Genomic DNA, 575,294 nt, shown 5'->3' with positions numbered 1-575,294 from the left:
ATAATATATAAATATATATTTACAAATTTAAAAAATTATTAAATTAAAAATTAGTTTAATTCAAAGAAAATAAAATTACATAAGAAAATTTTAAAAACTTATGTTTATTATATAATAATTATATAAAAATTATTTTAATTGTCTGTTTACACAACATAAATATTAAACTCTGTTTTACATTGTTATATCTTCAGAATGGAAAATACTAATTACAAGGGAAAAAAAGATGTGAAGGAAAAGTAAATTTTATTTACATAAGTACTTCTGAAATGCGGGATCATCATTTCAGGAGAGTTTGCTAATTAAATATGGAATGATTAATGAATAATATTATTGAAAAATAAACCACACAAAAGGTCCGAAACAAATCACCTTGTTGGAGCTCGCGTTGGTTTTTCTGCCAAGCGGTTGGAGATCGCCGCTGGATATTTTCATTCAATTTTGTGTGGACGAAATTAAAATTAAATTTATTTGCTCACGCGCGCGCGACGTTGCGTGTTGCGAGCGAACAAAGGCGCGCTTTCAAAGCCGAGTGGACACGTATTTTGACTGATGGCCGGAGCGATGCATGAATAATTTTGTCGCTAATGTCACTGCCATGCCTAATTAGGGCCCAAATTTACAATTCCACAGCACATAGTGAGAGATATTGAGCCGCTTGTCTGCTTCGATCTGTGTTGCTTGTTTTCCATTATCTCCATAATTTCAGAGTCATTTTAATGCAGGCTTTCACCATTCACTGGAAATTACATTTTTTTTTAAATTTTTCAAACAAATGTTCATTCCTGTTTATAAATAATAAATTAAATTACCTATAATTAAAATAATAAAACACCGACATTTATTTTGTAAAGCCAACAATGAATGGAAAATTAATGAGCAATAAAATTTGAAATTTTATTTAATTAAATGATCATGATGATGTTTTTTTTCCATTAATTTAGTATGAAGCTAAAATTAAATAGCATGTTGACTTTATATCAACATTATCATCCTTTCCAGTGGGATTTCAGAATGTTTTTTTTCTATTGCATTTGGTAAAAGCAATATTTTGGCCGGCACGGTGTTGCGAATGAGTGGTCAAGATTTGAGGTTAATTCAACGAGGTACAATGGGCGAGAGAACTGCGGTCGCAAAACATATTTATTAGGGCGGGCGGGCGAAGAGTAGCAAAACACGAGGAGAGCTCTCGCTCTCAAACTTACATTTTATCAAGTGGGCGAATTGCGTGTTTATTGTGGCTCTTGTATCGCCCTCGGTCACGGGATAGCGCCAGAGACTCTCGGCTCGCTCGCTCGCCCGCACACTCGTGCGCTGCCAACATAAACAATAATCACAAGAAAACAAGACACAATCTCCGCAGAAATTGCGTTTCGAAAAGGCAAAACACCCACAGCCCGGCGCGTCCAGAGCTTTCACTTGATTAAAGTCTCTTCCAACATTCCCTGCATAAAAAAAAAACGCGAAAAGCAAAAGTGACAATATGGATTTTTTGAGCTAGTCTGGTATAAATGCATGAGTAATCTTAAGCACTTAAAATGATTGACATTTGACCTGGACAATCTGTAAAGAAGCTTACATAAATCACGGATCAAAACAAGAAGCGACTTAACGGATTTCTAAATTGGGGGAGCGAATTTCTTAACATGTATTGATTGTCTGTAAAATCAACGAAATTAACAGTACATATAATGCATATTTTTTAGGATTCATAAAGAGAAATAAAAAGAGAATAATAATATTTTTACACTGCACGACCTGTGCACGACGAAAATATCTTGTCGTCTCGGAACGTAATTCCACACGTCAAGGCGATTAGTCACAGTACTAATTTAATTATTTCCCGTTTCGAGTGGTTTCTTTGGGTTTTAAATTCTCAATAAATAAATAATTAAGCATAACTTGAATCACTCGATTTAAAAATAATGGCTATTCAATTATACTATATAAAAAGCCGTTCTTTCTTTTTGTGTAAAAATAGAACCAAATTTTATGGCCGAGGTAAAAAATTTGATCAAATAACTTTATCTCCTTAGTATCAAGCCATTCATTCATAAGAGGCTCATTTCTTCCTTGTTTTGTAGTTCTGCTTTGTAACTTGAAACCCAAAACAAATAATATATGAGTTATCTACACATTGTTAAGAATTTCATATAATGCTTTGAATTAACTTAATGGAATCCATAGAATTTCTTAATTTATTTTTATTAATTCTCATTCTTATCAATATAATTTAACAAATTGTGTAGTTTACAATAAAAGGTCAAGATACCAAGATGGCTGGATGTATTTTTTAAATAAAAGGTAAATTATTAAGCATTGGCTGTTATATAAAATTTTTATTTTTTTATTTTTTATTATACATTAAATCAAAAACAATCAGAAAACAATTATAAATGTAAATGATGAAGTTTTTAATTATTTTATTATTAAATTATCAAAATACTACAAATATATCTAGAATATAAATGCTAAAACAATTATTATAATGTTATTTTTATTTTAAAAATTTACTAAAACATAATTAGATTAATTAAAGTAATTTTATTAATCTCAAATTTATAAACTTCATCTTCAATCAGGACTGAATGAGTTTCATAGTTTTTAAAAGCATAATATTGCTCCCCCCCCCCCCCCCGCCCAACAAGGATTATTTGGCTGTAGCATGATGCATGATTAATTTAAAAAATTTTAAGCATTACTTGGATCACTTGATTTTGTAATAATGGCTATGCAATTTATCAAAAGTATGTTCCTTTTCCTTTACTTTTTTTACCTTTTGAGAGAGAATTGAACTAAATTTCATGCCTGAGGTAAAACTTGAGGCATAATAAATTTAACTTCTTAGTTAGTATCAAGCCATTCATTCCTCAGAAACTCATCTTTTCCCTAAAATTAGGTTGAAGCTGAAAACAGCAAGTTACAAAATTGTTGAGCATTTCTCGTCTGCGGTGAGTTAAAATGAGGAGAAAGTCCATACAATTTCTCTTTAGAATCAAATTTTCCGAGTTTGAAATGAAAATATATTAATTTTATGTTCCTGGTCATGAAGCATATTATATTGTTTTTGTTAGCTTTTGGCGATCCATTTTTGTTGTACAAATTTATGTAATAAAAACATAAAGTATCAAAGAGAAACTAGTGGATTCCGGGAATTGCAAAATCTCCTTTAATAAACCACGTGATGCCCGCAGCAGAAAAGCAATTGCGAAGCAGAGAGCGCGAGAAAACGTGGTCACGATAATTCACAATCGTACGTGACCCGTAAACGGCCCGAAAATGAACACACTCGGCTGCGTGATTGCGACAGGAATTCAATTAAAAATATAGCAGCATCCGCCGAGAGCAAACAAACTATGGCGCGGACAAACAAAGCGGGTGTGCTTTATTTTTTAATAAAAATCCAACGCGCTGCCGGCGAGCGAGCCATGAAATTTTCACCATCTAGAGAGCATTGTTTGCGCACCGCAGTTAGGCGAAATCAACGCCCGTTTGCGCGCGTTAACTGGCCGGCCTGTGCGTTATGCCCGCTCTCGCATTTATTTATCAATTTCCGACGGCCAACTCTTCCCACCGATTGTTTACTACCCTCAAAAGGTAGCGCGTGAAAATTTGATAGCTCTCGCACCGTCAGCTTTTTACTGGACCTTGGTCTGTTATTAAATTAACAAAATCATTCATTTTGCATCTGAATCATTGTTAGTAGGAAAATTTTCAACAATATCCAGTATTTTTTTTTTTATAGTAATACAGTTTGATGTTTCTAACAAAAGAGCTGGGAACATCAATGCCCTTTTGGTTGAATAGATGAGAAATAATATCTCAAATTGTTCATTACTTTTAAAAATAATTAACTCATACAGGAGTATTGTTAACAAGGACAATTGAGACTTTTTAATCGTACCTCTCTAAAAAAACAGCCTTATCTCAATAAAGAGCTCAAAATTATTTCGATTTTGAGTCAATTTTTTTAAAAGCAATAAACTTTTTAGTGGATTTCTCAATCAAAATTATAATTCCATCAATTTACGAATTTCAAGAGCCATGTGGCATGTTTAACAACCTCCAATATTTATTCTTTTTAAAGTACTACAGCTACAGCTTAATAAGGATGCTAACGTTTGTGCAAATTATACTTTTTTTATAGCTCAATAAAATTATTTTTTATAATTAAATTGTGATGTAAAGTATTAAAGTTTATAAAAAATATATTGCAAAATTAAAATAATAATAATAATAGTTATTAATTTATATAAATTATTAAAATGAAGCACATTATAAATTTAAATATAGAATTTTTTTATTAAAAATATAATATATAGGTATAAATTGCGTTGTTTGTTTTATTTGCATCACATTAAATTAACAAAGCACAATAATTATGTGTCAAGCTTATAACTTATCATGTGATTATTTGGAAGTATGAAGACAAAATTGAAAAAATTCTTTATTAAACTGTACGGGCTAATTATACTCATCTATAGATAATTGATAATACTTTAAACCTTCAGTGAATTCTTAATATTTACGTTCTTTTTTTATTATGAAGTTTCTGCGTTTATATATTATATTTTCAAATAGATTCGTTGGTTTTGTACTTGCTATGAAAGAAAAGGTTATTATTTACATCATAATTGTTTATGTTTAATAAACATCAACTTCGTGTAAGCTATAAAAAATTGACGTGAAATTGAATTTCAAGTAACTATTTAATAATATTACCAAGAAGAAGCCGCACGTGGTTTGGAACAAATTCTTCTGCGAAACGCAATTTGCAGCAAACAAACAAAATGTCTCGAGAGAATTCCTTTTTGCTTTTGCGCACCGACAAAAGCAGATTCCGCTCAATTGGTTAAATTTCGCAAGCTTATTATCATGTTGAAGAGAGCGCGGGCGAGGTGGTGAGTTGGTTGGCGGCGACGGAAAGGGCTTCCCTCGGCGCCGCGTGCAAGACAAATAATCCGCCGCGCCTCATTTCTTCGAAACCCACACTTGAGGGACTTCTTGCAAATAATCTCAACCGTCGACATGACAGCACTCCATAAATACAAACGTACTTATGTAAATGCACGCCACGCTCACAAACTGCACTTTGCATTTCATTAATCTTGCACCTCCACTTTCCACGCGTCAACCTCGTTAATTTAAGATGAAGTGTTGTTTTTCTAGTGTGTGTGTGTGGGGGGGGGGGGGGGTTTACGCATACGTCAAGTGAAGCAAAAACATGATGCAGTTTTTCGCTGGGGTAAAATCTTTAGTGTTTCTGCAAAATTTTTGTTTGGCCAGCACTTGAACTTCCTTTTTTTCTTGAATTATTTTACTTCTTTTAAATTATTTGTTTAATTTCAACCCACTTAAATACTTTTAACAAATAATTTTAATTGAAATTTAATGCTGGAAACAATGAGTTTTGGTTAAATAATATTAATGCAGAAATTTTTCATATACCCCGAGTTATATTTCTAGTTTTTATCTCTCTTTATCTTTGTCTGATGCGATGCTTCATTATAGCAATTCGCGCCTCTAGTTTTTCCAACTGCAGTTGGATTTTTAATCAAGGTACTCGGCGGAATAAAAACTCTCTGCTTCACAAAAGGACAGAAATTTTTACGCCAACACTAAACAGAGCGCGGATACGATGGTATTTAGATGATCGATTGCCATCCCGGTTAGCACTGCTGGAAGTGGAGATGAGATTATGAAAAAGCCGTCCGCCCATTACGATGCGATCTGCCTGTTTCATCTCCGTCTCCTTTTTATTCCAACGTTGTCGCTTTGATGCCGCCAGTCCCATTCACATCGCAAAAATGCCGTCATTACTTTCATGCTAATTTGTTTCTCCCTTTCACAATCCAAGGACTTTTAAAGTGCTACTCTTGCTCTGGAATTTCCGATTAAAAAATACTTTACAAAAAATTCTCGTGCCTTTATTCGGGACTATATATTGATTTGGCCCGAGGCTTTTATTTATTATTTTTGTTATCTAAAATTGGATGTAGTGACATGAATATTTCTCTCACTCTGCCCATAGTGAATAAATAAATAAATGTATTTTCCCCTTCAAGGTTTTTTTTTCGTTTTTCTTGAGGGAGAAATTTGAATACTCACCGGCACGAGAGCCAATATAACAAAGGCTTTTTTTCCCGGGACCCGAAGATGACAGTCGGAATGATGACGGATGGCTTTATCCGCGTTTGATTTTGCGGTTGCCCAGAGATAGCATCGTTCGGCGCTGCTCTTATTTCAGCCCCCTCTGGCCATCTACATGCGGTCAAGGAAATGGAAATGCGTTTTTCAGTCCCTCTCTGCTCTTTTCTCCTCGCCCAGCTCTACTATTAGTGAGAGGGTGCGCGTAATTATTATTTTAAAGGCACGTGATCGCTCTCTCGCTCAAACCCCCTCTAGATTTGTAATTATCGAGCCTATTACGCTCATAATTTATGATGCAATGGCGGAGCCAGCCAAGTATTCCCCTTTTGCTTTTAAAACCACCCTTGCCGAGCTTGTTAAATGCATTAGTCGGGGAGTTTTAAGACTCGTTGGCTGAAATATTGCTTAAGTTTCACTTTTTAAGCCTTATTCTTTTTTTTGACAATTTGTTTGCAGGTATAATAAAGCTTCTGGAAGATTTTTACAATTTTTAATTTTCTTTAAGTTTATTTAGTTCAAAAACTTATTTTTAATTATTTTTCATGACTACAGGATTATTTAGCGGCAAATTTTTATTTTCCAAGCGTGCATGTATTCGCAACATGTGGCACGGATTGCAGTAAACCTAATAAGCTGTAACTTCTGGATGATTGTATAGTTTTCAAATTTGCTAATTAGTGGCAAGTGTGTATTTTTTGTATATGCTAAGTGAGATATGAAAAATTATCCGCATCCGTGGCCAGGATGAATGGGGTCGCTTTTCAAATAAGCTTGAAAAGGGGACTTTGTGCTGTGGTCTGCGAGGGCATTCCACTTTTTGAAGCACACGGAGCCGCGCGCGCTAATGTGCGATCTTGAGGCAGGTCGGGCGGTTGCATGCAAAACAAACAAGCGTACGGTAATTTATTCCGACGGCGCACTTTAAAAACCAGCGCTTTTTTCTGCTGCTTTTCTCCCGTAATTATTTGCAGTCGTCGGGGAAAAACCAAGACGAAGTAGAAAACACAAGGGCGGAAATTTTAAATCAAATCCTGCTGAATTTATCGCTCGAGAGGTGTGTCTCACCTACAAAGGCGTAAAAAATAAAATGTATTTGTCGTCCGCATGCATGATGTGTGACCTGCTTTAGTTCACAGAAATCATTAGCCGCGGCGTGCTGCTGTTGGGTTTAATTCCGTTCAGCCATATAAATAATAGCAGACTGCTTGTAATAACACGGTACGTTATCAAGGCAGCTAATTTCTTGTCTTGGACTTTAATTGAAGTGCCGAGGAATAAACAAAACGCAAAACCATAGCGATAGCAACGGAATACATTTTCTGCTTGATTTTCTTCTAATAAATTTTTAATCTTCAACTTGGAGCAGAAAATATGTGCTTAAATTATCTTTCAAATATAATCCAATGTTATGTACATATTTTCTTTTTAATTTAATTGGTAGTAAAAAATCCTATATAGTCAATTGCAAAAATGTTTTGCTTGCCAAAAATATTTAATTATTTTTTTCAAAGAAGTCTTCAATAATTTTCACTATATATATTTTTATAAAAGCAACAAAAAACAATAGACATTTTCCAAAACTGTTGTAATTTTAAATTACATCCAAAAGATATTTTAAAATAATACAAAGTTTGAAAATCACTTTATTGCATTCGCAGCTGCGCATGAAAAGTAGAATGAGTTGTGTTTTGTGTATATTTATGGAAATTTCTGAAGAAGCACCGCGGAAATAATAAAATAAGCTCGTTAGTGCGGAAATCCAAGAAAATAATTTTCGCGTCTGGCGCTGCCGAGATAAATTGTGCGTTCTTAATATTCCCCCTTTGAGGCCGCGCAGAGAAAGTGCGCGGCATTATAGAGAGAGAAAGAAAGGGAGGAGATATTTAAGTAAGAGCATATTATTTTAGTTAATATTCAAGACTGCGTGCCTATTTAGCAATTAAACGCGGCCCTCGTCTCGTCTCCTCTTTAATAACCGCTTTAAAAGCAATGCCGCGTTGCGCGCGGCGCAAGAGACATTTTAATTGCTCCGCCTTTTCACATTAACAAAGCTTTTTATGATGACATTTTTCTCCTTCCGCCATGATTAATCGTTATGAATATTAAATATCGCGCCGGAGAAAAATGTCGTCCCGGCTCAAACTGGATTCTGTTGACTCTTCGTCGCGGGCAATGAGAGAGCATCTCTCACACTTAATTACGCCCAAGCATTTCTCATCCTTCAACACAAACTGCCTGCTTTTCACTTCTCCTTAACTTAATAATCTAAAAAAAGAATGCCTCAAACTCTACCATATAATAATTTGGAAGAATATATGGCAAAATCAAGGAATTTCTACTGTATTAAATTATTTATTATTATATTTTGCTATTTTTAATCATAGATATCAAGTAATAAAAAAAAACTGTGTAGAAGAAATAATGTTTTCATAATTCAACTGATATTATTCATAAGAATTACTTCTCAGATTGATTATTTATTTTGACTTAATTCAAAAACCACGAGCAAAATTATTTTGAAAGAGTGCGAATTGTAACAATATTTAAATAATTATAAAAATGCTTTAAAATGTATTCATAAAAACTATTATTAATAAAATTAAATAAAAGTTTGCAATTAAACATATTATATAATTGAACAAAATGTTCAAGTATTGTTTTTTTTTTCAAACTTAAATTTTTTTTAAAGTGTGTATGATTATTTATTTATTTTTTACAGTCATTATGCTCCTTATTATTCAGAAATATGCAACCTGCCGCACAATGTTGCTCTCCGCGTTGCCTACGTTTTCGCCAAGTACTCAATCTTAATCTTTTTTGTATTATATCGTTATTTTTGCTGTCTGTAGTCCGGACGATTGATTTATAAATTGGATCGTGAAAGCGATCTCGAAATATAAAGTACGCGCCGCACATCCGTCATCCATCATGACGTGGATGGCCAGAAAATTAATTGTCCCGCCGCAAGTCAGAGTTGAAAAAGGCCGTCAAACTGCCCGACCAACAAATGTGCCGACAGAGCAAAAGCCAAGCAATACGGTCAGTGTGTTGTTTCGCCTGTTCGCAACAGTCCGTCCTGGAATGAAATGTGGCCGGCTTTCTTCGTCGGACTGATAAAATAAATGGAGCTAGCTGCAGTGTCACAGGGGGACCTCCTTAATGCACTTTGCTCGCCCCAGCCTGCTAATATTGATCAATCAATCATCCCTTATGTACCTTGAATGACACATGCACACCAAGGCAGTCACACATCAACCCTTCTCAAACTCACGCATTGTGTCTGAAGATTTTTTCTTCGCATTTAATTCAAAAGTGAATCACTACTTTTCTCAAAGTGAATGCAAATCCGGCATGCAGGTGTTCAGCTAAAGTGTACAATTTTAAAAGTGGCCTCGTAACTCAACGGCTGACTCTAATTCCTTAGAGTAATGGCCATGCAAGGAGGACGTAAATTCTTGGAATGCATGCATACCCCGCCGGCGTATAATAACAAGCCCTTCGCAGAGAGAGCCTCTTTTATGTGCATTTTTCAGCAGCCAATTTGCGCACACGCTGCAATTACTTTTTACTCCCTTATAATGGGGCAGAGAAACGGCCAATCGGAATCAGGCCTTCCGCTGTCGATCGCCTTTCAAACACGCTTTTTCCAAAGAAGTTTGGAAAGGCAATATTTAATCTCCGGACTTTTCAGTCTTCAAAAAGTTTTGCACGTAAAATGTAGCGTAAAAATCAATATTACTGGATTCTGCTTGCTATTTGGAACTTATTAATTTTTTAAATTAAATATTGAAACTTCAAATTTTTGTCTGCAATATATAAAAATAATATTAATAATAAGGAAACATAATATTTCAACTTAATTAAGCTTCCAATAATAGTAAATGACAAGGAAAAATACGCTTAAAACAAAAAATTTAAATATTGTATTTAAAATCATATTCAATTAACAAAATTACAAGAAAGAATTGAAAAACAGCGTTTATTTATCATTATTATTATTGCTTGTTATTTGTTTGATAAAATTTTATAACTTATTTTTATTTTTTCATCGTGCCAGCCAGAACGCTCTCTTTCGAAGGAGAGGGTGCTGAGCTTTAGCAAGTTGTTTGATAGCGAAAAGCCATTTCTCCATTCGTTCCCACATTTTTTTCTTGATGTGTTTGTTTAATCATAATTTTCTAATGTCTTTCCAGCATTGTACATAAATTTTCAATTCCTGTATTTCCGGCATTTTTGTTATTTTTTTTTTTTTTTTTTAAGTGTTTGTACTTTTTCATGCATGATTCCGCTTTTATGTACAGTGTACTTTTTTTTTGCGTTGTATGTTGAAGACCAAAATGCCATTAATTAGCCGCAATTGAGCAAGTGAGATTTTTTTTAATTTAGCAAGAAATCCGATAAAGGACAAGGTTTTGGAAGAAATTTCACCTAATAACTCTTAGTTTAATTTGCAAAGTGAAATGAAGTTGTATTGGTTCTATTCAGCATGTTCTGCAGTATTGCGCAGTTGCTCATTTGTTGCAAAAAAAAAATAAGAAAAAAAGGCGTAAGATATCCGTAAATCGCAGTACGAGATATAAAAAATATTTCGAGAATGCATCTAGATTTGCAGCCATGGAAATCGATTAATGAATCTATTTCATGCATCCGTGCGCTTAAATTTTTATTTAAATTGAAAACTAGAAAGAGCTTAGAGCAGTTAGAAAATTTTAGCCTCTGAGCCATTTTCCCATTTCCAAGAATATCAAGCTTTGGAAATCCAGCAGTGGAGAACATGTTTGACGTACTTGCCGATTTTTTGCAGCCAGACTTTGCTTTGCCTGCAGGTGGTGTTGCAAATTCATCACAGAATGGAGTGTGTGGAGGCCGCGTGTGTGTGCGGTTTGCATTAAAATTAATTATTTTCCCTGTGTGCCGGTGAAAGCCGAGAGCTAGCACTGGAGCCCCTTTGCAATATGCAAACGATTCGCTCTCGCATTGAAATACGTCTTGCAGCGAAAGAGAGTGCCATTATATTGTGCCAATTCAGGCCGCTGGATTTTTATCCCCTAGCGAAGAGGCAATCCAAACATTCTACCGGTGAATAGAGAGCAGTTTCAATGATTTTCTCTTGAATGCGCGACGAGAAAATTTTGGTTTCAAATCACTCAGGTGGTTTCGTTTGCACCGAGAGCTGAATGAAAAAGCTGCGGTCGGCGCAAAGTTAATGCTTGAAATATTTTCGCATTTCAACCGCACCGTGCTCCACTTTTAAAACTACTTGCTCAATTTCAAGCGTTGCACGTCCGTTTGTCTCTGCACTGCAAATCAGAGCGTTGAATAGTTTTGCAAAAGCGAGCGAGCAATCCAAAGTTTTACTTTTTGCTGCTCTTGCATCTTGTGAACGCGGTTTTCAAATGTGAAATGTGTTTACGTTACGGAGGTTGTTGACTCCTAGTGGAATTTTGCTTAAAGCCAGCAGTGCATTTCCATTTTAAGATAATTCATCAAAAGTAGAGCACGAATTTAATTAATTGAAAACTTGTCTATAAATTGATTTAAATTTTGATTAATTTAAAATAATGATAGATTCATCAGAACATAAACGAGAACAGACGTAAAAAAAATTAAAATTTAAAATAAATATGGAACCAACCAGGCATAATGATAATTGATCCTGAAAACAAGTCTATAAAAACTGAAAATGACAAAAAAAATATACAATACCTGAAAGTTCATTTAATACTTTTAAGTTCTTTACATTTAAAAAATTATAATTTTTTCAAAATTAACCACACAGATTGAAGATTTTAAATAGCTGTGGTTATCCTAACAAGAAATTACGGCCAGTACCTGCCTACATTGTATGAATTTTTACAGCCTCTTACACGCGTTCCAGAAGCGTTAAGTTTGAGAGAGGCGTGTGAATAAATTTACTGCCGATTTCACGAAACCGCGCGTCGAGAATATCAATGCGCCGCGTGTGGCTCCATTTGTGTTCGGGACGCGCGCAAAACAATCACCTTTTCTTTCTCTTTCTTCGATGGCCAAACTCGGTCGGCCATGTGTATTTTTACTTCCTCTTCCCCATACTTTGGAAAGCTCTTTCTTCTTTTTTTTTTGCTCCTCGAGCAGTTTTCCGTGTCGGAAAACGCGGCGGGTAAATGGTTTATAAGAGTGCTCGTAATGCGCGGGGTGAGATTGTCTGGAATGGATTTGGTATGTAAAACACACACTTTCGCGTGTATGCTCCTCTCACGGCCAACACAAATTGCATTAAAAGTACATACGTGGCGGCGAGTGCTGAGTGAAGCCGGCCGGAAAAATAGTAATGGCCAATTTCGGCGTGGAAAAAACGATTTATCATCGAAATTGTTTGCGCCGTGGAAAAAACGCGGCACACGAACAGTAATTTGCATTTCGGATCGCGCCTTTTTGCCAGTTCCTTTAAGAATAGGCTTGATTTAAATATTACTAATGATTTTCCAAAAGAGCAACTCCAAGATGAGTGTGAGAATCCTTAAACTTAAAGACGTCAATACTGCAATTAAAAATAAATGAAGGTTTTTTTTAGTAAAGCTGCTAATTAAGATATAAAAAAAAGATGCAAAATTACCAGATATTTCAGAACAAATAATACAAAAAATTAATAAATAATGGGATCAACAAAAAAGCATTTGTAAAAAAGTGGTCAAAACCTTCTGCAATGTCATTGGAAGATAATTACTGATAAAAAAAAAAAATGTTTTTGTCACTAACCACAACAAGAAAGAAATCTCAAATTTTAGTTTTTAAGAGGAAATTACAATTAAGAGAGACAAAATAAAATTTTAAAACCTTATGATCAAAATTTTAGGTTTGTTGAGATTTCTGATTAATCCAAGCCTGCAAGAATAAAGAGAATCTAGCAGGATTAAAGTTTTGTGTTTATGCTAGGAAGTACATCAACTTCACATGCAATTACGAGAATAGAAAAGCTAATTTGCTAAAAGCGTGCAGGTTTACAGAGAAACAGCTAGTCAATGAAAGGCATACATACACACACGTAAAGTAAAGGTAATCCAGCGGTGATTCTGCAGCAATGGGCAACGGGTAATAACAAAACACGACCAACGCGAGTGGAAATCGAGCGGTTGCTCTAATAATATTATTCCATCAACAATAATAGAGAGCGCGTAATAACACACGCCGAAAGCGAGATAAGAAAAATCGTAACCAGCGGCCAATAATGAGAAGTGGACTCGCACGAATACGCTCGGTTTTTATCAATCTGCTTTGTTCTTGGCCAGACCCATCATTATGTACACACAGCGGCAGTCCGAATGTGCTGCCACATTTAAACTCGCGCAGGGCCACGGCTAATAATTCCATCTGATAATAATGCGTCTTGGTCTTGCTAATGATTATGACCCAGTTATGCTCCAAAGGGGTAATTTTGCAATGCTCTGCAGATTTATCAAGCGCGCCCAAACCAGCCAAGAAGTAACAGTGACTTTTTTTAAGAAAGCGTGTAACAAAAAAATATAACTGGGTGTGGGGGGGAGGGGGGTTAATGAGACATTGCAACTGTTATTTTGCACGCCAACATTTTCATTTTAATAATTGTATTCAAGCTAAAATTTCCCTTTTTTATTTTATTTTTGCCCCAATATTGAGCAAACTGAACATTTTCAATTGTAGAAGAAGAAAAATTGTAATTTTAATATAAGATATAGTTGAATTTGAGTTGATTGATTTTTTTCAATCAAATTTTTATTTTTGGCAAGCCTTATTATACTATAAATTAATTTATTTGGTTCATTGTTATGAGTTTTGATTTTGAAGATATTTTTTCAATGTTTTCTTTTCTTGTATTAGAATTCCTCTTTGTCTCTAAACAGCAGGATTAAGCTTCGGACTTAAAAGTTTAAAAAATAAACGCCCTTCCCCACATTGACTCACATTCTCAATCACCGCCCTTCGTACATTAAACTTTGACTTGATTCTCCCCGCGGAACACAATCGTCATTATTGCTGTACAATACTTTTACTATTCCAGACCCTCGTTTCGGCGATGAAAAATAAATTACGGCGCGTGACGTGCTGTGTGTGTGATTTGATTGTAAAGCCACCCACCATTTTTCTCTCTATGTGAATTGACAATTCATACTCTTGCTCTCTGCCCTCACTGAATACACACAGACTGTGATACAATAATTAATGGACTAACAGATTCGCGAGATGAATGGCAATATAGCGAAACACGCCGGCGGCGAACAAGCGAAAAGTGCTGCACAAACGTAGAGCAATCGATGCATGATTATTCGCCCGCAAATAGTTCGGTCAGAGACTTTGTTGACCACAGCACAAAGTTGAGTTACGTTTGCCATAAATGTCGAGTGATTGCAATAATTGCAACGTCATCATCAAATTATATCAGCCTTAGTAAGTATAATAAACATGTAAGTTGAACACAATAAGATTTTGGAACAAAACATGTAAACACAAAACTATTCAAATAATACTTGTTTACGCATCTTCTATATTATTATGTTTGGTAACATATATATATTTTTAAAGTATAAAAAAATTTATCTTACATTTTTTAAATTTAGCAACATAAAATATAAGTTTAAAGCAAATATATTTTTGTATTATTTCGTTTATTAAACGCGTTCGCCGACGCTCTCAGAGTGATAACTCGCTAGTGTAGTAAACAAACAAGACGGGACCAGCACAAGAGGATTTCCTCGTTCGATCAGTAATTTTTACATAAAATCGGAACGCTAGAAGTAATTTTTAAATCGCTGCCAAACTTGAAAACTCGGCCCCAAGTTTAACGAATCACAACAATCGGAGCAAGTTTTGATTGTTGCTCAAACAATCAACAATCAAAGAATGTTTCATTGTTGTGGTTTGGCCTGTTACACTGCTTTTAACCCGTTTTTTTAAGGCCATTGTCAGGCGAGTGTGCCAGCCCGGTTGGGTTGAACCCGCGGTAGTGGAGGGGATAAAACCCTGACCAGCCCGGCGCAACCGCGCGCGGGTCGGGTTCGATACCGCTGGCCCGCCCTTTTTCGCAACTTTTTGCAGTTCTGCATCTATTCTAAATCACTTTTTCTATTAAAAATCTTGCTTAATATATGATTTAAACAACTGAAACAAATTTAAAAATGCAAATTAAATGAATTAAATTTCATGGTTAATTTAAATTTAATACTTTTTTCGTTCACGCTTTTTGCGGACACGATCTTCTGATGTTCAACTTATGAATTACTTTTTTAAATTTTATTACTTTTTACAATGTAAATTATGATTTTTTTTTTTGTGCTTTAAAAGGAAAATAATTGTTCAGAGGGAAACATTGAAGTTTAGGTCAATTAATAACGCGTTCCCCGGCATCTGCATTTAAGGCGTTAAAATTCGCAACAAAACGTTTTGCTGATTCGCGTTTTCCGACGCTCTCGGACTCATAAAATTTCAATTTCAATTCATTTTATTTTTCTCCAAACAAGTCAGACAATCAATTGTGAAAAAAAATTGGTTGGGAGAAAATAGGCACACAGTGCTAGTGAACAACTCACTGAAACTCATAGACAGGTATTTACCAAGAGGCGATAAATACCCGACTACTCGCCGCTCTGCAGCCTAAACTTCGTAGACAAGGAAGACGGGAACGGCTCCATTCGATCGAAAGAGTATTTCCTCGGTCGATCAGAAATTTTTATATAAATCGGATCGCTGGAAGTAATTTTTAAATTGCTGCCGAGAACTTGAAATTTTCAAATTCGGCCCCAAGGTTAACGAATCACAACAATCGGAGCAAGTTTTGATTGTTGCTCAAACAATCAAAGAATGTTTCATTGTTGTGGTTTGGCCTGTCACACTTCTTATAACCGTTTTTTTTTAAGGCCATTGTTTGGTGAGTGTGCCAGCCCGGTTGGGTTGAACCCGCGGTAGTGGAGGGGATAAAACCCTGACCAGCCCGGCGCATCCGCGCACGGGTCGGGTTCGATGCCGCTGGCCCGCCCTTTTTCGCAACTTTTTGCAGTTCTGAATCAATTCTAAATCACTTTTTCTATTAAAAAACTTGCTTAATAATATGATTTTAACTACTGTAAATTTTTAAAAATAAAAAAAATTAATTTAATTTGACCATTAATTTAAATTTAATGTTATTTCAAGACACTATCTTCAGATGTTTATCTTATGAATTACTTCTCTTTGAATTTTTTTCCTTTTTTTACTATGTTCATTTCATATGATTTTTTTTTAGCTTAGTAAGGAAAATAATTGTATGGCGGTGAACAACTTTTGGTCAGAACCCGCGCAGTTGAGGGGGTACGACCCTGACCAGCCCGTCGCAGGTTCAAATCTGTTGGCCCGCTCTTTTTCGCAACTTTTTCAGGTCCGTTGCACTTCTAAATAACTTTTCCTATAAAAAATCTGAATTTATAAAATTTTTTCTTGACTGGAAGGAAAAAGTAAAATCATTTCAAATTAAATTTTGCAAAAAAATTGCACAGAGATATATTAAGCTCTTCGATAATTTCAAAGTAACTCGGACTTCTTAAAAATGATTAATACAAGGAATAATTGTTTGATAATTCATAAATTAAAACTGATCCATCACCCCCGTGCAGTAGGCGCGATAACAATTTGAATCCCTCGCGATTTCATTGATACATGCCATGCACTCCATCGCAAAACCATTAGGTAAGAGTTCTCATGAGAAGTCTCTCGTCGGTCTATAATTTTTTCCCCAAACCAGTCGCTAATGGTTTTGGCTACTTTGGAGTCATTAGCGCGCGCAACCACCCCTTGGATCCCTTCTTATGCAAATGCAGAGTGCAACAACAATTGAGAGGCCCCTTGCCTATTATTTGCGGCTCATAAATAATATACACTAACTGATCTCATTTCTCCGCCTGCACATTAATTGATTCGCGCTTTGTTCGGTGCAATAATTGAATTCAGAATTAATTTATGGCCAAGAGCTTAAAGCTTGCCGAGAGTGAGAATTCGTGTCTGGATTTTCGGCAGATAACACGAAAGGACAAATCGTGTTGTTGTGTGTGTTGTAATTGCCGGCTTGCTGGCTTTTATTAGAGCCCTGGATGCTGCGAAACTTTGCGAATTGCAAACACTTGCCGTCGCGCCCACACTACCAGGGGTGGAAAATGCCGCCTCCAGCAAATAATAAAAGAGAAATATGAAGAGGTGTGAATTAAACGTCAGCGCGACTACAAAAGACGACGTTTTTGACGCTGTGAATTAAGGTCTGGAGTGTGTCTTTCTCTTTTGTTTGGTTCCAACAAAGCGCGATTCAAATGAGCGAACAATTAAGCGGAAAATGCTTCTTTTTATTTACGCAGCAGGCAGAAGGATGGAGTGAAGCGACCGATTTATTATTTTGCGAAATTTTGCAAAGCCAGCAAATGAAAACAATGGGTGCAAAAGCTGACGGAAATTATGGGGTGATTCTTCATCTGCGTCGTTTTCTTAATAGACCGTTTCTATCTCATTCTCTTTAATTGATAGTATTTATTATTATTCAAGAACAATGGACGATATAATATTTTGAAGTTAAAAAAATAATTAAATTTTTAAAGACTTATTTTAATTGAAGCGACGGAATTTTATAAAATAATGCGATTTTCTTCTACAGCCTATAATCGTTGAAAATTTCAAATTTTAGTAGGAAAATTTTTTTTTCTTTAATTAAGAACTATTATTTATTCATCATGCTTCTTTCAATTTTATAATTGAACTTTTGTCAAAACGACATTAAATGTGAATTTGAATAGTGATGGATGGGGCATGGTCTCCAAGGACACCCAGGACACGCAGTTGAATTTCCCAATGGCGTGTGAAAGTGGCGATATTCTCGAACCACACATACAGTTGAATCCACTCTCACAGAGAGAGTAAAAGCAGTCGTGTGTATGTGTTAAATTCCAGTGAGAGTGAATCCGTGTTTATTTAATCCGCGTGCATTAGAGGCCGACATGAATTCTGGCGGCGGAGCTTGTTTTGCGCTGCAAACAGAAAACTGATACACTCGGAGATGAGAAATCGTGGCTGCCGAGTTCCAAGATACACATTGACTGCGCCGTCAGCCGCTGATTGACAGCACGGATCAATTTATTAACGCAGCCCCCTTTTATCAAAACCGCGCTAAAGAAATAATATTTCAAGCCCGTATGATTTTATGAGGCAGAAAAAGCGATTTTTCACTGTTATTTTTTCTCTGCAATGCTGACCGCAATAAACCCCCTCGGCGATCTGACGTGAAAAAATGCGGGGAGGAATCAATGGGAAGAGATGGACTGTGTGGGCGGATTGACAGCGTAATTTTGACCCTTGTCACATTTATAATTAGTTAATTGACTTTTGCGTCTGTTTATCCGCAGGCCGGGCTAAATTTTTCATGTTGACATTCCAAATCCAAATATTGGTGACAGCTAGAGAGAGAGATTGTAGAGAGAGGAAATCGCAGGGGGACTGTTATGGGTGCTGACAATTTTCAATTCTGTTTATGATTTGAAAATACGATTGGTTGATGGTCCCGTGACTACCACATACGTCCCATGTAAATGTTTAAATACCACAAAAATATTAGAGATCTATTTTCTGTTTGGGAAAATTTGATTTAATTTATGGAAAATTTTAAAAGTTACAATGAAATCAAAGAATTTTGGTGCATTTCTAAAAAAAATATGTATTAAAATTTGAGTTTTTGTTTGTTTGTTTAAAATGAAAGTTTTTCTCATATTTATAAAAAAAAATTAAATTATCTTAATTAAAAAAAAAAAAATATGCAATTCAGTTTTCACGGTTTTTTTATGCTGCAAATTTGCGTTAAAGTGAAGTTTCTTATATTGTTATTTTGATTTTTTTCTCTTAATATTTCAGTTTTTTAGTTTTCACTTTGCTTTAAGTCACAAAAATTTAATTTTACTAAAAATTCAGAAGTAAATTATTTGTAAGAGCTTGAGATCAGTTGATAAATAATTTTTAGGAATTCAGGTTCATTTACCCTTTATTTGCATTCCTACTTTCTATTCCAAGAATTTAATGAGGATGCAACCCTGACAAAATGTGTAAAATCTAATATATTTTTTAATTCACAATTTGCAACTAATTCAATCTGTTGTGGTGAGCGGGTTGCGTGTAAAATAAATAAATTTTAACATTAATAAATCTCAATTCAAATAAATTGATTCTTTATTTTTACAGAAATTAATTTGTTTGCTCTGACGACCATAGTTTTTCATTTATTTAATTAAATAGTCTAGTTGTTTTTATAAGCCAAGCTGGCTGGAGGAGGATTGCTGGGTTTGTTTGCGATTTGAGCCACGCTTTAGCGTAAGCTGCCCCGCAGCCTAGCGAGAGAGAGAGAGCTCTTAATACTTTATTAGCCCCCATAATATTCGGAATGCGTTGGCGTTAAATACCGACCGCGCCGCAGCTACTTGGGCGCGAAAAGGGTCGTTAAAAACGGGCGTGAGAGAGTCTGCGTCGTTAGATATTTTACGACGAGTTCCGACACATTATTCTTATTATTATGCAGCTACTTAGGAATTGACGACACTTATTATTTGCGATACGTGCGCCGCGTCAACTGCCTGGTAATTTTACTCTTCTATGTGTACAAAGTTCCAGGAGTTAATTTATTCGGTTAAAAATCAGTGGTGAAAATAAATACGTTTTTAAGTCTTGTTTTTCACATTATTAATTTTCTATCCACTGCATGCAATTAAATTAAATGAGGCAAATTCCGGGTTATTTATTTTCGGTAAAATTATATTTTCATTATTTGTTAAAAAAAAGTTATAAAAAATGAGTGTGCAAGAATTTTCACTTATTTATTATGGAGCAAATTGAATTTGTGAAGATTGAGAGAAAATTTTATAATAAAAATTGAAAAACGTCATTTAAAGTGGTCAGGATAAATATGTCATCTTAAAAAGATAATTTGGTAACCCAAGACGTTTTCCACCTAAAATTGTAAATTTTGGACGTGAATGATGAAGAAATTTTTATCATCTTTTTAACATTCTCAATACAAGCTAGTTTTGAGTCACGCGATAGAAATAAAGAGGTTGCTCGTCTATGCACGAACAAGACTCGGATTATTTTTACTTGAGCTGTCGTTCAAATAGAATTCAAGTCGCCTCAAAACCACACTTTAGCCGTGTGTTTGAATAAAAAGTAGTGGCCCTGTTATCACCGTCCACGATTTTGGAAACCGCTTCTCTCTCTCTCTTTCTCATTGTCAGGCATAGCGTGCTGGAGAAATATAAACACACATCAGCACGGCGTGGCTCGCTCCATTCCGCGCACCAGACACAACAGTTTCCGATTCTTGTCCGACTAAAACGTTTCCGCTCCTTATTTCTGGATAATCACACGCGCTTATTAATCTATGGAAAGCTCAAATCACATAGAAAGCAAAGCACGCTGCTCCCCGTCAAATTACGGCCATTATTTCGCTGCGTCATTTCGATTTTTCCTATATTTGACGCACTTTGCTTGACCTTCGTGGAAAAAAAACTTGCATGTTGTTATTAAAGCAGAGATTCTTGTATGAGCTTTTTTTTAGTCTTGTGAAATGTGGTTAAAATAAAAAATTTCTACTAAATATGAAGCTGGCAATCTAAAATATTCAAATTTTACTAGTTTTTGAATTTATTTTGTGTAATAGACAAACTGCACAACGGAAATTGCATATTTATTCATTTTTTTTTCTTTTCATAAAATTATCCCATTTTAATTTAATAAAAACCAGTTTATTAATTAATTTAACATTTTATTTGGTCTTGATCCCAATGATGATGTTGAGTTTAAACTTGTAGCTGGTCACTTAAAATCAATTTAGAAAACTTGAAAGAAGAGATTTCTGACCATGAGCTCTTATAAGAAAGTCACAATTTAATTTTTTTTTAATAATTTCATTTAATGTGCTACATATTTTAAAGTTTTTTTTTTTAAGTTTTAATTTATTATTCAGGGACATAAATTACAAGTTTGAGGCCCTTTAAAAAATTATTAATATCCAGACCAGAAACGAGAAGTTCCAAAACCCCTACGGACTAATTTTTGCCTGGCGTTTGGCCTGCAGACATCGCCTTTAACACTGGACAAGAGCATCGCCGCAGTTATGAGCACTTTGCATCGCAAATCAGGTGACACCCATTTCCTATGCTGCTCCCTAATGGCAATCGGCAGGTACATAACATACACATGAGCCGGAAATCATGGAATCATTCGGCTGCTGCCGCTCCATCTGAATACAATCAGACCAAGTGAGAGAGAGAACAGGTAATAACGGGCCCGTTAAATATTCATCAGAGATTACTTCCAGCCGAATTCCGTTATTATTTGGCCATCAAAGCGCCGGCAGCAGACACAGAGAGCTCTACTTCCTTTGCTCTACTGAGCATGTTTACAAAGGGGGTTGGTTTGCGGGAAGCAAATGTTTTGCTTATCATCACAAACACCTTTCGGCTCGGCTCCTCTCCCTGCCAATGATCAACCGGTCTACACTTTTCAACTCTAACCACTAATTGTAATTAATTTGGAATTCCTCTGTAATTGAAATCGAAATTAATGGCGCATTTAATTAATTGGGTAGTGCAGAAATCATCAATGAAACAAATCGGTATTGAGTGAGCCCTTATAAGAGAGAAGTAGTCCAACTGTGCATGAAAAGCATTGCTGGAATATTACATTAGTTCCAGAGTGGTAGACAGAAGCTGAACAAACAACCCAAGTTGCTTCTGCAATAACCGTATTTGGGGAAAAATGTTTACAAATTCGCGCAGCCTTTGATATTATTTGTGTGTATTGATTTGCTGTGAGTGATGTGTGTACTGCAGCGGCCACCGCAGAACATATGTGCTTTGATTTTCCTCATGCTTTCCGATTGATTTGAACAAGACTTTCAAATATTTTCCCTACAAAAATAAAAATATCATCACGAAAAAATTTATTATATAAATTTCATGTTCTCCAAAAATTAATACTATATAACTAGATTTTTTAATATCTAATTCATTTCAAAAAAATATTATTGAAATTAATTAAATGTCGGTTTTCAGCAACAAATGATTTTATTCTCCTTCTGTATTTTTTTTAACCTCTATATAATTTATTATTGACCCTATTTCGGAATGAATTAATTGTTTGATTGACTGCTGATTGGAACAAATCCGAGAGCAAACAGCCGAATGATTCCTCCAGGTCACGCAAGCTCTTGCCGAGTTTTTAATTGTGACCGGGGGTAATTAATTTGATTTGGCCCGTACCATGCATGTTCACAGCCCATCATCGCACACACTGCGTAGAAACAATTAAATGCTTTGATTATTATAAACAGAGTCGATTGTTTTTCCTCGGCCTGATTGTTTTTCTGTATAAATTCGCGTTCAAATCGGCTTGATCCTCTTAAATGAGAACGGAAGCACGGATGAGCTTTTATTCCTTTTTTTTTTAATCCGCACCCAGGCAGCTCCTTTCGTCTGGCGTGGCGCAACTTTTTAATAAGCAAGGCGATTATATTAAATATAGCCAACGAGCATGGCGCCTGCAGGATGAACACCTCTTTAATTTGTATTTCCAACTCCGCACCGTGCCTTTTTTAATTTAAATTTATACAACCCCTTTAAAACCTCCTCCTGACACGCCATATCACTTTTCTCCCTGCATTCTTTGTTTGATTGAATTCCTCCTTTTACCCTGCAGTTCCACTTTTCACACCATTATGGAGATTGACTTTGTAATTTTTGTATTTTATGGAGAAGGTATTAACTTTTTAAAAAATATATTTGTATCATTGCTTCTGAAATAAGTAATAATTATTTTAAATTAAAAAATTAAATTCAAAGCAGGACATTGTTTAAAAGCCAATTAATTAAAATATGTATGAAATTATATACTCTTGGTATATTTATTATTTACTTAACAGGATTAATTTGATTCATTAAAAACTAATCGCAGATTTTCTATCTAAAATTTCCTAGTTTTAAAAAAAAAATGCTGAAAAAGTTTGTATCAAAAATAATTAGCAAAGTTTAATATTTTAGGTTAAAATTTCGTTACTTTTTAACATATATGTATGGGTATGATATGATTAATTAAGAAAGAAATTATTGACACTAAAGAAAGAAATCACCATTATTTTATTTTTGATTATCAAACATGGGACTGTGCGGAAAAATATTGCAAATTTACCTAGCAAGAAAAGAAGGGAATATTGAGTGACCAATTGCGTGGGGTGAAATTTGCGTAGCCAGCAAAAGGGGCGACATTAAAGAAAATTGGCTCTCCCCAAGTGGTATATCTCTCTCAATCGGAGCTGACTTGTACACTTTTTGGCAGTGGGAAAGGGAACTGCAAAAATTATTATTATGCGTGCCGTTTTCCACGCAAAAACCCTTTCAATTAAATTACCACCCGTCTGGCTCTCGTCACATCTGCAGCTAATTTGCAGGCGAATGGATATTTTTCTAAAGGCCCAGTTTCATCAGAGGGCAGCGCACATAATAATTTTCCACTCCGGCGGCACCAAAAGCTGATCAACATTCCGACAAAAATGGAGAGAGCCGCTATTTATCCAGTGTGCGAATGCAAACAGGTATGTCACACAGACTCATTCATTTGCCTGTGCGCAGCCGGTTTGTTATCAAAACCTTTGAAATTTCCCAATTAATCAGCGGCCGCCGTTTAATCCTCTTAAAAACAGATCGCCGCTTGGAATTTAAAAGCATTTTCCCAGGGTCCCGTTGTTGAAAATCATTTTTTTTTCATTTCATTAAAATTTTGGGTCAAAATATTTTCATACACTAGCAGTGCAAAAAAAGTCGTGTCAGTGGACGAAATTGAAAGAAGATTAAAATGTTATTATGGTGAATTTTCCAGCGCTCAGAATCTGTCAGCTAAATTAATCCACGTGGTTTAGACTTGACCGTCACAAAATTATTCACCCAGTGAATGCAATTAATGAAAATAATCATTAAAATGATCATTTGTTTGGCCTCTTTGCATTTTTGGTAGTGCTTTTTTAAGTAAAGCAATTAAAACTATAATATTTTGTCCATAACACAACTCAAAAAAGATTAGAAACTCATAATTTTATGTATTGTTAAAGCTAGCGTACTAATGCAAATGTTGTGAAATTCGACTTGAAAATTATAGGTGTCTCCCTCTCCGTAATTTTCACCAATTTCTTGACTTTACTTAATTATTCCATTTTTAGCTTAAATTATAAGTTATTTGAGTGGAAATTTTGAAATAATAAATTTTGCTTTATTTTCGTGGAGTGTTTTTTAAACTTGTAAATTTTGGGGGTTGGAAAGAAATCGTTCAAAAATAGCAATGGCAAGAGTGCATCATGTAAGAGCAGTCATTACAATATGTACGTATTTTTCCATTGTGTGGGAGCGTCAGAGTCTAGTCTGTGTCAGCCTGAGTTGATCTCGATTCTGCTCTGCTCGCCTTTGTTATCTCCCCTCGGGCGCTAATGTGCAGAATGCACCGCAAGCCTTTGACAATGCAATCTCGATTGTATTTGCCGAATAAAGATGTGCGCCTGTTCCTGCATGATACACACACGCTCAGACCACACCAAGTATCTCTTAATTGAATCTGTATTGATGACGAGTGCCCCTAGTTGGTGTTATCTCGCCGCAGAGAGGATGTCGCTCGATCGCCGCGCCTCAGAAAAGACATACATGAGCGCTTAACTGCAAATATGCATGTGATCGTCTATGCTGAGGGGCGTTGGAACTGTGATTTATATTCTAAATTCTAACACGCGCATTTGAGCAAAGTAAATTATATAGGCTGAAAATAATTTTTATTTTTGTAAGATTAGCACTGAAGTACTTAATGCAAACTGGTTGGTCTGGCTTATTATTTAAAAAAAACACACACACAAATGGAATTGAAGAGAAATTAAAATCCACTATTGTTGAAAAATATTGTATATTTTTTTTACAAAATACAAAGTGAGACATACAATTTAGTTTTTATTTTCAACTATCATTTTCTTTTTAACTAATAATTTTCTTTTCAAAATTTTAATCACGCAACTCTTTAATTAAGTAAAGAGCTTGGGTGTTCTGCAATTCAAACACAAACCTGCGAGATTTTATGAAACAAAATCAGAGTGTGCCGAACAAAAAGCGCCCATCCGACGGCAACGATAATTTTTTCCATCCACTCTGATTGCTTACTTTGGAAGTGTTTGATCGTTCCATAAATACACTTACACACACCACCATCACACCTGAAGTCATCTTCCTCCAGAGCTTTTATCAATCACGCGAAAACAACATTCTGCAGCACGCAATACGCCGCCGGCGACGCTTCCCTCTTTCCTCCTCCGCCCCCGAAACTGTACGTGCGTGATTTTAGCGTTTCCACAGGCCAGGAGAGAGGAAAAACAAAAAGTTGCTTCGCATGGGCGTTTTGCTCAAATTGCGCCTATGGTGCAGTCAAATTTCGTTGTGTGCTGACTGAGTGAGAGGGAATCGCCCCCTTAAAGTTTACAGGTAAAATAAAACAAACAAAAAAGATTCTTTTGCAGACACGATATATTTTATTAAAAACTATTAAATAATTTGTTACAATAATTTATTTTCAAACATACCTCACTATTTGCTGAGAAAAATAAACATGGTTTTTTTTTAAAGTAGTTTAATGTGGATTTCTACAATTTACATTTTTTTTGATAAACCAACAAGGCAGTTTTACTTCTAGTTTTTAGAAATTATTGAAAAAAATTATCAAAATTAAATGTTTCATTTTTTAAATAAGAACTGCTTTAAACCATTTTGATCATGCGTGTACATAGTGACGCAATCAAAAAGCTAAATTACCGCCTCTCTTTTTTCATCATCCGTGATGAAAGAATTGAAAGCTGAAAGGTGGACTCATCAAATGGAATCGTGGAGCGGGCAGCTTTTCCTGTTTGATTTGGCGGAAAAGTTAACCTGCACCGATCCTTCTTTTTCAGGGGACCCTCGGCCGCTCCTCCAGTTTAATGAGGCCCTTCATGTTTTGTGCCGGCAGAAAAAAACTGACCGGCCTCTTCCTTTTTGCCAGCGAGTGCTTCTCTCCCTTTCATCGAAATAATAGCGGCAGTAATTTGTGGCACTTATGCCCCAGCACATCATCATCTGGTAATAACCGGGCCGTTTTCTTTCTTATCTTTCGTCTCTCTCTGCTGCCACTTATATAAAGTGTACGAGAGAAGAAGAAAGAAAGATTTGCATGCAAACAAGCGTAATTATGCCATCATCGCCGCGCGTCTGAAATATTAATTTCGTCTGCATTGGCAGCTTTGACTGGCAATCTGCTGGTCATTCTCGTCGGCACCAACTTCCTCTACTTTTGCCTTGTGATTGCGTATATTTTATACTTGCCAACTGACACAATCTTCCCCGCAGCTAAAAATAATTCACCATTAGGGAGTTATTTTTGATACGAATTTTTTTATATTAATCAATACAATTCAAATAACATTGTTATTATGAGGTGCGACTTTTTTGCGTGAAAATTTCCAGTTAAATATAAACGATAAAAATTTAAATAATATTAAATCCTTGAAAATTCAATGAGAATTGACAGTTTTGGTAAAAAATTATACAATATATATGCTTGTGGTTTTAACTGACCATGTTGAGGGGCGTTGAAACTGCTGTGATTTTTAGATAGATAGAGTATTTATTGAACACAACTAGGTGTACAACGGGTGTCTAAAGCTAATTTGTCTTCCTAAAATTAATTTTACAATTAAGCTTGTTTCGATAATTATTACAAAGTACAAAATTAGTTAATTTTGATTTTTGCAGCCTCTCTTAGGCTTAGTTTTCGTTCATTACATTCAAGAATATGATATTGTGAACATTTCTTACCGCAGTGCTTGCATTCACAATCTATTGTCGCTTGAGAATGAAAATTTTTATTCTTACAAAATAAATAGTGGTACCCGTGACAGGCAAATCTCGTAAACACTTGGCGATCACTGAACATTGCACATTGCCAATTTTTATTCTTCATAGTTTCTGTCTCGTAGAACTCATCACATATCTCAAGTTTGTTTAAATATTTAGACACACAAAATTTCTGGAATGCTTCAGTTTCAGTTAGAGAATATTTTACCTGTAAGTCCGATACAAAGAGATCAGTGTCAACTAATTCATACACAAATCTAGATCTAATATACTTGGACAGTCCTAAAACTCTTTTTAAATATCTTGTTTTGACTTTTTCAAGATTTTCAAAATCAGTCTTTGTTAGGAAAGGCCATATTTCTTCAATGCCGTAGGACGCAATTGGGGAAATTTTTAGATCAAATAGCTTGTGTGCTGTTTCAATGGATAATTGTTTTAGTTCTCGTATATTATAAGTGGCCAGCAATGCAGCTCTTGTTCTTTTTTCAATGTGCTTTCCAAAAGAGATTCCTGATGGTTGAAAAGTAACTCCTAAATATGTAAACTCAGCAACTCTCTCTATTTCAATTCCACCTAAATCTAGGCGGTCACTTAATGCATATTTTCCTAGACCCTTATTTCTAAATTTCATGAATTTGCACTTTTCCAAGTTAAGTTTCAAACTGCGTTTTAACAAAAATTCTTTCATTCTGGCTAAAGCAATTTTCAAGTCACTTAATTTTTCTGAGGTTAAAACAATATCATCTGCATAATAAATGGCTTTCACGTTTGGCAAGTCTCGTAGAATATTATTTATATCAGCTAAAGAGTAATTGAACAGAAATGGGGACGTGCATCCCCCCTGTCTTACCCCATTTGATTGTGTAATAAGTTTTGATACTGTTACTCCATCTACTATTCTCAAGAAATTTAAGTCTAAGTTGTGAGCTAAATAATTTAACTCCGTGAACGTTAGCTTCTTGCTTTCTATTAACTTCTTAAAAATAAACGCCCTATCTATTGAGTCAAAAGCTTTACTTACATCCAAAAATAAGGCATATAAGGGTGATTTCTTCTTATAAACTGTCTCTTGAATGTTATTAACTAAGGACTTAATTGCCTGTAAAGTGGATTTTCCTTTCACAAAACCATATTGATTGCCTGGAATCTCGTGAATCAAAGATGAGTAGATACGTGCATGCAGTACACGATCTAACAGATTGTAAAAAGCCGAACTAATACATATTCCTCTATATGAATTTGTATTTTCCGCGTCCCCTTTTCCCTTATACAAGAGTTTTAGATTTGACTGCCTCCATTCCTCTGGACATGTTCCTAGCTCCAAGCATTTGGTGAAAAATTGCGTTATTTCGGGGAGTAAGGATTCAACAAGTAGTTTAATATTTTCATTCTTCACTTTGTCAGGTCCAGGGGATTTCCCGTTTTTCATTTTCTTTAATGCTAACAAAACTTCTTCTTCCATAATAGGTGAAAAATTTATATCATTTCTGTAATCTACTATCATCTCTTTCAGATTTAAAGATTCATTTTCACTCAATTTTTTCTCGTTGAAAATTTTTTCAAAATTGCACTCCCATTCATCCATCATTATATTGTTTGTATTGTAAAAACTTTTGCTCAACTTGAGAATTTTATAGCACTTATTCTGCTCCGCCTCTTTTAAAATGTCCAACTCCTTCATTTGCACAAAAGCGTTCTTCTTCATTTCACACACATTTTTGTAATTTCTTTTTATTGCGGTATAGTGCGGTAATAGAATCTTGATTATACTAGTTACATTTAAACTTTCAGCCACTTCCAAGCACTCTCTCCATTCGTTCAATTTCTGTTTTAATTCGTAGCATTCAGAATCAAACCACGGTTGACTAATCCGTTCAGTTTGCCTACGAGGAATGTCGGCCTCTTTCATAATATTTATCATATTTTTATAAAACTCTTCAACGTCCCCCTTTTCCAGATTTGTTCTTAGAATATTTTTATATTTAGTCTCAATAAGCTCTTTAAGTATGTTTTCATCTAATTTAAAATTTTTCTTATTCAAAGACATGTCCCCATTTCTGTTCTTTTGTTTTGTGAAATTAAATTCTATTGAAATAAAATTATGTTTTCTTATGGTTGGGCAAATTTTAAAATTTTCGGTGTAAATTTTTGGCCCTTTGAAGATTAAATCAACCACACTATGACCATTACTACAGTCGTAGGTACTTTTATATGGATATTCATTTACTATTGTCAGACTGTTTTCCTCAGCAAAATCAAGCAGCGAGTCAATTTTTCTGTTTTTAGTATCCAGTCGGCAATTAAAGTCTCCAGCCAAAATGAAATTTTCAAAATTTTCAACATATTTAAGGATTGAGAGAAGTTCATTAGTCACTGTTGTAGAACGTATCTTCGGATTTAAATAGCATGTTACTACTGTAATGTCATCAAAATTTAGAATTATGAAGTTTTCCAAATATTTCACATTTAGTAAATTTCCTAACCTAGAATTAAAATACACGGAAATTCCCCTCATCGGTCGCCCTGCCTCCTTTTGTGAAGCTAAAACTTGCCTTGAATAAAAACCAGGAATGTGAAGTGGTTTCTTTAAAAATGTTTCCGTGAAAAGAAGAATATCATAATTTTGCAGTTCTGTTGCAATCGGAGATTCATATGCTTTCGTAAGCCCTTCACAATTCCAAAGCCCTAATTTTAAGTTACTCACGTCGCTGTTTCGACAAGGGAAATCTATAAAGAAAGTTTCTCACGAGCACCACAGTTGCGCTTGCTTCTCTCCCTGGGTGCAACAGTCTGCGAATTAGGGGCATCATTTAGCTGCTCTCCGTCATCCGGCTTCCCTCCAGTCTCTTCTTCTTCCTCTCCGGCCTCCTTTAGGTTGAACAAATTCCCACAGTTTCCCCAGCGTTTGGAGACATACTTGTTGTACAGATGAACAGTGACAGGGACATCTCGAAGTTCTTCGTACAGAGTGTCCAAGACCCAGAGGCGATGCAGCCTGTCCATGCCACTGCACATGTAGGTCATTGCAATCTCGTCAATCTCTTCCTCTCGAATGACTTGGGCCAGCTTAGCAAATGCAGTCTTCACTCCCTTTAGGAAAGGCTCAGGTGCTTTGTGCAACTTGTGGGGGGACCTCATTTTAGTTACCACGTGAAACACAGTACCGTACTTTTCAGTCTTCTCTCTGATGATTCCGCCTATTTCAGTCTTTCCCGGCTCCGCTTTTGGTTTGCCCACCGCCGCCGTAACCTCTTGTGCAGCCCCCATGCTGGTCCAGAGATCAGAGGCTATGGCGTGTGCCTTTATCTCTTGCTTGGCATCCAGTAGACTGACCCCTTGATGTTCAACAAACTTGACCTTGGCTCCCTCCACTGCGAGCGACTCATCATTCTTCAGGGCCTCATCGAGTTGGGCAGAGCGATCGATGTATTGGTTCACGCAGGGTGTGTCATCAGCCTTTGTCAGAGGAGCAATTGGTGGATAATAACCTCTCTGATACCTGCCGTGAAATTGCCTCCGTCTGTTATCTGTACCGCTCGACTCATTTTCTGCATTCTTCTCGTAGAAAAGGACCTTCCGCTCAAGCTCCCTCAGCTTAGCCTCGTGCTTCTCATCTCTCTCCTTCCAGGACAAACGTTCCTTTTCGAATTCCTCCTGCATCAAAGATACTGTTTTACTGAACATTTCGCCAAGTTGGTCATTCTGAATTTTGAGCTGATTTGAGAATTGCAGCGTGACATGCTGGAAAACACGCTGAATGATTTCCTCCAACGTTACTACAGCTCCCGGAGGAGCCGGACCTCCTGCATAAGTCTGTCCAAAACCTCCTGAGTTGAGAACTGGTCCATTGTTTCCATTTTGCAGAGGGTTTGGCGCCATCTCCTGTCCGGGGGTGGGTGGAGTTCCTTCGGGCCATGCTGGATGATGGAATTTTGCTCTATTTTCTGTATGTCCGTAAGAAGGGCCACAATTTATGGGTGGCTGGGCAGCGTACCCTTGTGGTGACCTCCACGGCACATGTGCAGATGCCATGGCCTTCAACTCAGGGAAAAAAGGCGAAATTAGACACACGACCCTCCTAAACCAGTGTTTTCCTTACCGAAGCAGTGCTTATTCCAACATTAGCTTTTAAAAGCAAAGACTTGCTAAGAGGTTAGCTAGAGAAGTCAAAATAGGCTAAAACTATAACAAAATTTAAAATGTACAAAACTCTATTTAATTAAATATTTGAATGTTAAGATCTACAATATTTAATTTATTTATAAATGACTAGATTTAAGCATGTTGTGTAATACAAAAATAATATTAATAGTTTCATTGTCAAGTTTATATAAATAATATTTTTTTAATGTTTTTGTTTATCTGAAGAAATTCTTGTCCACAACAGAGTACGCAGTTTTATTCTTTGGCCCTGCGCTTAGTTTACGGTTAGTTTGGGTCGAATTAGTGGTTTCCGCGGCTCGCCTTAAAGAGCATCTCTTTCCACAATAGGAGCTGCAGGCCGCTCCCGTGTGCAAACACGAGCCAGTACTCTTAAGCCTCCCCCAGGATTTGCGCCAAAGTCACTTTTACGGCGACCTCTGTCCTCTGTGCAACTCGGAAGCGATTAAAATGCGCTGCTGCTGGCAAGCGAGCGAGAATAGTAGTTTTTGAAAGAAGATTTAATGCTTTTCGCCACGCAAATGCTGCTGCTGGCGATTTGCACGGGCGCAACTTTGTTTTATTTTCCACCTGCCCTTCAATCGCGCCTCTCTGTTTGCTCAATTAAAAGCTATGGTAATTTTTATTTATCCACCGCCCATCGCACGCAATCCGCTGTAATGAGTTTGCACACCAAGGCGCCGGCCTTTTTATTTATTAATCACACAAAAGTTTCCCTCTCACATGTCTGCAGACGCGATCATTCATAATGAACCGTAAAAATGGGGATTTTCCTGTACAATGGAAATATTATAGATCAATTTTTTAGTTTTCGCATGACACACTTATCTTTAATTCTATTTAAACCTATTTTTCCATAAAATTATGCTTTTCTAAAAATTAACAAATCATCGATAGCTACAAAAGATTTGTAATGATTTTTGTCTGATTTAGAATTGTAAATGAAGTATAATAATATGATTTTTGGAAACATTTTTGTAAAATACACAGTAACGATTTTTTTTTTATTGGGTATGTTTTATTTCATGTCACGCATAATGTGAACATAAAGCAAATTTTATGAGACATAAGTTGCTCATTCACATACGCGGAGGAAGGTAAACGGTGGAAAAACATGCACACCTCCATCGAACAAGCCGATCTTAAAATATGCTTGCTTGTTATTCACATGCCAAAATTCTGTCCCCTGCTTTATTTATTTCCAGGAGGCAGCAGATCGCATTTCAGTGAGTATATAAAAATATAAGCTTAATTATGTTCATATTTTCATAGCGAGACTGCACGGATCATGCACAAAATTGAAAGGGGGTGCGCGCCCCCCACCGAAAGAAAGAGCACAGATGAATCATGGCGCAGTGCATAATTGAGCCGGCGTTATATGATGGGTTTGCTTACTGCCCCGTGGGATTAAATGATGGCCGGGAAAAAAGAAAAGGTCTCGGCGGAATTGAACGCTCTGATTTTTCCCTTTTTAGAAAAGTGGCGAGCGAGAAAAGTAGAAAGAGCAGTTTGCGCGGACGATAATGAAGGCGTTTAGATGCGAGAAGGGGTTAGTAATTAGGGTGTGGAGAAGGGCGTGTTTCATAAACGGCCATATAAACCCTATCACTTTAGACGCCGAGCGCGAGAGACGGCCGAGGACATAAAAGTTGATATTAAAAATATGCGCGGCGCGCCCAGAGAAAGGGCCGGGAAATTTGTAAAAAATTAGCCTCACGTTTGCTGAATATGGAACATCCTTTTTGACACTAAAACCAGTATTTTTTCCTCTGGCAAACTTTCTCATTACAAGAAGAATTTTAATAAAGTCGGACAGGACCATCATTTACGGGGGTGCCGAGAAAAAATCCGCAGTGACGCTCGTCTCGCGAAAGTGTGCGAGTGGGAGAGAACTTTAATTAAAATTAGCAAAAAATGTGACGCTGCTTTTAGGAAATTCTTTGACGGCAAAATCAGCATTAAGTCGGCAAGAGGTACGCGTAATAAAAAGGGAGAGACTAATATTATAATGTGAGCACCTTAACAAATCCCACAGAAATTCTGAAACACGCTGACGAAAAAGTTGAAAATTTTAACAAGCATGGTCGTGTAACAACTTTTCCGGCTCAACATTGACAAAGTGTATGTGATGAGGCTTTAAGTTGAATTAACAACGTCTATGTCAATGAAAAGAAAAACATAATAATTGTTGACTCTCCTGCTTCAAAATTTCTGCAACCGGGCGTACACAAGTGCAGAGCCGGCTGCATAATTAAAATATTTTATGGTTTTAAAATACTATTTAAAAAGATTTAGAGAATTTTGTTTTAAATAACACAACTTTTACAGCTAAATTAATTATGTTAAAATAAGGAGAAGCATGAAAGCATAGCTGCATACATACTATTATATGTAATAAAAATACATATATAATTGAATACAAAATTAATAGCTTCTGAACCAGGAGAAGAGCACTCGTTTAAAGTGAAAAATATTACATTCAGTATTAAAAAATACATAATAATTCAACAACTTTAATCTGCCATTTCTTTAATAACATCATTCCTATTATTCATTTGATTCCTCGAGAACATGACTTTTCTGCCACTAGTAAAAAATAAATATTTTTTATTTCGAATAAATTCTTTTTCCAATCCCAATTTTTATGAAAGCAGCATTGAAATCAGCAGAGTGTGCATTCAAGTGACTTTTTGCTGGTCCGGACACTCCAGAGTTGGTCAGACAAATACACACACTCGCTAGGTATAATACAGAACGACATCGAGAGAACTGAGTGCAGATCGAGGTTGAACACAAGAGTGCTCGAGTGATATGCGAGCAAGCCACTCTCCGCTCTTTCTCTCTCTCTCTGCGAACAAAATGTGCAGCACCGGCCGGATTAACATGTGACCCCCTCACTCGAGGGGCCCATCAGCCTTGACGACTAAAACACGGATCGGCCACCACATCAATAGAGCTGGCCGCCGGTGGTCCCCAGAGGAGGGCTGACTTTACGGCTGCTTTCCCCCGGTCAATTGGAAAAACGGCGCGGCCCGAATAAATTCAAACGCGTGACATTTCAATTTTTTGAGCCATAATAATAGTAATTGCCAGATGTTTCGTCAACAAATTGGAAAATTACACTTTGAATCAGGAGGCCTATTATTTTTTTTAAGCATTAAAAATCATACTTCTTACACAAATTACTGAAGAAAAGTTTTGTCTAAAAAACGTCAACACTCTTCCTGGCTAATTTTATAAAAAGTGAATAGTGGATAATTGGACTTCAAGTATAAGAGACAATGAAAATTAATAGTTCAATAATAAAATGACAATTTTTGTGTACCAGTTTAGCTACCTTGAAAAGAAATATTAGGCAAATATAATACCTCTAAAATATAATAATTTTAATAATATAATTTAATAAAACATAGTAAAGCTTTTTTATTGAAAAGCACAGCCCCCATTTAATTTTATGTAGGTCTTGAAGCTTAGCTTTCATTATACTGTGCTATTTATTTGGTTTTTCTTGATTTATGGTTTTTTTTCTGATGAACGCGCTGCGCAGAAAAGGTAATTATTTATAACTTTTGATGGTGCAGGTCCAGCAAGAGGCGCAGGGCAGCTCTCATTTCGCAGGGAAAATGACTAATGACACTCTGGAGAGTTTTACGTGCCTCCTCATCTTCTCTCTTTTGTTTCTCTCGCGCCCTCTTTTTTCATATCAACCATCAAGTTTCGCAGGTGGGAAGGTGGTCGGCCCTTTTCATCCATCACGCCAATTTTCGACTGTGACGTCAGCGTGTTCGCGTTTTGTTTGTTCACTGCTGTGTGCGGCATAATTAACCGTTTTGCGCAAATGCGACCAACAATATAATCGGAATATTTTATGGGAAATTTTGGAAATATGAAGTAAAACCATGTTATTTTGAAACGATCTTCAAAAAAAGAGATATTTTCCACACATTATGCAAATTGACTATTAGCCAGGAGAGTGTGAAAGATGTGGTGCTGATTATAGAGGGCGAGTGAGGCACCAGTTTGTATTGTCGCGCAGTGGGCATTGTCCGTGTCCGCACCTCTCGTGTGTGAAGATAACGCGCCCGACTCCCGAAGGGCTCTCTGCAAAGCGCTGATATGCTGCACACCAAGTTTAATTAAAATGAGCTAATTAATGATTGCGTGCCCGCTTTGTTGACCTTTTGTCACGCTATAGCGATAGCCGAAGCATCATCAATCATACTAGCTCTCACTGATTTACGCAAAACCTTTTTGTAAAATCTTACCAAATAAGGACAAAATAAAAATGTAAAAAAAAATTGAAACGGTATTATCAGGTATTATTATAAATTGTGTATGAATTTTGGCCATATATTAATTGTTTAGGGTATCAATTATGGAAAAAAATGAATGGATGAAAAGCAATGCTGGGTATTCTTTGCCAAAAGTTATTTTTAAATATCATCGCACTTGCAGTTTAAAATTATATCTATGAGCAATATATTTGGCACTATAAAAAAAACATGAAAGATAATTGTGATTTTGTTTTATATACTTTTTGTATTGCTATTCAGTTCAACTCTGGAGCTATTAAAATAAATTTTAGAGTTGATATAATTTTCCAATGTATTCAATTTTACAAGACTGTTAATTTGTATTCAAAATTTGAAATTTTATTCAAAGCTTCAATATTTTTTTCAGTTATATAAAAGATGATTCTCACTTCAGTTGAAATAAAATTTTCTTTGCTTTTACCACTGTGTATAACTGGACGCCATCTGTTTTGCACAAGAAAAGTTACTATGCAAATAAGCATTGATTTTATTTTAAATAACACATTTTCCAGCCTGCTGCTATGCTGACTGAAGAAAATAACTATAGTTTTTTTTTTTGCTTGAAATAAAAGAATATTTTTTTTATATTTCCTGTATTTATAAATATAATTGGGAAATAATAAAAATCAAACACATCAGTTTACACCTTTTAGTGTATATTATTGCTTCTCATTATATAACTTTCCTTTATTGCGCATAACACAGCATTTGCCGCTTTTTCATACAACCAAGTGGCTTCATATTGTCTCGTTCACTAGCGTCACAATTAATTACTCAGAAAGCGTATTTAAAAAATGCTGGCACATACAAAAACTTTTATCTCCATCTCTCTGCACTCAGCAATTTATTATTTCATGAAAAAAATTTGGTACAGAAAATTTTACGACACAAGATTTCTAAATTTGTTGTATTTCTTTTTCTGAATTGGATATGTACTTGCAGAGAGTTATCAAAATTTGCTTACATTGCTATACACAGAATGGGATTGATGATCTGCGAGTTAAATTATTTTCTTACTTTGCCTATAACGGGAGGTAGAAAAAAATGACGGTATACTAATGGAATTAGTTGTGCTCTTAAATAACAAGACCGAGTATCACAGTGGCTCAATTGATTCTCGTCGCTCTTTAACGTGCCAATTTAATTTTATCCTCACAGAAGGATTTTTAATTGCTCACTCGATCCTTAACAATAGCATTAATTGAGGAACTTTCAGCAGAGGACCGTAATGGTTTGAGAGTTGAACTTGTAGTTTTAAAGTAAATACAGTAAATACTAATATCATTGACAAGATTTAATTGGACAAGAAACTTTGGTAGTTTTAAGACTTGAGTATTTAGAAACAGTGAAATTGCAGTTCAAACTCTCAATCACAATTTTCTTAATAAATTAAGTTCCACAGAGTACAGATCAGTCTCAGCCGATCCTCTGCTCTAAACCAAGGGGTCTGATGAAGTGCACTCCTATATTTAACCCCTCAATTCAATCGGTGGGAACGGGTCCTAATAATATTTCACTCCTCTAATGCGAAATTTGCAAGTTTTAAGCCAAAAAGGACCCAGGTTAGAAAACAACAGAGGGTGGTTCAAAAGATCAGCACCTTGATCCACGTGTAGTTCAATTTCGACCTGCTACCTATTCCTTCTGCAGGTCTAGTCTAGTTTATAATATATATATATGATTTTTTTTTATAATTTTCTAAAGTTTTATTCATTTTTTCTTGTTTTTTCAACTTTTCTAAAATTTTTTTGATTTTTTCTTTTGAATAGTTTAAATGCAAAAGAACCTTATCCTAAAACTCTTCTTAAAACAATAATCAAGGTGCTAAAAGGATCAGACAGAGGGTGGAAGGAAGAACGATAAAAGAGCAGTGCCCTGCAGACCCCTTGGTTTGTCAACCTACCAACGATCACAGATCATATTACATCTTACTTTCAAGTTGGGGTGTGGTCCCTGAGTCTGCAAGGAGTCTTTGTCGCACAAAACACTGACTCTTTTTTTTATTTTACTCGATGCCGAGGAACAGGCTATTCAGGTCATGTTTGGACTGGAGGTGAAGCCACGAATTCACAAACACAGACTTGACTCTTTCGAAGGCCAGCGGGTCGTAGACGGACCGCGCCGTGTTCGTCAGCTCAAAGGGTTCTAAATTTCAACAGCTTATTAATTCATCGTCTCTCAAAAATTTCCTTTACCTTCTACACAGATGAACTTCCACTGGTGAGGGTCATTCTTGAAGGTTCTGGCCCTCCGGCACTCCTCTATTGGCCTCACACTTGCTGTCCTCACAGAAACAGCAGTGTTGGCATAGCTACAGCAAAAAGTGAGTATATTTTTTTATATTTAAAAACCTATTACTCAAAGTGTGATGAGTAGTACTCCAAAAAGCCCAGAAAAAGTTCACCGAGGGGCTGCTTGTTGGCTGATTTGTAAGGAGGCAGTTCTTCGTGGATGTCAATGTTGTGGATGAATGAGTGGGGATTGAATTTTTCAGGGTAGAGTACCTGCAGGGAGGGCAGCACTGGTGGGCTCACACCACCTGCAATTCATTTTTTTTTTTTACTGATCTTTAGTTTATTCCAAGCTTACATTGGAGGTAGTTGATGACCATCAAGGACAAGGAGTAGCTTGAGAGTGTCATGTTCTTGGCGTCATTGATGCCGTATTTCTGGGCCCACAACTTCACAACCAGAACCAAGGGCCGCAATCTCCAATCAACTGCATCAAATTTTATTAGAAATAAAGAAAACAGTTTGTTCCAAAAAGCTAACGTCTTGTGTAGCAGTACAGCAGGTGGGTGTTTCTAATGCCAACAACATTGTTGCAATTGAGATCAATTTCAATTCCCTCCTGCATATCACAGAATTTCAGGATGGGCACTTTGGCTTGAATCAGCTGGGGGTTCTCGATGTATTCTGAAAGTACAAACTGCTATTAATTCTTTCTTAACATTACTCCAATTGAGCTAACCCCATAAATTGGCAAGCACTTGCTGGAGGTAAAAAACAGCTTCGTGCCTCTGATCTATCTCCATGTGTTTCACCAGTAAACACATGTCGACGTCGCTCAGATCGGAAGCCAGGCCTGTCATTGTTGAGCCAACCAGATAGAGGCCCCAGCGAGGAAAGCACTTCTATGAGTGAAAATAAATAATTAAATAATCAGTTGATTCCTTACAATAATATAAGTAATCTCTTTATAATTTTGCTTTTACGCTTTTACCTGAAACCTTATAGGTTTTAAATCCATTTTAGATAAAATTTAATAAACTGCCACGCAATTTAAATGATTAAAAATAAAAATTTCCAATTGCATCATCAAATTATAAACTTGCCTTAATGGCGTGAAACAGGGTCTTCCAAACAGACATTTTCTTGCAGAACAAAACCTCCGACTGCTGGTTCGTCACAAACTTGTCCCACACTGCCTTCGAGAGCTGCCAAATTTTGTTGTTTACTCACTTTTGAACATTGAACATGTTGAATATATTTACTTTGTCCCACTGGCTGCCATTGACCAATTCATCTGGAGTTTCGGTGACATGCAGCAAGTGGGCGTGCGCCAAGAAGCGGTCGGCAGGGTTGTAGTATCGAATGTCATCCCAAACTTGAAGAGGCTTGTTCTGCTGCTTCCGTTTTATTTGCATTGGTTGTGGCGCCTGATGGTAGAGCAGCTGGAAGGGCTGATATGTGACGAGATCAGAGGTGAAGTTCTGGTGGCAGAAGCTGGCGGCAGCGGCTGGGTATGGGGCATTGTAGAATTCAGTGTGTGACCTTCTGAAAATAATTTAAACAATTAACGCCCGGAAAGTGAAATTTTGAGTAAAGTCGACTCTGAATTTTAATATAATTCAATTTAGGTAAAAGCCCAGACATTAATTTTAAACTAATCAAGTCAACAATAAAAATTGTTAAGAAAAAAAATAAGAATAAATTTGATTAAAAAAATTAAACACCAAAATTTTGAATTTCCAATAAATAATTCCTATGTCTGTTGTCAGCCATGCAGGAAACTACTGACATAGGCTGGATATGCATACTTAGAGATTTTGACCTCCTCTGCCGCAGGTTCCACAGCAACTTGTTTCCTGGGAGAGGAAGGGTTGCACTCGTCATCGTTTTTGCGTGGCTGCCGAGGACTCCTAAAATAAATTAGAGCATTACAAAATGGTGCAATCAAATCACATTATGGGAAATTGATACAAAACCCTGGGAATGCATACCTGTTGGAATTATTTTTGGCTTTGTTCCAATTTTTCTTGCTACCAAAGGTGGCTTTGTCCCTGCGGTGTTGGTTGTTGTAAAAGTTGGTCCAGTGCATGGTTATGACCTCGGAAGGGTCGGAGGCTGGAGGCGAGACCTGCTGCATTGTCGGCGCCACGTTAATTATCTGCAGCATAGGGTAGTTCTTGGGCTCGAATTGTTGCATTCCATGCTGATCCTCCTCGTTCCTCGGCTGCCCCATTTGGCTCGTCTGAAACATCCAAAGCGCACATTATTGGCACCGGTGACATTTTTCAAGGTGGATTTTTCCCGAAAATACTTGAGGCAAGAATTCTTCCTCAAAGCCTGTTAGGGAAAAGAGGCCACCGCGCACGCAAGGAATTTTACAGGAATTTCTGTGCCACTAAAAATAGCCTGCACACGGAGCACACCGTCGACAGGATGGACGGAAAAAGTCATTTCCCACAATTGAACCGAGACGAATTTGCATCCCCTGAAGGTAAATGAGTTTGGAAAATACTTGCTCTTCCGTTCGCGGCGAAAATCCTCGCAGGGACGGAGAAATTTCGTTCGAAAAGTTTTAATTCCAATTTGGTGGTGAATTCTGCAGAGCCGCTGCCCACCTTTTGCCGGTACCGCTGGCGCCACCTGCACCTGACAGCTCAACTAAATCGGTGCTCGGCTCTCGTCTCTGATTGGTCGAGCCTAACCAAAATTTTGCAGTCATATGGTAGATGTAAACATTGTAAACATTGAAACGCGTTTTATCACACAGTAATTTGAGATCAATTAGTTTAGTTTCCCGTGCTTTTAGTAAAAACAGTTTTTTTATACGTGCATTTTTTTAAAAATGAACGATTTATACAACTTTGATTTTGCTGTTTCCACAATTAAAAACTACGAGTGGATCTTTAATTTTGCTGTCACTGACTTGTTGACCGAAAATGTTATCCAAAAAATCAACAATAGTGAATGGAGTAACATTTTGGGAACTTTAAGCGACGAAGAAATAAACAAAGTCGCATCCAAAGGTGAAGTGAGGGTGAGGATATATTTTTTTTTAATTTTATTTATAAAATAATTATTTTTATCAATTCTAGGAAAATTGGCCTGTAAAATTAAAAGAATTTGTTGAGCACTGCAGATTGCTGAGCTTTGGTGGCGCATCAAATTTTAGAGGTAAATTTACATTGTTTCAAAATAAATAAATAAATATTCTTATATTATTTTAGATTCAAAAAATGGTTCTAATAAAATCATGAAGGGAATCGGCCTAAAGAAGAGTATGGAGATCAATATTTTATCAGATCTGATAAATGAGGAATGCAAGAAAATCGGAGTTACGCATGTTGTTGATTTTGGTTGTGGATTGGTACGTTTTTTTATAAAATTATAAAAACATTCCTATCAATTTAATTACTTTCAGGGTCACTTGGCACAAGTTTTGAGCAAAAAATATGGCTTCACAGTTTTAGGGCTGGAGTCGTTTGGTTCTTTTGTAAAATCAGCAGAGGAGAAGACTGTCCGACAACAAGGGGTACTTCAGTTATATTAAAATTTAAATTAATTTAATTACTCGCATAATTATCTCTTCTGAGCCAGTGGAGTTGCACAAATTTTACGGTCTTTTTTATGAATAAAATATTTTATTGATTTGGCAGTTTTCTGAAGATAAATCAAATTTGTGCCTGAAAATAAATATCATTTTTAAGCAGGAAAGTACTAATCGTTTTAGGTAACTTTTAAACAACTTGATGTAAAATGTGACGGAGAAAAAGAGACTGAGGTTGAAGAGGTTGTGGGTCAGTGGCTTAATGAAACCGGGGGGCAAAAGGCCTGTCTGATTGGTCTGCATACCTGTGGCGAATTGGCCTCCTCAACTCTGCGCCTCTTTGTGTCGAGCACCCTTTTCTTGTCCTTCATCGTGCTGCCCTGCTGCTTCCACAAGTTGAACGTCGAGGTGGTGGCTTTTTGTGTCCTCCTGTTAACAAAAAGCAGTCTAAAATTAAAATTCCAGTTTTCAGGTCTGTCAGAGCAATTCAGCTCCTTTCCGATAAGTGAAAAAATGATGACTGTGATGGAAAAGTACAACGGATCTGCATTCCTTAGAAGGCCATTTTTGCGCTTGGCTTCTCAAATGTCGGCTCAAAAGTGGGGTCAAATGTCACACCAAGAGCACACGCAACATGCCCACCACGTTCTTGCTCGAGCGGCTCTTCAGCTCGTTGCAAAGGAGCGAGGGTTGAAAATTTGCAAAGCAAAGAGAAAAGCTTTGAACAAGAGACTTTTAGGACTGGACAGCGATGAACTTGTGGACAGCATGATGAAAAGATATAGTTTACTTAATGAGGTAAAATTATATTTTAAATTTATTGTCAAATAAATTAGAAAACTTTCAATCTAGGATGGAAGTGTTTTCAACTCGGATGAAATGTCTGCTCGTGTGAAAGATATTTTTGCCAAAAATTCTCACAACCTACAAATCATTGAGGTAATTTATCTTTAACACTAAAATTTCATAAACGTTTTCACATCTTGCTTTTACAGGGTCTAACCGCACTGCAGTGCTGCCTGCAAGAGCCGGCCGACTGTTTGATGTTCTCCGACATGCAGCAATTCCTGACAGAGCACGATTTGCACCTGCACAGAGTGGAGCGGCTGTGGGACGAAACGCTATCACCACGCTCACATGCCATCATCGCCTCACGCAATCACACCTTGCAGTAATAAGCGATACCATCACGTCAAAATTTCAACAGCCCCAAAACTTTTGTGCAACGTCTTTTATAGGATATTTTTCCAAGCGACCATAATGTCTATTTTTGTAATAAATTAAATTTCAAACGAACTTCAAACGATGTTTATTTTTGCCAGCATGAGGCCGCAGACAGATTAATTTCCCGTTTATGCTGCAAAACGATTCAGCGGCAAAATGTAGTTCAGGGGGGCAGAAATCAATAGAATGTGAGAGAATCACGCTGGCTCATTTCCTTGTCAGTGACAGGTGATATTGCATGCGGCCCACAGCAAAGGGCAATACAAGAAATAATAAAACGGCAGGGGCCAATCAATTTTTTTGTTGCCATCACTACCGACCAGATTTGTTTACATATTTAATAGAGGATGGCATTGTGGACGCGGCGTGTTTGCCTGCAGTAATATACAAGACCGCCATGCAGAGCCGCGCAGGGATGATTCTGGGCCGCTGCGTGACACAGTGCGAATTTTGAATGCCCAGCAGGAGCAGCAAAGTGAGCAGCCGTCCCCCGACATGCGTTGCTATAGTGAGTTAATCCGATTTTATATTTACTTTTAAGTATTATCTGTTGCTTTATATCAAATGCATTATTTTCCAATTTATAAAAGTTCGCAGAAACATTATTTTGCCAAATGAATTCACTTATTATATTGTAGAAGCGGATAGAATAATTTATTTATAAAAAGGTTACAAAATGATGATATAGATTAAGATTCATTTTGAAAATTATATCAGTTAATTAACATTTCCCCAGCATGATATATTGAAGATAATTAATTATAACTACATATTTCCATAATAGTGAATTTTATTTACAAATTGAGTAAATTCTTGACAAATTAATGAGCGATACATATTAAGTAAAAAATTTAGAAATTTTAGAACTAATTTAATTTTTTTAAATGGAATTATTGAAATCAAAATTACCAATTAATGTATGATATAACAAAATTAAATTATTTCCTCCTTTCATTTTGAAAAAAAAATAACCACTTTTGTTCTCAAAAGATCCCTAAAAAACGTGTTTTCATAAAGGACAAAAGAACAAATTTGGGTGTCCTTGGGCGACCTGCGCTAGGCCCTGACAACAATGACTGGAAAAAAGCTTCGGGACAACCATTACCGGCGCTTGCCAATCGACCCCGTCTCCTCAAAAGAGCCTACAGCACACTGAGGTGAAAATAAAACTGTTGCTCGCGACAATCGAAATTATTTTTAACTTATTCACTGCAGCTTTGGTGATTTACAAGGGCTTTCGACGACAAAGGCAGACCCGCAAGTACAAAGAAACGAAAAAGACAGGGAAAGAAACCCAGACAGGCTCAGCCTTGACAGGTTGGAAAAGTAAAATTTAATGTGATTGCGAATAAAATCTAATTTAGGATGGGATTGACTACTGTTCCCGCGTTGGCTGGAGAAGAGGGAGTGCGCCTTCTATCCCTTCAGCATAATTTGATTACTCGCCTTGAAGGTCTTTCTGCTTTGCCAAGACTGGTTTTCTTAGATTTATACGACAACCAAGTGGAAAAATTGGTGGGAGTCAAAGAGCTGCCTTCGATCAAAGTATTGCTCCTCGGCAAAAATCGGTAAATACTAAATTATATTATTATATAATTATATTTCATGAAAAAAAAATGTGTTTAATAAAGGAAGCTTTTCGTGTGAAATTTGTTTTTAAATAAATAAATGAAGATAAATTATTTTTAATTTAAAAAAATTAATTATGTAACTTAAGCGCAAAATTCATTTTTCTTGAACAGAGTTAGGCGACTCGAGGGTTTAGAGCTGTTGCCTCGCTTGGAGGTGCTGGACCTGCATGGAAATCAACTAACTTCTTTGACCGGGCTGAATCCACTATCCGAACTGAAAGTGCTCAACGTCGCCGGAAACCAGTTGAGGGTGGTGTCTGAGAGCGACCTGAAAGGTCTGGGCGCCCTGGAGGAACTCAACCTGCGGCGCAACAGGATCCGCCGCGTGGAGGGCGTCGCGCACGCACCCAAACTAGCCAAGCTATTTCTGTCAAACAACAACATTCACTCGTATGTGTGGATTTATAACCTTGCCTGGGAAATTATATGTATGAAATAATGGCAGAGTGGAAGAGCTGAATGGCGTGAGGCAGGCGAGCCAGTTGAAAGAACTGAGTATCGACGGCAATCCTGTGAGCGAGAACGCCGAGTGCGCGGCATTGCTGGTGACGTCCTTATCCACCCTCAAACTGCTCAATGGCTCCGAGGTCACCAATGAATTGAGAAATGTGGCTGCAACGTGGCACCACGCACCGATTTCGGACAAAAAACAGGTAGAAATCAAAATGTGATAAAAATGAAGTAATTTAAATTAAATATATCTTTTTTTAATTAAGGCGATTTCTAACGCTCGGATGCACTGGGAGCTGCTACGGTCGCAGGCAAAGACGCTGATCCACATTTGTGCCAACGAGCACCAAACTAACCTAAAGACTCAACACCCGAAGGTACCAAAAGCAACCCGAAACGATCTCATTTTATTAGAAAGTTTTGCCTAAGTCTCGTTTTACACACAAAACCCTTTTTACGACTCGTCTGATTTATTTCCATTTAACACGCGTGACATTATTACTGCGATTGAGTAACCATGGCAATTGCACTGCTGTTTAGGAGGCGAATAGCGGCGAACTCGCACCCCTACGACTGCCGCCTATTTGCTTAGCGCCAGGCAGCAACTCCAGTTCCAGCGGCAGCGAAGCCTCGTCCTCTTCGGACAGCTCGACGAGATGCGAATCGGTCCTGAGCAATTCGGCCTCCTCCAGCGTCGAGCCAAACATAGACTCGTGCGCGACTTCGCCGAGATCTGAAATCTGCGCGGCCGAGGCTGTGGAGGAAGAACAAGAAGACGAGGAGAGGCCTGCAGAGGATGGCGAAACTCTGCACGAAAAAATAATGTAATTGTTTTAATTTAATTGAATGTTAAATATATTGATTTAAAATTAAATTTTAGAGCTTTGACGCAACCTGTGCAAAATCAGAGACCGGTCACGGCCCAGCCAAGTCGAGCATGGCAGCAAGTGCGCGGGGCGCTGAGAAGTGGACAAGTTTCTAGGTTAAGGGTCCGAACTGCAAAGCCCCAAATTGCCTCTCCGCAAAAGCAGCAGCCAGTAAGAAACAAGACTGCCACCAGCAATACTAAAGAGCAGGGTATATAAATATTCGCAAGTTTTATTAAAAGCCCTTTGGAAAAATATAATATTTAAAAATTCAGGTGGCGACTATTTGGTGGAAATCGAAGGAAAGTGTCTCAATGTTTACGGTCAGACGGCTATTAAGTTTCTGGACCGACCTTGGAATCCTCAGAAAGCTGTTGAAGTACAAACTATAAAGTGCGTGACTTGTAAATTGACATTTTTCACATAAAATTTCGAGATTTAGAATATAAAAATACAATTTTATAAAAAGAATTAATTAATTATGAAACTTAACTAAAAATTATGCAGGTTCACTTACATCAGTTTCAACAGCGTGGTAACTCAATTTTCAAAATTGAAACAACGATTTCCGTCCGCCGAAAAATTTTCATTTAAAGAATCAAATATTTACTGCTTGGGACAGCTGAACGCCTTGGCGGAGTTGCAAGGGATACATTCTTTGCTCATTGAGCAAGAAGGTAAATTAAAATAAATTTAAAAATGAAATACAAATTAAACGTACCCACATAAACCAGGAAATCCGATAGTTTTCAAAGAGTGGCAAAGTTACGCAATCTTCCGGCTCGCGCACTGGGGCCTTGTAAATATAAATGGGCAAGAAATCAGCAAACAGCAGGTGGAGGACGCAGAGAGAGAATATGCCGGGCTGTGCCAAACTGTTCTTGACTGCATGCCTGGGAGTTTGCTGCTTCCGTTGCTAGGACGGCTTTCCCTCGAGGCAGGACAACCCTTGCCGCCACCCTCCCCAAACGCGGCCAAGGAATGGCTCTTGTCTACCGATTGTACGTTCAGAAACGTGGTTGCGAAGGAAGCTTTGCAATGGCGCAGAGGGATTCCATCTCAGGTAAATTAATTGAGGTTACCACCGCATATTAAATAATTAATAATGATAAAAAACAATGATAAAAAAAATTCTCAAGAAGCCAAATTTTTTTTACAAACTTTGGATGAATTTTAAAGCTGATAATTTTTAATAAGGTTTCACTAAGTAATTTTTATAAATTTCTTTTCAACGTAGGAAGAGCTTGTGTGGAGACAAAAAGGTCGCGTTCATTTATCAACATTGATTGAGTCTGGCTACGGAGCAGTCGAAAAACTTAAAATCTTGGAACAAACTTGGAACGAAATATTGCTTTCGCAAGTTCAGGACACACTTTTGGATTTTTCCCAAATGGAAATGTACATGAAGCAATGCATTTCCAAACTGTTTAAGCAATAAAACTTGATTTTCTTTTTTTTTTCAAATATTTTTGTCTCTGTTTTATTTGCGACTGTAAAATTTTTGAACAAAGTTAAATTTTGATAGGTAAATGGGGAAAACAGGAGTAATAAAAATTTTGAAACAACACTAAGTAACCATGCCTGAAAATAAGAGAAATTTAATAAGATAGCATTTCAGCCTGACTGCCTAGTTTTTAACAAGTTAACTTCAAACAATAATTAAATTTCATAGGTACAAGCATACAACCAAATTTTAAACATTTTTGAGAACAATTAAACCTCATTAATTTATTAAAATCCTCTGCGAAACTAAAAAAAAAAACTATGTTCAAATCCTCATTCTACAGTAGCAACAATATTATCTAACAGCGACTAGACACCGCTTCTTTATAATAGAGGTGAAATTCAGAATTAATATATATCACGTCTGAATTGTTTGTTATTAGGCAGACAGAAAATTGGCATACACCATACCACCATTTGAACATCCCAAAAATATGCACTTTTAGAGGCACAACAACGTTTTGCGTTTACAATTATTCCAAGAAAAACAAGAAGGGTTAAAGTTCTGTACATATTCTGGACCATTAACTTATTTTATATATTTCTTATAATTATTTTAAAAGTGTTTAAAAGGTTTTGGCTTTGTGATTCATCATGGAAATATTTGATTTTGACTATATTTAGCACATAATTTAAATATTCATAAATAATAACTGAGGTAAAATGAAACATTATCAATCTCGAAATTTAGGTATGACTATGAAAGCTTGAATTGATCAAATCAGAGTTCTAAATTTAAAAAAGTGCTGGATAGTCGGAAATTACCCAAGAGATTACTGCTCACAATGAACACCTGTAGAAGCAATGCTCCGTCTATAAGTAATACTATAGCATTACTAAACCATTTGGCAATGTGTTCTTTCTATACAGCTATTAGTGTCTACTTTTACAATAGCAGATCAAAGTTAAGGCAGGATCGGACACGCAGGACGACTGGTTTCCATATTTATTTAGTCTGCTCACGTGTCCAACTAGTTGGATGCCAAGGCGAGCTCTTTGCTCTAAAGTTCCCTCGATAATAGCATTAGATGGCTCTACTAATTGTAAGATAGTGACTCTGGTCAAAACTGCCAAATTGCTAGGCACAGCAACTTTGTGAGGGGGGAGGAGTTTTTGTGCTCCATAAACTTTAACTAATTTTAACAGAGAACAAACTTTTTTCTTATCCTTAGATTTGATTATATCATTAATATGGTTCACCAAAATATCACCCTTTTCAATAGTTTTTGCATCTTTAGGATGCAACTCCTCTTCGTTCCAGCATATGCAATATTCTTTGGGTATGCCAATTTGTAAGCATGTTCTGTTATTTGGTATGGGTCTAAAAAGTGACATCCCTTTGTACCCATAGCGTATCACTTTAGAGGTAAGATTTAAGTTATTCATGGCCAAGTCCATCAACATTTCGTAAACATCATGCCAGCTCGTTAGTATTTTTGCATTACTTTGAAGATTATTTCTTAAGTGCTCCAGCTGAGGTGGGATGGAAATGGATAAGAACGGCATTCGTTCTTCAACTCGGCCAATAACCGTATTTCTGATAGGATCCATTCTATTTCCATGGTCTCCCATAATCATCGTGACTGTATTGTTGAAAATTCCCATTGCGCGGAGGTTTTCCAGATATATTACAAGCAGGGTTGCGGTGCGGTCCAAACGAAAACGCACCGGCGCACCGCACCGCGGTGCACTCCTTGGTGCGATCGCACCAGTGCACCGCGGTGCGGTGCGCTACAAGGTTCCGTCGCACCAGTGCACCATGGTGCGGTGCGCACCGTGGTGCAAACGCACCGCACCGCACCGAACGCACCGCCTTGTTTAGTGCAATCGCACCAGCGTAATAAATGTCCATCAATTGAAGTCCAATAGGCCAATAGGCTCTTGCCAATATTTTACATGCGTAAATTTGTTTAAATAAAAAAAATTTGTAATTTTCAATTAAATAATTATTCAACTAATTAATTTCTCTTTTTTTCTGTTTTAAATTATATATTATAATTACATTTTTAATTTAATTTTTTAATCCATGTTTTCAAAATGAATGATCCAAATCACTTGATTTAAAAATTAAAAATATTTTTATAAAAAGAAAACTAAAAATTATATTAAGATTGTATAAAAAAATTTGCAGGACTGTAATTAAAGTCTGAATTTTTAACTTGACCAAAATATAAAATTGAGGGCATATGATAACCTCAAGCTACAACGCATGGAATTTTCAAGGCAATGACCTTTTATTTATTTTGCCCCTTTTTAATCCTATTAGTTTGGCATGTTGTCAACCCTTCTCAATGAAAACACGAGAATTGTCAAAAAATATCTCAAACTTCTATTGAATTCTTTCTGCACTCAAGTTCGACATGGGTTTACTGATTTATAAACAAGCGAAGCAGGTATAGAATAGGAGCTTTGTAAATTGTAGAAAGTTGTTGAGTTTTTCGTGTGGAAAATTGGAATTCAAAAGAAATAGGAGTTTACAAAAAATATGCGAGCCACCTGCAGGTCGTTTTATCGTGAGAGGGTAGCAAGAAAATATTATTTTCGACCACAGGAATTATGTACGAGACAAACATGTTGGCCAGGGCGCCGACATTTTCAAAAAATAAGAATAGAGTATTCTTTCCTGGAAAGAGAGACACAAATTTATGGTCCGAACGCAGCAGTGCACCAAGGTGCGGTGCGGTGCAAACGCACCGGTGCGTTCGCACCGCACCAAACCTCAGAACCAAACGCACCAGAGCACCGTGGTGCGGTGCGCTTGAAGGTGAAACCGCACCGACGCACCAAGGTGCATGGTGCGGTGCGATCGGACCGCACCAGGCCTAAAAATCGCACCGGGTGCGAAACGCACCGCACCAAAACGCACCTGAGCCGCAACCCTGATTACAAGTTCATCATCAATTATCTGCAAAACAGAAATATAATCATATTAAAAATAATAATAATTCAGTCTACTTGTCGATTAATACCTTAATGGAATTAATGTGGTCGTGGCTCAAATAAGTCAGGAACGTAAAAGCAAAGAAGGCATGTTTTCCGGTGAGCATTTTGTAAAGAAATTGCTCAATGTAATTAAAGAGGAACTTGTGCTTCGGGAGGTGTCCAAAACATCTTTTGTCCTTTGACACAAGGTGCGTCATAATTTGCTCCATGGCGAGCCAAAAGGGTCTCATGTAGTAGTCTGTTGGTGGAGTTTTGAATCCATGGGCATTGTAATTGAAGGCAGTGAATTTGGGATAATCTTCGGCGAACATTGTGACATAGTCATTTTGAGAGAAATTTTTCCACAACGCCGGCAAATCATCAAAGTATCCTCTTGGTGTGGAACCGTTTCCCCAGAACGGAGCCAACTCCTTGTTGACAAGGTACCTCTTTGCAGCTAGGCCGCTCAGCATTGAAAGCATGTTGGGATATGTGTTGTCTCCCACCTTAAATAAATAGAGAGATTGAGAGAGATGCAAACAAAAATTACAAAATATCGTTTTTGTACCTTGGTAAGACCCTGCATGACTACACTACCGAGAGATTCGACTAGGAATTTGTAAGTTTTTGGCAACTGGCGAATGAAATTCAATCTTGACATAGAGTCCAGCACAATAATCAAAACATTGACTCTGCAATTTTTCCACGCTCTTTGGCTACTATTTGCTAAAGTCTGCGTTACATCTTTAACTTGTGCGTATCCAGTCTCGTAGATTACTTTGCTCCTCGGAAACAGTGAGCACTTTACAACACAGAATTCGTGGGGTAGTATTTCAGGCTGGACGAAAATCTAGATGAAAATATTTTTATTATTTAAAGCCAAGTTTTAAATTTCACGACAAAAAGCTCACCTTGTGCGGCCCCAAAGTGAATTTGCTGTCTTCATTTTCCTGGCGAATAATTTTCTGATACGAGCAAGTCAGTCGCGCCCACGGAATTCTTCTCTCCGACACAGCAGTCTGGTTGATGTGCAAAAAGCCCCTTTCATCAAGATATGTGAGAGGCGGCTGTGGCTTGCCGCAGTTTATTTTCGGCCAACTCTTTATGTATTTGGCAATTGATGGATCAAACGGAGAGAAGTTTGGCAAGCGGCACGAGCTTTTGTTTTCTGATGGCATTCCAGCCATTTGTTTGGCAAAAAAGGAGTTTTCCACATAGCGAACGTAAGTGTCGTAAAGTTGCAGTGCCACCGTCACCACGAAGGAGACGGACAGTATTATGAAAAACGCTTGAGAGTGGCATTTCTTGAAATGGTGGAGCATTTTTTTCACCTGCAAAATAAGAAAATTCAGTCAAATAATACAGAAAAAAATAATTAATGGCAAATATGAAATATTTTTTGCTTCAAGCAATTTATGTATAAAAAAAATGAAATTAAAATTTTATGACAAACAAAAAACTAACCTTTGTGTCGACTAGACTCGGGATCATCAGCATGGCTGGGTTCATGCAGCAACACAGAACATAATATGCTGCTATTGGGATTTATTCCCTTATAATTGGAAGCGTTTCTTTCACTACAAAAATATAAATCGAGGTGGGAGCAATAAAATGCTTAAGACAACAGTTTTGGTAAATCTGCAGACCACATGCGGAAAATAAATACAAGTGGACTTATTCAGCGATAATCAGCAAACTGCATCCTGTATCGTTATCATGTTGATGCTGATTTTTTTAACAGGGTCACATATTGGGGAGTGAACAAGAAACTATAAAAAAAATGCAGAAAATGACTTGTATACAGAAAAAAAACTAACAATGTAGCATTAGTTCATATTCATGCATGATAACTGAATAATTATGGAGTTTACTTGTCCTAGATGGGTTATTTTAGATTTGTTTGTTTATTGTTTGAAAGAAAAAAAAATCATAATAAAGACTCATAAAAAATTGTGGCATTATTCACTAATCCTTATTTGATAATTTTGTGCTTTTCCAATAATATATAATTATTCATCTGCTGAATGAAAATGAGCTAAATTACATCATGATACAAATTTTAATGGAACAGTATAGTGGATTATTTTTTTTCACATTTTTTCTGTTTGGAAATTATATTTTCTATTTTTATCTTTGTTTAAAATTCAAATAGTGTTGAGCTGAAGGTCATGCCTAATTTAAGCAGATATTTAATTTAACAATTCAGAAAAATATTAAATTCAGTCAATAAAAACATTTATGTAAGAATTCTTGAAGCAAAATGAAAATGAAAAGCAGGCAATATGTATTAACTAAATGGAGCCTGAAACATTAGTGGCTCAGAAAGGCAGCTAAATAAAGAAGATTCTTAGCATAGCGACACCAATTAAATTCCCCATAAATATCTGATTTTGAGAAAAAAAATTTCAAGAAGCTATTTTACCAAATGGAATTAAAATAACTTTTAAATGAAGAAGAAAAATGAAATTTAAATGAAGGCCATAATTGTGATTTTTTTTTACAAAAAATAAAAAATGAATTAATGGACTTTTATAAAAAAAAAAAAACATTTGACTGTGAGACCTCTATGTATTTAGCTCTTTTTGGCTTTTATTTTGGATATTTTGTTTACTTTGGTTGCATAACTGATTACACGTGATTACAGTTAGTATACATTGTGAAGAATACCGAAAAATACCATCACTATATATGCGAATATGTATCAAATAAATTCATACACATGCAACACATTATTAACACATGATCTCCTTACAATGCATAAATAAATTTAATGCGCTAAGTCAATGCAACTTTACGATTTACACAAAACTGTTTATTACTTTGTGCAGTCCTATACTTGCTTTTAACGTGATCTACTATCCTTGCATATCTGTAATTCTGTGGTACAAAATAAAATAAAGTGCGAAAGCACAAACACCCTCTATATTGTGCAAGATATTATTCAGGCTTGAAGATCATAAATAAAGAAGTAATTTTAAAAACAGGTATTTGTAAATTTTTGCTCACGGTTTGCTGCTCATTTTCACTTCTGTTGTCTCTGGCGATGACAATTATGATGAACAAGGAATAAGCGGCCAAATCTTTAACAGAAAATTCCGAAATAACGGACTTAGTAACACTAATAATGAAATTTGCAAAATGTTTAATCAAATCGAGGTCCCTGTTTTTAAACATAAGTCACAATTTTTAAGTATTTGAAAGTAAGCTACCAATTGGTTCTTTAATCATTACCACTTTTTAATATCGTCGTTGCGTTCCGATGGGTTTCGAATTTTCATTTTTCAATTCTGGGATCAAAGTATGTAAGATAATTGGACACAAATAATAAACACACAAACATAACACGATCGGGATTGTCAGAACGGCACGACAACCTTTACACAAAAAGTGAAATAAAAAAACATTAAAAAAATCTTCTTTGCCACAATTTTATAATAAAAAATAGATAAAAGTTTTATATAAAATAATTAAATTCTGAATGAATCAAAATTGTGGAAAATAGCGAGTGAAATCAGGAAAAGGCGCGAGCAATAAATTTTGTTACGTTGGCAATCTCATCCAGATTGTTTTGACGATCGTGAAGTTGGCCACTTATTTCAGCCACTCGCCTGAACTTGGCCACTTTTCCGAGCCACTCGTATTCCTTCGAAAGAACAATGTTGCCAACATAACACCGGCATAAACGTAGAATCAAAACTAAAAACACGGGCTTAAGATTTGAAAACGATTTCATCCGTCAGAAAGGTAATAAAAGAATCAAATAATATACATTGAACGCATTGAAGTTTGGTTTTAATAATCTATAAAGTGAAACTCCTCAATGTTATATACATAAATATTTTATTTAATCCTTGTTGGTGCGACTACGCATTTTTTTAAAATTAATTTCTATGGTTGAATTTTGCTGATTTTTTGCACAAAGGTGGCCCAAGTACTTGCCTACAAAGTGACAATAGCCTCATTGATGATCGCAGCTCAGGAGCCGCTCTTGAGGGCAGCCACATTTTGAAAACGACGATTTTCACTTAAAAAAATAGTTTTTTTAATTTAAATTCATTTCTATGGTTAAAATTTTATTAATAATAAATGGGCAGCAATTGCCTTTGTGATAGTACAATAAACACAATTAGCTTCTGCTTCTAACATTACATATTGTGAGACGAAGCAAATTAGAGTTTTAAAGACCGCAACCCGCCTCACAGAGGTGTTCGGCGGCGCTGCATAGCCTTTTGTAAGATCTAACATGGATTTATTGAAAACGACGAATTTTCCAAGGAAAATTTATTTATTTTCATCGCCATTTTACGGTCAAATTCTTTTAATATTTTGCACAAGGAAGCCTTTACTTTGAAAAAAAAAAAAATTAGAGGTGCGCTTTTCTTCAAAATTTACCACTCAGTTTGCAACAGTTGTTGAGAATAAAAAGTTATGGTTGATGGAGAGGAAGCAAAGACATTGGAATTATAATTATTATCTTTTTTTATAGAAAAACCATTTTCGTTGCTCATGCGCGCAATTTTCCCGTTTCCATTTTCGTCATGTAAAAAATTGCCCAATTGTTTTACAGGAAAAAGTAAAAAAACTGAATTACCTCATAAAATGGTATGAAAGATTAATGATAAACTTGTTTTTGTTATTATTTAGTATTTACAAACATAATATATAAGTGAGTGCCAGCAATACAGTCACACAATTTGCGCTGGAAATGCACTTTTCACGTGCAAAAAAATTCCAAAACCTTTGTTTGAGATTACAAATCGAATTTATAAATTTAATTTTGTGGTAGAATTTCACAATCGAGGGTTGATTCAAGGTGATTTGAATTTAAAATCGGCTTTTCCTCGATGGGTTTTTGTGAGTTTTTATTGTTTAAGAAAAACAATATCCTGCTCTATATGTTTCGGCTGCGGGCTGCAGCCATAATTCATGAGCTGCGAAAACATTTTGACAAAAATTAGTACAAAAATGAATCTTTTTTCAAAAATTATTTTTCTTTCAAATTGACAATTTTCATGAAAAATTATTTAAATTAACATTTCTTCACAAACAATAATTTTTAACAAAAATTTGACATTTAATTCAAAATATTTTTTAAAAAACATAAATTTTCTTATAGTAATTTTGGTCAGAATATTTAAACGTGTGTTTTGAGCGTACCTTTCTCGGCGGTGGTCGAGAGAAGACTAAATTATTTTTCGGTTGGTTTTTCGGGTAAAAGATATGTTTTGGGATTGCATTGTATTCACTCGTCGCCACTGCTGTCTGCATATTTCTTTATTTTGTGCGCGGCCTAAGCAGATACCTGTGGGTGCGGATGGGTTTATTGCTCTTTTGTGCACTTGCAATAGGCGCGGCGGCACTCTTTTTCTTTCTCCTGTTTTCTCCTGGCGAGCGGAGGGCTGTTGCCGCGACTGATTTTCTTCTCCCTCTTGGCGGCGCCGGCCACGAACACTTGCTTTTTTCTTTGAAATAACATTTGGCCGCCTTGATGGGCTTATGCCACATTTTTTCAACCGTCAAACTCGGCTGGCTGATTCTATTGCCGATCGCCACCATGGCCATTGATTCTGCCGCCACTCTCTTTTTGTAATTTTTCTCGCGGTGAATAATGCTGGCGCCCTCAAAGTCGATATAATGATTTGTTTTTTGCGCATGCATCGCCAATTTGTTGTGATTCGTTGCATTTTCGTCTTGCGGTTTTGTTAACACTCGCATATGTTCGCGAACTCGTGTTTTCAAAGTTCGTTATCTCTGCCCGATATATGCTCTATCACACGTTTTACAATTACTTTTATACACTACTTCTTTTTCCGATGGGGGAATTTTCGGTTTTACACACATTAATAATTTTCTTTTAGGGTGTTTCTGTTTGTGAAGGCGATTCTCACTTTTGGGGTGTGTTTATTAATCATCCTTTTTATTGCCTCTGCATTTCCTTTCACGTATGGCATCACTATTGTTTGCATGAAGTTACTGCTGTTATCTGCGTTGTTGTAGCTCTCCTCTGTGGCCGAGCTGGGAGGCTGCTGTGCTGCTGCGCGCTTTCTTTCTCTCTCCTGCACGATGCGCCTTTGTACTTTTTGGACAAATTTTCCCGGATAGCAGTTTTGTTTTAGGATTTTATAAACGTGTGTAATTTCTTTCTTCAATTCGGCCTCTTCATCTCAGTAGTCAAAAGCACCTTGAATCCAACTTTCAATGTTGCCTCGGTTTGGCCAGCGCGTTTGATTGAAGTCAAATAATGCGCCCGAACAATAAAATTTAATAAAGATACAGTGGAATAATGTAAAAAATAAAATTCATGATTTTCACCATGAATCCAACTTTCAAAGTTGCCTCGGTTTGGCCAGCGCGTTTGATTGAAGTCAAATAATGCGCCCGAACAATAAAATTTAATAAAGATACAGTGGAATAATGTAAAAAATAAAATTCATGATTTTCACCATGAATCCAACTTTCAAAGTTGCCTCGGTTTGGCCAGCGCGTTTGATTGAAGTCAAATAATGCGCCCGAACAATAAAATTTAATAAAGATACAGTGGAATAATGTAAAAAATAAAATTCATGATTTTCACCATGAATCCAACTTTCAAAGTTGCCTCGGTTTGGCCAGCGCGTTTGATTGAAGTCAAATAATGCGCCCGAACAATAAAGTTTAATAAAGATACAGTGAAATAATGTAAAAAATAAAATTCACGATTTTCACCATGAATCCAACTTTCAATGTTGTCTCGGTTTGGCCAGCGCGTTTGATTTAAGTCATTTGATGCGCCGGAACAATAAAATTTAATAAAGATATGGTGGAATAGTGAAAAAAATAAAATTCATGATTTTCACCATGAATCCATCTTTCAATAATGCCTCGGTTTGGCCAGCGCGTGTGATTGAAGTCAAATTATGCGCCGGAACAATAAAATTTAATAAAGATATGGTGGAATAGTGAAAAAAATAAAATTCATGATTTTCACCATGAATCCATCTTTCAATTATGCCTCGGTTTGGCCAGCGCGTTTGATTGAAGTCAAATTATGCGCCGGAACAATAAAATTTAATAAAGATATGGTGGAATAGTGAAAAAAATAAAATTCATGATTTTCACCATGAATCCATCTTTCAATTATGCCTCGGTTTGGCCAGCGCGTTTGATTGAAGTCAAATAATGCGCAGGAACAATAAAATTTAATAAAGATATGGTGGAATAGTGAAAAAAATAAAATTCATGATTTTCACCATGAATCCATCTTTCAATAATGCCTCGGTTTGGCCAGCGCGTGTGATTGAAGTCAAATTATGCGCCGAAACATTAAAATTTAATAAAGATTCAGTGGAATAGTCAAAAAAATAAAATTCATGATTTTCACCATGAATCCATCTTTCAATAATGCCTCGGTTTTGCCAGCGCCTTTGATTGAAGTCAAATTATGCGCCGGAACAATAAAATTTAATAAAGATATGGTGGAATAGTGAAAAAAATAAAATTCATGATTTTCACCATGAATCCAACTTTCAAAGTTGCCTCGGTTTGGCCAGCGCGTTTGATTGAAGTCAAATAATGCGCCCGAACAATAAAATTTAATAAAGATACAGTGGAATAATGTAAAAAATAAAATTCATGATTTTCACCATGAATCCAACTTTCAATAATGCCTCGGTTTGGCCAGCGCGTTTGATTGAAGTCAAATAATGCGCCCGAACAATAAAATTTAATAAAGATACAGTGGAATAATGTAAAAAATAAAATTCATGATTTTCACCATGAATCCAACTTTCAAAGTTGCCTCGGTTTGGCCAGCGCGTTTGATTGAAGTCAAATAATGCGCCCGAACAATAAAATTTAATAAAGATACAGTGGAATAATGTAAAAAATAAAATTCATGATTTTCACCATGAATCCAACTTTCAAAGTTGCCTCGGTTTGGCCAGCGCGTTTGATTGAAGTCAAATAATGCGCCCGAACAATAAAGTTTAATAAAGATACAGTGAAATAATGTAAAAAATAAAATTCACGATTTTCACCATGAATCCAACTTTCAATGTTGTCTCGGTTTGGCCAGCGCGTTTGATTTAAGTCATTTGATGCGCCGGAACAATAAAATTTAATAAAGATATGGTGGAATAGTGAAAAAAATAAAATTCATGATTTTCACCATGAATCCATCTTTCAATAATGCCTCGGTTTGGCCAGCGCGTGTGATTGAAGTCAAATTATGCGCCGGAACAATAAAATTTAATAAAGATATGGTGGAATAGTGAAAAAAATAAAATTCATGATTTTCACCATGAATCCATCTTTCAATTATGCCTCGGTTTGGCCAGCGCGTTTGATTGAAGTCAAATAATGCGCAGGAACAATAAAATTTAATAAAGATATGGTGGAATAGTGAAAAAAATAAAATTCATGATTTTCACCATGAATCCATCTTTCAATAATGCCTCGGTTTTGCCAGCGCCTTTGATTGAAGTCAAATTATGCGCCGGAACAATAAAATTTAATAAAGATATGGTGGAATAGTGAAAAAAATAAAATTCATGATTTTCACCATGAATCCATCTTTCAATTATGCCTCGGTTTGGCCAGCGCGTTTGATTGAAGTCAAATAATGCGCAGGAACAATAAAATTTAATAAAGATACAGTGGAATAATGTAAAAAATAAAATTCACGATTTTCACCATGAATCCAACTTTCAATGTTGTCTCGGTTTGGCCAGCGCGTTTGATTTAAGTCATTTGATGCGCCGGAACAATAAAATTTAATAAAGATATGGTGGAATAGTGAAAAAAATAAAATTCATAATTTTCAACATGAATCCATCTTTCAATAATGCCTCGGTTTGGCCAGCGCGTGTGATTGAAGTCAAATTATGCGCCGGAACAATAAAATTTAATAAAGATATGGTGGAATAGTGAAAAAAATAAAATTCATGATTTTCACCATGAATCCATCTTTCAATAATGCCTCGGTTTGGCCAGCGCGTGTGATTGAAGTCAAATTATGCGCCGAAACATTAAAATTTAATAAAGATATGGTGGAATAGTCAAAAAAATAAAATTCATGATTTTCACCATGAATCCATCTTTCAATAATGCCTCGGTTTTGCCAGCGCCTTTGATTGAAGTCAGATTATGCGCCGGAACAATAAAATTTAATAAAGATATGGTGGAATAGTGAAAAAAATAAAATTCATGATTTTCACCATGAATCCAACTTTCAAAGTTTCCTCGGTTTGGCCAGCGCGTTTGATTGAAGTCAAATAATGCGCCCGAACAATAAAATTTAATAAAGATACAGTGGAATAATGTAAAAAATAAAATTCACGATTTTCACCATGAATCCAACTTTCAATGTTGTCTCGGTTTGGCCAGCGCGTTTGATTTAAGTCATTTGATGCGCCGGAACAATAAAATTTAATAAAGATATGGTGGAATAGTGAAAAAAATAAAATTCATGATTTTCAACATGAATCCATCTTTCAATAATGCCTCGGTTTGGCCAGCGCGTGTGATTGAAGTCAAATTATGCGCCGGAACAATAAAATTTAATAAAGATATGGTGGAATAGTGAAAAAAATAAAATTCATGATTTTCACCATGAATCCATCTTTCAATTATGCCTCGGTTTGGCCAGCGCGTTTGATTGAAGTCAAATTATGCGCCGGAACAATAAAATTTAATAAAGATATGGTGGAATAGTGAAAAAAATAAAATTCATGATTTTCACCATGAATCCATCTTTCAATTATGCCTCGGTTTGGCCAGCGCGTTTGATTGAAGTCAAATAATGCGCAGGAACAATAAAATTTAATAAAGATATGGTGGAATAGTGAAAAAAATAAAATTCATGATTTTCACCATGAATCCATCTTTCAATTATGCCTCGGTTTGGCCAGCGCGTTTGATTGAAGTCAAATAATGCGCAGGAACAATAAAATTTAATAAAGATATGGTGGAATAGTGAAAAAAATAAAATTCATGATTTTCACCATGAATCCATCTTTCAATAATGCCTCGGTTTGGCCAGCGCGTGTGATTGAAGTCAAATTATGCGCCGAAACATTAAAATTTAATAAAGATTCAGTGGAATAGTCAAAAAAATAAAATTCATGATTTTCACCATGAATCCATCTTTCAATAATGCCTCGGTTTTGCCAGCGCCTTTGATTGAAGTCAAATTATGCGCCGGAACAATAAAATTTAATAAAGATATGGTGGAATAGTGAAAAAAATAAAATTCATGATTTTCACCATGAATCCAACTTTCAAAGTTGCCTCGGTTTGGCCAGCGCGTTTGATTGAAGTCAAATAATGCGCCCGAACAATAAAATTTAATAAAGATACAGTGGAATAATGTAAAAAATAAAATTCATGATTTTCACCATGAATCCAACTTTCAATAATGCCTCGGTTTGGCCAGCGCGTTTGATTGAAGTCAAATAATGCGCCCGAACAATAAAATTTAATAAAGATACAGTGGAATAATGTAAAAAATAAAATTCATGATTTTCACCATGAATCCAACTTTCAAAGTTGCCTCGGTTTGGCCAGCGCGTTTGATTGAAGTCAAATAATGCGCCCGAACAATAAAATTTAATAAAGATACAGTGGAATAATGTAAAAAATAAAATTCATGATTTTCACCATGAATCCAACTTTCAAAGTTGCCTCGGTTTGGCCAGCGCGTTTGATTGAAGTCAAATAATGCGCCCGAACAATAAAGTTTAATAAAGATACAGTGAAATAATGTAAAAAATAAAATTCACGATTTTCACCATGAATCCAACTTTCAATGTTGTCTCGGTTTGGCCAGCGCGTTTGATTTAAGTCATTTGATGCGCCGGAACAATAAAATTTAATAAAGATATGGTGGAATAGTGAAAAAAATAAAATTCATGATTTTCACCATGAATCCATCTTTCAATAATGCCTCGGTTTGGCCAGCGCGTGTGATTGAAGTCAAATTATGCGCCGGAACAATAAAATTTAATAAAGATATGGTGGAATAGTGAAAAAAATAAAATTCATGATTTTCACCATGAATCCATCTTTCAATTATGCCTCGGTTTGGCCAGCGCGTTTGATTGAAGTCAAATAATGCGCCGGAACAATAAAATTTAATAAAGATATAGTGGAATAGTGAAAAAAAATATAATTCATGATTTTCACCATGAATCCATCTTTCAATTATGTCTCGGTTTGGCCAGCGCGTTTGATTGAAGTCAAATAATGCGCAGGAACAATAAAATTTAATAAAGATATGGTGGAATAGTGAAAAAAATAAAATTCATGATTTTCACCATGAATCCATCTTTCAATAATGCCTCGGTTTTGCCAGCGCCTTTGATTGAAGTCAAATTATGCGCCGGAACAATAAAATTTAATAAAGATATGGTGGAATAGTGAAAAAAATAAAATTCATGATTTTCACCATGAATCCATCTTTCAATTATGCCTCGGTTTGGCCAGCGCGTTTGATTGAAGTCAAATAATGCGCAGGAACAATAAAATTTAATAAAGATATGGTGGAATAGTGAAAAAAATAAAATTCATGATTTTCACCATGAATCCATCTTTCAATAATGCCTCGGTTTGGCCAGCGCCTTTGATTGAAGTCAGATTATGCGCCGGAACAATAAAATTTAATAAAGATATGGTGGAATAGTGAAAAAAATAAAATTCATGATTTTCACCATGAATCCAACTTTCAAAGTTGCCTCGGTTTGGCCAGCGCGTTTGATTGAAGTCAAATAATGCGCCCGAACAATAAAATTTAATAAAGATACAGTGGAATAATGTAAAAAATAAAATTCACGATTTTCACCATGAATCCAACTTTCAATGTTGTCTCGGTTTGGCCAGCGCGTTTGATTTAAGTCATTTGATGCGCCGGAACAATAAAATTTAATAAAGATATGGTGGAATAGTGAAAAAAATAAAATTCATAATTTTCAACATGAATCCATCTTTCAATAATGCCTCGGTTTGGCCAGCGCGTGTGATTGAAGTCAAATTATGCGCCGGAACAATAAAATTTAATAAAGATATGGTGGAATAGTGAAAAAAATAAAATTCATGATTTTCACCATGAATCCATCTTTCAATAATGCCTCGGTTTGGCCAGCGCGTGTGATTGAAGTCAAATTATGCGCCGGAACAATAAAATTTAATAAAGATATGGTGGAATAGTGAAAAAAATATAATTCATGATTTTCACCATGAATCCATCTTTCAATTATGTCTCGGTTTGGCCAGCGCGTTTGATTGAAGTCAAATAATGCGCAGGAACAATAAAATTTAATAAAGATATGGTGGAATAGTGAAAAAAATAAAATTCATGATTTTCACCATGAATCCATCTTTCAATAATGCCTCGGTTTTGCCAGCGCCTTTGATTGAAGTCAAATTATGCGCCGGAACAATAAAATTTAATAAAGATATGGTGGAATAGTGAAAAAAATAAAATTCATGATTTTCACCATGAATCCATCTTTCAATTATGCCTCGGTTTGGCCAGCGCGTTTGATTGAAGTCAAATTATGCGCCGGAACAATAAAATTTAATAAAGATATAGTGGAATAGTGAAAAAAACAAAATTCATGATTTTCACCATGAATCCATCTTTCAATAATGCCTCGGTTTGGCCAGCGCGTGTGATTGAAGTCAAATTATGCGCCGGAACAATAAAATTTAATAAAGATATGGTGGAATAGTGAAAAAAATAAAATTCATGATTTTCACCATGAATCCATCTTTCAATTATGCCTCGGTTTGGCCAGCGCGTTTGATTGAAGTCAAATTATGCGCCGGAACAATAAAATTTAATAAAGATATGGTGGAATAGTGAAAAAAATAAAATTCATGATTTTCACCATGAATCCATCTTTCAATTATTCCTCGGTTTGGCCAGCGCGTTTGATTGAAGTCAAATAATGCGCAGGAACAATAAAATTTAATAAAGATATGGTGGAATAGTGAAAAAAATAAAATTCATGATTTTCACCATGAATCCATCTTTCAATAATGCCTCGGTTTGGCCAGCGCGTGTGATTGAAGTCAAATTATGCGCCGAAACATTAAAATTTAATAAAGATTCAGTGGAATAGTCAAAAAAATAAAATTCATGATTTTCACCATGAATCCATCTTTCAATAATGCCTCGGTTTTGCCAGCGCCTTTGATTGAAGTCAAATTATGCGCCGGAACAATAAAATTTAATAAAGATATGGTGGAATAGTGAAAAAAATAAAATTCATGATTTTCACCATGAATCCAACTTTCAAAGTTGCCTCGGTTTGGCCAGCGCGTTTGATTGAAGTCAAATAATGCGCCCGAACAATAAAATTTAATAAAGATACAGTGGAATAATGTAAAAAATAAAATTCATGATTTTCACCATGAATCCAACTTTCAATAATGCCTCGGTTTGGCCAGCGCGTTTGATTGAAGTCAAATAATGCGCCCGAACAATAAAATTTAATAAAGATACAGTGGAATAATGTAAAAAATAAAATTCATGATTTTCACCATGAATCCAACTTTCAAAGTTGCCTCGGTTTGGCCAGCGCGTTTGATTGAAGTCAAATAATGCGCCCGAACAATAAAATTTAATAAAGATACAGTGGAATAATGTAAAAAATAAAATTCATGATTTTCACCATGAATCCAACTTTCAAAGTTGCCTCGGTTTGGCCAGCGCGTTTGATTGAAGTCAAATAATGCGCCCGAACAATAAAGTTTAATAAAGATACAGTGAAATAATGTAAAAAATAAAATTCACGATTTTCACCATGAATCCAACTTTCAATGTTGTCTCGGTTTGGCCAGCGCGTTTGATTTAAGTCATTTGATGCGCCGGAACAATAAAATTTAATAAAGATATGGTGGAATAGTGAAAAAAATAAAATTCATGATTTTCACCATGAATCCATCTTTCAATAATGCCTCGGTTTGGCCAGCGCGTGTGATTGAAGTCAAATTATGCGCCGGAACAATAAAATTTAATAAAGATATGGTGGAATAGTGAAAAAAATAAAATTCATGATTTTCACCATGAATCCATCTTTCAATTATGCCTCGGTTTGGCCAGCGCGTTTGATTGAAGTCAAATAATGCGCCGGAACAATAAAATTTAATAAAGATATAGTGGAATAGTGAAAAAAAATATAATTCATGATTTTCACCATGAATCCATCTTTCAATTATGTCTCGGTTTGGCCAGCGCGTTTGATTGAAGTCAAATAATGCGCAGGAACAATAAAATTTAATAAAGATATGGTGGAATAGTGAAAAAAATAAAATTCATGATTTTCACCATGAATCCATCTTTCAATAATGCCTCGGTTTTGCCAGCGCCTTTGATTGAAGTCAAATTATGCGCCGGAACAATAAAATTTAATAAAGATATGGTGGAATAGTGAAAAAAATAAAATTCATGATTTTCACCATGAATCCATCTTTCAATTATGCCTCGGTTTGGCCAGCGCGTTTGATTGAAGTCAAATAATGCGCAGGAACAATAAAATTTAATAAAGATATGGTGGAATAGTGAAAAAAATAAAATTCATGATTTTCACCATGAATCCATCTTTCAATAATGCCTCGGTTTGGCCAGCGCCTTTGATTGAAGTCAGATTATGCGCCGGAACAATAAAATTTAATAAAGATATGGTGGAATAGTGAAAAAAATAAAATTCATGATTTTCACCATGAATCCAACTTTCAAAGTTGCCTCGGTTTGGCCAGCGCGTTTGATTGAAGTCAAATAATGCGCCCGAACAATAAAATTTAATAAAGATACAGTGGAATAATGTAAAAAATAAAATTCACGATTTTCACCATGAATCCAACTTTCAATGTTGTCTCGGTTTGGCCAGCGCGTTTGATTTAAGTCATTTGATGCGCCGGAACAATAAAATTTAATAAAGATATGGTGGAATAGTGAAAAAAATAAAATTCATAATTTTCAACATGAATCCATCTTTCAATAATGCCTCGGTTTGGCCAGCGCGTGTGATTGAAGTCAAATTATGCGCCGGAACAATAAAATTTAATAAAGATATGGTGGAATAGTGAAAAAAATAAAATTCATGATTTTCACCATGAATCCATCTTTCAATAATGCCTCGGTTTGGCCAGCGCGTGTGATTGAAGTCAAATTATGCGCCGAAACATTAAAATTTAATAAAGATATGGTGGAATAGTCAAAAAAATAAAATTCATGATTTTCACCATGAATCCATCTTTCAATAATGCCTCGGTTTTGCCAGCGCCTTTGATTGAAGTCAGATTATGCGCCGGAACAATAAAATTTAATAAAGATATGGTGGAATAGTGAAAAAAATAAAATTCATGATTTTCACCATGAATCCAACTTTCAAAGTTTCCTCGGTTTGGCCAGCGCGTTTGATTGAAGTCAAATAATGCGCCCGAACAATAAAATTTAATAAAGATACAGTGGAATAATGTAAAAAATAAAATTCACGATTTTCACCATGAATCCAACTTTCAATGTTGTCTCGGTTTGGCCAGCGCGTTTGATTTAAGTCATTTGATGCGCCGGAACAATAAAATTTAATAAAGATATGGTGGAATAGTGAAAAAAATAAAATTCATGATTTTCAACATGAATCCATCTTTCAATAATGCCTCGGTTTGGCCAGCGCGTGTGATTGAAGTCAAATTATGCGCCGGAACAATAAAATTTAATAAAGATATGGTGGAATAGTGAAAAAAATAAAATTCATGATTTTCACCATGAATCCATCTTTCAATTATGCCTCGGTTTGGCCAGCGCGTTTGATTGAAGTCAAATTATGCGCCGGAACAATAAAATTTAATAAAGATATAGTGGAATAGTGAAAAAAACAAAATTCATGATTTTCACCATGAATCCATCTTTCAATTATGCCTCGGTTTGGCCAGCGCGTTTGATTGAAGTCAAATAATGCGCAGGAACAATAAAATTTAATAAAGATATGGTGGAATAGTGAAAAAAATAAAATTCATGATTTTCACCATGAATCCATCTTTCAATAATGCCTCGGTTTTGCCAGCGCCTTTGATTGAAGTCAAATTATGCGCCGGAACAATAAAATTTAATAAAGATATGGTGGAATAGTGAAAAAAATAAAATTCATGATTTTCACCATGAATCCATCTTTCAATTATGCCTCGGTTTGGCCAGCGCGTTTGATTGAAGTCAAATAATGCGCAGGAACAATAAAATTTAATAAAGATATGGTGGAATAGTGAAAAAAATAAAATTCATGATTTTCACCATGAATCCATCTTTCAATAATGCCTCGGTTTGGCCAGCGCGTGTGATTGAAGTCAAATTATGCGCCGAAACATTAAAATTTAATAAAGATATGGTGGAATAGTCAAAAAAATAAAATTCATGATTTTCACCATGAATCCATCTTTCAATAATGCCTCGGTTTTGCCAGCGCCTTTGATTGAAGTCAAATTATGCGCCGGAACAAAAAAATTTAATAAAGATATGGTGGAATAGTGAAAAAAATAAAATTCATGATTTTCACCATGAATCCAACTTTCAAAGTTGCCTCGGTTTGGCCAGCGCGTTTGATTGAAGTCAAATAATGCGCCCGAACAATAAAATTTAATAAAGATACAGTGGAATAATGTAAAAAATAAAATTCACGATTTTCACCATGAATCCAACTTTCAATGTTGTCTCGGTTTGGCCAGCGCGTTTGATTTAAGTCATTTGATGCGCCGGAACAATAAAATTTAATAAAGATATGGTGGAATAGTGAAAAAAATAAAATTCATGATTTTCAACATGAATCCATCTTTCAATAATGCCTCGGTTTGGCCAGCGCGTGTGATTGAAGTCAAATTATGCGCCGGAACAATAAAATTTAATAAAGATATGGTGGAATAGTGAAAAAAATAAAATTCATGATTTTCACCATGAATCCATCTTTCAATTATGCCTCGGTTTGGCCAGCGCGTTTGATTGAAGTCAAATTATGCGCCGGAACAATAAAATTTAATAAAGATATAGTGGAATAGTGAAAAAAACAAAATTCATGATTTTCACCATGAATCCATCTTTCAATTATGCCTCGGTTTGGCCAGCGCGTTTGATGGAAGTCAAATTATGCGCCGGAACAATAAAATTTAATAAAGATATGGTGGAATAGTGAAAAAAATAAAATTCATGATTTTCACCATGAATCCATCTTTCAATAATGCCTCGGTTTGGCCAGCGCGTTTGATTGAAGTCAAATTATGCGCCGAAACATTAAAATTTAATAAAGATATGGTGGAATAGTGAAAAAAATAAAATTCATGATTTTCACCATGAATCCATCTTTCAATTATGCCTCGGTTTGGCCAGCGCGTTTGATTGAAGTCAAATAATGCGCAGGAACAATAAAATTTAATAAAGATATAGAGGAATAGTGAAAAATACAAAATTCATGATTTTCACCATGAATCCATCTTTCAATTATGCCTCGGTTTGGCCAGCGCGTTTGATGGAAGTCAAATTATGCGCCGGAACAATAAAATTTAATAAAGATATAGTGGAATAGTGAAAAAAACAAAATTCATGATTTTCACCATGAATCCATCTTTCAATTATGCCTCGGTTTGGCCAGCGCGTTTGATTGAAGTCAAATAATGCGCAGGAACAATAAAATTTAATAAAGATATGGTGGAATAGTGAAAAAAATAAAATTCATGATTTTCACCATGAATCCATCTTTCAATAATGCCTCGGTTTTGCCAGCGCCTTTGATTGAAGTCAAATTATGCGCCGGAACAATAAAATTTAATAAAGATATGGTGGAATAGTGAAAAAAATAAAATTCATGATTTTCACCATGAATCCATCTTTCAATTATGCCTCGGTTTGGCCAGCGCGTTTGATTGAAGTCAAATAATGCGCAGGAACAATAAAATTTAATAAAGATATGGTGGAATAGTGAAAAAAATAAAATTCATGATTTTCACCATGAATCCATCTTTCAATAATGCCTCGGTTTGGCCAGCGCGTGTGATTGAAGTCAAATTATGCGCCGAAACATTAAAATTTAATAAAGATATGGTGGAATAGTCAAAAAAATAAAATTCATGATTTTCACCATGAATCCATCTTTCAATAATGCCTCGGTTTTGCCAGCGCCTTTGATTGAAGTCAAATTATGCGCCGGAACAATAAAATTTAATAAAGATATGGTGGAATAGTGAAAAAAATAAAATTCATGATTTTCACCATGAATCCAACTTTCAAAGTTGCCTCGGTTTGGCCAGCGCGTTTGATTGAAGTCAAATAATGCGCCCGAACAATAAAATTTAATAAAGATACAGTGGAATAATGTAAAAAATAAAATTCACGATTTTCACCATGAATCCAACTTTCAATGTTGTCTCGGTTTGGCCAGCGCGTTTGATTGAAGTCATTTGATGCGCCGGAACAATAAAATTTAATAAAGATATGGTGGAATAGTGAAAAAAATAAAATTCATGATTTTCAACATGAATCCATCTTTCAATAATGCCTCGGTTTGGCCAGCGCGTGTGATTGAAGTCAAATTATGCGCCGGAACAATAAAATTTAATAAAGATATGGTGGAATAGTGAAAAAAATAAAATTCATGATTTTCACCATGAATCCATCTTTCAATTATGCCTCGGTTTGGCCAGCGCGTTTGATTGAAGTCAAATTATGCGCCGGAACAATAAAATTTAATAAAGATATAGTGGAATAGTGAAAAAAACAAAATTCATGATTTTCACCATGAATCCATCTTTCAATTATGCCTCGGTTTGGCCAGCGCGTTTGATGGAAGTCAAATTATGCGCCGGAACAATAAAATTTAATAAAGATATGGTGGAATAGTGAAAAAAATAAAATTCATGATTTTCACCATGAATCCATCTTTCAATAATGCCTCGGTTTTGCCAGCGCCTTTGATTGAAGTCAAATTATGCGCCGGAACAATAAAATTTAATAAAGATATAGTGGAATAGTGAAAAAAACAAAATTCATGATTTTCACCATGAATCCATCTTTCAATTATGCCTCGGTTTGGCCAGCGCGTTTGATGGAAGTCAAATTATGCGCCGGAACAATAAAATTTAATAAAGATATGGTGGAATAGTGAAAAAAATAAAATTCATGATTTTCACCATGAATCCATCTTTCAATAATGCCTCGGTTTGGCCAGCGCGTTTGATTGAAGTCAAATTATGCGCCGAAACATTAAAATTTAATAAAGATTCAGTGGAATAATGTAAAAAATAAAATTCACGATTTTCGCCATGAATCCAACTTTCAATGTTGTCTCGGTTTGGCCAGCGCGTTTGATTTAAGTCATTTGATGCGCCGGAACAATAAAATTTAATAAAGATATGGTGGATTCATGATTTTCACCATGAATCCATCTTTCAATTATGCCTCGGTTTGGCCAGCGCGTTTGATTGAAGTCAAATATGCGCAGGAACAATAAAATTTAATAAAGATATGGTGGAATAGTGAAATAAATAAAATTCATGATTTTCACCATGAATCCATCTTTCAATAATGCCTCGGTTTTGCCAGCTCGTTTGATTGAAGTCAAATTATGCGCCGGAACAATAAAATTTAATAAAGATACAGTGAAATAATGTAAAAAATAAAATTCACGATTTTCGCCATGAATCCAACTTTCAATGTTGTCTCGGTTTGGCCAGCGCGTTTGATTTAAGTCATTTGATGCGCCGGAACAATAAAATTTAATAAAGATATGGTGGAATAGTGAAAAAAATAAAATTCATGATTTTCACCATGAATCCATCTTTCAATTATGCCTCGGTTTGGCCAGCGCGTTTGATTGAAGTCAAATAATGCGCAGGAACAATAAAATTTAATAAAGATATGGTGGAATAGTGAAAAAAATAAAATTCATGATTTTCACCATGAATCCATCTTTCAATTATGCCTCGGTTTGGCCAGCGCGTTTGATTGAAGTCAAATAATGCGCAGGAACAATAAAATTTAATAAAGATATGGTGGAATAGTGAAATAAATAAAATTCATGATTTTCACCATGAATCCATCTTTCAATAATGCCTCGGTTTTGCCAGCTCGTTTGATTGAAGTCAAATTATGCGCCGGAACAATAAAATTTAATAAAGATACAGTGAAATAATGTAAAAAATAAAATTCACGATTTTCACCATGAATCCAACTTTCAATGTTGTCTCGGTTTGGCCAGCGCGTTTGATTTAAGTCATTTGATGCGCCGGAACAATAAAATTTAATAAAGATATGGTGGAATAGTGAAAAAAATAAAATTCATGATTTTCACCATGAATCCATCTTTCAATTATGCCTCGGTTTGGCCAGCGCGTTTGATTGAAGTCAAATAATGCGCAGGAACAATAAAATTTAATAAAGATATGGTGGAATAGTGAAAAAAATAAAATTCATGATTTTCACCATGAATCCATCTTTCAATAATGCCTCGGTTTGGCCAGCGCGTTTGATTGAAGTCAAATTCTGCGCCGATACAATAAAATTTAATAAAGATATAGAGGAATAGTGAAAAAAACAAAATTCATGATTTTCACCATGAATCCATCTTTCAATTATGCCTCGGTTTGGCCAGCGCGTTTGATGGAAGTCAAATTATGCGCCGGAACAATAAAATTTAATAAAGATATGGTGGAATAGTGAAAAAAATAAAATTCATGATTTTCACCATGTATCCATCTTTCAATAATGCCTCGGTTTTGCCAGCGCCTTTGATTGAAGTCAAATTATGCGCCGAAACATTAAAATTCAATAAAGATTCAGTGGAATAATGTAAAAAATAAAATTCATGATTTTCACCATGAATCCATCTTTCAATAATGCCTCGGTTTGGCCAGCGCGTTTGATTGAAGTCAAATTATGCGTCAAAACATTAAAATTTAATAAAGATTCAGTGGAATAATGTAAAAAATAAAATTCATGATTTTCACCATGAATCCAACTTTCAAAGTTGCCTCGGTTTGGCCAGCGCGTTTCATTGAAGTCAAATTATGCGCCGGAACAATAAAATTTAATAGAGATATGGTGGAATAGTGAAAAAAATAAAATTCATGATTTTCACCATGAATCCATCTTTCAATAATGCCTCGGTTTGGCCAGCGCGTGTGATTGAATTCAAATTATGCGCCGAAACATTAAAATTTAATAAAGATATAGAGGAATAGTGAAAAAAACAAAATTCATGATTTTCACCATGAATCCATCTTTCAATTATGCCTCGGTTTGGCCAGCGCGTTTGATGGAAGTCAAATTATGCGCCGGAACAATAAAATTTAATAAAGTAATGGTGGAATAGTGAAAAAAATAAAATTCATGATTTTCACCATGAATCAATCTTTCAATAATGCCTCGGTTTTGCCAGCGCGTTTGATTGAAGTCAAATTATGCGCCGAAACATTAAAATTTAATAAAGATTCAGTGGAATAATGTAAAAAATAAAATTCATGATTTTCACCATGAATCCAACTTTCAAAGTTGCCTCGGTTTGGCCAGCGCGTTTGATTGAAGTCAAATTATGCGCCGGAACAATAAAATTTAATAAAGATATGGTGGAATAGTGAAAAAAATAAAATTCATGATTTTCACCATGAATCCATCTTTCAATAATGCCTCGGTTTGGCCAGCGCGTGTGATTGAAGTCAAATTATGCGCCGAAACATTAAAATTTAATAAAGATATGGTGGAATAGTCAAAAAAATAAAATTCATGATTTTCACCATGAATCCATCTTTCAATAATGCCTCGGTTTTGCCAGCGCCTTTGATTGAAGTCAGATTATGCGCCGGAACAATAAAATTTAATAAAGATATGGTGGAATAGTGAAAAAAATAAAATTCATGATTTTCACCATGAATCCAACTTTCAAAGTTGCCTCGGTTTGGCCAGCGCGTTTGATTGAAGTCAAATAATGCGCCCGAACAATAAAATTTAATAAAGATACAGTGGAATAATGTAAAAAATAAAATTCACGATTTTCACCATGAATCCAACTTTCAATGTTGTCTCGGTTTGGCCAGCGCGTTTGATTTAAGTCATTTGATGCGCCGGAACAATAAAATTAAATAAAGATATGGTGGAATAGTGAAAAAAATAAAATTCATGATTTTCACCATGAATCCATCTTTCAATTATGCCTCGGTTTGGCCAGCGCGTTTGATTGAAGTCAAATATGCGCAGGAACAATAAAATTTAATAAAGATATGGTGGAATAGTGAAATAAATAAAATTCATGATTTTCACCATGAATCCATCTTTCAATAATGCCTCGGTTTTGCCAGCTCGTTTGATTGAAGTCAAATTATGCGCCGGAACAATAAAATTTAATAAAGATACAGTGAAATAATGTAAAAAATAAAATTCACGATTTTCGCCATGAATCCAACTTTCAATGTTGTCTCGGTTTGGCCAGCGCGTTTGATTTAAGTCATTTGATGCGCCGGAACAATAAAATTTAATAAAGATATGGTGGAATAGTGAAAAAAATAAAATTCATGATTTTCACCATGAATCCATCTTTCAATTATGCCTCGGTTTGGCCAGCGCGTTTGATTGAAGTCAAATAATGCGCAGGAACAATAAAATTTAATAAAGATATGGTGGAATAGTGAAAAAAATAAAATTCATGATTTTCACCATGAATCCATCTTTCAATTATGCCTCGGTTTGGCCAGCGCGTTTGATTGAAGTCAAATAATGCGCAGGAACAATAAAATTTAATAAAGATATGGTGGAATAGTGAAATAAATAAAATTCATGATTTTCACCATGAATCCATCTTTCAATAATGCCTCGGTTTTGCCAGCTCGTTTGATTGAAGTCAAATTATGCGCCGGAACAATAAAATTTAATAAAGATACAGTGAAATAATGTAAAAAATAAAATTCACGATTTTCACCATGAATCCAACTTTCAATGTTGTCTCGGTTTGGCCAGCGCGTTTGATTTAAGTCATTTGATGCGCCGGAACAATAAAATTTAATAAAGATATGGTGGAATAGTGAAAAAAATAAAATTCATGATTTTCACCATGAATCCATCTTTCAATTATGCCTCGGTTTGGCCAGCGCGTTTGATTGAAGTCAAATAATGCGCAGGAACAATAAAATTTAATAAAGATATGGTGGAATAGTGAAAAAAATAAAATTCATGATTTTCACCATGAATCCATCTTTCAATTATGCCTCGGTTTGGCCAGCGCGTTTGATTGAAGTCAAATAATGCGCAGGAACAATAAAATTTAATAAAGATATGGTGGAATAGTGAAATAAATAAAATTCATGATTTTCACCATGAATCCATCTTTCAATAATGCCTCGGTTTTGCCAGCTCGTTTGATTGAAGTCAAATTATGCGCCGGAACAATAAAATTTAATAAAGATACAGTGAAATAATGTAAAAAATAAAATTCACGATTTTCACCATGAATCCAACTTTCAATGTTGTCTCGGTTTGGCCAGCGCGTTTGATTTAAGTCATTTGATGCGCCGGAACAATAAAATTTAATAAAGATATGGTGGAATAGTGAAAAAAATAAAATTCATGATTTTCACCATGAATCCATCTTTCAATTATGCCTCGGTTTGGCCAGCGCGTTTGATTGAAGTCAAATAATGCGCAGGAACAATAAAATTTAATAAAGATATGGTGGAATAGTGAAAAAAATAAAATTCATGATTTTCACCATGAATCCATCTTTCAATAATGCCTCGGTTTGGCCAGCGCGTTTGATTGAAGTCAAATTCTGCGCCGATACAATAAAATTTAATAAAGATATAGAGGAATAGTGAAAAAAACAAAATTCATGATTTTCACCATGAATCCATCTTTCAATTATGCCTCGGTTTGGCCAGCGCGTTTGATGGAAGTCAAATTATGCGCCGGAACAATAAAATTTAATAAAGATATGGTGGAATAGTGAAAAAAATAAAATTCATGATTTTCACCATGTATCCATCTTTCAATAATGCCTCGGTTTTGCCAGCGCCTTTGATTGAAGTCAAATTATGCGCCGAAACATTAAAATTTAATAAAGATTCAGTGGAATAATGTAAAAAATAAAATTCATGATTTTCACCATGAATCCATCTTTCAATAATGCCTCGGTTTGGCCAGCGCGTTTGATTGAAGTCAAATTATGCGTCAAAACATTAAAATTTAATAAAGATTCAGTGGAATAATGTAAAAAATAAAATTCATGATTTTCACCATGAATCCAACTTTCAAAGTTGCCTCGGTTTGGCCAGCGCGTTTCATTGAAGTCAAATTATGCGCCGGAACAATAAAATTTAATAGAGATATGGTGGAATAGTGAAAAAAATAAAATTCATGATTTTCACCATGAATCCATCTTTCAATAATGCCTCGGTTTGGCCAGCGCGTGTGATTGAATTCAAATTATGCGCCGAAACATTAAAATTTAATAAAGATATAGAGGAATAGTGAAAAAAACAAAATTCATGATTTTCACCATGAATCCATCTTTCAATTATGCCTCGGTTTGGCCAGCGCGTTTGATGGAAGTCAAATTATGCGCCGGAACAATAAAATTTAATAAAGTAATGGTGGAATAGTGAAAAAAATAAAATTCATGATTTTCACCATGAATCAATCTTTCAATAATGCCTCGGTTTTGCCAGCGCGTTTGATTGAAGTCAAATTATGCGCCGAAACATTAAAATTTAATAAAGATTCAGTGGAATAATGTAAAAAATAAAATTCATGATTTTCACCATGAATCCAACTTTCAAAGTTGCCTCGGTTTGGCCAGCGCGTTTGATTGAAGTCAAATTATGCGCCGGAACAATAAAATTTAATAAAGATATGGTGGAATAGTGAAAAAAATAAAATTCATGATTTTCACCATGAATCCATCTTTCAATAATGCCTCGGTTTGGCCAGCGCGTGTGATTGAAGTCAAATTATGCGCCGAAACATTAAAATTTAATAAAGATATGGTGGAATAGTCAAAAAAATAAAATTCATGATTTTCACCATGAATCCATCTTTCAATAATGCCTCGGTTTTGCCAGCGCCTTTGATTGAAGTCAGATTATGCGCCGGAACAATAAAATTTAATAAAGATATGGTGGAATAGTGAAAAAAATAAAATTCATGATTTTCACCATGAATCCAACTTTCAAAGTTGCCTCGGTTTGGCCAGCGCGTTTGATTGAAGTCAAATAATGCGCCCGAACAATAAAATTTAATAAAGATACAGTGGAATAATGTAAAAAATAAAATTCACGATTTTCACCATGAATCCAACTTTCAATGTTGTCTCGGTTTGGCCAGCGCGTTTGATTTAAGTCATTTGATGCGCCGGAACAATAAAATTTAATAAAGATATGGTGGAATAGTGAAAAAAATAAAATTCATGATTTTCAACATGAATCCATCTTTCAATAATGCCTCGGTTTGGCCAGCGCGTGTGATTGAAGTCAAATTATGCGCCGGAACAATAAAATTTAATAAAGATATGGTGGAATAGTGAAAAAAATAAAATTCATGATTTTCACCATGAATCCATCTTTCAATTATGCCTCGGTTTGGCCAGCGCGTTTGATTGAAGTCAAATTATGCGCCGGAACAATAAAATTTAATAAAGATATAGTGGAATAGTGAAAAAAACAAAATTCATGATTTTCACCATGAATCCATCTTTCAATTATGCCTCGGTTTGGCCAGCGCGTTTGATTGAAGTCAAATAATGCGCAGGAACAATAAAATTTAATAAAGATATGGTGGAATAGTGAAAAAAATAAAATTCATGATTTTCACCATGAATCCATCTTTCAATAATGCCTCGGTTTTGCCAGCGCCTTTGATTGAAGTCAAATTATGCGCCGGAACAATAAAATTTAATAAAGATATGGTGGAATAGTGAAAAAAATAAAATTCATGATTTTCACCATGAATCCAACTTTCAAAGTTGCCTCGGTTTGGCCAGCGCGTTTGATTGAAGTCAAATAATGCGCCCGAACAATAAAATTTAATAAAGATACAGTGGAATAATGTAAAAAATAAAATTCACGATTTTCACCATGAATCCAACTTTCAATGTTGTCTCGGTTTGGCCAGCGCGTTTGATTTAAGTCATTTGATGCGCCGGAACAATAAAATTTAATAAAGATATGGTGGAATAGTGAAAAAAATAAAATTCATGATTTTCAACATGAATCCATCTTTCAATAATGCCTCGGTTTGGCCAGCGCGTGTGATTGAAGTCAAATTATGCGCCGGAACAATAAAATTTAATAAAGATATGGTGGAATAGTGAAAAAAATAAAATTCATGATTTTCACCATGAATCCATCTTTCAATTATGCCTCGGTTTGGCCAGCGCGTTTGATTGAAGTCAAATTATGCGCCGGAACAATAAAATTTAATAAAGATATAGTGGAATAGTGAAAAAAACAAAATTCATGATTTTCACCATGAATCCATCTTTCAATTATGCCTCGGTTTGGCCAGCGCGTTTGATGGAAGTCAAATTATGCGCCGGAACAATAAAATTTAATAAAGATATGGTGGAATAGTGAAAAAAATAAAATTCATGATTTTCACCATGAATCCATCTTTCAATAATGCCTCGGTTTTGCCAGCGCCTTTGATTGAAGTCAAATTATGCGCCGGAACAATAAAATTTAATAAAGATATAGTGGAATAGTGAAAAAAACAAAATTCATGATTTTCACCATGAATCCATCTTTCAATTATGCCTCGGTTTGGCCAGCGCGTTTGATGGAAGTCAAATTATGCGCCGGAACAATAAAATTTAATAAAGATATGGTGGAATAGTGAAAAAAATAAAATTCATGATTTTCACCATGAATCCATCTTTCAATAATGCCTCGGTTTGGCCAGCGCGTTTGATTGAAGTCAAATTATGCGCCGAAACATTAAAATTTAATAAAGATTCAGTGGAATAATGTAAAAAATAAAATTCACGATTTTCGCCATGAATCCAACTTTCAATGTTGTCTCGGTTTGGCCAGCGCGTTTGATTTAAGTCATTTGATGCGCCGGAACAATAAAATTTAATAAAGATATGGTGGATTCATGATTTTCACCATGAATCCATCTTTCAATTATGCCTCGGTTTGGCCAGCGCGTTTGATTGAAGTCAAATTATGCGCCGGAACAATAAAATTTAATAAAGATATGGTGGAATAGTGAAAAAAATAAAATTCATGATTTTCAACATGAATCCATCTTTCAATAATGCCTCGGTTTGGCCAGCGCGTGTGATTGAAGTCAAATTATGCGCCGGAACAATAAAATTTAATAAAGATATGGTGGAATAGTGAAAAAAATAAAATTCATGATTTTCACCATGAATCCATCTTTCAATTATGCCTCGGTTTGGCCAGCGCGTTTGATTGAAGTCAAATTATGCGCCGGAACAATAAAATTTAATAAAGATATAGTGGAATAGTGAAAAAAACAAAATTCATGATTTTCACCATGAATCCATCTTTCAATTATGCCTCGGTTTGGCCAGCGCGTTTGATGGAAGTCAAATTATGCGCCGGAACAATAAAATTTAATAAAGATATGGTGGAATAGTGAAAAAAATAAAATTCATGATTTTCACCATGAATCCATCTTTCAATAATGCCTCGGTTTTGCCAGCGCCTTTGATTGAAGTCAAATTATGCGCCGGAACAATAAAATTTAATAAAGATATAGTGGAATAGTGAAAAAAACAAAATTCATGATTTTCACCATGAATCCATCTTTCAATTATGCCTCGGTTTGGCCAGCGCGTTTGATGGAAGTCAAATTATGCGCCGGAACAATAAAATTTAATAAAGATATGGTGGAATAGTGAAAAAAATAAAATTCATGATTTTCACCATGAATCCATCTTTCAATAATGCCTCGGTTTGGCCAGCGCGTTTGATTGAAGTCAAATTATGCGCCGAAACATTAAAATTTAATAAAGATTCAGTGGAATAATGTAAAAAATAAAATTCACGATTTTCGCCATGAATCCAACTTTCAATGTTGTCTCGGTTTGGCCAGCGCGTTTGATTTAAGTCATTTGATGCGCCGGAACAATAAAATTTAATAAAGATATGGTGGATTCATGATTTTCACCATGAATCCATCTTTCAATTATGCCTCGGTTTGGCCAGCGCGTTTGATTGAAGTCAAATATGCGCAGGAACAATAAAATTTAATAAAGATATGGTGGAATAGTGAAATAAATAAAATTCATGATTTTCACCATGAATCCATCTTTCAATAATGCCTCAGTTTTGCCAGCTCGTTTGATTGAAGTCAAATTATGCGCCGGAACAATAAAATTTAATAAAGATACAGTGAAATAATGTAAAAAATAAAATTCACGATTTTCGCCATGAATCCAACTTTCAATGTTGTCTCGGTTTGGCCAGCGCGTTTGATTTAAGTCATTTGATGCGCCGGAACAATAAAATTTAATAAAGATATGGTGGAATAGTGAAAAAAATAAAATTCATGATTTTCACCATGAATCCATCTTTCAATTATGCCTCGGTTTGGCCAGCGCGTTTGATTGAAGTCAAATAATGCGCAGGAACAATAAAATTTAATAAAGATATGGTGGAATAGTGAAAAAAATAAAATTCATGATTTTCACCATGAATCCATCTTTCAATTATGCCTCGGTTTGGCCAGCGCGTTTGATTGAAGTCAAATAATGCGCAGGAACAATAAAATTTAATAAAGATATGGTGGAATAGTGAAATAAATAAAATTCATGATTTTCACCATGAATCCATCTTTCAATAATGCCTCGGTTTTGCCAGCTCGTTTGATTGAAGTCAAATTATGCGCCGGAACAATAAAATTTAATAAAGATACAGTGAAATAATGTAAAAAATAAAATTCACGATTTTCACCATGAATCCAACTTTCAATGTTGTCTCGGTTTGGCCAGCGCGTTTGATTTAAGTCATTTGATGCGCCGGAACAATAAAATTTAATAAAGATATGGTGGAATAGTGAAAAAAATAAAATTCATGATTTTCACCATGAATCCATCTTTCAATTATGCCTCGGTTTGGCCAGCGCGTTTGATTGAAGTCAAATAATGCGCAGGAACAATAAAATTTAATAAAGATATGGTGGAATAGTGAAAAAAATAAAATTCATGATTTTCACCATGAATCCATCTTTCAATAATGCCTCGGTTTGGCCAGCGCGTTTGATTGAAGTCAAATTCTGCGCCGATACAATAAAATTTAATAAAGATATAGAGGAATAGTGAAAAAAACAAAATTCATGATTTTCACCATGAATCCATCTTTCAATTATGCCTCGGTTTGGCCAGCGCGTTTGATGGAAGTCAAATTATGCGCCGGAACAATAAAATTTAATAAAGATATGGTGGAATAGTGAAAAAAATAAAATTCATGATTTTCACCATGTATCCATCTTTCAATAATGCCTCGGTTTTGCCAGCGCCTTTGATTGAAGTCAAATTATGCGCCGAAACATTAAAATTTAATAAAGATTCAGTGGAATAATGTAAAAAATAAAATTCATGATTTTCACCATGAATCCATCTTTCAATAATGCCTCGGTTTGGCCAGCGCGTTTGATTAAAGTCAAATTATGCGTCAAAACATTAAAATTTAATAAAGATTCAGTGGAATAATGTAAAAAATAAAATTCATGATTTTCACCATGAATCCAACTTTCAAAGTTGCCTCGGTTTGGCCAGCGCGTTTCATTGAAGTCAAATTATGCGCCGGAACAATAAAATTTAATAGAGATATGGTGGAATAGTGAAAAAAATAAAATTCATGATTTTCACCATGAATCCATCTTTCAATAATGCCTCGGTTTGGCCAGCGCGTGTGATTGAATTCAAATTATGCGCCGAAACATTAAAATTTAATAAAGATATAGAGGAATAGTGAAAAAAACAAAATTCATGATTTTCACCATGAATCCATCTTTCAATTATGCCTCGGTTTGGCCAGCGCGTTTGATGGAAGTCAAATTATGCGCCGGAACAATAAAATTTAATAAAGTAATGGTGGAATAGTGAAAAAAATAAAATTCATGATTTTCACCATGAATCAATCTTTCAATAATGCCTCGGTTTTGCCAGCGCGTTTGATTGAAGTCAAATTATGCGCCGAAACATTAAAATTTAATAAAGATTCAGTGGAATAATGTAAAAAATAAAATTCATGATTTTCACCATGAATCCAACTTTCAAAGTTGCCTCGGTTTGGCCAGCGCGTTTGATTGAAGTCAAATTATGCGCCGGAACAATAAAATTTAATAAAGATATGGTGGAATAGTGAAAAAAATAAAATTCATGATTTTCACCATGAATCCATCTTTCAATAATGCCTCGGTTTGGCCAGCGCGTGTGATTGAAGTCAAATTATGCGCCGAAACATTAAAATTTAATAAAGATATGGTGGAATAGTCAAAAAAATAAAATTCATGATTTTCACCATGAATCCATCTTTCAATAATGCCTCGGTTTTGCCAGCGCCTTTGATTGAAGTCAGATTATGCGCCGGAACAATAAAATTTAATAAAGATATGGTGGAATAGTGAAAAAAATAAAATTCATGATTTTCACCATGAATCCAACTTTCAAAGTTGCCTCGGTTTGGCCAGCGCGTTTGATTGAAGTCAAATAATGCGCCCGAACAATAAAATTTAATAAAGATACAGTGGAATAATGTAAAAAATAAAATTCACGATTTTCACCATGAATCCAACTTTCAATGTTGTCTCGGTTTGGCCAGCGCGTTTGATTTAAGTCATTTGATGCGCCGGAACAATAAAATTTAATAAAGATATGGTGGAATAGTGAAAAAAATAAAATTCATGATTTTCAACATGAATCCATCTTTCAATAATGCCTCGGTTTGGCCAGCGCGTGTGATTGAAGTCAAATTATGCGCCGGAACAATAAAATTTAATAAAGATATGGTGGAATAGTGAAAAAAATAAAATTCATGATTTTCACCATGAATCCATCTTTCAATTATGCCTCGGTTTGGCCAGCGCGTTTGATTGAAGTCAAATTATGCGCCGGAACAATAAAATTTAATAAAGATATAGTGGAATAGTGAAAAAAACAAAATTCATGATTTTCACCATGAATCCATCTTTCAATTATGCCTCGGTTTGGCCAGCGCGTTTGATTGAAGTCAAATAATGCGCAGGAACAATAAAATTTAATAAAGATATGGTGGAATAGTGAAAAAAATAAAATTCATGATTTTCACCATGAATCCATCTTTCAATAATGCCTCGGTTTTGCCAGCGCCTTTGATTGAAGTCAAATTATGCGCCGGAACAATAAAATTTAATAAAGATATGGTTGAATAGTGAAAAAAATAAAATTCATGATTTTCACCATGAATCCATCTTTCAATTATGCCTCGGTTTGGCCAGCGCGTTTGATTGAAGTCAAATAATGCGCAGGAACAATAAAATTTAATAAAGATATGGTGGAATAGTGAAAAAAATAAAATTCATGATTTTCACCATGAATCCATCTTTCAATAATGCCTCGGTTTGGCCAGCGCGTGTGATTGAAGTCAAATTATGCGCCGAAACATTAAAATTTAATAAAGATATGGTGGAATAGTCAAAAAAATAAAATTCATGATTTTCACCATGAATCCATCTTTCAATAATGCCTCGGTTTTGCCAGCGCCTTTGATTGAAGTCAAATTATGCGCCGGAACAATAAAATTTAATAAAGATATGGTGGAATAGTGAAAAAAATAAAATTCATGATTTTCACCATGAATCCAACTTTCAAAGTTGCCTCGGTTTGGCCAGCGCGTTTGATTGAAGTCAAATAATGCGCCCGAACAATAAAATTTAATAAAGATACAGTGGAATAATGTAAAAAATAAAATTCACGATTTTCAATATGAATCCAACTTTCAATGTTGTCTCGGTTTGGCCAGCGCGTTTGATTTAAGTCATTTGATGCGCCGGAACAATAAAATTTAATAAAGATATGGTGGAATAGTGAAAAAAATAAAATTCATGATTTTCAACATGAATCCATCTTTCAATAATGCCTCGGTTTGGCCAGCGCGTGTGATTGAAGTCAAATTATGCGCCGGAACAATAAAATTTAATAAAGATATGGTGGAATAGTGAAAAATATAAAATTCATGATTTTCACCATGAATCCATCTTTCAATTATGCCTCGGTTTGGCCAGCGCGTTTGATTGAAGTCAAATTATGCGCCGGAACAATAAAATTTAATAAAGATATAGTGGAATAGTGAAAAAAACAAAATTCATGATTTTCACCATGAATCCATCTTTCAATTATGCCTCGGTTTGGCCAGCGCGTTTGATGGAAGTCAAATTATGCGCCGGAACAATAAAATTTAATAAAGATATGGTGGAATAGTGAAAAAAATAAAATTCATGATTTTCACCATGAATCCATCTTTCAATAATGCCTCGGTTTTGCCAGCGCCTTTGATTGAAGTCAAATTATGCGCCGGAACAATAAAATTTAATAAAGATATAGTGGAATAGTGAAAAAAACAAAATTCATGATTTTCACCATGAATCCATCTTTCAATTATGCCTCGGTTTGGCCAGCGCGTTTGATTGAAGTCAAATAATGCGCCGGAACAATAAAATTTAATAAAGATATGGTGGAATAGTGAAAAAAATAAAATTCATGATTTTCACCATGAATCCATCTTTCAATAATGCCTCGGTTTGGCCAGCGCGTTTGATTGAAGTCAAATTATGCGCCGAAACATTAAAATTTAATAAAGATTCAGTGGAATAATGTAAAAAATAAAATTCACGATTTTCGCCATGAATCCAACTTTCAATGTTGTCTCGGTTTGGCCAGCGCGTTTGATTTAAGTCATTTGATGCGCCGGAACAATAAAATTTAATAAAGATATGGTGGATTCATGATTTTCACCATGAATCCATCTTTCAATTATGCCTCGGTTTGGCCAGCGCGTTTGATTGAAGTCAAATATGCGCAGGAACAATAAAATTTAATAAAGATATGGTGGAATAGTGAAATAAATAAAATTCATGATTTTCACCATGAATCCATCTTTCAATAATGCCTCGGTTTTGCCAGCTCGTTTGATTGAAGTCAAATTATGCGCCGGAACAATAAAATTTAATAAAGATACAGTGAAATAATGTAAAAAATAAAATTCACGATTTTCGCCATGAATCCAACTTTCAATGTTGTCTCGGTTTGGCCAGCGCGTTTGATTTAAGTCATTAGATGCGCCGGAACAATAAAATTTAATAAAGATATGGTGGAATAGTGAAAAAAATAAAATTCATGATTTTCACCATGAATCCATCTTTCAATTATGCCTCGGTTTGGCCAGCGCGTTTGATTGAAGTCAAATAATGCGCAGGAACAATAAAATTTAATAAAGATATGGTGGAATAGTGAAAAAAATAAAATTCATGATTTTCACCATGAATCCATCTTTCAATTATGCCTCGGTTTGGCCAGCGCGTTTGATTGAAGTCAAATAATGCGCAGGAACAATAAAATTTAATAAAGATATGGTGGAATAGTGAAATAAATAAAATTCATGATTTTCACCATGAATCCATCTTTCAATAATGCCTCGGTTTTGCCAGCTCGTTTGATTGAAGTCAAATTATGCGCCGGAACAATAAAATTTAATAAAGATACAGTGAAATAATGTAAAAAATAAAATTCACGATTTTCACCATGAATCCAACTTTCAATGTTGTCTCGGTTTGGCCAGCGCGTTTGATTTAAGTCATTTGATGCGCCGGAACAATAAAATTTAATAAAGATATGGTGGAATAGTGAAAAAAATAAAATTCATGATTTTCACCATGAATCCATCTTTCAATTATGCCTCGGTTTGGCCAGCGCGTTTGATTGAAGTCAAATAATGCGCAGGAACAATAAAATTTAATAAAGATATGGTGGAATAGTGAAAAAAATAAAATTCATGATTTTCACCATGAATCCATCTTTCAATAATGCCTCGGTTTGGCCAGCGCGTTTGATTGAAGTCAAATTCTGCGCCGAAACAATAAAATTTAATAAAGATATAGAGGAATAGTGAAAAAAACAAAATTCATGATTTTCACCATGAATCCATCTTTCAATTATGCCTCGGTTTGGCCAGCGCGTTTGATGGAAGTCAAATTATGCGCCGGAACAATAAAATTTAATAAAGATATGGTGGAATAGTGAAAAAAATAAAATTCATGATTTTCACCATGTATCCATCTTTCAATAATGCCTCGGTTTTGCCAGCGCCTTTGATTGAAGTCAAATTATGCGCCGAAACATTAAAATTTAATAAAGATTCAGTGGAATAATGTAAAAAATAAAATTCATGATTTTCACCATGAATCCATCTTTCAATAATGCCTCGGTTTGGCCAGCGCGTTTGATTGAAGTCAAATTATGCGTCAAAACATTAAAATTTAATAAAGATTCAGTGGAATAATGTAAAAAATAAAATTCATGATTTTCACCATGAATCCAACTTTCAAAGTTGCCTCGGTTTGGCCAGCGCGTTTCATTGAAGTCAAATTATGCGCCGGAACAATAAAATTTAATAGAGATATGGTGGAATAGTGAAAAAAATAAAATTCATGATTTTCACCATGAATCCATCTTTCAATAATGCCTCGGTTTGGCCAGCGCGTGTGATTGAATTCAAATTATGCGCCGAAACATTAAAATTTAATAAAGATATAGAGGAATAGTGAAAAAAACAAAATTCATGATTTTCACCATGAATCCATCTTTCAATTATGCCTCGGTTTGGCCAGCGCGTTTGATGGAAGTCAAATTATGCGCCGGAACAATAAAATTTAATAAAGTAATGGTGGAATAGTGAAAAAAATAAAATTCATGATTTTCACCATGAATCAATCTTTCAATAATGCCTCGGTTTTGCCAGCGCGTTTGATTGAAGTCAAATTATGCGCCGAAACAATAAAATTTAATAAAGATATGGTGGAATAGTGAAAAAAATAAAATTCATGATTTTCACCATGAATCCATCTTTCAATAATGCCTCGGTTTGGCCAGCGCGTGTGATTGAAGTCAAATTATGCGCCGAAACATTAAAATTTAATAAAGATATGGTGGAATAGTCAAAAAAATAAAATTCATGATTTTCACCATGAATCCATCTTTCAATAATGCCTCGGTTTTGCCAGCGCCTTTGATTGAAGTCAGATTATGCGCCGGAACAATAAAATTTAATAAAGATATGGTGGAATAGTGAAAAAAATAAAATTCATGATTTTCACCATGAATCCAACTTACAAAGTTGCCTCGGTTTGGCCAGCGCGTTTGATTGAAGTCAAATTATGCGCCGGAACAATAAAATTTAATAAAGATATGGTGGAATAGTGAAAAAAATAAAATTCATGATTTTCACCATGAATCCATCTTTCAATAATGCCTCGGTTTGGCCAGCGCGTGTGATTGATTTCAAATTATGCGCCGAAACATTAAAATTTAATAAAGATATAGTGGAATAGTGAAAAAAATAAAATTCATGATTTTCACCATGAATCCATCTTTCAAAGTTGCCTCGGTTTGGCCAGCGCGTTTGATTGAAGTCAAATAATGCGCCCGAACAATAAAATTTAATAAAGATACAGTGGAATAGTGAAAAAAATAAAATTCATGATTTTCACCATGAATCCATCTTTCAATAATGCCTCGGTTTGGCCAGCGCCTATGATTGAAGTCAAATAATGCGCCCGAACAATAAAGTTTAATAAAGATACAGTGAAATAATGTAAAAAATAAAATTCACGATTTTCACCATGAATCCATCTTTCAATAATGCCTCAGTTTGGCCAGCGCGTTTGATTGAAGTCTAATTATGCGCCGGAACAATAAAATTTAATAAAGATATGGTGGAATAGTGAAAAAAATAAAATTCATGATTTTCACCATGAATCCAACTTTCAATGTTGTCTCGGTTTGGCCAGCGCGTTTGATTTGAGTCATTTTATGTGCCTGAACAATAAAATTTAATAAAGATACAGTGGGAAAATCATGAATTTTATTTTTTTACATTATTCCACTGTATCTTTATTAAATTTTATTGTTCTGGCGCATTAAATTACTAAAATCAAACGCACTGGCCAAACCGAGGCATCATTGAAAGTTGGATTTTAAGTGAAAATCGTTTTCAAAAAGTGGCTGCCCCCGGGGGCGGCTCCTGAGCTGCGATCATCAATGAGGCTATTGTCACTTTGTAGACAAGTACTTGGGCCACCTTTGTGCAAAAATCAGCAAAATTCAACCATAGAAATTAATTTTAAAAAAATGCGTAGTCGCACCAACAAAGATTAAATAAAATATTTATGTATATAACATTGAGGAGTTTCACTTTATAGATTATTAAAACCAAACTTCAATGCGTTCAATGTATATTATTTGATTCTTTTATTACCTTTCTGACGGATGAAATCGTTTTCAAATCTTAAGCCCGTGTTTTTAGTTTTGATTCTACGTTTATGCCAGTGTTATGTTGGCAACATTGTTCTTTTGAAGGAATATGAGTGGCTTGGAAAAGTGGATAAGTTCAGGCGAGTGGCTGAAAAAAGTGGCCAACTTCACGGCCGTATTGTTTTGTTTGTTTTCATCCTTCCTCTTTCCTGCCGTTGTGCGTGCTGTTCTGTTCAAGCATGCTTCTTGGTTTCTAAATTTTGTATTTTAATTATAAAAGATTTAGAGTTTTGACGAGCTGAAAACTAAAACGAAAGAAACTTCTGCAAATTGATATTCTCATCTGATTTGGTCGCTGCGGATCGTCTCAAAGCCCTGCTCTTCGGTGCAAAGTTGATCATTTTCTCAAGGTATGTTATAGTTTTTTAATAAAAAAACCTGCCAAATTTTTTATTATATATTCGTTACTCATGTGAATAAAAAAAGGGGATTTTTTTATCGGTTTCTTTTTTACAGATTTTCGAGTGAAGGTCTCTAACAATAAGTAAGGAAAATGGAGAGGGCAATCAATGTTGCTAATCTGGAAACCATCAAATTTGATGTGATGGGTAGAAGCGCTGAAGACACAGATTTTCATGGAATCAGAACTCTGCTGAGCTCACAATTGCTGCCACATACTGATGTTGACGTGGGAAATTTCACAGACTTGATCATTGAGCAAAACTATGTGGGCAGCGTTATCGTCGAGGACTGCGATTCAATGCCAGGTGACGACGATGATGATGATGACATGGAGGAGATCATCTTGCTCGGAGTGACAACCGCTGTGTGTCTTCAAGAGCGGGAAAGGTTCTCCTGCGTCAAGCAGCTGCGAGAGCTGCTCCGATCTCTGTCTGAAAAGCACGGAGGGAACAGCAAGGTCATTGAGGACCTTCTTGCCGAGGATCCCTGCAAGTTAGGCCTTTTGGTGAATGAGAGATTTGTCAACATTCCACAAACGATAGCGCCGCCTATCTTCAACAGTCTAAGAAAAGAGCTTCGTTCTGCTGTCAACAAGAAAATGGCTTTCTCATTCTCCCACTATGTGCTAATTGCAAAGATCAACAAGGTCAAAATTGACAACGAGATTGTAGACGAGTGGGTCAACCAAGAAGAGGAGTTCCTTGATGACAAAGCTGTTTGTAAATTTGAATTTCCACTTGAGCAAGGTGACGACTCGTCTATAGAGGAACAGTTGCGGAACACCGAAGTTGTTCCATTCAGGCGAGTCCTTGTATTTACTTCGGAAGCATTTGAGCATTTGGTTGACTCAATGAGAACTGGTGAATAAAAAGCCAATTTCAAAATATTTTTTGAGACTGAATATTCTTTATTAACGCTTTACAAAAATAGCTCTACCGTGGCCCCGAAACGCAATAATAGAGTTTCAAATGTTAATATCAATTAATAATTATTAGTTTCAATAAGGCTGCTCCATTTCATATAACTAATTCTTCAATCTTTTCCTCTGGTTCAGCATTTCTCTGATTACTCCTTTTATGCCCTTGGCAAGTTCATTTGCTGTGTATGGCTTGTTGAGTTCAGGAACATGTATAAAAATTGCCTTTGACTTATCTTGACTCAAGGAAGAGAAATAGGAAAATTCACAGAGGTACCTTGGATCAATTAAAAAAAATATGATTTCATGAAAATTTAAGACTGCATTTGAATTACCTGCCGGCATCCTTTGAGATGCAAACTGGCACACCATCCTTTTCGGTAACAGTTGTGCTAATAGATGGAACGTCGAGGGTAGATTGAAGGCACTCGGTTTCGCAGAGACAGTTGCATCCTGATACAGGGAGCCTTCCGCAATTATCAGTCTGCTTGTAGCCCGACTTGTAAGCCTGGGTCTCTAGAGTGATGCTGGAAGCAACACTCGAGACACCAACATGAATCACAAGCTGAAATATGTATTTTAAATTTGTAAATCCAAGAGGCCGCAAAATAAACCTCAGGGTTATGCTCCTTCCATAACTTGGGTACTTCCGTCTCAACATAATCATACTCAACGGGAAGGTTGTGGGTGACTAACTTGATCTTCAGATCATTTTCCGTATCTACGTCTCTCAGTGCTTTGACAGCTTCCCAGCTAGCGTTGACCTTGTGGTGACCAAAGGGGCCAAAACCAGTGACAACCACGACAGGCAATGACTTATTTTTAGCTGCATCCCCCATTGCGCTAATCAGCTAAAATAGTAAGTTCTATAATGCTGTAATAATAAAAAATTGGCAAGCCAAATCAACACTACAACCTGCAACTACAACGTCCCACTAGAAAATAGCAGAGTTTTACATGTCAAGTCTTATCAGCGAGTAAATATAATGAGTCGTCCCCATTTGACTTCCATCAGAAAGTCATCTTAAGAGGTCACGCAGTGTGTGAAAAGCAATTATTTTGGAATTAAACGCGCAGTGTAACACGACTGATAAAAACAAGAAATTGAGGAAACTAGAAAGATATATTCATGTTGTTTGCGTTCACCTTCAGTGGACTGGACACAATAACACGCAGGATAGCCAACTTAAATAATTGCTATCGCTAAAAATTAAACAGCACAGTTTTTAGCAAAACGTATAAAAAGAATACTGTCTCAGAGAAGTCTAAAATGATTTAGTACACATAGAAAATTAAATATAATAAAATTAGCTACTCGACATTGACTTGTCATCTTCATTTTCACTGCTTGCATCACTCCATGGAGCACTTTCAAAAGGACTTGCTGCTCTTGGAGTAGCACTATTTTCTTCCTCACCTGTGAAATATTTGCCACGGTTTGTGTGTGTGAGGGGCAAAAGGGCTTACAGACTAGAGGAGGCATGCAAGGGGCTTAGATGGATAATTCCTCCATCACGCGGAAGATCCGATTGCCATTTTTATTACCCTTCTGCTTCTTGCTGGCCTGTCTGTCGGAGCCCCTTTCAGAGTCTCCTCGTCTACGTTTGTTTTCACTTTTGGTCTCTTGCTTGTAGCTTGCAAGGGTTTGAAGGGTAAAGTTCTTGGAAGTAGATGACTTGCCAATCACACTTTTGACTTTCTTGGCTTCGCCCTTCTTAAAAAGTTCCACCAAACACTCCTTGTTGTTGATCCATGAGATTTTTACACCACCTTTTAATTTGGATTTAAAAAAATAAATAAAATTTATACACCAAGCTCCTTACCGAATGGGCTGTAGAGTTTAGATATGTCACCAGTATTCCAATGGGTAGGAACTTGCATGTGGAAGACGTGATCTCGAAATTTAATAAAGATATGGTGGAATAGTGAAAAAAATAAAATTCATGATTTTCACCATGAATCCAACTTTCAAAGTTGCCTCGGTTTGGCCAGCGCGTTTGATTGAAGTCAAATAATGCGCCCGAACAATAAAATTTAATAAAGATACAGTGGAATAATGTAAAAAATAAAATTCACGATTTTCAATATGAATCCAACTTTCAATGTTGTCTCGGTTTGGCCAGCGCGTTTGATTTAAGTCATTTGATGCGCCGGAACAATAAAATTTAATAAAGATATGGTGGAATAGTGAAAAAAATAAAATTCATGATTTTCAACATGAATCCATCTTTCAATAATGCCTCGGTTTGGCCAGCGCGTGTGATTGAAGTCAAATTATGCGCCGGAACAATAAAATTTAATAAAGATATGGTGGAATAGTGAAAAATATAAAATTCATGATTTTCACCATGAATCCATCTTTCAATTATGCCTCGGTTTGGCCAGCGCGTTTGATTGAAGTCAAATTATGCGCCGGAACAATAAAATTTAATAAAGATATAGTGGAATAGTGAAAAAAACAAAATTCATGATTTTCACCATGAATCCATCTTTCAATTATGCCTCGGTTTGGCCAGCGCGTTTGATGGAAGTCAAATTATGCGCCGGAACAATAAAATTTAATAAAGATATGGTGGAATAGTGAAAAAAATAAAATTCATGATTTTCACCATGAATCCATCTTTCAATAATGCCTCGGTTTTGCCAGCGCCTTTGATTGAAGTCAAATTATGCGCCGGAACAATAAAATTTAATAAAGATATAGTGGAATAGTGAAAAAAACAAAATTCATGATTTTCACCATGAATCCATCTTTCAATTATGCCTCGGTTTGGCCAGCGCGTTTGATTGAAGTCAAATAATGCGCCGGAACAATAAAATTTAATAAAGATATGGTGGAATAGTGAAAAAAATAAAATTCATGATTTTCACCATGAATCCATCTTTCAATAATGCCTCGGTTTGGCCAGCGCGTTTGATTGAAGTCAAATTATGCGCCGAAACATTAAAATTTAATAAAGATTCAGTGGAATAATGTAAAAAATAAAATTCACGATTTTCGCCATGAATCCAACTTTCAATGTTGTCTCGGTTTGGCCAGCGCGTTTGATTTAAGTCATTTGATGCGCCGGAACAATAAAATTTAATAAAGATATGGTGGATTCATGATTTTCACCATGAATCCATCTTTCAATTATGCCTCGGTTTGGCCAGCGCGTTTGATTGAAGTCAAATATGCGCAGGAACAATAAAATTTAATAAAGATATGGTGGAATAGTGAAATAAATAAAATTCATGATTTTCACCATGAATCCATCTTTCAATAATGCCTCGGTTTTGCCAGCTCGTTTGATTGAAGTCAAATTATGCGCCGGAACAATAAAATTTAATAAAGATACAGTGAAATAATGTAAAAAATAAAATTCACGATTTTCGCCATGAATCCAACTTTCAATGTTGTCTCGGTTTGGCCAGCGCGTTTGATTTAAGTCATTTGATGCGCCGGAACAATAAAATTTAATAAAGATATGGTGGAATAGTGAAAAAAATAAAATTCATGATTTTCACCATGAATCCATCTTTCAATTATGCCTCGGTTTGGCCAGCGCGTTTGATTGAAGTCAAATAATGCGCAGGAACAATAAAATTTAATAAAGATATGGTGGAATAGTGAAAAAAATAAAATTCATGATTTTCACCATGAATCCATCTTTCAATTATGCCTCGGTTTGGCCAGCGCGTTTGATTGAAGTCAAATAATGCGCAGGAACAATAAAATTTAATAAAGATATGGTGGAATAGTGAAATAAATAAAATTCATGATTTTCACCATGAATCCATCTTTCAATAATGCCTCGGTTTTGCCAGCTCGTTTGATTGAAGTCAAATTATGCGCCGGAACAATAAAATTTAATAAAGATACAGTGAAATAATGTAAAAAATAAAATTCACGATTTTCACCATGAATCCAACTTTCAATGTTGTCTCGGTTTGGCCAGCGCGTTTGATTTAAGTCATTTGATGCGCCGGAACAATAAAATTTAATAAAGATATGGTGGAATAGTGAAAAAAATAAAATTCATGATTTTCACCATGAATCCATCTTTCAATTATGCCTCGGTTTGGCCAGCGCGTTTGATTGAAGTCAAATAATGCGCAGGAACAATAAAATTTAATAAAGATATGGTGGAATAGTGAAAAAAATAAAATTCATGATTTTCACCATGAATCCATCTTTCAATAATGCCTCGGTTTGGCCAGCGCGTTTGATTGAAGTCAAATTCTGCGCCGAAACAATAAAATTTAATAAAGATATAGAGGAATAGTGAAAAAAACAAAATTCATGATTTTCACCATGAATCCATCTTTCAATTATGCCTCGGTTTGGCCAGCGCGTTTGATGGAAGTCAAATTATGCGCCGGAACAATAAAATTTAATAAAGATATGGTGGAATAGTGAAAAAAATAAAATTCATGATTTTCACCATGTATCCATCTTTCAATAATGCCTCGGTTTTGCCAGCGCCTTTGATTGAAGTCAAATTATGCGCCGAAACATTAAAATTTAATAAAGATTCAGTGGAATAATGTAAAAAATAAAATTCATGATTTTCACCATGAATCCATCTTTCAATAATGCCTCGGTTTGGCCAGCGCGTTTGATTGAAGTCAAATTATGCGTCAAAACATTAAAATTTAATAAAGATTCAGTGGAATAATGTAAAAAATAAAATTCATGATTTTCACCATGAATCCAACTTTCAAAGTTGCCTCGGTTTGGCCAGCGCGTTTCATTGAAGTCAAATTATGCGCCGGAACAATAAAATTTAATAGAGATATGGTGGAATAGTGAAAAAAATAAAATTCACGATTTTCACCATGAATCCATCTTTCAATAATGCCTCGGTTTGGCCAGCGCGTGTGATTGAATTCAAATTATGCGCCGAAACATTAAAATTTAATAAAGATATAGAGGAATAGTGAAAAAAACAAAATTCATGATTTTCACCATGAATCCATCTTTCAATTATGCCTCGGTTTGGCCAGCGCGTTTGATGGAAGTCAAATTATGCGCCGGAACAATAAAATTTAATAAAGTAATGGTGGAATAGTGAAAAAAATAAAATTCATGATTTTCACCATGAATCAATCTTTCAATAATGCCTCGGTTTTGCCAGCGCGTTTGATTGAAGTCAAATTATGCGCCGAAACAATAAAATTTAATAAAGATATGGTGGAATAGTGAAAAAAATAAAATTCATGATTTTCACCATGAATCCATCTTTCAATAATGCCTCGGTTTGGCCAGCGCGTGTGATTGAAGTCAAATTATGCGCCGAAACATTAAAATTTAATAAAGATATGGTGGAATAGTCAAAAAAATAAAATTCATGATTTTCACCATGAATCCATCTTTCAATAATGCCTCGGTTTTGCCAGCGCCTTTGATTGAAGTCAGATTATGCGCCGGAACAATAAAATTTAATAAAGATATGGTGGAATAGTGAAAAAAATAAAATTCATGATTTTCACCATGAATCCAACTTACAAAGTTGCCTCGGTTTGGCCAGCGCGTTTGATTGAAGTCAAATTATGCGCCGGAACAATAAAATTTAATAAAGATATGGTGGAATAGTGAAAAAAATAAAATTCATGATTTTCACCATGAATCCATCTTTCAATAATGCCTCGGTTTGGCCAGCGCGTGTGATTGATTTCAAATTATGCGCCGAAACATTAAAATTTAATAAAGATATAGTGGAATAGTGAAAAAAATAAAATTCATTATTTTCACCATGAATCCATCTTTCAAAGTTGCCTCGGTTTGGCCAGCGCGTTTGATTGAAGTCAAATAATGCGCCCGAACAATAAAATTTAATAAAGATACAGTGGAATAGTGAAAAAAATAAAATTCATGATTTTCACCATGAATCCATCTTTCAATAATGCCTCGGTTTGGCCAGCGCCTTTGATTGAAGTCAAATAATGCGCCCGAACAATAAAGTTTAATAAAGATACAGTGAAATAATGTAAAAAATAAAATTCACGATTTTCACCATGAATCCATCTTTCAATAATGCCTCAGTTTGGCCAGCGCGTTTGATTGAAGTCTAATTATGCGCCGGAACAATAAAATTTAATAAAGATATGGTGGAATAGTGAAAAAAATAAAATTCATGATTTTCACCATGAATCCAACTTTCAATGTTGTCTCGGTTTGGCCAGCGCGTTTGATTTGAGTCATTTTATGTGCCTGAACAATAAAATTTAATAAAGATACAGTGGGAAAATCATGAATTTTATTTTTTTACATTATTCCACTGTATCTTTATTAAATTTTATTGTTCTGGCGCATTAAATTACTAAAATCAAACGCACTGGCCAAACCGAGGCATCATTGAAAGTTGGATTTTAAGTGAAAATCGTTTTCAAAAAGTGGCTGCCCCCGGGGGCGGCTCCTGAGCTGCGATCATCAATGAGGCTATTGTCACTTTGTAGACAAGTACTTGGGCCACCTTTGTGCAAAAATCAGCAAAATTCAACCATAGAAATTAATTTTAAAAAAATGCGTAGTCGCACCAACAAAGATTAAATAAAATATTTATGTATATAACATTGAGGAGTTTCACTTTATAGATTATTAAAACCAAACTTCAATGCGTTCAATGTATATTATTTGATTCTTTTATTACCTTTCTGACGGATGAAATCGTTTTCAAATCTTAAGCCCGTGTTTTTAGTTTTGATTCTACGTTTATGCCAGTGTTATGTTGGCAACATTGTTCTTTTGAAGGAATATGAGTGGCTTGGAAAAGTGGATAAGTTCAGGCGAGTGGCTGAAAAAAGTGGCCAACTTCACGGCCGTATTGTTTTGTTTGTTTTCATCCTTCCTCTTTCCTGCCGTTGTGCGTGCTGTTCTGTTCAAGCATGCTTCTTGGTTTCTAAATTTTGTATTTTAATTATAAAAGATTTAGAGTTTTGACGAGCTGAAAACTAAAACGAAAGAAACTTCTGCAAATTGATATTCTCATCTGATTTGGTCGCTGCGGATCGTCTCAAAGCCCTGCTCTTCGGTGCAAAGTTGATCATTTTCTCAAGGTATGTTATAGTTTTTTAATAAAAAAACCTGCCAAATTTTTTATTATATATTCGTTACTCATGTGAATAAAAAAAGGGGATTTTTTTATCGGTTTCTTTTTTACAGATTTTCGAGTGAAGGTCTCTAACAATAAGTAAGGAAAATGGAGAGGGCAATCAATGTTGCTAATCTGGAAACCATCAAATTTGATGTGATGGGTAGAAGCGCTGAAGACACAGATTTTCATGGAATCAGAACTCTGCTGAGCTCACAATTGCTGCCACATACTGATGTTGACGTGGGAAATTTCACAGACTTGATCATTGAGCAAAACTATGTGGGCAGCGTTATCGTCGAGGACTGCGATTCAATGCCAGGTGACGACGATGATGATGATGACATGGAGGAGATCATCTTGCTCGGAGTGACAACCGCTGTGTGTCTTCAAGAGCGGGAAAGGTTCTCCTGCGTCAAGCAGCTGCGAGAGCTGCTCCGATCTCTGTCTGAAAAGCACGGAGGGAACAGCAAGGTCATTGAGGACCTTCTTGCCGAGGATCCCTGCAAGTTAGGCCTTTTGGTGAATGAGAGATTTGTCAACATTCCACAAACGATAGCGCCGCCTATCTTCAACAGTCTAAGAAAAGAGCTTCGTTCTGCTGTCAACAAGAAAATGGCTTTCTCATTCTCCCACTATGTGCTAATTGCAAAGATCAACAAGGTCAAAATTGACAACGAGATTGTAGACGAGTGGGTCAACCAAGAAGAGGAGTTCCTTGATGACAAAGCTGTTTGTAAATTTGAATTTCCACTTGAGCAAGGTGACGACTCGTCTATAGAGGAACAGTTGCGGAACACCGAAGTTGTTCCATTCAGGCGAGTCCTTGTATTTACTTCGGAAGCATTTGAGCATTTGGTTGACTCAATGAGAACTGGTGAATAAAAAGCCAATTTCAAAATATTTTTTGAGACTGAATATTCTTTATTAACGCTTTACAAAAATAGCTCTACCGTGGCCCCGAAACGCAATAATAGAGTTTCAAATGTTAATATCAATTAATAATTATTAGTTTCAATAAGGCTGCTCCATTTCATATAACTAATTCTTCAATCTTTTCCTCTGGTTCAGCATTTCTCTGATTACTCCTTTTATGCCCTTGGCAAGTTCATTTGCTGTGTATGGCTTGTTGAGTTCAGGAACATGTATAAAAATTGCCTTTGACTTATCTTGACTCAAGGAAGAGAAATAGGAAAATTCACAGAGGTACCTTGGATCAATTAAAAAAAATATGATTTCATGAAAATTTAAGACTGCATTTGAATTACCTGCCGGCATCCTTTGAGATGCAAACTGGCACACCATCCTTTTCGGTAACAGTTGTGCTAATAGATGGAACGTCGAGGGTAGATTGAAGGCACTCGGTTTCGCAGAGACAGTTGCATCCTGATACAGGGAGCCTTCCGCAATTATCAGTCTGCTTGTAGCCCGACTTGTAAGCCTGGGTCTCTAGAGTGATGCTGGAAGCAACATTCGAGACACCAACATGAATCACAAGCTGAAATATGTATTTTAAATTTGTAAATCCAAGAGGCCGCAAAATAAACCTCAGGGTTATGCTCCTTCCATAACTTGGGTACTTCCGTCTCAACATAATCATACTCAACGGGAAGGTTGTGGGTGACTAACTTGATCTTCAGATCATTTTCCGTATCTACGTCTCTCAGTGCTTTGACAGCTTCCCAGCTAGCGTTGACCTTGTGGTGACCAAAGGGGCCAAAACCAGTGACAACCACGACAGGCAATGACTTATTTTTAGCTGCATCCCCCATTGCGCTAATCAGCTAAAATAGTAAGTTCTATAATGCTGTAATAATAAAAAATTGGCAAGCCAAATCAACACTACAACCTGCAACTACAACGTCCCACTAGAAAATAGCAGAGTTTTACATGTCAAGTCTTATCAGCGAGTAAATATAATGAGTCGTCCCCATTTGACTTCCATCAGAAAGTCATCTTAAGAGGTCACGCAGTGTGTGAAAAGCAATTATTTTGGAATTAAACGCGCAGTGTAACACGACTGATAAAAACAAGAAATTGAGGAAACTAGAAAGATATATTCATGTTGTTTGCGTTCACCTTCAGTGGACTGGACACAATAACACGCAGGATAGCCAACTTAAATAATTGCTATCGCTAAAAATTAAACAGCACAGTTTTTAGCAAAACGTATAAAAAGAATACTGTCTCAGAGAAGTCTAAAATGATTTAGTACACATAGAAAATTAAATATAATAAAATTAGCTACTCGACATTGACTTGTCATCTTCATTTTCACTGCTTGCATCACTCCATGGAGCACTTTCAAAAGGACTTGCTGCTCTTGGAGTAGCACTATTTTCTTCCTCACCTGTGAAATATTTGCCACGGTTTGTGTGTGTGAGGGGCAAAAGGGCTTACAGACTAGAGGAGGCATGCAAGGGGCTTAGATGGATAATTCCTCCATCACGCGGAAGATCCGATTGCCATTTTTATTACCCTTCTGCTTCTTGCTGGCCTGTCTGTCGGAGCCCCTTTCAGAGTCTCCTCGTCTACGTTTGTTTTCACTTTTGGTCTCTTGCTTGTAGCTTGCAAGGGTTTGAAGGGTAAAGTTCTTGGAAGTAGATGACTTGCCAATCACACTTTTGACTTTCTTGGCTTCGCCCTTCTTAAAAAGTTCCACCAAACACTCCTTGTTGTTGATCCATGAGATTTTTACACCACCTTTTAATTTGGATTTAAAAAAATAAATAAAATTTATACACCAAGCTCCTTACCGAATGGGCTGTAGAGTTTAGATATGTCACCAGTATTCCAATGGGTAGGAACTTGCATGTGGAAGACGTGATCTCGATTCACGATAGCTATAAACTTTCATTATTATAAATTTTGAAAGGAGAATTTTAATATTACGTTCATCTTTGTTGAGATCAAAGAAACCAGGGAGATCACCGTAGAACACATAGGGAAGTCTGCAAAATACTTCACTTAGAAATCAACATACTTGCACTCAACACTTGGCTTACTTGTTAATGTGGGCTTCAAGAACTTTTGGCGAAACAGTCTTGATTCTAAAGTTTTCATTGTCCTTGTCTAAACATCAGAATATTAGTCAAAAAATTTTTATGTCACATCAAAAAAATTACCCAAGTATTTGACCATTGTTGCAAAGCAGAGACCTGTGAGATAAGCATCGAAGCCAGCCTCATGAGCAAGACCCCCGTCCAGAGAATAGCCTTGTGATCCAGTAACAGGAGCTTCACATTCAAAATTAATCCCTTTATCTTTCTCACGTAAAATTATATCTTACGAGCATCAATAAGCTGGAATGGTGGTTCTTGGAGACATTTGACCATAGGCTCTAAAGTGGAGGTTTCCAACTTGTCAACCAGCACAGTTTGCGTGGCCAAAGTTTTTGTGTCAATGATCCTACAACAACGTAAAATATAATTATTAATCTTACTTTTAAAATATGACTTTACCTGGGAAAGGTATAAGAAACTAAGCGTTTGAAGCTTTTCATGTCTTCGGGAAGGTTGTCTACAAACTGGTGAACAGTGTGAATCACATCAAGCAGAACGTTGTGACCAACCACCAATTTTCCCTAAAAATGAATAAAACTAGATCCGATAAAGTATGCTAATGAAAAATTTAGTTTACCGAAGTTTTGATTGCACTGAGAACAGCGCTCATTCCACAATCTCCTTGCAACTCTATTATTTCTTCTTGAATTTGAGATTCTTCTCTTTTGATTTTGTCTGCAACTCCACCTTTGTACGCGTGGAGAGAGACATTTCTGCCTTCGCCTCTCTTGGTTAGGAGGAACACTTTATTGTCAAAATCATTTTGAATTAACTGGTGAAGCAAAAGTCGTTGGAATGAGTTAAAGTTGCCAAGAACAAGCTCTTCGTCATCACTTTCCAGGAATGCTTCGATTTTGGTCCTAGGTTGAGTAATTAAATAATTATGAACAATGAAAATATTAAGAGAGAGAAAACAGCTTACTTTATAGAGGCAACTACTTCTTTCTGGCCATCACTTGCCTGTAAATTTTGGCTAATACCCTGAGGCTTCGAGGCTCTTTCCTTGACTGCTTTCAATTTTTCTTCCAAAAAGGCAACTTTGACGTCACGATCCTCCTTTCGCAGCGTAATAATGCCTGGAACAAAAAAGTGTCAATGCCAACTCTTCAGTTATTGATAAAAATATTTAAAATAAATTTACCATCTTTAAAAACTTTGTTCAAGTCCATGCCATGATTGACCAAAAATTTCAGGCTATCAGTTTGGCATAAGAAATTATCATGAGTTGGAATGGTGTAAAAGTTGTAGGCCTTGTGAGTGAGTCTGAAAGAAAATATTATTTCATTCAAAAACATTGAAAGCTCTTTTTTGGCATTTTGTATGTACCTGCCATCGTCCGGATCTTCGTGAAATGTGCAGAGACCAAACTGTATGACCGAGAAATTTGCAGACTGCCTCAACTTTTCGTAGGCTTCTGGTGCAGTGTCATAAGGCCCAACTGAAGGTGCATCTTTGATGTTCAATCCAGTGAATTCAGTGTCGAAACTAATGAAGACGGAATCCTCAATGGCGGATCTGATTTGCGGCAGCACCGACTTAAAATCTGCAATGCAAAGGTTCTACGTTAGGGAATCTTCGCTCTAATCATAGTATGACGTGTTAAAACTTTTGTAAGTTTTGCAGACCGCTCAAGAATGCGCAAAATTTGTTCAAAATGCCGAATTTTGGCATCCACAAAATGCGGCACATGAAACTTAACCACGTTGATTTTCTAATTTCAATGTTAAACGAGTATGAAAATTGAAATTTAAATAAACTTACTAGCACTTGTAATTTCCATGATGGCTAGATGATCTCAAACTTCCAAATTTTGAAGGAAATCAATCGAATTATGAAAATTTTAGGCCAAATTCATGAGGGGGCGAAATTTTGCCACTCACCGCCCGCCATGCATCAAAAACTAACAAACATAACACCAACAAAACAGGGTAAATTTGCAAGACGATTATTATTGTTTTTAGTTTATTTGGATCTTTGATGCAAATTTAATTTTTAAGTTTCATTTAAATTTCAAAAATAAATTTCAGATGCAACTAAATTTTTATTATTATTCCGAAATAAGGAATTTTTCTAATTGATTCTGTTTTGTTATGTTGGTGTTTTGAACTCGTTCTCATGTCGACAGACTGACGTCACTTCGCTAAACATCGTCATTCGTCCATGTATTGTGAAAGTTTCTCAAAATTTGGATGAATTTGACTGGCTTCTAACTTTCCCATCGCGCGTGAGTACTTTTCTGAACGGCAATGGATTCGGACGAGGAAAATCTCTACGATGATGTCGATTCGGGAAACGAATCAAGCGGGGACGATGTGGACTTTGCGATGGAAGATGAGCAGGGCAATTCGCACAAAGAGAGACCCACCGAGGTCGAGGAATACCCTTTTGAAGTTTTGTCCACTGAAGAGATCGTGCAGCACATGGTTGACTGCATTAAAGACGTCAACACGGTTGTTGAGGTAATTTTTTTTGTATAAATATTATTCGATATTTTTGCGACAATTATTCGCACTTCATACATCCATCACGTATTATTATTTATACAACTATAGAAAGGTCTAACCTATTTACATTATCCGAGACCTTGGGTTGCGCATAAAAATTCACTCATACGCATCGATGCCTGCAGATCCCTGCAACGATCACCAGAATCCTTCTCAACCACTTCCGGTGGGACAAAGAAAAGCTGATGGAAAAGTATTATGACAGCCAAGACCAGGATCAGCTCTTCTCAGAGGCCAGAGTTGTGAGCCCCTTTAGAAAATTAGGAACAACTGCTAAAGTGAAGGTATAAAAATTTTAAAACATCAAACGCAAAATTAAATTCAAATTTATTCTACAACACTTTGTTTTCTAATGATTCATGATTATTTAATCAAGAGTTGAGACGCAATTATCTTGCACTTGGCGGCTTCTCTCTTCACGAGCGTCTATTTTTGTATTATCGGATTATAAGGAATTAGAGCTAATTTATTTTTAAATTTCAGCCGGCAACACGGAGAGCTTCAACGTCAGCTGCCGAAGAGTGCGAAATTTGTTTCAAAACTTTGCAAAATGAGCTGATGACGGGCTTAGAATGCGGACATAGATTCTGCGTGCAGTGCTGGGGCGAGTATTTGACAACCAAAATCATGGAGGAGGGAGTGGGGCAGACAATTGCCTGTGCTGCCCATGGCTGTGACATTCTTGTGGACGACGCCACAGTGATGCGCCTCGTCCGAGACTCCAAAGTACGGCTCAAGTACCAGCATCTCATCACCAACAGCTTTGTTGAGGTAAACAATAATTCCCATTAGATAAATTCCATAAATTCGAATGCAGAATTATATAATTTATTATTTTAATTAAAGTGCAATCGACTGCTGAGGTGGTGTCCTTCCCCGGATTGCAACAATGCCATCAAAGTGACACACGTTGAGTGCCGGCCAGTAACTTGCAAGTGCAACCACACTTTCTGCTTTGCTTGTGGGGAGAACTGGCATGACCCCGTCAAGTGCAGTCTGTTGAGGAAGTGGATCAAAAAGTGTGATGATGACTCCGAAACTTCAAACTGGATTGCCGCCAACACCAAGGTTTACATTCAAACAGTCATGAACGCTGGAAACCTATTTTTTTAAACCAAAATTTAAAATTCGTCGGCCATTTTATATTAATTTTGGTCTTTATGAAAAAAGTTGATTGTTCTTAATCCATACTATTACGTTTAAGATCCTGATTTAAGGTTTTTTAACAATCCAAAATAAGTTTCAAAATGATAAAAAGTACCTTAATTTTTATTGTTTAATGTTTGGAAATGTAAAATTTGTCATATTATAGCCATAGTTCGACAAGTTTATTGCTGAACCTGATTTAATTTAAAACCTATTACAGGAATGCCCTAAATGCCAAGTGACCATCGAGAAGGACGGTGGCTGCAATCACATGGTGTGCAAGAACCAGTCGTGCAAGGCTGACTTTTGTTGGGTTTGCCTCGGCCCTTGGGACCCTCATGGCTCCTCATGGTATTATTTGAATAATCGTCGATTAACATTTGATTTGTTGTAATCCCACATTCAGGTATAACTGCAACCGTTACGATGAGGAAGAAGCCAAAGCAGCCCGCGATGCTCAGGAGAAGTCTAGGTCTGCACTGCAACGCTACTTGTTCTACTGCAATCGGTACATGAACCATATGCAGTCTCTCAAGTTCGAGAGCAAGTTGTATGCCTCGATCAAAGAGAAAATGGAGGAGATGCAGCAGCACAACATGTCCTGGATTGAAGTACAGTTCCTGAAAAAGGCCGTTGATATCTTGTGCCAGTGCAGGCAGACGCTCATGTACACATACGTCTTTGCCTACTACCTGAAGAAAAACAATCAATCTGTGATTTTTGAGGTTCGTCTTTGTGCGTGTGTCACATTAGCAATTTTCATTGTGTTCTATTTTACCTTTTAGGATAACCAGCGCGACTTGGAAAGCGCCACTGAAACGTTATCCGAGTATTTGGAGAGAGACATAACTCAAGAAAATATGGCTGACATTAAACAGAAGGTCCAGGACAAGTACAGGTAGGACATCATTTCATAATTTTCTGCTTAATGAGAAAGGAGATTTCGTTTCGGAGATCATTGACTAGTTAAAAATTTGGCTTGTGAAGAAGCATGAAGTGATTTTTAACTTATGTGGCTACTCGAGAGAAATCAAATCTCCATTTCAATTTGCATGGTAGATTGATCTATTTTTTGGGCCCTTATTCCATATTAAGAGGCTCAAAAATATGTGCATGGTGGGTTGAAATCATATAATAATGAATTTCATGTTCGGTAGATATTGCGACAGTCGTCGCAAGGTGCTTTTGGAGCATGTCCACGAAGGATATGAGAAGGATTGGTGGTTGTACAATGAATGATGAGGTCCAGACAGTGAAGCAAACGAACACTCATTAAGTTAAGACCAGCATTAAAAAAGAGAAACGCGCAGGGTTAAGTGGGTATCACTGTTATTGTTTGCTACCGTTTGGCTTCCCTGTTTTTATCGACTTAATTCTTCCTGGTTGGATGCATTAGACAAACATGTCCATATATTATGTATGATGTTTTTTACAAAAAGAGATTCTTCCCTGATGATTTTCCCAACAGCAGAAGAAATTAAAATCACCGTGTAATAATCATTTTAGAAAAACTAATTTTAGTGGAAAAATCAGCAGTGGTAGTAAATTCGGAGCAACGCCTCTTTTTTTTCATTAATTCTTTCAATGTATTTTGGCTAAAATGTTAGAATTATAGGATCCTTAAAGTAGTCCTCTAAATCTGGATAAATTTGTTATTTTGTTAATTGAAGAGTCTGTATTGTTTAGTTAATTCCAGATAATTCTTGCAAAATCATAATCAGTGATTATGTACTCTCTAAATTTAACGCAGTAAAATATTTTATTGATATTTCAATCAATCTGTCTTTTTCTTTGACATGCACCTTTCTCTTAAAAATACTTATTTTCTAATTTTTCCCCCTCCCCTGCAGTAAGTGATTAGGCTTCGCACGGCAGAGGGCAAAGGCTTAGCGTTGTTTTTATCGTTTTTATATAATTTGAATTGAACTCCTTTGTGAGGAGGCTAATAAGGTGGCGCAAGTCTCAGAGCATTTGTAACTGACAAAAATCCGTGTTATTGGTATCGGCATCGCAACTTTAGATAGTGTTTAAAACTGTAAAATGAATTTTTTTTTACAATATTTTGAATATTTTAATGCGGAAATTTTTTTCCATTTGCGCAGCCCCATTTTAGATTTTTTGAAAATATTACGCAGATAAAGATAGAATAAAATTGGTCATATCGTCATTGAAATTATAAAAAAAAAATTGTATTCAATTAAATATTTTCATTTATTATTTTTTTTTATTGTTTATCCCTTATTATTATTTATAATTTTGACGCATTATTCAATAATAATTTAGGTTGTAAATTAATGCACCGTAATGCACCTGAATTTATAAAAAAAAAATTATTTTTTTAAATTTGAAAGTTTTTGGCTGTAAAAGCGGTTGAAAGTTTGACAGTTAAATGTAAAATGCAACAATAAAATTTTTAATTGCTACCTCATATATTGCATAATATATTATGCAGTATTTTTGTACTGTTGGTCATTTGATTGTTTGACAGTTGAGATTTCGAATCATTCCAACTTTGGAAGCTCACCTGAGCAGACGTTCTTGTTGATGGAATTTGAAGCAAGAATTCTTGTTTTTAAATTCGCCTCGTAGATTGCCTAGCCATTTCAGCTGCGCTGCTTGCACTATGAAGCGACGAAGAGCAAACCGGGGCAATCCCGAAAACTTACTTTTGAAAGAATCCTTCACCTGCTGCGAGGCCCTTCCTGAAAATTCGCCCACTATGCTTGCAATCCACAAGTTGCTGGAAAACAAGCAGGTCGAGGAATGGGCCGAGGAATACGATAAGGACCATCATCAGTTGGTTAAAGAAACAACAAGTCACCAGAAGCGCTTTGAGGACCAAATCGTATCCACACAAGGCTTAGATATCGAGGTAAATTCTTAACTGAAAATTTGAAATTCAAATTCTCACCAAGAATATTTTAGGATGTTTGCAAAGTCACTGAAAAATATCTTCAACTGCGAGACAAATACATCTCCATTCCACCCAAAATCCCACTGGGGATGTTTCAAGTGGAGCTGCCGATGATTGACCAGAAGCATCCAACTTTAAAATTCATCGAGAATTTCATTAGGGAGACGGTTAACCAAATCACGAAAATGCTACGTGATTCTTGCAAGAAGTAAATTATTTAAATCTTTTTTTTAAATTAGGCACAGATTAAATTAAAATTTTCAAAAAGGCTGCTGGAGGAATATTCAGCAAAATACAAGTCTGCGCGCAGAGTGCCAACCACCATCAAAGATATTGTGCAATTCTCTTTGGACATTGTTGCCTCGCAAGAAAAGGTCTTGCCCTCTCTATCCAACAAAGTGGACCAAGTGGAAACTCTGCTTGAATATTTGACCAAATACGGCTACTTCAGCGATGCTTTGATGGGTAAAGTTAAATTTCAGAATTTAATTTATTTTGGCTAAATTTGTGTAAAATAATTAAACTAATAGATAACGACTTTGCCCTCGGAACGCTGGTCATCAAATTCAGGGCCAGTGCACAAGGGGAGATGGAGGCAAACTTGGATAAGCTGATTGTTCGGAAAGCAGACGAAGAGAAAGTTTTGCAAGACAAGGTTGACAAATTTGGGGAGAGGCTGAAGGAACATATTGCTACCTGTGAACATTTCACGAAAGAACCTGTTCCTGAAGTCAACATTGAGAACCTGCTAGAGAGATACGGCAAAGCTGCTGAAATCTGGAACCAAATTCAAGATCTGTCATCTGAGCTTGAAGTATTAATTGAAAATAATGTTTTTTTTTTTAAATATTATGAAATTTTTATGAAATAGGCTTTGAACAAAGATGAAGTGCTGTTGGAATTAGACTCTACAAAATTCCCACTCCTCCGTTCTGGCACCGAAATGTTTGAGCCTCACTATTTGCTGTGGTTAAACAGTAAGAACTTTTACGAACGACGAGAAGTCTGGTTCAATGGTATAATTCTTTGCTTGAAAGGGTCCCTAATTGGTCCCTAAATTTATGTAATTGCAGGTCCACTTGCAGAACTTGATTCTTCAAGAGTGCAAGACGAAGTTGGCAATTTCAAGAACAATTTGTCAAAAGTTCGCAATGGCTTGGTTGATTATCCAGAATTACAACAAATTGCCAAAGACATTCTCCAAAATATCAGCTCTTTGAAGGACCCCATGAGGCTCTTGGACGTCATGTGCAACAAGGCGATGCGATCTCGACATTGGACCAAAGTATGCTGCATTATAAGTGTCAAATTAAAATATAAATTGAATTGTAAATAGATGGCAAAAGAAATTGGAACTGAAAGTGATTTGGAGCAGCTGGCTACGTTGCAAGCAAGCATCGATTTTGGTCTTGTTCATCATCTCAAAACAATGGAAGATATTTCTATTGTGGCTACAAATGAGTTTGAGGACAAACAGAAACTTGATGCCATGAAAGAGGAGTGGAAGGATGTTCAATTTGAACTCAATTACTACAAGTAATATGCTATTTTCTTTCTTGATTTTAGTTGAATTCAATACATTGAAATTTTTCAAGTTTCTTACTTCTTATAATGATTAGAGCACACTAAATTTTGTTAACAATTTTATTTTTGCAGAGACACTGGAGTGAAGATTTTGTCATCAGTGGACAAGATCCAAGAAGCTCTTGAAGAGCACTGCTCTAAGTCACAGAGACTTCTCAATTCAATCTTTGTTGAACCCTTTTATGATGAGATGGAAGAGTGGACAAACAGACTCGTGAAAATTACAAAAATCTTCGACGTCTGGATTCCAGTTCAGCAGGGCTGGATGTACTTGCAACCAATCTTTGGCTCCCCAGACATCCAACAGCAAATGCCCCAAGAAGGTCAGCAGTTTTCGCGAGTCAATCGGATCTTCGTCAAGGTCATGCAGTACACCATGGCGCACGACCTTGTGCTGGATGCTACGGAGAAGGCGAACCTGTTGGACGATTTGAAGGAGTGCATGGCCTTGCTTTCAGTCATCAAGCAGAAGGTCAATGACTATTTGGAGAAAAAAAGAGCTGCTTTCCCAAGGTAGTTTATAGTGTTTTTTTTAAAGCTGTGGTAGTGAATTTGTTGTTTTAATATTCAGGTTTTTCTTCCTCTCGAACGACGAGCTGCTGGAGATTTTGGCTGAAACCAAAGAGCCACTCAGGGTGCAGCCCCATCTTAAGAAATTCTTTGAAGGCATCAACAGACTCCAGTTTGACGAGAATAAAGATATTGTCGGAATGGAGTCGGCAGAGAAGGAGAAGGTCAGCTTTGACAACATCATCAAGCCTGCCGACGCCAAAGGCCTTGTAGAGAAGTGGCTTTGTGAGACGGAAAGCGAAATGTTTGCCTCCATCAAGAGAGAGGTGATTCTGTCCATCGACGACTACTGGAACACACCAAGACGAGAATGGGTGCAGAAGTGGATTGGCCAAGCAGTCATTTGTGGTGCCACAGTTGCGTGGACCAAGGAGGTTGAAGCGGCCATCTCTGCAGACCAATCTGGAAACTGTACCCAGCTGAAGGCCTACCACAAGCAGTGTGAAGATCAAATCACGGAGCTCGTTGAGCTTGTCCGCACTGATCTTCCGGCTGGCTTGCGAATCACCCTGGAAGCTTTGATTGTAATTGACGTGCACGCCAAAGACGTTGTCAATCTGCTCATTGAAGAAGGTGTCTCCAGTGTCGACAGCTTTGTGTGGCTCAGTCAACTGCGCTACTACAAAGTGAATGATGATATCCGAGTGAGGATGGTGCAGACTGATGTGCCTTACGGCTGCGAGTACCTGGGCAACACTCCTCGCCTGGTCATCACTCCTCTCACTGACAGATGCTATCGCACTCTCATGTGCGCCATGGACCTGTACCTTGGGGGTGCACCTGAAGGTCCTGCTGGAACCGGTAAAACGGAGACTTCGAAGGATTTGGCAAAGGCTTTGGCCAAGCATTGCGTGGTCTTCAACTGCTCCGACCAGCTAGATCACGTTGCCATGGGAAAATTTTTCAAGGTTTGTTTGAAATTTTTTAATTTTTATTGTAGAAAATTTGTTTCACTTTAATCAGGGAATTTCACAATGTGGATCGTGGGCTTGCTTTGACGAGTTCAATCGCATTGAGTTGGAAGTGCTTTCCGTGGTTGCAGCCCAAATTCAAATGATCCAAGAGGCCAAGATGAAGCAGCTAACTATGTTTGATTTTGAGGGCAGCAAAATTAAACTGAATCCCTCTTGCCAGGCTATCATCACCATGAACCCTGGGTAATTTTATGGAATATGAAAAATTATTCATTGAACTAAATCTTGTTCTTCAATATAGCTATGCTGGTCGCCAAGAACTCCCTGACAACTTGAAGCGTCTTTTTCGACCTGTTGCAATGATGGTTCCTGATTACGCTTTGATTGGTGAACTTTCACTTTACTCAAGAGGATTCAAGAATGCCAGACCGTAATTTTTTCTGATTTTTCTTTAAACTCTTTATTTACCAAAAATTGACTTGCAGGCTTGCTGTAAAAATTGTCCAGACTTACAAACTTTGCTCCGAGCAGCTTTCCTCACAGCCCCACTACGATTATGGTATGAGAGCTGTCAAGTCAGTCCTAACTGCTGCTGGCAACTTGAAGCTCGCCGACACATCCGGTTCGCAGAGCTTGGAAGACGAATCCAAACTTGTCCTCCGAGCCATCATTGATGTGAACAGGCCAAAGTTTTTGGCCGAGGATGTGCCACTTTTTGAGGGTATCACTGCTGATCTGTTCCCGGGTGTCGATCTGCCTCCACCAGACAGGGGAGAGCTAATCGAGGCACTTTTGGTGGAGCTGAAGGAGCGGAACCTCCAAGCTACCGACTGGTATATGGAAAAGCTGATTCAGCTATTTGAGATGATCCTTGTTAGGCATGGCCTTATGCTGGTCGGACCACCATTTGGAGGAAAGAGCAGTGCCATTAAAGTAATTAAGTTCTAGGTTTAATTCAATTTTTGCTACTGAGTATTTTTTCAGAGCCTCTGCGCTGCCCTGATTAGGATTTCTAAAAATCCTGACAAAAAGATGGACGAGAGTGGTGTCATTTACCGCACTATCAGCACCAAGTCAATCACCAGTGACCAATTGTATGGATTTGTTGACCCAGTCTCTCAAGAGTGGCATGATGGTAATTTTACTTTTTTATATTTGATATGATTGAATAAAAATGGCATTTTTATTAGGTGTTTTGGCAAACACTTTCCGTGACTACGCAAGATCAGAGGAGCCTGAGAGGAAGTGGATCATCCTTGATGGACCCGTGGATGCTGTTTGGGTTGAGAATTTGAACACAGTCCTGGACGACAATAAGAAACTTTGCCTCTCGTCTGGTGAAGTTGTTCAGGTATTTTTCCCAATAAGCTTGGGGTTTTATCCCACTCTACTTAATTTTCAATTGCAGATGTCCAACACAATGAACCTTATTTTTGAAACCGGTGATCTTGATCAAGCTTCTCCTGCTACTGTGTCTCGCTGTGGCATGGTCTTTATGGACCCAATGCAACTTGGAGTGAAATCTCTGATCAAATCATTCATTGAAAAGCCACTCAAGGAGTTGCTGCCCAAGCAGGAACAGCAGTTGCAGTTAATGCATGAAGTTCTGCTGTGGATTGTCCCTCCAACATTGGCAGCAACAAAGGGGCTGCCGAAGTTTGTAGAGATGTCTGAAATGTACCAGTTCAATGTAAGGCTCAATAGTGAATTGAAATTAAAAAGTCGATACAAATTTACCTTTGGTTTTTTAGGCATTTGAGAGGCTTTTCCTTGGGATGCTGAAGCAAAAACCCGACTTTTCCATATCTTGGATGCATGGCCTGATGATTTTCTGTCTTATTTGGGGTGCTGGGTCAACCTTAACTGGTATTTTAACTATAATTTAATTTATTTTTCGCTTTTAATGACATTTAACCAAATTTACAGCTGAAGGAAGGGAGCTCTTTGACGCCTCTTTCAGGGCAATTCTCAAGGACAGCAGTAAGAAGCCAGAAGGATTTGAGCTATCAGACCACCAGATGATTCCCAGCAAAGGCACTCTTCACGATTGGGCTTACACTGATAGTGGCGGCTGGGTTCAGTGGGAAGAAACACTGGAAGGAGGAGACAGCGGTGGCAACAAGGCTTTGGTCATGACGCCAGAAACCACTTGCATGCTTTTTTTCCTCAAAACTTGCCTGGACTGTCAATTCCCCATTCTCTTTGTGGGACCAACCGGAACTGGAAAATCAGCCGTCACTCTGGACCACTTGCTGTCATTGCCATCGGAGGAGTGCACCAGCAATGTTGTCAACTTTTCTGCACGCACCTCGGCTGCTCTTACTCTTGACCTCATCATGGACAAACTGACAAAGTAAATTTTGTTTTAATTTTATTAACGTAAAACTTATTTGAATCTTGCAGGCATCCAAAGAGAGTATTTGGCCCAGAACACGGCAAAAGATGTGTTGTATTTGTGGACGACCTGAACATGCCCCAGAAAGAGTACTACGGTGCGCAGCCACCCATTGAGCTTCTCCGTCAGTGGCTTGATCACGGTTACTGGTTCGACTTTGACACCACCAACATGTACATCAAAGATGTGGTAAGAATTTTTCCATCCCCATCAGAACACAAATTAAAGTCACGACTTAATTAAATTATAAGCGGCTTGTGTCGGCCATGGCTGTGCCCGGAAACAATGATATTACGGATCGTTTGCTGCGGCAGTTCATCATCATCGGAGTTGGCAAGTATGCAGATGCTACAGTGGAAAAGATCTTTGCCAACATGATTGTGGGCCATTTTCCTTCGGAAGTTGTCTCTTTGGGTGGAGTATGTTAAATTCAAATGTGCTGTAGACCCTATTTTAATTATCATAATATTTCAACAGGCACTTGTGGTCGCAAGCATGGAGGTTTTTGCGCAAGCATCGGCTAACTTCAGACCACTGCCTTCAACTTCTCACTACCTGTTCAACCTGAGAGACATTTCCCGGCTGATCCAAGGCTGCATGATGGTGCCGGCAAAAAAGCTGACTGATCAGGAGAAACTGATCAGATTGTGGGCGCACGAGGCCTACCGCATTTTCTACGACCGACTCGTCTCAGTTGAAGAAAGGTAATAATTTAATAGCAATTCCTTCCCACTATTCATTTTAATAAAAATATCTTTAACAGAGAAACATTTTTCAACATCATCAAAGAAACTGTGAGCAAGTGCTTTGGCAAACAACTGAAAGCCGTTCTTGGAGAACTTGGAGACTCCACAGAAGAGCTGAGCGATCAAAACATGTCAAAGCTCTATTTTGGCAATTTCATGATTCCTGATGCCTACCCAAAAGAGTATGATGAGGTAAAAATAGTATTATTTCCGTTTAATAAATCATAAATTATTTCAAAAATTTAAAGATCCCCGACGAATCAAAACTGAAGGCTCGTTTGGAGTCTTTCCTGAGAGAGTACAATGAATCCGCTCGATCGCCAATGTCCTTCGTGATGTCTCCCTATGCTATCGGCCACATCTGCAGAGTTTCCAGAGTGTTGCAGCAAGCTAATGGACACGTCCTACTAATGGGAATGGGTGGAAGTGGACGCAGAAGTGTTGCCAGATTTGCTGCAAATTTGGCTGGTTACGACATTTATGAGATCGAAATGACAAAAAGCTTTGGAGTGACTGAGTGGAGAGACCACCTCAGAATTTTGCTCAAAAGAGCTGGAGCAGAATGCCGTCAAATCGTCTTCCTTTTCTCGGACACACAAGTTGCCGACGAATCTTTCTTAGAAGACATCAACTTGCTACTCAACACTGGCGACATTCCCAACCTGTACAACTCTGAAGATAAGGGTGTGATCCTTGACGAGGTTCGGAAAATTGCCGAGAAGCAAGGCAGAAAGCTCGGCCAAGGAGTTCTTGCTCAATATTCCTTTTTTATCGAGCTCGTAAAGCAAAACTTGCATGTTGTGTTGGCCATGTCCCCCATCAGCAAGGAGTTCAGGGAGAGACTTCGCATGTTCCCCTCCCTCATCAATTGCTGCACTTTGGACTGGCTCACTAACTGGCCTGAGGACATGCTGCAGGACGTGGCCAACGATCGATTGCAGGAAATTGACTTGTCCGGAGGTCTAGGCGATAAAGAGCTGTCCGACCAAATCAAGAACCGCTGCATCGAGATGTGCATGTCCTTCCACACAGACGTGCTGGAACTTAGCCAGGTGTACTTCAACAACACCAAAAGGAGGGTGTACATCACATCACCCTCTTTCCTGGAGCTTTTGAACAGCTTCAAGGCCCTTTATGCAACATGCCGAGACAAAATCGAGGCTCAAGTAGGTGGATATCACGGTGGTTTGGAAAAACTCGCTTCTGCCTCACAACAGGTTTTTTGAGAAAAATACCAAAATTATTAATTGTACATAAACAACTTTATAATTCAGGTCGCTGAGCTCCAAGAGGTGCAAAAAGTGCTGGAGGTTCAGCTGAAGACCAAAGTTGCGGAAGTCTCAGCCCTCATTGAAACCTTGGAGGTTGAGAAAACCAATACAAACACCATTAAGCAAACCGTCCAAGGGGAAGAAGAGCTTGCTAAAATCTCTGCTGCCGAAGTGGCCAAACTTGAGGCAGAGTGCCACACTGAGTTGGAAAAGGCTCAGCCAGCCCTTGAGGAAGCAGCCGCAGCCCTGGACACTATCAAACCTGCTGATATCACAGTAGTCAAAGCAATGAAGAATCCACCTCATGCTGTAAAAACAGTCATGGAGGCTGTTTGCATTATGTTGAAGATCAAAGCAGAGAGGAAGCCTGGACCGGACGGGAAAATGATGCAAGAATTCTGGGGACCATCTCAGAAACTGCTTGGTGACATGAAATTCATTGACTCACTGAAAAACTACGATAAAGACAACATCCCTGATGACGTAATGAAGACAATCAGGACAAAGTAATATTAATTTGATTTAAAAAAATGCACTTAATTTTTTTTTTTTTATTCTAGATATCTCACCAACCCCAACTTTCAAGTCGAAGTGGTTCGAAAGTCTTCTGCTGCGTGTGAGGGTCTTTGCCTTTGGGTGAATGCCCTTTCCAAGTACAATGAGGTGTACAAAGTGGTGGGCCCTCTCAAAAAGAAATTCGAAGAAGTTCAAGCTGACGCAAATGAGAAGAGAAGATTGCTTGAGGAGAAGCAGGAGACAGTTCGCAAGCTGGAGGAAAAGTTGCAAGTCCTTGAAAACCAGTACCAAGAGCAAGCAGATATTCAAGCCAAGCTGGAGGCCGACAAAGAACTCTGTGCTATCAAACTGAAGAGGGCGGAAGAACTTATTTGTAACAAATTTATTTGAAATTTTTTTTACTGCGCTAACCTATTTTCTTTTGCAGCTGGTGTCGGAGGGGAAAGAGTCCGATGGGCTGAATTGGAAACTTTCCACCGAGGACGCTTAGCCACTGTTGTTGGAGACATGCTCCTGTCAGTGGGAATCATTGCTTACTTGGGCCCATTTTCTGTTGACTACAGAAAGGTAAATAGAGCAGTTGCCAAATTATTGTATGAAAAAAAGTATTTTCATTTTTTGTTCTGATTAAGAAAGAACAAAGATTGATTAATTTTTAATTGGTTCCAGGATATTCAAAAGAAATGGATCAAGAAGTGCAAAGAGATCAACATTCCCTGCTCAGACAGTTACTCCATGCTCAGTTCACTGGGCGATCCTGTGCAAATTCAAGACTGGGCCATTGCTGGCCTGCCCGTGGATGACTTCTCCCAAGATAATGCCATCATTTCCCACAATGCTGGCAGATGGCCTCTCTTCATCGATCCCCAGGGTCAGGCCAATAACTGGATCAAAAATGCATACAAAGATTACAACCTGGTAGTCCTGAAAATGTCAAGTCCAAAATATACTGATGAGCTGCAAAGAGCAATCACCAGTGGATATCCAGCTCTTATTGAAGATGTCGGTGAAGAACTTGACCCAGCTTTGAGTGAGCTCAATATTTATAAATTGAAATGAATAATTTTACATTACCATTCAATTCTAGATCCTCTGTTCCTCAAGCAAACTTATGTTCTTGGTGGAATGCTGAACATCAAAGTGGGAAACGACGTTGTTCGCTACAATGAAAACTTCAAGCTTTTCCTGACCACTCGCCTGTCAAACCCTCACTACCTGCCCGAAACTGCCATCATGGTGACGCTCCTTAACTTTGCCATCACGCCGCAGGGTCTTGAGGATCAGTTGCTTGGCCTTGTGGTGGCTACAGAAAGGCCGGATCTGGAAGAGTGTCGGCAGCTTCTGATTGTGGAAGGCGCTCAAAATAGGAAGGAACTCGTCGAGACCGAGAGGAGGATCTTGGACGTTCTTTCCAAGGCGGAAGGTGACATTCTTGAGGATGAGACGGCAATCAACACTCTTACCAATGCGAAGGTATTTAAATTTTTCATTAACGTGGTGCAAAAATAATTTATTTGCTGTGCACAGAAATTGTCAGAAACAATTAAAGCAAAACAAGAGAAAGCCAAAGAGACGGAGAAACTGCTCGAAGACACAAGGGCCATTTACTTGACTGTAGCTCGTCACGCTTCTGAACTCTTCTTCTGTATTTCTGCTCTTGGAAGCTTGGAACCAATGTATCAGTACTCTCTGAATTGGTACATGAGCCTTTATGTTCATGTAAGACATATCAACCTTATAATGGTATTTTTACTAATTAATTATAATTTTAGTCAATCAAAACAGCAGAAAAGCCAGAGGACCCATCAATGTGGCTTGATGTCATTAAAGAGACTTTCACCTACAACCTCTACAGAAACGTCTGCCAATCTCTATTTGAGAAGCACAAACTCATTTTCTCCTTCAACTTGTGTGTGGCCATGATGCGACTCAGTGTATGAAATTTAAATACCTTTTTAAACGAATATTCCTGATTTCTTTTGATTAGGGTGTTATTGAGGAAGAAGCACTAAAATTCCTTCTCACCACTGGAGCAACTGGCGACATTAGTGAAAATCCGGACCCTTCGTGGCTCACTGAGAAGATGTGGGGAGACATTTGCAGGGCTACAAAAATGATTGCTCAGTAAATATTAATTATTACGCTTGAAATTTAATGTTTTTATCAATGTTTCACACACTTTATAGACTCTCGGAATTCGAAAGCAGCGTAAGACTAAGTGTGAAGCAGTGGGAGGATTGGTTCAATGACCCGAGTCCCCATGAAAAGACGCTTCCTGCACCGATGGACAAAGTTTGCAGGCTGGGATGGCTGGCAGTCATCAAGTGCCTTAAGCCTAACAAGCTTGTCCCTGCTGTCCAGAAGCTGATTGCCAACGAGATTGGTTCAAAATATGTCGACCCACCAACCTTCAACCTGAGCAAAGTCTTCGAAGACTCCACTTGCTCAACTCCTCTCATCTTCATCCTTTCTGCGGGCTCCGATCCCACGTCCTCACTTTACCAACTGGCCTTTGAAATGGACGCCAAGAAGCTGATTTTCTTCTCTATGGGCAAGGGTCAGGGCGAGAAGGCTGAGATTGCTATCAAGCAGGCCGTCAAGTCTCGCTCTTGGGTCATCCTGAACAACTGCCACCTGGCCACAAGTTGGATGGCTCAACTGGAGCACCTGTGCAACGAGCTTTTGAAACCGGACGTAGCTGACAAAGATTTCAGACTGTGGCTGACCAGCTACCCATCGTCTTCATTCCCTGTGTCCATCCTTCAAAGCGGCATCAAAATGACCAACGAGGCGCCTAAGGGACTGCGCTCGAACATGATGCGCATGTACCTTAATGAGCCGCTCAGCTCTGAAGACTACCTGTCCAAGCGGTCTGTAGCACACCAGAAGCTGCTCTTTGGCGTTTGCCTTTTCCACGCCATGGTCCAGGAAAGACGAAGCTTCGGGCCCTTGGGCTGGAACATCCCGTACGAGTTCAACGACTCTGACTTTGATATTTCAATCAAGCAGATGGATGTAAGCAAAATCGATTGTGAATTTTGTCAATTTTCTCTGGTAAAACAAATATTTAATTCTAGAAATTCCTCAAAAACGCAACAAAGATCCCATTCGACGCCTTGCACTATTTGATTTCTGAGTGTTTCTATGGAGGAAGAGTCACTGATGGCAACGACAGACGCCTGATTGCTTCTCTCCTGACCAATTTCCTGTCATCTGCTGTTGTCGAAGAGGCTGGGTAAAATTTAACCATTAAAAACAACACAGCAATGATTTATTATTTATTGCAGCTACAAATTTTCCCATAGTGGCGTTTACTCAATGCCAGAGAACACCCTGCAAGAAGGCTGCATTGCCAACATTCAAGCCATGCCTCTCACTGCTAGACCCGAGTTGTTTGGCCTCCACGAGAATGCCGAGATCACAAAGGAAATGCAAGAGACCAATGAGGTAAAATAAAATCACAATTATTAATTATACGGAAGCAACTTATTCCAATTGTTAGTTCTTGAATGGAGCTTTGGAGACTCAACCTAGCATTGGTGGAATGGGCGCTGGAGGCGCTTCTCTGCAGGTTCTGCACGAGATTGCTGAAGACATTTTGGAGAGAATGCCGGACGGATTCAACTTGAAGGTAGTGGGCGAAAAGTTCCCCTTCGATTACAACAACTCCATGAACACTGTCCTGCGCCAAGTAATAAGAAATAATTAAATTATATTCCGTAATGCAATTCTCTTTTTTGGTGCAGGAGCTCATCAGGTTCAACAGACTGACCAGCAGGATTCGTTCCTCGCTTTCAATGATGCAAAAGGCCATCAAAGGTCAAGTGGTGATGACCCCTGAGCTTGAGGAAATTCAGGGCAGCCTCCTTCTTGGTCGAGTGCCTCAGTTCTGGCTGGCCAAGTCGTACCCATCACTGAAGCCTCTGGCCAGTTATGTCAACGACCTTCTCAAGAGGCTTCAGTTCTTTGACGACTGGATCAAATTTGGAGCGCCCAACGTCTACTGGATCTCCGGATTTTACTTCACCCAGTCTTTCCTGACAGGCGTCATGCAGAACTACGCTCGATTCTTCAAAGTGCCCATCGATGCTGTGGGCTTCGAGTTTGACATCCTAGACACAGACACTGCCAGCGACGCACCAAAAATCGGGGCCTACTGCAATGTAAGTCAAGATAATCTGGAATCGCTTTGATAATTATTTTGGGCACACACAGGGCCTTTTCTTGGAGGGGGCGCGTTTCAACCGAGAAACAGGGCTGCTGGACGAAAGTCTGCCCAAAGTCCTCTTCGATCAACTGCCAATTATTTGGCTGAAGCCTGGAATTAGGGTAAAACAAATTTAACATTTGCGTTGATGTTTTTATTGATCGAATTTTATATTCATAGGCTGAGTTCCAGCCAAGGCCGATTTACGGATGCCCGGTGTACAAAACCAGTGCTCGGCGTGGCATCTTGAGCACCACTGGCCACTCGACCAACTTTGTGATGGAAGTGCAGCTGCCCAGTGATAAACCTGAGAATCACTGGATCAACAGAGGAGTGGCAGCCTTGTGCCAGCTTGACGATTAAGTTAAACAGTGTGTTCTTTTGTTGACTAAAATATAAATTTTGATTTTTGTTAATATATTTTTAATTTTAATATAATATAAACAACTTGAATAATGCTAGATTAAATAAAAAGATGCAGTAATTCTTATTTTTATATAATAATAATTTTTAGAGACTTTGAATGGTATTTCAAAATTTAAATAAACACGGTCAATTTCAGAAAAATATAATATTGATATAAATTTATTTTGAAGTTAAACATAATAATTATTAATCATCATTTATATCCACGAGTGGCTTATCAGAAATTTTCTCCAAAACTCCTAGCGACCCGTTTAGTCTTACTATGTCTCCTGTAAACATAATGTTAAAAAGGTCATCAGTTCAGTTTTAAATTTTCAGTCACCTTTGGGTAGACAAAATTATAAACTTGATGCTACTAACCTGTGCGGAAGATTTGGGTTGCGTTTGTCGCTCCAACGATGCATGGCAGTCCGTACTCCCTGGCAATTACGGCTCCTACACACATACGACATGACAATTTTATTAGGTTAGAGAAAAGGCCGGAGCCGTGTGGGTTTATCGGTGGCCGATCAAAGTCCCCGGAGAGAAAGAAAATTTGGTGTGTCACTCACCGTGAGATATGAGCCCTCCGAGCTCGGTGACTATGCCGGCCAGCAAAGGGAAATAGGGACTCCAGCCGATGTCTGTGCAGTGGGTGATGAGAATGTCGCCGCGCACAATGTCAGCCGTCTGGCTCAGCTCGGAGACAACGCAAGCCCGGCCCAAAACCACCCCTGAGCACACTGGCGTCGCCTTCATCGTTTGAATTCCCACCATAGAATTTTCTTGTTCCTGAATAAGAAAAAATAAAAAAGTCACTTTCATTAATTTAAAATAGATTCTTGAAAAAAATCGTGTTGTTTTGCAGGCATTAATTAATGCGATATTTCTCTCTGACCACATGCAAAGAAGGATTTAACCCACCTGGACTGGTCGCGGCACCCCGAAGAAAATTTCCTCGTACTTCAAGCTCTCCCAGTGGTGCCAAAGCCGTCTCCTTCTTGCCGCCCTGCAGATTTAATTAAGTATAACAGAAAAGGGATTCTACTGCAAGTGTGATGATATAATTCTGCAAAAGACCTACTTGGCAAGCAGCACGGGGTCTCGATGGCTCACCAAACGGCTGATCTCGTGGTTGGTCATGTAGAAGAGCAGGTCCGCCTCAGGTAGACGACCCTCACGCACCAATAATCGAGCTAAACGCCGATACGCCGTTCGTAAGACGTGCACCGCACAAATTAATCCAGATTTCGACTTTTCTCGGCGCGCTACCGCCGTCCGACAGTGCGGCAGTAAAAAGCGCAGGGCTCGTCTGAAATACAACACTAACATTATTACAAAATATAGGCAAGTTTTTAATTTCGTTTGAGGTGAAATTGCAATTTGTTGACAGAATAATGTGAAATATACCAGCAAAAATTTTTCGCTTTTATCTGAGATCACCACAACTGGTTTTTATAACTTTTAATTGTTTTGTTAAAATTAGACTTTATTTTAATTAAAATTATTTGAAAAACAAATGTGTAAATTAGTTAATTTGATAAAAATTCTTTGATACGACAATATTTTTAAATTATTCATTTAAGAAGATTCTTTAGTTTATCGATTTTAACAATTTTTCTTTCCCAGAGCCTTTAAATTTTTTTCCTTAAAAATTTCAAAAATTTAAATAGCTAATTTTTTTTCGCTTAATGAGTGGTGCACACTTCTCCCATTTGACTTTAAAATTCATAGTATTTATTCTTATTTGATTCAATTACATTCCATAAAAAATTTGCAATCTTGCCTTGTTCCGCCTTTGGTTGGCGATTTGAGAATTTGGCAGGTCTCATTGACCGACAGGGATATGGCATTTTCAGGCGCGGGGTGCGGACTCTTGACCAGCGCCTGCAGCGTTTTGATGAGGCTCTCCGGATTCATTCCCCATGTGGCCGTGTGAAACTCGAACTGCGAAAGCGAGACAAATTCAATTTTCGTCTGCAGCTTTATAGCGGCGACAAGACAGACCTCTCTGATGGACCGGTGGCCGTGCGCTTCGAGGAATGAAGTGAATTTGGAGGCCGCTTCCGACTCCTTCAGAATCCAATTAAAAGCGATCGCCGGCTCGGCGGACGTGAAAAAATCAGAATCCTCCTCGGCGATCATGGCAGCTATTTCGCGCAGCTGGCTCGGAATTTCGGCCGACTCAACGTTCGAACATGACGAGAGCAGCAAAGATATGTCGGTGTAATGATCTGTGCACCAATCTAAGTAAAAATTGAAATAAAATAAAAATCTAGGAGAAAACAAAACATGAGATTGTAAATTTTAAAATGAAAAAGAATTTATATTAACTAAGCATATTCTTTTGTAGTGAAGAAAATGATAATTTGAATAAATATCAATTATAAAACAGTAGCTGAAAGTTATAATATAATTTTGAAATTTAACAAATAACTAATTATATCTTTGTGTTGGTCATACGATAAATTATATCAAATGATGGATCAGATAAAACAAAATGAACTGTTGGATGGGAAAAAAACTAATAAATATTTTTAAAACAGTTGACTTTTAAAATAATCTTAGCCTCAAAACACCTCAAAATTAGAAAAAAAAAAATTCTTTACCATCGTTGTTTTCTGTGAGAACCGACATGGCAGCGACCTGTGTGAAAATGCTAACCCTGGACATGTGGCCGTGCATTCTAATAATCTAAAGAGTTGTTTTGAGCAAAAAGAGCCTGGAGTAAAAAAATTATAATCAAACCTTCACAAAGTGAGGCAGACTTTGTTGAATAGCGCTCATCAGCTCTTCCGCGCTGGCATTTTTTGAGTGGCTCACTTTGTAATTCTGCACCTCCCTTTTGCCAGATTTTTCTACTTTGCCGGCAGACATCGTGTCCTATGTGAGAATTTTTAATTTGGCAACAATCGAATAAAAAGCGGAGTGTACCATAAGCATGTCGTAAATGGTGAGGAATTTCGTGAAAGAACTCATGTAGCCGAACCTTTGCACGCCGGTCGAGTGGAGGCGCTCGTCGGTGACCAAATGGCCAAACACAGCCAGGTCCATCACTTTGTTGGTGGTCCCAATTTTTTCATCAAGGTTGCTCAGCACCGTCTGCAATTAATTAAACTTTCGAGTGGTATGTCGTCGTAAAAAAAGTGAAGCGTGTTTTAATAAAAATTTCGATTAAGTGCTGCTGAAGCAGTTAGGCAACTAGCTCGTCTGCAGAGTTATGCAGGCTGCATAATAATCAATCTCACAGGCGCTCTTGATGTAAATTAGAAGCAAATTGAAATGGAAGCATAGTGCGTTTCCTTCCGTGGGCTGACAAAATTACAGAAAAAAACGACACTCAAATATAATTGAGAGTTTAAAAAAAATAATTCCAGTCTACAAATTACTTTTCCCATGGGCGAATTAATAAACTAGATAAATGGAGATTAGCGCTAGTTTCAATTTGAGCGCCCATTGTCAAGCACGCAGTTGGTTTGAAAGGCTGCGAGAGTGCCATGCGAACAAAAAAAAAGGATGGAGAGAGAAAGAGAGCTCACGTTGATGACGCTGATAACAACGTGGTTTGAAGTGGTGCCAACAAACGACTGGTATAGATTGCAGAAGGACCTATTTTTGTTCCTCTTGATGCATTGTTCTTGGATCTCCAGGTCCAGCAGCCTGGTCAACACCGACTGGGTCAGCGGCTTCGTTGCACCGGGGAACACCTCACTGCAGCATGTCAAATCGATTTTTGCACCAATTATTATTAGCATTCAAGCGCGGGTCTGTGCACGTACCCAGTGTTGGCGATTGATAGAATGTCGTTGTCCATGACGATGGGCATGTCTAGCTCGTGCTCCAGTTCAAAGTCAGTCCAAGAGTCTAGGGCTGTGATGGGACGTGCTTGCAGCAGATGAATCTTGTCCTGAACAATTTTTTTAATTGTTACACGAATATTAATATATTGAAATTAAAAAAATAGGAAAAATAAGGATGGAGGTGTCAATATGAGATTTTATTTCAAATTAAATTCTAAAGATTTGCTCAAATGTTGTGGTTTTACAAATTGTTTGATGTGCTAAAATTGAAATTGTGATTTTAAAAACTGACGTCAACTAAAAGGGGTCACCGGTAATTGATCTAAATAATTTTACTGATTTTTTTTACCTCAAGAACAGCCCACTCAATGTCCCTTGGCGAACCGAATTGCCTCTCGAGGGCCTCTCCAATTTGGGCCAGTTTGAGCAGCAGATCGTCACTCAAGCACAATTTTTCCCTCTGCTCGTCGGCAATATTAATACTTTCGGTGCCCTCGCCACCTGAGAGAGCAGACGGTCAAATTTTCCCTTTTTTCTAATATTTTCCTTACTCGTTGACAGAAAGATGCTGTCCTTTTTCGAGCCAATCTGCACTTGCTCGATCTTCAGGCTATTGTTATTCCGGCTGCGTGAGATCAGAACTGTGTCCGGTTCAGCGCTCGCCGACACGACGCTCTGCGTCGAAAAAAAGAAAATTGTGTCAAATTCACTCTTTGGCTGACATCAACAGGAAACTTTTTTGCAGTAATTTAGCATTTTTTTTGCATTAAAAAATATAATTATTACAAAAACTACTTCATCATTTAAAATTCACTTTAATAATTTTATTTTATCATGATCCGAGTTTGCTCCAATCGATCAGCATAGATATGAAAATTAAATTTGACTTAATTCTTATACTTTTTAGGGTTCCTTGTAAATGCATTATGTAGACGGTTAATTTAATAATTATCAGCAATAAATTTTTTTATTACCTCTCCCAGACCATAATTGGCAGTGATGACAATTTGTCGCGGGTTTCCGGTAAAGGGGTGCCGCGTGAAAAGAACTCCCGCGGCATTCGCGGGAACCATGACCTGCACCACGACGGCCATCCCAGGGTCCAATTCTTGTCCATGCTGCCTGAACAAAATGATTAAAACGGAGAATATTAAGATGTCATTTATGACTACCATCGGTACATGACCGAATGTTCGGAAAAGAGGGAGGCCCAACACTTCATCACAGCCTGAGCGACGTTTTGACGTTTGACGCCCAAAATTGTTGAATTTTGACCTGCACTTGAGAGGTCAGCCGAGTCCTCTCCAATTGCAGATGAACGCACGGCAAAAATAGTTTCGTCACTGCAAAATTAAAAATTTTTTCATTACAATTGCAAGAAAAATCTTAATCAATAAATACCTGTATTTATCTAAATAGTTTTCCATCACATTTGTCACATCTTGGCAAAGTTTTGTAACTTCAAATGCTTCAGCCACTCTGAAAGTTTTGATAATTAAATAAGGTGGTGGAAATCTTCTTCATTACTCTAAGATCTGATTTTTATTACTAAAAAACATTACAAGTAAGACAATAATATTTAAAAAAATTAATTCTTTAATTAAAGTTTTGAACGGATCGTTAGCGCGGAATTTTTATTTAGCGAGTTTTAACCCGATTATTGGAATTGGAGTTTATGTATAATTGCTTTTTAGGTTAACGAAACGAAAAGTCCAATTTCGTCTTTGTGTACGGTTTGTAATCAGAAATTACTTGCGGCAGACGCATTTGAGTTCGAGCTCCTTTTGGCCGGTGGCCGCATCTTTGAGCAAATCGACGGCCGATTGAAGCAGAGGAAAGGTTTGAGTCTGCCTGGCGTACGCCTCGCTGGTCACGCAGAAGCCGCTGGGGACGTCGAACTGAGGAATCAAAATAAACCGTGGATGGAAGGCCAAGAGGCAAAAAGAAGGCAATTTCATACTCGGCAATCGTCAAGTGATTTGAGCAGCGCCAGCGAAAGCGCTTTTCCGCCCACCAGAGTCTCGATCTGCGCCGCCTTTTCCCGCAGGTCGCACACCAGAGGCACGTGGCCGTCTCTCAAGCAGTCCCACTTCTTGGGCCGCAGAAAAGTGACGGGCACAGGCCTTTCTGCGTTGCAAGGCCCTCTATACCTTTAAATTATTACATTTTCAAAGAAAAATAATTAAATTGCTTCTTTAGGTATTAATTATTAATTTATTTTTAAAATTAGATATTTTAATGAAAAATTAATGGTTACTGATTATTTTAGTTTCAGAATTGAAGTTCTTTTTAAGAATATTGTTGTAAAAGAATGAATAATTAAAGCCCGTTGACATGTCAACAAACTTGAATTTGTAACTAAAACAAATCGTCTCACCAATACGCAAACTCTGTGAATCCAACGCCTTGCAAGCCATTGATCCCAAACTGCAGCTTCCTGAGGAACGTCTGTTGTCTCCAAGGTTGACCGCTGTAAACGACGGCACCAGAACGTTCCTCAAGCTGCACGCTGACGATGTAGTTTTTAGAATTTGCTAAAACATGAAATTAATTTTTAGAACTTGGAGCTTTCTACAAATTATTATTAATTAACTGACTTGAGAAATTCAACTTGAGTTGGCCTGGCAAATTTTTGTGATGGCCTGTATTTGCAAGGTCGAAATTGCTTTTGTCCACCCTGTTAACCCTGCCCGTTGGGGTGCGCACCAGACCCCATTTTGCCCTGTGGAAAAACGGTTTTTGCCTTAAATTGCACAATTAAATTGTTTTGCAACAGTGAGCGAAGCTATCAAAACACAATTGTAAATAAAGAATTTATCAAATTTGTATTTACATTGTGAGTCCGTCGCGCCTGCAACTAGTGTTTAACGTGAAAAAGCATCCGTCAGGCGCCACACCGTGCACGCGAACGCTCCGTAACAAATTCGCTTCGTTGACTTCGCCCCATCGCCTTTGACGCACGCCACGGAGGTAAAGGCGCGACCCTTCGTCATCTGCGCCGATTTTCACAATGCCATCCATGACACCAAATTGATCATATCCCTCTGGCTCCATGAAACTAATTAAAATTTCCACAATTTCAAATTAAAAAAGTGATTTTTTTCGATTGAATTAAAATATTGATGATTTTAAATTTTAACTTTTCCACTTATTTTTAAATCAATATTTTATTTAAAAAAAACTCACACCATGTCAAGCCAGTCGCCGTCTCTCCACGTTTCCCTGGCTAACGCTTCGCTCAGCAGCGTGCTGTCCCACGAATCTCTCGTTTCCACGTAATCGCTGCACGCCGTCCATCTGCACGCAACATTGTAAAAAACGATTTATGCAAAAAGTTGGCGTAGACATTACATGAAATTGAATCTGACGTGCAGCAGCGCGGCCTCGTCGTGTTCTAATCGCCATTCATTAGCAACACCTTTGCGTAATGTGCCATTAAAAGTTATTCGCCATCTTCGCATCGGCTCGATCGCGGTGAATTTCAAGTCGGCCGCTTCGAACTGCCGCCATTGGCCGCTTAGGTACGTCGTGTCCGGGTGTTCTGCACAGGAATAAAAGAAAATGGTTGAAAATTCAATTTTGAAGAAGTAAAAACATGCGTACCTGGAAGTTGATAGACAGCACCATTGGGAAGAGACAGATAAACCCAAACTTCTGAATGTTGAAACTTTCGGACTATGTTCAATTTCAGCGTGGTACCTTTTGAATCACAGCCAAATATCGTCATACTGTCCATGTCCTTAAAAATAACAATTTTTTATCCAGATAAATTAATTCCATTTTTATCCTTTGTACCATGTCCTTTTTAATTTTTCGCGGAGTTTCCAGTTTGGTCTCGTAAGGAGTGGCGGTCACCGAGTAAATTTCCTTTTTCTTCTCCAAAGGCTCTTCGCCGGGCCAGCGTTTTCCCAAACAATAGCGAGCCCAAAACTTTTTGATGTAGTAATTCCATCCTTTTTTTAAATGCAAAAGTTACAATAAAAAATTTGATTCCTGCAGGGATTGTGCGCACCTGCCTGGGTGTAAATGACCCTGCGAGGGTCATCGGTGTCCTCGACCAAAATGTGCCTGATGACGATGTAGATGGCGATGGGCGCGATCAGCATCGCTGCATCCAGCATCACCTCATCAATCAGCCAGTCCATTATGAGCTCTTGAAATAAATCATTGAGTAGTTTATTTAGTTTTAAATGGTAATTTTAAACAAAAATTTAGGTAATATCAATTTTTATCAATAAATTTTGGGGGACATTTACTTGAGATTTTCCCCCCGGGATGACTTTTGTCCCGGGAGGATAGTGGTGGGACAAATTTTAGCTGGGCAATATAACTTTAGCGCACTTTGAGCGGGAGGAAATTTTAGATTAACTTAACCGGCGGGAAAAATGTTTCCCATTGCGTTTTTCTCATCTATAAAATCAGCTGCTTCAAATAAAAATCATATTCTTAGTACGAGCTCCCGGAATACGAGAAAATTTTGATTAAAAAGCAAAAAAAACTTTTTTAGACCTAGACAATTTTTAAATTAATATTTACAAATAATTATAATTAAGTTTTAATTTAATTGGTCACAATATAACGTCATAAACGTAGTTCTCAAAAAATTTTAGCATGTGAATGTTTTCCTTATACAGAAAATCAAAACATAGAAAGTTCAGGACAAAAAAAATTATGTTTTGAAGCAGCTGAATTGATAGATGAGAAAAACGCAATGGAAAAATTTTTTTCCCGCCGGCTGAGATAAACTAAAATTTCCTTTACAAAGTTTCTGCGAAAAAAAAATTTTATATTTGCGAAAGAAGGAGAAAAATTTGTACTAGAAATCAATAAATGTACATAAGCAATTGCACCTTTTCTATTTTATCTAAGCTTCACATTTCATTTTTTTTTTTTAATGTGTAACCCGCTTGAGAACGGTACGAGCGATATCAGACAAACATTTCAAGGGCGATAACCCGGGGACCTCTCAATTAAAAGTCAATAGCACGATGGTTCCGTTTGACCCACTAGGTTGTAAGTGCAATGAAAGTTAAATTTTTGATAAAAGAGCATTTAATTAATTGTTTTCTTCTTAATGAATAACAGATTAAGTGTAACCAAATCATGAATAAACGACTTTTAACATATTTTTGAGAAAATTAGTTTTAAATCCCCTATCTTCATCGAATTTTTTCTTAGAACATGCAGATTGTAATTAATTACACATTTTCTAAAAGCAATAAGCAAACGAGGCTTGCGGTGCTGGAAACGCCTCTCAAATAACAGAGGCAGCAATCGAGAGTCAATTAATGGAGGGCCGTTCACATAAACGCAAAGCACGCAACCGATTTCAATTAATTGCAAAAGCGGGCAAATTGAAAAGCTCGCGTGGCCGCGAGAACTGCATTTACCGGCGTACTGGACGAGCGTGTTGACTCCATAGTAATCAGCGATAGTGGTCATCACATGCAGCACTGAATGAGATGCAAATAAATGATTTAGCGGCAGACAGGCTGCCAAATGCCCACGCAGCACAGCCCGCCCGCTCGCTCTGATAACGAATCGGCCAATCGACTGTCAAACAAGATGTTATCGCCTGAAATTAATCACGCGTGCACCGCCGAATGGAACAAAAATCCATTCGACAAAGCGTCTAATTAATACCGCACTCCGCTGGGAAATCAAACGCGGTTCGCTCGCACGGTCCATGCCTCACTCACAAGTCAAAATACAAAAAGGTCAACTTGCTTCCGCAGTTGCAAAAAGTGGCTCTGATCGAAGGCGTGTTTCGGATATGATAACATTGATTTTTTTGTCCCCGGGGATGGCAAAATCAAGCAGGATGTTACCAATCAACAATCAGTATTAACTTTTTTTGATTAAATATATGGTAATAAGCTTTAAAATCTACATTATTAATAATTTCCATTTAAGGCGTTTTATTCCTGATCAGCCAATTATTTTTATTTTGATATTTTATTTTATTCATTTTAAATATAATGACAATATCGAAGTATGCACGTCTTATGAAGAGTAAAATTTTCTATGAACAATAACAAAATGATTTTAACGAGAAAAATAAAATATAAAATTTGAAAAACCTGTTTAATTATTCAAATTATTAAATAAATAAAATATTACTTAAAAATTTAGTTTAAAATTTAAAAACACAAAATTTAAAACAAAACCAATTTATGCACAAATATTTTCTCAGGATGTTTAATATGTAATTTACTTTAATTTTTAAACGTATAACTTTAAAATCTTACAATTGCTAATGCTATTTTTTGAAGCAATAAATTGTAAAAAGGGAATTAAAATAAAATATATTATGTAATTTTATATATTGTGGGATTTTCTTACTATTTCTACCATTCTTTTACTTCACTCTGTTGTAATATAAGAAAAAAGCGAATTATAAAAATCACAAATTACAGGTTGGGACGAAGACAAGATAGGCTGGCCAAGATTAGAAAATTTCATGTATAATAAACCAGTTCTATTCAAACTGTTATCTCCTGTCTTTCACTCATACAAAGAGTGTAAACAAAAAATGCAGGTCATAACGTGCGTCTCTGATTCTGACGCACACAAAAACGACGAGACGCGAGATCGAATCATGATGTTTTGCGCCCCCAAACGAGAAAGGGGTTGCTCGATGCACCCATTGAACTTGTACTCACGCTACTTACTCAGTGACTCACACGGCTGACCTCCGAGCAAAAGTCCTAAACGTACCCAGCAGCCCCTTATCTATTTGTGACGCGCTCGCTAAGAGGAATAAAACGCGGCCGGTGCTTATCGCGCGCTCAACTCTTTAAACCCGCACTCAATAAACTGATAAGCGCGGCCGCATAGTCTCGTTCTCGCACAAAGAGAGGAGCTTCTTTTATCGCCCACCACGTCTATTTTCGCTGAATTTCAGTGTCTGCTCTTTTTATGAGAAACGAAATCTGTGTGTATATCGCAAAGACAAAAGGCTGAATTGATTAGCATTTTATCTCAGTGGGCTGGTTTTGTTGCCCACTCTGAATTTGCAAATCCTAAAACATGAGTTTAATATTTTTTACGCTGGTTGCGAACAAAGAAATCGCCCAGATGAGGAAATTAAGCCTGCAAATTCACTTTTTTCAGCACCTTCCGATTACCATTTTTTTTCTCTGCCATTCCAGCTGATGGTGAGGGAAGTCAATGGAGCTTTTATTTTGCTAGTTAATGATGCGAAAAATGACGCGAGAAATCTCTTCGCGGTTTAACGTGCTGTTTACTTGACAATCTGCACGTCGTAAATCGAATGAGTGGCGGTCGCTCAAGGGTCTCGGCACCTCATCGAGAAAATGCGCTTATGGGGACCACTTATCTTTTGCGCTTCTTTATCTGTGCAGGCCCTAATAAAAAACAGAAGCGTCTCGCTGAACAACTGAAATAATCAACCGGTCAATTTGAGAGTTAAGATTTACGATTCCTCATTTTTGTTAATGATCTGAAAATTTGTCATTTTAAATTTATCAAAAAAGTACTGAACAGAAATCTTGATTTTCAAATATCAATTATCACCAAATCTTGAATAAAAATTCAAAGACCAGATAAGTTCTTATTTATTTTGATTATTTTAAGAAAATACAGAATCATAATGTAGAAAAATTTGCTTAACATCATTCAGACAGAATCTTGAAGAGCCACACTTTCATATTTTTATTTTAAAACTCATTTAAAGAGGCTTCTATATAAACAGACGTCATAAATATTCATTTAAAAGGATTTTCATGGTTAAATTGGTGCTGCTTAAAACAAAACTTTCAGCGCATTAAATGATATTATTTCCATCCGGCTTGGCAATTGCCCACTTTCCTCCTCCCGTTTTAGATACAGAGGGCCCTTTTTTCCTATCTCATAAGTTTTCCGTCGCTCGCGGCACATGAGGAAAATCACTCTATCTTGAATTACAGGTGCTCGAAGCAAGCTATTTAAAGCAAAACGCACTCGCCACTTTCCTCCCACTACCGTTTGCGCCAAAATAAAAGTACCTGCGCCCAAAAGTTGGGCGTAAAAGCCGAAATTGTACCGGGGAAAAATGGCGCGCACCGAAAAGTTTAACCTTTTATGCGCCGCGCCAAGTCGTTCTTGTTTATAGACAAAGTTGACAACAATATCAAGATAGGCACCGTGAATAAAGGGCCCATCGCAAACTTTGCCAATGCATTTTTATATCCGCCAACTTCTTTTCAATCCTCTGACTTTCTTCTGAAGCGTTCTTTGCATAATACAATTGAATCTGCTTTTAAACGAGACGCCGACAGCTGGTGAAATATTTTATTATCTCTCCAGCGCTTTGGGGGATTGCATTTGAATATCGCATGCATTTATAACGAGCAAAGCTGCAGCACCGCTCGCAAAATTACACTGTCGAGCTGACAATGAAAGGCAAGAGCAAGAAGAAGCGGGTCAGTGCGCCACAAGGATCCAGGCTTTGCGAATTCGTGAGATCAAAAGAAGATTAAAACTTATCCAAAAGCTTCTTTTCAATTTTTTTTTTTACATCTTCACATTTCACAATAATCTTATAATGCGCTCAGGTGAGAATTTCTCTCTGGAATAGAAATTAAATGTCATTATATTGTGAGATCTACTTTATTTTGTGGCAGATAGCAAACTTTTTGAGGAACTCAATTTGTGGGAGAGGTTAAAACAGCGAGCAATTAAAATTCAATAAAAAACAATTATTCATGTACATACATATATGTATAATGTTTTAATACATTATGCATATTTATTTTAGTGTTAAGCTTTAAATTGTTTTTAAATGTAATTATTATTCATTATATTAAATAAATTTAATTTATATAAAATAATTATTTTAGCAAAAATTTTCTTTCTGATAGGTCTCTTTTAAGACGAAAAACAATTATACAAAGATGAAAAAATTTTTGATCTATTTATATAGCTATGGTGATTAAAATATGTGTACATAGAAACATTTCTGGGATTGACTCTGCTAATTTTTGTGTCTATTCCAGTTAATTCATGCAAAATTATAAAATTTATAAATTAAACAGTAATTTGGGCGTGAAATATCTATAGAGACCACTGTTTCAGGAAGAATTTTAGCAGAAGTGGCAAGCATAAAGCAGTCTAACGATTAAAAAATGTATTCCTCTGATGACTTTTAAGCTCTCCCAAGCCTCTTCTTTTTATTTTGTTCATATTTATTCTGGTATACGTGTCGAATCGCAATCATTTTTAACGCGTGGCCTGGGAGAGTTTTGATTAAAACCGCAACGGGCGCGGCCAGGCGATTTTTGCAACAAGGGCGGAGGAGAGAAGATGAAATTGTACAGAATGTATAATGCGGCGGGGTGTTGCGATGGTGCTTTTATAGCCCGTGGGCAGCAGATGTGGCTAATGAGAGGGTGAGTCGTGTTCGCGCGCAGTTATGCCGAGAGTGAATTTCCAGCCGACCAACAAACTTTCTTTCTTTCTTCGGCAAAAACAAGCCGCGCCGAAAAGTCGCGTAAATCATTCGTCTGAGGCTCTTTCTCTCTCTCTCGCTCTCGCAGGGTTAGTTGCAAATCAGCGGCCCGGGGCGCGGCTCCCTCTTCCACCAGCACCCAAGAAGTATAAAGTTGAGACAGAGAGAGCCCTTCTCTCTTTCGCTCGGCCAACTCCGGCGGGCGAATTCTGGACTTGATTGGTGAGCAAATGAGCAGTAGAGAAGAGTCTCTTCTCTCTTGGATAGAAATGCGAAATGCACTCTTATATATTTTCCCTCCAGCTCTGCTTTATTGCAATCTGGAGTCGCTGACGTCGGGCAGAACAAGATGTAAAAATATTATAGGGGCGCTGGCTGCTCTTCTTCTCCTCTCGGAATGAAATTTTATGCGTCTGCTCGCTCGTCCCGAATGAAAAATGTATGCGTTTGTTCTGCGCTAATGCCTCTTGCTTTTCCATGCGGCGGCGCGAGAGATAGAAAAAGCAAAACGAAAGAAACGAGTCGGCACTTTTCCTCCGTTTTGCTTCTGCCGACGAGGGCAGAGCAAAGTGCCAAAGTTGAGCCCTCGCATGCCAGATTCGCTATTAATGGAATTAAAAGTGCTTGGTACGCAGCACCAGGCCGTCGCTTCCAACAAAGGAGCACATTTTTTCATAACTTATTTGCAACTTTTTTTAATTTAGAATCTCTGGAAATTGAATAAACAACATTTTTTTAAATTTAGATTAAATTAATATTAAGAATTTACATTTCAACGAGTGAAAATATCTCAGGTGGTATAAGTGAAAGATTTTGTTTTAATCAATGTATCTGTTTAGATAAAAAAAATAAATAATAAAAATAGTTACAATCTTCAAAAGCACATCAGCCAAGATTTGAAACCTCTTTGTACATCTTGGTTTGATTAAAAAGCTTTCCCTTTCCTTTGATATTTGGCCCATCCGCAAAAGCTTCTTCAAGCATGAAGGATCAGTGGAAAGATGAGAAGGCGTGGAAATTTAAATGAGTCTGGATGATGGAAAATTAGACGAATATGTGAAACTTGGATTTGCAAACGCGACACCTGCAGAGGCAAAAACAAAAGGGGTGCGAGAGATAATGAGAGAGAAAGAGAAAGATGAAAAGCGACGGGGTTGCATTTCTGCTCCTTATTTATGCCTGTGCTTTTTTTAAAAAGTGCGTGAAAATGTAAAAGAAGAAAGAGCAAGAGAGCGTTTTCCCCCTTGCCTCTGCTCGCGGGTCGCATTAAAACTTTTGCACGGTGTAAAAAGAGAGGAGAGAAAAACGGCGGAATTATACCGTTTGTAAGAGGACTTTTCTTTTCTACTCATCCCTTGTTCTCGGCGGCGCGGCCGTTAATCAAAGGCGATAAAAGCTGCTGCTATTATTACAAATTTATTGTCGCGCCAACTTTTTTGACCAGCGCCGCTAGGAAAACGCTGTCAAGGGGTTTTCCAGAGTGGCCGCCGCTTTTTGGAAATTAGTTGGAAATGATCTACGAGCCCCTTGCACATAAACACCGACCCGACAGAAAAGCAAAGGGATACAAACAAAATCCTTTTTGCCGCCACCGCGCGCCCAAAAAACGACAAGGGGAACGCTCTGCGTGTTGCCTAAATTATGGCGGCCGTTTTTGCACGCAATTCGATTGCAAACTCGCTCGCTCGCTCTCCCAGTGAGTGACTTACGGCCGACAATGGAAAAAGGATGCACAGCGTTCCACAAAACATTATTCCACAAATATACATACGAACGAACGGAACGAAGACTATATTTTTGTGGAAGAAGCGCTGCTTTTGCGGAAGAAAAGATTTTATCACATCATTCTGCAAAACCAACAAATATATTGCTGATATTTTGTAAAATATTTTAACAAAGTCTTAATATTTTCTTTGAGGCATAATATTTAATGAAAATTGCTTTCACATTCAAATTTCGTGTCGACTGAGAAGAATAAATAATAATGCACCATAACAAATTTTTATAATGAAAAATAATAAAATTTCATTCCCTAAACAACGTTGATGTGTTTTTTTCCATTTCCTTTGAAAGTAATGCAGAGTAGGTAAAAAATGTTTCAGCAAATTATCAGAATAATTGTTTTGCCAATCTAACTCAAATATTTTCTTCGGCACTAGAAGTTTTACAAAATATTAAGATTTTTCTTCGATGCCAGGCCATAATTGAATAATTACATTATTACTTCTTATTCATTAAAATTGGCTTGATTAATATTTACAACGTTTGATCTGAATATTCTTCAATTAGCAGCAGTTCATTGCTAGAGTTTGAAATAATTTGAGTAAATATTGCTTTAGAGGAGAAGCTGGCACTGATGCTGCTTAGATGTCATTAAGTTTGATTTGACCTCATCTGCCCTGCGGCGCTGCTTTCATTTATATGGAATTGACCCCATTCGCTGCGAGAACCTTTTTAGCATACGTGCGAGTGTGTGTACGTCTGTCGCGGCTCTAAGCCGGCAATGCTGATATTTACGACGTATCTGATGGGGCCCACAAGCCGTCTGGAGCGAACAGTGGTGCGCCGCGTTACTACTTCTGTTCAAACGAAATCCCAATGCAATACCATCAATAGTAATGACGCTCGTATAAGCAGCAATACAGAATAATGATGATGGCGCAGTTGCATTAGAAGAACAACATTTCAATATTTGCCCGCCGTGCTCATATTTGCTGGTTAGTGTGTTAGCGGGCCTCCTGCCAAAGTTCCATAAAACCCTAGACCGTCCACCATAATCCCAATAAAAGATATTATGAAATACTTTTTTTTAAATCCACACTATAATAATTTTAAGTTCAAAATTATTATGAATTGAATGTCCTTAGAATAAAGAAATTTTTAAAAATTTCAATCAAATCAGTGGCATAATATTAAATTATTATTTTTTGATTATACCGTTTTTTTTTTTAAATTTAATTATTATTTTAATGACTTTTAAATTATAAAAATAATCTTGTAAAATAGCATCAATAAAAATCCACTGTAGAAATAGTTTTGTTTTTGCAAACCATAATATTATTTTTAATTTAATTAATGTAAAAAAATTTTAAAAAAAATTTCAAAAATTAATAATATTTGCAAACGAAACTTTGATTACTTGAATTTCATATTGTTTAATTTATTTGAAAGCCTGGACTGCCTTGAAAATGCTCCACTTTAAAATTCGTATTGTGGTGTCCCAATTTGGTAAAACGCCTCTTCGCACGATTGGATCTCAACGTTTGGGGCTCGGGGCTCTAAGCACGTGATTTGGGCCGCGTACGCCGCGGGCCATCTGCATTCTGCTCACGCACCGGTTTAAACGAAGGGGCGCAAGGGGCGGCAAACAAGCGGCGGACGGCGAATTTTTCCTCGGGCTCATCTCGTCATTTCGCTTGTAGTTGGCCCGTGAATTGGCGCTCCTCTCTCTCTCTCTCTCTCTCTTTTTTCTGTATGCATTATTGTGGGTGACCGAGTCGAGTCGGTCGATCGCGGCCTTTCTTTTATACACGCTCGCAAAATATGTCGAGCGCGAGATGGAAGAAGCAGCAAAGTGCCGCTGCGGAGAAAGGACGCTGCCGGACGCTGCTGGCCTTTTTATTCACTTTTTCCGCTCGAATGCAATCGATTTCCCATTGTTATTATTATTTCCCTTCTGGCCGGAGAACTACTCCGATTTATCCTTGCAGAGAAATTTGACCCTTTTCTGACTCCGGTCAATTGAACGCAGAAAACTCGAAAGATTGTTTTAATGGTTGGTTTTCAGAAGTGCAGTATCTTATCTTTGGTAGGTTCAAGAGCAATACAAGAGACGAAATGCGTGGTCTTTAGCTACTTTGAAACTGATAACAATTATTTTTGGAACAGATTATGGTGGCCAAAAAAAAGCAGTTAGAAGCAAACAAATTGTAAAAAATAGACACAATAGGACTCATTTTTATGTTTTTCTATTGTGAAATAAATAAAAATGTGCAATTTTTTCACAAAATAGACAGAAATAAACAATGAAATATGCAGTATACAAACTTTGTATAATTTATCTACTTGTTAGGGGAAAATAATAGGGAATATGATTTTAAAAAGATGATTAAAAAACCAATTTTTATATCAAATAGGTAAATTTGAGCTTTTTACATTGATTAATTATTAGATATTTAGACAACTTTTTAACATATACAAATACAAAATTATTGTAAACTATTAATTATGCGATTGCCTGTTTCCTGCAGTTTTTTCTTCGCCCGATTTCAAAGTTTTCAACTTTATGCATCGTCAACAGCGAAGAAAAAAATTGAATTTCTGTAAGAAGTGCACCAGTTTTTTATATTTTCTGCAGCACAAAGAATGGAAATTCTTTAGAATTTGAAGAGAAACACTTTTGATCAACAATGAGTGCTTGGAAACTTTACACTTTACAGCGTGATCAAAGTTTTTTCTTCTTCTTCTTCAACGTCATGCATTATCAACTTTGGGCTCTCAATGTTTGTAGCAAATTGCAAGATAACATAGGACATCACCTGTTTGTGCCAAGGTTCGTTTATTTGATAAGAAACGAACGTGATGATGAAGATGATGATGGGGTTACAATTTAAATTAGAAATCGATAAATCTGTAAGGCTGATGGAAAAATAATATTATATCTCAAGGACGTACCTTATCTGTTTAGAATTTTGCACTTATTTTTTTTTATAAATAAATATGTTACATAATGTTTAATACAAAAAAGAAGATGGAAACAAAATATGCATTAGATGATTGAACTCGTATATTCAAATTGGATAATGAATTTTTTGCAAATGATTTGTATTAAAAATTTCTTTTAAACATAATTTATTGAATTATTTGTGTGTATTTCGGTCTAGTATTTTTAATGCTTAAACTGAGGTAAATTAAATATAAATTCAAAAAACATCAGATGTAAATAAACAATAGATCCGGAAAATTTGAAGTTATTGAAAATTTTAATTTTTAAAATTGGGGAGTTAATAAATTTAAGGATTCTCTGACCGAACCATTATAATAATTTCCTCTGGATTACTTCTCATTAAAGTTGCAAATCACGTAATTCATCCACGCTTTGAAACTGGATGCTGCAAAATATTTATATATCCTAAAAGTTTACATTCCTATTTGTTTTATGACCTTACTGTCATAAAAAGCAGACTCTGCTCGCAAACAATTCGTCAAGCGAGCATGCAGAGTCAAAACCACTTATGCAACCTGCGTGACTCGAATAACGAGCGTATTGCATATCCACTTATACTTCACATAGACACAATGCTGCTGCGTTAATTTCCTTCGGAACGCACCAAAGTTCAGCGAGCGCTTCTTCTGAATTCGCAAATCGAGATTTATGTGCTATAAATAGTATTCAAAGGAGAAAGGAGCGACGGGCGAGAGAGATAAATGGAGCCAGTTTGGCGGCAAAAATGGAAATGGGGCGATACATTTTGTGCGAGGCGCGCGACAATGAGAGAGCCTATTTTATCACTAGGTTAGACGTCACACCTCGGCTCTTCTTTTTATCAGCCGGATAACAAACAGCGGCTCAATATTATTACCGGGCTAGATGAAAAAGCTCGGAAGAGCCCTTTATTTCTCGAGTGTCAAAAATAACGCCGCACCTTGAACTTTTTTAAGACGTCGCAGAGAGCAAAGGAGAACACGGGGGCTCTTCGCATCAAAACAAAAAACTTCTGAGAGAGAGAGAGAAGAGATTGGCCTTTTACTTTTATTGAGCATCATGTTCGCGTGTGCCCTTCCTCCGCGATGTCACTAGACGCGTCGCAAATATGTCACAAATAATATTTAACGGCCCTTTTCCGCCTCGCTTTCCGCCCGAGCGCCCGTCCAATCGCAAGTCACATTTCCCATCACTTTGTTTCCATTTTTCCCTTTTCCTGACCCTCGCGGCGGCTGAAAAAAATACTCTGAATTTCTCGGCGGTGGGAAAAAGTTGTAAAAATTTACTCGGAATTTCACGTTTCACCTTTCATGGTGTTTTGTTTTGGCTCCGCCGGCGTGTGCTGCAATTTCCAAGGATAAATTCAAAGCACTCTTCTTATTCGCTTGCGGTAATTTGGAACAGCAGGCGCGCCACGCACGTGAAAGCGCAAAACGAGAGAGAAGAAATGGCTGGCGGCATTTTTGTTATTACTTTTCATTATACTGGCAGACGCAACACTCGCTGCTTTCAACTCTTTAATAGGCTCGGCTGACATGCAAATACGCGTTTGCGTTTTTGTGAGCATGACCTGCGGAAAGAAGAGAGATAGACGGCAGTAATTGGAAATTCGAGAGCAGCAAAACAAATAAAACATAGCAGCATGATGTGACGTGGGCGCGAGTAACGTTCCAAAACACAAAGTTTCGATGCGAACAGGTATTTCGACTCCACTTTTTATAATTTTTTATTTTAAAGTACAATATGATTGTTTTCATTGTTTTCTGAAAAAATGCACTTTGATTGAAAAGTGACGATTTAAATAATATTATCAATGAAAGAATTATGGATTATTTTCAATTTCAATTACCATGTAATTTTCCCATACAAAATTTTTACACAAAATGTTTCTCAGACTTCTTAGTTTTTATTGATCGTAATTATTTTGAAGTAAGAAAATATTTGATCACACTTCATGTTGTTGTGACACAATTTAACTATATTTACAATAAAATGCTTTAAAATGATTTTAATACATATACAAAATTTTACATGAATTAAATTTTATATTATCATTTAAAATTTGCTGAAGTTTTTTTTAATTAATTAATTATTATATTTCTCTTTATCTTCTAGTTTTTATTTATTATGTAAAAATTAAAAACATAATTGTTTCAAATATTGACAAACTTTCTTTGTAAAATAAATCATTTACTAGATACCACTAAATTATCGCAAAGTACATATCCGTCTTCTATTATGTATGTTGCATTACAAATTTAATTCATTATTTGTTTCCAGAAACCAGAATTATGAAATTATGTATGAATAAAATTAAAGAATTTCATATTTATGAACATTGAAATTTATCATTTGATTTCTCAGATTTAATTAATAATTTTAAAATGGATCTCCTCCACTTCTCACAGTTCTCATCTAAAATAGTTTGGCTAGAAAATAACATTTTTTGTTAATTTATTTTAATTACTTGTCAACTGTTCAAAACTGCAAAAGCCCAAGAGCAAAACGCTCTTTGAACTTTGTGGATCGCTTAGCACGTTTTGCCCGTGAGCTCTTTATTGACAGCGAGAGATTCTTTCCTTTTCTTCCTGCCCAACATTCCCATACGTATCCTTTTTTTTCTTTCGCTCGAAACAATATCTTTCTTTCTGCTCTCGCTCACCTGCCTGCAGGCACAAAGTGTCTTCTTTCGTTATGAAAAACGCGTCGCGCATAAATATCGTTCGCTGCACGACACGTCCCTTTCGCCAGATAAAAAACTGCGACGACGAATCCTTTCTCGCCGCGAGAAAGTACATAAAAAAGCACATTCGCGCATAGCAGAGGTTAATATTCGCGAGCGCGCCGGAAAGGAGGAAGCGACGAATTTTTAATGCGATGAAAATTTTATACGCCCGCCCATAAATTTGGTCCGAATATACGGAGGGCGTCATTAAAAAGTGTTTTATTACCGCTGATCTGGTGCAGCTTAAAGAAGCCAGATAATGCGCCGCCGCCTCGCGTATGAAAGATTTCCAGCGGCGAGAGCTAAAAGAGGGAAGGAAATTTATGCTCCAAAAAAGTTCTCGCAGATAACTCCAGAGATTCCAGCCGTGGCGAGATTTCAACTTTTTTTTGTTTGAAAAATTCTAATTTGCCAAAACAAAAGGAATTTTCCAGAGAAAGTCAATCATTACTTAAATTGATTGATTTTTGCAACAAAATTATGCAAATATAGAATAATTGACAAAAGTAAATATTTCGACTTCACTGACAATGTTAATCATCTCAATCGTATTATGATGCTCATTATTTGCAGCTGGAATGACTAATGAAACCAAAAACAAGGAAGATGATAAAGTAAATTTATCCTGCAATTATTTATTCATATTTAACTCAGTACATAACATACATTTTTATTTTAAATTAAAACATTTTAACATTGCAAAAAATGTTTGAAAGCATAAAAACTTGAAAATGTGCCACTAATAAAATTTTTTTGCTATAAATATTAATAATATACATTTATTTGAAAAATAAACATAATCTCTGAACCAGATTAAAATTAATATAAAATATTTAAAAAAAAAAACTATTTTTATTAAATTATTTGCTAAGTTTTTAAAACCAAAAGATTACACCATCATGTTTGCATCATTGACAAATGTTAATAAATTGATATTCCTGGTTTTAGAAAATTGATTTTTTTTAACGTTTTTTCAGGTGTACCGATCGCGCAGCAACAGTTAGAGTTGTGTTTAGGGCAAAAGCGAGGGTCCGACTGCAGGGAGATAAGCCGCGTTGAGTAAGTGCCCTAGATAAGTCTGTTATGAGCATTTTTATGGTGGCCAAAGGTTATGGATATTGCATGAGATGGCGCGGCGAAAGAAAAAGCCAGAGAGCAGAGCCATTCCATTCCGGAAGCAAATCCGATCCTTTTTCTGACCACTTGGTGATGCTCTGCTCTCTCTCTCTCTCTCTCTCTCTCTCTCTCTCTCTCTCTCTCTCTCGGTATCTCCAGCGGGCCCGGGGCCTTTAAAGCACTTTCCGCCCGAGACGGGTGCAGAGGACGATGGTGCGGATAATAATGGGGCGGCCTATGTTGTTATTTTATCGGCGCACGGACGCGCAAATGGCGCACTTGGCTTTATCCTGCAAAGACAGATGGATGCGTGCCCGCAAAAAGGGCCCCAAAAAACCATTTCCATTCACTTTTCGCACCGTCGCCACATTTTGCGCAGGTAAGCGTTTCCCATAGGAAAAATAGTGTACAAAATTCATATTCTAAAAAGGATATGAATGGTTAATCATCACTAATATTTGAAAATTACTACTATACTGAAAATTACTTCCAACCTAGCATTCATTAAAGTTGCTGACAAATAAAGCTGACTTAATTGAAATATTTGCTCTATAATTTAATTGCTTAAAGATATGTATGCAAATTTTAGTCACTTTATTCATGAAAGAAATAAAAAAAATATTTAAAAAAAATTTTATTCTTGTTAATGTTTTTTTCCTGTTTTATGCTGTTTTTATTAACGATCCCATTTTTTCTTTTTACTTTTTTCTTCAAAGATCAGTAGGTGTTTGAAATTAAACATTGACATTAAATCCCTCATTTCTAATTCATTTTTAAAAATGGGTTGATTTCCATGACTTGTTGCAAGAGAATAAATTAATTGAATGCAAAATTTTATATAAAATATTCAATTAGCAATAAACGTAAAATATTTTGAACCTCAAAAACATAACATGATTTTTGACAACTGAGAAAGACTTTAAGATTCTAAATTAATTTCTCTAATTTAGTTAAAATATTTCTTCAACCACAAAGCTAAATTCAGATGTATAGTGAAATAATATGTAGTTTCAAATTATTATTTAAAACAAAAAAATAATAGAAAATACAAAATTATTTACGATTCAACTTATTTTTTTCTGACATAATAAATAAGATTTTGTCCCTTGTTCCACTTTTTGGTTCTTTCCTTTTTACGTTTTCCTTTTTTACAAAAAATGTTGCAAAGCCTTTAAAAAAAAGTGACGTTTCCATTTTGATTGAATCTTACACCATGAATTCATGAATTTGTCTCTTTCAATCATAATTTTTTTTATTTCAATTCTTGATCAAAGGCAATCGCAAAAGCGTTCTAGAGGGTGATTCGCCTCACCTCGCTTTTACCAGTGAATTCAGCGCAGAACATTGGAGCTCTGGAACTCTCTCATTGAAACTTTGCCCACACCACACCATAAAGGTTGGCCTAAAATTTTTATTCCGGCGCTCACTCTGCTCGCGAGCGGCCATTATTATATCGCCGCCTGCACTGCACGGACCGAGAGGTGAATTCGTTGCGAGCAAAACTTTTGTGTGCGCACTCATTTGAATATCGCCCCTCGCTTCCCGGCGCACACATTCCGCTATTTAACATTATTTAAATTAACTCGCGCGCCGAGTGAAAGGTGCAATTTATCAAGCGCGCCAAATCCGCACCTTGAATGCTGCCGCGAATAAAAATAATGGCGGCGGTGGCGGAATGAGAAATCCGTCTCTCTCTCTCTCTCTCTCTCTCTCTCTCTCTCTCTCTCTCTCTCTCTCTCTCTCTCTCTCTCTCTCTCTCTCTCTCTCTCTCTCTCTCTCTCTCTCTCTCTCTTTCGCCCAACTACACCGAACCACTTATTTGTACCAAGAGAGAGAAAAGCAAATTTATCGCTCTTATTTTTCTCCGCCCGTCTGTTCTAGTTAGCAAAAACAAATCAGGCACTTTGCAGTGTTAGTACATTCAATTACGCTGCCCATTTGCGTAAATCGTATTACTTTTACCTTTCTGAAAGTATCAATCACGAGTCACGGAATAAAATCCACGTTTCCATTTCATATAATGAGCGAATTTTTTCTTGGAGAGAGTCACGGATACGTGGTAGAAATTTATGATGTCGAAGTTCACTTTTTTATTGAATTTAATTCTCTGCTTATATCCCATTATTTCATTTAAAATAACATTCGTAAAAGCATTAGTTGTGCAGAAAATTTTAATGAGATATTTATAAATATTGATACTTCTTGTTATTTTTGCTGCAATTTATTCTTTATTGAATCCATCGAGGTACAAGTTTTGAGATAAATAATTTTTTAACAAATTTCAAGATCAGATTTTTACTTCATTGAGACGTAAAAAACAGTTTTGCTAGTGAAGTCTCTTCTTATTTCAGTATTTGAGGTGGTGTTAGAAGTATTTTTCTTCACATAGTTTGCACTCGCAGTCCGCGCCAGGGAAAACACTTTTTCTGGTTGCCAATCAAATAATGAAACCCAGTCATTGCGCATCGAGTAAAGGAGTTTTTGAAAAGGAGTCGTTTCTGGCAGTCATTCAAAGAGGTTCGAAAAAATTTGAATTTCCTTCTCATCTCTATTTTCAATGTTAATAAATAAAATAACTTCAAAAGTGGACTGTAAGTTTTAATCAATAATTATTAGGCAGCAATCAACAGGTACATAAGAGCTATGAGTATCTTTGAAGGGTAAAATTTTTATTTTTAAAATGCCTCAGGTTTAGTTTCGTTTTTTCTATATATTTATATGTAAAAAAATACCGCAGTCATATTATAAAACTTTTATAATTAGGGTTGTTTAAAAGTTAAATTTAAACTTAAACTAAAATGTAGTAAAAATTTTGTGTTAATTAAAATAAAGGAATAATATGTATTTGTAAATTTAAAACTAAAATTAAACAAATTAGTAGGTTAAAAAAACTGTTATTTAAATAAATTTATATTCATTATTTTGCGTTTGGAATTTGAATTTTGACTTTTGACACATCAATTTATTAAAATTTGTTAAAGAGAAGTAAGGTCATTATCAGGAAGTACCAAAAAAGTTTTTAATTAAATTATTGGAATTTTACTTGGATTTTAATTATCAGCTCACAATAACAACTGTTCTTTCTCACATTGTCAAATCACATTATGAATTTTTGAGAGTAATCATTTACATGAATTTTCTCAAACGAGACCTGAATTATTCCAATTTAGCATCGCCAAACTGCCGAGGACAAATCAAAACTTTGTAAGGAGCGTTCGACGGCGATTGAGCAGCGCCGCTCAAAGGGTGTAATTGGGGCTGCAAGCAGGTTCCATCCTTTTGTCGGTTTGCAAACGCACGTATTCATTAATATTGCCCGTTCGTCTGTGAATTACACGCGCAGTATTTGAAGTAATGATCCATCAAAGCGATCGAAACCGGCGCACAATGAAGCTCACTCTCTCTCCACTGAATTTCACAGCAATAATTCGCAATAATGGTGCCCGTCTCTGGTTCTGGAAAGCGTAGCAAACAGTCGAGGAAGGGTTGTAAATATATCTCTCCTCTCTCCAGACGTCTTTTCTTACCGAAGAAGCACTGCGGGCGGAATATTTCACCTGCAATTCAATTTGATCGGATGGAATAATAAACACGTCCCGTTCTCCCTTTCCTCAGGAGCTGCGAAGTCGCAAACTTCAAATCGTATATTGAACCCGATATGATCATACATTGAGCCTTTGTTTAAATTATTTCCAAAGGATCAAAAGTTCTGCTGCTTCTTCAGGGCAGCGTAAAAGAAACCATGCCAATTAAAAGTTTGCGAATAAAGACAGACTCTTCGCCGTGCGCGACAGAATTATTATTATCAATGATAGCGTCGCAAGATCAATTAAAACTTATACATTATTCTTTTTAAGATTGCGCCATTAAAAGTTTTTAACGGCATCGAGAGTCGGCGATTGTCCCCCTTGAAAAATGAGAGGAGAAAAGCGAGAGCAAAAATTATGTATTTATCCTTCTCTCCGTAGATTGGATTCGCAGCAGGCCTCCCATTAAAACTTTTTCCGGCCGTGAAATTGTATTGACTCGCCGGCTCCATTAAGTTAAGTCGAAGGTTAAGCGGATTGAAAGTTCGCCAAATATTTATTGACACACACATCGAGCAGCCGTGGCGACGACGGCCGCGCTCGCACAAGATGAAGAAACTTTTTCCAATTTGTTTTGCCGTCGAAATGAGGTGAGTCTTTAGAAAGCTTCCAAGAAAGCCAGCAAAATCCCAAAAGTAAGCAACGATTCCATTTTAATGTCGGGCCTAAAACAAGAAAAGTCAATTATGAACCAAGGACACGACATTTTAAGCCTTTGCATGAAAAGGGGAATGTGCAGCATTTTCGTCAAATTTTGAGTTCGTGGACTTGGCAGTTCAATAATAATAAATGTTCATATCCAATTAAGAAATAAAATTAATTTTATGAAAATATAATTTGATTTTTTAAGTGATTGTTATAGTTTTTCTGTTGCATTAATGCACTGTTTTTAGGTTTTAATTGTTTTTTTTTCTGTCATATTGCTTATATTGTATATTTCATTTTTCATTCCCCACCTAATAAAATACAGTTTGAATGTATCAACAGATTATAATTTTTATTTTAAGTACCGAAAATTAATAATAGGGTAAGAGTATTTTTTTTTAATTAATTTGCCTTCGCTCTGTATGCAGGTGCTGTAGGGCTCAGGAGGCTGGGGGATGGGGGGGGGGCTAGAGAGGCACGCGCTAAATTTCGGCATCAAAGGGATCATTTGCCCGCTTCGGGGCTCTCTCGACAATGCGGATGGCACGGCGGAAGAGAGGGGCTTTCCCGCCAATTTGCGTTCATATATACCCGGGACTGCAGTAATTGAGTGACGTAAAAATAAAATGATTGCTGGCGCGTGACAGGAATATGCAAATTAGCTGGCAAAAGTGGCCTAGGGAAGATGGAGGCAAGTCGGACGGCCGAGGATGGATGGCGTGTTTAGCGCGGGAAAAGCGAACGACCGAATTGCGCAAATGGAGCAGGAATAAATTGTTAACCCTGAGTGAAATATGAAGACTTTTCGCCCGCATGTGCGTTGCGAATTCACTTGATCATATTTCTTCTGCGAAAGCCGCCCATTTGTATGACAATGAGCTTCTCTTTGCAAGGAAAATATATAAAGAGTAAAATGAAAGCTTCCGTCTTGTGAGATTCATGTAATGAGAGTACTTTTTAAACAGGAAATGGAATCAAATTTTATTTAATATTCTCACAAACATTAAATATCTTTTAAGTTGTGATGAAAAATATGGAAATTTTGAACTTGAATCAATTAATAATTAAGTATCTGATTGTGAGATGATTTATCAAATAATATTTTTCTATTGCTCAATTTTACAAGAAGTTATAATTAAAATGATTATTTTTGTCTTCAATTGAATATGGACTGATTTTATTTCTAATCCCTTGGTATTTGCATTCATGTGAGCAGAATTAAGCTCTTTGGATTTGTTTTTCAGAGAATATTCACTTGATGAGATTTCACAAGCAATTTAATGATGACCACGATTTCCAAGAAGTCAAAGTCCACCCACACGCTTTCCAACCAGGTGTCAACGTAAACCTTCCTTTGCCAATAATTCGCTTCTTCGAACAATCGAAATCTTAAGCTTGCAGAAATATATTGGCACCAGAGTCAGGGCACGTGGGCGTCATCAATATATGCGAACTGGTTTTTTTTCCCAGCAATAAAGGCGTTTGCTTTTTCATCGTGGGTGGCAAGAGAGCAGACTGTGGGTTGTCCGTAATTGAGAAACGAAAGGTGGCTTCAAAACTTGTGCAACTTCTTAAGCAATCCAATTTCCATATCTTGATTATTCAACTAAAATATATTTATTTGTTCCTCTTTGATTTGTTTCTGGTGCGTGGGAGGAATTTGATGAGCAGTGCTTTTGCGGGGAAAATAGCAAAACAATGACTAATGAGACAGGGAGATGGGGCGAGGGAGAAATTAATCGATTTACGAGCCGGAAATGGCCGAGGGAAAAGCTCAACACTTCCATATTATTTTTTCTCCCTTTCACTTATTGTTGGGATGGAAAAAAACTGCGTATTGTGCACAGCCATTACGAACGAGTGCAAAGTTTTTCTGGCCTGCGTGCTTTGCTTGGGAATATCCGGAATAGTCAAGGCAAAGAGCTGCCGCTAATGGGTCTTTATTGCAGGAAGTTGGATTAGCGCGCGGAAAAATGGAAACAAGTTTAACTTCCGCCGCCTCCACACTACAATCGACAGCGTGGCATTTTTGCTAATCCAACTTTTCTCACCGGACATTGTATCTACTTTGAGTTTTTATGTAATTATTGCATGATAAAATTGTGTATTATTTTTATTTTTAATCCTAATTAGTGTTATAATATTTCTAAATAGATTGATTTTGAGTTAAATGATGCAAGTTGAACTGAATTCCCACGTTGATATCCTCGTTCGTTATTTAATCAACGTGCACGGACCCTCTATGCAGTTAGAACATAATGTTGCCGATAAGAAAATAATTACACGCCAACAAATCAAATTGCAGCCGCGATAAATCGCTCGCGAGTATTTTCCAAACCGCAGAATGTCGCATCGTGAACACGCAAATTGCACGCTGTCCATCAAATAGTTTTATCGCCGCCTGTTAATGTTAATCGGAGCCAGCTGCCGGTGATAATTCGTGCGTCGGACGCGTAAATTTGCACTCGCAAGCGGTACTCAAATTGGCGTAATTAAAACGGCGAGCAACCAACTCTGTCCACACACGCTAATCAACTCTTTCTCAACTCAAACTATATGCTTCGTCAATGCTAATTTTGAATGCGTTGGCATCATTAATTATATTTTCGTTTATTCGGAATGGCGAATAACTAATTACTATTTTGTTTAGCTAATTGGCCGAATTCAAATACAAATTTCAGCCATTTGTCGTTGTGTGTGTGCATCTCTCACATCAAAGGATGTTTTGCTAAAATTGGGAAATGATCAAATAATAAATATTATTTGTTAGTTCAAATTCAAATAATATAAATTAAAATTTTTTGTAAAATAGAAACTGAAATATCAATAAATTGAGGATAGAAGATAGAATTGCTTAATATTGAAACATAATTTATAAGACTTAAAGGTCTTAAAGTTATCTTTCTGCATTGTTAAAGTCTGTGAATTTTGCATTTTTATTAATATATCTTTCTATCTTTGGTGTTATCATTAAAAAAACTTAATTAATCAATAATAATAATAATTATTTTATTATTATTTAATATTATTTTTATTAATTTTAATTATTAAATTAAAATTATAATCATTTTTGTTGTTTGCTTGACCACATTGTTACAGTAAATTGTCCACATTTAATTTTTGAAAAAAAAAATTATTTAAAAAAATTAATTGTTTATTAACAAAACGTCACCATACCGCTATCAAGCTCACTTGCGGTCAGTATTTTCATTATTCTAGCAGTACTTTTATGTAGCCCATCCTCACCTGTGTCGAAAATTCATCATGGATGTTTAACATTTGCAACATCAAAGGTCAAAAGCACGAATTTGGTATGGCTGATTTGCAAGAGCACCTTGCATCTTAATCTCATCTCACGCACTATCTGCGCCTACGTTGCTGCGAGGTAAGGCAGCTCCGTCTCAGGGCCATACATTTCCATTTAGTCGGTGGGTCGGCTTAGATTGGATTGAGCTTTTCTGCTAAAACGTACGCACCAGGGCTGCGAGGCGGCCAGCAGCAGCAGCAGCAGCAGCAGCACGAGTTATGGCCCAAATTACCCACGCGCTCTATGCAACCCCTCTTTTATTTCAGCCCCGCAAGGTTCGCCCGCCCGCTCAGCCGGGGATCGCACACACACCTAGTAACTTTTGCGCTCTCGCAGACCTAATCCGCAGCAAGTTTCGCAACTCATTTTTCTCCTCGTGTCTCTCTCCGCATTTGTCATTATATTTCCAGCCTCAGGTGCCGAGTTGGATGAGCCCAGGGAGAGGAACTCCCCGGCCGAGTAAAGCAAAAACAAACGCTTTGCAACCACTCATTATTCTCATTAATATAAAATACAAATTCAGAGCAGCGTGGTTTGCACAAAGGGGTTTGGTATTGGATCCATTACTAAATTATGCCATCCCAAAATATCAAACAAAACACTCCCTCTTAAAAATTTCTATAGAGCTTTTAGGCTATAGCATAGGTCACAAAAATTAAATAGCTTCAGCCAAAAATTGAGATTAACTGTGCTTTTAGATGAAAATTATCTATTGTTATTTATTCTTCTTGGTTGATATTGGGAAATAAATTTTTTTCAAGAGGTGCAAATTTAATTATTTTAAATATAGTAAAAAGCAATTTTTCGAATGGATTTTATTTGCAGAGAATTCCAATTTAAAAATCAGATTAAATCAACAACTTTCACAAGTAAAGCTTATCTCTTTAGATTAAAAATAATCAACTTTTATTATAATTAAGAACCAGTAAAAACTAGTTTTAATGCAAAAAATGCTTATTTCAATATTCCAGAATTTTTATATATTGAAACATTTAAATCTACATTTATTTAGAGCAATTTTTTAATAAATAAATCAATTTGGATATTTTTATGAAACATTTTTCCATAGTATTGACGTTGAATAACTAAAAAAAATTCATTTTGCTTTTTACATTTAATACACTTCACATGGTTTATCTTAGCTTGACTTAGCACTATGAATGGAACTGTTTAGCTCATATTGAAACAATACTTGAAAAATCTTATATTTAACAAAATCTTTAGTCCGATTCCCTGCGCAATCAGACAAAATCAAATTAGTGCAGCCTAGTTGCGAGCTGTCTGCTCTTCACTTCTCGGCTCATTTGAGAAGGGCTGCAACGCACGTCGCCTTGTCCATCTGGCAACTAAACCAACTCGCTCTGCTCTCGCGCGCGCGTTTTATAAGAGCTCCACTTTGGCGCGAACAAATTGACCAAGTTTTAACATCGCCCGGATTGCGTTTGCAGAAGAAATCGCGGCAAGGAGAGCGACCCGATTTCAGGCGACTCACTCACGGGCAGGGGTGAGATATGTATTTTCCACCCACCCCGCTGCATACTCATCCCCGGGGTGTATAATAAGGGCTCGCTCTCAGGTATAGAGACGGTGCAATTTCCAGCGGCGCGTTATTACGTTTATTAGCGCGCTGCTCTTCCAGCAAGTGGGCTCGTTGTTAACGAAGTGTTTGTTTGTTTGGAGGATATGTCTGCTGGGAATAGGGACTCGCCTCAAGATCCTCATCTCTCATCCGAAAAGCAGCTCAAGCTCAAAATATAAAAACAATGAGCCAAACGTAATTATATACCAAGGAAAAGTCCCAAGTCGAAATTCGCGCAAGGTTTAATTGATCTGCTGGAAAGAAAGCTCTTGGAGAGAGACAAAAGCGAAATTGCTCTTTTCTGCTCTAATTGCTGGCGACGACGACTCTCGTTTCTCGCACTTGACTGATTGTCACTTTTAATAATTCGCCCGGGCAGCAGCGAGGCTTGAAGTGCGTAAATTGATTTTGCACTAAATAGCAGACAAGATGACGAGCGCTCGCGCCAGAGAAAGAAAGAAAGAAGGAATCTATAATTAATCGTGAGCTGCGATCGAGTGATCAATCAATCATTCGGCCAAATGTTGTTTGTCGATCACTCCTCCGACTTCTTCGCTCATTCTTTTTCCGCACCAAGATTGATGCTCGAGCCGGTTTTGCTGACAGCGAGCAAGAAAATCAACGATGCCTCATTTCACTAATATGCATGCAAGGTGCACTGCGGAAAGCAGATTTAACCCTCAAAACAACCTCGAATGTTCACTTGTAAAATGATGAGGCAGATGCTCTCATAATTCATATATTGCACAGTTTTTATATAAAATTGAGACGATTAAATATTTTTTTTTTTTGAATGATAATTATTAAATTGAATTTTTATAAATAAAATTAATATTAATAAATTAAAAATTTTAAAATTTTAAAAAAATAATTGTCACCAGCTAATGAATTCAGCTGGTTAAGTCAGCTGGTGTATTTAGCTGGTGAATTCACCAGCCCAATTCACCAGCTGTATTCACCAGCTGGTGATGTGTTTTTTTTATTTTTTAATATTATTAAAAATTGAGATTTCATTTATCAATAAAATTAATTTGTATTAATTAAATTTTAATTTTTAAAAATTTGAAAGTAAAGGAATTAATTTTATAAATATTTTATAAATAAAATTAATATTAATAACGATTAATAAATTAAATTTAAATTTTTTTAAATTTGTATATTTTAAAAAAAAAATAATTGTCAACACCAGCTAAATTCACCAGCTCAATTCACCAGCTGGTGAATTCACCAGCTCAATTCACCAGCCACAACCCCGAAGTCGATCGCGGCCGCCCGAGGTCGATCGCGGCCGCCCGAGGTCGATCGCGGCCGCCCGAGGTCGATCGCGGCCGCCCGAGGTCGATCGCGGCCGCCCGAGGTCGATCGCGACCGCCCGAATTCAACAGCTGAAATTTCAATCAATAAAATTAATTTACATTAATTAAATTTTAATTTTTTAAAATTTGAAAAAAAAGGAATTAATTTGATAAATAAAATTAATATTAATAAATTAAATTTAAATTTTTATAAATTTGAAAATTTTAAAAAAATAATTGTCATCAGCTGGTGAATTCACCAGCTAAATTCACCAGCTGAATTCAACAGCTGGTGAATTCACCAGCTGGTGATGTTTTTTTTTATTTTTTAATATTTTTAAAAATTGAAATTTCATTTATCAATAAAATTAACTTATATTAATTAAATTTTAATTTTTAAAAATTTGTAAAAAAAGACCAGCTGGTTAATACAGCTGGTGAATTGAGCTGGTGAACTTAGCTGGTGAAATAACCAGCTCAATTCACCAGCTCAATTCACCAGCTGTACTCACCAGCTGGTGATTTTTTTTTTAATTTTAAAGATTTAAAAAAATTGAAATATCTTTTATCAATAAAATTAATTTATATTAATTAAATTTTAATTTTTAAAAATTTGAGAAAAGGAATTAATTTTATAAATAAAATTAATATTAATAAATTAAATTTAAATTTAAATTTGAAAATTTAAAAAAAAAAATTGTCACCAGCTGGTTAATTCACCAGCTCAATTCACCAGCTGAATACACCAGCTGAATTAAGCAGCTCAATTCACCAGCTGAATTCAACAGCTGGTGATGTTTTTTTTTTTAATTTTAAAGATTTTTAAAAATTGAAATTTCATTAATCAATAAAATTAATTAACATTAATTAAATTTTAATTTTTAAAAATCTGAAAATAAAGGAATTATTTTTATAAATAAAATTATTATTAATATATTAAATTTAAATTTTTTAAATTTTAAAATTTAAAAAAAAAAAATGTCACCAGCTGTTTTTTTGCTTTTTCAGACAATCTAAGATTATTTGTGCAGCATTCAAATAAACAATATAATCCTATTTTACATCCACACTTTTTACATTTACAGTAATTATTTACATCAGTATGGAAAGTTTTATTATTATTGATAGTAAAATTAAAGAGTAGTATAATCTATATTAAAAAGTTTTAATAATAATTTTTATATGATTTATATTTTTATATTTTTTAATATTAAATTTCAGTTTTTTATTTTATTTATGAATAATATCTGATATTATTTTAAAATTTAATTTTTTATAATTTTAATATAATATGCTAGACTCAGTTGGCATGAATGCAAACCTGCCAAACGTCGCAAATTTGAAAGAAAGTTGGAAAAAAGTGAAGGAAGTAATCAAAATGCTGTATTGAAGTTGCGTCAGTTATTAATCCAGACTGAAGCTTAAATTAACACTAGTTTATGAAATTGTTGAGCAAAACAAACACTCCTCTGAACTCGACCGGAAGAAGAGAAGCGCCCAACTTGTTGATTGTGGGCGCGCAAATCAAATTAGCGGAAAAGTTGTTGCTCGCCGGCCGTGTTTTGCTTCCACGATTGGCCCGCGAGCGATTTCGACCTCGTTTTCGTTGCGCATCGCCGCCGGCGCCTGCAAAAAGATAAACTAATTATTTGGGACCTCTTCCATGGGAAATTCGCAACTTTCGATTAAAGTTGAAAACAAGCGCCTCGCGCGCGTTGATCGACTTGCGGAATTCATCAAGTCTTTCGCCTCTCTCGCTCGCTTATTTACTCAATCTCAAACACGTCACTAGCAGAAAAGTCGGCGGCGTCTGCAATTTGCTTTTTCCAGCACGCGGCGGCATCGGCAATGAAAGATTGATGGCGGAATTTATTCAAAACCAATCTCACTCACTATATTTTAATAGCTTTCCATTCAAAATTTCTTGTTAAAAGCCTGGCGATAGGTTTTGCAAAACGTCTGAGACGCTGGAAATTATATAGAAATCTTTCATATATATTCTATTTTTGCTTTGAAATTGAGCAAAATTATAAAAAAGGTATTAAAAACTAATTAAAATCCGATAGATTAATAATTTAATATCAAAATATTTGCTAAGAGATATTCAATTTAAGTTTTATCCAACAATTCAATTTTCCTCAGCCTCCCTTTAATATTTTCTTTTGATGTGCTATTTTTTTTTTATAATTCAACATAGCTAACAGCAGTCAAATTCAGGTAGAAATTATATTTATGTAATTCGGCTGACATATATTGTAAAAGCTGAATAACATTATTCAAATTTTAAACTTACATGTTCTTGGATATTTTTTCTAATTTTAATTCTCTAAATTTTTCCGAGTAAACCATCGTTTATTTTCCGATAAATTCTAATGCTGCTAAATTAATGAACTGGTACACTATTGTTTTTCAAGCGAGTTTGCGTTTCTTGTTACACAGAGAATTCCGTCTTGCTGCTTCCTTGCGTTACTAATGTCACTGGAAAGAGCCGGCAGCGAAGTTTGCAAATAAAGCCGGCAAGATTTATTTCGCCAGATGGTGGACGCGGCGGCGGCGAAATGCCGCCTCGCCCGCTTCTTTGATGAGACTTGGCGAGCCAGAAAATGCAGATCGCACTGCAAACTTGGCCATTATTAAATTTGCATGCCAAAACCGCGCGCACGCAGCCGGCCCGCGTGCTACGGAATTTCCCTTTTATGCAAATCGCACTTGCTCTGCATACATTTCGAACGTGTTGGCATTTTTGTTTTCATTTCTTGCTGCACTGCCAAATAAACAGAGTCACATGCTCATCTTCATATATTTATTTAGTTTGAGCTGCGAACTGCATTGGAAGGAATTTTAAAAGATTTTTAAAATTTTATATAGTGAAATCTGTTCCATAAAATACTGTAAAAATTACATTGAAGAATTGAACAATTAAAATAATCATAATAATTTTTCACTACATATAGGCTATAGTTTGTAGTGTCAATTCCAAGGAGACATCATAAGATTATTAGGGATGTGGTGGACTGGAATTTTTGAAAATTAACTTTGTTTCTCATGAGAATGTCGTAAATTAATTTTCCTTTCAAGATCTCAAGAGATTAAAATTGGTAAAAAAATTCACCCCAAAAACAAATTATAAAATTGAATCAATAGATACCTTAAAAAGCCAACTTAAAATTTTGAAAATTTGTATTGGGAAATTGGTTCAGTTAATTTGCCTCACTTTCAGTGTGGATACTCTATTCTTGAAAGAATAGAAAAAAAAATGAATTTGAACTAATTTCTAAAAAAAAAAAAATATAGCCCTCGCCACAAAAGCCATAATAATGGTGAAAAATTAATTTATACCTTATACTTATACGAACCCAAAATTGTTTTGAAAAAAAAAATGCAATCAGGCAAAATGACTTTTTTTCTCTCTCCTGCGATCACAAAGTTTCACAGAGTTACACACGCGTGAAGAACTGCTTAAAATTGAATTACCGCAGGGGTCGAAAGTTAATAGTCGTTCCACGCAATGTGCAGCCACTCGAATATAAAAAAGCTGCAGCAGGGAGCAGAGCCAAGAGGTGTGTGTGTGTGTGTCGCGCTGGAGATGCAGTCGGCGAGATTATTTGCATAGAGCAGTCAAGTTTAATGGGGGGCTCAAAAAATGGGCCTCTCTCGGCACGGCGGAATTTCAAGTTGCGAGAGCGACGACAATTTATAACTGCCACGCAAAATGGAAGTGTCAATCTTCTTGTTAGCACGTGCTGCACCTTTTCCTCTTACATACATCAACTCTAGAAAGGGTAAAAACAAGTTGGCCAACTCCGCCGGGGACAAAAACGCCGTCTCGGAATTTCGCTAGTAAAAGTTGCGGAGACGTCGGAAGTCGCTTTTCGAAAGTATAGGAAACTCATAAATAAGTGAAGCGACTGCTCGTTCCGTCGCCACCTCCCTATAAGGTGAGACCTGATGAATTACGACCTTAATGTGGCACGCGCTTGAATTTATCGCGAGAGGGGCTGTTATTTCAGTTTTATTGCCATTAGCCATACCGGCCAGACTCCGCGCGTTTTATTTCGAATGACCGGACAGAAGCCGCCAATGGGTCCCAAGACACCTTAAATGGCTCCTGCCGGAGGAGCTGTTCATTTGTGTTTGCCTCTCCGCGTAAAACATTTTTTTTTTGTTACAAAAACTTTTCTTCAAATAGGGATGCTTTTTAATTATTGAGAATGACAATAAGAACTGCATGAAATACACGAAAAACTTCATTCTTAATTGAGAGTTACGTCACTAGTTTTTATTTAATTAAACAATAGCTATCTCATAAAGTTTAATTTTCTTCAACATTGTTCTACAAACAGCACATGGGTGTCAATTTTTGTTTGCAAACTTTTATTTTAAATTACATAGTTATATTTATTTTTTATTAATTTTTGCTATAATCCAGATATTATTATTTCAATCTAAAAAGACCAATAAAACAGTGAAAATTTTATATTTATGTATTAGATTATTAAATGAAAAGTTTTTAAAGAATTATTTATGGTTTATATTTTTATTTGGATTATTAAATTTTAAATAATTTTAAAAAAATATATAAATATATTGTTGTCTGATTAATTAAAATTTCAGACTGCTATTCTTCCAAAGATAAATCTTTTGAGCTATATTGTCTTTTCTTGTGAAAATTATCAATTACATTTAATGAACGCTGAAACTTGATGAGAATATTATAAAAACTATAACTGTAATCCACATTGCAAAAGGAAAAAAAATGCTCGCAATTAGCAACTTTGGCAAAATCCCTTTTCCTGTAAAATAAATTTAATTAAAGGTGATAATTTTGTTTTAAGTAAAACTGAATTTATCAAAGGAGATGATTAACTGCTTGCATTATTCAGTTTTAGAGTATTTAAAGTCGCTGTGGGTCGCTTCAGGAAATTAGTATACACAAACTTTTTTTACTTCTCAAGGAACTGATTTAATGTTTTTCCGTGTTGTGCTTTTCTCACTCCCCCGGGGTAGTTGTGACCCCATTTCAAAAGTAGTTAAATCCAGCAGGCGCCGGTTCCAGTTTCACCTTTGCTGGCTCGCGAGATGGGTGGTCGGTCTAAATTAAAAAAGAAGGCGCGCGAAGCAAACTTTTTTTTTAACTTTTTGTATTTTTTTTTTCGGGGAGAATTAAAGCTAAACAGCAAAGTTTCTGCTCACCGGCGGCTGGCAGCGACTTTTGCAATTTAAAAAAGATGCCGACACACCAACGGAAGAACCTCCCGCAGAGGAGAAGGCGAGCTTAATGATTTAAAACGCCAAGTCATTTTCTTATGCAAATTTGTCCTTTCTTACCTGATTGTTTGGGCGCGCTCCAGACTTAATTCATTTTTTTCGTGCGTCTATTTACCCTACTTTTTACCCTTTTTACAGCACCAAAGAGCAAACTCGCCCGTTTTGAGGCACAGCAGTAAGAAAAGGAAACTCCATTACAATCCATGAACTAAAATCTTGAAAATAGAAAAAGAAAATTGCTGTCTTTTTAATTTTAAATAAATTAAATTTTTGCTTCATATCAATTGTTAATTGCAGTTTCAAATGCGAAAAAAATTAATGATTTGTTTATGTAATATACAAAAGAAACGACAGGTGTTTTTTTTTATATTGATAATTTGCGCCTATTGCTAAAATAATTTTTTTAAATTCTGTAATTATTATTATTATTATTCCAAATTTTAGGACAAAGTAATTATAATTTTACAATCACTCTACATTTTTTTTAAACGTACGTTTACTATTTACCTCATCCATCCCCTAAACGTATTTGTTGAGCTTTCGCACATGGGTTTTACCAAGAGCCACTTTTCCTCACGTTTGTTTGTCAGGGGCTACAAGTCGCATTCCTAACAGACCGCGGCCCATTGCAAAATTGCGGCTCCTCAGTTATCTGTATTTGCATATTCCGTATTCTTGGAGGAGGGTTTGGGCTGAGCAAATTTATTTGCTGCGGCTCCGAGCATGTAATTCGATTTGCTGTAGAATTGTGGGTGTGCGTTCGCCAGAAGAAATGCGATTGAGGGTTTTTCCAGGAACGAACACTCGTCCCTCACGCCGCCAGTTCTGCTTTCTTTCTCGCAAGCTTGCCCACGCAATTGAACATCACTCACGTTTTTTGCACTCGAAACCCAATAGCATTCGAAGGTAGAGGAATTTATTGTGAAATTCTTATTTGCAAAGTGGAACCAAAAATAGAAAATGGAAAATAGGATAGGTTTGGATGGGATAGGATGGATTTTTTTCATTGTCAATTAATGGAGTTTGAAAATGTTAAAAATATAATCATATTTGAGAATAAGTACTATATTTTAGCATCAAACATTTTGAAGAGTGATTTCTATTGGAAGAAATAATGTGATTTTAGGTACAATTTTTGTCAAAGATTAAAGTTTAGGGAATAAACATAAACATGCTATCAAACAAAAAATTTAATTGAAATTTTCAAAATTGTTTCCTTTTATAAAAATCTTGATTTTTGTAAATTCAAATAGTTTATTCCCATTGGAATGGTAAAGATCAACTGGTTTTGTATTTATTTTCTCTTAGATGTTCATTAGGCATTATGTACCACAAAACCTTCATTCAGAAGTAAAAATTGATCATTATAAGAGCAAGGAAAACAGAACAAAAAATACATCCCCCAACTAATGGATTTTTGGTATTTTTAATCCCAAATAAACGTCATTAGAAAGGGTTCAGCACTTATTTGAGTGACCTGTCGTCACAATATATAATGAAAGCAAGGGACGCGTTTCAAGAGATGTAATGAGGTGGTGATGGGAAAGGGTTTCCATTACTCCAGAAGATTAACAAAGAGAAAGTGTCCGCTCGGAGGGTCAAAAAAGGGGGCTGCGAGACAAGTAGGGCGGAACAACCCCTGAGCTAGCGCCGAGTGAAAATTGGAAAATAATATAAAGGGACGACGCGAGCGTGGCAGCAACGGTGCACTTTGTTTTTATAGTTACTGCTCGGCTGCTGGCGCTGCACCGCACTCTAATTCCGAGGCCACGAGTGCAAGCACGAAATTTTCTAGCTAAAAAACCCTAGATGCAGTTTACGAGTAGCTCTATTATGGTTTCACGCTCATGCTCGGGGAAAAGCCTACCTTGTATGCAAATCGCTTGACTAGAGAGTGCCTAGGGAGAGGAAAAAACAAGCGGTGTACATGAATTGAGATCACACATAGGATTATCCCTCTCCTCCTTGAAAACTGTCTGCAATTTTTTAGGCGATCCTCAAGTAAACTTTTCTCGGCTCAAAAAGTGTAATAAAAATTGCGGTTCAAAGCACTTTTCAATACTTTTCTCAGCAACATCAATTTTTTCAATTTTCAGTATGGAGCCTCATAATGATGCAACATTAATTATGTATTATACATGAAATGAAGAGAGAATTTTATAAAAATAATTATGAAATTCCTAGAAAAAAAACATATATTCATTGAATCTTTTGATGAATATGTTAAATTATAGAGAGGGGGAATAATTCCAATTTATTAAACTTAATTTCGAAAAAAAAATAAAGAAATAATTAAATTTCGTCAATATTAATAGTAATTTTTCCCTGTTGTCTTTTCATATTCACATCCAAAAGTTGCCTGCAAATTTGAATGTTTGCTGAAATGCAATTACGTGTATTTGGAAGTAATTAAAGCCACACAGCGACGTCGCCTGAAATGATACACGCTATAACTGTTGAAATAATTTGTTTGCTTTAGCGAGCAGTGTGTATGAGTGTGTGTGCAAATTCAAATGATGCGTCAATCCGAACCGCAGAAAATACACACAGTGTCCTCGCTCGCACAAAAGTCGTCTGAGCAAACACGAGACGGCGTTTAATTTGCCACTGCAAACACCGACGCACACTCGCCCAGTGTAATTCGCAAAAGCACAGATCGTGGGCAAGCGAGTTATTTGCAATCACGGCAGAGGGTCGCACTTAATTGGCGGTTCACTCTCCTCGCTCCAGTAACTTGATCGCCCTAATATACCTGGTATGTTTGTTACATGCAACTTTGCATTTACACATCAGAAGGTTTCAAATTCATTCTCTTGCGACTAATTGGTTTCACTAACGTGGTGGATAATTTGCAATTATTTCTTGTACAGAATTTGTTTCCAAATTTATATACAAAATTTACATTCAAACGGTTCCCTGATAAAATCCCTGCGGGTTTACTCTTACAATCAGTAAGAGATGAAATCAATAAGCACTTACACAAGTATTAAAATTATGAACATACATTATTAGAGCTTTGCTTTTAATTAATTATTACTTAATTCAAGTTTTGTAATAACACATAAAGTTACAAATAATCGGAAATAATGAAGCATACAAATAAAAAAATTAATTATTAATTCAATTTTCAAGTTTCCCTATCACAAAAAATCACAATAGTTTGTAAAATTGCAACTATAATAATTATAATGGAATACACATTATTTTCTTCAGAACACATACCTAACCTTTACACCTTTTAATAGTGACTGGTGTCAAATTTTTAAACTTTTTAGTTTAGGCTGAAATAAAACTGTAATAAAATTTAAGTCTATTTTTTAAAGATAAAACTACACGGATTTTTTCAAGCTTAATCTACAGTAGGAAGTTTAAAAAAATAAATTAATTTTTAATTTTTAACAATCAATTACATTTCGCAATTAAGGAGTTTTGTGATGGTATTATAATAATCGACATTAATTAAAAAGCTTTTATTTATAGGCATTGAAAACAACTTTTCAATTTACGCGGTGAAATTATTGAATTACATTCACTTAAAATCCAGCGTTTCACAATCCTAATCATAATAAATAGCACAGGTGAAAAGGTGAAAAGTGTGTGGCACTTTGAGCGCAATTCCCTGGCGGTTTGGAAGCCTCGATAACTCTGACAACCTTTCTCCCCGAAAGTTGGTGCTCTATGCAAACCCGCTGCATTCTGCGCACCATCGGATTTCCTGGTGGAAAAAGTGGCATAAATCACGGCAGATTAGGGGGCGCTGGATCGAAATTGTTTCTCATTAGTTCATTAGACTTGGGATCCGAAAGTGCGTGTGAAACTAGGGTTGGCCCTTTAAGAGGGTCTCGATCTGGGCGAGATTAGACTGCGGTGGCAGGCCATATTTATCTCGATGCTCCTCTCTCCTGGATTTATTTGACACTCAATAATTCACTGGGCGCGCGGTGTTGCACCTGCTCGACTTTCGCTCACTCGCCAAGTCAATCGCGATCACTCAGGCGTCCTATTGACACTTCGCCGTCGAGTTTCGCCGCACATTTAACATTGCAACAAGACGTTTAAAAAGCCGCGTGCAAACAACAAACTGTACAATCTACAAATTTGGTGATAAGAATTTTTAACTTCCTCAACATTATTAATTTAAAGTATTGCAAATAAAAACAAAATTTCAAGATTTAAATTTAAAAAATAAGTAATTTTTTTCATATTATTTTTAAAATTTTTATAAATGTTTGTGGTATTTAATTTTAATTACAGATACTTACTTAATTATGATTTTGTACATAATTATTTGTTAAAAAAATTTGCTCTGATTTAAGCTTTTTTTTAACTTTTTCTTTACTGTTACATTATGAGAACGTTTTTAACGAAATATTCATTCATTGGGTAAAGGTACAATCCGATTAATTCAATTACTTTTGTTAACTTGCACGTTCCCGGATATATACAAAATCTGCGGAGCAAACAAAGGGGTCCGTTCGTACAACACTTGCCATTTTGGCAGGGTATGCTTGTCTCATTTTCGGACGGGGCCGAACGTATCCGTCGGTTGTTCCGCTTTTTGCAGAAGCCGCTTTCGGCGACAACGGCGACAAATAGGATTCCCTTTTTGCCTCTCATCCTCCGCAGCTCTCTTTTATTCTCCTCTCAATGCCCTTATTGAGGTGCGTGTAACAATTGAGCTCATTTCGGCAAGCGCCAGAGTGGCCGCGATTGTTCACTCGTCCCGCGGCGTGCGTCCGCGCGTAATCCTCTGACGCGCGTCTGCCACCTTCCCTCCACGTCCCTAATCCAATCAGCTTCCGTTTCGAGTGCCAAAATTCGGTCCCTTGCAACGGATGCACAATTGTTTAACAGAGTTTTGATATAGTAAATTTTATGCGAGCAGAAAAAAGAAACTACAAGAATTTTAAATGATTAAATTAAATAAAAATACATGCTAGTGTATGGGAAAAAATATTTAATCATTGGAAATGTAATTCTTTCATCTACATTAATATCAATTTCATCATTTGTATGAAACTGAGAAGTAAATTTACATTTAATGCTCTTGAGTTGAAAAGCCGCTAGAAAAGTCAACAATGAATCACCGGCCAACTCTCTGATTGTGAGTGAGCTTGCGATAGAATTTCCCATCAACCGCAATTGTCACCGAGTGCCAAAGCTGTCAAAAGCACACTGCCGCGCCGCTGATATTTTTCTGATACACACCCAGCATACATAGGCAGCACGCGAGCAGACCCCTTCAGAGTGCTTTCCTTTCTCTCGGCGCAGTCAAATGCGAGTAATTTTATTACGGTGACTGTAAATAAACAGTACAAATGTAACAGTGGCGGATCTAGAATTTACCTTTCAATTATTTTATTTGTTTAAATGTACCTTGAATAACTGATTTCTAAAATCTAAAATTGCAACTCTATTTATGAATTTAAATTCTATAGATATATAAGGATTGTTTTCTCCAAACAATAATTATTTAAATATTTTATAGCCCTCTTTAGACAAAATAAAGTTATAATTTTAAATGTCAATATTTTCTTTTTAGAAATATTGTGTGAAATCCAATTTAAAACTCAAATCAAGTATAATATGTGATCAATGACGCCCCTTTCCAAACGTGTCGATTCTGATCAAGGGTGCATGCCCATTAACTCGCCGGTAATGGCCAATTATTGACAAGGCCCCCACTTTCCGCGCCCCAACGAGCAGAGTCAATGAAAGTGAAAGCGCATATCTGGGAGAGCAAGAGAAATGACTCTTTGACACTCGTCGTCCGCAAAAACTTATTTGACAAATAAACAGCGCGGCAGATGCGGCTCAAGCGAGGGGGATGGTCGACCTCACCCCCGGCCGAGCAGCCAGATGTCCCTCGTTTCTCGCCTGCCGGTGACAAAAAAAATTGACTTTTCGCCGTCTCGCGCACGCAACAACTCATTGTCCGGCTTTACAGAACTCTATTTCTGCACAAATAATGTGACATCGATTCACCGTGACCAATTTTGAAAGGGGAAAATGCCATCATACATATAAATGATACTGTTTAAAATGGTTTCACACTTGTTAGTTAGTTTTTTTTAGGTGAAATAACATTAATGCTGCAATTCAAAATAAAAATGAAGCTAATATGGATCATAAAATAAAAACAGCAAATTATTATTAATTATAAAATAATCATTTTCATCGGGGTGGAAATATAGTTTAAAAACAAATTAATTTTATTAATTATTGTGATGTACAAAATATTTGATTGCAGCGTGAACGCTGTAAATTTGTAAAGACAAAAATGGATTTGGTTGATTAATAAATGGATTTTTGAAGAGTTTGCTGAACTTTCGTAGTTGGAAAGGAATTTATTGCTTCTCGCTCGGTAAAACTCCTGGGAGCTTCCTCGTCTCAGCGTTGATCTTATTTGCCGGCAATGATATATTCCTTTGATCAATCAAGCGAAATGGAAATATGCAAATTTCATATATACATGTCTAACTGCTGGCGCTGCGGTGGCGCTTTTTCTTTCTCTAGATCTTTTGTTCGCGCAGGCAATACTTACGAAGAGGGAAAAAAAGCAATTGCGTCACGTCGAAAGGTTATACGACCATTGTCTAGGCCTGCTTTCATCCGCCGCCACTTCCTTTTCCTCAGTGCAGAGAATATACATTCTCCTCAAGGAAAGATGCGGAGAATACGAGGCAGCCAAACTGGCAATGGTCTCTCTCGTTGGTGGAACTGCAAAGGTGATGCTGAATTTTCTTTGGGGACTCGTGCAAAAGCCTTTCTTTTCATCCATTCTGATTGCGATAGCATTTTTTACCTTTCTCATTGTTATCACTCAAAGATCACTTTCGCTTCGTCTTTCTTAGAATGCTTCCAATTTTTGTGCATTGAAAAAATTAATTAAAAATATCAAATTATACTCTTTTCGAAGCGACGCTCATTCCGATCCGCCTCACCTCCCGATGTTATCGGAGAAACTCTGATGCTCATCCTGCTTTTACTCTTCTATTAACACACACCGGCAGCGGCATTAAGAGGAATAAACAGATCCGCCGCACGAACTAGCTTTCTGCAGAGTTTGTGTACGGCACTGCTGGCTTAGGACTGAAATCCTTCCTCGCCGAGTTTCAAACTCAATTAAACCTTTAACGCTATTATCTGCGGCCTTCAGGAAGAACACCATGCATTCCCACCAACCACGGGGGAGATGAAGAAAGGGACTTTCTCCGAAAAGTCTCGCAAAGTTCGCCCATTGAGTACCAAATGAGCTATAAACAAAAACTGCCAAGTGAGAGAGAATTTCTTTTTAAACGGATTTATCGCCGTTTTCGCTAACGGTTCCTACTATATGATATTCAGTAATCAGTAATTTTGTAATTTTTCTAATTTAAAATTTAATATGTAGATGATATGGAAAGAAGTCTGCGGTATGAAAGAGAGCGATTATTGTTTCCAATGATAATTTCTTTATCACATCAATCTGAAATTAATAATAATGAAAAAATGACCATGATATAAATTCATAATTCAAAATTTCCGCGTATTAAAATTATGCTTGTATTTATAATAAATTATTTACCTTATATATTATGCAATAAGAAATTTAAAATAAAAAGTATATGTCGGTTAAATGTTGAGTTTACTGCTTTTAAATTTAAAACAAATTTAAAATTATTATATTAAATTTAATGCTAACAATTATAAGAATAATAAAAAATCTTTATTTACTATGTATTCCTTTAGTCAAGATCAAACACAGCTCGTTTTAAAAATCGTTATGCTAAAATATAAAACGCATATCAAAATATGCAGCTGAAAGGTCATTTGAAATCACAGGGTGCTTTAGCAGCCTCTGTTATTAGCAGGCGAGTTGCTGTGCACTCGTAGTACGGCCGGCCTTGCGTGTTGCATAGCACTTAAAGTGGAGAGCAAGTGAGAGCAGGCCCGTTATTAGGGTGTATCTGCTGCGTGCTTGCGCAAAGAAGAACGTAGGAAAAAGCAAGTCGAAAGAGTGACTGTGTGCACAAAGGGGTGCAATGCAAATATAGTTCAAAATTACTCGGTGTTTTCCTTATTCGGATTGTCTCGGGCTTAATTCAACACGACCATTTTCTTCTTTTCTTCTTCTGTCGTGCGTTTTTTTACCCAGTCGGTTTGCATGGCTCGAATTTTCCTCCTGGATGGATATTTATTACGAATGTTCGTTTGTCGTGATAAAAGCCACCAGCGGTGTTATATTTTTAGACCTGATTGCTTTATATAGTTTATGTGATTCCTGATTCATGATGACTTCATCACACCTAAAACAAATCAATCTGCGCAATTTAATTTTACACCTTAGAATTATAAATGAAAATGCATAAATCCAATCTATTTTATTTTTGTTTGCAAGCGGTTAACTTTTTTGGTAGAGGCAGGAGTAAATTCCCTCGGGGCGGCAACAGTGTGAGAGATGCTCACTGGCTGATATTATCAGCGTTGAATTTATCGGACACAAGCGACCCGATCTACATTTGCACCCCCAAAAATAATGCTTTTGCAGCCTCGTGAAAATCAGCATTTCTCTCCCACTTTTTATATCTTTCAATGTAATTTTCTCTTTCCAAAAAATACTTCTCTATATCCACAATACCATTATCTTTTGGAATATTTTTGTTTTAATACTTCCTACCTGCTTCCTTATCAAAGAATTTCATTGGCAATCATCGAGATAGATTTTAAAAACTGTTGAGAATTCCTAAGTGAGTAATAAATTGTAATTAAAATACTTTTTTTCAAAATAAAAACAGACACACATATTTAACTGTGTTGATTTTAACTTAAGGAGCAAACCTCAATTTTTTTACTAACATAAAATCAACATTGCGACAACGTTGTTGTTGAACAAGGAAAACTTTATCTTCTATAATATTTCTTGAAAATTGGATTGAAAAATCCAAATTTTTGCAAGGAAAATAAAAACCATTTACGCCTTGGCATGAAAATGATTCAAGTATTAAAAACTGAAACAATGAATATTAATTGATAATTGATGGGATTTTGCCAAGCTTAAATAAAAAAAAATAATTAATTATACAGAAAAGTTTACTGAATTTGCTGCTATTATGAAAAATTTATGACAGAAAGCAAATAGAAAAAAATGGCGAGGGGCATTTTGATTCCATTAGGCAAATTGTCAACGCGGCGAGGCACTGCTACTAAAATAACAATGCGATCATGGTTGTATAATTTATTTTTTCAGGAAGCTGCTGTGTAAAACACCGACACTGCACGCAGCTATAGGCATCAAGATGGAAATAAAAAGTGTCGCCTAACGCATTTGAGCCGCCGTGCGCGATTTATCATGCTTTCATCGGTGCTTTCCAAAAGAGAGATACATCCAAATTCAATTAGTGCGACCGCATGCGAGGCTGTGTATAACTGTTTCAATCGTTTCCCTCCTATTCCAACCTAATTAGCATTTGAACGCGCTGATTTGAGAGCATGTCAGCAATCGGGCCTTTTCATCTATCCGAGGGGCTAATTTAAGTACATAATACAAACACACGTCACCAAAAACAGTTCAGCTCGACGACCATACCTCAACTAAAGCGTCCTCATTATAAACATTATATAATACAGAAGCTCCAAATTAATAACATATATTTTAGATCAGATATTTTAAATTAAGTCACTTATAAAATCAAATTATTTAGATATTAGTTTAAGATTGAATAGATTCTTTGGATATTTGAAATAATGCAAATGACTTTAAATTATACGCAAATTTTTTTAAACTAAAATTTGTTTCGTTGCCATACAAGCACTTTTGGTTTTAAATGACTTCAAAATATTATTCTGCACCTATTATATAAAAATTGGAAAAATATTTGTCAGAATATAGACTTTTACTGAGAAAATGAATCCTATATAGCACTTTCTAGCTTTTCATTTTGGTTCTCAAAAAAATTCGCGCACTTATACGTTCAATTGATTTTTTTTACCGTTAATTTTTTATTATTTATTAATTATTTCAGTTGTGTAAACCTGACTTTTCCATGCCATATTATAATCCTTTTTTACAATTTAATGAAAACAACGTGGATGAATAAGCAACAAAAATTATAAAAATAAGAATGAATTCAATTTTGTTGGTCCGATTAATGTTTTGAAGCTTTGTGCTGATTATTTAGAAAACATCCTCCTGGGTGTGACAATGAGATGTGCAATGCACGCCGAGGTGGAAGGGGGGGCAGGGCACGGGGCAGGCGCGGGCAGAGTCGGCGGCGGCGGCCACCAGGGGTGCTGGGGTTGGCGGCGGGCGATCAGTCCGTAGTCCGGGTCGCTCGCACGCCGTCCGCCGTCGCTCCGAGCCGAGGCAGCCCCTCACATTCCTCACCGCCTCCAACACACATTCAATCTCAGTCAGTTGACACAGCAGTTGTGACTAACAATTCGCAAGGAACGTACAAACCTCGAACCGGAAGAACGACCAGTGTCTTCGGGGACATTTTTGCGTGCGTGTCCGATGAGTGCTGCGATTCGACGGCCGTGACGATGAAGGCCAAGTCGAGCAACGACCGGCCCCGGGCCGCCCTCTTCCTGTGCACCCTCGCGGTCGCCGCCCTCACACCTTCTCTCGCAGGTCAGTCGCAATTTGCAAAATCACCCAAATGTACATAATCTTAAAAATTTAAATTTCAAACGTAATTTAAATTTTTGTTACAATAATTTATAAATTGATCAAATTTTCATTTTGTAAAATAAAATGCGTAAAGCTGAAAGGCGAATAAGTAAATCTATCAGCAATTAAATGAACAGTTTAATACTCAATCTTTGTAAATCAATGCTCCGTCATTTCTTCTCTTTAATCATTTCAAATTCATTCAAATTTACAAGGATTATATTTATCTTACATGTTTTTTTTTTAAATTTAACAATAACAAAATGAAATATTTTGCATTCTTCATCGCGATACTTTTTAATTTTTATAGCAAAAATCTCATTTGTAGCTTATATAACCAATAAATTGTACGGAAATAGAAATTAATTGTAATATTTATTTTATGTAAAAGCATAGAAAATGCTCATACTTTGACTTAAAACACCCACTTGCATAATTCTGTGGAAATCGCTGGTAAAAATGACATTTTAAACAGTTTTGTTCTCGTATTTTCCGCACCATGACAGAACATTTACGCTCGGATGTCTCGCAGAATGTTGTCTTATTGTCTCGGTTTCTAAATCCAACAAGACTTTTGTGCGAATTGTCAGAACCTGCGAGGTAAACTTCCACAGCAGCCATTCAGTGCGACACGATTCTTTGCAAGCTCCAAGGGTTTGCTCTGCTTGGTTAATCCAGCGCGAGGCTGTTGTTGACGCCAGAGAGCTTTGCTTGCGCGTTTCAACCTGCAATTCTTGCCTTCGCGTTTTGCACCTGACTGAAGTTAGCGATAGCGATAGCGTTACCAGCGACGGAAAAAGGCAGGGTGCCAACCTAAGAAATTTGGAGGTTGATAGAAACGTAATATTAATAGTTTAAGTGAGAACCCACCCTCGCGGTGACAAGTTATATGGCTTACATAGTTCCTCTTTGACCCTGTTATCAGTTTCCAATGTAAAAAACCTTTGCATCCCCATGCCGGAATTAAATTAAAAAATAAAAGATTTTCACCCAAAATTACGAGAAACAAGATTTCGAGCTAAAAAACTTTTGCATGTCACCCCTTCATCCCCTATTTTCGAATTTTAAAATTTGAGGGGTGGTTTCGGTCAAAACCCACCCTCTCAGTAACAAGTTATAGTGCTTAAAATGTTCCTCTTTGACCCTGTTATCAGTTTCCAATGTAAAAAACCTTTGCATCCCCATACCGGAATTAAATTAAAAAATAAAAGATTTTCACCCTGCACTTTATCCGTGAAAAATCAAAGTTTTCTAAATTCAACTAAAACCCACCCTCTCACGGGGTTCATAATCACCATACTGACGTAAAAAATTACGAGAAACAAGAATTCGAGCTAAAAAACTTTTGCATGTCACCCCTTCATCCCCTATTTTCGAATTTTAAAATTTGAGGGGTGGTTTCGGTCAAAACCCACCCTCTCAGTAACAAGTTATGTGGCTTAAAATGTTCCTTTTTGGCCCTGTTATCAGTTTCAAATGTAAAAAACATTTACATCCCCATACCGGAATTAAATTAAAAAATAAAAGATTTTCACCCTCCACTTTATCCGTGAAAAATCAAAGTTTTCTGAATTTAAATAAAACCCACCCTCTCACGGGGTTCATATTCACTATACTGACGTAAAAAATGACGAGAAACAAGATTTTGAGCTAAAAAACTTTTGCATGTCACCCCTTCATCCCCTATTTTCGAATTTTAAAATTTGAAGGGTGGTTTCGGTCAAAACCCACCCTCTCAGTAACAAGTTATGTGGCTTAAAATGTTCCTTTTTGGCCCTGTTATCAGTTTCAAATGTAAAAAACATTTGCATCCCCATACCGGAATTAAATTAAAAAATAAAAGATTTTCACCCTCCACTTTATCCGTGAAAAATCAAAGTTTTCTGAATTTAAATAAAACCCACCCTCTCACGGGGTTCATATTCACTAAACTGACGTAAAAAATGACGAGAAACAAGATTTTGAGCAGAAAAACTTTTGCATGTCACCCCTTCATCCCCTAATTTCAATTTTAAAATTTTGAGAGGTGGTTTCGGTCAAAACCCACCCTCTCAGTAACAAGTTATGTGGCTTAAAGTGTTTCTCTTTGACCCTGTTATCAGTTTTCAATGTAAAAATCATTTGCATCCCCATACCGGAATTAAATTAAAAAATAAAAGATTTTCACCCTGCACTTTGTGCGCGAAAAATTAAAATATTCTAAATTAAACTAAAACCCACCCTCTTACGAGGTTCATATTCACCATACTGACGTAAAAAATGACGAGAAACAAGATTTCGAGCCGAAAAACTTTTGCATGTCACCCCTTCATCCCCTAATTTCGTTTTTTAAAATTTGAAGGGTGGTTTCGGTCAAAACCCACCCTCTCAGTAACAAGTTATGTGGCTTAAAATGTTCCTTTTTGGCCCTGTTATCAATTTCGGTTGTAAAAAACATTTGCATCCCCATACCGGAATAAAATTAAAAAATAAAAGATTTTCACCCTGCACTTTGTGCGCGAAAAATTAAAATATTCTAAATTAAACTAAAACCCACCCTCTTACGAGGTTCATATTCACCATACTGACGTAAAAAATTACGAGATACAAGATTTCGAACCGAAAAACTTTTGCATGTCACCCCTTCATCCCCTAATATCAATTTTAAAATTTTGAGGGGTGGTTTCGGTCAAAACCCACCCTCTCAGTAACAAGTTATGTGGCTTAAAGTGTTTCTCTTTAACCCTGTTATCAGTTTTTAATGTAAAAAACATTTGCATCCCCATACCGGAATTAAATTAAAAAATAAAAGATTTTCACCCTCCACTTTATCCGTGAAAAATCAAAGTTTTCTGAATTTAAATAAAACCCACCCTCTCACGGGGTTCATATTCACTATACTGACGTAAAAAATGACGAGAAACAAGATTTTGAGCAGAAAAACTTTTGCATGTCACCCCTTCATCCCCTAATTTCGTTTTTTAAAATTTGAAGGGTGGTTTCGGTCAAAACCCACCCTCTCAGTAACAAGTTATGTGGCTTAAAATGTTCCTTTTTGGCCCTGTTATCAGTTTCAAATGTAAAAAACATTTGCATCCCCATACCGGAATTAAATTAAAAAATAAAAGATTTTCACCCTCCACTTTATCCGTGAAAAATCAAAGTTTTCTGAATTTAAATAAAACCCACCCTCTCACGGGGTTCATATTCACTACACTGACGTAAAAAATGACGAGAAACAAGATTTTGAGCAGAAAAACTTTTGCATGTCACCCCTTCATCCCCTAATTTCGTTTTTTAAAATTTGAAGGGTGGTTTCGGTCAAAACCCACCCTCTCAGTAACAAGTTATGTGGCTTAAAATGTTCCTTTTTGGCCCTGTTATCAGTTTCAAATGTAAAAAACATTTGCATCCCCATACCGGAATTAAATTAAAAAATAAAAGATTTTCAGCCTCCACTTTGTCCGTGAAAAATCAATGTTATCTAAATTTAAATAAAACCCACCCTCTCACGGGGTTCATTTTCACCATACTGACGTAAAAAAATGACGAGAAACAAGATTTCGAGCAAAAAAAAATTTTTGCATGACACCCCTTCATCCCCTATTTTCGAAATTTAAAATTTTAAGGGGAGGTTTACGTCAAAACCCACCCTCTCAGTAACAAGTAATGTGGCTTAAAATGTTCTTCTTTGACCCTGTTATCAGTTTCCGCTTTAAAAAACATTTGCATTCCCATACCGGAATAAAATTAAAAAATAAAATATTTTCACACTGCACTTTGTGCATGAAAAATTAAAATTTAAGTTATGTGGCTTAAAATTTTCCTCTTTTACCCTTCTATCAGTTTGTCTGTCTTATCAAACATTTGCATCCCCATACGGGAATTTTGAAATAAATTTTAAATACATTTTAACTAATTATCGTATTGAGGTAGAACTTCTTTACGGAGGGTGGGTTCGTTGTGATTTTAAAGACTTTTTCCATGATAGTTTTGGTGATCTTCAAGCTATTAATTGTTTTGAGAAAAAAAAATATTCTTCTGTACGTGTTTCGGCTGCTGGCTGCTGCCATAATTCATGAGCTGTGAAATTTTTTTGAATACAATTACTACACAAAATAATTTTTTCATCAATACAGTAATTTGTTGTAAACGCTTTTTATATCCATTTTTTACAAAAATTTGAATAATAAAATAATTTTGAAGCTCATGAATTATGTTTGCAGGCGCATCATAAACATATTGTTGTATTGTCATATTATTTTTGGCTAACATTAAGCAACTCGAAAAACACAATCCGACTTAAATTCAAATTATTTTTCCGCACCTTCTCAATTTTTTTCGCAAGGAAACAACAATCAAACCCTTTTCACCTCAAATATTTTGTTTTATATTAGGCCTCATCCCCAAATGATATTATTACAATATTAATAAATTTTTTCCTCGTGATTTTTTTTTCAAATTTTTGGGTTAGAATAATGAAAAAAAGAAATTATGATATTCTTATATGTTTCACGGAAAAATCAATCAACCAATTTCAAACCACAACGGTCCATTATTCATATAATTTTCAACCAAAATGAGAATTGCAGCCCAATTTCTTCTTTTTTTTCATTATTGAAATCAACGCACATATCTGTTCAGCCATATTTCTAGATTTTTCTACGAAAAATCTGTTGTGTGGGCCCCATTTATTATTCCTTTTTTTTTTATTAATATTAAGCAATCTCTACAAGTCTACAGGTTGAAAAATTTTCACTTTTTTTACTTTTAAATATTTAAATAACTGTAGAATGCACTCTAGGGTGAGATGGTATTCAATGGAATTTATGAATGATATAAATTTCTTTCAGGTTAAGAACGAATAATTTTGTATGTACATATTTTACTCTTGTCAAGATAAGTTTTTCTTGAACAGTTTCAGTAAAACCTTTTGCAGAAAAAATATTTAATAATTATTTATTTTGGTTGTTTAACAGTCCATTTTTGAAAGTAGATAAGTAAAAAATTAATACACGAACGAGGCCGTTTAAAAAAAAAGAATGCTATTTTAAGCAATAACAATAATTTACAGATTGATACAATAATTTCAGGTGTGGAGATGCAATAGATATTCTCTACAGAAACTGAAACAGGGGTCAAACTGTAACATTTTGAGTCAGTTTTTGGTTGCCGCATAGGGTGGGTTCATGACGAAACCAATATAAAAAATTTTTGGAATAAGCAGCGGAAGAGGTGAGATGAAATCATTTTTTTATCTCAGAATCTTCTTTCTCGTCATTTTTTATTATGACAAACTTGTGAATATGAAATCTATAAGAGGATGGGCTTCAATAAAATTTAAAAAAAAAATTCAAAAGTGAAAATCTATAAATTTTTCTTATATTCAGTAAGAGGGATGCATTTGATATTCCCCACGAAAACTGATAAAAGGGTCAAAGAGTAACATTGAAGGTCGTAGTTTTGGTGCCTAAAAGGGTGGGTTATTGCCGAAACCACCCCTCAAAATTTTAAAATTGAAATTAGGGGATGAAGGGGTGACATGCAAAAGTTTTTCTGCTCAAAATCTTGTGTCTCGTCATTTTTTACGTCAGTATGGTGAATATGAGCCTCATGAGAGGGTGGGTTTTATTTAAATTTAGAAAATTTTAATTTTTCACGTACAAAGTGCAGGGTGAAAATCTTTTATTTTTTAATTTAATTCCGGTATGGGGATGCAAATGTTTTTTACAACGGAAATTGATAACAGGGCCAAAAAGGAACATTTTAAGCCACATAACTTGTTACTGAGAGGGTGGGTTTTGACCGAAACCACCCCTCAAAATTTTAAAATTGATATTAGGGGATGAACGGGTGACATGCAAAAGTTTTTTAGCTCAAAATCTTGTATCTCGTCATTTTTTACGTCAGTATGGTGAATATGAGCCTCATGAGAGGGTGGGTTTTATTTAAATTTAGAAAATTTTAATTTTTCATGTACAAAGTGCAGGGTGAAAATCTTTTATTTTTTAATTTAATTCCGGTATGGGGATGCAAATGTTTTTTACAACGGAAATTGATAACAGGGCCAAAAAGGAACATTTTAAGCCACATAACTTGATACTGAGAGGGTGGGTTTTGACCGAAACTACCCTTCAAATTTTAAAATTCTAAATTAGGGGATGAAGGGGTGACATGCAAAAGTTTTTCTGCTCAAAATCTTGTTTCTCGTCATTTTTTACGTCAGTATGGTAAATATGAACCCCGTGAAAGGGTGAGTTTTAATCAAATTTTGAAAACTTTGATTTTTCACGGATAAAGTGCAGGGTGAAAATCTTTTATTTTTTAATTTAATTCCGGTATGTGGATGCAAATGTTTTTTACATTGAAAACTGATAACAGGGTTAAAGAGAAACACTTTAAGCCACATAACTTGTTACTGAGAGGGTGGGTTTTGACCGAAACCACCCCTCAAAATTTTAAAATTGATATTAGGGGATGAAGGGGTGACATGCAAAAGTTTTTCGGCTCGAAATCTTGTTTCTCGTCATTTTTTACGTCAGTATGGTGAATATGAACCTCGTAAGAGGGTGGGTTTTAGTTTAATTTAGAATATTTTAATTTTTCGCGCACAAAGTGCAGGGTGAAAATCTTTTATTTTTTAATTTAATTCCGGTATGGGGATGCAAATGATTTTTACATTGAAAACTGATAACAGGGTCAAAGAGAAACACTTTAAGCCACATAACTTGTTACTGTGAGGGTGGGTTTTGACCGAAACCACCCTTCAAATTTTAAAATTCGAAAATAGGGGATGAAGGGGTGACATGCAAAAGTTTTTTAGCTCGAAATCTTATTTCTCGTCAATTTTTACGTCAGTATGGTGAATATGAACCCCGTGTAAGGGTGGGTTTTAATTAAATTTAGAAAACTTTGATTTTTCACGGATAAAGTGGAGGGTGAAAATCTTTTATTTTTTAATTTAATTCCGGTATGGGGATGCAAATGTTTTTTACATTTGAAACTGATAACAGGGCCAAAAAGGAACATTTTAAGCCACATAACTTGTTACTGAGAGGGTGGGTTTTGACCGAAACCACCCCTCAAAATTTTAAAATTGATATTGGGGGATGAACGGGTGACATGCAAAAGTTTTTTAGCTCAAAATCTTGTTTCTCGTCATTTTTTACGTCAGTATGGTGAATATGAGCCTCATGAGAGGGTGGGTTTTATTTAAATTTAGAAAATTTTAATTTTTCACGTACAAAGTGCAGGGTGAAAATCTTTTATTTTTTAATTTAATTCCGGTATGGGGATGCAAATGTTTTTTACAACGGAAATTGATAACAGGGCCAAAAAGGAACATTTTAAGCCACATAACTTGATACTGAGAGGGTGGGTTTTGACCGAAACCACCCTTCAAATTTTAAAATTCGAAAATAGGGGATGAAGGGGTGACATGCAAAAGTTTTTTAGCTCGAAATCTTATTTCTCGTCAATTTTTACGTCAGTATGGTGAATATGAACCCCGTGTAAGGGTCGGTTTTAATTAAATTTAGAAAACTTTGATTTTTCACGGATAAAGTGGAGGGTGAAAATCTTTTATTTTTTAATTTAATTCCGGTATGGGGATGCAAATGTTTTTTACAACGGAAATTGATAACAGGGCCAAAAAGGAACATTTTAAGCCACATAACTTGTTACTGAGAGGGTGGGTTTTGACCGAAACCACCCTTAAAATTTTAAAAAACGAAATTAGGGGATGAAGGGGTGACATGCAAAAGTTTTTTAGCTCGAAATCTTATTTCTCGTCATTTTTTACGTCAGTATGGTGAATATGAACCCCGTGTAAGGGTGTGTTTTAATAAAATTTAGAAAATTTTAATTTTACACGGATAAAGTGCAGGGTGAAAATCTTTTATTTTTTAATTTAATTCCGGTATGGGGATGCAAATGTTTTTTACATTGAAAACTGATAACAGGGTCAAAGAGAAACACTTTAAGCCACATAACTTGTTACTGAGAGGGTGGGTTTTGACTGAAACCACCCCTCAAAATTTTAAAATTGATATTAGGGGATGAACGGGTGACATGCAAAAGTTTTATAGCTCAAAATCTTGTTTCTCGTCATTTTTTACGTCAGTATGGTGAATATGAGCCTCATGAGAGGGTGGGTTTTATTTAAATTTATAAAATTTTGATTTTTCACGGATAAAGTGCAGGGTGAAAATATTTTATTTTTTAATTTAATTCCGGTATGGGGATGCAAATGTTTTTTACAACGGAAACTGATAACAGGGTCAAAGAGAAACACTTTAAGCCACATAACTTGTTACTGAGAGGGTGGGTTTTGACCGAAACCACCCTTCAAATTTTAAAATTCGAAAATAGGGGATGAAGGGGTGACATGAAAAAGTTTTTTAGCTCGAAATCTTATTTCTCGTCAATTTTTACGTCAGTATGGTGAATATGAACCCCGTGTAAGGGTGGGTTTTAATTAAATTTAGAAAACTTTGATTTTTCACGGATAAAGTGGAGGGTGAAAATCTTTTATTTTTTTAATTTAATTCCGGTATGGGGATGCAAATGTTTTTTACAACGGAAATTGATAACAGGGCCAAAAAGGAATATTTTAAGCCACATAACTTGTTACTGAGAGGGTGGGTTTTGACTGAAACCACCCTTAAAATTTTAAAAAACGAAATTAGGGGATGAAGGGGTGACATGCAAAAGTTTTTTAGCTCGAAATCTTATTTCTCGTCATTTTTTACGTCAGTATGGTGAATATGAACCCCGTGTAAGGGTGGGTTTTAATAAAATTTAGAAAATTTTAATTTTACACGGATAAAGTGCAGGGTGAAAATCTTTTATTTTTTAATTTAATTCCGGTATGGGGATGCAAATGTTTTTTACATTGAAAACTGATAACAGGGTCAAACAGAAACACTTTAAGCCACATAACTTGTTACTGAGAGGGTGGGTTTTGACCGAAACCACCCCTCAAAATTTTAAAATTGATATTAGGGGATGAAGGGGTGACATGCAAAAGTTTTTCGGCTCAAAATCTTGTTTCTCGTCATTTTTTACGTCAGTATGGTGAATATGAACCTCGTAAGAGGGTGGGTTTTAGTTTAATTTAGAATATTTTAATTTTTCGCGCACAAAGTGCAGGGTGAAAATCTTTTATTTTTTAATTTAATTCCGGTATGGGGATGCAAATGATTTTTACATTGAAAACTGATAACAGGGTCAAAGAGAAACACTTTAAGCCACATAACTTGTTACTGAGAGGGTGGGTTTTGACCGAAACCACCCTTCAAATTTTAAAATTCGAAAATAGGGGATGAAGGGGTGACATGCAAAAGTTTTTTAGCTTTAAATCTTATTTCTCGTCAATTTTTACGTCAGTATGGTGAATATGAACCCCGTGTAAGGGTGGGTTTTAATTAAATTTAGAAAACTTTGATTTTTCACGGATAAAGTGGAGGGTGAAAATCTTTTATTTTTTAATTTAATTCCGGTATGGGGATGCAAATGTTTTTTACAACGGAAATTGATAACAGGGCCAAAAAGGAACATTTTAAGCCACATAACTTGATACTGAGAGGGTGGGTTTTGACCGAAACCACCCTTCAAATTTTAAAATTCGAAAATAGGGGATGAAGGGGTAACATGCAAAAGTTTTTTAGCTCGAAATCTTATTTCTCGTCAATTTTTACGTCAGTATGGTGAATATGAACCCCGTGTAAGGGTGGGTTTTAATCAAATTTAGAAAACTTTGAATTTTCACGGATAAAGTGGAGGGTGAAAATCTTTTATTTTTTAATTTAAGTCCGGTATGGGGATGCAAATGTTTTTTACATTTGAAACTGATAACAGGGCCAAAAAGGAACATTTTAAGCCACATAACTTGTTACTGAGAGGGTGGGTTTTGACCGAAACCACCCCTCAAAATTTTAAAATTGATATTGGGGGATGAACGGGTGACATGCAAAAGTTTTTTAGCTCAAAATCTTGTTTCTCGTCATTTTTTACGTCAGTATGGTGAATATGAGCCTCATGAGAGGGTGGGTTTTATTTAAATTTAGAAAATTTTAATTTTTCACGTACAAAGTGCAGGGTGAAAATCTTTTATTTTTTAATTTAATTCCGGTATGGGGATGCAAATGTTTTTTTCAACGGAAATTGATAACAGGGCCAAAAAGGAACATTTTAAGCCACATAACTTGATACTGAGAGGGTGGGTTTTGACCGAAACCACCCTTCAAATTTTAAAATTCGAAAATAGGGGATGAAGGGGTGACATGCAAAAGTTTTTTAGCTCGAAATCTTATTTCTCGTCAATTTTTACGTCAGTATGGTGAATATGAACCCCGTGTAAGGGTCGGTTTTAATTAAATTTAGAAAACTTTGATTTTTCACGGATAAAGTGGAGGGTGAAAATCTTTTATTTTTTAATTTAATTCCGGTATGGGGATGCAAATGTTTTTTACAACGGAAATTGATAACAGGGCCAAAAAGGAACATTTTAAGCCACATAACTTGTTACTGAGAGGGTGGGTTTTGACCGAAACCACCCTTCAAATTTTAAAAAACGAAATTAGGGGATGAAGGGGTGACATGCAAAAGTTTTTTAGCTCGAAATCTTATTTCTCGTCAATTTTTACGTCAGTATGGTGACTATGAACCCCGTGTAAGGGTGGGTTTTAAAAAAATTTAGAAAATTTTAATTTTACACGGATAAAGTGCAGGGTGGAAATATTTTATTTTTTAATTTAATTCCGGTATGGGGATGCAAATGTTTTTTACAACGGAAATTGATAACAGGGCCAAAAAGGAATATTTTAAGCCACATAACTTGTTACTGAGAGGGTGGGTTTTGACCGAAACCACCCTTAAAATTTTAAAAAACGAAATTAGGGGATGAAGGGGTGACATGCAAAAGTTTTTTAGCTCGAAATCTTATTTCTCGTCATTTTTTACGTCAGTATGGTGAATATGAACCCCGTGTAAGGGTGTGTTTTAATAAAATTTAGAAAATTTTAATTTTACACGGATAAAGTGCAGGGTGAAAATCTTTTATTTTTTAATTTAATTCCGGTATGGGGATGCAAATGTTTTTTACATTGAAAACTGATAACAGGGTCAAAGAGAAACACTTTAAGCCACATAACTTGTTACTGAGAGGGTGGGTTTTGACTGAAACCACCCCTCAAAATTTTAAAATTGATATTAGGGGATGAACGGGTGACATGCAAAAGTTTTATAGCTCAAAATCTTGTTTCTCGTCATTTTTTACGTCAGTATGGTGAATATGAGCCTCATGAGAGGGTGGGTTTTATTTAAATTTATAAAATTTTGATTTTTCACGGATAAAGTGCAGGGTGAAAATATTTTATTTTTTAATTTAATTCCGGTATGGGGATGCAAATGTTTTTTACAACGGAAATTGATAACAGGGCCAAAAAGGAATATTTTAAGCCACATAACTTGTTACTGAGAGGGTGGGTTTTGACCGAAACCACCCTTAAAATTTTAAAAAACGAAATTAGGGGATGAAGGGGTGACATGCAAAAGTTTTTTAGCTCGAAATCTTATTTCTCGTCATTTTTTACGTCAGTATGGTGAATATGAACCCCTCGAGAGGGTGGGTTTTAATTAAATTTAAAAACCTTTATTTTTCACGGATAAAGTGCAGGGTGAAAATCTTTTATTTTTTAATTTAATTCCGGTATGGGGATGCAAATGTTTTTTACATTGAAAACTGATAACAGGGTCAAAGAGAAACACTTTAAGCCACATAACTTGTTACTGAGAGGGTGGGTTTTGACTGAAACCACCCCTCAAAATTTTAAAATTGATATTAGGGGATGAACGGGTGACATGCAAAAGTTTTATAGCTCAAAATCTTGTTTCTCGTCATTTTTTACGTCAGTATGGTGAATATGAGCCTCATGAGAGGGTGGGTTTTATTTAAATTTATAAAATTTTGATTTTTCACGGATAAAGTGCAGGGTGAAAATATTTTATTTTTTAATTTAATTCCGGTATGGGGATGCAAATGTTTTTTACAACGGAAATTGATAACAGGGCCAAAAAGGAATATTTTAAGCCACATAACTTGTTACTGAGAGGGTGGGTTTTGACCGAAACCACCCTTAAAATTTTAAAAAACGAAATTAGGGGATGAAGGGGTGACATGCAAAAGTTTTTTAGCTCGAAATCTTATTTCTCGTCATTTTTTACGTCAGTATGGTGAATATGAACCCCTCGAGAGGGTGGGTTTTAATTAAATTTAAAAACCTTTATTTTTCACGGATAAAGTGCAGGGTGAAAATCTTTTATTTTTTAATTTAATTCCGGTATGGGGATGCAAATGTTTTTTACAACGGGAACTGATATATGGGTCATTAAGAAACATTTTAAGCCGCCTGCTGCGTTTCTGAGAGGGTGGTTTCACTCTATTTCTATTATTATTGTGTTTATATCAACTACCACATTTCTAAGGTTGGCACCCTGCTTTTTTCTGTAGCTAGCATCGCTATCGCTATCGCTAACTTCAGTCACGTCGTTTTGCTAACCTGCGACTCTCGAGACGTGTGTGAGAATCCCTTAATTAATTATGTACTCGCGTTGGGATCTGCTTTTAGCAAAAGTGGCTCTTCAATTTTTTTAATTTTTGCGCAGCTCCTAATGGCGCAGGCGATAAATCGCGGCAAAATTCTGCCAGAGCCGGTGCGGGCGAACTTTTTGCTGAATAATTGAAAGAAAATGGCAGGAGGGGCGAACTTCAATATTGACCTTGCCTTTTTGCTGCCGTTTTTCAACGCGAGCTAATTGAATTTGGTCCAGATTGGATGTTTTGCCGAAAAGGACAAGGAAAACTTGGATGGTATTTTAGGCAGCTTATGTAATTTTCTCCAGCTAGAAAGAACTAGAAATAAATAAATAAAAATTATTCAATTTAGTTCAATCATCAAATATGAGAGTAAGAATTTAAAAATGGGAATAGACAATTAAATTTTACATTTTTTTATTTCTCCCTTTTTTAATTTATATTTTTTATATCAAAAATACCAAAAATTAATTTTTTTATTTTACCTACTTAAAAAAACTTTTTCTAGAGGTAGTTTATTTCTCTTTTTTGTATTTATTTTTTACATTTTTAGGGAAACAAACCACGTTTCGCAAAGCCCACGAGCAAGAGCGCTTATCCTTTTCGCAAAAAGTAATAACTAAAGCCTCTTTTCTCTTCCCCTGGATTAATTTCATCAACTGGAACCAATTTTTTTCCCTCTTCTAGCAAACACATTTTCTATATAAAATTGTGCGATTCTGTATTTACTGAGCCATAAACTCCTTTCTCGCTTTATTCTAATTCAGGCGTTATGTTATTTACGTTATTAACATGTGACAATTTTAATTAGAGCTGCGCAAAGAACTCAAGAGTCGCTGTTATTATTGTTATTTTCAGGCTGCAGTGGCGAGCATAATTTCATCAGCAGCGACTCGTGTAATTGCATTGTTCTTTTATTGCCTCTCTAAAAGTGGAAGCACAGAGAAAGCTCGCGGCGGATTAAATGATGAAAAATTTATTCCCCAGAGTGAGAAGGCGAATCTGCTATTAAAGCTGACGAGCAATCAAAGCCAGAACTCAATAGCACAGTGTCTTGGAAATATACATATCTCGTAATTCGCTCTCTATTTCTCAGCTGGAAGCTCATTACGCAAAACTCCAATCAAACTCCTCGACTCCTTTAATCGTTACTTGTTAACAAGTTTAGGTTTAAATTCTTCAATTTCATGAGCCTCAATTATGAGGATTTTACTAAGTAATTCACTAAATGACTGAAGTTTAAATTGAGCTAATTTTGTATTATCTAGTGGAATGGAAGTTCGATAATTTTTAATTTTTGACTATTTTTATGAAAACTATTAAAGAAACACAATGAGAAATGTCATGTATATATTTTATGAGAAACGATCTGGTTAGAAATTCTGACGTAATGAATGATTTATTTTGAAATTAATATTATAGTAATTGGGTCAAATAATATAAAGCTGCTTGTTGAGATTGTTTTTATTATATTATTCGTATTAAATAAAACAGAAAAAAAGTGTGTTAAGAAAAAAACAAAATAATTTGGTCAAAATAAGAAATAAAAAAATATCTTTCATACTAACAATTTTTTAAATATTTATCATTTTTATATTTCAATTTTTATTATTAACATCGATTAATATATTGAGCAGGAGTTATGATTCTGATTTTAGTTTTAGACCATTCGCAGGCGCAAAACAACCGAAAATTCTGTAAATGCAAATAATACTTTTAATTTTAAAATTAAATAAATTGTGACTTTTTATTGACAATTTTAACATTAATTAAAAAAAAGGGATGAGAGTTGATTTTATTTACATTTGGGCAGCTTTGGCAAAGGAGAAAAATTTATTTGACCGCCTATTTGTTATCAATATGCGGTGCCTTTCGCCGTCGGTCACGGAGCAAAGAGAGATCAGAGCCCAGTTTTGACAAATCCGTCGCGATTTCCATACATTTATTTCTCCCTGGTGCCTTAGACACACCCAACAGATTCAAAGTGTGAAAGGCGCAGTTAATATCTCGCGTGTTTTTCTCTCGCCGGGACGTGATTTACGAGCGAAATAATTTCGCCCAAAGTTGACTGGCGCCGGCATCGATTTTCGTCGTCGCGTCGAACGCAACAGCGAATTTTCTTCTCTCCTTTTCACGTCTTATAACAAAATAGCGAAATGCGTGTGTGCACCTCGGCTGTCACAACGCGGCAAGGAATGATAATTTATTTGGCAGAAAAATTACGCCAGTCGCATAAATCAACGTTACACACAAGTTTGAGATAGAGAAACGCAATATTGCCCCAGCATGATAATCACGTTTTCGGCTGATTTTGATTCGAGGCACTCGCGAAATGGATCAATCGCAAAGGCAAAGAAAAAGTGGCCAAACACATACGTCCATGAATTTTTCAGCCGGTCTGAATCCGAAATCGAGACAAAGCGCCAACAGACGAGACTGCTTTTTTGCAGCTCGTACAGTGGACGTCGTGCATGATTCAAAGTTACACAGGCCAATTGGCAGATGCCCGGCACGTTTTCATATAAAATGGGTGGAGAGGATAGAAGACCCTGCCCAGTTGGATCCAGACTTTTTTCTTCCGCTTGCAGGAACAAACTAGGAAAAATGTAATCTTCCACAAAAAACTTTGATTTATAACTTTTTTATCCAATGAAAAGAAACCAATCTGATGAATTTTCAATTATTTTATTGTAAACGGATTTGGGCCTTCAATTTAAAAAAAAAATGGTTTCAATAATACTTATTTTGAAATAGCAAAGTCGTTTCATTTATTCAGTCTCATTGTCATTTTTTTAAATTATTTGCATATTTTTTAATTTTTATTCATTCTTATAATTAGAGAAATAATAAATTTTTATGCAAGAAATGTTTGTGGATATCATCCTTGGATCAATGGATTCAATTTCAGAATTTTCATGTTAAGTAACAAAGGTTTGCAATTTTAATTTGGTTAATTTATTTATGTTCCATAAATTGAAACCATATTATGGAGCTTACGATTCTTAATTTCCTTGCATTGATATTCAAAGCTGGAAATAAACCTAACTTTAGATAGAATTAATTTATTCAAAGTGGAAAAAAGCAAAAGTCAATGGTTATAATTTGCGTCAATGGAATCCTTTCAACAAATGAATTCAGAGAAATCTGTCAAAGAGAAGTTACGGTGGAAATAATTAATCTCTATATATTTAGTCTCGGCTGAAATCCTAAGCGACTTTTTGTTGAGGGAGTCGCCTGTGATTTTATGCTGGGGGCGCATTTGACAAACCTCAGCAAGCAGATAAACATCCATGGCTCTGACTGAAAACCAAAGTACGATTGTCTCTTATTTCGATGGCGATCGCTCATTATATTCGTGGAAATGCGGGCCGCAAACGAACGCACACTGTCGTCGGAATAAAACATCAAACGTACGGCATTAAATAAATCCTGTGAAGTCGGCGCAAAATCAATAAACACGACAGAGAGAGAAGTTTATACGTTCGCAGCGCAGCCAGCAGCCGTGTTATATGCGGGAAAGCTCAGTGAGTGAGGACATAAGAAGTTGATGCGCTAAAAATAATAAAGAAAGTCGCTCGGCAACGGTAAATATTTCATCCCGATTTAATATTCGCCGTCGACATCGACTCACTGAATTTCCAAACAGACTTGTATGTTAAAATTACAAGACGGCCAGAGAAGATGTTATTCAAAACGGAGAGAAACGCAATTCAAATTTCTTTTCCTGGAGGCACTGCAAATATTGGACGCAATTTATTTTCTCTTGCAGGTTCCGAGAAAAATGAATGTGAAAGAAATTTACTGGGCAAAAAGAGGAAATTTACAATTTGAATCTCGGACTCAATTTCTTACGCTCGAAAGACGAAAAATTTAAATTTAAATTGTTATGTTTCTTGTTGTTTTGTATAAACTTTGTTGACATTAAAAAAACAATTTGTTAGAACAAGTTTGAAGGAAAAGGAATTGTTTGATAAAACGGCATCACCTAATTTTGTATCAATAATTTTTCTAAAACATCTGAGATCAAAATGACGCTATCCGCTGCAGTGAGATTTATAGTTTTCGTTCTTGTCACTAATCACTGTTTTGGTAGATGGTGGGGCTATTTTAAAATATGTGTTTATGTAAATTTTAATCATGTATTAATTCCTAAAATTAAGCTTATTTTATAACAATATCAGTCTTTGGCGTTGCGGTTAATTGGCGACATTCTTCGGAAAATTCCGGAAAGCCGCAAGCCAAATTGATTCGCGGTTGCAAATTTACGCAAAGCGGCGGTCCTTGCGTCCAATAAACGATAATAGGCTGACAATTAGCGTCCCCATCGGCGTTCAAAACGAAAAATCGATCCGAACACGTGCATGCATCGGAAAAAATAACACACTACATCGGAGGCTGACCAACTGACACACGCGAGATTCATCAACATTTAACGCCCCATTGTTCCAAAACACGTCCGACAGATGAAAAATTTCACATTCCATCCAAAGGATTCGCTCAAATCAAGGGTTTTATTCGCCCGCTTACACCATTTTCCAGCCTCGTGCAGCTGAAAAATCTGCAAAAATAACATTGTTAATGATTTTTGTTGCTATTGCTCCTGATAATAATTTTTTGAATATTTGAAATCATAAAATGTTTCAAAATATTTTTAATCGCATGAATTTTAATTTTAAATTGATGGGGGTTAGAAAGAAAAAAATTAAGACATTGAAACACTTAAAAATTAGGTTTGCATCATTGGAATGCTAAATTAATTTGATAGATTTTTAAAATTTATCTTTGCTTACTTTTGAGAAAAAAAAATACAATTTGAACCCTTCTCTGAAAGCAATTTAAATGACGTTTTCTAGTGCTTTGGAACTTTCTTCTCAAGTTGATAGAGACCATTCCAGCTGAAAAACATTTAAAGTCAATTTTGAAAGCAATTTAAATGTTAAGGCGGTGTTTTCGTCGCGCTCGTTTAGCTCTGCCATTTCCCGCATTAGAGCCAATAATCGATTTAACCGGGGTCTTTTCGCCAACTTTTGTGCGAAGAAACTTTTCACTCTGCACGACCTTTGATGATTGTGCAACAAAACGAGGTCTTGAGGCCTTGTTTTTCAAAAGCTGCACACAACAGATGCGCAATTAGATAAAAAGTTGAGGAAAAGAGCAGCAGAGACAAAGGAAAGGGTCTGCGAATTATGTCAAAGGGTGTTTATCAGGATGAACTCGCAAATAGCTCCCTCTCGGAGCGATTGCGCATTTTCGCCGGCGGTGGTCGGATTAGCCGCGCTCGAACGGAGCTGCGACGGCGATGAACCCGACTGGCCGGGAGGTGCAACAACACTTTGATCTTGACACCCGGCGCGCGTCCGATAAACACACCCCACGCTCCAGAATTCAAATCCGAGAGGACCGAGAGACACGCGACAGAATTGTTTTGCTCGGATTAGGTCCAGCAGTCACATTGTTTGGATCTGTCCGGGGATTCAATTGGAAACAAACAAAATTAACTTTTTAGCAACAGAAAGCACTACAAATTAAAAAAAGTATTACACATTTCCGGAAGGAATTTTTTTTAAATTGTCTTATTGCTGGAGATTTTATTTTTACCTATTCTAAGCTTTTTAAATTATAAATATCTTGATGAAACTTTAATTTTTATTGCTATCGCTATTATTTTTATTATTCTGGAAAAAACGGTCCAAATTTCTAGTTTAAGCTTGTCAATGAGGCCAAAACGGTGAAAGAAACTGTTCAATTGCAAATCTGGCGTTGGCAATGAGTCAAATCGTGGCCGAAACCGACCAGCTGGTCATGGTGTCGCCTCAAAACTTTCAGCCACGGTTTTCGGCCAAGCCAAAATCGAGACAAAAAAAAATAACACCAATCACCATGCATGATGAAACTACAGCTGATGCTGAATAAATAACACCACGAGCTTCCCCATGCCTTAAAAATTTTCTTCTTAAGTTCACTTCATTGCTCAGTAAAATCTAAAACATAAGAAATCCAAGTTCAATTCATTATTTTCAATATTTTAACCATAGTTACTTTGTCGAGTTGGATCTCCTGTTGCCGCCTTTCTATTGAAAAACATATGATCACTGCGCCATATATTCAGAACATGTGATCAAGTATCAGCTGGAGTCTCATCACGCGTGGTGGCTGTCTCGAGTGCACCGTTTGCTGTGCGTTTTGCATGCTGATTTTTGGCCGAAAATCGTGGCTGAAAGTGACGCGGCGACGACTGCTGCGATTGAGGACACGATTCAACTCGTTGCCGACGCCAGGTGTGTATAATTGAACAGTTTCCTTCGCCGTTCGGGCCTAATTTACCAGCTCCACGCATTCCACACATGCTGCCATATTGAACTAAAATTATCTAATATGAGACATAATATTTGTTAATTTATTATTTTTGTTCAGCTCCTGAATCTTTTTAACACAATTTTGTTGTTCCCGGTAAATTTTTCTGCGGAAAAAATGTCCGCAATTCAGTATTGCTGGCACCGCATTCCGTGCAAGAGCGAGTCATTAAAATTGGATCATTCGGGAATGCGGCAAGAAATTTATCGATTCGCCGCCGGTACAAATTCCGATATTTATACGCACAACGTGACGGGCCACGATTTTTTTCTGTCCCAGACACAGCGAATTTTACCTCCCAGAGTGGCACAAAAAATCGCAATCACAGAGCAAAAATTCACCTTCCTTTTATTCACAGCGAATGACGAAATCGGAAAATAAATTGGCGCAGCCCTAAAAGCACAAAAACGGTGTAGATTCCATCTCGGCTAATTTTATTGTGCTTCCCAATTTTAATTGGATATGAAAGAAAAATCAAACACGATTGAATACTTCTAGAAAGGTTATTCAAATTCGTAGTTATTAAGCAAAAAATTTGAAGCATTTCCAGTAAGAAAGAAAATTTTATGTTAGTTTGTGGCAATCATTACTTGTATAACAAAATTATTGAAATTTCAGAAAATAAGATATTAATTTTATTTAAATTATATAATAATGTCTAAGGTGAAATTACAATTAATTATCAGTTAACTATTTAATATGCAGCGTTACACCTACAATTAGAGCTTCCATAACATATTATTATTTTTTTTTAAACTTGATAGCTTAAAATTCAAGTTGGCGTTCACCACTCACCACTGTCATAAGAAGATCAAAAATCGCATTCTCTAGTCCGGCAAAATTTCAAAAACTCGTGAGCAGTTTTAAATCAATGTTTGCCATGGGTGAAAAAGAATTAAAAAATTTATATAAAAAATAAAATGATTATGTGGGGTGGAATCCTGATTAGATTATTTTGTATAAAGGGAATAAAAAGCCAGCGTTTGACCTGTGAAAGCTTTGACTGAAATGTTTACTTTTTACCAATTTATTATGAAACTTGTTGCCCTGGGCTGTTGGTTTGATCAAAGCGGCCAAAACTCGACTCTGGTGGGCGAGGAACGAAACCGCAAAAATGCAGCCGCCATTGTTTCGTGTTGCGCTGGCAGAATTCCATTCGGAGTGAAAATCTGCCGCGCAGATGATCTCGAGTTAATGGATGAGTTTGGTGCGGCGTGTCATCGGCACCTGAGCGTCAAACCCTTTCCTTTGTCGCGAGGAATTTGACGGGGCCTAACGACGGCTGCAAAAGTTGCGTTTTGCGCTCGGGCTGTCACAGAGAGAGCGAGAGAGAATTCGCCACAAATTGGTGTGCGTTTGACACACGACTGGGTGCTCCTGTTTAATTCGCGGCGTAATCAAAAGCAGCGGCAGAAAGATGGATGCGTCTTTCGAGCTGGAAATTCATTTTCTCCGCCGCGGCTCTCGCGCGCGCGGATAAGAAGGCATTATAATTATTCTCACTGCAGCTGCCACTTGCACGGAATTATCTCGTGAATGCACGACGAGCCTCGCATAATGAATAATGAACCCCGGCTAACTGGGGCTTTATCTGCCTTTAACGACAATCCTAGCTCCTGCTTTTGTATTCAATTTCTCTTCGTCAACATTCGCGACGCCAAGTTAAATAGAATCTCCCAGACGATTTGCTGTGTGGTTTTTATAATTGCAGTTTTTACACGTTTCAATTGTAAGAATATAAAGCAGTATTTTACGTTTTCTTTTCAACTTCTGAATTCTAATTCTTTAATTTAAATGAAATGTGAAATCCTTTTTTAAAATCAAGTCTTTACAACAGTATGAAAGGTTTTTGAAATTTTTTGAAAACGATCCGAACCTTTTTTTGTAAATAATTGAATTGACCATGCCATAAAAGGAGTTCTTATTATGGCAGGTGCATTGTTCTATTCTTGAAGCTTTTATTAAAATTAATAAAAAGTGCAAATTTCAGTATCAAGTTTTGTAAAAGTTTAAGATAAAGTCAGATGAATTAATTTTAAACCAAACAAAGATAAAAATTATAATATTTTTAGAATTTAATTTTGTTTATATTCATTTAAGGTAAAATTAAAAAGATTTTCACCAATTTAGTTGTCAATTTATACCAGGATGGCAAAAATTTGACAAAATTACAGGGGAAAAAACTGCTTGTTTCAAGTTAAACTTTTTACTAATAAAATTAAGATTCAATAAATGTATATATCTGTTCAATTTGTTCCTGTGCTAGATAGCATAAAAAGAACATTATCAAATCGTTCCGGCTTGGCAATAGTAGGTTCAAAGGACGAAAAATCTAAAACCTTGAAATTTTAATAATAAAAAAAAAAAAAAATACAACCAATTTTCTGTTGGTAAATTTATGACGTCACTAATTTTCAATGAAAATGATAAATTTAGACGATTGCAAAAATCTGCTTTTGCTATATATATTTTTTTCGTTTGAGTAAAGAGCAAAACGCTCCAATAATTAGAGAGAATAGCACTTCAAAGTCGGCCTGTCCGAAAAAAAATGCCCGCTCAAATAATGGGCACAAATCCCTGCCACGGCTTTTCTCTCTCTCTGGCTCTCTTTTTGTTTTGGTTCGTGACGTGGATTAAGAATCGCGCCAGCATTCGACCCATTTGTCATGCGTGTGCTCGACAGTGAATTATTAGCGGCCACTTTTGTTGCTGCCGCTGTTGGTTAACACGACACGTTCGCAATTTTAAATTGAGACGCAGCACCAAACAAACGCCCCGCCAATTAAAGTTTGCGCGTGTGTAATTTTGCACGCTGTCTTCAGGGGGTACGCCTCGTTCGAAAATAGAGAGAGGGAAATTTTACATAATTGTCTGGGCCGGAGTGTTGTTTTTATTGCCCTTTTTATGTGATAGCGATCGCTGCTTTTTTCTCTGGTAATTACAACAGCTCATTAGGAGGAGCTCTTATTATTATTTTACGTGAAGTAGAAAAACGTGTTTTCCGCCGAACTGATCCAATCAGGCTCATTTTGTCCACCAGCTAAATTTATAATTAGTACTGAGAGGTGGTCCGTGTCCTGTTATCGAGTTAATTGACTTGGAAAATGGACGTTTTGAAGTTTCAGCTCAATCTAAAATTTATCATAATAAATGATCTTAATTTCTTTTACTAGAACTAAAACCTATTAACTCTTTTTTTTTTGCGCCATCCATCCAGCTTATGAGCTTCTAAAATTGCGATTGAGCTGATGATTCAGAAAAGTTATGAGCTAAATTTTGCGAGCGGCCTTGCAGAAAAAAAATGGAGCAACATCTGTTACCCGGCAGCAGTTTTTGCATCTCTGCTTGCTTTTCAAGTTCGGTCCACTCGAAGCGCCGAGACTTACTTGAGCAACAAACTTTTCAACTTTATGTGTACAGGAGGAACATTCGGTGCTCACGTTTTTCGTTTGTCTTGCTGTCAGAAGCGTTCTCGCGATTACAAATTGCCCTTTTCGCGTTCTCTGACGTCTCTTTTAAAATCTCGTTTGGCCGACTTGTTTATTAGGAGAGGAAGGGAAGATAGTCCGGCGGCCGCTCCTCTACATTATTACATCATTCCGCAGCGGTGGCAATACGGACGGTCCCTTTTTTGCAGTGGACACGAATTTCATCCTCTCTCTTTCCCGTAATTCAGCCGAGTGCGGAGCAAGATTATTGCAGCCCACCGGACTTTTTGCAGTAATGAGAATTTTTAAAAAAGGATGAAAAAATGCTTTATGATCAGCAGCACCGGGCCGAGTAAATAGGGCGAGAGATAACGTGGCGAAATGCGGGCCAAATTAAATCCCTGGCCGGCCAGAGAAAAAGTGCGCGCTTAATTAAGCCGAGAATCAAATTTCGCTCGAGCGAAAAAAAAATGTGAATCTGGCCCCGACCTTTGCCGTCGTTCATAAAAGGGCTTAGCGGCGATTTTCCCAGTGGTACTCTGGCGAAAATCCTCCCTTCTCGGAAGTAGCATCACATCAAGGATTACGGCCGCTGATAAATTGAAAATAAAAAGGGAATATTTATTTTGTTCTGTAATCTGTTCCTAACTAATTATGTGAAAATCACTGGAAAATTTAAATTAAAATCAACGCTGTGCATTAATAAATACGTTTATTTGTTATGATTTCAAGGAAAAAAATTTGGAGAAAAATTAAAAACTTTTAACTGCTAAGATATTTTTTTATCGAGATACTTTCTTCTAATAATCTCTGTAAAGTAAATTAATTTAACTACATTTTTATGTAAAAGTCCAAATAAATGATTTCAGTAGAAATAATAGTAACTCTGTGGCTTGCAGTCTTTTCCGCTGCAGCTAATCAATTATGAACAGGGCCTGAAGAAAAACGTCATTCAACCCTCTTATCTTTTTACTGCGTTTAGGCCTCGGCGGCATTTCTCATTTTACGTCTGTTTCGTTGACGCAAGAAGATGTTATCCCCGCTCTGGTGGATTTAGGAACCAACTTGCCTCGTTGGAACAAAGACTCTGATGACCCACTCGCCGAATTTTATTTTTCTTTTACGCCCACCATGCGGCCCTGTGTGTTATTTAATAATTTCGGTGGCGCCCCTTTGCTGCCGGCCGAAACTCAATTTGCCACCTCAATTTGCGGCCCTCAAAATTATGGAGATGCGATTTCGACCCGGCCGCCTTTATTAGACGGCAGCGGCAAAGTTGTTTAAAAAACAGATTCTTTCGCTTTGATGTTTTCATATATTTGCGGGGCAAAAAGTGGCACAGCACTTACGTTGAAATTAAAACTTTGGTCCACTTCCATGTTTGTGTTTTGGAAACACCACAAAGTAATAGAAAATTCTATGACAAGTTTTTAATATTTGAATGTCTGTATTGTAAAATTAAAAAGTTGATAATATTGAGTTTTTGGAGAAAAAAATAATAAGCATTTTTTTCTTTACTTGAAATTAGATGTTTCAAAAAGTGTATGAATTGCGTTCCGAGAAAAGCGCAAAGGTTTAATTTGTAGCAATAAAAAAAAGTATGTTAGCAAATAACTTTTAAGTGAATTACATAAGGAAAAAGCTCAATTTTTTATCTATTTCAAAAACACTATGAATTTAACTAATGATTAGTGCAATGAAAAAAATAATTTGAAATTGATGAAAATGGGGTTTGGGAAAAAATGAGAAAAAACATTACTAAATTTTAAGTTGACTTGCAAATTTGATAAATAAGATCTTATATTTGATATATTTTGATTTCATTCTTTGATTAAAGTTGCATTTTGAAAATTTTCATCAAATTTTGTGAGTGATTAGGGTAAAAATGAATTATTTGGCAATTCATTGAAAATCGATATAAAAATTTCACCTGTAGTTTTCAAATCGGAACATTGAAATTTCGAGTTTGTTGTCTCTTCTGGGAGTTTAATTGTTCACCGGTGCATGCGGAATGAAGCAGCGCGCCAAATTAAGTGTTGAATCCATTCTCACCCCCGGGCACGTTTAACCCAGTGAACTTTGGGGGCGGCATTTGATCAGCAGCGCCACACACGCCCCATTCTTTTTCCTCGCCTAGCCTCGAAAGGAGATGAAAGGGCTGGCTGGCTTTATCAAATAAAGACCCCGCGTCGAATAAAACGCCGCTTTGATGAAAAGAGTCTCTCTTTGGCGGCGCGTAGGAAAAAATGAATACATATCAGCACGCTTCATTGGCCGAGTAATAAGACCGGCGGCGGTGGCGGCGCAACTCACCGGGGAAATCATACTCTCGGAAGCAGTTGCCTCTTCTCTCTCTCTCAATCGCACCTTTCTCTCTTCATTTCTTCTGCTCCTCCGCCCACGCCGAATTTCTTTCTCTACATCATCCGTTCCTTTGTTGCATTAAGCAAACGAGAAAATGAAACAAAGCTGCGCAATTCTTTTTGCGATATCGCTCGGGAGTGGTGCTGGCGAGAAATTACGCTCTCTCGGCCTAAATTATATGAAAATTGCCTGCTTGAGATAATTTATAATACGCAGCACACAAAAGAATATATAGTGCCATTTTTGTAACTTTCGCAGAATTCATATTTGTTTCTATTTCTTATTTTCTCACACAATCATTCATCAATCCATCTATTATTCAAATTTATTCTGAAAATTTGGTCAATATTCAATATTTCAGACGGTTTATCTCCCAATGACGCCGAATAAAATTATATTCGTTGGTTTTCTTTGCAATATTTGTAATGAAGCAAGCAATTTGCCTCATAAGTCTACATCTTATTTTTGTTTGTGATTCATCATTGCGTAATGTTTAATGTTAGGTAATTTAATTAATGTATTTTTCCTAACACATTTTAAATTTCTTTAAAATATTTGTCTTCATTTAGCATCAAAAAAGTAATAATTAGTAGAAAAATGTAAACTTGAAATTAAATATGTTTTTGTTATTAATTAGAGCTTCAAGCTTCATCTTTTTAGGGAATAATGCTGTTCATGATGTTTGTTATCTGATCTTTTTCAGCGTTCCATGTTACAAAATATAGAATATTGAGTTTCGCAAGCTCAACATCATCAGGAATCGTTTACCTTCATGCCACACTGTTGGATTGATGCAATATTTGCGATGCACTCTCATTTCACATTCCGCCGTTTCGTTTGAGAAGCACTCGAGCACAAGTGGCCGCGTCGAGCAAAACAACAGCCTGTTTGTTTGTCAGCACACAAATAAAATATCGACAAAGGCGGTTGATTGAAATTCCAGTCCAATTCCTCCCATAATTAATTTACACTAATTTCTGCATTTCATCAGATGAACCGACTCGTAATTTTGCTGCAAAAGTTGGCTGCGTAAAATAAATCACGTCCGCATGGCGCGCAAATAAAATCAAGCGTTGAAACGAACGCAGCAGTTTGGACACCGCCCAGAGATCCGAGTGCTTTTAAAAATTCACACTACGCCGCGTGTGTGTAAATTGATTTTTTATTCGCGCGCGGCCCTTCCGAAGGGCGCACTTTGCGGAAACACGCGCCGTTTTAGCAGAAAATATGACGTGAAAAGAGAGCTCGAGATTCGCACGCAGCGGCAGAAATAATTTCTGCGGTGAAAAAGGTTGGGTTCTTTATGGGGCGGCGCGCAACTTGAGCTTCCTTTCTTCGCGCGAAATGCCGCAGGATTAGCAGCAGCACCAGGGGCCACTTTGCAGAGAGAGAGAGAGAGAGAGCTCGAGCGCGCACGCAGAAAGAGCCCAATTGGATTGTCCCTTAACGAAATAACTCGATCTCATCCTACTTTATCTGCCCTGCCTAATCCCCGCGTAAAATTGCTTTATTTATTGGATTTAAGCTGCCTGCGATAAGGGGCAGATGACGCTAAAGCGACCATTTCAGACCAGGCACTGATTTTCAAGTGGACACTCGTACCAATTGCGTGTTTTCTTCGCAGCTGAAATCAAACGCTCGTCAGAAAATTCCGAGAAATTACTTTTTCCTCGATGTTTATTTCTCCAGAGCCAAAACGAACTCGTGTTCTTGCAATTAGTGCCGCTAATAAGCTAAAAACCTACCACTGTGCAGATCACTTTCTAAAGAGATCAAAATCTCTTCTATGAAAATAAAATAATGTTAAATTTATTTATTTTTTGTCAACATTTTAAATAATTTCATATTTTTAAATTATAAAATGTTAATATTCTATTTCATAGAAATATTAATAACTTCAATTGAGAAAATATTTAAACCATTTTAATAATTTAAATATAGAATCTTGATAAAGTAATTAAGAATGTGTTTGGATATTTTTATTATTATTGTTGTTTGCTTGTTCACATAGATTCAAATACATTGTTTACATTCAATCGCTTGAAAACAATTTAAAAAAAAAATGAATTGTTGGTCAAAACGGAAGAGAAAATTTATTGCAAAATGTCTCGCCGGCTAGACAACGGGTGCGTCAGGCGTTTACAAACTGCTAAGCATATTTGCCTCCGTGCGCCGTTTCGCCGCTCAAAACATCTGCTGATTGATTCAACGAGCGGAACTGAACAAATTTGCGCTCGAGGTACTGTTCCACTTTCGCGCTGCGGAAAACGGCAGAGCTGCAAGTCAATGGCAACTCAAGACACGTGCCAAGTAAAGGTCTTAATTTTAAAATCTGGTGATGTTGCGTTTCTTCGACAAATCCAAAAACTCCTCTTCAATTTTTTTGTTCTCATAATTTGGAGATAACTACAAAAGTTTATAATTTTCATGAGAGAATAAAAAAGGTTGGAACGATTTTTGAAAATTATAAAAAAATTAAATTACTATAATTAAAGATTATTAAATTATTGACCTTTTTTAAATTTAAAGGATTAAATTTCTGCTGTTCTTGAATTTTTTGTTTTTCCTCTTCATTTAATTGAAGGAATATAATACTATTAATATATTACGAAATGCACTCCTGTATAATGAAAATGGAAACGCAGAGCTCTATTAATAGGGTACTTATTGTTGAAAGGATTATTATTTGCAAATAATAATGGATGAAAAATTTGCATTTCGTGCAAGAAGACTTTTTATTCCACACAATGCAAATATCGCCGGGGGCATAGTATTTTCTCCCACAAGACCAACTGACGATAAAAAGACGAGGAAAATTGCGCATTTGTATTCGCCAGGGAGTCGTGCGGTCGAAGCAAGGCCGCGGGTTGCATTTTTTCCCCTGGCGTGCACCCCATTCGTCTTCGCTCGTCTTTTTTCCATTCTGTCTCCAGCAGCAGCAGCCGTCGTCGCATTCATTTTTCTGCTCAAACTGTTGCACTCGCTCTCGTTACGGCTGCATTATTGCAATAATATTTTGCGGTCTCAGTATGAAAGGCACGTACTTCTTATTAAAACGACGCAGAGCAGCGTGTGTCCTTTACTGCCGCCACTGCTGCTGCAACAGCCTCCAATTAAACCTCTGTGTACATGAACGACATTGTAAAAAAAAACGCCACATACACACATTTAGCTTCAGTACGTGGAAGACTAATTGTCTCTTTGTGCTTACAAAACTTGCTTTAAATAGATCGAGAATCAACAGAAGGAAAACAAAGAGAAGTATAATTAATACTGAAAAAGAAAAGGTTGCAAATTATAATTTAGGGATATAATTTTTGTTATTATTTTCCATCATGCAATATTACATTACATAGTTTGCTCAACTGATTACATTGAACCCGACTAAAAAATAAAATATTAAAACTCACTAAAACTGGCCAAACCATAAAATTACAAGAGGCAGAAATTCCAAAATTTAAGAAGAAATAAAATTTGCCATTTTTTTTTAACTGCATGAACTCAGAACTCAAGAATAAAATAATAAAGCTTAAAAACCATTTGTATAGCTTTTTTGTTTGTACCTGAAATTTAGGGTTATTTAAAACTTGGAAAAAATTCATGAATAACTTTTATTATTGTAATTTTTGTAATATAATAATAACCGTTTCCAAGGTACGCCGCAGCTTTGGATGAATTTTTTTAAGCATTTTCGTCCTCTAAATATGTTTATGTAATTAACGCTTCTTTGGCATTCATAAAGCACTCTCTCTGTGTATAAAGGGAAGCTCGATGATGAATTTTAATGTTCCATAAAAGCTAGCCGAGAGCGCAACTAGTCGGCGGCCAATCGCGAGACTCGCTCCAATTTGCCAACGAAAACAGGCTGACCTGAAAAGGGTTTCGTGCACTGCATTTCGCCGCCGCTACTCTCGTCGGCTCGGGTGTTTTCTTAATGGAAAGCCCGCCGCAAGAGTGCGTATGACTTGTCCCTTGAGTGATGGCTTTTGCATGTTTTCTTGTAATTATAATACACACGTACACGCCATCTCCCTCCAAGGGCGAATTCGCCTCTGCAGATAATGTTCCGCACCAGCCTCTTGATTTAAATTACAAATTGGCGCAATAACTCACTGTGCGAGGCTCACCTCGCCCCCGCTTCATTCGATTCCAATTGGCGACATTATGTGCTTCTGAAGGGGCATTTGTGGTGCGCGCTTTGCTGCAACTCGGTCACGCTCTCTGCGGTGTAATTCCGCGCGCGTGCTCATTAATTCAAACGCTGCAAAATGTGAATTTCAGCTTTTAACCGCCATGAAAATGTTGGACATAAAAAAAATTGTCCATTGATTGAAAAATGTCAAATTAACAAACAAGTATTAAAATTCTTCAGTTACAAAATGATTTAACTAGACAGAAATTCATTTGCCGAGAACATGAAAAGCGTAATTTTGCTTAAACACCACATCAATGGTAATTTTTATTTATCCATTTTTTTCCCTAAAGAAATAATAAACCTTGCTAGTTCAGAGTATTGTACACTTTTATGTTATAAATATAAAATAATCATTCAGAAACAATTTATTTTGAGGCAAAAGCAGGTCAGTTTTGGTTCATGAGAGCAAAATTTATGATTGGAATTTAGATCATGATGAACTTTTTTCAACTTCTAAGTCTTTTAGAATTATAAATGGAAACATTTTGGCGTCGTCCTCTATATCAGATTTTTTTATAAAGCAATCATATCAACATTCCACTATAATCGTGTGTTTAAATTTTCCGCCAAACTTTGTATGATTTTTTTTAACATCGGAAGAGGTCTATTAAATTCCGCGAGGCGTGTTTGCTGATAACAAGGAAGGCATTAGCGCCGCTGCGTGAGTGCACTTTACAAGTCGTCAGCGGCAGGCAGGCCAAAATTTGTGTGTGTGGAGAGCCCCGCGACCCTCTGCTACTCCTCTCGCTGGCTCATTTACCCGAAAAAAGCAAAGCGTCGGCAGAATGTCAACGTGATTTACGACTTCAATAACAATTAAGATGCCGGGCTGATAAAAAAAGCGGGCATGCTTTTCAGAAAATTGCAAATTCGTCCGAATTTATGGCAGGCCGTTTCCTTATTTCAAGCATTTTTGCTGAGATTAATTCGGACGAGACGTTTATTGTCATTTATGCACTGTGTGCGGAGAAAAAAGTGGCGCTGCCTATGGCGCCGGAAAAAATAAATAGCCGGGCGGAGAGGATCGATACATTTCGGTGCTTACGGAATGATAAATGGGCCGGGCGGTGGGGTGATATTATTCAAAGGCCCAATAAGTTACTTAATATGCGGCCCGGGTTCGACTCCGGCGGCCGAAACTGATTTCCCAGGCTCTGCGCCACGTCACACAACTTGGTGTAATCCGCCAGCCAAATTGATCCCCACAAAGTTTGTTTTTTCTCTCAAGGCACGCGAAATAAAGTTTCGCTCTCCTTCTTATACTTTGCCTGCGAAATCACACAATGGCTGCGAGCAACTCTGATTTGGGTCACCGACGCCCGTCTGTTTATGCGACAAGGTCGGGGAAACATGCTTTCCTTCTCTCGAGGGCCTGAAAACGCACATTCTTATAATCCTTTTTTCAGCACCAACACGCAATATCGTGAGCGAATCTGAGAAAACGTGCAGCGGGGAACTTTTGATGTTTGATATCAAGGTTGTTTAACACGCTCTTAATCAGAAACAAATAAGGCTTTAGAGACAATTTGGTCAATTAACAACGAATACAATTACTTCTGTCCTCCCCAATTAGAAAAGTTACCAATTTAATCATACTAACTGATGTTTATGTTGACCTTTGTTAATATTTATATGTATTTATACGTATTAAAAATCTAATCTAAAATATTTTACAATGTAATATAAAGTAAAATTAAATTATGCATTTAAAAATTAATTTTCCCTTTATTTATTGTATTATTTTTGATTCTTTACAAATTTTTACAGCACATAATGCAATTTTAATGTTCAATGCCTATGATAATTTTTTTGAAACCTCCATTACGCGTTATGATATTTGAGGATTCCTCTTTTAAATTTAAGAAACACAAGAAATATGATTAATGAACATTTTTTAATTATATAATTATGGGCTCGATTTTGTACATCAAATCTCTTCTTCAAAGACTCTTCTCTGCTGATATCAGCTGCGGTGTGGCCAGATTAAAACCCTTTCACTCGCAAATTCCTTTGTCCTCGCGTGGAGAAATTTTCCAGTAAATTTGGCACCTCTCTTTTTGCGGGCGTGTGCGTGACAAAACTGCGGTCCGGCAGAATTACGGCAGTTTCCATAATCAGGACGAGCTCAGAATATTTAAATTGCAGCCTTTCGAGCGGAAATTTTTCCCCCGTGGGCGGCCGAATTTATGGACGGCCAAGAATGCGGACTCTAACTGCTCTCTCCGGGTCTTGCCGTTGTTTAGCTTTTGTGTCGCTCGTCCTTTCTGGCCTGGCTTTTTGCCCCTTTCTTTTTGCTTTCTCTTCTGGGCGCGTTTTAATGAAAGGCTCGTGCAAATTAAGAGGGTTGCCGACGACGAGCGTTTGGTCCTTTTAACTGTGCGGCCTTTAATGAACGAGACCTGCTGCTTGCTTTTAGCAAAAGACGGCGCCGCGACTGCGGAGATGAAATACGCCTCATTTTTTGCAACCGCTTACCGCTTGATTCCTTTTTTGGCCCTCGGGGGCTACAACTAATTCACAAAGATGTTTTAGTTTCTTTGACACCAAAGTTGTTAAGAAGAAACACAAATATTTGTGCGCAAATGTTACAAAAAAATATTTGAATCTCAACGAAAACAACTCTCAAAATCTTAAAAAATTTAGTTTCATTTTCATCATCAAGTGAAACCAAAAATATAAAGTCTATAAATACTAAATGTACAAACAGCTTTAGAGGTAGTGAAGTGAGTCTGTTAAAAAATTTATTTTAATTTATGCTTTCATTAATTGTTTTTAAATTATTTCCCACTCTTAATTATTTAAGTTGATAATTTCTGAATGTATACATGTTTTATTCGGGCAGTCATTGCTTAAAGATAAATCAATAAAGACACTTCGCAACTAAAGAACAGAGATCTTTAAATACTTTTCATTGCCTAGATTAATTTGTATTTTTTGAAAATTTTTTATCAATATAAAATAGGCCGAATAAGGGAGGAATGGAAAATGTACCCTTCCAATTTTTATTTATTTTTTATTTTGTACTAACAAAAGTCGCCTGTTATTACCAAGCCTGTACTTATCTTAGTAAAAAAATATAATCCCAACCGTGTATGCCGTAATTAAGCGTGGTGCAAGAGCTCTGAATACAAATGGAGATGAATAGAAAACTAGAGCTCTTCTTCCTTCAAACTTTCCGCTGGATCATCTGCGGCGCTCGTTCGCTTGCTCGTCTCTCTATCAAAACACTTCAATCATGCAGAAGTCTCATAATGTCGGGCGTTCATATTTAATTCATGATTCCAGTAAGCAAAAAGGGAATATAAAAACGCCGCCGCTGCTTGCAAAATGAAATCCAGAGGCAGCTCTTCGTGTAGAGGGGCCTTATTTTCCTCCTTAACGACTTAATTTTCAGCCAGCCATTAAGACGCTTTATTTTCTGCGGTGCACCAAAATATACGAGGTTTCCACCATGAATTAAATATGAGTGAAAGATAGAATTACACACAAGAGTGTAAAAAAATTCAAACTCCCACGCAGGGGACCACGAACTTCTGGGAAAATTATTTCTTATGCTAACATTTAATTATGGAAGAATGAGGAAGTTTTGGTTAAATTTCGAAAGAATTAATTTTCCCTCGAGGAAATCCAATTTACTCGTTTTCCTTGTACAATTCTCTTGTGCAAAACCAAAAGGTAATTGCCGTCGAAAGTGGCGCGGAATTACAAGAAATGGAACATGTGCTCGAAAGAATCCAATTTGAGCAAATTGCGCTTGACGACGTAAAATGGGCCGTAAATGCGGATGTGCTAGAAAAATGGAGCGTTTTCCGAAAGTACGTTCTCTGGCAGCGCGATCGGCCGCACGGAATTTGCACCAGTGCACCCTGCTGGCTGTAATAAAGTTGCGCTGGAAAACGCTGACGGTGCAATATGGAAATATTACACGCGAGTAAATGTGGCACTTTTAACGCTTGAGTGGTGCGTTGCTCACATCAAGTGGAATATTCACGGTCGATTGGTAAATTAAATCACAACCCCACGCGTCAATTGTTGCCACCTGAGAAGATTTCAAATTTCCTATGCACTTTGCATGAGAGTTTAATTAATAATTAATTAAATTTCCTTCTTCTAAATATGACACAATTTTTATTTAATAAAATAATTCCTGCATTGAAAAGAATTATAATAAAAAATTCAGGCTTATTTAAAGAAAAATTTTTAACCCAGTCCAAAATTTATGAAAGAAAAATCATGAAATTTACGATCAAAATTAAAAATATCGAAACAACAAGACGTGTTAATGGCATTTTTAATAAATAATTATTGATAATCATTTTTTTTTATTATATTGTTGTTGTTTATTCTTGTTGGGAAAATCGACATCACCACTAGCAAGAATTTTTCTAAAACTTCTGAAATAAAAAAGAACCCATAAGAATAACGAAAAAATCCAGCTGATAAAAATATTAATATATGGTAAGGGAGATCAAAAAAAATTTATGAATTTTTAATATTTATGATAAAAATTTATTGACGTAGAACGTGTTGCTTTCGAGAGATGAAAAATGTAACACTTTTGCCCATAAATTTGCCCGTCACGGAGCTTAGAGTAAAGCCCAGGAGTTTCTATACACTCCGCCTACTTGTTCATTCCGCTACACGCTCGGGACGTAATTCAAAGCAGGGATGCTAATTTTTCAGCTGCATTTAATGACCGCGAGAGTGCATGATGCAGTTGGCCGGATGGTCTCGGTCGATAATGATGTCGTTGGCTGGCTGCCGTTCGTCCAGGGACTCTCTTTGAAGTGCGGTGATAAATGTTGTACATCGAATTACGCTGCTCATAAAGGCATCTGCCGACCTTTAATTATGATTAAATTGTAAGCCGGTCTGCTTAATGCATACAAATTTTGTGATAAATTGGTGCCTTAAAAAAACAATAGAATAAAAAAACAATTATTCTTTCAATTTCATTCTCTTGATTCAACAGTTCTAATTGATCAAAGGACTCGTTGAATTTAAAATGCTTGAATTGTCGAACTCTTTCTTTCTCTCTCTTTGACTGATTTTTTTCAGCAGTAAAAAAGCATTTAGTGTTGCCGCCAACCGAAATTCGACATCAAAGCCGCAGCAGAAAAAGTAGAATCTCGGCAGCCAGATTTCGTTTTGCCCTCAATAAAAAGAGAGGGTCGCTCTCGCGGGCATGAATCTATTGAAGCTTTTTATTCCAGTCAATCATCATTTCAAAGGAAAGACGCGTCTGAATTTGAATTTTTCCGTAGCAGATTTGAATTTTCTTTCTTTATATTCGCTCCATGCAAACACTGCGAAAACAATAAACCCGGGTGCAGGGAGGCAAAGTGGCGTGTGAATTTGCATTTCTTCATATAAAACATGCAGCCGAGTCTCTTTGATCTTCGCACGGAATTTAATATTTCACCCGCCGCTTTGTTTTTCGCCGGAAACGCTGACCCGGATAGCTACTGGAGAGAGAGAGAGAGCTCCAAACTTGTTTATTTATTACGAGTTGCTCCTTTTGTTTGCCAACGAGGTTAAACAAGGAGGGCCAAGGGTTTTAACATCGACTTTCTCGCGAAAGACCTTTTATTTACATGATAATAGCACGTGGGAAGAGCAGGGTTGGAGATTTGCTAATAGGCAGGATGAGACCTTATTTGTTTAGAAAAACAAAAATATTATGCTGTCCAGCATTTGCAATATAAGGAGGGTCCATTATGTTGATTAAATTATGAAATGAGAACTCCAGAATAAAACTCCAGGGGAGGAAAGCGACTTCAAACTTAACCCTAGCCCCCTTTTTTATTGCAAATTATTCGGGAGAACCAAATTAGTATAATTAAGTTTTGTCTGAAGATCAAACTAATCTTAATTTTTACAGGTAATTTTTATAAATTCCTCTAAATACAGTTACTTAAGGTTGCTTTAAGTTATAATGGATTACACACGTAAGGACTCCTTATTGACATAGTCAAATCAAGTCTTTACAACAATGGTTTTTTAAGTTTCTAACTGTTTTCCAATAATTGCAAAAAAATGGCTTCTATTGTTGTAAAGACTTTGATTTGACTATGTCAATAAGGAGTCCTTTATGAATGTAATGCGAATCAAACCCTAGTTTATATAAACTGGATTATCATCACGTTGATTGATTTTGCAGATCAATGAATTGCAATTAGCAGACAAACTTGATAATGATCGCGGTTTTGAGGACTTTTTGGTTTGGCGTGAGAGGATGTTGCCACCAACGTGATCCCTGCTTTTGTCCGTAGCTCAATTGGCATATCGATTCGCACGTATAATCCTAGCACAAAGCGTTCCCAAATTGCCGAATAGCCAAATAGAGCAAACTCGTCCACGTGTCAATTAGCACGGTGCTCATATTGTGCAGCACAATTATCGAGCGGCGTCCGAATTTAATTACCCGAATCGGAGCTAGCGCCGGTTGGATTAGTGCATGTGTGCGGTAGGGGTGTGCTTTTGTGTGCAATTGCAGCCGTGCAAACGCCGGGCTCACTTTCGCGTATACACCGGCAGAGAGAAATGGGTCATGACACCGCAAGAGTTGACATGTGACAAAATGCAAATCGCGTTGTTTGCCACCAAATTGCACATTGCGCTCGTGAATAATTGCTCCGTGCACAATGAATAAACATGTACCTTGCATATGCGATCGTGCGCGATCATTTGTTTGTAGTTTCTACAACCGCTGCATTTTCGCAACTTCATCTGGTGTTGCATGCAAACTTCCATTCAATGGTGAAATTAAACACAGATTTGTTTCGCAATCGAGGCGAATTATTTGCTCAGTGCATCGCTAGTGGTTTATCACAGCGTGCACCAAGCCAAAGAAAACACTGTTGCTAATTTGTCCATTAATTTTCAGTGTCAATTTTACACCCGCGGGAAACATTTTTTCCCATTCAACAGTTTCACCAATTCTATGAAAACCTTACTTTGTCATAAAATCAAACTTATTTGAATGTCTTAATTAAAAACTGTTTTGAACGTCGATGAAAGAATAATTAATAATTTATATTTTCACAAAATATATTTTGTTATTTTACTATTAATTTCAATGATTTTTGCGCTGGAAAGTACCAATCAAGATTTTATTCTTGAAAGTCCTGAAAATGATTAAGGATGAAGTTTCTTGACTTATTCTTTCAAGAGAAGTAAAATAGCCCCGTTTTTAATGAATTCTCCGCTCCATTGCCTCCATTCGCAGGCATGAAGCATTCTTCAACTCATCTTCGAGGCTGCAGTAAAGTTTCCTTTTGTGTTCTCGCACAAGATTTTTCCTTCTTTGATGAGATCCGTACTCTTCTCTCTCCTTAAGACAATGGGCAATAATTGAGATTAGAATGCCTTTGTGTTAATGGCGCTGTCCCGCCTTATTGAATCAATCGCTCTGGTTCTAATAAAGCTCGAAGGCGGTAAAACGATTGTAAAACTCCTTGAGCACGGATTTGAAGGAAATGAGGCTAAGCAAACGTTGGAGATTTCAATGTGATTGAGAACGAGTCAAGCACGAAATACGACCTAAGTAGGTATTCATCAATTTCAGGAGTCTTAACTGGGTCGTTATTAATTTTTGAAATGACACGACTCTTCGTTAATTAAAAATGGACATTTGACTGATTTTGATGAATTGATTTAATTAAGAAAATTTTGAGAAGGTTCTGAAGGCGAATGAGACAATTATAATTTAAAAGGATTAATTTTATTCAGCAGAAGAAAAATAAAAATTTTCTTTACACACTCAATTTTCATAATTTTCTAAACAACTTCTCAAACTCTGCTCTTTTACTAACCATAACATGCATTTCTGTTCACAGGTAAGCAAAACTGAACTCTCTAGTCTTCAAATGGCGGCAGTGTGGATCGATTCCTCTTCTCAACTTGAGCCATCCAGGAGCACACCACTCTAACCGTGCAGTATAATAATTAATTCATAAGCGCAGGGTCGTAAAATAATCAACAAGCAGGTGGTGCAACATTTCTCCAGCTCATTAGACGTGTGTGTAAATGCCGTATCAAACGGCCCATCTCGCGAGCTGGTTGATATTCTTCATAAAGTGAAATGAGAGAAAGAGGAATGTATAAAAAACACTTGTTTGCTGGCTGAGCGTGTGCAGAACTCTCGTCTTCTCTTTGCAAACGTTATTGCAACTTGCTCAAGTATGCACTTTGCATTTGCCTATCCCTGACAGGTACATAATCTCACGTTGCTCTCAGGCGGTTTGTTTTCTGATGAAGTTTGATCCGAGCTGAGAAAAAATATCTGTATGCAAATTGCGTGTGCGATGGATTGCCTTCTACGGAAAGTATAATATTGAAAATTTATTCCTCCTCCTTCTTCTCTCTGATTGCAACTTTCCGAGCAAATCTGGAAGCATCTTTCAGCGATGAAATCGATACGAAAAAATATCATCCTGGCGTGTAGTGACAAAAGCGCGTCATCTCCCCAAGGATGCGCAAAGAGCGCGTGTGGCAACAATAGCGAGCGAAAAGCATTGTTATCGCAAAGTGATCCCCGCCGAGCAAGTGACCCTGCCGACGAGAAGGGGTGAGTGCCGGGGTGACTAAACAACTGTCGCGCGCACATAAACACACACCCGCCGCCGCCGTTGAACGAAACTCGCGACGACCCCGAGGAAATAAATAAAACTTTTGTCTGGCTGCCCCACTTTCGGCGACAGCAGCGATTTTTAATCTAAAATTTCACGCTGCGCAACCCACGAGCAAAAAGAAAAGCCGACAATTGCCGCCGTGATTAATGTTAGTGCGGTGTTTGCTTATTAACCCTTTCTCATTGCGCGATCCAATCCGACACGCCCCAAATACTGCAATTTTTGGCATGACGAGAGCTTCTTTTGCATGAAAAATGTATTTAAAAACGGCTGAAATGAAGAGAATTTTTAATTTTAAACTTTGAATAGCGATGAGACAAAATGGATACTTAGTTTAAATCTGACAAGAAATTAAGCTCCAAAATAAAATGCATCAAAATTATTTAATTGAAATATTATAATATTTTTATGTCTATGCAAGTTTGGCTTATTATTAAACACCGTTCAAATTGAAATTGAGAGGGTGAATGTGAAAATGGCACCTAAACGTTTTTCTGGAATTTTAAACTAATTGTAAGTACAATATTTTTAGAAATCAGCTGTAAATATTGCAAGAGTTTGGGAATCTGGAAATTTGATTAACGTCTAATATAATTTGACTTTTAATTACTTTTTGATTTATTTTAGCAGTTAGACTTTTTACTTTAGTACTTAAATTTAAAACATTTGTTAAATTTTACTTAAATTAACTAAATATTATTTAAAAAAAAAAACACATCAACTGTATGATAATATAGTTAAATTTATGAACGATAAAATTGTTCAATGTATATTTGCTACTAAAAATACATATAATCAGTGTTCAATCTGTTCATGTTCTGATCATTTTAAATATAATCTATTATTTGATGGATCTGGATCATTTATGTCTATTCAGAACGATTATGTTATTATTATGTTAGATTTCACTTTAAAATATTAGCCGAGACCACTTGAAATGTGTGGTATTTTCCTCTCGTGCCAATTCAGCGCACCAACAAAGAGGTCAATTGGATGAAAAATGTTTTCAATTGAGCTTTTTTCACTCTTCTAAGTGGATTAAATGATGCTCTTTGAGGTCGCCTGCGCTACACTGCGACTCTTATTTATCCGGCGTCCCCATTTGCATCTCCCCATGTTGGTCTCTGTGCGCTTAAAACGCAACTCGGGCTTAGTCCGTACGGCATTAACCCCATCAAAGAAGGGGTGACTCTATTAGCGTAAGTGCAGCGCGACAATGCACACATGGGTGTGAAAGAGGAGGGAGGTGTTCGGCCGGGCTGTGTTTCATAATTATTCAAAGTGAGTGCGGATTTTGGCGGATCAGCGCGCTAATAATTATGCTGATGACACTTTGGTCGGCTGCATTATTCATAAATATATCATCGCGCGCGCCTCTGGATTAAGCGCGAGCTTTTGCAAAAAGCTCTTGCTCTTGCCGCGGATAATCCTATCAGCAGTCTTGCTAATAAATGGATATTGATTAATGGAACTCAAGGCAGCCGAAATAGCAATAAAAGGGTTCCTTTTTCGTCGCTGGGACGGAAAATTCACTCCACGGGTGACGGGGCCAGATTAAAACTGGATTAGAGAGGGAGTTTTAATAAATTTATAATATGTGAAAAGGCCAGTGCTGACCGGTTGAGTCAGGGCCAAATTGTAAACTGCTCTCTCTTTTTTTAAATACAATTTAAATCTTTAACATAAAAAACAAAGTTAATAATTTCTTAAAATTTTTTAGATGAATTTTTAGATGAATGTAATTTAATATTTGAAGGCATGACAACCCTATCCACTGAAAAACGGGATTTTTGTTTGGCAAAATATTTATAATAGATTTAACATTTATGTGACCTCTCACAAAATATATTGTTTTCATTTTTGAATATTTCATTTTGAAAAAATTAAAATAATACAAATTTAGATTTTTATTGAGAAATCAAGTTAAATAAATAACTTCAAGCTATTTTTACTATTAAATAACTTAAAATTAGAAAAAAAACTTCTAAAAACTCTCAATTCTCTAGCTTTAATTGTTGGAAAGAAATTTAATTCACTTTTTCACGAAATGAATAAAAAACAATAATGCATATTTATTTTGCGATAAGGAAAAATATTTTTATTTTGATGGACCTGTCACTTGCTACCATTGCAGATTGCACGACAATATCGTTGATGGGCCTGCGGGAGTCGTAATGGAGAAACGTGCTTTCGCCGCAAGAGTTGCTTACGCGCGAGACGACAAACACATGCAAATAACAGGCGCACAAACAAAATGACTCTCACTGCTGCTCTCTCAGCCAGCGGGACGTCCGAGCGATGATAAATATTCAGACTGGGCCATATATTCCGTCACACGACAACAGTACAGCAGCAGCATTATGAATAAGTATGTACGAGTTGCGAAAGAGCATCTCTGCTGAAGCCACACAGCAACCCCTGTCTAAATGAGGGTTGCATATTTTAGTCTAAAAAGCAAAAGCTGCTTTCCATCGTTGGTTTTTACACTTTTAAATTAAGCTTGGTTTATTTTCAACAGATGTCAGTCAATATTTTAATTATTTTTTGCACCATTGAAATAAATTATGAGAAAACAAGTTCCAAATTAGATTAAAATCCTTAATTTATGTAAATATTTTTGTGCAGTGTAATAAACAACTGCAGACGAATATTATATAAATTTGATAGCCATCTCTCTGGTCGCGACAATGAGGGGAGTTTTCGGGACCGTGACCAAACGATGACACGGCGTCGGGGCCTCGCCGCGGGGGACAATTTATCAAAGCTCTGATTTTTAATTAAGCAGCGCCCTCTGCACGAAAAAAGCAAGCGGAACTCGCAAAAAGCCAATGAGAGCGTCTTTTGAAGTCGCTCTTCCTTTGTTCCGAAGCTACTCATTTCCTCCACTTTTTGTAGAAATTCATCTCATCACGAGATAATAATTCCGACTCGAGACACTGTTCCGGCGCAATTGCAAAAAGACAGACGCCCGTTCAATTAGCGAGAGCGAGTATCTGGTGTGCTGTGCATATCAAAGGAAGTTGGTGCTGTTGTTTGCAGCCGTCCTTAATACCTACTCCACGAGGACGTCGTTCCGAGTAGGATTATTTTCCGATTATGGAGCTCGTTTGAAATAGAGCAGAAAATTTCAAACTTTTGCTTATGGAATTTACAGAAGTTAGATTTATTGTGCATTGTGTTGGCAGAAGACTTCATGCAAACTTTTCCATAAGAATTATATGAATTTTAAGCAAAAACTTGAATAAGAAAAATCATCTTCTCTCTAATACTGAATCCTAAAAAATTTCTATTGAGCAATAGCACTATTTTTATAAATTCCATCTCCTTCATTGAAAAAAATCAGCAATAATGATTTTGAGTTAAAAAAAAAACGATACAATAGTGATAAAAGGATTTTCCTTTGGTAAATTTTATGGGAAAATTCGTATTATAAATTTTTAGTAGGTCGTGTCCTTTAAAATGATAAATATTTTAATGCTTTTAATTTAAAGAAAAACTTATCTCCTTTCTCAAATAATTTAAAATGTTTCACAATGTGTGAAGAATTTTTGGTATTTAAATTTTTTACTAAATATTTATTTTTCCATTTTTTTTTCCACAACTTATTGAGCGTCTTTAAATCTATGATTTATTTCACATCCAGTGAATTGCTGGGGGAATGGCTTGTAAATAATATTAGACAAATAAATAATATGTGAAATTGCGTGCGTTTTGAAGGCCCCCTGCCTGTGCATCTTTCTTTCAATCGGCGGCGATGCTAATGGCGCCATAAAAACCGACTTTGCTGGAAATTGTTTGCCGCTCGGGAGATTTATATTTATTCACACGCGTGCGGTGCATGCATTTTTTGCTTTTTTATTATTGGGAGCCGCCGTTCGGGAAGTTGAATCAATTTTAATGAAGCCGCGCGGCCGACGCTTAAATCGAGGGGAGGCGAAGGGGTGAGAGAGCGAGCGGTATTTGCATTCGCCCGCGCCAACTTCTCCATTGTTTGCTTTTTATTGCCATCCATTGTTGCCGCTCAATTACGTGCCAAATATATTTTCGCCGCTGCTTTTTTCCGTTTGTGAAATGAAATGCACAATCCAATTTTGGCGCTCTCATTTTCCTTGTTTTGCCCGTCGTAAATATCTTTGTCCGAAACAAAAAAAGAACTTGCGCTCTCAAAAGCTCATTTCAATTAAACACCGAACAAAAGGGTTGAAAATTTCCTGATCCTGAATAACTTTTTTTTATTTATTCAGAGTAAACCAAAAGTTAAAAACAAACATTTAATCTGAGATTCTCAATTTATTAAAGAATACAAACGGTACCAATTTTTAAATTACAAAATTTAAATTAAAAACAATTAAAAAATTGGTAATTACTGTTATCCAAAATTTTAATCTGTGGAAATTTTTTTAATTTCAGTTTTAAAAGTCTCAGTTTAAACTTCAGCAAAACTGTGAGTTTTTGATGAAGGAAATTAAATTATATTGGACTTGATGTTTTATTATTTGAAAGTTTTTCAGTTGAATTCGATCCGTTGCAAACAGACCATCTTATCAGCCCTGAACATATTGAGCGCAAATCCCGCTTGAAATTTGCGTCGCCAACACGAGAATAACAAGGGTGTGTATCTTTCTTTTTTTCTGGAAAGGGACCCTCGCTCGTGTGTATCGCACGCCAGCCGTGGTGTGTTCAGGAGAGTGCGAGAAGGCGAACACACACTCGCTCGGGTGCGTTGTAACACCCCTGGTATCTCTAGTAAACACGACACAAGCCGAAAGAAGTATTTTCGATTTTGCCAAATCCGTCCCGGAGGAGTGCGCAAGGGAAATAAATAAAATTCGCCCTTTCGACTCGCTCGCACCCCCGACCAGAAAGCCATTTTAAAACGCGTCTAATAGAATTGACACACGCGTTCGGTGTTTGCAGGAAAACGCATGGCCGTTCCGAAAGTTTTTACGGCCCCGAATGGCACCGGCGTAAACGCTTTTCGCGAATTATTGCCTTGTTGGCCTTTATTTATTGTTAACATACATAAAACACGCTCGTCGCCTCTGCACGTTTGAAACGACTTAATTTATCCGCCGACAGAGGATAAAGCGGCTTTTTGTCAGCACACGATGGAAAAAAAGTATTACAAGGAAACCTTTAAGCGTTTTATTTTTCACTAAAATAACCTTTGTCATGTTGCAGAAGCTAGAGAATTTATTTTAAATTTTAAATTCAAGTTTTAATATTTTATTTTTTAAACATTAATTATGTTTTCAGTTTCAATAATCCACAAAAAAATCATATTCTTAAATATTTTCAGTACATAATTGCCATAATCGTATTTGAAAAAATGTAATTTATCTAAATGGTTTTGATAATGAGACAAGTATTATTTTCTTAGGAAATTACCTCAATTTTGAAATTTTAACTTTAAAAATAGCTGTCCCCAAAAACAAATGAAGATAATTCACAATTTTCATTTAACAAGTCGCTTACATTTCAAAAAATGACATCACTGGGAAAATTATTTCCTAATAAAATTTCCTGAGCATTCAGACAAGGCCTCATTTATTTATGAGAAAAAAGGAATCTCATCAGTATATTCTGAATGAAAATTTGGAGTGGAGTTAATATAATTGTCTTAATTTATATAAATATGTTTTTTTTAAACATAATTTTGCCTGAAGCTTAAAGATGGAATTTTTAAATCTAATGCACTCTGAATTTCCTAATTTATAATTCTTCATCAATGAAATGAAAAGAAATGGGAAATTAAAATTTGGCTTTTTTAGTTTCCAGTGGAAAGAAGACCTCTTCGGAAGGGTGATATTGCCCCTTTCCTGTGGCTTACGAATTCAATGCTCTGTGTAGAGGCGGCGTTCGAGTCCAAAACAATCCGCATCGAATCCCCAGTAGCGCAGTAACGAGAAAAAGGGCAGCGGCACAAACAAATTAATTCCCAACGCAGTCAAAACAAACGCCCCGTGTGCGCGATTAGGCTCGTGTCAAGAGACAAGTTATGCAACAAGTCGGACAGCCTCCGCGTCAGATGTTGATGCCTGCGTGCCTCGTAAAGCGATTAGCCGTGAATAAATAAGCCGGCCGGGTCATTCGCCTAATAAATGATTTCGCCGACACGCCGCCGCCGTAAATTAGGCATTTAACCGGTCAATAAATAACGCAATTACTGCCGCTACATTTATCGAGAGGGAATAACGAACGATTCTCGCTCTGATTTACGCGGCTGATAAATTTCAAATGGCTCTGCAGATTATGATATTAATGTCGTAAATCCGCTTATTTACTATTATATTCGATACGGAGAGATTAATTCTAGTCTGGATCAAAAGTTCAAAACAAAATTAAATGCGCAGTGATTAACAAGAGTATCTCTGTGGTGTTTTGTGTTTCAATCTGCCCAAGTACAAATTGACAGAAATGAAATAAATTTCATACAATGTGATTATCTCATTCATAAAATAAAAATTTACAATTATTATTTTTTTAATGCAAAATGAAATTTTAAAGAAATTTCTTAAAACATTTAATATGAAAACACTCGGTGGCGATCTTTTTCAACTAAAAGCAACGTACAAAAAAAAAAAAAAAAAAAAAAAACTAATGCCCGGTAAGCCTTAAAAAGTTGAACAACACGGCGTCATTATCATAATGCGTTGTAGGCCAAGTCGTAAAAAGGCTCCGGAGCAGGAAATAAAAAAAGAGAGCAGTCTTTCATTCTCTTACTCTCTCATTTCGCGAGCTAAATTTTGGATGAAACTGCCTGTCTGACAGAAAAGAAGGGCCAAATATAATAAAATATTAAGCAATACGCGCGCTAGAGTGAAATTTCGCCTGATAAGCGAGCGGCAAAAAAGGTAAAAGATTGCGATGCTCCTCTTCTTTCTCTCTCTCTCTCACGGCTGGCGATGTCGCCCTGGCATTATTTATACTTTTTCCTCCTGCCAGTGGAAAAACGACTCTCTTTTTCTTCCGTCTTCCAGTGACATACGCACCGGTCTTGTTTTATCCATCATATATAGAGCACAGCGGAGACAAACTTGTGTTGTTCGAGGCGAAGCACGCAAGAGCCAGCAGGCTTGGAATGATCGATGGATCTGTCTTTTTCTGTTGTTTACGGATCCTCTCGACTGATCATCGCCTTTTTAGCTCACAACATTATCGGCCAAATTACTTGCTACTAATGGAGAGAGACTGACAACACCAAAATACTCCAGATTGGCTTGATTGATCGGATTGATCTAAATAAAAAAATTTTTTGATTAACTGATTCCGTTTGTTCATGAAATAAATCCCCTCCAATATTTTTGAAGTGACTTTATTTTAAAATATTTAATTATTTATTTTCAGTTATTTATGATATAATGAGCATTTATATTTTTTTTAATTTAATAACAAAACTTGGGATACAATTAAATTTCATTTATCAAGCCACATTATAATTTTAATCTCACATTAATATTTTTTGCAACATTGTTCCCTTTATTTGCTCCCCACTGTAAATTGATGGTTTATAATCTCTCCATCTTACAATGAAGCAGGAAATTCCCGCGGCGAAGTAGGTATGTTGAATGCCCATCACTCTCTATGTGCGTCACAATTAATCCTCTTCCGCCGATCCGACGTATTTTTCATTAATAAGAGGTCGGCTGAATATTTGATGCGGCGCAAACCAGCGGACAAAGTAATTTTGTATCGGCCGAAATGAGTTGATTAATAAATAATGGCGCCGCTCGCTGGAACTGCGACGCGTAGATTACATCAAAGTTGGCACAAATTCCATTACAATACCATTTCAAACAATTAGCAAAAATGTTTAGCCTCATTATGTTGGCAATTGAAAAGGGCTTATTGTTCTGCGTGAAATTGGCAGTAAATATTTGGCCTAAAAAGGAAGCGCGGACAAAAGTGCGGTTTCCAGCGAGCTAAGCCGATAATGGAGCTGCAATGCGCCATAAAATAACTGGCGCTGCACCTAATGCAAATAATAATCCCTCTGGACTGGACACGAACGTGCTAATAATTCTCACCTTTGGCGCAAAAACGTGATTGAGAGTTGGTTCTATATTGGCTCTCGAGCAGAGCTTGCGGATCTTTGTTCTAGATTGGTTCAAATGGTGTGATGCAGTCAAGGTGATTTGGAACGACGCGGCATTGATTGCTCTCGCACCATTAAACTCTTGAAATGGTTCACCATTCCGTCTCTCCGACAATAAAATTTAATTTGCCCTATTCCCTGAATATAAGGACATTCCAATTGCTTTCCAAATCCATTTGCATTTATTTGGTATAAAATTTGGTTATTGTTGCAATTATGAAGGCATTTTGGCATTTATACGGAACTGCAGAGCTTTCTCCTTCAACGTATGAGAAATAATACAACTATTCCCTAGGGTCATATTTTGATGGGTCGCCGATTCTGCTTTTACGTAAAAAATCTAATTTGGCCTTTTGAAATTGACGCAGAGGGATCTAAAAGATCAAAATATAAACGTTTGACTTTTAACTTTAAAAATTATATTGGAGAATGAATTAGCAGCAAAATTTGAATATTTTGTTATCTTCAATACATATATTTAATTACAGTATATTTGTTGGCTGGGAAAAATTATTTTCATAGTAAATATTAGCATAGATCATTTTTTTTCTACAATACAAAATTTTCAATTGTGTTCATTTTGGTTCCATTTTGGTTCAGCAAGATTAAATGCAATCGCACCATGTTGCGTGTCAACTCTCCGAGGTCACCCAAGTTCGGCAGCAGTGAGCCGATCTTTTCCATCCAATCTTTCTCGGCGCCATTACAATAATTAAAGCTTTGTACGGGAAAGAGAAGAACGCGCGCGGATGTGCTGCTCAGCTGGTGAATGGAAAGACAGGCAGATTAAAATGAGTTGGTAATGCGGCGTGTGATAAATTGCGGTCGAATTGGGTCAAATCAGTGTGTTTGCAGAGCAAGATTACCTTGGCATCGCAGATGGGCGAGTTTCCCTTCCTGCACCGAGCACGTCTGCAATAAATTAATTAATCAACGAGCTTCATCAGGGAAGATAAAAGTTGAGAGCTCCGGAATTATGCAGACTCAGTCAGCCAATTTGGGCCTCTGGTAAACTTGCAAATGAGCTGCATTCCTTCCCATACAGTTTGCACACAAGAGGCCATCGCAAAGTTTCGGGGCCTCTTGGGATTTGTTTTCGGCAAACTTATGCAAGCGAAATCTTGATTAGCAAGATCAGAAACTTGTTTCGCCAAAATTGCCTCCGACGGAACGGATATTGGGTCTTGTATTTGCAAACCAGAAAGAAAGTTTTTGATCTTTTCCTATTTTTCACGTTTTCAAGAAAGCGGCCTAATCTCGTCTGCTTGCGAGCAGGAATTTCATTTCCTGGCAACCGCAAACAAAGGCGCACAAGTTTTAATTAAACGCGCGGCTCATTGGCGGGCTGCTGCGCGTGGGTATAATAATAATAAATTCGCTGCCGGAGCAGCGCGAAAACAAAAGAAATGCGTGAAATGATGATTGTGACGCGTTGATCCCGACGGCGACAGTTTTCGGGCGCGGATAATCCGAATTTAATGGAAAACAATGCGCGCCGCGGCGACGGAGGCGCCAAATCCTCGGCTTGTCTCGCGCCGTCGGGCGAGCACCGAATTATTAAATCAAGTGTCACGTTGTGTCAAAGACGACGCACGGTTTGTCACTCTCTCACTACAATATAAAAAGTAATTTATATTATCCACTAAAATTACATCACTAGCTGCAAATTTAATTTACAAATGATTTTTAATTAACTATTGAATAATTTCTTTTACACTTTACGCGGAAAAGCTGAATTTTTCAGTGAATATTAAATGTAATATTTTATTATAATTTATGAAAAAAATTAGTGATAAAAATTTGTTCCAAACCTTGTATAATTATGAACAAATATTATTTATTAATGTAGAAAGGAAGTGATTTTCTCATATTGCATCATTTATTGTGCAATGTTAATAAATAAAAATTGTAATTTATCTTATTTTTATTAAAATGTTTTGATGAATTTTTAATGTTAAAATTGATGGTTCGAAAATTGAGGTTGCTTTTAAATTTTTTTGTTAAAATTTTTGTTCTTGTTTACATTATGTAATTATTTTCTTGAATTTCTTTGTCATTATAATTTAAACTCAATATTTCCTTGAAGCTTAAATGAAGCTAATTGAACTTCTTAGGGTTATTTACACTGCAAAATAAAATCCTGCTAAAGAAATTTGTACTTATTTGCTCAATAATTATGAAACTATGCAGCAAAACATTAAATTAAATTCTCATGTATACAAACTTTGAAGGAATCTCCGAAGTTTTTAAGTTATTTTTACTTTAAATCAAACAAATTCAGTTTAAAGCAGAGTTATTTGATGGATTTGCTGATGTCTTTCACTAAGCAGCAAAAAATAAGAAAAATTATTTCATGCATTCATAATCTCCAGCTAAATTATTACAATATTATTTACACAGAGGGAGAAAGGTCTGAAGCGAGACTCATCAGACACGTCTCGGCTCTGCCATCTCTTTCCCAAGGCCTGCGCGCTAAAAAAAGATAGAAATAAGAGAATGAGAGGCGCCAGCCGACGCCTCGTCTGCCGGAAAATTGCTCCTAGCGGGCCCCGGCCATCGCCGAGGTAATTTCACAAGAGTCTCTCGTGAACTTCACTCAAGCCACTCTGGGAACAGCCAAAGCACACCCTACACTCGCAGTTCTCATATTGCTAATGAAGTGACTTTGTTTACATAAAATATTCATCTATCCACACTGGCACACACCATAAATATAATATGATTAATATTAATTATAAATTAATGAATTGGGTATTAATAAAATTAACATAAATCCCGAATTTTGAGAGCTCAATTAAAATGTTTTGAAATTTAATCAAAAGAAACAATATATAGAACACTTTGCAGCAGTGGTGTAAAGAGAGCAAAAAGTTTGAATTCTTTGTATCGCAATTAAAATAAAGCCACAAGAAAATCAACCTAATTGAGTCGTGGAAACTTTGTTGAAAAACATTCTCCGCGAGCCTTTTGAGATATGTGGAGCACATACGTCGAAAAAACGAGCACTTTTCCCGGAGCACTTTAGTCATAACAGCACTCACACGGCGGCACCTAATTGGCCGCCGCTCGGAAAAGACACGTCGTTCCGATCTCTGCAATGTTTATTGTTTTATGACGTAATTGCAGTGTCGTCGCAGTGGCGATTCGTCTGTGCAGTGCAGCGCAGTATTGTGTGTTGCATTTTTGCGATGCGCGGCGCCGAACGGGGTCGCGACCGACCGGTGACCCGAGCCTTGTTCCGGGAAACTCACACTTTTTGCTGCGATAAAACTTTCCGGGGCTTCTCCTCTCGCACACGTTACAATTTTTTCCGCCACAAATTAACTTTGTCACAAAGTGGGTACGAATCGCTTTGAAATTGCCGTGGCTTTATTTTTGAATTGCAACAATTTTGTTTGGTCTGGTTGTTAGAATTCGCAGCATAAAACGAGGCTGAGCGTGAAATTACCACGAGGGAATAAAAGAAAAATTGGACTCCACCTGCAGCTACCGAAAAAAGAGCTTTTTGGTGCAGCGGCGCGAAAATTCTCATTCAAAATTATTTTTGCGAGCGGGCCCGCCGAGAGATGATGAAAAGAAGCGAGTGCGAATGCAAAGGTCTTTGTGTTCGCGGCTCGACATACACACAGAATGCTTAATTATCATCTCCCTGCCTCTCTCTCTCTGCAGACAGAAGTAGCTCGTTTTTTCAGTGCCGCTCCAATTAAACAATTGAAAAGAAGTCCAAAGAATTGCGAGCGCGCGCACCCTCTGCTAATTAGCACACACACACAGCCAGTGCAAATAAAACGCTGGAATTCGTAGCGCGCAGACCGCAGATTTGTGTGGCACGTCCCCTTTTTTGGCAAGCAGAGATTAATTTGTCTGCCTGCAGATTAGGCAAATACTTTCCTTGGCAGACGACGCTTGGCATTTCCAGGGAAGCTTCTCAGAAGGATTAAATAGCACTGTCAAGACACCATAGTATTTAGTATTGACCTAATTGCAAATCAAGAGTGTGAACTAATTTAAATTAAAATATACAAAATTTTTGTTTTATTTATCCATATTGTTTCAAATATAATTTTGTTTACATTCAATTGTTGAAAATTTATCTGAAAAAAGGAATTTTTGGACAAAACGGCACCATCGCTAGCAAGAAATTTTCTATAATTTCCGCCGCAGTGAGCCTCGGTTGACTAAATTTTTGTTTGCGTCACGTATCACAAATGTTCTTGCAGAGGGTGGAAATTAAAATTAATAAAATTTTAAGAATTAAAAATGAAAAAGCTGTAAAATGAAATCATAGAAGAAGGTGTATTTTTTATAATTTAAAAAAGGAGTAAAATAAATATTGCATCCTACTGATCCTGATTTCAATTCAATATTAAAACAAATTTATTTCCTGGGATTTTTTATTCAAAAAACTATAATAATCATAAGTAAGTTTTAATGAAACATTTTTTGACCTTCAATTTTATCTGATTAATTGTTCAGTGTTCAGCTCCATAACGGCGCAGAATGATCAATAGCCAAGAAGATTTACTGTCGTGCCGCGCGTGTCTAATTGCCTGAAATTATCCTCAAGTGCGTTGCAGTTGGCTTATTATTTGGGCGCGTGAACACGGTGCTGCTGATTATTACGCTGCGGACGAGAGGCTGCTCTAGCCTAATTTGGTCGCATTTGCATACACACCGCATTCCCTCTCTATTCTGCACGCACAATATGAAGTCTCGCGTAGAATTCGGGTGTTAGATTACCTGCCTGCCTCTGAATGATGTATGTGCATCACTGGCAATAGTGGCACGGCCGACTCTGCATCGTCAGAAAATCCACTTAATACTTTCCCAAGTTATGCAAGCATTGAGGAAAGGATCTTAATGCATTCTTCCGAGCCTCGTTTTACCTGTTATATTTTTTTTTTTGCAATAATTATTACTTAATTCCATTATAAAATCTTAAAGAAATCACAAAAATAAAACGTTCAATTTAAAAGGAAACTATTCTGTTGTCCAATTTGAAAACAGCAATTTCCATTTAAGCTGAAACACCAGCGCGTGCTGTCTTTTTTTAACAGCCGCAATGCAAAAGTTTTAAAGCCGTGTTAAGACTTTCCTCTGCGCTCACAAAGTGTAATTGAGTTTATATTTATACACAGAGGATCAAAATAACTGGCAACGTTTTTGCGCGTGCATTTCCTGGAATTGTGAAGGGCGCAGGGGAAATTACTTGCAGCGTCAAATTTATTTTCCAAGATTAAAAAAGACCCTTTTCGCAAGACCTGGTTCTCTTTTCAATGAGCACTCGTAAGAGGATTATTTGCGCTTCCCCTTGCTGCTCATTTTTGGAAAGAGGAAAACCAAGTTCTCCAAAGTCCCCTCGGTTGAAATTGTCACTCACAGAGAGAATCAGAGCGTGTTTGTGACTTGCTGCTGCTGGACGAGATTGAAATTTAAAATTAAAAAGTACCCGTGTGTGAGGTGTGTTTCTCATTTTTCACCACTTTGATACAATCTGAAAACTGTGACACTCGGTAAAATGATAAATGCACCAGACGGGGCGAAACGCGACACGCAAACGGACAAATGAATTGAAATTACTCACAAATGCCTAATGAATAACCACATGTCACATAATTTTGCTAAACGCATGCAAATTATCGCTGATTATGAGGAAATTATTAAATTGGTGACTGTGAAATTTTCAAAGGATCAGAAATTGTTTTCCAGACCGTAAAAGCTCTTTTTTGAGCACAAAGAGAACGCCAGCGAGGCAGATAACAACGTTTGAAAATGCTCGCCAGCATAAATCTATTTTTGATGGTGGTGGGCGGCAATAAAAGTGCAATCAAACGTCACGTTTTTTGCTCAATTGGCTATAAATGCAGGGCAGGAAACCGCTATCGGAGAGAAGCGAAAATGTTTTTCCTTGCAACTCAGCCGGCCGGCCGCAAACGCAACAAACTGCTTTTGTTAGTTTTACGACCCGTCTTGTGCATGCACACACAATGTGCGCCCCTTTGCGGGCAAGGAGAGAGGAAAGAAATAGACCTCCGGCCGAGCTTCAATTCGCAATTCATCGGGCTATTGCGGCGAAATCCGTGACCTCTGGCACGTAGCTCTGACGCTTCTTATCCTCTGGTTATTTTTATCTGAAAAAGAAATCATTAAAAATAATAAATGTGTAATAAAATAATTAAATGATTATTGGTATTTTTATGACACAAAAACGTTTCTCTATAGGGATGTGATTAAAATTTAAAAGAACGGAAAAAAAATTTAAATTTTCTCTTTAAGAAAATTTCAGAGCAAATAAAGTGAATTTCAGATAAAAATTTTCTTCCCAATTGATTAACTTACAGATAAGTGACATCCATCTAATTTCCAGCCCTTGTGTATAGAAAGATTCAAGCTTCTTCTCCCCATAAGTTAATTAATTCTCCAGCTTCCCGCTATTGCTGAAGCTTGAAGATGGGTTTCAATATAGAAAAACAGTAATTTTTTAAATTTGATCAGTCATGCTTGAACATTTGAAACAAATTATCTTAATTTATTATCAAGCTGGAATCTGCAACAATTAAATAGTTTTAATTTCATTGGCTCTACTTATCGTTTCACATTGTTGACATATCCATGCTAAAAGCTTCTTCTGTTTACAAGTATATTCTATGATTCTGCCTGAGCTTCCATTTCCCGGTGGCAGCAACGCAGAAATCCATTGATTAGCTGAGCGAGTTCAACCCGCTGACGCCGAAAACAGGATGCGTTAAATTCACTCGGGGGCGCGACCTTTTATGCCAGATTACACTGTGCGGCGGCAGCTCCCCGGCGCACAATAGGTGGAAACACACTTTTGTTTGAAGTTTCTCATAAACAAAGCGAGGACGCAAACAAAACACGCACGTCAAGCGACATTTCGCCCTACACATCTGAACGCGGTGTGTGTCAAACGCACAAGCCGAAAAATCAAAGGTTTTTCGATTTTACAGCTTGCTCGTCGTCAACACACAACCTGACTGACGCCGCTCATGATCATTCGGCCGCGGAAATAATTCATGCCCGTGCGTTTCCGCGAGCGCGGATTTATGGCAGCGCGTTTGTGTTTGCAGGACAAACAACGGTGGGCTTGACGTGTTTGTTCACTTGGTGCGCAAATGTGTCACCGGTATACGAGTTTTGCGCTTCACTCTTGTCCCGGATATTTGCGTGGTTGGGCGCTCTCACCGCTACCTAAAATATATTCCAATTAGGAGAGGATTTGTGGTTCATTTTATAAATAATAATTTTACAATCAAGTTCCCCCAAACCATTTTAAAAATAAATATCAAATCATCAGCTATTTAAGTTTTTGAATGCAATTGAAAAATATTTTAATTTTTTGATGATGTTAAGGGCTGAATCACAAAATTTGGTGAATATTTATATTGCTGTTAATTATAATTATACTATACATAATTTATATATTTAATCTATAAAATAGTTTTTGTTCTTTTCATCAAATATAACTTAAATAACATATTTAACTAAAAATTTTAAAACAATATATTTTATATGGGCAGTGATTGCCACTGCAACGGCTCAAAATGAAATATCCTTAAGAATTACAAATATATTGAATTTATTGTTAGTATCCACAATCTTCAATATTTAATTAATCATAAATGTTGTTGAAAACCATTGGTAATTGAATTTGCAATCTTATTTAAAAATTAAATGATATTTATTGATATATGTGTAACAGAAGCAATCACTGTTCATATCATGATTCAAGATACATTGCTCATACTTTTAAAATAATTATATTTAACCTGATTAAGTGAAGAAAATGACAGATCTTTACCGTTTCAATAAAAATTTTGAGGAATTACAAAATTTAAACTTAACCCAAAATTGAAACACAACAACCAATTCAAATGTATTTGCTGAAGGCTTGCAAAAAAGGCGGGTCCGTGATTCAAGTCTTGTATCATGTAAGAGGAAAATCGCATTAGGAGCATCTCTCAAAAGCCTAGCTTGCTCAAACTTATTTCTAATTCAAACTGTTCTCAAAGGAATGCCAATAGTTAGCAGATCTTAATTAACATCAATGGTTTGCTTGATTTGATTGTAAATTCCCAGAATCTCTGTCGCTTTCAGTTGATTGAATGCGGCGTTAAACTTTTGGGTTGACGTGATTTTCCTCCAACGCCTCTCCGTCCAGGGCATTTCGAGTTGATCGAAACACCTTCTCAGAAACTTTCAAATGCACGAGCTCTTGCGGTTCATGCTAATTAGACACTCCAATCTGGACAAACACGTCGCGGTTTCTCCGTGCAAGGGGCAAAACCGCAACCTGCTCGCCGGTCGTGCCGAACAGGTTGCATAACTTGTTTATTTCATCATCTGCGTAGCTGAAAACAGAACGTCGCCCGTTGAAATATACACGTTTATTAATTTCCTCCTCTCAAACGTTGCTTATTTGAATGTTCAAAAAGGTTCCCTCTAATGAAATGATATTGACTTCTTTGATGTCACTCTCTCAAATTGAAACATTTCATTTTGAGCAAGAAATAGAAAAAAAAACAAACATCAAGTCAAAAAAGAGAAAAAGGTGTCTCCATGACAACTGAAATATTCGTAAATAAAAGGAAATCTGGCCAGCTGCTCTTAATTGTTAGACGTTTCCTTCTCATTTCTCATCTCTCGGCCCTAATTTGCAAACCGCTGTCTGAACTGCTCAGACCCCTATAATTGGATTCTAGATGAGTTAATTTCTGGGCAGAAATGCGTCTCGGGCCTGTGATTGAATTAGTAAGCTTCTAATTTATGCCTTCCATATTATGACCTAATTTATGCACCGAAATCCTCAAGCCAACTAGGAAAATTCAATAACTGAATGCAAAGTCATTTTCGTTGAATATCTTGAATTTCAGTTCATTGAAAACGAGGAAAATTTGCGCATTTGAAGCACATAAAACCCTAAACTAATTTTTCCCCTAAAAATACGTCTTTATTTAGAAAATTTATAGAATGAAAAAAAAATAGTTTTTAATAATAGTGGGGGAGATTCAATAGACTTAGCTCTCTTGGGATATCTTTTATCCCGGGATAAATACAAAGGGGATAAAATTTAGACCACTGTCCAGGGTTAAATATTTTTTGTCCCGCCTTCAATTTTTTGTCCCCAAGTCATTGGGGGATATCTTTTCTCAGCCCCCTCTACGGGATACATATTTAACCCGCGCTAAAATCAAATGAGCAGGTAAATAAAAGGTAGTCAACATGCTCGCAAACTTTTTAGATTTTGGCCAATTGCAATGAACAAAAAACTTTTTCATATCAGAATTTTGTGAGGATCATGGAAATGAGGGAAAAATTGAAATCCAAAGCTAACACAAAAATCTGTATGTAACTTAATTTAAAATTGCTTACTTATTTTGCTCAGAAATTTCTGAAGACCTCTTCATCAAAGCGAAATTATGCAAGGATTTTTTTCTTTTGAAATTTTTTGCACATAAAATTTCTCAACTCTGAAAAATTAAAAAGCTCAACCTTATTTTTTTATTTGTAGATAAATTAAATTCGCTATTTTCTTTTAATTACACGTAACAAATTAAAAAGGAAAAAATTAGTGAACGTGAAAAAGTAAAAAAAAAAAAATTTGCTTTTCTTTCATCTTAAGTGTTTCCAAATATTTCAAGACCTTTTCGTCAAAGTTAATTTGGGCAAGTAAATCTTTTTCTCATGGCTCTATCAAATCAAGTATTGAACCAGTGGCTGGCTACGGCTGCCGGCTGTCAGAAGTGCAACTGCATTGAACACTCAGACAATGTGAAGAAAATTTTTGACTTTTATTTTTTTATTTTTTTTTATTACTTGCGGCTGACCTTTTTGTTTCAAAATTGACAGCAAGGTCAGCTGGTTCAACAGTCGAAATAGTTGACGGCTTATTGATGGTAAAATTATTGGGATGTTTCAGCGAGGTGGTATATAATTAATTAATTATAAAGGGAGAACGTGCTTTGCGTGTTTTAGCGCATTTTGGGAGTTGTTTGGGGAGTTGATTGGGAGTCAATTGGTAATGATTTTTTGTCATTTGGGAGTCGAAAACGACTCCAAGTTGACTACAAAACGACAAAAAAACGACGAGGTGCTCATTTGAGGTGCTCATTTGAGCAGCTCATTTTAGGTCGTTATGATCGCTATGATCCCTACGATCGCAATGACCGTTATGATCGCTGTGATTGTTATGATAGTCATGATCGTTACGATCGTCGCTGTGATTGTTATAATGGTTATGATCGCTGTGATCGTTATGATCGCTATGATCGTTACGATCGCTGTGATTGTTATAATAGTTATGATCGCTGTGATCGCTATGATCGTTATGATCGCTAAAATCGTTATGATCGCTATGATTGTTATGATCGCTGTGATTGTTATAATAGTTATGATCGCTGTGATCGTTATGATCGCTATGATCACTATGATCGCAATGATCGTTTTGATCGCTACGTTCAGTATGATCGCTATGATCGTAATGATCGCTGTGATTGTTATGATCGTTACGATCGCTGTGATCGTTAAGATCGCTATGATCACTATATTCGCAATGATCGTTATGATCGCTGTGATTGTTATGATCGTTGTGATCGTTAGTATCGCAGTGATCGTTATAATCGCTATGATCGTTATGATCGCTATGATCGTTATGATCGTTATGATCGCTGTGATTGTTATAATAGTTATGATCGCTGTGATCGTTATGATCGCTATGATCACTATGATCGCAATGATCGTTATGATCACTGTGATTGTAATGTTCGTTATGATCGCTGTGATTGTGATGATAGTCATGATCGTTACGATCGCTGTGTTTGTTATAATAGTTATGATCGCTGTGATCGTTATGATCGCTGTGATCGTTATGATCGCTGTGATCGTTATGATCGCTATGATCGCAATGATCGTTATGATCACTGTGATTGTAATGTTCGTTATGATCGCTGTGATTGTTATGATAGTCATGATCGTTACGATCGCTGTGTTTGTTATAATAGTTATGATCGCTGTGATCGTTATGATCGCTGTGATCGCTGTGATCGTTATGATCGCTATGATCACTATGATCGCAATGATCGTTTTGATCGCTGTGATTGTTATGATAGTTATGATCGCTGTGATCGTTATGATCGCTATGATCGTTATGATCGCTATGATTGTTATGATCGCTGTGATTGATATAATAGTTATGATCGCTGTGATCGTTATGATCGCTATGATCACTATGATCGCAATGATCGTTATGATCGCTGTGGTTGTAATGTTCGTCATGATCGCTGTGATTGTGATGATAGTCATGATCGTTACGATCGCTGTGTTTGTTATAATAGTTATGATCGCTGTGATCGTTATGATCGCTGTGATCGTTATGATCGCTGTGATCGTTATGATCGTTATGATCGCTGTGATTGTTATGATAGTCATGATCGTTACGATCGCTGTGATTGTTATAATAGTTATGATCGCTGTGATCGTTATGATCGCTATGATTGCAATGATCGTTTTGATCGCTGTGAATGTTATGATAGTCATGATCGTTACGATCGCTGTGATTGTTATAATAGTTATGATCGCTGTAATCGCTATGATCGCTAAAATCGTTATGATCGCTATGATTGTTATGATCGCTGTGATGGTTATAATAGTTATGATCGCTGTGATCGTTATGATCGCTATGATCACTATGATCGCAATGATCGTTTTGATCGCTACGTTCGTTATGATCGCTATGATCGTAATGATCGCTGTGATTGTTATGATCGTTACGATCGCTGTGATCGTTAAGATCGCTATGATCACTATATTCGCAATGATCGTTATGATCGCTGTGATTGTTATGTTCGCTGTGATCGTTAGTATCGCAGTGATCGTTATAATCGCTATGATCGTTATGATCGCTATGATCTTTATGATTGCTGTGATTGTGATAATCGTTATGATCGCTATTATCGTTATGATCGCTATTATCGTTAAAATCGCTATGACTGTTATGATCGCTGTGATTGTTATGATCGCTGTGATCGATATGATCGCTGTGATTGTTATGATAGTTATGATCGCTGTGATCGTTAAGATCGCTATGATCACTATGTTCGTAATAATCGTTATGATCGCTATGATCGTTATGAACGCAATGATCGTAATGATCGCTGTGATTGTTATGATCGTTATGATCGCAGCTCATATGAGCAGCTCATATGAGTACCTCAAATGAGCACCTGCACATGTTCATTGCAGTTGCACTTTTGACAGCCGGCAGCCGTAGCAGCCACTGGTTCAATAATTGATTTGATAGCCATAAGAAAAAGATTTATTTGCTCAAATTAACTTTGACGAAAAGGTCTTTAAATGTTTGGGAAACACTTAAGATGAAAGAAAAGCAAATTTTTTTTTTTACTTTTTCACGTTCACTAATTTTTTCCTTTTTAATTTGTTACGTGTAATTAAAAGAAAATAGCGAATTTAATTTATCTACAAATAAAAAAATAAGGTTGAGCTTTTTAATTTTTCAGAGTTGAGAAATTTTATGTGCAAAAAATTTCAAAAGAAAAAAATCCTTGCATAATTTCGCTTTGATGAAGAGGCCTTCAGAAATTTCTGAGCAAAATAAGTAAGCAATTTTAAATTAAGTTACATACAGATTTTTGTGTTAGCTTTGGATTTCAATTTTTCCCTCATTTCCATGATCCTCACAAAATTCTGATATGAAAAAGTTTTTTGTTCATTGCAATTGGCCAAAATCTAAAAAGTTTGCGAGCATGTTGACTACCTTTTATTTACATGCTCATTTGATTTTAGCGCGGGTTAAATATGTATCCCGTAGAGGGGGCTGAGAAAAGATATCCCCCAATGACTTGGGGACAAAAAATTGAAGGCGGGACAAAAAATATTTAACCCTGGACAGTGGTCTAAATTTTATCCCTTTGTATTTATCCCGGGATAAAAGATATCCCGGGAGAGCTAAGTCTATTGAATCTCCCCCAGTATTTATTTCCAGTAAACCTGTTTACCCAAACGTTTACCATAAGCTTTCATTGATAAATATAAGGTTCACTCACCAAATAATTTATCTGCACATGAATAAATAATATTTTAATAATTTTTCTTCTTTGGTAGGTTTTGAGAAAAAATATATATATAATTTATAAATTTTATGACTTGTAAGAAATTTCAAAAAAATCTGTAACATCCATGATGAATCACTGAGGAATCAATGAAGTCCAGAGAACAAGAGCTCACATTGAAAACCTATAAAAGAGGATATCACGGCGTCTTGTTATCTCGTTTTCATGCCTCCTTTGCCGAATCCCGGCCGTCTGCGTCTCGACGTGTTGCTGTTTTCGCAGAGCTGCCTGAATTCAATCAACCGAGCCGTAGTCTTTGGAGATTTGACCTATTTCAAGGCACGAGCAGAACGTTTTAAATAATGCACGCCGCACACGCCCGGGCAGACGCTGAAATTCTGGCCAGCCGGCGAGGAATTTCCTTTTGAGCCAACTTTGCTCCAGAGCGCGCGCCGTGGAATTAGTTATGCAGCTTTTCTGCCCGCCGCGCCTTTGCTGCTCCTCCGCCCACGGGTGTAAAAAATTTATCGCTGCTAAATCGAGTGCGCGCACCGCGCGTCTCTCTCGCGCGTTTTCCGCGATGCCGACCGTATATTTGCCGCCCTAAACGGCGATAAGGAGGGCTCTGCTTTGTGCCCGCCGCCGTCTTAATGAGATTCCTCGCAGGCGAAGACGACCCCCGCGAACCCTCTGGAACGCACTGAATTAAGACCAGATTAAACCGATTAAGCCGGCAATCCGCGTGGGAAATAAAATCTGCTGAATCGATGAGACTGCCTTTGAAATAAAATCATAACTTATGCTGCTTTTTGTCGCGAGCCCACCGGGGAAATCCAACCGAGATGCAAAAGAGAGCGGTGATAAATTTAAATTACCCGCATTGACCTCGGGCATGCGCATACAAGAAGTTGAATTATAATGCTTGCCAGTGGTTTATACATTGATTTATTCTTTATTCAATTACTGATTTACCTTCATAAAAGAAAACAGCAAAATACACAGAAATAAAATAACAGAAAAATAGTAAGGCAGAAATTATTTTCAGAACACAGCGCAATTTGTTAAGTTATGGGGGTCAATTAAGATAATATGACTTTTTTCGCATTATTTTTTTTTTACCTCTCATATTGACAAGAAAGTTCTAATTATAACCATTTTTAGCATTATTTTTGTCATTTCCATCAATAAATAATTTCCAGTGTCAAATTTCTTCTTTGAATTGTTTCAATATTCAATTGCAATTTGGATAATCAATTGATATTCATGTTCAATGTTTCATCAAAATAGAGAAAATTTATTAAAATAGTTACAAAGTTTGCTTTAAATATTTATTGTTATTTACGGTAAAATTTTATTTTTATTTAAATACGTTAAGTTCATCTAATTTTAAGGAAAATGACTTTCATATGTTCATAAATAAAAATTGAAATATAATAGGTTAATTTTTATAATTCCATATAGAAGTGATTTTAAGGTAAAAAAAAGCGTGGGAAGCGCTACAATGTTATTCGGATTAATATATAAAATTTCTCTGCCTAAGCTCACATGCTCTCATACCGCTTTTGAAGTTTGATTAATCCATCGAATATAATATCCAATCAAAACTCTGAATAATGGATGAGCTCACGAATTGAGACCAGGCAAGCTCACTTTATCGAGGGCGTTTTGCGTCTGCGTTTAAAAAGCCATTTCTAAGCATTTCACGTCGGCTGGAGTTTGCTGTTTGTGTTTAATCCAGCGTAAGTTTTTGCGAGTAATGCTCGCACGCGGCGCGGCTCTGGTTTCTTGCTCTCTCACGTATCAACGCAGCCTTGCATTATTTGCGGGCAAAGCAGCTAAACACTCGCTCTCTCCGCCTAGGCTGCGGTGCGTCGGTCGGCACTTTTTGCGCCAACACAGACTCGAAACAACAACAACAACTTCAACAAATCATGGAAGCCGCAAACTGAAAGTTGCTTCCCGTATACATAAACTACACTCGTTCGTATCCGATTTGCTTACTTACAAAAGTATGCTTTATTTGCCAACTGCCACCATGCAATTCTAAATAATTATTTTCTCTTCTTGTATGATTTTTATGACATTGGCAAAAGGAGCTAAAATCGCCACCGACGTGACGTTAATGTAACCATAACTACGATTAACTAAAGCGACGAAGCACAGTGCATGAAAGGAAATCTAAATATGTAAATCTTTGTTACAGGTAAGCCGATTTGCAGTCAAAAGCATCTTTTCGAACAGAGGGAGCAGAGGCTAGTCTGCAAGCAGTGAGTGAAGTCGTAAAAATTTGTATATTTTTAGGAAATATCATTTCCACGTAAATAATCCTAAAAGATGAAGCTGTAAAATAATTATGTACGCTGAAAAGTTATCAGTTTATATTTACTCTCCTGCAGTTTTTGACGTTCTGCATTTACATTTTACTTAAATTTTTAATATTAAATTAATACCACAGAATTAAAAGAATAAAATCATTTACTAGCTCTATTATATTAATAAATATTTTAATAAATTTTGGAATGATTTATTTACATTGATCTAAACATATAATTTATTTGACTTCAATTATTAAATTTTAAATATTAAGTAAACCGAAAATAAATACATATTTCCACTGATACCCGCCAAAATTTATTCAAATTTTGTTGATAAATTCAAAATGGGTGTGCCCTAAAGTTGATTACGTTTAATTATAGGTATAACGCAGGAATTTAGAATTAAATGGAAAAGTAGTTTTTGTAAAATCCAAGCTGTCAGTCACTCTGTAAAAGAATTTTCAATATTTACACAGACTTGATTAAAACGATCAAAAGTGGCATCAGTGGGCAGCCCGTACCAATCAAAAGCGCGAAATCAAAGTGATACAATCCAAATCGACGGGCAAACAAATTCGGCGGCTGTTTAATCCCGAAAAAGAACCAAGTGCGTGTCGCAATTATTCAAACTCGCTCGAAAAAAGCAAACAACTGCGCGCGATATGTGTACATTGGGCTGGGGGGAAAATGGCTCGCGAGTAATTACGCAGCGTGAGCCCGACGGAAATAAAAGGCAATCAAAATTCAAAGAGCGGTCGCCGCCGATATTTTGGCAAGTGCGATTAATCAGCCAGCCTGTGGGCAACACACACGCAACTTTCAAACTCGTTCCAATCCAACGACACGCACATAAATCCGTCTGCACCCAACACACAAAACTTTCCCACTGCTTTTTTCGTCCGCAGACAGCACGCGTTATTTCCCTTTTGTGTTTGTGCGCGCGCGCCTCGCGGCAGTAAAAAAACTTCAATTGTTTTATATGATGCATTTTATGTGTCCTCTTTTGCATGCATCGCTTTTATGTTTTGCTCCCTCGAGTACCAAAAGCGCCGGTTCAAATGTGGCTAGTCTTTTGCATTTCTGTAAACTTTTTGCAACAGGATATGAGTGACATATTTCAGGAGAGGCCTTTTGAATAACATAAAATGTATTTACAATTTTTAGGGTTGAAGTATTTTTATAAAAATTATCTGTTAACAACTCTCTGGCCCATGACCAGATGCTTGATGTCGGGGGCAGTTTTTTCAATTACATGAAATATATGAAACAAGAGGCTAAAATAATTTCGCACTAGTTTTTTTTAAGTCCCTGTTATCATGTTCACAGAACAATAAAAAAATTCTCATATGCACAAAATTCCACTTGTAAAAATCAGGCTTGCAGTCAAAATGAAGCGTGTCATTCATTGAAACTGAAGTTAAAAATTGTTTTATTGAAATCAATATTATAATTTATCTATTTATCCGTATTTATCAATGAAAACTGGCTTATGGCAACTTTAAGATTCAAATTTAAGCCTAATTTTCAAGATAAACTCCATTCATTAAAATTAACTCCAAATATAAATAATAGTTATTATTATTTTTTTATCATCACAATTTTTAATCCACATTGTTACAAATACATTATTTAAATTCAATTGCTGAAAACAATATATAAAAAAAGGACCACCTACAGCAAGATGTTTGCTAAAACTTCTGAGATCAAAAAGACCCTATCCGCTGTATTCAGTCTTTTTTTGGTAATTTTTTGAACAATGTTTCAACTATTGAAACTTTTCTACCTAAAGGAATATTTGGCTAGCATCTCTGTAAACAAAAATTTATTTTATTTTTTATTATTGCTCGTCCTTTGAGACATTGTGCTGCTGGAAAATCGATCAAATGTGACACTTTTTGCAGGCAGCGAGTGAAAAAAGCGTTGTCACTTGGTCGCATTTGCTCCGTCGCCAATAACGCGATAACGCGAGGCTTGCATAGTTAAGAGCTTGTTGCTCTGCTTCTCTCTTTTCTGAAGGGTGTGTGTCTCGGCGGCGGCGGAAAAAATCCATCATCGTTAGCGCGCACCTGCCTGACACCGGCGGGAAGCGAGATTGGGCTCATATTTTAATTTTGTTAGACCAACTTTATCAGCTCGAGTGAGGGAAAAAGTGGAGACCGCAGGCGAATTCTCTTCTTCTTTTGACAGAGCAAGAAAAAAAAAGAATGGTGCGTGTGCCAGAAAAAGCAAGGGTTGCAGGCCAGGGGGCTGAAAGGGACGGCGATTTTTTATTCGGCCGGAGCAGAGAGCGGCGTTTTTGCGTGTGTGCGTCGTTTATTTCGCCCCTAGACAAATAAATAGATAAATTGCGCGAGCAGCCCTCGGGACACTTGAATTTACAGTGAGAGTTTATAGTTGCCGCTGGCTGGCGTCGACCGATGCTTTTTGCCGCTGCTGTTGCTGTTAATCGCTCGAAATGAATTATGCACTTGCTCTGCTAAAGCGAAACAAAACAGCCGCTCAGTGCTCACTTGGAAATCGTTTGGGCAACACCATTGTTTCTTGCATGTTGTCTCTGGCACACATTTGGTGCATTAATTATTTTTACAAATATGTACTTTTTAAAATAACTTATTTTGGTTCTAGAAGTTCCAGTTACATTGAAATTATTGACGGGAGAAAATGTTACGGCAATTTTTCTGCAAAACTTATTTTGAATGATTTTTCTTCTTCCTTTCAGTCAAAAAGTTTAAAAATTCAGATTTTTAAAAGAAAAAGCTATTTAGAATTGCAACGGACCTGAAAAAGTTGCGAAAAATGGCGGGCCAGCGGACTTGAACCTGCGACGAGCTGGTTAGAGTCCTACCCCCTCCACTGCACGAGTTCTGACCGAAAGTTCAATGTTTGCCTCAGAACAATGATTTTCCTTTCTAAGAAAGTAAAAAAAAAATTTTAAAATCATAAGAATATTGTAAAAAAAAGTAATGATCTGAAGATCGTGTTCAATAAAGCGTGCACGGAAAAGTATTAAATTTAAATTAATCCTTAAATTTAATTAATTTTGCATTTTTAAAATTTGTCCGTACTTTAAATCAGAAATTAAGCAAGATTTTTAATAGAAAAAGTGATTTAGAATTGATTCGGAACTGCAAAAAGTTGCGAAAAAGGGCGGGCCAGCGGTATCGAACCCGACCCGCGCGCGGTTGCGCCGGGCTGGTCAGGGTTTTATCCCCTCCACTACCGCGGGTTCAACCCAACCGGGCTGGCACACTCGCCTGACAATGGCCTTAAAAAAACGGGTTATGAGCAGTGTGACAGGCCAAACCACAACAATGAAACATACTTTGATTATTGATTGCTGAGCAACAATCAAAAATAGCTTTGATTGTTGTGATTCGTTAACCTTGGGGCCGAATTTGAAAATTTCAAGTTCTCGGCAGCAATTTAGAAATTACTTCCAGCGATCTGATTTAAATTAAAAATTACTGATCGACCGAGGAAATACTCTTTCGATCGAATGGTGCCGTTCCCGTCTTCCTTGTCTACTGCACACGAAGTTTAGGCTGCAGTGCGGCGAGTAGTCGGGTATTTATCGCCTCTTGGTAATTACCTGGCTATGAGTTTCAGTGAGTTGTTCACTAGCACTGTGTGCCTATTTTCTCCCAACCAATTTTTTTTCCACAATTGATTTTCTGACTTGTTTGGAGAAAAATAAAATGAATTGAAATTGAAATTTTATCAGTCCGAGAGCGTCGGAAAACGCGATTCAGCAGAACGTTTTGTTGCGAATTTTTACGCCTTAAATGCAGATGCCGGGGAACGCGTTATTAATTGACCTAAACTTCAATGTTTCCCTCTGAACATTATTTTCCTTTCAAAGCACAAAAGAAAATCATAATTTACATTGTAAAAAGTAATAAAATTTTAAAAAGTAATTCATAAATTGAACATCAGAAGATCGTGTCCGCAAAAAGCGTGAACGAAAAAAGTATTTAAATTAACCATGAAATTTAATTTTGCATTTTTAAATTTTTTTCACTTGTTTAAATCATATATAAAGCAAGATTTTTAATAGAAAAAGTTATTTAGAATTGATGCTGATCGAACGGCAAAAAGTTGCGAAAAAGGGCGGACCAGCGGACTCGAACCCAACCCGCGCGCGGATGCGCCGGGCTGGTCAGGGTTTTATCCCTTCTGCCCCTAGGGCTGGCACACACACCAAAGAAAACGGCTTAAGAGCAGTGTGAGTCGTTAAAATATGCAACAATGGAAATTAGTGAATCCGTTTGTCCAAGACGCAGCTTGTCAATTGTCAACACGCATTGTTGGAAAATCTGATTGTTTATTTAACTGCGAATAAACCAAAAAATTAGCACCGTGTAAACGCCAATGGTGCAATCTGAAATATCGAACTTTGGGGAAAATTTCCTCCTTGGCGTCTTGAAGTGACGTCGTTGGCCCGGATATTTCATGGCGTTTCCTCGCCAAAATTATTGATTCCGAAGCGAACGGAATCGCGAATGTGCGGTTCGCGGCAATTCCGTTGCCATTCATTTGCCTTGCGACGGAAACGCCGACGGGCTGTTTATTCTGATGCAAACTCAATTTGCCAAACAAAGACACGGCGGCGTTTGCCGAGCCGAAAAAGTGGACGAGTTTCTCTTCTTCTTGACTTTGCTCTCGTGTTTGCAAGAGGGAAAAACATGTACACATTTCCCAGCGCTTCCTTTCGCGACGAGCTCAGGCGTTATCAACAACATTGGCATGGAAAGAAAGCACTTTGTTAACGGCTGCTCAAAACTTTACGCAACAAGATAAGCTTTGCTTTCGTCGCTCTCTCGCCGGGAAAGAAGCGCGGTTATTACGACGCGAGAAAATGAAGCGCCCAAATTAGCATAACGACGCGACGGCGCTCGCTCAGCAGCTCTCTGATGACCCCAATATTGATCAAAATCCAAACCGCCGCCGGCCAACACTGCACCAAAGTTTCCACCTGGACTTTTGCTACAACTTGCCTCTCTATTAAGCAAAATTAGAAGGTACAATTTTCCTTCCAAGTTTAGTACAAGTTGAATGTGAAATGAGAACGTTCAAACTTTATAGCAAGTGGTAATGAAAATTTAAACTTCTATATTAATATTTAAACCTATTTTATAAGATTTCAAAGCAATTTATTCTGCTTGAATTTTCATAATATTTTGCCTACTAAAAAAATCAATTTTTTCTCATTTCGCCAATTTTAATAAAGCATATAGCGTTTTTCCCAACGCTTTATTAACTTTCCGCAGCTGTTGGAGAAAATAAATCAAATTTAGTTTCTTGTGAGTCGCGTTGCTTAGAACATTTCTCGCACCCTTTGACTGCAGGGGCGTGCGACTGATTGGTTGTTGCATTGACTTTTTACGGCCAATCAGCACGAATCGCACGAGAAATATTACTCTTGCCGCTGCTGCTACTGCCTGCAGGAAGTGAGAATTCGTTTCCGTCTCGCGATAAAAAAGAAAACGTATATTTCAAGTGGCAAGCGACTGCGAAAAGGCACTTTTACGAGCTCGCTCGTCCAATTTAAAAATTTACGACACCCTTGTTTTAATTCGGCCCTTATCAAGAACGGCAAATCTCGGTTCTTTTACAACATTTTTGCTTGAAAAAGAGTTCCCCCAGTGCGCGAGCAGATTCGCATCTTTACACCCACGTAGGTAAATTCTTTATGTGCCAGAACCGACGAGATGTCACACTCTTCCGGCAAAAGTTTTCTTAATTAATTTCCCTTGTCTGCAAATCGATTTGGAACGGAAAGAAATTCGTTGCCAAAAGTGTGAGGTTGGAAAGCGAAATTCCTTTTAATTTTATTTGCAAGCCAAGTCTTAATCACACTAACCGTTTCGGGGCGTTGGTCGGTCGTTAATTAGGTTGCTCCTACGTGGAGGATAAAACTTTTTGCTGCTTCTCGGTGGTGGTAGACCGAAGAAAGTGCAGAGATAACGCCCACACGCATCTCTCGGTGCAACTCGAAGAATTATTTAACGAGTGCAAAACAGCACTGGGGTGAAAATTATGATCATGCAGCCGCGAGTTGTCTGGTCTTAATTAGGCCAAACTAATTGTCTGCTGCACTCTAGCTCTTTGCTCTCCGGAGAAACAGAGGAAGCGATTGCGATGTTATAGGATACAGTCAATTAGCCTTCTTTTTATTCTCCTCGGCTTGCTTCTCTACCCCAAATAATAATAATGTTACACCAACAGTTATGTTTAGAGTTTTCACTATTAGTCATTAGTTTTTAAATGAAAAAAAAAATGGAATGATAAAATATTAGAACACCAATAATTTTATGAAAAATGCTTTAAGCATAAAAAGTTTTACTTTGAATTTGTTTAAAGACATTTAAAAATAAAGTGATGATATTAATAATATATTTTAATATTTATTTATAATAATATTTTTTCTTCATTAAAAAACAATATTTTTACAAATAATTATTATAATTTTCATTTAATTTAACTGCATTGAAAAATTAGTTTTTTTAAGCATAATGATATGTTTAATTTTTTATTCTTACTTTCGTACAAATTAAAAATATATATTGCAAAGAATTGGATGTATATTGTGATCATATCATAATTGAATCTCGGAACCGAATTTTGATGATATAAGATGTAATTAAGGTAGGTAGATATACCAACAAATTTGAGAACATAGATTAATTTTGAAGTGATTTTTCGATAATATATTTTATGATTATTAAAACCAACATGGGATTAGACTTGCTCTATTATTTAATCCATTGAACCGTTTTGATTGGACGATTATTTGCCAAATAATTATTCAAACCAACATTATTTATAGTTAATAATGCACTCTCGCAGTTTGATAAAGTAGTCGCACGTGCCATGTCGCGCATAGGAAATTTACGGCCAGATTCGGATTTGGCACATCGGAAACACGGTGAATAATTAATAAGCGCGATGGGAATTCCATGCCGGCCGAAAATATATAAATCAAGCATAAAAAGCGACGTGCCAACGAACAGGGTCGAAAATCGGCGCGACGTTTCTAGCCCCGAAAACCCCCGCCATCATTTTTGCGCCAGCCCATTAATTACATTTGCTTTTTAAAGTCTGATTTATTCGTTGGCTGACAATTGCAACGCGACTGCTAATTATTTATTTAGCACCGAATACACATATTGTACCGGGTGAATAAATAATGAATTGACACGATCGTCCATTAATCAAAAGTGAAAATACGCGATGACGAGCTCTCATTTTTACAATTTTCCCCATCCGGTGGTTTGTGTGACCGCATCCTCACCGTTTTAATTTTCCATTTGAGAACGTAATAAAAATGCAGAAATTTTTTTTACTCCATTCCCTGTTCTATTCAGAATGTAGTTTCTTTTAAAAGCTCTACGTTTTCATGCTGTATTTATTACATTATATATTAGAGTTTCATTCCATAGAGATTAAAATTTCAATAGAGTAGTCGGCTTTATGGCAGCTTGACTTTATGAAGAAATGCCGCTGAGAGATCTTTCACATTTTTTTCTAAATTGCAAAATTGTTGACGCAATAAGCAAGCTTTATTATGAAATTTCAATGATGTTAAGAAGCCTTTCTACAGAACAGAGTTATGAAAAGTGCAGATGATTTATAAAAGAACTCAGATTTCAAACCACATTTTCACTGAACAGAAATATCCGATATGCCAAGTTTCCAACGGATAGATATTATATAAATATTATTATATTGATTAAACAGGACAATCTTTCGAATGTTTCTTTGTTAGCCCTCTTTTTAAATTATACCACATTCCACTTACGCCACGCATACAATAGAATAAGAAAAGATAATGTTAATCAATCATATTCGTCTTGAAATGAAATTTAAAATGTCTAATAATAGATCAATTTATATTCAATAACAGTATAGTAAAAACATTTTAATTTAATTAGCAAATCATTTTAAGTTATTAATAAAGGTTTTATTAATTTTAATAAAATAAAACTTTAAAAAAAAAACATTATATTATGTATTAAAAAGAGCAAAAATTTATTTATTTATTTTAAAATTTGCTTCTTATATTTTTAATAATTTTATATAATTAAAGAATATTAAAATACTTAATTGGTTTGACGCTATATTTGGTTGCAAACGATTTAAGCAATAATTGCATAATTTTATAAAAAAAAAACTTTGGTCGGCTCAATTTCTTGCCGCACCACGGTGACTTTGCATACGTCTCGTGATTGCAATTGTGCAAGTGCAGCTGCAATGGCGCAGTGTTGTAATTCACTCTCGCATTTGATTCTCAGCAATCAGTCTGCATTAACGCTAATGCTGGCACCGCGCTCTCGCACACACAATTAATCACGTTCGTTAATAATATCGCACGTAAATGCATCACGACTGAATCGCATTTGCCAATGCCAATCTGCCAGCAGCAGCACCAGTGATTAAAGAAGTTTCCTCAGAAATCGAGATTAATTTCAAAATTAATTCTACTCCTGCAATGGATTAATTTCTAAGTGAATTGATCAAAAAATTTCACTCCGGTCGATACTTTGAGAGTTAAAAATGTTTCTAAGTGCAATAAAAAAACTTTTCCCCAAGAACTAGTGGAAATTTGGCGCCGGAAAATTGAGCGTGCGTGCTGCACGCATCGACGTGCTGAGAGTGTAATTGATTCCAACCTTATATACAGAACCAACACTTCTTCTCGAATCCACCGTGTAAAACCCACAAGGAAATTCTCAGCACGTAAATGAAAGCATTCGGCGCCAGAAGCGAGAGCGTTTTGCTTTCGGGGCGAATCAAAAGAAAACATTGCGTCAGAAGAATCCATTCATTTGCATAATAAAGTCTTGGTGAAACTTTGCAGGCGCGCGTCCTCTTTCGTCTCGAAAGACGCTAGTTTTGAATTGAAATGCGTGTTTGGGGCTTTTAATACGCGCGACTGTTTTGAATTGAGAGCGTGTGTTGAGTGTGTTTTGCGTCAATCGGCGTCTGCTTTCCAGACGCAATTACTGAACACTTGTCTGTACTCTTGAACGGAGCTTTGCATTAACGTTTGCACGAGCTGCTTTTCAAACGAGAAGATTTCCTTTTGAAAGGCATATTAAATTTATTTTTAGCCAAAATCAATCAAGTTAGGAAAGTTTCACAAATTTTCAAGCTCTGAGCATTCGCAATTCAATTCAATGAAATGAAGAATATTAATTGCAACTTCCCTCGTTATCATGAAATTTATGCAACAAAAAAAATTAAAGAAACAAATTGCAATTTCACTTTTTAACTTTTTAATAATAATAATATTTAATAATGTATCTGCCCAAATATTATTATGCATAATAAAACAAATTTATTATTTATCTTTTTATTATATAATGATAAATTAGCTTTTTTATTCTCCGTTAGTTCAATTTTATTGAATTTAAAATTTGTATTGCTTGTAGAAAAATTAGCATTAAAGGAAAGGAAAATAAAAATAAATAAATTTTGTCATAATAAAGATGGCAGTTAAAACCATGAAAATAATATCCTTTAATTGTATCATTGTTCAGTACATTCTTCGTTTCTTCATTTCAATAAATACATTTAATTACCTTTTGTTTGATAAATTATTTTAAAAAAAATATTTATCCAAACTCTTGAATTCCCTGTGACCTATGAGAGGGTGAAGATGGAATCGATATTTATCTGTTCGTCCATAATGAAACAGAGCAAGCGGAAACTTTTCCTTTCTCTGTCTTGTTTGCCACGTGGGAATTGCACCTTGTTCTGTGGAATGGAAAAAGAGTAAAAGTGCGTCTGCCTCGTATAAATCCGCATCAAGGCGTTTTAAGCGGAATTTATTTCAGCCACAAGAACGCTGTTTATCGTAATCAATGGGCAGGTAAGTGCGATTTTGTGCTGCTCAAGTGGCCTTTTGTCCGCGCCCAGCTGCGAAAGAACAACGCTCGCGTACGTGTTGGCAAATTAATGGAACGCCGAGTGTGCGAGAGAGCAAAGCCTTTCTTCTCTCTCTCTCTTTTTTCTATTAAGGCAAATAAAATGGAAACAGCCACGGCTGCTGAATAAATGTTTGCCCAGCCCGTGCGCGCGCGATGCATTATTATGAGAGAGAGAGAAAGGGTTGGCTTTTATTCTTGGGCCAACAATGGCAACGGTGTAATTAATTATTAGGCTGATTGGAGCAAAAACCCCCGCTGCGGCTGCCACTGCCTGTGTGGGAGCAAAAGAAAGGTCGGCCTGCCGCAGAGGATGCCCGATTTTTTGCTTAAAAATCTAAACTCACTATTGTTTCACACAACACGGTGAATCGGGAAAAAATTCTACACTTTTTCGTTGCTGGAAATGAGAGGATTAGGTTTCATTTTTTTTGGAGCACGGTACATACTTTGTAAGTATTTAATTTTTGCAAATCATTTTTTGGCACAACTTGATGCATATTTATTTTCTTAATATTAGAAAGGTTGATTTTTGCTTTGTTTAATTCTCATAATGATCTTCAGCTTACCACCCTGCTCCTTCTTAATTTTATAATTAATTTATTATTTAACAAAGAGTGGTTTTAATCGAAGAGCTCAATTATGCAAGTCCATGAAATTTTGAGTTGAAATTGATTTCATCAGTTTTATTTATAATTTTTTTACCTACACCATTTAATTGAATTGTTTTCTCATTTTAAAATAACAATTGTGGAAAAATAAAGGAAATTTTGTAAAATTTCAAAACCAAAGAAAGGTTTCTGGTGCAAAAGCCGTTTGCCCGTTTATGTTGAAACCGGTTGTTTTAAAAAAGCGCATGGATTGGCGAAGCCATTAGCAAATTCCGGCTCCGTTTTGCTCTTTGAAGAGGAGATATTGTGCAGGTGCTCGATCAGCAAGATGAAAAAGCCGCCGTCGAGATAAAAGAGCACGTCTTTAAATTTATATTACTGCTTTCTCGGTCGCTCTTTTACATAATGCGCGTTTGTGTCTGCCTGCGTGTGTGTGTGTGTGTCCTCGACGGCGGTGGCGGATGACATTTTTAAGATGCTGCAAGATGGAGTGCGTGGCGTTTGGGCCGGCGATATGGATGTGTGCGCGGCTGCTCTTGCAAACGAGCTTCAACGTGCTTCAAGTGCCGAGCAGATATTCCTCCATCAATCATATGCGAAATTCAACGTCACGCGCCTTCCTTGCGTTTGCTCCTCTTTTGCCTCCGTCATGCCTTGGTCATCCGCCGTAAATGCGCTTAAGCACGGCACAGATACCGCCCTCGCCCACCAACACCACCGAAACCGAAATGCTTTTTTCAACGACGCTTGAATCGCAATTTTCAAACGGTGTCAAATCTTCAGACATAAAATAAATTATTATTTGGCTATTGCGGTCTATTGATCAAACAAAATCTATAAAATTGAGATTTTTTTAAAGCTTCAACCTGATTTTTTTTTCAATTTTATTGCTTATTTTTCATTTTTACCAAATAACCTATTACTTATAAAATGATTAAAAAATTACTCAGTTTGTAATACTGAATTAATTATTGAATAAAAGTCAAGGATTTTCTCAAAACAGCCATCATCAACAATAAACTGCACTGCAACGATAGACCAAATTTAAAAGCTCGGGATTTGAAAGCTTAGAAGAAGAAAACTTATGTAACAGCAAATATTTTCTGCATGATTAGTAAATTTCTTAAGCGGTAAAGCAATTTTTTGCATTATTCAGAATGCTTGATTAGTTTTTGTGAAATATCTTTATTTTTTTTTAAATCATCAAGAATGGCCTGTGATTCAGAATATTGACATTTGATCATTTATAGAAAAAAAAAAAAAAAAAAATAATAATAATAATAATTCTATTTTGTTTATAGAGTTTCAGCCGTTTTTTTCCAATAATTTAATTTTTTAAATAATTTTTTTACAGCAATTGAATATAAATAATGTATTGTAACAATGTGGACAAATAAACATTACAATAATAATTTTGGTTTTATTTAATTGTAATACAGGTATAATATTTTAAATAATTTCTGGCAGTTCATAGTGCAATTCACTTTTTTCAGTTCGCACTCTTTCTGATTTTAATTGATTTTTATTATTATTATTTCTTTTTTTTGCTGACTTTTTGTTTGATAATGAATATTCATTGAATTGCCACCAAAGCCTTTGAAGTCACCCAGACGCATTTCGCAGAGACGCGTCTGGAATGCCAATCAAAGTTTCGCTCTCCAGCTTTCTGGCTGATATATTAATCAGTGCGTCGGTTTGACGTGAATTCGTCAGACCATGTTTGCGCCGCGCGTCTATCCATTACCTAAGGATGTTTTGCTTTGCGTCACACACTCGCCGTGTATTAAGCAACCCTGCCTGGTGCACTTACCTGCCCCATCTCTGATCAATACACCCGCGGCACGTCATTACGCCAACCGACACACTTAATAACAGGTGCATTAATGAGGCGCAGTCTATTTTCATCAAGGATTCATCAGCGAGCTGCGAGAGGCGTCGTCGCGAAAATGCGCATTCAATCTTCCGCATTTTTCCTGCTCCGGAGGTTAAAGCGGAGCGGCGGTGCTAATTTAATCTCTCTCCTTACGCGCAGAGCAAATTTCGCAGCGCCGCCTCTAATTAATATTTTGCTCCCTTGCTCATTCGGCGGCAAATATTAGGAAACTGCCGAGAGTGACGCAAAGTTGCTCAAGTGGAAGGATCTTAACAAGGGAAGTGAGGTGTGAAGACAAAAAAAAAATCATAATTGCACCTCAAATGAAAATCAAGAAAATATGTGTAACCGTTTGCTTCAGATATATATGAGATTTTTTTTTAGTTTTAATTAGAAATCAAAATAATTATTAATGCCAATATAAAAGTGTTAAAATTAAATCTGAAGATGGTTCTTGTGGACACAGCTTGAAAAAGTCATTGCCTGATTTAAATGTGTTTTTACAAACAAAACTAATTAGATGTTAACTGATGCTGCAGAAAATAATCAGACTCTTAGGCAATCTGTAATTTCGCTAAATTGCATAGATAATGCGTTTGATATAATTGAGAAACAAATTCCCTCACTCAGTTTCCTGAAATGGAAACGATGGAAACTTTCTCATAAAATTTATGCGGTTTACTTTTGTAGAGCGTAAGAAAAAATGTTTTGAAAATTGCAATATGAAAAATAAATTATTTTAATTGATATTTTTATCAAATAATATAATGTTTTAAAACAACAACTATTTATAAAATAATTATTTAAAATTGCATATAAAATAAAATAAATATAAATAATAAAAAAAGTTTTACACAAATGAAATAGAAAAATACGGCAATTTTGATTTTGCATTATCTTATATTAGAAAAATTCTCATTTGTATTGAATGTTCAGATGGAAAATAAGGGCCTAGGAAACCCAATTGATGGCACTTTTATGTTCTCGCATATCACACAAACGGTATCGATCCTGCAGTTGGGGGAAGAAAATTAAATCAAGCAGGTGTCGCAAGTTGATATCTTCCCATTGGTTCGCGCCCTACACAGATAGCAGATGAAAACTTTTGATCAAGTGCATTTGTGTGTCGCCGATATATATTTTATGGAAATGCACTTGTCCGCTGCGGCCGGCGAGACGTGTGTGGGCGGGCGGGGTGTCGAGATCTATTCGAGGCACTAAACTTTTATTGCCAAATCACTCGGTGCCTCGCGCGCGCACCATAGTTTTTTACAACTTTGCGCCTGCAACTGAGTGTGCGGCGTGGGATCCCGGCCCGCATAAAACTTTGCACACGCCGATTGACATGTCAAACTTTTCAAATTTCTCAATGGTGCGCTAAATAAAACGGCGGGACGCGGTAATGGGCGCAAAAATTGTTTTCATTGCGGCCGAGCGGCGAGATATTGGCTTTTTCATTACCAGGGCTGCTGCGCGCCGGGCCAATAAAAATATTACGACCTTGTTCTGCGGAGCCAAGCGCAAAAATGCTTTACGCGGCGCGTCAAATTCATGCATAGGCGAGCACAAAATTTCTATTTTCCCGAAACTCGCCCTTTGACCTTTTCACTCCTTTGTTGAAATTGGACAAATATTTAGAAGCGATCGCGTTTATCTTTTTTTTGTTGCATTCTCCAAACCAAAGCAAAGTTCAAACGGTTACACACGTGGCGTTTGCTTCTGTCAACAAGACTGAATGCAAAAAAGGTCTATAAAAAGTCAACAGCGGAAATTATTACAGGTCTGAATAGACCGGAAAGAACTTAAAATTATTCAGATAAATATGAGCTTCGTAGGAATTTAAATGGTCATTCGAGTATATAATTTATTATTTATTTCAATTTAAATTCTAAAAAATATCTCTATATTTAATATAAATACGAAATTTATCAGACCTTTTGAATTAAATTTAAGTCATTTGATGACTTTTTAATTGTGAACAATTATGACACCTCATTTTTAACTGTAAACGTGAATTAATTTTTTAAGTGAGAGCAAGTTTCTGCAAAGATAATTATGATTGTGCTGGAGAAGAATTTTGTGAAAACATTTGGCGACCCCTGATACAACCTCTCATATCCGGTTCACACACCCCGCAGCAGCACGCGAAATAGTTTTTTGATGTTTTGGAGATCCGCCCTGCACACCAAGAGGGTGATTTGCATGCTAAGAAGCGTGTGCCGAATGAGCTGCCAATCCAATTCCGGCCAATTATTCGGTCAATTTCCTCTTTTCACTTTAGCAGTTTTAGCAGCACACATAAAAAGGAACTAGTGACGCGCTTTTCATCATCATGCGAAAAGCCACTTGCTTTTCGTCTTAACAAGCCGGCTTTTATTAGCGGCAGCAGATCCCAGCCAGGCCTCTCGGGCCGGATATTCGCATTTCCATATTATACGGTTCCCGCGGGGGTTTTGCAAAGGCGCGTGTGTTTTTGGCACCCCCGGTTTTCATCACAGCAGGCAAAAAACTTTCGGGACAAAAAACACGCGGAGGAATCGGGAAACGTCAATTGCCGTCGCGATTCGACACTCTCGTCTAAAAGTTGGTTTCTTTTCGCCAGATAAAAAGTTTATGACAGCCTCAAGCCATTTGCTGCTGGCGGAAAAAATTGGGCCGCACTCTTTTGAAAGAAGAGACGGACGTCGGCTCACTCCTTTCGGATGCTCATTATGATCGACGAGAGAAAAGAGAGATGCAAAAAACGGCCAAAAGTTCATTTTCTTTTTAGAGTTTATTTACACTTTATGAAAAAAATCCTGATTTTTTTTGGTAAAATTAGAAGATTTTCGGAGATAAAACTTTGCTGGTTTTTCATATTAAGAAAAATATAATGAAATCGAAACTAAAATAATGAAATTATTTAGTTTCAAATCATGTTTTATAGATAAAAATTTTTTAAATTTATAGAGAGTGATTAAACATGTAAATAATTTTTGTTGTGCTATCAAAAAATGTTATTTTCAACATTCAACGTCAATAATTTCCTTTCAATCCAACCAATTAATTTCGGAAAATTGTTTCCTGGTTTTTTTATTTAACCCTCCGCACCGCAAATTGACCTTTAATCGGAATTTGATTCCCTCATTAATTTGAATCCAGTTTCCCATTCAATGTTAATTTAGAACAGTTGCAATATTTTTCAAAATCTTCAAAGTCTTGAATAAAATTAGCATAAAAACCTGGAATTCCTTTTTCAATCTGTTGATGCACGTGTGAATTTGGCCGCGACATAAAGGGTTGTATAATTGTAACGAGCGATAAAGTTGCTCGTCAAGCGAGAGAGGGTCCTAATTCAGGTGCAAGAACATAAATCCTGGCGCGCACACGACGCTGAAAGATTGATAGCGAGTAATTCTGCCGCACATACACATTCACTAAGAAGTGTGTGCGTTTATAATATAAGAGGTTTACTCGCTCGAGTGAGTTATAATACTTGGAGACGAATGCTGCAGCGTTCGTCTAATTAGCCACTTGTGCCGCTTCGAGACACCGGCAACAACCCTTTAACTAATTAGAACTAGACGATCGACCGAGCGCACGGAAACTTAATCACTCATTTGGAGGAAATAGTAATTAACACTCGAGCGAGACTCGCTGCAATCGCTCAAACCCATATTCCGGTGAGTTTGGTCTTCAAACATTCTCATTAAAGAATTGCCGCTGATTTCTCAACGCTAATTAACGGTACGTGTGGCAAAACTCAATCTAAACTTTCATGTCAATGGCAAGGAGAAGGAAATATTTTGTCCCACACACTGCTGAAGTCGAATGAATTGAAGATTAATATTACAAAATTTAAGCACCATTGAGCAAATCAACTTTTTGTTATATTAAAAGTAAAATCCTTATATATAAACCTTATTTGTTAGAATGATTTCAGAATTTGAAATAAATTTATTTTAAATGCTCAAATTTATAATATTTTTTTTTACTCTGCCATTAAATTTGCATTATTTGAGCTCTGATAGTTCTGATTTAAGTAACATGTCAACTTCATGACTCTCCATCTAGCCTAGGCGAATTTCGTTTGCTCTGCTCACTTCAGGATGAGTTCTCATTGAATTAGCGTCGGGAACAAAGTTTTTGCATTACACCAATAATTTATTCGGATGCTCTCTCTCGGTACGTGCGAGGGAACATGGAAGAAAGGCCTCTTCTTTCTCTCAAGATGGTTATTCCTCTTGTTCTTGGCAGCAAGAGAGCCGAAGAAAGTTGCCCGCCTACTGGAGAGGATGGATTTTTACATCCCCGACAGCAGCGGCAAATTTCATTGGCATTCTTCCATTTTGGATCAGTTAATATTCAAGAGGGAACCTTTTCTTTTCAAATGCTTTCTCGATTCTCAGAGCAAAAGTCGGCGTGTTTTTCCGTCGCTTGTTGTTGCTGATTTTGCAGAGTGTCTTTTGCAGTGTAGCGACGGCGACTGGCGGAATACGCAAATGTTTTGTTTTCCCAAGTTGCGGGGCGTCCGCATGTGCCTACAAATTTTACGCTACAAACACGCCCAATATAAGTTTAATACAGGCCATTATTTTTTATACTTTACGACGAGTTATCGATTTGCTGCCTGGCTGGACGCTCGCGTGCGCTTAAGTTAAATGCAGGAAATAAGAATTTTCGTTCGATGAAATCTATAATTTTAATCCTAGCTGAGTCATATTGTGAAAAAACGAGAAGTACTTAAATTTAGGTTTCGTTTTTACTTTTTACAAGAAGTTTACAAGTTTAGTGTTCTCAAATGACCTGAGAAATTTGTTACAACTAAACTCAATTTTCCTTTCTCAGGGATTTTTTTAAATTCAACTTCAATATGTTGGATTTGTGTGAAAATTTAGTATAAATAAAAGATTTAGCATAAGGTAATTTTAATGTAATTATTAAACATTAATGCACCACCTGCATTATTTTCAAAAAATGATTTTAATTGATAATTACCCTCTTTTCTGTATTTTTATGATTTTTGGATCAGCAATTGGGTGTTCAAAATCCGTTCTAACTCTTTCTAATCTGCATATATGCTTGAGCATAAAATTAATATTTATCTATTTTAGTCATGAAAATATTACAATCAATAAAATTTAAATTTATTTAGGATTAAAAATTTCATTTCAATTAAATAAAAGAAATCATAATAGCTTGTTTTAACATTTTTCCTAGAATGATATAAATAATTTGACAAAGAAAAAAGCATTTCTCAACTGTTATTTTATGCTGAACCGCCTCGGTGACATTAATATTTAAAAGTTCAATTTCGCCCGGTCTGGAAATATTTTACGAGCAACGCGCACTTTTCCGTTGGTGCTGCTCTGAAAAATATTCATCACGCAGACATTCATTCGTATGTATAATTCTGTCGACCGTAAAACTGAGAGAGACCTTTCCGCTTTAATTAATTGTGTTTCGCGCTAAACAAAAGATAAAAATCCAAAAGTGTGCATTTTTTCGCTGCGAGAGGATTGCATTGATAAAATCGCGGCGTTTTTGCGCTGCTTCACTAAGATTGCACAGCTCGTTCTCGGTTAGCCTCGTAAAATGGCAAACAAAGTGCATCTCGTGTGCATCTGATTAGATGCAAATGGCGAGCGTTTCGCTCATGGAGCGTCGCTGAACGGGGAATAGGTCACGGCGGCGGCGACAGCAAATAAAAACTGCCGTTTTTGCTGCGCGAACAACATTAAAATGTTTGTTTGCTCGCTCGCTCGCGACTGTTGCACAAGAGCAAACACACTCGGCAGTGTAATAATATTTGCTCCGTCAAATGCATGTACCAAAGCTCAAAAATTATGTCCAGCTTTGGAAAATGTGACGCCAGAGAGAAAGACGTGAAATATTTGCAGCTTGCATTTGGCCCTGGTACTCTGTGGCCTTTGGTACATCTAAAAGAAAATTGTAAGAGGGCTATCAAATCTGAAGGTTCATCCTATTCATAAAATGATGAGAATTTTCTGATTGGAAAATGGAATTTTTTTACTAGTATTGAATAAGTAACTTTTTGTATGTAAAAATTCGAAAATTGATTAATATTAATATCAAGGATGATAAACTATCCGCGAAATTATACTTTTATTTTGCAAAATAGTCAGGTTTGTTGATTATCAATAGAATAAAAATATCTGAATGGTGACAAATAGAAGATTTATATACCAATATAAGGAAATGTCAACAATTTTATTTCTAAAAATAAATTATTTTAAAGCAAAATAATAATAATAATAACTTTGCCGAGTTTCTCTGATTATAGTTGCAAAAAAGTTTATTGGTTTATTCAAATCTGTATATTCAAAATTCGAACAAATATAATTAATGGTAAATCTTATGTGAATATTGAAATTATGATTAAAGTGATCACTGCAATTATTGGGGATTAAAAATCTCTGATTATCGTTATAATAGTTAAGTAAATCAATATTATGAGATAATCAAATAACAATTTCCTGAATTTTGAATAGCCCTTTTGGGAGAAAGTAAACAACAGCACCACCCACTTCAATTAAAGAAAAATGGACTTCGCCTTCGTCATTTCTCTCTTTCTCCATCAGCCAAAAAGAGAAGAAGAACGAAGAAAATTGTGATTTTTGCCACCATACATCATACAACATGTGACGTGGAGAGAGACATCGGAATTACAGAAAGATTGGGCGAAGCGAAAACTTGGTGCTGGCGGGACGCACAAGTTCTCGCTCCGATAATAGATCTGAGAGAGAACATTTTCGGCCGGTCCTATCGTCTGGATTAGAAAAGTGTAGGTGTGGGCGGAGGCCATTATGAGATTGCGATTTACTCGCTCGCACAAGTTTATCATTTCGCACGCCGCACTACTTTACAATGGCGGTTTCCAGCGCGTTTTCCCGTCGATTGCTCAATATCCTCTTTGTCGCCATCCGAGAACGCGGCGGGTGTCGTGATTAACGCTCGGAAAGAGAAGTTCGACCGACTTTTGCCCCTTCGAACACAGGTATTGGAATTGAAAATGGCACCCTCCAAGGATATTATTGTTCTTCAAGAGTACTTTCGTCTGAAGAGAGAGAGAGAAAGAGGAAGAGCTGAACGGTCTTATTATTCTGAAAGTTTCGCAGTTGAAAAAAATCCACACAAAAGGAAGCCTTTCCAATAGAGGCGCTTTTTAATCCTTTCATGCGCTTTATTCGGATAGAAAATCCTGGGCCTGAATAGAGAGAACCGCCCGTGAGCATTTTTCATCCTGAAGCATCGCGATAAACTGTTTAAATAACGTGGCGGCGGTAAAAAGGATTTGCAACAGCTAGAATGCGTGGGTTTGTTGTGAAGCGAAAAAGCAAAAAAGGTTAGGGCCGTGATGTTTTTTGCAACTTTTTCCATATCAGTCAGCCTTTTGACAAACAACCGTCACAAATGTGCACGTGCGTTGTGTCAAAAATATTCAGCCTTGAAGGCAAACAAGCCTGTGAAAATAAAATAAATCAACCGCGATGTTTTAATTTGAAAACTTTTCCTACCGTTGACATTGTACGGCTGCATTTGTCACTGGTGAAAAGTAAAAATAAAAAAAATGTGAACTTTCTCCGTACAAAAAACCGGTTCAAATTGAAAAGAGGATTTTTCTCTCTCGCCCGGCTGCAAATTGAGCCATTTGCCCGAAATGCACTTCCGCCCAAGACAGCCACTCCGGGCTTTTAGCCCCTTTCAAGTCGTCATAATGGGCACGGGACAATGCGTATGAACGGGGCCGGATGCTCCGCCATTACCTCTTGCAAGTTCCGACTCGTTGGAGAAAAATTTCAGACTGCTCTCCGCTCGTCTATTTATTCTCGCGATTTGCATTTTTCATTGCCGAGGGGAGCGAATTTTCTTTGTTTCAAAAACAAAGAGGGTGCGAAAAACACTCCTCTTCAAATTTGATTCAAATAATAACAAGTTGAGAGAGTTTGTTTTAGCTGCAAGAAATTCGACGGAGATATAAATTCAATTTCCCTGCACTGCAGTAAATATTACAAAACGCTGTACTAATCTGATCGCATTTCTCATCCGCTATGTTGGCAACCGTGCAGAAAATTAAAATTCACTGCACAGAGTCGCTTTGTTTATTTTCCAGAAATATACATTTGACACTAATGACGCGATTTTTAAGAGCAACGGACGTTTTGCGTTCGGGTCACGTTTTGAAAATAAGTCAAAACGGACGCTAATTCATCATCTTGTTTAAATGCACAGAGAAGGAAATCCCGAGAAACGAGTGGATTGGCGGAAAGGGACTCAAATAATGCAATCCGTTGCCGATGCCCTTAAAAGGGAGGCCATTGTGCATTCACAAAGGCACGACAACATGTGCAATATGAATGAGCTAAAGTTGTCTCCCTACGCAAACGGGCCAGGCTTTTTGTCCGCGTCGGGAAAGCGATGCCATTTTTCACGGAGAAAAAGAGCCCGGCCGGAATGTCTCTTGGCCTGGATCGGAATGAGATTTGGCCGGAATGAGAGAGAGGCAGGATATTGCATGGCTGAGGAAGAGGAATTTCACTCTTTGTGTGGCCTTTTTTGCATAGCGGTTGCTGCATTTTAATGAAGAAAATAATACCCACTTTAACAAAATCCCTTCATTCTTAAAAAATTCAATAAACCAAAGGCTTAAATTAAAAATTATCTAATTTCTTGCTTATATTATAATCAATAAATTTATTTTGTTTGACGATAAATTATTATAATTTTAATATTTTTTTTTAATTTAAACAAGTTATTTTTTTAATACTTATACTATTACATTTTAAAATTTTGTCTGATATTTTTGTTTCAATTTAGTAGGTATTCTTTTATTCAGTGCAACTCAAATTTTGTACTTTTAATATATATTTGTTTAGGATTCATAGATATGACATCTTAATAATAAAGTAGAATCACTCAGAAGCCAATTAATTGTTTGCCACAATAACTTTTTTAAATCAAGTAAAAGTAATTCTTTCTTCTTCTGTTTACATATTTTCAGCAATTATTTAAAAAACAATTCTGATCGTATACTGAATGTATTAAACTTTCTACAGCCTCATCAAACATCTGGCAGATAAAATTTTTGGAGGCCGCAAATGTTTAAAAAATTGTAAAAATGGCCACACATGTAATTCGTTCACGTGAGCAAATTGCACAGGCGAACGGTCGTTTGGCGGATTTAATCGCTTTAGCCTCGACATTATTTGCGCTTTTATCGCTGCCAACAACAAACAGACCGCCAAAACCGAAATGAAAAAAATTAGTTATGCAACTCGCACGGCAAAAGCGCGGGGCACGTTGCATAAACAAATAATCCGCAGCATCAGCGTGCATGCATGATTAGCTAAGCGGGCGGATTAAAATCATGCTCGCCATGCAGATAGACTCGTCATCCGACGCAGCAATTAAATTATGCAATTATTGTTATTTGGGATTAGTGTTGAACGGGCAGGGACGCCATTTGCGTTACGACTAATTGCAAATCACGGTTGGCATAATTTTTCATCTCATACAAAATTTGGCAGATTTCTCTGAAAATAAAAATTAATTAATCTTGCTGGTGATGAAGGAAACGAATTTTTCAGAAAATTGAGTTGATTGAAAACAGCAATTTGGTCTTCGATGGGAAACGCCATCAAAAAGAGCATCCCGCTGAAAAGGGCTGATGGGCTGAAAAAGTGTTCTCAACCCTTTTCCGTCAGCCTGGCCATAACTTGCGCAGGCAAAGCTCTCTCGGCAATGCCGTGGCCATCAAACAATCTGATCGCCCCTCCACCCGCAAGATAAATTACCACTTCTGAAGGGAGGCTGGTCGGAGAACATGGTGTTTGTTTGTACCAAGGTGAGCTGAGAGAGCAGCTCTTGACGAGCATATTGCGCGCAATTTATGGCCTGGATTTTTCCAGCCGGCAACTAATTGCACGTGGGCTGACGATCTCGGCTTATGAAAAGGGGAAAAATGCAATGAGAAAACAGCAAGAGCCAATTACAAGAATCACAATTGAACTAATTCTTTTATTAACTCGTCTGAGTCTTTTTGATGAAAATCATGAATTAATAAAATTGACTAGACGATTCAAATGTGAGTTGATTGCCATTTATTGTAAGCCTTATTATTTTTAATTATTTTTGCGATTAAATTATAAAAATTAAAATAATTTTGCTATCAAATATTGCAACAAAAATTTATTTATAAAAACTGAATATTTAACTCCAAGTCACGAAATTTGGGAAAGAATTTCTTTTAACGTTGAATGGGCTGTTGAGTGGAGAGCAATAATTGCGGTCGGGGCCACTTGTATGCACGTCCCGTGCGTCTACTTGCAAAAGGATTTGTTCCGAGCGTGCCGCGCAATGCATGATAAAAAGTGGCAGCGCAGAGGAAGGACCGCTGGCCAGAGCAGAAATGAATCACAAAAAAGCGGCTATTTTTCACGAGATAAATCTTTTCGAGTGTTAAATCGGAAATGTCCAGGCTTGTAGTGCTCGGACGTGAATTATAATAAAAGCAGCGCCGACCGCACTAAATCATGGTGGTGCGCGTACTTTGTCATCCCACTGTCCAATTCGCGTCGCGTCCAGCAAAAACCTCGCAGAGAAAGCCATCCCCGAGAACAGGGGACAACTCGGAAGGGGGTTTCGAAAGCGATTCAGATATCCGGAAGTAATTCGATGAGAAAAAAAGTAAGCAATAAATATTAAAAATTGATTTTGTATTCCATATTACATTTTTCTATTAAATTAAATTAAAATATCGATTGGCTTTTTTTAAATCTAAAATTAACTCCATGTAATTGTAAAAAGCAAAGGAAAAAAATGATTTTAGGTTCATGACTGAAAGTGAAATTTCCTTTCGTTGATGCAAAATCAATTTTCCCTGCCATTTTACTTCCATTTTCTCTTCTTGCAAAACAGGCCTTGCGTTTTTCCTCAGCCATATTTTTACAAAGTATAGGTGGAGGACATGGTAAACACCTTGAGCTCGGCCCTTTTTCTATCTCTTTCAGGCTTGTTTGCGTAAGGCTGCCCGTGAATCAATATTTTGACCGCATTTTATGGCGTTTGATGCTGAATATTGCACAACTTTTTATGTGCCCGAGGACTTTTTGTTTTCTTTGCACCGAAATTATAGAACGCGGTCTCGATTTTATTACTCGCACAAGAGGAGGGCATGGCGCATCTCTCGTAACTTTTTTGCTTGCGACCGGAATATTTATTTTCTACTTTTTCTACAGAGACCGGGGCAGAATGGCCGATTGAATTTGCCCAATTGTCTTTTTATGAACTCTTCTTGTGCTGCAAAGTTTAGTAGATTCCATTTTACTAATGGTTTTATCTACATGTTTTCGTCATAAAAATAGGGACTTTATAGACAATAACTTTTTAAGTGGTGGTGGATTTATCAGTGGGAAGGTGTGGGACGATAAAATACAAGCTTTTTATGAGAAAGGACCCCTAAAAAAAGAGGAAAATAAACTTTTGTTTAATTCTATCGATAGAAACAATTTATTCAGGAAATTAATGGAATTAGCTAAAACCTATTTTATTATTGATAGATAATGATTATAATTTCAATAAATATTTCATGAACTCATTGTTTAGCATAGTTTTATCAGATTTTCAAAAAAAGTTTCTAAATATAGAATAATTAAAATTTAAGAAAGTTGAAATTTCAATTAAACTCGTCAACTGTAACAAAGGATTTAGGAATCTCATTTTCATACTTCGGCAGCTGCAATCGATACACACACACACACACACACACACACACACACACACACACACACACACACACACACACACACACACACACATGATGTTGGTGTAGCATTAATTAATATTAAAAGCAGCATCGCTTCGGGTGCTCTCAGGATTTGCCAAGAGTAATCCTCGCCGGTTTGCATTATATTTGAGAGCTCACGGCTGCGGCATTATCAAACGGCGTTAAATAATTCAATCAATCACCGTGCCGTGACGGGGGCGACGCGAAAATCGGCCGAGCAATTCCGTCGTGTGAATTCGGATCATCCTGCTTTGCATGCGGCCGCAACATCTTGTCTGCTGATTGCGTTTTCCGCCCCCTGATCAAGTGATTATATGAATTATTCATGCAAACGCAGAAATTTCTCTCTCTCTTCAACTTTTATATTCTTCTTCCCTTGGGCTTGGCTGTTTTCGCGTCAGCCGGAAAATATTTGCCAAAGATTCGCAAACTCAGCACAGACGTACGTAAATAAATATTCCTCTCTCTCTCTCTTTGCTGCTGATTTTCGACGCGCTAACAAGACTCGCATGTGAGGAAAAAATATATAAATTGTTGTCGAGTGCACATAAGTCTCTCGCGGAGAGTGTTTGCGCGCAAAAAGCGACGAGGCAGGAAAAACGCCACGCGTTGCCAACTCTCGATAAGGAATGCAAATCGACAATGGGCTGGCGAATTGCGATATTGCCAAATTTATTAGCTTCACCGCCGCGTGCTCGTAAATCAGGTCGCGGCAGCCACTGTTTCATTATGACGCCTTTTTGAATTTATTGCAAAACAAGAAATATTTCTGAATGTGTTGATAACTTGCATTCTGCGCGGAATAAACCAAATATTAAATCCCAAGTTTATTTCAGTTCATATAATTTTCCAATAATGCAAAAAAAATTTCATACACAGAATTTAATCATCATGTTAAACTTCAAACATTGACCCTGTGACTGATTAACAAATAATAAGCATGACGGTTAATTAAGTAATAAAACCAAATTACTTTTTCTATATAAAGTTCAGGCCAACATTTTATTAGTTTGGTCAAAATCAAACTCAAAATCATATTTTCCTTAACACTTTAAAATGAAAGGCCTCCTTTACAAAGAATTTTATGCTATTTAATTTAGTTTTATATCAATTAAAAATCACAAAACTGTAAAAATTTGAAATTATAAGTTAATCAAGTTCATAGAGCTAGCATTAAATCATTTTTTTCTGAGCTAATACCTCACAATCATTTGTGACGCAATTCTCTAATTACAGAGCTATAAAAAGTTGGATAAACTCTTGCACGGCGCACAAAAGAAATTGCAAATTAAAGCGAGACGAGAAAGGTTTCGCGTGCAGAACTACAATTACGCGAGACCATTACAGCGCAATTTTTCCTAGCAAAAGTACAATTAATCCTTGATTGAAGCCATTAAATAAATTTCATTTGATCCATTATCCGTCCACGTTGACTAATTAGGTCGTTGAGCCGTAATTTAATCGTGCGCGATTATTCCGCAATCAAATTCACACACCCCTGCCATTCTTCGTGCAATCCGGCTCTAAACAAATCGTGAATGCTAATGACGCTCGCGCAGAACAAAATAATGTAATTAATTACTATTTTCCCGCGCGCGCAGCAAAGTATAATGTGAAATTTATTCATAGCGGTTTGCGCTGTTGCAGTATAAATATTTAGCGTTGGGGTTTTTATTCTTTCCAGGACACAGCAAATTGCAACTCCATCGCATTATTTACGACGTGCACCGCTTTCCAATAATTGTTCCGCTCGTGTGTCTGCGTCAGCTGCGCGCCTGTAACAGGATTTTAATCAACTAGTGTAGAAAATAGATCGAGTTCAACCCACCAGCAGTCGGGCTTTGTGCCTCTTTAATGGTTTTTCTCTGTGCAAGTAAATAAGAGGTCAGATGGAGAATCGCTTAAAATGCTGATTTCCTTTTTTGCCTTTTGACTTTGATGCTGATTTTTTTTTATCATGCCTTCAGATAATTGTACCATTTAACGTCTTCAAATTGAATTTTCAAACATTTTTTTAAAAACAAAATTATGCTTACTGGCGTATTTCGTAGCATTCTGTGCTCATAATGAAACATAACAAACATTAATTAAATAAATAATACAACAGATTTGCTGAAAAATCAAGTTATATTGGAAAAGGACCTTAAAAATAAAAATAATAAACAGATTTACTCACTGAAAATTAAGATTAAACAACAGTTAATTTGGATATTTAAAACCAATCGGGATATTTCTGAGAAATTATAGAAAATACAATTAAACTTACAACCAAAGCCAACTTTGTTATTTTTGTTTTTGTCTACATTTTTGCAATATATTGTTTACATTCATTTGTTGAAAACGATTTTTTTTTTAAAGTTGGTCTAAACACTAAACGGCACCACCACTAGCAAGAATTCAGCTTAAACTTCTGAGACCTGGTAATTTTGAAATTACTTCTTCTTTTAAAGTATAAATATCTGCTAGAAATAATTTAAAAATTGTGTAAAATTTAAAATTTTGACCTGTTGATGCATTGTGTTGAAATCGGGACCATTTAAGCGTGTCCTCCTTTTCTCATTCTTGTCCTACTCATACGACACGCATCGGTTTCACTTATCCCGGCCCGTCTTAAAGAGCATAAAAACCTCAATGGTCGCCCGCTTGCTTGCTCTTCTATGGAGCTCTTAAGGTCTTTGGGTGCGTTTTTGGCCCGTCTGTCTGAAGCATTAGATTTATTTACGGCGACCCGCTGCGCACTTAACATTTTTATTGCCCTTTTACCCTTTCGCAGCGGCAAATTGAAAATGATTGAAACAAATATATGTCTCGCGAAAAATTAAATTTCCTGCCTCTCGTCTCGTTGTTTTATTATTGCCTTTGTTTTAATAAAATTTGCGCGACACAAAGAGCTCGGTGGAAAATCTTGAGAGAAATGTAAAGCCTGGGAGAAAAGCAGCATTGTTGGCCGCCTTTGTTTGCACGGCGGCGGCGGCAAATGAGATTTCAAACGGTCCGATGTGTGCATGTGCGCACGGCCAGACCCTCCAACCGCAACAATGCTCCTCGTCTTACACACGGGATTCGCTCCAATTACTTTTATTCTAGTCCTTTGTCTGCAGCTGCGGGCCAACTTCAACCTAGTTAAATTTTTTATATGCTCCGCCGTCCCTGCCAGTTAAATTTATTAAGCAAAATCTTCAAAATTCTGCCTTTGGTCTGGCGGAAAATTCCGGGAAAATTAATTTCAATGAAAGATGCCTTTCCGACGCCGCATTAAATTTTTATCACAAAACGAGGCGCGTGTGTTTGTTTTGGGCGAAATTAGTTTGAAAAGTCAGTACCGCAGAAGCCATTCATTCACCTGCTTTGCTTTGCCAATTATTAAAAGCAGCGTTTTGCGAATGAGCCGTTTTTACTTTCCTGCTCTCTGTGGTTTTCTTTGCCTGGCGGAACGGAAGTAACCTTTCTGGGCTGTGTGTGTTCTCGGCGGCGCGCGAATTGGCCGTGTTTGCGAATTGATTGCCGCAACCGGACCAGCCAAGGGTGAAAGCCCTCTTTGCACCCTCGTGCGTTGGGCTAATTGCCAATTTCTAGAGCACAGACGAAAATCAAAGTGTCTTTCTGCAAGACGTGCAGCAAAGGGCTTTGAACACCACTTTAGCTGATTTCTGACGTTGTGATTTTTGTATTAATACAAGAAAGGATTCACTGGATCCTTTCAACTTTCTTTTTCAAAATCAAAACTAATAAAATTAAGAGAAGAACTATATATTAACTCATCAATCAAGATCATCATGGTGAATTGAAAGAATTAAATTTAATTTAATGTTTTATTTTCAAGAAATTCTTATATATCTGTTTGTTTGCAATTCAAAAGCAATTATTTACACTCAGCAGTTGTGCAAAGAATATTTAATTACCTAATTTGATGATTATTTATTGCAAGTTTAACTAAAAGTTTTCATTTTTATTGCAAGTCCGGTCAATACATGATTTTCAGTTTGAAAAATTTATTAATATAAAAATTATATTTTATTTTAAATATAATAATAACTAAAAACATATTATTTTTATTGATGATATTTTATGTTATTATTATTTCTTTATTTTTTTTCTATTAAGTTATATTTTAAGCAAGATATTTTTTGCATTTCTTCTTAAGAGAAAAACTTTCATGGATATTTTCATTACTCATTTGATAAATTTTTACAGAGTTGAAAGCTGCTTCACATGAAATGTTTCTTATTTTTGCCTCATCGGCAGTTCTTCATTGGACATACATTTTTACTGGTATAATGCTCATGTATACGTATACAATATTTTATTACATAATCTGGAATTACCTATTAATTACCAAAAAATTTACATTCACACTACTTCGTGTTTTCTCTTTCAGTGTTTTAAAATTAATTTTTGTCGTAGTTTTGGAGCTCTTAATTTTTTTATATCTATTTTTATTTTTTGTGATTTCATCTCTTATATATTTATAAATTTATCGCATTGTGTGATGGAAATTAATTTATTAATATAAATTAAATTTAATAATGCTGCTCAACAATGACAAATTTTTATTCAAACTCTTCTTTTAGGAGATAAAATATGAAGATCTTTTTTCCAAGTGTGTATAGCAGATTTTTTTATTAATTTAAAACATTTCAGGTTTTATTTTTATTGCAATCTTATCCATCAAATATATTTTGTTTTTAAGAAATATTTACAAATTTCTCCTATTATGTTTCAGGTAACTCGATCTTCACATCATGTTTTCCTTGAATGTGATTTTCCTGCTTGCTCGTAAGTAGAATGGCAAAATTCAAGTGAAGAGAATTTTTTAGACATATATTCAGAGATCAATACGAGATTTGATGTTGTTTATGCGACACACAAAAGGTTTGGGCGCAAACGCAAGACTTGATTTGCTGCACCAAAGTGAGTCTATTCAGTTGTTGTGTTCCGCATCAGCCAGCATAAACCCATTCTGCATTGCTGCAAGTTTTGCCCCTTTCAACTTTGCGACGGGGCCCCAAAGCGAAATCCGATGGCTTCCGAAACAGAAATAAGCAGAGCAGGCAACCGCAATCCCGCTCGGCACGCACAGATGAAAATAAAAGTGGGCGCCTCGCCTGGTAACAGATGGCTCGCCGAAATTCGCCCATCACTTGTTCTCCGATTGCGTCGTCGTTGCTATTCAAACACTGCGTTATTTACTCGTCTCGTACTTCTCTCTGCCGACACACGTGCCACACCCGCCTCCTCTATTACTATTATCATTCGGCAAGAGGCATTTTCCGAATTTGAAATTGAAGTGTCACTCGACGCAGAGAGATACAGATATTCGCTTGACGTCTCTTTTGCAAAATAATAAATGGAGGAAAAATTCCATCTCGTAATTGAATCGCACTCCTTGTTCTTGAAAAATGACACTGAGCAACGGAGGTGAAAGTGTCTTGAAAAAAATGAAAACTTCTGTTTCTGAGCAAATACAAATAATATAATAACTAATAAATCATGTTAAATACTTCGCAGGCTAAAAAAATTTTGTGGAAAAGGACTGCATTGATTTCACCGTTTTCCATGAAGGATAATTTCACAGAATCTTTTAAAGAAGGCAATAAAGCGGCCCCAGCAGACCGGAGAAAAGTTCTAGGCCAATTTTGACACTGTCCTGTAATAGTTTTGAACGATGAAATTAAATCACAATCCATCCGTGTTTCATGTCTATTATTTAAAAAGAAAAAAAATCGTTCAATTCTGTTTTGATAAATTTTATATTTACTTGGGAAGAAAAGTAAACACTTTTTCTAATTAACGTGGTGTGCCGAGAAAATATTTCTTTTTGTTTGCGCCTCGCATTCTTTCCCGTAAAAGTTTCCAACTTCCCACGCCCAGGAGTAGCCTTTTGGCTTCAGAATTCTTGTCTCTTTCTTTGCTCCTCTCGGAGTCGAAGTTTCTTTTCCTTTGCTTTCCCGTACGTGCAACTTTTTCTCATCATCTTCTTCGGTCCCAAGTCGCCACCCGGTTTTAATTATGCTGCGCTCTCACCTACTTACACGACCGGCTTGTAAATAATTAATTCCGCTCGTAATAGTTCCCGAAGGACCAAATCCCCGGCAAAGCCTCCTTATTGTGTTCTCGCTCGTTATTAATATTTTCGCCCGGCTCGTAATTGCAACAATTGTCATCGTATCGTGTGCTGACGCGGATTTTCTTTCCATTGTTGTTGCAAAGCGGCAGCAGCGGCTAACGAGCCAATTGTGCGCGCCATTTCTTCTGACGCCTTAATGACGAGACCCATTAAACGAGTGCAATTGGCGGACGATCCGCCACATTTTCGCCGTTTTCCGCCATTCGTCGTCTTGATTTTCCGCCCAGAACGCACTTCGGAAGGGCAATTATATAACGAGCAGGAAATTATTTGAAGGCGTTTGATGGGTGAAGTTTTGTATCAAGTGGAATAATTATTACAAATCATCAATTAAAACAGTTTAGCACTTCAAATTTTATATATCACACTGACAATAATGTTATTCGCCATCAAACTCTTCAGCATACAAAAGGAAATTCAGAGTAATTTTGTAATTTTTTGATGTTCTTATAATGATGTTCATACAATAAAATATCATTATTAAATATTATTATTTAAAAATATATCTATTATATTAATTTTATTGAATATTATGTTAAATAACTATACAACATTAAATAATATAATAAATTGTTAAAAAAACGGTTATATTGAAATGATAAACTTAGAAATCATAATTTTGAATAAAGAATTTTAAATTATTTTTCCTTTCAGTTTTATAATTTCAATTTAATAATTTAAAAGTTAGACTCCATATTATTTGCTCCAAAAGCTATTGGAAAATAAGTAATTTTTCATTAAAGAGCATCGCCTCATAAATATTAAATTTTCATCGGCAGTGAATTTGTCAAGGTGAGTTTGCGGTTTAGTTGCATTAATTCGATTTTCCGGTGCGTTTCACTCTCAGCAGCTGCATTTTCCTGGTCGTAAATCTGCATAAACGGAGAGACGATGCATCAAAGACTATAAAGGTCGGTCGATGGAGAGCGGAATTTATTGCACGGTGTCCACTCCACTCTTTGGTCGGTGCACTCGACGGGTTCGAACGTAATAAAGCGGTGCACGCAAGTGAGTGAGCAGCCAGGCCGGATCACATCTCATGCATAATCCAAAAGCAGCCAGGAGATGTTGAAAAAGTGCACTCTCAGCAGCGGCAATTCTTCGGAACGACCGCCGCCGATTAACGCTCATGCATTAGGCAACAGTTCCTTCGCCCCAGTCAATAAACACTTCTCAAGCAGACGCAATCACATAAATTCGAAATGCGGCGGGCGCGACCCCAAAATTAAATTCGGCTTCATTTCATCGGCAGCTGACTAAGACATTTCCGTCAGCAATTGTTGCAGTTCTAAAAACAGGTCAATCAGTTTGTTATAAAAAACGATACAGGGTTGCAAACATGGGAACAAATAAAGATAAAAGGAGCATAGACATTTTTTGTAAAAATATTTCAATATTTAGTTAAATTCAAATTTTTATTAACATATTTTGGCAATAAGACTGATTTCTGTTTGGTTACAATTGTCTAATAATATTCTTTTCAAATTGGAATTTTTTTTGAAACTAAATATTAAAAACTATTATGAATCAGAGAAAAGTTCAATAGTAGGAAATTTATTTATTTATTTTATCAGAGAAACTATTCATAAATGTTTGATATTATTATATAGATGGAAAATACGCTCGCCCTGTGTTAATAATTAAGTGAATATTTTATTGAGAAATTGACATTTCCGCGTTCGGGTTAAATAAAATGCTTTTAGCTGCAAACATTTTTACTCCTAGTTTTTATCGATTAGAATGAATTTCAAAGTGGAATGCCCGGTGCTCGGCAGCTTTTTTACGTTGCCGGTGCCGCCTTTGAGCGAAATTGACTGTGTTGATTTTTAATCAAAGTAAATCCCAGAGCACCGGCGAGGAAAATAATACACAAAAAGCAGAGAGAACGGACAGAGACAAAGGGCGGGCGAACAAAAAATGGCCAGTGACAATTATTGCAGGGGTTAATCAACGCTTTAGTTAGTTTATGTGCAAACAAAGCAGGTTGGTTAATTGCAGTGCTCGCCTCGCTCCGGTCGCCACTTGATCACGCCAAATCAGATTAATTAGGCTGCTCTGTTTGTTCGGGGGAATTCCGGCGAGCAAACACGGCAAGGAGCCGATTGAATTCTGCAGGGAAATCTCGCCGGCAAACAAAAGACCCGCCGAGCTGAAATCGTTTGTTATTTTTTTTTTCGTCGCAGAATTCATCTCTGACGAGGAGGGTTTTCGCGCGTGAGAGCGGTGAAATTAATTAACTCTTGGGCCTGCGAGTGCAGCAAAATGTCGCAGTGCAGCAAAGCACACTTAAAAGTCTGCTGGCACTTTTGCAATTAAGAATGCAAAATATTTGCATCCGCGCCTTTTCACGAGCCTGTCACCCAGTTTGAAATGCTCTTGTGCAGGGAACAATGGACTTTTCTCGAGCACCACGCCGCTGTCACCACTCCAGCACGTTTTTTCAACGCAAATCGAAGAGCCAACTTCACGAATCAAGATTCTGGCAAACTATAAACATCAAAATGTGGGATGGGAAATTTATTAAAATGAATTATAACTTTCATATAACGCCAAAATAATTTAATAAATTGAAATTAAGGACTAATTTATTATTACATTTTTGAGTAAATTTTAAACTATTTTCACCTAAAGTAACCTATTTTTAGATTTTCAATTGATTTATATCTCAAATTTTGGAAAATTTTATAAAAATTAATTACGCCTTTTTTTCAAGAAACATTTTCTTTTAATAAAAATGGCCTCTAACAAAATAGATGGACTAACTTCCACATAAAATATTAATTGCCCGATTAGAGAGTTTGACACTTTTGCCAGCATTATGAAAACTTTCTTCCTTTGAAGAGTTTGAAGTATTAGGTTTTCAAACCAGATCTGACAATCTGCATGAAATTAGCACGCATTGTTGAAGTTGACACCTCTTTTCGGGCCCCCTCTTTTTTAGCGGTTCTTAAACAGCGAAATATTTACCCCTGCGTCGGCGCTGCTATGGCGAAATGAACTCAAAACGGGGCCGAAAGCAAACACGCCGAGACGGGGCTGCTGCATAATTAACGTCGACCCACATGCACATTATTCTCGGCGCACTCTGCTCTCGTCAGGCGCCCTGGGACGCATAAAATAAATGCACTCTTAAAATTCCGCTGCATTCTCTCCCTGTCTCGGTGCACTCAGTTCACTTTTCAATTAGCGGCGTATTTTTATCATTCTCAGTCCACCGGGAATTCGCATCGGCCTTTCTCTCGGGAACTCTCAATGATGGATGCTTTTATTTTCAACTCTTTTAATCCGCCGGGCTGCTTTTGCTCTACTTTTGCTCTTCCCGCCGATCGCCTTTTGTTGCCAATTTTCTGCATGCAACTCACACGCTTTAGACTTTAGACGACCCACTCTCGTTTGTTGAGGACGAACGTGCGCTAAACAGCCTGCGGTAAATATTCATTTTTTGCTCGCGCCACGTACGTTTCGTCTCCCCGCAACATCTGGCACAAAAGGCCGCTTATTTTTAATTAATGGCAACGGCGAGAGCGTGCGGAATTCGCATTCATCGCGGAACTGTAAATTATTAATTTTGCCATTCCTCCTTACTCTGTGAAACGTGTTGATGTTCACGAATTGCGATAAAATTATTTTGTTATCATTAAAGTGATTCCATGCAATATTGCATTGTTTTATGAAAATTCAAAATTAAAATCAAAATAGATTAAAACTATAATTATGTGACTTAGCAAAGTTTATTATTAACTGATAATAATGTTAATATTAAAGAGCCTGTAAAACTTTTTGAAACCAGAATTACTTATACTATTAAGCAAAATATTTTTAAATGATGCTATTTAAATTAAAATTTGACCATTTTTAGAAAAAACAATGGACATTGAAGGTGAAAACAGGTTGATTGTATAAAAAAAGGTAAAAATGTCACACGAAGATGAAAATCAGGAAACTGTTGTTTAAATTCGCGAAATTAATTTTATCAAGTGATGATTATATTAATTTTTATTTGACATGCAGCATTTTTATGCAGTAAAAAGGACATTCCTCACTTTCCCCCTTCCTAATTCACATTCCAAAGGTGACCTCAGGAATCTGATAATTATATTTCAGAAAATAATAAATTAAAGAATTCCTTCAGTATAAATCAATTTTTTCCTTGCTACAGCCTTTTGAAATCAAAGAAATTGGCATTCTCGTGGAACAGATTTTCATTTTTATAAATAGACTATTATCTGCATCGTTGTCGCAATACGGCTCTATGTACATTTATGTAGTGACCAGTTTAAGCTTGAATAGAACCCCCCAGTGCTCTTTGGTGGATAAATATTGCGAAACAATAAAGGAACTGATTGCAAGCGCTCGTTCTTACATACAGAGGCGGTCATATCGTAAGTCAGACGTTGGAATAGGGTCGGCGCGCAACAATGGCAGCCACTCCATTTGCTGGAATAACTGAATTGGACTTGACTCATTGCATCATCCACTCGCGCCCGTCGTGCACAAGCTTGGTTTTTCTTTCGCGGATTTCTTTTCTCATTTCTTCCATTGTGTGCGAAAAGAAGCTGCGCGCCAATTCTTTTTTTCCTTCGCCCGGTCGACGGCGTCCTGTGTGAGATGCGAGTCTGATCTACCTCTCCATTTCTCCAGACGAACACAAAAGCAAAAGAAGAAAACGCCCTTTCTCTCTTTTCGCGCCCCCGGCGAGTACAAGTGCGTGCCGAAAATTTCCTCAGGGTGACTCAAAATAAAAATACAAAGAAGTTTGGAAAGTCGATGGGTTGTTTGCATAGGGTTGCATTCTTCTTACACAAAAGTGCACCATGATAGTGCAAATACTCCACAAGGTAGGGGATAAGAAGATTCAAATCTGGCTGAAATTGTTTTTTATTTTTTGTATTGACAATTGAGAATTTAAATTTAAATGATGAGATTTTCATTGTTAAATAGAAATAATAAAATCAAGTTGATACAAATTAATAACTCTTAACTGAACAAAATGTCAGACAAAGAAATTTGTTGTTTCCATAATTTATTTTTATTATATTAAATTATTTATATTCCAAAGTTCAAATGTTAATAAATTGTGTTTCGTTAACACTTTTTAATGTATTATAAAAGCCTTCTAGCATAAATTAGACAAACAATGTCAAGTTTTTCTTAGGCTGCGACTTATACTTGATGAAAATTAATTAACATTTTGAAAAAGTTTGAAATCTTTAATTTTAAATCTCCATTAATTTTTACAAATTTTTTCCCCCAAAATTATGGGTTTCAATTATTTGATAAATATTTATTAGAAATTATAATGGAAATAATTTTCAGAAATGAAAGGGCATACAATTTTTTGTATTCTTCTTTTACATTTGAATATGTTAATGAAATACTTTGGAAGGTACATATTTAACAAAAAAATTGTCTATGATCAAATGATCGCAGTAGGTGGAGAGTGAGGTGATGATTTATGCTGGGGACTTGCCGACGTGTTTATTATCAAATCACAAGAGCAACAATTCATCCAGGAGGTAATTCAAAGAATCGGATGCGACGTGTCTGGCAATACTTCTTGCTGGCAAAGCAAGCCGCTCGGCTTTTCCGTCAAACGCGCGCATCTGGCGGAAAAAAGACGGCGAGGAAGATGAATTACCGTGGCGCGTTTCTTGACGGACGGTCCGTCCAAAACTCTTTCTCTCTGCTCGCCACCAGATAACACAAAACACCCTGCCGGTCCGGCCGCCGAGCCATTATTATGCGATGAAATTCAAAACGCGCGCGCCTTTGTGCATTGTAATAAATTCGCCGGGGTCCGATGCAAAAAACGTGTTCTACAGCCCGCGGCCGATCGCTTCTTGCCGCAAAGTCATTTTTCATGCGCCGGCCGAGCTCGTATCGACCTACTCTGCTCCACTAACCAAACCCTGCCGCCGCTCGGTCACGGAATTCCGTTGTAAATTTCTCCTGCAATCACCGTAATTACAATGATTTGAAGTTTGCTCAAGGGAATCTTGCCTGTGTGCATACTAAAATATGAGATAAAATGATAAAAAAAATGTCAGAAGAAAATTTAAGAGTGTAGGAGAGTTTTAAAATTAATATACAATTTAAATTTCTGACTAAAACTTTCTAACCATGAAATCAATGCCAATGAATTTTACAGGGTGGTTTAAAATACTATAATTATACTGTTCAAATCACTTTAGCAAAGGTTTAAAATTAACTATTTATTATTAAACTGTAAGTGAATTTATTTAATGTAATTATTTAACTCTTAATGCATATTTTTATTTATTTATTTATTTATTTTAATTATTTATTTATTTATTTATTCTCCATTCAGATACATGAATGAATATATTGAATATTTTTATTTCTTAGCGTTATCATAATATCTTTTATTTCTTTGTTTTTTAAATTTTTTTATTTGTGAAATGCTTAATATAATATGCTTGTTTACTGCTATTTGTGAATAACAATGATTAGGTTACCTTTATTCCCTTTCGCGCGGAGAGCAGAGATCAATTTTGACTGTCTTAATTTTTCAATGAAGTTAATTCTAAAATACGTAATTAATTCCAGGCTAATTTGATAATGGATAATATATTCATGATAATTAAAAATGTTAGAAGTGAAATGTAATCTAATTTTATTAGGAATTTCCGAATTTCTGACTAATTCTCGGTGCTTGAGAAATTGTAAGAGCATAAATATGACGTGATGACTCAAAATTATTTAGCATAAAACGTGCCTCCTCCGTGTCAGCGGCAAACTGAATTTATTTGTACCTCTGGCACGCGCCTTTTCACTGCTCTTTTGGCTGAGGCTGCGGCAGGAAGCGCCAAATTTCCTGTGGCTGTTGCAAAAGTCTCTTCTTTCGCGCGCGGCCGGAATCAGCATGCAGGCTCTCTCGACTTTCCTTTCCTTCGCCCACGCAAGAATGGAGCGGAACTAGGGGCTTCTTTTGTAACCAAATGCACTTGGTCAAAACGCTCGAGAAAATAATTTATTTAACCTTGCTATAAAAATGAGAATTAAACATTTGTTTATTTTATTATAATAGGCATGTTAAATTGATAATAATTTGTTTTATAGTTTTTTTTTTTAAATCTAAAATTATAAATAAATATAATTATCGAGCTGAATTTATGATTCCTACCGGTGTCAAATTGAATGAATTATAAGTTGAAATATTTTTATTTTTTAACAAGCCTCTTCAAAATATTTAGTTTTTCCACTCAACCCACTTAAAATTGTATCCAAAATGTCAAAAGAATTTCTAATTAGTATTTTGCACTATAAAAAAAGCTCTAGCTTGTTATCCTGTTAATTTAATATGTGGACAGCGGGAGTGGAAATAAAAAAGAAGTATTTCGCCAGCTTAGTGCTCATAAGAAGTATTGTTGGAGCAGAGAAGCAAGTTGTTCGGCGGGTTGGAAAAAAGCCGCCACCGTCGTAAAGCACCGGCTAAGGTGCATCATGTGAGCAACAAACAACACAAAAGATAGAAAACTTCCGAGTTCACTTAATTACTAACTAAGACACACTCGGGAAATGATACCAAAGTAGTGCAGCCCTTTTATGGCGCCCCTGCAGATATCTCTTCTTTTTTTCTACTTCTTTTTTTTCCTCGCAGGCCGTAAAGCGAAACTCGTTCACCTTTCGCAACCCCTTCATTCCACTTTCCACAAAGGCCTTCCAAGATTTAAAATTCCATCAAAATAAATCTGCCTTTTTAGCCAGGCAGAGTTAGCGGTCGTAAATTAATTCGACGCCCCTGCCATCCATTTTATATGCGTGAAGGTTAAGTGCAAAAGTCGGTTTGCGCCCGTCTGATCCATCGTCGTTTGATTGGAGTGGATGCGACGCGCAAATGGACCAGGTTACAACAATAATCTTACCACTTTTCCTCACATCAAATGGCAGGAAATTTAAAATTCAACGTTTTAATTAGAAAAGTTAGATCAAATTTTATATCCATTGTATTTTATAATTTTTTTAATTTTGTTTGAAAAATTTTGGATATTTTTTTCTTTACACTTTGGAATTTTTTTATTATTAAACTGTTTATATAAAATATTTCAAACCAATTTAAATTTGAAATTAATTTTTATTTTTTCAAATGTACATTTTCCTGTAAAAATCTCTAGACGTTTTCTGCAGCTTCAAAAGTTCTGCAACCTGCGCTTCTTCTATGTGCTGCACGTTGCCTGGAGCAGGTGAATCGATGCAAAGGGGCGCCCCGCGGTTTCTCGCGCTTTTGATTTCGAGCTAGGCCCCTCGTAGCAAGGAACGAAGGAAGGCATGTGTGTAATTTAATTCTCGCTCCGACTACTTTGCGCTCTCCCGACGCAAAGTTAAAACGTCAGCTCCACTCGACGCACGTCATTTCTTGCACATCGTCTTGAATTAGTCTCGGCTGATGAATTTAGTAGTGCGCCTGGCCGCGACAACATGGAAATGCATGCACGCCCTATACAGATGAGAGAAGATGCTTGTTCGATCTCAAACGCAGAAACAAACAAACCAGAACTATAAATTTTCCTCTGTCTTGTTTGTCAAGTCTGGGAAGTAAATTTAATTATATGCTTGGAATTAGGGCTTCGTGCAGGAAAAGAATGAAATAGGGAACCAAATGAAAGTAAAAATGAATAATCGGTTTTATGGTAGAAATGCACAAGGATGGGAAATACACGAGTCTTATTTGCTAAAAAAAAATGCAATGAAATTCATTTAATTAGATTCTGCTTTCTACTGAAATTACAAATTTCATGAAAAATTAATCACTCAAATTGAACTTATTATTTTTATTTATATATAAATAAAATTTAAATTCTGTTATGCGATGAAAAACACCGCTCAGTAAAATACAAATGGTGAATTTTTCCCTGTCCAACAAACAACTCTGCTCTCTTTAATTGCAGTGCGACGAGCAAAGCTCAAGCGAACGGCGCGAGAAAAAGAGTCGGGAAAGAGCAAATAAGAATTTAATCTGGCATTAGGTGTCGGGTGTTTGCGTTGCGACGAAATAAGGGTTTTTTTGCCGGGTGGCGAAATATTCGAGGCGTCCGTCGCGCATACAGATCGGCTTCCTGCTTTCGGAGGTCACGTAGAGACAAACAAGGAGCAAGAGTTTTGGCGGCGCCTCTGCAGTCATAATAGCGTCTCATTATGCAGCAGGCGATGCTAATTCAAAGTGACAAAGTGTGCCTACAGCTTTTGGCACCTTTCGCAAACTTCTTGGCCCGCCGCGTGTGGGCGCGCCCGAACAAAGGCCGGCCTGCAAAACTTGCCCAATTTAAATCCACACGCGCGTGCTAGACTCACTTTTTGCGCAAAAGCCTTTCCAGAGAAGGTCTTTTTTATTATTTGTTGGTTGGTTTGTCAAATTATGCAAATTGCGCCCGACTGCAAAGAGACGACTTGCCACTTTTTGTTCAGCCGGCGTGCGCACAAAGTTTTCCGTTTCGACAGACCAAAAGGACTTTATTATCAAATCTTTCACGCGGAATTTTTGCCGAAGTTTGCAAAGTTTGCCTCGCCGCCACTAATGGCTGACCTTTTTACGCGCAAAAATAAATCTGTTGCGTGTCTGAACTGTTGAAGATAAAATAAATGAGTGGATTGAAAACTTGCAATTTCACCTTTCGATTATCAATTTACAGAGAGACGCTTCTTTGCAGCGAAAAGTTTATCAAATTAACATTAAATTTCTTTTTATTCATAGATATTATTTTCTTAATCACAAATTCAATAAGCACGATTCAGAAAACAACTCAAGAGATCCCAGTTCATGAGAACCCAGAGAATCTTAATTCATAGGTTAAATGATTGATTCTGGTTGGATAATTATATATTTAGTTTGAATGCTTGAATTACATTGCTAAAGATGTAAGTTGATTTAAATTTGGTAACTGTAATAAAATTTATTCGACTATTACAGCATTTCTATAAAAAGAGTTCATTAAATAGAAAAAAACACAAAAATGCGTGATTTAAAGTTAAAATTATAAATACTTTTAATAATAAAAAATCTGATATAAAAAGACAAATTTATTTATCTGAATTTTAAAACTTATTTAAGCACTATCATAAAATCAGTCTGCTAAATTCTATTAATCGAAACAAGGCAAATGACATAGCATTACTTGTAAATCGTTTCCATTTTAGCTCTATAGTGTGAACATTTTACTTCTGAAATTGGTTTTGTATTCCGCGTGTTGCTCGGGCAGAGCGTCTGGCAGCTCAATTAAGCCCCGGCAGCTTGATTGAATTTGCAAACGCCACTCCTAGAGCAGAAGCTTGCTTGACTCAATCGACTTACTGGTTCATCCACTGCTGGGTCAATAAACCGGGAAAGGCAGCAACAAGCAATACGATTTACGCTGAAAACTGTGTGTTTGTGGGCGACGCCCTTCGTTTGCTTACGAGTTCTCATTATTTTGCTCTGATAAGCACGAGAGAGATTTGCCTCCACTTGAGCCGCGCAACATTCACAAATATATAAACCTGGCAAAAAAAAAAAAACTTTTGTTTGTCATAAGCTTTATTTGCTTTTGCTTCGAATGGACGACAAAATTAATACGGTATGGCGTCTCGGCCCACTGAATTTAGTATTAACACTAATTAATTAATTCGGCTTGATGAACTGATCAGAAATTGAAGAGAGATTGCAATGTTGCCAATTAACATCACTGGAAAACATATTTCTCCCTTGGGAGATCGTTTTGTGACGTAAAAACTGGTATAAAGTTGCTGATAATTGAAAGCAATAAAACACAATTACACTAAATAAATTTGCAGATCAAACCCAAGGGATATAAATTTTCAGTTTGGCAATATCCAGCAAACAAATCTAAAATGGATAATAATTTAAAGAAAAAACTTAAGCCTCAAACTTTCAATCAATATAATTTTAAATAGAAAAGTGACTGACAGCACAGACTGATTGTGAGACAATTAATTTTACAAAGTATAAAAAAAAATGATTTCTCAATAGAAATCAACTTACATTGATACACATATTTCCAACATTTAAAGTGTTTTTAGACAAATAATGCCAAATTTCCCTGAGCAGGCTGAAAATATAAAAATGCAATTGCACATATTAGTCAATCAGGAAAAAACTTTGTCAATCAAGAATTAGAGAAATTAGGGGAATACAGATGTTTTTTAAAATTAAATTTAACTGAAGAAGCAGGTCATGGTTTGTTTAACATGGCGTACGGAACAAACAAAAGGTCGAATGGAGCTGCGACCGAGAAATAATTCAATGATGGATCCACCTTAGGATAGAATGGGGGCCATTGTGTGATTTGTGGAGGTCGGCGGCGGCTTTTACGGCCCTTTTGTGTCGCACAAAGCGGAGCAGCCGAGTGCGAGAAATGCGCCAAAGTAGTTTCGAGTGCATTTTCCTTCTATAAAACTATGCTCTCGGGCTAATAAGCACTCTCGCGATTGTTATTAATAATCAGGCCGGAGCCAATGGCCCGAGGACTGTCAACCCTCGGACGAGTTTTCGGGCCGCTCTTGAACCACTGATCCGGAATGTTACATCAAGAGCTATCTCTCTCTCCTCCATTTTCGGCGAGCAAAAACTTTTTCCATAACTTGTGTTTTATGGCTAATGTTTTACCTTGCAAATCATACCTTCCCTTTTATCCCTGGTGATTCAGCGACGCGGCAAAAGCATCGACGGCGTTCTTTCTCTCGCCTCGCTGCTCGCCTACCTTCAAAGGGAAATATTTTCATTTTAGCCTCCACATGCGTGTGCATGCTTCGCCTTGTTTACTTTCAGTTGCCATATCTAATAAAAGTAGTTGTTGCTTGGAATTTTCGCGAACGCACGCAAAACTTTCATGCACGTGTGTTCTCTCGGTTGAGCTCATTTTTAATTATACACGCACTTTGCATCCCACGAGGGCTTTTCTCCTCACAAACCAGCAAGTTTTGCACACAAAATTTGCTATTTTATTTTATTTTTCTATTTAAATTTTCATTTTTAAGTTAATAAAAGAGAATTACACAAAAATGACAAACTCTGTATGGTTAAATTTATTAATCCTCGACAACAAATTAATTTGAAAAAAAATTAAATTAGAACTCTAGTACAATTTTAAATTAAAATAGAACTAACATAGTATAATAATATATTTCAAGGAAAACTAGTACAATATGTGCAAAATAATTTAAAAACAAGATATTTCTTTTTGGTTTAAAAATATTCCTTTCTTGGATTAAAATATAAAATAAGTTTGGAAAATTAACCGATCTATTAAGAAAATTAAATTCTTTGGAAAAGAAATAATTCGTCACTAGTGTCACTACGACAATTCTCTCTTAAAAATAATTCTCTAAAGGGTCACAAATTTTTCATAATTGTCGCTCTAACTATTTTGTAGGTGTTCATACTCTAACGTAGTTCATAAATTTGAATTTAATGCTAATTACTTATTATTAATAATTGAATTCCAAAGATAAAGAAGCTGCTCTTTTTATTTCTCGTACTAGTATTTGAATATTTTCAGAAAAAACTACTTGTTTGAAAAAGGTTGGCTTGTGCGTGACCCAATTAAAATGGGGTCAGAACTTGGTTTTAAGTATACAAATAAATGTCTTTTCGCGCCCACGTAACCCTTAAACATTATTTACAATTTTCGAAACGCACTTCCAGGCAAAGATGTGCGGGGGTCGTTGTCAACGATGGCCATCATAACAACAATAACGACGTGTGGTGTCGTAAAAGATATCGCATTTTCATGGTGAGAGAGCTGCAACAATCGTCGTCACGCCGACGTGTGTTGCAATATTATTAAATTGTTTTGTCCAGGCCACTGGCGTTTACGGTTATTATTGTGCGCGCATTAACTTCGCCTGCTGACTTGCACACTTTTCACTGTATAGCGAAAAAATAAACGCACAATCCAATAAGAAGCCATTTATTCGATTGCAAAATCTCCTTGTAATGATAACAGAAAGAAGTTATTTTAAAAGAAGAACTAATATATCTATGAAAGAGTCAAGAACTTTTAAATAGGATAAATATATTTTTTTATTCTTTTATCTATAATATTAAAATATATAAATCACCTATTTATTCCTTTTCCATTCTATTTATAGTTATTTAATAGAGCAAAAAAGATGTTCATATAAAATATGTCCATGAAAAGCTGATATTTGACCCAGCTTTAACTTTCGCGTTTTTAGCCTAAATTAAAAATTGTCTGTGTGGAAAATATCAATTGAATCATTAGTATCATTACTATCAGTTGATAAATTTCAAATAAAATTAATTTTGAGGGAGCGAATTCAGAAAATAAAATGAAATAAGAATTATTATGGAATCGTCATTAAATTCCAATTTAAAACATCTTTTTTCAATCTCTAGCATAAAAAAAGCAACCCACTTTTCTTAACTAGAATAAAGAAATGTTGAAAAAATAATTAATATTTTACTCTGCGGTTTCTTGTCATGTTGAAGGGTAGCTGGAGAGCCTTGTTACTCTCTTGCAAGAAAAACATATTATGTTATGAAGTCACTTACGGGTGTAGTTAGTGGGGGCACACAATTCTGCGGCCTCTCTCTCACTCTCGCATGACAAGGCGAGGTGCCAAGATTGATGTTGAATATGCTAACCTCTTGGCAAGCCGGGCGGTCGACTCATAAACGCCCTGTTTTTCATTACGTTTGATTGATTGTTGCGGCGCAAATCTTTTTTGGTCGGCGCAAATCGGGCGTTATCGCGAGAGTCGAAAGCAAATCTCCTTGACCTCGGGGATAATGGCCCTGCTACTGTTTGGCCTCTCGTGAAAAATGATCGAGGTGAGCAGAGCACGCCCCCGCAGCGTCTTATTAATTTCTTCTCTTGGATGCTTTCATCAGACCACGATTAATCTGTCTCCTCTAGTCACAATAAAATGTAATTTATTGAGTCTTCCTTATTATGTAAATCTAGAAATCTACACTGAAAATCCTTAGTCTCGTCGCAGCACTAGTTAGTTCCGTGATTGCACAAAATAACGACGGGACTAACTATTGCTGCGATGGGATTTTCATTCTAGGAGAGCTGTCATTTAAAGAAAGGGTGATTTTTTTCAAACAATTGGAAAGTCGCAGTGAAATTTCTTAATGAATTTATTTTAGTCAACCTAGAAAAATGAAATAAATTCGATATTTGTTATTTTTTCTTCTTCTCAGAATAAAATTGATATTTTTTTTTTAAATAGTCAATTTGTTTCCACATTCCATAATTAGTAAATAATTAAACATTCGTACAATTATTTGCTCCAGTTTCTTAATCAATATAATATCAATTATGTATCAAGCAAAAATGAAGTCAAAATCTTGATCAAAACTTAATTAATTTTTTTTTATCAGCATGCCAATTATATTAACCAATCCATCAAATCATTTCTCTCATTACATATATTTAAGTGCTGTATGAATATTTATTCGCAAATAAAGTATGTATAGCCGGTATCAATATATTCCAGTTCACAATTTTGGTGTTTTCCTGCATCATTTTCGAGGTAGTATAGGCTTGCACCAAGGCCGGAAAAGAAATAGGGTGCATAGCAGTTAGTTTTTTCGCAAACAGGGGGCGTGTATTTCTGTAAGTAGTACATGGCGGTTGGGATTACTGTTTTTGAGCGGCACCACGAATCTGTCCCGTCACCGTTGGCGAAAGTCTCACCAACGTAAGCATAGCCGGTACACCCTTTAAAAAAATTATGTTTGTTATGGATGCAGCAAATTTTTACTGTTCCGTACAATTAATTAGACGTAGCCAAATCTCATCGAATTGTGCTTTTGTTTCAAATTCAGCCAGACGCATTCCGTAACTGCAGCAGTAGTCGTACGCCTGATAGTGAGTCTGTTTGAAAATCAATTTTCTTTATGAATTTTAACAGAGAAAACTATTTTCAAACGATTGGGAGATTGCAGGAGCTGACGAAATACTTTCCACCGTTATCACCTGTTACAATTGCTCCCTCTGTTGCTAAAAGTTGAATATAGTATAATCAATTTGTATTAATTTTTGAGCTGAAGTTAGGAAATAGTTACTCTTCGGATTTTGCTGCAAAAGGTTTACAAGCGTGCTCTGTATATATGATCAAATTGTAATATTTAGTTTCTTCAAAGTATATAGTGTAGCGCATAAAAGCTTAATTTAAAAAGTTTTCCACTTTGTAATATTGAAATATCTTGCTAGCAACTGTCAAGATTAAATCAACTTTTTGTTTTCAAAAGTGATAATTTAACATCCTCCCTCCGTTAAAAAGTAACTTTTATGTACAAATATTTTAAGCAATTTCGGTTTCCCAATAATATTAATTAATTTACGTTAGCAACGCATGGACGGTCAAGCATTCTACACTTCCGGAAAGGAGTCCCAATGCACGGTGTGGGGGGTTTGTACTGCAAATTTGTTTCTTTTATTTAATAATTTTTTTACTTTTAATTATCTGAAATACGATTGTGTTGTTGCCCAATTTGCTGCTAAAAATAGCGTTTGTGACCATGGGGTCATTTTCTCTGCCGCACTGGTAGATGTTTGCTGCAGTAACGCATTCGTCACTGTATCCTAGGTGAAGCAAAGATATTTTTTTTGTGACATTGAAATAAATTACATAAATTTTTAACTTTTAGAATTGCACGTGTCGTAAGCATTGAAGGAACGTTGTAAGTCAACTTCGTCATTATTGATATCTTCGATTAAACGTAACACGTCCCCAGAGGGTGAAAGTCCTCCCAAAGAAAACTAAACATATTTTGTCAACAACAAAAATTTTTCACTCTGAATTTTTATCAATAATATTTCGTTCGATTCCCCTTCCCCAAAACTCATTAGCATGAAATTCTAACCATGTTTAAGTTTTCTCCAATGCACTTGATGAAACACTAAAATTTTTTGATAAATTTTAAAATGTTATTAAAGAGAAAATTCCAAACTTTTAAATTGAGCTGAATTTTTGATGCATTATACGCGGTCAGAAACACCAGCATATCAGCTGCAAAAGTGGTCAGCAAATAAACAATATGTGAATTCATACACGCTAATAAAAAAACACTACTTGAAGAGACGTTCCAAATCTCCATGCACTCCTTCTGCAAAGCGTCCGAAGTGGTCCCAGTATTTCGCACCTGTTTTTATTGGATTAAGAAATTTCAAAATGTTAACACGCAGCTTACCTCGCAAATAAATAAAAGTTCTTTTGAACAGTTGTTTGTGGCATAAGTACTCTGATTAGCGGTCGTATTGGAGAAGTTGACTGACACGCAATCACCGGCAATGCTGTCTGGCGCACCTGATTTCCAATTCACATCTCTCGAGATGAAATCTCTTTCGATTGAGCACCACCGATACCGTCCATCACAATCCTTGTCGCTTCCAGAAGTCCAAAAGTCAATGTTGACAAGAGAAGAGTCTTTTTTTTAACAGGTGCGTTAGTTTGTCCATTCATAAGTTCAACATATAAACGAAACCTTTGACGAAATCAGAAATGCATCGATGCTTATCTCCGTACTCGACCGCAAGTAGCGTCATTCCGATTGAGCAACACACGTTGTAAGCGCCAGACCAATTAGTCTTTATCAACTATTAGTTGTAACCATAAATAATTCAAATGTATTTACTTTAAAATTGGAGAATAAGAATGTTCTCCCGCAGGAACTAAACCAATTGCCGTAACCAGAGTAATCTATGTAGCAGAGGTTAATTATGTTTCATTCAGTTATATGCAGAAAATTTCACTTCGCAATTGATCTTCAGCATCAAACAGCGTTGTCTATAATTTAAAAAAAAAAGGTTGAAAGAATTTTTTAATTAAGGTAAGTAATAACCTCACATTTTTTGTACACTCGTAACTAGGACACTTTGCCACCTGGCAAGCCGGTACCTTCGGCTGCCCCTTTTGAGTATTGAATATGAAAATTTGGTATCATAAAATGTTTGAATTTATCTACGAAACTCACTTTACAAGCAAAAACGTATTTATCTGTGCAGTTCCGATCAGACAAGACGACACCAGAGGAGTTTTGATTCAGTCTCATGTGCAGACATTCTTCGTTTCCCGCCTTGTTGTCCGGTTGACCTGACGACCAGGTTAGATTGTCGTTCAAATCTAAAAGTCCCGAGCTAGAGCACCACGCCCATCGACCCCTGCACCCTTGCTGCGTTCCTCCCGTCCAGTAATTGAAGTTTAACGTCCAGTTGCCTTTTATTAATAGATATAAATTGTGCTTATTTAGCATTTTGCTTCAATACTGTTTGTAAAATTGGACAAGCAAGATTGCTCTTGAGCAGTTTCGATGATGATAGGAGTCATTCCCAGGCTGCAACATTTGTCGTAATTTTCTCTCCACGTTCCCTGCAATTCAAGATTAACAAATACATGCAAAAACATTCGCAGCAAAAACATACAATCGAGTTTCCAAACAAGTACTTGTTTCCACAAATTGAAGCTATGTAACCATGTTTCTCAGGTTCTGAAATCCATATATTGAGCGGTAATATTTAGTAAAATTTGGTATTGTATATGTAATTTATTAAATAAACCCTTTATTGATCCGTCTGCTAAAAATAGCGTATCCTATAAAAGAAAAATTTGTTTTTCAAAAGAATAAAAAAAAAAAAACAATTGCAGTTTTAACATTGGCTTTGCAAGTTGCAGGGCATGAAGGTGTTTTGCAGGATGGCTGAAAAATTTTACGTTATTCTCTAAAAAAATTCAGCATGAAACCCCTACGCCGCATATGTAGGCCAATTTATTTTCGCATTGTGTGAAGTAAATGCTCGCCGACGTAGCATTGAATTGGATCGCAATGCAGCGATCTGTTATCGCGTTGAACGTCTTGGCGATGGACCAGTATTTTAACATAGTGACATCATCGGGTGCCACAGTGACGTTTGGTGCACACCACGTGTACACATTTTCAACGTCGCAAAAGCTTCCATCATTGGCCCCCGAAGTCCAATAATTAACGGTGCTGCCTTTATTTGCTGAAATAAATAAAACAGGAATCTGATGTAGGGATCCGGTTTCGAAACAGCCAGGTCATTATCCATACTTTTCCACAATTTCACGTAGATTTCCATATCATTTATTGTTGGGACGGATATGACGGCCATGTTTTTTTGCAGACAGCTAATAACTGCTTCTTTTAATGTTGTCTACAATTTATTTAATTACAGTCAATGTAACTGAATATGTAATTTCAGTACAAACCAGTTCAGTAATAATGTAAAACATTGTGCTAGTAATGATTGAGTATTTTCCCACTTGCTCTAAAATAATACAAAATAAACATTAAATATCAATAATTAATACATCATAATATGTTTGTTTATACGAGACACCGTCGAAGATTGCAATGCCTGATTAACAGAATACAAATGCTCATTAATCGCTACATTTTAGCACTCATTTATGAAATATTGATACCTTTGTTCCATTTTTGTAATAGCCACAAGCAGATGACTGACATAGCTGGTTTTGCGATTTAAAAAATAAAATGTAAGAAATTTTTTGATTCGAATACTCTTGGTTTTGTCGTGGTTGTTGTTGTGGTGGGGGTGATGGTGGTAGTTTTGGTAATAGTTGAGGTGGTTAAATCTGAGGTAGCAGGATTGATTTTCCCCAAAGTTAGCACTGAATTCGAAACAATTCCTAGTGCAAGTCCATTTGACTGTATGTTTGGTGAAGCAGAAGTAGTGACCAAGCCGCTTGAATCTACCATGACCGTTGCTGAAGGAGGTAGTGTGCTGTCTGCAATGTTTGTAGGAGCAGATTGATCGCTTGGTAGTGCTATCGATATATAGACGTTAACTTATTAAAAACTTTTTGCCAACTTCAAAAATTTTACAATTGACCGTTTCTAAGGGAGGACCAATTGTTACGATCTGCGGTAACTGGGATGATGAGAACAATTGAACGGTTGTTTGATCACTATTTCCTCCAATTCCAGCAGTAAACTGTGAATTTTCAGCATTGGTAGATGACAAACGTACTTGATCGATTAGAGTTGTTTCAAAATCAGAAGATACTTTTGGTTCTCCGGGTAAGAAAACGCTCTGTAAATGAGAAAAAAAATATTTATGTAATGGGAGTTTTAAAACTATTGAAATGTTGTCTCTTATCACGGATATTTTTTGAAGATCATGTTTTGTGGTTACTGAAGTGGACACATAACTGAACCTGCTGTAGTTAGTTTGCTTGCTGATTTCACTGCATTTCAGTTTCCCGCAGCAAGACACAATGATCTTCCGATGCAATTTAATTTTTTCACGAGTTTGATCTAAAGCATGATTTAAGCGTCATAAAACTTGTTAAGCATTGCGTTACTAACAGGCATTGAGAATTCCTTTTTTCTGAACAAAAGTTTTAATTTTAATGCTGGAACATAACATGTTGCAAAGGACCTAAATTAAAAAATACCAAACATTGAATAATTATATCTCATTAAGAATATGTTTTACATAAGCTGCAAAGAGAACCAGGCCGAATTTCATTTCGAAATTATTTCATCCGCAATGTTGGATTCAGAAAAATGAATTGAGTTAAACATTGATTGCCATGCTGATGTAAAATGAGCATAGCCTTTCCGCTTGCCTGTGTTGAAACTTTTTCCCCGTATTCATAGTCGAATGATTCCACCCAACGTCCTTCACTGCCGGATGAAAACACTACTGGCATGCAATTATTGAATAGATTTGCGCCAAATTAAAAAAGGGCAAAATCGCCACCGATCGCGTTCTAAATTGATATCTTGACTCTTTTGCAAGAATTTCTTTATTTGCGAATTTAAGCGGAATAATTAGAATCACTAATTTTACGTTAAAATTCGCAAAATAAATTCAAAGTAAATTATTTTGAATTTTTTCCATAAACATTTACCATTTTTCATCATTATATATTAACAAACTATATTCGCTCCATTTTTTGAACGTTAATAATAATAATAAAAAGAGTTATTAACACATCATTTTTATTTACAATCTTAACATAAACCCTAATGGGAGCCATTGAGGAAAAACAACCAAGTAGTTGATTTTGTTACAAATAACTTCTTACAACTATTTCCGGAAAATTTATAGTATTTATACAATAAATTGACACAACCAAAAACTGGTACTGTTTATCGGCCAAAATTTATAATATCAAATTAATTAATTCGCTTAGTGATAGAATTTCACAATCGAAGGTTGATAAGATCATGGTGATTTGAATTTGAAATCGGCTTTTCCTTGATGAGTTGTCATAATTCATGTTTGCAATAAGGGTTAAATAGTTAGCATCCATTCATGATATCAAGCGATTGTGAGCAATATTCAAAACACTGCACATCATATTATTCATAATTTATGCAAAGGGGTCATATTCAGAGAGAAAGGCAGAGAGATACGTTTTTGTATGTTTGATGTAGAGAGATGGCTTCAACTTGACGTAGGAGATTAAAATAAATTAAAGGGTAAAAATATTAATTATCCTAATTTATTTAGAAATTAATAAATAAAATAAATAACAGCATTTTTTGTTATTCTAACGGGAACTTGATTATCAAAGAATAGGAATTAAACACTTTTTTAAATATATAAACAGAAAAACTACCCAATAAAATATTATAGTTTATTTGTGACACCTTTCAAGCCAATGCACAGGTTGGTTGGCAAGCGGTCGTGGATTTATTTTCAAAAATCAGGTGAAAAGGACACATAATTTGACTGATTTTGGCGTGGACGAAACTTGAAAGATAAAAAATCCCTGAAAAACGCAATTGCGAGTTTCAACTTAAAAATTTAATTAATTTTAATACTTTTATTTCTTTATTTTTTCTCTATTCAATAAATTGAAATACACAACATCTTACATTAAGAAAATTATCAACAAATTTATAAAAATAGCATTAAAAATACCCTGTGAGCTGTTAATCAAAGTTTTTGATCATTTTTTTGTTGCATAGCAAAAACAAACTAAATTGGAAAGTTGTATTGAAAGACGTTCTTTCTTTGTTCAATAAACAACATGCTGTTTATAATTTGTAAATAATCATTGTGTGGACACCTAAAAAATATAATAATTTTGATATTTTTCTTATTCTTCAGCATGAATAAACATTATATCATTATAAATTGACAATTTGTGTACGCATTTTGTAATTAGTCAATGACTACATATTTGTACAAATATTTGCTTCAATATAGCATCAATCAATCAATATAGCATAATATAAGTATCAAAATTAAATGACGCAAAAAGAACTTTGCTTAGCCAATTTTATTGAACAATTCATCAAACTATTGCTCTTGACCATTCCATAAATTTTAATGTATTATGAATATTTATTTGCAAATAAAGTATTGGAGGCTGGGATCAATATATTCCAATTCACAATATTCGTGTCGACTTGCATCATTTTCGAGGTAATAAAGGTACGGACCACCGCTCACAAAGAACATGGGTACAAAGCAACTAGTTTTTTCGCAAACAGGGTTTTTGTAAACCTGTGGCGAGTACATTTCGGTTGGGACTACTTTTTTTGAGCGACACCACGAATCTGTCCCATCACCGTTTGCGAAAGTCTCACCAGCATAAGCATACCAGTTGCACACTTAAAAAGAGATGTTGATTATATCGAAGCAGAAAATTGTAACAGTTCCATACCACCCACGAGGAGTTGCCATAGCTCATTGAATTCTGCCATTGTTTCGAATTCAGCTAGACGCATTCCGTAACTGCAGCAGTAGTCGTGCGCCTGATAGTGAGTCTGCATGAAAACCACATTTAGATTCATGAATTTTAACAAAGTAAATTATTTTCAAACGAATTGGGTATTGCAGTTGCTGACGAAATACTTCCCACCGCTAGCAGTTGTAAGAAGTTGTCCCTCTGGTGCTAAAAAGTTAAAGATGGATGAAGTTAATCTTTACATGCCTTTGAACCAAAGCGAGGAAATAATTACTCGTCGTGTTTTGCTTCAATTTGTTAACAAGAGTGCTCTGTATAAGTGTTTGAATTGTATAATTCAGATTTTTAAAAGCGTATAAAAAAGCTTAGAGGTTTCAGCTTTCAGCTTCTTGATAAATATCGCAAGATATGTAGTATATAAATTGAATCAACTTCCTCTTCAAAAGTCGGTGAAATTTATAAATAAATAAAAACACAGGGGCCAAGTAAATTTTTAATTATAGCAAATTTTTGAGCAACTTCTGTAGGCCCATAAATTAATTTACGTTAACAACGCAGGGACGGTCAAGCATCCTGCACTTCCGGTAAGAAGTCCCAATGCACGGTGTGGGGGGATTGTACTGAAAATGATTTTATTTGTATGAAATTTTATTTCTAATTATCTGAAATACGACTGTGTTGTTGCCCAGTTTGCCGCTAAAGATAGTGTTTGTGACCGTGGGGTCATTGTCCCTGCCGCACTGGTAGATGTTTGCTGCAGTAATGCATTCGTCACTGTACCCTGAGTGAAGGATAAAAAATTTTATTGGCTATAATAATTAAGGTAGAATCTTTTTAACTGATAGAATTGCACGTGTCGTAAGCATTGAAGGAAGTTTGCAAGGCGTTTTCGTCATCATTGATTTCTTCAATTAAACGTAACACGTCTCCAGTTGGTGTAAGTCCACTCAAAGAAAACTAAAATATTTGGTTAGCAAATGTAAATTTTTCACACTGAAATTTTATCTGTAAGCATTTTGTTTGGTTCCCCAAACACTAAAACATAAAATTCTGACCATATTTAAGTTTTGTCCAATACACTTGATGAAACACTAAATTTTATTGTTAAATTACAAAATTTTATTAAATCGTTTTTTTCCGAACTTTTAAATTGAGCTGAATTTCCGATGCATTGTACGCGGTTAGAAACACTAGCATGTCAGCTGCAAGTTTAAGAAATAAATGAATTATGCATTTGTACAAACCGTACAAACTAATAGCAGTACTTGCAGAGACGTTCCAAATCTCCATGCACTCCTTCTGCAAAGCGTCCGAAGTGGACCCAGAATTTCGCACCTATTTTCAATGGATTACCATTTTGCAAAATTTTAAAACGCCATTTACCTCGCAAATAAATAAAAGTTCTTTTGAACAGTTGTTTGTGGCATAAGTACTCTGATTAGCGGTCGTGTTGGAGAAGTTGACTGACACGCAATCACCGGCATTGCTGCCTGGCGCGCCTGATTTCCAATTTACATCTCGTGAGATGAAATCTCTTTCGATCGAGCACCATCTGTACCGCCCATCACAATCCTTGTCACTTCCGGATGTCCAAAAGTCAGTTTGGACTAGAGACGAATCTTAATTTCAACTATTGTGTTAATCTTTCAATTTATATAATTATATAATTTTGAAACCTTTGACGAAATCAGAAATGCATCGATGCTTATCTCCGTACTCGACCGCAAGTAACGTCATTCCGATTGAGCAACACACGTTGTAAGCGCGTGACCAATTTGCCTTTTTAAAAAATAATGTTTTTCCCAAAAATTAAAATGTTTTTACTTTTATATTGGAAAATAAGAACGTTCTCCCGCAAGAACTAAACCAGTTTCCGTAAGTAGAGTAGCCTTTGCAGCAAAAAATAATCTTTTTACATTAAGTTCTGTAGAGGAAACGTTTACCTCTCAATTGATTTGCAGAATCAAACAGGTCTGTCTGCAAATAAAAAAGAATTAGCGTTGAAAATTCATAAGAATTAATTCACACATTTTTTGTACACTCGTAACTAGGACACTTTGCCGCCTGGCAAGTCGGTACCTTCGGCTGCCCCTTTTAAATATTGATAATCAAAATTCGGTAAAATAAAATTTTGAATTTATCTACGCTACTCACTTTACAAGCAAAAACGTATTTATCGGTGCAGTTCCGATCAGACAAGACGACACCAGAGGAGTTTTGATTCAGTCTCATGTGTAGACATTCCTCGTTTCCCGCCTTGTTGTCCGGTTGACCTGACGACCAGGTTAGATTGTCGTTCAAATCTAAAAGTCCCGAGCCAGAGCACCACGCCCATCGACCCCTGCACCCTTGCTGCGTTCCACCCGTCCAGTAATTGAAATTTAACGTCCAGTTGCCTTTTTTTGATTGAAATAAATTTTTTTCATAACTTTTTATATCTAAAATACTCTTTGTGAAATTAGACAAGCAAGATTACTCTTGAGCAGTTTCGATGATGATAGGAGTCATTCCCAGGCTGCAACATTTTTCGTAATTTTCTCTCCACGTTCCCTTTAATTGAGGTTGAAAAAATAAATTCAAAAAAATCTGCAGCTGGCATATTACAATCGAGTTTCCAAACAAGTACTTGTTTCCACAAATTTGAGATATGTAACCATGTTTCTCAGGCTCTAAATTCCGTATATTGAAAGATAAATTTTGGTAAAATTTTGGTATCTGTTTTATATAAACCCTTTATGGAACCGTCCGCTGAAAACAGCGTAGCCTGTGACAGAATAATTACTTTTTCAAAAAGGATTCAAAACTATTGCAGTTCGTACATTGGCTTTGCAAGTTGCCGGACAAGTTGGTATTTTGCAAGCAGGCTGCAAATTTAAAGATTCATGACTTATTTTTTTGACCAATCCAACCTAAATCCCTACGCCGCATATGTAGGCGAATTTATTTTGGCATTTTGTGTAGTAAATGCTCGCCGACGTAGCATTGAATTGGATCGCAATGCAGCGATCTGTTATCGCGTTGAACGTCTTGGCGATGGACCAGTATTTTAACATAGTGACATCATCGGGTGCCACAGTGACGTTTGGTGCACACCACGTGTACACCTTTTCAACGTCACAAAAGCTTCCATCATTGGCCCCAGAAGTCCAATAATTAACAGCGCTGCCTTTATTTACTGAAAAAATAAAACAGGAATCTGATGTAGGGATCCGGTTTTGCAACAGTCGGGCAATCATCTATACTTTTCCATAATTTCACGTAGTTTTCCATATCATTTATTGTTGGAACGGATATGACAGCCATGTTTTTTTGCAAGCAGCTAACCACTGCGTCACTTAATGTGGTCTGCAATGGATGGAATTTCAACCAAAGTGATTGAATTGATTTCAGTACAAACCAGTTCAGTCACTATGTAAAACATTGTGCTAGAAATGACTGAGTATTTTCCCACTTGCTCTAAAATCATGTAAATTATTAAATATCTATATTTTATACATAATATAGATTTATACGGGACACCGCCGAAGATTGCAATGCCTGATATACAATAGAATAAAATTTCCGTTAATCATATGAAATTTTAGTGCCTGCTCCTTCAAAATTGATACCTTTGTTGCATTTTTGTACAAGGCACAAGCAGATGACTGACAAAGCTGGTTTTGTGATTTAGAAAAATAAAAGGAAACAAATTTTTTGACTTAAATACTCTTGGTTTGGTTGTGGTTGTTGTTGTTGTTGTTGTGGTGGTGGTGCTGGTTGTGGTGGTGGCGGCGGCGGTGCTGTTAATCTTGGTAACAGTTGTGGTGGATATGACTGAGGCTACAGGATTGATTTGCCCCAAAGTTGTAGGAGAGGTTTGCGTGGCGCCCGGGCTCACTGCGCTTACAATAATAAGCACCGGATTTGAAATAGTTTGTTGTGCAGGTCCATTTGTTTGTATGTTTGGTGATGCAGAAGTAGTGATCTGGCCGCTTGAATCTACTATGGCTGATGCTGAAGGAGGAAGCGTGCTGTCCACAATTTTGGTAGGGGCAGGTTGATCGCTTGGCAGTGCTGTTAAAAAAGACGTTTATTAAAAGCGCTTTCACCAACTTTACGAATTTTACGAGTAGCTGTATCTAAGGGAAAACCAATCGAATGGCTTGTTACGATCGGCGGTAACTGAGATGCTGCGTTTAAGTTAACATCTTCGACGGTTGTTTGATCACTATTTGCTCCAATTCCAGCAGTAAACTGTGAATTTTCAGCATTGGTAGATGACAAAGGATCTTGATCATTTTGAGCCGTAACAAAATCAGAAGATATATTTGGTTCTCCGGGTAAGGAAACGCTCTGAAAATGAGAATAAAAATGGTAATGGGATTTTTAAGCTATTGAAATGTTTTCTCGTATCACGGGTATTTTTTGAAGATGATTGTGTTTTGTGGTTGCTAATGTAGACACTTGACTGAACCCGCTGTAGTTGGTTTGCTTTCTGATTTCACTGCATTTCAGTTTCCCGCAGCAAGACACAATGATCTTCCGATGCAATTTAATTTTTTCACGAGTTTGATCTAAAGCATGATTTAAGCGTCGTGAAACTTGTTAAGCATTGCGTTACTAACAGGCATTGAAAATTCCTTTTTTCTGAATGTATGTTTTAACTCGAATGCTGGAACATATGTTGCAAAGTACCTGAATTGAAACACATTAAACATTGCAAATTATATGGAAAAAATGTTTTACATAAGCTGCAATGAAAACCAGGCCGATTTTCATTCCGAAATTTTTTCGTCGTCCGCACTGTTGGATTCAAAATGTTTTTGTTCAATATTGATTGCTATGCTGATTTAAAATGAGCATAGCGTTTCCGCTTTGCCTGTTTCAAAACCGTTTCCCCGTATTCATAGTCGAATAATTCCATCCAGCGTCCTTCACGGACGGATGCAAACACTGTCATGCAATTATTGACTACTTCGAGCAACATTCCTAATTGACAATTTTGCCGCTGACCGCGTTCTACATTTATATCTTAAGGTTTTCAAATTAATTCCCTATTCAAATTTTTTAGTGTTGTGGAGTCCTCCAAGTAGTTGATTTTGCTACAGATTATTCATTAAAATTAAATTCGAAAAACGTTATTTTCTTGATTATCTAAGAATTGATAAAAAAGGCATCTTTTTTAATGTATTCATAAAAAAAATGTATCCAATATATTATTACTATTTATTTGTTACTAATCCAGATTTTTTTTTCACCTTTTTGTAAGCAGGCTAATGCGAGGCTTGTCCTGATTGCAAATTCTCATGTGTTTCAGTGGCCGCAGCCGGACACGGCGACTCGCTGCTGAAGCCCAAGGGTCGTTACTCGGAGCTGCCGCGCGTGGTCGAACGACCCTACTTCGACGACGTGTCCCCGCGCAACGTGACCGCCGTGGTCGGCCAGCCGGCCGTGCTCAACTGCAGGGTCAAGCACATCGGCAACAGAACGGTGAGTTCCAAACTTTGCCGGAACAAGTGGCCGTAAATCAAAGAGCCTGTTTGCCATGAAAATTACATCAAAAGCAGAGACCGGCGAAATATCTAGTGCGGTTTGCTTGTTTACGTCGCCCAAGAGGAACGCGCAAGAGAAAGCTACAGATGAAAGACGACTCCTCGAAACCAAACAATAAAACAATTCTTGTCCCCAGTGCGCGGCGACGAAAAGAAAGCAGCCTCTCTTATTTCCCTTGGGCGTCACACTTGAAACGAGAGTAAAAACAATACAAATAACAAATATATATTCTTGAAGAAGAAAACGAAGGGACAATTTGTTTCGCACCCTCATCTTTTCCTTATTATACTTTCAAGTTGGAGATGGAATGGGCAGGACATTAGAAAAAAAATGAGACGTCTGCAAAGTTTTAGAACTTTCAAAAGTCATGCAAATCACAAATCACTTTATGAAGTGATTTTTCAGTTTCCTTTCGACCCCCGTAGATTTTAAAAGAAAAGTGAAAGTTCGCTTTGATACAGATATAAATGTTATTTTCTAATGTTCGATTATTTTTAAATATTGCAAAATGATTCTTTTATGAAAATAAGCAGGGAAAATTAATCTGATCATCTTTTTATTTATTTTGATTCCAAAATGTGGTAAAAATTTATTTAGATCTTGTAAAAGATAAAAGATAATGGTCATGAAGGATAATTGGGCTTTGAAAAGCAGAACCGGGCGCACTTGCGGCATAATTTAATGGTTGGGTTCGGCGCAAAGATTCTAATTTTCATCAAATTAACATATTTCGTTGGGCTCTTTCTCCAGTTCTCATTTGAATACAAGACGTTTTGCGCACAAGGCCGGATCAAAAGCCCGTTAAAATTGTCTTGCAGGCGGCGTTTCGCTGGAAATGTGCCGGTCGCTCCCTTTCTACTCGATTCCTTCTTTTCGCTCCACTCGTGGTGTAAAAGGATTAAACTCGGCAAAAGAACATTTCCTTGTGCGAGCAGCAATTTTATACGTCGGTGGCGGTGCGAGCTGCTGCTGCTGGTGGGTAATAGAATTTGATGGCCTTTCTTCCACTCTAATATCCAATTGCTGTTGGACGAACTTTGCAATATTCCGTCGGACGACGAGCAGCACTCGGAAACTTTCAAAAGACTTGCACGATCGGCCAGTCAATTTCCAACGGCCTATTTAATAATATCAAGTAGTGCTGCCGAACAGATTTAATCGAAGGAGATGAAAGTGAAAATCAAATTTATAGTGGGTCTGAAAGTGAAACTCTAGCGATAAAATTTCTGAATATTTCCTTTGTTTATTAGTACTTTATAAAATAGCTGATTGTGATCATTAAAATTTGATATTTAATCTACAAATACTTGTACCATCCATTCAGGATTGTGAATCCATAAACATAATTTCTAATATTTAAACTGGTTTCATATTAATTAAATAAATATTTTTCATTTAAGGATCATTGAAGAAAAAATGAATATATTAAAAGATTAAATAAAATTTTTATTTTATTTTATATATTATTCAATCTAGCATTAATTTTCATGTCGAATTCACCCTTTTCCTTCATATTTTGTCTTTTTCTGCAGTTTTCAATATTCCCTTCGCAAACATTTATCTAGTTTTCTTCTTTTTTTCTAGTATTTTTAGGGGTGTCTGTACAGCTAGAGACGACAGTTATATTTGTTGGCTCCAGCAATTTTGGATAAAGTCTGGGAAGACGCGCGTCTGGCGATGTCACCGTTCTTCCGCTGATACACTCACTCGTCGCCAAAACTTATTTTGCCTGGTGCTATATTGGTGAGCCAAGTTGCCAGAGTCAATTTTAACGCTAAGCAATGCCCGCCGGCTGACGAGCAAAACTCCCTCTCGCACACATGCCTCGCTCCTTTTCCTTTTTCCTCGAGACGAGTTTCTCTCTCACAACAAACTTTTGCTGCCGAAGGTGCCGCCGCCGCTCGCCCACCGCCTTTGCAGATATATATACATATGTACCGTAATTGACTGCTGAACCTAATGAGTCGGCCGCGGCGTGTATATCGATTTCCAAACTGCTTTGCGACAGTTTCGCCGCAGAAATGGGTTTTCCTATACGTCTCTTTTCCTGTAACGAGCAAATGCTCAACGCACGTTCTCGGTGCAGATTTTTCCTGGATTTCCGTCACAGGTGTGGCAAATCAACTTTCGACTTTCACCGTGTCCGATTGGAAAAAGTCAGATTTGTGAGCAAAAATAGAAGAAAGAAATTTATTAACCAATGAAATGAGAATGATTTATTATTTTATCTTTAATATTGAAGTTTTTTATCTGAATAATTACTAGATTTAATAAAATTTTCTCTGGCATTTTAAGTTTATTTAGTGAAAATGAAAAATTTTTTTTTTTTCATATCCAAAGATCAAATAATCAAATAAAAGAGAAAAGGTGAAAGTGTGACGTTTGTGGATCTTAGAATGATTTTGATTGATTAGAAAAGAAATAATTTAAACCATTTTACGTTCATACATTATCACTCATCGGGTTCATTGTGGAAAGTAATGAAGCTGATTACTGCTTGATTTGAATTAATTAAACCAAATCATCTAGAAATACACTGGCGTTCACCTCAAATTCAAATAATGTAGCCCTTCGAGTATCAAAGCAATTCCACCTTTGTGATCGGCACTTAATCGGATTAATTACACAAATGACAGACGCACATTCTCAGTTGATAATAATTTGTGCGACAAAGCTTCTGCTGGTGCGTGTCTTTGCAAGGTTCTGGGAGAATTCGCGACGATTTTTCAGCCCGACGGAGCTTTTGGGCTCATTTGCAAGCGAATCGTTCCGGGTTAGGTATTGCGAGCTCGGTGACGGCGAAAAATCGGCCACCGGCCCATTACTTTTTGCCGGGCGTGGCGCTCAACGCGGCCCCCGGGAGCCACTTTGCTGACGACGTGGCAAAATTCAAATCTCTTTTCCATGGTAAACAGTGTTGGCCTGGCAAAAAAGCGCATTTTTCCCCATCGTGAGGGCTCGACACGGAGTTCATGAATGCACAACAAACGCGACCCTTTTGTTGTGCCTTTTTTAATACACTTTTCAATGTGAAGAATGAAGTGATTTTTTCTATTGAAGTTTTTCCTTAATCGTACAAAAACATAAAAATATTTTAGAGGTCTAGTTAATAATTAATAAAAAAATTACACATAAATGGTGAAAATATATGTTATTATTATTGAGGAATCGAATTGCAAAAATGATTATTTCTGACGTAAGCTATCATTGCTGAAATCTTTGCAATTTATTATCAGCATAGTTTTGCAACTATAAATATAATTTTGAATGATTTCAAAGAATTATTGAATTAATTACTGCAGTGGGAAAAACACTAGATTACTTTAGCTTATATTTATAATCAAAAATAGAAAATTGAATATAGTAAGTCATTTTCATTAATTTTATTTCAAATTCACAATAATAGCTCAACCTATGGCTTTATTATTATTTTTTTTTTTAATTTTAAATGTGTTTATTTATTTAAAATGTAAATTTTAATCTAACGAGTTAACAGCGGATGTTTTTCCAAGCAAAATGTTGATTTTACTCTCTGTAAACATAAATTACTATCTTTCGTCAGCCTCAAATTAACGACAATTTTCTTCAAAAGAAAACACTCTTTGAGCGTCATGTTGGAGCGCTCGAATCTGGCACGTCGATCGCTTTCCCCCCAGATTGAATTGGAGTAAGAAATTGTTGACTTTTCATCTGGGCCAAGCACGTTTGCCACCTGCTCGCTCTCTAGCTCTCTGCGTAAATATAAAAGTGGCGTTGATAAAGGCGCGTGGGTAATGGTCGTTATTAGCCGGCGAGGCAATAAAAGCGGCCGCGATAACGTACCAGCCGCACATGCACTCCTTTTTTTCGCTTCTTTGTCGGCGGCGATAACTCATGTGGAGCCGAGCGAGTATTAACCGGAGCCATTAATAAATCGTGGCCAGATTAAATGGATGCAATATCATCTTGCTCTCTGCTGCGCGGTGCATGTGTGCGCCGAGGTGAAATTGGATTGAAAAATTGATAGCCCTTAGCCAGTCAGCCGCTTCCTGATGCTGCTTTTCGATTTATGCTCGCGATCCTTTGACCTGCGCCGAAGAGATGGATTTCCCGATTAAATATTCAGTATTGATTTAATATGCTCTCGAGAAATGTTTCATCTGCTGAGCAGACTTCCACTTGGAATAAACTGCATAAAACCTTTTCATTTGCATAAGTGCATTTATCTTCAATGAGAGGAAGCAAATTGTTGTTAATTACTTCTTGCATTTAAACCTAAACTTTTAAATCAGGAAAGGCATGATTAAATTTTAGGTGACAATTAACCATCAAAATTTGTAAGTTGATTTATTTACAAATATTACATTATTAAATTTGGCAACAATTTAATTATTTATAAGGAAGAAATGACAATTTAAATATAAAACTCAATTAATAACATATTATTAAGAAAAGAATATTAAATAAAAAATAAAGTTTATTAATAAAAAATTTTTAAACTTTATTTTAGTAAAAAAATATTTTTTATGTGCAAGTTAATAATAATTAATAAATTATATATTTTATGTTTGCAATTCATATTTTTCTGAAAATATAAGATTTTATGCGCCTCAAATATTTTGATTGTCTTTTTTGTTATTAGAAATAATAAAATATGAAATAGCTATATATACCTGATAATGATTTAATAACTAATTTATTTTGTCTCTTCTAAAATTTGTGAAAATTTGAACATTCAAAATAATTGAAAATTGTAATAGATTTCTTGAATTACATAAAAACTGGTAACAAAAAAAATTTACTGCAAAAAAATAAAAACGAGAAGCGTTTTGTCTTCCGATCAAAAGCCGATTTGAACTTTGAGCGGGAGAAAAGTGTTCCGCATGAAGGAGAGATCAGTCAACAATAAAATGAATATCCGCTGGCGGAACGTCTCTTGAAAAGCCACTTACTTAATCGCAGGGCGCTTAGCTCCCGTGTCAAATCAATTACGCTCGTCTCACACCATCTAATCGCGAGGCGGTGACTTTTCCTCCCGTTCAGAAGAAGAGCTAGTGTCAGGTGATTAATGGAAGAAATTCTCGCGGGCAATTCATCATTTTTCCACCTGCAGTGCGCACTTGGCCAAATGCAGAGAGCATCTCGAGAGACATTAGACTAACTAACGAAGCAATATCGGGACGTGACACTAATGGATGGTGGCCTCCGCCGCGTGTTATATTGTTTCGCTAGTGCAAAAACGTGTTACGTGCAACTATGGTACGTACCATCAGCGGCACAGCTTCTTCTTCACTCTTGAAATTGGTGCCGGCAAAAACGCTCGCAAGGCGACGAGAGGTGCCAATTAAACGCAAAGCCATAAATCATAACGGAAACTAAGTAAGGGAGAAACTGAAACTGAGTCGATTATTTGAAACGCTAGATTTTATTTTCCTGAATATTTATTAAAAAATATTTTAAATAAATAATAGTCTATAACTATGTTAATACATTTTCTTCAGATAGCTTTTTTTCAAAATTTTTGTAATCCTTGGTTCTAAATTTATTCAAAAAATAAAATAATTCCCAAAGAACTACTTCACACTTTCAGGGGTTGAATGCATTCAACCCCAGAAAGTGCGAAGTAGTTCTTTGGGAATTATTTTCTTTTTTGAATTAGAATGTCAGGGGAGTGTTTTCCTTGCTTGGATTAAAATCACAATTTATTAGTTAAATAACATTTGAAATGTTTTATTTTAAAAAATGCACAAGACGCTAATAAATTAATACTGTTAATTTGCAAGTGAGTGTTTTTTTTTTGTAATTTTTTTTTTATGTTTGCATGGTTAAATTTTGTAAATATGATTCTTTTAAATCATCTTCACTTTAAATTTATTATAATTGGAATAACTTTTATTTCCATAAAATTTAAACTTTTCCCTATGATTTTATGAATTAAAAAACAATAGAAATGATAGAGAACCACCAACGGAGAGATTTATAAGCTGTGTTGGGCATTTGCTTGAAAATATATCGCGCAATAGATAAGAATTATAGAAATGAGAACACAAACTTTTAATTATCTTAAGATGAAGTTTGTATTTATTTTGTTTTAAAAGTTCAATAATTTAAAATAAAATCTATAAAATATTATGTTAACATAAATATTTTAATAATCTATATTAAAAAAAATATAAATTATTTTAAAATAAGCAACAAAATGAAGAAATAAGAATTATGAATTTAATATTTTATAATTAAAAGCGAGTTAACTGTTTTTACTTATGCAACCGGGAAGACCGTGATGTTGTCCCGGCTGCCTAGACTTGCGCCTGTGACGGTCGGCCGTTCTCTTACGTTAGCAGGATTCTCGCGGTTTCGCCCAAGCTAATGAAGCCAATTTGGCCATGCGATCGCCTCCGGACATAAATCGGCGTCAACGCTGCGAGGCGTGGGTGGCTCCGCCCCCTGGTTATGCAGGCGTGCGATTACACCCGGTGTTTGTTTATCATTAATAATGGCTGCTTCCGAGCTGCTCCACATATGCGGCCGGGAATTATTATTATTTAAGAGGTGCCGCCGCTTTGTATTTAATAAAACACAACTGCACTGCTGCGTGCAATTAACTCGGCGACGCCAACAGTTAATTAGGCGCGTTCCGCATTATTTCACTTACGAGAGTTGGGGAAAAACTTTCTTTGCCTGTCTCTCTCTCTCTGGCGCGCGCGATGTCGCTGTGAAAGTTAAGACGCGAAGCAAGATTAATGGTCTTGTTTAAGCAAAATGGATCTGCGGTTTGCCAATGTTTGCAATTGCCAAATTTAAACAAGCTTAAATTACTCCTTGCAAATTTCTAGGGTTTTTGCTGCAAGAAAAATCAACATTGACAGTTAGCGCCCTCAGTTTGTCACAAGTTTGACTAAGATTAAATAATTATTTAAATCATATATCTTTTCATATCATTGTAAATTTTAAAATAATGTTCATAATTTGATTTCATCCAGTTTAAATAATTTTGATTAATGGAAAACTTTTTATGAAAACGACAAAAATATATTCTTACTTATTAAAAAATATATCAAGAAAATTTTAAAGTAACATTTTTTTGTTCAGTAAAATTGAGGCTTTTGAGTTGTAAAATTATAATGTAATTTTTTGGCTATAGTAAATACACCATGATTGTATTTTGTCAATTTTCAACAAATGGTGAACTATTTTGAAAGCTTCGGAATATATTATTCAAGTTAATCGAGATGAAAAACAGACTGTTTTGCGAGAAAATGATATTTCGATTCATTTTATTTGTCAGAGCTCTTGTAAATCTGCTTAAAATTCCACCCGACAAAAACGAGGGGGAAGGAAATCTGCAGATGCTTGCAATCGTCCGCCGCTTCTTTCATTTGAGCGTCAGTCAGTCATTTTGCGTTTGGTCGTTGCACGGGTGGCGGGTTCATTTGGCGCGCGGCTGGCCTTGTTCCCAATGTTTTCTGGCCGCTGAGCCGAAATCGATACCATCTAACCGGGGGCCCGCATCAAATTTTATCGCAGCGCACATTATAATATCCTTAAGTGGCGCGGACTCGATTTTGCCGTTTGCTCTTTCCACTTACTCGTCCTTCCGTTCTCTACACACTAGAAGAAGGAAAGAGCGGGGCTGCAATTTTCATACGCCTGCCCCATATTGAGTGTATAAACAAGAAGAGGCTGCCAATAAAAACAGGCCGAGGACTTTCCATTATTGCGATTTTATCAATAACCGCCGCTCCGAGCAGCGAAAACACACAACGTGCAGCAAAAAGAAAGAGAGGATTCCCAGCACTTCACATTCTAATGCAGCCAACGCGAGGGGAAAGTTGAACCAGCAACTATGCTTGTTCTTAGCTGAAAGCATGGATTGGAAATAAGCAGAAAATCACATCGGAATGCACTTTAAAACAAAGATCCGTCGGGTAGAAAACAAAAACAAATATTCACTAGTTTTCTCAGGCGCAAAACCAGCCACAGTATTTTGTCATCAACTCAAATGATCACAAGAGTGCATTAACTATAAATCCACTGCAGTAAAATATACATAAACATAAAAAAACAACAAGAAATTTTACAAAGATGATGAATTTCTTAGTACTTTTTACAAATAAAGTTCACTTCATTGGAAAGCACCTTGTTCTGTTGATAGACATTATATATTTTAATTTTTAAATAATTAAATGTTAATTTTTTATACCAGAGAAATCAGAAAGTGCTAACATAAAAATGAAACATCAAAATTTGTTTCAATATTTAAAAGACGTAAAAACAATTTTCAGCAAATATTAAGCGAAAGATTTGATTCATGTTTGAATAAACTCAAGAGCCGAAACTATTTATTTTGCTTTGTGTAAAGCACGACTACATTAAAAACGCTGCAAAAAGACCACCCAGAAACGCTCCAAGGTCCAAGGCCTTTTCTTTCAATATATAAATAATATCGGGCTGACCCAAAGCCTGCTGCTGAATATCTTGCACAAAATTGACTACATTTTTCATCGTCGGCAATAACAATATTCTGCCACGGGTGTTTTCCCCGGAAAGAAATTCATAAACCTCGCCTTCGTCGGCGGATAAACAAGAGCTCGGCAGCAGCGCACGCGAGGCAATGCATCATTTCGCCTCGTCCGCAGCTCATTTGTCATTTGGCGCTGCAACTTTTCGACTTTTCCCTCATCATTGGCAAACTTTCGCCAAAATAACGATGCTAATTGAGTGATCGGGCCTTGATTGATGGTGCGTGCGCGTCGAGAAGAGGGTCTGTTTTTTTATACTGCTGCAAAAGAATGAGAAGCAGCACGTCTTGTAATTAATGACAGTGCACATTATTGTTTATTCATTACGACACTGTTTGGTGCCTCGAAAATAATTAATGGATCCACCACTCGTGTCTAGGCCGCCGTTCAATTCGAGAGAGCTATTAATTTCGCCAGCCGTCACAACGCTGAAATTAGCGTCAATCAAAATTTCCATTCCTTGTTGTTCACAAAATTCATTTATTCAAAATTTTTTCTGAAGTGTAAACGAAAATTTCATAACATTTTTGAAATTTCACTTCAAACTTGAAAATAATCCTTTCAATTTGATCTACTCTGTATCAGTTAATAGATTTTTCAGGTGACTTTCATGATGGTAAACGAAAGTTATAAAAGTCAAACTTATTTTGAAACCAAACGACTGATAGATTTGGGGGAATTTTCTGCTACTTATTATATAGTTTATAACCATCACATTTGTATTGATGTAAATGAAAATCAAATAATCTTGGCAGCTTTTCTAAATATTCCAGCGCAAAGTAGGAATTTTTCACTTTTTTTTATTGAGAAGTATTTTGGGCCTAACAGAAAATAATGCGGGGAAGCCGTAAAACGGCAATTCATTTGGCGCAAACATTTTCGCAGCACGTGACGCTCTCTCTCTTTTCATAGCTATCAAGTGGGATGCATTTTTACATTCTCCCTCTTTTACGCGAGATAAAACGCCCCGGCGCGACGGCGGTTCGTTTTTGAAAGGACCATATAAAAGCTGCTGGCGAGACCGCATCGGGAAAAAAAGAGACTCTCTTTCTCTGATTGATCGGAGCCTTTTGTGCTCGCGTTTTCACCATAAAGTATTTATTTGGTGGCCGGCACTGTATTTTATTTGATGGCCATACCTTTTTATCGACGCATAAAGGGATTGAGAGGAGGAAAATCGCGCCGAAGCACAAAGAAAAGAATCCGCTTGGGAAGTTTAACCAGACTTAAGCAGGTTCTCCATCATCACGTGATAGTTAAATATAAAAATCATTGACTGAAAATAAACATTAAAAAACCAGGTCATATATTCCTGATGTAAATAATAAACTGTATAAAATCTACGCTAAAATTGCTCACATTCAAATTATGTTATTGAAATTTTTTTGTCTTTCAGGTAATTAAAAATCCTATATTGAATTTTGTGTGCATCTGCTTTCCATTTGAAAAATATTTTCATTATAAATAGGAAATTTTTTTGCTGAAGAATAAAAACAAAAAAATTGTGAAATACAATATATTGAGAAAACATTTTTTACGTTGCAAAAATACATATGAAAACTCTCTAGAGCGAGTGTGTCTTGTTCCTGGAAGAGATTTGCGGTTCAAGAATTTCCAACGTTCTCACACGCCGCGAGTATAAAGTCTGCGGCTTTTTATCAGAGCGCATTGTCTGAGGCGCCACCATTAGTTCTTTTTCTTTCTGCCGCGCGCTCTCCTCTCCACGACCACACATACATACAACGTGTGTGTTTGAAAAGAGAGTGACAATATCATAAAATCGCTTGCGCGCGGTATTAAAACACACTTAAAAGAGAGAGAGAGAGAGAGAGCAGCGAAAAAAGAGGAAGCTTGTGCCCTACTTTTGCTCCAGAGATGCGCCACCGCCTCCATTAATGGAACTTCAAACAAGCATTAGAGCGACGAGTTTTCATTTTTTCCCAAGCTCACCTTTTCCGCTGTCGCGCTTCACAGAGTGCTTCGAGGGAAACGATCTTTTTCTCGGAAGCTGCGAAATCCTCTTAGATGTAAACTTCGTTTGTGCAGGATGCCGGACAATCAGCGTGCATAATTCAAAGCTTCACTTTCAATTTTTTGAAGAAGATTTCTTGATGTGCTGATGAAAAAAAATGAAAAATAAAATTGAAATATTATGAAACATGTTTAAATTAAATTTTTTGTTGAAAATTCATAGAGAATCGAAATGATTTAAAAACGGTTTTGCAACAGTAAATTAAATTGAAAATTCACGTTTTATCAAATTTCTGGAAAAAAATTTATATTTTTACAAAATCTCAAAGAAATTGTTATTTTGCAATATCTCTACTCCTGATATTAACCATATTTACATTATTTTAGAAAAGATTTTATGTTGCATCACAAATTAATATATGCAATTTCATGCTTCCTTTTTTTATTATAATGTGTTTTTAGGCTTTTCCTGAAAATTTTAAGGATAAATATTTCATGCGCTGATTATTAATATAAACATTTATCACATTATTTAAAATTATTTTCAATTTTTGCGTAGTATTTCACGATCAAAAGGGTTTGAATTTATAATCACAGCTTTCCCTGGATGGCTTTTTACTCTCAACCTCCGCCAAGAAATCACATGAATTATGGCTGCAGCCCAAAATGTGTAGAGGAAGATATTATTTATTTCTACAAAACAATAAACGACAAAAGACCCATCGAGGCAAAGCCAATTTCAAATTCAAACACTTTGAACCAATTAGAGTGTAGTCTGAAATATTTTTGAACTTTAATTTACGGAATGAAAATTATTTTAAATTAAAATTTGTGGCTTGATTATTCTTATTTCGCTGCATTTTACTTTTGAAATTCTAATTACTTTAATTTAAAAGAAGTAGGAAGCAAATGATTCTTAAATTAAAATGCTTCTTAGATATCAGACAGAAATAGGGTACGCACTTTAGTCCATATTTACAACCACTATAGGAGAATTTCAATAGAGCGTTGAGCGGCTGACCTTTTATTAAAAAAGTTGGTTTGCTGTGGAATTTGCAGTGCAATTTGGCAGTGGTCCCGCGAATCGATTAACGCGCGCGCGAGGCCGGCGGCGTCAGCTTTTCAGCAGCTTCCTCCTTTTGCTCGCCCGTTTTAATCGCTCTCTACACCATGGGTGGAGAAGCGATCCTTTGTTATATAGAAATTGCCCTCGAAGCAGAACACAGACTACGAAATAAATTACGATGCAGCTGCCGTTATATTGCAAATGCATGGCAAAAGTGGCGATTTATTGTTATCGCCGCCTTCGATGCAGCTCCTGCTTTGTCCCAACACGCGCTCTCTTGGCAAGTTTATTAAGGCTGTGCATCAAAATGCACAAGTAGTGCTAATCCGCGGAAGTGGGTTGCGCTTCATTAAAATGCATCGAGTGCGGCAGAAAAAATTAATCAACCGTGGGCGTCAACGTGTTTGTTTTTGCTGCAACGTTTCGATTGTGTACAATGTTGGTCGACGATGTGCGGCATGATTAATTGCAAAAGTCGCCGCCCAGTGATGAATGGAGTGGAAATTAGAAAAAATCTGGGCCGCAAAAGAGCCTCATCGGATGCAAATATGCAAACAATCCGTGCACTACATTGTGCAGCAGACCAAAAAGAGTTAGTCTGACAGCGCGCGACTCTAATGCATCACTCGTAGTTGAAATAGGTGAAACGTGTACGCCACTTTTTGCCCTCATTGTTGGACGTATACACTTTAAACGTTGGTTTAATCACTACCGCTCACTGTGTTCGCTTTGCTGCATTAATTGCGGCAGCTTTTTCATGACAAAATAAACCAGCACTGCCAAGGCTGAATGAAGTTGCGTTTCAGAAGCGCGAAATTAATAATTAATATATCATTTGATTGTACTCAATAATTAAAATATTAAATTACCCACAATTACGTTACATGAAAAAAACTGAAACATCGAATATTTGATTATAATTAAATAATTAAATTGATTGGTATCATGATTGAATGATGGGTAATATATATTAATAGTCCAACACTAAGAAGCTTGTTTTTTTCCCTCTCAATATACCAAATTTTTGCTATCATTGTCAAAAAGAGTTTTAAAAAAGTGCTTAAAAATAAAATAAATAAATTAAAGCTTAATATTAACAAAAATTTGATTAAATTGGGATAAGATAATAAAATTTTATTTAATGAAACTCTTATAACTACATAATTGACTTTAATATTAACTTATATTTCCTTTTTCAGACTTACCCTTACTGATCACCAAAGATAAATACTTGAAAACTTCATTTCGTCATTTCATTTAATTATATCATTCACTGACGGGAAATTTAGTCTAGTTATTGAATTTAAAAAATGAATTGGTAATTTTTGACAAAATTAAAAAATTTGTCTCAATGTTCCTTTTGATCTGATTTTCTGTTTGTAAACGATGAACCAGAAGCTGACATTTGACAGTGTCAAAGCTTGTCCTTGTGAAGCAATCTCATTTGGCCTAGGTCTGCCGGCAGTCTCGGTGGCTCAAGTGCGGTCATCAAGGCACGTTTGCAAAACAAAACGCGGCTCCGTGTATAGGAGAGCCGGAAGTTTCCGTCTTTAACGACGATGACGTGCCCGAGCCGCGATTACATCAGAACAAAGAAAGAATAGGATGAGCCCACAACGGGGTTGCACCTGAATGGGGCGAGGCGGCGTTTCGTGCGCCCATCGGTGGGCAATTAGCAGCGCGCCTCATTAACCTTTGTGCAGAGGAAGAGTGAGAGAGACGTTCGCTGGCCGGTCTTTATGCATCCCGCTCTGCTCGTTATCGCATCCCGCTTTTTCGCACACCGGCCATCGATTTTCGCGTTAACCCCAAAACTGCTGGTGAGAATTCAAGGAATTTGGATGTTAACAACGATGTGCTCTTTTAATGAAAGCCCTTGCAGAAAAATACCGGGAAAAGCAAAATAAAAATAATAATAATAATTTTGGTAATTAAAACTGTGCATAAGAGGTTTAACAAGTCTGCCAAACTCAGAACTTAATTGTTGGGAAATAACAAAAATAAAACTGAATGTTTAAGAGGTTTCTCTGTTTCAGTTAAATTATTTTTATGATTTCTTGTTTTCATTATCATTAAAATTTCTCTTCCAACTTCATGAGCCACAAGTTCAAATTTATCCCCTGGACCCTCTTTATCCGTGCGCTCTCACTTTCACAAGCCAGAGTATAGTTGTTTAATCCTCAGGCCCATTTTCAGTCAGTAAATCTGAAAATAATCCCGCGCAAAGCCTGCTTTTCGAGTGGGCCTCTCGAGATTGTATTAATCTACTCGAAGCGCACCTCGGCAATTAAATTCTCACCCGCCGAGATCGGCGGTCTGTTCCAAAAATCGGCGGCGCTAATGTCGAGGGCTAAGCAAATACACTCGGCTGCTAGTTTAATGAATATACGCGCCGCGTGCACTCTCTCGACTCTTATGAAAAGGCATTGTAATTAAGGTGTCGAGTGGTGCCGCGCTGAACAGACAGACGCTTTCAATTCAAATGGGTATTGAGAGAAAGAGAGAATTAAAACCTAAAAAGCAGAGGGATCAGGAAACTTTAGATAAAATGGTTTCAAACTTTTTGCGATTAATTAATTCATTTGGCTCATCCAACTTTTGTCTGCTGCAAAATTATTCGATCTTTTAGTATTATATTAACTTTTAATACATCTCAACAACAATTTTCATCTGAAAATAGTTTTGAAATGTTTGAATTAGAAAATCTGAGAATTTGATTAAAATGTTAAAAATAAATGCATATGCTTTAAAACATACATTGTCATTTATTAATAGCAAAACAAAATTATATTTATTATAATTTGCAATTAATTTTGATTTCTGTTCTGATTTTAGGTAAGCGGACCTCACTTTGAGTGAATTTTTGCCTCCTCTCTACAATCAGTAAGTTTTTTTTCCGACTTAACACGTGGTGATAAACTTTGGCCTGCAGCACCGTGTGTGCACAATTCAGACGGGGTTTTGTCGGCGCGAGAGTCATCTCGGAGAAACGTGACTCCGACAAAACTGCGCCAATTGTTACGACGGCGAGGGAACTTCTTCTTCTTCCATTACGTAGCGACAGACCGACCGAGGGAATTTTCGCACAAAGCAGAGAGCCGAACGGACGGACGGGGCTACTTGGGGCTATTATTCAAAGCTTAGCATAATAATCATTGCAGCAGGCAAATCCGGGGAGAGCACTCTCGGCGTGCCCCATTGTCAAAGCACGGCGCGTTGAGTAAAGTGAAGACGGCCAGTCTTCACAAGACCTTTGGGCGCATCAAACTTTCGCCGGTCGTTTGTCAGATCCGAATATACTCTGTAGTGCTTACTTGGACCGTAGATTCACCACTTCTTGAACGAAAATCAAGAAGAATTGGTTCGGGCAAAGAAGTTGAGTCTTGACGCCGCTTTTTGATTCTAACAATGAGCTAACATTTGAAAAATGTTTTGAATTTTAACTTGATTGCCCTTAATTCTAATTAAGGAAGCATATATCTTTCTTTTCAATATGAGGCGCTAACATTTAATTGAAACTGAATTTCAGCTCTTTACTTTCCATTACCATAATGGTTACTGTAAATTGATTTGGTATCGATGAAGCCAAAAATAACATTAACCTGGCGAAAATTAGCCTAGGAGCTAATTGTTTGCAAAAACCTCGAACGATGAAACCGGCCGTGAAATTGATTGCGCAGGAGACCGCGTGGCAAAAACGACAAGGGCGAAATTAGCGCCGTCGGCAGCTAATTTTTTACCCACAGCTGCGGCGGGCAGCCAAAACAACACACGACTCTCGTAAAATAATATAGCAGACACAACACACAGGTAGGCCCTGGAATACACGGCAGCAGGTCAATTTGATAATAGAGAGAGAGAGCAGCTGAGCTCTTTATAATATTGCGGTCGTAAAAAGCAGGCGAGTGCTTTTTCTTTCTTGCCCTTTCAAAGTCTGCCGGCGAGCAGAAAAGAAGAGAGGCGGACTTTATTCATGTATTTATGTGCCCCGAGAAAGGCTTTTGTAATCTTGATTGAGATTGAAAGGGTAAAAGCATCGCAAGAAATGACCACAATAACCAAAACAAACTCTTTCTTTCCTTCTGCCGTGCGCAGAGCTCAAGATAGCGACGGCGAACTTTTCCATTTGCTGGTGCGTCTGCCGCCGAAAATCGATAATTTTTGCAGTCCCCGAGCAATTAATTTCGTATTAAGTACGCGGTCCTCATTAAGTGAGCGAGTGCCGGCGCCGCAATTTATGGCGCAGATTGCTCGCTCGAACATAAAAAGCGATTTTGCGCGGCACAAATCGTTCGTTTGTTGCGCAAGGGCCATTAGGAGAACTGAGAATTAAAGTGCTGGTGCGTTTTGAACGTGTTCGTCCTTTGTTTCAAAGCAAATCCATCTCCAAATAAAACGTTGCAAAATGCTTTCTTTGTTTCACACTAATTCTCGCAGATTTTCTTCTCTTTTTCTTTCTGCAAGTGACACCCGGCAAAATAAATTGTTCTCGCTCTAATTGAAGGAGAGGCGTCGCGTTTCTTTTTAAATTTATTTTGCTGAGGCGAATGGGGTAATTAGGCCGTCGTTATGTAAAGTGTGCGTTTAAACACGCGGCTATTAGCGAAGAACAAAACAAATTGCGGCCATTGTTTATATTCTTAACGAGAAAATAAAAGTTGCGGCCGGCGCACATACATACACTCTCGGCGCAAGCTGCGCGCCCCCGAAATGTACATAAACCCAACACTGCCGCCGTTGTGCACGGCGAGCTAGCGTAAGTGGCACGGGTTTCAAGTTATTAAAACATAAACACGAACATCTGCGACCGATTACGTCGTCAGTCGAGTGCGCCTACAAAGAACTCCGAGAGCAACAACAAGTAATTTCGCAATGCAAAATTAATTAAAACTAGACGTTTAATATGGAGGAGCAGCTTTCAACTATGAACTTCTTCATTTCAATTTCACTCTTGAATGAATCCATTGAAATTGCTTAATCTGCATTCATTTTTTCACAAAGGAGTAGGAAAAAGTTTTTTCAATTGTGTTTAAATACTGACTTTTCAAGATTATGAAAAAATATGGCTTTTAATGATTAAAATACAAGTTTGTTAAATTAAAAGCACAAATTTCTTCATAAAGCAATTGACAATCAAGGAGACAATCATGGGAAACCATTTCATTTTTTAATAGAAATATCGAAACCTGTATTCTTCACTTTAAAAATTTTTAAAACAGAAATTATTTTTAAATTAGAATAACAGCGAAGTTTTTCTCTGAATTACATTATTTGAATTTATTCTAGTTACAATATTATCAATAATTCAATTTCTGGAAAATAATAAAAATAATAGCTAACAAATTCACCCAGAAGGAATGAAACTGAATTGAAAAACTCACATTTTAACAATTTCTTTCCAGCAGATGCCTTTTCAAATTACTTCAATAACCATGATTTTCCTCATAGATATGAAGAAGAAACCAAATTGATTTGAAAGTTTGGTTCATTTATGTGTGCGGTCTGTTTTTCAATATCTGGAGAAACTTCTGAAAGCTAATTTCGCAAGTAGGTAAACTTGGAGAGGCCGGCGAGCGATATTTAATTTCGCCGGCGTACGAAACTCGCGAAAGGCAAACAATAAACAGGATGGAACCGCACAGCAGATGATAACAATACGCGGGTCCGCTTTCGGTGCGCGCGCCATTGTAATAAAGTCGACTTGCAACGGAGAAAGCATACAATAAATTAAACCACAAAGAAAAGACGGAAGCGCGGAAGTCTCTTACAAATGTTAAGCCCTGCGCTATCATTTCCAATTGCGGCGGCGATTACATTCGGGCCAATTAAGCCGGCGCAAGTTTCGTCATAAATTTGATCGGATTCGCTTCCTCCAGCAGCAAAGCTGATAATATTACCGCCGCACCTCGTCGCAAGAACACCCGGGACGAAAAAAGGTCCAAAGGGAAGAGAACAAACCTTTTTAAGTGACTGTAAATTGTCTGGAAGAGAGAGATGCTATCTGCCTGCGGGCGTGTTTATTTGATTGTCTAGCTTGCAGTCAATGAGCACGACGGCGAAAACTTGTGTTTGAGCAAATCCGCATTCTTTATATTTTATTGTCAGATTAAAAAAAAACAATAATTTAAAATTGTTCAATATTCAATATTATATTTTATTATTTATTTTTATAATTGAATAGAATTCTTCGAATTTTAATTTTGACTTTGAAATAACTTTCCTGCCCAATTAAATTCTCAGTTAATATTTATATTTTTATTTAACATAATCCCCCGCAATTACATTTTTTACACTATTATATGTGGACAAAAAATTACAAATCTAATCACACTGAACGTTGATGTTGTGAATTTATTTATATACATATTCATGAACAATCTAAACTCTTTAAAATTATTTAAGTATATCTGAGAGCATATAATTACAATTGCAGGTGAAAATAAAATCCAAAGGTTTTTAGTTAAAAAAATAAAATCTTTGTTGTATAATTGTATAATTAGATTGAAATATTAACAGTTTTTTTGTTATTAATCGCTGCAAATCGCTGATCTGATATTCCATTAGCAACTTCTGATCTGTCCAAGGACCCAATTCAATCTGAACTGATACTGAATCACGCCTCGAGTGCTTTTTCTATTTTTAATTTCCTGCCTGCTCGCTTCGCAGCCCTTGGTCGAGTGCAATTGAACGGGCAATCGCGACGCACGTGTTGCATAAGACCGCGTGCCGCAGGGGCTCAAACGTTGCACGCACCACCGAGCATGACTGTCAAAGTCGATCGACAGCGGTCCATCCCCTCTCCGTATATAATCCGTTTGTTTTTGCATCAGAGGAGACCATTATTATTTGCTGCTTTCTCAAAGTCCATTATTTATTTGTTTCGTTTTTTCCTTTTACTTTGATAAAGTGCCAGCAGCAATCGGAGTGACGTGTTTTGTTTGCCGAGTGTAAATCTTTTTCGGTGACAAAGTATAAAAATGTACACAAGAACTTGTTACTCGGAAAGGACATTAGTAGATAAAGTTGGCCGGGGGAAAAAATTTGGCAGCGTCTCCATAATTTCTCGCAACGACAAAAGTGTTGTACATGTTTCTCTGGCAGACTTTTCTTCTTTGAAAAGCCGGAGACAAAGGTCGACACACTACTGGAATTAGCCCAAAATCCGCTGCGACTTTCCTGTCCGCGCACACCAAAGAGCAGAAAATTTAAACCTGGTCTGGAAAAAGCTCTTGTGCCAGGGCTTTTGCGGTGGCAAAGCAAGCACACATGCGCACGTGGGAGGCTTTTTAATTTGAAACTCAAACGCACAGATCCGCAAAAGAGCAGCAGAAAAGAAAATCATTTCTCTTTCGCAGTGAAAAATCCCGCTAATTTCTCAAAGGGGCTAATTTAATCTACGCGCGGCGAATTCCTCGCCGACCAGAAGAATGCGGGGCCCTTAATTTTAATTAAGCCGTTGTCTTTTAATGAATCTGCGGCAAGATGGCGGCTGCTTTTTCTCGGATGCCGGCCGTTCATCATCGTCAGCCGGCGGATATTAATCCTCCGCGCCGATCCATCATCACCTAATTGTTGCAGCAAAGGCCCACAGTTGACCCAGCCGGAAAATGAACTTTTGACCCTCGTCTGCTCGCTGCAAATGGGAATGAACAAATTAAGAATTTGATCATTCTCTGCACCTATACTGCAGAAAACTTATTACTCACACTTTTATTCCTGCAAAATCGTGAACATTATCTAAAATTCACCTTCTAATTTGAAATAAATGTTGTGGTTTTTTTATAAACAAATTAATTTGGGCTCACCATTTGCGAAAATATTTTTTCATTTAATTTTTCCAGTTCTTTTCAATTAAAATAAAAACAAAATTCTCTCAAAAGTAAATAAGAATTAATAGCAAACTTAAAATCACCATAAATTAAGCCTAAAATTACCAAATGACTCATTAAAGCACCCCTGCCACCCTTTTCTTCCGTTAAAAAAGCAGGAGAAAATCGGTGGAGCAATCCGGGCGTGAAAACCTGCTGATTGACTCGATTGACTGAAAACGGACGTTTCCCGAGTCAGTGTGCAAAAATCAGCTGCTTTTTTCGTCTCTCATTTGCAGCGTAAATTGAACAGACGTAATTTCCGTTCTCCGCCTAATTTAATTCCGCCGACGCGAAATAAATTTTGGTCCAAGCAATAAATCCAGTTCGGTCCACCCAGTCACGTTTTTCATCAGTATTTTATTTGGGCCGTTGTATTATAAATGTCTCGGCGAAAAGGCAGTCGCGAAATTGAATTGGGCGCGTCCATCCAAAGATACATAAATAAATATAAAAAAAGCGCACTCTCTGAAAAGGCGGCGTTATCAGTTTACGTGCGTATAATATTCCTGCCATAAAAGAGATTTATGTGCTGGCATGAATGGCTTTGCTTTCAATAAGTGTTGCTTGCGTTGGAGTATCGATGAATTAATTAATTGCGTCCAACTTCGACGATTTATCAGAGCCGACTTTTGTTATCGCCCAGAGTTAGCCAACATGAAATGGTCATAACATTGAACACTCATGTGATTCACTGCTTCCTTTATTGGTTGATAATAGAAAAACTTTCTGTCATAGCCAATTTGTTGTTTTTTTGATCAACGTCAATAATTATAATTCATTATATACTATTAAATTGCTCCTCACAAATAGTGTTTTAAATAAAATTTTGTAAATTTTTAATTATTTAAAAACTACATTTATGAAAATGATAACAATTTAAAGAGTTTCAGAAAAAAATATTAAAATTTACAACATTTTACTTTATTTATGTTTATTTATTGAAATTAAACTTTTCTTGCTTTTTGAAGTAGAGAATAAAGTATTTTTATTTACTGAAATATCAAATAAATTATATTGTTCCCTCTTGGCATACATATTTAATTGAAATCCTGGATATAATGTATTATTAAAATAATCTAATGATCTCACGTCATCCATGCTTTTAAATATTCTTAAAATTAAATTTTTGACGTTGGTATGTTTCAATGTCTGAAAAACATGGAGAAATTGCGAGCCTATTGATGCTCACACCCTTACAATGAAAATTAAATCAATGTTTATGGAAACAGGAATAATGCCGTGTCGGAAGATGTTTTATCAAATTAATCTTCTCTGGAGAATTGATACTCGCTCTCACTTTATCTTATAAATTAAATATGATATTTTCCAACGCGAACAACGATGACGACGTGATGATGAAAGCTAAATGGGGATGTTCAACGTCGTATGCATCAATCCATCCTATTTTGCATCAGCGCTGGTGATGGAGGCACGCTCGGGATGAAATTGCAAAAAAAGCGTTGCTCCAACAATGACTATCGCGCGCAGAGGTGTCTGACATACTTTCAGCGGGATATAATAATAATTCCGAGTGCGAGCTAGGACTTTATTGGAAATATGCAAATGTATGCGCACACGTCAATCGTCCATTGATTGGTGAGAGAGAGAGATTCACCGATGGGAATATGCGAGTGCCTCGTGAGATTTCAGAGAAGTTATTTTATTGATACATAAAAAAATGATTCTTGACGTATTGACACAATTTCCCATCTATGTGATGATGATATCAATTAATGGCTGAGTTGATTATTGATGCATGTAATTTAATGTGAATGGAGAAGAAAAAGTTTTGTGATAATTTCGTTATTAAATTAGAAAATTTTATTAAAATCAACATTTGATATGGATTTTTTTACAGTAGTGTCACTACAGGTTATATAAATTACAAAGAAAAATTATAGTTTTTGAATTTTTTTAGTTTTTGTTCTGACGTGTTTTTACAAAACACATGAGAACGTACATATACATTATATAGAATTTTAATACTTTCTAGTACAAACGCTTTGATTCCATTTTTCAATTTACACTAATTGCCAACAACAATAAAAAATACTTAAAAATATATTTAATTATTATAAAAATTGATATGGAGACTTAATTTTTTTTTGATATCATTAAATTCAATTACACCAATGACATTTTTGTGTAACAACTAATTTAAATTTAAAATTAATTATAACTATTCTTAAAAACAAATGGAGAAGTTATGAAGTAATGAGCATAAAATCCAATTTTATTCTTGTAGTTTTGATCAATTTCAGAAACCGCAGCTGCAAGCTTTTATTAGGAACTAGAAAACGGAAGTACGGTGACATTTGGGACGCAAGTTAATAACCCTTGTTCAAAGGAACCGTCGGAAGAGAAAAGCTCCCACGTGGGAGGCCTTTCTTGGCATTCGCCTCTAATTTATAGCGCCGTGCAGAGGAAAATAAAGCCGAAACGCGGCCTAATAATTGCCAGTCCCCTGCCGGAAGGTACCTCGGCAAATTCTTGCCTGAGCAAGAAAGAGCAGCTCTAAAATTAGATTGCCCTCTGCGTGAAAAAAGATAAACTGGAATTTCGTTAAAGTCTAATCTTCTTAGCAGAGTTGAATTGCTCGTTAGCGCTTGTTAAGTTTAAAATGCGTTAGGGAGGGGTTGATCGAAATGGAGTTTGACAAACAAAGGTCGGCGAGAGTGAATTAACCTGACGCCGCATCGATTTTGGCGCAGCCCCATTATTTATGCCAAAAGCAGCCCGGTGAAACTAAACACTCGAATTGGAGCCGAATTGGATTTCACAGGCGCACGGTTGATGGCTTGACGCGAATTCGCACCCTTCATGGTGCTCCAATGAAAAGCAGCCACCACATCACTCACAACAAACTCCGAGCCGCTGTCGGGACGGTGTGTTTTCATTTGGCGGCGCACCGAAATGTTGATTGCAAATAAACACACGCGCGCATTACAAAATTTGCAAAATCAACACACGCCCTTGACAATGATTATTCTCGCCGGCAAACGTCAAAGCAACTCTTACGACAAACACGATCTGATAGATTTCCCCAGGGGAATGGATTTTTTTAATGAGGAATTTTCAACAATATTCAAATTTATTATTCTTCAATCAGTTCTCTTTCACTCAAATTTAATTTGTAAATCACATATATTGCCAAATAAATTTTAGAAAATTTTAATAGCAATTTTTATATTGGTAAATGGTTTTTGCGTTATAAAAAAAATTATTATGGATATCCAACTAGAATAATTTGTTGAGGAAAATATTCCTTAGTTTATGCTTTAAAGCAACTGAGACTCCAAAATTTATCATGTGATGTAAAATTATTGAAATGCTTTAAAATTTAACTTTTTTCGGCAAAGCACATTACTTTTCTCAGCATTTGTGAATAATATGGAACATGGAACCTGGGACAGAAATCTCCTGGGCATCTCTCTCGCTGAAAATTTCAGCAGCGTGTGTGTCGTTTTAATTTATCTCTGCGCTCGGGCGTGTGTTTTAATCAGGTTAATGCATAATTCCGCAGTTCGGGCCCCAGTCAAATAAATCACGGGTGCACCGCGAGAGCTCGAGCAAGGGACCGACCAACGATAAAAGGCCTTCCGCGTGTCACCTGCGCGTTTGCTTGCTTGTTTTTGGCGCCATCGCTGATTTATGGCTCGAAACTCGATTTGTGGTCGTAATATTGGCGCGTACACGTGATTCAAAACCACTCTTTTCCAGCAAATAAGCAGGCAAATTTTTGCTCGAGATACGTAAAAGGAGAGACTCGGTTTTTGCTCTTGCGGAAAAGCTTCCTTTATTTGTCACGTTTATTTTGTTGACAATCTTCTGTCACGCTCCACCATCAAGGCTTCATTTCTTCAGCCTTTGTAAGAATTAGCAGAGGAGAAAGAAAACACTCTGCGACATCATTTTTCACTCGGTTATGAATATTTAATATAAGAAATCTCTCTTTCCACCCTCTCTCGCAGTACCCAATTTTTATAAAAAGAGTAACAAATCCTTTTTTTAATGAAAGTAGAAAAAAAAACTAAAACATTTGAGCCAAACCGCAAATTATTTTTAAATTTGAAGTGGAATTAGCAAAAAATGTTCCTCATTCCACTTGTACTGGGCCGCAAACAACTGTTTTGAATAGCTCTTGGCACTACTTGTCTCACAAATTGGAAGAGGAAAGAAAATGGGGCGCAATTTTTCACCCAGTTATGAATACACAAGCTGCTTTTTTGTTTGGAATATCCCAAGAACACGCTTTCCTTGCAAATTGCCGAAAATAATTTATTCAAAACGTACTCTTTTGCATTTTTTTCCACACAAAAATACCAACAAGTCGTTTTCAGCAGTCGTCAATTAAAGTGCTCATTATGCAAAACAAATGAACGCGCGACGCAAACATTCCATTTGGCGCTGTCGCAAATTAAGCTGCAAAGGAGAAGAAACTGCCGAGAGAGGGTGTGCTGCACTTAATTGCTCTCCGAGTCTCCAAAACACGCCTTTCGAATGCACCCGACCTGCTTAGGAGTGTTGAGAGGGAGAGAGCACGACCCGCTAGCTCTGAATAAGCTTTTTATCAGTTGATAAAACTGTTAAGAGGATTCCCGAATGTGGCCTCTTGAAATTTTACTTTTGGCTGAACTTGGTACATATATTTTTATTTCACATTAACAAGATTAATTATACTCCTACACTATCATACAATGTTTCATGACAAAATAAAAAATAGCCAAATATATGAAAAGATCATTATTCTGAAAGTGCAAAAAGTATAAGTGGGAAAGAATGCACATTATATTTTTTTTTATAATTACTGTGTGTTTACTGAAAGATGTAGTTTATATTCAATAATTTTAATAGTAATAATTCGCATAATTATTGAATTCAAAGGATCGTTTTATTTTTACTCTTCATGGAGGGCATGCAATTAAAATGATTTATTACTACGCTTTTGAGGTCAAAGCGTTGCTATTTAGGACTGCACAAATACCTCTGGTAGGCTCAGGGGAATAAAAACGACTCGGTCGGAACATGAAAGTCCTGTGGGCCAAATTGAAAAGGGCGACTTGGCTCTGGCAAGTCCTCCGGGTGGACGTTGCAATGCTCGTAAAGACGTGCGTATGCGTCTTATCGGCTCCAAGTCGCAAATGAAACTGCCGCCGAGAGGCCCCTTCTGTCTTTGGCGCAGTAATTCAGATTTGGCTAAGCGTGCACATTACGAGCCGTCGTAAAACTTCTCTCCCGCTGGGCGAGAGGCCACCAGTACTACATTTGATCGGCCGGCATAATCAGCAGACTTGTTCAATTTATCACGCGCCATTTATTCTGACGAGCCCTATACTTCTGGCTCTTATTTCATTTTTCGCAGAAATATGGTTTTCCGCCGCGGCTGCCCGCTGATGGTGATTTACGATCGCCCGGCTTTTCTCCTTGTTTATTAGCCGAATCCTAAGTATATGAAAGCTTTATTTCCATCTTTATATAGATGCAAAACACGCTGTGGAATATTTTGAAGTATTTTTGTCAAAATGTTTTTAGAAATTAATCAGACATTTAAATAAAAATTTACATTTTCTTATTGAGAAATATTTCTATATCATTCATTTTTTTAAATTTATCTGACTTTTCTGAAAATAAAATAATTATTTTCCGATTAAAAAGGTTCGTGCAAATGACACGTTTTCCGTAGCTAAATAAAAAAAATCCATTTTTGCAATGGTCAGGCTTTGACCTGATTGACCCCTTTACACTGTCCCTGCGGCTGCAGCTCGGTTTTGTCGCTACCAACCTCAAAATAATTTATCAGTAGGACGGAGTTTATTAAATTGGCGAGCACTGCTCGATTTAATTATCTGTCACGTTTTTCCCGCGGCCAATGCTGCTGCCCATTACTGCCAATAATGCTCTGTACTTTGGCTATGCAGAGCAGTTCGCTGGTTGCGGAGCATCGACCGCGCCAACATGGAATATACGCACTACATAGATAGGTGTGTCATCTGCCAACTCGCTAAAAGAGAGCAAAGCAGAGAGGGGTGGTGTTAAAACGGGTGAAATTTTAAGTGAATCAATCGAGGAGCGCGCGAGATTTAAAATAAATTGTTATTTTGTTAAGTACCAATAACAATAATTATAATAAAAACCATGTTCATCGGAATTGCCTTAATTAGTTATTTGGAGATCAACAGAAAAATGAATCTTAGAAAAAGTGATGATTACCATTATTTAATTTTGAATTAATTTTTTCCTGCACACCCATAAAATATTTCATTAAAAAAACGTTGAAGATAAAATAATAAAAGATTTTTTTTTTTTCATTAAAAATTTCAAGCCATTTCATTTTTCCCTTTCAGCGGCACTTTATTAATTGAGTACCTGAAATAAATAAAATTATAAAATAAAATTAGTTTGAAATATAATTTTTTATTTCTGTTTTAAATGTTATAATTTTTTTATAAATTGGTTTCTTCTTTATGTTATAAATAAAGTTAAATTTTTTCAAAACATTAAGTTGCATTAATTCATTAAATGTAAATTAAAATACTCCCCAATACTTTATTTTTTTTTCACTGCCCTGTTTGTGATCCCGACGGTGAAGAGCTACCGGTGAGTGGGTGTACTGCATACAATGGAGGTCGGTGGCAGCAGGCGAGGATCAAACCCGCTCTCTCGCGAGCTCCAATAATAACACCGTGCATGCATGCATGTGAGTGTGTGTTGGGCGGGCGGGCGGGCGGGCAGACAACTAACGAGCGAATTTGCATGCACTCGACGCCTCTCCGGGGCGAACACCTGAATTGCCGCAGCCGTGTCGGTCCCTTGGCGAAATTGAGTATCTCGGCAAAGGGGTCAAACGTGCCGGCCCTTTTAATAGATTCGCACTCACGGAGCCGGCGCGCATGCTATTGGCAATTTCGCTGAGGTTACGCGCCAATTTGCGCCGCCCTTAATCCATAAAACCGTGCTTGACACGGTGCTTAAAATTTGGCCCGCGCCCAAATGTCGCAATCGAATTTCAGGGTTTGATTTTTCATACGGCGAGAGATGTGAATTTAATTGGAAAATCAAACAAACTCCCCCGGTTTATCTTTGGGAAACACCCGTTTTATGGGGTGCAAAGAGTCGTTTTATTTTATCTTTCTCTCTCTCTCGTCGTTGGAAACAATAACTGAGCGCCAAGTCAAATCGATTGAGCCAAAGGACCGTGTTTTGATTCGATAAATCCGCTCTCGGCTGTTTTCGTTAAGATAATAATGAAGGAAAGGATCCATCTCTCTCGGTCTGGGCACGGGAAATAATTGATTTTCCACTGAATTTAACGCATTATTTTGTATATTTATGTTTGTGCACCGAGAACGGGGGTGGACGAATTTGCGCAATCGCGTGCACGATTTGTGGCGAAGCAACCCCTCTCAAAAAATGACATTTGGGAGGGTGATTAATAACGATGAGGCGCACAACTTTTATTTGGTATATAATAAAGCAATATTTGATTGATTTCCGATTTTGTTTCCTCCCAAACCAAAACCTCAATATTACTTTTGAATGGCCATTATTGCTCTCTTTAAAGTCAGAGCTTTTTATTTCATTATTCTTGTCCAATCTTCCACAATTTAAAACTGAATCATTTCTTACCAACGCTTGCATAACTAAAAATGAGTATTTACACCAATACCAATGTTAAATGCATAATTTTAGACTTTAATTAGAGGAAATTTAAGTAAATATATGACAAAATAAATTGTATTTTTTTAATTCGAATTTTAAGTAATATATATATATATATATATATATATATATATATATATATATATATATATATATATATATATATATATATATATATATATATATATATATATATATATATTTAAAATTTCTACTATTTTAAAAATTTTGCATATTATTTTAGTATTGCCTGCCATTAGTTTGCTTTTTCGATGATTTATCGCAGTTTGCCCGCTGGGAATTTTTCTTTCATTGGTAGTTATGGAGGTTGGAAGTTGGAAATGATTATAGCTGCGGCGAAAAACACATCCGCGCAATTACTCTCGGTACGCTGAGTGCATTTCTTGCAGTTCCTGGAGCTCTCGATATCGAGAAAAATAATGCTCCCCTTGTGAAATATACTACATGCATTATTTCCATGCTGGTGCACGCGCGTGTTCCGATTATGGCCAAATCCATCGCGAGCAGAGGACGATGCGAGAGAGAATAATCAACTTGCCTGCAAACATGCGCGCAAAAACCGAGCCCTCCGTCGAGAGAGAACTCGGGGCCTGCTATTATTTCCGAGAGCGGTCTTTTATTTATTTGCGTCTCTGTGCAAAACACACACTCCATGGCGGCGACGACGACCGGCCTATCTGTGTTTTACAGTTTCAAATGTGTGCGTCTCTCCATGGGTGCAGAGTTTTGGAACAGCTACGGACAGAATCAGAATTGTAAGTGAGCGCCGCCATATTTGGAAATGGAATTGTCACGCTTTGGAAGCTGTGAGGAATTAGCGCCTAATAAGAGCTCAAAATCTGAGTTAAATTTCCTCAACATAAAAATGCACCTGAAATTTGAAATATATATATTGTTTTCATTATAAAATTCTTGAATAAATTGACTTGTATAATTAAAACCTTATAGAATCCGAAGATGGAAATGTAAGTCTGCAAATTAGTTTAGCTCTCTCGCAAATTTTTGTTTGTTTGTTTTTTCACCTGCCCCCGGCGTCAACAATCTGAAAGGTCCATCGTAAAAATGAGAAGGAAAAACTCTTGGAGTTTTCGTTGATCGATAACAATTCTCATTAAGAGACGAGCGTTTCTTGAGGAGTCTTTGTGCTCGCAAATGAAAGAGCGCAAAACAAGAGAGGGCAGGAAATGAACTCGTGGGACGAGACGTTTGCCTCAAAGTTTTTAATTATTGTTTATGAAAAAAGTTATCTGAGCGTGTGCAAGAAAGAGGAGAGACGTCAGAGCTAAACGCATCAAAAATCGTAAAGACGCCGAGGATGAGGCGAAGAGAGAAGAAGTTGCTCTTTTTAATGAATATTGCGATGATCAAAGCTTTCTCTCCCCTTTCGTGAGAGGGCGCGGATTTTAACTTTGAACGACGGATAATGCGATTTAAAGAGTTGATACACTCGGAGCAGGGAAATCTGTTCTTTGAAGACGCAAATCCAAAACAAAGCCTCGTTACTCTTGACAGCCAAGATTGTCCTCTCGTTATTTTCAATTGCGCTACTTAAATATCTGCACCCCTTGCTTTTACAGATCTAGAGATTCGGATTGTCTATCTTTCTCTCTCTCTCTCAAAAGGAATCGCTCTGCCAACTTTCTCTTTTCTTCTCTATCGCTATCAAAATGTAAATCGCTCGGCTGCTTTTTCCTCCCGCTCGGCGGCATTACCAAAAGGTGTATTTACTTAATGCCCCGGCGAGATAACATCAGCCAGACTATAATACAAACTCTCGGCGCATAATGACTGTGGAACATGCATTTCAATTCTCGCTCGCTCGCACCCCCACTTTCTCCAAACAAAGACCCTCCGTCGCTTTTAATGTCGGCGAAAAGGGATGAAACAGTTTCAAAAGTTCCGAATTCTCGACGCCAAGTGTGGCAATTTGCGGGCGAGAAACCTTTCGGCAAATTTAGCAGCCAACAAAATTTATGATTCTTATTTAAATGTTTGGTGAAATGTCAAAACCTTGATCCGGAGTAATGGCTCAGAGACTCTCAGTTTAAATTAAGCTAAAGATTTATTTGCAAAAGAAGTCATTTTGCCACAAAATCCAGCGAGGAAAACGTTTCACGTTTGTGTAAGTTTTTTTTTTTAATTTTAGAGAAGCTAAACTTGCAAATTTTATGCTTCAAAATATTCGGCCCAGTGAATTTTGATGGTAATTTTGCTCTATATTTTGCATTGGTTTGTAAATTTCATTCCAAGCAGACGTAGTAAGAATAATTAAAATCATTGGGAAAACCGAATTTTTAAATTTTAGCATTGATTCAATTGAGAAATTTCTAAAAAAATTTTTTTGTCTAAATTGGCCCTTGACAAAAATTTCACCAAAACACGATCTTATCACCCCAATTAAGATTGATAGGTCAGTCGACATAAAATATTGATTATTAAGAAAAGTTTCACAAGTTTTAATTAGAATTAACAGTAGATATCATAGGCTCATATCCTTTAAATAATAAAAAAAATAATTCTTTTCATCATAATATAATTAAGTTATCGTGAGTTTTAGGTCTGCAATAATAGCAGGTTAGGCCAAACGATTATCGAATGAATATGAAAAATTATCAAAATATTGCCTATTTTTTAATGATAATTCATGAATTTTTTTTTTATGTTCCTGCAACATACTAAAAGGAAAAACAATAGTTTCAAAAATACCCTTTTCCTTCCACTTGCGATTCCCATTGTTTTCTGCACCCTCTCTGGTCACGTAAAGGTTGGTTCGATGATCAGACGAGGGAAAGTGAAAACAATCGTGCCTGGCAGTATTTTGACAAGCTCTGCTCAAGTGGTGTGCCGATTCAAATAATCAAACGTGCGGGAGGTAATTGGAAAGCGCAGGCCAATGATCGAAAGCAAACCAAACGCAATTACGCTCGGAGCCAACAAGTGCCGCACAAGATCCACCAGACTCAGACTCCCATTGTTTTTGCTCGGCCCGACGTTTTTGCAGCGGGCGCAGGCCAAATCCAATTATCATTTGTTTGGCCGAATTCGTATCTGCTCGGAACTGTGTTAATGCAATAACCGCGCGCATTATTGAGTTAGGCAAGAAAAGGCCGAAATAAATTATTTGATTTCGGCTCAGGTGCGCGCGTAAGGCTAAAAGCACACTTTTGTTTTCGCTCGCACACAATGCATGCAGCCTTCCGGGCTTGGTTAGTTTTCTTTCTTCCGCACAACTTTTTTCGCACCACCGGTGTTGAAAAAGCCATTTTATGCGCGCCGGATAAACTTTTTTCGGCAATTCTTCACCCTGTCCGTCCACAGAGAGCAAATATTTTCGCCCACCCTCATAAATTATCACGAATATTGTTCTTAAAACAATTAATGTCGCCGTACGAGTGACTTATTTTCGGCGCAAAAGCAGTCCTGCGTGAAATCAAATCGAACTTACGCAGCCAGAAATATATTCGACGGAAAGTTTTGCACCGAAAACAATCACTTTCAGCGAGAGAAAGACAAAAGGAAACCGGGCACCCTTGCGTCAGATCTAAATTTATCTTTTCCGCTCCCCCACACTTTTACTTTGGCTTTAATTTGATACCCACAGCAATAACATTTTCGCTTCTCCCCCCGCGCGATGCGAGTAAAAATCTTCTCTCTGCTTCCGTGATTTGATGCCCAACGATGATACAGCAGGTACTACACACGAAACCGGACGTCCAGACGGAGAGGGGACGGATTTTTTCCATTTGGCTCGAGGCTCTTTAATGAAACGGAATCACATCTCCTGAGATAAAAGATGCACTTAGATCGCTAACTGCCGGAGGGGATGCGGTTTCTAAGGCTGGACAAGAAAGCAAATCGACTGATTCTGCTGCTCTCCAAAAAAATAAAATACAGGGGCATTCAATATAAAATGAAATTAATAGGTTTTCTTTGAGCTTTAAAGGAAAGAATAGGAAAATTGTTCAATATTGCAAATAAAATTAATTATAACTGTGAATGAAATTATAAAAGTTAGTAATGAAACCAATTTTTTCAAAAGCAAAAGGTAGTTTCATTTGGCATACTTTTAGATGGAAATAAAACTTTGGTAAATTTAAACCGAATGAGTGTAAATTTAATGCAACTCAATGCACATCCGCTTTAAAATCCAATTATAATTCTGGTCAAATAAAGTTCTCAATCAAAGCCGCTTTCTGTGACATGAAAATCAACGCTTTGTGTGTGGGGTCAGACCTCGGCCACATTCCGCACGGCCGGCCCTTGCATGCTGGACATCATTACTGGTTATGTTCTCTGTATATGCGAGTTTGTGGATATGTTTGCGCCGTGTCGCAACAGGCGATTATTAATTCACCGCGCGCATTAGGCCTCACTCAAAGACATGTAATTATCTCTTGTGTGTGCAGTCTAATGTGCTCGAGGTGTGCATGCACCTGGAAGCCTGCAACCAACCGACACACGTGCCGAGCCCTGGCCGATTGCGGCACCAAACGCCTCCAAGAGGCCTGATTTGATTACGTACTCTGCTGTAAGGGGTTGCGCGCCATATCAAATTTGACGGTGTGTGCCAGAAGAGCGTGCCACGATTTGAGAAGCAAGCAGTGGAAAATTGGGTTTAAATTAAATTAAATATATGCCAGTTTATTGGCTTATTTGGTGAAAGTGAATTTGTTTCCACCTGGCCTTAAAATTGCGATTGAATTTAAACCAACTCAATTTTTTATACATAAGATGGTTTATGCATGAAAAAGTACAGAGATTTCCAATATTATTTTCAGTTTTTTAAAAGAGCTTTAATTTATTTTAAGGAAAGGAAAAACAGCAACAAAACAGCATTATTTTTTTGCGACTAGAATAATTAAAAATGGATACTCAATATTATCATTAACAATTTATATTCTGTAGCTTAACAGATGGAAAGTTTCAAATAAAATAAAAATATTTATCAAGGTTTAGTTTTGTGTTTATCGCTAGAATAAAATTTTGGCTTAAATGGAGAATAAATAAGTAATACATTAATTTTTTAAAATAATGCTTGTATTCAAAATCAGTGGATTTTTGAATTGTTAAATTGCTTTCTATTGAAAAAAAAAAATACCCATGACCCATGATCAACTGAATTAATAATACCAGAACTAAATCGTGAAATTATTCTAAAAAATGAAATTCTCAATTAATATCTTGGCGATTTAAAAACAACGCATTGTTAATTAATAATACTTTAAACAAATTTTTGTATGGAAAGCTACTTACAAAAAAAATTTATTATTTGGTGGATTTGTTTCGCAGCGCGAAAAGTCTGCTACAGTTTTCTGGCACAATCTGAAGAAGATTCTAGGCAGCTGAGCGTTTTCTTGAGAGGTATAAATTGGTGCACATACAGCGTTCAGAATAAAGTGGAGGATTTTCCAACAAATTTACACAGCCCGTTCTTTTCCCAGAGCCGAACTGAAATATTGCGTTAGTCGCGGTCGCGTTTGCCGCCACATGGAAGCTTTTTTGCCATCGCCGTTACTTCTAACGACGCCAGCACGATTATTTGAGACAATAGCTGCTGCTCTCTCTCGTGTTGCTGCAGCTGAAATTGATTTCACGATGGCACAAAACATCTCAAGAACGCCGCTCGTAAATTCGCGCACAGCAGCGCCATTCCATTCCATGCTTGGTTCGAATTTGCCAGAAATTCCGATGCACCCTCGCATAAATTTTCGCGCCCGCAATCCGCTGATGAATTTTGCAGATTGTTTTCAATTGATGAAACGCAGTTCGCACCATTTCGCTTTTGGCCGTGTTAATGGACGTTCCATTTGCTTGCGATTGGAACGGATTTATTGCCAAAGTGTGCACGAAATTAAAAGCGCCGCAGAGCGAAATTGCTAATCAGCGTTTCAAATATTGCTGCAGAGGAGAAAAGCCTGAATTGTAAAATTCAAAGCAATCAATTTCTTTTGCCAATATGGCATGCAATTACTTCTCTTTTCATATTCCGTCTGGTTGCAAATTAATATTAATAGTACAAAAACCAACAATAATGAATTTATTTTTAAATAAAATTAAAATGAAATGGTGTTTAGTAAAAATAAGCAATGGAGAACAGTGATAAGATATGTATTTCCGCAGATCCTTGATTTTATTATAAATTGAGAAATCAGTCAGAGCAAAGCTCGAAGCGCTTTAAAATCTAGAAAATAAGCTTTAAAATTAAGTGAAGCAGCCGCCTAAACACAAGACTTAACGCAATGCAAGCTGAGTTTATTTGCTTCGCTCTTTTTTCCCGAAGATCCTTGATTTTAATAAAAATTGAGAATTCAGTCAGAGCAAATTCTGATCAGGTTTTACTAAAAAAAAAAAAAAAAAAAAAAAAAAAAAAAAAAAAAAAAAAAAAATGAAGATACGTGGGACTAAAAATTGGGAGTGCTGCTTATTTGATAATCTTGAACCTCAATGATGATTTAAGTAGATAAAAGTTTTGTGGGTAATTGTTTGTATTTATATGCTGGAAATATTTCAGATTAATATTTTTTAGCTCAATTTAGTTCAAAAGAATACCAATTAAAATGGTTTAGACTGGTTTATTTCTCCGAATTTTGCCGATTATTGATTTCTCTTTGTGTATCTGGACCTATGTATTTCTATGGTAATTCCAATGGAGAATTTTTATCATTAAGTGAGGCAATCGAAGGTACAAACAGTTTTTTGATTGGACGAATGCGTTCAAAGGGGAATAAATGTTAAGAAATGGGAAACCTGCTTTTAGCCCTTTGCATGAACTCAACGTCAGCGAAAGATGAAACGTCTTTCGTCCTAATGGAAACGTGGAATAAATCCCGAGCTTTCTCGAAATAATGACGCTATTAAAATATAATGACGAATCTCGCTGATAACCTCAAATTACAATAAAAACGAAACATCTCTCGGAATGAGACTCCTGGTGAGAAATAATAATAATAATTTAAAAGCAGGCGCGCGTTTCTTTATCTTGATCGCGTCATCAGCGGCGGCTTCTGCTCTCTCTGGAAATGAGAAATGTCATTTTTGCCGCGCGCGAAATGAATCGTTTTAATTAAGGGCTGCTGGCGTCACGTTTTCCTTTTCAAGGGAGGAGCGCGCACATTTGCATTATACGTACTCGCCGCGGCAAATTAATGTGGCGACAGAGATGAAAGCGAGACAACCTTTCCACTTTGTGCGAAATCAGCAGCAAGTGGCGATTTCCTCGCGCTGGCCTCATCAACCCGCAGAACGACGATGTTAATTTTTATCTCAATTTTTGTTCCAACCTGTTCTTCGCCATCATCATTTGTGTCCGTCCATCTGTGTCTCTTAATGGTGCTGAAACAAAAGACACAATTTATTCCTGCCTTTCGTGGCCTCATTTTTCGAAAAACACACAAAAGATCTTCAAAAGCATTTTAATAAATTAATAAAAAAAACCTCTAAGTTTTGATGTGGTGGGCAGATAACTGAAACAAAGGTACAAGAACATATTTAATTTTATATTTAAGTTTTTAAAAATTCTTATCTGTTTAATTTTTCCATGATTTTGATAGAAGGGTGTTTATTTCTTCAAAATTAATAAAGAAAGTTTAATTATGCTATAATGAAATAATTATTTTACAAACATTAAAGAAACCTGAGAGCACTTCAAGTAAAAAAAAAATATAAATACTTTTTACTTCAGTAAAATAATATTTATGTTCAACTGGGCACAACTTTAAATTTATTTTTCAATTTTCTCCTCATCCCCGCCAAGCCTTTTGGCTAATTTTTTTAACAGAATTTTTTCATCCGCCGCTAAAGCTGGTTGGAAAAAGGTGAAAGCAAGCCCGGGCAGCCGGCGGGGTTGATTAAATTCAGCCTTGTTAGCACACAAGCTTTTCCGTCCACGCGGCCGAAAATTTGCAAAACAAAGAAAAGCGGGTGCAAATCCTCTTTGCGTTGGTGCAGATTTATTAAATAGGCAGAGAGAGCGAGCAAGCGGGGACGAGTCTCGCCGGGCGAGTTGCCGCTAAACAGGGGCACTTTATCTCCAAAATGGATTGCAGTCGGCGAATCTCTCTCCGGCCTTCTCTGCTCCGGGGGCGGCCACTTTTTGGTTTTCGCTGGCGAGGGTCAACGACATAAATTTCCACCTGCTGTCAACGCTGTTTTTGTGTTTCCTTTGCACTTTATTACAAGTTAACTTCGGGCTAAGTGGGATTTATGCAACTCCTTGACGCTGCCTCTTCATTATCTCGGCGGGGGGCAAAAAGAGCCGGAAGTGCGTGGGCAACAAAGCGCCCCTTTGAAACAAATTGTGGCCTTTGCTGGAAACATTCCTGCACCATGCAAATCACGCCGGCGAAACCTGATTAGTGCTTGCAAGCTGCTTTTTATTTCATTGCAACGTGTACAGAGTATCCGACGCTGCACGTGAGATTCAAATCAAATCCAGGCCGCGCATTCAATTGCAGCATGTGAGTGGAGGGCACGATTGAGTTACGTTTGCGCTAATCTGACCAGCATTCAACCGGTCTCACATCCAGCCGGAGCATTGGACCGAGAGAAAATAAACAGCAGCCGTTTGATAAGTCGGAGAAAACGCAGAAAATCCAGTTAAATCCACCAGCGTTGAATTGCGCAAGCATTCATTTGAAAAATGCACTCTACAAATAAATTTTTAAAGCTACCTGCTTGGATTTAGAAAATTTATAAACCAAAGCAATTCTATAGAATGTAGTTAATGTTAAACACGTGGCTCTCGATAATGCCTTACAAACAAAAATAAAATAAAAAATAAGTAATTGCTCCTGTAAAACAATAGTATATAATGTATATATTCTATTGTTTTACATGAGCAAATATTAGTTTCTAAAAACCGCTAAAAACTTTTTAATATAACTATTTATCTATAGTAAAATAAAATTTTGTTTATTAATTTATATTTTATATTTATTTATATTATAAATGTATTTATGATTTAACCATGAATATTTTTTAAATATTTAACTTCTTTTATAAGGAATTATATTTAATTTTATTTTTCACTAAAGGAATTTGGAATTTTTGAACACACAAAAATCATGATGTTTTTTGTAGCCCCGATATTTAACGGAAATAAATTTCAATCTAGTCTACTGATGAGGGTTGAATTTCGGCAAGATTCTCTCTGCCCTCACAAAGTGCTCGGCGCGTCAAAAAGGCAAAGTTGCTTTTCTTCCAAAGTAGAAACGCATTAAAACTTCCCCAAGCCTTGGAATCCGCGGAAACGAGCGCCATTGGCAAGCATGAAAAGAAAGTTTTGCCGCCGTAAATGAGCAATTAAATTAATCCTCCCCCGCAAAATGATACGCGATGCTTATTTTCTCGCCAATTAATCACCGTCGTTCCCTCTCCGGTCCTAATTGCGAGCATTAATCAAACTCTTTTTCCTCTGTGTGTTGCAGGTGAGTTTCCATCCCGAGAGCGGCTTATCTGCAAAAGCGAAACGACTTTGTTTTGTAATTATAATTATTATTGCGCGACTCCAACGGCAACACGAGGGCAAAAGCAAAGCAACCCCTCGGGGAGGCGGTAAGTTTCATGTAAAACGGGCCTGCAGAAATAATAAATCTCGCCGGCGAATCCACTCTTCTCTCTTGCAGGCGTGCACCATACGCGCAGAGAGGAAAGAAATTTATCGTTTTATTTATGAAAGAAAAAAAGGAGCAAGGCGCCGTTGTTTCTCCTAATCTTTCCTGAAATTAGTTTTTGTCTTGGGCAAAAAAAAATTTCATGCAAGTTGCTTCAAAAAAGGGTGCAGGTTAAAAAAGGGTTACGTTTATTTGAAATAAAATTTTACCAAAATTTTCAACTCATGGTTTGAAAAAATTTAATTTACTGTGAAATTTAAAGATTGATGAGAAAATTTAAAGGATGGACAATAACAAATAATGAGCATCAAAAAACACTGAACCAATATGAAAAAAAATCCAATTAAGTTAGTTAAATTATTTTGTTTTAGAAAGATTACTTATTTAACCACATAAGTTTAAAAAAAGGTAAACGCAAAGATTATTCTTAATCAAAAGTGTATGTAGAGCATTAATGGGGGATATTCTACTTATTGTAAGTAAAAGTAGTCCATCTGGATATAGATTTATTATTTTAATTAAATGAGGTTTATTTAATGAGAATGCCCCCTTATGTTATTCAATAATTTTTTTTCTTCATTACAAATTATGAATTGTAAATTCTGGATTATGTTAATAGAACGCCAGACCGTCACCAAAACGGCCGAATAGTTTTTTCCCTAATAATTAAATAAAATTTCTCATTAAAGAACTTTCTGTCAAGCACTAATCCCGCAAAATCTTACGCTAATTAGCCAAGTAATCATCTGTGGCTGCATATTCAATGACCCCGCTTTTCTGCAATTACTGCTGCATTTACTTGTCCAACTTAATCATTCGCTCGCAGAGGTTAATTAGCAGGCTCGAGTTGAGATTAAGCCCAGGGTGTGTTGCGGCCAAGCGCGAATTGTTGCGCAACACAAATCTGCTCGCTGCTCTTTGTTAACGACCTGTAATTACATGGTGAGCGCATTTAATTGAGAAAGAACCTTTCACAACTTATATAATGACTCAGACTTGAGTAATCAATCCTCACAATCAGATTTATCTTCAAATTGTTGTACCTCAACAAAATGAAAGTTTCCTTAGTAATGGTATCTATATAAAAAGTTTTTGTGTGAAAAATTACATGTTGTTAAGAAAATTTTCAATAAAAAAATTATATTATTATATTTAAACATTCTTTAAATTTATGAATATTAAATATATAATTTAAAAAACCTTACAACTTTATTAATTTTTTTTTATAAAATTAACAAGCATTTTGCAAGTTTTAAGTTTTAAATATTGAATCTAACTATTTATATTTTATAATTTTTACTTAATAAAATGAAATTTAATTTATATTTTTCCGAATTCCCATTGATTAAGCTAAAAGATTGTAAAATGTTTCTTGCATCCATTTACATAGGGATTTTTTTTTCTTCTCTGTTAATTTTTTTTATATTTGATGGCCTTATATCGCGTATTTTATATTGCTCTCTTTTCTTTCGTCACACAAAACAACAGTATTAACTTGACTCGCACGTGTGACACATGTCCAGGTGCAAACGCCAATATCGACATACCAGAAAACACATTTAAGCCTCGCTGCTGGTTCTCCCTTTCAATAATGTAGTTTTTCTCAACCACGCAGAGCTCGAGAGTGAAAAAGATCGCGCTTTCGCGAAATGACACATGCCACGAGAGTGGAAAAGCTGGGAAAAAGATCTCACTATGTTGAACTGATGGTGAGCTGTGCATCGCATGCTGCGCTAAAAGTCGGAGCGCCGAGTGATAAATTGACGCACGTGCGAGAATGAGTTGTAAAAGCGGCGCGAAACGTTGCAAGGAAAATAAGGAACAAACGCCATCTTTTCATCTCTACACTGCTAGGAAATTTCCATTGTGTATGGAATTAAAGAGGCTCTTAATGGTGAGATTTTATGAGTCTTTCATAAAATCATTCCTGCCCTACATTTTTTAGAGCTGTGAGGAATTACTGCATTATTAAATGTTCTACAAAATTTCACATTCTCTCAAAATATTTACTTTGTTGGGCCAAAATTATTAATTGTAAGTGGACATTTAATTAGCTTGTGCTAATTTTTACCCAAATAATTCATACTACATGAATAAGTAATGATATTGCGATTCTGTGAAATCTTCCCATAAAAACAAAATTATGGGAAGACTCACTTGATTGGAAACAGATTTTGGTGATGAAATTTTTTAGATAAAAATTCGTTCCTGGAAATATTATCACCAATTAAAGTGTTGATTATTTACGCTAACCTTTTTCCTCAAAGGTGTTTTGCAATTAAAACGACTCGACTGCACACAATATAAAAAATTGTGCGCACAAAAGATTGTTTTGACGTTTTCCAGGGTGAAAAAAAAATAAACATCAAAGCGTTGCTCATTCAAAAGAGAATGTTTTGAATGCCCGGCATCTAATTATAATTTCAGCTCGAATAATAAATATACAGAGGAAAAAAACTGAGCTGCAGGGCGTTTTTTGGTCTGCAAAGAGAAGTCGTCATTCCTCTCTCTCGGTAATAATAACCTAGTGAAGACGCACGCACAAAAAGCGGTGAAACTTTGCAGCTCAAAGACAAAGCCTGCTGAGCCTTTTTGCCAGCAGAAAGGCTAACAATATCGCCCCACCGAAGTGGGAGGCAGGGGCTGTTCTGTCAGTGCGGCGACGACACCCTTAATGAAAGCTCAAGAAAAACAAAAAGCAGCCCGGCAAATGAATTATCGATTACAATCGTGGACAGATAATGAGCCATCAAGCCAAACCGGGATTCCAACGGATTCCTTTAAAAGTTGGTTGACTTGCAAATCGTGTCTCTTTGCTCTTCTGCTGAGACGCAAATATATACAGAGCTTTCCTAGAAGGGAATTAATTAATATGGGCACAGGTATGTTTGCTTATTATAGCTATCGCATTTCTCCATTTGAGTCTAAAGTAAATTATTAATCAAGGTGATATTTGGCGAGTTTGACGTGAATATACATTTGACACGAACAATAAATTGTTCTTGAACTGAATAAGATTCATGGTTCGAAACTAATTAAAATTTAATTACGCTCATTCTTGTTGTTAACTTTGCATTAGACTTGATTAATTAAATGCAACTCTCATTAACTCAGACGAGAAGGTTCCAATTTAATCACGGTTATTAAATTCTGTTTGCCAGAGAATTAAATACAATCACAAAATGAGCATAAATTAATTTGCACTGAAAAATATTTTTATGGTACATAAAACTAAATTTCGTGGAACAAATCAAGTTAAATTACATTTTAATTTTGGAAATGAATATCATAATTTTATAACTTTTTGTAAGAGAAGAGAAGCAAAATTCTCACTTTTTGACCTGTTAAAATTGTGTTGAATTGCTGTATATTCAAGAAGGTTTGAATAGGGCAGAAAATATACGAATGAAAAATTATAAATCATTTAAAAATTTCAAAGTATATATAAATTTTGTATTTAAAAAAAAGTTATCAGTCTTGCCTATGGAGTAGCACGTGAGTGTGTCACGATAAATATTCCCGAGTGGCGTCGTCGGGTGGAAAATCACGCGAAACACGACGCAACGCAGGAGGATTATTGGGCCCGCAAGATTAATTGGCGAGCGTGCGGTGAGAGCAACGCACATGTGTTTGTCGGTCTTGTTCACATGCGCGGCCTAATTTACCACCGCGCGTTCGTGCTCGCGACTAATAATCATAACAAACATCTCGCTCTATCTCGACGTCGATTAGCAGCTGCTTAAAATTTTAATCGCTTTTCCAGCTGAGGAGAATTCAGGAGAGGCCGCGGACTCTGAGAAAGAGAAAATGGTTCCCTGGCGTAAATATTAACGATGAAAACCAAATCAGAAATCAACAACATGATTTTTTGTTCAATTCAACGATTTATTTGTTTAAATGATAATTTAGTTACATTTATTAGAGGAAAAGAGAGGATAGAAATTGTGATTGAAAAGTCAACGAAAATTCCATTCTATTTTTTTTATCTGTTTTTATTTTCCTATGCAAAGGTTTGTGAATTTTAAACGTGACATAGTTTAAATGTTTTTTCATACAAATTTGGCAAAGTAAATATTTTGCAAATTTAAACAGAAAAGAAGTTTGAAAACAATATTTTCCTTTCATTATAAATTAATTATGTTTATCCTAAATGTCCAAGCTTGTGGAATCCGGTTGAATTTTGACTAAAAAGAAAAGTCGGAAGAGTGCTTTGCAATTCTTAAAAGAAAATATAATTTAATTTTGTTTATTTACACGCAGTCTTTTCATTCCAAGGTCATGGGTTTAAGGTCACTGACTGTGAATTAAAAGCGGCGCGTTTTTTTATTTTTCCGCTGACGGAATCAATTTCACTGTGGGAAGAAAAGACGAGTGTGTTTGCAGCCTCTCGTCTCGAAAAATGAATATTTTTTCATACATGAATGCCGAGGGAGTGGTTTTGATTTGGTAAACATGAAGGAGAGTTTTAAGCCGCTCTGCTCCGCAGGCTGTGTGTGTTTTCTTCTTTTTTGCTTTGCTCTCAGGGAGCGCTCAGCGGCGCAGACCGGGTGCTGAGCGAGCGAACGGACGGACGGGATTGAAAAGAAAGTTTTGTATCTTTCATACGCTGGCACTGCGCGCGCTTTTGAAATTATATCGCGACGTGTACGTACCCTATGTACATAGGCCAACCACGGAGCAGATAGAATTTCCTTCTCATTCAGCGCCGCCGCTTTTAATGAAGCGGCAAACTTGCAGAAAAAGGCAACCGACGGAGCTGCAAGGACGGATTGGGATTTGCAAATTTGATTCGTTCGATTCATTCACAGAGTTCAAGTCCCGTAATGACTTTCAAAAAGAGAAACGTTCAGAAACTCTTCCTCTTTCAATACCAGCAATTTTCCGCTCTATAATTTTCCAAAATTGATTTCAGCTTGACAGAGATTGAAGGAAGTTTCTCAGAATAATATTGACTACTTTTAAAATAACTGTAAAAGTGTTGGCCCAAATTTGTCAAGAAATTTCATTGTAATCATAAAACTTTACGTTTGATTGGTATTTTGTGAAGATTAACAAATTCATTCCCGCTTATATTTTGTCTTTTAACAAGATATGTAGCTATTCAACAGCTAATTTAACAAACATTTTATTTTATCAACTATATAAATTATTTTCTCCCAGCAAATTGGGCTAAACCTTTTCATGCAACGAACTGGTCAGACGATTCAAAGCTCGTCTGGAATCGTTAAACACACACACACGCTAACTCTCTCTAGGTTAAATCTGACCCGGCTCACTCCCTCTTTCATGTGTGTTTTTAACTTTTTTGCCATGCGTCCGAGGATTTGTCAAAGTCTGCGGCTTTGGCCTCGTCACAAATGAGCACCGAACTTGTTTCTGCTACTGCGAATTAGCTCTTTTCCGGACCATGTGCGCCTAATTTGAGGTTTAACGAGCCCACTTACGACTTTTTGCTGCCAAGAGTCGCCGGCATTCGTTATTTGCAGAATTTAATCCGTGCCCACTGTAAATGTTGAGCAGCATCAGATTTTGCGTAATACTCAGTTTTTTTTATACTTTAAGTGGATTAAATACGTCGCCGTATTTTCAGTGGATGGTTATGCAACCTGTCTGACAGATCTCGGTTTGTAAAATTATATCACAATATTAAATATAAAAAAATAAATTGAATTATATTTTAATTTAAAAAGTTTTATAATTAAAATCAATAATAATTTTGTCTATATAATTACATTTATTTTTTGTTTGTTAATTATTAATGGTTCAAAAAACATTTTTCAAAAAATTATCATTGTTCAATTCAGTTAAATAAATTTCAGTAAAAATAGATAATTTAAAAATTGTATATTGCTGCATGAAATCTCTATTTTGTAATAATTTAATTTAGTTATAAATGATAATTGAAACACGGCTATTCGGTTCCCTACTTTTGATTCATCGATAAAATGGCAATTATTGGATGAAATTGGATGAAATATTCATTAATAATAAATCTACGTTTGCAAGTGGCCAAATTTATTAAATAATGATTTTCACTCTAAAGATAATTCAAATTATCTATCCTTTCATTTCTTTGTATGTCAAAATTTTTTACCAATTAAAATCGAAAAAATTATTATTTTTACGTTTCATAGGAACAGTTTTGCGTTTTGAATGCAAATGGGGTGAGAGAGAACAGTGGGTTGTATTGCAGCTAACGCCATCATATTAGGGCTGAGCTTTTGTGTTTGGAGCGAGTTGGCGGCGCGGTCGTTTTGCGAGGAGGCACCTTCGTCATAATCAACGTTCTCTGGCTGGAACGCTGTGAATTTGCGAGCAACAGCCTCATTGTGATGCGATAGACGTTCGAGTAAATAGAGAGAGCTGCTGCGAATCAGAGGCTCCATTTGGCATTATTTATGCCCGCGCGCCATTGTGCAGCCCCGAGTCATCTCCACAAGACTTTTCTTCTTCTTCTTCTTTTCTTCGGTATGACGAAAACGCCTCCTTGGAATTCCGTGATGCTTTTGACAAATTAATTTCGTTGGACAGATATTTCTTCATTTGTCACGACGACGCTTTTGTATCGACCCGCGTCGCATTTTTTCCTCTGAATACAAATAACACACAAAGCAGCTTTTTTATTCCGTCTCCCTCGCTCTAGCTGAATGACACGACTGACACACAAATTGCTCGATGCCCTTTTTCAATAATGGCCGCCCAAGCAACGCCATTTTTGCTTATTAGTCAAATTGCCGCAAATAATGTGACTCTAGATTCTCCCACAATCTTTTACCAGAAATATAGATACACTGAAAATAACCAGGAATAAATATAAATACTACACAAGGTTGATTAACATGAAACATTTATTCAATCAATAATTCACTTACAATTAGACCATTTTTTAAGTGATTTTAAGTCTTTTAAATATGAAGCTGGAAAATTGGGCTAAAAAACCGGCTTGTTCTCGAAAAAATTGTGGTTTTATTGCCAAACTTTCCTATTATTTCTTGATTCTCAAATAAAATCCCAGACTATGGCTTAAAATTTTGAATTATTTTATAAATTTCATCGCATAGAAAGAAATCAGTTAGAACCTCCAAAAAAATTTAATTTTTATTAAAAATAGAACTAAAATTTAGGTACCAAAGAAAGAGCCAAATTAAATTTCTTTAACGCTAACACTTTTCATTTTCCTTAAATAAGATCAATTCAAATAATTTTAATTTCTTTTGAAAAAAAAAATCAAATTTATAATTTTGACTTTTCCTTCAAACTGAAGGCATATTTTTTCCTGCTGTATTTTTGTGCAACAAAGAGCTGGGAAGACATATTTTTCATTCCTACACGAGAGGCATATTTTCATAGAGACATTCGCATAATGTATTTTTCTGCAGACAAACAGTAAGATGAGACTCGGCGCCCTATAAAGAGTCCCACCGAGAATCGAGCGAGAACGCACAATCGCTCTTCGTTGGTTCGCCTGCGCCGCTGCGAAATTAATATTTGCTGCCGACGGGCATCCGCAAGTCATCAGAAGCGGCTTATTTCTCGTATTGTGCACATGCAGATGATTGATCTGCCAGCCAACTAGAGCAAATAGACATTTTTCTCTCTTGTTCGTGGAGCCAGACCGACCGACCGACCGAGCGCGCGATCCATCACCGACGCAGAAAAATTTATTCGACGGCGCAACTCTTTAAAACTACCTGACGTGTATGCAAAAAGCAAACGAAACGTGATCGGCGCAACTTGGGCGAAAAACTTTCTAAAAGCTCCGCTGCTGCTGCTGGAAAACACCGAGTTGCCGCTCTTATAAGCCGCAAAAAAGCCCAGAGCTTTTAAAACATCAATGTCGAGGAAATTTCTTTTGCACTTTTTTACCAGTTATTTATTAACGAGACCGACGACATTCATTTTTCTTAAGAGGGTAAACATTTTTGCTTGAATAAAAGCAGGATAATGAACTGAATAATAATTAACTAAAAATAAAATCGAATTTACTGAAACGCCATGAAAATAATTATCAGTTCATAGCGACTGTAAATTCCATGAGATAGAAATTAAATATTACTAATCAGCTTAAAATAAGTTTTAAACTTATCTAGCTGATATGAGAGTTTTATTTTTTCTGGACAAAATTTAGAAATAGCTTGCTATCAATTTTGATAATTGGAGGCCCACTTCCTCCCTTCAAAATGTGAATTTCTGGAAAAGCCTTTAATATTATTACATTTTGTTTCGTCATGCTACTGAATGAAGCCTAGGATGAAAAGCATTATTTTGATCCTTTCAAAATTTAATTGGATCCATATTTGTGCAAAATAAGAAGTTTCGGAGGATTTAATTGTTGCCTAGCAATATTGACTGATGCTGCTCAATCCTCTTATCCCTGGGCACAGCGGCGCAGTATCTAAACTGGTTTGTTTCCATATCTCTCGTAGCAGCTTAACCACCCAAATTGGAAACAAAGCTAGAGGATTTACTGGAGCCAAAATTTTGCAGAATTATTAATTTCCTTATCATTTTTTTATGATATTTCGGAAGTACACCGGAAAGAAAGAAGTGATTCTTTGGACAATTGATTTTGATCAAAGCTTTTGTTATAAAATTTTAGTTTGTAACCGGAACTGATGCGGCCATTTTTCAGCCTAAAAATGATGCTGTTTTATTTATTTATTTTTTTATTTTTGCAAATTATTAACCTGCAGTTTCTTGAATCAAAATTTACAACTAGTGAGATATGAACTTTAAGTCCTCGACCTGCGCCTGTCCACTTAGCTCGCCTGCAATTATTCTTGGATTTGCATCGGCTTAATTGAATCAGCCGCAACTCTAGATGAACCGACTCGCTCTCTTGCCATAATTTCATCTCTGGGCAAACACGGAGTGATGCAGATAGATTGCATTTTAGCCGATCCAATTCTGGTCGGCCGAGCTGCAGGAAAGGTCACTTGAGCAAACAACTCACCGAGCAGGAGCTTAATTAATCTAATTCGATCAGACAGGCGCGCGCGCTTCAATTACGGCGCCGGAATCAACAATGGATGTACCAGGGGTATATTATCAAAGGTCAATAATTGGCTGGCGAATCCCGCCATTTATATGTTCAGACTATTGACTTTTGCCACGCGTTACACCCACACACGAATGAACAATGGCATTTTCCAAAATAAGATGAGAACTTCAAACTTGTGAAGTAACAAAAAAATTCAGAGCGGAGGAGTTGAAACGCATCATTAGCTTGTTTACGAACCTTGCAAATTACGCATGATGCCATTTAGTCAGTCCCAAAGGAGCGTCTGCGGAGACCAAAGCTAATTTCGTTCGAGAGGCTAAAATTAAGGCATTCCATTGAAAAAATAATTTCTCAAGAGAATTTACCTTAACCAATTTTATTAATTGTTATGCAATCGAATTAGATCATTATTATTATTTTTCTCAAAATCCAATTATTACCAAATCTCTCAGAAACATAAAAATTGTCTAGATTGTATATAAAAAACGTTTTTCTACATTTTGTTGCTATGAAGATTTAGAAGCAAAGGCCGCCGTAGAAGACTTTACTTTTTTCATTCAAGTTTTAGAGGCATTCACAGCGCGTGCCAAACTTTTTTAAGAGCTGCCTCCATAGTTTGGAATGATGTAAGCAACTTATGTGCAACTTTCTCACATTGTCTGAAATTTTCTTCCTTTTTTTACAGTAATTATCATTTAAATTTTAAAAACAACGTGGCTAGCTTCAAATAATATATCTTTTCCGAAACGTCTGCAAAGGTGCAAATGCAATCTTTTTTAAATTATTTGCAGCAAAAGACCCGAAATGAAGGGGTTTTTTCAGTTACTTCAATGTCTTATTTGAATCAATTGAAATAAATAGAATATAATGATAGGAATGATAATAATCAAAATAATATCATCAATAAGATATTTGGGTTGAAAATGACAAATTCATTTAAATTACTGAGTTTCGTAAAATAGATAAAAAGAAAAACCAAATTTTTAGACATAAATATTGAATTTTTAGTACAATATGCAAAAGTTCCCAGCGCTGTTTTATCCCATCCCTTGTGGCTGCTTATCTGCGGATTTGTATGTAAGAGGCGTTTGGGTTGCAAAATAAACGAACGAATGCTTCGGGCTAAACGGAAAATGGACGGTTTTCCTTTGCTTTAGATAAAAGTGGAAATATTCAGCCGAGGTGGAACACGCTTTTCACGAGGCGCGCGATGATGCTGTCAGGAAATTTAATTTTTAAACTAAGAATTTCTTTCTTTTGATTGAGATATTTTTTTTCTGCTGACATGTACATAGGAAAACAAGTAAATTGTGTCTTCTCTTTATTTTTTCATTGTACGACCGGATAAAGTCGTCGTGTGTGTAATTTTGGATGGCGGCGTCTGTTCGTCTTTCCCTCGTCTTTTTTAATTTCCCTGCTTTTCTCCTCGGATGGCGAAGGAAAGAATTAATTGCGGGCTTATTCGAGGCGACTCGGAATGCCGTTCGCCGATAATGGGCACATGCCCATACATACATGGCACATACAAAGGGCTGCGGTTGGCCGGCGAATTCCGAGCCGACCGCACACACACGCACAAGCAACCCTCGAGCACATTTTTATTTCCTCCCTTCTCTCTCTGCTCATTCGTGGCCGCGATTGCTCAAATCGATTCCCAAACCAGAAAATTGTCTTGCTTGTTTGTTTCTTGTTCGCCTCCGATAATAGGGTCAATATATTTGAATGCTCTGCGTCTTTTCTAACTTAAAAAGAAACCATTTTTTTATTATAAAATTATATAAATTACTAACTTCTAAATTATTTCATTTTTCTCATTTTAAATGATAAAATTATAAATTTATTTTATTCATCATTAAATATTGTTTTATTTTTAAATTTTAAATTTGTAATCATATATTGTGTTTTAAAAGGTTTGTTACTTACCTGCTACTGTATTTAAATGTATTGATTAAAATATAAAATATTTTTTTTTCCAAGCTACAATGAATATTAAATGATGGAATTAATTCCTTTCAATTTTAGCTATTTTAGTCTCTCTCTCTTTTTCAATACTGACATAAAATGTAATAGGTGATTTCAGAAAATCAAAATCTTTTGAAAATTATGGTTACAAATTTGAAATTACATTAGGTAAATTTTATTTATTTTCCACTGAAATTTGAAATTTTTTTGTCCTTTATGGTTCGAAGCATTAATCAATGTGAGAAGTTTTGCTGAGCCGCGTCGGGCAAAAGATCAATTGGGCGCTGCTTGTTTTGATGAACTGCAAAATATGGCCGCACCGCCAGGGCTGCCGGAAAAATGGAAGATGCCTTTCATTCCTGCACGATCAAAAGGCGGCAGGCGAACGGGTTTGAATCGGCGCGAGCGTCTTCTTCTCTCTCGCTCTTGGTCGGAATTCAATTTCCTCCGCCGCTTTTTCGCCACCGCCGAGAATTACATGCACCGGAATTCTGCAGCAGCAATATCTCTGCCAAATAATAATAAGCGAGCGGCCTGCTTTGTGCAGAAATGAAAGATGGCTTTATCAGAGATGCCGCGTGCATGTCTTTCCGAGTGTGCGTGGGTCGGCCAGGATTTTTCCTTGTCCGGCAACGAGAGAGGAAAAATGCGCGGCAGGAAATGTGTGTTTACCACTTTATCTGGGCTCATGAAAAATTCGGCGACAAGCTGATGGATCGTTTCCGATTGGGTCGCAACTCAATAATTCAAAGGGCAGAAAGGCAGATAATTTTCCTCAATTTTTATTTTTCCCAGAGTTTCAGATTTTTTTCTAATAATATCCTTGTTATTTTTCCTCATTAAAAGTTTTGAAAAACAAGCTCTTATAGAAAAAAATGGGAACGAAAAGTAAACAAAAAAATTGTTGGCTGGCAGAGGAAAATAAAAGTGCTATTTAAAAGTTGATGGATGCTAAATATTTACACGTCTGATTTGAATTTTTTATTTTGGGAATGACGTATACAGGCGGAATCCTCAGCCGAAAATTTTTTAAATATAAAACTGAGAGCCATTATTTTATTTGAAATCTAAAATAACAATAATTGATCAATAAAATACTCACAGAACTGCTTGTACCTGATAATTTTAATATATTTATAATTTTTTGTAACCGTATTGACAGTAGGTTTGTTCAAACCCTGTGTTTGAATATAACTATAAAAATCATTTTTTCTTCCCAATTTGCCGATATATGGTGAAGCGAACTGGGAAATTGAATTAAAAACGTGCAAACATAACATTTTCTTAATGTGAAAATGTTAAATTTGGGCTGTAACAATATCAATTAAAAGAAGTAATTTTTCAATATTTAACTTTCAATGAAAGTCTTTTATTCTTCCTTTGTATGTATAAAATAAGCTTGTAATCATTTAATTCCAGAAATAGCTACAATATTTATTCAAGCCAATAATTTAACCAAGAAACAAAACAAGAGCTGTTCTTAAAGTGACAGAAAAAGTTGAAATATTTTATTTTAATGAATACAAGGCACGTCCTCTCGTTACCACCAACAATAATCATTTGAAAGCAAAATGTTACAGCCATGCATTGGGACCGAAAACTAATTATTGTGCGTGTCTGTCTCTCACTTTCTCCCGATGTGAGCAACTTGCCTAGCGTCCAAAATTAACTCATTCAAATTGTGCAAATTTGCCCGCCACTGTTAGCACTACATGCGCTGTGAAATTTCCGAGTTGCCCGTGACAGCATTTTAATGAGGAGTCTGGAGAGAAATTTTCTCATTCCCAGCGTCACTCTGCTATTATGGTGTCGCGTGAGAGAGAGGGAGGACGGAAAGCCGAAACCTCGCTTGCTTCTCACTTGCCGCAAAGATTGGCGAAAGCTGCAAATTTAAATGACGCTTTTCAGATGCTATTAAAACTTGGAACAAACAAAAAACATCCGTAAGGATTAGGAGGAAGGAAATTAATAAAAAAGAAAACTGCAACATATTAAATTTCTTCCGGTGCAAAATTACAATAAGTTCTACATTAGTTACAAATATAAAAAGTTAATTTTATAAATATAATTATTTTTATATTATTATTTTCAGTTAAATATTTAACAATGCTTAAACTTTTTAAATTTATTTATAAAGTATTTTATTTTATTTTTTTTTTTTTAAATAATAAACTGAATACACCTGAAAATTGAAATTTAACTGCCAGTTATCAAATTTTTTCTTTACTCTTTAAATTTTAAAATTATTTAAATATAAAAGTAATTAATTATAAAAAGAGTCAAAAGTCTATAAAAATGATTTTGCAACTGGCTTCGGTCTTTTAAATTAATACTTTGGTACTAAATTTCTACTGCGTTCCATTCAAAATAGGTTGTAATTCGGCGCAGCATACGAAGATCAGGAAGCAAAAAGGTGGTAGCAAAACACGAAGCTAGCTTTCCTCAAGTCACTTGTCTGCACACATCGGGCTGTTCGTAAGAGGCAAAAAGCGGCGCTTGCTTGCGAAAGACGAGTGTGTTGGTTTTGTGTCGCAAGCGATAAAAACGGCCCCTGACAGCGGCGGTTTCTCTTAATAGGAAAGCGGCCGTCTGGTCTCGCCCGGGTATTAAGTGCTGCAAGATTTGCCTATGAGGGAGCGACACGGAAGTGCACTCGAGGCATGATAGGCCTAGGGGGTGCGCGGCTGCCCCAACCCCTAGCGCGTGACACGTCGCTCCCGTTTTTTTTCTTGCGAAATTGGGTCTCTTTTTGCTCGGCCGGGCCTAACGGAAACCGCTGCCTGCAATCGATTTGACACACTTGAGGAATTGCACCCTCACTCAACTCCGAGGGCTCAATATTTTTCCCAGTGGCCGCATTTTTCCAACTTGCATTTTTTATTCGTCAAAAAAATCATCTGATCTGCTTGGGTGCAAATATTTCTGTTTTGCTGAGCACTTTTTAAGTTTTTTTATAATATTTTTAGATTAAAAAAGGCAACTGATTTTTTTGTAACATGATATGTACATAATTATGTTGTGTCCTCTACAAAAAAAAAAATTAATTTTAATATTTTTTTAATTGTATTTTGAAATGAAATTGATTAATCCCTGAGCGATATTGTACAAAACTGAATAAAAGTGTTTGTAAATCTTAAAATTATTTGTAATAAAAAGTGCACTTTCCATAATTATTTTTGTTTTTTAAAAAGCAAAATTTATAAGAAGTGAAGAGAATTCGCACAAAATGAAAAATTATTTTTCGTTATATGATTTCACGTTTAATGCATTTTTTTAAGTAAAACCCGCTTGGAAAATTATGCTTATTTTAGTCATTTTTTATTTAAGGGATAAAAGTTTTTCCAATTTTTAAATGGAATTGTGTGAATTGGATGTTGTTGTTGGTTGAATACAAATTTACGCCTACACAGTAATTTTCCAAATTCGCGATGAAAACTCGCCGGGAGTCTTTCTCTGCAATGGCAAATTTCCTCCGGCTCGCAATTGCAAACCTAAATTACAATTTGCTTCGCCACAAATGCGAGTAATGGAGACATCGCTAATGAATTTGTCCAACTGTCCTTCCACTCGCCAGACGCAATTGTGCAAAACTACCCGCGGCGATTTCAGAGAGGCTTTTCCTGCCCAAATCACTCAACCCAGATATAATCAAGAGAGCGAGAACAAAATGATTCACCGATCCTTTCAATTCAACTGACCATTATTAGATCACAAAGCAATTGAAAACAAAATTAAATTTAAATGCAATTCGTGGAAAGTATTCTGATTCATCCCACACAATATTTTGTTAATTGTAATGGATTGTAATTTTAGGCAATTTTGTGAATTCCACCTCATAATTTGATATTTAGAACTCGTTTTCATTTCCATCAATCTACGTATTTATTCAGTTGATTTAATGTTTTTTCTATGCACAGTAAAAAATTAAAACTATTTTATTTCTTATCTCTTTGATTTAATTAAATATCTCTCAGCATCTCTTCATTCCGAACAAAAGGTGCGGCCACACTGGAAAATATTTGCCCAAAGGTAGAGGTGACCTGGATAGGGAAAGTTCTTGGTCGGTTTCACCAAGTGCAATGCAAAGTTTAAATCAAATAGAAGTTTTGGCCCGTGAAATTTATTTAGGCCGCAAGTTGGACAACTCGGAAGAGAGAAAGGTGGAGCGTTCGGCGGGTCGAATCAATGGTGTAAAAGGCCAATCTATCACCTGAGAAACAGGTAAAGGCGCCCTTAAATCACGAGGCCCGAAGGAATTTAAGGTAGGCGCGCCGCCGGAATAACAAACTAGGGCCCGAATTATTAGCACTCGGCAGGGGTGCGCGGCCAATTTCGCAGCAGCGTGGATTTGGAGAGGAGCCCACACACCGCTGCCGAGGCGTAATTTGGTGATTGCAGCCGGCCCTTTTCTCGCTCCTTAAGTGTCTCAGCCAACGGTTATGTTGGTCACTCGCACGCTGATTGCTGGCAGCTGTTGAGTGAATTGAAAACTCTCCAGAAGCATCCACGAGGATTGGAAAAGGTCTTGTAATTTCTGAAAGGTCAGACCAACTGATTTAAATTAATTTCATTTAATTTGAAATGCAATTCAAGTTTTTTCTAGTATAATTTAAGTCAAATAAAAGAGGTAATTTTTTATTATTAATTCTTTTATAAATTTTTAAGTGCGCAGAATTAAATTTAAATTGATTAAAATAAAATAATTACATTAATTTTTCATTTAAATTTGGTTTTTAATATTGGTTAATTTTACTTAAATGTTTTGATTGTGAAAGTGAATTTAATTCTTTCTAATATGAATTTTAAATTTAATTAATTACTTTTAAATTAATTTTTTGGTCTCAGATGTTCAAAAAATTAATGGCCATTTTTGGAAGCCACCGTTGTTTAACCTTTAAAATTGAGAATGTGATTCAGATGAAATGAGTGTATAATTTTAAGTTTAAATTTATGTATCGGAATCGCTTCAAATATCCGCCGTCAAAACCCCCCACTGAAGAGCATAAAGAGCCAAAATTTAATCATTCAAGTTATCTCATCGTCTGCTGCCTTTTCAATTAAAATTCATTCCATAATTATGCAGTCATTACATTTGCAAAATTATCATTACCTGAAATTATTTCCTTTGATACAATTTTTCATATTTTATGAAGGGCAGAAGAACAAGATTATTAGAAAAAGCGAGCGCTATACTTTTTTGCACTTTGGAGGGAGAAGATTCTCCTGGGAAATTGGTTGCCGAGTTTATCCTGGCGAAATTTTCCTCATCTTTCACATCAGGAGACGTTTTTATCTGCCGCGGCGCCCAAGGAGATTTTATGCTCCATTTGCGCGACTCATGTTGGGCAGCGCACTGAAAACGACCCTTATTTGTAATCACTTCATTTATCGCATTAAATTTGCTTAAAACACGCGCCGCAAGAAGAGGCCGTAAACGTCTGTCAGATAAAAGAGCGCGGAATTGGCACGGAAATTTACGACTGCTGGCCAAAAATTGAGTGAGGGCGAACATGCCTTTGTATCGACAAAAAGGCTTATTTACTTTTGTGTCAGGCTTTTTGCAGTCATTAAACGTCTCGTTGGCGGAAAAGGGCCGCCGGGCGATTTGTCATCTTGCCCTCCTCTCTCGCCAAAATATAGATCTCCCAACACACACACATGGAAATCCTCCTTTTTTCCCTTTACTTTTTTAACCCGCCATTTTTTCCACGTATCTCATTCATGGCTTATAATTTTTTGTCGTAATTAAGAGCAATGTGCGTCGCTCGCTTGGTTCGGATTTATGACGGCGCGCTTTTTTCACTTTGCACACCCATTTCTCCCGCCAGCCTGTCATTTACAGTTAGCAACAACTATGCATTAGTCGGCAAAAAGGACCAACGCCGAGGCTCACAAGGGCCCTTGTTCATGTTTTCGCCCACCCACGGATTTGTCCTTTTTCATTTTAAGTGCAAAACCAAAGCAATGAGCGAGTTATTAAATTGATGATGATTTTTTTAGCTTTTAGAAAATCAACAATTTATTAGTTTGGCAATTGAACAACTTTGATAAAAGTTTCAATTAATTTATTGCATTTTTTTTTCATTATTCAACATTTCTAAAACCGCTCAGTATTTTATTACTATTTTATTCTAACAAGTTCAATTGTTCAAAATTGTAAAATTGAAATAAATTGATTCTTTGGGATTAGATTATAAATCTGCCGTAATTTATAGTAATTATTGCTTCGAATAATAAAATTGAAAAATAATCTCCAGGTTTATCCCTTCTTTATAATTTAAATTCCAATTCATTTATCTAAATAATCACAAATTCTTAAATGCAAATTTTAAGTCTGCTTGTAAATTTACGTTTTTATTTTCAGTATTTTCCTAACAAATTTGCACTCTTTTATTTCCAACGGCCTAGACTTTGTTTTGATAAAACTTTCGTCCTCTCTCAATGGAATTAATCTGCTTGCGAAAACCGCCAAAAACATAAACACAAGCGCTTTCCCAGCAGGGAAACAGTACGTGTATGCTTTGTTTCATTTTGGGATTTAAACGAATATATACAGAAACAAACGGCCGCCGTGTGTGTTTCTAGCCGCACAATTTTTTTGCCGAGGCACGAGAGCAGAAACTAATTTGAATTTTTAATAAGCCCGAGCGCGCATCTCCCCTTTTGGCCGCGCCGCGCGTCTAATAATTAGCTTCCGCCGCAGCTGATTTTAATTTCCTGGAGGCGGCGCAGGTGCCAACAATGGCCCGCCGAGGGCTGACACCTGTGCGACACACACACAGAAGTTGCGAAAACACAATTATTTGGGGGAAACGACGTTGCAAACAAGAAGAGTCTCGTGCACAATTAAACTCAGCCCGCAGCACCTGAATAAATTCGTTCAATGCCGCCAACGTTTGAACTTTCGCCGAAAGTTTGAGGCTGGAATTGCTCCGTTTGAGTTGCCTCAAAGTTGCCGTTTCGTCCTCGCTGTTGCGTGTTTCATTCAATTAGGTGGGCCATTTTGGAATGTCTTTGGCACCGAGCTAATTATACAGTTTAAGCGGCCAAATTATCTTGCCAGAGTTTCATGAACGTTGCTTAAATTTAAATGCAAGTATATTTTTATAACTTTTTTAGGCATTCTGCCTCTTTGATTGACTTCTTTAATTGGTTGAAAAGTATTTAATACACGCAATCAAAGAAGACAAAAATCTTCAAAACAATTAGATATTTGAATGCTTAAAATTGCGATATTTTTTTAATTTTTAATATATAACTTTGTATAATAAACAATAAAATATTTTATTGTTTATTTATTTATTATTTTATTTTGATTGATGGAGGCCGCATGCTGTGCTTAAATTAATTTGTAATTATCATTTACATTAATGCATAGTAAAAACCGCCTTTTTTATTTATATTAATTTTTGTTTAAATAACTTGAAGATATAAACTGAATTATATTATTTCTATTATAATATTAACTTCATTTATTCTTCTTCTAATTTTAAGTAATTCTAAATGTAGCTACCGAAATTAAATAACATACTTTAATGTCATATCTTCGTCTCAAAAGCATTTTAATTAAACCCACTTAGATTTCGCTTTGATCGATTGGAAGAGCAAAACGGGGCGTCTCATTTTCGCTGACCTGGATTCCGGCGCTGCATAAATTCTGAAGCGAGCCACGCAAAAAGTTGTTGGAGTGGTTGTAAAGAGTCAAGTGTGGAACGCATAACGACGCGAGGAATTCGGCTGTGCTTAAGTCATCTGAGAAAGGCTCAACCTCATTACACCTTTGCAAAGGGACGAAAAAAACACGAGGGCTCTCTCCCCCGGCCAAGTTGGGCTTTTGCAAATATTGCACGCGCTCTTTTCCAACTCTAATGCGAAACTCAAACCCAAAACTCATTCACTCGCGAGTATGTTTACGTGGTAAAGCAGAAGAGACGGGTGCATTACCGCACACACAGGCCCTTTAGATGGACGTACCGACCCTGAACAAACTAACTCTGCTCTGACCGACTTCACACGGCTCAAACTCACACACACTGCCTCTAGATTGAATTCACCATATATTGCGGTCAGAACTTTTGACACAAGCAAATGGCCTCTGCGTTTCATCTTGCTTAATTGAATTTGGCGGATTGTACTAGATGCACTCTGGATCTTTGACTATCTATGTAATTGAAATTGCACGTGAATCCAATTTAATTTTCAGTAAAACTTTAAATAAGTTACAGAAAAGTAATCAGATTTCATCTCATTGAAAAATCTTCATTCAATAGTTTTGAAAACCTGAATTACGTTATTTGGTTATTTATTTAAATTTTGATAAAATCAGTAACATTTTGAAATTGAAGAGCTTAATTATAAGGAAATTTGACAATGTAATATAATTTCTTTAAGGACATTTTAATTTAATTTCATCTTGAATAATGTATCGTGATCAAGAAGATGAACGAACTCAACAGAAATTTAATTACTTACAATTTACCAAATATGAGGAGGAATTTTCGCATTTTGCAAATTCCAAAATGGTCTTGAAATGAAGACGGGCGCCTAAATCAATTAATTTGGCGCAGAGCTGCTAGTCCGGATTAATATGTTGCCATATACGCTGTTGGAATTCCGTCTTGTGAGCGGGTCTTGTGCCTTTGAAGGGTATTAGCTTTCCTTCTCCGCTGTACCAAACGAGAAACAGAACATGACGAGCCCGAGAAATGTCGCACAGTCCAGCTGCGCTCTCATTCCAGAACCGGAAATGAATGTGTCCTTTTTAATTCCAATATTAGCTTCACTTGAAGGTTTCTAATGAAAAAAGTAATAAGAGGAAATTCTCATTTGCTACCTGCGCGTGGGCGGGCGAATATCTGCATGAGATCTTCCGAGGAGAGAAACAAACAAACAGTGGAGAAGCTCTTCTCTCTTCCGGCCAGCCAAAGGATTAGAGTTAAATCTGACTAGCTGGTTAGTCGGCCTGTCATCCGTGGTTTTTGGGGCCCGACTTGTCTGACCGCAATCAAAGCGCCCACCTTCTCATTGACTACTACTGCTGATTCGGCCGCACTCTCGCAAATCCGCACAGGCATTTCTCTCTTCATCTCACTTGAGATCTTCTGCCTCGCCTCAATTTGCTTTGGCTTGTTTTGTTTCAGACGAATTATTAGTAAATTAATACTCACGGCGCGGAATCAAGTTTTGCCGCCCAATTAAAACTTTGCTAATTAGGTGGTTGGAAAATGAGAATGGCTTCTTGCAATTTTCATTAGGGAAAGGTGCAAAAGTGATCAAGTGAATTCGATTTAATGTTTTTAATTAAATTTCTCACAATCAGCGGTGAAAATCCATTAAATGGGAATTTGATGAAGCGTCAACTATTTTTTTTTTTAAAGTTAACCATGAGGTAAATTGTTTTGGATTTTAAGTAAGTAAATTTAGAATTTGGTTGGATAATCTGCTGATATTTCAGGTGTTCAAAAAAAATTATGATTCACTTTCATTAATATCTCTCTTCTATTTTCATACAATTAAGTTTAATAATATTTTAAATTGCACTTAAATTAAAACTGTCTTTAACTATTTCAAATTAATTTAATCATTGCCTTTTTACGCCAACTAAATACTTATATAAATTACCAGTATATATATTACAAATGCAAACACTTAAAAATATTTTTATTAATTACAAATTACAAAAATATCAATTGAGACGTGAAAAATAACATGTTCCTTCAAATTATTCTAATTGTTGGATTTTAACACCATAAATAATAAAACTTGCAAATTTCAGAGTTGTTTGAGATACTGGAGGTGTTGTGAGGCCCTCCCTGCCCCCTCCTTGAACAACTCGACAAACACTCTCTGGAGCAGTGCGTATTATTTCGGAAGTGGCGCTCGACTGCTGGATTAGCAGCAATTTTACAACTTAATTAAGTCTGCCCGTAAATCAGCGGGATTATCCGTGCGCAAGCAAGTGTCGGTGCGATTTATTGCGTGATGATATTAGAAGGCGCAGTAGCGATTAAAACGGACCCAATCGAGTCGCGGTGCGCGGGCGGAGCGGAAAGACATTCACGGACTGGGCCCGCCGCGGCAGCGGAGTGAAGAGGAGCGCCGGCCGCCGATCAATAGAGCAGCCCGGCGCGCTTACTGCGTATCATGACGCACCTGAAACTGACTCGCTCCCTCGCCCACCAGCCCGCCCGTTCTCTCGGCGCGCGCGGGTAATTGTTTATTTAAGCTATTAGAAAGGTCCTCCTCGAGATTACGAATCTTGATGACCAGCCGCTTTTTGTTCGCCAACGTCGCTTATCATACCAGATGCCTCGCCATTGCCCCATTTGCACTATTTGGCGAAAAGCACACCAACTTTGTCCACACAATAAATCAAACCCAAAGTTTGAATTTTGTATTTGAGTTTGAATAAATTAACATTTAATTATTTCCAATCTTGCTAAAAATAACTTTTGTCAGCGAAATATATTTCTTTTTGACATTGATTTTGAAATTTTTATAAAATAGAATTCCATTAACTATCAATCACAAGAATTTTTATCTAATTATTTGGAAATAAAAATACTGCACTAAATTTAATTTATTTAAATTTTTTTACTTCTGTTGATTTAATTTAAACACATTGGAGCTGAATATTGTGTCTATAATATTTTTATTGTTAACAAATTATTTAAATTTTTATCAATATTAAATAGTTTTATTTTACTTATTACGGAAGTATAGCGACAAATATTTCCACAATTTATCATTTTTCAAAGAAGTTAACAATCTTCGTAGGATTGTTTTTACCAAAATCACCCATTTTGAAACAATGTCTCGTGTGAGTGAATAAGAAAGGAGGACATTCGCATCGCAATGCAATTATTGCGCCAGAACAATAACAAACAAGCCCACTCGTTTGCAATGAACGGCCCACATTACCTCTCAGCTCTCGAGCAGCAAAAAACACGAGACTTCCTTCGTCTCCATCCTTCCTTTCTTCGCCTCCAGGCAAAAAAAGAACACGGTGTGCAATGATTCCTCTTCGTTTTTCCCACAGTAAAAATCTCGACGTGCAGCGTACACGATTAATTAAAATTGCGCCGAGCTGCTGCATCTGAGGCCAATTAGACGCAGGAAGTGCGCCTGTTTGCTAACGAGAGAATTATTTTCTCTCAACGATCGCCGTTATTTCTCGGTATGCAACCCGCTGGGCACGGCGGCTCGGCAAATTGCCTGAAAATTAAAAAGCGCGTCGGACGAGTGCTTTTTTAATTATACACTGCTGGTTACTATTTCATTCCAACCAGAAAAAAAATCTTGCCTTTTGTACCTTCTGATCTGAACATTTTAATGACTTTTCCTGCAAAAGCTAATTTAAATGTAAAATAGTTTATTAAACATAATAATTTAAAAAAATTGCAGATAAAAATTTAAAAAAAAAAAAACTATATTTCTAGATTTTTTTATGAAATTTTTACCTCAATGTGTTACGAACTTAATTTTTGTATAAATGAGGAAAATTTAAGCTTATTTTATAACATGTTCATTAAAAATTACATTGCCGAAAAAAGTTAAATTGTAGAATTTTTTAAAAAAGCTGGAAAATTAAAAATAAATTCAAATGTATTATGAGCTTTTTATCTTATTACCAAATTGTGTGACAAACTTGATTTTTAAATAAATGAAGTATAATATAAAAATATTATTTGAGCTTCATTTTAAAATTCACTTATCATACTGAGATGATCTTTGAATTTTTTCCATTACAGGAAATGTTTACTTTGCTTAATGATTTCATGATTTTTTAAAATTTTTATTTGACATCATCAACATTAAAAGAAACTGAAATGTCATAGTTTGGAAATATTCTAACTAGATTTTTGAAGATTTAATTTTAATTGGAATTTTATAAGGCAGCGTCATTATTAAATAGTTTATTTTAGTATAAAAACGTATTTGAATTTGGTTCTCATCACTGAATATTTCTTGTTGACAGGTTTCCTGGATTCGAAAACGCGACCTGCACATTTTGACCTCGAGCATCCACACGTACACCGGCGACGCCCGCTTCATGGTGCTGCATCCGGAAGGGTCTGACGAGTGGAACCTGAAGGTGGACTACGTGCAGAGGAGGGACGCCGGCATTTACGAGTGCCAGGTCAACACCGAGCCGAAAATCAACATGGCGCTGCTGCTGAACGTCGAAGGTACGCGAGCAAAAAAGAAATGCAAACAACTAACTCTGCTCTAACTCCCGTACCGTCGAGTAGGCTACTGCGTATTTAGACAAACCCCGAGCAACCCTTTCTGTCTGTTTGTCCTGCCGAGTGTGTGTTTTTGTCGTGCCGACGACGAGTGATCCAAATTCGATGCGATTTTCGCAGCCACTCGAACTAGCGCTCAGCAGACTTGCAAATTTTCCATTGATTCTCTTTCTCTCTCTATCTCGCTTTGTTATCTCTTTCGCTCGCTGCTGCCGATGAATGCGTTTGATTGGTTGGAATAACAGCAGAGGTTTTCGCTCAAACGTGATTTGCATTTTATCCTGCACTGGAAATACACATACATTTCTGTTCACAAATTGACCACTTGAACAATTCCTATTGTTTAATTAAAAGCTTGATTGCGAAACACAGATCACAACTTTTTTTACCGGACAATTGATATTGAGTTTAAATTTTATTTGAAATTTTTATAAATATTTCCTTTTTGTAAGTAAAAAAATACAATTTTCACGTCTGCATTCTGTATGATATCATCCCCCTGTTTTGTTCAGTAGAATTTGAGAACCTTTTGACACACATTTGCTGTAAATATATGCGTGTGCGAGTTGAGTAGTTTCGACTTTGCCACTTCTCCATACACCTTTGGCGCTGCAGCACTTTTGTTTTGCTCGTCGTCGTCGTTTTTAGTGCTTCCCGAAAATTCCTGCACGCATAAAATACATAAAATATTAATGTCGCCCCCTGCCAAAGTAGAACTTTTAAAAGTTGCCGGATGCATTCGAATTTGGAATTTCATGCAAAATTCATCAGCCGGGCAATTATTTTTCATTGTGGCTGATAAATTCCCTCCTGCTGTTTTATTATTTCAGCAGGTCCGTCGTTAAATTTAATTGAGCGCGCCGCGTGTTCCACTAACATTCACACGCACCTTCACACAATTTTGCACTGAGCGAGCTGCTCTCTCTTTTTGCACTTGCATATAAAGTCAATGGGACTCTCCACTTTATTGCATTGGCGTCATTTTCCAATCACAGAATGCTCTCAAACGTTGGAATTGAAAATGTAATAAACGCGAATGAGTTTCTCAAGTGGCACTTGTTAGTGCTTTAATAATAATTTTATAATTTCATCGTCGCGTTTACTAATGTAGACCGTTCAAAAGTGACAGTAACATTTTATACTGGCTCATTTTCCATTTTGCGTCATCCATCGCTCATTAAAAATTTTATGAAAAATTATTTAAGTCATGACAAGGAAATTTCTGTTAAAAAATTTAGTCAAGTTTATTGTTTTTTTAAGCGTTTCAATTAGAATAATTACTCTTTTGCAGATATTTTCAATTATATATTAAGTTTTCCAGAGGCATTACAACATAACATTTGAAGTTTACTTTGAAAGTCAATTTCAAACATTCATCTACGCTCTTTCCTTCCCAATTAATTATACTAAAAATGTAATTCATTCAAATATTTATTTGCAATTATTAGATTTGTGAAACTTCAATACTCGCAATTTTAAGTCTTGCTAGAGCTATTGATTTTGCCAGAGTAGGAAAAAAAATTCGTAAACGGATAAAAGATGAATCGGAGTTTTGTGCCAGTTTCTCTCTCCGGTGCAAAAAGGCGAGATGTTGTTTCGTTTCCAATCCAGTGCCGATCTCGCTCGCGCAGAGGAAAAATGCAAATCATCCTTTTCCGCACGCAACGGCGGCGGCGAAACACGAACAAAGCGACAGACACACACAGACATAACTCACGGCGGCAAGTGCATTCTGCCAAGAGCTGCGTTTGCCAAATTCATCTCTCCAAGACTTTGCACTACCCCTTTGCGAAGCGCAATTTTCGACACCTTGCATTGGACGGGGGCCAAGTAGCGTGTGGTGGGGCCGAAACATCCGACGATTCGCTTGTAAATCACACGCAAATTAACAAGTCTGCTCTTCCGACCGAATTTGCGTCACACTCTGCGGCGACCAACAGCATTCCTCGGTGTCTCCCCCGTCCCGAAAATTTACAAATATATATCACACCACGCACGCACTCACACGATGTGTCTAATAAATCAATCGGCCGAAATTTTTCCGAGCAAAGAAATGAATGGAAAAAAAATTCAACGAGAAAATTCTTTTTGGTTGTTAAACGAGGCTTTCTTTTGTGTTGATTGCAGACAAGAATTCCACTGACTTGCTTTCTACGGCCCGCTCGAGCGGCAAGGCTGCCGGACCCTTCTCAGGTGCTTACCCTGACTTCTTCTGCCACCTTTGCCCCTCGGTTTGCCCGCCGCGTTACCACGAGAAAAGCCGAAACGCCCAAATCCATTGTAAATATTTTCTAAACACAAAAAAAGTACCACATCCGTGTGTGACACCTCCACCAAAAACCACTGGTCATTTTAACTGTTTGTCACTTTTGAACAGAATTAAGCACCCAAGAAACAATTCCATGTCTATCACTATCAAAGTAAAATTAAAACCATCAATTTTTTGCACAATATCAAACACATTAATTACACATTTCTTTGAGCAATTATAGAGAATAATGGATAAATATTCTTTGAAAATTTAGTTTCCAATCTCAAGACATAAAAGCTGGTGACTTTTGGAACATGATTGTGGTAATTCATTTTCATATCATTTATCTGAAAAGTAAATGAAAATATCCTGGAAATTAATATTAGAAAATATTTTGAATATTTAGTAAAAATGTGTATTTTAAATTTATAAATTAATTAGTAAGATAAAAAGATGAATTTTGTTAACTTTGAAAGTAAAAAATTATTTATTCAATTTTTATAATAAATATCTGAATTATGTAGATTCAATGGCTATAACAAAACCAGAAAAAGGGTTAATTGCGTTTAAATATTTTTGTAACCTGCAAAATTCTTAAACTTTACCAAAGCTTCACATTCTGTTTAAAAGTAATTTTCTTTGATATTTTGTGAGCTTCTTAAATAATAATGTGAAACAAGCGAACCTTGTGTATTTAAAATATTTTTTGGCATCTATAAAGTCTAAGCTACGCTTGCCGTAGCTGGTTTCTTCCAACCTTTGCCATTGTATTTTGAAAATCGATAAATTTAATCCTTTCTCTTTGTACGCCCATTTGCTCAGAAAATTACTAATTGTCTGGCAGACTCCTAATTCGTAATTCCTGGAATTGTTTTTGATACGGTGGACTTTTGACTTAAAAGCAATTGAGCACCCTCAATTTTGGGCGCATTCATCGTGGATGCCTCCGCCACCAAAACCAGCCAAATTTAATTTATTTTGAGGACAAGTTTGCAAAAGCAAACTCCATTATCCGATTTCCCCAGAGTGTTTCGCTCGCTCAGTCAGACGACTTTTGATCTCGAAATTTCTCCCCAAACTCAACCGCCCTGCGAAATTTGAGGCGAAATTTTCCTTTGGGAGAGAAAGTTGGAGAGAAAGTTCAGCAAAACCTCTCATGTCATACACGGAGCATTGTGTTTATTTATTTAGTTGACGATTTACTCATTTACCACGATTTCTGATTTCACGAGGGCGAATCCGCCGGTCTCCTGGTAATGCGCATCGGGCTAATCCGGAAAGTTAAATAAAAAGTCCAGACCAAGTATTTTCGTAATAGCAGGGCGAGGTTGCAGGGAGCAAGTCATGTTACAAAGTGGTCGAAAAACCTTGTGCCGAAAATACTTGGTAGCTCATCGCTTAACCCTGTTTTTCTTTTAAAAGGCGATGAGTTGGAAAAGCCGTGTAGATTTTCTTTCCACACAAACTCTCTGTTTCTCGATCCCTGCTTTGCATGCGAATGGGTAGAGGCGCCTAGAATGTCTTGCTAACAACGGATTGCACTCGTTTTTATTCCACCACTCGCAGCTCATTTGCTTGATGTGCACTAGATTTTTTTTTCATTCTTTCACGAGCATGAATAGTTTGTTATTTACATCAACTCATTGTCAGACTTTTATTGGAGCATGAAAGTCGTAATTGGTTCTACGTGCGTTATTGCAATAACTGTGGGAAATAAACTTTTTGCACGAGGAGCCATTTGAAAGTTGGTTTAACTGCTTTTCATTGTGCATGAGGTGATAAAACGCCCTTTTCGATCTGCACAGAGTTAATTAAACGTGAGCAGAAGTTTCGATTTGTTGCTAGTCATTAGCGAGCGAGCTAAATAAATATGAAAAATATTTGGCAAAAGCGGCGGCCAAATTATTTGCGTTGCTCGATTGACGCAATTGTGAGAACGCTTTTGCTTGGTGGGAATAATGGAAATGTGTTAATTTAGCGCGAGTATTTTGCGCAAGTGAACTTGTTTGCTCGTCAGCACAAAGTGAAATATGCTTTTGTTATATGCGAGTTGTGGAAATTGGACGTAAAGCTAAATGTTGGTTAAATTATTCCTGCCACTCTCCACTAGTTTTAAAAATTCAGCATTCAACTAATTAAATAAAATAATTTTAATTAACCCTCCATAAATTTCTGATATTTTCTTTTACTTATTCTTACAAAAAGATGTTTTCAAAAATTTATAATATTTTACATTTATATAAAAAAAATCCCTCGCTCTAAAATAACATTTTCCATTTACTCACTTAACAAATTTTGCCAGTTTGGTATAAATTAAGAAAAACCGTAGCTGATTTTGAATGTTTTTGGGCCAACGTTTTGCGAATGCACTTTGTGTCTGGGTGTTGCAGCGGCCCAAGCGACCATCTGGGGCCCTGAGGACGTTTACGTGAAGCGCGGCAGCACCATCAGCTTGACCTGCCAGGTCAACATCCACGCGAACCCGCCGTCGTCCGTGCTCTGGTTCCACGGCGCGGCCTCGGTCGACTTTGACTCGCCACGCGGAGGCATCAGTCTGGAGACGGAGAAGACGGAGGCGGGCACCACCTCCAAACTGCTCATCACCAAGGCGCGTCTCACCGACTCGGGCAACTACACGTGCGTCCCGTCGAGCGCCGAGCCCGCCAGCGTCTGGGTCCACGTGCTCAACGGTAAGATTTTTTTTGCATTTTTTTATTGTTTTTTTTTTTATCAACAGAGTGTTAACCTATTTTGTAAAAAAAATACAATTTTAAATGCCAATGATTTTTATAAATATTTTACCGTTTTGTAATCATTATTATGTCATTTTATATTGCACAAAATTAAAAAAAATTTTGAGACATTTCTGCAAAACTGTGCAAAACCAATCTTAATGATGAAAGATTTATCCAATTTTCACCTAACGATAAATTTTGTTTTAAATTATGAATTCTATATAAAATAAAAATAAATAGGTATCAAAATAATACAATTTAGATCTTCAATTTCATAAATAATTAAAATATAAAAAAATATTCTTTTTAATTTTTAAATATTTATAAATAAAATAAATAAAAGTAAAAAGCGATAAAAAATTTAAAGAAAAATAAGTAAAAATAAATGTCATAGTTTATCATAAAATATTTTCCATACCAAATTCATTAACGTTAAAAGTTTATAAACAATTTTACAAAATCAAACTTAAGTCAGATTTTTTAATTTTAATTCGAAGAGTATTATCATTAATCTATTTTTTTTAACATACCCAAACATACCCATGTTGTTCTAGTTTAAGATATTTTTAGTACAAAAATTAAACACCAACAACCAAATGGAAATTTAAAAGCACAAAATAGATTTCAAATTTAGATTTAAATTGACGCATGCTGCAGAGAAACAAATCCCACCACCTCCTCCCAGACGTACATTTGCATCACGGCAAAGTTTCATTAAGCCGGGGAATCAAATGAAATCGCGATAGCCGTCATTTTTATGTTTTAATTTTGCTCCTTTACGAGTCCCAGTTGCAATTTTAGCCTGGAAACGGCACGTCTTCAAATATGAACGATACCGCCTCTAAAATGCAGATTCCCACGCCGCACGTAAAACCCTATGTCGTGTTTACGACTGCCCGAGGAGCTCCACGTGTGCCCCTTTTCCTGGTTGAAGAGAGAAAATTGTGAAATACTAAATATCAATGCAGCAACGACGGCCAGATTTGTGCAAATATTCCCGCGCAGATTGGCAATTACGACGAGTGGCGCGGATTTGATCGATTTGGACTGTGGCCAAAAATCTACTCTTGAGTCTCATCTGCCGATAAATTTGAATTTTCAATTTGAAAATTTATGACTCATTGTAAAATAAACTGCATGAAAACAGTTTGACCGACGGAAAATTTAATTATCTTGATTTACTTTTGGCATTTTTCCGATTAATAATAAAAATTCACAATACAAAATGACGAATGATTAAAGATTATTTTAAAAATTTGTTGAAATCAATGTTATTTTAATTTTCATTTAAAATAATAAAATCTAGTTGGCAATAATTTTATTTCGTGAATTGATTTATTCATTCCATAAATTGAAACCTAGGCCTTGATTAATTTTGTACGTTAAAATTTTTTGTAACATATTATATTATTTTGCAAAAACTGTTACGTTTTTTCGCCAGCTACGTTTTATTATATGTTCTCCAAAGAACAAACTCGCACTCTCTTTTATTATTCGGAATGCACCTCTTGACGCTCGTTTATTCAGCCACGGTGGCGATTCGTCAAGCGACGCTCGCCTGCGTTTGCATGCCCGCGGCACACACACGTGAACGCGGTGCGGCGGCTAATTGCGCCGATTAATCCAGTCGAGGAATTCGCGAAACGTGGAATTAATTGCTGACGCACTCGGCCGGGCTCCATCCATCAGCACCAGGGGCGGCGAGCCAAGTGAAAAATCACTGTCGCCGATGCGTCACCAAGTCGCGCGAAATTTGTGCTGCATTGCAAAATCTTCTATCTATTCATTTTTTATCCTGCCATGACATTACAAAGTTTATAATTAGCCTTTTCCTTGTGGAGTGAGTTGGGAAACATAATTTCCATTATGTATAGTTGAAAATAATTAATTTTATAATTTGTGAAGCAATCCACACAATTTTGATTCCTATAATTGTGATCTCTATTTCTATTTCCAAAAAAGATGAACATCAATTTACATAAAATTTATATTTTTATTTCCTTGAAAAAAATGAGATATTTATGCAAAAGCTAATATATATTTAAATTTATAAATTTTTATTTGGTTTAATTTTATTTATTATTTTAAATTTTTCTTATAAATATTATTTTTTTTTAACGCATTCATTTTGCATTTAAAAATAAATGGTATTTTTACATTTTCTGTCAATTTGTTAACAAAATCTTTGTCACAATTTATAAATTTTTTTAAAACTTACGAACTGCGTGGTTTTGAATCGATCTCTGACCGGAGGATGTGTTTGTGTGTTTTCAGGTGAGCACCCGGCAGCGATGCAGCACGGAGAACACGGTGCGGGTCGTCGTGTGGCGCGCTCGGCTTTGGTGTTGTTGGCCTCGTTACTCGTCCACGTGGCGCTCACCTGCAGATGATGCCACTAAGTTTCTGCTCAGGACAATCCAGTTGTGTTGAACTGCGTCGACCACGAACGGACGAGTGCGAATCCGAACCTGCAAGTTTTTCAGAAACAGATGGAAAATTTTAGGGCAAAGTGAATTTAAATTTAAACCTCCGATATGTATCACGCGAATCCCGTGCAAGTACGTATTCAATTTACAGTGGAACTGTGGCGCGCGCAATTCCCTCCCCCTGCGAAAATCGGTCTCACTGGATTTTTCGTGGTTTTTGCGATTTTATCTCCCGGGAGAATCCTTTGAGTCTATTTATTCGTCATCCTTTTTCCTCTGCAGATCGTCCAAGTGCTTCCTTCAATTTTCATTTTGGAACAAATTTCAAAGCTCAAAAAGAACAAAATATTGATTCTTGAAAACAATCAGATTGCTTGATTTCATTTGCAAAAGCAAGCCGCTGAAATTCGGCGTCGGCTTTTGCCGGAAGCACCTGGAAAGCCTAATTTGGACGCTACGTGTAGTTGGTGTAAATATTTACGCGATTTAATGTCCCCCACTCCCTTCGAGACTGCGGTCGTGTCCGGCAAGGACAATTGACTTCCTTCACTACTTTTCCTGTGCTCAGAGATTTTATTGTGGAAATGCTGGTGACGAGAAGAGGATCAAACCTGAATCCTGTGTTGGATCTGCGCGAGAACGTGTTGTGAAAATTGCGATTCATTAACATTAGTGGCAGTGCTCAGTCAGAAAATGCGAGAGAAAAACACTTGTTCTCTTTCTCTCTTACATGTTTATGTTCCAGATGGCATTTCATTAATTGAGAGATATTTATTCCTGTGTCCTTTGCGTTTCATATGTGATCAGAGCAGTTTTGCGAATCTCATCCTTGACACATTTCGTTGTAGTGTGAAAACAAATTATTAATAAAAATTATCTGACGTTGCAATTATTTACACAGTTTTCATCAATAAAAGCCTGTTATTTTTATTATTTAAAATTTAAATTCATAAATTATTTTATTAATTAAGTTCTTTTTATTTAATTTCTTGAAAAACTTGGGCTTCGCTCTCATAGCAATAATTTTTATCCTGGAATTTTCATTTTAATTTCACAAGAATCATTTAAACTATTGAAATAAATATTTATAAACTAGAATTATTTAAAGTATCGAAAAAATATTGTATCAATACTTCTATTCACCTCAGAAAGTCTTTCATACTATTCTATTTATTTCCTTATGTTCTAATGACTGAAATGATTCTTTTTCTTCATTGGGAATTGTCTTTTAATCACTTTTTGTATGCTGTCTTATATTTAAATGACTCTTTTGTTTCTATGGGCACGATAGTGTACAAAAACCCTAAAACTGACAAATTACACATCTTTCACATATTCAGCCCTCTTTTTCCACGTGTTTATTTGACAACAAGACGATCAAGTTTCGCCATCAAATAGATTCAAATGACGGCAACGGGCGTGCTAACGACTTGCGAGGTGTGCGCGAGAGGAATCCGCATCGTCGCATAATCGGTGGAGGCAATTTGAATGAAATAAATTCGAGCCCTAATCTATTTCATTGCGGCAAACTTTTCTTATCTCGTTCTCCTCCTTTCACGCTCCATAAATGGCCGCGTGCCGAATTTCAAGGGCCTTTCGAGAGCTCCCACTTACAATCAAAGCAAAACTCGCTGATGGAGTTGGATTATGAGAAAATCGCTGAAGCGTCAAAAGCAGGAACTCAACAGAGATAGGATATTTTACCAAAACTCGGCGGAGCAGGAAAAGAATCGAGAGGATTTTTTACACCTGGAAAATTTGAAACATTTATTGTACAACTTTATTTTCGGGAGACACAAAAATTTCAAAACTCTGATTTTATAATTATTGGTTCAAACATGAAATTCACATGATTTTTTTTATTTAATTTAGAAAAAAATTCGATTAAATTATTTAAATATCTGGAAAAAATTTAAAAAATTATACAGCGTGGAAATAAAAGTGCCTTTAGTTTTGAAGTTTTATCCATTTCTATTTTTAATAATGCTGATTTGTTATTGAATAATTTTACAGTACCATCAAAATAATTTTAACCAATTAAACAGTAAAAAATAAATACCTCTCGTAAAAACGAATAAGAGATTAATCTAAATATCATTTATTATATTTATTTCAGAAACAAGCGTGAAAGTTCAATTTCAATGTTCACAAACGACTGCAAAGATTAACTGGCGAAAAAAGTGAGAAGGCTGCGTGAAAAAAAGTTTGTATTGCGGGACTATGTGAATTTTGGGGCTGCACTGCACCATCGATGGCTGGCTGGCTGGTCTGGTGCCAAAACGAAGAAGCGACTCACTCCATCGCGAAAGTAAAAAAGTTGCTGCGTCTAATTTATGGCGCGGCATTCTAATTGAAAAGTTCGAAAGTTGCCTGCGCGTGTTCGCCACCATTATTGGTCGTGTTTTCGCGTCGAACACAAAGAGAAAGAAAGAAAAAGAAACACGCGAGAATGGCCGGGCGCTTCGACTCGGCGCCAATTTACGCGCCCGACGGGCTGCATACCAATTAGGCACCGCCACTATAGTAAAGTGAAATTCGCTCCCAGCTGAACAATTCACAACGTATTTCGAATATGCATAATGCTCCATATTGAATTAGCTGACAATTGGTGTTGGCGACAGCAAAGTTTTTTTTAGTTGCAAATTGTGTTTATTGATATATCACAAAGGCAATTGCTGCCCATAACGGGATACATCATTCATACATTCAAAATTATACAAATTCAATACAATTGAGAGAAAAGATGAGAGTTTTACAAACAAAGTTTTACATGCGAAATTTCACAAACAAAATTTTCAATTACAAATTATTTATTTATTTCCCCCTTTTGCATGAATCAGGGAGAGAAAAGTGTAAATTTATTTGAACCGAATAAATAAAATGAATTAATGTGTTTTTTTTTATTGGAACTACAAAATAGATATTTCAAAATGAATAATAATTATTTATTAAAATTTTAAAATTTGATGTAAACAATTTAGGTTTAGTGGATTCCTTATTAATATTAGCCTCAGCAATTAGAAAGAACAAGAATAAAAATCTTAATTCATTAAATTCAACTCACTCCTTGTTAGCCAAATTTTATTTATGTATTTTGAATCAATTCAAAAAAATTTCTCTAATTTTCCATCATTGGTCAAGTTCAATTCCATTTTCACACTTTTCCTACCCGAGACTGATTCCGTCTTGGCTGAAAACAGATTTAAGGTCGGTGCAATTTCCGCGAATTTCTCTGCCCGGGCCAAAAGTAGAGCTCCGGTCGGAGCTGTCACCCGCCAAAATAGAGAAAAGGGACTCGCTCGCATTTATGACGGGCGGCAGTTAGGCAACCGACGTGTCAGGCGTGCTCGGCGGCGCAGCACATCGCCCAGGGGCCGACAATCGGCCCTGCTTCTAATTCCGAAGAATAAGAAGAAACACTTTCTCTCCCTCGGCCGTGGCTAGGCTGCAGCTGCGACTAATCAGCAACAATGGCCCGCCGGCAACAATTAGCAGGAAGTCTGGCAACTTTAACACCTGAGCAGCAGCCAGCTGGCTACTGAGATAAGTAAATAAATAAAGTTGGAGCAGGGCTTGGATCGAACAGGATTGATTCTCGCTTTTTATCGCGAGACCCGCCCGCAGTTAATTAATTATATGATTCTCCTGTGGATCGAGTGAGTGACACCAACAGATGGCCCGATGCGATCAGAAACTACACACCGAGCTTTCTTATTTGATTTGCAACACTCTTCTCGTTAACCCGTTCCTTCAAGTGCACTTTATACTCTCATGCGACGAGCAACGAACGGCATCTCTGGTGTTTCTTTGTCACCAAGTTTTTATGCGAAATAATTAACGGCAATAAATCTAATGATAGGAAACAAGATATTGGGTTTTATTTTTATAGTTTCAAATCATGTTTATTATAGTTAACTTGAACAATTTCTTGCACGTTTTTGGTCACTATAAAATTGAAATGAAATAAATGTTTACAATTTTTATACTACTAACATTTATATTTCTCATTCTTTACAATGATTAATTGAAAAACGGTTTATTTTCAAAGAAAAGAAAAATTGTCTGACAAAACAGAAACAAGAAATTTTATTGCATTGCTAAAACTTACCAGATCAAGAAGAATCCATTTGCAGCAGTAATTGTGTCTATTTTTACATCATTTTTAATAACATCCCACACATATACAACGGGGAGAATTTGTCTGTTTTACAACAATAAAATGTACTTTGAATATTAAAGTAGTGATTTAAGTAAATGAAGCATTAAAACCGTCAAAAGAGTTAAAGAGTTGTAATTTTTATAGATTCTTCAAATTGCCAAGTTTTCACTAGATTCCAAAAGCAAAAATAAAATTATGACTATCTGAAATCTCAAAACATTTGCATTGAAAAAAACCCAAAACCAAGATTCATTAGAGAATTTTAATTTCAAGTGATATTTATTTTTTTTTTGTCCAGACATTTTCTTCCTCATGTACGCATTCCAAAATATTTTGGAATAATATCAAATATAATAATTACTAATTATTGCTAGGCGTAGGAAAGATGATACTGTCAATCAATTATTTCGGATGATGCATAAAGCAATATAATGAAAATTAAAATACAAAAATTTAGTTTGTACTGCTTATCTGAAATTTATAATTTCTTCGCCACTTCGGAAAATTAAAATATAAAATTTTATTTTTAAAATTTCCACGATTGTATTTGATAAGGCACTGAAAACTTTCAGAATATAAAAACACTTCTTTGGTTGAGGAAGTCGCGCGTGAAGTTGCAAGTTAATATTCAGTGCGGATAATTTTGCGGCAACTATGGGTGAGTAATCAATTATCGAGAACGCATTAGGGCAGGATGGCGACGCGAGTCAGCAAGGGAAGCGGGACGCATCTTAAGGGGGTGCCGGCGGAGCTAGAGCGGCCGCCACCGATATTAAACAGGATGTGAAACCCATCCTGGTCGAGTAATGAAATATTAATCCACGGACGGGGGCCATTGTGCGCCGCCGATGCTGCAGCTGTTTACCAAATAGAGAGAGAGGATGCTCGCCCGCTTATTGTATAAAAGATTCCAACGGGGCGGACAAGTTTGGAAAATTTATCTACATACGTTGCCAGTGATTATTAGTTCTTTTTCAGTAATTGCAGTGAGCGAAACGCTGCACGCAAAGGAAATTTGAATTCAGGCCGCGTGTAATCCGTCATTGTTTTGTATTAATTTCGGTCTGTTGTTTATTTTTTCGGCGGGCGTGCTTTGTAATTAAAAATTTTTCAGCGACCATCCCTCTATTTGTGCGAGAGCTCGGCGATATCAAATTGGTTTTCACTCATCTGGAAAGTGCGCGGCGAAATAAAAGAGCCGCCTTGTTTAATCCCCTGTTATGAATAACGGCGCTGCGGTGGCGACGGCCAAATCCAGCTGCCTTTCATGCCGCGCTTCCAAAACGCTCGCTCTGCCACTTATTTCATTATCAGTTCGGAAAAAAACCGCTTTTCCGTCATAAAAATTGTGTGGATGATTTCAAGTATACCATTAAACTATGAGCAAATAAATCATTTTTTTTTTTTAAATTCAGAAATCCCTGAATTCCTCATAAAAAATAATAGGAAATATACAATTTGGTTTTTAATTAGTATGAGTCATTACATTGTTTTTGCTGAAGGTAGTTGACAAGCTTGGTTTACTAGTCAAAAATGTCAATTAATATACTCATTTTTTTATTGTTGAGCCAAAAAAAAATAGAGCATTGATTGACATTTTTGGCCAATCGAAGGAGCTTTGAATTGCTTTGAATAAAAAGAACAAATAAAGCAGGATTTATTTTGATAATTATTAGGCAATTTGTTTCAATTTTACAATATAAACTGTTTTGAACATCACTGTTTATTATATTTATTTTTGAAAATAAGATTATTTTCTTGTGAACAAAACCTCACAAGTTTGATTCATGTGATTGTGTTCTCGATTTCCTGTTAACAAGAAATCTGATGTCAATTTACACAATTTAATATATCTCATGAAAATAAAATATAAGATTTCAATTATTGGTTGATTATTTGGTTTTAGCTGAATGATTGGCTAACAGTGGAATATATAAAATTTTTATTTTTTCAATCATTTTAAATTTAACTTTGGAAGTAATTTATTTGATTAGATTCGGTTATTTTTTAATATGGACGTAAAACCATTTTTATTATCATTATAATGATTTTGATTAGAATAAAACGTGGCAAAAACTAAACAAAATTGAAAACATCCAGGATATTTTTCTTGACTTTCACGTCCAATACAATTCGGTTGATCTTTTCTGATGTCGCAAATTTTCGCCGGTCACTTTTGCTCGTGTCTGCGTTGAGAGGTCGTGCCGGACAATAAATAATAAATAGCCGTGAAACGGGCGACTTGCACATAAAGTGTGGGTCTTAAGGTACGATTTATTGCCGATCATACATCACATTTTGGCTTCGCAGCTGCTGCGCCGGCCCGGTTGCGGTTTTGTGCGCGCGGCAGCTCTTTATTTGACCGCACACTTCTTTCCTCCGCAGCAAGTACACCAACCTCAACAACCGGCCTCAATTGGCCCCACGAAATCCATAAAAAGGCCCTCGCGCCGGTGACACTTGCCGCCGAAAATTGCGAATAAAAGTCACATCCATCCTCGTCTTTTTATTTTCTCTTCCGCAATGATTTCTCTCGGCAATTCCATTAAAGGCGTGAAATTTATAGGCAAATGTGTTTTTCGATTGTGTTTTACGCGTCGGTGGTTTTTTCCCGAAGAAAATGGATAAAAAGAGGCTCTTTGGTGGCGGCGGCAGGGGGTCGCCTTTGGAGGTGTCAGGCCGAATTAAGCGATCTGGCGCGCACTCCAAGACCTCCAACAACAAAGGAGCCGAAAAAGTTATTCACACTTGGAACTACCCTCGACGAAAATCGTTTTGTCATTTCTCTTTCACCTTTCTGGCGCATCAAGGGCCAATAATCATGGGAAAATTTATCGTTTTTATCTTTCTAAAATATTTAGATTCCAACAATTCCTTCAAATTAATGTCCTAAGAATCAAAAACCTGAAATTAAAAGTTTTTTTATATAATTCCCTTCATTGAGAAAAAATCAATTTTATTATTTTTATCATTTTTTCATGGACGTTTTATGTCGTTTTTTCATAGTATATTGTATAGGACTCTGTTTTTAATACTAAAAATTACACAATTATGTAAAATAAATTAAAAAATTAAATTGTCAACAAATAAATTAACCTTATTTTAAGCTTTAAATTTTTTGCATCTGCGTTTTTTTCCCTTTTTTCATATTAATTTATTGTTGGCAATTTCGAATATATCAAAATTTGTTAGCTTTTACAAATATGGCTTTACTCAATGTAAGTCTTTTAAAACAAAATTTATTTTCACTCTTATTAGTAGAGATTTTTGCTTTAAGGCCTCTCTTTTTCCGCCCTTCCTTTGCACCCAGGTGAGAAATTACTATACGTAGATCGGACGTCAGAGTTCAGAGATGATGAGGAATTTGATTCCCCTCGGCAGCTCAAAGCCAACCTGCGCGTAGGTGTCGAGTGACTCGGCCGCCGGTGGATTTGCGGCTTGGATTACCTGAGGCCGCGTGTGCTGCACCCTCTCATCTCGCACTCGCTGAGTGAGCAGCTCGTAATCACCTTTTCCCATACGTACTCCTTCACCTACAATGCAGATTCATTGGAATTGAGGCTGAAATGAGACGCCTCGCGGAAGGAAACACTAATTTCTAATTAATAGACGTGCAGTGGTTGCTCATTTGATCAACAGGAAAATCATGAATGAAAAATAGTACAAAGAGGTTTATTTTTTTAATAAAAATCAGTTGGCTGTGTAGATGAAAGAAGTTCCAATTTTGTTGATTGGAAAAAGATTAAAACTATAAATCACTGTAAATACTAATATTTTGGTATTTTTTTATTTTCCAATCTATTTAAAAATACATATAATAATGAACAAAAATGAAGGAACCTACTTGAAAAGAATGAAATATGGCAATAGAAAAAAAATGCGTTTTATTGCTAGTCTATTAACACAGAATAACCACCAAATAATTATATTTTTATACTGATGCAGATCCTTCATAATTTTCAATAACAATTTATTTTACATCTACATGAAAAAATAAGCATAATATTAAAACATAATTAACTTAACCTAAGCATATAAATTTACAAATATTTTCATTATTTTGTTGATAACATATTCAAATTTAAATTATTACTTATTTTGTGCTTTTATTTTTATTTTTTTTAAAATATCTTAGTTGAGCTAATATTGGAATTCCATTAATTATTTAAACTAGCAATTAAAGATTTTTATTCCGTAAAATATAAATAAATGTATTAATTTTTTTATAGACAATCTGACATTAATTATCATCCGATTAGCTTTGACCAGTTGAAGAGTGACTGCTGGTGCCGCTGTTCGTCCGCTGCTGCCATCCAAGCTCTCGGGCGTCCGATCCTCAACTCCTCCTCCTCGACGCACTTCGCTCCTCATCACATGGGGGCAAATAGAAATAGTGAGAGAGCCTGCGATGCACGCGTCTCCGTGTGACCCGTGCAGCAGTCGAGCGCGATCCATTGTTGAGTGCGTGCGATGCATCGTGCCGCCGTCGCTGCCGTTGTAATTCGGGGGGTTGTTTTCTCGGCGCCACCCCCGTGCCGGAAAAACACCTCCAGTGCATGAGTCAGTCACTTTGCAGTCACAAACACGCGATCCACGGATTACAAGAGTGAGTTCACCGGGCTTTTCTTCAACAAGAAGGCGAGAACCGCAGTTAGTCACTTCTTGCTTCCGAGGGTGGTTCGTCACCTCCGAGGGTGCGTCCGGCCAGCATGGCTCATCCGAGAAGGCTCTCCCTCGTGGCCGTCCTGCTCGCCTGCGCCCTGCAATTGCGCCCAGTCTCTTCCGGTGAGTACAACAATTATAAATAAATTTTTATTATTTAATTTTGATTAAATACCAATCAAAGATTTTTAATTTAAAACGAACTTAAAATTTTTTTTAGCTCAAAATGAAATTATGTTGAGTTCAACATCATAAAAATAAAAAATTATGAAAGTTCCATTATTAGAAATTAAATTAAAAAAGATGTTTTAATTTTAAGGTCCAATTGACAGCCAGACCAATCTAATAATAATAATCTATATGATGAAATTTTTTGGAAACTACACATGTAGGATTTTTGTATTTTTAATTAATTATTAATTATGTGTCTTTTTATTTCATAAAATATCTTTTGTCTTTGTTATAATAATTAAAACCAGCTTTTTGGCTTCTCCAATTATCTTTTTACGTAATCAGACAACCCAAACACAAGTTTCTCAGACTTAACGCAGGGAAAAATTTAAATTACAACAAGACGCAGTTAGTCTCGAAGCATTACTATCGTTGTGTTTACCCGTCTGGCGTTAATTAATAATTTGGTCGGTTGAGAAATCGCGCACTTGTATTCTATGCCTGTGTGCAATAACAGAAAGAGCAACACCGCAGACGCAAAAATCGGCGCGGCTTTGAACCGCGGCCAAATCGCGACCGCGAGACGCGGCTTTGTCGAGCACGGAATGAAAAATTGTTTTAATACGGCTGCACTGCGCAGGATTTGCGACGAAAATTCGCACAAACACGTCACGGATTTAATGTTTTGATGCGACAGTGTGAGAGGAAAAAAATTGAAAATTTGTCCTTGAGTGGCTTCATATTATTTTAATATTTTTATTTATAAAAATTATATTTTCCATTTGAAATTCTGAAATATGTGGTTTTTAATTTTTAAATTTGACAACGAATCAAAGAAAATTTATATTTTACCATTTTTACTCTTTGAAACAGAAACTTTTGCATAAAAAAACTCATTCTTCCGCTTCATTTACTCTTGTTTGGTTTTAGCATGTCATAAAGAATATAAACGAGCAGTTAACTTTTGAACACTTTCCGGCTCATCAAGGAAACTTGGGAGTATATAAAATATAAATTATCCAATATATTTTCAAAGCTCTTGGGCTGAAGGAAAAAAATGTTATAAAAACGTACGACATTTAATGAAGGTATTTTGTAGGCGGTGATCCAGATAGAAAACATTCCGAGTGGAAGTAAAAAATGTTTTGAAAAGGTGTCGTCCCATAATTCAGAAACAAAACGAATAATAATGGGCTGCTGCGCCGCGGTGAATCACACGATTATGCTACTTTTCGGGGGGTAATAGCACAGATGAAATAAATTACCTGGAAAGCAGGCAGGAGCACAAATGGGGCGCGAGTAAAAACCTGCTCTCTCCTTATCAAGCTAAATGCCTCTTTTATTTTTTTTCCTACCTTTCTGTGTAGAAGAAAGAATACAAAGGGGTGGGCCTAGATGGGCATCAATCTTTAATCAAACCAGATTACCCGCGGCGCCGCAACGACCAGATAAAACTACAAATTTTCTAATGTGCCTCGCCTGGGCCCTTTAAAACTAGAACAGCTGCGATTAATTTAATTTCTGACTCACGCCGGCTGCCTTAATTTTATTAACGAGGCTTTTATTTATTTCCCCGGTAATCTACTGTAAAGTTTATTAACATATTTGCTTTATTGTTGGCATATTTAACACTATACAATTTACTTGTAATAGATTATTTTGCTCAATATCTTCACATTTTTAGAAGATAATTAGTTCACTTTTTAATACTAGGAATTAATTATTATAAAAATATGCATAATGCATATTAGCATTGAGTAATAATTATTAAAACTTTAGTAAAGGTTATATAATTTAATAAATTCTTTATAAGTTTAATTTTTTAGGTTTTTATAAAAAGTTTTAATTTTTTAAGTGAATTTTCAAATAGTCACAATTATTTCAATTATTGTCCTTTAGGACTCCATCTCATTCACTAGATGTGATAAAGACACAATTTAATCATGATTTTAAAGATAAGAAAAATATTATTTACTTAAAAATGCATCACATTTTAATTACATAAGTAAAATTGTTTTAGGCACTTCACATGGATTTTTGTATTGAATTTAAAATGTATTGATTAGCCCCATTCGTATGCAATTTAATAAGATACTTTAAATAAATGAAGTTTATTGAACCAAAATCACCTGCACGAGTCTTAAATTAAGTTCAGAGAGAGTGAATTTCTGGCACAAGATCTGACGAAAGCCATGCAAAAACAAACTTTGATTGCCAAGAGAAAGAAGTGATGCTTTTCTGCGGAAATCTTTCCCAGTCTAATAAAAATTCCGCCCAAGGTGAGTCACAAATATCGGTTGGCGCGCGAGCTTCCTACATTGTGCGTCGTCATTTGCAGACCGAAAACACTCGACGCGCGGCTGGAGAGTGTTTATTAACCACCTCAATAATGCTCACCTCTTCTTCTGCTCTCCGCACCACCATGATAAATCTTTGCTCGGCGGAAAATGTAAATTTAGCCGCTGCTGTGTGTTGCGAGGGGCGACAAGCGAGTTTTTGGTCGTTGAGCCACCAGTGTATGTCGCGCGTCACCCACCGCCTGCACTAATAAGAAACGTGAAACGCACGCTCCGATTCGCTCCACTGATCATTTCTCTGGTGCTTCACTGGCGGAAGCTTGATTGCTAGGCAGGAATTGTAATTTAAATTTTAAAAAATTACTAAAAACTTGCTAAATGTATTTTTTATTTAGTCTTTTCTACACAATTTGAGCATTGGAGAACAAATTGTAAATGGTTTTATATTTATTACAAATTTTGGCTTTTCTATGATGAATTTTGTACACTTATAAAAACTTTTTACCCTCTCAATCTTTAAGAAACCCGTCTGAGTTGTAAATTAAACAAGTACAATCTCACATGTACGTTTAGGTCTCATTAGTGAATTTTGGCACAGAATTTATATGATCAACTTAATTCAATTTCAGCACGAATTTGCATACTTAGAAAATGTTATAAAAAGGTGTAGAATTAATTTCACATCGACATGAAATCAATCAATGACAGAAATTATATTAAATTATGGTATTCATAACTAGTGCTTTTATATGAACGCCCAATTTAAATTGAACATTTTACATTGTGTATGACATTTTTTTGTCATGTTTTTAAGTACCTTGGTCTTGTTTGATATTATAAAACAATAAATTGTGAAATTATAAATATTGAAAAACATTCTAAAGTGGGGACTAAGTTTGAAGAGGTTGGCCAAACACTCAAAAGCAATCCCTCGCGCGCCGACAATGCCCAAACAAAAGGGACAAGAAATTCCCCCTGCTCATATCCTTAATAAAATAATTTATCACCACCGCGCCGCATCTCTCTCGCGCCCACCCGCCCCTTGGCTGGGTGGAATTTGAATAAATAAATTTTTCGTCTCGGCGTCGTCTCTGCTCGGCACAAAAAATAATAGTTGTGTTTTGTCGAGAGTCCATAAATCTCGCGGCCAAACTGACCAATTTCATATTTTCGACGGATGATAAAAAAAATAATATGAAATGAAACGTGCAGTGACATGGCGTAAAAATTTAATTCGTTTCCGCGCATGACCAATAAAAAGATCTGTAGCGGAAATTTAACGAGCGACGTCAATTCATCCAACGCCGTCCAAAACTTTTTGCAATTTTGCATATAATTTACACTCGAGTGGACATCAAGCTTTTTTTACATCAATTTTGCAACGTAATTTGGAAATAATGAAATTGTGCTAGTTCTGCATTATCAATCAAAGGAAAACGAGAGCTGAAAAATATCACAATTTCGGGCTGTAAAAAAATGTTATTAGAAAATAATCAATATTAAAGTCAACGGGTTCCACATGATTGCTGAGCAGCACACAAAATAAACTATTTAGTGGAGGTGGTCAGCCATTAAATCACTGCACGTTTATGTCTAATTGAAAGCCCTCAACTGAACCCTCCTTTGGCAGCAGACAAATTAAATTACGACATGCATGTTTCCCATTAAATTATGGACGCCAGCAGCTTTTAATTAAATATTTTCATCGGCCTGAAGGTGAGTGGGCAGACGTTAAGCTGGCCACTTGACTGCTCAGCCACGCAAGAGAGAATCATCAAATTGTACTCATCCACGCTGTATATTATAAACTCTACACAGTTCACCAAAAATGTACTCATGTGGTCAAGTGTTTTTAAAGAGGAAAAATTTGATGAGGTTTAACTTGATGAACCGGGATTTATAAAAGATGTTTGGAAGGTTTATGTAATTTTGGTGATTGAGGAAGTCAATGAGCTCTGGGTGGTCTGAATAGAAACAGATGAAATTCAAATATTAGAAATTTTTAAACAAAAGAAAGGGATAGTACGATCGTCTTAATTCGCAATTAAATAATAAAATTTTTGTGTAGAATCCAATAGTAATAATCTTGATCCAATAATAAATTTTTTAAGAAATGAAAGTTAATGTGGAGTATTTTAACGTAACAATACGTTGACTAAGAAACTCTAGGAAAACCTAAATTACAATGGAATAAAATAAATTTTTTGACTTTTCCAAATGATTTTAATTAAATCCATTACTACAATTTTAATATTGATACCAAACTATTATGTGAATTATTGGAAGAAATGTGCTTTAGAAAGAATAAAAAAAAACTGTATCACAATCTTCTGACAGTTATTGACCTTAAATTTTTTTAATTTGCAACAAAAACCAAACACATTAATTGTTGCAGTGGCGAAGCGGTTGATGGATGCGCTTTGCGGCCGCCACAACCAACGGCTCTTTAATTTGATAATTTAATGTGCTCCCGATGCATATTAATTTTCCTGTCGGCCGGCGGAGAGATGAGTGGGTTTTGGGGTGAAAACCAAAACCGACACGGTGGATGCAGGGGCGAGTATTTAGCTATGCAGGCGGAAGCAATAAACAATCGCATTCCCTTGAGACGCACTCTCCGCAAACGGGGATGCAACAAAACCAGCAACTCGCGCACGTGGAAATAAAAAACGCGCCGCATGTAATAAAAAGAAAGAGTTGAGCTGCATTTCATCCGGACACATTTGAGTGTGTGAAATAAAAAGAAGGAAGTAATGAAACGAGCAGGAATCTCTCCTCTATTTTGAATGGGAAGTTTTCTCTCTGCGGTTGTCCTCGCAATCAGAAGTCTTCGGAGACTCCAAGCTCCACTCGCGGCACTTTAAGCGACAAATGCAAAAGTGCACAATGAGCGTAACGGAAGAGACACTTTTTGCACATTGCACTCGGCAACTTTGTAATTGCGATTCCACATTTATTTGCATATAATATTCACCTCGAGTGGCTTATTTCAATTTGCATACTAACTACTTGTAACGAGAACAAACCAGAGAAGCACTCTATGACTGTCTATGTGTCAAGGAAACTTGAGATAAAATGTTTAATATTTGGATTATATATAGGATGAATCTATTCCATCTACTAATAAGATTTCAAAAAGCAATCTAAAAATCAAAATTAATTTTATACTTATGGAATTTGTAACTTACGAAGATATTAATTAAAGCATTTATAAATCATTTTAAACATCTACTGACACACAGTTTTCCAATCATACTTTTAGTCCCGAGAGTAATTTAGATTTGCTTTAAATAAATTATAGAGAATTTATTAAAAATGGCAAAAAATTAATTAAAAAAATAGTTATTATTTTTATAATGAAATTCGCAACATAAGATTAAATATTGTTTGCTGAAAGCTGAAAAAATGTTAATTATATATTTTTCTACTTTTCGTCCTGAATAGTGCATTTCAATTGTTAACAAAAGTTTAATGCATTTTAAATTTTATTTCATTTTTCTTTTATAATTCATTGCAATAATCTGCATCTGTTACAATAATAATAATTATAACTAGTACACTATACATTTTGCACCAATTATTTTCATGCACTTTTCACTCCAGATAGATTTTTTAAATTGCCCTTAATTGCTTCTTTGTTTGTGTTCGGTAAATAAAATATTATTAAGAGTCTTTGATCGCAGCAACTTTTCAAAGTAAATAAGCTCATTTTTTTTTTAATCTTTAGTTTGCTTTTTAATGAATAGTCACAGGAATTGCGTTTCAACAGCCATCCTCTCACTCGTAATTCAAGGAATTCATTAAGCAATTGATTTCGCGCTTTATGCTTATAATTATAAAAAGTACTGGTTGAAAGTTTTATTTATTAATTAACAGACAGGCAAAGGCCGGAAAGTTTGTAATTACAAAAATTAATTGATTCCGTAGTTCTCTTGGAAGATAAAATCAATTATAATTGATCAACAGCCGAGGACCATCCAACGTTGAATTTTTTTCCTTTTTTAAAACCTTTATTGATTTATTTGATTATTATCTAGCCATTGGTCTGGAAAATTAACCGGTCGATATTATGCGTTGACAAATAATCACTTTTGATCATAAAAACTTAATTAATCCTATTTGTATAAATCAATCAGTGTATGAATTATAGGTGAATGCATGAGAATTTGCAAAGTGGTTAAATACATTAAATTATCAACATTTTTTGCCACATAAGGCAACAAATAATCAAATTTAATTTGTTGTACTGAAATTTCAATGATAAAATTGATCAACAGACTGAAATGAAATGAGGTAGATGGAATAATTTAATAAAATTTTAACCCATCATTGAAACTAAATTGACAAAACTGTACCATAATTTGTGATAAATTGAAATTTCTATTTCATTTTTTTTTGCTCAATTTAAAAATTGAAAAAAAATCCAAGAGTTCCATGAACATTGCAAAGTTGTTCTTTTTCCATAATCAGAAGACTGAATAATCATTCAACTAACTATTTAAATTCCATCCAGAAAGTAAAGAGTATGAGGATAAATTAGCACCCCCAAAAGGCAGTAAAAATCTGCACGGCTGGAAATTGCCCTTTTTCCATTTCTTTATTTCCGAAGGCGATGGAAGCGTGCCGCATTTTTCAATTAAGCGTCGGCAGATGCTTGGCCGGCCGTAATTTCGGCCGCTAAATGCGCTTTTTCACGCTCGACTTGCCAAACTCAATTCGTCCATTAAAAATAAATATAGCCCTCGTCGCGCGCGCGCTCCGACTGGGGGGCCCTTTTTGTGTGCGCGCATTTTTCTGTTTGAAAGGAGCTGTCCAATATTTTGCCTCCGCAAACGGGGTCTTCTTTTCTCTGCGGTAACTAGGGGTGCTTTTCGCAACAGGTGCAACCAATGCGCTTTTACGACTGCAACGCCAACGCATGCAAAAGAATGGGCACATCTGCTCTTCTATAGAAGCGATTCAGCGCCATCAAAAATCATTACTATTCATTTGCCCGGCAGCCGCCGAGATTATTTATGGGCGCGCCTTGTCATATTTTGACCTCTTCAATTGAGCCTCTTCGATATTTGCCTCCAGCGTCCCCCAGCAATACAAATAAAGGGGAATTGGATGGGACACGTATAAAAAAGAAGCTGCAAAATGATTATGTATTCGGCCCAGACTGATGTTCAGAAAAACCATTGCATTGGCAGTAAACTTTCAAAATATGAAATCCCAAAACGTTTGATTGTTTTGTGCATAATTTAACAAACACTACAATTCAATAAAAATCTTATGAATAACTGACTTTTTAAAAGATTTATATTAATTCGTTTTGGTTATATTTGAGGAAATTTATTCTTAAAACTTTATTTCAAACACTTCTTTGTGGTTTAAAAAGTTAAAAAATTTTTAAAGTATTTGTAGAAAGTTTTTCATACTAGATATTTTTTTTTTTAAATTCTACCCAATTTAAATTATATTTAATTGACGTTGATTTCAAATAATTGTGTATAGTGAATGAATATTAATTGTGTTGGTATTTTCTCGTGATGTTTGGGAACTCTCCGGTCGTTAAATAGCATTGAAAATTTAAGCATCAATACCGAAATAAATACCGAATCCTGAATCATTTGGGATGAAATGAATAATGAGCAAAAACCTTTACTAAAACACTTTTTGTGTAATTCAAAGTACCCCATGAGCCCCTTAGTGCATGCACACATTTTTGACATAAATGAATGAGCAAAATCACACATAAAAATGGCCCTGATATAAAAGTCTGATCTTTATGATTGACTGCAGCTAAAAGCGTTTTCTTTTTTCCCTTTGTCGGTGCCGAAAACGCTAGAAGGTCGCACGTCTCCGGCGGAGCAAAGAGGTGTCAATATTTCATGTCACTCGTTACGGGGGGTGGGTGAAAGGGTGGGTCGCCGGTGGGCGCGGAGGCGACACTTACAAAGCGAGCAAGAAGTCGAGTTCCAAAGGCGGTGCGCGAACCGACGGCACCATTAATTACGCATCCTTCGCCCGCCTATTAATTAGTACCTGATACACACAGCCCCGCCAACACCTTTTCTGAAACGAGCCATGCAAATACTTTTAACAACCAAAATTCTTAATAAACTTTCTCCAAAATAATTTGAGAATGCGTGTAATACACACAAAATATTTGATTTACAAAAAAGTATGCAAATAAATGTAAAAATTGTTCATACTTCATTTAACTTTTGCCGATTAAAATTAAAATTTAGTTGATAATCAATTAGAAATAACTTTAATCAGAATGTAAAATAAACAGCAATTAAAACTACATTAGCTTGAAATAAATTTATAGTTTCAAATAATATAATAATAACGATACAGGACAGAACAGAATATCTCGTGTAAAAATGAAATAAATGAGATAATATGGAATAAATTGCACTTTTGTTTTCTTAAATAAAGCTTTTCAACTGACTTGTCATGTTTCCACACTAATAAAATCTACATGCAGAGTTTCTTCATTTTTTTGGAAACTGTTAAACCTTCAGCTTGTGTTTAGAATTTTGAGCACATTTCAGAATAAAAAAGTTATTTGATGACGAGCTGCTTGTCATGAGAAAGCGTGCGTTTTGCACATTTTGCGGGTTAAATTTGTTGATGTGTGCATATGTGAGTATCTTTTTGCTGCTGCCGGTGCGACAAAAAGATTCACGCAATAAAAGAGCAAATGCCGCGTTTTTTGAATTGCCGTGTAATATTTAGCCCTTGACGTTCACCGCCATAAAGTTTTTCCATGCAGCTTGTGTGTTGCGGTCGCGGCGAAAAAAGCGCCGGCAGCATCACCGACCGCGGGAGTGACGTCTATTTTTTACTCTCTATGTATATTTCGGCTCATCAAAACACGTGTTCTTTATTATTTGGCCAAAACCGGGAAAACGAGCTGCCTGCTCGAGTTTATGCACTCTAGGCTATTTGCTCCCGACCCTTTTGTCTCGCAAGCACACACAATTACTGCAAAACACAATAAAAAACACATCTTCTCCAGGTGTATAAAACTTGCAAATTTTAATGAAATGTCTCTTAATTTGCGTTTAATTGGCGGAAAAATGTTCATTACTTTCAAAGAAATAATTTTCAGCTTGACGAAGTTTAAAGAGCTGCTCAAAAATTGCTAATTTGTTCATTAAAGCAAGGAAAATAAATCGTATCCTTTTGTTACAAGATATATCTAAATTTTCATGATAATTTTCTTCAACTTAAAACACTGACAGTGAAAATGGTGAGATTTGAATCTTGTTACCAAAGTGAATTTTTTATTATTACATTTAGCTGAGCATTCTTAATTGTAGCGCTGGAAAACAATAGAAGCATTTAAAATTTAAAAAACCTTAATGCATTAAGTTCTGTTTCATCAAAAATATTTAATTACTGAAGAATATAATACAAAGTAAATAAATAAAATCCTGGTTTCTTTTTGTAAAATTAAAAAATATTTTATTCAAAATGTTTGTTTAAAAAATTATTTTTATGAGATTTTAATTTTATAACGCTTTGGTTGCTTTACACCGATTCCCATTTATTCACGAATAAATTAATCGCCATATTTGCTTCATAAATTTCACGATGTTTTCAGTTTTTTGCGATTTCTCACGGCGCAAATGTTATTAAAAGGCCTGATATCCGCAGGAGCACACGCGAGTTTTTATAGCTGCCAATAAATTAATCGTTCACGGGCAGATGATTGTCACGATGTGATTCAGCACAACCTTAATTAAGATAAAATCACACGCAGCGATTTTTGACTGGCGCAAATTTAATTGCTCGCCGCGCGCGTTGGCAAAAGCGGCGGGGCACGCACGAAAAACCTCCTTGCGCGCATGAAAAGCAGAGTGACTGCTCGACGGAATTTCATTTCAATCAGATGGGGGAGACGATAAATTGCTGGTCGGACACAAAAGCAGCATTCCGACCAGAAAATTAAAACATCAAATGCGCGCGGCCTCGCCTCTCTTGGCGATTTTCGGTCTGCAGATCCGATCGCTGCTTTTTTTTATTACTATCTCATGCACGACCCGCTAATGAAGCTCTGTGACGTTGCTGAGGGATGTGTTTTTGATGGCGAGCGCTTTTTTCCCGCCGCGGCCGCATAAAAATCATATTCGCGTGTGCATGTTGGATGTGTGTCCATCAGATTGTTGATGCTGGTTTTACGCGAGCCGTGATGGATCGGATCAAATTTTTATGAGAGACATTTTCTAAAAACTAAAAATACAAAAAAACTTACAATTTCCTCGCTGGTGAAAAGCACTCAATTTTATTCCAATAGTATTTTGACTAAATCATAAAAACAAAAATTTCTGAATACCAGAGTGAAGTATATATTTAATAAAAAACATGGAGTATTTGAAAAACTCTAAAATCTGGCAGAAATATTTCTTTTGTTGTATTTTCATTTAGTATAATTCATTAATTTTTTATTTTTCTATGCAATAATTATTTTATTTTAATCAATTAAATATTCTGACCATTACTGCATCTTCAGTTAACTGGATATTTAAAAATTTTGAACACTCCAGCTTTCGTTAAACATTTAAGTTTTAAATTAATTTTAATTGAATCAAGGGACTGAATTAAATATAACAAACTTAAATTTCTTTTGTATTTCATCTTGATTGATTTATTTTACGGGGCAAAATTTATTGCTATTGAACTCAATAAACTTACATGAAAATGTAGAAAATAAAAGACCAGCGCTTCAACATCTCTGCTCTTGTGGTTTCCCCGGTGTATGTCGGTCTCTGATTGATCAACCTGCGCCAATCGGCCCGATTACCTTTCGCATTTTCTTTCCCCAGCGAATATAAATTCTATAAATTTCTGCTGCTGCGACAAGAGCCTCGTGGAAAGCCCACAAGGAAGCTGGGGCGATGAAATGAAATATTGCACCAGCGAGACGCGCGGTTTTTTTTGCGCTGCAGATGCTCGTTGTGCGGGTCCATTGATGCGTGCGCTAATTAAATCGACTCTTTCTGTCGGCGGCGAGCGAGCGAGACACATGCACGAAATGAAACGTCACTCTTGATATCCAAATGAAACGAACGCACACTCTGAAAAGAGCCCTCGCAGCAGAGACGTGTGCAGTATTTGTACATCCTGGACGACGAGTGTTTTCATTGTTTGACAATCAGAGTATTTATGTTCAACACGTCAGCATCTATATTAATTAATTTCGCAGGCTTAAAAAATTTCAATTAAAAAAAATTAATTTATATTTTTGAACAGTGAAAATAATTCTAAGAATTATAAATTTTGAAATATAAACTAGCATTTAAAAATTAATTTATTATTTATTAATTTACTTTTTTTTAACTTTAAAATTTAATTTTATTAATTTTAGCTAATTATGGAGTCAAAAAATCAATTTCGTCTATTGGACTTTCCGGATCTAAAGAATTCAAGATAACAATTTTTAACGATGATATTCATTAATATTTCTTTGAACACTAACTAATTGAACTTGCATGAAAATAAAATCACATTCCACTAAGAATCTTTGTAAACAATGGTCAATTTCTAATACATTAAATTAAAATTTATCAATAAGTATGATCTCATATAAAACTAAATTATATTTAATTCAAATGATTCAAATGATCCATTTGAATGCAAAAGATTCAAATTCCAATCTCATTTGTTATTCAGCAGAACATCTATTGTTTTTACCTCTGATCACGCCATCGGCTATTAATAGAGCCCTTTTTTATTTACAACTTTGCGGATCCCGCTCAAATATTTGGCTTTGGCCTCTGGAGTGTCTGTCTCTCCATTGTTGTTTTCCTCATCACACACACACACACACGACGCTCATCGTAACAATTTTTTCCCACGCCTGGGGTTAATCCGGAGAAAAAACATAGGCCTCTGTCTCTCGTTTTTGTTTCCAGCAGCAACAACACGTGCTCCGAGTTAGAGCGAATTTATTTAATCAGCTCTCGCGAGACCATCAAAACACACACGCTTTTGTTTGCTACACTCGATCCATTCACATTTTGTGGAGATCACAGAGAGAATTTTCCTTTTGAAAAATAAGTAATAATCTTGCGCAGCAAATCTGATTTTGGTCATCCGCCTTTGTTTTATACAAAAATAAAAATTTAGTTTTCGTGAAATTCGCCTTTTTTGATTAGCTGTGATTACGTCGATTGACCTTTGTATGTTGTTAATTCGAGAGAGGAGATGCGTTCCATCAATAATTTGCCCGCCCACATAATTACGAGCGAGGAGAAATCGATCAATGCGATCAGACCTTTTTCATAACTTGTTTTTAACCTTGAGGATTTTTATGGAAACCGAGTGCACGTCGATCAAGTGGCGAATAATTAATCATTGGCAACAGCATTAATTCTGGATTCCATTTTTTGACAATTACACGCTTTCACTCACATACATCCCGGTGGGATTCGGATCGGATGAAATAAAGCGGTGGAAAATTGAATAATGACTTTGGATTAATGTGCAGCGCGGGCGAGCACACGGCCCGGGCCGTAATTTGATTTGGCCTCTCGTTTGCCTCACATATAATTATTTGTATTTGTCATGGGCCATTTTCAATTTGAGCTCTGGCAAAATTGTTTGCGCTGCAGCAACGCCTCGCTTGTTTTGTGCAAAATGCTTTGTTTGCTTGCCCTGGCAATAATTTGTGCGTGCGTGTGTTGAAATGGATGCGCAGCTTAGACATCATTTTCCACCGCGAAATTTACTTTCCTTTCTTCCGAGTGAAGAAATAAAGTTGCGGAACGACATTTTCGTCGGTTGAATATTAAATCACATGGCGGCGGTTTTCATATTCCATTCAGCGACACAACGCATTATTCAGCACTTCCCCACCCGTGCACCACAATAATAAATACTTTATTACTTTTTGCGTGGCACCCGGGAATACGCAGCGTGGATCTGAAATCCAAAAAAATTACATTTGTTGCTCGCGTCCTACACGTTAAGGTCTGTTGCAACTTTTCTATAGGCCTTTTTAACTAACATCAGGCTGGAAAAAAATGTTAGCTAAAAGTTTTTTCTAAAACTTGTTTGCTCAAAAAAATATAGCTAATTTTATTTTAAATTATGCAGACAAATTGTAATTATGAAAATATAAAAATTATGAACATTTTTTTAGATGAAAAACTAAAATAGCATTAAAAAAATTGTCTACTTCTCAGTATGAAAAAAGTATGGCGCAGGTGCATGATGGAAAGAGGGCAAGATAAATGTCTATTATCAAACGTGATTTTTATTATTATGTGTACATTGCACAAACCCAACAATCATTGATGATCTGATGCATTTTGCTATGAAAGTTTCTAGCGAAAATATTTTTGGAAAAGATTAATTTCCTTTTTAGAAACTGCGAGGAAAGGAACAGGAAAATGCTTCAAACTTCAATGTTTGAGGCCAAAATAGATCAAGTCAAATTGATTTATGGAGTTTCAAAATGAGATTTCACACATGTCACGTGCGTTAGAAGAGGAAACTGTCTCTTTTTAATTAGTTCTCAGAACCTTTAGATTTCATTTTTTTAAACTGTCAAAGGATTTCATGCAATTTTTATGTGTCAAGTTTTTCGTCTCGTCTTGTTTCTTATTCCGAAAATCTGTGTCAGTAGGGAATAGCTGGAACTTTCAAGACGATAAGCCTTTTCCCTGCTCTTCTTCCTTATAAATCTGCAGGCCAAGTTGCGCCATAGGGAAGGGCTGAGTAGGAAGACGGGCAGCGATTCGATAATCCCGGAATATTGTTTGTTTGTTTGTCTGCAGTGAATATTGAGCAGTGTTTGTCCTCGTGATATTTATGCAGTGGCCGCCGGTTTTCCCTTTTTATATTTTTTCCGCCACCACGCCGACCGGCCATAAATTTCCAGTCCCAAAGGAGCAAAATCCTTTCCACCCTCGCCCAAAACCAACCGACCGACCAACCAACCGTCCGGCGGAAAATAAGGAAAAGTGTCAGCACGATTCCAGAGGCGCGCACCTTTCCCGGCGAAAATGAGCAGAAATCTCGCATGCAAATCCTTTAATCCGCTGATTCATTGAAATATTGTATTTCTCGGGGCCGCCCCTGCACCCGAATAAATTCTCAGAAGTCTGGAAATACCTTTGCGTACAGATGAATGAATACTAGTAGAGCGATTTTATTTGAGAAAAAATTTATTGCAACTCTTCTATCGAAAGAATATTATAGTTTCCTAAATAAATTATTCTTATCATTACAAATTTCAACAAATATTGAATGATTTTCAGTAAAAATAATTTTCCACTTACTTTATTGAAACTAAATATTGTGAAAAAAAATCAAATATTTTTCATCAACTCCTTTCAACATGAAATTTTTGTGTTTTTAATTCAAAAAAATTTATTTACTTTTTTATCCAAAACATGTTTTCTTTTAGGAATCATTTCCACCCCGAACAAATTTAATCAACGCTCGACCCTCTACAAAACGTCATAATTACAAAATGCATGGTCTCCGCTGCTGCTGCTGCTCCTTCGCTTGACACGACATTTGCATTTTTTGTCGGTTGCATTTCGTGCATTCCCAGTCCCTCTCTCATTAAGAATTTCTGGTGCACGCGATCGTTTATCACATCGCGCACAAGCTGCAAGATTGATTGATTTACAGTCGGCCCCACAGCGCTGCTTTGGCGCTGCTGGCAGGTGACCAAAAACTCTGACTCATTAGCCTGATTAAAAAGGCATTAAGCAAATAACACAAAATAATGCACTGCTCGCCCCTCCGCGCCATGAGTAACCAGCGCAGTTGAACCGACGCAAGAGTCAAATGTTAACTAACAAGTGACAAAAGCGATTAACTTCCTCGTCAATCACTCTTTCAATTAAGTTTGTTATGGAAAAATATAGATAGATAATTTCGTAATGATAGGGTGTGTTAAAAAAATTTAAGAAAAATTTACATTGCAAATAAATAATTATTATTATTATTGTTTATTTCTCCAACGGTTACATCACATTGTTTGCATTCAATATCTGAAAACCAGTGAATTTTACACAAAGAAGAATAACAATTATATTATAAAAGATATAACAGATTTGAAACTTATAATGGCTAAAAAATGATTTAAAATACAAAAGTTTTATTGCTTTTTCTAAAAACTGTATATTTACCGTATTTACCTAAATAACCAACGCATAAATTGTATAATAGTTGGGATGGGAGCTATTTTGAGCCACGCTGATTTTGCTCTCAAACAAAATCCCCCGGGCGCTCCAATAATTCATGCAGGGCTGTCCCTTATATTCGATATCAAATTATCAAAGAGAGCTAAATGCTGCGTACGCACGCTCGTCGGCGCGGCGGCGGCGGTTTTGTTTGCATTCAGCTTTGTCGGCATGCAAATGAAACAACAAAAGCCGCATTCTCACTTATTCATAATTGCGCCGGGCGTCGAGTGACACACGTAGAGAGCGCAAAATAGAGTCGCGCGCTGCAAACTTCGGCTCGACTATGTATGCAAATGAGGCCGGGCTGGGCTGGTGGGCGCCGGGCGGTGCATGAAATTTATGGGTTCGAGATGTCCACGCTGAGATAAGCAGATGTCGCCCGGCCCAGTAATTAATTCATAACAGAGAGGTGTCCGGCAGAAAAATGCAACGCCAGCACCCGGGATGTAACGTCGAAGGGACACACGATGACGACGACACAGAGACGGAAGGAAATTACGGCACACAGCCTCAGATAATATTAATAATTTTGTCTGTTACGAAACAAGCAGGTAGAAAACATAAAACATGATGTACATCAAAATAATTAATATTTTAAATTTTAACTATATTATTACATTAAACGCAAATATTAAATTATTTTAATTAATAATTTATACTATTTTACTTTTTAATTTACCAAATTACTAATTTTTTAGTTTTTTATTTGTATATATTATATTGTCTTGGTGGTATTTTAATGTTTTTAATTCTATTCAGATAAACACGTTTTAATTTCTTATAAAAATACCACAAATGAAGCAGAGAGCACTGATACTTGAAATTAATTATAAAAGTATAACTTCAAACATAGCGAGATAATCTAGTTCTTGGTATATTATTTAGAAATTATTATAATAAATTTATATTAAACAATAATCTTCTCCAAAATTTGTATTTGTATTGATTTACAAATTAATTAATTAATTAATCAAATATCTTCTTGAAAATAAATTGATCAAAATTGTTAACTTCTACAAAAAAAAAAAAAAAAAATACCTTGAAAATTGTATGTAATTGAACTAGATTTGACACATACAAAGCAACTAATACTAAAAAAATCAAAGATAATTATCCAGACGCGGCGTTTGTGTTCAATTATGTTTAGATTTGTGAGTATGCCAAGCACTAACAAGACGCGTCGACGTCTCGGCTGCCGAAACATATGGCCAGCAGCAGAGAGATAATTAAGCGTCTATTTACCCACGATTTATGGAGGACGAGTTAAGCGTTAATAGTCAGTTGATTCTCACCAACAACTCTCTCGTACCGTTTCTGCTAAATGCTTGATGGATTTTATTATCAAAAGTGCAGAGTCATGACAAAGCGTTTGAATTTAATTCGCGAGCACAAGAGTTGTTTTGTGCTCACCACCTATAATGGATGAAATTTATGACACGGTGATCCTGCGAGAGATCGCTCTTCAGACGCTTGTTTATCATGACATAGACAATTCTTTTCGACATAATGATCTCATCAGTGGCAATTATTCTGCTTACTTGCTTACCCTGACGATGATTTGGCACATTCTTTTTTAATTTACAGCTGCCAGAGAAAAAATTATTTAATTTTTTCTCTGTTAATGTTTTACTGTTAATGGTTTAAATCTTTTAAAACAGTATTGAAAATTTGCAAATAATTTTATAAGTCTGGAGAATAAAAATTTATTGAATTTGTTTTCAAATTTTGTATTTATACACATATTTTGATTTAAAAATCTTGTATTAGAGACTATTTAAATTTTAAATTGCATTTTAATTAATTTGTGTTTTGTTTGTACTTAAATTTATTTTTGGCAGAAATTTCTCCTCCGGTAATTTTTGAAAATTAATTAGAAAAAATCCTCATTATATATTTTTTTATAGTTTTGATTGACTATTGTGAAAGATTTACCTAATTTATAATAATATTATTTTCAAAGGAATCGGATCCACTTGAATGTGCGAAGTGCTCTCATAAAAGATTGCAAGTATGCACATCCTTTGATGGTTTCCCGTGATTTTGGCGCAAAACTTATTTGCAAGTTTAATACCACAGCAGATCTCCTAAAGTGCTCGTCGCCGTGCATCCCTAGTTGAAATCAGAATTCGAAAATCAAAGCACCTCCACTACTGAGAGAGACGAAACCGACAAGTTCTCATTTAAATTTCAAATGAAGATGAAATTCATTCGGCACCTGCTTAATTAAGCCACATTCAATCAAAACGAGCGCTCAGAAGCGACTCAAAGGTGATGAAATCTTAATCAACTTTCTGGGCAAAACGCAATTTTATCCTCAGTCTCATTAGTTAAAAAATGCAAATGTTTAATTGCAAAAATCTGTTTGCACTTTTAAAATAATGAATTAGGTTTTGATAAATGGAACAAATCTTTCTTCTTGCAAAATCTAATATTGGAGCAGAGCGAAGTTGCTCCCTTTGGCATTGACTTAATTGGCCGCTGCGGCGATGATAATGCAGATAATTTAGACGCTCCTATTGTCGCGATACAGCACCACTTAACGATGAGAGAAGCCAAATGACGCAGCCCTGTCGTGTCCCCAGGACCCCACGCTCACAACTCGCTCAACTAATTTTAGCGGCCCACGGAATGCGAGCAACAAAGAGCCACTCGTACCATTTTGAACACAACAAGCAGTAGTAAAGAAACAATTTCATTGAAAAAAGTGGCAAAACTAATTTTTTCGTGGACGCTTCAAAAAATTTAAAATGTGTGAAATAATATTGAAGAAACGCCCAAAAATTGAAATTAAAATTAATTTTTATATTGAATGTTTCTTCCATTGTGCAAACTCCGTCTTTTTTCTTGCAAACCGCAGCGAACGCCAGCCTAGCTGCATTCCGCCGTTTCCTGAAGCAGACCAAGTGCTGATGAAAAACCCTGGCTATGCCGACAGAAAAAGCAGCGGTGAATTATTTTTTCTGGCCCCCTCGTGCCAAGCGAGGCGAACAAGATTTAGAGGCGGCGATGTTTGCTAAATAAGGGAGATTAAGAGATTAAGCCGCTGTCAGGCAAATGAGATTTTTGCCGCGGCACCAAATTATTCCGTAATAACTCGTGTTTTTGCAGTGCCCTCTGACTGGCGCTCTCCGTTTTCAAATTTGTTTAGTCACACGCATTAAAAAATGATTCGTCAAGTTCCGAGCTCGGCAGCGCAGACTTGAAAAAATAAACGCTTCATCTTCTAAAATAACTCTAACACGCAGTTTCATTAAAAACACAAATACATAAAGAAATGAATTAATTCAACTCAATTTGCTCGGACTCGTTCGAGCTCCTCTTCGAAGGCCTGACCTCGACGCTGACCTTCCTGTCGTAGGTCTCTTGGTTGATTACGCCGAGGGTCTTGGCGAACGCCGCCCTGAAAATTTGGTTCGTTGACGCGTAGATCAGAGGGCTCAGCACACAATTCGAGTATCCAATCCAAGTGACCAACTAATGTGGATTTAAATCATATTAAAATCAAATAACAATAATTTAAAAGAATAAACCGGCTTTCTTTTGTTGAAGTTTTGTGTTTAAATAAAAATTTACTGTTCTCAATTTCTATAAAAACTTCAACAAGTTTAGTCACCTTCTTTAATTAAAAATTTAATCACCTTAAAAACCCAGGAAGGGCAGCATGAACCGTCGCTCAACGCCCTGACCATGACCAAGACAAAGAAGGGTGTCCAGCACGCGATGAAGGTGATCATGATGATGCCGATGGTGTTGGTGGCTCTTTGCTCCGAGAGAAAGGGGATCTTGGGGTCGAGGTCAGGGTAGTTCATCTGCAGGGTCTTGAACATGAGTTGGAACTTCTGGGTCGTCCGCTTGGAGTATTGGTACAGCCGGTTGTAGATGACGATCATGCAGACGCTGGGCACGACGAAGGACAGGGCGGCGAACGTGAAGGACAGCGCCGGCGGGTACTGCGGAATGCACACGGTGCGGTTGTGCGCGTCGTGACGGTGCCCAGTGCGGTGGAAGTCGCCGCTCCACGGAATGCCGAACACGCACGAGGACATGAGCCACGCGGCCACGTTGATCAGGACCACCGTTTTCTTGGTGAAGTAACTCAGGTAGAAGGTCGGGTACTGCAAAAATTAGTTTTTATTTATAGTTTGAAAAAGTAAATCGCAAAAGAAATATGAAAGTTTGAGAGAAAATTTAAAAATGATACAATTTACATTGATTAAAATCATTATTGAGAACTGATTTGTCACATAAAAAGGTCACCCCAACAAATTTAGATAATTTGAGAATAAAAGTTTGATTTATTTATGATAGTAAAATGCAACAATTGAAAGCTAAGGTAACAAAACGAATCGATTTTTATGATGCATTTGCAAAGTTTACACAAAAAAATTATTTTTAATTATTTAAACCTTATTAATTGGATAAAAAATATTCCACTATTTTTGTCTGTTTTAATACCTATACGAGAGGTTTATCTACTTTTTTATCATTAAAGCGTTTCATTTATTTAATTTTCACTCTAGCTCTAATAATTGTAAATAATATAAAATAATGGTGTTTTTTTTATAATTTATTTTCACCTTCATGTGGATGTATCTGTCGATTCCGAGGGCGAGCAGGGTGAGAATGGGCACCGTGACTAGGGTCACGTCAAGGGCCATCCACACCTCGCAAAGTTTGTCGCTGAAGGGCCAGTAGTTGAGGAGGTCGTCGATGGCCGCCAAGGGCACCACCACAATGATGGTCAGCAGGTCAGACACGGCCTTGGAACCGACGAAGAGGTAACCCACGCTCTGCATGGTCCGGTCAAAGTGGATGGCCGTCAGGATGACGGCGTTGCCGAAAAAGCTGCACAGCACTAGCAACCCTTTTTGAAGATTTGCAAATTTTCTGAGAAGAGATTGAAAATTGACGTTTTTCTTACCAATGAAGGCTAAAATGACGATGCTCAGGGGCTCGGACAAAATTTGCGCACCATTCTCGTCCATTTTTACGGTAGAGAAACGTTTTTCGTTTGGCAGTTTGAAATTCCAACAGTCACAACTTTGGAGTTCTTTGCAACAATCGAAAAATAAATTGACCGTTTATAAATTTCTTTTTCATTGTTGTAGTTTTAAAAGTATGTAAAAAGTAAAACAATGTTGGAAAAAATTTCAACTGAAACATTGAATGATATTAAATAATGACATAAAATAACTCAGCGAGATACAGAGTCCCTGTAAACAATGGACAAGCGTGGCAGGGCTATGATCGACGACTGCCAGATGAACGACTTGAAAGCCAGCCTGATTTTCTTGTCCATCAAACCATAAATCATTGGGTTAATAGCGCTGTTCACGTAGCTTATCCACAAGACAACCTGAAATTACATAATCCCAATTAATAAAATATATAATTCACTTGGAATTTCCGTGATCTATATTGTAGTGATTTTTTTTCTTTAATTTTATTAAAATTCATGAAAATTCATATTTTTTCAATGAAAAAAGTAAATTACTTTGAAAGTCAAGTCAGAGCAGCAGTTGTCGTCAAAGCTGGACCAAATTTCGACGATGAAAAAGGGCATCCAGCAGATCAGGTAGCTGCCCATGATGAAGCCGACGGTGAGGGCCGCCTTGAACTCGTAGCGGAAACGCTGCAGTCTGGTGATGGACGGCTTCTTGCTGCTCTCCTCCGAGGTCACGTAGTTGCACTCTAGTGACCTTTTGACCGCCTTGATCTCGTCGGCCGTCTCCTTGGCCTGCAGGTAGAGCCGCGAGTAGATGTAGACCATGATGGCGCAGGGCAGGACAAAATCCAGGAGGGAGAGCAGCAGCGAGTAGTGCGGCATGAACTTGGCCAGGCACACTTTGTCCTCCTGGGGAACGTCGCTCAGGTTCAGGTGGTGCTGGTGGTGGTTGAGCCAGACTGGAATCGCGATGGACATCAGCGAGCCGCACCACACGCCGCCCAAAACCAGCACAAGCACTTTCGTCGTCATCTTCTGCGAGTATGTGAACGGAAACTACAAAAAAAACATTGATTAATAACAAGAAAAAAATCTGCAAACGAATAAATGTAAACTAAATTTATTATTATGATTAAATCAGATTATATTTTAAGTTACTTGATTATTTTTATTTTAATTTATTAAATTAAGTCATTTTTACTACTATGTATTTTTGATTTTATAAAAATATATTAATTTTACCAACTTTTCAAAGGAAAAGAAGTATAAATTGATATTTTTTATTTAGAAAGTACTTATTTTTATTTTATTAAATTAAAACTTAAAAAGCATTTTATTCTACTTTCCTGACATAACTGAATTTCTACGCTGTTGGTAATTCGCCTTTTTATTATGAAGATTAAGTAAGAAATGGTTTAAAATAATTTGGTTTTATTTGCACCTTGACGCTCATGTACTTGTCGATGGCCAGCAGCAGGATGGACAAAAGCGAGGCGGTGGAGAAGGTGAGGTCCACGACGATCCAGACGTCGCAAAAGACCTCGCCGTAGGGCCAGTGACCTCGGAGGTCCTGCAGGGCGGCCAACGGGACGGCGCAGGTCAGCACCACCAGGTCAGCGACCGCCAGCGAGCAGATGAACCAGCAGGTGGCGCTGCGCAGACGCTGGTCCAGCCACACCGTCGCCAAAATCGTGAAGTTGCTCAGCATGCCCAACGTGGCCACCACGCCTCGAGATCAATTAAAATACTTTTCACGCCACTCATTAAAATTGAAAATCTTACTCAGAAGGGCCAAAACTAGTATGGACAGCGTTTTTGGCTCTACTCCGGCTTCGTCAGGGACGACCTGGGTCAACATCTTCTGTGATTTTTAGAAAAAAATCAACAATGCAATATGTAAAGTGATGTAAGCAGCATTGTTGTTGCTGATTGTTATCGTGCATTGGCCTATTTATTTAAAGTTATTGTTAATTCTGCAGAAAACAATTTTATAACTAAAATTTTAAAGAAAAAAAATCCTTGTTAAAGAGAAATTTTTGTTTTCAAGCATCTGCGCATTCATGATCATCTCATAAGAATTTCTTAATCTGCAATCAATATTGTTTGACTTAAAATTTCATGATTACAAGCCCAAAATAAATAAAAGTTATAATTTATCATTTTTCAATAAGTAAATGTTTTTTTTTTTCAATTTCAAAATAACTAAAATAATGTATTCAGTTTGTTCTTTATTTAGATTTAATAAAAAAAATTCTCTCGTATCAAATTGAAAATCGATTTTTGTTGTTAACCAATTTTAATTGGAATTTTAATCTATTTTCACAATTCTTGCATTTATTGGAAACCCATAAACAATGCTCTCTATGTATATCAAATTCTCACCAGCAAAGCCTTTCATGTACTTGCTTTGAGCTCAAAGTCAAAGGCTTGATGCAAATATGTTTGTGCAATAGCCTTGCGCGCTTGTCACGAGCAGCGCACTTCCAGTCCATCACGCTCATTTGCATTAGAGCTTCTTGCTCGGCGCTTCCCCCGGTTGGAGATCAAATTTAATGCCACTCTCTGCGCATTTCCAGCATTTTTCTATTACGTCGCCTGGGGCTTGAATTAAAACAGGAATTCCACCCGACAAATAAACGAGTTTTTTCTTCTCTTTTTAATTTTGGTTTTCACGCTTTGTGGCCAATTTGGCCTGGCCGCTTTGTTTTGTTTCCAGGCCCAAAAATAAAATGAAAAAACCTCGTCAAAGCAAAGAGCGGCACGAGTTTGTCAAGTGGACGAAAACTTAATTAAAGCCGTTGGCCGAGAAGGGAGATGTTTTGTTTGGCAGAGGGAGCAAAATAAAAAAATCCCAGATCTTCGTTTGATATAAACAACAAATTTCGACGCATTTGCATCGAAATAACAAAGGGAACTGAAACATATCCACACACGTCTGTCAAAGTTGGATCCCCGTTATTATCAACAACTGTTCGGAAAAGACGTTTCTCGTTTTTGGCAGATGCCACAGAAAAGCCATAAATTTGAATTTGAATTTTTCATTCCTCGCACGCCCAGTGGAAATTTCATTTCGTCAGAAACATACATGATAGGAACGAAAATAAACGCGGAGGCAATTGTTTAATTTTTAGATCCATTCCAGTGTTGGTGATGGGAAAAAGCGAGTCATAAAGGACGTGTTTGAATAATAAAAATTCCGTTTACATTGGACCGTGGCTGACGATAATGGGCGTTTCGTTTTATATCGCGACGTGACAGTGAGTGAGTCACGATGAGGGAAAAAAGCAAATTTCGGCTGCCGTGCTTTCGAACGCGAAACTTTTTATTCGCGCGTGAAACCCTTCAATCCTCGAATGCCGGCCCAGAATTCCGCGACCTGTTTACTTTTAACTCCTCTATTCTTCTTGATTATTTGCTACTTGTCTGAGGCAATGTGCTCAAGGCTCCACGTAGGCGAGACTTGAAAAAAAAATACAAATCAGATTAATTAATATGAAGGTCTTTTCAATTTTTACTTAATTATCCAAAACAGAACATTCATATAAAGCAAAGATTTAATAATTTATTTTAATGAAAACTGCTTCAAATCATCTATTCTTTCTTAACTGTAACTAATTCTTAATATTCAATTTGTTATCTATTACTAAATAGCAAATATTTATAAAGTGAAATTTTCGGTTTTAATAATAATATTTTGATTAAAGTCCATGTTATATTTATCAAAACATTTTTTTTTTCAAAAATGGTCTTATGCAATTTTACTTGGAAACATACATTTGTTTAGGTTAGGGGAATTTTATGGTTAAAAGAGTATTGAAATAACTAGAAACGATAGTTTACTAAAATAAAATGCAGATTATCATTTTAATCCAAGAAAATAGAATATAAATTTGCAGAGAATTTTAATGTAGCTTTTTTCCGAAGCTCTTCATGCCCTATTTAAAAAGAAAACAAGCAGCCTTGTACGTGAATTCAGAATGAGAGTGCCTCTCTGCGGATTATTAATTTAAAGCCTGCGCCCTTTCGTCTCGTCGACAATGTCACCACTCGCTGGCTCGGCGCTTAATTAAGAACACAATGCTTATCGTTGCGGCTACATCGCCGCCGGGAGCAGCTGCCGAAAAATCACGGAGAAAATAAAGTGGAAAAATAAAAGGAGCCAGTCACCTAGAGCAGTAAAAGCAGGAGTAATTTCATCGAGTAAATAACAAAAATCCGTGCAGCGTCCACCCCCTCCCTTCTGGCCAGTGGCCAAATCTCGCGAGAGCCGGTTATTTATTTCCCTCTTTGACATAAGCGAAGCACAAATTCAAAAAATTTTCCACCGCATTTCTTCCTAATTTATTAATAAAGATTGAGAGTTGCACCCTGGAGAGCTGAATTTTATTTTTTTTCCATCTCCAGCATTCAAAGTTATAAGAATGATTTATTCAAATCAAGGTATGCGATTTTGCAAAACATCCGCCGGTGGAATATGAAAGAGGATCGAGACTTCATTTATTCCCCCTCGGCAAACGTTTCAGGTTTGAGGGCATTCTACTTTTTTATTTGTGGGTGAGCAGAAAGAAAGAGAGTCTCTTTTCTCAAGAGAAATAAAAAGTAAAATCAAAAGAGCCCTTGACAGACCAAATGTAACCGAGCGCGGCTGTTTGGCAAAATTTCAAGTGAAAGTTGTCGGACCCGCTCTTTGGGTGCTGCTATGGGGAGTGAAGGAAGGAGTGAAAATAAGAAAGGGTGGCTGCACATAGACCACCGCCGGCAGGTAAAGTTTTCGGGCCTCTGGATTTTGCCGCAGCCGACGAGAGATGAAAGAGCCGCGCGCGGTGAAATTGAGAGCCAGAAAATGAAGATGATGAGGCGCTGCGCCTCGCCGCTGCTGGTTCAGGCTTATGTTTCGCTACTGCTAATTTAACTCGGCTTATGAAGTCTTACACAATGTGCCAAAGCAGCCGAGCAGTTTTTTTAGGGGCCTCCACACGAGAGCTGCTCTGGGTGAAATTGCCAAAACTTTAAAAAAAAAATGTGGCGAATGAAGTTTGACAAAAACAAAATTGCACAGCCAAACAGCCTCGGAGCTTTTGAATTTAGAATTCAATGGCTTTTAGAAGAGGCAGCCTTGTTGTCCTGGAAAAGGGAGTACAATTTCATGCTAGTTTGATGTGGCTACTTAATAATTGTGAGTAAATAACAAGTCTTCTATCGCCCTTTCGTGCGAAGGCGCTGAATCTTGCGCATATATGTTAAACGTTTCTTGATTATAATAAATTTTATTATCTTATAACAGATAAAAAGGTTAAATTTGAAGTTTATTTTTTAATTTTTTAGCCATAGTGTTAGAATAATCTTTAAAACAGCAAAATAGATTTGTTTGAACATTTTATTCAATTAATACTTATATCAATGGTCTTGTCTAAATTCAATATAAAAAAGGAGAAATAAATATTAATCTTCTTCAAAGTGTGCTAGCTCATCTTATTGTGAATTGATCTAGGTAATGGAATTCCTAAAAGAAGAATAAAATGTACAGAGAGTTTAACTTATACTGTAATCATACAGTATATATTCGCGAATTTAATTTGCGAAATTGCGGTGTCTCTTGGCGTAACTGCGAGCAATGTGCCGTCTTCTGCATGGAGACACCAGTTGGTGAATTGTCTTTGCAATTTAGCTCTCATATCAACCACAAAAGCGGCGGGTAAAGGTTCATGACGTAAAATGTATATATTCAGACGTTGCTGTAATTAAGGAAGTTTGGCGTGTTTTGGGTTGCAAACTATATCAAATTTATACATTCCCCGCAAGCTACGAGGAAAATTTCTCAACTTTATTAAAATTTTCATCAGAAAATTCCACGTCGGAAAAAAACAATATTATGGGAAATATCTTTTTTGTGTTGATTCTAAACAATATCTCTGTCATTCATCCCTGTTGATTTTTAATTAAACGTTTCATTTCTGCAGAATAGAAGTAGATCTATAGTAAAAGTCTTTTTAATTTTCTGCAGCTCCGTTTCGAACCATATAAAATTCCGAATCCGACGAAATTGGTCGCGTAAATAGACAAAATATTATTCTCTCCAGTCGTTTCACTCGGCAGAGAGTGGCTGGTGCTTTGTGTATAAAAAGAGAGTGCCATCTTTGCCAGCAGTAGTGACTGATAATAAAAGAGAGACGAGAAAGAGAGGAGCCGGATGAAAAAGTATCATCATAAAACGACTCGCAGCGTGTGTGTTGGAAGTTTATGCTCGACTCGGCGGCGATGATGCGTTTATGTATTTTATTATTTATCAACACACGCCGTGGCAGTCGGCCTATATAAATATATATCTCCCATCTAGCTGCTCATCAAATTCAAAATCACTCGCAGATCAAATAATCCGTCCAAAAATATTTATGACATTTCATGCTAAAGGGTCCTGCAATATTTTGCAGGCTCGGAAGCAATATTTCCGATATTATAGGCAGTAAAATTTATTCAGCATCCGGTCAAACGCGTTGTAAGCGTTTAACAACTTACAAATATTTGCTTTATATCTCTGAATAGATTAAATATACACAAATAGTCAGAAGCGGGAGGGGTCAGGGGGGGCAGAAATTTTATAGCATTCTTGATTTATAAAAAAGTTATCTTTTGAAAATATTTAAACCAGAAAGACTTGAATAAAAATATCCAAGGTATATTCACTTTTTTCTGGCAATTTACTTTCTAGCACTCTTAAGTTGATTATCTGTGATGAAATTGGCAGTTTTGGAACCTCTTTTTAGATAAAATTATTTTTGCACTAGCTTTTTATATTATTTGTGCCTATCTTTTAGAAGGTCTCGTTTGGAATTTCACTCCACAATACAAATCCATCACGTTGTACAAATGCAAACTTTGCGCCAACCTGCCGCTCTGGTCGTCAACAGAGCTTTAAAGCGTGTTTGAGAGCGATATCAATTTGCAGTAGTGGATCCTCGTTTTCAATTTATGAGGGTAGCGAGTGAGCGACGTCATTGAATTTCCACCCCTGACGCTTTAAAACATGCAAAGCTGCCAAATCAAAGGAGGCATTATGCATATCAAATTTTGTATAATTTGCATAGCTAGAAATTTTATAGCATTATTTATTATTTGCCACGAGCATATAAATAAACACATTAACAAGAAATTTTATTTTTAATTTTGTGAAAATTTATAATAATGTATTGTAAATTATACTTTTAGTTTAAAAGTTGAATTAGAACTCCATATTATAAAAGTTCCTTCCAAACAAATAACTTTTTTTAGTTATTTTCGAATTTTCCTTTGAACATACTGCAACTCACGCATTTGAAAAAATGTTTTTATTTGCTGCTCTGATTTGTTCTCGGAATTACTTTTTCTTTTGATTGTATTTGTTTTCAAACATTAAAGCAGATCTCGTTAGTTTTTTTTACAGAAAACCTTTTTTTCATTAATTTTGAAAATGAGAATAAATTAATAATTTTCTATTCTTTTCATTTTGCAGATTTTTCCTGGAGTCGCGGTTCCCCAGTGAGATGGAGCAAAGACGAGCTTCAGTCATTGGAGCAGCAGCCCGTTTTTGATAACGCAGACGTGAAAAGCGGCGCCGCAATAACCGTCCAAGTCGGGCAAACAGCCTATCTGCCTTGCAGGGTCAAGCACCTCGGAGACAAAGTGGTGAGCAGAATTTATTTTTACAGATTTTCTCCCCTACCAGATTAAAATTTGAGCAGAGTAATGCGCTGTTCCGCCTATAATACCAAAGTGACACAAATTAATCGAAAAATTGACGTTCCGTGGAGAAATTTATTTCAAGTGCCGGACGTGTACTTTATTTTCCTTTCCATTTATTCTCACTCTGACACGAGATCGTTACAAGCCATATTTCATTAGAGCGCGGTCTGGCGATAAAACTCTGCTTGCTCGTCGCGCGGGTTGCATACTAGTCTGGGCCCGCACAATTTTTTAGCAAAAATAATGATTTCTTTTGCAAAATCTATTATAGAGGCAGCGTGTTTTGCAAGCCTTGAAAACTACCAAGCGTCTTTTGCTAAGCGACCATTAATCATTCTGGCTAATTTCGCAGAGCGGGAAATAATTTTTCACGACGAGGACATAAATATTTTGCACAGCAGCCCAGAGTGGAGCGATAAAGTATGCAGCAGTGTGCGGTAATTAAGCCCCAAGGGCAGCCCTAATTATCTCCTGTGCGCCGAAATAATCCCTTGGGCTGAGCATTTTTGGTGGCGCCCTGGAATAATAATCATTGCGCCCTTTGTTATTCCACACAAATTAGCAACATTCGTTGGCCGCGCTAATTAAAAACGTTTAAATTAGACTTCAAAAATCACTCCAAGATGAGAATTGTAGAGGGTGAAATTTTCTGTGTTTGATCTTAAAATTTGTAGGTTTACTGAATTGAAATTTTCAGGGTGAATAGCTATGAGTGAGATTGTTTTGCGAAAATTCTTATATTTTTATTATTTATAATGTGTTTTAGCATTTATTGCCAAAGGCCCCCTGCTTATTTTGCAATATTTTTATAAAAAGTATCACATTTTTTGAACCTATTTGACTCTTGCATTTAAAATTTTTAAATATAAGCTCTTGCAAGACAAAAGCAATTAATTTTTCCATTTATAAAACCATCTCTTTCTTTCCAATCCTCAAAAACAAAAATTAATTGGGTCATATATTATTTAAGTGACTTTTTATTGATTTTGAAATTTTATAATCTCCTTTGTAACTTTCCACCTTTAATATTTACATCACCAGCTTTATTATTAATTTAAATAATTAATAAATTTAATTTGTGCTTGAAAAACAAAAGCTAAAGTATCAAGGACTTTGTATATTTTGTTGCAGTAAACATAAAATGAAATTTTGCGAGTTTTAAGTTGAAACGAAGTTGTACAGTACAAATGAGTTTGAAATAAAATCATACAAAATTAGGTGCCAAATTGGCTACTGGAAATAGGATCACACTTAAAAATTTTGTTCCTGGAATATTCGATGTGTAATAAAAATTGGCATTTTTTAGTTGAAAAATGAAACGCCTAAAAGTTAAAAGCTTGTCTCTATAAAATTCTTTTTGCGATAAAAGCACTGGGTTCGAAAACATCACTTTTGTAACCGAAGCAGGAAATCGGATATTTCACAGAGAGCAACAATTTTGCGTCGATTTTGGCGGTGGAGCGGACGATATAGAATTCCGTTTAATTGACGTCACGCCGCATACAACTTGCGCCGCAGGAATTCGGCTTTTGTCGCAAGAGTGCTTCTTTTGTTTCAAAGCGCACCCTGCTTTTTCGGTGGCGAAAGCGAAGATCAAAAAGCGGAATAAATTCTCATTCATTTCTGTCGGAAGGACACGGAATAATCCGATTAATCCCGGCCGAGCACCATTTTCGACTGTTAAACCGTGCGCGGTCTGTTTGTGCATGTCTTTCAAAGGGAACATCATTTATAAATGCGAAGCCGGCGTGAAAACACATGTGAACCAACTGTCGCTCTGTCCCCCAAAATACTTTAGTCCGACATAGGCTTTTATACGAATGCAACTATATTTTCCGCAACACTTTCAATTCCAAGCGTCATTATTTATTCAAACGGCGCGCAAATTCACCTTTCCGGATTTGGCAACGTTATTTATTCGACGCTCTCTCTGGAGAGTGATATTTATTGCACGCGCCTCTCTCGCCATTCGTCATCCGAGCGACGCTCTGTTTCCCTTAAAGGACAACAACAATGGGGGCCAGGGTGAAAAATTTGCATTCTGCACTTGATACCCGATTTGAATATTTACTGCCATGCTTTCACAAAGTGATGTTTGTTTCTCTGGATTCTGGAAACACATTTTATATTTCTCATATTCATAACTTATTTTTGTGAGCTTAAAGTCTGTGCAAAATCGGAATGGCAATTTTAAATCAATAATTCTATGGTTAAAAAAAATTTTTTCCATTTTATTTACATGTTCCATAATTAAACTGCAATTAGAATTTAAAATTTTAATTCAATGTAATAAAAACATTTTTATAAATAATTGTTATTTTCTTTTGAAGTTCCAAATTTTATGAAGATATTTGACCATTTTTTATTATATATTATTTAAAATAATAATAAATCAAAGCCTCTACCGCTCATGAAAAAAAAATCATTTTGATCGTTGCTGTTGCTGGAATCAACGCTTGAATGTTATGTCCAAAAATTTCATTAAACCATTTGCAAGAAATATAATGTGAATCAGATTAAATTTTTCAAATGTTATTTTCATGGGATGTTATAATATTTATTGCATATTATATTATTCGGAACATATTAATGTTATTTCTACGTCACACATATTTTATTTTCTCATACTTCTCATTTACAACACTGCATTAACATGAATGCATTTTTTTTAAAGTTCCATCGGCTTTAACTTTTAAGTGTGCACCATTATCAACTTGAAAGTGTTAAACATGGTCCCCTCTACCACGACTTGGGACTCAGTTTGCCCCAATAAACACCCTATAAATAATCTGTCTGCTTTTCAAACTGGTCTGTCGCTGTTGTATAATCTTTGTCATTTTTCTCCGCTCGTCCTCTGCGACGTCGTTTCTGGTCCTTGGAGCCATTATTCTGGGGAAAGAGGCCGCGGGCTGGGGCGGGCGGCGCGGGCCAAACAGAAAAGAATGTTCGCACCTCGGCGGGCGACACAAATTAAAAATAGCGGCCGTTGTGACGCTCACACACTTTTCACTGGTCGCCGCTCGTAAAAAGGGGCCTACAATAAAAACAGGCAATTATCGTCGCGCAAAATTGGAAGCGACGCCTGCGAATCAAAATAAACTCGCAGCATTTATCAACTCGGCAGAAAATTCCAAACATTGTTTTTGATGGCCGATTTGTTAAATTAGTGCCTATAAATCTCTTTTTTTCATAAATATATTTTGACTGGAAAAAAATTGGGACGAGGAGAAAAAAAAACGGGAGAGAGAGAAAGCCTGGGAGCCATAAAAACGGCGGACGTCATCCAAGAATATTTATTAGTTTTCTTGTCAGCACAAACTCATGTCAGCAAGTTGTCCGTTCGCCACAACTTCATAATCGTGGGCATGAGCATACGTACGCTGAGTGCAAATGAGTTTAAACCGCCTGTAACACGTATATCACCGCGGCAATAATGCATAATCACGCGCCAGGCTGAGCCAGTGTGATAACAGATGCTTCTCGAGTTGATGCGATTTGCAATGTAAATGTCTCAAAAGCATCATCATTTACTGAAGTTAATTCTCTAATTGTATATAGTAAAATAATTTATCATCTGAAAGCAGAAAATTCAAGCTTCAAAAGAGATAAGCCATTTCTATAATACAATATTTAGCCGTTTAGATTGATCTTAGACAAACAAGATACATTATATTTTTTTAATCTGTAATAATGTTTCAGTCATATTATTTCATAATTTATCAAGAAAAATAAATCACATTTTATAATATGTAATTAATAATTACTGCCATTCTTATATTTAAAAATAATTTAATATTAAATAAAACGAAATATAATAAATTATATTTGCCAATGTATTTGCAGGCAAAAATTATAATCCTTTAGGGTGGTATCGTGTATTTTAAGCATATTTTTTTTTATAAAGTAAAAAAATTACTTTAATTAGAAGAAACAATTTGTTATTTAAGCATAACTTACACAATAAGTATAGGATCAAAGTCAAGGGACTCTGATTTATTTGAGAAATAATTTAATTGACTCTTGTGTATGTCACTACATATTTAAGCCGTTTTGCAGACGAGGTGCGTGCACAAATTTTGCACAAAAACGCCAACGGGACCCGACTTGACAGCGGGATAATTTCCCTTAGGCGGTTTCAGAGTTTGAGCAGGAACAATAAAACAGGGAGTGTTCCGTCGGGTGGAAGAAGCAAAACGACGAATCCGGCCAAATGACATGCATAATCCTCTTATAATTAATCAGGCGAGCATCATTAATACACACAAAGACATTCATCCATATGCTCGAGCTGAAAATTTGATCCCGGGCTTGCGAATATTCGCAAATTGTATTTTGGGGTTATTTTTACTCTTTCGGGTTGAGCAACCAAGTCAAAGGGTAAAAAATATCTTTGTTTGCAGCGAAGATAAAACTAGCAGAGTCGCGTACCAGTTGTTCACCCATGTATCTCAATTTACGGCCGAGGAATAAAAATTGTCTTTCGAGGAATTTAGACCTTTTAAGTCGTGCCATACAACAAGCTGCACAACAGACAGCAGGGGAGATTTCATGTTGCCACTTTATCTTGGTGCTCTCTGGTGAGAATGCGCTCGCTTGAGGCAAATAAAATGCATCCTTCTCCAACAATATAGGGTGCTTCAATTTACAGAATTGTTTCTTCATGCCCACTAAAGAAAAAGTTCTGTTAAAATTTTATTATTTGGCCTCTTAATATAATATTATAGATATTAATATGTTTCATTTATTTTGAACCAAAGCAAAGCAATATTTATTTTGTTCTTTTTCATTATTATTTATCAAGCTATTATTGTTATAGTTTGTTTAAGTAGCGTTGGGAATTATTTTTAGCATTATAATAAAATTTCGATCAAGGATAAGCCATTTTAAATTTATTTGTCTACAAGTTATTTCCATAATTTTTCATTTTTTGATTTCTGAATAGCCCTCAGCAGTCTTGTCGCGACAATAGAGTGCAATTATTGTGACGCTGGACTACACAGTAGTGCTTATTCTCACTGCAGAAAATCGAACAGACACCAATTTATTAGCCCGTTCCTTTTCCTTCTTTCTCTCAAAGTTGTCGGTGATTAGTTTGCGGGAGATTTATCTGTCTCTGAGTTTAATTAAAATATCAGAAACTACATGTGCTGTGGATTGCCTGCAGCAAGAAGTGGATATTCTCTCCTATTTCATTTTATTTGTGACTGCGGAGTTGAATGTATTGCATTGAAAGGCTCTCTTTCCTTGTTGTGATATATTAGCTTCTTTCTCATTCATTCTCATAACTCCTTCCGAGGAAAACGAGAGAGACTATAATTGTGAAGAGCTGGGAGAACCAGCGGCATTTTCTCATTTTCTGGTGCACGATCCGATGCTTTCTGGGTCACGGTCTGGTGGAAAATTTATATGGCAATTTTAATGTTACAATAAATAAATAAATTGGTTGAAGAAAATTTCGAAAATTTCTTATTTCTTTGCTTACAAATAAGAAATGAGACTTAAAATTGAATTTGGGAAAAATTCCTCCCTAAAATAACCATCCTTGCTGTTGAAAAGTAATAACCAGTAAGTGAAATTATTTGGAAAGCCGTACTTCATTGCTCATTATTTTCTCTTCACATTCAAAATTCTCGGTAAAATTGAAAAGGGTCTTATTCCAACTTTTCCTCAAACAAAGAAAACCAAAAGAATTCAACTTCTCTCTTGGCAATTCAAAATAATGAATTGTTATTCCCTGAAGAATTCATTCCTATAACTCATACAATTTGTGAAATGTCACGGAGACTTTATTGGAAATCACCCACGCGAAACGAATCGTCTTTTTGTACCCAAGAAATATATCGGTTTGCATGTATAATTAAATCTCCAGGTGCGCTCACAAAGTTGATTTGCTTCGCCCAGACGCCGCAGGTGAAGACAATAAAACGCGCTCAGATTTTTTTCCAATTTCTTTCTCCAATCGATACACACGAGTCGGTCGTTATTGGTTTTGACAAGATAATTGGCGGTTAAAGGCCGTGCACCTCAATTAAACGCACACCCCCCGCCCGGCTGTAAATTAAGCAATTTTCCTACAGGCAAAAAGTGATGACGATAATAATAATAATAATGCGACCTCTTCTCCACCGCCGTCGAATCATCATAAAAATAATCTATCCCTCGCTCGGCCAACAAAAGCGCGTGTGTTGGCCTGGCTTTGTGTGTGTTTTGTTTTATTACCGCTTTCCTCGTAAACGCACTTTATGAAAATTTATTTATGAATCGTAAAGTTGGCAAACACTCTTCAGAGAGCCTCGCTTCTTTTGGTCACTATCATAATATGCCTGCGTGGGATGTTTTTTTTTTATAAAATAAATCTCTTCAAAAGAGAGGGATGAGCTTCGATTTTCGTAGCTTTCTTTTCTGCGAATCTTGTACAATTCTTGCGATAGGTTTTATTGCCACCTAGTGTAAAACTTGCAGAGATTCCTTTTCATGTTAAACATAATGTAAAGAGAGTCTACCATTTGGCGTAAACTCATTTCCAGACGGAACACAAGCGCGTGTTAACATTCAACTTTTTGCTGCACCACCCTGTGAAAATGAGCCTCGAACATGAAAACAGCTCCCTACGTGCGTCTGCTTGCTCTTGAAATAGCACAAAAAGAGAGTGTTTACCTTGTCCGTTTGTGTGTTCCTCCTCACTCAAGCCCTCACTTTGCATATTAAATAGTCACATCCAGTTGCGTGCACCTGAATGCTGAGCAATTTTTCTTTTCATAAAAAGGTAGAAAATGTACAAAACACTACCAGGGCGATTTGCACTCGCAAGTGGGGTCGTCATTATTCTCACTCAGATTTCATAACAGTCGCGGACCCGGAGGGAAATAAGTGAATTTCTAAGAAATTCCGTCTGAAACGATCTTCCCGGAAAGGATTTTAGTCTGAATGCGAAATAATAACACTGCGTAGGATCAAAGGTGCTGCTATTCCTTTGAAGCTAGACTGAGCACCTGTAGCACTTTTTCTTCAGATGTCTTCATCCTCAATCCTCAAACTCGGCGCCGCACTTGATTTCCAAAATGTTTGGTTGCATCGAATCAACTTCAAGGTTTAAAAATAATTAATGTTATAATTTTTATCAGTAAAAAGAAGCTTTATTGATTTAAAACATTAGGGAATCAATTTAATTCACATAGTCTATAATCTAAACTAACCTTGATTTTGCATGTGTTCCTCTTAATCTTATCTCTTATCATGCGTTTTTATTTAATTAAGAAGTACAAAATTAAATTAAACCAAAGTTTATTTGGACATTTTTTTAAACCAGAGGGGCGAAGAGTGATTTAGTAGTTGTAGTTTATAGAGCTTGACCAAGCTTTTGGAAATTGATTGAGATATTTGTGAAGAGTACAAACGATGATAAAAATTAAAATTATAAAATTGAGTTTGATATGTTGACACGATTGATATTAATTTGCGTCACAGGCATTCGAACCGCAAACTCGTACTTGTGGTATTGTCAACATGGAACACAAGGCTGCTTTTTAATCTTTTATCGTGGCGCGCGTATTACACACAAGATGATGAAAAGCACGAGACGTTGACTTATTTAATATTAACTACGATTCAGGCTGCGAGACGAGAGAGCGCAAAAACGTCTCAAGCCCAAAAAGCAGCCAAGACGATTCGCTGGATAAGAAAAGCATCCTCAAAGGAGAAGGAAAAGCTGCCGGCTGACGAAATGAAATGAACACGCGTGTCGACGACAAAATTAATTTCGTGGGGCATTTGATATTTAGCCTCGACTTTGCCTTGTCTCACTCGCGCGCAGTCAGACGCAAATTTAATTCCGAGGAAAAGCGAGCGGGCGATTTTTGCTTCTTCATCGCAGCAGCCGCCGACACACTATTATCGGAAAATCCATTTGGAAGCGCGCACGAGCCAGGCGGCAACTCCCTTTCTTTATTGAGATATGACATAAAGGCTGAAATGGATACCGGCCCAGCCTCACGAAAAACTCGCTCCTTTTGGGAAAATGTATTTACCGGCGGCACGGCGTGCTGATGCTTTGGCCGGGCACGTCAAAAATCATTTTCCAAACTGACAACTTGTGCGGGCTCCCTTTCGACGAGGGTCAAATGGAGACTCAGACACAAATTGAGATACAAATTTGATCTGCTTGCAGCTGGAGGTGTAAAAATTAGAACAATTAAAAGAAGGAAATTAATTTATTGCATTTATTTTAATTATAAATCCTTCTCATTAGGTCATTATGTTTTTTAGAGCAGGCATTTTTTTTAATATTTAAGATTAACTAAATATCTGGTTGTTAGCTCCAACTTAACTCCAACATTTATAGAAATTTCCATGAAAATCAACACAATAGACCACACAGAAAATAGGTTTTGAAAGAATATTTCCTTTATCTCATTTCCGAACAACGCGCAGCCTATTCTAGCTCTCCCAATTAAAAAACTAATTATCCTCTGTCATCACTCGCGCTCATTTCAGCCCTCTTATTCCTATTTCCAGATCTCGTGGATTAGGCAGCGCGACCTTCACATCCTGACCTCGGGGCCGCACACGTACACGTCGGACGCGAGGGTCGAGGTGGTTCATCCGCCCAACTCGGACCTCTGGACCCTGAGAATCGTGTCCGCGAGGCCATCAGACAAGGGTCGCTACGAGTGTCAGGTCAACACCGAGCCCAAAATGATGCGAGCCGTCCTGCTCGACGTCAGAAGTGAGTGCCGGCAAAACAAAACATTAAGCGCGATTGCAGCAAATAGATTCTCGGAACTAAGCAAGTGTGCCCCTTTTCAGATGATGCCGACATGAAAGACTCGCCCTACGTCACGGCTGACAGCAAAGTGACGCCCAGAAAGGACGGTCAGTTCACTCTATTTCGCATTTCACTAAATCTGCGTCCCTTTCGCGCATTCTAATTAACTTACAAATTAGAAGGGCTTGTTGGAAATTCCTCAGCATTAATTTATTCAAAGAGACAATGATGATAAATTATGAAACTAAATTTCTTTAACAAGCAAATTAACTTGTAATCAAAGGATCACAAATTAAATTAATCGGGATTTAATATTTGTCAACTTTAACAGCCACAAATTCCACAAATTTTTGTATTGAATCTCATTAATTTTGTTGTTAACTTCAGAAATAAATTTAAAAAATTTTCTTTATAAGTAATAAGCTTAATAAATTATTTTCCAGATAGAAGTTTCTGTATTTTTGTGAAAGTTTTGTAATAAAAAATTTAAAAATTAATTTTGAACAAATTCAAATATTAATCTAAAAAAATTTTGATGCAACATACAATTCTTTTTCTTATAATTAAATCTTTATTACAGTTTCAGGGTCTCCGGAGGTTCAAATCTCAGGTCCCAACGAACAGTTTGTGCAGACAGGGACAACGGTGACGTTCACCTGCGTGGCCAAGTGGACCAAGGGCAGTGTGAACGTGGCCTGGTACCACGGCGACCTGCCGGTCTCGCACCGCCAGGGCTTCCGCCCCATCAGTGTGGACACAGAACGCAGTGACGGCGGCGCCACGAGCAGAATCACCCTGGCGCAGGTGCAGCAAATCGACTCAGGAAACTACACTTGTGTCGCCGCGGCCACAGCGCCAGAGGCCAATGCAGCTAGTGTGGCACTCATAGTTGTTGAAGGTACACAATTCTTTCTTCCTACAATTTTTAATTTTTTTTTTCATTGATTTTACTATCTATCTATCATTAATTTGTTTAGTAAATTATTAAATGGCATTATTTTCAATTTAAATAATTATGATATAAACATTCTATGATTCTACCTTCGTTTTCAATTATAAATTTTTATTGCGCTTTCGATTCGTAAGTGTGTATCAAATCTAACGATCCAATTGATAAAAGAAATTGAATAAATTTTCTGTATCTTGCTTTGAATTTGTATCTCTTTTCTTACTGTCAGAAGAAAGATGATACATATTATTGATTGAAAGTGCAACCGCCTGTCGAGAAAATTAATTTCTCTGTGCTCCCGTCCGACCGAGTGGTTTCCAATTTCCACACATCCCGCCCCGTGCATGTCACAACAAATTAAACCCTAAAGAAGAAGCGGCCTTGGTGGCAGCTCGCGGCAGTATCAATTTTGCTGCTCCGTAAACAGAGTCACTCGAGTGCGTATTACGCATTCACTTCTTTCGTTTCAAATGGGAAAAAATCTGATGGGATATTGAATTTCTCGTTCAATGTTTGTTATGATATGTGCTCCACTTTCGTTTCAAATGTAACGTTTCAACTCCTTGGAAATGTGAGAGGGAAAAGAACTGGAAAAGAATAAAATTTACTTACAGACGTCACAGCTATTTTTAAACTTTCACTTTTCTCTTTTTATAAAAAATTTAGAATAGCTAAATTATAATCTATCAAAAAATTAGTAAATTAAAAAAAATGTTAGAATTATAGTTATTTTGAGAATTAAATCCGCTATTTTACATCCATGATTTATTTTAAAATGAACATTTTAATAAAAATAATCTGAAGACCATTAAAATAATTTTTTTATGGAATCGATTTTTAAGAAAATTAATACGAGATTTTCTTTTACTCAGGTGAGCACACCGAGGCGATGCAGCGTGACATGGGAAACGACGCCTGCTCCCAGGGACCTGTGTGGTTTGTGTTGGTCAGCACCGGTGCCCTCTTGCTCTTTTGTCGGGCGTGACCTGGCCGCGGTGTGGCCCTTTCATTGGTGTCAATTGACAGTGATTAACGCGCGGCGCGTTTTGATTGACTTGTCGCGATTCCATCCTGTTTTGTGTGTGCCGGCAGCTGCGAGAATGACTCTTAATTATCAGAGTTTGCGAAGAGAGATGTTAATTTTGGTGTTGTAATTATGATCAATGCGTGAATGTTCCATTGATAATGGAAATGTGTACTTTTGCGAACCATTTGATAAATGAACGTGTATTTGAAGGTTTGAATAGAAAATTAAAGTATGCACTCCTCACTTGCCAGCCTACAACTCAATTTCAATTCTCTTCTATAGGTCTATCAATATATTCTTTATTTGCATTATTTTACCAGCTTTGTGCTTCTTGCCTGGATGGTATTTTATTTTGTAAATTAATTGTGCTTAAACGGCCGGTATAGTAATTTTGGTTGGTAAAATCGTTTTTATTGGGTTAGCAACACACAATGTCACATTGGTGCATCTTTAAGCAAAGGGATAAAAATTGCATTATTTCTATTTGCAATTGTTGCAATGTATTATCAATATAAAAAAAAAACATGGAATTTATAGCATCCAATATTGCTAATTTTTTTCTTATAAAAAAGACAACAAATAAACATGCTTTCAAGATTAATTTAAATTATTCAGAACAAGAAAATTTTAATACACGCCAATAAAAACTAGTAAAAAACCTAAAATATGCGTTGCAAATAACATAACTACCTGCACTTAATTCTACTCTTTTAAAAATAAAAACATAAAGAGCCTCTTAATTATTGTTAATGTTCAAATATTCACGATTCCAATACTTACTCTGTGCATCATTTAAAACTGGCATTAAACCAACAAGTTATGATGTTGTGCGATTTTTAAGTAAATTTATACCATACATTTTAGAATTTAGAAAAAAACATGTAAAAGTTTATACTGTACATTGCTTGATATTTATTTTGCCTTCTCAATTATTTTTTCTTTTTCATGTAGTTCATTGTCTAGAAACATTAATTATCATATTTTGTGAATTATCTGTAAAAATAAAATCGAGAAATTCAGAAAATTAAATTGTGCGGTGAGTTTCCTGGTCAAAATCTTGTATTTTTTATGTTCAAATAATACTCATTTTCAATTTGATTGAAAATTGTGCTTTTTAGTTATTCTATAAATTTGTATTTCATACAATAAAAAATTTCATATCCATTTGGAAACATCAGTAGCCCAGAATTTCTATTATTTCTTTCACCTCTTATATTCCCAATCTCCCCCTCATGGTAGAAGAAAAGATATAGTGTTAAATCTGGAAATGGCCATCAAATATAATCCAATTTCATCGTGGTGCGCGTTTCTAATTTTAACTTTTTGCTCCAAAGTTCGTTAGTTTAATCAGCTCAGAGAGAAAGGGCTTGGGAAGGAAGTGGCCAGAATTTGAAATGTGTTGCGGCCGAATTAGAGGTTGAGAAGCAAAGGTGGCGAACGCGGAGTGTTCGCAGGCGTGAAATTATCTCCCGCTCAAAAGAAGAAAAATGATACCGGCTGTCAGGCAAGGAAAAATTTATTCCTCCTTTCTCTACTCGCGGTTCGGATTAGCCGAAAGTTGAAACTTTTGCAATTGCCTTTCCATTCGTAAGACGATTTAATCAAATAAAACTTTTTGCACTCGGCTGAGCGCAAGGAAATCCGACCAACTTTTGATCTGCATTTGCATTCGAATCTCAATTCGCACCCGCCTGATGAGCGGATTTGTTATTGAAAACAGCGCAAACTTTCTTTTCTCGGGACACCCTGAATCAGAATAATTTGGGAAAAAAGAGCATCGAACGTCTCTCTTTTGTCGTTGAGTGGCAAAATGTTCACACACACTTCACGCATCACAAGCGCGTCACGCAGGTTGCATACTCCGCCAAATTCCAGGCGTTTGAATTTTGCAAAAACTTTGAGTGCTGGAAAAATCTAATCAATGAACTCGATTATATAAAAAAAAGTCACACTAAAAGCATTCCGCCGAAGCACACTTTCCACAACCCTCCATCCAAAGTTTAAAAACAAAAAAGTGATTTTTTTGTCCAAATTTTTTCTTGCAAAATCACTTTTGCCGAGGGCCTGCTAGTTCCCTCTCAATAAACAAGGTTTTTATGTTCAAAATGACCGTAGTTCACAGCAAGAGACCTTTAAAAATAACCTGCGCTTGGAGAGGCGGCAGAAAATAATTTCGCCAGATCTCACCGCGCCTCATCATTAAAAGTTTCCAGCACAATTTTGCGAGAGCGCAATTTGCGCAGGCTTTGTGAATAAAAAAAAACATTGCACAATTTACACCATGGAGAGGATAAATTTCGTTAAAAAACTTTCATACCGCGCTTGGTGTTTTAGTATATTTATGTCTTTTAAGTTTTAAGCCACACCGTGTATTTCAGCTCTGCATGTTAATTTGAAAGCATAAAAAATGGTTTATACTAAAAATTTTGCAGTCTTGGAATAAAAAAAATGCTTAAATTTAGAAACCGTGGACACTAAATTTGATTTCTATGCAGATTGTATGATTTAAAAAATGCCCCGAGTGAGGATCGAACTCACGACCTTAAGATTATGAGACTTACGCGCTGCCTACTGCGCTATCGAGGCTTGCGCAATGAGGTCTAAATTTACAATTTATAAATCAAATAATTTTTGACTAAGAGGTAATTTGTTAATTTATTGGACGTTAGCGCTGTTAAAGATCATTGAAATTTCTTCTAATGCTTTAAATTTGATTGTTTTGCTGAAGAGTGCGTTTCATGTTTCATTACCTTGAAAATTATCCACTGAATATCCTGCAGAGGAGGCGCCACCTGTCAACCACCCGAGCAACTTTCCAACATGGCCGCCGCTTCCACTTGAAGACATAAACAAAGCCAAACAAAGTGTTTCAAAGGTTTTAAAATTCGTGCCCCTACGGTGGTATTTTGTTAATTGACAATGCCTTACTGGTACTATGACAAAAAAGAGCTACGAAATACTCCTTCAATTCAGGACGGAATCGACTATGAGACTGAATGCCGCTACCGCAAGGAAGGTGCTCGCTTCATCATCGACACCGGCACCAAAATGGACTTGGGCTACAACACGATGGCCACGGGCGTCGTCTACTTCCACCGGTTCTACATGTTCCACTCTTTTCGGGCATTCCCTCGCTACGTAATAAACCAATCTTCCTGTATGAAACTCGCAAAAGTGCTAATAAATTTTCATTTTTAAGGTGACCGCCTGTTGCTGTCTTTTCCTCGCTGGCAAGGTCGAGGAGACTCCGAAAAAGTGCAAAGACATAATACGAACGGCACGCGGTCTTTTGACGGAGCAAAAGTTTCTGCAGTTTGGAGAGGACCCCAAGGTACACACTGTAAGCGCGCATTTCGGTCACTCTTGCATCTTAAGTTGGACGTCGGCTGCTGTTGGAGCATGTTGTAGTTATAATTTTATTGTTATTATCTTCATTAGAGGTAAAATAGTGAATTGAAGCTGTACAAACTTCTAGCTCGCTAATTTTATTATTATTGCTTCACTTAGGGATGCATGCTTAAAAATAATTAAAAAATATTTGTTTTTCAGTAGTTTTCTCAATTTCATGCTGGTGTCATTATTATAGTTCCTCTTCATCAAAAATAACAACTTCTAAAATATTTTAATATTATTAAAGAATAATTTAAATCTGTTTTATAGGAGGAAGTGATGACTCTCGAGAGAATACTTCTTCAGACGATAAAGTTTGACCTGCAAGTGGAACACCCGTACCAATACCTCCTAAAGTATGCCAAGGCCTTGCAAGGTGACAAGGTGAAGCTGCAGAAAATGGTGCAGATGGCTTGGACTTTTGTCAACGACAGGTACAATAAAAAGTCTGAAAAGAGATTTAATTTCATATTTCCCTTTAAATCTTAGTCTGTGCACAACCCTGAGTCTGCAGTGGGAGCCGGAAATCTTAGCAGTGGCCTTGATGTACTTGGCCAGCAAGTTGAGCAAGTTCGAGGTGGAAACGTGGCACGGTCGAAAACATCACCATCTCCGTTGGTGGGACCTTTTTGTTGAAGACATCACTATGGATTTATTAGAAGGTGAATAAATTCCATAATTCTTAGTACCATTTTATTTGCAGGAGAAATTAACTAATATTGTAAATTATTAAGATATTTGTCACCAAGTCTTGGACTTGTACTCGAAGCCAAAAGTGGCCCCACCTGCCGTTTCGCCACCCATGGGAGCATCGACAATAAAGCCTATTCCTCCTCCGTCTCTTAAACGAGCCGTTTCCAGTAACCCCGATTCTCCAGGTAAATGTTTTAATGACAAATTTATTTTTAAATTATAATAAAATTCTAGGTTCTTCGAAAGTGCTCAAAGATGAAAAAATTGACTTAAAATCCGATGATGTTAAGTTGCCTCCGGATATGCTGTTGCCGCCCCCACACATTTTACCGCCGGTTGGTCCGCCCCCAACAAACGTTCCTCCGCCTAACATGTATCAACACCCGCCTCCAAATCACCATTCTTATCCGCCGCCACTAATGGGCCCAGGTTCTACGCAGGCACATCCGCAACTACCGCCATTCCACTTCTCGAATTATGTTATGCCGCACCAGCCCCCTACGCTGCCAGGACAGGCACCTTATTTTAGACCCCCGTATTATGAAAAGTGAACTTTGTAATTTTTGCGTGCAGATCATAAGTAAAGTTTGATCTTATCTTTTAAAAAAGTGTTTAATTATTTTCCTATGCAAAACTCTGAAAAGACTAGATCCAAAAGCTGTTCCGTGGAAACTTTTCCCGTGAGCAGGCCCAAATTCCGTAGAGCTTGGCGCAATTGCTCTGCCGCAATCACCAAATCGTGATTTTCTTCCATACAAAGCAAGAACTTTTGAAGATAATTTGAGCAGTTTTCTATATGAGCTCTATGCCGAGCTTGGGTAATTGTTGGGCATTCCTTCGATGGCTCTCCACACCTAAAATTTAATCAATATTAAAGGAAATGTGGCGAAATTTTAAAATCATACAGTAGGCTCAGTTTTTCTTGAAGTACTTTTAAAAGTTGATTCATTCCTTCTCTGCTCTCACAAGATGTGTGGACAACGTTTAAGTCGGTTGTCTGCAAGAAAAATATTCATAATTTGATATTTTGATATAAATTTGAAAGACACACGAAATCAGAGGGATCATTTTCAAGCAGGTCGTTCTTGTTAAGGATAATAATGCAGTTCTTAGGGTTGATTTCCAAGTCACATTTCCTTAGGTATTTTTTTATCGAATCGTCAAAACCCATATTTTGCAACGAGTCTCGATAAATCTCTGGTGCTGAAGCAACCAAAAGAACAAGATCTGCTTTTTCTGCAGAGACGCGCGCTCTCCGAATTCCCTCTTTTTCCACCTCGTCATTTGCCTCTCTCAACCCAGCCGTGTCCGAGAGTTGCACTGGATAACCTCCCAAGTCAAGAGAGACTTGGACGACGTCTCTGGTTGTTCCAGCTTGAGACGTTACAATCGCTGCTGGTCTTTGTGCTGAAATCAAATACTTTTTTTGTACTAGAGATTTTTGAACATTTTTATTATCTACCCAAGGTGTTGAGGATGCTGCTTTTTCCTACATTGGGCTCTCCAACAATTGAGACGGACACTCCTGATCGTAAAATTTCTCCCCTTCGTCCGTCAGATAGATGGCCCTGAATTTCTTTCATAAGGTTTTTTACTTGCTTATCAACAGCTTCCAAAACTCCGTCCTCTATGTTATCGTCTTCGGAAAAATCGATAAACGCCTCGACGTGAGCCATGCACTGTATTAAATTATTTCTCTTTTTATTAAAATGTACAACCAAAATAAGAAAGTTACTGACCCTGGCCAGTTGCTCGGCCCACTTTTTGTACAACTGTCCCAAGTGCCCTTCCATTTGCAAAAGGGCCTGCTGCCTTTGAGCTTCTGTCTCTGCCGAGAGCAAGTCTGCAAGACCCTCGACCTCTGTCAGATCCATCTTTCCTGCCAAAAAGGCTCGCCTGGTAAAATCTCCTACAAATTACAAAAATTTATCATTTCAAGCAATAAAATTCAAAATAATTGTCAGAACCTGGTTCCGCAGGAAAGCAGTTTTGAACCTGGCCTATTGCAGAAAGCATTGCGGCGACCACTGCTTTTCCTCCGTGGATGTGAAATTCCACAACATCGTCACCGGTAAAACTCTTGGGAGCTATATCGACAAGTAAAAAATAAAAATTTGAAATGGAAAAAAGAAAGCGGTACCTGGAAAAAATAGCACCAGCCCTTTGTCAATTGTGCAGCCTGTGGTCGGGTTGGAAAATTTTCTTAGGATAGCTGTTCTAGGCAGTGGTACCTTTTTAAGACCTGTCAACCTCTTCAATACATCAATGGATTTTGGGCCTGAAACTCTTATAACAGCAACACCACTTTTCCCTTGTCCTAGAGAAGGAGAAACAAAAATTAATTCAACATATTACTACAAAACTTCAAACTAAAGAAGGTTCAAATAAATTTATTAAAAATGCAAATTATATGTTTGGAATAAAGAAACTAATGGCTATATAATAAAATGGTAAAAATAAAATTGTTTAAATAATGAAAATAACATGATAATTTAAAATTTTATAATTATGAAGAAGAAAATTGATAATATATATGTAACAGACAAACCTGATGAATGTGCATAAATTGTTGAGAAAAATCTTTTCGCTGCTGAATTTCCGATTCTTAAAAGCATCTTTAATCTTCAATCCGAGTAAAAGAAAAAGGGAAACTGTTAACTTTTCATGCCCGCATTGCGCCCTGCTGTGTTTATTTCTCGCGCTACATGTGACTGTATTGCCACGCCCCCATAATGACGAATTCCCTTCTGCGATTGGCCGCCTTTGTGCCCTTTGTTGTGCCCCACAAAAGGAAACACATGATGATGGATCTTTAAAAAGCTGCTGGACTTTGAAAGTGTCCGTCGTCTGTCCTGTCTGGACTGGAGTCGCTTTCTGAAAAACGTCACCACCCTGATGCACCCTCATTCTTCATCCTAGGGGTGTCTCTGTCCCGAGGGTGGTAAAATCGTTCCTGCGCATCCCCATCGTCGACTCGAGGTATAAAATTATGTGCCAGATGAAGCAGATTGAGTTGATTTAAATTTTGCCAACACACCCTTTTCGCTTTTGCAACGCACACCAGCGCACCGAATTGCTGACGAGGTTGCAAGAAAAAACTACATACAATCGGTCAATCTTATCTGTTTCCCCCGCAATTGTAAATTATCTAAACAATTTTTTTAAATTTTTTCCCTGTCTGCAATGTTACGTTGCATTGAATTAACTTTTTGCCGTCGCAGTCTCTGAACTTATGCATTATTATGCGCAGAAATTTTATTTTGAACTTGCTGATTCTTTGTAAACACAATTTATTTTTTCTTCATCATTCCACATTTTATTTTATTTCAATGTTTCATTTTGTTTTACTTGAAAAGTTAGACCTTATATGCATGCAATCTTTTAAGAGTAGTCAGATTGGCGATTGCTATTATTTTTCTTATCATATCACTAAAGATAATCCATATTTCAAATAATCAGTTTCAGTTAATTTACTCTGATTTACACCATAAAATACTGAACTATTAAATTATTTCTTTCCTTTAAGTTTAATATTTATTTATGTATTTTCCTCGTTTTTTTAAAGTTTATATTTTTCTACCTCGCATACATTTTTTTTTTCACCTCTAAGACTTTTCCAAAAGTCAAAGGCATTTACCACAAAGTTTGTTTCAGGCACAATGCCACCGTTGTTGATAATTTTGGCCATAACTTGTGCGGCTTCGTTGGCGCAGGACCAAAATAATTATGATGTCGACGACCCTTCCACCGTCATTCTCACCAACATTGTAAGTCTTCGGCAATAATTTTCACGACTTGGTGCTTATTTCAAGTACAATAGATTTTTCGCCACGGAGACAGGACACCTGTTGACCCTTACCCCACGGACCCCTACCGAAACGTCAGTGTTTACTGGCCAGAGGGTTTAGGCCAATTGACAGACGTAATAAATTTTGCGTTTTTTCTCAGCGATGGACTTAAAATTACTTTTTATTATCCAAGGTTGGAAAAGAACAGCACTACCGTCTAGGCCAATACTTTCGCAAGAGATACAGCACCCTTTTACCAAAGAAGTACAACCTGAACGATGTCCTTGTGCGGAGCACTGATGTGGACAGGACTCTGATGAGTGCGGAGAGCAATTTGGCAGGATTCTTCCCTCCAGTCAACCAGTGGGACGCAGATTTAAAGTGGTCTCCGATCCCTGTTCACACAGTTCCTGAAACTCTTGACAAGGTATTGAATTTTTCCGAGTTTTGTAAAAAATAAATATTTTTATCTTTTGTTTAGTTGGTTTCTATGAAATACCCTTGTCCACGGTACGAATCAGAGTTGAAGAAGCTGATGGAATCAGATTATGTAAAAAAGCTCAATGCTCAATATCAGGATGTCTACGACTATTTAACCGAACACTCTGGCAGAAAAATCCAAGATCCGACAACTCTGCAGTATATTTTTAATACTATGTGGATTGAGGTAATTTATTTTCAATTATCAAAAATGAATAAACGTTTGCAATTTTAAATTTTCCTTAGAATCTCAAGAACATGGAGCTACCTAATTGGACCAAAAAGGTGTTTCCAGACAGGATGAAAGATTTGGCTGCCATCAGCTTCTCTCTAAACGCTTACACTGAGGAAATGAAACGTCTAAAAGGAGGTAAAATATTTTCAATTATAACCAAGAACATAGTGAAAGTCGGTAAATTATATAATTTTTTAGGACCACTTGTGGGTGAAATTGTTCAGCACATGAAGCAAAAGAAGGAAAAAACTTTGACCCCAAACAGAAAGCTTTTTCTCTACTCGGCACATGACACTACGGTGGCGAACATTCTTATGACTTTGGGAATTTTTGACACGCAAATCCCAGCCTACACTTCATCCATTATTCTTGAACTACACAAATTACCTGCTGAGAAATACGCAGTTTCTGTAAATAATTGTTACTTCCCTTGCGCATTCAAAATTAAATTACTCGTTTCTCCAGATTTTATTCAAAAATGAAACAAAACGTGAACCGTACAAACTGACTCTGCCTGGCTGTTCCTTCCGCTGCCCCCTTGATGATTTTGTTAAACTGACGGCGTCAATGATTCCAGAAGACTGGATGGCCGAGTGTCAGTTGGGGACTGAACAAACATTCCTAGCTTCGGACGAGGCAAAGTTACTGCGCAATCTCTCAATTACGGGTTAGTTTCTATTTACATATTTTTAAGGAATTTACTTAAATAATTAATTTTTTTCCAGTTGTGATTGGTTCTGGCATTGTCGTTTTACTGCTCATAAGTTTGCTTGTGCTGGCCATTGCTTTCTTGCAGCAACGTAATAGGAACAACAACTTCAGATATTCACCGCTGAGTCACAATTTGTATGCCTAATGTCTAAGTTTTAAATTTGAACAGAGTTTACATAAGAAATAAAAATTACTGCCATATTTTTGATGTCATGACAAATTTGGTTAGTTCTATTCCAATTTATACAAAATATAGCTTACATTGGTAATTATTACCGAGTACATAGAAATGGTATAATTATAATGAGCACACAAAATCAGATCGATGAAATGCCACTTATAATAAATGCTGCGAGATTTTTGTTCAATTGGTGCATCCTTTCTGTTGGGTGAGGGTGAGAACGTCGCTGTTGAGTCCCTTTTTGATGAGAGCATCATAGATGTCAACCCTCACATTCGGAGGAAGGTCACGCTGCCTTGAGAGCACCCAAATCAGATCTAAATTTGAAATGAAAATAGTATTTTGCCTCTATGTTATTATTTATTAATTTACGTACCAGCATGTAAGAGTCCAGCCATATTAGAGCAGCTATAAATGACAGCATAGTTGTCATAGTCGGTGTCCAAGACATAGTAGTCGCCAGACCCTGGGAGGGCCCTCTTGACTGCGTCCGGAGTCTGCCGGGAAATTGAGCCGTCCACTATGAGTCTCAGTTTTGCGGAGTTCTTTCCGTAAGGAGTGGCAATGGCAACATCTGCACCCTTGTTGTTTGTGCTAAAAAATATATAATTTTATTGAAGTGGGAAAAAAATGAATTAAATCTCACATTCGGTTCAAAAAGGACGTTGAGAGTTTAATACTGTTCCCTTGAGGTTGGAAGTCGATGGCAATGCACTTGCGGTGCAGCTCGAAGACGTAGAAGCTGCGTTCCACTTCGTACCAGTGACCTTTGAGCTGCAAATACAAGGTTATCAATTTGTGAAAACGACAGAGGAAACTGTGCTGCGTATTGAATAAAGATAACATTATGTATTTTATTAGTAGCAGTGGATGCTGGGCTGGCAGGAAATGGAATATATATGGTGATAAAAATTAAATTTGATCTTTGAAGAATAGCTCGGAGGTTAATTATTTGCATTTTGAAGAGGCACCAAAATTAATTCATTACAAGGAAAAATACATAATATAACGGTTCAGTTGAAATAATTGGCTATTTTGGGAACTAGAGAGTTTAGCATAATAGACCGAGCTTATGCTATTAAAAGTTAACTTTCTATGAATTTATGAATGCACTGTATACAACTTTAATACAGTTAGAAACGATTGTAATCCAAAAAAAAAATCATTTAAATTTTGGTACTGAACCAAAAACTGTCTACGTTTTGATCAAATATTTGTTGATTATTCGCATAATTGTACATAAACAAATTGAGACATACAATATTTTTTGCTATCTACATTAGAGCATAATATACAAAATTCAAATGATAAAAGGGATAAAAGTTCAATCACCTTGTGAAGATCGAGTGATGCCAGATTATTCATGGAAGGGCACCGTCCGAAAGCTGGTCGCTGCGCCTGGACGGAGACCGAACAGACGGCCAGCAGGACGAGCAACAAGTAGGACGTCATACTTTGTCAAGCTGCTTTTGAATTTTCGTAGATTTGGTCACGGAAACGCGTCGTTCAGCTGCGGTTCTCCCCTTTACTGGAGCCTTCCTCGAGTGCTTCGAGTGCGTCAACTATGCTGGTGGCAGTGAATCATCTTCCTGCTAATCGACTCTAATTATTTTATAGTGCGTAAATTTATACACAACTTTCTTACCCCCTGATTGAATTCTCGTGAATTGATCGTGATGAAAACACAGAAACGGACCAATCAGGAGAGAGCTTCATTCAGGCCTCCTCGGCGCCAACAGAGAAAACAGACCAATCGTGAGTCGATTTACAAAATTCACGGAGGTTTTAATTTTATAAGCCAATCAAGAAGCAGCACTGGAGGTTTTACGTCATCCATGTATAAAAACCGGTTTGTTTAATTTCAATAAAAAGCTTAAAATTGTTGATTAATGCATAAATTTAAGCAGAAACAGATATAAAACCGTTATTCTTGCATTATTTAATTTAAAAATAAGTCAAAATTCATAATTTGCAGGAAAAAGAATAAAAAAATTGATTTAAACCGGTTTTAAATGTCGAAACAATCGGACACCGCCGAGTCAGCTAGAGGGGGGCAGCTCTCCAAGTGGAAGTGCTGAGAAGCGAGCAAAGCAAATTCAGAGCAGCCAGCAAATTTTCGCATTCGTGCAAAAGACCAGAACAGTGAAAGTGTTTAGTAAATTACGCGGTCGGCTTGCATAATATCAGGTCGTTCGTGTGTCGTCCACCCACTACGATAAGAGGTCAACTCGCGCTGAAATTAGTGATGAACTGAGCGTCGCTCTGTGCCGTGATAAAATCGTCCCAGCTATGGATACGTCGCACCACTGATTTTTCTGACCGAGAGCACGACGAACGGAATCTTCCTCTCGGACCAACAGCCGATTAACGTGGACATGGATTTCAAAAGTGTCGTCTACACAGCAGCCAGGGATGGAAAACTCCGTCGCCTGAAGGTACGAAAAACACCTTGGCTTTTGGTCTCGGATCACACAAAACGTTGGCTGAAAAGTCAATTTTTTACACGAGACTTTGTTAAATTTCTTACTCATTGTTTCTTATTTGAAAATTTTCACAATAATATTGATCCTTTGAAATGAAATTAATTTTAAATTTTAAAATCAATAAATAAGAGAGCATTTAATTGGAAACATTTTACAACAAAAAGCTGATTTTGTAATTTTTTTACGCATAATTTATTAAATATAAAATTTGTTTGGAATGTTTTTATTTTTCCGTCTTAATTCTAGGGGAAATTTAATTAAAACCAACAATATAGTTCTATGCTGTGATAAGAATCGTGTTCGAGATTATCTTTCTTAAAAGGTGTCGCGTGGAGTCATCTTTGTGGTTGGTTTTGCAAAATAAAATAAAAAAACTGGTTCACGTTTGCAAATGAATCATCTTCTTCACCTCGACATATTTATGGTTATATTTTAAGAATCGAGTTTATTACGCTTGATCTGCGTAACAAAACCACAACAGCTTGACTCTTAAAAAGTCTTTCCTAAAATGAATCAGAGTGTGACGCAGAATTTTGTTTATCAGCTGACGGCGCGCTCAATTAAAGCGTCGGTGCACAACAAAAAAAAAAAGAAAAGAATACCTATTGTGAAAAGAAGGTTTTGCGCTGCAGAATAATTGTGATTAAATTCAGCTGAATTAAAAAAGTAATTATCATTTATGGAAATTGGCCTTAAATTTATCCTATTTTCACAATGATTTTAATCAGAGTTGAATTTTAAATTAGAAAGATTGTACATTTTTTTGCGGAAACTTTTATATCAGCCTTTCCATCAAGGTGGTTCCTCTTCGTAGCTGCTGCTACTAATTATGTAATAATTGTTTCCTACGGCAACACTTTGCTTCCTCTTCCTAATCCGGCGGCTCGTTTTAGCGCAGAGAACAAAAGATTTTTTTTACTTCAATCTAAACTTAATTGAAAAATAATTTTTCTATCATGAATTCCGCGTTTTTTGTAAAAGAAAGGTTTGCTACAATTTTTATTTCTATTTTTTGGTGATTTAAAATTTCCCTGTAAATAATTGAAAAGTAAAACAAATGGTTTTTTTCTAATTAACTGTATTTCATTCTTTTTCTTGAATGCTTAAGGATATCTTTGATGTTGTTCAATCTTTTGGATCAAATCAGTTTAATTTCGTCAATTATTTTTATATTTATTTTGTTAAAAAAAAGATTTTGCACTTCTTATGAAATCCATTATGATATTTTCAAAGCTATTTGAAATTTTATGCTTAAACGAGTTTAAAATAGAAATGATTCCAGAAAAAAATTCCTCTAAACATATAACAGAAGAAAGTTGAATAAAATTTGTGAATAAATTAAATCAAATCTTTGGAATTTTGAATTTTATTTCAAGATTTCCGTGTCATTTAAGTTTTTCACCTTTTATTTTGTTTCTAAAATCTGAATTTGATACCTTCATTAATCTTATACAAAATGATTGTTTCTACAAGGAAATAAATTGTTTTCTGTCTTGCTCTTAAATTTAGTCTTTTTTTTCTTTTCATTCATTCAAAGCTCACTTCATTAATCAAAACTACTTCCTGTACTGCCTGAAATTCCATCTGTTTTCTTGGATAACATTGTAAGCTGGCGGAATATTTTGCATATCGATCGCAATTCGCGTCAGCAAACAAGGCTCCATTTTCTCCAATTTCCTCGACAAGATCTCGTTTCAAAAACATTCGCCTCCAATCTAGACACAAAGTCGGCTTGACATTGAAAAAGGTCTTTTTCTTCAAGTCGAAATAAGTAAACGCCGATCATGATAATCCCAGACCTTGGCGGCGCCCGCTAATTGCATGCCCTTTTCGAATATAAAATGGAAAATATGGCGGTTCAACGGTCTTCTGACATTTCCGACGTAACTGTAAGTGAAATCAACATTTATGCAAAAGGCCGGTTTAATCATGGAAGAAAAATTTCGCGATTAAATTTAATTGTGAAAAGATCCAATCGATTATTATTCAAAGGTCAGTTACAAATCGGTCTGTTGGACAAATGTTTGAGAAAAAGGCATTCATTTAAATATATTTAAATTGGCTGTGAAGACAATGGCATTGGTACAAATATTACGACCTCGGACACGCAAACATTACTTAAGCATTAATTGATTCGATTGCTTTTCTCACGCTCTCTTCCCACTTTGTCCACTTCCGACTGTGCCTAATTGATTGGACATGAGGCGTGAGAAAAAAAAATCGGGGTATGTTAGAAAATTAATATCAAGTCTCTCAAATCTGCCGACACAGTGGGTCCATTGAACTGCGTATCTTTTTATGGAGAATAATATTTACTTTCCGCCAACATAGAACATGATTATAGATTAAATTCTTATCAAATGTTGTATTTGCCAAAATAGAAATCTATGGCTTTAAAAATGGCCAAATTTATCTTCACGCTCAAGCAAGTCTGACTAAATAAATTTCCTGGATTTACTTTTTTAATGGAGAAAAATTTAAAAATTTAGCTTTGATAGTTTCTAGGGAATAGTTCCATCTTGATTTGACAATGAAGTGGCAAATATGAATTTAAAATATAAATTCCATGGTGAAATTAACCAATTTATTTCTACCATAACAATAAAAGTATCCTGTAAAAGTATCCTTAAGCAGGAAAACTGTAATTTTTGAACAAAATTAATAAAATTTTCAGTCAAAATAGTTATCCCGAGTTATCCAGGTTAAAAATAAATTGTTTTGATGAGAAATTGGGGAAATAATATTTCAACCCTTCGAATGTTTGAAGAATTTTTCAATTGTTGGGAAAAATATGTCATTTTTATGAGCAAACTAGGCGCCCATATTCCGGATAAAAAATCCAAAAAGATTTTATCCTTATTAATTTGCAACAAGTTATTAATTTCTAGACCGAAAATTGTAAGAAGAAAGGAACAAGAAAATTAATCGCAAGGAGAAGAAGTGTGGATGATTAAGATCTTTATCCTGAGGAGGAAAACTGGCTGCGGTTACGAAATACTGCGCAGTTATGCAACGTGCAAAAAATTATCGCAGTTATTCAACTTTTATCCTCGTCCGTTCCGTTTATCTCGATCAATTTCATCTTCAAGACGGGCGTTGCGCGATTTGCGCCTTTTACCTGTGTTGCCAGCACAATGCATTACCTAAGGCTAATAAAACGTCACAGCGGTGGCGCCTCTATTAGTATTTCAGTGTTAATTTAATTAGCCAGTTAACTATGATGAGAGCGGTTTGCAAAGAAACAATCGCCATCACTTTTCAATGTGAACATTTCCGAACTCGGAAGACATTTAATTAAAATAACAATTAATACTTTCTCCTTTTCCAAATTCACTCTCTTGTAGAAATAAATCATTTAAAATTCGGTTGATCATTTTGTCTTATCATATAATATTTTGATCACGCATCCCGCGAGTTGTGCCAGTCGGTGACACACTAAAAATTAATTTTCGGGAATCGCTTTCGTCTGATGGAGCGGGCCTTTCTGTCAAGGTCGCCTTGTCGTCGTCGCAGCGGCAGTCAAGGATGGTGCTGAATAAAATAGGTCTTGTTCTCGCCTTGAATGCGAGCGCTCGCTGAGTGACCTCTTGAATGCCTCCACCATTCTAAAAATCTTCCTTCTATATTTAATACATTCGCTGCAGCAAAACGGAAAAAGTCACGATTTTTTTCTATCTTAATTTTTCCCTCTTACAGAAGTTAGTGCGGTTATGTCATTGCCGGCTGTGGGCCTTGCAAACCACTTTCGCCCAAATCAGTGTTTCTTCTCAGAAATAATCACGTATGGTGTCCCATGCCATAATAACACAAATAATGTCTCTCTAGAAAGTTTAATGACTCTTTAATTGGGTTCATTATGAAGTGATCTCATTTCAACTTTAGGGAAGATATTTTTTCAACCGAAAAAACCAATTTTGTTGCACTTTTCATACAATTTTTTCTAAACTCTATCATGTTTATTCGCTGTCTTGCCTGAAAAAATTATTTGGCAGGTTTTTACCAGTTGTGATCACGTGAATCCATTCCAACGTCCGTGATCTGCATGAGAAAATTCCAAATCTTCATTTGGGATTCCCCGGGATTCCCAATGGCTGAGAACATTAAAATATTGAAAAAACCCAAATTAGATAATAACGGGTTAATAGGTATCTCATTTTTTAGGAGGCAAACAACCTAGTTAACATCCTGTTTCGTTTAGCTCAATCAGTAAAAGTCGAGTTCAATTGCACGTTTTATACTTGTATATCTGTTGCTAAATTTACCAGCTTGTTACTAAAAAGGAAGGAACCGGTTCTGTCTTAGCCTTTTTAATAATTTTTAATTCCCGTGTGGCGTCACCAAAGCCTTCTTGCTGCAGAGGAAAAGCTCAGAAAAGCCTTTCACATTTTGCTAATTTTAAATCTTATGCTTCGCCATTCATTTAACTTGAATTTACAGTTCATTCAGTTTTTATTGACACAAAAATTTAAATAGTTAAATGCTCTTTGGGTTTTTTACATTTGGAAAAAACATTTTTTCTAATAATTATCACAAATTTTAATACCTAGTCTGGCTAATTATTTGATAGTTTTAATCTTAATGAAACTTAAATGGCTTCAATATCAAGTATCGAATTTATTTTAAAGTAATTATTAATTTTTGCATATTGATGAATATTATGAATTTATCTATGGTTTCAATTGTTTCTTCAGACAATTGCAAAACGCTTGCATATGTTTACTTTGCTTTTATTTGAGGAAAAGGTAATCTTTTGTTGGCAACTTAAGTTATATAACATCTATTCTGTGCATTTGGCGCGTCAAGTTTGTATTTATTTATTTCTACACTTTGCAAATAAAAAGAAACATGAGTCAGATTGTTGGAAACGAATGAAAATAAATACATATATCTCGGTTGCGTTTCACCTGCCAAGGTCTCGTCAAGGGACCTTTCCTTCTAATTGCTCTCGGCGGCCGGCGCCGCTTTGAGTGAATTACCTGAAAAAAGCGATCGCCCGTCACGGGCTCAATTTGCACCAAAACTAGTTCACCTTTTTTTTTTGTTCTTCCTTAATTCTAAATTTAGATTTACAAAAATTATTGCAGGTGTTCCTGGAGCACAGAGCGCGCTCTGAGGTTCTGATGCTGGTCTCGTCAAAGACGAACAACGCGACGCCGCTGGTGATGGCCTGCAGGTATGGACATTTCGACGTCGCTGAGTACCTCATCGAAAAGTGCAACGCCGACATCGAGCAGCCCGGAGCAGGTAACAGAAAAATACTAGAAATAGCCAATAGCTTTTTTACAAGACTTCCGTGATTGCAAAACTTCAAAGACTATAAAACACCTTGATGAATTTATTGAATCTGAATATGTTTCTCATCATTAAAATTTCTGGAATAGAGTTTTGTTAATTTAAAAATATAATTTAATAGACTTTGCTGATGTCGGCAGATTGATCTATAATTACTTTTTTATTAATAAATACTACAATAAAAGGAATAATTTATTGCAAATTTTGAACAAATTTATTTTACAAATTTATAAATATTTTCAAAATTCAATCTTTTTAAATTAGTTGCTAGGGAATTTTATCGGATTCATGAACAAGGGAAACTTTGCCGCATAGTGAACTGATGATAATTAAATACAAGAAACGAAAAAAAAATTAAAAATAATATGAAGACAATTTACATTGATAAATTATGCGTTTTTATATTTAAATAGTATCAAATGTAACGCATTTTTTTATTGTCTCATTTGAAAATTTCCTGTTTTTTTTTTCCAAAACGCGGAACACGTGAAATGATAAAGACCCTTGTCAACCAAGGACACTGGGTGGGAATGTCTTCTTCCCAAAATAGCATTCTCACGTGACATTTGCAATTAAAATTACACTTCAAAAGAATCCAGGAAGTACCGTAGAACTCGTTTTTGTTGCATTTAATTATTTTGACAAAAAGAGAATAATTCAAGATTGAGACTTGCCCGGTTTTTGCATTTAACAGGAAATCTATCAGTAAAAATATATTTATCTCGTTGTTGGTGGCCAGTGTTGCGTGCTAAAGTTAATTATTCACGCGGTGGTTTTCTGTCTCGTTGCTCCGTGACGTGTGCGCGCGCGTAAAGACTTCCTTTTAATAAATCTAATTGCACCACATCGAGAGAGTGCAGCACGCCTTAAGAAGACAGAAAACAAACGCTGCAGCCAATTAAGGATGTCAACAAACGCGATGAGCAGCCTTAGATGATTTCATTAGGTTCAAATGTATATCCCTCGGCCTAGATTTTCAACAGGCCGGCGGTCAAGGTCCTTTATTTGCGGCACCTCTTTTTAAAATCGGCGTCTGCCACACGCCGGTGTTATTGTTTATTAGAAAGTTCAAGCGACCTTCAATAAAAATTAATTTGGCCCCTCCGATTTTAACGTTAGATCATCTGAGAAATCTCTTTCGTAATTTTATTGTGGTTTACGGATGTGTTGCACTTTGTTAACCGCATTTTATTGTTCAGTCGTGTTCGACGGGGAAACCATCGAGGGCGCACCTCCGCTGTGGTGCGCGGCGGCCGCCGGACACCTTGCCGTGGTCAAGCTGCTGGTGCGGCATGGCGCCAACGTCAACAGCATCACCAAGACCAACTCGACGCCGCTGCGGGCGGCCTGTTTTGACGGCCACTTTGACATTGTCAAATTTCTCATTGAGCACAACGCAGGTATGCCTGTCAGATCCACTTATTAAATTAAAAAAAAAAAACAATTTTAAATCATATTCATTTAAATCAAATTTAAAAAGGAAGAAAAATGACACATTAAATTATTCTTATTTGGATATTTGTATTTAATGTTTAATTTTTAAATTAAACGTATTTTCCGCAGACATTGAAATTGCAAACCGGCATGGTCACACGTGTCTGATGATCGTCTGCTACAAGGGCCACATCAAGATTGCCAAATTCCTGATCGGACTCAAAGCAGACGTCAATAGGAAGAGCGTCAAAGGAAACACGGCCCTCCACGACTGTGCCGAGAGTGGAAGTTTGGAAATCATGAAACTCCTTCTTCACCACGGCGCTGTTATTGAAGTCGACTCCTACGGTAACAATAAAATTTCCAGATTGTATTTTTAACCTCAGCTTGTGCGATAATTTAGTTTAGAGGTCATCAACTCTTTTTTAAATATATACTTTTTTTGTTTACTCTTGAGCCGGTCTCACATTTAAATGCTAGATTAAAGAAATGACCTCTACCTTCAGAAATGTCAACATGTGTGTATTCATAGATAATGAAGCTATTAGCTTGTCTTGAAGTCTTGAATATAGACAGATAATATTAGAATATTGAGAAATGTATTTTCCTTTTCAGGAATGACGCCTCTGTTGGCAGCAAGTGTGACCGGCCATTCCCATATTGTTGAGTATTTCAAGCAGCATCCAGGCCTGGTGTCCAGGAGGGACATGGTCAATGCTATGGAGCTTTTAGGGGCAACTTATGTGGACAAAAAGAGAGACATGATGGGTGCGCTTTCCCTTTGGAGACAAGCCATGGAGGATAGGTACGTAATTTAATTTCGCAAAAATTAAACTTGAATCTTAATTTAATGACTTTTTTAATGTTTCTATGCACTTTAAAATCAAAATGAAATTAAATAGAAAATTAAGCAAATTAAGCACTAATAAAATTTGAAAAACATTAAATACATTGACATTTATTAATGAAGGTTCAATGATAATTTATAAATAAATCCATTAGAAAAATTGGGATCCAATGGTAAACAATAATTATATTTTAATTGAAGTTAAGTTCTAGGTAATGATTTTATAATTTTTTTAAGTTCACCAAAGGCTTTTTATTTTAAATCAATTAATTTTTATCAACTTAACAACAATTAAAAAGTATTAAAGCTTCATTTTATTACTTTCTTTCATAAAAATTTCCCGTGTTATCCAATTCAAATATTGAAAAGCAATCAGAAAAACTTAAAAATCTTAAATCATTTTTGTAATTCATTCTTAAAACTTGGCTTATTGATATTTCCAGATTTGCCGACGGCAAAGAACCTATTTTAAAACCTGAATCTGCCAAAACTGTGGACGCCTACAACAACGCCAAGGAGGTGCTGAACCTCGACGAACTGGAAGAACTGGTTTCCGACCCTGACGAGATCCGAATGCAGGCCCTGTTGATCCGGGAGCGTATCCTGGGCCCCGTCCACCCTGACACAAGTTACTACGTCCGGTACAGAGGGGCCGTGTACGCCGACGCGGGGCAGTTCGACCGATGCATCGCCTTGTGGAACTACGCCCTGGACATGCAGCAAAAGATTCTCGAGCCGATGAACCCGATGACCCAGAGCAGCCTTTTCTCCTTCACCGAACTATTTTCGTTCATGATCAGTGAGCGATCTCGGTTCCGCAACAGCAACTCGGGTGGCCGAGGTGGAAGACAAATCCCTCCGGTCGCCTACGACGACATCCTCAACGTCTTCAAGAAAGCCTTGCAGGAGCTCGAGCTTGGAATGGCCAATCCGAGCAGCGAGAATGCCGCGGTCGGTCATTTGCACCGCACCATGGTGCTCACTATGAACATCTGCTGCCTCCTCGCCAGGCACATGAATTTCCTCAAGACAGCGCAGTCTGAACGGCTCTTCCAACTCACGAAAGAACTTGTCAAGATGTGGCCAATTGGAAATAAAGTAAGGCTTTTGTAATGAAAATTAAATTATTTTAACTGTTTAAAAAGTCTTCTTTGAGAACATTTAAGAATTGTTTCGATGGCTTCAATGATTTATATTTGTTAATTTTTTCTTTATTTTTATGAATATAAATCTAATTACCATATTTTTCATTGTTTTTAAATGGCGTGATTGATAATTTTCAATATATTACTATAAAATCAGTTATTTACAAATTATTTCTGTGTTCCATTGCGGAACATTCATTTAATTTAAATCAGTTTAAAACTATGTATTGAAATCTAAAAATAACTAATTTGAACTATATTAGCAAATAAAATGATTATCATTGTTAGTTATAATTCTATTTCCAACTTCATTAATTTATGATAAATTTACTTTTAATTCTTTGCAGGGGTTCACCTTGCTGCACATTGCCTGTTCCCGTGACTCTTCCGTGGCCAAGAGATACTCGGTATGTCAGTTCCCTGCGCCAGAGCTGGTGACCCTTCTGCTCAAGGCAGGCCACGCACCCAACGCTCGAGACGTGGATGGCAACACCGCCCTCCACGTGGCCGCCCTGGCCAAGCCGTGCACCCCAGCGCTGGCCAAGGCGCTCGTCGAAGGCGACGTCCACCTCGATCTAGTCAACAAAAACGGCAAAACGTTCGCGCAGCTGTTGCAAGACCAGAAAGTGCTGGACCTGGTCAACCCGGTGCGGCACACCAGCCTCATGTGTCTTGCCGCCCGCACCATCAACAGGCACATGGTCCCCTACAAGGGCCACATCCCTGTCCGCCTCGAGTCCTTCGTCGCCATGCACTGAGAAGCGACTGCCGATGGTTTCTGAACTCTGCAGGGGAGAAACGTGTATTTTCGCTTTTTAATTTTACTGAATACAAAAAAAAAAGAATATGAAAAAACGCCTGCTTGAAGACTCCTATGGAAATCTACGTGATACATTTATTTCTCAATGATTTCTCGTTTGTTCATAACTCACCCTTCGAAGTTGGTTTTACCACACTGGAAACCTTTGGTCCTTTTCACGCTGGTTGCTGCTTTTACATCTTTCACAGATGCTCAAAGTATTCGTAATGTTTCACGGTTTTTTTCTTTGGTCGATTAAATTTTACATAATCCTAAAAATATTCTACCGAAGTATTGCAATGTTAATAAATCTAAGTGCGCTGCCTAATATTGCGAGGATTGTTGGCATTCAAGAAAGTTCTCAATCAGACATTTCGCCATTCTTGTGTTAACCCTGATGTATTTAATTAATTTAATGAGATGGGAGAAATCCTGTTACAACTAATACTAGCAACTAAGGAATTGTGATTTAATGAGTAACTTTGTGCGAGTGCGCAGATGAACTTTTGTGGTATATTTGAGGGCATTCAAATTTGGTTGGTGCACTGTTTCAGTGATTTCGATTAAATTCTGTCAGCTTGTTTTGTAATTTGAGCTTCAAAATACAGAATCACAAGTAAAACGAACATCTGAGGTTTTATTACTTAAATTATTACAAAATAACTCCCAGTCTATTTGAATGCTTTATTAGCTAAACACAGAGACAAACTGTCAACAAATCAATTTATTCCAAGCACTACATCATTATTTATTGTTATTAAAGTAACACATTTAAATCATGAATAGCATGGTGACAATTGGGTCACACTGCAAGAGTTTTGGTTGCAGAACAAGAAGCTAATAAAGTAATCAGCAGCCCAGCCGCTGCTGACTTGAGGTGGGTTTAAAAATCATGGGTCTTTAGAAAAACAAAATTTATTTATATATTTTAGTTAAAATATTTACTGCGGCTGCTCTCCTGCACAGCGCCTTTTCACCCTATCTATGCCAGCCTGTGAAGAGGTGGTGTTCAGGAGAGCAAAAGTAAATAAGTTTTTTTTCTGTGTGTTTATTATATTACATATTGGAAGAGTTTCATAACTTCAGCAAAGACGCATCATCTAGTCCGATTTGCTTGCAGACTGCCTCTGAGAAATTAATTAAAATTATATCAGACACATAAAAGAGCATGAAAATATAGACTGAAATTATCCAAAACCAGAAAAGTTAATTAATTTTTAAATTATTAATAACATAATAATATCCTTTAGATAGAATATTAATTTGAATAAATTATAATACTAAATTGCTAAGTTTAAATTATACCATTATTTTATAAATCCAGCGAGGGGGTGGCACTTCGTAGTCCACATCATCGTCGGCTCGGCGCACCCCCCGCGGTCCCAATCGAAGGTGAGAAGGACTTCGAAGTCGTTGCCACGGTTCTTTTAGCGCCAAATCGTCCTGCGCCGAGGACTCTTCTGGCGGCTCCCAACTCGCAGGGGGCTCGTCTGCTGGCGCCGCCAAAGACATCTCGGGCTGCGCAAAGTCTGCCGAGGGCGGCGCCATCGGCGGGAAATTGCTTCTTTTGCCGTGAGCTGCGTCAAAAAATTAAAGAAAAAGAATCAAGGGAAAGTGGGAAAAAGAATCTTTACTCTCACCTCCCCAGCATGAGTGGCCGTACTGCAAGCAGGATCCTGTCAACAAAAACGTGGCATGTTGATATCTTCAAATTGCATCAAATATATTTTTCATGTATCAATTTAAGATATTCTTTTTTATTTCCCCTTCCATGCAATATTTAGAAAATTTTCAGATATGCTGGCAAATGTCAGATTTCACTTTCATATCCAAGTTTAGGAAATTAAAGATTCATAAATACATTTTTCATGGCCTTGCGCATTGGAAAATTTTTTAATTTTTATCAACAATAGAAAAACAAATATTGATTTATAACAACGCATAAATAAAATTTTGACTTAAATATAATTTGAGTGATAAAACAATTTGCTACTAAATTACAAGGCAAATTTCTTATAATTAAATTTATATATATATATCAAACCACTTCGCTTTTCTGATGATACTTATTATGCACGCTCGAGAGGACCCAAAACCCCTTTTACAAGGTTAGGACGTCACAGAGATTCGTCAAAATGCTTTGCTCATGCAGAGAAATGCGTACATATATCATCAGGAATTGCGCTCAGGGATTATACCTAGTAATATGCTACTTTATTTTTTTGGCTCCGCAGCCTCGTCTTCAGAATTAATTCAGTGTGAAATTGCAAGTGGTTCAAATTAATGAGTGAGTTCAAACCCTATAACGAGGTGACGCACTGCTTTTGCTCGCATTTTTACGCAAATTTAATGAACTCAAATGCATAAATTTTTTTTCATTCTCCGGTCCGGTGAGACCACAATATTTTAGCTTACAATGTGTTATGTAAAGCAATGCTCGTTTCTTAAGTAAGCATATAATTAACGACTTTGTAATTAACGGAAAAGACATCTGGAAGCCTCTAGGGAAATTTCTGTCAAGAACTTCTCGCGAAAGAAAAGGTACGCACTCGCGGGCACTGGAATACTGGCGTGGGTAGTAGCATTTTGCCCATACAAAAGGTCACTTTTGGAACTTGTTTGGTTGTAAAAAGTTTTCAGGACGTTTTACAAAAATAAAAACTGTTCTTAGAGAAACATAATTCAAAATGCTTGGAGGTAAGTTAAAAAATAAAACATAACCACGAAAATACAAAAAGCATGTTGAGGCCGTAATTACTAAGAAAAAAATATACAAGATAAAATTAAATTTATAGAATCTATAATTTATATTTCATTTATTTATCAACGAAGCATGTTATTGACGTCACAAATTAGTATTCTTAAAAAAAGGATTATTTGAAGAAAAAAACTGTACTGTTCAAAAGCTTTTCCAAACTTAAAAGCAAGTTAATGATTGTTTCCATTTTGAATATATTTCTCCATTAATAAAATGAATTTTAAATTTTATGGAGTTTAAATTGATTAAAATTATTAAAAGCTGTTTTTCATCTCCTTTTTTCTCTGCACTGATCCTAAAGTTTAGCTTCAGTTGGATGCACTAGATCTGGTTTTGCAATAGCGATTCCGATTCGTTTGTAATGCAAAACAGTCTTCTATCGTCCTTTTTTTCAGTTTATTTGCCCCTGGAAGCAAAGCGTATTAGTTTGTATTGTTGAAACAAAGAGCGCGTGGCAAACAAAAAAGAGTTGAAACAAAGCGCGCGAGGGGCACACAGGACCTTTAAACAATTCATTCTGGCCGACTAAACGTGCGAGACACACGAGCCCTCCGTCAGATATAGGGTGGCACTTTCAGCCCTTTTGTGGCTGATCGAGCCGCGCACGAGGAAATTTGCAAACACCCCGCGAGAAAGGTGTGCGGATGCGACAGATCCGCCCCCCGAGTTTCCTCCACTGCGATGAAGAGGAAGCAATCAAAGTACATCGCAAAAATGCACCTTCTGTTGCCAAAAATAAATTATTTCCCTTTCATTTAGTCTGCATTTTAATTCACTATTGAACTTCAATTAATTCATTGAGGGGTCAAATTAGGAGTAAAAAATTAGAACAAATTAACTGTTTTCATTGTGAAGGATGGGGTCATTTTCATAGAAGCTTTACCAAAATTCTGGCTAGTGGTGGTGTCGATTTGTCAAATAAACTTTAAATTTTTTGACCTTGACCCTCCAGCAATGACCAACGAAAATTGAAAAAAAGAAACTTCCTTTTTACTCTACATACGTGTCGCGCTTTATAATAGAAGCTGTGCAATGATTATCATTTGAGTGTAAAAATCTAACCAGCAAATGAAAACATCATTTTCTGGATCAAATCAAAACGGCTTTTTCGCCATTGTTAAAGCCTCGCCGAATTTCAATTGTTCAAAATCGGAAAAAAATGTCATGTTTGCCTATTCATGCAACATTTTACTAATTTTGTGTAAAGTTTCGCACGCCAGTGGCAATACGTTCATAAAATTCATACCAATCTTTTTTTTACACTGTTAACAAGCTTTGTTTCGTATTCCACAGAGTACGAAAAATAATGAATTTTTTTACTTTTTTTTTTATCAATTTTGGTCTTGCAAAACAAACAAAGAGATCCCCATACCAGTCATATTTTCTACTCAACGTGAACGCAGAGCCTACATCAAACAGGGTTAGTCTTTCTTTGAAGAAGATATTTTATCTAAATGCAAAGTGAATCCCACAGATCGGAGGTAAAAATTCGATCTCCTTGATATAAAATATGTAAAATCTGTAGACCTTTTTAAGAGAAAATGCGAAAATACGTTTGTTATATGAAAGACAATACTTTTGTTACCTCTAAGGGCTCAATTTATGCACAATAATTGGTGTTTAAAATAATATGCTTGTTCTCAACATCAATCCGAGATAAGAGGAAAATTAGCCCGATTCCCATAATGAGTCATGCTTTTGTGCAAATTTGAGGAAAATGAGAAAGACTTCTTGATTATATATCTATGTAATCGTAAATCAGACACACAATTTAAGAAAATATTAATTTCCAAAAATAAGACACATAAGAAGTGAAAAAAAATTTATTGATTTCATTTTAATGCTTAGCTCCTTCGATTTTGCGTGGAATTAATTTCAGAATGAATGTAATGAAATTGTTCTATTTTTATCTAAAATTTATGGACATTTTAGTACTATCAGTGATTTTCATTATAACTTTTCCATCTAATACAAAATTTGTTGTAATTTCCTAATAAGAAGAATAGTTTGGAATATTTATATGTCAGATTACTTTATTAAATGGAAATTGAAAGCTTCTGTGAAACTTAAAATGTAAGAGAATCAATAATTTAGGGGAATAGTTGGAAAGGAAATCTAAAACTATACTGATTATTGCTTAATTTTTAATGCTTAAAAACCCGCAAGCATTAACTTTTCTCAACTACTCCGCTGATTGTGAAATAAGCAATTCTGTTAATTCCTTTGTATATATGAAGTTTTCCATTAAGCTTTAAGCAAAACGTGCTTTGCTTGAATGCAATTCTAAAACATTTGTCACGGAAAAGACATTTTCCCCGAGCCGTTCAAAGACATGCCAATTATTAGTTAGTCCGAAGTTTGCACAATAATTTAGAAAAAGGGAACAATTATAGAAAAGAAGTTAGAAATTTAGCCTCAAATATGTTTCATTCCCATGCAAATTTTAACGTTAAGATTTTGAGAGTGAGAACAACGTGCGAAATATATAAAGTCAAAAGTTGTTACCCCTAAAAAATTTTGGTGCTAGGCCTGGAGAAATTCGTTTTGGGGTACCTGCGGCTGTGTTGGGGAGAAGGCAGGAGATGGTGACGATGGCGACCACGGAGACGAGAAGGCTGGCGGAAGAGGTTGGCTGGTGGTGCCCCATGATTCTGCAGGACCAGAGTCACCCCAAGCCGTGCGGGTCGTCCCTTATAAGGGTGGCGGAGGGTGCAGGAGGCGCAAGCGTCCCCCGCCGCCCACCACCGCCGCGCCGCGCATTACCGAATTTTGGCCGCCGGTGCTATGGCAGATCCGCGTGCACGTTGACACGCGTTTTTTAATTTTTCAACCCTGTCGCTTGACATCCTCGCATTATTTGTTTTAATTAAGCTTCTTGACACGCACGCGAGCATGTTTTATTTGCAACAAAACCTGCTGGCTTTTTTGGCAAGCACAAATGCAACATGAGTTTTTTCCTGCAAATTCACATTTTTATTTCATTTTATGCTTCAAGTTTTCTTTATGATTAAATGATTAAATTTAATAATAACAATGTTTATAATTTTGTAAATTCCTGTTGATTTAAAAAAAAAAGAGAAAAACTTATTTTGACGAATTGCATAATTATTTTGACTTCAGTTGATCAGAAAATCAATTTAAGTTGAAATTTCTTCTAAAAAGAAATTCACAAAGAAGTTTAAATTAAAAGTATGAATATAAATTCCTTTTGAATTAAGCATATTAAGTTTTTACTCACATTAATTAGAACATTTCTAACATGTTAATTTGTTAAATTATCTGATTAATTTAAATTAATTTCGATTTATGTACAGGTAAAATAATTATTTGCATTAATTGCGAGTTTTTGCATACATATTCATATAAAATTTATTCAATTGGATTGCAAAAGACAGGTTATGTGTTTTGATATATTACAATGGAAAACAAGCAAAAAATGTTTTCTTTCATCATGATCGATCATGATGTTTTTCTTTTGTTGATTAAACCAATAATGACGTGCACTGATATTTTTTATTTGGGCACGTGTATTTGCGTTAACGTGATTATATTAAATAGGTACTTCATGCTTTAATTCTCTTTACTTCATGTTGGTGAATATCTTTGAACCGCACTCTAGGATTATTAAGTGGCACGCTTGGGTCTGGCAGAGAGACAGTTTGGAATCCTAATTTTTCGGTTCTGCATCAAAGGGTGTCAGCAAAATTTGCCAAAAGCGCCTCAGCGTTTAATATACAGGGGTATGCAACCCACGCAAAACACAAACTTGACATGTTTGCTTTGTGCAACCTCGAATTTCCTGTTTTCCCCCAAAAACGACTTATAATAAAGAAATTTTTTTGTTTATCAATGAAAACAATTTATAAATACACAGTTTTTGTAGAAATAATATTTTTATTTTGAACATTTAATTTCAAAATTTCCTCCTTTGTCTTATTAAGCCGTTTCACATACATGTGCAAACTTGATTTGGTTTCTCAGAATATTCTTTATATAGATCAAACATTCCAAGAATCAGAACTCAGAACGCATAATATATAATTATGATTCTCCCTCTCAGCACCTGATGCTCCCAATTCTCCCTTTCCTTTTTCCTTATTGACCTGAATAATTCGCCTTTCCGCCAAGAACAAAGTTCTTTGTGTGAGCATAGACCTGTTGAATATTAGAGCAGCGTCGCAACCCCGACCGACCGCGACTTTTCCACCACATACGCGCGCGTGTGTGTGAATTTGTAATAAACGGCCTCTCCTCACCCCTTTAAGACTATTGGGAGGTAGTGAGAATTTGACAAAAAAGGACTGTCAGAGCCCCCTTCTGACAACTTTCAATTTTACAATGTTTAAGAGATACCCCATATTTTCCAAAAACACCAAAAAGTTCAGCCAATTTCCGCTGCAAAATGCCCATTTAAAATACACATAGAACGACTGCAGTGCCATATAGGAATTTTCAATGGGAGTGCAGCCGCACAGGCAAGCAAAGTCCAGCAGCAGGACAATAGGCCCAATGGACTGGAGCAAATTGCTCCCCGCTGAGGGAATGAATTAGGCGCTCACAGCAGGGTCTCCTTTGTCAATTTAAAGATTTGATTTTTAATTATTGAAAATTAAGTTTTTTTTTAATCAACATATCACGTGCCGTTAGCCGTTTGCCAGTAAAATTTAATGAAGAAGCTCATTTGAATGAAATTTTTTGGCCAACTACAAGTCGTTCGAGATATTTGTTGACATAATATATTTTGTCGGCGCGCATTCATTTGATATTTTTTTCTTAGCGTTATATGATTTATATTGGATTTTTAAGAGTCAGTTAGAATAAATGAAAAATATAAATTATTTAAATAAAAAACATTATTAGAAAAAAAAGATATTAAAATACTTTAATTCCTTTTATTGTGATTATTAAAATGGTAAAATACGTAAAAAGAGTACAAAAAAAGTTGAAAAAAAATTATGCATTATTTTTATTAATTTTTTTTTTAAATTTACAGCAATAAACATTTAAATTAATAAATATAATTAAATTTTTATTTAATTACATAAAGTTTTTTTTTAATTTATAATTGTGAAATTATAGTAGGTTGAAATATAATAAAATAATATCTTTTTTAATTTTGTTTGTCGCGAACCATTATGTCTCCGCTTCCTAGCTGGGTTGGCAGGCATATTTTATTAATTAAATGTCGTATTTGAGAAAAAATGTTAATTGTGTTAATTTTATATCAACCTGTTAATATTTTTAAATATATTTTAATATATACTCTTAACAACAACAAAATCACGGCTACGTGCAAGCCTTATTTATTTTTGGTAGCTCGTTCTATAATTTACTTCAATTCAGTAGCTGAATGCTGAATATTAAATATACGTTTAATTTAAATATTGATTATAAAAACCAAATTTGATAATTGCATGTCGCATTTATAAAGAAATAAATGAACCAACTCTGGCAGCGATAGTGAGAGAAAAAGTCTCTTCAGCTGCAAGTCTTGTTGGCTGCAAGTTTAAAATTTGTGTTGCCTGTTCATTTGAAGCACAATTGCTGCTACCTGCGGCTATTTACCCAACGCACAATTGACTGACCAATTCCATATTCTTAACAAAAGACCCCTTGCTGCGGTGCGATCCCTTCCGAGTCGCCCCCAATAGCCGCAGCACCTAGGTGGAGCTAGTGCATGGGCTCAAAAGGCAATTTTTAATATCATTTTGATTCGCGGGCTCCAGCAAATTTTCTATTTAAGTTATATAATTCTAATTGATCTCAGGCAAAAGTAAAAGAATTGCTCTATTGCTTGACGCAAATTTTATAACTATATTCAAATTCCTTCCATTTAATTTTTGGTTCTGAAAATGGACATAAAAAAGTATGGAGAAATCTGTTAAGATCGTCAACTTAAATATTTTATTACATTTACCCAAATTAAGATATTTAATTTTAAAAGTGATTAGGCACTGAAGGAAGAGTTGAAGCATCAACTCTGAAATTTTGAATGATTTTCATAAGTCAGAAATGAAGTTGGAGCGCACCAAAAATGTTGTAATTAAAGCTCAATTAACTTAATTTTTAATTAAGTTTGAGCAAATTTTTGGCACGGAACTTATTTATTTAAACGCCCTTTGTTGATTTCAGTTAAAAATTAGCAGTGTTTCTTATGTTATTTTTTGGCTATCGCTACCTCCCAATAACCTTAAAATGGCATGCTTACCAGACATTAAGCGCACATTTCTCCGAATCGCCGCGGTGATGAGGCGTGCGCGATTAAATACGACCACCGCACACAATCCTTTGTTTTACGCTATACTTGTTCCGCGGTTTTCATTGTGTTCTATACACCCCTGTCTGCGATAACAAAAACTTTCGCCACTGGCTTTTCCGCGAATGTATTCTCAAGTGACGCCCATTACGTGTAGAGGAAGGAAATAGACAGAAATTCAAATTCTGGACTGTTTTTCGATATTTCTTTTTGTGTAAAAATAAGGCCAGTCTAAAAAAAGTAGTCAGAATTTTTAAGTTTTTTGTCCTATGTATTGAAATAATGTGTTATGGCAGCAAATCATTTGCATCGATGCAAACATTTATAATTTTTGTCAATATTCGAGTTTTTAGCCAGTATAATGTCCTGCCGTAGGTGTTTTTTTATCATTTTCTTTTTTTTTGGCAAAAATGAATACTGCCCAAATAAGTAAATAATATATCATTTGAATCTCCCACACATTTTAAAATACACAATTATAATATTTGAACAAGATTGCTCGCTTATTTACATTATTTGCTGTGAGCATGCCAATTTTAAGGCAAACAGTGTTTTCAATATAATTTTTTGCACTCAATTTTGCTGGGAAAATTAAAAAAAATCCTAATTAATTGAATAATTAATATTCTAGAACAAAAATTCCAATTACCGAATCGTGCAAATTTTAATTCAATAATTTCGTACATTCCAAATCGATTTCCACGAAATCTCGGCTGCAAAATTGTCCTTTCTTAATGCAATTAGTTGTAATTTCACACGCCGTTGAACGCACCCCTGCCTGAAACGCTTCTCATCCCCTTTCACAGAGCATAATGCTGGCGATGACGTAACGAGTCGTCCTCCGCAATTATCACGCCGGCCACATAATGTGCATGCAAAGTAGACCGCATTGTCATTTTGCGCGCGGTGCATTAAGGCGTCCATGCACCACACAATGTTTGTGCACTTCTGCGAATCGGCTCGTTAGGAACGCCAGTCAGGATTTTACGATCGCGCGGGGGTCCGGCTAAGCTGTAATTGATTAATAATCCTAATAATTAGCACTCTCGCGCCGAGCATTCATTACGCCATCAGTATGCTGAATGTGCGCGCGCGTTTTGTTTTCCTCTCGGCTAATTTGCCGCTCGGATGCGTTTTTGTTGCTTTGTTTGGTCAGTTGTGAGTGACAACAAGTGGAATTTTTAATCATTATTTCATTGATAGTTAAATTTTTAGTGCATTATTTTCAAATTATTAAATATTTTGAGAATAAATTATTGTTCTTTTTTTACAGTTGAAAAAACTTAACACACAATATAGTGGTTTTCAAAAGTTTTTGTAAATCAGATCAGGACCATGTGTGGTAAACGCAGTTCACTTTAAAATATTGAGTCGGTGAACCTAAGCGAATTTCATTTATTTAGGAGTCGAGCTTTATATTTGAGCGCGGAAAATGACAGATTGCATTTTAAACGCCAGTCTGGTTCCGGATCCATTGTAGTAATGCGACACCCTGTTGCATACAGCGACGGTATGAAACGACGCCGACCACAACCCCGTCTGCAAACAAAGGTCCGCCACTGTCATCCTAATGTGCGAAAATTAATATTAATTCGTCTCTCCTTTCAGCAAGAGAAATTTGTGGAGGAAAAATCTTTTAAGCTGCTTTCCTTTGAGATCATGAAAAATTTGAGAGGAAAAAATTCAAAGATTTAGATTAAGATTTTATTCTTAAAAATAAATCTAAAAATAAAAATATCGTAATAATATATGAAAAATAAGTCATGACACGCGCCTATATTTTCTTCGGGAACATCACTAACATCCAGAGACAAAAGTTTTTGCTTTTGCTGGGATGAACTTCTTCCTGCACTTCCTGCAAACTAAATATGGACTGAAACTATCAATCACTCGAGATCGAATGCGCAATTTATGTAAATGCTGAAACGAATAGGAAATGAGTATTGTTCACTATAGATGTTCACATCACCCCATTCAATATCAATTGTTGAAGCTCTGACTGCCAGTTTTTCATCCAAATGTGAAGGACCTGATTTTCATATTTGTATACGATTCCTAACCATAATCAAACCATGAATGTTGTTTCCAATCAATATGTTTTAATTTTCACGATAAAACTGTTAAAATTTCATACCGTATTGAAGCTTTCACTAAAGTCTCTGAATTAATAAATTTTTAACGTACTGTGTATTGAATTCTTATCTAATATATTAATGCCCCACAAAACTGACAATGAGTGGGTCGCCCTGCAAGTTTGTTGATAGAGATGCAAATTAATAAATTTCTGATGAAGGAAAAAATTGTTATCGACTGAAACATAACATTCTCTCTTGGTCTACAGGTTGACCAAGTGCATATATAATATTTTTTTTAATAAAATTAAATTTCAGAAATCTAAACAATGTTTACAGAATTTTTCCAAAACTTTTTTGTAAAAACAAATACTGGTTTGTGTCGTTTGTACTCTCTGCTGTGCCAATTGATAATAAAGGCGGAAAAGGGCAACCAAACTCTGCCTTGGCCTGACCCTAAAGAGACGAATAAATTAAGCAGATTGCGTCACTGGATGCTCTGAAGTCAGACAAAGCAAAAAATAAAAACGCATCTGGAGCGCCCCACCAGTGGTTAACTGCTCAAATATTGTCTTATCACCAAGAATTGTTAATGGGAGCAACGTCTTTTAAGAAGCTCTGTTTGGAAATTTAAATAACTATGGAGAAGCTTGCGGAAATCAGCAAACTAGCTCTGATTTTCCTTGCAACTTGGTAAATTTTAGAAAATTATATTAATTTTCATTATAAATTCGTTTTCAGTTTGGCACACCAATGCGGCTGCCTGCAATTAAAGGATATTCTTCCCCCGTATAATAATGGATCAATAGCTTATGATAAATTATCAAGTCCTCGGGAGGGTTTGGAACCGACCTTAATTTCCGTAGCGGTCCATTTGCTCCGATTGACCCCAAAACAGCCGCTTTTTGAGGCTGAAATTTTCCTCACCCAACGTTGGAGGGACGAAAGACTGCGCCTGCCACAGGAAGAAGCTGAAAAAAGTGACTTCGTGGCCCTCGACCATCTCTGGATTGACAACATTTGGAGACCAGACACTTACGTCGAAGGCGCGAACCACATGGATGACTCGTCGGTCTTTCCGAGCAGCTATTTGCTTCTCCACAAGAACAAGACCGTTGAGTACCAGACAAAGTAAGCCATCATTGTTTTATCAAAAGGCGAACGAATGATTTGAATAATTTTCATTTTTGTAGGTTTTTGGTAAATTTGCGGTGCGATTCTAGTAATTTCGGTCCTCCTTTCGAGACGCATTTTTGCGACATTCTTATCAAAAGCAGTGCGTATCAATAATTGAACATACTATAATTAGCTATTTTTAAATTACTACTGTTGCATAATACACTTTTATTTTAAACTGTATTACTGTCAAAAAATTATTTACTTTTCAGAATTTGAAAAGCGCTAAAATCGACCCCCTCTTTTATTTTCGTTTGTCTCTTAAAATCCTCATCAGTAATACAAAAAAATTACTATTTTACTTTTAATTCCAAATCCCCTTGCAAGTATTTTTTAAAATGGTAATAGTAGCATAAAAATAAATTGTAAAAAGAAATAAAAAAAAAATGACGTTGAAAAAATCAAATTATTAATTTTTCTTGCACAGTAACCGGTAGATTTGATCACACTACTTACGAGTGGGACAAGGAAGTAGAGAATCCTTTCTCTGTAGAGAAAATAACCAATTTCTTGCCAAACATGGATATGTACAGTCATTATAGTGAGGGTTTGCATCCAAGTCTTAATGCTGGTGTAATAGGTAAATAACATTTTTTATAAAATAAAACCAAATACAAATTAAGAGTTTAGGTAAGGTTTCTTACTTGATGGCGACGATTTACCTTGAAGTGCACGTCAGCTACTTTTGGATACGAGTTTTTATCCCAGTGTGTGCACTATTGGCTTTATCGGTTTGAAAATTTCTTTTCAAATTAAAATTGCAATTATAAATTGATTTTTTTAGTGGATTCCTTTCTGGATGCAGCCTGAGGATTGCATGTTCCGATTAGCGGTTGGATCAACTTCTTTGATTGCCCTCCTGATTCACATTCTCTCATCGGAAGCGTCGTTCCCTCGAACGTCTCGTCTGAAACTTATTGATTTTTTCTTTTTTGTTAATTTCATGTAATTTGAATAATGGTCAAACGTTGCGTATTAATTAAATTAGGATTAAAGGTTGGTGCTTTTGGCGTTTGCTGAAACTTGCGTCGTCAAGTACTGGATGACCGGTGACACTTACAGGGATGTTGAAGAGCAAAATAATGTTGAACTGAATGTCATGCCAAGCCAGCAGGTAGACTCAATTTACGGATTTGAAATCGTTAATAATGATTTTTTCAAAAGGTTTCTCGCGAGACGGCAATTCCAAGATCACGCATTCAAGCAATCAAATATGATCATCGTTCACGCGTTGCATTTCCTGTCACATTTTGTGCATTTTCAATCATAATTTTTCTTATATATCTCCATTATCACATTCCTTTTTAAATATGAAAACTCGAAACTTACGTCATTAGATTAGTACAAGCAACAAGCAACCTTATATTATACAAATATATAAGAGAGGGGGAAGCATGGCCGCTGACAGACGTTCGCTGCAGCGGCTGCTGCTATTTCTGTGTTTTTCAGCGGTTATCCGGCTGCCATCATCCGGAAACCATGACCAGAGTCAGCGTGAATGGTCCCAGACGGGACACCGGCAATCGGACGGCGCGGACGGCGCCTCTTCTGTCCGGGGGCCGGCTTTTCCCGTCTGGCAATTGCTCGCCCATTATGGTTGCTTTCAAGGACGAACCAGCCGAGCGGCGAGGAGGAGAATCGCGCGTCGGGGCTGCGGCCTTGACGTGCACGAACCTGCAAAATTCCTGCTGCTGCCTCACGGTTTGTTGACAACTCGCTCGCCAACTAGCTGCTTCGTCGCCAAACTGTCTGAAGAGGTAGGAAACGGAAAGACAATTCTGATTATTTTTCTCGGCACCGGTCTCTATCTGACTCTTCTACTGCTCGCCATGGGCGACATCGAGAGCAACCCTGGCCCTTTGAATGAGGACGATAAGGCCTTCTTTCTGTCAGCTCTCGACACCCAGCTTAACGACAAATTAAAGTTTACAAACGACTCTATCGGAGAGCTTAAAACATCAATGGAGGTACTGGTGGCGAAAGTGGAGGCGGAGGCTGAGAAAGTTAAAACGCTACAATCGGAAAATGTTAAACTGTCGGCCCGAGTCACCCTTCTGGAAAATCGTTTGGCCTCGCACGAATCCGATCTGCGACGGAAAAACTTGGTGGTTTTTGGCATGCCTACTGCTACCAATTTGCAGAGCGCCGTCGGTGATCTTCTCTTCAGCAAGTTGAAGCTGCCAAACCGTCCGCAGGACGAGCTGCTCGAGGCCTCTTTCAGGATCGGCAAAGAGGACGCCGCAAAACGCCCAGTCATTCTCAAATTTAAAACTGATCAAGCCAAATTTTCAGTCATGAAAAACGTCGCTAATCTGAAAGGAACGGGCATTGTCGTGTCCGATGACCTAACACCAGAGGAACGAAAGGTCAGGCGGAAGCTGGTCGAGGCCCACAAGACTGCTAGAAAGCTCGGAGTCCAGTCGAAATTGCGCCGCCGGGGTCTTGAGCTCAATGGGCACGAGATTTCGGCTGCCGAGGTGGCCAAGGAGGGCTGGCTCCGCAAGTATGTGCCGCAGTTCCACCAGCAGCAACAGATGGATGGTGAGAGTGAGGGGTCCAGCACAGATGCCGGAGACGGTCGACCCAAGCAGAAGAGGAACAAAAGGAACCGAGCTGTAGCCTTACTCTCACCCAACGAGCAGCCCTCCGAGCCCCAAGCCGGCGGGTCCCAACAGGGTTTTGCCCCAGCCCCTCTCAACAGCAAGTCCAACAGCAAGGACAAGGAGGCAAAAAAAACCCAGAGGGGCACGTCGACGAGGAGCTTGGACAGGCTGCGATCGGCCAACAGGAACCCAGGGTCGGACTCAGATGTGAACAGCCAAAACTAAAACTTGTAAGTGAAGTGATACGCTTTTTTTGTGATAAGAAAAAAAAACCGGAAAATTATTTAAAAGTTATTAGTATAAATGCTCAGTCACTCGCGGACTTGGATCATATGCGTTTGCTCCGAACAAATTTATCTTTGCAAATTGTTGATGTTGTTTGTATATCCGAAACGTGGCTTAAAGATAAACATAATATTGATAAAAGGTATGCAATTGAAGGATATAAATTAATTAGGCACGACAGAAAAGAAACTCGTGGCGGTGGTGTAGCTTTTTACATAAAACGCAATTTAAAGTTTAAAGTGGTTTGCGCCTCTTCGGAGAGTAAAAATAATTCGGCAGAGTTTTTAATGGTGGAAGCTCAAATTTTAAATGAAAAGATTTTGCTTGTGGCCGTCTACAGAAGGCCATCACCAGAAGTAAACTTTGATGATCTTTTTAGCGAGCTGCAAAATACTTATGTTCAATACGATAATTGTGTTCTGCTCGGAGACTTTAACTGCAATTTTAAAGTTAATTCGAATCTTCTCAATAATTTAGAGTCACATATTAAACAGCTTGGCATTCAAAGGCTTCCTATTGAAAACACGCACATTTCTTACAACGCAGTAACAACAATTGATGCCATAATGGTTTCTCCAGAAATAGTTTATGCAGGCTTTGGAAAATTGTTCAATATGCTGTCACACCATCAAATGCTTTATGTTATTATTGAAGGTGAGCTTCCAGAAAGTATGAGTGAATTTAAACACATCCGTGAGTTTGGTAAAATTGATCGTAACTTGTTAAGCACTGAAGCGTTTAAAATAAGTTGGCACGAGGAAGTTGAAAATATATCACTTGAAGCGAGAGTTGAATCTTTTAACAAAAAAATTGTTTCGCTGTTTGACCAAGTAGCACCAAAGAAAAAAATTAAAATAATGAAAAAATTTAAGCCCTCATTTCCATCTGGTGTGAAAGCGTTGATTAAAGACCGGGATAAGGCGAGAAGAAAGGCAGAATCAGATCACAATATTATTTCATTTAATTTGTTTAAATCGCTGAGAAACCAAGTTAAACAAAAAATTTTGAATTTCCAGAAATCAGTGATTTTTGACAGTTTAAATCAAATCTCAGGAACTAAGCATATGTGGAGTAAGTTGCGAGGATTAGGCTTGGTGAAAGATAAATCCAGAGTTGCCGAGCTCGTCCTAAGTTCTGACGAGCTTGTAAATGATTTGACCGTGAAAAGACCCTCTAATATTTTGAACAAAATTGTTAAAAATTTCTCAATCCCTCGCAAAATTTCAGGCGATAAATTTTATTTTAAACATGTAACCCCATTGGAAGTGAAATTAGCGCTGAGAAGTATAAAGTCACCCTCTGAAGGGACCGACAATATTTGTAACAAAATGCTGCTCATGACTATTGATGTAATTCTGCCATCTCTCACGTTTATTATTAACTCTGCGCTGCAAACATCATATTTCCCAGCTATTTGGAAAAAAGCTATTTTGATGCCTCTGCCAAAAGTTCGTAGCCCCGCTAGTAGTTCTGATTTCCGGCCAATTAGCTTGCTGTGCGTTGTTTCAAAAATTTTGGAAAAAATTGTTTTTGATCAAATGATGGAATTTTTATTAAAAAATGAGGTCCTTGATAGGCTTCAATCTGGATTTCGGAAATTGCGTAGCACGACAACGGCTCTGTTATAAATTGCTGAGGATTTGAGAATTTCAATGTTTAAAAATGAAGTAACGCTAATGGTTTTTCTTGATTTCTCAAAAGCATTTGATTTGGTTGACCATGGTCTTTTGTTGAGTAAACTAAATCAATTGAATTTTTCCGCACCTGTTTTGCGTTTCTTTGAAAGTTATCTATCAGGCCGTCAGCATGCAATTAAAAACAGTGATGGTAGTTTTTCTCAATGGATGAATATTGAATGCGGCGTGCCCCAGGGTTCAGTTCTTGGGCCACTTCTTTTTTCTCTGTACACGCACGATTTATCGGCAGTGTTAAAGGATAGGTGCAAGTACCATGTTTATGCGGACGACACTCAGCTTTATCTTAGCTGCCTGTCGAATAATGTAAACGAGTGTGTTAAGATTATGAACGAAGTATTAAGAGATGTTGTGTATTGGTCAGAAGCGAATGGACTTAAACTCAACCCGAGTAAATCACAAGCTATGTTTGTATGCTCAGAACGAAATAATTCTAAAATTTCCGCGATGCTAAGTGAAAAATTATATTTAAATGATGTTGAGTTAAATTTTGTGCAAGAAGCGAAAAACCTTGGAATTATGTTTGATAAGAACTTGTCTTGGAATGCGCAAGTGTCCAGAATATCGCAAAAAGTTTACGGCACTTTAAAAAGTATTGAAAAATTCAGAAATGTAACCCCTGAAAAAGTTCGAGTGAGACTTGTTAAAAGCTTGATTCTGCCGCACTTCGATTACTGTGACATAGTTTACTGTAATTTGACAGCCTCGCAAATTAACAAATTGCAAGTACTACAAAATCATTTAATCAGGTACATTTTTGATGTAAAGATCGGCCAAAATTTATCACCCTTGTATAAAAAATGTGAAATACTGAAAATCGCGGATAGGCATAAATTGAAAATTTTAGTTCAGACACACAAAATCTTGTATAAAAATAGTCCAGAGTACTTGAACGACTACGTTACTACAATGTATGATGTAAATTTGCTCGGGCGCACGAGAGCGCACCGAATGAAATTGCTCGCACCGTTTGTTAGTGTGGAGGTACCGGAAAACTGTTTTCAAGTTCAATGCTATAGGCTTTGGAATGAGTTACCATCAAATCTATGTTTGAACGAAAATGTTAATTTTTTTAAATCAGTACTGAAAAAGCAATATTTTGAGCAATATTAATGTTTTCTCTCTCTCTTGTTTTAAAATTTTTGTTTTGCATTTATTTGGATGAGTTCATGTATGGGGCATAGTTGCCCTAATTTCGAACCCAATAAACACTTCTTGAAACTATTATTGACTCGAATAAAAAAACCAACAAATAAAAATAGAAATTTTTTATGCTTCATAGCAAGGTTTATGTTAAGTTGTTTGATTTTTTTTAATGAAATATTTGTTTTTTTATTGACAAATCCAAAGCTGCTATTCAAGTTTTCCCATTATGGTTACAAATTTTGTTATATAATATGTTTTAACATATTTAGGCTAAATTTTTTGTCCTTTTATTAATAGTAAAAAATGAGCGATATCATTTTCTCACGAGAAGTTTTTAAAAAAAAAATCATTATCAATTAATTTAGCGTTCCCAATGAATATTACCTCATTATTTGTATACTAAAGAACTCTAAAAATCTTAAAAATCCATGGCAAATACCAACAAATTTTCAATTCAGTCTACTTTACATGAGAATTTAATTGAAAACAAAAAAACAACAATAACAACATTTATGCTTCTACTGAACAAAAAATATTTATAAACATTCTTTCGTTTACAAAATAAATTTTATTACTAAGCGTCGTTTGCACCGGTTTGCACATCGTTTAATTAACTCCAGTCTGTTGGGTGATCCAGTTGCGATAATAGGCAACTCGGTTGTACACGGTGGGATAGCCCGGGATGGCGCAACCGTCAGACCAAGACACCAAACCAACCACCACACCGTCCACAAACAGAGGTCCGCCGCTGTCACCCTTTTTCATTTTTTGTTGATAAGTCATAAAAATAAATATAATTGTTTACATTGCAAGCACCAATATTTCCGTCAGGAAAGTCTGCGCAAATTTGTCCAGGGTAGACGTCATAACCAATGCCATTGTAGACAGTCTGGCAGAGCTTTTGGTCTCTGATTTCAACCACTAACTCCTTCAACTCTGCGCTCAATGCACCCCCATCCTAATAATTCATTTTGATTTTCAATAAAAACAATATTAAGATAAATTTAATGAAACGATATTAAAATTATAAATTTTTATTATTAACATAATAAGGATTTAAAAATAAAAACGTAAATTTTTTAGTCATGGATCCATGAAAATTGAAAATTCCTTTTAATGATAGCAATCATTAATTGATAATGCTTGTCAAAATACGAATTTTTAATTAAAACTTAATATCTTTCATACTCAAAGAAATCTAATGATTCAAAAATTCAAATATAATTCTTTAAACGCTGGAACTGAAATTAAACTTCACAATATAAACATACAGCACTATACTATACCCTATACAAGTCACATATAAATATGTGAGATCTAAAATAAATAATAAAATTATTTTTGTCTTACTTCAATTTGCCCCCATCCAATAACTGTAGCCGCAGTACCGACGGCAGGTTCGTCGCCCTGATTGGGAAGGGCGATCGGCTGCACATACGGTCCATAGACAAAGGGGGGCTCAACCTTTTAAGATAAAAATTTTATTGATATTATTCAAATTCTTCAAAGAATTCCTTCTTAAAACCTCAAGGATGGCAATATCGTTATTGAAAGAGTCCAGGGCGTCAAAGTTCTCATGCATGATGACCCTGGTGACCTGATGGCGAGTTCCTTCACTTAAATTTACACTGCCCGACCTGACGCTCAAAACGGCTGCTGAGAGGCTGGGTATAAAATTGTTAAAATCGTAGAGAATTTGAAAATAACCTTATGCAAATAATTTATTTCCATACTAAACCAAGCGGCTTAAAAACCAATAATACTCAAGCAACATAATTATATAAAGAGAAGATGTTGTTTATTTGACAATATTAAACCGCGCTTGATGTAAGTGTCGATTTGCAGGTCTGCTAGTTTTCATCCCCAATAAAATTGAATTGGGTTACATGTATCTGTTTGAAAAATCATTTGATAAATTGAAATAAATTTTTCGCAGCCACATCAATAATAGCTGTTTACAGAGAAAAACGTTATAATTAAGTTCGCTCAAAAATAAATATATAAATATAAGAATGATAAATTAATAATAGTAATAATGTTTTTTTTTTATTAATAATTAAGTAACGTAATTTCTAAAAATATAATATTTGTTTTTAAAAAAACTATATATAAATGTTAAAATGTTAAATTTGAACCATTTAATTTTTCTCACCCGTCAACACAGTGCGATGCAGTGAGGACAAAAGTTTCGCTGATTATGGAGGCTCCACATATATGCCAAACCAAATATTGCAGAGTTAACTGCCACGATGAGAAAGAGTAATGCTTAAATGTTCTTTTCGTGACTATCTTACCTGGCTTGGATATTCTCCTTGATCAGCGTTTCCTCCGCCAATGATGCGACCCTCAAAAGCCTGCAAAGGGCGTCTGACAATGCCAGCTGCAAAATCATTAATAATTTCTCATTTTTTTTTCATTTGTCGAAACATACCAAATGCTGATGTGGCCAGAACAGCAAGGAGCACAAATCTTAGCATGTTGAATTGCTTTAAATCAATGGCCAAGTTTTCAAAAGGTTTTTCTTATAATATGAATATGCGTCAATCAAAAAAGATAAGAGGCGCGGGAATTCTTGCAGCAATTAAGATAATATTGTGCCTTTTGTTAAATCTTGCAGAAATTTGAAGAAACCAACTAAAAACACACTTTAATCTACAATTTTAGTTGTACCCAAGTCAAAAACATTTTGGCACCTTTATAATAGTTCACCTTTCTTTGCAATAAAAACCCATATAAACAAATTTTCAAAACAAGTCAGATTTGATTTTGTTATTCACAAGAAAATTTAATTGAAAACAAAATCTATTAATTTATTATGCTTCTGAATATAGGGAAATAAAAATAACATAAATTCTTTACTTCACAACTTTAATTCGGCATCGTTTAATTAAACTCCAGTCTGTTGGTTGATCCAGTCGCGATAATAGGCAACTCTGTTGTACACTGTGGGATAACCCGGGGTAGCGCAACCGCTGGCCCAAGAGACCAATCCCACCACCACTCCATCCACAAGCAGAGGCCCGCCGCTGTCACCCTATTTTTGAATTTTTTTTACATATATTTTGCATATTTTGTGGAAAAAATCGGATTAAAATTTCTTACATTGCAAGATCCCAAGTTTCCTTCTGGAACGTCAGCGCAAATTTGTCCAGGGTAGACGTCATAACCAATGCCATTGTAGACAGACTGGCAGAGCGTTTGGTCTCTGATTTCAATCACAACCTCCTTCAACGCGGTGCTCAAAGATCCACCATTCTATTTATTAATTTTTATGATTAGTAAAATATCATAATAAATAATATTAATTTTTTATAATTTTAAATAATATTTATTTTCATACAAAATAGGGTCAGAAAAATAAATTTTTTGAGACTGGAATCATGTCACTTGAATTAAAAATTATAATTACAACATCTCATTTATAAACCAAAATTTAGTCAATGATTCGTCACCCACTTTGAATTTTAAATTAAAATTTTCACTTATTAAAAGATTCTTGAATTAATTAATTAATTAAATTGCATCTCTATCAACTTTAAATAAAAACACCACAAACAAACATCAAACACTGCTAATCTTAACAATTTACTTTACACACACATGTAAACTAAAATTATGAATATTTTTTATTACCGCAATTCGCCCCCATCCAATAACCGTGGCCGCAGAACCGACGGCAGGTTCGTCGCCCTGATTGGGAAGGGTGATGGGCTGCTCATTGGGTCCATAGACAAAGGGGGTCGCGACCTTTGAAAAAAATAATAATTTCAAATTTCCAAAGAATGTTTTCATCAAAACCTCAAGAATGGCGATATCATTATTCCATGAGTCTAGAGCGTCATAGCTCTCGTGCATAATGATATTGGTGACCTGGTGCCGGGTTCCGTCATTCACGTTCACGCTGCCCGACCTGACGCTCAAATCGGAGGGTGAGCGGCTGCGTACAAAATAAATAATATCGGTGATTTTTTTTGTAATAACAAAATAATCTTATGCGATTAAATTATTTCCTTACAACAGCAGCTTTAAAACCAATATAGTAATCGCGCACCACATAAAAGAGAAAAAATGTTATTCATCCGACGCTGTATTAAACCGCCTTTGATGCAACTAATGGAAATTGTGCCAATATGCACAACAAGGACTGCTGCATTTGACTGTTAAGCTTTTATCGCCAAAAAAATTCATGTGAACAAATTGAAATTTATTTGGAAAAAGAAAATTGAAGAAGCAATCGTTATAGAAATTAAAAATATAAATAAAAAGTAACAAATATTTTTTATTCTTTAGTTTAAAAAACCTCTTTTTTTTTGCTTGGACATTAACAAAGTGCAAACAAAAACAACTTTTTATCTTGTACGGTAAATTTATAAAAACTTCGTTAAAAAAATTATATTTAATTAAATTTTTTTCACCCGTCAACACAATGCGATGCTGTGAGGACAAACGTTTCGCTGATGATCGAAGCCCCGCATGTGTGCGATTCAAAATATTGCAGAGACAACTGTTAAATAATGTATTAAAATAACACAGAAGTTCACTTTAAAAACTATATTACTTGGCTTGGGTATTTTCCTTGTTCCGCGAATCCCCCGCCAATGATGCGACCATGGAAACCATTCAAGGGGCTTCTGGCGATGCCAGCTGCAATATGCATTAATGTTATTTCGAAATGATCATGAATATTTCATCGAGTGATTTTTTAATTTTGTTTGCGTCTGGCAAATTAAGTTAAAATCAAATCATACCAAATGCTGAACGTGGCCAGGAAAGCAAGGAGCAGAAATCTGAGCATGTTGAATGCGTTTAAATCAACGGCACATTTTGCAAAATTTGTCGTCCTTATATATTATATGTTAATCAAAAAGATAAGGAGCGGGGGCATCTTTGCAGAAAATAAGATAATAATTATTCTGCCTTGTCATATCTGGTAGAAATTTTAATAAACATTTTACAAAAAGGCACAATAAGATCAATCAGCTGAGGATGTGTAGTTTTTTTCATTTTCATTTTTCCAGAATATTATTTTCCCCCGGTTTTTTTCTATTCAAACTTCAATTGGAATAAAAAGATCTTTATAATTTTGAAGTTACCCACTTTAATCGTTAAAACACTTTATATTAATATATTTTTATTACTCTTTTTTAATAATTTTCTACCAGCTGATAATGAAACAGAAGCCTTGATTTATATTATTTTCAGTAATAATGTCCATAAGAACTGTGTAATATGCAATTGATGCACCATTCAGATTTCGCATGTGACTATATCTATAGTTATGCGTTCTAGAGGCAATGCTAAATAACAATGTCGTGCTAACGAGAAGCAGTGAGCGCTATTATTTTTAAAGAAAATATTCAAACAACAATAGAAAGTCCGAGCTGCGTGTCTGCGCACCCCTGCTCGAGATCAGAGTCAGCTTGTACATACAAATACGATCGATTGTTGCATAAACTCTCATATTTTTTGGGCTCCCCCTATCTCGCGATTCGCTAATTTGATTGTTTTATGCCCACTCATCACTTCTGTGCAAAACAATTATTTGCATAACGGGCGCTGAGAATAAATCATTCGCAGTTCTTTAATTGAACATGTCTATTTTTATTGCACGATGATCAAAGTTTTATTATCGTCGATCCATCTGGCAAATTGCGAAATGTGACAACAGCGATAATTCACACCGGCCGGTAATTAAAACCTCAAACTCCGGTATTCGTTCTGATCCACTCCCTGTAGGTGTACACGTGAGTGTAGACGAACGTGTTTTTAATCTGACAGCAATGGGTCCAGGAAATTAGGCGGAGATCGATCAGTGTCGTTCAAAATCGGCGTTACTTAAAATTAATCAGATATGAATGAAGAAAAAAATCTTACGTAGCCTTTTCAAGCCTAATTTTGTATAATTCTGTAAATTAATTTGCCACACTCAAACCCCTAAAAAACAAATATAAAAAAATTAGTCCGAGCAGAATCAAGATGTTTATAAATTTTTGTGTAATATTCCAGCAAGAAACATGCAAGTTATTTTCATGCGCTGAAAAATTTGTAACAAATTTATGATTATTATTTTCAATATTTATTTTACTTTAGGTTTTTTGCGGCAAATGATTATAAAAAAAAATTATTTTTAGTTATTATAAAAGTTGCTGTAAGGATCTTTAATCTGGTACCAATGTAAAATTTCAAATAAATTTTCCTTCTAAATTTTGGGACCCACTTTTGTAATTTTTAAATCTAGTTAATTAAGAGCTTTAGTCTTTTACCAACTGTCAGAATTTCTGACTCATCTGCTTGGCTTCGCTTAACGCAACATATAAGGCATAACGTCAGTTTCGTACAATCTTTGAAATTGGAAAATCCCTTGTGTTGTGATTCTTGTGAAAAATCATTTCGTAGACGGTGTGACGTTTTCCCACACGCCGATTTTCAGCTCTGTTGGAACGTCGGGGAAATCAGGCTGCTTGAAACCATTAATTCTAATCAAATAATGTGGCACGATTTGACAAAACCTGGTGACGTGGGCATAATATGAGTTGATAATCGTTGCACCGCCAACGTGGGATTGTCCATATTTTTATAAAAAAAAACAGAGCTGTTTAAAAAAGAAATCAAAGGAAAAAATTACACAAAATGGAAATGCAGGTTTTTTTCTGATAACATTTTTATGAAAAATTAAAAAAAAAATATCCTATTTTGGCTAGTTTCATAGCTACAAATTACAGAAAAGTTAATGAAAAATAATTAATTAATTTTTATTTCATCCCTCATTAATTAGGATGCAGATGGTAGACCCATTATTTTAGTTTTATTTTTTTAAATTATTATCTTTTTCATTTTTAACTAAAAATAAAGAGTTTTTAATTACTTAATTGAAATTATATTCGGGAACCACAGTAGACTTTGTTACCTTGGGAAGTGCTTATAGCGTTATAATTAATTCAATTGGAAAAATTTAACAGTTGGGTTTCTTAGAACTGTTATTCTTTCAGATATAAATAACCATGTAAATAAATTCACAAGCGATCGGTTTGCATTTTTATGACGTTGAAAGCTTTCAAGAAAAAGAAGCGCATTAACGGTTGCATCAATGATGAAGATTTTTTTACTAACAAATTGATAAACCAAGATAAGATTTGCGCTAAATCGGACCGAGATTATTTCTCTGCGTGTTTGTTGTTGGAATCGCGGCTGCGGCCTGGGGATTGAAATTGGCATTGAGCTGACAATGAGTGTGTTTGCGCTCCGCTTTAACACTCGGTGTGTGATTCTTGAGATCGCGGACGAGGGAAGCAAGAAAAGTTGTCAACTGTGTGCATTTCGCCAGAGCAAACAGTCGACGACGCGTATAAAAAGAGCGAAATCGAAGTCTTGTTGCCACTTGTCGAATCGAAAAAAGCCCCTGCGGCTGAAATTCGATTACAGAACGCAGTTTATTTGTTGGACCAAATCGGTTAAAATTCCTCAAAACTTGCTACCTTCACTTTTTTTTCTTTTTGATGAATAATTAAATAAACGTCTAATTCATTTAAATCAGCTAGAATTGTTCTAAAACTTCAGAGATCCAAAAGACCCCATCAACCGCATATCGAGTCCTGAATTACAAAACGTTTTAAGTGACCAAAATTTGGAACATTTAATGAAATTCAATCTGCAAGTTTATAGCATCAATTTTAAATATTGAAATAAAGTTTTGAATTTTAGTGTGAAACAATTACTTCTGGAATTGATAAGTTAAGTTTGACATTTTGTGACACTCGGGTCAGATTCATTCAATTATTCCAAACAAAATCCCACAAGCGAGACGTAGGCTTGTTTCGCGTCGATCCAATTCCGCAAGTAGTTGGATCTTTAGGGCGATCAGCGAAGACGCCGGCTGGAATATGAGGTGGGCGACGCAGAGGGATTATTGCACCGCCGCGGGTTCATTAAAAGCTCGGGATTAACGAAAGCCTGAGAGACCAGGCGACCCACACCCTGCGCGCGCGATTGTTCCTTCATTAAAACAAACTGGATGACACTTTCATTAGACTCGATCGGCAAACAGGTCGTAAAATTTTGTCGCTCGACCTTTTTGCTCCAACTATACTTCTCAAGTGCGCGTCGTAACTCGTAACTCGCAAGACGGGTCAATATTGGTCTTGCTTCCTTTATTAAAATTACAAAAATACAAATAATGTTAAACAGAAGAAAGCAATTTTAAACAAAAGGACAGCTCTAATAAATTTAACATTTGTGGCCGAGTTTCAGATGTTGTTTAAGCAAAACTAAATATATCTTGCATTATACAAGAAATATATTTAGATTTTAAATACTAAATACAATGAAATTGGGACACAGCAACATTCAACTCTAATCTTAAAAATTGTTAAAGCTAAAACTTTGAAGTTATTGCAATTTATTATTTTAAAAATATAAATCCAAAGTAGTTTTAATCTAATTTTATTGTATATTTTGATTTAAAATAAAAAAAAATAAGCGTTATTACTACAATTATAATAATATAAATTAAATAAAAACCTTTTTTATAAAAGTTTTCTTTTAATAAAAAAAATTATTGAAATTTATTTTACAGTTTACAAAAAAGTTTTATTTTACGTTCAAACATAATTACACTTTTTACATTTCTGCAAAATGATGCAACTTTTTCAACTGGCAGGTCTGGCAAGTTGCCTATATCTCGGAGGTGAAGAGGCGCCTTGATCGAAAAATTCGTTCCCTTTTTCCGTTCGATAAAGGGGTCGTGATGATTATATGACCGACTTTCACTCGCGATTCCGCGTCAAACGTCCCAATTACCACGAGGGCATATCGTCTTGCATTAATTAATCCAAGGCAGCACTAATTAATGCCTGGAAAAGAGGGAAAGGTTTACGCAAAGCCAACGTGACTTTATATACGCGGAATTTTTATTGAATAAATCAATTTTATTTTTCTAGCGTGGGCGCAATCAAATTTTTTTCAGTATGAGCGAGGAATAATTAATTTTATCCACCCAGCCACGTATTTTTTCGAGCCGAAGGTATTTTTATGGGCGTATTCGCGGGCCCGGTAATTATATGGACTGAAGAGCAAACCTAGCAATTATGAGCAGCCGAACACGCGATATTTTATGCGCGCATTCTGCCAATTATCTCATTCGGTGCTCGTTAACCAATTTGGAAATTGCTGGGCCGGAAAAGCGAGCTTTAATTTTCTGCTGTCAGCAATTTCTTCTACAGAAACACCCACAACAATCTATTTATTAATTTCTTTTTATTCAAATTAAATTAAAAAAATTTCTTGTTGACGATGAATTTTATTGATATTGAGCCAAAATTAAAGTCAACCTGGTTAATTCTGAATAGGGTAAAACTGACAACTGACGGATTCTAGATAAAGAAAATATGTTAAAAGAATTGTGCTTTTTATAGAAGAAAGTATCTCTGAATCGAACTTAATGTTCCCCTTTGCTTGTAAAATAAGAATATTAGCAAAATATTTCATTTTTTTTTTTAAGATTTAAATTCTTCCTATTGTTGGGACGAATCTTGGCTTGACGCATCAGGGGATGACGAAAGCGCCACTAAGCATAAAAAATCTCTAGGACATTCCTTTAATGGGGGTTGCGCTGCGAGCGTGCCACTTTCAATAAAACTGGCCAGTCATTTCGGTGCGACTTTTATGCACTTTTCGGCTCTGAGAAAGTCCAGGATGGCCCAACGACGCTAATAACGTCACTATAATACGTCGACATCTGTGAGTAAGGGAGGTTTAATGAGCAAGTAATGACTGCCATGTGCTGACTCAGAGATAAAAGCGAGTTTTATGTTAGTTTTAAAATATTTTTGCAGTCAATGAGCAATGCTGACCCAGTTGTAAAAAATAATTACTTACACGTAAATAATGCTGATTTTCATTGTGATCAGAATATCATTTAAGAGAAGAGGATTTTTTTAACAAATTTTAAAGTAATTATGCTCATGGCGGATGGGGTCTTTTTTTATTTCGGAAGTTTTAGCAAAGTTATTGTTAGTGGTTGTGTTGTTTTGTCTATCATAATTTTTTTTCAAAAAATTGTTTTAAAAAATTTTATGTTAAAAATATATTTGTAACAATTTGACAAATAATAAAAAATAAAAATAATTAAATAAATAAAAAATTAAAAGAATTGTCCAAATATTGGATATTTTTTAATTTTTATAATAAAATTAGGTACAATTTAAAAATATTTTTAATATTTGTTAATATTAATGTTTATTTGCCATATTTAAAATTGTTATTTTACAATTTGATTTGCGCTAAAACCATTAATTCATTATTATAATAAAAAATAATTTGATTCGTTTCTTCAAAGAAACCACGCGTACATAATGAAATTATTTAGCACTTTCCTCATTTCTTTTCTTTTCAAATTTTATTTATCAAAGTTCGATGGCAGCTCTGAAGACCTCCACCTTCAAGGGATGACACTTTTCGTCAGGGACAACTTGGCCGACCGGAATGGAAACGTCTCCCTGCGGACAGGCGCTGAGGGCGACGATTACATCCATGTCGGCGGCGAATTCCAAAAAGTCGCCTTTCCTCGCAGGTGTGGGTTTGCAGAAATATTTGTGATCCGTTTTTCGGAATCCGGTGCACATAAAGACGTTGAGGACGTCGTGCACGTTCTCCTCGCCAAGACCGAATTCGGCTGCGGCTTTTGTCAAATTTTGGTGACAAGACGAAGTGACCTCCAAACCACTTATAAGCCTTGCAGTGTATTGATCGCACCTGATTAAAAAGTTTGATGTAAATATCATCTTTTCTCTCAATTATATTAACTTGTATAATTTTGAATGTATAAATGATGTATCCCGTTATGGGCAGCAATTGCCTTTGTGATAGATCAATAAACACAATTTGCAACTAATATTTACTTCAATTAAAATTAATCAAAATACATTGAAATTAATTTTAATAATATTACTTGGAAATTTAGGCATAGTTGAAAAAAATCACCAGTTTTTAGGATCGTAATTTTATAAGTTAAAAGTTTTATCCAATTAATTTAATTATAATTTATTACTAATAATCTAGCCAGTAAAGAATTTCCAACCTTGTTCCAATGACGTCATGTATGCCGGCGCCTTCTTCGTCGATTCCGTATTTAATTGAGTCTCCAACAATTGTGGCCATTGGATTTAAATTGGGCAGGCAACTCCACAGCCGGTCGCCGACAGTCAGATGCGCCGCGTGGATTTGCCGCGTCTTGCCATTGTAAAAGTGCTCGGCAGGATTGTTGGCGTTCCACATGTTCAGGTCGCCCACTTGCGGGCCAATAGGAACACTTATGCGGCACAGGTCACCTTTTTGCATTCGCCAAGCGCGGCCATCTCTTGCTGGCACAATCAGATCAATCACCCTGAAATGTTCAAATTTTAAGTTTTTCCATTTTTTCTTTTTAATGTTACAAAATTTCTCTCAAAATCTTGGTGGTCATTTTGCAAAATTTAATTTATTGACTTATTTTATACAATAAAATTTCTTGTTTTCATAGCATTTGATATCAGGAAAATTACACTTCTTTTTCATCTCTACAATAAATATATTATGAACAATACACAGTTTTTAATAGTACATGTTAATGTCCGAATTAAAATAATTAACTATTTTTGAAACTTGACTTCTGCTAAAAGCAACCTCCATCTAAAGAGTTGCTTTTGAATTACTAAATAGAACATGAAATCATCCACCATTATTGAAATTTACCTTGTACCGTCATTCAATGCTCGCCAACGAAGATTTTCATATTGATCCAAGTCTGTCTGCTTCAAAATTGTGCCCGGATAGCAAACAATTTCGGGATGCTTGACCCAACGACTCGCTCCTTCTCCACTGCTCATCTTTAATTGACTGAATTAAACACAAGCGACTGTTTGGTCTTTTATATTATGTACTTCAAGTCGCACACACACACACCCTATTTGTAGTGACGCCAAAGATATTTGTCAATGATTTTAAGACTGTGGTCCTAAAATCTTCAAATTAGTATGTGGTGCTTAAAAGTTCAAGGTTAGTCAGTTTAGTGTAGGTATAAATTTATAATATCGTCATGTTTTTCACTTTCCATTTAATTGTAAACAAGAATATTTATAAATTTAAAAGAACAAAAAAATGCTTTATCTCATGTAACAAATATTATACATTATAATTTTGGAAATTTGAGACTGTTCATTGCGTCCAGTATTGAAGGGGAGGAATAAAACGAATTGATGCCATTGATGGTGCTTCTTTTGCCATCCCAACTCAGTTTTTCTCCTTTGATGCGCATAACGATTTACATCAATTGTATGTTTACAATGTGATGTAACAATTTGGACAGATAAACATTTTTTTATCTATCTATAGCTATTTTTTCCGCTGGAAGATGCGGAGTGAATTCGGTTAGAGAAGAAATCCACCGTGGTACGACTGAAATGGATCTCGTTTATTCGTTATTCGCCCCTCAGCTTTTCTCCGAGGAAGGAGCTGCTGTGGACCCGACAAGGAAGCCCAAACAAGGCAAGATCTCTCCGCAGCCAAAGAGGCCATCCACAAACTGATAGAGCTTCGTGTGGCATCAGAGAGATAATTATTGTACATACAATCGGTAGTTAAATACAATATAATTAATAATTTGATATTCAAAATGTAGAGTTTTGTTTTTAAAGAATAAGATGAAAAGTCAATAATCTAAAATCTTTCATTTGATAAATATCTTTTTACCACTTTAAACTCTCAATATTTTTTTAAATTAGAAACAAAATTAAATAAATCTTAAATTCATTTTTTTTTTTATAAAACATTTTGTTGAAAAAGTTTTATCAATTTGAGGTTCCTGATACTAAATTTGAGCCCAGAAATCGTGGTCACTTTGAGAAATACAATACCTGTTGCCGCGGCTGGAACGATGATAAAAAAAATTGAGAACAGCCGCCGCCGCTTGTCGCTTCTCCAGGACCCGACTTCGCAGGGAATTTTTCGAAAACTCTCGTTTTGGGACCGATTTCGGAACTGACGCTTATTTCACATGATCACATGTATCTTTGTAAACAATTAGAGACTCCGCCCCCTCAATGCCGAGGTCAGTGAATTTATATGCGCGCCCTTTTTTGTTGCGTGAACGGAGGGAAAATGAGGGGGCGGATTCGGTAATTGTTTATTGTTTACAAAGATACATGTGATATGTGATGCTGTGAAATAAGTGTCAGTTCCGAGTTTTTTATTTTTTTTGGAAAAAACCCTGCGAAGTCAGGTCCTGGAGAAGCGAAAAGCAGTGGCCGTTCTCAATTTGATCAGCGTTCCTCGTTCCAGCCGCGGCAACAGGTATTTTCTCAAATTGACCACGATTTCGCTTCTCGCCAACTGCAGGCTCAAATTTATGTAGTATCGCCAGGAGCCTCTAATTGATAACAAAAAATTCTTGCTGATAGATTTGTAATTGAACCTTTTTATAAAAATACTAGTTAAAATAAATAAATAATTGATGCTAATTTTGGGACAGAGGTTTGATACTTTGATGATCTCTTTTTGGCTACAAGTGAAAGGACAACTACCGGTGGCGCCTGGACAACAGGTGGATGGGCAACACGCCCTCGTACAGGTAACACATTTTGTATAATTTGTTAGCGCTTAAAGGAGGGAGGGAGGGGCCAGGCAGGGTGGAAGAAGGGTCGCCTAATATTCCAAATCAAATTTATTCGGGCCCTAGACCGCAACACTTGTCGTTTCCTTTGTGCTTCATTAGCTGCTGCAATTGGATTAAACCGTCTTTTACTTTGACTTCCGGAATTTTCCCTGGCTTGCTATGGACCACGGCAATCAGCAAAACCGTAAGTTTGTCTTTTCTTCTGTCAAAACCACTTTCATTCAACCAATCGTCGATCGCAAAATTTAATTTACGGCTACATTTATAAGTTGAATTTTGTAATTGTCATCAACTTTTCAATCGCAGCAAGACAAACTGGCAAGTTACGCACGTCTTGGAAATTCAGGATCAATATAAATTATTTTTCCGATTATATGCACACGTCTGCGTTTTGTGATCTCTACACCTTTTTGGATAGATGATCGCAAATTTTTTTTTTAATAAAGTATATTTATTTGAAAAGAAATTAAAGTCGGTCACACTTTAAAATAAGGAAAATCAATGTTGACATAAATGCTTAAACGGAAAGAAAACTTTTCAAATTTTTTATTCATTGGCTTGAAAAAAAAAACGGATTTATTTTTATTGCATATTAAGGGACCATTTTTAATTATGCCTTTGTAATTTTAAATTACAAGAAGCCGCGGTGAATTAATACTTTTTTCTTTCTCAATGAAAAGACCAAACATGGTTTAGAGCAGTTTATTTTTTATCATAAAATATTCAACAAGCACACAAGTTTTCTGAAGATTCAGCACTTCTAGAAAAATATCTAATTTTACTACAAAATAAAAGCCAGAGTTAATTTCAAGCAATTCAAATCTATTCTCAGTCTAATGATATTTTTAGGATGGACGCTTTCATTGTGTCTCAAATTTGCTTCCAAGCAAATTCAATCAAGAGTGAAACAAAGCAAAGGAAGTCGGAATTCCTCTCCCCCCGCGCATTCAAATCTCCAATTTGCCCGCGTCAAATCTTGTTTTTCACTTTTGCTGTCAATCTATTGTTTTGCCAGCGACTGCTCCCAGTTAACAAATCGCCTGCAGCCAAAAGGAAAAGGAAGAGGAGGGAAATCAACCTTTTTTTTTGCTCAAAATTGACCTTTGTTCATTCACTTTGTTGGATGAAAAGTTTTAGATCTTAGAACTTTTTTATGGAAATTATGCTATTTGTAGCATAATTTTGTAAGATTTGAATTGTTTTTTTCTGATGCGAAAAAAACAATATCCCTATCTAGATTTACAATTTGGCTTGATTTTTGTGATCCACAATTAAACAAAATTATAGAAATTTCAATGAAAAAAGAAACTTTTGTATTTTTGTAATATTCTTGCAACAAATTTTTCCTAAAATTAAACAATGAAGCGCTCATGTTCAAGAAAAGATTAAAATTTTGCTTCGATTTTAGATATTTCTCTCTCTCTCCTGGCTATACACGTTCATTTTATTGAAAATTCATATTTAATATTATTACTTTTAATTAATTCTTATTATTTACTTGATTTACTTTAGTATATTTAAAAGTAATCATAGGCGCGCGTCGTGCCGGTTGCCTAACTTGATCATATGCAGGCGTTACGCACCGGCGTCCGCCTTAATTCATTCAGTTTTTTTTCATCGGATCAAACTATTGATCAGAACAAACAAATCAAACAATGAAATCAGCTAAAGCATTTGACTCGATTTAGGGAAAGCTGTGAGATTCCACGAATTCAGAAAACATGATGAGAAAAATTGAATTCATATTTTTTACATCGTACTATTGGCTAGCAAAATTCATCAACTAAAATGATCCATCCCTGAGATTGTGGGTTCGATTCCCATTCCAGGCGGATTTTTCTCTTGGGGGAACCTGAGTGATTTCTCATGCTGGGACTGCGAGTGAAGGGTTGTTCTTTGCTAAAGTTGGCCGGGGACCGCAGGATTTTGTGTTGAGAAGGGTGTTTGAATTGCACCGCAGTTGTACACGAAAGCGTTTAATACAAAATCCTTTTTTAATTAAAATGAGCAAACAACATTTAAAAGTTTTGATGAAATTCTCTGGGATTTAACAGTGAAATTGATTTAAAGTTTTGTCTTTTCCCGTAGTGTTCCATTTTCAATTCAATAATTCCTAAAAATTTACGCCAAACATATTTTCACAAAGAAAAGGGAAATTAATTATTTGAGCTTCTCCTCAAGAAGTCCATGTTTTGAAATTGAAAAAACTCACCTTGTTCTTATCAAAACATTGAATCAAAAGCAAGAAAAATTGTGGTTGCGTTGAAATTCAACACGACCTCTGATTTTATCGTGTCATGAAATTAAAAAAGCAAAAGAAACCAGCAACAGTTTTCAGCTTCGACTCCGTAAATTATTTTCACCGTACAAAAATTAACAGTTTTTTGTTATTTAGGCGTCGAAGAAGAATTATTAATAAAAAAGACGCACGCGATTTGGCAAAAAGATCGAACTTGGCTCTTAGTAAAATATTCTTAATATGAATGCAAGAATAATATTTTTATTTTTTTTAAAAAAGACCATGTTTATTAATTTTAATACGTCGCGCACCTCATTAAAATTACTTGGTGGAAATTATTAAGCAATTGTCGTACTGAAGTTAAAATAAAAGAAATTATTAAAGCAGACAATTAAGTAGAAAAGACGGAAAATATATTGGCGCTGGCAGTGAAGGGGGCTTGGGGGGGCAGGGCGGTCGGTAGGGGGCGCATCCTTTCGCTGCTGCTCCTTCTCTGCTGCTCGCCCTGGCTCGCCCCGTCGCCCGCTGCCTGCCTCACTTGAGTTCGCTCTTTCGCACCAGTCACACCACGCGTGTCGCTAGTTCGCTTCTCTCATCAAAATCAACAAAATCGTTTGTTTTCCGCTGCATCTTTTGCTGCTGCCTGGTTTTCTGGCTATTGTGAAACCCGCACCTTTCATAAGTAAGTTCTTTTCGCAATTTTAAATCTCTGGCCACCCCAGACAACAAAAAATCATTCGCGACATTAACCAATTTGCGTTATAATAACATTCTGGGTGATTTAATTTTGATCCCCTCTTTTCCCACCATCAAGTACAAATGAATAACATAAACAAGCTCAAAATTACATATGACTTGCGACAAAATTTAGCTTTTGATGCTCATTTTTGTGTGCGCAAATCATTCTTCGTTTAGTTGAATATTTTTCTGGGATAGCAATACGGAAATTTAATAAGATTATATTAGTCTGACGGTCACACCGATCTTGAATGCGACCGTACCGTTAGAAAGAGAAGGTAGAAGAAGTTCCTCTTCGCGTGCATTCAAATCTCCTTCCAGCAAATTGTTTTAAGTCTTCCACTCGCGCTTCTTTATTCTCCTCCACCACTGAATCAGCAGGAAAATTCATTAGGAAAAGCCTGCAGCAAAGTCGCCAACAAACAACTCAAATTTTCAACCGGTTCCGATTCAACTCGACACTCATCATTTCTTTCCTTGCTCTTATAACAAAATCAAGGTTAACAAGGTTAATTGTCAATTATTTAGAATTCGGTCATTTATTTGGAAGAGAAAATTAAGCTTCTCTTGGTTATTCTCGTTCCAGTTAAATTTGTGGAAAAATTTCACTGATAAGGGTAAAAACTTAATTCTAACCGCGGCTGATGGGGTCTGTTTGATCTCGGAAGTTTCGGCAAAATTCTTGCTAGTGGTGGTGCCGCTTTGTCCAAATAATTCCTTTTTCTCTAAATAAATTATTTTCAACAATTGAATGTATAAACAATATAATATTTGTAACAATTTGGAACAAGCAATGATAATTCAATTCAAAGTTGGATCTTGATACTTTTTATAGTTGTTAATTTTTTTATTCAAAAATCTGGTTTAAGCTGCTGAGATAATTTGACAAAAAATAAATTAAATATTAAAGAGAAGAATTGAAATCAACTTCAATAATTTTGAGCTAAATTCTTACACTGAAGCATTGTTGATACAAAATTGTTCAACAATTCAATTGGAAATAGGAAAAAGGGTGTTTTTTTGGCACCTTTGGACACAGGTCAAGGAGACAAAATTATATTAGAGCTTTTTTCCTCGGGGTCGCATTTTTTCATTTGCCGCCACTTCTCCTTATTTTGCGCGCCGCGGTTTATGGCTTTCTTTTGTGCGCTCTGGGGTGCGGCTTTTTTTCTTTAACCAGCGATTTTCTTGTCCCCGCGGCGCCGGCTGGTCGCGCACAGAATTCAACCAGCAGACAAAACACCAAATTCCTAAAAGGAACCAAAAGGCACCAACACAATCTTTCTCACCAAAAGATTAAAAATTATAATCAAAACTCGCGCGGCTCTTCTTTGAATGATTGTTTAGGCGACGGCAACAATTAATCAGGCGGGATTTCAAATTTTTCATGTAAATTCCTTAATTGTTTCTCATCCATAGCAACAAGAGAGCTTATGCACAAGTTAAAAGATATTTTTCGTAGGTAATATTTTGTAAATTTAATGGAAATTTTTTGAAATAACTTCAAATAACAAACCACTTTAAATGTTGCCAACAAAAAGAACGGTAAAATATTATGGCTCCCCCAAATGATTTAATTCACTAAAAAATTTTATTTCCTCAAAGGAAGTGAAAATTGGGCACCCAGCGAGCAAGAAAACAACTCGCTCCAAGCGCGGTTGCTGCATGTGCTGCAACACAATTTCCAAGCCGTTCTTGTCGCTGCAAGTCTCTTCCTGTTAACTTCGATGAGCGATTCCAGGGACAAAACTTTCATGATCGCGCTCGTTATCATGCATAACATTGCTCTTTGATGCTCATTTTTTATTTACATATTTTCTTCTTTGCTTAATGCGTTGTGATTATGATTTGCTTCAATATCAACCATTAGTGTTTTAATCTTGCAACATTTTAAGATTATGCGTGTTTTTATTTCTTCTGAAAAACAAGCTTTGTGCGTATTGCACTCGAAGGGTCCTTTTTCGAAATGATAATCAATCACATCCTTCAAATTAATCGATCAAAATCTGTAAAATTTCACTCATGAAAATTTAAAACGTTCCAATCGTTGCTAATTGAGCGCTTAATTACTCCGCACAGTGACATGTTCACGCGTTTTTATTTACCACAGACATTTAATAAGACTTTATTTTGGCGATTTGGATTTAAAATCGGCTTTTCCTCGTAAGTGTTTATTATTAATAACAAAAAAACAATATCCTGCTCCACATGTTTTGGCTGCAGCCATAATTCATGAGCAGTGAAAATCACTTTAACAAGTACTAGTACAAAAGTCAACCTTTTTTATTGTTGTTTATTGCTCCAAATTGTCACATATCACATTGTTTACATTCGATTGTTGAAAACAATTTATTAAAGAAAAGGAATTGTTGGAAAAAAAACAGCACCACTTCCGAGATAAAAAGGCTCCATCCGCCGCAGTGAGCATCGCATTAACCTGAAATTATTTTGAGCTACATTTTTACACAAAATTTGATAGTTGAATCCAAGATTTTTAACAAATAATTTTTATAATATTTTCCGTCTGATTTTGTGTTTTGAGCTTGCTTTTCTCAGTCAGTGGAGGTCCTGGTGGAGAGAAGACCAAGTTATTTTTTTCCTCATGCCTCGTCTCCACTACACTTAAGTGCTGCCCCCTCAGTGTGAAATCACACTGAGTGCATAGTGTAGACGTACGCCATCGCCCTTAGGGAGAGAAATACACTCAGGATACTTTTGAGCGATCCTGAGTGCGTTGAGCATGCGCTCTCATCACTTGTGTACAATAACAATCGCGTATAATCGCGGCACACGCAGCCAACATTTTGTGGATTTTGGGGGTTCTTTTAAATTTTTTAGAAAATTTGTTTAATAATTTATTTTTGATACTTAATTAAATTTATTCTTACATCTTTATAAAATAAATCTTACTGCTGACCTCCATTATAAACTATTAACATAACTATATTAATTATTAATTATATTTATTATTGAAAATCGAATTTATTTATTAAACTTGTATTAGCTTAATTTTTAATTATCGGTAATAGGTCTGCTCCACAACACCGCTAAAGCGCTATATATAGCTGGCGGAAGCGGGGGTCCATAAGAAAAGCATTAATTGCGGCCAGCTCCGCCAGCTACTGCCTTTTAAAAATTTAAACAAAAATTGAAATTAAAAATCCAATAAAATTAATAAATAAAAATAAATTAATTAATTATTAAAATATAATACAAAAAATTATCTAATATCATCCCCCTTTTAACAAAAAAATTTTAAAAAGTTCTTATAACCTCGTCGTCCGAGTCCATTTCGTTATTAATTTTAGTAAAGAAACCTCAAAATAAATTTTGAAAGTTAAGTAGGCGCTCTCTTTAACGCATTTTCGCATTTAAACGCGCGTTTGTCCCGTCAGCTGGCAGTGCCCTTAAGTGTGGTGTAAAAAGCAGCAAAATCACACTCAGGCAGCCTGAGTGTTGCCACGCCCCTTTCCCCTCAGTACGGTACACTTAAGTGCGTTTTGGTGGAGAACAGGCATCAGGCAGAAATGTATTTGCATTGTATTCATTTGTCTCCACTGCTGTCTGCATATTTCTTTATTTTGAAGCCGATATCTGTGGGTGCTGACGGGTTTATTGCTCTTGTGTGCATTTGCACTGCGGGTGCGGCGCCCGCGGCACTCTTTTTCTTTCTGGCAAGAGAGTGGCTGCTGTTGGAAGCGATTTTCTTCTCCCTCTTGGCGGCGCAGGCCATGAACGCTTGCTTTTTTCTATGAAATAATTCTTGGCCGCCTTGATGGGCTTTTTCAACTGTCAAACTGGGCTGGCTGATTGTACTGCCGATCGCCATGAAAAACACATTAGTCCCAGGGTCACACCGATCTTGAATGTGACTTAAAAAGGAAATTAAGAGACAGGAAGTTGGAATTCCTCATCCCCTGAGTTCAAATCTCCTTCCAGCAAATTAATTTTGTTTTCCACTCGCGCTTCTGTTTCTCCTCTGCCACTGAACCGGCAGGAAATTCATTTGGAAAGGCCTGCGGCCAAGTCGCCAACAAACAACTTGAATTTTCATTTGCTTCCCATTCAACCCAACTCTTGCCATAATCCTCTTTGCCCTTGCAACAAACAATGAGACGCATTGATAATTTAGAAATTTTTTGACGTGTTTTTTAAGTTTCTTTTCAAGGCGATTTTTTTCACAACATTTGTTATTATTTGTGGGGAAAAATTATAATACGTATTGTTTGCGAATTGCAATAGTTTCAAAATTTTAAAGATCTATAGATTTTCAGAACTTAATTATAATTTTTATGGTGATTTGAATTTAAATTCGGCTTTTCCTCGATGGGTTTTTGAGAGTTTTTATTTTAAAACAATATCCTGTTCTACATGTTTCGGCCGCAAGACGAAGATGCCCCGAATAAATTGGCGATGCACGCGCAAAAAACAAATCATGACATCGACTTTGAGGGCGCCAGCATTATTCACCGCGAGAAAAATTTCAAAAAGAGTCGCGGCAGAATCAATGGCCACGGTGGCGATCGGGAATACAATCAGCAAGCCGAATTTGACAGTTGAAAAAATGTGGCATAAGCCCATCAAGGCGGCCAAGAGTTATTTAAAAAAAAGCTGGCCGGCGCCGCCAAAAGGAAGGAGAAGAAAATCAGTCGCGGCAACAGCCCTTCGCTCGCCAGGCGAAAACAGGGAAAGAAAAAGAGTGCCGCCGCGCCTACTGCAAGTGCACAAAAGAGCAATAAACTCATCTTCACCCACAGGTATCAGCTTAGGCCGCATACAAAATAAAGAAATGTGCAGACAGTAGTGGCGACGAATAAATACAATACATTTTTCCACAAAATAGCCTTTACCTGAAAACTGAAAAACCAACGTCTTCTCTATCTCGACCACCGGCGAGAAAGGTACCCTTGAACACACAATGTTCTGACCAAATTTTTTATAAAAATCAATTATTGTTAAAAAATCTTTTGGTTTACCAATATTTTTCAATTCATTTTATCAAATTTTTGTGTTAAAAATTGTTTATCGTAAAAATGCAACCTTTAAATAATTGTTAATGAAAGAAAATAAATTAAAAGAATTGATTTTTGTACTGATTCTTGTCAAAATAATTTCACAGCTCATGAATTATGGCTTGTAGCTTAAACATGTAGAGCAGGATATTGTTTTTTCTTAAACAATAAAAACTCACAAAAACCAACGAGGAAAAGCTGAATTTAAATTCAAATCACCATGAATCAACCCTCGATCGTGAACTCCTACTTCAAAATATATTTTTTTACAAGAATTTACCAAAAAGGTTACAATGGAATTTAAAGTTGGATTTTGATAGCTCCTCAAAGTTATTATTATTTTTTTTACATACAAATTTTTCGCAGAAATAATTCTTTGGATAAAACGGCACCACTGTGAAAACTTCTGATGTCAAAAAGACCAAAGAAAGCGCCGCACTTTTTAACTCTTCTCTTATTAACTCATTTTAATTTAATTGTTCTGCCAATGAAAAAGCTAAGAAAGAAAGAATTTTCATAATTTGTCTGCTGGGGGCCTGGAAAATTTCCATAGGGTTTCTTCGTCATTCAAAGTTTCAGATCGAAATACTTTTTAATTAATTTCACACGTTTTGAGCATCTAGCACCTTACTTTTGCTCACAATTTCAAAAAATTTTCATGGAATTAAAAGTCTCGATTTGTTTCCTTGCTTGCAATGGAATTTTGTTGCCTTTGTTGATACTGATGTGAGTAAATTTGTTTCAGTGAGTTCAGCAGTCTCCTCTGGCGACAAAGAAGCCATGTGCTTGCATTTCGTTGACCAGGCTTTTCTCAGCAAGGGCAAGAACGGCTCTTTGCTGCCCCCCGTCTGTGCCGACGCTGCACAGAGGACCTACCCTGACTTGGAAATGTGAGTATTTTTTTCTACATTTCACTTGAAATTATACATTCTGTTGAATAATTTTCAATTCAGAGTCATTGTCACCAGAAATGTTGTGCAGTGAAACTGCTACGCGGATTTCTTTATTGTTGTTTTTTTGTCCGCAAATTTTTGCAAAAATTTCACTTGCATCGTTTTGCTTCAACGACTTTCAATTCTAAAAGTGTAAAATTTATCAATTTTTGTCACCGTAATAAGCGGAAATAACAATAAAGTTCGGAAGAGCATAATAGACAACATGATTGTAGTAAAACAAAAAAATTAACTGATTCAGAATCCTTGTGATCTAAAAACTGAAAGCTTTCTTGAAATATTTAAATTTAAACTATGACCTTCAAAGCCATCATTTAATATCCATCGAAGAATTTTTTCCCCAATTATTTTTCCTGGACTAAAACTTTTATAAAAGAACATGATGAAGTTCGTATGTTTAAAGCCACATCATTTTCTATAAGTTAGTTCAAAAATAATTTGTGTCATTGTTTTTTTTATTTTTACTTATTTCCCTTTTAATATGTTTTGTATTTTGCTTACGATTTTTTTCTACTGTGCACACAGGCTTTTCAAGAGGGTTGAGCAGAAATTCAATGGGCAAAAGCACTACGATGGCAAAACGTTCCTGAAGGAAACCTTCGTAGTTGAGTTCTCGTCACTCATTCTTTCAGAGAAGCCCATCGCTGAAGGCAGCAGGTTGGCCTGGTTCACGTAAGTTTTGCTTGATTATTTTCAATAGAGTTTTGTCATTGATTTTGTGTCCAACTAGGATGCTGCGTGCAGCCCTGCTCTTCCTCATGCCCACCACAGACAAGGAGTTCGAGCCAATGCTTGTGAGGCGGATTTTGCTGGAGGGAAGCAAACGCCTGCAGCTCAACAACGACCTCGACGCCAGCCTTCTTCTAGCCCTCGACCCGGACGTTCAGCATTTTAACTTGCTCATCAACAAGGCGCTCCTTGCCGTCGAAAGCTCCCAAATTTACAAACTGCGTGATGCCTGTGAGTGTTCAAAAAAATTAAATTATAAATTCATGATTCATGATTATTATTCAATTGCAGTGCCCAAATGCAGCTTGGAAGTCGCCTTGGCCACCTTGAAAACCCTCAACTTGGCCATCTACGTGTCTGACCTGAGCTTCCTGAAGAAAGTCAGGGACAACTTTGCCGCATCGTTGCCCTTCATCGTCCAGACCGATAAGAGGCACCTCTTGTGGCTCAAGGTCATGTTCTCCGCATTCCGGCAAGCGTCCAAACCTGGCCGGAAGGCAATGCTTCAGGTAATTATTATCTTATTCGGCAACTTTTGGAAATTTTAAATATTTCATTTTTTTTTTGCTCTCAAAAATAAAATTATGCTTTTTTAGTTCGAATAATTTAAATTTTCAGTCAAACAAAAATATCATTTGAGACGCCTCTGCAAATTTATTTTTTCAAAAATCTCATCTGTTTCACGGACATATTTTAAATGAGGAAAGCTCAAAAATTATTTATTCTCAATTGTGTTCTATTAATTTTTGGTAAAGATGATATGGAGTAAAACGCTCTCTCACTTTGTTTTGCAGAACATTCAGCGATCTCTGCACAGTTCGTATGCCAAGAAGATCATGGTGAAGCTGGATGGAAATCTGGAGAAGCTGCAGGTCGACCCTGCCCTGCGCGGCTTGGCCAAGCAGCTGCTGTCCATGGTGGGCACATGTGCCATCATGAAGAGCCCCATCAGAGAAATGGACAGCCTGCCCTTGCCTGGACTGCTGGCCTTGGCGGTGGACCCTGAGAGGGACGCCTGTCCTGGCTGGCCCTTAATCTCCACCCTGCTGCCCTACCGGCTCTTCGCCTTCATCCCTCACCTGGCTGCAAACGTATGTGTCCACCCTTGAAATTGTTCTTTGCTGATTTTCCAATTTTTCTCTCCAGAACTTCTTCGGGTTGAATTTGCAGCCCGCGGTGCAGAGGTGGCTTTTTGGGTGGCTGCCGTTTTTGGCCACTCCCCGCCTCCGTCTGATGGCCCTCGAGTGGGCCATCTACCTGAGCCCGAGCGCCCTGGCCAAGGCCGAGTTGGCCCTGTGCTGGGCCAAGGAAAGCTTCAGCCCTCCCATTGCCGCAGCCAACTTGCTCAGCATTCTGCCTGCCATCATCAAGACATGCCAAAGGCTGGGCCTCGCCAAGACTACTGGCCTTGACCCTGCCAGCCAGCAGGTGGCCGACAGGTACCTGCGTGAGTCTGCTCATTTTTGGTGCCCCACGTGGCACCGGAGCCCTGCTGAGTTCCTTCGTAGAGTGCAGATGGTCATCGAAGACAAGCTCGGCCCATATGTAAAGGTAAGGATAATTAATTCTACTTTTAAATCTTCATGTCTCACATAATATACTAATTAAAAAAGGATATTATGCATATAAGTTTAGAAATAATTGAAACATTTTGCTTTCTAAATTTAGCAAAATTAAGAAGCGTGCAAGAGGATTAAGCAAATTTGCATTAATTACATGCTTTTTACATTAACAATTTGATCACAAATTAACGCCATTAATGATCATTAAGTTTTAATTGTGGCTTCTCTCAATGAATTGTGGGTTTTTCTTGCATTTGAATTATCTCCAGCAACAATGCTTTTTCTTTTTATATATCAGTATTATAAATTTGGTTAAATTAATGTTTATTTATATTATGATAACTTCTTGGAGGATCAACTTTCATTTTATATCTGCTGGTTTTTACAAAAATGTTTGGTATGCTGAACTAATTATTTAAATCTCTTCCAACAGGCCGAAGATTTGCCCGAAATCAAAGATGACATGCCACAGAATTTCCAAGCAGAGAAAGAAATCTGCAAGTTCTTGGATGACATGGTAATTGGTTTAAATAAAATATGGAGAAAAAATAATTCTAATTTTGCCAAAAATTTTCCAGTTTTTCAAGCATGTGAGCCAGTCTGTCAATGGCCAGCAGCTGGAATTCCCTCGCTCACTGGTAAGTGCTTCAAATCTGGCCCTAGCTTTTCTTTGCATTTTCTAATGTTTTGCCACCTCTTGCAGGTTGCGCCTCTGGACATCACCAAGGCCAACGAACACTTGTTTGGGGTTTTTGACCCTCCCGCGCCACAACTCGAAATCAAGGCAATCCCCACAGGCACCGCCCTGGCGTCCGAGGATTTTCCCTCAGCAGATGCTGACTGCGATCTCCTGACCAACACCCTCGCTCCACTGCTGGAGCCCAGCACTCCCCCTCAAGCAGAGGACCTTCAAGAGGCTGCTGAGAACAACTTTGAAGACGCAGAACAGGAGCCTCCTGCAGAGGATGATGACGAAGAGGAAGAGTGGTATGAAGCCTGCGACCATCAGGAATCAGAAGCTGAAGACGAGCCGACTTCGAATGACTCATCTGAGGCTGCCCAAGGGGAAGCTGGCCCAGATGAGTGTGGACCTGAAACGGTTGACCAGCTGCCAGAAGACTCAACCGCTCAAGAGAGCAGTGATGCCCAAGGGTCAAATGCTGACCAGCAGCCCAACCCAAATTCCTTCAACCAAGAAAATGCCTCTGCCCCTGAGACCGATGACCAAGTTGCCGACAAGGTCCTCGAGGAAGAGGCTGAAGGAGAAGTGGCTGACTCTCCAGCTCCAGAAGAGGAGGATGCCCAGCAAGAAGGGGCACCTGCCTCAGATGCCGAGGAACAGCCCGACCCCAAAGCCATCGATCAGGAAAAAACTCCGGCTAAGGCAAGTGTTCTTTTCATATGCTGGCATTATTGAGAGGTTTAATAAAACTAATGTATTTCACAGGTCGCAGCACCTCCAGCAGCAGCGCCTCCCAAACCAAGAAAGAGGACTGCTGAAGTTCTTGAGGAGCTGGAAGACGATGCTCCCACAGAGGTCACTCGTGTTGTGACCAGGAACAGGGCCAAGGCCAACAAGGTAAAAACATCTTTTTTCAAAGCTGGAGGTTTCAAATCTGACTACATTTTGGTTATATTCCAGATTGAGCTCCTCGGCCTCTACGAACCCCCTAAAAGAGCCAGAAAGCGCCCTTCAGACCCCACTGGGGCGCCCGCCAAGGTGGTCAAAGAAGGCCCCAAGAACAAGCGCGGAAGGAAGACCAAAGTGAGGCCAGTCTCTCAGGTAAATAAACTCTTGGATTTTTTCCCTTGAATTTAAGTAACTAATTTTTTTCTTCTTTTTACCCACAGTCTCCTCGAGCTCTTCAAGCCAATGGGCAGCCTGTAGAGCGCAGAAAGGTAAGAAAACTTTTGTACAGTTTCTGATCAAATTCTAAAAACTTTTCTCCGAATTGCAGAGGAAGCATTGGCAGCCTGACCCGGATGACATCTTGCCCGGAGATCGGCTCTCAAACAAGCGCCATGCTTTTGACGAGGCAAAGCAAGCCATCGGCTTCTGCCTCAGGCGGGGGGCCAACATGGCCCTCTACCATCGCCACTGATTTGGCTGCCATTCGCCCCTAACAAGGTTTGTGAACCACTTGCAAGTCAAAAAGCAGCTATTTTAATATTTTTTGCTTTTGTGTTTGCAGATGAACTATTTAGAAAGTAAGACGAGGCAAATTACTCCTAGATGCACTGGTGAGTTTAGACTTTGAAAGATTTACTTTCACCTCTTTTTTTATATATTATAAATTAAAATATTTTAAAACACTCCTATTGTTTATGTAATAATTTTTTCTAATTCAACATTTCTGTTCCTTTTTGTTGCAGTTTAGAGCACAAGCTGTTCTCTACTTCAAAACTGGACATTGATTACATCAAATTGCAAGACTGTGCACCACTCCTGTCCACACACCAGCAGACAGGGAAGTTTACCTCTCGAAGATTCAAATTGTAAGGAACTTTTTTAATTCGCTCACCCTCTTGCTTTTTTCACAAACCATCATGTTATTGTTGCAAATAATCTGACCTTTTTTATTTTTCTTTGTTATAGAAGAGAGAAACGAGCACAGTCGGACCTACAAATTTGTCAACCCTCTCAATGACTTTTATGTCTTTTGTGGAATCGAAATGCACAGCTGGTGAGTGTTTTTACTCTTTTACATCAAAGCTCTCGATAGGAATCTTAAATAGAGTTTGTTCGTCATTTTTACTCCAATGCAAAGTGAGAAAATGATCTCCTTCATAGTCAAATTTAACTGTTGACTTTGCCTTCTCAACTCTAGTCTTTTTAAAACGTAACGAAAAGCTGTTTTAATGTAAGGAATATTTGTATTATTGTGATTTATAAAGTCCAAGCTTGTTTGAATCCATTTTTGGGTTGGAAAATATTAATTTTGAACATTAAATGTCCTCTTTTTGAAGTGTTTGATTGTGTTCCAATTGACAAATTCCTTTTGTTTTGGATTACAGATCAAGCGCATTTTGGCACCAACAGCAATACAGAGAGGATGGCGAGAATCTGCGATGTCAGCAATTCGATAAGTACACAAACCCGATTAGTTTTAGATATTTTTGGCTGCCGAGTAATTAATCTTATATTGAGAAGGAAAATTTAAAAAATAATGATTCAGTTTAAGTGAAAAATAGAAAAATCAAAAAGATATTAAAAAAACTTGAAAACTTGTTGAGAGTAAAAAAAAAATGAAAATTAGAAATTTTTTATAAAAATAACTATAAAAAATATTGAAAATTAAAAAAAAAATATATATTTTAAGAAATGCAATATTCATGTAGGGAATAGGTACAGATGGAGCTGAGTTTATCACTGTTTATTTTTTTTAAATTTTGAATACATTAATTATACACATTCTTCATATGTACTATGTAGATATCACAGAAATTTAGATTTAAGTTTTGCCCTGAATTTTAGGTTAAATTGAAACTGCTACTCATGTGGCCATTAGGCAAGGGCATCATTCTTATTGGTTATTCTGCTGAAGCAGTAAAAATGGAAAAAGAAAAAGTTAAGAATGCCCGTAATATATCTGTACAGAAAAAGCCCATGAGTAAAATGTTAACCCCACTCGGCAGCCTTCAATCCCCCTCGTAAATATTTGTGCTATATTTTTGTACATATTGGTTAAGGAAGCGGCCGCGCTGATAAAAGGTTCACTATTAGTTTTTAAGAGAAGTCTCATATCAGGCATTGGCATTTCACACTGCTTAAGTTTTTCAAAGAAAGATCAGTGTGAATTGCGAGGTCAAGCAATATTTATTCATTTGATGGAATTTTCAACATTCCTGCGTATTTTTAGAGAAAATTTATTTTTCGAGATATTTGGGAGATGTCTCGATGGAAAATGACCTCTAGTCAGAATTGAATTGAAACTTATATTACCTGATGAGACTTGTTAGGTCTGATTGTGATAGAAACTGGAAATTGCTCTTGGCCTGCAGAGTCGTCACTTTGCCAGCAGGTCGAGCGCACTTGTTGCTGCAAGACCTGCCAGCAGGTGAGACTTGCCAGGTAGGTTTTCTTTTTGTAAGGGCGGAGTGAGAGATGCCCTGTTGGACGCGAAAACCGACAGACAATTTGTTGGTGGCGCGATTGGAGGCGAGGGGCGCCTGAGGGATCGGCCGGGTAGATTGAGGGCGAGTCACGTCCGAACAAAAGTTCGGACGGGTCGTAAAACATGCACCGGAAAAGGTGTCCAGACGAGCGTCGTCTTTCGTAGCTCCGCGAGGCTACAAGTAGCTCCGAGGCTCGATTTTTTTTAGGTTTTTGCCTTTTCTTTTTTCAGCCCTCCAACCTTGTTCGCGAACTCGAGCCTCGCTAGTTTCTAGTTTCCGAGCAGCGTCCGGTCTGGCTGTTCTTTTTTGCACCGCCAACGTAAATTCACAGTTAGCGATTCTTTTTTCAGGCAGGACTACACAAATCCCACAGGATACGTCAGACGCACACTTACCCTTTTTCATTCCGAAAGTTTAATTTTAATTTTCATGAAACTAAGTATGACTTTTTAGGAATCACAGTCTCTCATTGAAATTTGAATTTTCAATCATTTAAAAGCAGATTGAAAGTTAATTTGCACCTCGATCTCTTCCATTTTTTCTTTAAAAAAAACGGTAAATTTGAACCAATTCGTGTCTCCCAGGAAATCAAGTTTTGTGTGGAGTTTTTTTGTTCTTAAATTAAATTTCGAAAAATTTGAAGGCGATTTTTGACCTTCTTGTTGGGCCTGACTGAGAGCAGCAGTCAGGCCGGCCGCGTTTTTTTTACAAATTAATTTGTCTAAATTAATGGACAAACAATTAAATTCACTCCACACTCACTTGGCTTCCCACCCTTTGCGCCCCAATTTAATTAAAAATCTTTGATCGAAGCCAAAAATGTAATAGATCAAGTTGCCAATTAACTTTCACATTTCTTTTAAAACCTTGCAAAATTTAAATGCCAAAGATATTCCACGATTCTCAACAGAGTGATATGAATTTCATGAGAGTCGAGGTTAAATGGAAGGTTTGAAAACACACGTACACCCCACAAACGCAAACCAACACTTACACAACGCTCAGTTTTTTTTGGCTAGGGACGTCCCGGTAGTTTCTAGAGCAAAAAAAGTAGCATGGCGACGTTCCGGGACCCGGCGGTTCACAAGAGCCGTCGCATCCACGCGTGTCCGGTGATGGACACGTTGGGTGGTCGCGTGCGTGTGAAGCCTCGGACAAGTCAGCAATCGCCCCGACCTTTACCTCAGGCGCCCCTTACCTCCAATCGCGCCAACAATGAATTCTCCGTCGTTTTTTGCGCCCAGCAAAAAGTCAACCTCCCTGGCAAGTCTCACCTGCTGGCAGGTCTTGCAGCAACAGGTGCGCTTCACTTGCTCACAGGTCTTGAGCACCTTGCGTCCCTTTTACCGAATGAACACCGCAATATTTGCACGCCCTTTACAAGTGCAGCAACTATTTTTTTATACGTGTAAAGCATCAAGAGCCACTTTTGCCCAACACTCGATTTGCTTTTTGATATTTTTACACTGCAAAAGTTGCACTTCTTTTACAAGTGCATCGGATACTATTTTTTTATTCATTTAAAGCAAGAGCCACTATTTTGCCAACACACTGCTTTTTGGAATTCGCAATCGTTATAATTTTTTTTTTAAATAATATCAAAAATATGAATCATTTACACATTTAGTTATTAAGTTAAGACGTACATTGCTAATGATGAGGAAAATGTTTTATAAATTTCCAGTAATCAGTATTATGAAAATCTTTGAATTCAACCTCGTGGGCCGCTAAGCAACGGTTCTTCTAATAATTTGTGCTTTAAAAAAACAGTCATAGCTCAAGCTGCTAATTAACGGCTTTCATCTAATATGAGCTTCAAAAAAAAAAATAATAATAATAATATAGCACTGTTTTTAGAATTTAATGCTTCAATTAGTAATTAAGCTAAAATATTTTTTATATCTACTCCATATTGTACACAAATCTTTCCTCTAAATATTCGATTAAAGCTCAAGCCGCTAATTAACGGCTTTCGTCAAATGTGAGCTTCTAAAAAAAAAAAATCACAAAAAACGGGCGCAGCTCAAGCCGCTAATTAACTAACGGCTTTCATCTAATATGAGCTTAAAAAAAAAAAAATTTAACACCGTTTTTTAAAATATAAGGCGTCAATTAGAAATGAAGTAAAAATATTTTCATCAACTCTGTCGTACAAAAATATTTCCTCTAAACGTTCTGTTAAAGCTCAAGCTCCGTAAGTAACGGCTGTTCTAATAATTCGAGCTTTCACAAAAAGACAGAACTGAATAATTTTATTCTGCCCAGCCAGATACAATTAGGTGAATGTAAATTGAATAATCAGTCACATAGGCGCAGCTCGAGCCGCTAATCAACGGCTCCCATCAAATATGAGCTTGAAAAAAAAAATAACTGCCTGCTGACAATCATATTGATCACTTCAACAACTTCAAGTACCCTCTCTCAGCTCCTAAAAATGAATGAAAAAGAGGGTACAAGAGATTTTTCTCCGCTTTTCTGCAATCTGAAAATTACATTCACCCTAGTTAGGTTTCATGTATATATTTCTAGATTTAAAAGCTAGTAAAAAAAGCTCCCCATGCAATAAAAATCATATTTTTAAGCATTATATTGCTAAGAATTCTCTCTGAACAAAAATATTTACCAGATGAACCAAAGAAATCAGCGCGGCCTAATAATTATTCTTACTGCTTCAAAAACATGTAAATAATTTTTTAAATAATTGTTTGTAAATTGATATTTACCCTATAATTTTGTACATTTATTAGTTTGTATTAAAAGTATGTAAATTAACTAAAAACACCTGCCTTATTTCTTTTAATTTTTATTACCATTTGTTTATAATTACATTTTAAATTTAGAAAAACATTGGGGAAAAAATCAGGTAATGTTTCATACATTTTAAAGGAAAATGCAGATATGATCAATATTTTTCTTGCAGTTTCCGGGAGGACGTTCAAGGACCAACCTTTTTCCTGCTCCCCTATAAAGGTAATTTTTATTTCATTCTATGTTCAAAATCACTTTTTCATAAGCTCAGAAACTTTTGTTATTTTCCTTCTCTAATTCCATCTCACTTGAATTTGTTTCAGGCTCTCAGAACAGCAATAACCCTGACCCGGCCATTCTTCGAAGGTGAGCACTATTTGTTTTTTTAATTTTTTTGGGAAAATATTTGCAATATATCAATTTTAACTCTCTTTGATCTTATTTTTTTTTTCTTCTTAAATTGGAGGCCCAGCACTGACCACTGCTCGGTCAGTAACGGGCTTTCAATTTGGCTTTTCTGTTTATATAATTTAAAAAAATTGTGATTGAAAAAATCCTCCTTCCCAAAGAACATCTGTGTTGTGCTTTTTACTTTTTGTTCCAGCTTGAAAGAGAGACGAGGGCTGACTGAAATGTCAAAATCTTTGGACACAATTAGCAGTCTGAAGCGAGCCTTGCCGTTGACCACGATCAGCAAATCGAGCTTTTTGATCAATGCGTTGTCTGCGAATCCAAGAATTGATTGCCGCTCAGAGGTATTTAATTTATCATATAATTTTAACATTGTTATAAAAATTTGTGTTTCGTAAAAAAATTCCAATTGAACCAAGAATGCAATTCTTTTATAAATATGCGTTACTTTCCATCTATTTGAGGATTTTTGGTTTAATATTAAATGTAGACTTTCATTTTACTATTTTTTTTTTCATTTATTTAAGGTTAAAATGTTTTATACAAATATCAGAAGTTATTATTATCGAGAACAAATAATTTTTCCGTCTTAATTGGCACTCTAAAGTTCTGTATGAAAATACTTGCAAAAAACTTGTTGGTCTATCAAACCAAAAAAGAAAATTATAATTATATGATCCCTATTAATAAAATACAGTCGATTGATTGCTAATGTTGTGGTGAAAAATATAAAGCCACAGGTTTTTCTTAATTAAATATTTCTTACCAATATTAAATTTCCCTAAAATTGTCACGGAAACATTTTGTCAACCAATATTTGGCCAAATATATTATACTCTTGAGCAGCTGAAATTCTTAAATTGAATAAACTTTCTTCCAGAATTGGTTCAACGCCTGCTTTAAAACTTTATGCTGAAACATGATAAAGAGCTGGTCAGTTCAAAAGGAATTTCCTGCAGAGGCCGGATTAAAAAAAGTGCTGCCAAAAGAGCAGGTGTGCTTGTGTTTTCATGTTGCTAAATAATTTTAAATCTCATTTCTGCTCTTGCTTTATAGTGTGGTGGGCGATGGGCTTCTTAACCTCTCAGGGTTTCTACCCTGGTTATCAACTGAAGGTATTTTTTTCTGCAGAATGAATATTTGTTTATTGATTTCAAATTAGAAAAAAATTAATGATATATAAAATTTGGTTATTTAAACAGACATTGTAAGTATGTTTCAGGGGATTACGTCGTGAATTTCATCAGCGGAACTGCAAACTTACAACTTCTCAAGTACATACTGCTGAAAGTGTTAAGAAATTTCACCACATCAGCCGAGTGTTTAGAAATTGTGGAGTAGTGTGTTTTGTTTGTGTTGTAAAGTGTAAAGCAGTTTCAGGGGTTAATTTTTAAGAGGTTTTTTACTTCTCGCACAGTTTCAGTAAATCCACGTAAAAAAACCTCTTAAAAAGAAAAATAATAATAATTTAGTTCCTTTTTTTAAGGGTCAGGACAAGACAGTCTCATCGGCCTGCGCCCTTTTTTACCTTTTATCTTTTATTTGTGTTTTTTGGGTTAATCTTTCAAGCATCAGTTTATTACAAGGTTGTTTGTCGTTGCGTGGCTGGTCTGGCTACAAATTTTGGACGGTTCTCCTGGTCACTTTGGTTGAAAAGCGAAATCGACTGTAGGACAGGCGCTGCAAATTTGAACCATTCTACTGTAATATTTCTTTCCATTGTTGTGATATTTCTGATGAAACCAAGCGTTTTTATATTTCATTTTGATAAAAACAAGTGTCGAGCCGGTTGCCTAACTCGGCCGTCTGCAGGCGCCTGCCTCCGTTATTGTAAAGCGTTTTTTTTTTTTTGTAAATTGGTTCATGCAAATTATCAGAGCATGCGAAATAGTGAACCTGTGAAATCAGCCAGACTGTCCAACTTGACGTCAGGAAATCTGCGAGACTTTCCGATAATTTACGAGTCTTAATCAAAACTGCCGTGAAATATCAATTAATTATTTGAGAATCGTTCTATTGAGCGACATAAGTGAGAATCGCTTGTGCAGTTTCTATAAAGTTGAACAAAATTATTTTATTTCGTAACATTTAATTTTTATATTTAATTATTTGAACTGAGATAAAATCTACTTATGCGAACTTGGTGAAGTTTTCTTCACTGAATTTCAACAAAAGCATTGCTGGAAAAATTGCTGCTTTGTCCCGAAACAAAATTATTCCAGTGACGTTGATTTGCAAAAGTTGTGCATTCCATAATTACGTTCAAATAACCCGCTCGAGCATAAATTTTGGGGAATTGTAAATAAATTCACTGAAAAATTGGCCAAATTAGGAAAGGAACTCGTGATAAAATAAATGCGTGGAGCGGGTTGCGTCACAAAGTGACCAGGTGCTCCTCAAAGCGATGGGGTGTGAGGAGCGGGGGACGAGGGGGGCCTTCCGTTAGCCTAGGCGAATGGGGTCGATCCCTGGCCTAAGGGTTGCGGATCTGGCGGAGGAGGGGGGCGCCTCGTAAAACCCCTTCGAAGCTCCATTGCATTCGCCAATGTTCCGAGCTGGTTTTGAGGGTTGGGCTTTATGGTTTATTTGCTTGCGCACGCTAAAGGTTGCATGGGGAATTAGGTGGATTAGGTGCATGTTTTCTTTTTTTCTTTGTTTCATTCTCTAAAATTTACTTTAGATCACTTTGGATCGTATCAAAGTGTGTCATTCTGAATAGTAGAATAAAAAAAAAAAAAACACATGATTTTTTTTATATTTTGAGACTCAAATATTATGGAAATGAAGATTCGGGCTTTTCCATGATCATCTCCTCTAGTATCAACTTCTTCAAACAAACTCAAATATTATGTCATAAATTTCAGTATTAATATCAATATTATCCTTTTTATTATATTTTGATCGTAAATCAGCTCTATAGTTGATGGTACTTTGTTTGACACTTAAATTCATCACACGTAATTGTAATTTGGGTCGAACTGAATTTTTTTTTCATCAGCCTTTGTCACAGTTAATGTAAATTCTGAATTGCGTCCGAGGACTGCGAGTGGCGCAGCCTTAAATCGCTCATCTAAAAACTAGGAACTGGTTCAAAGAAGCGTCAAATGCGTAGCTTTTTTCCTTTCTTGTGAACTGAGGCAAAATTAATATTGAAAATTTTCGTTTGAATCAAATCATAGATTTGAAGGCTTTTTAAAGTTATCAAAAAAATAAAATAGGCGTTTGAAATATAAAATTGAATCAAGTACAATTTTTTCTTATAATTTAACTGTTTTTTTGAAAAAAACTATTTGAATGAATATTTGAATTTGCAACTTTATGTATAATCTATTAAGATATAATAAATGATTTTTTTTTTTTAAATTAACCTGCGCAAACTATGCTCGCGAATCGAGATGGACTTCTGAGATAAATAGATAAGTTGGCTCTGCGGCTTGGCGATGAATCGCTAGAACGCAAAGAACGGAGTTCGCGCCCCCCAACGAGCCTCTGGAGGCGGACGTGGTGGCGTCCGGAAACTGGCCTGTATCAAAAAATATTTTCCCATTTCATTAATTTTGCTCACAATGAACAAATTCATTAAATTTGATATATATTGTTAGAGATGACTGTCTTGTTCTTGTAATTAATTTTTTAATGTAATAAAAAAAATTGGCCAGAGTTTTAATGGGGTTTGCGCCCTCAACGAGCCTCCGGAGGCCACCGTTTACTGCAGCAGAAGCTCCTCTCAGCCGTCCTTTCGCTCTTCTACCTGGTACGAGACTGCTATCACTTTTTAGACGGTCCCACCACCGTTCTATTGCGAAGGCCAACCAGTTGAGTTACTTTTTGCAATTTTGCTTTTGTTTGTTAGAACAACTATATTAAGTCCTATTTTACATCGATGTGTAATGAATCAAAAGTGATCAGTAATTAATAATATTGCCACAGTTTTTTGCGTCTTGCGTGTTTTAACTCCCGACGGTATAGTATAATATTTTATTTTATTAATTTCCCAAAACTATTAAATTGATTAGAAATAGTTTGTAATCATTGAAATTTTATAGCTTTAAAAAAAATTAATTTAATTTTTTTAAATTAACTTCATTTATTGAGATCATTGCTGTTTTTTTTAACCTCATTCATTTCGTGTCGTAAACTGTGTAGTATCAATTTCAGAGATTTTGCATTCATACATGGTTTTTAGAGAATGTAGCTTTCAGTCTAAGCCAAGCTCAAATTTCTTTATTAAAAATCAAAAATAAGAGTTAGATACCTGCAATAGGTCTCTCCTTAGGAACCGAGACTTGGCCGTTTCAAATATTTTCATGTCATTCAACGTTAAGTATGGCCAAATATATTCCATAAGTTGTGATTGGCTCATCAATTGCGAGTTAAAAGAGTGTCGTGGCGAGTGAGGACACAATTGGTAGTGTGGAAAAGGAGGTCGAGGCGCAAAAGTCGGAGCTTTAAACTCTTATATGCTTTGCAATTAAATAAAATGATATTTAATTTACATTAAAAATTATCATTTTAATTAAATACACACGGAAGGTGCTCGTAAATTAATTTATTAGCTCAATTTATCTCTCGTATCTCTAATCTTTCAACACAAATATACAACTTTTCTACTATCATTTTGGCTTTCGAAAAATTGGGTCGCAATTAAATTAAAAACCAAAAAACATTATTTGTTTTGATTCCCAACAGATAATTAAATAATTTGATTAAAATTATAACTCAAATACTGAATTTTATTTATATGTTCTGCAGCGTCTCGGTGAAAAGCAAAATATTGGCAAAGAGGAAGACAATCATGAGGTACATGTAGGCGCCGCAGCTGACCATGTCATTGATCTCGAAGGGGTGCGACTGCGCGTCCCCGATCAGCACGGACAGTCCCATGATGTTGAGCGTGGCGAGGGCGGTGGACAGGCTGTAGATGAACAGGTTGACCGCGTTGGTGGAGCCGATGATGGCCGTGATGAAGTTCAGGTTGGTCACCAGCAGCAGCAGCACGACGGTCAGACCGGCCAGGACGATCAGGTTGGGCTTGGAGGCGAGGGCGCCCTGGTTCACGCCAACCACCATCAAGGTGCACATCAGCAGGGCCACCGAGTACGAACCCAAGCTCGACTGGCGGCAAACCCAACTCAGCTCAACGGACGTGGCCAGCAGCATGGCCGTCAAGGCCAGGAGGTCAACGGAAAAGCTGGAAAATGTTTCATTGTGAAAATTTCAACATAGATTACAGATCAGACGCAATAAAAATGACTTTCAATTCAAGTTAAAGATAAAAGTAATGAATTTTAAAGTAAAAAAAAGAAGAATTTCTAACTATTAATTATTTAACTCAAATTAAAGGGAAGCTCCGTAATGGATCCCAATTTTGGGAAAGAATTCGTCAATTATAATAGAAATTAAAAATTATAACTTTATTATAAATATGTATATTTTAAAATTTGTTATCATTTGTAGTTATAGTTTAAACTGATATCACTGCAAAATGTACATGCAATTGGAATAATTTAATTTCATTTTTATTGTGTGAATTTATTTTTCTTAAAAATAACTTGTAAAAAAAAATAATAAATTAAAATATAGAATTTAATTTTGCACTTATCAAAATTAAATTATAAATCTTAATTATTTGCAAAAATTCAATTTATATGCTCACTTGAAATGAGGTCTGAGCAGAATGAAAGCGGCAAAGGAGCAAACAATGGTGGCCCTGATTGCCAATTTTACAAGCAGGTTGGATCTCAAAAAGGCTGTGTAGCTCGGAGGAGAAAACACCAGCGCCAGGACCAGGACAAGGGTGGCGCCCAGCAGGTAGACGCTCGTCTCATACACATGGTTGTTGTAAACATTTTCAACTGAAATGTCATCTTATTCAAATTCGGGAATTTAAAATTTCACAAAGTTAAATATACCAGCCGTGGCGGTCCATTCTTGCCAGGAGCCGGAGTTTGTCCGGTTTTCAGGGCCTGTTCTGGAGAGACGGGGGAAGGAGGGCAACTCGCCGACAAAAGAAACCCTGGACGTCCGTTTATCAAAGAGAGCCGACATCGTTTGAAAGTTCAACGATGCGTGCAAATCTGATGTAATTTTTTAACATTGTTGCAACAATTGATTTTTTTCTAATGAAATAAAACGCAGGAATTTTGAATTTGTGGATACATTTTATTAGAAAAGTTACCCTCTACACATTGTAATGATGTTGTCCTATTTAGAATAAAATTAAGATACACAATAAAATAAGATATATAATGGGCGTGATCATTTTAATAACCACCATATTCATGTTATAATTGCCTTATTTTCCTTCACCAAACAAATATTAACCATGTGTGTGTGTATGTGCGCGTCTCTTCGGTGATTGCACTTCAACTGACTTTTGATATATAGGTAAATTCTTAAAAACAGAACAGAGAGCATTTACAAAGAAATTCTCCGTTGCGGCTAATTTCAGCATTATTGCTTATATAGTTGTTTGGGGGGCTTAACAGAATAAAATAACATAACAGCATATAACAGCAGTGATAAAATCGTTCATAGTCAACAACTGGGAGTACTATTTACATCCTGGTGGTCACTGGTGGTTAAGTACTGTACAGAAAAAAAAAGTTTTCAAGGGAATTCAAATTCCCTGGCCGAATCAATTTAAGTATCATATAAATCGCTAGGCTGATGTTGCTACTTATGCCAAAATTATACTCAAAGTTGCACACTTGAGGTTGATCACACAAAATTTCCCACCAGCCTGGCACAAATATCTTCTTATTTTTTTGTCTAACACTAAGTGAGCACATCGTATCATCATTAGGGCTAAAAAAATATTAATTAACAGACTTTGGGATAAAATACAATATTGCTAGGCTGCTGCCGGGGCATGGGGACCCTGAGGGTTGCATAATTATGTACAAGGCGCCCCGCTCAGCGCATGTGACCTACCATCACACTAATTCGTTCTTTCCCGCGCACTCAACCCAATCATATAATATATTTTCATCGAATTCATCTCACACAACTGAGGCGAATCTCTCTGCTTTTATTATTAATATATTAATAAAAAAAAAAGATTCTGCATAACTTAAGAGGGCTCTACTTCATCCTATTGATGATGATGTCCGCGGCGGTGACCAACGCCTTCTGGAATGGCGATTCGGCCAGCGAATTAGCCAGTCGGGTCGCTTCCATGTTGTACTTGCGCGCCAGGAAGCGCGTCTGCTCCAGGCCGTTGGACTTGTGCACCAGTTCGAAGGCCCTTTCCGCATCTCCAGGCTCCTCGAAGCGGCGCATGATCATCGGGTTCAACTCGGGGTACTGAGAAAGATTTAAGTTAAATTAATATTTTCAAATACAAATAAATTTAATCTGTTTCTTAATTCTCTAAAAAATATCACATTTTCCCTTCTAATTGACGGACTATTAATGAAACATTCATTATAAATAAATAATATTTAATGAAATAATTAATTACAACGTATTTTCCTAAAAATTGGGTTCCATTGCCGAGCTTTAATTTAATTTGAATTCACTTTTAATTAATTAATTGAATAAATTTTGAGTTTACCTTTTCACAAGCAAAGAGGACGGGTGCAGTGGCCAAGCCTGCCTTGAGGTCGTTCATGGCAGGTTTGCCGAGGGTTTCTGTGTTACTGATGAAGTCGATTAAGTCGTCCACAAGCTGGAACGCCAACCCAACGTTTCTGCCGTACTGAAAGGCGACATCTGAGATGGACTCGTCACCACCGGCGAGCATCACAACCTGAGAAATTTGATTTGGTTTAATTTACGTTTATTAAATATGTTTCAAAAACTAATGCAGTCATAAATATTTATACAAAATTCAAATCATATTTCAGAATAATTTAAAAACATACTTATTTATGACCAAAATTGCAGGTTTTTTATTATTATTAATTAGAATTTTTAATTTCTTCTTAAAATGTTAAATATGTTATTTCTTAAATATTTTGCAGCTTCATTGGTAAAACATTATACAACTGCTTTACTTGTTTAATTATCCCTAAATTTTCCTACAATTTGAAGTTAGATTAACATTTTAATTCAATCTCTAAAAAATAATGTTTTGTTAATTCCATCAAAAAGTCCGTACATTGGTGTGAAGAGATTTTTTGATAATAGGATCAGTCATGTAAATGTAGAGGCGAAAACATTTTGGATTTTGGTAAAGAAGCTTACAGCTTTCAGTGAGTTGGCGGTCAGACTGGCCGTTTTGCGGTAGGTCTTGGTGAGGTAGTGGGCGAACCTCTCATTCTCAGTCTCCTTTGAGCCCAACTGCATAAACTCGCCCTGCACGAGGTCAGTGAGCACCTAAAATTTTATTAGAGAAAATAATTTCCATTCAAGATGAACGTCATTTCACGACTTACCATACTGAGGACTTGGGTAACATCTGGGTTTCTGAGACGGGCGATCATCTGGGAGGCCACGGACAAAATAAAGTCTCCAGCGATCGTCACCTGTGAGCAACCATAAAAAATGAAAGGTCAGGTCAGGTGTGCACGTGAATTTTTAGTTAACTCTTTTAAACTCGGGTCAAGGCTCGCTAAGTAATTTCTTTTGTCATGTTGTTGACAACAAATCTTTATTGGGCGTTGGATTAGACAATAATATATTAAAACCTTTGGGTGTTATAGTCCTTCGATGACTTGCAAAAGGGAATCCCGTAGAATGGAGCAGAGACAAAGGATTTGGGCTCTGCTTTGAAGGCTGATGGGAGGATCAGAGACAAAGAAACAAAGAGAGCCGCCGGTGAGACAAAAAAATTCTATGAGGTCACTCACAAGTGCATACTTTTCCATAACACGCAGTTGCGGTCAATTTTTTATGTATACATTGTTGGCCTCAACAAATTTCAGTAAAAATTTTTATGTTTTAAATCGGCTTGATTTAAGTGATTTTCTAATGCGAAATTAAAAGAACCTGCTCAAATTTATTATGGTAAAACAGTTTCTGAGTGGAGGTACCGAGAATTCTTAATTTTGACGGAAATGGGAGCAGACGAAGCTCTTTTTGAGAGCAAGCCAATCACTCTAGTTTTATAACAACATATTGCAATCGGCCATTGTATCTTTCGAGTTGCTGGTTGCAAGCTTCGGGGAAACGCGCAATGTAGAAAGCCGCAAGTGTGCCACCGTTGAAAACGGTTAATTTGGTTTTTAACTCTGATTTTTGGCTAATTACGAGATCAGACAGATTTTATGGCTGGTTTTAACGGGATTAAAAAAATACGTCGAACAAACGAAGAAACATTTTTATTTCAATTAAAACAGGGGACGCTTAAAAGTTAATAAATTTTCTAAATTATTTTGTTCATTTTCAGTAAATAATCCACAACTTTCCCTATTTTGGTGCAATAATGATTTGAATCTCTCATTTGCCAAAAAATATAAAAAGGCATGAGATGGTAAAAGTTGTGAATCTACTTGACCCATTTTGCGGAAGATCCATCGTTTTGTGACCCCTCCATTAGCCATTTGCGAGAGTGGTACAAAATAATAGGGCCCTTTGACCTCTGGATCCACGCACCTCACCATTAAGGAATGTCATAAAAAACTTTCTTTGTCAATTAAATATATATTGATTTTTTATCCATCGATCACTACAAAAAAGTTTCTGTTTCCGTCTCCGAGGAATATATTAAAATGTTTTTTAAGGTTGGGTTGAATGACAGTATTTTGTAAACTAAAGATAGATGAGTGTGTGCCATTCACAAACAGCCCGTCTGTGGGTCAAGTTGTGCAAATTCCTAAGGCAAACAGCGAGCGGAGAAGACATTTGGAGCGAGTTTTCTCCGCCGATTGACCCATTCTGGTCTGCTGCTGGAAAAGAGCGAGCGGAGTGTGATTTTTGAATGAATGAGGTGCTCGCCCGCGGCCAGTCCACACCTATAGCTGTGTGCCAATATTTACCGCACACATGCAGGCAGCACGTGATGCAATCGCCCCCCAAAGTGGACCGATGCATAATTAAAATGTGCTCATCCAAAAATAAAAGTGCAGAATTTTACCAAAATTTTAAATTCACTTTCACACTGCAAGAAAAATCCGACCGGTTTTCCTTGCTCTATAAAATGCAGTTTTTTTGTACCATCAAGGTGCGTATTGCACCTTGATTACCTTAAGATTTAGATTATTACTTAATTGATGGCAGCAGACAAATTGGGCGCGTCGAGTCAATTGGGTCAGCGGGCGGAATTTGCATGACAACAAAACGCACGTACTTTGCGGCGAATGTTGCAAATCTAAAGTACCTCAGATCAGGTTTGGTGACGTTGCAATAATAAAAAAAAATCTAGTCTGGAATTCGGTTTGTCAATTTAATGGAAGGGAGAGTAATGCTGATTTTCCCAGCCAATTAAAAATTAAAAAAATTCTCGTTTGTAATTTTTTTTCATCTGATTGGAAATCTCAAAAGTATTTAATTTACAATCGAGTTCTACTCTTTAAACTTTACTGAAACCAGGTAGTTTTATTTTCTACATAATTAAAATTGAAGAAAAATTGCATTCATTTTATATTAAGAAAAAAAAACATAAAATTCTCATTTTATTTTTGATTATAAGTAGTGCACTCAAGGAACCAAAGGGAAATCAGGCTAAAATAATTAATAAGAATATTTTCACTTTCAAGTCACGCTCCATTTCACTCCAGACGCATTTGTGACACTTGGAAATATTAAAAAAAATCGGCACAAGGGCAGGTGTTGGATTTGACGCAGTTTTTTTTTTAAAGTTGAAGAAGGACTCGATTGTGCAATTTGTGTGTGTATCTCTATAATTTCCACGTTTGGAACATAATTCCACGTTTTTCCGTGAAGAGTCTCTTATTTTTATACTTACAGTGCGTCCTGAGGCGTAAAACACGATTAAAGAGAGAGCACAAGTTCAAGGATGCACTTTGGTCTTGTTTAAAATCAAACAATTCTAATCTTTATAGATTCCATTTGGTTCACTCTCGGTTTCATGGATTTGAATATTTAAACACGCGTTTCTGAGCACATCAAAAGTCTCCTCGGGCATCTGACTTGAGTGAGAACTTTCCTGTCGGAGAAAAAACTTTCACACATATCGTGGCGAGTGAGTCCAAAATTATCGCTGGTCCACATTTGATCAGTCGATTTGCATCAATTCCCTGCCGTTTCCACGAAATAACTCAAGGTGGTCCCTCCCAATTGTGTATGCAATTAAAATTTTCAACGCGATTTTTGTCTCCAAGGTCTTGATGCAATCTTCGTTTGCAATTTTATGAAGTACAAAGCGGAGACGTTAAAAGAAATAACAGCTCGAGGTCACAATTACAAACTGAATTGAAGCGAAAAACGCTTAAAAAATAAAAATAAAAAATAAAAACACGGAAATAGAGAGTGGCAAAATGTAACAAAGGAATAAAAGGAACAGGAAATTAGAGACATAAAAGATAAAAAAATTAAATAAATAAAATGGGAATCGAGCGTTCTTTATAACAAGGCCACAAATGTATGTTTAATTCTAGAAAAAATATTATTTTTATTTTTTTTAAATCCATTACTGATTTAAGATTTGACGATTTGATTTTTTTACGTATTTTGTATTTTAATAGTTCCCTTTTTTCATCTGCCTTCAAATAGATGATGAATCGAGCCATTAATAATACACATTAACAAAAGCCGACAGTGTCCCTGATTCTCAATTGGGCTCTATAAAAAGCGGTACTTTTTTTGTCTGTTAAGAAATGCGTCTGGTCGTGCATCATCGAGGCGCAGCATCCGAGAGCTAGACTGCATTTCCCCGCCTAAGGGACCATAATAGTCAAAAGGGGGGAGCGGATCGAGCCAGCTACCTGCATACCTGCGTCCGAGAGATGCATCTCTCACGCAGACCTTTGATAAATTTTCTAATCAGGCCGACCGAAGGAAAAAAATACGCTTTCGTCGAAAAAGAAGCGAAATTGACAAAAAGTGAAAGGGCTTCTCATGCAAATCGAGCCACAGAAACAAACAGCACGCACGCTTCCATTGATGATTCGCAATTGTTGCCTCATTGTTGAGGTGCATCGCACAGAGAAAGTTATAAATCTGGCAACAATCAGAAATAATAATCTAAAAAGGGTAAATGTTTTTTTTTTAAAATCGATTTCTGTTAAAAACTGTTTGCCGCTTTGCGGTTGAACTTTGTTTCTGATGGGCTTGCATTGTGTGCCACTTTTAGAGGAGGAAAGAAATTGTTGCTTGATCGATTCTCAATAAATGCATTTAAAGTTGTAAAAAAAATCTCTTCTCCCTTTTTTATTCACATTTATGGCAGCAACTTTCAAGATTATTTTTAAGCAAAAAAAATAAACGTTTGAAAAATATCTTTATTTATTTTCAATAATAATTAATTTAAATTGTCAAAATATAAATTTTAATTTTCAGGTATTAATTTAATTCAAATTATCCGCTGGGCAATGTTATCACCTTTTGACAACCTTTGAATTGATTGGCTTGAGTGTGACGTTGCACTTTCGCGAATTGTCAGCACAGAGTGAATGCACCGCATAACACAACAAAATCGTTGTTACACAGTCTGCAGTCTCGCACCGAATTGAGACAACTTTTACTTTCATAATCGCGGTAAAACGGCTATACTTAAGCACCCTTTACTACAATTTTTAAGCGGCAAATTAGTTATTAACGAGCCTGATTGCATATTTGTTTTTACTTTTTCAATAATTGCAAGTTTTTACGCTCCAACCGCTCGCCTTGGAGGTCGCTTGGGACACTACTTTCCTTGTTCGGCAAAATTGGCCCAGCATTGTTCAGGCCGCATTAGCGCACCGAGCATGAATGACAATTGTCAAAAATAAATTCATTTGTCTGGGTTGTTTCCTTTCTCTGTGGTTTACGCTCAATTGAAAGCGAATTGTTCAATTGTGAAACTTTGAGGAAAATAAATAAAATGACTTAAATTTATATTTTTACAAGTAATTCTTTCTTGGAAATTAGTCATGATTGATTTGAAAAAGTTTTTTCTAGGCAAACTGTGTAAAATAAGATAAAATTCTAAAACTTCATTTCAATGTCAACATTAAAAATATAATATTTATTTATTGGTAAATTTCAATGTTTAATTTTTAAAATACTAAAATAAAAATAAACTTTTGTAATTCATTTTAACAGTATCTATATTCATAGCTGTTTCTTCAATCAACTTTAGGTATAAAAAACGTTTAAACCTGTTATTGAACACAAAAATGATCAACAGGTAAAAAAGGCCTAAGAAAGGGTTCTTTTGTGGCCGCTGAACAAATTCCTAAGGGGATGAAAATCGCCCGAGGCGCGTCCTTGACTCGCTCTTTACTCTTTATCTCTGAAGGCGGACGTTGCATCATCGTAGGAGGGAGAGATTTTATTTTTTCCTCTGAATTAGGATGTAAACGGCTCGTTGGCCAGCTGAGCAAATGAAGTGTGGCGCAATTAGCGGCGCCCGCAATAAAACTGCGGACCAGTTGAGCCGGTGCGACTTGATTCAAGTAAAAGTTTCAAATTGGAGAATTGCTCCGCCTACCTTCTTGTGGTCCCAGAGCGCGGGGGCGCTGGGCTTGCCTCGCCGCATGTCGGCCTGGTCTATCACATCGTCGTGCACCAGAGAGGCTGTGTGGATCATCTCAGCAATCATTGCAACACTTCTTTGTGCTGGTAGAAGTTTTCTGCAAAATTTCGTCAGCTTAAAATATTGAAATTTGTGAACAAAAAACTATTCATTTGATCTAATTCAATTGTTGTAAAATAAACACAATTGAAATAATGAAAATTAATTTAATATAAAAAAGAAATGTAAATTTGACACAATAATTTATTGTAATCTTTTCAGTAAAATTATTCATATTTTTGCTCTTATTGTGCTTTTCAAACTGTTCAAAGTTTTTTTTCAATTAATTTTAATTGAAAAATTTATTTTTTCCCTGTAACTAGTGGTTAATTATTTTCAACTTACCCATTGTGAACGTCCAAGTGACAATTGACTGCTCTGGCCATGAGGATGTTCAGCATCGGCCTAAACGCCTTGCCCTGCCCGTCGAAATAATATGTGGAAATGGTCTGGAGTAACTTTTGATTTGTGTTTATGATGAGCTCCTGCAACCACAGAAAATAAAGTTGAACTTTTTCACAACCTCTGAATGAACAAATCCTAAATTATTAATCGCAAGTGCGCTAATTAGACGAAAACCAACAAGCGCGTGTGCTGATAATTGCGCCCTTTATTTTTCTCCTCATCAAACTTTCACCCGAGAGTAAAACGGTGGAATACGAGTCTTTAATAAAGTGAAATCACGATTGAAACATAAGGCCAATCATCATCAGCACACTAAGGATCCTGTTTCGATTCCCCCAGCCGGCCTCGCTTTCGTCTAATTACATAAGTGCGCAGGCCTCTTTTTAAAAACATGCTCCGCTGAACCGACCGCAGCAGACAAAAATATTAATTCAGGAAGGAGGGATCAATTACTGGGCCAAAATTATCACCGCCTAATTCGATCAAGTGCCTCATTAATCTGCTCGTTGACCGGAAACAAGAAGATTTTGTAATTTGTATAAATTTTACGCTCTTTAGCTAGTAAAAATTTTAAAATATATGCAGTCAGAACTAATTAACTATTTAGTGTTTACCGAATTTTTTGTTAATTGAAAAATTTCCATGCAATATCTGTTTACTACAACCCCCTTTTCTAATAATTCAATTTGTATCGTTGGAACAAATAGAATTATAAATTTTTTTACTATTATATTCCTCCTCCCTTTATTTTCTCAGATTTCATGACAATTATTATTATTTAGAAAAAAAGATCTATTGTTGTTTGACATTTCCAAGGAATAAAATAAATAGTTTAAAAAAACATTCAAACTCTGTTTAAATAAGACAGATTTATAAAAAAAAATGGAAAAATAGGAAAAAAACCTCTTTTGCATTCATGAAATGTCCACTGATGTTCTTCTTGTGAAAATTGTACTGACCTGCCGCATGTCGGCGTAGACCTCCTTGAGGTCATCCTCCAGAAGGCGGTAGGGGTCGACGGGGGTGTGGTCCTCGCGGGGCAGGGAGCCAGGGTGCTGGGTGTGCATGGTGCCCAGGGCCCTCTTGGCCGTGTAGCTCTGCTGTATGCTGGAGGCCGACGGCACCAACGGCGCCGCCGCCGACGTCGATGAACTATTGCTACATGCTTGTGTCTGCAAACAAACGGGCAATCAACAATTAGACTTGGTTTTCAAAATATTATTCAAAAGATTCTTCATCATTAAATTTAATAATAGAAAAGAATGTGCTGCACAGTGGTATAAATAATTTTTTCTTTGAATTTGTTTCATTCTTTTTAAATTCTAAATTCTTCCAGACAATTTGATTGGAAATTTCTTTTCAAATGAAACAAATCATTTTTAATTATTTATTATATATGAGGGATTTGGCAAGTTATGTAAGAGGTTGAAATTTTTACTATACGATCGTTCATTTCCGGAGCGGATGTTTTTACTTTTTAATCACTAGCTGCGATAATTTTATAAATTTTAACCATTTTTCATTATTCATACGATTTCATGTATCAACCTGCTAGGCGAATCGTCCAATTTGCAATTCAACAGAATCACGGAACAAGAAAATGCGAAAAAAAGACGAGTATAAAAATGCTCATAAATTATGAGTCAAACTGAAATGAATTTCAAATTTTATTTCTTATCTGATGGCTAATTAGGAAATTAAATACGTGTGCGAATCTCGATCTCATTAAAATAATAGTAATGAATGAGCGAGTGGCGCGCGCGCGCGACATGAATGAACGACGGCGGGAATAATAGAGCGGCGCTAACTACACAAAAGCCACTTTTTATTGCCTCATTAATCTAGATAATGCAGCTGGCAATGCGTGAGCATTTTGCAAAACAGGTTTGCCCCGCGCGCGGGAATGCATTTGCACGCACAACAATGCTCGCAGTTTCGCGAGCGCTTTTCATTATTCAAATCAGAAATAAAAAGGCGGAGGTCAAAAGTCGGAGGCGAGTTGGCAAACGTTTTTTGCTGTCAAGGTGAGCGCCTAACTTTTTTATTTGTGCCAAATTCTCTAATTCCATTAATTTTTTAATAAACAAAGCTTTGAATGCACAAATGATTCCTACAATATTTCACAATGTTTCTGATTTATTTGAGAAATGAAGCCTTTAAGCCTGTCTCGCCAAGAACACTTCACTTGTTGCTTTTGGCACTTTTGTCATGCCAATTGTAATTGGAGGCCATCTGTCCACGACAGACTGCAATTTGTTCACAGAAAAAAGAGGTAAAACGTGCAGATGTTGCATGAATAAGAAATGAAAGCGGCGAGAATAAATGGACTGAGGCGGTATAATGTAATGGTGTTAAGGTAGGCGAGTGCAGAATTTGTTTCTAATCTTAGCCGACACCGAAATTTATGCTGCCTGTGAGTTATGGTAATGTATTTTTTTGAAAAACTGCACCTCCTACATCAGCCCGAAGCGATTGGTGAAATTTTTTATGTCAATTTTTATAAGGAGGTCGCAAATCCCTGATCAGAATTTTATGCGAATTAATTTGCGCCCCACCCTGAAAAGAAACTATGAAATTTCTCGGTCTATTTTCCTTTTCGTCCGCAGGGCTAGGCCGAGATTAGATCTTTGAGAGGATGTAACAATTAAAAGTGGTAATTAGCTCCGAGATGGGGACTTTCACTGCGCATTCTTGCGGCCGAGAGATGCACCTGACTGGTGTGGTGCGTCAATTAGGTTTTTAACATCGAAGGTTTGGGCCCAGAGTGCTCAAAGTGGGTTACCCTTTACTGCTAATCAACGGCGCGCGAGAGAGACAGAGAAAGTCCCCTCTCTGCATCCAGAGAAGTAAGGAAGCAAAAGAAAGATGGTGGAGAAGAAAGAAGAAGACCAACTACTTCTCTAGGAGATCCGAGAGAAGAGGGCCTTGAATTCCTTTCTCACGCATTTTTCTCGGCGAGACGCGCCTGTCATTTCACCTTTCTTTCTTCCTTCCTTGTTTTCTGTTTTCTTAAGTTGGTAAAAGAGTTGAGTAACCGATTTTATATGACAGTTGATTGACAGCAATTTTGTAATTCTGATTTCAACCTTGGAGATTAATTTGGAAAGGGCTTTTCTAATTGTAATCGTTGAACAATTTTAATGAAGTGAAGAAATTATAAACACTTTTTGATATAAAAGTTTTAAAATAAGAAAATACGGCAAAACAAATTCAAGAAGATTAACTTTAGTTAAAAATGGAATAAAATTTATTTACTATAATAATTATTGATGATTCATAGGATTATAAGGGGAATTCTTGAGTTATTTTTATTATTATTAGTTGTTTATTTGTCCAAATTGTTTACATTAAATTTTTGAAAACAATTGATTTTTAAAAAATTGTTGGACAAAACGGCATCACCAACTAGCAAGAATTTTTCTAAAACTTCCGAGATCGAAAAGACCCCATCCACCGCAGTGAGCCTCATTTTTTTTTTTTTTTTTTTTTTTTTTTTTTTTTTTTGCAAAAAAGCATGCATTTCTGGAATCACAAGATTTCCAATTATAGGAATAATACTAACAATAAGATAAACATAATGGAAAAAAATGATAAACATTTGCATTTGTGTTTTAAGAGTTTATTTTTTTAAATCGTGTTGATTTACTTTTTATGATCTTTAAATATTCCAGGCCATAATTAAATTCAATTTATGTGCTAAAACTGGTCTGGTCCTAATGACTAGCCTGTCTATAAATTGTTTCAACACGTGTGTGCTCGAATCGCTGGAAAAATTCAGATTAATCCGGCGGCTTTACAAGGAAGTGCGCGCGCGATCAAGGCCCTGGGGTTAAACGTTAGAATCTTGTAATCCGAGCCGTTTCAGCACAAACTTTCTAACTCGCGCAGAGTCTCATTTTCTCCGTCCTTCATCCTCCACGCACATACACACGAATTTGTTGTATTTATTTATGAGCAGCTTCACTGCCAATGCCGCTCCGAATGCACCCAGATCGCCTGGCTGCGTTTCCACGATAATGAGGTCAAGTTGGTCAGCTCTCAGGGCGTGCCGAAAGTGGCCAAATATAATTGAATAATAATTATTGCAACTCAAACCGAATCGCACGCAAATCATTTTGCAACAACCACCAAAGATTGATTTTTTACAACAGAAAAAAGCAAATATTATTTTAAAGGTTAAAAATAATAATTTTTTTCTGATAATTACTTTATGCTCGTTGCTCAAACTTTTGGCATTTTCTCACAGCCCGGCGCAAAAGGCTAACCTCGAGCGAGAAACACGTTTTCCAAAGCGAAATTATTGAGGTCCAGTTCCCACTGGAAACGAAATAGATTTCTCTTTCATGCACATCGATTTGTCGTGAGGCGCAATTAAAGAGGATTAACTAACAATTAATAGCGATGATGCAGAGATGCTAAGGGCTCTCGGCGGATTAGAAAGTGCAGGAATGGCGAAGAGTAAATATTTCGCATTTCGCTTCGGCGGCTGCGAATATAAGTGGGCAGCAGCAGGATGTCTCAAGGATCGCGTTGAATTATTCACGTCATACGCCACATTATTCTGTTGGCAGCAGTTGCGCAGGCAAATTTGGAGCCAAAATTATGCACCGCGTCCGTGACCAGTGGCACGTGAAGCATAATATATACACGGTTCTCTTCAATTTGTACACATTCCAACACATTTTGACGTACCTGTCTGCACTACAAGATGATGGGTGGGTCCAAACACAAGAGAATCGATTCTTGCAGCGATTCTCGAGAAGTGATTCTCACGCAACGATTCTCGAGGAACGTTTCTGCCATTGGAAAACCACCACAGAATCGTTCCTTGAGAATCCTTGCGCGAGAATCACTTCTCGAGAATCGCTGCAAGAATCGATTCTCTCATATTCAGACCCACCCAATATGGGACAAGGATTGATGATTGGACATTTTAGATTAAAATTTATACTGTTTTTTTTTTTTTTTTTACTTTAAGCATTACAATTATTCCTTTTTTTTAATTAAAAAAAGAATGTAATTTTTTTTATAATATCTATTTGTTTGGCATTGATGAAAAAGGCGGGAATGAATACTTCGAGCGCGAAATTAAATTGTTACCTTTTGACGATAAAATTGAATTAAAAATTGCCAATTTCTTGCCGTTCAATTACCAAGTTTAATTACACCTTTCGTAAACCCACGCCAAACGTTAATTGGTTTTTGTTTCAATGAAAAAATACAGTAATATTCTCTTTCAAAATTGGCAAGCCGCAGATTTCTCTCCTTAAAGGTAAATACAAACCATTAAGCAAAGCTTCATTCCGCGGCATTTCTTCTGAATCAAACTTATCAAATCAGACTTGTGTTCTCGTCTGCAGAAAGAATTTCGGCAATGATGAAGCAACTTAGGCATTAAATTTTATTGCCTCTAATTATGTGGAATATAAAATTGATTCAGTTGGGTGCGTGAATTATTGCGGTGCTCACGGATATGTAGATAGAAAGTGAATTTCTGGGCATTGTGCGTGTTTGCATTCCGAGTCGCAGGATGAGTGAGTGTATGTTGGGTGTGTTTGCGAGATGGTTGGCCGCCAGTGAAAGTCACCAAGTCGGAAACCTGCAGCCGACGACGCACCTGTCTCCGGCTCGCGCTTCTGGACCATCATCGTGATTCCGCTCAAAAAGGGAACACGCGTCTTCTGACAAATGATCAACAGCTCTGAATCACTCTCCAATTCATAATGATTTCACAAATTGATTGATTGATAGATTTTTCTATCCGGAAACTAGAACAATTTCGGAGGCAAAATACCGACTTGATCAATTTACAAGTTTCAATTGGGTCAAATTATTCGTGTTACCGGTTCAGAATTTTTATGACTTCATATTGCAGCAGACAACCTCTCTTAATCAAGTCTTTCCACACGCGTAATTCGCCAAATTTAATATTCTCCTTTCTCCGAATGTAACGCGCACTTTTCTCCATTATTTGTTAAACAGATTTTTCGTCACAAAGGTCGCAGGTATTATTGCTAATCGAAAGTGAGAAGAAATTTTGTCTTATAATTTTTTTCCCAGCTCAGGATGGACCGCCCATGTGACATAACTCGCGCGCGCACAAATTAGGAGCGAGTTTCTTTCTCTTCTCGAGTGAAATCTGGCGGCGGGGATAAAACAGATAGCTCCATAATAATTTCTCCTTTACGCAATCGGCGCGGCGAATTTTTGCATACGCCACATATCACATATGAATCGCGAGGAAAAACTTTTGCCGCGTGCGTCGCGTGGCCGGGTGACCGAGTGAGACAATTGAACGAGGCCGCTCGAAGGAAGTCGGCGACCTGCGCGACGTGCTTTGACTCGCGGCCAATCAGGATGACCAAAAATAGAAAAAGGAAAAAGAAGAGCAGCTCGAAACGGAAAATGCGGACATGGAATCTTTGGAAATCAAAGTCTTCCAATTCCACTGACTTTAAAAAATGGTTTCAATTAATTGTCTTCAAGGGGAACAATTCGTTTGGAGTAATTTTATACTCACAATCAGAAGAATAACAATTTCAGTCAAGAAATCAATTTTAATTATCAATAAAAACCATAAAAACATTTCCTAAAAAATGGTTCATAAATTTCTTCATAGATATTCATACCTATTGAAAAAGTTGATTCAAATTTTCTGATTTTATGAATTTTTGTAAGATTTTGACTTTGATATTGTGAATATTTGATATTTCTAGATTGATCTTAAACTGGAAAAAAATAGCACTTAAATCACATATGTCCTAAGTGAATGTCACTTTAGAAGAATTTTTATCATTCTATAGGCCTTTTTATTTTTCCAAATCATTTTTTAGCAATAAATTTACATCAGTTTTTGGTTTAATTAATTAACATGTTAAATTTCCTTTTTTTGTAAAACAAAACAAAAAATCATCAATAATGCTATTTTTTAAATTTGTTTGAAGAAGTTGACACTCGAGGAGATGATCATGGAAATGAAGAGATCGTTGCAGAAAAAACAATTTTTCTGCAACAAGGAAAAGCCCAATCTCTTCATTTCCATTTTTTAAATTACTTTAATTTGACAAATTTGATTCTATTTTCTTTTAATGAATTTAAATAATTTATAGTTTTATATTTTTTATTTAAAATTCGAGAAATTCCACTTAAATCACACATTTCCAGTCTCTTTAGACATATGCTATCATTCAATTAGCACTTTTTTCTAAATCAATGTGTACCAATAAAGTTAAGTCATTAATTTTTTTTCGATTTTACACGATTTTATTGACATTCAATATTCAATTTTACTTTTTTATAGGTTTAAGAACAAAATATCATCAAAAATGCTGAAATTGTGTATAATTAATTATTCTTATTTGAATTAATTTACGTTGAATATTTGTTTACAAATTTACAGTTTCAATGAAAATTTTTAATGCATTCAACTAATTAATATTTTAAAATTTATGATATTTAATAATTGCTATTTTTAATCCGAGAAATTTTACTTGAAACTGATATTATTATCCGTTATTATCAATCTTTTGGCAATTTCATGTTTCCAAATTAAGACATTATTTAGGTTTTTGGTTTTCTTTTCATTTTCACAAAAAGAAAGCAGGACAAGTTGGAAATTCAGCAGAGCGTGAAGTATGCACTCAATTGTTGTATTATTATTATTGTTGTTAAAGCAATTAGCAGCGGAGAAATTATTCTTGACCGCACTTGAAGGTGCAATTAGCGAGCGCTTCTGTCTGCAAACAGTAAATCGCGGCGGAGAAAACTCGGGAACAAATATGCGAGCGATGGGCGCGGAGAAATGCGTGCGCGTGGCGCAAAACGTTGGTCGGTTGGTTCATTTTGCGCTAAAGGTATTAATTCGAGAAGAGAGGAAGACCTGTTTTTTTTTCTATTACATAACCGATTTTTCTCTCCCGCAGCGGGGGCATTGGCATTAAAAACAAGAATCTCTTGTCTGATGTTGCAAACTCTGCCTCGGACACATCTCAAGGTTTCATTTGGGAATCCCGAGCGAAAGAGCAAGGCTGCTTTTTACTGCCCTCTTTGCAGATTGGAAATTATAAGAGATATTGAGAATGAGAGTAAAATCGTTGGGAAATAAAGTGTTTCACCGCCGCGCGAGGTGCAACTCAATCCGCTGAGAAAGATGGAGGAGTGCGCAATTGCGCTCAAATAATAAGTGAAAAATCACCGTGCACTGCCGCAATTCACACAAAGCCAGACTTGTAATGCAGTGGTTTCTTAATTAAGTAAGTGACATTGGACCAGAAATGAGAACAAGAAGTGATTGCGCAGTGAGGTAACCACCAAGCTTTTGCCCCTTTCTACATTCAAATAACAAAAAAAATTCTAATTAAATAACAACAGGAAAAAATTTTTATTATACAAATTGTAGATTCTTATATTGAGATTGATAATTGATTTTATTACAACCTAAAAAAAAATTATTTGGCTCAATGAAGCAGATGGTGTCTTTTTGATCTCGGAAGTTATAGCAAATATCTTGCTAGTTGGTGGTGCCGTTTTGGCCAACAATTGTTTTCAAAAATTGCATGTAAACAACGTATTTCTAGCAATTAACAAATAAAAAAAAACAAAAAAGTCTTTGGAATGAAAAGATTGGCATGAAAATTATTCCCTCTCAAGTATTTCGCAAAGTGGTACGTAAAATCCAACATGATGTTTCCGCGTGAAAACCCTTAAACACCAAATTGAAGAACTCGGATTGCAATACGAAAACAGCCCAGTCACTCTATCAAAAGAATCGCAGAATTCCCCCCGGACCGCTTCCTTGGCACGCCCAATCCGTGCACGCAAATAAGCAAAAAGAACAAACCAGATGAAAAAAAATGTTGTCGCCCTTGAAATCAGAGTATGATTTAAGAAAAGAATCCACTCTGGAAGCATGAAAAAATAATCATTGTCCACTATCAATCAGCGTCAAATCGCAATCGCCGACTTTCATTTATTTGCGAGCAGCAATTTCCAGTTCAAGTTCAAGCGATAAATTGTGACAGGTGCCAATTATTTGCACCGGCGGGGCCGCGATTGAGTCGAATTTTTAGTATTCTGCGTGAGTGCTCCGCAATGAGGACTGCACTAGACATGCGTGATTTGCATTTCGCTCTTCGCCTTGGACTATCCCATCGGCAATAAATAACTCGGCGCGGTCATAAAAGAATCGCCGACCAAAAATAATGGCCCCTTCGTTGTTAGACGCAAATTGCCTCAGATTTTTCTCAAATTTATTAGCCGGTCTTTTTGTTAGCCAACTAAAGAGATGCGCCCAGTTGTATAAAAACAATTTCAACTCTGGATAATTAGGCCGTAAATATGTCGAAAATTCGTTTTTTCCCCCCCGAAGCGGCCAACCTCAAAAATGAAGCTTTCCCAACAACAAACAAACGTGCGTGGCGAAAAATGAATGAAGCGCTAAACGCTGTCAAGGATTTCTTTGTGCAGTTTCGCAACTAGCATGGCTGTTACACGCGGTTTATCTCTTTTTGTTTCCTGATCATACATTTCTCCACGTGAGATCCAGGTCGACGATAGGAATTCGTGTGAATCCTTCTGACGCAAACTGCAAAACGCAGAATTCGCACCTATAAGACGAAAATGGGTTTGTGACGTACGTCTGACAACAGAAGTAATTTGCACCTATGCATACGTAAATGTTTCTTATAAGTTCATTGTCAACTCACACAATCATGTGGTAAGATGACACCTCACGATCTCGGGAAGTGATTTCTATGCAGGCGTCATTGTTTGCTTTTTTCTAACGCAAATGCCGCGCCTGATCAATATTGGGAGATGCACGGTGCAAGTCAAAGGGTGGAAAAACCATTATTTTCAGTTTATTTAAAACTTCAACAACACCGTGCGGTTATTTTAACAAAAAATCGAACTGAAAAATTTATTATAATTTAATTTTGGGTAAAAAATTAACAAATTTTAGAGAATTTCATTTTTAGTTTGCTTAGGTTTCGAATTTTCCTAAGAACAATATAAATTTTCAACAATAAACTAGCAATTAGTGGCATTAAAATTATGAGAAATATATGATTTTAATGATGAATGCTTTTGCCCCATCATAACGCTGATAATTTAAATTTGCTCTCATTTGCTGGTTTAATTCTTCTGAATGACATATTCAGGATTTTTTATCAGAATAACCCAATGTTTAAAGTTAATTTTCAATGCAACCAAAGAAATATTTGTCTGTAAATAAAAGGCTACCATGATTGATTCAATTTTAATTTTCTGCATTGAACGTAGAAACTCTTATTTTTTACAATAATAATTATACAGTGTAAAAGTTGCTTATTCTTTAAAAAATCGAAATATGAATTGACGAATTCAATTACTCAATTACAAGTGTCTAAAAACGTTTCAACGTGACAATGTAGATATCACTACACACCGAATCTTCACTGTCTACCTCTTATTTTTTTTCAGAGTTGGCAAGTTGAGATACAAAAAGAAGGTTGGTTGATTTTGTGATTCTCGTCGCCGCTTCCGCGATTCGTGTCGTTTATTGTTGATTAGCATCCTTGAAATATCAGAGTGCTCGGCGAATACGGAATGACATAATGGTGGTATGAGTGTGCACTATCTCATTGTGCCAAGGAACTTGACATTAACTCCTACAAGTTTATTATTTATTTATGCAAACACGTCTATAAAAAATAATAAAACATCGGGCAAAAAACTCGGAACAAAGATGCACACGTCAGAGGACGCAATAATTAAATTGTCACTCTTATGCAAATGCGCCGCTTGATGCAACGCGAACTACAGAGGACAATGACAAATTTAATGCCACAGACTTTGGCACTGGAGCGTGAATTCCCCAAAAACGTACAAATGTAAATACGACAATGGCTCTCGAAAACAACTTTAAAAATTAAAACCTGTGCAAATTACCGGTCGGCGTAGGTTTGTTTAAGGCCAAATGCAGATAAATGACTGGCGCAATTGCAGGTTCCACTCTTTCTACCGACTTAATTCCATAATTCTTTCCTTTTGCTCAACGTCCATTGTCTCCGGCAAACAAAAGACGAATATACAAGTAAGAAAATAAAATTTTGCAGGCCTCCTCTAAAAGTACGTGCCGCTGGTCAGGTATAAAAACCAGTGGGCGGGCTAGAAAATGAATCCCTAAGTTTCCTGGAGACTTTGGAAATATATATTAAAAATATATCAGCTTAATTTGAGGGTCAACCGGCTCATGTTTCGCGTCATTAAAATCAGCGGAGATTCTTCTTCTGCCGCACCTGGAAGGGAGTAATATATCTATTTCCATGTTGACATTGGTGATTGGGCTTAAAATTCCCCTCAGTCCTTGATAAAGGCAACCTGCGTGACCTTTTCACCAAACAGGATCCACCTTTAGCATACTCTTAAGTGTGTTTAAAATTTGCCATCCGCCGACGGACATAAATTATTTCAGCCCAGGTGGCAACGAAAAATGATTCTCATGAACCTGCGTGCCGCACGTGCTCCCTCAAAGGTCAACCGTCCAGCGTCTAGAATTATCGAGTAAATGAGAGAGGGAAGAAGCCAACGATAGATAAGTTTGGAATGGAAACAACTTTTTTTAAGGAAGATGAAAATTATTAGTTATTAGGAAATCTTCAAGTAAATGCTTTACAGAGTTTTATAAACCAAAAGTTGTATTGCTTCTTCCAAACTTGTTTATAAAAATTACTTAATTATTAGGAATTTTTATGAAAACAGCGAAATAAAATCTCAAGAACACATAGACAAAATGTTTGCCTTATTAAGTTGTAAAAGCAAATTAATTTTAAGAATGTTGCTTGTACAAGGTGTGGTTTTTCACCATCAAATTTTGTATAAAATCGTCGCCAGCAGATTTATTATGCCAGCAATTCTTTCTCTGACCTCCATCACCGAGATTTAATGGGCTGCTTACATAAATTAAGTGGTCAGAACGCGTGTTTCTTTTCTCTTCTGCGACATTGGTCCATTTATAAAATTCTCATTAAGTGTGCAATGAGCAAAAAAGAGCCAAAGTGCGGCCTTGGTGGTTTACACTTTTTTGTCTAATAAAATATAAAGATGCAGATTAATACACGGTGGTGAGAACAAGAGTGAGAAAAAATTTATTATCGCCAGCGTAACCTTCGAGTCTTGGGATTAATGGCAAACTTCATCAGGCGAAAAGAAATCAAAAGTAGGCAAGAGTGGTTTTCTGTTTGCCCATCAAAGCCAATTGAGCACATCTCGCTTCCTTGAACGCGCCAGAGTAGGAAGAAGAGGAGCTTCTTGTTCTCAAATGGCAGACACGAATTTGCCATTAATTCGCATAAATTATCGGCCAACCTTAAAATGCCACGGGGCATTATTAATTTTCATTGTTTTCCTCAGGAAACTATCAAATATTTGTCCTTCATTTTGAGGAGGTTTTAGAGAGAGAAATTTCACATGGGTGCACGTGATGATCATCAATTTTTGATCATTCATTTCCCATATAGTTAAAAATAAAGAGGCAGAAGCTTGAATATCTTTATACAAGCATCACTATTAAACTTGAATTGTAATTTTTAAACCTGCACAGATCTTCAAATTATTTCATTATTTGAAACTTTGTTCAAAAATTTAAATCGCAAGTTGATCAAAATAATGGTTTACAATTTTTTTCAAACTAATGAAAAGATTAAAAGCTGTTTTGATTGAATCAATCTCAATCGGTAATAAAATTCTAAAACTTTTCTTCAGATTCAGCCAGATTTTTCTTCATGAACATTTTATTCAGTGGCCCAATTTTGTTCTATAACTTTGTTTCAAGACAATTTAAACCCAGTTTTTATTTTATACATACATAAAATTGGATTGAAGTGAGAATGCAGTTTGCATTATTTTATGCCAGCGCACGTCGAAAAAGAAATTGCGTTGGAATGCATAAAGTGGCGATTTGCATGCGGCGCAATTTCTCCTCGTCGGCCGCCGCGAGAGCACCTTGGCAGTGAACTTATTATTGAGTGAGTGACCAATTGTTACGAGCTTCACCGAAACGCGGCTGAATGAGCATCATCGGCGGCGTCCCACTTCGGAAGAAAGAAAGTCTCGCTCAACATTCCTGCAGCTCAAAACGACACAGCAAGGACGAACAGTTATAATATTCTCTCGGTAGCGGCAAAACAAAAAATAATTAATTTCTCAAATTATGACAACGACTCTGGCCGTCAACGCGCTAATTCCTGGCAAACCGACGATTTTCAGGAACCGCACGCGACTTCTCCATCTGTTAATTAAATGAACGACGGAAACAATTAGAGGAATCACTTGGTAAAAAAAATTGCGGAGACAAATTACGTGACGTAATTGCGTGCGGGCTGCACTTGACTCTGCAGATTATCTTGGCAGACGCATTGTTGTTTGTTCCGGCGCGGAGAAAGTGAAGTGAGATGCGAAAACGTTGCAGCCCATTGTGAGAGAGCAGCTCAATATTAGTTTGCATTGTGCATGTGAATGGTATCGCGACGGCATTAAATTTGTTCGAGGTTATGGAACAAGACAGAAAAAATAGCACTTCAAAAACAATAAAAAAAAAAAAATTCAAGTTAGCATGAGGAATAGTAAAAAATTGCTAGTATTCAAATTTTAAATAAAAAAGGAATAAATATTTAAATGAATAATTATAATTTACGTTTTTCTTCCAATTATATTTAACGTATTAAAATTTAATATAATTAATTTTACTGTGGAATATTTCAACTAATTTTCAATTTAAGAAATAAATTTTTATTGGTAAATCTGAGAAAATAAAAAATCTGCCCCTTTCATTTGGTAATTGATGCTTTCAGCTTTTCATTTTCTTTACTCATTGGGAAAAAAATGTTATTCTTTTCAATTATGAAGAAATTATAGCCATTTTTGATAAAAACCTTTGTTAATTTATGGAAATTATTATTCCCAAATTAACTTTTAATTATTGAATTGGAAAGCTTTGAACACTATTTTAAACTGGATTTATCTTGCGTGTCGAAAAAAATTGGATTTTCTTTCCCAGGACCAACATTTGAAAATAACAAAACTCGTTTCCTTCTCTCACGCAGGTTTGATTGTGAGTAATGGCTGGCGAGGAATTCCAATCGGGCGCGATTTCCCCGGCTCGGAGTTTCTTGATTTCCCTCGGCGTGTGTGTTTTTCACGCGTTAGACAATAATTATTAGCTGATTATGGATTTACTCTGCAGCAGCCGCCAAGAGTGCGGCGGTGATTTTGAATCGCGCAGTTTTACCGCCGCTATTTACTTTCCCTGATTGTCATTGTGGCCGCCGCGCTTTGAGTGAAAGTTCTTGCTGGATCCTCTCGTGTGACGCGCATCTCTGCGCCAACAATTATTTTAATACTTACTTAAGTGTAGGAAGACATACGCGCAATGATCTTTCTTTTCCCAGCTGCATCACAGTGACAAATAAATAAACAAACCGCGCGTTTGGGCCGCCAGCAACAGACAACCTAGATCAGCAGCCGGACCCCGAATTTGGTCGGTCGCCCATTGTCTTTTATTTACAATTGATGCTATTTTTTTCATTGTGCGGCTGGCATTGAACTGGAAACGCGGAGACTTTTAATTTCTGAGAGAAGAATCAGGTGCGTGACTCACAAAAATTTGCACAACTTTCAACATTCATCACTTTTATTAATAATAAGGCCACTTTAGATTTTTAATCATTTCATTTGCGAGTGGTTTAAAATTTTGATGCTTTTTATATTTTTTTTAACCGTATAAAACGTTTCTTTTGATAATTGTGATTCAAATTTTTTTCACATAAATTAATATAGAATGAATCATTATTAAAAATCCTGGAGCGCAAATATTTTTTACGATGTAATTTCTTTAATTTTATCCTTCCTAGAACTGAAATTTCAAGTCCGAGCTGACTTCATCTGGCACCAATAAACAAACACGCAGCAAATATTTGGAAAGAAGTGTGCTTAAATATTTAAGAAAACAGCTTTCTTTTCATCATCCTTAACCATATCATTAAATCCTAGAGAAAGAAACGCGTTTCCTCCGTCCAGTCACGAATCAAACCACTGTTATAATAATTTCTCAGCGTTTTTCACAAATTTTCTTCTCAAAATTTAATTTTCCGCTCGTTAATCACCAAGATTTGTCGATCGAATTGGCACGTCCGGTTGGTTTTGCAAAACTTTCTCCGCGACACCCCCGAGGAAGTCCCACGTCCGAACAAACGAGGCCCTCGAAGGGGCCCGGCGCGGCCCCTCACGGATGCTGGGCGGATTTCAGGCTCTTACTCGATCTCCGCGCGTCCCTTTCACTATTTTCACTCGGCAGAAAGATATGAATGTGCATTAGGTTTCTCTGAAAAGTTTCGCGCGCGCCTATCTAGGCCAGAATCGCTCTTTCTTCTCTCGCCGCGCTACACAGCTGTTGCTTGCACCGCCGCTTGAAAAATTATTTGAATAAATACACATTTAATTTGTTTAGTTAGTCTCAAAAATTGAGCTCAGTCCAAACCTTTAAAAGAGCAAAAAATAAAAAAAATCACTAACGAAAAATGATTTAAACTTGATAAAATTTAAAATGAGATGTAAGAAAAAAATATATACAAAATTTAAAATTTTCCTTATATTATTTTATGAATTAAGATAACGTTGTCAGAACTTCTGTCAAATTTTGGTACTTTGGTTACATAATTTATTTAATACTTTCATCAGTCACAAATTTATTTTTAAAACAAGCATTGAGAATTTTCCACACACTAAAATTTTAATAAATGAAAATTTTAATAGTAAAGGAATTGGAAAATAAATAAGATTGAGGGGTTGCCTACCTTGAAGAAGGCCGCCCTGACGAGAGGGTCCACCACGGCACCAGGGGTTTTTCTCCTCGCACTAATGTGTCCAAGGCGGGCGCACAGCCTCGCCGACCCTAAGCACGCCATAGTCAGCACTGCAATGATCGCCTGCCCGCCAGCTCCATTCTGAAGCAGCCGAACGCACATCGCCTCAGGGCCCAGGTACAAAAAGGTGGGCAGCTCTCTCCGAAGAAAGGGGGCCGCCTCACGCCGCGCCTCCACCTGCAACGCCCGCCCGATCAGTGATTTTGCCCACACCACCCCTTCCGATCGCACCCCGAACCCACCCCCGGACACCCTCGGGGCTCAGGGTGCAACCGCCGGCCGAATTTTGCCGAAATTAGGCCACTGGGAGAGGGTGAAGGACATTTACCTTTTCGAACCATGCCGCTGAGACCAGCTGTTCGCCGTCAAAGTTCAATTTTCAGTCGGCAGAGGCGCTTTCCTCCAATCAAGACAATTATTTAATCCATTATCCGATCTTGGATTGCGCATTAAAGACTTTGAAGTAATTTGACATTTTTTTCGGTCATTTTCTCGTAATGTTTAAGAGAGGAATAGAAAGATTTATAACTTTTGAATGACTTTATGCAAAAAAAATTACATAATTTTTTTTATGAAATATTTATATAAGAAATTAAACGCGCAATGATAAAATTAATATTTTATGCAACCCGCTTATATCCTGTCACGCGAGTTACAAACTTTTAATATTTTAGTTATTTATTTTAATTTTATTTATTCTTAAAAACTTAATTATTGAACATTTTAAAATTAATTCCCTGATTAATCAAAAACACTTTATTAATAATAATTATGCATTTTTTCCATCTTTTTTATTAACATGTCGGGCTTTGATCTTTAATAAAAAAAATGATTTCCGTTCTTGCTTTTTAGGGCTAAAAGTTTTCGTAGGCTTTATTTTTAGACTCAGGTTGAATGTCAAAGTCCAAGGCCTGTGAGGCTTTGCGTGTGTAAAAAAACGCTTAAAAATATCATAGTGTAGTTAATGCAATCGCACTGTTTTGTATCATTGATCCATCAGATACATTATTTCTCTGTGACCCAATTTAATTCAAGGACGCTATTCATAGCGTTGTAGCAAAAAAATGATTTTTCTACAAGTTTTAATAAGAATTTTTCCAGCATTGTTATATTATTATTATTAAATAAAATTGCCCCCAATATTTTTTTTTTGTTTTTCACAATTTTATCAGACAATAAATTTTATTTTTAATTTTTACTGCAATTTGGCAAATAAAAATAAAAACTGCATTCATCAGTTTTACCTTCAAATTAAATTGCAATATTTTTATTATTTTAGAATGGTTTTGGCTTTGCGTCACATACAGGATTTATAATAAATGTATAATATAATCATGTTTTTGGCAGTGTTCAAAATGAAACAACCCTAATGTACAATACAATGTGCCCATGATGATAGTAATCAATGATTTTTTTTTATTTATAAATCAATACGGAATAAGACTTAATGATACATTTCATTATACCTCGTGTTGGCCAACTTACACTCACAAGCGCCTTTGTACACTGCTGCTTACAATATAACATTAATCAATTAGTTAATTACTCTTTCTCTCTCAGCCTATCCCAAAAATATAGAAAACAAGAAGTGTGCTCCTAGATTAGGTTAAGAAATAATGCATCCGGACTTTTCCTGCACATTTCCGTTGGCCCTCTCGATCTCGTTTAACAAACTTGTGAAAATGTCGCCGACGGCTTCGTTGGCCTTGGCCGAGGTTTCGAGAAAGGCGGCCTTCCAGGTCTCGGCCAGCCGACGACCTTCTTCGGCCGAAACGACGCGCTCCATGTGCAAATCCGTCTTGTTTCCGACCAGCACAATGGGGACGTTGACCTAATCAGATTTCACAATCATTCTAGAGAAAACAACAGCAAAAAGTTCAAGGACAAACCTTGCCAGTCATGTCGAGCAGTTTATCGTAAATGATTTGGACGATCTCGAATGACTTGGCCGAGTTGATGGAGTAGACGAGGACGTAGCCGTGGATGTCCAGCGAGTACTGCGTCGGGAAAATGGAATACTCGTCCTGTCCGGCCGTGTCCACAAGGCTGACCTCGTACTCTTCGCCTCGGACGCGGACGATTTTGGAGAAAGTGTTTTCGATTGTCGGGTCGTACGAGTCAACAAACTGTCCCTCGACAAACTGGATGCTCAACGACGACTTGCCGACCGAGCGGTAGCCCATCACGGCGATTTTCCTCTGCTTGGGGGGCATGTTGCTGATTCAGTATGGTGCTGCGCACTCCTACATTAAGGCCTCAACCCGCCGAATTTTGGCATGCGTTTCGTTTTTGGCTGAAATATCAGGAGCGTTAGTTCCTTCGTTCGAGTCCAGTGACTTTTCACGCACCTATACGCCTCGATGTCGAGCAGCTAGATGAAAGCAAAATAAGGTGAAATTGAAATCAATCAAAACAATTGACCTTGCTGCAGCTGGCTTGCAATTGCTGCCAACGTAAATATTTATTACTTGTAATATTTCAGGTTGGAGTCGTCACAGATTTTTTATTTTTTATTAATTATGTTTTATATCTAAAATTGTATTTTATGATAATTATGTAAATTTCATCAATTATATTAACAGAATCTACTGATTGAATCAGATAAAATATTATGTAAAATTTATTTATGTTGGCGGCAGCTGCAGGAAAATAAATGAAAATACCGGTTTTAAGTATTAAACCGGTTTAAAGTTTTTTCTAAACAATTTTATCTGTCTGATAACATTAAGATAACGAAGTAATATTTACAAAATTATATATTATTTAAGAATTATTAAACAAAATTATATATTTGTGTTGAATTTAGGTTAGCAAATGTCATTTTTTATCAGAAATCTTGCACTGAATATTTGCATACCGGTATTATAAATTTAATGAAAAATATTGCTCAGCGCAAGTGGCAACATGCAACTTTGCAGTCGTAGCCAATCCCATCGCAGGTTCCCTTTGCTCATTGCTCAGAGAGCAGCTGTGTAGAAAAATTAGATAAACAGAGAGGTTTATTGCGTTGGACAGAAATACGTCGCAGACGTCGCAGTGCAACTTTAAGACAGCAGTTCAAACAGAGGACCATCTGGGCTGCAGCATGTGAAATGGATTTAGTTTGACTTGTACCAGAAACAGTGATTCCAGTCGTTAGTATTTTTTTTTAAATTAACCAGTCATGGCGAGCAGCCTTGGCAAAGGTGGAAAGGGAATCCTTGATCTGCGCTTCAACCAAGACCAAGGTATGTTATTTGAATTGCACATGTCTCGATTTAATTTCATATAGTGACCTTTCGCTTCAGGTTGCTTCGTGTGTTGCATGGAGGATGGACTGAGAATTTACAATGTCGACCCTTTAGTAGAAAAATCGCATTATGGTTTGTAATGAACTACATAAATTAAAAATTTTATCAACCTTTTTTTGACAAAAATTTTAGGCGTGAACGTCGTGGGCAGCGTTTCTCACTGCGAAATGCTGCACAGGACGAACTTGCTGGCCTTCAGCTCGGGTCCTCCACGTCCTAAGTACGCAAACAACACTGTTCTTGTCTACGACGACCACACAAAACAGTTTGTTTTAGAATTCACTTTTCCCGCACCTGTCAAAGCTATCCGACTGAGACGTGACAAGTGAGAAAATCTATTTTAAGACATTCATTTGGAAACTGATGTTTGATTTTTATTTCCAGACTAGTTGTTGCACTTAGAAAGCAAATTCACGTCTTTTCCTTTCCGGAGCCTGCCCAACGACTGATGACTCTTGAAACAAGGGACAATCCGCTTGGCCTCTGCGAGTTGGCCCCCTTGATGACTGCAGAAAGGCAACTTTTGGTCTTCCCTGGGCATAAAATTGGAAGCATTCAGTTAATTGTATGATTTCTCCTTTTATAAGTAAAATATTGACTAATTTTGATTTTTTTTTCCCTTGTCAGGATCTCGGAGGCTTTGAAAGCTCTGCCTGCTCGAGTTCTCCGATCACAATAAATGCTCACCAAGGCGAGCTAGCGTGCATTGCAGTTAATCCTCAGGGATCCATGGTGGCCACTGCATCGAACAAGGGAACTTTAATCAGGGTCTGGGATGTAGCGAGGAAAGCTCAACTGGTGGAATTGAGGAGAGGCTCTGATCCAGCTACATTATACTGGTACAAATTCTTATTATATTTACCTTAAAAAAGTTATAATTTTATTTCTGCAGCATCAACTTCAGTCGAGATTCCGAGTTCCTCTGCTGCTCCAGTGACAAAGGAACAATTCACATTTTTGCTCTGAAAAATACAAATCTCAATCGGCGATCTTCGTAAGTAATCATAATCGATTGAAAACTTATTTTTTACATGATTTCAAATTTGAAGGTTTTCCAAAATGTCTTTCCTTGGCAACTATGTGGAATCTCAGTGGGCTCTGGCCAACTTTACAGTTCCGCCAGAATGCGCTTGTGTCTGTGCCTTTGGATCTCGAAGTTCAGTCATAGGTAACTTTTGAAAGGTAGATGTAGAACTTGATTTAAATATTTGACTTCTTCGCAGCAATTTGCCTTGATGGTACTTTCCACAAATACGTTTTTACAACAGACGGAAATTGCAATCGAGAGGCCTTTGACATTTTCCTCGACATATGCGAGGACGACGACTTTTAATATCATAATAAAAAGCAGTGATATGTGTGCGCAGCAATGAGACGAGACACTTTTCAACAGTGAATATTTATGTGTGATTTAGAAAATATTAAGCGGTGATTATGGGAGCTGAAATCTAGTCAGCTTTTCAATTGTTTGTTTTTCTATCGAATTATTATATATTCAATCAGCACTGTAAAAGCACACATTTTCATCTTAATCCTTTGTATCAGCAGCAGTCAAATAAAATTTTAATAATAAATCGCTCAAAATTTTTTGCATTTAAAATCTGCTAGAGGTTGCAAAATTATAAATTTTATTTTACCTTTCAAAATTATTTAAAATATGTAAGTAACAAAGATTTTTAATTGATGCACATATTTCCATAATTTCAATTATGCTTTTTTGATTGATCTTTTGTATAAATATGACTTTTTGTAAAGTATTTTGATGTGAGAAGTAATAGTTGTCTACATTAAAATTAACTTGAATGTGATGATTTAATGTTAAAATATAGAATGAAAATGTAATAATTAAAAATAATATGTATTCAATTTCAAGTTTTGAAGACTATGATTAAATTGAGAACTTCACCCCTACCATCATAGGATGAAAGTAAAAAAATTCCATATTGTTGCAATTTCATAGAGAGCAAATTTTACTAAAAAAAAATTCATGTTCACACACTTATGACAACATTTTATAATAATACAATGAAATATTATGATGGATTGAATTTAAATTCGGCTTTTCCTCGATGGGTTTTTGTGAGTTTTTATTGTTTAAGAAAAACAATATCCTGCTATTGGATATTGTTTTTCTTAAACAATAAAAACTCACAAAAACCCATCGAGGAAAAGCCGAATTTAAATTCAATCCATCATGAATCAACCCTCGATCGTGAACTTCTACTACAGAAATATTATGACTCCAACTGATAAATATCGTATTTTTTATGAGATTAAAAAACAAAAACTTTTTTTCTAAATTTATATATGTTTCAAAATATTGATTGTTCCACAAAAAGATCAAACAATATTATTTTTAATTTTCTTAATTTTATATTTCGAAAATACCATGCTGGTAAATTATTCAAATTATTGTCAACTTGATTCAGCAAATTTTAGTTTTGCGCCAGCATAATGCTCTATAATTTTTGGGTAATCACCCAGAGGTAACAAGCTATTAATCAATGGCACAAACGCTCTTTTTTCCTTCAATTTCCTGGAATAATTTTTTTATTTTTCACCATATTTCTGGTATTATACATTTTGCAATAATAAAAAAAAGCTATATACAAAGAAATTCAGAAGATTTAAGAGAAAAATAAAAGGAAATTTGCTCCTTACCGTAATTATGTTTTTTTTTTTTTTTTTTCTTAAAAACAACAACAGCGCTTTGCATTTATTGCACTGAAATTGCACATTAAATTTTATCATTTTCTATATATTTAGATTTATGAAAATGCATTAATTACAATTTATTCTAGATATTTTCTTTAAAAGGTCAAATTTGAAAATAATTTTCATCATTATCAAAATTTTATATCTTAATGTGTGTAGCCTAAATAATTTGATGATAATTATATTCTCCTTTGATCGTAGATTAATAAAATTTGGCATTTTGATGTAAGGACTGCAATTAAGATGTTTTTTTGTGTGAAATAATAATGATGCATTTTATTAATTTAGAAACATTTTATTGATATTAGAAAATTAATTATTCATACAAAAATAAATTTATATAAAAAATAAAAAAAAAAACACATCAAATTATTCTTATTCATCGTGACAAAAATTGACTAAAGCAATACAGAATTATAGTCAATAATTTCATTAAATGTAACAATGGTCATTTGCTAAGTGACCGTTGAAAATGAGCCTTGATGCCGTTTCTGCAATCGTCAGACGCAAAGCTTCACCAGAAACGTCTTGGTCCTGAAGACGAACAGCAACATTTCCATTACCATCATCTTCATCGACATTCAAAATTTCAGTTTCAAATATGTCATCACAGTTTAAAAAGAAATTCTGCAGTGCAATGCAGCTAGCAATTACTTGCGGAACTCTTGTATAAAGTACTTTTAATTTATACAAAAAAATTGATCTCCATCGCGCCTTTAACCTTCCAAAAGCTATTTTAACAACACTTCGAGCCCTCGAATGCAAAGCATTAAAACTAGTTTTCATGACTGAGTTATGAAAAAAGACTCCCTGAGCCTGATCGGCATTAATTTGTGTCGCAGTGAATGGAATAATCACCGTAATAGGGGCTGAAAGTAAGGGGTAGCCGCCATCCCCTAGCAAATAATATCCTCTAGGTGGGTACGTTTGATTGACAAACAAAGGGCTGTTGCGAAAAATTCTCGAGTCATGCACACTTCCAGGGTATCCAATGAACACGTCAATAAAATGACCTTTGTGGTCAACAACAGCTTGAAAGTTACTGCTGTGTGAACCTTTATAAAAGTAACTGCCTGCCTGGTCTTCTGGCACTTTGGCAATCTTTACACGGCAACCATCAATGGCCCCCACTGCTTCTTTAAAACAATCATTCTTAGCTAAAGCGCAAAATCCTGCTCCAATACCAGACAATTCATCTGCTTTTGGAAGTTTAACAAATTTTTTCAAATTGGAAGCAAACATTTTTAGGTACTTATGAATTATGCGTATAATTGTGCTTTTAGGCATTTCAAATGAAGCACTAGCAACATGATAGGAACAACCAGTTGCTAACCAATACAAAAAAATCATGAGCTCAATTTCAAGAGACCAACCATGCACCTTCTCTTCTTCGAATAAAAATGAAATCAGCTTCTGATAGGTGGTGATGTGAAGTCGGAAGTGGCTCCTGAAAACCTCGTCATTCCTCTCAAGGTAGCACTTAAATATTTTGAGCGTGAAGTTTGGAACTGCGTGTTTAATTCCACGGTTTTGGACCTGTAATTTATAAAAAAAATGACAGATAATAATAATCTATGTTATGTTGAGGACACTGGGTGGGTCCGAATATCAGAGAAACGATTCTAGAAACGATTCTTGAGAAACGTTTCTCGAGAAATGATTCTGGAGAAACGTTTCTCGAGAAACGTTTCTCGAGAAATGATTCTAGAGAAACGTTTCTCGAGAAAAGATTCTCGCGCAAGGATTCTCAAGGATCGATTCTTTAGTTGAGTTTTAAAGGCAGAAACGATCCTGGAGAATCTTTGCGCGAGAATCTTTTCTCGAGAAACGTTTCTCTAGAATCATTTCTCGAGAAACGTTTCTCGAGAAACGTTTCTCCAGAATCATTTCTCGAGAAACGTTTCTCAAGAATCGTTTCTAGAATCGTTTCTCTGATATTCGGACCCACCCATTATGAATTAAAACTTTTATGTACATACCTTTCTGGCATAAATTTCAATGATTCGGTTCAAAGATTTTTTCCGCTTTCCTCGCGCTAACAACAAAGTAGCTTTCCAAGAGACATCCTCTTCATCAGCAGAACTTTGTTCATTCAATAGGCGAATGCAAAGAGCAAATAGTAATTGATTGTCCATGATAATTTGCTCAAGTCGATATTGCTGATAAAACGAAAACGAGTCAAATCAACAGTCAAATCAAAACAACTAAAATTAAAAAAATGAGCATCAATATTAAGATCAAGTACGAGACGCCAGGTGTCACTGAACACTCGGAGTGCTCAGGGTGCTTTCAAAAATTAGTACGGAGCACTGCAATTCTTGCGCAATACAGAAGGTTAGATAGGAAAAGTGTGTAGTGCGCAGGTTCCAGTCATCTGAGGCTTGGACCACCAGAGGCAGCACCGGAGCCTTTATTTTTGTTATCATTTCAATTTTCAACTTTTCGAGGATTCATAAGCTACATAATCGTGCCACTGCTAAAGTTTGCAGCAAAAGGATTTTTTAGGATATTTATTACTTTTGAATTAATTTGTTTGCAAAATGTCTGTAGTAAGGGTGAGTTTCTAAGTGCACTAAGTGCAGAATATTATACATACATAACAAAAAATACTCATTGTCAGTCAGCCCGCACCCGCATTAAATTGCATTAAAAATTTTATGCCTTTATATTTTCCTGTGTATTTTGCACATTTTCAAAAATTTGCGACTGTTTTTATAATAAGTATGTACATATTTGTATTTTTGATACTTATTTTTATTTTCAGAGGCTACTGCAAGGATCAATTTCTAGTCCTAGCCAACTTATTCTTGGGTGTCGATCTTTGAGCAACCATGCAGCTGCTGCCCTTCAAGTCAGCAATGATAGCAATCCTGTCGGCACACCAGATAAATTGTTCAAGAAGATAACCATAGAGCTGAAGGGACACGAAAAAGCGGTCTTGAAAAGCTACACAACAGTCCTGAAAGCAGCGGCAACTAATTTGGATATACCCAGTGATGAAATGTATGTATATTAATAATTTTGCTTTTTATGTTTCTACAATTTTTAAATTGATTTGTTATTTTCCAGAGTCCTCGTACCAAAGGCAACGTATAACAGACTTACACTCCTCCGCTCAGTGCACATCTACAAAAAGCACAGGGTTCAGTACGAGATGAGGACATACCATGCTAGTTTGACATTACGAAGATTGACAGGATCAACAGCAGACACCTATTTGGAATATGTGCAGAGGATGTTGCCAGAAGGAGTGGGAATGAAAGTGTCAAAGGTAGAAGGAAATTTATCTCAAATTACATATTTTACTAAAATAACATTCTGACCTGCAGACAGAAATTCATCCAACTCCAAATTACATGCAGCAACCCTCGGCTTAGCATAAAGTCTTTAGTTAGTGCAGAATTATTAAACAATAGTCCTTTCTCATCCCACTTTAATTGCTTTTTTGTGTGAAAATAAAATCAATTTGATTTAACATAAATTTAATTTTATTGTTGTCTTTTTTAAATACATAACGTTCGTCCATCTGTTATTTTAAATTTTCTTCAGTTAGCTCTTTATTACACCTAAATAGCTGCGGTAAATCTCGACATGGATTACATTGAGAAATCATAAATCATGTTAGCGCAATTGAGGATTCGGCCTTCCATCGTGTGGCCATTTTTCATACAGCAATAATATTCATCGCTAAAGACAACAAAATACTGCAATTTGTTTCGTCTTATTTCATGTATCACAACCATAGTTAACATTTTTGAGCTTTAAACATTACAACGAATACAACGATTTACGTATGAAGCATAATAGGAGGTATATTTGCTCAAATAAAGCTAGCTGAGGTACTCGTTTTTACAATGTAAATAATAGTTGAATCTAGAAAGGTTAGCTTAGATTCCGTTACTCTGTTTTTTGTCAACTATTACAATCCCTCCTTAATACTGATCATGCACATTTTGTTCAGCTAGAGTTCCATTGATTAGTAATTAACAAAACTCTTACAGGACTAATAAATTTGGCCAGCCACTCTGTGGAATGAAAGAATGTAGAGGTTTTAACACTTAAGTTCACAATTAACACTGTATAGAGAGACACCAAACATTGATGACATTATTTCAGAACAATACAGGCCAGCATATTTAAGAGATTCCATTTTCATTTTTTTTTCTTCAAAAATATTAGAGATCAATGAACAGTCAATTCGGAGCATTTGATTCTTGCACAATGATGTTTACTTTATCTGCTCAAAAGCTCCGATTTTTCACAAGGAGACAACAAATAATTGACATGAAGTACAACAGATCTTTAAATTACACATTTGTGTCCATTTCGAGCCAGGAGAGTGCTTTGGCACAAATTGCTAGAAGTAAGCTAAATACATTCAGTTATTGTGCACAAAATTGGATGGTCATTTAGCTTAATGACGATCTTGAAGAAGAGGTTCCATCGTAGTGCAGGAGGGCCGTCGAATATTACAAGTTTGTCTCGTTCCAGCACCTTAAAAATTATATTCCAATCAGTTTCAACAAAATATAAACTTAAAATGCAACTGCCTGCTAAAACAGTGTCGAAAATGTGGTCTCGTTGGTTGGGATCTTCCAGAAAAGTTGGAGACATGTTCTCCAATTCGTGAAGTTCTGGTCCCATTGGAGCCAAGCCAGTCAGGGTGACAGAATTTGAATCTGACAAAGGGGCCTGAGGATTTTAGTTATCAGTGTGAGATTATTTATTTACATTTTAAAATTTTACCTGACTTGTGACATTAATCTCGTCTTGGAATTCTGCAACCGTACAGAGCTTCTGGCAGAACTCCCAATCCGTTTTGAAGCTTGGGCCGAATCTGTATAGAAGTGAAAGAAATCCAAAATTGGAAATACAAAATGAGTGGACAGTCAAGTCGATGATGAAAATGCCAATCTGGTTAAATGCCAACACTTCGCTTGTCAGCAACATCAGTCCAGTAATGATGGTTGTAATACTCGCCACACAAATAGGAGTCAAGTTTTTGACGATCAGGTGTTTAATGCGCTGCTCTCGGTCGAGGTGGCCGTTATATTTTATGGCGTAGTGCAACACAAAATCGACACTCAGCCCGGCTGCCATGGTCACAGCTAAAGACTCAAGCACATTCAAGCGCCACCCCAAAAGGGCTAAAAATGCAAGGGACGAGGCTAGAATTGTGTAGACGGAAAAAGCAGCCAGCAAGGTTATAATAAGGTTGCAAGTCGAAAGGTAGAGGACGATCGAACAGGCGGTGGCAGCGAATATGACGGAGGTCACAGACTCAGTCATAAGCTTGTTTTGGAGATCATAAAACTGGAGGTCGGAAGTAAAAAAACCGCCTTTCATTGAGTTCGGAGCCGTCTTCAGCATGCTTGTTGTCCAACTCTCGACCTGAAATTTATTGTTTAACAAATTTTTATAAAATCAAATTTTTTATCTAGACCTCTCGGAAAAAGGAGTTCATTTGTTGAAAAGACAGAGAGAACTCTCTGGACGAGTCGTACTGAATGACCACAGCTTTGGCGACTGACACGTTGCCCTTGATTCTCATGTCAAACTTGGGTCCGGCCAAGGTTGGCATGAAAAACTGGGCTGGCGTGTTATGCAGATCTTTCATGGCTCTCTCCAGACAAATGGCAAAGGTCTTCGGAGCATAGGGAAACTTGGACGTTTCGCAGCAGGGTTTTCTGTCCAACTGGTCAATGGAATCGTAGCACTTCCTGTTCATGTAGCTAATAAGGGATTCGAGAAAACAATTCTGCAGCAAAGGACCAAGGACAGACTTGTAGAAGGGTTGGCTTTTCAGTTGACGACAAAATCTCCGTAGGAATAACTAGCAAAGAAAATTTATTTCTTATAATGATAAGACGTCCTGTGTTTTTAATATACTTGAGCCTTGGGCTTGCTTATGTCAAAAGTTTTATCGAAAACTAACAATGATCCATTTGGTTTTGAATTTGGGTTGAGGAGGTCTCTGGAATCGATGGGCTTCAAGCCCCAGACCCAAGTTAGAGGAAGAATATCCCTCGAAGATTTCTGGTGCTTCTCGAACCAAAAGCTCTCGGTAAAGTCAGAATGGTATCTATGAATAAGTTGATATTTTAATCAATTTTTTATACAAATATTTGAAATCAAACCTTTCAAATGGATGGCTTGGCTGAAATAAAGCAAAACTTTTTGAGTCGGGCGCTCGCAGACGAGGGCTGATCAAAATTGCGTAGGTGGAAGCAACCGTCAAAATAGTCATCAAGAGAATGCAAATGAGAGAGGCCTTTGATATTATCCACAGTAGAGTTGTCTGGAAATATGATTCAAATTTTTTAAATGTTTGAAAATAAAAATTATAACCATTATAACCTTACCCTAAGAAAACATCCTAATTTGTGGAAACCACATGAGAGCTTTTCAAACATTCGGCATCGAGTTCTATGCACATTAAAAAATTTGGCAATCATTTCCGAAATAACGACCGACGGTATCATCCAAAAGATGGTCATCATCCAGTGAATCATCATGGTTGATCCAGCAAAAATACTTTTACAATTTATAATTCGAAATGATGAATATTTTACAAAAGTTAATGCTTAATACCTGAACAATGCAATTGACGTCACAGAGCTTAGCCGAGCAGCAAACATGGCAGCAGCTGTGGTCAGAGATGTTGCCGTCACAGAAAACCACAGTGGGGTGAGACTCCAAAGTTTGTCTTTGAGTTTAAGATCGTGATAGTCTTGCCAGCTGTGAGCTATGAATAAGAGATCGTCTGTACCGATCGCTAAAAATATCAAAATTTCCATTTTATAATAATCAAAATCAGCACAAGTTAACACAAAGTTATACCTAGCAAGAGGAGGGCAGCCATCAAATTGAGGAAAGGAAATCGGTCTGCTCCGAGGGTTTCGCAGTAGAGCCAATAGCTGATGGCCAAACTGAGAACAATGTTTAGCAAGCCGAAGAAGATCATCAAAAAGGATCGAATGAACAAAAGAAGAATAATCAAAATTAGTGCCGAGATGATCATGGAAATCCTTATCGAGTCGTGGATTAGAAGTTTGTCGAAAATATAATCTTCAAGACCTATCAAATCAAAGTTAGAAAAATTATGGTTATAATTGGGAAAAATACCTAAATCCATAGCTACTATTTTGATTTGCTTGTAGTGAGATAAGGACAGCGCCTGCAGGCGTTTGTAGAAATCATAGCTCTTTGTACTTTTTGCAATGGGCAGGATAATTTGTATGAACTTCAGAACATGCTCATTCTGGTCGCTCGACTGTAAAAAAACATTAATAATAATACAAATAAATTTAAATTTCAGTTCCTTCTTACGTTGGGTGGCAAAAAACCAATATCAAAAATAAAATTCATCAGTCCTCGAACAATCGACTTGCGAGTGCACCTGTTTGGCGCTAATTGACAGGTGCCCTCTTCCTCGATGCACTCCAAATCCAAATTGTGGAAGTGATGGGTGCATTCTTGCAGCAAATCGGCGCAGTTCAAAAGATCATCCTCCTAATTGTATGTGTTAACAGCACAACAATTTACATTTAAATCGAAAAAAACCTGAAGCTCTTCACAGGAGGACTTGTTACTAGCTAAAAGTAAGTATCTAGTCAGACTCCACATTGGACAGCAGTTTTGAGGCGTCTGAGTTTCACAGATTTCTGTGTAGAGCGGCTCTATTTCTTTTTCGAGGCTGCAAAGCTCCTTTACGACGTCCAGCTTCCACAGATTTTCCCCCTCCTTTTTGTTCGAGATGATTAGTCGAGCATGCGACCAAGCTAGATTGATAAATTTGAGCATTTTTGGTGATAAAATAAAATAAGTTTTACTTGGTTGGCCACAAAAGGAGTCTTTGTTGACATGAGAGTGATTATGTGCCTCCCCGTAGTGGCCGTCTTCGTCCTCGTCGTAGTCAACCATGGTGACATGTCCGACGTCACCGTCACTTGTGATTGAAGCATCGGACTGAATGAGACTCGAATCTAATTGTAAGAGAAAATTTAAAAATAGTACCAAGAGGATAATGATTAGCATACCTGATGGGAAAATAAAATGACTGGAATTCTGGTGCTCTTGTTTTAAATTTGGCGGAAGAGAAGACGGAACTTGATCTAAAACGGTGCTGTTCGAATTGACAAAGACGGAATGTGTGTGCACCTGTAAAAGAGTCAATTGTAATAACAGAAGTTAATTCTCTTAAATAAAAAACTTACTTTTGGCAGATCATTCAAGCTGTCAACTTTGCTCTCCTTGAAGAGAGTGTGCTGCCAAGACTCAAGCTTTTGTCGATGCATCCGACCTTGCAGAATCTGTAGCTAATTTTATAAATATTGTACAGTATTTGAAATAAATAAATTCTATCAAATTACTCTTTTTCCTTCGGGGTTGCTCGTCATGAAACCGTACGGTTTTGAAGCTTCCGCCAAGTTCACTAGGACGTCATTTCGACCTGACAATAAGGTTGATTTTGTTTCAAAGCCCTGAAGATTGGAATAAAATAATTATTTATAAATGATAAAAATTGTACTGCAGTTTTACCATGTGAGGGTTTGAGAAGTCTGGGGAGTGCGATGGCTGGACAAGAATAATCACAATTGCTGCAATGCTGATGCCAGTCAGTGTCAGCCATAGTAGGAAAATTGCCGAAGAACTGTCGAGTTAATTTATTACAAAATTTATAATAAATGTCAGTCCAAATAAAACGCACCTGGAGAAGTTGAGATGAAATTTCTGCCCCGAGGTAATGTTATTGTTTGGATTGGCCCCGGCATTGTTCTCCATGTTAATCGTTTAGGAGCCTTTCACCTTCACCTGTAGCAAAATTTTTATTGCTCAAACAAAAAATGAATTAATTCTTTAAATTCTTTGCGTTTTACTGGAGTGGTTTTCTCCGAGGGCGCTAGGAAAGTTTTAAAAAGTTTAGCTCCGTAGCAAACCATAACAAAAAATCAGCTGGCCGTGGTCCGAGTGATCACATTTTTGCGATGAAAAGACGGCAGAACAGGAAAATTTCTTGCAACAATACCGGAATCAACGAACCTGGTCATCGAGCGAGAGGTTTCGCGGAGACAAAGGGACATTCGAGGCCAGATGAGAGCAGGAAAGCGATTTTCCGCCAAACGATTGGGCTGCTCACTTCACTACAGGCGCCATACTTTTACGCTACGACGAAACCAGATGGAGCTGCCGAGGGGTGCGGGCGGGCGGGAGGAGGGAGGGAGGAGAGAGGCGATGAGCACCGGGCAAGGTCGTGTTTGAACTTGTTGGGGGTGAACGCAAGAGGCAATCACTCGATAACACATAAACACACGTGCGCTGCATTCCGTCAATGCAAAACTCGGTCTCTGATCTGCTGCATTTATTTGTTGTTTATCATTTCGTTTATTTGCCAATGAAATGAAATTAAAAATAATAAGGAAGTAATCTCACTACAACTGTGTGCGTACAGCTTCAGGTTAATTTACATACGTCAAGAAGGTTATTAATTTTTTTTGTTATTTTGCTAATTAGTAAGTTATTAAGTTTAATTATTATTTTTTACTTCAAATGTAGCAAATAAATTTCAGTTTTAACTTTTAACTCGCTTTTAAAGTTTAATTTTAATAAATGAATTTTAATTTATCTTAATTATATTACATTTTACGCATCTAGAATTTTCCTTTTAGAAAAGTAATAGTAAATTGATTGACGATTTTTTTTATATTTAGTTTATTCTTTTGCAGAAAACTTCTTTTGGAAGCTGATTCTGTCGCGTCCATCTGGAGAAAACTATTCTCATCTGTCATATCTTCGTGTCGGCCAATGATGTTAAAAGGTAGGTTGCTCTAATATGAAAATACTTTTATAACATGATTTTTTCGTCAAAAGGAGGGCAGGAATAATTATAATAAAAAATAATAATATAAATATATATAGCTTTTGCTTTTTGCTATATTATAGAGGTGATTTTGGGTTTCCCAAAAAGGAACCTTTATTTTAGGTGTTAAAATTACAGATAACTGTGATTTTCTTACATCACAATTATCCGTCTTTATCTAGCCTCTAATTTTTGTTGACAAAACTTTGTATGTCACACAAAAATAAGAGAGTATAATTATGTGTATTATTTTGCTATAATATTTGGGTTTCATTAAAAATGCAGCCTTCATATAAGGCGTCTCTAATTATTTTTATTTATTATTCGTCATTTTTTTCCGCAATACGAATGAAAACACACACAAAGCACATATAATAAATTTTATTGTGACGCACTTGAATGGGCTTAATTTTATTTTTGTAGTTAGTTTTTGCAATAATATTTGTTGAAAAAATTTTTGCATAGCTTCTCTTTTCTATAATGCTAAAAGTTTTATGATAAAAAAAAAACTCTCTTCAGTGTTTAAATTTAAGGCTATAAAAAAATGCTTTCATGATAATTGAATACGCTTGGCAAGAACAAACTCTGACTTTTCACAAGTTTTTACAGATTGGATTATTCCATTTAATCACGCAATTTGATATTTCCGTTTTATAGCCTATATAATTTTATATATTTTGCAGAAATCAATCAAAACCAGGCTGAAAAATTTGTATAAGCTGACTCGCGTTTTTGATAAAAAAAAAAATATCGTCAACATTTGACAATAATTCAAATGAACATAAAATTATGAATACTCACAGTACAGAAACGGAACAACCACTCTGGAAAATTTGCAAATTCTGTGTTTTATTCAGAAATAATTCCAATTTTATGCTTTTCCATCATAATTTGCCTGGCTGTGTTTTCAATTTCCAACCTCTGAATATTTCACGCTAAAATATTAAATTTGGCGCGTGGGACGCTTCTTGGTTCAGCGAGCTAAATTGCAATTTCGTAAAGCGGCACATCAAAATGATTGAATTAATGCCAAAAAATTTAATTATCGTAAAGCGGCGCCTTTGCCAAGAGAAATTATTTATTTTCCTCCCAGATATTCTTTGTTCGCTGAAAGAATAAAAGTTACAATCCTTACAATCATTTGATTTTTGCTCCGAGAAAGGAAAATTGAATAATATTTTTATCACTTTGTTGAAAAATCTTGAATTCGATAATGATCGTCTGATCCTCTTGATGTTGGTGGGCTGCTTTGTAATTCCTGAGTTGTGTGGGTTGCCTGCAAATGTAAATTATTTCAACTCCATGAACACGTTGTTGATTATCATTCTTTTATTTGGTAAAATGAAAAGGAAGAGCTAAAATAAAACACGATTTTTTTTACATTTAGAATATCTTAACAAAGCAATATCATCAAATTTTCATTATTTTTTTTAGCACAGGCAACAGACATGAGACTCTTTTGACAGTCAACATCATAATTGATTAAAAAGTGATATTTTTTTTAGGTCAACAAAAGATTTTAATAATTGCGATCAAAGAGTTTCAAAACTGATACATAATTTTTCCAGGACGACTCTTTTTTTACCTTTCTTGAATTAAAAAGCATTGATGATTTCACGGTTTTATTAAAACAATAATGATTTTAAATTTCGTCTCCTTTTCATGCTAGATAAAAAGGGAAAACTCGTGATCGCGCCGTTTCCAGCTGTGTGCCAACAGAAGCAACGTCGAGAATTCGCAGAACTCTCGCGGGGCTCATTTAAGGTTTGTTTCAATTGGCCAAGCTGCGCGGGCAAATGTTTGTGTGAGCAACTTTCGGTTTTTGCTTTTTAAAGCTCAGATACAAGCTGGGTGGAAACTGTTGCCCGACCAGAGGAACAAGTCAATGGCCCCCTTGGCACCATCAACATGGTGGATTTCGCTTCGTGTTTCCTCACGATTTTTTGCTCAATCTCGGAAGTGTTTTCCCCGAAAGGATTCAAGCTGCTCGGCCGCAAGTCCTGACCACTCCGCACCATCAGGTCCGTGCCATTCCTTCGCTTCCTGCAAAATTTAAAAAGAAGGGGAAAATTGAAGAAAAATGAAGCTGCTGAAATTAAGGAAAATAATGGGTTTTTCAGGAAGAAATTGACTTTTTCTTTTTAAGTTCCAAGTTTCATTCCTTTCCAAAAAGCATATATTGGGGGGAAAATAATTGAAAATTCCATAGAGGGAGACAAAAAATCTCAAAATAATTATATTTTTGATGGCTGTTGTCTTCTATCATGTGCTTTAGTTGTTTGATAAAGGGAAAAGCAATTCACCTCCATCCCCATATGACAAGTGTTTTGACAGTGTTTTTGAGCTTCCTTTCTGAAAACATTTTATGTTGGTTTTGCCTTTTTTTAATGACTGGGTACAATTTAGTTTTTCAGTTTCGCCAATTTTCCACGAGAATGAGAATTTTAAATATATATTTTTTCATTGCAAATTAAAATAACCATCTGAGCCATTTTCACAAGCCCAGATGCGTGCAACACATGGAGAAAAATAAAATAATTGTTACTCACAACGGGGGTCAAAAGAAATCCACTTTTTCGTGTGTCAACAAAAACGGAAGGAAAATAAATTCGCTCATGCGGCAACCTGAAAGCGTTTATTTTCAGTGGCAGAGCCAGAAAAGTGCGCGTCAAAAGGCCGATTGTGAGATGAAAAAGCGTGCAGACAGTTTATAAAAAAAACGTACCTGTCTGCGGAGAGCTTTTTGCAGCAGCACTGAATCAACGCCGAGGGCAACATGCCTATCAATTCTCTGCGAATATTGGTGTTCATCCAACCGTACACGATTGGGTTTGTGATGGCTGTGCTCATTGCGATCGTGTGGCAAATGGCAGTGGCGATGTACAGCTTCTCTGTCGGGAAGATCAGCGGCTTCACCTCCACGATGATGGAGAGAATGTAATGAGGCAGCCAGCTAATCGCGAACAAAGCCTGCCAAAAGCAAATCGGATACAGATTAAAGCGCAACAACGCTTAAAACTATTAAAATTTTAACGAGCAGAAATTCTTGCTGTATAGGCAATTTAGAACATTTCATGGGATCATTATAAAAAATTTTATGAAAAAATAAAGATCAATTGAAAAGAAGATTTTTTGGGAGCAAAATAGTCACAGAATTACAAATTTAAATTGTCTAAAACTTTTTGAGGCCATGTTATGCGTTTATTGTGAGAGTTGTTCTCTATTTTTTATTGTTTGATTTTTTTAAGCAATAATATATTCCTATTATTCCTAGAATCAAAACATAGAAAGGGTTGTGATTGTTAACAAAAACAAAGCGTTGCTTTCAACATTTTAATGCGCTGGCTCTGATTCTGGAGTGAGCTTTAATGAGGCCTTTGAGGCTTCATTTACATCTGCAGGTTTTTGCAAATATTTCACGAGCCTCTGCAGTGCAGATCAAAAGAGTTCACTCTGCCTCGCTTAATTTGTTATGCAAATGTGCTTTTCACGTTTGTACATTCAATCTTTCTTTTTTACATCAAATATGGAAAAGGAAAAATCCCTTCAAGTAAATCAATACGATTTGATACGTAATAAAATCTCCTAAAATATTTTCTTTTGAAATTCGAAAGGAATATGCCTATGGTAACAAGACATGCAAAATATTTGCAATTTTTCCTCTGATTCGCGTGATTGGTTTCAATGGAGACGCAATTTTTTCCCTTTCAAAAGTCAGACACGAAAAAATGTGCTTACGGCAATGACGACAAGGATGGTGGTTGTCTTTCTGTTCCGAGCCATTTCTCTGGAGACTCGGCCCGAAGCGACAATCTGCGCGGCGTCTGATTGTGAGCTGCCCTCGAAAGCCACGTTTTGGGCGGTGGCGTGGTTCTGCAGGAATTTGGCAATGCTCGTGTGCACCACAGAGAGCACCACGATGGGGATGAAATACATCATGAGTAAAATGTAGACCAAATAGGCGCGCTTCAAAGGGATCGACGGCCACTCTTCGATGCACATTTTGTACAGGACCAGACTGTCGACCGCGAAGTCTTCCACCTTTTGATAGAAAACCAGGGGCAGAACAGACGCGAGTGACAGAAGCCAAACCTTCAGAACAAAAAAGGAAATTTTTTGAACTTATATAATAGCATAAAAGTTATGTTAAAAATTTCATACTTCTAAAAACTTTATGGAGGAATATTTTTAAATGAAAATCTTGTTTCTTAATTACTTTTTTTCAGAAACTTCTACATATATTGATTTAAGGATTGAGTTTGAAAATTCAAAATTTAAAAAAAGGGCCAATTTCTTAAGGATTTAGAATTTTGATGCATGGAAATGGAATAAACAAAATCTGTTTTATAAATCCAGCCAAGAACTGTCTCCTTTTTGCTGACATTCTAGGACGGATTACAATAAATGCCTAAATTGCACTTATCACAGGAATAAAAAAGCACTCACGAATGCCAGTGATAAAATGATCCGCCGCCTCTGCGATCTATCAATGACAGCGCCAGCATTCAAAGGGGTATGACGCACGATGTTGATGTAACGGTCTATAGCTATCGTCGATATTGTTGTTGTCGACACCATGATATTAGCGCCCTGGGAAGGAAAATAATGAAACTTGAAAGAGACTCGAGCACCAAGCGAGAGTTGCTCCGGGGGAATTATTTGACAAAATTCACTAATGAAACTTTGAAGGAGACAATATTTGATGCACGAGAAAAGCACAAAGTTAAACATCGTAAGACCAGGGAGAAGTTTTTGAGAAGTTTTTGTTATTCAAGCGCCTACGGCTAAAATTAATGCGTGGCTTGTTCAGTTTATATTTTGAAACTCTGGAAGGCTAAACTGTGTCTTTTATTGAAGTTAATTTCAAGAGTTGTTGAAAATAGGGAGGAAAATGAACATGTAATCAACACATTTTTTGCTTTATTTATATTTAACTTACCAACAACCTAAACGAATTTTTCACATAAAAAATTCAAGGCATTTCATAAAAGTTTTTCACTTTTGAATGTTGATTCAATGGAAAAAAAACTTTTGTGTAGACAGAGGAAAACATTTTGTAATAATAGGTTACAAAATTATAGAAAATTTTGGCCCTACCTGCAGCGTTGGAACAAGTTTGCAAAGAGTTTCGCCCATTGTCCACTGTTTGCTAATCAAACTGATCAGCGTGAACGGCATGCAAACGAGGCACAGGCTGATGTCAGAGACCGTCAGGTTGACGATGTACAGATTGCGCGGTGTTTGGATTTTTGAGCTACGCGCCACGGCGAAAATCACGGCCAGGTTCGTCGCCAGGCCTGTTATTATGAGGACGCCGTAAACCACCATGAAAATTAGCTCCGCCGTTTCGCTCATGTGGCTGTTATCTTGTTGCTGCTCTTTCAGGATGCTGCAAACCTGCGAGAGAAAATATAACGCGACTTTATTAGTTCCCTGTCAAAATACTTTGATATATGGTGACAGCACTTTTTCGGAGCTTTTGTGTTTTTGATATATACTTTTTTTAGTCTCAAATAAGGGGGAAGTGCGTCACACAGCGTTGATAATTTAAAATCAATAAAGCTGATACCAAATCCTGGGAGTCAAATTTAAAGAATAATTTTAAGACATTCTGAGGAGCTTCAATAAAATAACTCTGCATAGCTTGATTCATTATAAAAACTGTACCGTGGATAATGATATAGGCAATACGCTAGTCAGCGAAGAGTGGCCGGTTGCATACTATTTCAAAGGCTTTCGTCGTTCAGAATTACTGGGCACTGGTTTTTAATTAAAGGCTCAATCCAATTATTTTTCTTTCCCTTCATGTAAAAATCAATATTGTGTTAAACAGTTTTAACAGTTAAATTATTTATTTCGTTTGATATTTCCTCAATAACATTTTTTATTGAAGCTCTGTACAAATAAAGTATTAAAAAAATGGGATTTAATTTAATATTGGATTGATAATATGTTTGAGATCTTTTAAAATAGAATTTTAAAACACAGCAGAAATTTTAAATTTGCACTGTACGCTTGGGAATATGAGGCAGTTTTATTTTATTTAAATTTAAAAAATACAAAACTAGCCTCGGTGTTTTTTCTTTTCGTTATCCTTTTTCAAGACTATTTTCCATCTTGTTAATGTAAATTATGACTTGCGTGCTGTTTGAATCCTCCAAAAATAAAAATTGACAATTTAAGGCAAATATAATGCTTATATCATGTTCCTCAAAACTACAATACGTCGCATGTTGGGTTTCCTTTCTTTTTGCAAATAAACCCATACACTCACGCAAAAAGGCCTTTGGCGTTTTATTTTTTGTATGGTCTGAAATTTTTGCTCTGCCCGTGGAGCAACTTGGAGGCATAATATCAGACTGCTCTCTGTCACTCAAGCCGTAAACAAAGGGCCCTGTACACATAAAATTACTCCGGTGGTCTCCATTTACGTCAGCGCACAAAAGCAAGAGGTTTCCGTCACAAGCGATGGCTTGTGTAAAATTTAACTTTGCCACTGACACCCCGATATCAATCCATGTCAACGACAGAGATAAATATCACCTGTCACTGAAAATTACGCTCTCTCGTCTTCACGCTTTGAGTTATGGCAGCTGATTTTACATTATCAGCGCCGATTTTCTGCTCGCGGAAACACAGTCGTATTATAAAACTAATTAGTGAACCAACCGTTTCGATTTAAAAAGCATGATTATTATTTGCTAAATTTGAACAGAGAGTTGCGATTTCCATCAATTTGAGGATATGTGTTCCAACATTTCCACATCAGGAATTTCTTGGTTGATTAAATTTTTAATTGAAAAAGAAGAGCTCAATCAAATGTTCATGTGCCGTTTTTATACGGCCCTTTAATACAATAAACAAAAGTTTAGCAATTTTTTTTTAACTTTCTAAAAAAATTTGTGAATCAGGAAAAATCTTGACCAAGTCAGATTGGGAAATTTTGATTTGGCAGGCAAAATACATTTTTAATAAAAATAATTTTTGTTTCCAGCCAAATACGCATGTAATTACAAAGGATTTAATCGATTCAATGACCCTTGATTGATGTAGATGAGTCACTGAAACAAGAGTGTGGAAATGCTGATAAGCTCAAACCGTAGCGTCAATCATCAATAATCAATGTTTTGTGAACAAAAAATAATATATTGTGGAAATTCGTCTGTCAATGAATTTTTTAATGACCCTTTTTTACATGTATTTTTCAAGTGTAAGTCGACTGTGGTGTTTTTTATTTTACCCACTTCGACGGAAAATTTAACAGGGAAATATTGGAAACACAGACTGGCAAGGAAACAAATGTAAAAATGAACTCACCTCCGCCAGGCTGAAATTGAACAGCCCAAATCCGCTTGAGGCATCCATCAGCCCTTGCGCTTGCAGGGTGGCGTTGCAAGATGAAAGGAGTTCGTCGGCGAGGGCGGGATCCATGTCTTTTTTGGAAGATGCGATTGTTGAGATCAAATGGTTCAATTCCTGCAGAACACACGAAATATATAAAAAGAAAGGAGATACTTTCTTTAGGGAAAAATTTCAAAATATTATTTTATGGTGATATACGGAACCAAAAATGAATGAAATAAATAAGGATGTATAAAGGTAGGCTATACAAATTAAAGGAAAAATACGTACTTCTTCTGTACACTGCGTACTTTTAGCCATTGGATGGAGATTTACGTAGCACTTCCATTGAGAAAGTACTCATCGTGCAAGTCTTGTAAAAAGAAAGTGTTTTCCGTTCTACATACCGAAGTTTTTAATTTTCATGAAAATAAAAAGTTCAACGAAGAGCTGGAGAGTTCTTTGTGAATGGACAAAGGTAACCTGAAACAAAGCAATGAAAAAATATTAATGTTCATAAACGTTGACATTTTATTCACCGACTGACCAATTTTCAATATCAGTCAGTCGCTGTTTGCCAATCAACTTTGACCTATAGCTAGAAGTTAGTTTACTTGATCAAGCATTTGCCGAGCGTCCCACATATAATGATTACCTCTCTCTATTAAGTCATAATGAAGAATCGTGTGCCGCCAGTGAGCAAACTCAGTTAGTGCGGATGAACGAGTCGAGTAACCCTCGCAGCGATCAGCAAGGGAAATCCATATTATATGAAGCAACTTTTACGCGACAACTACGCATACAGAGACGACACCTTCTCTCAAACTGATATTGACATTTTGTATGCGTTGCGAAGGGAAATTGATAAACATTCAGCGCGTTGATAACGCAATTTATATCAGAGCTATTAAGTTACAATCAGATTATTCGTTTTTATGTTGAAAATCGTTTGTGATGGGGCAACGTCTCGCGTTACATTTAATTAACAGTTTTCCTACAAAAACACGCTTTGAATTTAAGGTACTATAAATCAATTGAGTCTAAATTAGTTAATGTGGTAATATATTTTCCTTCTGGCTTCCTCATAAAACTCCTCCCAATAGCAATCAAGGTAGTTGCTTAGGGTGGTGCTTTTTAAACACCAATAAAGGGCACTGCTGACCGGCCTGACCGTAAAAAAAGTAGAATCCAATTAACGTGGCATTGATGACACTTCTTTAGAGACTGTTTGTAATTTACAACCAAAATTTTTTTCCTTACCTGCTTAATTTCGATCAAAAACATTTTAAAATTTAATTATATTTTCATTTTTTACTATAAAAAAATCCAAATTGCGTGGAAGTGAAAAAATTAATTTATATATTTTTTATGATAATACAATATTCAAAATTAGGCACTGGAGGTAAAAATGATAATATAATCCATTTCTAGCTTCAGCTTACAGCTGCAACTCAATCTATTTTATGAAAAAATCGGAGAAAATAACTATAATTGTCTTATAAATTACGGTTGCATAAGTGCATATCGTTATTATTTATACTAATTATTATCATTTTTTTATGTAACTTAAGAAATTTATAATGTAAATTAATGTCATAATTTATTCTGATTTCATTAGAATAACCGCTTATTTAATTTTAATATTACTTACCAACTGAGTTGGTTAAATTTGATTGACATAATGAGCAAGAATATGCAATTAATTTATGACTGTGCATAAAAACAATAGAATTGTCTTCAAAGTTGAAAATTGTGTGCAGCAAAATCTTCACATCAAAAGAGAAACTAATTTAATTATTATATCTTTGCTTTATTGCCGTTATGAAAGGATGTGACAGGTGCAATTTCACACAATAGCTCCAAAACATATCTGCCGAAGCAAAACATAAACTTGTTCACTTCACTTGCTACATAATCGATTTTGATTTTCCCCTTTGAAAACCATTCACCTGTAAATTGCTTTTCCTCATATATGGGTATGAACTCAGAACTTTAAACAACATGTTCAGTTAAGCAAATATTGTTTTGTGGTGATTATTTGCCTAACCATAATGAGGAAAATGCCGCGCCAGCATAACCAGCAATATGTATTTTTGAGGTGCTCGAAATATTTTCAAACACGTTCTGTTTATGCTCTCGCTGCTGGATTTAAATTTATGCCGCGGGCGCCGCGTTTGATCAACATCCGCCGAACCCACCGGACAATGTCATCTCACAATAACAGACACACGCTTCTGTTGAGAGTCACTGATGCTGAAAATATGTTCAAGTGCTCTAATCTCCGATGACAGCATCTAACTCTGTTTTCGCGTGATGATTATCACTTGCACTACAAGATTTAATTCCTATAAAATTATCCCGTCACTATGTTGGTTAAAGTTTATTTATAGAGGGAAGTTGACAAAATCAGAAATCCATTTGTTTATAAAAAATTTAGTTACATTTTAATTTTTGTGTATTGACTTGATGTAACATGTTGTGTTTTTCATATTGTATCTGAATGGAGAGTAAATAAATAAATAGGAAGCAATTAAACAAAATTGATATGCGAAAAATATTTTTTTATTTATATTTCAAGCCAGAATCAATTGTAGTACTAAAAATATATTGAATATGAAAAAATCCTAGTTTTCATTCACTTGGTCATATATGGAAATACAGTGTTCATGAATTTAAAAGAGAAATCCTTTTACAATCAATCAATCTCCAAACAAAGTAAATATGTATATCAATGTGACAATATGAAAAAAAAATCAAGAAACATCTATTTACGAGATTTTTAACCTTTTCAACTTTCTTGCTCACCAATGTTTACAAAAGTTGTCGAAATTGAATATACCTCGATATGGCTTCAATCCACAAGAGCACTTAGTGGAAGCGCTTCAAATGTATTGAGTTTGAAGTCAACAACAAATTTGGTCCTCCTCGCACTATATCTCAAGCACTGGGATTTAAGTGGAAAGGTTACAGTCAGTTTCTATTCTTGGTTCGGGAAGTGGCAGATTTTCTGCACTTCGACTTTCTCTGTTCTTTGGCAAAATTGTTCATCGTTATTTCCGCCAGAAGTTCTCTTTTCCCCGAACGGAAGAAGACCCTTGAGATATAAGCGGAGCACCTCTGCTTGTGAAACAATTCCAATAAGACTCTTTCAGTGATAGAAGGAAAACCTGCATTTTTAAAAGTGTTCAAACAACATTGTATGTTCTCTGCACAGACTTTTAATTAAAATATCTGATGAATGTTAAAATTTCTCTCGAAACCATAGTGGTTTTGCTAAATTTGCTTGCAATTAGAGCTCAGCACGGGCTAACATCTTTGTGTGCACTCACAAGCCACACATTTTAACCTCGCTTTGTGTGTGGAAAATATAAACGTGGCCTGCGGGTTGGATACTGTGTTGATGAAAACTTTTTTCAACAAAAAGATTAAAAAAAGCTAATTGAGGACTTTAAGGAGGTCTTTTGCCACCAAAGAGGGCTTAGACTTAAAAGATGGGTAAATGACCAGTAAAATAATGAAATAAAAATGCAGTCCATAAAGCACGCATTTGTTTAAAAATAAAATTAATGCTATTATTTTTAAACTCCCTTATTTTTCTATGTAGCAATGATGAATTATTTAATTTGATTTTTATTACATAAACAACATTTCACTACTTTTTTGTAAGATGAATTAAATGAAGCACCTTTTATCCATGGTTCGGGGCTGGTTCGGGGGAGAAGTAAATCGTCTCTTTTACATATAATTTCAACATGAATAAGCTGTGCATAAATTTTGCTCAGTATTGTTGAATTTCTGGGGATGCTTATTGTTATTTTTGGTTTGACTACTAGCTTGCATATATCGTTGTGGAAAAATAGCAGAAGAGTATAAGAGCGCCTTCCTAATTGATTAAAATTGCATGCCAAGCTGGTGTAACTAGGTGAGACACAAACAAAGTGAAACTAATGAAGTCAAGGGAATAAAAAAAACGTATATTTCCTTGTTTACAAGATGTATCTGCAAGCATCTCATATTTTTTCTCTCTCACACACAAATTGGATTGTTATAACATAGTGTTGAGCTGAATGTCCCACCGGAAAACATTTTGTAAATTCCAACTTGCAAGACGGATTTTTTCACATTGGCAGTCCAAATTCAAAGAGCATTAAATATCGTTCGCTTCATTCAGTATTGAAATCCAACAGGCTGGCGAAATAAAAGTATGCACGGTTTCTCAATCCCAAAGGCTTTTAGTCTTTGGTGCCTTTGCGCAATTTCCGAAATGTGTTGCTGCGTTCGAAAATGTTTGCGTGCCTCTCTCTTTCCCTTGCTGTTGATATGCAAATCATTGTAAATGTGAGTATTGAGCGGAAGGTTGTGCAAAAGGCGTTATTTGTTTGGCGAATGATTTCCAGAGAGCTGTACAAACGATCACAGAGTTCTTCATAATATCAGAATCAGAAATCAAATGAATTCTCTTAGTTCATTTTCCAAGGAATATTTTTATACATACACAAGAAATATTTTATAATTATTAGAGCTGCTTTTTTCAAATGAATCCAGTGAAATAAATAATAATATTTAAATTTAGACAGGAAATTATTCAGCAGCTAAAACTTTCACACGAGAAATAGTAAACTTGGATCTTGGAAAGAAAAAAACAGAGTGAATCTCCGAGGCATAATTCTCTTGTTTATCAGAACGTGAAAGCTACTGATATTGACGTGTCGTTTATTTCTCTGCGAGAGCCATTTGAAGCGACCGCGTGCTGGGCCTGGATTCAACATAGAACTTGCGTAGAAAGTTTAATAATAAAATGGAAAAATCGGCGCTCAGCCACTTTTCATTGCTTCCACATCTGCTGCCTCTCTTCAAGAACTTTTAAAACTGAAAATAACTTATCGCTAATCGAAATTCAAAAGCTCACATTATTACCACCGTGATTGATTAATTCTCGCAGTCTCTGGTGAACTTCTGTTTGCTCTTTACACAAGCCACAGGCCAAAGTGCTCTTGCGAACAATCACCTATGTAGATATCCATCCAAAAGTTTTGTTCCGGCGCTCAAATTGCCTTGAGAGTGTCTTAATGAAATATTATACGCATTCCTTTCATGCAAAGCTCATCGGCAAAATTTATATTTAATTGGCTCAAACAACAATCTCTATTTCGCTTTCAACTGGCTCAAATGCTATATTTATCCTTTGCCAAGCATTATAATCGCCAACATATCGCACGACCCAGTTGCATTAACTTACAAAGTGGCATTATAATCTGTCAGCATTCTACAAACGATTTCTCTCTATAATTTGAATCTCTGCGTAGGTGGTTCTAATTATTAGTGCGATGCCCAAGTGTAGAAGCTACAGAACCGTTCCTGTTTCTGTGTAGGTTGGTTTGAACCATTGAGATGTATATTATAAATATTCGCCCATGCTTTGATCTCATCAAGACGACGATATAACGTCAGTTTGCAGATGCGTGGCAAATTAGATTTTCCCCTTGTTAATTATTAACGATAATTCTATTTGGGGTCCATTCCATAGAGGTATACGAGTCTCTTGGTTAACAAACTGCCGACGAAAATTTAATTAATGTAATTATTGCTTTGATTGAAAACGGCAGATTTTTGATAGGCTTTGTGAGTCGTTTATAGGTTTTATAGGAAAAACAATCAACGACTCACAAAAAACATAGAGGAACTCCTATTTTTCAATTGAAAAAAATTTATATATAGAGCCTTTAATTGTGAATCAATTTCTGCCATACAAAAAATTGTGTATTTAAAATTAAAAAGAAAAAAAATAATTTAATTCACTCTTTCATGTAATAATAATATTTTCTTATTGACATAGTATTGTTAATTATTTGTCCAAATAGTTACTATAAATTGTTAACATTCAATTTTTAAAAGCAATTTATTTAAAAAAAGGGAATTGTTGGTCAAAGCAGCACCATCACTAGCAAGAATTTGCTTAAACTTCCGAGATCAAAAGACTCCATCCACCGGAAATATTAAATTTTTTGTTACGTCTGTTATACCATTACATTACTTTGCTCTCTTAATAATTTAAAGCTATACAACCCAGCAAAAAAATCTAATTCACTGTAATTCTATTAACTTTTAACAAGAAATAAACCATTTTGTGCTATTGAAAAAAATGCTCTGACCAATGCACTAATTTTAGCACAAATATTTACTTATGTTGTAGGAAATAATTAAAACTGAAACATCAGAGAGGAAACCATTAAGAGCTCATTTGTTCCTACCTTAAAGCGCGGGGTGGTGCGGGCACAGCATCCGAGATCCAGCGGTGCAAAAGAGGCGAGCGCAACTTGTTGTCTGCTTTTATAGCAGCCACGGCTCCGAGCCTAGCGCATGTCTTCTCGCAGCCTCTCCGCTCCCTCATCCCTGGAGCACTACATTCGCCCTCGCTTTTACTTTCTTTTTACTATTTGCTCCATTTGCAGGATTTTATCAGAAACAATTAACAATTAAATGCTCTATTCAGTGCAATATTCATTTAAAATAATGCAGATAGGTGCAATTAAAAGTGAAATGCAACAACTCTGATTGCTCTTGGAGTTTTATGCAATTGGTACACTTTTCTTAAATTGAATTTTTGCATTATTCTCAAGGAGAAGACGGTCTTAATTACGTTATTGGATTTTATATTAACTGCGAAAGTTTCAATTAAGGCATATTATTGTAGCGCAATTTTGTCTTGTGTTTTAATTGATTTAAGAATGCCAATACAAAAAAATGTATTGTAAAATGTAATTTCCAATCATATTAGTTTCAAGAAAATATTTATCGGGTTCAAATTTATTATTGCTAATGATCTGCAAGAAATGCTCGCAAAGTAATGTAAACATTTTTTTAATTTTTTTTTTTATATATTTTAAAATAAAAAATGAATGGTGCCCTCTGCACCAACAGTTAAGAGCGCAGGTGGAAAAGACTTCTTTTTATTGGTCTGACGATAAAAAAATTATTTCTCTGTGAGATTCGCTACGTTCACTTAATAACTCTCTTTTCCATGAAAATAATATTAGCTTGAGGCGTCTTTATCCAATTATGAAATGTGTTCCCTTTGTTACATTTTCCTTGCAAACATTTCAATTAAGCATTTATTATGTTTCTTAAAAAGGAAGTTTTAATTACAAAAAAAAGTAGTACAGACAGTACAGTTAACATTGAGCTTTATTTAGCTTCAATTTTTATTCATGCCGTAATACATCGTCAAAGCTAACTATATTCTATTGGCAGGTTAATTACAATTATAATTATTTTCAAGATTTTTATGGAAATTGCACAGCAAGAAAAACTTCAAAAATACAAATTAGAGATGTCTTAAAATTAAATCACACTGTAATTGCACGTCATTGCAACCAATTGATGTAGATAATTTTATGCCTGAATAAGAGGTTTGACAAGTTTCAATAAAATTTTTGTTTATTTACGCTTCACATTAAATCACATTCACTAACTAAGTAATTAGTAAACAAATGTCATGTTATCTTTTCATCGATATTCAGTGAATTTTTGCGAGGCATGATAGTGGCTTCATTGATACCTCAAAATAATAGCAACAATGTGAATTCTTAAAGACGAGCGACCTCTGTTTCGCCATCTCCATTGCCGGCGTCATACTTGTTTTTCGGTTCGTTCCAAGGTTGCGTTTCGCCAGATCCCAGGAGTGAATAGGTAATAACCTCGACGGCGTAGAAGCCAACCGTGGTGAAAAAGATGATCTGCCATTGACCAAGGCTTTGCTGTCGTGAGTGAAGGACACCTTGAAATCAGCCCCAAATATAAGCCAGCTTAAAACTTACGTTGCCGTGCGTCAGCTCTCCGACGAAAACGGGGACAATGAAGCCTGGAATGGTGGCTGCTGTGTTGGTGAGCGCCATCAATGTTCCTGCAAAAGTCAAAATTCATTTTTCTTCAAAGTTGCAAAGAAATTAATTTAAATTTAGAAAACGTCTTCTATAAAAAAACTGTTCCTAGTCAAACCACAGCAAAAAATGAATCAAAACAGAAAATAAAATAATCATGAATATTTTCCCCTAATTTTATGTAAAATACACAAAGAAAGCCAGAGTTGCTAAACACAAAACAAGCGCAAAAGTTTTGGCAGGAATAAGAGAAGCGCAGTGGAAGTTTCAGACAATCTCAAGTTAGGGCTTCATGACTTTTAATTAAAATAAAGTAAAATTATACAAGATATTAATTTACTCTGTTGTTGATGTTGTAAGAGTATTGTGAAATTTTTATATATAAGTGCTTGCCTCTGCAATAGATTAATAAATTTTTTTTTCATCTAAAACTGATTAATCAAAAAATGCTTTCAAGTTCAAGTATAACTTTTTAATTAAATTTGCAGAGCTGTATAGAAAAATTAATTCAGCGTCAGAGCCATGAAAACGTTTGACATGCTCAGACACAATACCTGCGTAATTGGGTGAAATGTCAATGTGGTTGGAGAGGAATCCTGAAAACATGCCCGCAATCGCAGTGATGCCGACGGTCATCAAAGCCACTGCCCATGTGCGGTTGCAGCCGGCAAAACACACTCCAACTAGGCAGATGGCCGGCACAACAGAAGCTATCATCATATTTTATGTTTCATGATAAGCGGACATAAAAAAGCATTCAATATACCAATAGCGGTGGCCAATTTGCGAGCGGCCGTGGTAGAAAAGAAGCCCTTTGAACGGGCCCAGTCTAAGCGGTTGCTGAAAACGAGCCCAAATACCCACATGGTGAAAAAGGGCAAGGCGGAAAGTCCGGCGTTCTGTGAAATGTTCAAAGCTTTCATTGAATTTTATATAGAAAGCTACGTGAAATGTCAGAAAATTGAAGACAGAATTTACATTTTTACCAGAAAACTTATTACCAGGAAAAATCTTTGAAATATATAAAAAGTTTACTTGTAACTTTGTTCAAATCAAACATATTACATTAAAAAGTCCCCTAAATTAAAAAATAAAAAATTTAATTTAATTTAAAGCCTCTTTTTTGTTTCCTTCTTCTGGCAATACATCCAGAGATTATGAATAATTATTTCTGAACATTTTTATAATCATGAAAATTTAATTTTTTTAATTTTTGTGCCAATCAAATCAAAATTTATAATTAAAATTTGAAGCAACCTTTGGCAAACGAGTCATTAAAACCTCTAAAGAGATCTGCGTAACACTTTGGTTTCAGTTTTCTGACACTTAAATTTTGCTGTAAGCGAGCCTTTGTGGGGCTGAAAACGAACCTGTTGAATATCAAAGCGCAACACTTGCTTCATGTACGAGGGCAGCTCGATCAAAAGCATGTACCAGCCGAAGTTGCTGCAGAAGTGGGCAACCAAAATGGCCAGAAAGGGACCTGAGGTTAGCACGGCGCGCCACGGAACAGGTGCGTTTGACTCGTGCTTGGCTTTCGGCGCGTCTCCTTCCAGCGACGTGATAATCAAAGTTCGCTCCTCCTGCACCCCCAAGATCAATATAACATTCTACTTCATTTCCTCCCTCATGACCAAATAATATTTCCTACCTGCGAAATGAGTGGGTGCGTTTGAGGGCTGTCAAAAACCAGGACGGGCCACAGCAGGCACCAAAGAGAAGCCAAGGCGCCCATTATGTAAAAAACCGCTTCCCATCCGATCCAGCCGGCAATCAAGCCGGACATTGGCATGGAAATTACCGTGCCCAGAGCGGTGCCCGCGTAGACAATTGCTGATATTTTGCTTCTTTCAAACGGTGGAGTCCATTTGGCAATCATGACGTGCATAGCGGGAAATGTGACGCCCTTTAAAGAAGAAACAGGACAAAATTGATTGAGCATGTTAATTAATTAATTAATATTTTTTGCAGTGGTTTGAAGCCAGATTAAAATTTTTGCTGGTAAATGCGTCAGATTTTTTCTCTTGGCCACATTATAGTTGATTTTTTGTTTGCAGCTGCGCAACCATTTGGCATTTTGAAATGTTTTTGCTGTGGTAATTTATATTTCTATTCCTTTTTCAATCATTATAAATTTTTATTGGAAATATATTAAACACATAAATAATTAAAAATGAAGAAATAAAAATTAGCAGTGATAAACATGGTTTCAATCTAAAAAAAGTAATGGTTCTCATCAAACTAAATTCCATGAGACAAGATTTTCAGAGCTAATTTGGTCAAGAACGAAGAATTCTTTAATTGACTAATGACTATAAATAGTTCTTGAATGTTTTTAGAGAGAAGTTCTCAAATCAATTATAAAAACTGCTCAAATAAATTAATTAAAAAAGATCTAATTCCGGCCTATAGGAAATGGTGAAAGAAGTACTAATCTAACCCCTGAAAATCTAAACTATAATAAACTTTAGTATATCTACTAAAAGATGTTAAAAAATATAAATATTAAAGCTTGGCTTGTGTGTTGCGCAACTTGTTACAAACTATTTCAATAATAAAATAATGAAAAAAAAATTTTAATATCTTGAAAAGCAAGTTGAAAAAATAGGAGTGCGTTTGCGTCATGTGCCGTTCATCAAAGGAAAATCACTTTACATCTTCATTAAATTATTTTTCCACTTCAAAGGGAGCATAGCTTGCCAAGCGTTTTTTTTTCCATCGGAAGTAATAATATGAAAAATGTTACCGCTCCGAGTCCTTCGGCCACTCTTGCTGCGATGAGTGCTCCGTAACCGAGGTCGGCGGCGATTGGGGTGAGCACGGTGAAGAGCACGTTGATCAACACCGCCACATACATGACCCATTTTCCGCTGAACATTTCCGCCACTCGGCCGCCGGGAACTTGGGTCACCAGGTAGCCCCAGAAATAGGACCCAAGCACCAGGCCCTGGATACGCTCGTTCCACTCGTACCTGCCGGTCTGAGAGGCATAAAAAGACACGTTCTTCAATTCAATTCTTTTATTTTTCTTGATTATGATTTGATTATTTGCGTTAGTATATTGCATTGGCTGCAAAAACATTACGAATCAAAAGTTATATATTTTCTATAATAAAAGAATGAATGAAAATTGTGTCGAATTTAAAAAGCGTTTGAAAAAAATATATTGTTTAGTATTTAAAAGAAATTATGATACAGTTGAATAATATAATATTATGTTGAAAACTTATTTAAATATCAGAAAATTGCATTTAAAATTTTAGGTATCTCAAATTTTTTATTTTTTTATTTGCTATTCATTAGAACTACATTTTATAAAATTAATGTGCAGCTGTACTAACAAATTCCAAATTATAAAATACAACAGCATGAAAAACTACCACCGTAAAAAAATGCCAGAACTAATTTAATGTAGACAGTTATTTTTTAAATGCTGAAATACATAGAAATCCATTTGATTAATTGGGAAAGAATCCAGATATGGATTTTTGCGTGCAAGCGCAACTTGCTTAAGCACGGGTAAACTTTTCATCCAAAGAGTGCACCGGCAGCTAGAGCCATTAAAAAAGGAGGACTTTATTGCCACAAGCACAAGCACCCCTTTCAAAAAGGTGGGAACTGTGCCGCGGTAATTACACTCCTCACTGCTGGAGGCAGGTGTTTTTTACTTTTAATTTTAAAAATTTACTAACTGCTTTTAAAAATTAATGTATCTTTTCTACAAGCTCAAATTTTTATAAAATTATAAAAATTTTTTAACTTCATTTAATTTTTTAATAAATATATTTTCTTTCTTCCTCAGTTGCAGAATTCAACGTTTAATCCCTTTTTTTTATAACCGAAAACTTGAATGTACTAAACTTTATAAATACAGGGAATTTTTTTTATAAAAAATTACATTTTAAAATTAGAACATTAATCATTGATGTTTGAAATTTTTCACCTTTGTTTTGCTAAATTTTTATTAAAAAAGGAAGTTCATTAAGTTCAATTCCAATTAATCTATAATTTTTTTGTATCTTTCAGTCAACACATTTTGCTTCCACACCTTTATATCCACTTCAAAGGTATGCAACAAGCACAACGCACGACTTCTGCCGGTTGCATATATCAAAAGAGCAATCCAAGCGGAAATAATGGTGTCGCAAAACGAGCAATTTTATTATTTCTCCCTTTGACAATTATTTCCTCGTAACGAAACACTCAATTCCACACAAGACTCACCTGAAATGCGCCTTTGGTACCGGCGGATGCCAAATCCTCCGTGGGATAGACGCACATTTCACCTGCTGGGGCGCCAGTGGCATTGAGTAGATCTGTTGAGTGGACATCCGAGTGTGAAGTGAGGGCTGTGCTGTTGATCATGGCCACGATGCACACGCTCAGATTCACCTTCAGACCGTAGATTATGGCAAAGCCGATTGACCCCAGCACGGCGAAAACGTACCTCGCAGGCAACCATGCTGTTGACAAAAAAAATGCGTTGTTTACGCAGAATTTTTTTCTGCTGCACAGTTTACAAAATATACAAGTTCAAAATCATGAAATAAGAAAAGAATGAAATTTCCAAAATTTTTAATTTAAGAACATTTATTAAATTTGCCAGTTGTAGAGTGCATGGAAAATTAGTATTGTAATTGGGTAGTGCCTTCTGCATCACTAAAAAAAGAAAAAAAAAAAATATTCCTTCACTGTTCATATACATGCCCATTATTCCACCATACTGCATTTTACAGATCTTGGAATTTTTAAGCTTCGTCTTGTAGTTTTTATTCGCTAAATAAATTCAAATTTTTATTCAACTCTCAAATTTGTGGTTTTGAGCCTAAAAGTTATAAGAGAGATTTTTAAAAAGTGAAAGGTTGCAGATTCATTAATTTAATTGCAGAGTTATTAATTAATTTACCCTATTTTATGGCAGAATATAAACTGAAGAAAATACAAAACAGAAGACATGAAAACTCAAACCGAGCGGTCAAATGAACAAATCATAAGTACAAACATCATTCTACTTTCTGTTGTTAAATCATTTAAATATTAAGATATCCCCCACCTCAACTAAGATTCCAACATAATACAAATTTCTATAGAAATCGTCATCGTCATTCTGATAATGCATGCTCAGTTTTGAGCTCTCGCAAACCACTATCGTAATGCAGCAATTTTCCGCCATTCAGAGCAAATTTTGGCTTGCCCCTGGGACCCTGGGGATTGTGATTGATACGCCAATCATTCTCCGAATAGCAATAAAGAAATGCCCGGCATGAGCAAAAAATTAACTGGACAAAAATCGGTCCCAAGTAGTGGATTCCGCAGCAATATACGAATGCTCACCCTCGTTCCTCAAGATTCTTTTCTTCATCAAATAAAGTAAATATTTTCCCCAAAGCGATTCCGAGTCGAGCAATGCTGTTCAGGTTTACAGCCAGTTTTCTGGGCTAGGACGTTGTTTCGTGCTTCTCCATTTGTCTGTAAATTATTCTCTGAATATTTTGTGACAACAAATGCTGTCCATAATTAAATGCTAGAGGCAAACAGGTCCTGGTCAGAGCGTGGCTGTTTCACAGTAAATCCTTTATTGCATTGTGAGCCATTTGAATTATATTAAATTTCCAGTTTCAATTATATAAAAGCCTCTAGAGCCCTGATTTGGCAAGCGGAAAGTTTGCAAATTTACGTTATGTGTGAAATTCTAAAATTGAGGCAAAATGCTAAAATGTATAATTTTGTTTCTCCTTGGTCTACATTTTGCAAATGGATGGTATATTTGCTTGTTTAAGTCAGTCCCACGCCTAAATATGTATAAATTAAAAATCTTTTAACTGAATTAAATCAACCGTATAATTTTAAATACTAATTTAATTAAATTGGCTTATATTATTACTAATCGTTTGAGTTTGATTTTATTTATATATAAATTTAACTTTGTATAGCACATATTCATCATCACTTTGATTTTAAATTATTATTTTCTCTTTAATAAATAAAAAATAATATTTTGAACTCGTATTTTGAGCGACGAAAAGTGATGTTGAGAATTTCTCCTGCAGCTATTTAGCTTTTACAGGTGCGTTCTCCTGATGTTTCAGCGCATCAATTGAGTCTGCGGTGGCGCCAAACGAAAATCAAATGGAGCCTCCAAAACCAAATTGTGTGCGCTTTATGTCATGAGAGAGCGCGCGTCGGCCTATTTATAGTTCCAAAAGGGAAACGTCCAAAAACAAACACAAATCGATTTTGGCCGTTTGGTTTTCAAAGGCATATATATTGAGATGGACCAACAAATCACTCTATACAGGTCTGCTCGTGAATTCAATTCGCAAACGAAATGTGTTAACAGGTGTGCACTTAATGGGCCATGCAGCTTGGCACACAAACAAACACGCACAACTTGACGATTATATCTGGGCGCGGGACGGAGAAATGCAGAGGGAAAATATAGCGTGGATGGGGATGCGGATCGTTCCGAGTGTGCGCACCAGGCGCACGCACAACGCAGCTGATTACAGGGGTGAAAGGGTAAATGAAAGTCACCCAGAGATGGGCTCGCGGAAACCGGCACGTCCGTCCCAACGCGAAAACAACACGGACCGTGATTAGCAGAAATAAAATGCATCAGTGGAGTGCGTGATTTAATTTCCGACGAAGCCCACCCTCCCTGTCAGATTGGAAATAAATTGATTCCGTGATGCACTGATCAAGAATTAAATACATAATCGATTTTTTGTTAAAGATTTAATTATTTTGGATTGATAAAAATAAATAAATGCAATATTTTGACAAATTTTGGAGTTTTATAGCTATTATTTAATATTAAAAATTAAATAAAAATAAAAAAAATATTTGCAATCTCATTCAACAATTGCAGTGCGAAAAAATTGCAATTCTTTGGATATTTTGGAAATTTTCAAACAAATTGTTCACTGCACTAATTAATTAATTAATCAATTGATTCAGTCCAAACTGAAGCTTCTCCATACCTGGAAATTTGCAACCTGCCGGCTGCTGGCGGTCCATGCTGCTGTCAGCTTCCATGCCGGCTCTTCTCAAGGTGACTCTTCGTCCAACTCGTGGATCTGTCGGGTGTGTGCGATTCCGAGTATGCGCGGCGTCTAACGCAACTTATTCATGCTCTTGCTAAGAATAAACACTCTCGAACGCCGCCGCCCTCCGTGTCGTCATCAATGTTTTTGTGCAGAGTCAAATGTGCGTGACGAGAATAAAATTTAAATGGTTAATTTGCAATTATTTTCAATTTAACTAAAAAATTTTGTGGGTTTGGATTGTTTTGATATATGTAAGGCCGGCTGCAAAACAGTAGAGCGCAAGCCCGTGGGGTGTGCCGCCAGATTTAGTGCCCCAAAAAGGGCGCGCACCCCTTGTAGTGGAAAATCGGTTGTCTCTCTGCTCTCTTTGTGCGAAGGGAAACTCCGCGCGCGATCCTCCAACAGAGAAATCTTTTCCGTCTCTCGTAAGTTGTTTTCTCCTCTTCACTTCTTTTTCCTTTGTTTTATACTTTTTACATCAAACAAAATGTGATAAAGTGTTGGTTTGCTTTCCCTCTCTTTAATAAAGATGGAAAAGCCCTTGGGCACACGAAACGTAACATAACCAGTTGGTGATTTTGCGACAAAAAAGGTATAGAGACCAAACACTAAGGCTCTCGCATTATTTTCTCTGTCAGAATAATTTAGCTTCAGCGCTGAGTGGGTCTAGCATTTAATGAGATTTTCACAAGAATTAATAATGAGGAATCTACAAACAACCACATTAATTTATCACAGCCTGAAATTTAATTATTTATATTTTGTTCGCATTTTAGTACATTTCTGTTTATTCTGAATTTCAGCCTTTTTATTATATTTATCTGGAAATTTTTTATGCTTGTGCAAGAAAGTTGAAGCTATTTTTTTCATAGATTATTATTATTATTTTTTTTTTTTAGCCAAAATGAACAGTGTAAATTGCTTATTAATGTTTAAAAGAAAAAAAAATATTTTAACCAGATATATTTTAATCATGGTATTTAATCATGACTTAAAATTTAGTTAATTTTTACAAAATGCTTGTTTTCTTGAAATTATGTGCTCAGTTTTTAATTTAGTATAGCTTTCGATGTTTAAAAGCTTAATAATTTGAATGGATTTAGGTGATATAGTAATTTTTAATATTAAATTGCTCCATATTTATATGATTGGAAAAAGTGATATATTCATAAAAATAAGAAAAGAATTCACAAAAAGGAAGAAAAATGAACAACCCTCTCATTATGAGCAATAAAAACGAGCAGGGAGTGCACATTTCAAGTCTCTTGCGTGTGGATCTTTTTATGGCTTAATAAAAACAAGATGATACTTTTTTCTTATTCATTAATGCTATTGCATGAAGCAATCAATTAAAAAATTGTATTTTTTGAGGAACTTAAGACTTCCTAAAACAAAAGTATTCCGATTAAATCTAAATAAGTAATTCGTTCAATTTTTTTAAGTTGAAATAACTAAAACGCGAGAGATTCTTAATGACAATGAAATATAATTGGAATTTAAACCTATAAAAAACTGCCTAGCACAGTTGTTTTGCCATACATTTTTATACTCCTTCTTTCAAGTGCAGCAAAAACCGCGATAGCGTTTTAAAAAGTTTGATTGAGGTGTTAGTCAAGTAGCGAGCACACATTCTCAACACGCCAGACGCGAGCAGCCAATTGCCTTTGTCAAGAGTTGTGTTTATATAAATGGCCCGCCATAAATCCACAGCTCGAATACGAACTCGAGCAGGAAAATAATGAAAAATTCTTTCTTCCGGACGAGTCAGCTATTGAAGCGAATTAAATCGATAAACGCGCGGGACTAGAGCAAAAGTTGGGCATAATCGGTACCAGTAGGCACTATTGTATGAAAGCGCGCGCGGGCCGAAATTCGGAGCTGGCACAGGGCGCGGGTGTCGATGATGAGCTGCAAATTAACAAAGTCGTAAAGCGTGGGAAAAAATCGATCCGATCGAAATTTCTCTCATGCAAGGAAAATTCATTTCGCAGGTCGCCGCGATGGGTCGGCAGTGCCAGGCGTGCGACTCGAGCAGGCTGGACAAGACGACCTCCAAGTTGCCCGAGCAGTGCAGAGGTCCGGTGACCGCCTGTCGCTTCACCATCGCCTACACCAAGGAAGTGGTGGTCGGAATCGGGCCCCAGACCTACCGCACCGAGCACCTTACCTCTGCCTTTGGAGACACGCTCAATAAGGTCAGATTGATTTTACTATTTAAATTATAATTAGAATTACATTAAATATGATAATCTCGGTAAAAAAAACTAAAACAACCTCTATCACGTTGTTATTTTATCAAAATATAATATTTAATTAATGAACTATTTTTTATAAATACTTAATTTTTTTCAAAACTAAAAAATTGGGATAAAAAAAGCAGTTATCTTTTTCAATTTCATAGGATTTTCTTTTCTTAATTTTATTGCAGTACTTTGCAGGAAGGTAGAAAAAAAATTATTATTTTTAAATCCATCTCAAATTTGATGAAGCTTTTAACATAAATTTTTTAATTATTTATTTACTCTCCTTTTGATAGACAGTCATGAATATAGCAAAATACATTTTGAATAATTAAGAAATTTTTTGTCCTGAATTTTAAACAATTTAGTTAGCCAACATTCTGTTAGGATATTATTATGACTAATTGTAAGATACTTTGTGAGGCACACCAATATTTTGATAAAAATGCTTAATATAAATTTGATCTAAAATTGCACATGCTTTTTCATCTTAAAATTTTTTACACATTTTCTTTTTAGCAGCCAGGAACTCATAGAGCTTTTATGGAATTCAGAATATAAGATTTGGCTTAAAATAGATATTAAATTTAATTAATTCGATTTCTCTGCCTGAAAGTTATACACTTAAAATCATAAGCGATTTTAAGCCAGAGGAAAAGTTAAGTGAAAACTTTGTTGTCCTGGAGCAGGAAATAAATTTAAATTCAATTTACCAAAGGAAATAACAAACATCGTTTGACTCAATGCTATTTGAATTGAGCAAACGTTATCCTTCCAGCTTCTGCAAACTCTCATTATTCTGCAAACAACAAGCAATTCGATATCTTATATTTGATGAAGCATGTAGGTTGATTCAGTTTAATTGCAAACCAACAAATCAAGCATTCTGTTTTAGTTGGAGCAAACTAATTAGGTGAATGCAGTGGCGTAACCTGAACGGCGGACGCCCCTATTATGTAGGCAACGCATTGACACAACTGTTAGTTGGTGCTTAATTCATTTATTCATGACCTCTGGGCACGGGCACTTTTTCCTGACGTGCATGGGCAAGTGGAATCTGGAATTTCCACATTTTCCCTTAGGACTTTCACTAACACTAATGCAAACCAAAATCATCAATTCTCTTTGAAATATGCTTCACATTAAAAAAAAAATTAATAGAAAATTTTAGTAGCACTTTTAACTTGGTTTATATTTTGATTATTTTATTTAAATGAAAAATAATGATATAATAAATTATATTATTTATTGAAGAAAACTATTTTTACGCCGGTTGAGTTGCATTTTATGTAATGTTTTTAATCGTGATTTAAAGATTGGAAGTTGGAAAAAATGAGAGACAGCAAAATACGTTTGATTGAAATTGTAGAATATGGCTGCTGTGTAATGAAGCAGTTCCATATTCCATATTGCAATAAAATTTTCTCAAAACTTGAAAAGCAGGCTGCTGATATACTATCATTGTATTTTTTATTATACTTGTCAGCGAATTGCATGTTGGAAAGCCGAGCACTGCAATAAAAATAATTCGCTGCGGTCGACTGACAGTGGTGCGTGTTGAGTCGGTAATAGTTGATGGGTCGGTGCCACCACCAGCATTTTTCAGTCCTTTATTGAATATCGATCTGTCGAGTTAGTCTCTCTGTAATTTTTTTTATCGGCAGGTAACCAGCACGCGGGGATTCGCGCTCGGAGCCAGACTTGCGCCGCGCTTCTCCTCCTCGGTTAAACGACCCCTCAGCAGCGTAAAAGCGGCCGCGCCGAGAATGGAAAGAACGGGACAGCAGTGCGTGCAGGTCGTCAGGCAAAACGCTCACCCGTTCAACTCGAGTGCGCCGAGACCACCTGTATTCAAAATCGCGGCAGGCCCTGGGTATGGAAGTCTGGAGAAATTCATTTAAGAAATTGAATCAAATTTAAAATAAAAATGATGCATTTTTTTATTATATGCAAATTAAAAATTATAGATTGCATTTAATTAATTTAAACATACAGATTTGTAATTTTCTAAATAAATACTTTTTACATACCAAAGTTTTAGGAAATTTCATCATTGTAATTAAAAAAAATTAACATAATTTTTAATAAGCCGTGAATGGTAAAATTTTCTGTTAATGATTTTAAAATAATTGAGAGATAGACCGAAATTCTCCATTTAGATGAGTTGGAAATTTAAGGACTCCTTATTGATATAGTCAAATCAAGTCTTTACAACAATGGTGTTTAAAATTTCCAATTGTCTTTCAACAATCGCAAAAATATGTTTATATTGTTGGACGTGATTTGACTATGTCAATAAGAAGTCCTTAATTAAATACTATATTAAAAATAAAAATTTATTTTTAAATATTTTTACTTTTCATTCAATTTATTTGACGCAGGCCTGGTTTTTACGAGACAAGAATGCAAAATCTTCCGAAACGAATCCCATTTCAAAACCACTTGGGTCATGGCAGGACAATAACAGCCCCTGTGAGGATAATCTGCAACAAAGGTGTTCCAGTGCAGTGCAAATGCTGTGATGTTTGTGTCAACGAGGACTTCTGGATCAGCAAGGGGAAATTCATTTGCAACGAGTGCAAAGGCAAACAACAAAGTGGCCAAAATTATTTGTTTGTGAAGGCAAGGGACTGTCGAGAAGATCACAGTCACGAAGGAACCGAAGCCGCAGTTCGACTCCGACCCAGAGATTGTGAGAAAAAATCAAAATTCAGAGAGGCCTACCTAGAACTGTATTTCAGCTGAAAAAAATAATAAATTTTTGACAAATACTTTAGTAATTTATTCAACAATCAATCATTTCAAAAGCAAAATAAAATGCATGACTTCTATAAGAAATTAGATAAAATTTGTCACATTTACAAATAAGTTAGAATTTACGGATGCAAGTGCCTCTTCCTGGCCGAAGTGGAAATGCCAGAGTCGGAGTGGCTGCCGACCGAAGCTTGGTCTGCTTCGATGGCAGGCACTTCATTGTCTTTTTTTTCATCCTCCACAGGAGGTTTCGTTTTTGCACAAACATAATCCGGTTTGCTGCCGTGGCTCATTTTCATGACTTCGTCGTCAAGTTGTTCCACGATTTTGTGCAGTGTTTCCAAATCAAACTTTGCCAACAGTTTGGCCACGTCCGAGTCAACCGAGTCCGTAGAACTTTCTTCCTCACTTCCGTCACTGCTGCCATCCTTTTTGGAGTCTTCTAGAGGAATTATTTCCAAGTCGTCTAAATTTTCAGGCGCAATGCAGTTCTCAGGCACATCTGGAGTTGTTTTCCGACTCGAGTCACTCACTTCGCCTTTGAGGAGTGAGGTCAGCTCGTCCAGATCGACCATTTGTTTTCTGCAAATTGGATGATTAAAAAAAGGAAATTCACAGTTAAGAAAAATCACCTCAAGGTTGACTCCATAACAGACGAAGACAAGTCTATGAAAGGGTTTGGTTTAGCATCAAGAGGTGGTTCAACAGGTACATTTTCCATGGGCATCATAAGAGGATTTTGTTTAGGGACCCCCCTGTTGGGGAACATCAGCTCCGGAAGATTTTCCAAAGGTGACAGCGACATCTAATTTAAAATAAATTTCGTTAAATTTTTTATTTGCAGTCTAACCAATAAAACCTACATAAATTTTCCCGCAGTACTTTCCAGAATAGTTGACCAAATTAAACCAGCCGGAAATCTTTGGAAGGCCATACTTCAGATCGGCAATTTGCACTGCTGCAAAGCACAAAATTGCGTTGGATTTTGTACTGGGTGTGTCCGAGCAGCTCGGCAGTTGCCAAACTTTCAAAACAAGATTTTCTCCTCCCTATTCAAACAAATTAATAAAGCACAAAATGTATTAAAAAAGGTACCTCTAGTAAAAGGTGTGAGGGCAACTCGACTTCGCAACTCCAGTTCCACGCAGGGTCGATTGAGTAGAGAATTATGGGACTGGTTTTGACGTCTCCCTCGTTGGAAATGGTGACGTAGGTGCAGGGCTCTGAATGAGTGATGGCTGTTCTGGTGGTGGTTTTCGTGTAGGGCAGCTGGATCGCCTTTTCCACCTTGATGTGGCACCGGAAGGTCTTTTTTGGCGCCTCTTCCTTGGGCGCCGAGGTGTCCGTTTTTGAAATCCGCAGTCTCTGCAGCTGAGAGAGAAGAGTTGTGCTCCAGAGTTGGTCGTTACTTTGTGATTCCTTTTCACTTTCCTCTTTTTCGGAAATATCAGTTTGCGTGGCTATCGACGAATGGATTTGGTCCAGCGGTTTGTCTTTGGTTGTGGAGCTCTTTTTGAAATACTCCAGTCGCACAACAAGGGAGGCATTTTTGTTGCTGAGGGGCACTTCGGAGTTTTCAGTTTTTAAAGGTAAGGCTAGGCTAAGAAATGCGGATTCGCCACTAATGTTAAATTGGTCCTCAAGAAAATTGATTTCCGTCACTGGCAAAGAAGCCTGAAACGTTAAGAATTAATTTTTACACATTAATTAACTCGTAGGAAATTTACCCGTGCAACTTTTATGTCTTTGTTTTGTGGATGATTTGTTCTGTAGTAGATATCAAAAGTGATCTCATCCTCAGCACTGCCTAACAATTTAAAAAGGCAACTCTGGTCAGGTGTGTTGAGAGAAAACACTAGTTTGCTGTTCAATTTTGTCTCGACGGAACAAACTGCAGATTTGCTGGTGAATTTTTTAAAATCCAAATGTCCTAAAAACAGGAGAATAATTTAAATTTAAAACAAATAATGCTTTCCTGGACTTATAAAAAATTACCATTTTCATTTAAAACAGGAATTTTGCACCCGACATAACAATCAGCCTCCAGACTTGCTCCAAACAACTCTTTCACTTTCAGAATTGCAATGTTCAATGTGTGAGTAAAAACAACCTCATCATCCGCTTTTGTCTAAAACGAGTTAAAAAATTTAACAAAAAATTATTTTTATTATTTCTAAAAATTACCACGGGTTTTCTTTGATCTGCAGTTGGACTCGGAGCCGCACTATTTCTCAACCCTCGTTTCAGCTCCAGTTGACTGACTTGCTCATCTGAGCCGAAAGCGAGTAAGCACATGACTTCTCCCACCTGCTTGCCACTTTTTGGAGAGACGACTTGCAGCCATTGATCGACAGAAATCACAGGCATCTGCAATCAATTTCTGTTTAATCCAAACTACCAAAAATTTTGAACAACAAGACCTTGCAATCTAGAAGGGCTTTGGTCACAAGACTGTCGTGATAGGCCAGGTAAAAGGTGTGCAAAGGCAGCAGGGTGATTCCGACAAGTTCGTCTCCATCTTCACTTGCATTCCAAACTTCAAGGATTGCGTTATTTCCTTTGCAACGGCTTAGGAAGTACGATGAGAGCAGAACTGGAGCCGACTAAATTTAAACAATACTTTTATAATGAATTAAATAAAATTTTTGAAATTAACCATGTGGAAATTAAAGTTGACATCCTTTCCAGATGAAATCGGACTTTTCAAATCTTCGTCCAACCAAAAAGACTTCAAAACCAAAAACAGGTTGACATCTGTAAATCCTTGGGCTGAGGTTGCAATAAACAGGCTTCTCAAAAGAACAGACTAAAATTTAACCAAGTTTAAACATTTCATTCAAGACTTAAAATTTATCTCTACCTCTTTTAAAATAGGCTCTTTGGGAGGAGACTTTGTTCTTTTCACTTCTCCAACCACTTGGACCTCAGGTTCTGATGGTTCTCTGCTGACAGGTTCGAGTCTTTGCCTCGGAATTGCATTAATTTCCCTGTTCTGTCTCGAGACTGCACTTTCCTCTCCCAAATGCATCCGGATTTTCAGCTTTCCCAGAACAATGTTTTTCGTCGGATGATTGACAATGAGGCTGATGTCACATTTGTTTCCAGTGGCCAGCAAGTATTTGGCCCAGTCAAAAGAGGCAAAACCAAAAACAGTTTCCATCGCGCCGGATTTTTTAATCAGAATCGTGAATTCCAGGGACTTGCTAGACTCGCAGCTGTGCATCTTTTCTTGTTCAAAAGTAATAACTGTAAATTAAAAAAAAAAAAATATTTCATGGATAATTAATAAAAAATATGAAATTGTACCATTGTTGCAGATTCTCTTTGATGAAATTCTGATGGCAGTGTTGTTGACGCAGCTGCGAGGTGGAAGATATTCCACCAAAAAGAGCAAACTTGTGATTCTGGAGTTTTGCTTGAACGTCTGACACAGCTCGAGACCCTCCGGACTTAATTCCAAGGATCCGATTTTCAGTCTCATGCAAGAAACAACCGACAAAGTGCTGTAAATTAAAATATCAAAAGCTTACAAACAAATTATTTATAACTTTTTTTACCTTTCAGTTTGTTCATTTGGGGGAAGATTCAAATTTTCGTGTCGATTGTTTTTCTGTTCCGCCGAGTCTTCATTTATTATCTGCAGCAAGTCCTCGATGCAAGAGGCGTTTGTGTTCTGCAAGGACAGCAGAACTTCAGCTTCTTCCTCTGCCGTTAAAGGTTTTCCTAAATCAAAGTTTGATCAAATAAATAATCAAATATTAGGGAATTTTTTTAATACCCATCAAATAGTTGAGGATCTTCAGCTCTTTAAACTCGTTGTCTTCGTATTCGACGGTTTCTTCAACAACTTCGTCGACCAAATCAACAACTTCCTTCGCAGGTCTCTCCATGTACTCGTTCCAAAGCTGTGCTTGTTCCTGACTGCTCGAAGAGCAACTCCTCGTTCTGGGCCACATTTCGATGTGGGTCAAGAAATGGCCGAGGCCCCTCTGAAATATCGACTCACAATAATTATCCACTTGAGTTTATTGATTTAGATTCAGACTGATGAACTTTCCCAAACTCGAAGCACCAAAACAGTAATAATTATTGTTAAAACAATATTATATTCCGTTAACTTTTTGGTAAAAAAAAATCAGAATAGTATATGTATTCACCGATTTTTATGCCTTATATTATGCATTTGTCGATTGCCTGATTCATAATAATGCTACGTAACTTTAAAGCCATTAAATTTCTGTGCTTTCTTAAACCAGAAATACTTTTCATATACGTGCAAAAGTTGCAAAATAAATTAAAATATAATAAAAAATCTCACCTTTCAGCCGGCTGCGAATTAGGCTTGTGTTTACAAAAATTCTGTCAGCCAATCAGCGTCGAGTGGAAAGGCGCGAAATCGGCCGTTTTACACCATCTCGTGGCAATAAAGTGAACTAGGGGTTTTCTACGCTTTGGAAAAATCACCCTCTGCACTGGCGCGAACGGAACTAACAAAGCACGTTGCATAACCACAAGGGGCTTTTTTAACAGTCTTTTTTTTTCTCAATCTGCGAACAAAATATTCTCTCAGAGAAGATATGATCAATTACCAACAATACTATGTCAGCAAAATCAAATCCCTGGTCTGGTTCATGTTGATTGAAATTTTAAATTTTGTAATGAAATAAAAAAAAAATGCGAAATGTTTGAAGATATTTCATTTTATTTTTTTCTAAAAATCATTGACAACATTTTCTTTCCATCAAGAAAAAGTGTGTTGAAACATATAATTGAGTTTTATATCATTTCAGTAGCATTTGTCCCAGTCAGGTTCAGGTGTCCAGCAGTGGCTGTTCAGCTCTTGCATAATCTCATTCTCCTCTCATGTCTTTGAAGGTGGAAACTGAAATCAAAACAAGTATTTTTTTTTTGTAAGTTTTATAGTAAGGCAGCTGTGTTAATAATATTAAATATAATAATACAACATAATTACAGAGCGTGGACATCAGCATATGTAAATCGAATATGGCTGCATCCAGTTATAGCGATTGCAGCGCCACCTATCGGTGGTTTCACAAGTGTGCTCTTTTGGCAGCTACGTGGCGGGAGAGGCACCGCGCGCACTGTTCACGCTCGACACAAGCTGTGTTTAAAATAATGATAATAAAGAATTCCCTTGTCAATAATATTATTGAATAAAAAAAGTGATAAAAATTCGGTGTTTTATTTAACATTTTTAAGCAATAAAATAATAAAAAAGAGTTAGAGTATACTACATATATATTAAAGTCTTTATCGTTGGATGCCTCAAATATTTGAACCAACCATGGGCCCATCAAAATTCCATACATATGCCAAGGCAGACATTTGAAATGGCTTTCAGAAAAACAGTGCCTGATGCTTGTTTGAGTTTGTTTGCTGCTGTTTTTGGCAAGAATAAATTTCAATTTCCAGCTTCTTTTATTACAAATCGCGCACCGAGGCCAAATGTCAGTTCATTCTCAGGAGGAGTGCAAGTAGCAGCTATGGTGTATTTTTGCTTTGTAGCCGGTTGTGACAGCAAATCTGACACCCACCCTACCTTAAAATTTTTTAATTTCCCATTAAATCTTTCAATCGCCCTCCTATGGTGGTTGCTGTGTGGAAAGCCGGAGAACGAATTCGACAAAACTCTTATCCTGAAGCGTCGAGTGTGTAGTAAGCACTTTCATGATGTGCACACCTGGAATTGCCAAGTTCTCGGAAAGCAGAGCAAGAAGTGCCAGTGCTCACCAAAAGGGAAACTCCCTTGCTTCTTTCTGCCACCAGCTGCTCAATTAATGGAGATTCAATCAAAAATAAATCAATTTGATGAAACAAAAACTGATTCACATGAGGCAAAAAGGTTTGTATTTCACCTTTTCAACTCTTTATCAGCTCTTTATGTGAATAAGTTAAAAAAAAATTTTTAGAAAGCAAAGGCGAAAACCAATAAAGACCTACTCGAGGCAGCGAGAGTGTCAGTTTGCAGACGAGCAAGGTAATTATTAATTTTATCAGACAATTTTTTAATAAATTCAATACATTAAATTTGCATATTTCATTAAAGGAAAGGCAAGAATCGCGGTTGAACATGCATATACAAATTCTAGTTTAAGTATAAGCACACCAACAGCTCTCGAAGAAAAGTCTAATGGAGCAGGTTAATACTGTTACAAGTTTAAATAAATTAATTACCATTAACATCCTTAACAATTTAGAACTCTCCCCGACCATTGAGGAAGATTCGGTCTTCGAAATTCTACCAGAGGTACCAGGGCATCCAGAAAGCAGAGCACAAATAGAAGATCGGGGTGCAAAATTGATCGGTGCAAACATCAGGTGCGAAAAAAAAATATTAATAAATATATTTCCAGATATTTAAATATTTGATCAGCATAAAGAGTATTTTTGTTTTACGAAATATATAAAGCTCTCAAATTTTCATTACGAAGCTAAAATTAAGTCAATTTTTGTTTTTGTTTTATAAAAATGATTTATTACAGTTAAAATTAATTTCAATAATATCAAATTTCCGGAATAAATTTAATTAATAAAAATTAATTTCACCTTAACTGAAAGAACTGAAAAGTAAAAGTGAAAATATGGATAAATTTATATAAAATAGGTATGAATAAGAAGCTGAGAAAAATACTGCCTTTTTAATGCTTTTTAATGAAATGTTAATTTCATTAGGCCCAGCAAGAGAATTCACAGTCAGTCATCTACCACTTCACGAAAAAAGAGAGCAAGTAGAATGGATTCCAAATCATCGGAAGGAGATGAAAATGCAGCCGATTGTGTCCGTGCCCAGATTGATGCATATGAAAAAATGAGTCAAGCCGAACTCATACTGGCACTTCGTCTTCAAAAAAGAGAGAATGATCATCTGAAAATGGAGAAAACAAATATGGTCAATACAGCTAAAGCCAAAGATCTGCTCTGGATGGACACAGTGAGGGAGCGTGATGAAGAGAGGAAGAAAAATGAGCACTTATCAAGAGTCATAGGAAATCTTGAAAATGCAAACAAAGAGCTACATAATAAACTGAAAACGGCATGGAAAGAGGGATCGGAGAAAGGAAAACAGGAGGCAGGAGTTATCCTAGAGGGAATTTTCAGCAAAAAACAGCAACAGGCACTTGGGAAAAAGAAACGAGTTAAATGGGAAACGGATGACATTGCTGGAGCCCTCGCACTCCTCTCTTGCAGCAGAAAGGCCTTTAACTTTGTTAGGACCGTCATGAAAATTCCGCTGCCACACGAGAGAACTTTGAGGCGGTGGGCGACTAAAATTGCAATTATTCCTGGAATCCAAACTGTTGTTTTAAATGTGCTTAAGAAACTCAGCACGACCATGCCCATTGAGGACCGTCTTGTAGGCCTCTCTTTTGACGAGGTCCAATTGTCTGAAAGAGCACAGTACAACAAAAGTTTAGATGCAGTTGTAGGCCCGAACAAACATGCACAAGTGGTGCTCATGCGTCCCTTGAATGGAAAATGGCACCAACCAGTATATTTTCAATACGACGAGGACATGTCGGAGAGCATATACAAAGAAATTGTGCAGGCTCTGTATGATGCAGGATTTACAGTGGTGTCAACAACTTGTGATTTGGGCCCAAAGAACAGAACATTCCTGAAGGATGGAGTAAAGGTGCTTGGAGAGAATGCTGCTCCCTTCTATCCACACCCCAGTAACCCAGCCTTGCCAATTTTCTTCTTCGCCGACACACCCCACATGCTCAAGTTACTTCGAAATCATTACCTGGACACACCACTGATCTTGCCTGAAGGGAAAATTTCATCTGCAGTCCTGAAAACATCAATTTCCTATTTAAAGAGGTAATTTAAGAGCTCTTAAATTCATTTTTCAATTTGATATTAAATTTTAAATAAAATATTATTCCTCATTTTCAGTGCTGGGACGGAAGTACGATCGGCTGACAAACTGCACATGGGCTTGATGAATTTGAACTCAAAGGCAAGGATGAAAGTGTTGCCTGCGGCTCAGTTGTTGTCAAACAGCATGGCAAATGTTGTTCAAGATTTCCATGATCGAGGAATAATCAAGGACAAATCAGCACCGACAACAGTGAAATTTCTCAGGACAGTGGATTGCTGGTTTGACATAATGAACTCGAGCTCAAAAAGCAGCCTGAATTCCACCAACACATTCAAGATGCCTCTAGGCAGTGCTTTGCCAGATCAACAGAGAGCACTTGAAGAGATGAGCAAAATGATTGGCAAAATGTTGGTCGGTAACCACAAATCGTTGCTTCCATTCCAGCAAGGGATACTACTCTCCAACGCATCAGTAATTGGTCTCTATAGGTATTTAAATAAAAAAAAGGGAAAAAATAATTTTAAATAATAAAATAAAAATTTCAGCCACCTTAAAAGTTATTACGGAGTTACGGAGATCCTGACAGCACGTCTCAATCAGGATTGCCTTGAAAGCTTCTTCGGCTGGATACGAGCAGTGGGTTTCAGACATGTCAATCCTACTTCACTGGACTTCTCTCATCGAATTAAACGATATTTACTTGCCAAGCGGGTCTCCCATTTCTCCAACGACACAAACTGCAAGTTTGAGCCTAGCCGGAACATCATGGCTGAAATTCTTTTAGATGGAAACGCTGGCACCTCAAGTCAAGCCAAGGAGGCAGAAGAAGAAGACGGTCAAGAGGGTGACTGCTTCTCTTCAGTCCTACTTGAGCTCGAAGATGATGAAGTGCACGACGACGAAGAAGATGTTCCTGAAGCCAACCTCCCTGCCCACCACCGGAGCATCCAAATGAGAGAGTACATCAAGGATGTAGTTAAAGAGGGCGGTATTGCAGCCATGGCCTCATTTCTGCAAGAGAAACTTCCGTAAGTTATGCTACGAAAATAATTTTTTTACAATTTTGACTCTTATTTAAATAATTTTTAAAAATAATTTTTTATCCGAATCATTTAATTTAAACAATAATTTTTTTTTTTAAATCTCTGCTTTTTTTAAAAACTTATTATATTTTCAGGAATGGTAAAGATACCCCCCAGAGCGTGGACATCCCGAGACTCGCGCGCTTTAGAGGCATACTCAATTCCAGGACCCAATGAGCGTGAGAGCGAAGCGCATGCGGCCTCGCAGAGAAGCAGCGATTCAACTCGATGTTTACTTCCCTCAAAGAGGCGTGTCCGCCTTTTGATTATTTCCAATTTTCGTAATCTATAACCTGTTTTGTTTGGTTTTTATGTCAATTAACCTTATAACAATAACGTATAGTATATTTCAACTCTCCGATTGAGTTGCTAAGTTTTTGTGGCATTAAATCAAGAAATTTAAAACACGCTGCTTCACGCTCGATTCCATTTTCCGAGTTAGATAAGTATTAGAAAATAATTTAAAAGAATTATTGCTTTGGTGGTTCGTTTGTGTATAGGTAGTAAAAATATCTTCAGTACGGCTTCATCGGATAATTAGGAAGTAAATCAAATTGGATTGAAAGCAGATAAAGGCAAGTTTTAAGCATAAAATTTCAAGTAAGATTTATTTGTGACATTCTGGGCGGCAATCTTCTTATGCAGATTACAATCCCTGAGACGCATAAACAATCGTGTTTTTACAAATAAATCGGCCAAACTGGCAGAACATCCTAAGGTTTTCGAAAGGAGTGCTGAAAGTTTCTTGTTTACACCAATATCTCGACAGAATGAGTCGACTCCTTCTCCGTGATATGAAACAAAACTATTCTCCAACTGATTGACGAGAGCAATAAGTGCCTGTCCTTGGGGGGTATCAGAGCGTGGACATCAGCATATGTAAATCGAATATGGCTGCATCCAGTTATAGCGATTGCAGCGCCACCTATCGGTGGTTTCACAAGTGTGCTCTTTTGGCAGCTACGTGGCGGGAGAGGCACCGCGCGCACTGTTCACGCTCGACACAAGCTGTGTTTAAAATAATGATAATAAAGAATTCCCTTGTCAATAATATTATTGAATAAAAAAAGTGATAAAAATTCGGTGTTTTATTTAACATTTTTAAGCAATAAAATAATAAAAAAGAGTTAGAGTATACTACATATATATTAAAGTCTTTATCGTTGGATGCCTCAAATATTTGAACCAACCATGGGCCCATCAAAATTCCATACATATGCCAAGGCAGACATTTGAAATGGCTTTCAGAAAAACAGTGCCTGATGCTTGTTTGAGTTTGTTTGCTGCTGTTTTTGGCAAGAATAAATTTCAATTTCCAGCTTCTTTTATTACAAATCGCGCACCGAGGCCAAATGTCAGTTCATTCTCAGGAGGAGTGCAAGTAGCAGCTATGGTGTATTTTTGCTTTGTAGCCGGTTGTGACAGCAAATCTGACACCCACCCTACCTTAAAATTTTTTAATTTCCCATTAAATCTTTCAATCGCCCTCCTATGGTGGTTGCTGTGTGGAAAGCCGGAGAACGAATTCGACAAAACTCTTATCCTGAAGCGTCGAGTGTGTAGTAAGCACTTTCATGATGTGCACACCTGGAATTGCCAAGTTCTCGGAAAGCAGAGCAAGAAGTGCCAGTGCTCACCAAAAGGGAAACTCCCTTGCTTCTTTCTGCCACCAGCTGCTCAATTAATGGAGATTCAATCAAAAATAAATCAATTTGATGAAACAAAAACTGATTCACATGAGGCAAAAAGGTTTGTATTTCACCTTTTCAACTCTTTATCAGCTCTTTATGTGAATAAGTTAAAAAAAAATTTTTAGAAAGCAAAGGCGAAAACCAATAAAGACCTACTCGAGGCAGCGAGAGTGTCAGTTTGCAGACGAGCAAGGTAATTATTAATTTTATCAGACAATTTTTTAATAAATTCAATACATTAAATTTGCATATTTCATTAAAGGAAAGGCAAGAATCGCGGTTGAACATGCATATACAAATTCTAGTTTAAGTATAAGCACACCAACAGCTCTCGAAGAAAAGTCTAATGGAGCAGGTTAATACTGTTACAAGTTTAAATAAATTAATTACCATTAACATCCTTAACAATTTAGAACTCTCCCCGACCATTGAGGAAGATTCGGTCTTCGAAATTCTACCAGAGGTACCAGGGCATCCAGAAAGCAGAGCACAAATAGAAGATCGGGGTGCAAAATTGATCGGTGCAAACATCAGGTGCGAAAAAAAAATATTAATAAATATATTTCCAGATATTTAAATATTTGATCAGCATAAAGAGTATTTTTGTTTTACGAAATATATAAAGCTCTCAAATTTTCATTACGAAGCTAAAATTAAGTCAATTTTTGTTTTTGTTTTATAAAAATGATTTATTACAGTTAAAATTAATTTCAATAATATCAAATTTCCGGAATAAATTTAATTAATAAAAATTAATTTCACCTTAACTGAAAGAACTGAAAAGTAAAAGTGAAAATATGGATAAATTTATATAAAATAGGTATGAATAAGAAGCTGAGAAAAATACTGCCTTTTTAATGCTTTTTAATGAAATGTTAATTTCATTAGGCCCAGCAAGAGAATTCACAGTCAGTCATCTACCACTTCACGAAAAAAGAGAGCAAGTAGAATGGATTCCAAATCATCGGAAGGAGATGAAAATGCAGCCGATTGTGTCCGTGCCCAGATTGATGCATATGAAAAAATGAGTCAAGCCGAACTCATACTGGCACTTCGTCTTCAAAAAAGAGAGAATGATCATCTGAAAATGGAGAAAACAAATATGGTCAATACAGCTAAAGCCAAAGATCTGCTCTGGATGGACACAGTGAGGGAGCGTGATGAAGAGAGGAAGAAAAATGAGCACTTATCAAGAGTCATAGGAAATCTTGAAAATGCAAACAAAGAGCTACATAATAAACTGAAAACGGCATGGAAAGAGGGATCGGAGAAAGGAAAACAGGAGGCAGGAGTTATCCTAGAGGGAATTTTCAGCAAAAAACAGCAACAGGCACTTGGGAAAAAGAAACGAGTTAAATGGGAAACGGATGACATTGCTGGAGCCCTCGCACTCCTCTCTTGCAGCAGAAAGGCCTTTAACTTTGTTAGGACCGTCATGAAAATTCCGCTGCCACACGAGAGAACTTTGAGGCGGTGGGCGACTAAAATTGCAATTATTCCTGGAATCCAAACTGTTGTTTTAAATGTGCTTAAGAAACTCAGCACGACCATGCCCATTGAGGACCGTCTTGTAGGCCTCTCTTTTGACGAGGTCCAATTGTCTGAAAGAGCACAGTACAACAAAAGTTTAGATGCAGTTGTAGGCCCGAACAAACATGCACAAGTGGTGCTCATGCGTCCCTTGAATGGAAAATGGCACCAACCAGTATATTTTCAATACGACGAGGACATGTCGGAGAGCATATACAAAGAAATTGTGCAGGCTCTGTATGATGCAGGATTTACAGTGGTGTCAACAACTTGTGATTTGGGCCCAAAGAACAGAACATTCCTGAAGGATGGAGTAAAGGTGCTTGGAGAGAATGCTGCTCCCTTCTATCCACACCCCAGTAACCCAGCCTTGCCAATTTTCTTCTTCGCCGACACACCCCACATGCTCAAGTTACTTCGAAATCATTACCTGGACACACCACTGATCTTGCCTGAAGGGAAAATTTCATCTGCAGTCCTGAAAACATCAATTTCCTATTTAAAGAGGTAATTTAAGAGCTCTTAAATTCATTTTTCAATTTGATATTAAATTTTAAATAAAATATTATTCCTCATTTTCAGTGCTGGGACGGAAGTACGATCGGCTGACAAACTGCACATGGGCTTGATGAATTTGAACTCAAAGGCAAGGATGAAAGTGTTGCCTGCGGCTCAGTTGTTGTCAAACAGCATGGCAAATGTTGTTCAAGATTTCCATGATCGAGGAATAATCAAGGACAAATCAGCACCGACAACAGTGAAATTTCTCAGGACAGTGGATTGCTGGTTTGACATAATGAACTCGAGCTCAAAAAGCAGCCTGAATTCCACCAACACATTCAAGATGCCTCTAGGCAGTGCTTTGCCAGATCAACAGAGAGCACTTGAAGAGATGAGCAAAATGATTGGCAAAATGTTGGTCGGTAACCACAAATCGTTGCTTCCATTCCAGCAAGGGATACTACTCTCCAACGCATCAGTAATTGGTCTCTATAGGTATTTAAATAAAAAAAAGGGAAAAAATAATTTTAAATAATAAAATAAAAATTTCAGCCACCTTAAAAGTTATTACGGAGTTACGGAGATCCTGACAGCACGTCTCAATCAGGATTGCCTTGAAAGCTTCTTCGGCTGGATACGAGCAGTGGGTTTCAGACATGTCAATCCTACTTCACTGGACTTCTCTCATCGAATTAAACGATATTTACTTGCCAAGCGGGTCTCCCATTTCTCCAACGACACAAACTGCAAGTTTGAGCCTAGCCGGAACATCATGGCTGAAATTCTTTTAGATGGAAACGCTGGCACCTCAAGTCAAGCCAAGGAGGCAGAAGAAGAAGACGGTCAAGAGGGTGACTGCTTCTCTTCAGTCCTACTTGAGCTCGAAGATGATGAAGTGCACGACGACGAAGAAGATGTTCCTGAAGCCAACCTCCCTGCCCACCACCGGAGCATCCAAATGAGAGAGTACATCAAGGATGTAGTTAAAGAGGGCGGTATTGCAGCCATGGCCTCATTTCTGCAAGAGAAACTTCCGTAAGTTATGCTACGAAAATAATTTTTTTACAATTTTGACTCTTATTTAAATAATTTTTAAAAATAATTTTTTATCCGAATCATTTAATTTAAACAATAATTTTTTTTTTTAAATCTCTGCTTTTTTTAAAAACTTATTATATTTTCAGGAATGGTAAAGATACCCCCCAAGGACAGGCACTTATTGCTCTCGTCAATCAGTTGGAGAATAGTTTTGTTTCATATCACGGAGAAGGAGTCGACTCATTCTGTCGAGATATTGGTGTAAACAAGAAACTTTCAGCACTCCTTTCGAAAACCTTAGGATGTTCTGCCAGTTTGGCCGATTTATTTGTAAAAACACGATTGTTTATGCGTCTCAGGGATTGTAATCTGCATAAGAAGATTGCCGCCCAGAATGTCACAAATAAATCTTACTTGAAATTTTATGCTTAAAACTTGCCTTTATCTGCTTTCAATCCAATTTGATTTACTTCCTAATTATCCGATGAAGCCGTACTGAAGATATTTTTACTACCTATACACAAACGAACCACCAAAGCAATAATTCTTTTAAATTATTTTCTAATACTTATCTAACTCGGAAAATGGAATCGAGCGTGAAGCAGCGTGTTTTAAATTTCTTGATTTAATGCCACAAAAACTTAGCAACTCAATCGGAGAGTTGAAATATACTATACGTTATTGTTATAAGGTTAATTGACATAAAAACCAAACAAAACAGGTTATAGATTACGAAAATTGGAAATAATCAAAAGGCGGACACGCCTCTTTGAGGGAAGTAAACATCGAGTTGAATCGCTGCTTCTCTGCGAGGCCGCATGCGCTTCGCTCTCACGCTCATTGGGTCCTGGAATTGAGTATGCCTCTAAAGCGCGCGAGTCTCGGGATGTCCACGCTCTGCATAATTATACTTGAAATTATTTTAATGTCGTTCAATGAATGTTTAATTGATAAATATTCATTTGATTCATCTAACATTATTTATATCGACAATGACTCAATGATAATTCAACGTCATACACTTACAAAATAATAAATAATTCAGTTAGTTACTTCAATAATAAGTCACAACCTTTTAACCACCACGTTGTTTACTGGGGATTTCAATAAATTTAATATTTTCATTTGCATTTTTGCTCATTATTTTTTCATTAAATTCCACTCTTTATTTTTACTATAGAGTAGAATAAACACGGATAATAATTTTTTGTGCAATCTTTGTTGACCTCTTGGTGCACTGATTTTTTATTTTAGTTTTGAAAAAAATATCCATACTCGAGTTTTTTCATAGCAAAAATCGGCAAAAATGATTCATTTGTAAATTTTAATATATTTAAATTTAACCAATAAATGTGTATTTTCCAATCTATAGGGCATGCCCAAATTACTACCAATAAAAAAAACTCGATCAAATTTCCACGTATAATGTTTAAATTGAGTTCTAGAACGTTTTCATCTATTCACTGGAAACAAAATTTCAATATAATTTGAATCCTCTTTCCGATTTCGTTAGCAACGCGTGCTGATAAAAACCCAAGCACATTTCTTTTCTGACACTGACTTGCACAAAAGTCATTAAAATGAGTCAGAGCGCGAGTGAAACAAAAAGCCCCCAGAAACAAACAGAGGGTTGTTTTATTTTCAGCACAAGGGAACAAAACGCGCGCGTCGGCGGCACAGCGGACCCCTTTTCTTTCTTATTTTCCGACAGGAATCGATAAAAAGAATTAGGGTCGGACATCAGCGGAGATGTAAGAAAGAAAAGCGTCAGCGGGCGCCGCGCTCAAGCCCCGCCTTTGATTCCACCCCACTTTGCTCTCTTTTCTTTTCACCCTTTTTTCATTCCTCCCCTTTAATTTATCGCCAGCATCATCCCCCTCACAATCATTTTTTTTTTATTCCAAGCAGCGCTCGCCGTTGGGGAATAAAATGTCAATCCTCCCTCCATTTCATTTTTTCACTGGCGTTTTATTAATCGGGGAAATGTGATTTGAAAAATACGAGAATAAGTCGGCTAGATTCTTATTTATCGAACCTTGGAGTTTTCAATTTTATTTTGCTTAATTTGAAATAATGAAGCACTTAACATTGATTAAATATTTTATTGAGACGGTTTGAAAAAACGCCAGTTGAAAGTGACGCTTGCAGCCATTTCTTCTAATAGCAATGATTTATTTATACAATCAATTTTGTTATAGAAATCTCTGAAAACAAAGTTAACGTCTTCACCTTTTCGACTGCTGGCCTTCAATTAACTTCACACTTGTCTAGTTTCAGTTCAGAAAATATAATCGTTATCTTTTTAAGTGGATGAAAGATTTTGTTGAAATAGTTGATAATAATTTGAAGAGATTTATTTTTATTGAATGAATAGAATGAAAAACAATAACAATAAAATTGCAACTGAAGTGATTTTGCTAGTGGCAAAAGAGTCATGATATTGGTGCGCTTAGAATCAGCGTCGACATGCTTAAATTTTATTCTGCAAACAATATTTTACTCTTATTTGTGATATAAAAAAATATAGATAAAAACGATTTTAATTAGAAAAAATTTAACAAATTTAATTATTAAATGCTAAATAAACTAAAAAAATGAACATTGAAACAAATATTTATTTTAAATGAAAATACTTGAAAATTTAAAATAAAGCAAAAATATAGAAGAACTGTTATGATTTTTGTTTAGCTAAGTATTAGAATAGACTTCTAGATATGTTGATGAAATTTTAATCGGTCTTTGGAAATAAACTAGGACTAAGCTACAAAATAATAAAAACAAACTGTTGTAAGAGGCCGTCTTGTTAAACATTTTTATCGTCAAATTAGGAGAATTTACGGGCCCACGTGCGCGCCTCCTCTCTCATCAAGGAAGTTGCTCCGCTTTTGCCAATTTGAGCGTCTTTTACGTGCGTACGTCGGACGCGCCCTTGTTTGCTCGCCTTTTTCTGCTCTCTTTGAAATTCTAGCTGATTGCCAGGATTTTTCCGCTCAAAAAGAGAGGTAATTTTGCCTCGCCCACCCTTTCTTGATGATGGCAGCCGCCTGATAAAAAGGGAAAAGAAACTCGGCGCTGCTTTCATAATGAACTTCATCAGCGCCGACCGTCTCTCAAGTCAATGCACAGGAAATTTTATTCTGAAAGGACCCTTGCGAGGCGAAAAATTCTGTGCCGAGAAAAGCAAGGGGAAAAATTAAAGCTCGCCCGGCAGCAGCTTTTTCTTTTCCCTACGCATAAAATTTGAGCCAGCCGCGAGTTCTTTATTAATATTAAATTCTGCGAAAAGAAACTTCTTTCTTTTGCTCTCTGCTTTCCCCCTCGGCCCGCCAACGCTTTTCCTCTTATTTTTCTGTCAGAGACTCGCCGTCCCCTCATGAAATTTCCATTCGAAATCTCAATTTAAATTTCTCTTTGCTTCGCTTTCCATCTGACGAGAGCTAAAAATTGTGCGGCGATGGAATCGAAAAACAACAAATGAGAGAAGAGTGCTCCCCTATAAAGGGGGTGAATAAGACAGAGAAGAAGAAGCGAACGGCGGTGAAGACGAAACTTTGCATTACAAATGGTTCAAATTGGCAAAAATGAATAATGGAAATTGCATGAGAGCAATTTAAAATGAATGATGGAGAATGGTTAAAAATTGCTAGAATTTATTTTTCAAACAGAGGAAAAAATTCTAAGACCAGTTAAAGACATTTTTTTAAATAAAAAAACCGAACTACAAGATTTAATTAAATTTCAGTAATGACTTTTCAACTAAAAAATTTATTTCTGACGAGTTTATGTGATATTGAAAATTTCAAGAACTTTTTAATGGATTCAAATGAAATAAATAATTATAAGAAAATTTTGGTAACATAATGAACAAATTGAAAGTGAGTGGGAATAATATTGGATTGTTCAATTCAGTTTGAACTTTGAAATGATTGAACCAACTATAAAAAAGGCCATTTTGCATTAATTGGTAAAAATCTTCAAGATTTTGTTAAAAAAAACAAAATTTTTTTTATTCAAAATTCTTAATTTTTTTTATAAAAAATTTAATATTAACATTAATGATAAGTTTCCTAAATTTATGAAATATAGTTTTTTTTAAAGCTCGCGCTCGTGCTGCACTAATTTGCGGCGCCGATTTGCGGCGCCGATTTGCGGTGCCGATTGCGGCGCCGATTAGCGGCGCCGATTTGCGGCGCCGATTAGCGGCGCCGATTTGCGGTGCCGATTGCGGCGCCGATTTGCGGTGCCGATTGCGGCGCCGATTTGCGGTGCCGTTTGCGGCGCCGATTTGCTACGGATATTGTTAAAAAAACTCAAAAATTATTTTATTTAAAATTCTATTTTTTTTTATAAAAAAAATTTAATATTAAAATTAATAATAAGTTTCCTAAATTTATGAAATATAGTTTTTTTAAACTTATTTTACGAAAAAAAAAATTAAATCTTTTTTTTAAAGCTCGCGCTCGAGCTGAACTGATTTGCGGCGCCGATTTGCGGTGCCGATTGCGGCGCCGATTTGCGGTGCCGTTTGCGGCGCCGATTTGCTACGGATTTTGTTAAAAAAACTCAAAAATTATTTTATTTAAAATTCTATATTTTTTTTATAAAAAAAATTTAATATTAAAATTAATAATAAGTTTCCTAAATTTATGAAATATAGTTTTTTTTAACTTATTTTACGAAAAAAATATTAAATCTTTTTTTCTAAAGCTCGCGCTTGTGCTGCACTGATTTGCGGCGCCGATTGCGGCGCCGATTTGCGGTGCCGTTTGCGGCGCCGGTTTGCTACGGATTTTGTTAAAAAAACTAAAAAATTTTTTTATTTCAAATTCAATTTTTTTTTTTTATAAAAAATTTAATATTAAAATTAATAATAAGTTTCCTAAATTTATGAAATAGAGTTTATTGTGCAAGTAAACTTCGAAAATAATACTTGGCATCCTTTTTACGCTGAGTAACGCCGCGCGTGCTTTAAATATGCATAAAACGCGCGAGAGCCGTGATTCGATCCGACACTTTAAGTGAAGCCGCTTATGGCGAAACGACGACCTCAGCCGCCGAGATTCAATTAGTCAGACCCGATTTATAAAAAGGCGAGAGAGAAATTTATTTTATCAATGGCGCAGCAAAAACAAAGAGCAAAACCGCGAAATCCGATTAACGGGGGCGTAATTTAATTTGAAAGTTCGCAGGGGCGCAAAAGAATGCCGCCGAGAGAGTGTTTTTAACTCCGTGTTTTTCAGGGTCAGCCCTCAACACGCACGGAAAGCGTCTTTTGCCCACGTCCGTCGCCATGGAGACGGCGACGCATGTGGACCAGATATCACACGTGGGGTGAAAAGGCGTGGGAATCGTGTTAATGGATCGCGTGCGGTGAAAAACGTCAGAAACTTGAGATTTTATGTCTATTTTGATTTATAAATTAAGAAGAGAAACCTTTGCTTGCGGAATAAAACTTTATGTTTTGATGAGCGCCTATTTTTGAAACGCTTTCCTCAACGTAAATATCCATTTAATGATTTGCAAAAGGCACGCTCTGTACTGTGTTCAACTTTAAATTGATATCTTCTTTGAAAATGCTAGTAAATTGATTTTTTCTTTTAAAAGATTTCTCAAAATTTTCATCAGAATGTATCTTACGAATTAAAAGCAAATCAAACTTTTACCAGAAAAAAGTGAATAATAGATAAAAGGAAATTAAATTGTAATAAAATGCGGAACTCTAAAAGAAAAGTCAACAGTATGGTGCTTAGGATCATAATAACACATCATAAAAAACAAAATTTTAATCATAGATATTCTTTAACTTCTACAGCAGGATCCTATTGATACCAAAATGGGCTTGATCACATAAATTAAAAAATAAAACGATCGTTTAAAACAAAATTGTTTTGCTAGTTTGTTAAGAGATTTGACTATATGCAACCTGTGAAGCAAAGTCTTTGAGATGAAAATTAATTTTTTTCTAATCTCATGCAAAAATGCTGAAGGAAAATAGTAAATTAAAAAGATTGTAAATATGCATGAATATATTTTGTTTTATGCCGCGGTGCTTTTTTCGTCAGTTGGTTTTTAGAATAAAATATAAAATTTGAAACCTTTCGAAAGGTAAATTAAGAGTGTTTATTGAACTTTAAAAGGTTTGTGGAAAACTGTCAAATATTTTTTAAGCGAGCATGTCCTGTTTTAAAAATGGACTATTAATCAAATTAATAATTTTCTCCGAAAAAAATACTTGTGTTTTTTAAAGCACCTCGTTTCTGTTGGCGCTCGCGATAAATTACGAGTGAAAAGTTAGCACTCGCCTTGGCTAAAAGAGAGACAAAAGAATGAAGAAAAGGCAGAGTCAGGTCATCCATCTAGGCGGCTGTCAGCCTGCACCTCCTCTCCGCCCACTCGCATAATACAAAGTCTCTTTCTCTCTCTTTTATTATATTTGCAGGGCCTGCTCCATTTTTGGTGCTCTCTTTCTCAACGAGAGAGACAATGCGACGGTGCCATTCTTATTTATTAAAATATGATGACTCCCTTGCCAGAGAGAACAAAAATATGTACAAAATGTATCATTTTCCCGGGCGGAAATTTCCTGTAATTTATTGCGAGCAAAGGGGCGCGCATTTTTCAATACTGTCGCAGGACAATGAAATTCTCCTTGTAATATTAAAAGGCTGCCGCCGCCGTGCTGCGAGCGAGCGAGCGAATATTTCACCTTTTTGTTTCTCTTATTTCGTAAACAAAACAGGAAGCCTGCTCCTTTACAAATAAAAACAAAATGTCTCATTATACACGGAAAATAGGCAGACAAAAGATGAAGACTTCGCACCTCATACAGGAAAAATGATGCTCATAAGAATTTTCGAGGTGCAAAATAAATTATTAACATAAAATATATGAAATTTCCATATATTTGTTAAATATTAATTCTTTAAGTTGAATTATAAAAGCATCAAATTGTTGTTTTTATGGCTTTGTAGTTTGTGAATCCTAGGAAACGCGGGAGAAGCCCCAGCGCAATGTGGAAAGTAGATGATATACTCAAATGAGTCAGAGAAGTAGGGGTGTGAGGGGGTGGAAAACGGCGGCCATTAAAAAAGTGAAAATAAATTATGCCTATCGATCAACCGTTAAACTCTCTCCAAACAAAATATGATAATTAGTGTTCCAAAACTTTTTAGCAGAAAATATGAAAATTTTTTTACAAAAATAAGACTAACATATCAAATTTCCCCCTAAACTTCAAAATTTTACAAGATTAAGAACAAGTAAATCTAAATTTATAATCTTTCACCTTGGTTTTAATCCTGTACTCTGTGTGTATCTCTGGAGATGCGATTCGGACGGATGCTGATGCGTGACTGGTTTTGGACCGCGGCGAGCTAGCGAGTCTCGTCGGTCCAGCACGCACAAAAAGACAAAAGCATGATCAAACTGCCGCCGGTTCATTCATCTCCCGTGTCCAAACGACTCGCTTCTTTTTTTCCTTATCTCGTTTCATTTTTAACGCGCGCGATGCAATTGCAAGGAAGGAAGGGTCCTCGTTGCATCTCGCAACAAAGCTCGCGCGCTCATTATTTATGCACGGACATGCGACCAGTTCTATCGCGCTTCAGCATCTCACCTTGGCGTTTTTTACGCGCGGCGCAATCAACCCCCTTTCGCCGACGACCCTCTTCATCAACCCTTCGCTTGTTCGTTCGCGTCCGCATAAAAACTGGACTTTGGCTCGCCAAACCGGACAAACGGGATGGTGGGAAAATGAGTTTTTTTCACCGGCCGGGACCATCGCATTGTGTGCATTGCCGGAGATTTTTAGGAACGAGAGAGGCACAGCTTGTTTATGTTGATGCACAGTTGCATGCGTTTGCTTCTGTTTGCATCCAAATTATATAAACGACACGGCATTTTTATGAAATTTTAGAAAAATTGATGAAATTGCTTATATTTAACTATATCTCGTTACAGTTATGAATGAGAATATTAATAATTTATTTATACAATTGAAGAAGAAAAAACGGAACTACACCTTCATGAAGACAAAATTTATTAAAATTATCAATTTTTTTGTACGCAAGTTGCATTATTTATTAGTAAAAACTGATGAATTTTTCTTTTTTAATATTAAGTAAACCATTGGTGAAAGCATCAGTTTTGTTAGCAAGGAATTATAATTATAAGATATAATTTAAATAAAATATAAAATAAATATAAATTAATTCAATAAATATTTATTTAATATTAATATGTATCAAGTAAACATGAATTTAAAATATAGTTTCTAAAAGTTATGTTAGGTAAAGAAATAATAGTTATTGAAAAATTAAATACTGATATATTTGATATATTGGAATTTGAAAGGAAAATTTCCGCTGAGATATTTGAAGTGGAAAGTCCTCTTTCGGCCATCAGCAGATATTAGTGCCGATCGGGAAAGTATGTAGTTTTGCGCAGTTGTGGACGATCGGGAAAAGTTAGCCGCCTTGTCGTCTCCCCCTTGAATTTTTCGACTGTGCCATCAGCGGAACTCATCATCAATTTCACTTAACTAGCTTGTTTTTCATTCCGCGCGCTCTCTTAATTATTATTCGTCCATCTTTCGCGTTCGCTAATTAATCCCCAAGTGGCGCCAGCGCCAAGAATGACAGGCTCGAGAGAGAAAAAGCCTGGTGTGGGAGGAAAGGCATTGTCCAATATCATTGGTTGCCAATCGAAAAACTTTGCCTCAATAATGAGAGAGCACGTCGGCGCTTCTGCTCTAAAACAACAATTTTTTAATTAACAAAGTTTCCGACGTCGCCATCGCTGATAATAAAACAACACGCAATTTTTGACACCCCTTGTGTTCCCCCCTCGATAAAAAGAAGAAGAAAGTTTGCTTGAGTGAAAGGATGAGAGCGAGATTTACAAAAGATTATTAAATTTCAGCCGGCGTCTCCGCTCGAGTCCAAAAAGACGGCGCGGGATAGATTTTCAATGGCATTCTATCCCGTTTTAATTAATTTTTTGGCAGAAAATTGGAGAGGCACTTGCCCATGATGGCGCCGGGTTCCTGCTTTTAAGGAGGCCCTCCCGCACGAGACGATGATTTATCAAGGAAAAAAGGGGGAATTTTATCTCGGCGAAATAGTAAACCAAATTCTAATTTACGACCCCTCTATATCTCCAACGATAAATCATCGTTAATTAAAGCATTAAAGAAAGTTGGAGTGAAAAAAAAAATACAAAATCCTCATCTCCCTAATACGGAAAAGCTGCTCTGCTATAATTTTGAAAGGAACCCCTGCTTTTTTAATTGCCGGTATTTGCATATTCAACGACCAAGATTAACCGGGAGATATTTTACGATTTTTTGTCTAGGGGTGGCCGCCCTTGCGACGTCAGCAGCAAGATCTGCCGGGTGCTTAAAAATGAGCAGCGCAAAAAATGAAGAAGACGCAAAGGGTTAGAAAGAATGAGCAGAGAGAGAGAGAGAGGGTAAATATGAATAAAGTAAATTATATTCCGCCGGGCTGCATGTTATGAACACTTAATGTGGCCATCAAAATATGCTCTTCACAATTTCATGACTTACACGTGATGCTAACCCTATATGCAGTGTCACAACCACCCTCTGGAAAGGGAAGAGAAATAAAACGAAAAGCCCTTATTACTTTCGGTGGTTGCGTCCTGAAGCCAATGCTAGCTAAACAACCGAGTGCTACAAAAATAGCGATTTAAATTGTAAGATTTTGATTGAAAAATACCGTAAACTCAGTTTTTAATCCAAGTTTTGTTTATAACATTTCCACAAATTTATCTATTATATGTCAATTTGATCTGGGATAAGAACAACACATTTTGAGATGCTAAGAAGTTAATTTATTGAATTTAATATTTAAAGCGATTTAAAGCAATAGTATTTTAATATGTTCATTTATAAATAATTAATTAATAAACGCCATTTTCCTATTTAATTGTTTAATAAAATATAACACCTAATCCATATAAATCTACTTCAATTTACTTTATGTGGAAAATATTGAGAATATTAGTGTAATTTCTATGTTTATATAAATTCAATAATTATGAACAGATAACACCATCAAATTTCCAGTGTATACACATGTTTAATCACTTATTTGAAAGAATTTTTTTCATGTGGAAATAATTCAATATAAAATTAAAATTATGATGGATATTAATGCAATTGAAGAAATTTTGTAAATAATTTTTAGATTCCTGCCAATGCAATTTGACTGAAAATTTGGTGATGCAAAAAATTGTCACATAAAGAGATTAATTGTCAGAGCAAATATTACGCCAGATGACAATATCAGATCATCAGGGTGATTCCCTCGGGTATGCCGAGTGCTAACAAGTAAATTTCTGCGTGCTGTTGACGCACTCCGCTGGCTGCACAATGCATCTCCACACACACTTGCATGGTGCAATTACCTCGTTAGCTGCGATTCAGCGTCTCGAAAAGCGGGACCTAATTGCGACAAAATAAACACTGGAGCAGCTCGGCGGCGGCGCCGCAAGAGAGAGAGAGAGAAAGAAGCCCAGGGCAGTGCGATTTTTAATCACGGCGGCACAGGCACGGTCCGTAATTTGGGATTTGTTTAATTTTGTCTCTCGAGTATGATTAATTGTCACTAATTGGATTTTTGTACAAACAGAGTGAGGCGGAATGAAATATTCATTAAGCTGCAGCGCAGAGATCCAATTTTAAAGAAATTGCGCCGCTTTTTCTTTGATATAATTAATATCTCGTCGCGGGCCGAGACGGAAAAGTGGAGGGGACGTACAAGCTAGAATATAAAATAATTAATTCCACGGTTCTCTTTTCTTCGTGCATAAAATTCTTGGTGATGATGATGAATATAGAGTGATAGTAGCGGAATAATAATGAATTTCCAACAAAGATAAATGAGTGTTACTTATCGCGTGACAGAGTCATCTCGCAAAATTAAAATGCACCGTTTTTCTCTCTAGTTTTGGTGCGCAGAGAAAAAGCCGACGACAAGATAATTAATGCACACGTCGATGATTTCGCGTGCAGACGAGCGAAAAATACAAAGAAACGCGCTTGTTGGCGCCGTCATTGGGACGAGATAAGAAGGGAAATTGAGTGTGTATGTGTTTACTTGTGCAACTGAGCGCGAAAAGAATCTTCCTCCCTTATTATCTGTGTGTGTGTCTCTCTCTCCCGTTTGTGATAATGGCCCTTTCGTGCGCCAGCGAGAGAGAGATGCAAAAAATTGCTACATATTAAGATAAGTACCGCGCGTGTATATTTCACAGCAACTCCGCGGGGAAATGCACGGCCGGAAAAAGAGGAGAAAAAGATAGCAATAGAAGCGCTGCAGATAAGCGAAAGAAAAAGACGAATGCGCGCCAGCGAGCAGGAGGGATTTGGAAGAAAGTGCAGAAGAAAAGAAAGGCAGTGGCTTTCACCAGCGAGCAGGGGCGGATCCAGCTCATAATTGTGGTTTTTGCGAATAATTTTCGTCTAAAATTACCAGACCAAAGAATTAAACAATTTTAACTTTAGTCTAAAAACAAATATTTAAATATGAATTTTTCAACATTTGGGATTCTACTGCAACAATTACAGCTTCTACTATTAAAAAATGGCCCAGTTAATTCGATAATAATTCCTCTCTACATTTTAGAAGATGACAATTCTGAGGAAAGATAGAGTTCAACGGGATATATCTGATTTTTTTTAAATTAAAAATGTCTGTTAGGAATTTTCAAATATAATTTTTTCCTCATAATTGGCACATTAAAATAATAATAAAAATTCCAATAAAAAGTTTATATAAACCCCATTTAGTTGGCAAAATGGAATCAATAGGTATAGCTCTACATAAAAATTTACATTTACACTTATGGGAAAGGGGTACGTAATATTTCCTCAGCTCATCGTTATATACCTTTTAAGCTCATCGTTGATTTATTTTTCAAACAACATTTTTAACCTCATCAACGGTATTATAAATTTAATGTAGGTAGAACTAGGTACTAGGTTTAAGAATTTCTGAGCATTTTCTCATAGAATTTTTCATTCCACAATTTGCTTTCCAATTTTTTTCCTGATAAATTTTTCCTTTTTTATGTGCACTTATTCCTGGGTAATTCTGACAGATTTTATTTTGTGAAAGCTAAATGCGTCGATTGATTGAAAAGGAAAGGATTTTTGTGAGATTTTCCGCCCGCCACTGAGCGCGTTCCGCTTTTGCAGACCAGTATTGTACTTTGCATTCGTTCTTTTCTCACAAAGAGAGGCAGCCAAGGGAGAGTTTCTCTCAACTGTTTGTAATTTGGTTGCCTCGCAGCGCTACAGCTTTATTATTTTTTCCTCCTCCTCCTCTTTTAATTTTACCTTTTAGCTTTTTATCTCGGAGCTTCATCGTCTCAGCCATATTTTCCGCTTCCCATATTGCCATTTGCATTTAGAGTTAATTCTGCTCGAAAGAATAAGTCTACCTTAGGGAAAATTGCATAAATTTTATTATTAAAATTTGCATTTAAAGATTGATCGATTGTTTTCGTCTTCTCGCTGGTGGGCCGAGAGCGTGGCCATTAATTTTCTTTTGCTTTCGCATAAATTGCGTCATTCTGGTGAGAGAGAGCGGCCTTTTAAGGGAAGCGGGAGAAAAAGCGGCGCCTTCTTCTTCTTGTGATGCTGCGCGACGCCGAGTTGGTTGAAAATGGTCCAATTAAAAATTTATAATGAAAAATTACTCTGTAAGAGAGAGAAAGGAAAAAAGTTTTCCTTCCTCCTGCGCTCTTTTCCCCGAGACGATGGCGATCTTATTAAAGAGACCGGGCGAGCGCAGCGAGAAAAAAGCTCCGAGTTGGAAAGTTCTTTTTTTTATGCCGCGCTCACAAGAGAGTGTAATTTAAATAAAAGAGAAGAAGGAGAGAGCCGGCGGAGGAAGTAATATTTTTCATTATATTCTTTGAAGGGAAGGAAAAATGAAAAGAGAAGAAAATTATTATATCCCGGCCGGCGTTGGCGTTGGCTTTTTCTTATTAAAATTCCCTCTCTTGTTCCGGCAAGGCGAAACTTTTCTCTGGCGCGCGCGCCGCTGGAACAAAAAATTGACACTGAAGAAAATTAATTGCAAAATTTATCTTGGAAAAAGTGATTAGAGAGGAAATTTTCCTCCAGCGTGGTGCGCGCCGGCTATTTTTCAAGCGCGCCGGCGACGAGTTCTAATTGATTAGGCTCCAATTTCGCTCCAACATTCTTTCGTCTCTCTCATAAGCTCCAAAATATATTGCGTCAAGACCTCATTATAGGGGAGTGAAACTTTTCTAGCAAACGTGATTAATTGATTATTTGCTATATAGATACTAATAGAAAAAAATTATTAAGTTAACATAAAATATAAAAAATATAAAATAGGTTGAAAGGGAAAAGTTCTGAAAAACATTTTTTCAAGATTATTACTAAAATCTAAACAAAAATCAAATGAACTCTAAGTTGTATTTGAGCAACCTATTAATTTTATAAATTACTTTATACATAATGCATTTTCAAGTGAATGTTAAAGTTATTTAAAATTTGATTTTAAAGATCATATTTTAATATTTTTATAAATACACATAGATTAAAAATTTATATAATTCATAAGTGAGTGAAATTGCAATATTATTTAAATATAAAGCAAAACACGTAATCCACAAGCTTATAAAATATTAAAAAATTATTTATTTTAACTCAAGCATCTAGAATAATTATGTATAATTAAGACATTACTGTTAATTCAAATCACTTTTTAAAGGATTCCTAAGGATAAGTTAGAAAATTAAATTATCATCTGCACTGAAAAATCAAAACCATCAATCAATAATTCTCTAAAAATTACAAATTTATTTATATTGGAATTTATTTTTGCTTGGTGTGTTGGTTTATTTTTCAAATGTTATTTGATTTAATAAGTTGAGACAGTAAAATATAAATTAACAAAACAAAAACGAATGGAAGTTCTAAATATTTTCTCCTTTCCGCTAATGTAAATTGCGTTCACAAAGCTGTGGCGACTTTCATGAATGAATGGAAGTGGCGCGAGGGCGGAAGAGGAAGTGCAACAACTGCTCTCTCCACATGGTCAATATCAGATTTCGTTGAGTGGGTCAGTTCGTCGGTGTGTGGCCAGCAGATGAAAGATTGCTGGCGGCAGGGATGCTGCGTGGAGCGAGCAGCTGCCCCTTCCTTCGACCCCTTTCAAGGGTCCATCCGCGAACAAAAAGTAGCCACTCGGCGAAAAAAGTTGTCCGGCCACTTTTTTGACCGCGCCGCAGCTGATGGCGGAGATGGACCCTCGTCCAAATTGAGCGCAGCTTTAACAAAGAACTTTTGCCCCGCTACGCTTTTTAATCAAGAGAGCCAGAGCAGCGCTGGGAAAAATTTAATTTAATTTGGCAGCAACTCTCGGAAGCCCTTTTATGAAAATAATAATAATTTTTAACGCAAACTCGCGCGCCAACTCCAGCGAGAGCAAATTAAAAATTAAATATCAAGTTGCAAAAGAAAGAAGAAGCTGCCGGCGAAATATAAAAGGACAAACTTTGTTCTTTTTATTATAATTTCCATTTGCAGCTCGGAGAGAGAAAGAGAAAGAGCTGCTTCTTTTTATTGCTAATGGCTCCATAAAGCTAATTTTTTTCACTCAAGAGAGGAAATTTTCCGCCGCCCAAGAGCCATTACCGTAAATTTGCACTCACAACAACTTAGCTTTTTATATCACTCGCTGGCTGGCGTGGAAGATATTGAAATATTGCTGCTTTTACTGTAGAGCGAGTTAGCCAGCCATTAATTTTTTCGCGTCTCTTCCCTCGCCCCCTACCTTGAGAGCGTTTTCTCTCCCCCTGGCCGGCACACAGCAGCATTTTTGCGTTTATTCGTCTCGGGGGTGGGCGCAGATTGTGCGCAATAACCACCCCTTTCAACCCCCGCAGCGGATTTGGGGAGCCGAAAAAATTGCTAAGGAAACGCGGCAGCCAAGGAAAAATTGAGAAAAATTAAATTCGCTGTGCGAGTTGCCAGCCAACTGCATAATATACGTTCACATTCAAATGCAAATAATAAATCCTCTCGCTTCCGACTGAGCAGCCGGAGAAAAAACGCGAGCGCGATGACCTCTGACCAGCAGCTGCAACTACCATTCACCAAATAATGTGTTCAGAGTGGCCCTCAAGGCTGAATGAACGTTCATTTACTAACCAGCCAACTTAACGTTTTATTATTTCCCATGCATAATTTTAAAACTTTTATTTAATTTTACAATGATTTTAAACATTTTTCAACATTGAATTTGTAATATTTTTTAAAAATAATTAAAAACCATTTCATTAAAAATTTGTTGGTGTTTTTTTTTTTATTATTATTATTATTATAGATGATATGTCAATAAAATTATCTTTATTTTATTTTATAGACAAGTGGGACGATGTTTGTTTAATATGAGTTAAAAACAAACCCTATTTGTAGTTGTAGAACGTAGATATTTCCATATAATTAAATTTTATAAGTTCATAAAAAATAAAATTTTGCTGAAAAAAAATTGATCTCTGCTAAAAGATTGCATTAATTTATAAATACGTCATTATGTAAATTCACAACAAAAAGAGCATGATTGGCAACTGAATTATTTCAATTAATTAAAAAGTTTTTTCAAAACTCTTCAATACAAATTAACAATTTTGTATAAAAGTTGTTACAAATAATTCTTTTTGGGACTTCTTTGAACTCATAGAAAGTTAAATTCAAATGCGCGACAAATTCGTAAATCAAGGAATTAACTATTATATAATTTCTGAATATAATTTCCGTTTTAAGTTTCAAAAGCATATGAAAATTTTGCTTTGCGCGCAATCAGAGGGCTGAAATTTTCTTCCCCTTGCCACACTCCCTGGGGATTTGTTTGCATTTGACTCCATTTTTTATCTAAATCTCATTAATCCCGTTCGGAATTAGCATTGGAGACGAAGACGAAGGGCAGAAGGAAAAATTATTCGCCTAGGGAAATTACGGCGCGGGATTAAATATATTTAAAAAGAGGGTTTGTACAAATGAGGTGAGGGATGAGTCAGAATGAAAGCGGTCGCCTTGACAACCACGCTTCTTTTTTCCTTCTTCTTCTCCGACCACTTTTTATTCAGCAGCGTCCGATGATATCGACGTCTAAAAACTCATTTTCTCTCTCTCTTTCTCCCTCTGCCGCTCTCGCTCAAGAATAATAAATTCCCATTTCCCATCTTTCTTTCCCCGTGCTCTTTCGCGCGCAGATCTCCATCGAGAGCTCATTTAAAAAGAGGGTGGCGCCGCCGCCTGCTCTGCTCTCTCTCCACGGAGTTGCTGGAGGAAAAAAATAAGAGAGAGAGAGAGACTGTCATCTCCGCCAGAAAGGACAAAAGTTGCTGACGAGAATAAAAAGACCCTGAGTGTGACAGGCCCGATATCAGCGTTAATAATTAATTGACTCTCGTTAGCCGGCGATAATGAGGCGAATCAAAATATCAGATCGAATTTCTGTTCATTCACACAGAGACTCTGTTTTAACAGTGGGATGAACGAAAACAAGCCTTTGCCCGTTTCGTTTTTATTTCCGCCGTTCGTGGAGAAGGAAGCGAAAAGGGTCGTGTCAGCACCAGAGTTTGGATATGGATCAGTTGATCAGTTCTTGTGATTCAACTCGTGTGTAACAAAATCCTAATGGCAGTTACAAAATCTAATCATCTATTGGTTTAAATCCTTTCAAACTTTTTTGATTAAAAATTTTCATTGATATCGTAAATTTCCGTTAACAGACATTGCTGTTAAATGCAAAACATTTTTTAGAGATTACCTTTTTAAGTGCTTTGTTATAGCTGTGAATATATAATAATAATTCTATAGGAAACAAGTGCCAAATATTTGGCAAAATTCAAGAATTTCCCAAGTTAAAGAAACACAATAAGAAATATAAAATGGGTATGATCTGCATTTTTAATACATATTATAGGAAAAAAGTTTGAAATCTAAATGTCATATTATTATTAGGAGTATCTTAGATATCTATATTATCATTTTTTTTTTTTAATTTTCTTTCCTTTTCATAATACGTATATATGATAAAACTACTACAACCAATAACTTTAATATAGAGTTTTAAGGATGCAAAATGGTGTATTATTTTATTATTATGTATCTGTTCTTCAAATTTTAATTATGTCATAACCTATTTTTCCATCAACCTTAGAGGACACATTAACAAAACAATTATTTGGGAAAAAGAGCATATTTTTGTATTCTGCTAATACTTGATTTATTTAGGCAGAGAACTGTCCGTTAAAATGTCAATAGCCTTGTTTGAATGGTTTATTTGATTTTTTTTTTATTCAATTTTTTGCATATTCTGCAATAAAGTTTGTTTTGAGTACTTTGAACAAGCATATGAAAATAACAGCACTAAATAGCATTGAAAATGTTGAACAACAAAGTGAAAAAGTTGTATTTTAAATATTTTTTTTAGTGTGTGTAAATTATTCCTCAAAATCATAATAATAAAATTAAGAGAAGATAATTAAAGCGTGGCCAAGTGTCAGAAAGTGAAACTCTGAAAGTACGTGTGGGAGCGAAAGTCTTGTCTGCTGTCGTCGGTCGGAGGGAAACTCGTTACGAGTTTCAAATTTTGACCCGGCGCAGCAAAAGAAAGAAAGAAAGAGAGGACTTTATTTCTCTCGTCGGCGAGCCCATTTCTGTGACGGGCGCGCGAACCTCACGCCACTTTTTATTTCAACTTTTGCCAACTTTTGTTTTACGTAATTAAACTCATTTATTATCAAGGCGAAAAAGAAGAGAGACGCGCGAAGGAGATGGAGAGGAAGTAGCGAGGCGGAGGAAGAAAAAAGCTAATGTATAAAAGTTGGAGAGAGGCGCGCGCGGCGTTGCCGGGAAAAGAAGAGAGGCCATTGCAGGCGCGCGGCAATGAGTT

The 575,294-nt window shown here is 36.4% G+C and overlaps 37 protein-coding genes and 1 non-coding gene across 71 annotated transcripts; 15 read left to right on the top strand and 23 right to left on the bottom strand.

The window, feature by feature from the left end:
• Positions 1-37,275: 37,275 nt before the first annotated feature.
• On the bottom strand, positions 37,276-54,679 carry LOC132195978 (poly(A) RNA polymerase gld-2 homolog A-like). 12 transcript variants are annotated; one of them, XM_059618324.1, is made up of 13 exons: positions 53,145-53,295; positions 52,920-52,993; positions 41,623-41,746; positions 39,765-40,015; positions 39,582-39,683; positions 39,036-39,315; positions 38,877-38,978; positions 38,513-38,675; positions 38,314-38,457; positions 38,132-38,260; positions 37,901-38,081; positions 37,738-37,853; positions 37,276-37,687 (listed from the first exon to the last, which is right to left on the bottom strand). In XM_059618324.1, exons 2-13 carry the CDS (start codon positions 52,931-52,933, stop codon positions 37,548-37,550), a joined length of 1,746 nt encoding a protein of 581 aa, XP_059474307.1. In that variant the 5' UTR covers positions 52,934-52,993; positions 53,145-53,295; the 3' UTR covers positions 37,276-37,547. The 12 variants fall into 12 exon arrangements, 10 of the variants coding, with proteins under 10 accessions (XP_059474307.1, XP_059474305.1, XP_059474308.1 ...); XM_059618322.1 differs by having other exon boundaries at positions 39,036-39,318; positions 53,145-53,294; XM_059618325.1 differs by lacking the exons at positions 41,623-41,746; positions 52,920-52,993; positions 53,145-53,295 and adding an exon at positions 40,290-40,448 and having other exon boundaries at positions 39,036-39,318.
• Positions 42,787-46,948, top strand: LOC132195977 (leucine-rich repeat-containing protein 49). The gene is made up of 13 exons (XM_059618316.1): positions 42,787-43,049; positions 43,559-43,698; positions 43,757-43,858; positions 43,906-44,109; positions 44,284-44,562; positions 44,618-44,825; positions 44,889-44,999; positions 45,163-45,446; positions 45,503-45,699; positions 45,764-45,881; positions 45,996-46,165; positions 46,223-46,551; positions 46,726-46,948. Exons 1-13 carry the CDS (start codon positions 42,996-42,998, stop codon positions 46,924-46,926), a joined length of 2,397 nt encoding a protein of 798 aa, XP_059474299.1. The 5' UTR covers positions 42,787-42,995; the 3' UTR covers positions 46,927-46,948.
• A 31,864-nt stretch (positions 54,680-86,543) lies between the features above and the next one.
• LOC132195981 (protein BCCIP homolog) lies at positions 86,544-87,737 on the top strand. Its single transcript, XM_059618333.1, has 2 exons — positions 86,544-86,799; positions 86,906-87,737. Exon 2 carries the CDS (start codon positions 86,943-86,945, stop codon positions 87,717-87,719), a length of 777 nt encoding a protein of 258 aa, XP_059474316.1. The 5' UTR covers positions 86,544-86,799; positions 86,906-86,942; the 3' UTR covers positions 87,720-87,737.
• On the bottom strand, positions 87,736-89,662 carry LOC132195983 (pyroglutamyl-peptidase 1-like). Of its 3 annotated transcripts, XM_059618337.1 has the most exons (6): positions 89,591-89,662; positions 89,313-89,537; positions 88,684-89,184; positions 88,382-88,618; positions 88,103-88,332; positions 87,736-88,044 (listed from the first exon to the last, which is right to left on the bottom strand). In XM_059618337.1, the coding sequence occupies exons 4-6, from the start codon at positions 88,604-88,606 to the stop codon at positions 87,876-87,878; spliced, it is 624 nt and encodes a 207-aa protein (XP_059474320.1). In that variant the 5' UTR covers positions 88,607-88,618; positions 88,684-89,184; positions 89,313-89,537; positions 89,591-89,662; the 3' UTR covers positions 87,736-87,875. The 3 variants fall into 3 exon arrangements, with proteins under 3 accessions (XP_059474320.1, XP_059474321.1, XP_059474322.1); XM_059618338.1 differs by having other exon boundaries at positions 88,382-88,633; positions 88,684-89,537; XM_059618339.1 differs by having other exon boundaries at positions 88,725-89,537.
• A 4,888-nt stretch (positions 89,663-94,550) lies between these two features.
• Positions 94,551-95,743, top strand: LOC132195980 (protein BCCIP homolog). The gene is made up of 2 exons (XM_059618331.1): positions 94,551-94,805; positions 94,912-95,743. The coding sequence occupies exon 2, from the start codon at positions 94,949-94,951 to the stop codon at positions 95,723-95,725; it is 777 nt and encodes a 258-aa protein (XP_059474314.1). The 5' UTR covers positions 94,551-94,805; positions 94,912-94,948; the 3' UTR covers positions 95,726-95,743.
• On the bottom strand, positions 95,742-96,880 carry LOC132195982 (pyroglutamyl-peptidase 1-like). Of its 3 annotated transcripts, none has more exons than XM_059618335.1 (4): positions 96,690-96,880; positions 96,388-96,639; positions 96,109-96,338; positions 95,742-96,050 (listed from the first exon to the last, which is right to left on the bottom strand). In XM_059618335.1, the coding sequence occupies exons 2-4, from the start codon at positions 96,610-96,612 to the stop codon at positions 95,882-95,884; spliced, it is 624 nt and encodes a 207-aa protein (XP_059474318.1). In that variant the 5' UTR covers positions 96,613-96,639; positions 96,690-96,880; the 3' UTR covers positions 95,742-95,881. The 3 variants fall into 3 exon arrangements, with proteins under 3 accessions (XP_059474318.1, XP_059474317.1, XP_059474319.1); XM_059618334.1 differs by having other exon boundaries at positions 96,388-96,624; positions 96,690-96,876; XM_059618336.1 differs by having other exon boundaries at positions 96,388-96,624; positions 96,731-96,876.
• Positions 96,162-99,801, bottom strand: LOC132195979 (poly(A)-specific ribonuclease PARN-like). Of its 3 annotated transcripts, none has more exons than XM_059618330.1 (13): positions 99,664-99,801; positions 99,229-99,445; positions 99,044-99,165; positions 98,825-98,978; positions 98,480-98,762; positions 98,302-98,423; positions 98,130-98,248; positions 97,966-98,076; positions 97,846-97,912; positions 97,733-97,791; positions 97,597-97,683; positions 97,319-97,543; positions 96,162-96,300 (listed from the first exon to the last, which is right to left on the bottom strand). In XM_059618330.1, exons 1-13 carry the CDS (start codon positions 99,680-99,682, stop codon positions 96,290-96,292), a joined length of 1,596 nt encoding a protein of 531 aa, XP_059474313.1. In that variant the 5' UTR covers positions 99,683-99,801; the 3' UTR covers positions 96,162-96,289. The 3 variants fall into 3 exon arrangements, with proteins under 3 accessions (XP_059474313.1, XP_059474311.1, XP_059474312.1); XM_059618328.1 differs by lacking the exon at positions 96,162-96,300 and adding an exon at positions 96,878-97,190; XM_059618329.1 differs by lacking the exon at positions 96,162-96,300 and adding an exon at positions 96,878-97,190 and having other exon boundaries at positions 99,670-99,794.
• Positions 99,802-100,017: 216 nt separating this feature from the next.
• Positions 100,018-103,326, top strand: LOC132196113 (E3 ubiquitin-protein ligase ariadne-1). Its single transcript, XM_059618534.1, has 8 exons — positions 100,018-100,361; positions 100,532-100,690; positions 100,890-101,177; positions 101,253-101,474; positions 101,773-101,903; positions 101,959-102,277; positions 102,338-102,450; positions 102,710-103,326. Exons 1-8 carry the CDS (start codon positions 100,149-100,151, stop codon positions 102,789-102,791), a joined length of 1,527 nt encoding a protein of 508 aa, XP_059474517.1. The 5' UTR covers positions 100,018-100,148; the 3' UTR covers positions 102,792-103,326.
• A 1,157-nt stretch (positions 103,327-104,483) lies between these two features.
• Positions 104,484-117,231, top strand: LOC132196111 (dynein axonemal heavy chain 3). Its single transcript, XM_059618532.1, has 36 exons — positions 104,484-104,674; positions 104,735-104,931; positions 104,997-105,280; positions 105,338-105,482; positions 105,540-105,751; positions 105,803-106,002; positions 106,123-106,563; positions 106,622-107,528; positions 107,584-107,777; positions 107,836-107,964; positions 108,020-108,467; positions 108,519-108,669; positions 108,725-108,885; positions 108,943-109,224; positions 109,286-109,400; positions 109,461-109,887; positions 109,938-110,118; positions 110,181-110,348; positions 110,407-110,633; positions 110,693-110,867; positions 110,924-111,892; positions 111,950-112,452; positions 112,507-112,835; positions 112,890-113,029; positions 113,132-113,492; positions 113,550-113,935; positions 113,990-114,181; positions 114,235-114,396; positions 114,450-114,586; positions 114,649-115,477; positions 115,540-115,697; positions 115,750-115,909; positions 115,965-116,153; positions 116,209-116,625; positions 116,678-116,791; positions 116,850-117,231. Exons 1-36 carry the CDS (start codon positions 104,556-104,558, stop codon positions 117,030-117,032), a joined length of 10,392 nt encoding a protein of 3,463 aa, XP_059474515.1. The 5' UTR covers positions 104,484-104,555; the 3' UTR covers positions 117,033-117,231.
• LOC132196112 (putative phosphoenolpyruvate synthase) lies at positions 112,890-126,423 on the bottom strand. Of its 3 annotated transcripts, none has more exons than XR_009441731.1 (29): positions 126,265-126,423; positions 124,887-125,027; positions 124,670-124,827; positions 124,478-124,613; positions 124,226-124,415; positions 124,061-124,171; positions 123,708-123,932; positions 123,472-123,596; positions 123,252-123,408; positions 122,835-123,024; positions 122,627-122,772; positions 122,276-122,353; positions 122,047-122,217; positions 121,849-121,996; positions 121,426-121,549; positions 121,224-121,375; positions 120,854-120,981; positions 120,614-120,785; positions 120,009-120,176; positions 119,823-119,957; positions 119,684-119,768; positions 119,082-119,320; positions 118,861-119,021; positions 118,159-118,386; positions 117,999-118,083; positions 117,647-117,866; positions 117,456-117,530; positions 116,676-116,780; positions 112,890-116,618 (listed from the first exon to the last, which is right to left on the bottom strand). XR_009441731.1 is itself a non-coding variant. In XM_059618533.1 (28 exons), the coding sequence occupies exons 1-28, from the start codon at positions 126,314-126,316 to the stop codon at positions 117,282-117,284; spliced, it is 4,083 nt and encodes a 1,360-aa protein (XP_059474516.1). In that variant the 5' UTR covers positions 126,317-126,423; the 3' UTR covers positions 117,226-117,281. The 3 variants fall into 3 exon arrangements, 1 of the variants encoding a protein (XP_059474516.1); XR_009441732.1 differs by having other exon boundaries at positions 112,890-116,615; XM_059618533.1 differs by lacking the exons at positions 112,890-116,618; positions 116,676-116,780 and adding an exon at positions 117,226-117,364.
• Positions 126,424-164,854: 38,431 nt separating this feature from the next.
• LOC132195877 (hemicentin-2-like) lies at positions 164,855-351,980 on the top strand. Of its 5 annotated transcripts, none has more exons than XM_059618156.1 (7): positions 164,855-165,161; positions 255,162-255,214; positions 283,534-283,706; positions 343,410-343,620; positions 345,805-345,870; positions 348,319-348,618; positions 350,938-351,980. In XM_059618156.1, exons 2-7 carry the CDS (start codon positions 255,181-255,183, stop codon positions 351,051-351,053), a joined length of 900 nt encoding a protein of 299 aa, XP_059474139.1. In that variant the 5' UTR covers positions 164,855-165,161; positions 255,162-255,180; the 3' UTR covers positions 351,054-351,980. The 5 variants fall into 5 exon arrangements, with proteins under 5 accessions (XP_059474139.1, XP_059474137.1, XP_059474136.1 ...); XM_059618155.1 differs by lacking the exon at positions 164,855-165,161 and adding an exon at positions 183,913-184,052; XM_059618154.1 differs by lacking the exon at positions 255,162-255,214.
• Positions 270,937-276,037, bottom strand: LOC132196029 (uncharacterized). Its single transcript, XM_059618398.1, has 30 exons — positions 276,029-276,037; positions 275,899-275,971; positions 275,693-275,847; positions 275,416-275,623; positions 275,092-275,357; positions 274,995-275,039; positions 274,903-274,927; positions 274,779-274,837; positions 274,621-274,723; positions 274,299-274,552; positions 274,204-274,248; positions 274,109-274,142; positions 273,974-274,038; positions 273,818-273,920; positions 273,526-273,767; positions 273,399-273,461; positions 273,305-273,338; positions 273,187-273,251; positions 273,037-273,139; positions 272,743-272,978; positions 272,625-272,694; positions 272,503-272,561; positions 272,416-272,451; positions 272,194-272,311; positions 272,025-272,134; positions 271,894-271,968; positions 271,615-271,651; positions 271,479-271,549; positions 271,321-271,423; positions 270,937-271,267 (listed from the first exon to the last, which is right to left on the bottom strand). The coding sequence occupies exons 2-30, from the start codon at positions 275,957-275,959 to the stop codon at positions 270,999-271,001; spliced, it is 3,114 nt and encodes a 1,037-aa protein (XP_059474381.1). The 5' UTR covers positions 275,960-275,971; positions 276,029-276,037; the 3' UTR covers positions 270,937-270,998.
• Positions 351,981-359,642: 7,662 nt separating the features above from the next.
• On the top strand, positions 359,643-400,155 carry LOC132195885 (hemicentin-1-like). The gene is made up of 6 exons (XM_059618167.1): positions 359,643-360,033; positions 388,009-388,181; positions 396,753-396,963; positions 397,044-397,109; positions 397,583-397,900; positions 398,824-400,155. Exons 1-6 carry the CDS (start codon positions 359,958-359,960, stop codon positions 398,934-398,936), a joined length of 957 nt encoding a protein of 318 aa, XP_059474150.1. The 5' UTR covers positions 359,643-359,957; the 3' UTR covers positions 398,937-400,155.
• LOC132196156 (5-hydroxytryptamine receptor 1A-alpha-like) lies at positions 378,819-380,559 on the bottom strand. Its single transcript, XM_059618623.1, has 4 exons — positions 380,496-380,559; positions 380,152-380,438; positions 379,213-379,689; positions 378,819-379,048 (listed from the first exon to the last, which is right to left on the bottom strand). Exons 1-4 carry the CDS (start codon positions 380,557-380,559, stop codon positions 378,854-378,856), a joined length of 1,023 nt encoding a protein of 340 aa, XP_059474606.1. The 3' UTR covers positions 378,819-378,853.
• LOC132196118 (dopamine receptor 1-like) lies at positions 380,724-382,375 on the bottom strand. The gene is made up of 4 exons (XM_059618541.1): positions 382,302-382,375; positions 381,961-382,247; positions 381,069-381,575; positions 380,724-380,930 (listed from the first exon to the last, which is right to left on the bottom strand). Exons 2-4 carry the CDS (start codon positions 382,225-382,227, stop codon positions 380,769-380,771), a joined length of 936 nt encoding a protein of 311 aa, XP_059474524.1. The 5' UTR covers positions 382,228-382,247; positions 382,302-382,375; the 3' UTR covers positions 380,724-380,768.
• Positions 400,156-401,491: 1,336 nt separating the features above from the next.
• On the bottom strand, positions 401,492-401,564 carry Trnam-cau (transfer RNA methionine (anticodon CAU)). The gene has a single exon. It is a non-coding gene; the product is annotated as a tRNA-Met (tRNA).
• Positions 401,565-401,776: 212 nt separating this feature from the next.
• Positions 401,777-403,669, top strand: LOC132196270 (cyclin-K). Of its 2 annotated transcripts, none has more exons than XM_059618807.1 (6): positions 401,777-402,116; positions 402,178-402,309; positions 402,639-402,802; positions 402,858-403,030; positions 403,103-403,246; positions 403,296-403,669. In XM_059618807.1, the coding sequence occupies exons 1-6, from the start codon at positions 401,898-401,900 to the stop codon at positions 403,610-403,612; spliced, it is 1,149 nt and encodes a 382-aa protein (XP_059474790.1). In that variant the 5' UTR covers positions 401,777-401,897; the 3' UTR covers positions 403,613-403,669. The 2 variants fall into 2 exon arrangements, with proteins under 2 accessions (XP_059474790.1, XP_059474789.1); XM_059618806.1 differs by having other exon boundaries at positions 402,178-402,318.
• On the bottom strand, positions 403,313-406,129 carry LOC132196268 (tRNA modification GTPase GTPBP3, mitochondrial). Its single transcript, XM_059618801.1, has 8 exons — positions 405,610-406,129; positions 405,202-405,378; positions 405,029-405,148; positions 404,801-404,970; positions 404,524-404,740; positions 404,113-404,468; positions 403,967-404,058; positions 403,313-403,915 (listed from the first exon to the last, which is right to left on the bottom strand). The coding sequence occupies exons 1-8, from the start codon at positions 405,674-405,676 to the stop codon at positions 403,678-403,680; spliced, it is 1,437 nt and encodes a 478-aa protein (XP_059474784.1). The 5' UTR covers positions 405,677-406,129; the 3' UTR covers positions 403,313-403,677.
• LOC132196269 (prostatic acid phosphatase-like) lies at positions 405,831-408,495 on the top strand. 3 transcript variants are annotated; one of them, XM_059618803.1, is made up of 9 exons: positions 405,831-406,040; positions 406,716-406,828; positions 406,882-406,983; positions 407,043-407,276; positions 407,331-407,516; positions 407,576-407,699; positions 407,763-407,974; positions 408,030-408,231; positions 408,290-408,495. In XM_059618803.1, the coding sequence occupies exons 2-9, from the start codon at positions 406,721-406,723 to the stop codon at positions 408,418-408,420; spliced, it is 1,299 nt and encodes a 432-aa protein (XP_059474786.1). In that variant the 5' UTR covers positions 405,831-406,040; positions 406,716-406,720; the 3' UTR covers positions 408,421-408,495. The 3 variants fall into 3 exon arrangements, with proteins under 3 accessions (XP_059474786.1, XP_059474785.1, XP_059474788.1); XM_059618802.1 differs by lacking the exon at positions 405,831-406,040 and adding an exon at positions 406,184-406,340; XM_059618805.1 differs by lacking the exon at positions 405,831-406,040 and having other exon boundaries at positions 406,647-406,828.
• LOC132196271 (apolipoprotein D-like) lies at positions 408,477-410,122 on the bottom strand. Its single transcript, XM_059618808.1, has 5 exons — positions 410,102-410,122; positions 409,789-410,048; positions 409,103-409,230; positions 408,833-409,050; positions 408,477-408,773 (listed from the first exon to the last, which is right to left on the bottom strand). Exons 2-5 carry the CDS (start codon positions 409,906-409,908, stop codon positions 408,640-408,642), a joined length of 600 nt encoding a protein of 199 aa, XP_059474791.1. The 5' UTR covers positions 409,909-410,048; positions 410,102-410,122; the 3' UTR covers positions 408,477-408,639.
• Positions 410,123-410,507: 385 nt separating this feature from the next.
• LOC132196267 (protein fem-1 homolog C) lies at positions 410,508-421,076 on the top strand. The gene is made up of 7 exons (XM_059618800.1): positions 410,508-410,891; positions 416,024-416,183; positions 417,431-417,631; positions 417,795-418,013; positions 418,281-418,470; positions 418,956-419,610; positions 420,005-421,076. The coding sequence occupies exons 1-7, from the start codon at positions 410,832-410,834 to the stop codon at positions 420,413-420,415; spliced, it is 1,896 nt and encodes a 631-aa protein (XP_059474783.1). The 5' UTR covers positions 410,508-410,831; the 3' UTR covers positions 420,416-421,076.
• Positions 421,077-421,126: 50 nt separating this feature from the next.
• Positions 421,127-425,910, bottom strand: LOC132195921 (uncharacterized). Of its 2 annotated transcripts, none has more exons than XM_059618221.1 (4): positions 425,720-425,910; positions 422,097-422,132; positions 421,762-422,033; positions 421,127-421,583 (listed from the first exon to the last, which is right to left on the bottom strand). In XM_059618221.1, exons 1-4 carry the CDS (start codon positions 425,859-425,861, stop codon positions 421,557-421,559), a joined length of 477 nt encoding a protein of 158 aa, XP_059474204.1. In that variant the 5' UTR covers positions 425,862-425,910; the 3' UTR covers positions 421,127-421,556. The 2 variants fall into 2 exon arrangements, with proteins under 2 accessions (XP_059474204.1, XP_059474205.1); XM_059618222.1 differs by having other exon boundaries at positions 425,768-425,893.
• Positions 425,911-438,641: 12,731 nt separating this feature from the next.
• Positions 438,642-441,199, bottom strand: LOC132195920 (trypsin-1-like). The gene is made up of 7 exons (XM_059618220.1): positions 440,878-441,199; positions 440,741-440,826; positions 440,599-440,687; positions 439,972-440,110; positions 439,797-439,910; positions 439,252-439,404; positions 438,642-439,202 (listed from the first exon to the last, which is right to left on the bottom strand). Exons 1-7 carry the CDS (start codon positions 440,921-440,923, stop codon positions 439,053-439,055), a joined length of 777 nt encoding a protein of 258 aa, XP_059474203.1. The 5' UTR covers positions 440,924-441,199; the 3' UTR covers positions 438,642-439,052.
• A 72-nt stretch (positions 441,200-441,271) lies between these two features.
• LOC132196168 (trypsin-1-like) lies at positions 441,272-443,249 on the bottom strand (the record flags this gene model as incomplete). The annotated part of the gene is made up of 7 exons (XM_059618634.1): positions 441,272-441,480; positions 441,549-441,701; positions 442,080-442,193; positions 442,245-442,383; positions 442,862-442,950; positions 443,005-443,090; positions 443,195-443,249. Coding segments are annotated over 7 exons (783 nt in total), but the record flags the coding sequence as incomplete, so codon positions are not given.
• A 5,433-nt stretch (positions 443,250-448,682) lies between these two features.
• LOC132195919 (uncharacterized) lies at positions 448,683-451,436 on the bottom strand. Of its 2 annotated transcripts, XM_059618219.1 has the most exons (4): positions 451,334-451,436; positions 450,174-450,307; positions 449,521-449,826; positions 448,683-449,195 (listed from the first exon to the last, which is right to left on the bottom strand). In XM_059618219.1, the coding sequence occupies exons 2-4, from the start codon at positions 450,305-450,307 to the stop codon at positions 448,847-448,849; spliced, it is 789 nt and encodes a 262-aa protein (XP_059474202.1). In that variant the 5' UTR covers positions 451,334-451,436; the 3' UTR covers positions 448,683-448,846. The 2 variants fall into 2 exon arrangements, with proteins under 2 accessions (XP_059474202.1, XP_059474201.1); XM_059618218.1 differs by lacking the exon at positions 451,334-451,436 and having other exon boundaries at positions 450,174-450,337.
• A 3,454-nt stretch (positions 451,437-454,890) lies between these two features.
• Positions 454,891-463,174, top strand: LOC132196167 (uncharacterized). Its single transcript, XM_059618633.1, has 8 exons — positions 454,891-455,012; positions 460,826-460,970; positions 461,559-461,705; positions 461,764-461,993; positions 462,054-462,271; positions 462,557-462,853; positions 462,933-463,057; positions 463,099-463,174. Coding segments are annotated over exons 1-8 (1,239 nt in total). The 5' UTR covers positions 454,891-455,011.
• Positions 463,175-464,006: 832 nt separating this feature from the next.
• Positions 464,007-465,426, top strand: LOC132196166 (S-antigen protein-like). Its single transcript, XM_059618631.1, has 5 exons — positions 464,007-464,708; positions 464,772-464,903; positions 464,967-465,107; positions 465,176-465,223; positions 465,283-465,426. Exons 1-5 carry the CDS (start codon positions 464,007-464,009, stop codon positions 465,424-465,426), a joined length of 1,167 nt encoding a protein of 388 aa, XP_059474614.1.
• A 9,801-nt stretch (positions 465,427-475,227) lies between these two features.
• Positions 475,228-476,655, bottom strand: LOC132195912 (uncharacterized). The gene is made up of 3 exons (XM_059618207.1): positions 476,512-476,655; positions 476,256-476,454; positions 475,228-475,790 (listed from the first exon to the last, which is right to left on the bottom strand). The coding sequence occupies exons 1-3, from the start codon at positions 476,645-476,647 to the stop codon at positions 475,337-475,339; spliced, it is 789 nt and encodes a 262-aa protein (XP_059474190.1). The 5' UTR covers positions 476,648-476,655; the 3' UTR covers positions 475,228-475,336.
• An 85-nt stretch (positions 476,656-476,740) lies between these two features.
• LOC132195911 (all trans-polyprenyl-diphosphate synthase PDSS1) lies at positions 476,741-500,886 on the bottom strand. Of its 2 annotated transcripts, none has more exons than XM_059618206.1 (9): positions 500,850-500,886; positions 500,453-500,698; positions 485,582-485,794; positions 484,563-484,702; positions 484,134-484,275; positions 478,978-479,067; positions 478,787-478,918; positions 478,155-478,349; positions 476,741-477,904 (listed from the first exon to the last, which is right to left on the bottom strand). In XM_059618206.1, the coding sequence occupies exons 2-9, from the start codon at positions 500,621-500,623 to the stop codon at positions 477,683-477,685; spliced, it is 1,305 nt and encodes a 434-aa protein (XP_059474189.1). In that variant the 5' UTR covers positions 500,624-500,698; positions 500,850-500,886; the 3' UTR covers positions 476,741-477,682. The 2 variants fall into 2 exon arrangements, with proteins under 2 accessions (XP_059474189.1, XP_059474188.1); XM_059618205.1 differs by having other exon boundaries at positions 500,753-500,856.
• An 869-nt stretch (positions 500,887-501,755) lies between these two features.
• On the bottom strand, positions 501,756-502,971 carry LOC132195908 (GTP-binding protein Rheb homolog). The gene is made up of 3 exons (XM_059618203.1): positions 502,870-502,971; positions 502,411-502,814; positions 501,756-502,352 (listed from the first exon to the last, which is right to left on the bottom strand). The coding sequence occupies exons 2-3, from the start codon at positions 502,732-502,734 to the stop codon at positions 502,128-502,130; spliced, it is 549 nt and encodes a 182-aa protein (XP_059474186.1). The 5' UTR covers positions 502,735-502,814; positions 502,870-502,971; the 3' UTR covers positions 501,756-502,127.
• A 484-nt stretch (positions 502,972-503,455) lies between these two features.
• LOC132195910 (WD repeat domain phosphoinositide-interacting protein 4-like) lies at positions 503,456-505,517 on the top strand. Its single transcript, XM_059618204.1, has 8 exons — positions 503,456-503,748; positions 503,809-503,883; positions 503,944-504,136; positions 504,196-504,376; positions 504,439-504,650; positions 504,704-504,805; positions 504,861-504,979; positions 505,035-505,517. The coding sequence occupies exons 1-8, from the start codon at positions 503,685-503,687 to the stop codon at positions 505,142-505,144; spliced, it is 1,056 nt and encodes a 351-aa protein (XP_059474187.1). The 5' UTR covers positions 503,456-503,684; the 3' UTR covers positions 505,145-505,517.
• A 1,295-nt stretch (positions 505,518-506,812) lies between these two features.
• Positions 506,813-508,780, bottom strand: LOC132195949 (uncharacterized). Its single transcript, XM_059618268.1, has 2 exons — positions 508,506-508,780; positions 506,813-508,062 (listed from the first exon to the last, which is right to left on the bottom strand). The coding sequence occupies exons 1-2, from the start codon at positions 508,659-508,661 to the stop codon at positions 506,959-506,961; spliced, it is 1,260 nt and encodes a 419-aa protein (XP_059474251.1). The 5' UTR covers positions 508,662-508,780; the 3' UTR covers positions 506,813-506,958.
• Positions 508,781-508,920: 140 nt separating this feature from the next.
• On the top strand, positions 508,921-510,016 carry LOC132195950 (small ribosomal subunit protein uS10m). Its single transcript, XM_059618269.1, has 4 exons — positions 508,921-509,081; positions 509,291-509,529; positions 509,596-509,797; positions 509,856-510,016. The coding sequence occupies exons 1-4, from the start codon at positions 509,067-509,069 to the stop codon at positions 509,901-509,903; spliced, it is 504 nt and encodes a 167-aa protein (XP_059474252.1). The 5' UTR covers positions 508,921-509,066; the 3' UTR covers positions 509,904-510,016.
• On the bottom strand, positions 509,998-515,691 carry LOC132195948 (protein dispatched). The gene is made up of 19 exons (XM_059618267.1): positions 515,569-515,691; positions 515,237-515,340; positions 515,068-515,179; positions 514,899-515,009; positions 514,743-514,844; positions 514,566-514,686; positions 514,359-514,511; positions 514,090-514,307; positions 513,856-514,038; positions 513,652-513,799; positions 513,367-513,603; positions 513,118-513,301; positions 512,889-513,060; positions 512,664-512,824; positions 512,416-512,608; positions 511,970-512,359; positions 511,273-511,917; positions 511,077-511,218; positions 509,998-511,020 (listed from the first exon to the last, which is right to left on the bottom strand). The coding sequence occupies exons 2-19, from the start codon at positions 515,308-515,310 to the stop codon at positions 510,941-510,943; spliced, it is 3,426 nt and encodes a 1,141-aa protein (XP_059474250.1). The 5' UTR covers positions 515,311-515,340; positions 515,569-515,691; the 3' UTR covers positions 509,998-510,940.
• A 560-nt stretch (positions 515,692-516,251) lies between these two features.
• On the top strand, positions 516,252-543,658 carry LOC132196005 (uncharacterized). Of its 2 annotated transcripts, none has more exons than XM_059618367.1 (4): positions 516,252-516,343; positions 540,644-540,847; positions 542,557-542,765; positions 543,274-543,658. In XM_059618367.1, the coding sequence occupies exons 2-4, from the start codon at positions 540,653-540,655 to the stop codon at positions 543,635-543,637; spliced, it is 768 nt and encodes a 255-aa protein (XP_059474350.1). In that variant the 5' UTR covers positions 516,252-516,343; positions 540,644-540,652; the 3' UTR covers positions 543,638-543,658. The 2 variants fall into 2 exon arrangements, with proteins under 2 accessions (XP_059474350.1, XP_059474351.1); XM_059618368.1 differs by lacking the exon at positions 516,252-516,343 and adding an exon at positions 539,004-539,077.
• Positions 517,708-530,022, bottom strand: LOC132195895 (neuropeptide Y receptor type 5-like). Of its 3 annotated transcripts, XM_059618186.1 has the most exons (9): positions 524,382-524,550; positions 524,018-524,209; positions 523,703-523,861; positions 521,483-521,782; positions 520,832-520,975; positions 520,124-520,477; positions 519,111-519,355; positions 518,935-519,010; positions 517,708-518,428 (listed from the first exon to the last, which is right to left on the bottom strand). In XM_059618186.1, exons 2-9 carry the CDS (start codon positions 524,045-524,047, stop codon positions 518,333-518,335), a joined length of 1,404 nt encoding a protein of 467 aa, XP_059474169.1. In that variant the 5' UTR covers positions 524,048-524,209; positions 524,382-524,550; the 3' UTR covers positions 517,708-518,332. The 3 variants fall into 3 exon arrangements, with proteins under 3 accessions (XP_059474169.1, XP_059474168.1, XP_059474167.1); XM_059618185.1 differs by lacking the exons at positions 518,935-519,010; positions 524,382-524,550 and adding an exon at positions 529,978-530,022 and having other exon boundaries at positions 517,709-518,428; XM_059618184.1 differs by lacking the exon at positions 518,935-519,010 and having other exon boundaries at positions 517,709-518,428.
• LOC132196004 (sialin) lies at positions 530,904-538,736 on the bottom strand. Its single transcript, XM_059618366.1, has 9 exons — positions 538,587-538,736; positions 535,831-536,069; positions 534,353-534,586; positions 533,258-533,512; positions 532,977-533,189; positions 532,373-532,505; positions 532,161-532,316; positions 531,544-531,629; positions 530,904-531,483 (listed from the first exon to the last, which is right to left on the bottom strand). Exons 1-9 carry the CDS (start codon positions 538,639-538,641, stop codon positions 531,313-531,315), a joined length of 1,542 nt encoding a protein of 513 aa, XP_059474349.1. The 5' UTR covers positions 538,642-538,736; the 3' UTR covers positions 530,904-531,312.
• On the bottom strand, positions 543,644-548,000 carry LOC132196003 (C2 domain-containing protein 3-like). Of its 2 annotated transcripts, none has more exons than XM_059618363.1 (14): positions 547,965-548,000; positions 547,425-547,635; positions 547,204-547,369; positions 546,953-547,149; positions 546,507-546,892; positions 546,303-546,452; positions 546,067-546,249; positions 545,831-546,013; positions 545,642-545,774; positions 545,374-545,576; positions 544,742-545,320; positions 544,510-544,695; positions 544,279-544,451; positions 543,644-544,228 (listed from the first exon to the last, which is right to left on the bottom strand). In XM_059618363.1, the coding sequence occupies exons 2-14, from the start codon at positions 547,600-547,602 to the stop codon at positions 543,769-543,771; spliced, it is 3,177 nt and encodes a 1,058-aa protein (XP_059474346.1). In that variant the 5' UTR covers positions 547,603-547,635; positions 547,965-548,000; the 3' UTR covers positions 543,644-543,768. The 2 variants fall into 2 exon arrangements, with proteins under 2 accessions (XP_059474346.1, XP_059474347.1); XM_059618364.1 differs by lacking the exon at positions 547,965-548,000 and adding an exon at positions 547,804-547,928.
• Between the last annotated feature and the right edge of the window lie 27,294 nt (positions 548,001-575,294).

This window comes from Neocloeon triangulifer, unplaced genomic scaffold (genome assembly GCF_031216515.1).
Source record: "Neocloeon triangulifer isolate White Clay Creek 2 clone unplaced genomic scaffold, ASM3121651v1 ptg000011l, whole genome shotgun sequence".
NCBI classification, from domain to species: Eukaryota; Metazoa; Arthropoda; class Insecta; order Ephemeroptera; family Baetidae; genus Neocloeon; species Neocloeon triangulifer.
The sequence above is the reverse complement of the archived record's forward strand: the minus strand, read 5'-3'. Positions and strand labels throughout refer to the sequence as shown.

Coding starts and splice junctions, on each gene's coding strand:
- LOC132195977 (XM_059618316.1), top strand. CDS start 42,996: ATGCCCAGCAGGAGCAGCAAAGTGAGCAGCCGTCCCCCGACATGCGTT. Junction 44,563..44,617: donor TCAAACAACAACATTCACTC/GTATGTGTGGAT, acceptor AAATAATGGCAG/AGTGGAAGAGCTGAATGGCG. Junction 45,700..45,763: donor CAGCAATACTAAAGAGCAGG/GTATATAAATAT, acceptor TTAAAAATTCAG/GTGGCGACTATTTGGTGGAA.
- LOC132195978 (XM_059618318.1), bottom strand. CDS start 51,422: ATGAACCCAGCCATGCTGATGATCCCGAGTCTAGTCGACACAAAG. Junction 51,245..51,377: donor CGAGTCTAGTCGACACAAAG/GTTAGTTTTTTG, acceptor CTTATTTTGCAG/GTGAAAAAAATGCTCCACCA. Junction 50,420..50,481: donor TCATGCAGGGTCTTACCAAG/GTACAAAAACGA, acceptor TATTTATTTAAG/GTGGGAGACAACACATATCC.
- LOC132195981 (XM_059618333.1), top strand. CDS start 86,943: ATGGAGAGGGCAATCAATGTTGCTAATCTGGAAACCATCAAATTTGAT.
- LOC132195983 (XM_059618338.1), bottom strand. CDS start 88,606: ATGGGGGATGCAGCTAAAAATAAGTCATTGCCTGTCGTGGTTGTCACT. Junction 88,333..88,381: donor GGAAGGAGCATAACCCTGAG/GTTTATTTTGCG, acceptor TACATATTTCAG/CTTGTGATTCATGTTGGTGT. Junction 88,045..88,102: donor ATCTCAAAGGATGCCGGCAG/GTAATTCAAATG, acceptor AATTGATCCAAG/GTACCTCTGTGAATTTTCCT.
- LOC132195980 (XM_059618331.1), top strand. CDS start 94,949: ATGGAGAGGGCAATCAATGTTGCTAATCTGGAAACCATCAAATTTGAT.
- LOC132195982 (XM_059618335.1), bottom strand. CDS start 96,612: ATGGGGGATGCAGCTAAAAATAAGTCATTGCCTGTCGTGGTTGTCACT. Junction 96,339..96,387: donor GGAAGGAGCATAACCCTGAG/GTTTATTTTGCG, acceptor TACATATTTCAG/CTTGTGATTCATGTTGGTGT. Junction 96,051..96,108: donor ATCTCAAAGGATGCCGGCAG/GTAATTCAAATG, acceptor AATTGATCCAAG/GTACCTCTGTGAATTTTCCT.
- LOC132195979 (XM_059618328.1), bottom strand. Junction 98,979..99,043: donor GAACAAAGTTTTTAAAGATG/GTAAATTTATTT, acceptor TTTTTGTTCCAG/GCATTATTACGCTGCGAAAG. Junction 98,077..98,129: donor ATTCCAGCTTATTGATGCTC/GTAAGATATAAT, acceptor TTGAATGTGAAG/CTCCTGTTACTGGATCACAA.
- LOC132196113 (XM_059618534.1), top strand. CDS start 100,149: ATGGATTCGGACGAGGAAAATCTCTACGATGATGTCGATTCGGGAAAC. Junction 101,904..101,958: donor GACCCTCATGGCTCCTCATG/GTATTATTTGAA, acceptor TCCCACATTCAG/GTATAACTGCAACCGTTACG. Junction 102,278..102,337: donor ATCAATCTGTGATTTTTGAG/GTTCGTCTTTGT, acceptor TTTACCTTTTAG/GATAACCAGCGCGACTTGGA.
- LOC132196111 (XM_059618532.1), top strand. CDS start 104,556: ATGTTTCAAGTGGAGCTGCCGATGATTGACCAGAAGCATCCAACTTTA. Junction 107,778..107,835: donor ATCATCACCATGAACCCTGG/GTAATTTTATGG, acceptor TCTTCAATATAG/CTATGCTGGTCGCCAAGAAC. Junction 113,936..113,989: donor ACACTCTTACCAATGCGAAG/GTATTTAAATTT, acceptor TGCTGTGCACAG/AAATTGTCAGAAACAATTAA.
- LOC132196112 (XM_059618533.1), bottom strand. CDS start 126,316: ATGACCACTATCGCTGATTACTATGGAGTCAACACGCTCGTCCAGTAC. Junction 122,218..122,275: donor AACTATTTAGATAAATACAG/GTATTTATTGAT, acceptor TTAATTTTGCAG/TGACGAAACTATTTTTGCCG. Junction 120,982..121,223: donor TTGAGTGGGCTGTTCTTGAG/GTAAAAAAAATC, acceptor AAAATTGTTCAG/GACAAGATTCATCTGCTGCA.
- LOC132195877 (XM_059618153.1), top strand. CDS start 183,962: ATGCTGATTTTTGGCCGAAAATCGTGGCTGAAAGTGACGCGGCGACGA. Junction 184,053..283,533: donor CAACTCGTTGCCGACGCCAG/GTGTGTATAATT, acceptor CATGTGTTTCAG/TGGCCGCAGCCGGACACGGC. Junction 345,871..348,318: donor GGCTGCCGGACCCTTCTCAG/GTGCTTACCCTG, acceptor TGGGTGTTGCAG/CGGCCCAAGCGACCATCTGG.
- LOC132196029 (XM_059618398.1), bottom strand. CDS start 275,959: ATGTTATGTTCCAGCATTAAAATTAAAACTTTTGTTCAGAAAAAAGGA. Junction 275,358..275,415: donor TCCCTTAGAAACGGTCAATT/GTAAAATTTTTG, acceptor ATATATCGATAG/CACTACCAAGCGATCAATCT. Junction 274,724..274,778: donor TTTACATTATTACTGAACTG/GTTTGTACTGAA, acceptor AATAAATTGTAG/ACAACATTAAAAGAAGCAGT.
- LOC132195885 (XM_059618167.1), top strand. CDS start 359,958: ATGGCTCATCCGAGAAGGCTCTCCCTCGTGGCCGTCCTGCTCGCCTGC. Junction 397,110..397,582: donor AGTGACGCCCAGAAAGGACG/GTCAGTTCACTC, acceptor TCTTTATTACAG/TTTCAGGGTCTCCGGAGGTT. Junction 397,901..398,823: donor GGCACTCATAGTTGTTGAAG/GTACACAATTCT, acceptor TCTTTTACTCAG/GTGAGCACACCGAGGCGATG.
- LOC132196156 (XM_059618623.1), bottom strand. CDS start 380,559: ATGGACGAGAATGGTGCGCAAATTTTGTCCGAGCCCCTGAGCATCGTC. Junction 379,690..380,151: donor ACAGATACATCCACATGAAG/GTGAAAATAAAT, acceptor TAATTTTTGCAG/TACCCGACCTTCTACCTGAG. Junction 379,049..379,212: donor GCCCTTCCTGGGTTTTTAAG/GTGATTAAATTT, acceptor AATCCACATTAG/TTGGTCACTTGGATTGGATA.
- LOC132196118 (XM_059618541.1), bottom strand. CDS start 382,227: ATGCTGAGCAACTTCACGATTTTGGCGACGGTGTGGCTGGACCAGCGT. Junction 381,576..381,960: donor ACAAGTACATGAGCGTCAAG/GTGCAAATAAAA, acceptor TTTTTTTTGTAG/TTTCCGTTCACATACTCGCA. Junction 380,931..381,068: donor GCTCTGACTTGACTTTCAAA/GTAATTTACTTT, acceptor ATGTAATTTCAG/GTTGTCTTGTGGATAAGCTA.
- LOC132196270 (XM_059618806.1), top strand. CDS start 401,898: ATGCCTTACTGGTACTATGACAAAAAAGAGCTACGAAATACTCCTTCA. Junction 402,117..402,177: donor TTCGGGCATTCCCTCGCTAC/GTAATAAACCAA, acceptor TTCATTTTTAAG/GTGACCGCCTGTTGCTGTCT. Junction 402,803..402,857: donor TGGACTTTTGTCAACGACAG/GTACAATAAAAA, acceptor TTTAAATCTTAG/TCTGTGCACAACCCTGAGTC.
- LOC132196268 (XM_059618801.1), bottom strand. CDS start 405,676: ATGCTTTTAAGAATCGGAAATTCAGCAGCGAAAAGATTTTTCTCAACA. Junction 405,379..405,609: donor AATTTATGCACATTCATCAG/GTTTGTCTGTTA, acceptor CTCCTTCTCTAG/GACAAGGGAAAAGTGGTGTT. Junction 405,149..405,201: donor GCTGGTGCTATTTTTTCCAG/GTACCGCTTTCT, acceptor TTGTCGATATAG/CTCCCAAGAGTTTTACCGGT.
- LOC132196269 (XM_059618802.1), top strand. CDS start 406,304: ATGCGCAGAAATTTTATTTTGAACTTGCTGATTCTTT. Junction 407,517..407,575: donor TTAATACTATGTGGATTGAG/GTAATTTATTTT, acceptor AATTTTCCTTAG/AATCTCAAGAACATGGAGCT. Junction 407,975..408,029: donor CTGAGAAATACGCAGTTTCT/GTAAATAATTGT, acceptor TCGTTTCTCCAG/ATTTTATTCAAAAATGAAAC.
- LOC132196271 (XM_059618808.1), bottom strand. CDS start 409,908: ATGACGTCCTACTTGTTGCTCGTCCTGCTGGCCGTCTGTTCGGTCTCC. Junction 409,231..409,788: donor CATCACTCGATCTTCACAAG/GTGATTGAACTT, acceptor TTGTATTTGCAG/CTCAAAGGTCACTGGTACGA. Junction 408,774..408,832: donor GGCTGGACTCTTACATGCTG/GTACGTAAATTA, acceptor TTTCAAATTTAG/ATCTGATTTGGGTGCTCTCA.
- LOC132196267 (XM_059618800.1), top strand. CDS start 410,832: ATGGATTTCAAAAGTGTCGTCTACACAGCAGCCAGGGATGGAAAACTC. Junction 410,892..416,023: donor GAAAACTCCGTCGCCTGAAG/GTACGAAAAACA, acceptor AAATTATTGCAG/GTGTTCCTGGAGCACAGAGC. Junction 418,471..418,955: donor AGACAAGCCATGGAGGATAG/GTACGTAATTTA, acceptor TGATATTTCCAG/ATTTGCCGACGGCAAAGAAC.
- LOC132195921 (XM_059618221.1), bottom strand. CDS start 425,861: ATGGGGCACCACCAGCCAACCTCTTCCGCCAGCCTTCTCGTCTCCGTG. Junction 422,034..422,096: donor CGGCCACTCATGCTGGGGAG/GTGAGAGTAAAG, acceptor TTTTTGACGCAG/CTCACGGCAAAAGAAGCAAT. Junction 421,584..421,761: donor GCTGGATTTATAAAATAATG/GTATAATTTAAA, acceptor TTAATTTCTCAG/AGGCAGTCTGCAAGCAAATC.
- LOC132195920 (XM_059618220.1), bottom strand. CDS start 440,923: ATGCTAAGATTTGTGCTCCTTGCTGTTCTGGCCACATCAGCATTTG. Junction 440,111..440,598: donor GCATCGCACTGTGTTGACGG/GTGAGAAAAATT, acceptor TTTTATACCCAG/CCTCTCAGCAGCCGTTTTGA. Junction 439,405..439,796: donor TTGGATGGGGGCAAATTGAA/GTAAGACAAAAA, acceptor ATGAATTATTAG/GATGGGGGTGCATTGAGCGC.
- LOC132195919 (XM_059618219.1), bottom strand. CDS start 450,307: ATGAGCAGTGGAGAAGGAGCGAGTCGTTGGGTCAAGCATCCCGAAATT. Junction 449,827..450,173: donor GCATTGAATGACGGTACAAG/GTAAATTTCAAT, acceptor TGAACATTTCAG/GGTGATTGATCTGATTGTGC. Junction 449,196..449,520: donor CATGACGTCATTGGAACAAG/GTTGGAAATTCT, acceptor CTTTTTAATCAG/GTGCGATCAATACACTGCAA.
- LOC132196167 (XM_059618633.1), top strand. Junction 460,971..461,558: donor ACCTACCCTGACTTGGAAAT/GTGAGTATTTTT, acceptor CTGTGCACACAG/GCTTTTCAAGAGGGTTGAGC. Junction 462,854..462,932: donor TCCCTCACCTGGCTGCAAAC/GTATGTGTCCAC, acceptor TTGAATTTGCAG/CCCGCGGTGCAGAGGTGGCT.
- LOC132196166 (XM_059618631.1), top strand. CDS start 464,007: ATGTTTTGCCACCTCTTGCAGGTTGCGCCTCTGGACATCACCAAGGCC. Junction 464,709..464,771: donor AGGAAAAAACTCCGGCTAAG/GCAAGTGTTCTT, acceptor TGTATTTCACAG/GTCGCAGCACCTCCAGCAGC. Junction 464,904..464,966: donor ACAGGGCCAAGGCCAACAAG/GTAAAAACATCT, acceptor GTTATATTCCAG/ATTGAGCTCCTCGGCCTCTA.
- LOC132195912 (XM_059618207.1), bottom strand. CDS start 476,647: ATGTCGGCTCTCTTTGATAAACGGACGTCCAGGGTTTCTTTTGTCGGC. Junction 476,455..476,511: donor AGAATGGACCGCCACGGCTG/GTATATTTAACT, acceptor ATGACATTTCAG/TTGAAAATGTTTACAACAAC. Junction 475,791..476,255: donor CTGCTCAGACCTCATTTCAA/GTGAGCATATAA, acceptor AACATTTTCCAG/CTTTTCCGTTGACCTCCTGG.
- LOC132195911 (XM_059618206.1), bottom strand. CDS start 500,623: ATGTGCGTTCGGCTGCTTCAGAATGGAGCTGGCGGGCAGGCGATCATT. Junction 479,068..484,133: donor CGCTCTGGGACCACAAGAAG/GTAGGCGGAGCA, acceptor GGTTGCTCACAG/GTGACGATCGCTGGAGACTT. Junction 478,350..478,786: donor CCGCCAACTCACTGAAAGCT/GTAAGCTTCTTT, acceptor CAAATTTCTCAG/GTTGTGATGCTCGCCGGTGG.
- LOC132195908 (XM_059618203.1), bottom strand. CDS start 502,734: ATGCCCCCCAAGCAGAGGAAAATCGCCGTGATGGGCTACCGCTCGGTC. Junction 502,353..502,410: donor TGCTCGACATGACTGGCAAG/GTTTGTCCTTGA, acceptor AAATCTGATTAG/GTCAACGTCCCCATTGTGCT.
- LOC132195910 (XM_059618204.1), top strand. CDS start 503,685: ATGGCGAGCAGCCTTGGCAAAGGTGGAAAGGGAATCCTTGATCTGCGC. Junction 504,651..504,703: donor GATCCAGCTACATTATACTG/GTACAAATTCTT, acceptor TTATTTCTGCAG/CATCAACTTCAGTCGAGATT. Junction 504,806..504,860: donor AATCTCAATCGGCGATCTTC/GTAAGTAATCAT, acceptor TCAAATTTGAAG/GTTTTCCAAAATGTCTTTCC.
- LOC132195949 (XM_059618268.1), bottom strand. CDS start 508,661: ATGGACAATCAATTACTATTTGCTCTTTGCATTCGCCTATTGAATGAA. Junction 508,063..508,505: donor TTGAAATTTATGCCAGAAAG/GTATGTACATAA, acceptor TATAAATTACAG/GTCCAAAACCGTGGAATTAA.
- LOC132195950 (XM_059618269.1), top strand. Junction 509,530..509,595: donor GATATACCCAGTGATGAAAT/GTATGTATATTA, acceptor GTTATTTTCCAG/AGTCCTCGTACCAAAGGCAA. Junction 509,798..509,855: donor TGGGAATGAAAGTGTCAAAG/GTAGAAGGAAAT, acceptor TCTGACCTGCAG/ACAGAAATTCATCCAACTCC.
- LOC132195948 (XM_059618267.1), bottom strand. CDS start 515,310: ATGGAGAACAATGCCGGGGCCAATCCAAACAATAACATTACCTCGGGG. Junction 515,010..515,067: donor ACTTCTCAAACCCTCACATG/GTAAAACTGCAG, acceptor TCCAATCTTCAG/GGCTTTGAAACAAAATCAAC. Junction 512,360..512,415: donor TAAGCAAGCCCAAGGCTCAA/GTATATTAAAAA, acceptor TTTCTTTGCTAG/TTATTCCTACGGAGATTTTG.
- LOC132195895 (XM_059618185.1), bottom strand. CDS start 524,047: ATGGCTAAAAGTACGCAGTGTACAGAAGAA. Junction 520,478..520,831: donor TCATTTTATCACTGGCATTC/GTGAGTGCTTTT, acceptor TTTGTTCTGAAG/GTTTGGCTTCTGTCACTCGC. Junction 518,429..519,110: donor AAAAAGCTCTCCGCAGACAG/GTACGTTTTTTT, acceptor TAAATTTTGCAG/GAAGCGAAGGAATGGCACGG.
- LOC132196004 (XM_059618366.1), bottom strand. CDS start 538,641: ATGGAAGCTGACAGCAGCATGGACCGCCAGCAGCCGGCAGGTTGCAAA. Junction 533,513..534,352: donor TGGCCGAAGGACTCGGAGCG/GTAACATTTTTC, acceptor TCTTCTTTAAAG/GGCGTCACATTTCCCGCTAT. Junction 531,484..531,543: donor GAGAGCTGACGCACGGCAAC/GTAAGTTTTAAG, acceptor CACTCACGACAG/CAAAGCCTTGGTCAATGGCA.
- LOC132196005 (XM_059618367.1), top strand. CDS start 540,653: ATGGGTCGGCAGTGCCAGGCGTGCGACTCGAGCAGGCTGGACAAGACG. Junction 540,848..542,556: donor TTGGAGACACGCTCAATAAG/GTCAGATTGATT, acceptor TTTTATCGGCAG/GTAACCAGCACGCGGGGATT. Junction 542,766..543,273: donor AAAATCGCGGCAGGCCCTGG/GTATGGAAGTCT, acceptor TATTTGACGCAG/GCCTGGTTTTTACGAGACAA.
- LOC132196003 (XM_059618363.1), bottom strand. CDS start 547,602: ATGTGGCCCAGAACGAGGAGTTGCTCTTCGAGCAGTCAGGAACAAGCA. Junction 546,453..546,506: donor AAGAGCCTATTTTAAAAGAG/GTAGAGATAAAT, acceptor GTTAAATTTTAG/TCTGTTCTTTTGAGAAGCCT. Junction 544,229..544,278: donor GTTATGGAGTCAACCTTGAG/GTGATTTTTCTT, acceptor TCCAATTTGCAG/AAAACAAATGGTCGATCTGG.